At 52.4% G+C, this 508,060-nt stretch overlaps 24 protein-coding genes, 1 long non-coding RNA gene and 2 pseudogenes across 55 annotated transcripts; 14 read left to right on the top strand and 13 right to left on the bottom strand.

Annotated features, from left to right (window-relative positions):
• Window positions 1-23,756: 23,756 nt before the first annotated feature.
• Window positions 23,757-90,734, top strand: UNC13A (unc-13 homolog A). The gene is made up of 42 exons (XM_082453407.1): window positions 23,757-23,972; window positions 33,259-33,288; window positions 33,886-33,985; window positions 35,862-35,979; window positions 37,612-37,735; window positions 38,435-38,508; window positions 39,675-39,729; window positions 41,623-41,658; window positions 45,229-45,436; window positions 52,027-52,566; window positions 53,078-53,186; window positions 54,980-55,026; window positions 57,163-57,241; window positions 57,895-57,966; window positions 58,269-58,488; window positions 59,107-59,334; window positions 60,248-60,389; window positions 60,678-60,847; window positions 61,813-61,928; window positions 63,241-63,404; window positions 63,775-63,925; window positions 64,236-64,304; window positions 64,624-64,713; window positions 64,940-65,074; window positions 66,622-66,755; window positions 67,861-67,946; window positions 68,140-68,266; window positions 68,940-69,036; window positions 69,402-69,545; window positions 70,521-70,604; window positions 71,185-71,262; window positions 71,518-71,606; window positions 72,020-72,172; window positions 73,162-73,285; window positions 75,797-75,835; window positions 76,964-76,993; window positions 78,390-78,446; window positions 78,828-78,908; window positions 79,809-79,956; window positions 84,020-84,112; window positions 84,828-84,987; window positions 86,704-90,734. Exons 1-42 carry the CDS (start codon window positions 23,951-23,953, stop codon window positions 87,002-87,004), a joined length of 5,124 nt encoding a protein of 1,707 aa, XP_082309533.1. The 5' UTR covers window positions 23,757-23,950; the 3' UTR covers window positions 87,005-90,734.
• A 10,160-nt stretch (window positions 90,735-100,894) lies between these two features.
• Window positions 100,895-121,968, bottom strand: COLGALT1 (collagen beta(1-O)galactosyltransferase 1). Of its 2 annotated transcripts, XM_082453373.1 has the most exons (13): window positions 120,867-121,968; window positions 119,441-119,551; window positions 118,583-118,700; window positions 113,487-113,621; window positions 112,133-112,337; window positions 110,565-110,684; window positions 105,815-105,891; window positions 105,635-105,741; window positions 105,237-105,369; window positions 103,819-103,946; window positions 102,746-102,952; window positions 102,423-102,518; window positions 100,895-101,604 (listed from the first exon to the last, which is right to left on the bottom strand). In XM_082453373.1, the coding sequence occupies exons 1-13, from the start codon at window positions 121,127-121,129 to the stop codon at window positions 101,574-101,576; spliced, it is 1,731 nt and encodes a 576-aa protein (XP_082309499.1). In that variant the 5' UTR covers window positions 121,130-121,968; the 3' UTR covers window positions 100,895-101,573. The 2 variants fall into 2 exon arrangements, with proteins under 2 accessions (XP_082309499.1, XP_082309498.1); XM_082453372.1 differs by having other exon boundaries at window positions 100,895-102,518; window positions 120,867-121,965.
• A 721-nt stretch (window positions 121,969-122,689) lies between these two features.
• Window positions 122,690-142,547, bottom strand: NIBAN3 (niban apoptosis regulator 3). Of its 3 annotated transcripts, XM_082453368.1 has the most exons (15): window positions 139,730-142,547; window positions 138,298-138,428; window positions 135,222-135,347; window positions 134,479-134,593; window positions 132,406-132,573; window positions 131,690-131,805; window positions 131,502-131,606; window positions 131,117-131,279; window positions 130,318-130,508; window positions 128,697-128,855; window positions 127,533-127,649; window positions 127,345-127,452; window positions 126,435-126,546; window positions 124,594-124,677; window positions 123,113-124,348 (listed from the first exon to the last, which is right to left on the bottom strand). In XM_082453368.1, the coding sequence occupies exons 1-15, from the start codon at window positions 139,782-139,784 to the stop codon at window positions 124,263-124,265; spliced, it is 1,836 nt and encodes a 611-aa protein (XP_082309494.1). In that variant the 5' UTR covers window positions 139,785-142,547; the 3' UTR covers window positions 123,113-124,262. The 3 variants fall into 3 exon arrangements, with proteins under 3 accessions (XP_082309492.1, XP_082309493.1, XP_082309494.1); XM_082453366.1 differs by lacking the exons at window positions 123,113-124,348; window positions 139,730-142,547 and adding an exon at window positions 122,690-123,104 and having other exon boundaries at window positions 124,594-124,728; window positions 138,298-139,637; XM_082453367.1 differs by lacking the exons at window positions 123,113-124,348; window positions 139,730-142,547 and adding an exon at window positions 122,690-123,104 and having other exon boundaries at window positions 138,298-139,637.
• Window positions 142,548-142,693: 146 nt separating this feature from the next.
• Window positions 142,694-148,745, bottom strand: PGLS (6-phosphogluconolactonase). The gene is made up of 5 exons (XM_082453388.1): window positions 148,390-148,745; window positions 144,613-144,720; window positions 144,055-144,156; window positions 143,613-143,753; window positions 142,694-143,050 (listed from the first exon to the last, which is right to left on the bottom strand). The coding sequence occupies exons 1-5, from the start codon at window positions 148,675-148,677 to the stop codon at window positions 142,913-142,915; spliced, it is 777 nt and encodes a 258-aa protein (XP_082309514.1). The 5' UTR covers window positions 148,678-148,745; the 3' UTR covers window positions 142,694-142,912.
• Window positions 148,746-154,184: 5,439 nt separating this feature from the next.
• SLC27A1 (solute carrier family 27 member 1) lies at window positions 154,185-184,989 on the bottom strand. Of its 3 annotated transcripts, none has more exons than XM_082453369.1 (13): window positions 184,761-184,989; window positions 182,746-182,913; window positions 167,469-167,863; window positions 167,181-167,342; window positions 167,016-167,085; window positions 166,156-166,247; window positions 165,974-166,083; window positions 159,135-159,344; window positions 157,862-157,988; window positions 157,635-157,772; window positions 157,398-157,562; window positions 156,848-156,994; window positions 154,185-155,604 (listed from the first exon to the last, which is right to left on the bottom strand). In XM_082453369.1, exons 2-13 carry the CDS (start codon window positions 182,910-182,912, stop codon window positions 155,447-155,449), a joined length of 1,941 nt encoding a protein of 646 aa, XP_082309495.1. In that variant the 5' UTR covers window position 182,913; window positions 184,761-184,989; the 3' UTR covers window positions 154,185-155,446. The 3 variants fall into 3 exon arrangements, with proteins under 3 accessions (XP_082309495.1, XP_082309496.1, XP_082309497.1); XM_082453370.1 differs by lacking the exon at window positions 184,761-184,989 and adding an exon at window positions 183,638-183,726; XM_082453371.1 differs by lacking the exon at window positions 156,848-156,994.
• A 574-nt stretch (window positions 184,990-185,563) lies between these two features.
• On the top strand, window positions 185,564-195,032 carry NXNL1 (nucleoredoxin like 1). The gene is made up of 3 exons (XM_082453402.1): window positions 185,564-189,584; window positions 189,680-191,870; window positions 194,681-195,032. Exons 2-3 carry the CDS (start codon window positions 191,545-191,547, stop codon window positions 195,009-195,011), a joined length of 657 nt encoding a protein of 218 aa, XP_082309528.1. The 5' UTR covers window positions 185,564-189,584; window positions 189,680-191,544; the 3' UTR covers window positions 195,012-195,032.
• A 3,948-nt stretch (window positions 195,033-198,980) lies between these two features.
• Window positions 198,981-207,071, top strand: TMEM221 (transmembrane protein 221). Of its 2 annotated transcripts, XM_082453390.1 has the most exons (4): window positions 198,981-200,419; window positions 202,697-202,782; window positions 205,614-205,844; window positions 206,509-207,071. In XM_082453390.1, exons 1-4 carry the CDS (start codon window positions 200,100-200,102, stop codon window positions 206,568-206,570), a joined length of 699 nt encoding a protein of 232 aa, XP_082309516.1. In that variant the 5' UTR covers window positions 198,981-200,099; the 3' UTR covers window positions 206,571-207,071. The 2 variants fall into 2 exon arrangements, with proteins under 2 accessions (XP_082309516.1, XP_082309515.1); XM_082453389.1 differs by having other exon boundaries at window positions 205,614-207,071.
• A 9,353-nt stretch (window positions 207,072-216,424) lies between these two features.
• On the bottom strand, window positions 216,425-220,138 carry MVB12A (multivesicular body subunit 12A). The gene is made up of 9 exons (XM_082453398.1): window positions 219,955-220,138; window positions 219,727-219,825; window positions 219,501-219,597; window positions 218,365-218,491; window positions 217,889-218,008; window positions 217,694-217,800; window positions 217,402-217,463; window positions 217,016-217,072; window positions 216,425-216,806 (listed from the first exon to the last, which is right to left on the bottom strand). Exons 1-9 carry the CDS (start codon window positions 220,042-220,044, stop codon window positions 216,744-216,746), a joined length of 822 nt encoding a protein of 273 aa, XP_082309524.1. The 5' UTR covers window positions 220,045-220,138; the 3' UTR covers window positions 216,425-216,743.
• Window positions 220,139-222,384: 2,246 nt separating this feature from the next.
• On the top strand, window positions 222,385-225,521 carry LOC309656682 (UDP-N-acetylglucosamine transporter TMEM241 pseudogene; annotated as a pseudogene). Its single transcript has one exon. The product of its transcript is annotated as a UDP-N-acetylglucosamine transporter TMEM241 pseudogene (transcript).
• Window positions 225,522-248,272: 22,751 nt separating this feature from the next.
• Window positions 248,273-250,151, top strand: BST2 (bone marrow stromal cell antigen 2). The gene is made up of 3 exons (XM_082453405.1): window positions 248,273-248,728; window positions 249,528-249,582; window positions 249,862-250,151. Exons 1-3 carry the CDS (start codon window positions 248,462-248,464, stop codon window positions 250,026-250,028), a joined length of 489 nt encoding a protein of 162 aa, XP_082309531.1. The 5' UTR covers window positions 248,273-248,461; the 3' UTR covers window positions 250,029-250,151.
• Window positions 250,152-250,188: 37 nt separating this feature from the next.
• LOC309656692 lies at window positions 250,189-250,891 on the top strand. The gene is made up of 2 exons (XR_014261477.1): window positions 250,189-250,308; window positions 250,561-250,891. It is a non-coding gene; the product is annotated as an uncharacterized lncRNA (long non-coding RNA).
• A 2,950-nt stretch (window positions 250,892-253,841) lies between these two features.
• On the top strand, window positions 253,842-262,948 carry CCDC194 (coiled-coil domain containing 194). The gene is made up of 4 exons (XM_082453401.1): window positions 253,842-254,303; window positions 256,066-256,162; window positions 256,552-256,684; window positions 257,159-262,948. Exons 1-4 carry the CDS (start codon window positions 253,980-253,982, stop codon window positions 257,307-257,309), a joined length of 705 nt encoding a protein of 234 aa, XP_082309527.1. The 5' UTR covers window positions 253,842-253,979; the 3' UTR covers window positions 257,310-262,948.
• Window positions 262,949-264,488: 1,540 nt separating this feature from the next.
• Window positions 264,489-278,352, top strand: PLVAP (plasmalemma vesicle associated protein). The gene is made up of 6 exons (XM_082453377.1): window positions 264,489-264,953; window positions 270,598-270,694; window positions 270,814-271,526; window positions 273,420-273,477; window positions 273,615-273,696; window positions 277,705-278,352. The coding sequence occupies exons 1-6, from the start codon at window positions 264,585-264,587 to the stop codon at window positions 277,709-277,711; spliced, it is 1,326 nt and encodes a 441-aa protein (XP_082309503.1). The 5' UTR covers window positions 264,489-264,584; the 3' UTR covers window positions 277,712-278,352.
• A 4,643-nt stretch (window positions 278,353-282,995) lies between these two features.
• Window positions 282,996-287,965, bottom strand: GTPBP3 (GTP binding protein 3, mitochondrial). Of its 3 annotated transcripts, none has more exons than XM_082453376.1 (9): window positions 286,433-287,965; window positions 285,754-286,007; window positions 285,558-285,644; window positions 285,265-285,467; window positions 285,021-285,093; window positions 284,787-284,930; window positions 284,377-284,542; window positions 283,865-284,143; window positions 282,996-283,690 (listed from the first exon to the last, which is right to left on the bottom strand). In XM_082453376.1, exons 1-9 carry the CDS (start codon window positions 286,642-286,644, stop codon window positions 283,465-283,467), a joined length of 1,644 nt encoding a protein of 547 aa, XP_082309502.1. In that variant the 5' UTR covers window positions 286,645-287,965; the 3' UTR covers window positions 282,996-283,464. The 3 variants fall into 3 exon arrangements, with proteins under 3 accessions (XP_082309502.1, XP_082309501.1, XP_082309500.1); XM_082453375.1 differs by having other exon boundaries at window positions 286,350-286,475; XM_082453374.1 differs by having other exon boundaries at window positions 284,787-285,093; window positions 286,350-286,475.
• A 109-nt stretch (window positions 287,966-288,074) lies between these two features.
• ANO8 (anoctamin 8) lies at window positions 288,075-297,994 on the top strand. Of its 2 annotated transcripts, XM_082453352.1 has the most exons (18): window positions 288,075-288,398; window positions 289,168-289,278; window positions 289,405-289,537; window positions 289,720-289,858; window positions 289,939-290,035; window positions 290,813-290,929; window positions 291,011-291,138; window positions 291,236-291,397; window positions 291,728-291,880; window positions 291,995-292,121; window positions 292,245-292,300; window positions 292,404-292,478; window positions 293,201-294,016; window positions 294,266-294,457; window positions 294,559-294,690; window positions 294,772-294,882; window positions 295,764-296,439; window positions 297,273-297,994. In XM_082453352.1, exons 1-18 carry the CDS (start codon window positions 288,293-288,295, stop codon window positions 297,677-297,679), a joined length of 3,738 nt encoding a protein of 1,245 aa, XP_082309478.1. In that variant the 5' UTR covers window positions 288,075-288,292; the 3' UTR covers window positions 297,680-297,994. The 2 variants fall into 2 exon arrangements, with proteins under 2 accessions (XP_082309478.1, XP_082309479.1); XM_082453353.1 differs by lacking the exon at window positions 294,559-294,690.
• A 1,949-nt stretch (window positions 297,995-299,943) lies between these two features.
• DDA1 (DET1 and DDB1 associated 1) lies at window positions 299,944-307,755 on the bottom strand. Of its 2 annotated transcripts, none has more exons than XM_082453403.1 (5): window positions 307,551-307,755; window positions 302,864-302,940; window positions 302,587-302,638; window positions 301,655-301,716; window positions 299,944-300,647 (listed from the first exon to the last, which is right to left on the bottom strand). In XM_082453403.1, the coding sequence occupies exons 1-5, from the start codon at window positions 307,744-307,746 to the stop codon at window positions 300,537-300,539; spliced, it is 498 nt and encodes a 165-aa protein (XP_082309529.1). In that variant the 5' UTR covers window positions 307,747-307,755; the 3' UTR covers window positions 299,944-300,536. The 2 variants fall into 2 exon arrangements, with proteins under 2 accessions (XP_082309529.1, XP_082309530.1); XM_082453404.1 differs by having other exon boundaries at window positions 302,864-302,944; window positions 307,551-307,709.
• A 1,085-nt stretch (window positions 307,756-308,840) lies between these two features.
• On the bottom strand, window positions 308,841-309,876 carry MRPL34 (mitochondrial ribosomal protein L34). The gene is made up of 2 exons (XM_082453406.1): window positions 309,724-309,876; window positions 308,841-309,503 (listed from the first exon to the last, which is right to left on the bottom strand). Exons 1-2 carry the CDS (start codon window positions 309,795-309,797, stop codon window positions 309,290-309,292), a joined length of 288 nt encoding a protein of 95 aa, XP_082309532.1. The 5' UTR covers window positions 309,798-309,876; the 3' UTR covers window positions 308,841-309,289.
• Window positions 309,877-311,661: 1,785 nt separating this feature from the next.
• ABHD8 (abhydrolase domain containing 8) lies at window positions 311,662-317,572 on the top strand. Its single transcript, XM_082453378.1, has 5 exons — window positions 311,662-311,858; window positions 313,065-313,812; window positions 315,578-315,748; window positions 315,883-316,099; window positions 316,867-317,572. Exons 2-5 carry the CDS (start codon window positions 313,073-313,075, stop codon window positions 317,035-317,037), a joined length of 1,299 nt encoding a protein of 432 aa, XP_082309504.1. The 5' UTR covers window positions 311,662-311,858; window positions 313,065-313,072; the 3' UTR covers window positions 317,038-317,572.
• A 1,096-nt stretch (window positions 317,573-318,668) lies between these two features.
• On the bottom strand, window positions 318,669-324,743 carry ANKLE1 (ankyrin repeat and LEM domain containing 1). The gene is made up of 9 exons (XM_082453365.1): window positions 323,630-324,743; window positions 323,400-323,552; window positions 322,840-322,945; window positions 322,582-322,726; window positions 321,595-322,332; window positions 321,286-321,463; window positions 320,839-320,998; window positions 320,601-320,730; window positions 318,669-320,341 (listed from the first exon to the last, which is right to left on the bottom strand). The coding sequence occupies exons 1-9, from the start codon at window positions 323,851-323,853 to the stop codon at window positions 320,169-320,171; spliced, it is 2,007 nt and encodes a 668-aa protein (XP_082309491.1). The 5' UTR covers window positions 323,854-324,743; the 3' UTR covers window positions 318,669-320,168.
• A 149-nt stretch (window positions 324,744-324,892) lies between these two features.
• On the bottom strand, window positions 324,893-332,809 carry BABAM1 (BRISC and BRCA1 A complex member 1). Of its 4 annotated transcripts, none has more exons than XM_082453384.1 (10): window positions 332,696-332,809; window positions 332,310-332,398; window positions 331,463-331,801; window positions 330,169-330,227; window positions 329,455-329,575; window positions 329,295-329,373; window positions 328,527-328,551; window positions 326,653-326,782; window positions 326,371-326,457; window positions 324,893-325,398 (listed from the first exon to the last, which is right to left on the bottom strand). In XM_082453384.1, the coding sequence occupies exons 3-10, from the start codon at window positions 331,748-331,750 to the stop codon at window positions 325,195-325,197; spliced, it is 993 nt and encodes a 330-aa protein (XP_082309510.1). In that variant the 5' UTR covers window positions 331,751-331,801; window positions 332,310-332,398; window positions 332,696-332,809; the 3' UTR covers window positions 324,893-325,194. The 4 variants fall into 4 exon arrangements, with proteins under 4 accessions (XP_082309510.1, XP_082309513.1, XP_082309512.1 ...); XM_082453387.1 differs by having other exon boundaries at window positions 332,310-332,436; window positions 332,696-332,796; XM_082453386.1 differs by having other exon boundaries at window positions 332,310-332,536; window positions 332,696-332,764.
• A 359-nt stretch (window positions 332,810-333,168) lies between these two features.
• Window positions 333,169-343,448, top strand: USHBP1 (USH1 protein network component harmonin binding protein 1). 4 transcript variants are annotated; one of them, XM_082453363.1, is made up of 12 exons: window positions 333,169-336,017; window positions 336,112-336,260; window positions 336,491-336,929; window positions 338,928-339,053; window positions 339,229-339,365; window positions 339,537-339,677; window positions 339,914-340,129; window positions 340,751-340,844; window positions 341,551-341,772; window positions 342,468-342,574; window positions 342,808-342,930; window positions 343,188-343,448. In XM_082453363.1, the coding sequence occupies exons 1-12, from the start codon at window positions 335,964-335,966 to the stop codon at window positions 343,375-343,377; spliced, it is 1,998 nt and encodes a 665-aa protein (XP_082309489.1). In that variant the 5' UTR covers window positions 333,169-335,963; the 3' UTR covers window positions 343,378-343,448. The 4 variants fall into 4 exon arrangements, with proteins under 4 accessions (XP_082309489.1, XP_082309487.1, XP_082309490.1 ...); XM_082453361.1 differs by having other exon boundaries at window positions 333,171-336,017; window positions 340,751-341,000; XM_082453362.1 differs by having other exon boundaries at window positions 333,176-336,017; window positions 339,956-340,129; window positions 340,751-341,000.
• Window positions 343,449-347,032: 3,584 nt separating this feature from the next.
• Window positions 347,033-357,354, top strand: NR2F6 (nuclear receptor subfamily 2 group F member 6). Its single transcript, XM_082453379.1, has 4 exons — window positions 347,033-347,982; window positions 351,609-351,703; window positions 354,715-355,299; window positions 356,624-357,354. The coding sequence occupies exons 1-4, from the start codon at window positions 347,699-347,701 to the stop codon at window positions 356,896-356,898; spliced, it is 1,239 nt and encodes a 412-aa protein (XP_082309505.1). The 5' UTR covers window positions 347,033-347,698; the 3' UTR covers window positions 356,899-357,354.
• Window positions 357,355-359,474: 2,120 nt separating this feature from the next.
• OCEL1 (occludin/ELL domain containing 1) lies at window positions 359,475-361,706 on the bottom strand. The gene is given in 7 exon segments (XM_082453400.1): window positions 359,475-359,879; window positions 360,094-360,147; window positions 360,383-360,548; window positions 360,763-360,962; window positions 361,085-361,261; window positions 361,621-361,665; window positions 361,668-361,706. Coding segments are annotated over 7 exon segments (789 nt in total). The 5' UTR covers window positions 361,692-361,706; the 3' UTR covers window positions 359,475-359,756.
• A 2,267-nt stretch (window positions 361,707-363,973) lies between these two features.
• USE1 (unconventional SNARE in the ER 1) lies at window positions 363,974-367,281 on the bottom strand. The gene is made up of 8 exons (XM_082453399.1): window positions 366,846-367,281; window positions 366,485-366,534; window positions 366,263-366,341; window positions 366,022-366,174; window positions 365,488-365,500; window positions 365,023-365,050; window positions 364,418-364,592; window positions 363,974-364,175 (listed from the first exon to the last, which is right to left on the bottom strand). The coding sequence occupies exons 1-8, from the start codon at window positions 366,984-366,986 to the stop codon at window positions 363,993-363,995; spliced, it is 822 nt and encodes a 273-aa protein (XP_082309525.1). The 5' UTR covers window positions 366,987-367,281; the 3' UTR covers window positions 363,974-363,992.
• A 1,197-nt stretch (window positions 367,282-368,478) lies between these two features.
• On the bottom strand, window positions 368,479-457,972 carry MYO9B (myosin IXB). Of its 11 annotated transcripts, none has more exons than XM_082453339.1 (42): window positions 457,834-457,972; window positions 439,872-440,779; window positions 415,116-415,210; window positions 409,399-409,461; window positions 408,827-408,926; window positions 408,461-408,561; window positions 406,384-406,513; window positions 403,414-403,503; window positions 401,931-402,047; window positions 401,441-401,575; window positions 399,254-399,375; window positions 397,095-397,236; window positions 396,561-396,765; window positions 395,134-395,215; window positions 393,968-394,057; window positions 392,587-392,700; window positions 391,078-391,117; window positions 389,881-390,003; window positions 388,916-388,996; window positions 387,008-387,118; window positions 385,137-385,259; window positions 383,998-384,147; window positions 383,748-383,914; window positions 382,206-383,087; window positions 381,413-381,485; window positions 381,143-381,264; window positions 379,240-379,373; window positions 378,768-378,958; window positions 377,423-377,521; window positions 377,139-377,312; window positions 376,988-377,029; window positions 376,668-376,779; window positions 375,837-375,910; window positions 375,119-375,311; window positions 374,880-375,008; window positions 374,575-374,680; window positions 374,150-374,281; window positions 371,931-372,054; window positions 371,375-371,422; window positions 370,878-371,024; window positions 370,045-370,168; window positions 368,479-369,924 (listed from the first exon to the last, which is right to left on the bottom strand). In XM_082453339.1, exons 2-42 carry the CDS (start codon window positions 440,721-440,723, stop codon window positions 369,509-369,511), a joined length of 6,555 nt encoding a protein of 2,184 aa, XP_082309465.1. In that variant the 5' UTR covers window positions 440,724-440,779; window positions 457,834-457,972; the 3' UTR covers window positions 368,479-369,508. The 11 variants fall into 11 exon arrangements, with proteins under 11 accessions (XP_082309465.1, XP_082309469.1, XP_082309468.1 ...); XM_082453343.1 differs by having other exon boundaries at window positions 376,988-377,026; XM_082453342.1 differs by having other exon boundaries at window positions 395,134-395,212.
• A 79-nt stretch (window positions 457,973-458,051) lies between these two features.
• On the top strand, window positions 458,052-480,577 carry HAUS8 (HAUS augmin like complex subunit 8). Of its 3 annotated transcripts, none has more exons than XM_082453381.1 (11): window positions 458,056-458,283; window positions 461,256-461,320; window positions 464,937-465,004; window positions 469,484-469,565; window positions 472,550-472,642; window positions 473,353-473,447; window positions 474,046-474,111; window positions 474,218-474,376; window positions 475,734-475,875; window positions 478,730-478,871; window positions 480,016-480,577. In XM_082453381.1, the coding sequence occupies exons 1-11, from the start codon at window positions 458,255-458,257 to the stop codon at window positions 480,206-480,208; spliced, it is 1,134 nt and encodes a 377-aa protein (XP_082309507.1). In that variant the 5' UTR covers window positions 458,056-458,254; the 3' UTR covers window positions 480,209-480,577. The 3 variants fall into 3 exon arrangements, with proteins under 3 accessions (XP_082309509.1, XP_082309507.1, XP_082309508.1); XM_082453382.1 differs by having other exon boundaries at window positions 458,058-458,283; window positions 464,937-464,992; XM_082453383.1 differs by lacking the exon at window positions 474,218-474,376 and having other exon boundaries at window positions 458,052-458,283; window positions 474,046-474,174.
• Window positions 480,578-501,561: 20,984 nt separating this feature from the next.
• Window positions 501,562-506,228, top strand: LOC309656691 (SHC SH2 domain-binding protein 1-like; annotated as a pseudogene). The gene is made up of 2 exons: window positions 501,562-504,296; window positions 504,563-506,228. The product of its transcript is annotated as an SHC SH2 domain-binding protein 1-like (transcript).
• The last annotated feature ends 1,832 nt before the right edge of the window (window positions 506,229-508,060 follow it).

The raw sequence follows: 508,060 nt of genomic DNA, 5'->3' as shown, positions 1-508,060 counted from the left end.
AATAGACTTGGAGAGATGAAGTCACCAGGCCCATAAGAGGTAGAGCAGAGATTCAAATCCAGGCGGGTCTGATTCCAGATTTAGTCTGTGGCAGAGACTGACTGCCTGGCTCACATGGGTAGCCCTGCCCATGGTCCCCATGCTATCCCTGATGCCCTGTGGGGTGGCATTTGTCTGGGGAGACAATTGCATTTGACCTTTTTACCCATGGTGGCCACTACCTGGAAAATTATATTGCAGCAAACATTTTTTTTAATAAATTTTATTTTTATTTATTTATTTATTTTTGGCTGTGTTGGGTCTTCGTTTCTGTGCGAGGGCTTTCTCTAGCTGTGGCGAGCGGGGGCCACTCTTCATCGCAGTGTGCGGGCCTTTCACTGTCGCGGCCTCTCTTGTTGCAAGGCACAGGCTCCAGACGCGCAGGCTCAGTAGTTGTGGCTCACGGGCCCAGTTGCTCCGCGGCATGTGGGATCTTCCCAGACCAGGGCTCGAACCCGTGTCCCCTGCATTGGCAGGCAGATTCTCAACCACTGCGCCAGCAGGGAAGCCCCTCAGCAAACTTTTTGACAGTTGCCCATGTCCAGGAAGGGCTGGGCTGTCTCCCTGGGGAGTGAGCTCCTCATCTTTGGAGGTATACAAAACCAATCAAGACAAATGAAAAGATCTGCCAAGAAGGATCAGCCTCCCACTGCCCTTCATTATCTGTTCAGCACAACTTCCTCCCTGGTCAGTGTGTAACAGTCGCTGGCCACGTGCCATCTAATGTCTAACATTTGGATACTCCACTTCCTCTCTCTCTTTTTGGCCCTGGCATCTTTCCTCTATCCTGGTCCCTCCCCCTTGGCTCCCTTCCCTGTTTCCTGCCTGCCTGTGATTTCTTCTATTATTGCTCTCAGCAATAATGGGAATGGAAGTGTCTGTGTCAGGTTCTGTCTCCCCCAGCAGGATAGGAGATTGTTGGAGGCCAGATCAGGCTGAGGTTTCTCTGGGGTCCTGGCCTTTTGCAGGACAAGGCTGAGTATCTGGGAAGTGCATGATAAAGGGTTGTGAAACGGGGGTGAAAAGCTAGTTCATCCACCATTCATCCATCCATTCATTCATTCAGGTGTATTTATTGATTGGGTCAGGACTGGAACCAGGACCTTCTGCCTGCAGTCTATGCTCTTCCTTCTGCCCAAGGCTGTAAGTTATGATTGCTAGTGTTCATTCTAGTTGGTCTTAAAGGGCCCTGAGGTGCCAAGATGTGTCTCTACCAGGGGATCTGGGAGCTGACGTTCTGAGTGTTCTGGAGTCCTGAGGTTTTCCTGTTCCAGAGTGTCCCACAGCCTGGGGACCCTGGTCTGGGGAGTGTGGAGAGCATCTCCCAAGAGATGAAAAAGCATCTGGGAACCATTTCTGAAATCCCAGGCATCAGCCTCCAGTCACTGCCCTCCTGCTTTTGTCCACCCCCAGCTCCATGCCTGTTTCCAAGTCATCAGTCCCCAGAGGGATAAGGTGATGACATTTGTGGGGAAAATGGAAAACCCTCGACCTTCAGGACTGCTGGATGCTCTTGTGTCCTTCCCCTGGCAATTCTTTTCTCTCTCTCTCTCCCTCATTTTTTTTTTTGGCCACACCACACGGCTTGTGGGATCCTAGTTCCCCGACCTGGGATCGAACCCATGCGCTTGGCAGTGAAAGTGAGGAGTCCTAACCACCGGACCGCCAGGAAATGCCCCTCTTTTCTCTTTTTAACATTTTTGTTGAGGTTTAACACAGGCAAGGTCAAGTTCATGACTGTCAGGATTGGAGGTTGGTTGAGGTGATGATACTTGGGTCAGGATATAGGACATTTCCAGCCCCTGCTGGTTCCTTGGACCCTCCAGTTGATTCTCCCCTCCGTCAAGGTGACCACTACTCTGACATCCATCACTTTGGTGAGTTTTACCTGATTCTGAATTTCACACATGGGATCGCAGGGCGTCCACTCTTGGCTTCTCTTGCTCCTCTTGTTGTGTGGAGCAGGTAATTGTTCCTTTTCATGCTTATGTAATATTCCTGGGTATCATTTCTTTCTTTTGTCTTATTTATTTATTAAAAAAAATTTTTTTTGGCCGCGACGCACAGCATGTGGGATCTTAGTTCCCTGACCAGTGATGGAGCCCATGCCCCCTGCATTGGAAGCGCAGAGTCTTAACCACTGGACTTCCAGGGAAGTCCCCATTTTTTCTTTTTATATTGTGGTGAAATAAATATAACATATTACTTATCATTTTAACCATTTAAAGTGTATAATTCAGGGATATTTAGGACTTTCATGATGTAGCATGACCCTCACTAGTATCTCGCTCCAGAATACTTAAAAGAAGACCCCATGCCCATTAGCAGTCATTCCCATCCCCCCTCCCTCCCAGCCACTGGCAACAACTATTCTGCTTTCTGTCCCTGTGGATTTGCCTCATCTGGACAGTTCATACAATATGTGGCCTTTTCTATCTGGCTTTCTTTACTCAGCATGATGTTTTCAAGGTGCATCCACGTTGTATCATGTGTGACCACTCTATTCCTTCATGTGGATCTACCACATTTTGTTTGTCCATTCATCTGTTGGTGGACATTTGGGCTGTTGCTACCTTTTCGCTATTGTGAATAGTGCTGCTGTGAATATTCACATGCAAGTTTTTCTTGAGCATCGCTTTCAATTCTTCTAGGTCTATACCTAGCAGTGGAATTGCTGGGTCATATGATAAGTCTATATTTAGCTTTTGAAAACTGCCACACTGTTTTTACACAGCAGCTGTAACATTTTACATTCCCACTGGCAGTGTACAGGGGTTCCAGTATCTCCACCTCCTTGCAAACACTTGGATTTTTTCCTTTCTTATTTTAACCACTGGGTGCCAATTTTTCATGATTTGTCCATTTTACCTGTTGGTGGACATTTGGGTTGTTTCCAGTTTGGGGCGATTATGGTTAAAGCTGTTTTGAGCCTTTTTGTTCATGTCTCTTGGTAACTATACTCTTTTCTCCCCCAGTAAATGCCCAGGGGTGGAATGGCTGAGTCATGGGGTAGGTCATGGGGTAGGACATGGCCAGGCTATTTTCTCAAGTAGCCTGTGAGGGAGGCAATGCCACCCATGTCCTGCCAACACTTAGGTTTCAGCCTTTTTTTGTTTGTTTTAATATTTTATTTTATTTTGTTGAAGTATAGTTGATTTACAATGTTGTGTTAGTTTCTGGTGTTCAGCAAAGTGATTCAGTTATACATGTATATATATTCTTTTTCATATCTTTTCCATTACGGTTTATCACAGGATATTGAATATAGTTCCCTGTGCTAGACAGTAGGACCTTGTTTATCCTTTCTATATAAAATAGTTTGCATCTGCTAATCCCAAGCTCCCAATCCATCCTTCCCCTACCTCCTTCCCCCTTGGCAACCACAAGTCTGTTCTTTATGTCTGTGAGTCTGTTTCTGTTTCATAGATAAGTTCATTTGTGTCATATTTTAGATTCCACATAAAAGTGGTATCATATGGTATTAGTCTTTCTCTTTCTGCCTTACTTCACTTGGTATGATAATCTCTAGTTCCATCCATGGTGTTGCAAATGGCATTATTTTATTCTTTTTTTATGTCAGCTGTTTTAATATTTGCCTTTCTTCCCTTCCTCCCCCATCCCTCTCACCAACCCTGTTCTTCAACATTCATTAAGCATTTGTGTTGACAACACTCTAGTTCTGAGTGCTGGGAGAGGAACAAAGTCCCTGCTCCTGGGTACAAATTGCTCTCAATCTGGGACAGGAGGGAGCCCGAGGGCTGTATGCTGGTATGTCAGTTCATTTCATTCTTGCAACAACTTGGGCCATAAGCTCTGAGAAAACACATTTAATACATGGGAAAAAGGGATTTGGAGAGTCAAGGGACAGATCCAGTGTCTAGCACCCCAGTGGGGATGTGAACCCAGGGTATGTCACTCCAGGCCCTGAAAGAGGCATTCATTCATTCATTGTTTATTCATTTGTTTATTCATCCTTTCCGTAAACACTTCCTGACAACTTTACTGTGCCTCCAAGAGGTCTCAGTCCTGGTCCCCAAGGAAACCCCAGTCTGCAGGAAGAAGAGCTGGCCACAGATGCTCCCCAGCTGTGGATTCAGAACTGGGCTAGAGGGTGCACCTGGAGCTGGAGGAGTCAGGAGTAGGGCAGTGAAGGCTCTGTGTGGGGAGACAGGGAAGGTATCCTGGGACAAGGGACATTGAGGCTGGGCTTTTGAAGAGTGCACAGGAGTTCATCAGGCAGATGATGGATTCATTAATTCGACAAACACCCTCAGCCAAATCCTCTGTGCCAACCTCACCTCAGCCTGGTCCCAGGGAGTCCCCAGGCTGGGGGAGACAGTGCCAGACACGGACTCCCCAAAGGGTCATGGATGGGCTGGAAGGGGAGGGAGGGGCTGGTGGTGTCCCAGGTGGAGGAACATAGAAGTTCTTCAGCGGACCAGCAAGGGTCTCCTGGGAGGAGGACGTGGCTCCAATTTGCTCCCCCAGAGCAGAAAGAGCTGATGCTGAATGTTTTTGCTTTGGAATATATTGCTTGGGTTAAATGAGGCCAAGATGACATGATTCTGCCTCAAAGAGATGCTTGGATTTGCTCCAAGGCACCTCCCAGCAGTGGAGCCTCAGTTTCCCCGAGTGAGGAATATGGGAGGAAAAACATACAGACCCTTACCCATGAGCCTGGCGTGGTGGCGATAGAGGAGGACCTCAAATTGTTGCCTGTGGGTGGAGGTTCACGCATTTGAGATAAACAGGGATCTGTGAATGGAACAGGGTTGTCTCAACTACACCTGAAAGGATCTAGGAGGACTTCCCAGGGGAAGTAGCGCTTGAGTCAGTCAGGACCTCAGCATGAGTATGGGACAACAAGAGGAGAAGCACGTGGAGAAGGAAGAGCATTTCCTGTGGAGGGGAACAGCATGTGCAAAGGCCCTGAGGCCAGAACAAGCTGGCTGTGTTGAAAGACTAAAGAGGACCACAGAGTGGCTGGCTGGTGTGACAGGGAGATGCAGGGAGGGGGAACCAGGGAGGTTGGTGGGGGTTGGGCCATGCAGGGTCACAGGAAAGGGTGTGGGTTTTACCCTGAAGGCCATGGGAGCCATGGAGGGTTTGGGAGCAGAGGGGACATGGAAAGTGAACTGTAAAAAGGACCATGAACTGGTTCCAGGCATTTTACACCATTAACATGTAACTATCCATCCCATTTTACAGGTGGGGAAACTGAGGATTGCAGAGAGTAAGTCACGTGCCCAGGATCACACAGACATCACATGACAGACCCAGGATTTGAATCCACATGCCCTCAGTTTTAGGGGCTGGGCTCTTAAACACCACACTATGGGGCAAAAAGGAAAGAGGGGTCTAGGAGTCCCCTGACAGGGGTGGGCACTCACTTGCACTCAGTTTATTCTATAAAATCACCAGGATGTGAGGTGGGGTGGAGATGGGGTGGGATGGGGGGAAGGAGGCTCCATTTTGTTTATAATCCAGTCCTCTCTGGGTGGGGGAGCTCTCAGCCCCTTCCCATATCCCCCAATTAGTGCAAAGAGGCCCCCAAATGACAGTAACCTCCCCTCTCCTCTTACCAGCTCAGGGTCCTGCCAAGCTCCACCTCCACAGAGGATTGGACAAGACAGCCCACTTTGGACACCTAACAGCAGCTCAGGACATGAATGCCCCCCATTCCTCCCCCTTCGGTCACTCTAAATCTCACCTCAGGGCAGGCCCTAGATAGAGGGTGAGTAGGGAGGGAGGTGACTGGCTGGAGTGGCTTGGATCCCTGCGAGCTGCAGAAGACCATGAAGTGGAGCCATGGGTCATTGAGCACATACTGTATTCAATGTCATCCTCAGAAATGACCTGCACCCCTTCCCTCCTCTGTTCCACACACATGTATTGAGTGGCAGACCAGTAGTGGACAAATCCTTGTCCTGCCCTCATCAGGAGCTTCTAGCTCAGTGCTCCCAAGAGTGTTACCGAACTGAACTTGGGTCCTCTCATCCAACATGCTGCAAAGCCAGTCTACTGACACCAGGTTGTGGTGAAGGAAAGTACAGCATTTATTTTCAGGGCAGCAAGAAAGGAGAACAGGCAGCTAATACTCAAAAGACCCAATCTCTGCAATGGCTTCCAGAAAAGGGCTTTTAAAGGCAACATTAGGGGTGAGGGTCACATGGTATGTGACCACTTCATGGACATTTTTCTGATTGCTTGGTGGTGAGGTAACAGGGTGATGTTTCAGGAATCTCAATCATCAATCTTCTGCCTCCAACCAGTTTAGGGTCTATATGTTTGTGGTCAGCAGTTTCCATCTGGTGGGGTCCTGGTTTCTGCAAAAACAACTTAAGAATGTGTGTCAGAAGATTATCCATATCCCTCAAGGAGAAACTAGGGGCTCTGTGACTGTTTTTATGGCTGACCTACTATTTAAGTTATTGTTATTATTTTCCTGCTTGACTGCTTCTCCTTTGTCCCTGCTTTTCCACTTCTCTAATCATTAACTGCTTGAGTCTGCTCTTGAGGAAAGCCTGAGAGACTAAAGCTTTTTCTACAAGCAAGAAGTGGGGAACACAGGGGTCTGTCACTGGGAAGGCCCCACAGGGTCCATTCTGTTTCATGAGGGCTGAGAGCTCCCTAATCTTTGATACCAGATTCATTCATTAATTATTCCAGTCGACATATATTTCTTGAGCACCTCCTATACGCTAGGCAATGGGGAGACAGTGTCCTCTGAGACCCCATTCTAGCTTCTAAAGAACTTGCTGCCTGGTTGGGAAACAGACAAGAAAACTGGTATGAGAACACAGGATGCCAAAGGCCCAAGGGGTGGTCTCCACCCAGCCTTGGGCATCAAGGAAGGTTTCCTGGAGGAGGGGACGTTTCAGTTGAGAGAAGGAGAGAAAGTAGCTTATACAGGAGAAGAGAAAGGAAGGGGTGTTTCTGGCAGTGGGAACAGTGCATGCAAAAGCAGACAGGCGAGGCCTGTTGGAGGAATTAAAGATATTTAGGGAGGCCTAGTCTGGAGGAGGATGCAAAAGAAAGGAAGACCGGTTGCCAATCACTGCGCAAGAAGAGCCTTGTGGGCAGAACTTTCGAAGTGCGTCCTCTCATTGGCTACCAGCTGTTGTATGAAGGACTGCCCAAGCGGTTACACCTGTCCTGGTCCAATCAGCGACGGCCAACAGGGCGCGGTCAGGGACGGAGCTCCATCCTGCCAGGCATCCAGTCCAGGGCCGGAGGCGACCTGCCTTGGGTGGCTTGCAATCCGGGGAGGAGGACGGGGACTGGAGGGGATTGACAGGAGTCCTGACCCAGTTTCCCACCATCGTCCAGATCTGGACCCCCAAGCGGTGCAGTGTCCTGACATCCAGACCCTATTCAAGTCAGACGGTCACCATTGTATCCGCATCTCCCGTCCCAAAAATAATGCTGCCATGAAACACAAGGTTGAAGACAGCACAGGGATCAAGGGTGCAGACCCCAAGCCTGGTGAGGTTCAAATCCCAGCTGTGTCCCTCCCCAGTTCTTTGACCTCCCTGTGCCTCAGTTTCCCCATCAACTGAACCTGTGTCATAACAGCCCCACCCAGTAGGGGCGCTGTTGGGATTAAAGGAGTTAAAACACACCCAACAAGAACCAGATGCTGCATGTGCCAAGTGCTCACGCGGTTAGTTCTTTTCTTTTTTTTTAATTAATTGTTTATTTGGCTGCATGGGCTCCCAGTTGCTGCACGCGTGATCTTCGTTGCGGCGCGTGGGCTCCAGAGCACTGGGGCTCTCTAGTTGTGGCATGCGGGCTCCAGACTGCTCAGGCTTAGTTGCCCCACGGGCATGTGGGATCTTAGTTCCCTGACCAGGGATCGAACCCGTGTCCCCTGCATTGGAAGGCAGATTCTTAACCACTGGACCACCAGGGAAGTCCACCAGTTAGTTATTCTTGTAATTTATCTTTTTGCTTTGGAAATAGACTGGCCACATGTAGCTCTCTAGGAAGCTGGAGGCCATCTGCCTGGGGTCTTCCCAGGGAGAGCATTCCAAACCCAGGCCTCTTTCCAGATGCATCCATTTTAACCCCAATAAAGTTGACATCCTGTTCCTAAACATGATTAAACATCAGTTCATTTGGACTTTGCAGTTCCCCTTTTGCATACTAGAGCCCAAGTGTGTACGCATCTGGGTCTCAAACCTTTTCAAAGGACTCTGGCGTTCTTGGGAGCCCTGAGCACCTGGGGACTGACACAGCCTTATCCTAGAGGCGTGGCTTCGGGTCCAGCTGTACCTCATACTATCTGCACAGCTTGGGCAAATGCTTTGGCATGTCTGATCAGTTTCCCATCTGTCAAAGATGACATCATTGAAGCCCCTTTGTCGAGTGTTCTCAGACCTCTCCCCAGGCTGGGCGGGAGTCCACTGGGTCTTCAGCCAGTCTGGGGTGGGGAAGCAGGACTCAGAGGGGTGGCATGAATGGGGGTGCAGCTCTGAGTTGGGGCACGTCGAGGGGCTTGGCTGGGGCAGTGGTGGCAGCAGGGGCCTGGAGGCTGGAGAGGGCAGAGACTTGGGGTTCCTGCTGGCTTCTCTCCTGAGCTGGACCCAGACCCAACTGCAGATGAGCCTCACAAGCTCTTGGGATTTTCACTTTGGACATACATCCATCTCAACTCCCAGAGTCACTCCTTTATGCCTCAGTTTTCCTGGAAAATGGAAATGACTGTACACACCTGGAGAGATGGCACATAAGTAAGGTAAACAAGAAGAGCTCAATAATTGTTGAGAGGGAGCCCTTACTTTAAACAAACAAACAAACAAACAAAAATAAAGCAAAACAAACAAAACTATCATTTTAGAGGATTTGAGAATGTAGGTGTTAAGGGTCCCAGCTGGATTCCCTGGGTTCACACCCCAGCTCTGCCACTTCCCTGCTGTGTGACCTTGGGTATGAGACTGAACAATTTTGCTCTCAGTTTCCCTGCCTGTAAAATCAATTTGGGGATTAAACGAGCGAATATTTGTAGGGTTCTGTGCAGCACCTGGCACACTGAGGGCACTTGCTGAATAAGTTAACTCCCCTGGAGGTGGTCCCTGGCTCCAGGTGACCCCCAGCCTTAGGATCGTCTATTGGCCCAGTACTGCCCCCTGCTGGTCACTCTGGGGACTTTGGGCTGAGCCCCACCTTGGAGGCCAGAGCCCTTTCTGCCATCCTGTCTGAACCAGTCCCATTTCTTTGCCCCCTTCGAGGCCTCATCCTTCTGACCAATCCAATGACTCTCTTTTATTATGAGCACTCTCCAGGCCAATCCAATCCCTTCACTTCCTCGAGTTAGTCACGCCCCAGAGTGACGCTGATCAGGGCTGGGAATTTGCAAGGGATCAGCGCTGACCTTGTCCCATTGGCTTTCTAGGAACCAATTATTTTATAGATGATAAACCAAGATTGCCCTTATCGATTTCTCTTTGTTACCACCGGCCTGAAAGCCACAACTAAGGCCATCAGAAGGTCCAGCCTCAGAGCATTTGCACTTGCCATGCTCTCTGCTAGGAATGGCCTTCCTCCAATTCCACCGTGCTTAGCGAGACCTTGCCACTCTCCAGCTTCCTCTCTTCTAGGACGCCTTTCCCAACATCCCAATCAGTCTCCATGCCCCTTAGTCATCTCCCTTCCTTTGTCCCAGCACTGACCTCAGAGACTGGGTTCTGTTGCCCCACAACCTCCTTCCAGACTCTAGGCAGGACCCCCACCCCCAACCCCGCCCCGACCATGGACGTGGCATGGACACGAGTATGGATCCAGGCTGCGTTTGTTGAATGAATGAATGAATGGTTACATGAATATCTGTGTTGCAGAAACAGCCTATTCTGAGAGTTGGTCCAGCCTCACTTCATATCCCAGCCTTGTCTCTCCAACCTCTCAGGAACTCAGTCTTCCTATCTATAAAAAGAGCACAGTATTGCACCCACCTCTGGTTGCAGAGGACTGAGGGAAATAACATATGTCAGGCAGGCACCCAGCACATTGCCAAGCACACAGTAGGCCTTCAGGAACCACATAAATACTCTTCTCCTCTCCAATTATGAGAACCCTGGACTCAGGACTCATGTCCTGCTTCATCTACTTCAGTTCTCCCCCATGCCCCACCCTGCCCCAGTCCCCAGGGCAAGGCCATTGACAACAGAACTGTCAGGGGAAGAAGATGAGCGCATAGGACAGTCCCAAGGGCTCTGAATTCCATGTTCCCCACACATCCCATTGCTTGCTACCCGGATAACAGGGACTGGAGTCAGAGATAGACAAACAGGTGGAGGGTGGACCCCTGGGTTTGATGTCTTGATTTTGGTCCTAGAAGCCAGGAGGCCCTTTACCCTCTGTCTACACTCTGGTCCCAAGTGGCTACACTCTATCTCATGTTGATATCTCTTCCATTTGTATCACCAGCCCAACCTCTCCCCTGAGCTTCAGACTCCAATATCCAACAGTATTGGGTATTCTCATTGGGTGCCTTGTAAGTATCTCACATTCAGCAAGTCCAAAGCACTGGTCCCAGTTTCTCACCCTATCTGCTTCTCCATCAGCATGGTAGATGGATGGCTCCACCATCACCCATGTGCCCAGGTCCCAAACCCTGGACTCATTCTTGTCACTTCTTTTCCTTTACCCCACATGTCCAGTCCATTGGCTGGTTGTGTAGGCTCAGACTCCAGAATGAACCCGAACCTTCCCTGCACTCCCATGGGCCCCGCCATCTCCCGCCTGGATTCTGCCCTGGCCTTCTACCACCTACATTCCCGCCCTGACCATCCCTGCTCTCCTGAGCAGCCTTAGAAAGATTTTTAAATTATAAATCAGATCATGTCCCTCCTCTGCTCAAACCCCTCCCATGGCCACCCATTGGCCTTCAAGGAAAACCCACAATCCTCCCTGTGGCCAGGAGATCCCACTTGGACTGTACTCCTACCCACTACCTCCTCCCTTCCTCCCTCCCTCCAGCCCTTCCTCTCTCCCTCTGACAAGCACTGATTCATTCACCTTTATGGAGTTCCAAGTGTGTGCTGAGACTGGTCTCAACACAGTACAGTAACCCCCCACCAGTGCAGTTAGGGCATCAGAGAGGGGTCTGGGGTTAAGGTTAGGGTTAGGGGTTCATGGGTGAGGATGAGGCCTCAGTGGCCACAAGGTGTCCATGGAACCTAGGGTCCTGCTGGGCCTATGTTCTGCCCCACAGGGCTGAAGTCCCCTGTCTCCCTCTCACTTAGTCTCCTTCTCTCAGTCTCTTTCTCTCTCTGCATCTCAGACCCCTCCCCATATCCCCCAGGCTCCTCACAGCCCCTGCTCATCTCCTCCGTCTCTCACTCTGCTCCAGCCACACCAGCCTCCTCGGTATTCCTCCAACACACCAGGCATGTCCCACCTCAGGGCCTTTGCATCTGCTCTGCCCTCTGTCTTGAATCCCCCTCCCCCAACTCTCCCCATGCCTGGCTCCTTCTCCTCCCTTGGGTCTTAGCTCATGTGTTGCCTCTGCCAGGAGGCAGTTACCCTCTCCTCCACCATTTCTCTCTATTGTGGGACCCTCCCAGTTTTCCTCATAATTTTCCTTGATTTCTTCTGTGCGTGCTAATTTGTTTGTTTCCAACTCTCGTGCTAGGGACCATGTCACTTGTTGGAACCTGTTGACAAGAGTAGTTCCCAGCATCACGGTGCCAACAAATATTTGCTGAACAAATTGATTGACATCTGATTTATATCTGTCTCTTCCATGGAGCTTTGCTCAGTGCCAGAAACCTTGCATGTACTCATCAAGGATTGGGAATTATTTGAAGACCAAGCAATGTTGCCCTGTGTTGGGACTCTAGAAGCAACTCCACTCATTCCCCAGTAAAGAGCTGAGCTCAGCAGATGCTGTGGAGGAGGAACTTTCTCATCCAAAGACCAAATGTCTCCATAGGTTCTCTTGGCACCGGGGATTGGCAAGTTTTAATAAGAGCAGGGCCCCTGGGGATGGCCAGGAGCTTGGATGGCTGGGAGGGATGTGTGTTTGCATTTGGTGGAGTGGGAGGGGGGGTCTCTTTGCATGCACATGTGTGTGTGTGTGTATGTGTGTGTGTGCTGTACTTTTCACCAGTCTGTGCACTATCTCCCATCACCTCTCTTTCAATAATTTTTATCTGTGGATTTCATAGGATGGTGGAGAGAAAGTGAGACATCAGAAGCTAAGAGAGATGGAAAGACAGACAGACAGATGGACGGACAGTCTGAGTTTGCAAAAGACATGAATGTAGATGCACAGTGAAGAGAGCTAAGGAAAGAGGGAAGAAGAGAGAAGAGAGGACAAGAGAAAATAGCAGGGCATAATTAAATGGAGGGAAGAGATAGCTCAAATATGTAACTTTGGATTGAGCTGAGTTGTTGGTGGGAGTGAAATGGGACACTGGGACTTAAAAATTAATTGGATCTGAGTGATCAGTTTATCAGGGGCTTTGGCAGAAGGAGGGAGATGAGGTGTGGGTAAGAGAGAGAGAACAAGAGATAGCCTCATCCAACAGAGGGCAGACAGCAGAAGCAAGAAGAACTACAATCCTGCAGCCTGTGGAACAAAAACCAGATTCACAGAAAGATAGACAAGATGAAAAGGCAGAGAGCTATGTACCAGATGAAGGAACAAGATAAAACCCCAGAAAAACAACTAACTGAAGTGGAGATAGGAAAAATTCCAGAAAAGGAATTCAGAATAATGATAGTGAAGAAGATCCAAGACCTCGGAAAAAGAATGGAGGCAAAGATCGAGAAGATGCAAGAAATGTTTAACAAAGATCTAGAAGAATTAAAGAACAAACAAACACCTAGAAGAATTAAAGAACAAACAAACAGAGATGAACAATACAATAACTGAAATGAAAAATACACTAGAAGGAATCAATAGCAGGATAACTGAGGCAGAAGAACGGATAAGTGACCTGGAAGACAGAATGGTGGAATTCACTGCCATGGAACAGATTAAAGAAAAAAGAATGAAAACAAATGAAGACAGCCTAAGAGACTTCTGGGACAACATTAAATGCAACAACATTCGCATTATAGGGGTCCCAGAAGGTGAAGAGAGAGAGAAAGGACCAGAGAAAATATTTGAAGAGATTATAGTTGAAAACTTCCCTGACATGGGAAAGGAAATAGCCACCCAAGTCCAGGAAGTGCAGAGAGTCCCAGACAGGATAAACCCAAGGAGAAACACGCTGAGACACATAGTAATCAAATTGACAAAAATTAAAGACAAAGAAAAATTATTGAAAGCAACAAGGGAAAAACAACAAATAACATACAAGGGAACTCCCATAAGGTTAAGAGCTGATTTCTCAGCAGAAACTCTACAAGTCAGAAGGGAGTGGCATGATATATTTAAAGTGATGAAAGGGAAGAACCTACAACCAAGATTACTCTACCCAGCAGTGTTTTTATTCAGATTCGATGGAGAAATCAAAAGCTTTACAGACAAGCAAAAGCTAAGAGAATTCAACACCACCAAACCAGCTCTACAACAAATGCTAAAGGAACTTCGCTAAGTGGGAAACACAAGAGAAGAAAAGGACCTACAAAAACAAACCCATAACAACTAAGAAAATGATAATAAGAACATACATATCGATAATTACCTCAAACATGAATGGATTAAATGCTCCAACCAAAAGACACAAGCTCGCTGAATGGATACAAAAACAAGACCCATATATATGCTGTCTACAAGAGACCTACTTCAGACCTAGGGACACATACAGACTGAAAGTGAGTGGATGGAAAAAGATATTCAATGTAAATGGAAATCAAAAGAAAGCTGGATTAGCAATACTCATATCAGATAAGATAGACTTTAAAATAAAGAATGTCACAAGAGACAAGGAAGGACACTACATAATGATCAAGGGATCAATCCAAGAAGAAGATATAACAATTATAAATATATATGCACCCAACATAGGAGCACCTCAATACATAAGGCAACTGCTAAAAGCTATAAAAGAGGAAATCGACAGTAACACAATAATAGTGGGGGACTTTAACACCTCACACCAATGGACAGATCATCCAAACAGAAAATTAATAAGGAAACACAAGCTTTAAATGACACAATAGACCAGATAGATTTAATTGATATTTATAGGACATTCCACCCAAAAACAGCAGATTACACGTTCTTCTCAAGTGCACACGGAACATTCTCCAGGATAGATCACATCTTGGGTCACAAATCAAGCCTCAGTAAATTTAAGAAAGTTGAAATCATATCAAGCATCTTTTCTGACCACAACGCTATGAGATTAGCAATCAATTACAGGGGAAAAAACGTAAAAAACACAAACACATGGAGGCTAAACAATACGTTACTAAATAACCAAGAGATCACTGAAGAAATCAAAGAGGAAATCAAAAAATACCTAGAGACAAATGACAATGAAATCAAGATGATCCAAAACCTTTGGGATGCAGCAAAAGCAGTTCTAAGAGGGAAGTTTATAGCAATACAAGCCTACCTCAAGAAACAAGAAAAATCTCAAATAAACAATCTAACCTTACACCTAAAGGAACTAGAGAAAGAAGAACAAACAAAACCCAAAGTTAGTAGAAGGAAAGAGATCATAAAGATCAGAGCAGAAATAAATGAAATAGAAACAAAGAAAACAATAGCAAAGATCAATACAACTAAAAGCTGGTTCTTTGAGAAGATAAACAAAATTGATAAACCATTAGCCAGACTCATCAAGAAAAAGAGGGAGAGGACTCAAATCAATAAAGTTAGAAATGAGAAAGGAGAAGTTACAACAGACACTGCAGAAATACAAAGCATCCTAAGAGACTACTACAAGCAACTCTACACCAATAAAATGGACAACCTGGAAGAAATGGACAAATTCTTAGAAAGGTAAAACCTTCCCAGACTGAACCAGGAAGAAACAGAAAATATGAACAGACCAATCACAAGTAATGAAATTGAAACTGGGATTAAAAATCTTCCAACAAACAAAAGTCCAGGACCAGATGGCTTCACAGGTGCATTCTATCAAACATTTAGAGAAGAGCTAACACCCATCCTTCTCAAACTCTTCCAAAAAATTGCAGAGGAAGGAACACTTCCAAACTCATTCTATGAAGCCACCATCACCCTGATACCAAAATCAGACAAAGATACTACAAAAAAAGAAAATCACAGACCAATATCACTGATGAATATAGATGCAAAAATACTCAACAAAATACTAGCAAACAGAATCCAACAACACATTAAAAGGATCATACACCACGATCAAGTGGGATTTATCCCAGGGATGCAAGGATTCTTCAATATATGCAAATCAATCAATGTGATACACCATATTAACAAATTGAAGAATAAAAACCATATGATCATCTCATTAGATGCAGAAAAAGCTTTTGACAAAATTCAACACCCATTTATGATACAAACTCTCCAGAATGTGGGCATAGAGGGAACCTACCTCAACATGATAAAGGCCATATACGACAAACATCAAACATCATTCTCAATGGTGAAGAACTGAAAGCATTTCCTCTAAGATCAGGAACAAGACAAGGATGTCCACTCTCACCACTATTATTCAACATAGTTTTGGAAGTCCTAGCCATGGCAATCAGAGAAGAAAAAGAAATAAAAGGAATACAAATTGGAAAAGAAGAAGTAAAACTGTCACTGTTTGCAAATGACATGATACTATACATAGAGAATCCTAAAGATGCCACCAGAAAACTACTAGAGCTAATCAATGAATTTGGTAAAGTTGCAGGATACAAAATTAATGCACAGAAATCTCTTGCATTCCTATACACTAATGATGAAAAATCTGAAAGAGAAATTAAGGAAACACTCCCATTTACCATTGCAACAAAAAGAATAAAATACCCAGGAATAAACTTACCTAGGGAGACAAAAGACCTGTATGCAGAAAACTACAGGACACTGATGAAAGAAATTAATGATGATACAAACAGATGGAGAGATATACCATGTTCTTGGATTGGAAGAATCAACATTATGAAAATGACTATACTACCGAAAGCAATCTACAGATTCAGTGCAATCCCTATCAAATTACCAATGGCATTTTTTACAGAACTAGAACAAAAAAATATTAAAGTTTGTATGGAGATACAAAAGACCCCAAATAGCCAAAGCAATCTTGAGGGAAAAAAACGGAGCTGGAGGAATCAGACTCCCTGACTTCAGACTATACTACAAAGCTACAGGCATCAAGACAATATGGTACTGGCATAAAAACAGAAATATAGATCAATGGAACAGAATAGAAAGCCCAGAGATAAACCCATGCACCTATGGTCAACTAATCTATGACAAAGGAGGCAAGGGTATACAATGGAGAAAAGACAGTCTCTTCAATAAGTGGTGCTGGGAAAACTGGACAGCTACATGTAAAAGAATGAAATTAGAACACTCCCTAACACCATACACAAAAATAAACTCAAACTGGATTAGAGACCTAAATGTAAGACCGGACACTATAAAACTCTTAGAGGAAAACATAGGAAGAACACTCTTTGACATAAATCATAGCAAGATCTTTTTTGACCCACCTCCTAGAGTAATGGAAATAAAACCAAAAATAAACAAATGGGACATAATGAAACTTAAAAGCTTTTGCACAGCAAAGGAAACTATAAACAAGACGAAAAGACAACCCTTAGAATGGGAGAAAATATTTGCAAACAAATCAACGGACAAAGGATTAATCTCCAGAATATATAAACACCTCATGCAGCTCAATATTAAAAAAACAAACAACCTAATCCAAAAATGGACAGAAGAACTAACTAGACATTTCTCCAAAGAAGACATACAGATGGCCAAGAAGCACATGAAAAGCTGCTCAACATCACTAATTATTAAAGAAATGAAAATCAAAACTACAATGAGGTGTCATGTCACACAGGTTACAATGGGCATCATCAGAACATCTACAAACAACAAATGCTGGAGAGGGTGTGGAGAAAAGGGAACCCTCTTGCACTGTTGTTGGGAATGTAAATTGATACAGCCACTATGGAGAACAGTATGGAGGTTCCTTAAAAAACTAAAAATAGAACTACCATACGATCCAGCAATCCCACTACTGGGCATATACCCAGAGAAAACTATGATTCAAAAGGACACATGCACTCCAATGTTCATCGCAGCACTATATACAATAGCCAGGTCATGGAAGCAACCTAAATGCCCATCAACAGATGAATGGATAAAGAAGATGTGGTACATATATACAATGGGATATTACTCAGCCATAAAAAGGAACAAAACTGGGTCATTTGTAGAGAGTGGATGGATCTAGAGACTGTCATACAGAGTGAAGTAAGTCAGAAAGAGAAACACAAATATAGTATATTAATGCATATATGTGGAACTTAGAAAAATGGTACCTATGAACCGGTTTGCAGGGAAGAAATTGAGACACAGATGTAGAGAACAAACGTATGGACACCAAGGGGGGAAAGTGGCGGGGGTGGGTGGTGGTGGGATGAATTGGGAGATTGGAATTGACATATATACGCTGATATGTATAAGATAGATAACTAATAAGAACCTGCTGTATAAAAAAATAAATAAAGTTCTAAAATCCAAAAAAAAAACTGTTCTAAAAAATAAAGTCTATTAAAAAAGAGAGAGAGAGAGCAAGAGAGACCAATGGGTATCAAACATATTGAGGGAATGTAATTCACATTAAGAGATTAAAGGTGAAAAAGTTATATAGTTGTCCCAACCGATGTAGGTAATGCATTTGCTAAAATTCACCACCTGTTCATGATAAAGAAAAACATCTTAACATGCTGGAAATAGAAGTGGACCTCCTTAACTTCATTTTCTATTAAAAACCTATAGCAGATATCATATTTAATGGTGAATGTTGAAATGTTTTCTTCAAGGTTGCAAACAAGGCAAGGATGCCTTTTACCATGGTGTCTGAGATGGTACTGAAGTCCCTGGCATGTGTGGTAGGGTAGGAAAAAGAAATGAAAGGCCAAAGGACTGGAAAGGAAGAAATGAAAGTGTCTTTGCCTATGACACCTTTGTATACAATGAAGACCCCAAAGAATCTGAAGATCTATTTACTGGATTCATGAAAGGTGAAGAAAGCTTGTTAGATGCTAGAATCAACTGCATTTTATTTTTATTTATTAATTTATTTTAAAAATTTATTTATTTATTTACTTACTTACTTATGGCCGCGTTGGGTCTTCGTTGCCGCGTGCTGGCTTCCCTAGTTGCGGCAAGCTGGGGCTACTCTTCGTTGCGGTGTGCGGACTTCTCATTGAGGTGACTCCTCTTGTTGTGGAGCACGGACTCTAGGCGCGTGGGCTTCAGTAGTTGTGGCACATGGGCTCAGTAGTTGTGGCACATGGGCTTAGTTGCTCCACGACATGTGGGATCTTCCTGGACCAGGGCTCGAACCCGTGTCCCCTGAATTGGCAGGCGGATTCTTAACTACTGTGCCACGGGGAGGTCCCACAATTGCATTTTAAACTCCTGTTTTTTTAACAGGTAAAAAAAAAAAGTAATTTAGGCCATTTACTCATATCGTCAAATACACAAAGCATCTGGAAAGAAATCTAAAAAACAAAGATGTGCAAGGTTTATGGAGAAAGTTGTCAGCTTTATTGAAAGATAGATAAATGGAAAGACTCATTGTATTCATGCTTTGGAAGAGTCAATATCAGAAAAGATGCTGATTCTCCCCCTATTTGGTTTGTAGATTCAATGCAATTCCAATCAAAGTCCCTACTAGGTTTCTCCATGGAACCCAACAAGCTGAGGAAAAAAAGTGAAGAATAAACCAGATGCTCCTGAAAATGGGGGACTGGCATTTTTAGCAGATATCAAAGACTAGTATAAAGTTTTATAACAGGGATAGATGGTCCCAGGACAGAAGAGAGAGCCAGAACGGACCCCGGGTGGGGCAGACATCCTGAAGCACTGCATACACTCTGATTGACCTGTGTCCACTATTAAGTCCACACGTGCACACAAAGTTGCTTTGTGGCAGTTTCATCAAAGAGCGTTGGGATGATTGATTACCCACATGGAAAAAAAATATACAATTGGACTTCATCTCACTCCACACTCCCAAATCAGTTCCAAGAGAGGTCAAGGCTCAACTGTAAATGACAGAACTCAAAAAATGTAGAAGATGCTATGAGAATATCTTTATGATTCCAGGGCAGGAAAGAATTCTTTAAACAAGACACAGTGTGCATTCATCACAAGGAAAAAAACCCCTGTAACTATGTATGGCAATGGACGTTAACTAGACTCACTGTGGTGAGCATTTCAAAACGTACACAAATGTCAAATCATTATGTTGTACACCTGAAACTAATATAATCTTGCATGTCAATTATGCTTCAAAAAAAGAAGTGTGTGCAAAGGAAAATATTGATCAAGTTGAAGAATTTAAAATTAAATCCATAGAGACAGAAAGCAGATTAGTGGTTGCCAGGGGCTGGGGGATGGGGATGGGGAGTGACTGCTAATTGGGATGGGGTTTCCTTTCCAGGTGACGGAAATGTTTTAGTACTAGATAAAAGTGGTGGTTGCACAGCGTTGTGAATATACTAAATGCCACTGAATTGTACACTTTAAAATATATAAATGGTGGGACTTCCCTGGTGGCCCAGTGGTTAAGAATCTGCCTGCCGATGCAGGGGACACGGGTTCGAGCCGTGGTCCAGGAAGATCCCACATGCCACAGAGCAACTAAGCCTGTGCGCCACAACTACTGAGCCTGCGCTCTAGAGCCTGTGCTCCGCCACAAGAGAAGACACCACAATGAGAAGTCCGCGCACCGCAACGAAGAGAAGCCCTGTTTGCCACAACTAGAGAAAGCCCGCGTGCAGCAACGAAGACCCAATGCAGCTAAAAATAAATAAATACATACATAAAATTAAAAAAAAATATATATATATATATAAATGGTAAATTTTGTTATGTGTATCTATATATATATATTTTTTGGCTGAGCCATACGGGATCTTAGCTCCCCAACCAGGGATTGAACCTGTGTTCCCTGCACTGGGAGCACGAAGTCTTAACCACTGGACTGCCAGGGAAGTCCCTGTTATGTGTATTTTACAGCAATAAGAAAAAGGAATTTAAAATTAAGAGCTTCCGGGACTTCCCTGGTGGTGCAGTGGTTAAGAATCTGCCTGCCAATGCAGGAGACTGGGTTTGAGCCCTGGTCCGGGAAGATCCCACATGCCATGGAGCAACTAAGCCAGTGAGCCACAACTCCTGAGCCTGCGCTCTAGTGGCCGCGAGCCACAACTACTGAAGCCCGCGTGCCTAGAGCCCATGCTCCGCAACAAGAGAAGCCACCGTAATGAGAAGCCCGCACACTGCAACGAAGACCCAACGCAGCCAAAAATAAATAAATAAATATAATTTTTTTTAAAAATTAAGAGCTTCCTAGAAACTTCGCTCAGGAGATGAATTCCCTCCCTATGAGCATGGGCTGGGCTTAGTGATTTGCTTACTAACAACAGAGCAGGGAAAGGGAAAAATCATAACTTGATGGTGGATAAACTTGGCAGACAACACCTTACCCAGGTAATCAAAATTAACATCCTCTGTGATGTCATGTGGACATCAGGGACCTCTGGTATGATGTGACAAGGAGGGAACCCCACTTCTGTGATCTTCCCCCCAAACTCCATAATGAGAAAACATTAAATGAACACAGTCAAGGGACTTTCTACAAAACATCTGACCAGCACTCTTCAAAGGTATCAAAGTCATGAAAAATAAGGAAAGACTAAGAAACTCAGAGAGGAGGAGACCAAGGAGATAAGATGACTAAATGCAATTTAGGATCCTGGATTGGATCCTAGGCTAGAAAGAGAACATTAGTGGAAGAACAAGTGAAATATAAAGTCTGCAATTTAGTTAATAACAAGTGCCAATGTTAATGGCACTTATTTTGACCTATGTACCGTGTAACCATATGTAAGATGTTAACATTAGGGAACACTGGGTGAAGGATATACAGGAATGCTCTGTGCCTTTTATAGCTCTGTGCCTTTGCAACTTTTTTTGTCCATCTAAAATTTTTCCAAAATAAAAAAGTTATTTTAAAAATTAAGAGTTTTGCAAAGCAGAAATAGAGTCACAGATGTAGAAAACAAACTTATGGTTACCATGGGGGGAAGGGGGGTGGGATGAATTGGGAGATTGGGATTGAAATATATACACTACTATATATAAAATAGATAGCTAATGAGAACCTACTGTATAGCACAGGGAACTCTACTCAATGCTCTGCGGTGACCTAAATGGGAAGGAAATCTAAAAAAGAGTGGATATGTGTATATGTATAACTGATTCCCTTTGCTGTACAGCAGAAACTGACACAACATTGTAAAACAACTATACTCCAATTAAAAAAATAAAATAAGATAAAAATTAAGAGCTTCTGATCAGAAAATGATACCATGAATAGAATGAAAACAAGCCACAAAATTGGAGATTTTTACAACACGTGAAATTAACAAAGGATTTATATCTATATATGGATAAAGAACTATAAATCAATAGGAAAACACAGTCACATTAAAAAAAAATAGATAAAAGACTTCAACAGGCATTTCACCCTAAGAAGAAACCAAAAAATCACATAGTGTTCCACCTCATGAGCAATCAGGAAGCTAATCAAAACCAAAATGAGGCACACTTCACCCTCTTATTTTGGAACAATTCAAACACCCAGACAATTCAAACTGTTGGCAAGGATGTGGAGCAGCTGAAAGCTTATATGGTGCTGATGCGATGTAAATTGCTGGGGCCACGTCAAAAACAAGTTGAATGTTATTTCATGAAGCTGAGCATATAGGTGCCTTATGATCCAGCCATCACTACTCGTGTGCACCAGCCTACCTTTCTGAGAATGGTTATAAAAGCTTTGTTTGTGATAATCCCAGAGTGGAAACAATCTTAAAGTCCACCAACTGGGGCCTCCCTGGTGGCTCAGTGGTTAAGAATCCGCCTGCCAATGCGGGGGACATGGGTTCGAGCCCTGGTCAGGGAAGATCCCACATGCCACGAAGCAACTAAGCCTGTGCGCCACAACTACTGAGCCCACGTGCCACAACTACTGAAGCCCGTGCGCCTAGAGCCCATGCTCCGCAACAAGAGAAGCCACCACAATGAGAAGCCCGTGCACTGCAACGAAGAGAAGCCCCCATTCGCTGCAACTATAGAAAGCCCGCATGTGGCAATGAAGACCCAATGCAGCCAAAAATAAATAAATAAAATAAATTAATTAAAAAAAAAAGTCCACCAACTGGAAAATAGATAATCAAAGATGTACTAATTCAAAGGAACACTATACAGCAGTGAAAAATGCATGCATCACAGCTAACCACAAGAAACTCAGATGAATAGCAGTAAAATCATGATGTGCAAAAAAACCAAGTTATAACAATGTGAATGTTTTATTTTAGTTATGGACAGTTCAAGAACACACAAAACTAAACCCTGTATTGTTTGCTGATAAATATGTGGTAAAACTCTAAGGAAAAGTAGGGGAATGAAAAACAAAATTAAACATAGTTCTTCCTTCAGAGGGAAGGGGACAGTGGCCTATGGGGGTCTACCATTATGATGGTATTGTTCTTTATTCAAGCCTGTCATTGCTGCTTCTTACTCCTTACCTATGGTTAATCAACATGTAATAAAAATTTTAAAAGCAATGAGAATCTCAACAATGGTTAACATTATACATTACCATTCCAAGTGTTTCCAGGTGTTAACTTATATAATAACTCCTGCAACTCTGTGAGGTAGGTCCTGTTATCTCTGTTTTACAGGCAGGGAAACAGGCAGAGTGGACACATGACTTGCCCAAGGTCATGCCAGTGATTAGAGGCAGAGTTGGGTTTTGAACACAGGCCTCCCTTGTGACTAACTCCATATACATCTTGTGTTTATGAATCTCCGTCATGTGTGCTGGGGGCTGGGGACTCTGTGGGCCTCAGCCTCTGGGACTGTTCTAGGTACTGGAGATACACAATGAACAGGTTTGTGTATTAGGTGTGTTAGGGCACCGGCTCACACGGAACTGTCTGGTTAGATGTGTGGGGAGGGGTGGTGAGCAGAGCTGTGTTGGGGTCAGGGTCCAACCAGAGGAAGAGTCGGGGTCTGGGGGAGTCTAGAAATGTGGAGTAAGGGCTCAGTTTGGGGGAATTAGGTAAGGCTTTCTGGAGAAGAGTATATTCAAACTGGGCATTGATGGATGAATAGGAGTTTGCCAGCTACACAAAGGAGTGAAGGGTGGAATCCAGTCCGAGTGTGTGCCAAGATCCACAGGCTGAGAGAAACAGGGACACAGAGAGAGACCTAAACAGGACGTGGCAGAGACACAGAGAGATCGAACAGAGAGAGGCTCAGAGGGAGACACATGACCGAGAGACACGGCGAGACAAAGAGTCAGGGGAATAGAGAGACAGAGAAACAGAGGCAAAGAGAACCAGACATAGAGACAGAGGAATAGAGATACTCAGGGAGAGCAGAGAGACAGCAAACGACTCAAGATTGAGAGCTAAAGGAGAGACGAAAACACGCAGAACCAGAAGGGAACCTGCGTGATGGCCGCCCTCAGCTCCCACCCCGCTCCGGCCCTTTAAACCCCACCCCCACCCCCGAGCTTGCAGCACCCGCGCCCCATCAGGCTCCGCCCGCCAGCCCCGCATCAGCACCACGTCAGGAGCTGTCCGCGCCCCCGGTGCTGAACCAAGATGGCAGGCGGCGGAGGCCGGGCCCCGGCGTGAGCGGAGCGCGGGCTGCAGCCCCCGCCATGCCCCAACCCAGCGGCAGCTAAGCCCGACCTGACAGAGCCGGCCCGCCGGCGACTCTGGAGACATGTCTCTACTTTGCGTTGGAGGTAGGAGGCGAGGCTGCAGGGCGGGGAACCGATGTGGACCAGGGCTGGGCTCGGGGTCCGTGTGGATGCGGCTGGGCTCCTGAGGGGGTGACCCGAGTACACGCGGCTGGGTTTTGAGGGGGTAGCCCTTGCAGACGCGTCAGGGCGCCTGAGAGGGTGATCAGTGTAGATGCAGCTGGGCTCTCAGGGGGTCCTGGTTGCCGCTACCGGGGTCGTGTGGACACGGCTGAACGCGGAGGCCCGTGTGGACGCGGGCAGGGGTCTGGGGCTCCATCTGGAAACGGTCTAGACTGGGTCGTCTGTGTAGAACAGGTTATTAGCGGGTTCGTGTGGAAGGAGCCGGGCTGGGTAGTTCGAATGAATCTTGCAGGGTACTTGGAAGGAGTCTTGTGCTGTGGGCTGGGCTGTGGGCAGGGCTCGGGATTCGGAGAGGGGTGCAGGGGGAGCGGTCGCCAAGCCCTGAGCGTGCAAGATTTGGGTAGAGGGGCTTGGCCATTAGGACTACCATGAGCTCTAGGTATCCCTCACCCTGGGAGTGGAGAGGACTGGGGTGGGGGAGACCCCTTCCAGCATTATGAGAGGGCTGTGACTGGGGGGTCTGGGGGCACTTTTCCGGTTACCTCTTTGCCGTCTCTAGTGGAGGCTGGGGCGGTCGCCCGAGGGCCTCCCCCTCCCCGCCCTCTCTGGCCCCTCCGCACGCAAATCCGGCCTTCTCCGCAGGGAGCCGACCCTTTGGAAGTGCAGTACCACCTGCACCCCTCACGACCCATCCTCACCTCACCCACTTTGCGCTGGAGGGAGGAAAGGAGAGGTGGGGTGGAGCTATTTTGGGGCCGGAACGCCATCTGCATCGAGGCCCACGCCCAGGCCCACGCTCTGCGTTGGGGTGGGTGGAGGGAAAGAGACTCGGGAGGGGCAGGACTGCGCCCCCCTCACCCCTGAGGCAGGGTGGCGGAGAAGCCAGCCCACCTGGACCAAGGCGTCTGGGGCAATTCTGAGCTCTCAGCAGGGGCCTTGGCGGTAGGGGTGGTGGTGAAGCAGGGCTCGAGGCTAATAGACGTCTCAACCTCGGGTTTTAAGGGGGTCCACCCCCTTCGCCTCTACTCCCTTCAAGAAGGCTGGGGTGGGAGAAGGGGTGTATCCGCCAAGCCTGAGATGGCAGGCTTAGGGAGACCTTAGGCAGCCGGGAGTGTGCTGTGTGTGTGTGTGTGTGTGTGTGTGTGTGTGTGTGTGTGTGAAAGAGAAAGAGAGAGAGAAATTGGGAGAGAGAGAGAGAGAAAGAGAGAGAGAGAGGGAGAGAGATATGGACCCCAGCCTCCTCCTGGACCCGGGGGGGCAGGCCCAGGAGCCGGGAACCTCCCCCACTGCCCCTCCCCCTCCCCCCTCCTCCTGTGCCTCTCCATTCACAAACCCAGCCCCGCCCGCCCGCTCCCCGCCGCGGCGGCTTCCCGTGTGCTGCTCGCGCGGGGCTGGGCCGGCGTGGACGCGGGTGTTCTTAAAGGGACAGGGGCCTCCTTTCCTTGAGCTCGTTCCCAACGGTCGGGGCTGATGGTGGGAGAAGGGCCAGTAAGATCAAAAGTCAACTCATTCAGCCCCTAGCCTAGGGAACTAGGGGAGTCGGGAGGTGGAGTGGACCCCCATGAACCCCTCACAGACTAGGCCCAAGGGGAGGGGGAGGTGAACGTCCAAACCCCCTCCTGGCCCCTCCCCATCCTCTGAGCTGCCTAACACTTGGGAGGGGATAGCACTGGAGGAGGGGTATGTGGGTTGCTGCTGACTCCTCCAAGCTTGCTCTCCTCTGCCCCTCACCCCCGTCTTCGGAGCTGGGCTTCTCTAGAATCTCACCCTTAACTCTGATGCACACTGGAGTCTTGGCTGCAGGGGTGGTGTGAAGCGGAGGCAGTAAGAGGGGTGAGGCTTCCTAAATCGGAGGCCTAGGGGAAGAACAGTGTTGGATGATTCTGTGGAACTCCTTATAGGGATTTTGTGGAACTTATAAGGAGTCACCAGCTGAGTAGAGGGGCGTCGCTGGGAGGAGCAAGGCTTGGGATGAGGTGGGAGGTAGAGCCCTGAGGTGTAAAGGGAGCAGTGGATGCTGGGAGAGGCTGGGTGGGGGGAAACTGGGAGAAGTGGGGAGAGGGAAGTGCTGAGAAGGGTGGGGGAGATGCCCAGAGTGGGAGACCTTGAGGGCTGAGGGGGAAGGAAGAGGGAGCAAGGCAACTAGGCTGAGAGGGCTTTTCTTGGATCTGAGTTCATCCTCAGAGTTGAGGAAATAACCTGCCCCCGAACCAGGGGCCCACCCATGATTGCCCACATCTGCGTACACTTGGACTGGTACATTCAAACCCAGACTTCCCTTGTGTGGACAGAAATGCTCAGAATTCACCAAGTCTCTATGAAGACCACGTGCCTGTGACTGCACATTCATGGACACATGTACAGGTTCACATGCCCATTTGAACACACACACATACATATATACTGGACACAGTCACTCTACGCCATAGGCATTGTTCCCACAATACAGGCATGTGTGTCTGCACACATGCACACACATGGATATGTGCGATTAATGTTCACAATAGCCATGTCGCCTAAAGATCTACCCATGCCTTACCCCTCAGGCATGTATATATATATATATATATATATATATACCTGTTAGGGCCCCAAATCCCAAGAAACACATGTGTACACATGATCAAATGCCAAGGCCATATATGTACACACATGATAACACTTGCCTGGACACTCAAAGCAGTCACTTTGAATAGGTGAATAATGATGCACACATGAGTGTGTACATGTATGCAAGTAAACAAAAATACACAGGCTATACAACTGCATATCACACACCCCAACATGTGTTTCTACCTAACATATCACTCAAAAACCTGCACGTACCTAAACTCACACAAACCGGCCTGTCCCACATACAGTCACACCCCACTCCCCAGCACATACGTGCAGACCCTCACTTGCACTCAGATGGTGCACATGAGTACATGTCCCTCTACACATGCACACATACACCCATATACACTCACTTGCCTGCCCTGGTAACACGAGCAAATACACATTCACGAACACACAAATGCAAGTTCTTGTGTGCATATCCTGCACTAACACATGGGAGACCACCCTGTACAGATCTGGCCTCTGCCCCCTCTCATTTCTTTATCTATGTGGAGCCCCATTGCCCCCCCGCCACCTTAATCCACTTGCTAAGTCTTGGCAGAATTCTGAGGCTGCTAACAGCAAGTGGCACCTTGTTCCTTTGTGAATTCATTCATATATTTACTCAGCAAGCATTGAGCACCCACTATATGTCAGGCACTGTTCCTGGCTCTGGGGACCCAGCCTTACTCCTGGCCTCATGCTGGTGGGGTCAGAGTGGGAGAGATGCGGAAAGGCTGTGGAAGATGGGAAGGAGCGTTTCTATGGCTCTTTCCCTCTGGGAAGCCTACCCTGTTCCCATCATCACCATTTGCCTGAGTCTCAGAAGATGAGGGGGAACAGAGCAGAAGGGAGCCCATGCTCTAAGTGGAGGGCACAGCACGCGCAAAAGCGTGGTGGCAGGGATTTGGTTCTAGACTTTCCTATGTGCATCACGACATTTTGCCAGGCCACTCAATGTTTAAAATGTTCCATAAATATTTGATGACTGAATATTGCATATAAATTAGCAAATGCGTTTGAGAGTGAGTTTACCGCACAACTAATAATAATATCTACAACAAGCCCCATCTATCCAGCATTCTATAGGCACACCGTTGAGGACTTTTATGCCCATTGCCCTCTTTAATCCTCAGAGCAATCCATTTTAGAGATGAGGAAAACCGAGGCTCTGGGAAGTTCAACAACTCGCCTGGTGCCACAGAGCCAGAGGTGTAGCTGCCTGACTCCACAGCCTACTGGGAGTGAGAAGTGAAGGTCGAGCCTCCCCTCAGCCCCCAGAACCTGGAGACACCTAAGTCCCTACCATGGGGTGAGAATCTGTCCTGGGATCACCTTTTCCCTTCATCCACTAAGCAAACAGACATATCATGATCTCCCCATTCATCATTGCTTTTCCCCTGCCCCTCTCCCAGGAAGCCTTCACAAATCCCTCTGTCTCTTACTGCCCTGTTTCTGATACCACACAGCCAGGGGGGCCTGCATCTGATCTTTGCTCTCAACAACCTCATAGGATGCCTCCGGTGTTGGCTCTGATTCATCTTCAGGGCTGCAGTCTTAGCCACCTCCCTATCTTGCACCTCACTTGCCTCCCACACACAATGAGCTTCCTCTGTGAGGTGTGAACCAGGACATCCTGAGTCCAGGAGGCCTGGGTTTGAATCCCTAAATCCACTACTTCCGGGAAAGTCCCATATCTTCTTCATTCCTCAGTGTGTCCATCTGTAGAATGGGCACACTAATAGTGCCCGCTGCCTAGGTTTGCTGGAACTCTCCAGTCATATGTGGCACGCAGAGAACTTGGCATGATGCCTGGCTTGTGCAAAGGGTCAATAAGTGTGAGCCAAAGACAGGAAAAATCTGTGATGGTGTTTTTATTAATGGGGACTAAAAGCTTTCTGGAAAGAGGTCCGTGAGTGTAGGACATTTCCTGAGAGCTCACTGCGTTCTCAGGCCTGAGGAGGGCTCAGTAATACATAGGGGGCAAAAGAGATGCCAATTCTTTGGAGGTAAGTGGGCAGGGATGAAAAGTTCAGCACCGTGGACAGTTCAGGGAGGAGACGCTGAGTTCAGCACATTGGACAGCGTCCGCTCCGCGGGACCAGGTCTTAGCGTAGGGCTGCTGGAGGAGGCAATGACGTCATTCCTTCAGTGAACACTATTTAATGGGCACCTACTATATGCCAGGTCTAGTTCTAAGTGGTACCTGGTAAACAACACAGACAGACTATCTGTCAAGTTTCTTGGTGTGTTTTACATCTAAGGCTTCAGTCTGGCTCTGGCTTACTTCTGTCCATGGAGGATGAGAGTCCTCATTTATTCTCTCCCAGATGCAAAGCCAGAGAGACCAGTGTCCTTATCCCAAAGCCCTTGTCTGCTGTCGACATCACATATTAAATACCAAACATCCTAGAATCTATTTCTGAATTCTCTATGCTTTCCTTCCACCACTTGTAGTGTCTTCTGACACCTGATAAGCATGTCCTGTGGGTGGGCTTTCAGCCGCTTCCCCTGATGGCTGGAGTTCTCTATTCCCCCCATTCCCACTCCCAGGGCTGGCAGGTTATGGGCCAGATGCCCCAAGGACTGGAGTCTACCTCAATTAGAATCCAGGGTCGTCCAGGCCAGGGGCACACTTCGAACTCAACCAAATCATAAAAATAGTAATGATACTAGTAATGGTAATGATAATAATAGTAGTAATAACAGTATGATAATGCTGATGCTAATAATAATGAAGAAGAAAGGGGAGAGGGAGGAAGAGGAAGGAAGAAGAAGGGAAGAGCAAGGGGAGAAGAAAGTGAGACCAACTAGGCTTGCCTTGCCCCATTTCCCAGATACAGAAACTGAAGCCCAGAGCCTGGCAGCGCCAATGAGCTCCTGCTCCCACTGCCACCGATTCTGCCCTGGGCCACAACCGCCTGTGCGACCACATTAATCAGTCAGCGCTGATGGGGGCGGGGGGTGGGCGGGGACCGGGGAGACCGCGCGGTCTGCTGACCTGGCGTGACGCGGTATCTCCTGCCCGCCCGTCAGTGGGCACCTCCCCCACTCAGCACTCCCCGCGGTCGCGTCGCTCACGCCCTCCGCGCCCACGTTATAAATAGCTTCGTGCTTGTGACCAGGAGCTCGTGAAGGAGGGGCGGCGCTTCCGCCCTGGTGACCCCGATACCGCAGGCAAGAGGAAGGCAACGGGCAGGGGGAAGGCAGCGGGGCGGAGATGTGATGACGATGACGGTGGTGAAGGCGACAATGACTCGGGTTCCGCTTGCTGATGGGGAAGAGAGAGGCAGAGAGAGACTCGGCTCTTTCTCTGAGCCCCATCCGACCCCCACCGCCCCGAGCCCCTACCTCCAAGCCCTCTTATCCCCTGAGCCCCTTCCCTGAGGCCACCCACCTTCCGTTCCCCTCTCCCTTCCTGAGTCCCCTCCCCCGTCATGAGCCTCCTCCAGCTCTCCGAGCCGCCTTCCCTTAGTCCCCTACCCTCCTCCTCCTCATCCCACACCCTATTCCCCGCCATGAGCTTCCTGCCCTGAGGCCCCTTCCCTGACTCCCCATTCTTCTCTGCGCCCCGTCTCCCACCCTGAGTCTGCCCCTCCTCTCTCTGAGTCCCCAGTGATGAACATATATTGATGTCCTCACCCTGAACTTTCTGAAGGGGCCCGGGGGCTCACTGTTAGAGCCAGAGCTCTCCGGCAATCTCCCACTGCTTGTGGACCCCAACTGAGCCCATTACCCTCTGGCCCAGAGAGACTTAGGGAGGAGGAAAGGGGGAGAGATAAGGGACTGGGAACAAGAAAGACAGAGACAGAGGGAGGAAGGGAAGAAGAGAGACAGAAAGACATGACAAGGGGATGACAGGGGTGGAGAGAAACAGAATCGGAAGGAAGGAGACAGGGAGAGACCGCCTCCCTAGAGGAGAGGATGGAGGACAGACCTTGGACAACTGGCTTCCCCTCTGAGCTCTGCCCTTGGTCTGTAAAAAAGGGACACAGAGAGGGAGTTGCAGAGTGGGGCACAGGTTCGGTCATACCCCAGTGAGTCCCTCAGATCTCCCAGGGCCTGGCACCTACCTCCCCTCTGGTTCCCACCCCCAGCTTTTCTCTCCCAATCCTGCCTCTCCTCTCTGCAACATCTGCCCTGCCTGCCCTCCCTAATGAAAATCTGTGTGTCTCTCTGTGTCTCTGACTATCATGTCTTATCTCCCCTCACTTCTTCCTCCCTCCTTTTCCTTTCTCTCCTCATGTTGGTCCCTCCGTGTATGTGGCTTTCTGAGCCTCTGTGTCTCTCCCATCATTCTCCCTCCCCGCCCTCCCCCTGCACCCTCCTCCCCCTTCACAGAGTCATCAGGTTTGCAAGCTGGAGGTCCCCCAGGAGGGAGGCCTGGAGCTACTGCTGGACACAGTCCTAAGTGCCCCTGAGCCTCACTCAGTCCCAGAGATGAGGGGCTGGGTGGCTGAGCTCTCTGTGGTCTGGGTGGGGCTGAGGCTATGAGAGGGGGCATGTGGGACAGGGGTAGGGACCCTCTCCCGCAAGAGAGGGACTTTTGCATGTGCAGTCACGTGCCTTGAGTGGGAAGGTGGGGAAGACAGGACTCGATGACTGATTTTGGATGTGGGGGAAAGAGAAAGAGAGAGACAGAAATGGAAGCCCAGAGAGGGAGGTTCACTTGCCCAGGGTCACACAGCACCATAATCTGAACCCAGCCCCACCTGACTCCATGCTGAACAAGGGCTCACCTTTCCCGATGACCAGTCAAGGGCTCTATCTGCGTTCTACCTCCCAAACCCAAACCCAGGTATGGTGGGCATAATGCCCAACCCATTTGCATTTAAAATCTGGGTCTTGGGGTGGTGGTGGTGTTGGCATAGGAAGGCACTCATTCCCTCTTCTGCTCTGCAACTCTGGGGAGCTCACTCAGTGTTTCTGGGTATCAATCCCCACCCCCAACCTCATCCTCCCCACAGTCTGTCTGCAACAGGAACAAATAGTATTTACTGACAAGTGTTTAGAACCACTCTACTTCCCCCACACTTGATGAGAGTTCTCTCTTCACTGGCTCCATTCAGGTGCTTTTTAGAGGAAGAAATTCAAGTGATGAGGACAGAGAAATGAATCCCATATGGGAGGCTGGATCCCAGATAGGAGGCTGTGGCACTTGCCCAGAAAAAGGCTGAACTTGACTCTCAAAAAAACAGAAGAAAGAATAGAAACGCAATTCTGATTCTAGGAATTTATCCTTCAACTTACTAGCACACCCTCTTTCAGACATACTGAGAAAAAGAAAGGTTCTGCAGGGGTGTAGAATGCTACCATTTGTGTAGGAAATAAAATAATGCACATGTGCACATGATTGCTGATGCATCTCTAGTACCACAAGGAATTGGTACTGTTGATTGCATTCAGGAGGGAGAGTGAGAGCTGGAGTAGAAAAAGCCTATCTTCATTGTATGATCTTTCAGTTGCTCTGGATTTTGTAAAATGTGGGTGTATTGCCTACTCAGACAAAAATATTCATTTGAAAATGTTAAAGGGAGAAGAAATATAGAAATCAAGAGAGAGGTCTCAGTTTGGGAGCAGGTTTCAGGTGCGAGTAGAGAGTAATGGTAGAGAAATGCATTGGGGGCAGATGCAGAGTTTGAGAGGTAATGAAAATGAAAGTTTAATGTCCTGTGAGAAAATCTAGTAAAGAGTGGAATTGCTTTGAATCACTTGGGGTTGTGGGGTTATGTGAATTATGAAGAGACTGGACCACGTGGAACCCTGAGGTATATTTGGGTTTCACCTTTCACGGGCAAGTTGGGCTGGACAAGCTCTAACAACCTACTGGCCAGGACTGGGATATCTCTACGTGCACTATGGAGTCAGCTCTCTGGGTTGTTTTTTCCCACCTTGCCCAGTCCCCTTTGAATATGGGACTCTAAACCCTGGAAGCATTCAGTAGGACAGGCTGAGCTGGACAATTCGCGGAGAATTCTCACTGGTCTAACAGGGGGATGGGAATCATTGGAGATTGTTTTCTCCTTTCTCCCCTACCTCCTCCTCCCCAACTCCCCTCCTCCTTCTGAAGCAATCCTGGAGGACTTCCTGTAAGAAGCCTCTCCTGCCATCTGCCCAGCTCCTTCTTTTGAATCTTGTTCAATTTTGGTGAAGTCACAACTGGAGGGAGGGAGCTCTAGGGGAGTTTGATGGGGAGGAGGGTGGGACATGGACTGCTCCCAAGTTCCAAACTTCCTTCCACCCCAGGTCTGCCTGTGCTCATCTGTCTGATGGCTTCTCTCTCTCTCCCTCTCATCCCTGCCTCCCTCCTCTCCCTATTTCTCTTCCTCTCATTGTCTCTGCCTCTGTCTCTGATTTTGCCTCTGTCTTTATCTTGTTTTTTTTTTGTTGTTGTTGTTTTGTTTTGTTTTGTTTTGTTTTTTAAATCTGTTCGGTCTCTTTACTGGCCTCTTTTGCTCTCTATTTTTTGCCTCTCTTCTCTCTGTCTCTTTCTTTCTGTATCTCTCTCCTCTCTCATTATGTCTCTATTTTCATGTGTCTCTCTGTGTCTCTTTCTCTCCTCCCCAACTCTCTCCCTGTCTCCCTTCCCTCTCTCTGTCTCTCTCCACAGTCAAAAAAGCCAAGTTTGATGGTGCCCAAGGTAAGTGGCCTCTGTTCCTGTCCTCTCCTGTGTTGTCTGTCTGCCTGTCCATCTCTTGGAGAGACAGGAGAGGGGGTCTGAGCCAGTGACGGGGAACTTGGGCTCTATGTCTGCTGAGCATCACAGAGAGTGTCAGACTTGATCTAGGGTTCCAGCAGTCTTCCCAGCCATCCCCTGAAGACTCCAGTGGGAGTGGGGCTCACCCTGAGCCAATGGTGCTTCCCAGGATCCTAAGAGATAGGGTGGGGACACTTAGATTAGGCTGCAGGTGAGAAAAGTGAGGTTCAGAGAGGCAAAGGAAGTTTCCTATGTCCAAGGATATTGTACGTAGTCGTTTCTAAGCATCAGGATTAGGTATCCCCAAATTCCGCATCTCCCTGCACCAAGGCCCCTCCCTTGTGCTCTGAGGGGCTGAGGGTGGGGCTCTGGGGGCCTGGCCTGGGAGTGGAGGCACAGAAGCACCTCAGGGTGTTGGACCTGGGATGGGCCCAAGAACTCACAGCCCCTGGGGGATCATAGGGGTGTTATCGAGAGCTTGGGAAGGGGCATGGGGGAGTCCCTGAGCCCTTGCACTGACCTCTGCTCTCACCGCCACAGAGAAATTCAACACATATGTGACCCTGAAGGTGCAGAATGTCAAGAGCACGACCATTGCCGTACGGGGCAGCCAGCCCAGCTGGGAGCAGGATTTCATGTTGTGAGTCTGCAGCGACTGGACCTGAATGGCCACACCCCCTGGCACAGCCGGGCACTTTGCTGGTCCTGCAGGGCACAGCCGGACACCCGGGTGTCGTCTGGGACTCCCTTCGCTCTTCCTTCAGCCCTATGTCCAGCCATCAGCTTTGCCTCCAAAGCACTTCCCGAATCCAATCACTTCCCTTTGTCTCCGAGGCCACCAGCCAAGTCCCCTCTGCCCGCCAGCCTCCACCCTGGCCTCCTGCTGCCATCCACCTCCTGCAATCTGTTCTCTTCCAGGCAGCAAGGGGGATATTTTTAAAATTGCAAGTCACATCCGGTCACTCTCCAAACTTGCCTGGGGCTTGTGGCTCATCAACCTAAGAACAAAGCCCATATTCGTCCCTGCAACCCCCCAAGGCCCGGCCCCTGTGACCTCACACCAGTATCTTGCTTCATCTCTCCTGCCTCACCTGCCCCAGATACACCCACCTCTGCACTGTTCCTCCAACATGTCCAGCTTGTTCCTGCTCCAGGACCTTTGCTTTTGTTCTTCTTTCCCCGTCTCTCCCCATCCCAGCTGACTCCTTCTGTCCTTTGGGTCTCAGCTGTGTCACCTCCTCAGGGAAGTCTTCCCGACCACCACCCTCAAGCTGCAATTGAACAGTAATTTCAGGCCTTGCCACCAATTGTTATTCTATTCATTTGTGTGATTTTTGACACCTTTCTGGCCCCTTCCCCTGGACTATGGGCTCCACGTGGGTAAGGCCCTATTGGTCTCTGTTCCCACTGTGATCTCCATGCCAAGCACAGAGCCTGGCACACAATAGGTGCTCGATAAATATTTGTCTAATAACTGAATGAATTCATGACCTGGACCCTCCCCTCAACCTGGAGCTACTCGGGGCCTCCTATTACATCCCACCTACTCTGATGATGGCCAACATGTGCCATGCCTTCTTCTAAGGCTTTGATTAAATCAATTTTGCTTATAATCCTGGGAGGGAGGGTGCTAACATAATCTTTATTTTACAGGTGAGGAAACAGAGGACCAGAGGGGCAAAGCCACCTGCTCAGTGTCATATAGCCTGTACCTGGCAGAGCTGGGATTTGGACCCAGGCAGCCCTCAATCCCTGAGCAGAGCCTGGCTGGGGACTGTCACTAGTGGAGGCCATGAGGGAATCTAGAGTTGGGATTCTGGAGCAGAGGAGCACTTGGGGAAGGAAGAAAGGAGCTGGCTCTACAATTCTAGGAAAATGTGAAGGGGGCAGGACAGAGTGGTCCCCAACTCCCCCTAAAGCCAGTTACTGAATGACCAGGTCACGGTCAACAGATATATTCAAGGAGAACATTCCTTGAGATAAATCTCTGGTAAATTGGTAGATTCAGTGAATTGAACATTCACCAAGGTTTACTACCAAATCTGCATATTTCCAGGATGGGGCCTGCAGGGAAAGTTCTTAGAGGTGTAATCGTTCACATGCTCAAGGGTGTCTTCATATGATTGGGTAGAGATGACACTGGGAAGGATGGAGGCACCACGAATGCCCTTATCTTGGGGTAATAGGGAGCCATGGAGGGCATTTGAGCCTCTTCCTCACTTAACCAGCATTCTCAGGATCTGAGGGCTAGAGGAAGGACCAGGTGATTTGGGGCTACAGGAGACATGTGACACCTGTCCCCATTCCTTCTTCCTCAACTTGGAATCCTGGTTCAGCTGTGATACCCTGAGCATGTAACTTAGTCCTTTGGCCTCAGTTTCCCCTCTGTAAAACAAGAACTACTGTGTTACCTTCCTGACTAGGACTCACCCAGACCTGGGTTTGAATTCTAGTTGGTCATGTGTCCAAAGGCGAGTGACCTGACTTTTCTGAGTCTTCATTACCTCTCTCCACAGTGAAATTAACCGCCTGGATTTGGGGCTGACGGTGGAGGTATGGAACAAGGGTCTCATCTGGGACACGATGGTGGGCACTGTGTGGATCCCTCTGCGGACCATCCGCCAGTCCAACGAAGTGAGTGGTGGGATGAGGGCTGGATAGGAGTGCCTGGGAGGGGCCCAGAGGTCAGTGGTCTGAACAAGATGGACATCTATCTCCATCCCCTGACAATGTTCATGTAGACATCCAGGGCTGCAGTGGCAGCTCCAGTCACCAGGGTTTAAACTCCTTCCATCTTGTCGCTCTGCCTTTCTCCTCATGTGGCTTCCACCTCATGGCCCAAGGTGGATGCTCAAGGATTACCATTACATCTGCATTCCAGTCAGGGGAGGGGTTTGCACTCCTAATTAAGGGCCCAAACTGGAAGCTGGCTGTCATTGGCCAGAACTGTCATGTGGCACCACCTACCTGCAAGGGAGTCTGGAAAATGTAGTCTTAAGCTGCGTAGCCCTGGGCCCAGCTAGAAATGCATCCCTATGGAAGAAAGGAGAAGGGATATTGCAAGCAACTAGCACTTTGTGCCCAGATGGGCATCAGGGAGTTTACGCCAGTCCCAAAGAAAATAACCTTGGCCTCCTCTCTAACCTCCTGGCCTTAAATTTCACCCTCTCCACTTGGCACCTAAGATCCAATCCTGCCCTCCCTGCCCATCACCCTTGGGAGGCCTTCCAGATGACACCAACCCACTTTGCGAGCCTTATTTCCCCCACACCTCAACCTACACTCCTCACAGGCCCCAGGGATAGCTTCTGAACTTTCACATATGCTGTTCCCTGGGTTTCAGGTGTCCTCCTTTCCATCACCCTTAAGCCCAGCTCCCTTGCCCTCTCCTCCAGGAAGCCCTCCCTAATTTCCGCCTGGATGCCTCACCTCCCCTCCCTCCTTCTGGCCTGGCCCTGACTTCATAGTGTTGCGGGTGTCTGTGTCAGGCTCTATCTCCTGTGACTGTGGGCTTCTCAGGCATTGCCCAATGTGGACCAAGCTTAGAGCAGGCACCAGGTAGGGTTTATTTTTTAATGAATAAATGGAGATGGAGGAAAGAGGCGCAATAGTCCAGGCAAGTCCAAAAGGAAGGCTTGTGGGTGACCCAAAATTTCCTCAGTGACCCTCCAAGTGTGAGGAAGGCCTAGTCACCTGGGACAACCATGACCTATGCAAGGGACCCTGGACTACTCCCCTATCACTGCCAGCCTTTCCCTGGGGCTGCAGAAAGAAGATTCTGCAGAGCATCATTCTCATTTCAGAGATGAAGAAACTGAGGTTCAGAGTGGACCCCACCTGCTTAAGGGCTCATTTCCCTGAACCAAGGGGGACTGGTTCATTCACTCAGGGGGTATCCTCCCTGAATGGTGGGAGGATCAGGTCTTTTATCTGAAGTCGGGGCCCCATAACCCCTCATTAGGGATGAGGAGTGCTGTGCAAGGCCGGGACCGCCCCTACCTGACCCTACAGGTCTCTCTCTCTGGGTCCTTGCTTCTGGGTTCCCTGGACCCACCATGTTGCCCTGGATTGAGACCTTCCTTCTCTGAGTCTTGGTTTCCTCATCTAAAGTGGGGACATGGCCCTTGCTCTTGGGGTAAGGGTAAGACGGGGTGAGGGAGACATTTCATTTGAGAATAGGGAGCCTGTTGGTCGGTGTGCAGCAGATACGTTACCCACCACGCCTCACCCGGAACCCTAACCCCTGTTACCCCACCCACACCCCAGGAGGGCCCCGGAGAGTGGCTGACCCTGGACTCTCAGGTCATCATGGCGGACAGTGAGATCTGCGGCACTAAGGACCCCACCTTCCACCGCATCCTCCTTGACACCCGCTTTGAACTGCCCTTAGGTGAGTGTGGCGGGGGGTTGGGTGGGGTGGGACCCTCACCCAGCCCCAGGAGAATGGTCAGGTCTAGGTGGGTCCAGACAACACTTTATTCTGAGGATGAGGTTCCCCCTCCCAAGAGGAGAGTCTCCTGGGCTACAGCAAGTCAGCAGGGATGTGTGCCTGCCGCACGCAGAGTACACTCCAGCTCCTGCAGGTCACCAGTGGGCTGCAAGTGCTTTTCAACCTATGGGGCTCAGGTCTGAGCTGTCTTAGCTGGTCCTTGGTGAGGTCTTAGGCTGCAGAAGTGAGCTGGATATGGAGAAGAGACAGACAAAGGCAGAAAGACAGAGACAGAGAAATGGAGAGAGAGAGAGAGAGAGAGAGAGAGAGAGATATGTAGAGATCAACAAAGGCAGAGACACAGAGAGGCCTCTTTACCTTTCCTGGAAGCAGCTCAGTCCTCCCACATCATCCTTCCAAGAACCCATGATGTCCCCGTCCTGGTAATGCTAGGATGCAGCTCCTCTCCCATCCTCCACCCATTCCCAAGGCAGTTCTGGGTGTGTGGTGGAGAGGGGGTGTCAGGGGTCCTCCTTTCCTGTCCTCCTTTCCTCTCCCCCACCCACTGGAGACCAGCCCCATAGGCCTGCAGGATGCCCTGGCTGGAGGCTGAGGGGCAGGGAGGGGCTTCCAGGTTCATGGCCAGGTCTCTGCTTCCAGACATCCCTGAGGAGGAGGCACGCTACTGGGCCAAGAAGCTGGAGCAGCTGAATGCCATGCGGGACCAGGATGAGGTGAGCGTTGGCATGGGGGCTCTTTTCTCCCCCTCTCTCTCTCTCTCTCTCCCGCTCTCTCTCCGTGTCTCTCCCTGTCTTCCACTCTCTGTCTCTGTTTCTCTTTCCACTTGTCTTTCCCTGTGTCTGTGTCTCTAACTCTTTGTAACCTGACTAAATCAGTGACCCATGTGGTCCAGTCTCGAACCAATGATGGCATCAAGGAACATATGGTCCACCAATGACATGACAATTTCAATCGAGTCGAGTTGTGTATTTACCAAATACCGTCAAGGAGATACACCCTCTTTCTGCCCCTCACCCCTCAATTCCTTGAGTCACACTTTCAGGCTTTCTTCTTTTTATAAATTTATTTATTTATTTATTTATTTTGGCTGTGTTGGGTCTTCGTTTCTGTGCGAGGGCTTTCTCCAGTTGCGGCGAGCGGGGGCCACCCCTCATCGCGGTGCGCGGGCCTCTCACTGCGGCGGCCCCTGCCGTTGCAGAGCACAGGCTCCAGACGCGCAGGCTCAGTAGTTGTGGCTCACGGGCCCAGTCGCTCCGCGGCATGTGGGATCCTCCCAGACGGGGGCACGAATCCGTGTCCCCTGCATTGGCAGGTGGATTCTTAACCACTGCGCCACCAGGGAAGCCCCAGGCTTTCTTAAAAGTTCTCCTCCCCCAGCCCCAGCCCTAGCCTCTGTACCTCTGTTCTTCCATGCCATTCCCCTTCTTCTACACTCTATATTTTCACAGTTCAAAGACCCAATGTGGCCCAGAAGACAATCTTCAGAAGGTGAGGGCAGGGAAGAAATAGCAGGCAAGGCTAGAACACCCTTTAGCGGGAGGTGGAGGGCAAAGGGGCAACGCTCACATGTTAGCAATTTTGGTCCAACCTGAGTTCTCATCACCTTTCTTCAGCTCCCCGCGTCGGTGTTTTCTCTCTCTTTCCTCTGTTTCTTTCCCTCATCTGTGTCTCTTTTTCTTTTTTCTATATCTGTTTCTCATGGTCTCTGTGTCTCTCTCTCCCTCTTTCTTTCTCTGTGGACATCTGTATGCTTCTCCTCCAGAAGGAGAGGATTTAGGAGGCGGGGGAAGTCAGGATAGAACAGAACAGAGGACCATCTTGATCCCCTGGCTTCTGGCACCCCCCTGAGACAAACCCTCTCTCCTTCCCTCCCCCTCAGTATTCATTCCAGGATGAACAAGACAAGCCTCTTCCTGTCCCCAGCAATCAGTGTTGTAAGTACTTCTCAATTCCTTCCTGGGCTTCAGCTGAAGCCCTCCTCCCTCCTCTACCCCATGACTGTCCTGTGTAATGAACGGGTCACTCGTCTCCAGAGATATGCGTCCTAAGAGCACACAGTATCCCCTCACAGTGCAGTGGAAAGAAAAAGGGATGTGGCACTTGGGTTTGAGTCCTGCCGTACTGTGTGGCCGCAGGCATGTCAGGGTCCCTCTCTGATCCTTAGAGTCCCTCACTTTGAAACAGGGGCACCTGACAGCCCCCTGCATTCTGATGGTTTTTGGAAGGACCCAGAACATCTGGAGGCTTGAAAAACACTTTGAAGACTCTTCAGTTCCATTCATTAGATCCTGGATGAGGACTTATAACTCATTCATCAAACTTCCACGAGGCCAACACAGACCCCCCCAAGCAGCCCACACTCAGATGGTGCAGACAGACAATCCTGCCAACACATGTATAATAGGCGCCCATTTACTTAGATAAAGAAACTGAGGCCCAAGAGGAGAAGTGACTTGCCAAAGTCACACACCTGGCAGGAGGCGGAGCCAGGGTTTGAACCCAGGTCAGAGGGACTTACAAGTTTGCTTCTCTCTCCAGTGTGCTACATCTATTAATTATGATGATGATCACCATGTTTCTCTGTATATTGTCCCTCCACCAAGGCAGAAATTTTCAGGAGTGTCTATCCTCCTGTGGACACTCAGATGCCCCCAGAGCAGGTCTCCACGGGTCTAGATGACTTTCTCCTAAAAGTGCCCTCCAAGTCCTCTGAAGTGAGGAGGAAGTGAAAATCATATAGTCTCAGGACAAAACCCCCACCCATGACACTTGACCCCTACCCCACACTTCAACCTCTTTCTCCTTTTCCATCTGCTTCCGCATCCTCCTTTCCTCCCCTCTCACAGTCTCCCCTGTATCCGTCGTCCACCTCCCCCCTCCCCATATGCCCAGGATATGTGATGATGGAGCCTGGTGGAGGGAGGGGCTGGGGGAACTGCAGTTGGGAGACCTCATTCCTATACTAACTTGGGGTGTGATATGGAGAAAGTCCCTTAACTTCCCTGCCTGGGGAGGGGTCATCACTGCCCTGAAGAAATTACAACCCCGCTCTCTGGTGAATGGGGTCACTGAAGGACTGTGGTGGGGGCAGAGCCAGGCACGGCGGGGGCAGGAACTGATGACAAACAGCACCTGGGCAGGTGACCTGAAGCAAGAGGTGGGTTCAATTTGAGAATGGAGACCTACCACCCAGCGTTTACCTCTGAGTTCTCTTGGGACTGTTTTACCATCCCCATTTCACGAAGGAGGCAGCCAAATGTCAGAGGAGTCAGAATTCTGGTCCAAGTGGTTTTTCTGAGATGCCAGATGCTGGGGATGAGGTGATGAAGATGTAGTTCTCTGCCTGGTCCTGATGCTCAGGCTGTGTGACTTTAGGCTTTTCACTCTACCTCTCTGAGCCGTCTTCACCTATAAAAGGATAAGAATGATTAAAAATAAAAACCCACCCAACAGGGGTGTTTCAAAGTTGAGGATTTCCAGTTCAGTGTTTCTTTCATTATCTGGGGGATGGGGGAGGGAAGGAATGAGGAGTGCTGACCCCAAACTTCAGAGTTGGAAAACCCTGGGTCCAAATGCCCTCTTTATTACGCCCTGGCTGAGCCTGTGGTCTTGTCAAAAAATGGGGGTATCCTGCCTTCCTCCCAGGGTGGTGAGTGAAGGTATAACAAAAGTCAGTGGTTAAAGTGATACTCGGGGAAGATACACAGGGCAGAAGGGGATGGGGTCCTGGGTTGGGAGAAGGAGATGGGGAGGATGCGGGAGCCCCCCTCCCCATGCCTCCCCCTCTGCTTTCTCCCTTTTATTATCTCTGCCCCTTCTCTTTGTAGGCAACTGGAATTATTTTGGCTGGGGTGAGCAGCAGAGTAAGTACTCAGCTTGATGTTCTGGGAGGCCATGGGGAGGTGGGCGCCTCGGCGACCCTGAGGCCCCCGCCCCGTTGCTCAGGGAAATGGGGAGCCTGTGGCTGGCACACTGGGGCCAGAGGACTGGCACGACCCCTCTTGTGCCCTCCTGCCCCCTGATCACTAACGTCTGTTTGAGGGTCCTGCTCTGTCTGGTGGGGAGTGGGTAACGCCACCCTGGGTGGGAGGATTCAGCTGGGACGAGTGGGCATGTAGACGGGAAAGCTGCCTGTCTCCAGCTGGGCACTGTGAGCCCCCCACCCCCTGCTCCCCAAGTATAACCTCATCTCCTCTCCTGTGATTCCCTTCCTCTTTTTGTCTCCCCACCTTCCTCCTCTACCTGGAGCCCTCCTCCAGCCCCAATGTCACTCAGAGGCTGGTGGGCAGGGAGGGAAGAGGGTGTCAGACAGAGCAGCTGGGCAAAGACCCCCCAGACAGATATCACCCTGGAGACCTCAGCTCCCAAAGCCCCCCCAACACACACACACACACCTTCCTCCAATTTGCCCCCAGGGGAAAGAAACAAGCTACCTCCCCCAAAATTGGATGACCATTTTTCTCCTTAAGGAATAGCTCCCTTTTGCCCATGCCCTTTTCAGAGAAATCCAGTCCTCTAGTCTAAGCGTGAATCTACCTCCTAATCTCTACTCCATCAACTGGGGGGCCTTCCACCCCACCCCCATATCCTGATGGACAAGTTGCACCCCACCCTCCCTCCAGGAGCAGGAAAACTGTTTACAAATACAGTTGACCCTTGAACAACATGGGTTTGAACTGTGCGGGTCTACTTATATGTGGGTTTTTTTCAATAAATACTACTACAGGACTATACAGTCCCTGGTTGGTTGAATCCATGGATGCAGAATTGTGGATCCGGAAGGCCGATTATAAAATCACATATGGATTTTCAACTGCACGGAGGGTTGGCGTCCCTAACCCTTGCATTGTTCAAGGGTCAACTGTATTTTGATCCAGAAGAATTTGTCAAAAACAAGTCAATCAGAAGCAAAGTTAGCCAAAATAAGCATTTGGCAGACAGCTAAGCTTGATCAAAACCAGTCTGCCACAAACAAACAATACAGTAAAAAAAAAAAAAAAAAAAAAAAAAAGACATTTTGGATTAAAACCAGTTTAGCAAAAGCTCATAATTGGGTCAAGAAGAGCAAAGACAATTAGGCCAAAAGCAGGCCACTTTGTCAAAACAAAAGTGGCTGAAAATGCCTTATCCAGAAGCAGGCAATTTGGTCAAAAACGATTTGGTAAAAAGCAGAGTCTGGGTAAAAGCAGAAAGAATCCAAGAGAAAGCAATCTGCCCCTCAAAAACAGACAATTTGTCAGAAAAAATTAATTTGGGGAACATGCACAGAGCCTCATGTGATTTGGTTGGAAACATCTCAGTCCGGTCAAGGGCAATATGGTAGGCTATAAACCCAAATAATTGGGTAGAAAACAACTTGGTCAGAGGGGCGATTTGGTGATATTGACAAATTGTCCCCAGTTTCATGATCCCCCACTTTAGGCCTTTATGGCTTCACAGTTTCACCCTGACGCCCACAAATCTGAGTTGCCGAAATTCACATCTGCTTCTGCCCTTGATGCCAGTGCTGTCAGAGCGCAGCGCATCAGAAGGTGGCCACATGGCAGCGACAGGATAAAAAGCTTGCCAGTCACAATGGCTCAAGTCAAATGAGAAACCAGGAAACCAGAGCTACTTTGGTAAGGCCAGCTTTGCTGGCCAAAAATGAATTTAAGGTTTTTCTGAAGGCAAAATAGGGAATGAATCAAATAGCTAGATCTACATGAAGTATGAAATTAATTTTTTAACAGTTTACCACATTAAAATTTTTTGACCTATTCTTTTAATATATAGAAATAGACTCTATTAGTGGGAAAAGAATTAGAAAGTTAAAATCAAGCAAAAAAATTGGGAAAAGAGCAAAAATACTTAAAGGCATAAAAAGTACAAGCCACCCCCTTGGTGTTTAAAATCACCAGTAAATTGATACCATGGCCAAGCACACCGTGGGCTTCCCAGTCGGGTAGTTAATTTTGGGGATGCTCACTTCTTTTCAGCTCAATGGTTGTTTTCTAAATAAATTCAGTCTTTCCTGTTCCCACCACAATCCCACATCCTTTGAGACTGTTTTCTTTTTCCTAAAAAAGAAAATCTGTTTTCCATTTACTAAGGAAAGCAAACCGAACTGAAACATCCTTTAATTCTTACTAAACACTTGAAGTTTGGCAACCCCTCCCTGTTCCATTAGAGTGATAGATTCTGGGCATGTGGTAGTCTTGCCAACCTAAGAATCTGATCTTTTTGAGGGAGGCAGCACCTTGGCAGAGCCCCTTCTTTGTTCCTGCGCATGTGAGTTCCGGGCTTGGGTCCCCATCCTCAGATATCAAGGAATCTCTGAGGGTTAAAGGGCATTTATATTCTACCTTGTGCTCTTGATCCTTCAACTTCCCCATGAGAGTCTGTGTGACTCCTGTTATGGGAAGCCTGATGGAAAACCCAATATTGTTTTCAGAGACCCTGGACTTCATTAAAAGTCCATTTTCACATTTGAGCCAAAAGACACCTTCCAATTTGTCCCTGTCCTCCTCACATTGTAGAACCTACCGTGGACCCCAGACTCTAGGTCCAGTTTGACCCACATACAGCAAAGCAGGGTTTTCACTTCCCTTCTTCTTTTTTTAAAATAGATCTTTATTGGAGTATAATTGCTTCACAATACTGTGTTAGTTTCTGTTGTACAACAAAGTGAATCGGCCATATGCATACATATATCCCCATATCCCCTCCCTCTTGCGTCTCCCTCCCACCCTCCCTATCCCACCCCTCTAGGTCGTCACAAAGCACTGAGCTGATCTCCCTGTGCTATGCGGCTGCTTCCCACTAGCTAACTATTTTACATTCGGTAGTGTATATATGTTGATGCTACTCTCACTTCACCCCAGCTTCCTCCTCCCACCCCGTGTCCTCAAGTCCATTCTCTATGTCTACGTCTTTATTCCTGCCCTGTCACTAGGTTCATCAGTACCATTTTTTTTTAAGATTCCATATATATGCATTAATGTACGGTATTTGTTTTTTTCTTTCTGACTTACTTCACTCTGTATGACAGACTCTAGGACCATCCACCTCACTACAAATAACTCAGTTTCGTTCCTTTTTATGGCTGAGTAATATTCCATTGTATATATGTACCACATCTTCTTTATCCATTCATCTGTCAGTGGACACTTAGGTTGCTTCCATGTCCTGGCTATTGTACATAGAGCTGCAATGAACACTGTGGTACATGAGTCTTTTTGAGTTATGGTATATGCCCAGTAGTCACTTCCTTTATTCTAAAGCCTATACCTCTATTAAAATGACCCAAGATCCTTCATTCCTTCTGGTAGATTCCTCTTCTTGGGTTAGCAATCAGTGAAGACCCCCTAAACCTGAGAGACTGTGTTGGCCTCCATTGCGTGCTCTCCCTCTCCCTCCCCTCCTCACTGTCTCCCCTCGCCTCCTCTCTCTTCCAGATGAGGACCCTGACAGCGCAGTGGATGACCGTGACAGTGACTATCGCAGCGAGACGAGCAACAGCATCCCGCCACCCTATTACACTACGTCCCAGCCCAATGCCTCGGTCCACCAATATTCTGTCCGACCACCACCCCTGGGTTCCCGGGAATCCTACAGTGACTCCGTGCACAGTTATGAGGAGTTCTCTGAGCCACGGGCCCTCAGGTAGTCACAGTGGAGTGAAGGATTCGCGTGTGTGTGTGTGTGTCCAGCTCTATCTCCTGGAGGGGAGAGAGGAACAGGGGGTTGGAGGGAGCTGGGGGTGAAGGTAAGTGGGTTCTAGGGAAGCAGCATCCATACTTTCTTACAGGCAGTAAAACCTTTTCTTTACCCAAAATCTTGCAAGAAAACTCCCCAAGCTTGATTAAAGGGGGTCTGCTTTGGCTGAAGAAAGAGACGGAAGTCAGGAAGCCCCTGAGAGGTTCCCCTGAAATAGGGGGGCTCTTTGGCACTCCGCTTAAAAGCCCCTGGTCCCTTTGTACTCTCTAACTGTTCAGGGGAGGAGGTGAAAGGAGGAAGAGATGAGCGTTAATAGGGATGGGAGGTGAGGCACATGATGTTGGAAAGACTCCCAGCAAGCAGCTGACTTGTGGCCCTGGGGTGGTCCTACCTAGCCCTCCTGGTGACGCCTGACTCTGTGTTCCTGACCAGCAGGCATGGGCACAGTGACCTGGGAGCTGCTCAGTCCAGCCACCATCACTACTCTTTTCAAAGTAGGCTGTCCCTAGACCTACCCCACAGGTGGGTCCCCTGGCTTGCAAGGGTGCAGTGTGTTGGTCCTTGAGCCTGTGAGACTGAAACTTGTGCCTGTTGCTGCCCCCCACCCATCGCTGACCTGATCGCCCCAGTCCTGGTTTCTTAACAGAACAATAGCAAACATGATATTAAACAGGTTGGCTATCTGTAAAGCACTTAGGGTGGTGCCTGAAAGTGCTACGTAGTGACTGTTAGATAAACAGCGCAAATAGTAGTATTCGGAGCTAACTATGTGCCCAGCTCTGGTCCAGCATCTTCCCTTCATCATCTCATTTCATTCTCTGGTTGGGAGTATTATTGGTTGCATTTGACAGATGGGGGATCAAGGCACAGAGGGGTTAAGTCACTTGTCTGAGGTCACACAGCTGGTAAATCATCATAAAGACTAGTGTTTATGGTGAACCCACTGGGTGGAAAGCAGTGGCCTGGTGAATTTTTTTTTTTTTTTTGATTGTTTTGATTTTTGGCTGCGCTGGGTCTTCGTTGCTGCGCACGGGCTTTCTCTAGTTGCAGCGAGCAGGTACGGGGGCTACTCTTCGTGGTGGTGCCCGGGCTTCTCATTGCGGTGGCTTCTCTTGTTGCAGAGCACGGGCTCTAGGCGCGCGGGCTTCAGTAGTTGTGGCTCGTGGGCTCTAGAGCGCAGGCTCAGTAGTTGTGGCGCACGGGCTTAGTTGCTCCACGGCATGCGGGATCTTCCCCGACCAGGGATCGAACTCGTGTCCTCTGCATTGGCAGGCAGATTCTTAACCACTGCCCCACCAGCGAAGCCCCGCCTAGTGGATTTTGTGTCATGGGTCTTCTTGCAAAATATTTGCTCCCCAAAGAATACATTTCGTCCATTAAAGTATGAGCAGGATGAAAACTTTGAGGGCTCTTTACTCCCTTGATGTTGAACCTATACTTCTATTAATATGACCCCCCAAATCTCTTTAAGATATTAGGCTCAGTTCACACATACACCAGGGCCTCCTATTTGTGTGAGACCTTGATATACCAGATTTGGAGGTTAACCCTATAACTTAGGTCCAGGACTAGGCTGGGGTGAGCGTGGTATGCTTGAAGTTGCCTCAAGTACAAAGCTTAAGAGGGTGCCAAGAAACTCAGTCCTCAAGATAAATAATATATTAATGCAATATTTTAAAAAATCAAAATGGATGCCAAAAAAATCCAGGAAAAAAATATCACCAAAATGTTCCTTTGTAAGTGTAGATGTTCTTGTATGTAAGTTATACTTCAATGAAATTTCTAAAAATCAAATCTAAAATATACAAATTTAAGTTAAAACATGATCTGACTCTGCACTTGCAGGACTCAGCCTCACCTACCTCATTCTGATCCTAGTCCTCCTATATCTAGTGTATAAGCAAGAAAAATAATGATGGTTAATTGAGCACTTACTATGTGCTAGGTATTCTAATATGTCCCAAATAATATGCTTATTCTTTACACCAATCTTATGAGGTGAGAATTTACCTCTTCATCTCCCCATGGCTTTGTAGATAAGGAAAATGAGGCAGAGAGATTAAGTTACTTTCCTAAGGTCACACAGCTAGTAAGTGGCTGAGGCAGAATTTAAACCTTGTCAAGCAGGCTTCTGAGTCCACAGCCACAACGCCACACTGCCTCTCAGCCCTAAAAAAGGCACCTGGGGACCTGCAACATTAGCCTCCCAAGGTCCTACAGCTGGACAGAAGTGATGTTCCCTCTACATCATCAGCAAGGACTTCAACCAAGGAGGTTGTCCATTCTCTGTGTTCCCAGTAGCATCTCAGAACCACCCCCGTGTTACCCCACATTCAAAAATTCAGGGGCAGACTCGCTATTAAACGTAGCTATCCAGGCTCCCGAATTGCAGGCCTTCTCCAACTCTTGACGAAGAGGTTAATTATGCAAACAAGTGTTTGCATCTGGTTGAGATTTGGAGAAACCCTCAGAATCGCTTTATTTCTAGTGCAGTAAGAAAAGAAATTTTAAATGGTTTATCTTTGTGCCATCAAGGTAAATGAGCTTTCAGAGCTGTGCTGTCCAACATGGTAGCCCCATGTGGCTTTTTAAAGTTAAAGTTAAAATAATTAAAATAAATAAAATAAAATTTCAGTCCCTCCATCTTACTGGACACTTTTCAAGTGCTCAAGAGTCATGCACATGTGGCCGGTGGCTACTATGTTAGATGGTGAGGACAGAAAACATTTCCATCTGCTGTGGAGAGTTTGGGTAAAACATAATTTGAAGAAAACCTTCATAAGCCCCCTACTCAGTCTTTACCATCATCCAATATAATATTCTTTTTTTTTAAAATTTATTTATTTATTATTTATGGGTGTGTTGGGTCTTTGTTTCTGTGCGAGGGCTTTCTCTAGTTGTGGTGAGTGGGGGCCCCTCCTCATCGCGGTGCGCGGGCCTCTCACTATCACGGCCTCTCTTGTTGCGGAGCACAGGCTCCAGACGCGCAGGCTCAGTAATTGTGGCTCACGGGCCTAGTTGCTCCGCGGCATATGGGATCTTCCCAGACCGGGACTCGAACCCGTGTCCCCTGCATTAGCAGGCAGACTCTCAACCACTGCGCCACCAGGGAAGCCCCCAATATAATATTCTTTTGCAGGTATTTGAACAACTTTTATTTTGAATTTTCCTATGTTTTGTATATACCATAGAAAGTTTGGATAGTTTATAGATGGAATGTTTTAGAAGGAACTTTTTTAAAAGATTGAGCATTTTGGGTGCAACTAGAGATTATCATACCAAGTGAAATAAGTCAGAAAGAGAAAGACAAATATCGTATGATATCACTTATACGTGGAATCTAAAATATGACACAAATGAACTTATCTGCGAAACAGAAACAGACTCGCGGACATAGAAAACAGACTTGTCGTTGCCAAGGGGGAGAGGGTTGGGGGAGGGATGGGGTGGGAGGTTGGGATTAGCAGCTGTAAACTATTATGTATAGAATGGATAAACAACAAGGTTCTACTCTATAGCACAGAGAACTATATTCAATATCTTATGATAAACCGTAATGGAAAAGAATATTTAAAAAAAGAAGGTATAGGGGCTTTCCTGGTGGTCCAGTGAGTGGTTAAGACCCCACGCTTCCAATGCAGGGGGGCGCGGGTTTGATCCCTGGTCGGGGAACTAAGACCTCTCATGCTGCGTGGTCGGCAAAAAAAACAATCAATAAAAAAGAAGAATATGTATATAGTATAACTGAATCACTTTGCTGTACAGCAGAAATGAACACAACATTGTAAATCAACTATACTTCAAAAAATGAGAAAAAAAAAGATTGAGCATTTAGTCTAACCTCTTTATTTTTTAGGTCCAAGGAAATGAAATGCCATACTCAAGGTAAAACATTTAGTGGCATAGGAGGGAGTAGAATTAGTCTTACCCTGGATTTATTCTAGCATTCTTCATTCAACTCCTTTGTGCTTGTGCTATCCTGAAAGCAAAGAACTAGATCCCTTTCCATTTGTATTCATGACTTCCTTATTCAAACTATCTTCAGAAGCACTCCTGTCTCCCTAACAGTTTCTCCTACCATTTTTGTGACTGCTACAATTTGTAAAGCATCATTCATTTGCACATTCAAGGTGGCTCAGACTTAAGCAATTACTGGAACAAAGTTTCAATGCACTGGGAACAGTTGAAAGGAGAGTAAGACATCAAATATTAAGAAAATATTAACTCTTTTAGTAGATGGAAAAGTCTTCTCTCTCAGAGATGAAAAGCAGAAGAGTGCCCATCTTACAGATAGGGAAACTGAGGCTCAAAAAGTGGCAACGAGTTGCTTGAGTCTCAGAGCAGGATGTGCACAGAGCTGGTCCCAGATTGGCTCCCATCCTGTGTGCCTGGCCGTGTCTTGTCCTTCTCTGGCCTTGGGTGTGTCTGTCTGTCCTGGGGGGAGTCTATTTATTGTAAGCATTCCTGGGATGGAATGGGGGAGTGGAAAAGGAGGAGAACTCTCCACTCTCACCGTGAACAAGTCACATGGTGGGGAGGGGATGCAGAGGCAGAGCTCCCCTGAGAGTGACTCAAGCCACCATTCCAGGCCACCCTGGCCTTGCTGCCCAGCGCTGGATGATGCTGGGCCCCCAGAAGGACAGGCATTCCATCCCACAGGTCAGGATTTGACTGGAGGGAGGGACACAGCTGGACACACTGGCAGAGGGGAAGGGCAGGGAGGGTTTCCTGGAGAAATGTGCCTGGGAGCCAACACTTGAAGGATAAATGAAGAGTCTTAGGAGAGGAATTCCAGGCAGAGAAGACAGCTCAGCTAAAGGCTGGAGAGGTGAACGGGGCCAGGTCATGCAGGGAGGCCCTTGGTGGCTGACTTGAGGACATGGCATCCAGGGGAGGCACCTGGGGTCAGAGCTGTGTTGGACCCCAATGTCAGAGCTGGGGTGGGAGGAGTTTCGGGGACCACTGGGTCCCATGCCTGGGGCAGTTTACGTGGCGCCCAGGGTCACAGATGGACACATCCAGGCCTGTGTGGAGATCCCAGTCCTAGACTGCCCCCCTCACTTGGGACCCCAGAATGTGCTGGGGTGGACTTCGTGGGTATTCACCAGCAGAGGGAGTTTGGAGTCCTTTCCAGGCAAATAATACCTGCTGATCCCCCATCCCAGCTGTCTACAAAGACAGGCACTAAAAAGCAATCAACCATATACATAACTTAGCAAACAAGGACTAAAGGGCTGTAGGAAACAAACCCCTGTTTGATTCCTACAGCATCCCAGGGCCTGGCCAGGGAAGAGGGTCCCAGTCACTGAGAGTGGAGAAAGTGTTTAAGACAAGGAATGCTGTTTATTGAATGACTGAATGAGTGGTTAGAAGGGGGATGAGAGGTGGCCCATGTGTCATGCTGTCTGCCCTCAGGCAGAGACAGATATTTCTTCCTGGTCATGTCGAGTGTGATCCAGGGTGCATATAAGGAGCATATAATGTGGGTGGGCGTGGGCTTGACCTGGCTGGAGGGTGGGGGAGACTCACTCAAAGAAGTGCTATTTCAGTGGGCGCCAAAGGATTTTTCCAGATAAAGCAGGCAAGAAAGGATGTTCCTGGCAGAGAGCACAGCAAGTGCAAAGGCCCAGAGGTGGGCACAATTTAGGGTGCTGGAGGGACAGCGAGGATGGATGCTGATGTGGCTGGAGCAGGGGGAGAGAAGGGAGGATGGAAGGAGATGGGGATGGAGACGTTGGAGGATTTGGGCCACACAGGGATGCAGAGCACGGCACAGAATTTTATTTCAAGGGAGCCGTGGTAGGGTTTGGAACAGGGGAGGTCCGTGTTTGGGTTTATGATTCCAATAAGCCCCTTTGTGGCTTCTATGCAAAAAGGTACTGTCCAGGAGAGAAGTGGATGTTGGGTAGGGCAGCATCTAGTGGAGATGGCGGAGCCTGGGCTAGGGTGGGGCCCAGGGTGCAAGGAAGTGGATGCATTGCACGTATGTTTACAAGGTGGAGGTGAAGGGACCCGCCTCAGGATCAGCTGTGAGTGGAGGTTGGGAAAGGAGTGGAGGCAGGGAGGCCCAGGTCCCTGATGAACGGAGGGGGCTTGGCAGTGGGAGGACCAGGTTGAGGCAGAGGGTAGGGGGTACATCAAGAGACAGGGGCTACTATGTTTGTTTCAGGAGCGCTAGGTCTCCAAGGGGGCTGTGGCAGGGACACTGATTCGGGGTCCCAAACATGTGGGTGAAGGCTTTGCAGACTCCACAGTGCATGGATAGGAGTGGTGCACAGTAGGTCACCGATGATCACTAATGTCACTGATCTGGTTTTATTGCCTGCCCCCCAAGATGGTAAATGCCCCAAGAACAGGTGTTTTTGTCTTTTGTTCACGGCTGTGTTTCCCTGGCAACCAGAGGAGCTCCACCAATGCTGGGAATCCAGGCAATGACCAATCCAGGGAATGACTGGGTGATGGAACCTGTGTGACCGGGGCTGGGATGGGCAGTGGGTCTGTGCCCCAGCCCCTGAGCCCTTGGCCCGTTCCTGTAGCCCCACAGGCAGCAGCCATTACGCCTCCTCAGGGGAGCTGAGTCAGGGCAGTTCGCAGCTGAGCGAGGACTTCGACCCGGATGAACAGAGCCTACAGGGCTCTGAGCTGGAAGACGAGCGGGACCGGGACTCCTACCACTCCTGCCACAGCTCGGTCAGCTACCACAAGGATTCGCCACGCTGGGACCAGGATGAGGATGAGCTGGATGAGGAGCTGGATGAAGAGCTGGATGAGGACCTGGAGGACTTCTTGGAGGAGGAGGAGGAGCTGCCTGAGGACGAGGAAGAGCTAGAGGACGAGGAGGAGGTGCCCGATGACATCCGAGGCTACACTGAGCGCGAGCAGGTGGCCGTGGCCGAGCCCAGGGACTTCAAGCGTGTCAGCTTTCCACCCGCCACCCCCAAGAAGGAGGACAAGGCCCCAGCCGTGCCCACCGGGGTCCCCGACATAGCCAAGGTGGCCCCTGAGTCAGCCGCCCCTGAGGAGGCACCTGCAGCTAAGCAAGAGCCTCAGCCTGAGCCCCCCAAGGCTGAGGAGAGGTAACGGGAAGGGGTTGAGGGCCTGTCACAAGGTCACAGGGTCAGTGGTGCCATGATGGAGTCAGTGTAGACCTGGGGAATGGGGGGAGAGGTTGTCACAGGGTCCTGGGTTTATTGAAGGGATCGGGATGGGTCTAGGAGGTCAGAAGTGGCTCAGTGGGGTCAGAGGGGGTCAAGCAGGGTCATGAAGGAGTCTTAGAGGTTGTGAGGGGCTGGAGGGTTTGCCAGGGTTGGAGAGGTCACAGAAGCCTCAGAGGAGTCCTTGGATAGGGTTACAAAGTTGCAGAGGGGCCAGGAAGGTGGCAAAGGGACCCAGGAGAACTGAAGGCGTCAGAGAGGTGATGGGCATGTGGGAAGGGGGGGGAGGATCACTGAGGCTGGTCAGAGGGGTCACAGGTGGGTCATTGTGTCTCCGAAGTGTCAGGGAGGCCAAGGAGGGCCCAGCATCACTCGGAGGGTGGAGGGTGGAGGGAGTGCCGGCCCCGGAGCCTCATGAAACCCCTTGCCTCAGTTTCAGGCCACGAGAAGATGAGGAAGGCCAAGAGGGTCAGGACTCCATGTCTAGGGCCAAGGCCAACTGGCTGCGAGCCTTCAACAAAGTGCGGCTGCAGCTGCAGGAGGTGAGTGAGAGCAGCAGTGGGCTCACCCGCAGCCTGGCCGCGCCCAGTGCCCCACCCACCCTCATTTCCCCACTCCTTCCATGCCCCAACCCACTCTGGTCCTTTCCCTGGCCCTGCCCACACTAGCCCATGCCACTCATGAGCCACCAGGCCACGCCTACTTCGCCACTCCGCCCACCACCATGCCTCCATACATCCTGGTTCTTCTATGGCTCTGCCCACCCCAACCTGTTCCCATCTGTGCCCAGCCTGGCCCTTCCTTAGCCCCACCCACTCCTGCCCTGGCCCCAGCCCCACCATTCCTGGCCCAACCCCTGCCCAATCTGACTCCTCCCTGGCCCTACCCATGCCTGCCTACTCTCCCCCTGCAACCAGCTGGCCCCACCAAGGTCTAGTCCAGCCTCCCCAGGGCAGCCTGGGATTTCTAAGTGGGGAAGAAGGAGAGGCGAACTGGAGCCTAGAGCTGAAATTAAGCTGAGGTCATGGCTATGGCCAAGTTCAGTGGCCAGGTTCATGGATAGGGATAGAGGTTAGTGATAGGGTTATAGGTCAGGGTTAGGGCAGCAGTCAAAGATCAGAGTTCAGGGTTTGACTTGGTGATAGGGGAAGAAGTCAGTGCTTGGGCTCACAATGGGTGTCAGAGTTGGGGTTTGGGAAAGGTCTGAGATCTGGTCAGTATTGCAGAAGAAATTAGGTGAAAAATAGAATTAACGTCAGGGTCAGGATGACTGTTCAGATGGGCAGCAGGAATGAAGCCGTTCATTCACTCCTTCATTCACTCAACCTGCTCTAGGCTGGACACCAAGCAGTGTTATTATCCGGGGTGACCTTCCAAAGTGGGGTGAGGCTGGCAGGAGGAGATCCTAAACAGACTCCCAAAGTTTTAGACCATCAATTATCAGAGCCACAAAAGTTTCAAATCAAATTTCTTATCAGTTGTACAGTAGAATTTTCTTTTACTACACAGTCTCATGGTTCTAGATTCAAACAGTAGAAGAAAATATACTGTGAAAAATCTATTGAATAACATTCACTAAGTCAACAAATTAAATGAAAAAGACAGCAACTACCCTTGTAATGGAACTAGCGATATGACAAGAAAAATAAACATGAGCAGGATCTCTGGGTTTCATAGAGGGGGCATAAAACTAATCCAAGGCAATCAGGAAGACTCACTGGAGGAGGTGACACTTAAAGTGGAGTGATATCCAAAATACTTAAACAATATTTCAGAAGAAGGTGTCAGACCCTTCTCCTTGTCCACCCCCCCCCCCACCATGCCACCCTTTAGTTGCATGGTGTTGACTCTGGGTCCACACTGAGACCTGAATGATAGATGGAGGCTGGTCGGGTGCAGAAGGTGGGAGAGCATATATACAGGTGGCACCGCTTGGGCAAAGGTCCTGGGGCATGAGATCAGATAATCAGGTGAGGCAGGGGGAGTTTAGCGAGTGATAGGATCTTATGAGTATCGAGCCAGCCCCTAAGAGTCCCAGGACTATAGAGCACGAGCTCTTGTTCTAGATGATGCTAACAAATCCCCAATTTTTTGACAGACAAGGAGACTAAAGTTCACTGAGGTTGGTGTCAGAGAGTATCTCCTTTCTTCTCATTTTACAGATGGACAAACTGAGGCCCAGAAAAAGCCAGTGGGCTCCCTAAGGACACACAGTGAGGACTAGGACCCAGGCCTCCTGACTCCCAACCCAAAGGGGAGACAGTTGTGGGTGTGGTACATGTGCTGCCCTGGGAAGGGGCAGCTACACTGACCATATCTGTCTTCTGTCCTGCAGGCCCGGGGAGAAGGAGAGATGTCCAAATCCCTGTGGTTCAAAGGCGGGTGAGTATCAGATCTTGGGGGTGAGGGAGAGGAAGTTTTGAACCCAGAGCCTAAGGCTGGTTTGCACCATAACCTCAGCCCAGCCAGGGCAGGGAGAGGGTCCATTTAGACAGGGGACAGATTGCACATGAGTGAAATGATGTAGCCACTGTAATAAGGCACTCATGACCAGCAGGAGCCGAAGATAGTAACACACTGAATCCTCACAACAAACCCATGAGGGGCCCACTACCCCTATTTTACAGATGGAGAAACAGTCCAGAGAGACCTTGCTCAAGCCGCTCATATAATTCAAGAACATTTCCCCCTAGAGATAAATGTAAGGTAAAGAAGAAACCCATTTCCTGCACAATACATCTGCAACCCTGGAGTGAATTTTTTGCTTTGATTCTGCTTTTACATTTCTCAGATTATTTCTACAGTTGCTGGCTGTTTCATAACGATAGTTGTTGGTCTTACATGGAGCATTTGTCATATCTAATTTCTTAAGTTATTGCTTTTCCAGGGTGTTTTTAAAGCACTTGTGTGGTGAGGTTAGAGGATGCAAAAGATATTTGTAAATTACACTAATGTTTTAAATAACAGCTGGAGAGTGACTGCCTTCCCTTGTACATCCTTTTCAAACAGAGGAAGGGACATAGGAGCTGTGACTCCCAGAGGGGCAAGTGTCCCGTGTGGGGAGCCCTGGAAGCGGGGTCTGAGATGGGGGCTCCTGTGTGCATGATTTATACAGGAAGCACTCTCAAGAAAAGCCTGTGAGGGCTTCCCTGGTGGTGCAGTGGTTAAGAATCCACCTGCCAATGCAGGGGACACGGGTTCAAGCCCTGGTCCAGGAATATCCCACATGCCGCGGAGCAACTAAGCCCATGCGCCACAAGTACTGAAACCCACGTGCCTAGAGCCCGTGCTCCGCAACAAGAGAAGCCACCACAATGAGAAGCCCGCGCACCGCAACAAAGAGTAGTCCCCGTTCGCCGCAACTACAGAAAGCCCACGCACAGCAACGAAGACCCAACGCAGCCAAAAATAAATAAATAAACTTATAAAAAAGAAAAGAAAAGCCTGTGAGGCAGGCGGGACCAGGTAGGAGAAACAGCCAAGCAGAGAGGTAGTTCAGGAGTCACCAAGCCTCTGCCTGATCCTTCAGGGAGCGCTGGAGCATGAATAGCACCCCAGGGCTTGTCCAGAGTCACTGGCTGCCAGGCATCACTCTCATTGACCACTGAGAACTTTCTGGAGAGGAGCCACACCTGAACCCTCTCTGGGAACACCTGCACCTCTCAGTAAAGTAGATTTGGACAGACCACCGCAGCATCTGCCACAGCCCTCATTCTGATTAGCCAGCTACAGCAAAGCTGCCAAGAGGCAACAGCACAAATACAATTTCCAGTTTCCTCTTTCTCATGGGCTTTGAAATCACTTCTTCCAGGATAGACTTTAAATATACACAAATATTTCCAATTTTGAGCATAAAGAAAGATTTCATTGATATTTTTGCATATTATTTAGATTTGCCTTAATTCAAATTTTCATTCAACGTGGGCAACTGTATCATCTCCCCATTTCTCAGATGAGGAAGTTGAGCCCCAGTGTCTTCATTTCTTAGGGCTGCCATAACAAACTACCACAAACAGAGGGCTTAAAACAACAAAAATGTATCTTCTCACAGTTCTTGGAGGCCAGAATTCCAAAACCAAGGTGTTGGCAGCGCCACACTCCCTCTGACTTCTGTAGGAGAGACTCCTTCCTTGCCTTTCTAGCTTCTGGTAGTTGTTGGCAATCCTTGGTATTCCTTGGATTGTAAACAAGTCACTCCAATCTCTGCCTCTACTATCACACCACTGTCTTCTCCCTGTGTGTCTCTCTTCTTATAAAGACACCACTCATATTGGAGTAGGAGCCCATCCTACTCTAGTATGACCTTGTCTTAACTAATTACATCTGCAATGACTCTATTTCCAAATAAGGTCACATTCTGAGGCACTGGGGGTTAGGACTTCAATGTGTCTTTTCGGGGGACACAATTCAACTCTTAATACCTGGGGAGATCAGGTGTCCTGCCCAGGCCTCAGGAGATGTCTGTTGGAGGAAGGGGAACTTCCCTGGGCCCTTGACGTCCCTGGGTGTGTCTTGCAGCCCTGGCGGTGGTCTCATCATCATCGACAGCATGCCAGACATCCGCAAGAGGAAGCCTATCCCCCTCGTGAGCGACCTGGTGAGCGCCTGTGCCCTCCCCTGCCCAAGCAGAGCAGCCCTGCCACAAGCAGTGCTCAACCTGTACAACTGCCCATGGCAGAACTGGGGCTGGGGACTGGCAAGGCATTCTCTGGGACTAATGTGATCTCATTTCTACCCTGCGTGCTGCGTGGACACTTCAGGCCATGGTGAGTGATGGCAACCCAGGCCCTTGAATCTCCTCCCGAGAGCCCCGCCCCCCACTGGGATCTTCCAACTGGTCCCCATCCCATGGGTTCTGGGGAGGGGACCTTGCCATGTCCAACAGTTCATGGGTGGGGAAGAGAGCAGGTGACTCCCCACCTTGGTTCATGGCCTGGCTGGTGCTTTTGCTCTGTGGCTGTTGACCACGGCCAAGTGCAGTTGCCCAGTCCGGTCCATGGTGGTGGGGAATGGGTGAGTCAGAGGTGTGGGGCTGCTCCCTTTCCAGGGTCTCTTCTAACCTGGAGCCTCTGTCACCTCCCAATTCTTTTCTGGTTCTGCTCCCGCTGCTGTGACCTGTTTCCTATTTGTGGCTGTGGCTTGAATCCGTGGCTGGCGGCCCCAAACCATGGCTGGGGATTCTGCTCGCGGTGACAACCCCCCGGGTGCCAATCGACCCCTCTGACTCCCTTGGTGACTTCCCTATTCCAGTCTCTGGTGCAGTCCAGAAAAGCAGGCATCACCTCGGCCTTGGCATCCAGCACTTTGAACAACGAAGAGCTGGTGCGTGGGGCACCTCCCCCTCCCCAGCTTGGAGGGTGGGCGGGTCTGCGGGGCTCCCGGAGGAAAGGAAGGAGGTGGGGCAGAGACAGGCACTCCTCGCTTTCCAGAATTCCGACAACGCAGCCGTCAGTGAGCACAGTCTGTGTACAGGAACCCGTGGATTCCGATAGTGTGGGGCGGGGGACGGACCGGGACTTTACCATACTCAGAACGGGGCGGGGGGCGGGGGGATGAGGGCGGGGCAAGCCAGTGCCCCCAGGTTAAGGCTCTACGCCCATGTCGCATGCCCTCCCTCCCCGCAGAAAAACCACGTTTACAAGAAGACCTTGCAAGCCTTAATCTACCCCATCTCGTGCACGACGCCGCACAACTTCGAGGTGTGGACGGCCACCACACCCACCTATTGCTACGAGTGTGAGGGGCTATTGTGGGGCATCGCGCGGCAGGGTATGCGCTGTACCGAGTGCGGTGTCAAGTGCCACGAGAAGTGCCAGGACCTGCTCAACGCAGACTGTCTGCAGCGTGAGTGCCGGGCTCCCGCAGGAGCGGAGACGGAGGGGCAGGACTGTTAATGGTTAGGGGGAGGGGCTCTGACGAGGAGGAGGGGGCGGGACAAGGGGCGGGGCCGTGGGACGGGGCGGGGCCGTGGGACGGGGCGGGGCCGTGGGACGGGACGGGAGCGACAGGAGGGGAAAGGAGAAGTGAGAGGGGTCCTAGAGGGGTGGGGCGGGACTCAGGGAGGAGCTAAACTGTTCAAGGGGCGGGCTTAATGGGAGGCAGCGGTTTCTATGGAGAAAAAGAGGGTTAGGGTAAGGGTTAGTTCAGAGGTGGGAGGGGGCTCAAGTTGGGGAGAGGAGTCCGAGGAGGGGACGGGCTTGGAGAGGGCAGGGTGTCGGAGGGGAAGGGGACTTACGCGGACTGGAGGGGCTAAGACAGGGGGTGGGAACTTTAGGGGGAAAGGCCTGGTTGGGGGAGGATTCAGAGAGCAGGTAGGAGCTCTGGCAGCTCTAGCTTTGGGGGGATGATTCACCTGAGCCCCGTGTCCGTGGCAGCAGATGAGGAAGCCCTGGAGCGGGAATCAGGGCTCTCGCTCCTGGCAGGGAGTGCTCTGTGTACAGTGACGGCTGTCTTTGCGCGCAGGGGCGGCGGAGAAGAGCTCCAAGCACGGGGCGGAGGACCGGACGCAGAACATCATCATGGTGCTCAAGGACCGCATGAAGATCCGGGAGCGCAACAAGCCCGAGATCTTCGAGCTCATCCAGGAGATCTTCGCGGTGACCAAGACCGCGCACACGCAGCAGATGAAGGCCGTCAAGCAGAGCGTGCTGGATGGAACGTCCAAGTGGTCGGCCAAGATCAGCATCACCGGTGAGGCCGCGGGGGGGAGGGGGAGGGACGGCCACGGGGGTCCCTTCTCGGCCCCCTGTGCTCCCTCCCACGCCCCTTCCTTCCCTTTGCTGCACATATTTGAGCGTCCCCGTGACTTTCTCATGTCGGTGTATATGCGTTTGTGCCCACAACCTGGGCATATATGCCTCCAAACGTGTTTGCATGAAACTATCTGGGTGCATCTCGCTTGGTAGCCCCCAGAACCAGACCTCAAGAAGAGGAGTTGAGGGCACACAGTTTATCTGGGAGGTGAACCCAGGAAGCCCCCAGGGGTATTGGGAAGTGAGACCAGGAGGGAATAAGCCCTACCCAGGGTGCCACCGAGCAGGCGAAGCAGTGGACACCTAGGACCACTGGGGGACATTATTGACCTCCCAGGGCTGAGAGGTCCTTCCCAGGGGTGGGGGCCTTGTGGTGTTTATCCATTCCTCATCATCACTGGGATTTCCCTGAAAACAGACTCCAAGATGAGGATTTCAGGGCAGATGGGTATCCAGGAGGTGGTCCCAGGGAGTGCCAGTGGGAGGTGGAGACATGAGTTTGAGAGCCGGGAGGTAAAGAGCCCTGCGGAGGATGCCAATGTCATACTGTGGGCAACTGGGGGCTCAATCCTGCTGGGGACCTTAGGGGGACACTGTAGATCACACACCCGAGTGTCCCACCCCAGGGGTGACCCTGGGGCACCTTCATATTCTTCATTGGGTGAGGGTTCCCTGGATGTTAACTCTAGCAAGCCGAGCATGCCCAGTGGGTGTGTCCATGGGCTCCTGTGGCCAGAACAAAGCCCTCAGTCCTTGTCACAGGCGTTCCCTGTGGAGCCTGTGACAGTGTCTGTTCTTGGCATGCCTTGCTCCTTGAGCCCACATTTATATTTGTTTTGTGTGTCTTCCAGTGGTCTGTGCCCAGGGCTTGCAGGCAAAGGACAAGACAGGATCCAGTGACCCTTACGTCACCGTCCAGGTCGGGAAGACCAAGAAACGGACAAAAACCATCTATGGAAACCTGAACCCCGTGTGGGAGGAGAACTTCCACTTGTAGGTGTCTGGCTGGACCCCCAGCCCCCTAGATGGAGCTCCCTGTTGGAGCAGCTGAAGGGTGGGCTTCAAGACACCTGCCCTGGGACTTCCCTGGTGGTCCAGTGGTTAAGACTCCATGCTCCCAATGCAGGGGGCCCGGGTTCCATCCCTGGTCAGGGAACTAGATCCCACATGTGACAACTAAAGATCCCGCACGCAGCAAAGAAGATCCTGCGTGCCGCAACCCGGCGCAGACAAAAAAAAAAAAAAAGCCCCCTGCCCCAACCTCCTCTTCCCCCCCTGCAGTGAATGTCACAACTCCTCGGACCGAATCAAGGTGCGTGTCTGGGATGAGGACGATGACATCAAATCTCGCGTGAAGCAGCGGTTCAAGAGGGAATCCGATGACTTCCTGGGGCAGACGATCATCGAGGTGCGGACACTCAGTGGCGAGATGGACGTGTGGTACAACCTGGGTGAGCAAGGGTGGGGTTCTGCAGGGGAGAGGGGAGGGGGTCCCGGGGACCCAACCAAAGTGGGGAGCCCAGCTGGAGGGGAGAGACAGTGTCAGCAGGAGTTAATCTAGGAGCCCAGTCTAACAGAGGAGGCAGAGTCTGTGAGCCCAGTCTGATGGGGGCAGGAAGCACCAGGCTGAGACGGTGAGCAGAACCAAGGACTGTCTTATTTCGGTGTGGGAGAGTGAGGGAGGGACAGAATCTCCATATCTCATTCTGATGCGGAAGGCAGGACGCAAGACCTGAGGACCCTAGTGTAAGGAGAGAGGCACAGACCCAGGAATCTAACCTAAGAAAGGAGATTGAACTTTGAGAATCCAGTCTAAGGGAAGAGGTAGAGTTTGGGATTCCAAATCTGAGAGGGGAGCTCCATACCCAAGAGCCCTGTCTAAGAATGATGAGGAGAATCTGTGAGCCCAGTCTGAGGGCAGAGGAAGAACCCAGTCTGAGAGGGGTGAGCAGAGTCTAGGAACTTCTTAGTTCGGTTAGAGGAAATCTAGATATCCTATTCTGATGGGGGAAGCAGGAAGCAAGACCTGGGGATCCTAGTCTGAGGAAAGAGGCACTGACCCAGGAATCCTGTCTAAGAAGATGGGTAGACTCTGGGGAGCTTGATCCGATGGGGGAGGCAGAGTCTGGGAGCACAGCCTGGGGAAGAAGCAAGGCTCCTAGTCTAAAGAGGGAGATGCAGACCAAGGAAATTCATCTGAGTGAGGAAGCAAGATCTGTGATCCCAGTGAGATGGGAGAGACAGGGCCTAAGAATTCTACTCTAATGGGGGAGACACAAGTCTAGGAAGCCAATCTGAGGAGAAGCACCTAGGCCTTAATTCAGGGAGTCTGAGAGGGCTGCAGTTACGCATATGTTAAAATAGTCCAGGGCTATATTGGGAAGTTCTGACACTGCCATCCCTTTCTGCCCTGCAGACAAGCGGACTGACAAATCTGCTGTGTCGGGTGCCATCCGGCTACACATCAGTGTGGAGATCAAAGGCGAGGAGAAGGTGGCCCCCTACCATGTCCAGTATACCTGTTTGCACGAGGTGAGGCCCACTGCCCCACCCTACATTTGAAGTTCACCTTTGTCTCCCACGTTACCTCCACTCACCATTCCTGCCTGCCCTAGCTCCTCCTTCCTCTTTCTGACCACACCATTCACATTCCCCTGGGCCTCTGAGACTGTCCCCTATGCCATTCTCTGTGCTCAGAAAACTCCCCGTCAATCAAGGTCCAGCTTCAGGGCCCCCTCCTCTGGAAGCCCTCCATGACCTCCAGGCAGACTCTCACTACAGAAATCCAGGTCTTCCAACTGTCCCAGCCCTGAACACTCAGGGTTAGGTTTTGTGTGCCTGGGTTTGTCTCTTCCAGCTGCCTAGGGGTTCCTGGAGAGAACTCAGTATGTTGAATGAATAAATGATTGGATGAATGAGTACTGAGTGAATAAAAGAATGGGTGGAAAGATGAAAGGATGGGTGGATGGATGTGTGCTTGATCTATTGGAAGCATAGATGAGTTGGATGCGTGAATTGGGGGTAGTTGGATAGATGGATGGGTGAATAGATGGGTGGGCAGATAGATGAAGGATGGAAGGATGGATGGATGGATAAATTGATGGGTGGATAGATAGGTGATGGATGGATGGTCGAATGGGTTGATAAGTTAGATGGACAGATTAAGCTGTGGGTAGTAGATGGGATAGATGGGCGTGTGGTTGAATTACTAGACAGAAGGATGAGTGGTTAGGTGAATTTGGGGGTAGTTGGAATGGTGGGTAGGTAGGTTGGTGGATAGATGGATGGATGGAAGAAAGGGTGGGTGGATGGATGTATGGTTGAACCATCCACAGGTGTATGGATGGGAGAATTTTGGAGTAGTTGGGTAGGTGGATGGATGAGTAGATGCATGGACAGATGGATGATGGCTGGGTGGATTGATGGTTGATTGGGTAGAAGGATGAATTATTGGATGGACAGGTGAAGTTGTGGGTAAATGTATGGGATGGATGGATGTGTGGTTGAATTACTGAAAGAATGGATAAAGTGAACAGGTGGATTTTTGGGTAGTTGGATTTATGGGTAAGGGAGTAGATGGTTAGAGGGATGGGTGGGTAGATGGGTGGATGGACAGATGGACAGATGGATGGGTGTGTAGTTGAACTATTGGGAGGATGGATGAGGGATAGCTGAAATTTGGGGTAGTTCGATGGATGGACGGGTGGTGGACGGCTGAAAGGGTAGATGAATGAATTAATGAATAAACAGATAGATGGATGATGTAAGCTGCCCTATACTTGGGATCTCTGACCCCCGGTGTCCCCTTGCACTCTCTATGACACCTTCTCCCTTGTGGTGGCAGAACCTGTTCCACTTCGTGACAGATGTGCAGAACAACGGGGTCGTGAAGATCCCAGATGCCAAGGGTGACGACGCCTGGAAGGTTTACTATGATGAGACAGCCCAGGAGATCGTGGACGAGTTTGCCATGCGCTATGGCGTCGAGTCCATCTACCAAGCCATGACGTAAGGCTGCAGGCTGTGGTGGACATGAGGACGAGGTGGAGGAAACTGGGGGGAGGGGTGGTTACCAAGTGGACACTGGCAAATCTGGGGTGGAAGGGATTCTTGGGAGGAGGAGCCAGAGAGGAAGTGAGTGTGGTGGGGGTTATGTAATTTCCCTGGAGGTTAGACAAGTGCCATTGCTGGGGGCTAGAGTGACAAGGATGAGAGCTGGAGATAAGAGGCAGAGACAGGGCAATTCAGAGAGGAGACAAACTCAGAGGACAGAATCAAGCAGAGGAAAAGGGGACAGTTTGGGGGGTTGTGAGGGCTGTCTTAGAGGCATTCTGGGGGCTGGACACCAGACCCAGTGCTTCCCATTCCCTCCTACCAGCCACTTTGCCTGCCTCTCCTCCAAGTACATGTGTCCTGGGGTGCCTGCCGTCATGAGCACCCTGCTTGCCAACATCAACGCCTATTACGCGCACACCACCGCCTCCACCAACGTGTCTGCCTCTGACCGCTTCGCAGCCTCCAACTTTGGGGTCAGTCCCAGGGGTGGGGGCCTGGAGATGAGGGAGAGCTTGACCCTGTGCTGGTCACACCTCGTGCGATGTCCAGATCCCCAATCTGGACCTGACTTGCTGTGTGACTTTGCACCAGTCACTTCCCCTCTCTGAGCCTCATTTTATCCCTCTGTTGACCGGATGTTATGAGGGGTCAGTTCAACAGCGGATGGGGTACACATAACGTATAGCAACCACTTAGCCAATGTGGCAGCCACCTTTAGCTGCTACACTTGATCCCCAAGTGCCTGCTTTCATCCAACCTTCTCCTCCTCCTCTGCCTCCTCAGAAAGAACGCTTTGTGAAGCTCCTGGACCAGCTGCATAACTCCTTGCGGATTGACCTCTCCATGTATCGGGTGAGAAGAGCATGCATGATGATTTGCTCACCCCAGGCATGTGTGTGCCTGGAGGGGACAGCTGCCAGCAGGCGTGCACATGGCAGGACCCATCTTAACATGTAGAATGTGTTCCTCTGACACATGTACACATATGTGGGCAGCACCTGCCCAAAAGTTTGGTGTATCCAAGCAGACACCCCCAGTTACTTCAAGGTGTTCTCAATGACCCCTAACACACCTCCTGAAACTTGGAGGCTCTTGTGTCTCCCCTAAAACGCTGTCTCCCATCATCCCCCGGCCTTCTTCCATAACCCCACCTCTCTTCTCCCTTCCATAGAATAACTTCCCAGCCAGCAGCCCAGAGAGACTCCAGGACCTCAAATCCACGGTGGATCTTCTCACCAGCATCACCTTCTTTCGGATGAAGGTTGGTAAGGGGACCCAGTTCCATTAGCTCTCCAGGGAGGATACTCCAGGACTGTTAGCTCCTAAACGAGTAACATTTCTCCTGGAAAGCAGTGCCCTTTCTCAGTGACCCTCTGCTTTCACATTGCTACAACATTTCCTTAAAACCAGCTCCACTTGTAGCCACTTCCTGGGTACCCCCTGTCCCCACTGTGCACACCCATGCCCATGTCACTTCCTCCTGCCAGGTGCAAGAACTCCAGAGCCCACCCCGAGCCAGCCAGGTGGTGAAGGACTGTGTGAAAGCCTGCCTCAACTCCACTTATGAATACATCTTCAACAATTGTCATGAACTCTACAGTCGAGAGTACCAGACTGACCCGGTGAGGACCCCAGATGAGGCAGAAGGGACTAGGGGACTCCAACCGGACCCTGGTCCAAGTCCCAGATCTGCCCCTTCCCAAGTGATTTAACCGTTCTGGGCCTCAGTATCTCCGCCTGTAAAATGGGGTCATAAACCCACATCTCAGGATTAAGGAGGAGATTCAATGAGATACAAGCTTCGGATGAAACATAGTTAAGTGCTTAGCACCTGGTACACAGTAGGAGCTCAATAAATTTGGTTTTAGTTAAACTTAGTTGAGTCCGGCATAATACAGTGTGCCTAGAATAGAGTCCCTGTTCATAAATATTGAGTTGAATTGAATTTCTTCAGTTCAGTCTTGAACTCAATTTATTTGAGATCTTTCAACACGCTGTTTACACATATAACGTCCCAGGATTGTCAGTAAGGTTTCCAGGAGCTTATACTCTATTAGGAGGGAAAAATGTATAAATTGGAAATTTACAACCTGGGGTGATTAGCACTGGAAGGGAGGAATTGCAAGAGGCTGTGGGAGCTGAGCCCCTTCCTCAGCTTGGGCTTCAGATAGGAGATAACACATAAGCTGAATTCAGTTCAATTTTACTTCATTCTGTTCATTTACATTCAGTTGAGTTGAAATCAAGTTGCTCTCAACTGAACTGGGTTGAGATGAAGTAGATTAAATTGGGCTGGGTTTAGTTCAACTATGATCAGTTTAGATCTATTTATTTCTGTTTGCTTGACTTAAAATTGCTCTAGGCTAATTAGTGAGCATCACTGAGTTGGACTGAGTTGACTTTAACTGAGTAAAAATGTATTCATCTCCATTCAGTTTACTTGAATTGAAATTGTTCTTGACTGGGTTGAGTTGGCTTGAGTTAGGATGAGCTAGGTTGTTGGATTAGGTACCGTTGAGTTCAACTGAGTTTGGTTGAGTTGGACTTGTTTCAGTTGAGTTTAACTACTTTCATTTCCATTGATTAACTAAAGTTGGATTGAGGTGGCCTGAGTATGTTAGGTTGAAATAAGTAGGTGGAGTTGGATTGGGTTGACTTGGGTTGAGTTGAATTAGATTACGTTGGGTTGGGTTGAGTTCAAGTTGATTTATTTCAGATATTTTGATTTAGATTGATCTTGATCTTGAACAAGCTGATTAGGTTCAATCCAATTGGGTTCATTTGAGTTTAATTCAATCCAGTTAAGTTTAATTCCACTAATTCAGTGTAATTGGCCCAGTTCCACTGAATAAACTCTGAAAACTGCCATCTGTTAAGCTAAGTGGTCCTGATTTGCATTCATTTCAGTTCTGTTTGGTTTAGCTGGCTTGAGTTTGTTCAACTAAATTCAGTTCCATTCAGTTTTATTAGTTGAGCCTAATTAAGCTTTGTTGAGCTGTGTTGGCGCCAGTTTATGTGAGTTTAGCTCCTTTTCATGCAGACCTCACACCTGAAACTTACATATGTTAATGGAGCCCTTCCTCACCAACCTCCTGGCCCTCAATAATGAAATGTCTGAGCTCCCCACCCCTGGATCCTTTGTGGCCAACATCCCCACTGTTCTTTCCAGGCCAAGAAGGGGGAAGTTCCCCCAGAGGAACAGGGCCCCAGCATCAAGAACCTCGACTTCTGGTCCAAGCTGATCACTCTCATAGTGTCCATCATTGAGGAAGACAAGAATTCCTACACTCCCTGCCTCAACCAGTGAGTTCTGTGTCTGTGCAGTTAATTATCTGGAGGTCATCATGAATGTGTGTCACAGTTTTGTGTCTTGTGTGTAAAGGCAATCATATCTAATTACATATGAAATGTTGTATATGTGGGGGCAGTTGTGGGTGTGGCTGTGCATGGATGAAATATGGCATAATTTGCAAACAAACAAAATTGTGTGCATGTACACAATCACTGGTCTAATCAGACATGTATTTTGTATGTGTTGATTTGTGTAACTGTGCACATATGTATGTAATTTTATATGTGTCTGTAGGTTCATAAATAACAATAGATCGTGTTGTTCAAGTATTTACTATGTTAGATACTCTACTAAATGTTTTGCATATACATCACATATATATAATATATAATTTTGTGTATAGTTGTGGTTTATGGATTTAATTGTTATTTGTGTACAATTGTGGAATGTACTTTAATGTGCAGTGTTGTGTATTGTGTAATTATGTGTGAATGTGTGCACAGTTTTGGTTTGTGGCTTTACATGTCTGTAGAATTTTCGCCTGTGTTAGCTGAATGAGCTATTGTGTTTTACTGCTCCCTGAGGTGAGCGCTAGAAAGGCTCCTGTCTCTGGGGTGCCAGCACCTCTTGGTTACTTAGATATTGAGTTAAGATGAGGGATTTTGGATGGATGGACCAAATGATGGATGGATGAATGGATGGATGGACAGATGAATGGAGATGTATGGATGAATAGATGGATGGATGGATGGACAGATGGATGAATGGATGGATGGATGGATAGATCGGTGGAAGGATGGGTGGGTGGATAAAGGAATGAATGCAGGGATGGATGGAGAGATGGACAGATGGGTGAACAGACAGATGGGTGGGTGAATGGATAGGTAGATAGATGGATGGATGGGTTAATGAGTGAATGGAGGGATGGGTAGGTGGAGGCTCAGAGAGAAGCAGGGCCCCAGTGCAGAGTCACTCAGCAAGTCTGTAGCTATGAATGAACTTGAATCCAGATCTCTTGCCTGTCCCGCACTACCCTCTGGGGCTGGGAAGGCCAAAGCATCCTGTGCCATCTGCCTTCTGTCTCCCAAGGTTTCATACTTTCATGGCCTTCACCAGGTTTCCCCAGGAATTGAACGTGGGTAAAATCAGCGCTGAAGTGATGTGGAATCTGTTTGCCCAGGATATGAAGTATGCAATGGAGGGTGAGTCCTCCCACCCCTGTATCTCCCAGCCTGGCTACAGCAGGTAGCTGTGCCTCAGTGTCCCCTCTAAGGCTGTGAGTGCCCTGGACCCTCATACCTGAGGTCAGACATCAGTGATGGCCAGAGTGGGCACTACCAAGACAGAGAGTGGCAGACCCTCCCGGCTAAGCTGCCGCCTTGCTTCCCCCACCAGAGCATGATAAGCATCGCCTATGCAAGAGTGCTGATTACATGAACCTCCACTTCAAGGTCAAATGGCTCTACAATGAGTATGTGGCAGAGCTTCCTGCCTTTAAGGACCGAGTGCCTGAGTATCCTGCGTAAGTCCTGTGCCCTGAACCCAAGCCAGAACTGTAGCGCTGACAGCTAGACTGAGGTCCAGAGTGGGAGGGTTGACCTCCTCAGAGTTCCCTGGGCATCAGGGGCACAGGTGGGGTACAAACCCAGTGTTCTCCATTCTCAGTCATTGGACTATGGACTCCTATAGCCAGACAATGAATGATCACAAGTATCAGGAACCGAGCTGAGCAGTCCCACTTGTCTTTTCTCATTTAATCCTTTCACCAATTCAACGAGATGGGAGTGTTGTCATTCCCACTTTGTGGATTAGGAAATAGAGGATAAAATGCTGAAGGATTTGCCCAAGGCGATGTCTAATTAGTGATGGAGCCGGGATTCAAACTTGGGATGTCTGACTCTCAGGGCTTTATTGGAGAGTGGGATGATGGTCACCATTTACCAAGGACCTACTGTGTGCTGTATCAGGATCTCAGAGAATAAACCCACTTGCCCAGGGGCAGTTTATCCACCAGGATTTCCACATGTCTGGGCCTTGCTCTGACAATAGTCACATCCTTCATTTCAAGGATGAAGCAGCTAAGGTCTCGTGCAGGAGGGGAGCTGGGGAGTGGCCACCCAGGCCATAGTGTGAGTTTGAGCAGAGGGTTAGGGGGACAAGAGACGGCAGGGCCCCATCCCGTCTCGCCATTCCAGGTGGTTTGAGCCCTTCGTCATCCAGTGGCTGGACGAGAATGAGGAAGTGTCCCGGGATTTCTTGCATGGAGCCCTGGAGCGAGACAAGAAGGACGGGGTAAGAAGGTTGATCCACCACCAAGGTCCCGGTCTGCTCACAGTGGCCTCACTACTTCTGGGGTCCACTGGGATCCAATTTGGGGGCAAAAAAATGCCCTTGGGATGAGGCCAGTCTCTGAAAGGTGCCAGCCATCTTTGTCTTGTTCACAGTGTTGACGGTCTTTTGTTCATCCAACAAATGAATGATGGTTTATCAAGCCCGACCCCTCCCCCCGTGTCCGCCTCTAAGTTCACCTTGCACACTGTCCATCTCACTATCATCCCAGGGCATTCTGGCTCTCTCTGTGGAGAGCAAGAGGGTTGGGCTCTGGGAACTGTCTGGCTCTGACCTCTCTCCTCCCTCCTGTCCTCCTCCCAATGCAGTTCCAACAGACTTCAGAGCATGCCCTGTTCTCCTGCTCCGTGGTGGATGTCTTCTCCCAGCTCAATCAGAGCTTTGAGATCATCAAGAAACTTGAGTGTCCTGACCCCCAGATCGTGGGGCACTACATGAGACGCTTTGCCAAGGTTCGGGAGCATGGATGGGGTCCAGGTGGGGGATGGAATAGGGTCAAAGTTGGGGTTGGAGTTGAGGTTAGGATTGAGGTCAGAGTCAGGGTTGATACTGAGGTTGGGACTGAGGTCAAGGTTGGAGTTGGTGCTATCACTGGTATTAAGGTAGGGGTTGAGGTCAGTGTTGGAGTTGGTCATGCCATAGTGATTGGAGTTGTGGCTGAAGTTTGAGGTTGAGGTTTGGGTTGAGGTAAGGGCTGGTGATGTCATTGGGATTGGAGTTGAAGTTGGGATCAGGGTTTGGGCTGAGGTTGTGTTTGAGGTTGGGATTTGAGGTTGAGGTTTGGGTTGAGGTTAGGGCCGGTGATATCATTGGGATTGGAGTTGAAGTTGGGATCAGGGTTTGGGCTGAGGTTGAGTTTGAGGTTGGGATTGAGGTCAGGGTTGTGGTTAAAGCTGGAGTTGAATTTGGAGCTGGGGTCAGGGTTAGAGGTGGGGTTGAGGTTGGGGTTAGTTTTAGGGTTACTATTAGGACTGAGATTCTATTGGGCATTGAGGTTGGAGTGAATGTTAGGATTTATGGAGAATGCGGGTGAGTGTTGGGGCGAGTTTGAAGGTTGGGACCATTGGCCTGGGGTTGAGGTTCAGATGGATTGACTGTAACCTGGAGTGAAGTTGAGGACTGCAGATAGGAATTGGGATTCCATTTGGGACTGAGTTATGCTTGTGTTTGGGGCTGGGTTAATGTGATTGTTGGTTGCTCTTGAACCCAGCTTTAAAAAGAGCTGGGTCTGTGTAAAATAATCATCTTCATCTGGTGGTGTCTCCCTTTGGCCATGATGGTCATCCTGGGTGGAGAATTCACCCAGCCCAGTGGTCCATCTTAGGTGCTAGTAGGAGTTCGGGTTCATCCCTGATCTCACTAGTGGCTCTTAATGGGCCCATCCAAGCCCAGCCCCTTGTCTCACCCACCCTCTGTGTCCCCCCCAGACCATCAGTAATGTGCTCCTCCAGTATGCGGACATCATCTCCAAGGACTTCGCCTCCTACTGCTCCAAGGAGAAGGAGAAAGTGGTGACCTGCGGGGATCCCTGTCCTGTTTCCCCTTAACCCCATTCCATACCCCCAGAGATCCATCCTTCCCTGGGCTCTGATACCTGTGTCTGCATGTGTCTCCAACTGTGTGTGTCTTTGTGTCAGACTATGTGAGTCTGGGGGTATCTGGAGGTGAGGGGATGTGCCCTCATGTCATTGTCTGGTTGTTGTGAATGAACCCTTCAGGGTGTATGCTTCAGGGTATAAGCTCAAAACTTTGAGCTTACAAAGTTTTGAGCTCATGTAGAAGAATACTGGTATGTGACAAGAACTCCCCTTCCTGCTACTCCCAGAGGTCCAGCCCCTCTCCTGGACCCACGAGGTTCAGCCCACTGGGGGAGAGTCCTCCTTCCCCCTGTTGGTCCCCAGAGACACCCCCCCCAACACTCCCAGAAATCTGATCCCAAATGCTGTCTTCCATTCTCAGATGACCCTATGGGACCCCAGCTTCCTCCAGACCCAGACCCTGTAACCATCTGAGGTCCCTGGCAGTGCGGGGGAGGGGAGGCTCCGGGGAGGGGTCCTGAGCACTGACTCCCTGCTCTGTTCCCATCCCCAGCCCTGCATCCTCATGAACAACACTCAGCAGCTGCGAGTTCAGCTAGAGAAGATGTTCGAAGCCATGGGAGGAAAGGAGGTGAGGCAGGGCCCCCGTGGGGTCACCATCATCCCCGTGTCCCTGCAGGCCCCAGAGCTTGTACCTGATGAATTCCACTTCAGCTACTCCGTCAAACCCAAGCAAGCGGCTTAACTGTCTGGGCCTCAGTTTCCTCTCCAGCCCCTTGGTATCCCTTTCCCTGGATTGGATCCCTTTCCCTGGGTTGGATGGGAAAATGCCCCATCCGTGTGGATGCCCTATAAACCTGACCTGATGTCCCTTCTTCCTCCTCAGCTGGATGCTGAGGCCAGTGACATCTTGAAGGAGCTACAGGTGAAACTCAACAACGTCTTGGATGAGCTCAGCCGGGTGTTTGCTACCAGGTGGGGGCATCTCCAGGGCTGGGAACAGAAGGGAGGGGCAGCTCTCAGACCTCTGAGCCTGCGGCATCTGGAGACTCAGCAAATGTAGTGGCGAAGATCTCAGGCTAGGAGTTAGATGAAGTCAAGTTCAATGCAGGCTTCACTGCTTACTAGCTGTGTGGCCTTGGGTGAGTTGCTTAACCTCTCTGAATCTTAGTTTACCCATCTGTAAAGTGGGGATGATGATAAAAATAGTACCTGAGTAGGACTGTGTGATGAAATAAACAACACAGGTAAATATCTTAGTCTGATGTCCATTTCTGCTATTAAATCCCACCCTGGCTGTTATATGCCATCCACAGATCAGCCTCATCCTGCCTTTCTTCCAGAGGCCAGGAGAGTCTGATCTGAGCCCCTCCTCTCTGTGTTCCCAGCTTCCAGCCACACATTGAAGATTGTGTCAAGCAGATGGGTGACATCCTTAGCCAGGTGAAAGGCACAGGCAATGTGCCAGCCAGTGCCTGCAGCAGCGTGGCCCAGGATGCTGACAATGTACTGCAACCCATCATGGACCTGCTGGACAGCAAGTGAGCCAGGCTAGGTGGACTGAGTCCACCAGGGAGGGCTCCGGGGTCGGGCCTCAGAAACCTGGGGGCTGGCCTGGAAAGGACACTCAGGGCATGTTTGCTGGGTGGTGGTTGAATGGTTTGGACGGGTGGGTGAGTGGAGGCATGAAGGGATGGAAAAATGGGTGGGTTAATGATTGGAAGGATTGGTGGGTAAGTATTTGTATGGATGAATGGATGGTAAATGATATGAGGGATGGGTGGGCAGATGGATGTGTAGATTAGAAGATAAATGCTTAGAAACCTAGATGGAGGGTATATGGGTAAAAGGATGGTTGGGTAGATGAATGGATGGATGGAGAGTTGGGTAAATATTTGGATGGATGAATAACTGGAGGATGGGTGGATGGATGTCTGGGTGGGAGGACAGAAGAAAGGAAAGAAGGAAGGTAGGGAAAAGTGATGGAGGAAGAATTAAAGAAGGTTGCAGGTAGGATGGTTTGGTGGATGGGTGGGTCAGTTGTTGGAAGGATCATGGTGGATTGCCCTCTCTCAATCCCATACAGTCAATCATGAATTCTGTTGTTTTCCCTTTCATTCCCTTCCTCTCCCTTCTGAGCATGGCCTCAGCCCCCTCATAGTCCCTGGTCTCCAACCTTCCTATTCCAGATCATCCCCCACTATGTTCTTTCAAACAGGAAAGTCTGGCTGTGTCTCTTCTCTCTTAAACACTCTCCCCAGTGCCCTCATACTAAGGCCCAGGCCTTCCTCCTAGACTTTGAGGCCCCTTCCAAGTCTAGCCCCTGCTCACCTGTCCAACCACCTTTGACTCTTCTCCCCATACGTCATGCATCATAGCCCCATTAGACCACCCAGGGGTCCCTGTACAGGCTCTGTGCCCTCTTGCGTGTCCATGGAATGCCTTCCCACCTTGCCCATGTATTGAGGGGAAGGGGCTGCTCAGGTTAGGTCCATCTGGGCACTCTCTCAGCCCTGTCCCTTGCCCCCAGCCTGACTCTCTTTGCCAAAATCTGTGAGAAGACGGTGCTGAAGCGGGTGCTGAAGGAGTTATGGAAGCTGGTCATGAACACCATGGAGAAGACCATCGTCCTGCCACCCCTCACTGACCAGACGGTGAGGCCCACAGGGGGCCAGAGGGGACACCTGGGCTTCCTCCTCTTTGGGAGCCCAGAGAGCTTGGAATCAAAAGCATTGGGGGATTAGAGGTCATCCAGGCACAAGGGCCATCTGAGGATATAGAAGCCACCGGAGGTCAGTGGGGCCATTCAAAAATCAGAGAGGTCACACATGGGTCAAAAGTCATCAAAGCATCAAAGAGGTCATTCAGGGGTCATTTAAAGGTCAAGTAAAGAGATGTCTAGGGGACACAGGGGTCACATGTGGGTCAAGAGATTATTCAAAGGTCAGAGATCACCCAGAAAACAGAGAGGTCAGCTTGGGGATCAAGGCCATCCATGGGTTACACAGGTTATAGGGGCCAGTGGGTTCATCAGGGGGCTTTGGAGGTCAATCAAGAGACAAGGAGAGGAGATACCCAGATTTCAAGGATCAGAGACCAACGGAACAGGGAGCTCCAGGAAGTCAACCAGAGGTTATGGAGAGCACCCGAGTTCGTAGAGGTCAAGCAGAGGTCAGCGGTCATCCAGAGACCAGGACCGGGCCGCTGGGACTCTTCTGGGAACAGCCCAGAGACGCGATCTGCAGGGTTGGCGGGGGGAGGGGGGGCGGGGGGGGCGGCGACATCTTCAGAGGGGTGTGGCTGGGCGTGGGTCCCAGCGGGGAGGTGTCGGTGGCCTGAGGACAGTGATGGCACGCGGTTGATGGCACAGTACATAATGGGAGGACATTCCTGGGTGGATGAGAGAGGCTTGGGGGAGGTGGGGGGGCGGGGCTCCGCCTAGAGGCAATGATGGGGGAGGCGCCGCGCTGCCTGCCCGCCTCCTCCGGGCTGCTGGGCTGGGCTGGGGCACGGAGTCCGGGTCCGTCCCTCGGTGCCTTCTCCTCCCCTTCCCTGGCCTCCCTGGAGACTCATGGTGACTTATTCCCCCCTCCCCCACCGCCCTGCCCCCATCACGGCTGACAGATGATCGTAAGTAGAGGCCCCTCTGTCCGTCTGTCTGTCCATCCGCTCTGTGTCTGGACTCGGCCCACCGCGTGGCTGCACCCCCCCACCCAGCGCCCCCTCCTCACCCACTGGCCCCCCATCCACTGTCCCACCTCCCGCCTAGATGTGCCTGTGTCTGTCTGGGGCGGGGCATGGGGAGGGGCGGGGCTGGGAGGGAGGGAGGCCACGCCCACCCCCAATTATAAGTACGAAGGAGGGGCCTCCCGCCTCCCAAAACCCGGGCCAGTACCTTCACATCTGCCCACATCCTTTAGTTAGAATTCGCCCTTACTCCCATGCTCAGACACCACCAGGATATATGGGTCCCCGAAGCTAGAAGGAAGTTCAAAGTCAATGGAACTCCTCTGACCTCTCTTTTCAGCTCTGAACTGTTAGTAGCCGTCCAAAATACAGGTCCTCACCACCCCGGTCTGTATAGCTGATCAGTGCAGACCCCACCACCATCCCTGCTCACCCTCCTTCCACCACACATACTAACACACAAGAATCCCAGACACACACCCAGGCACCCAGGTGGGGGACGATGTTGTGACTCCTTGGTGTCAGGCAGACTTGGCATCAAATCTCAGCCCAGCCATTCTCTCTGTGACCTTGGGAAGTCACTTCACCTCCCAACCTCCATTTCCTTGTCTGGAAAAAGAGGTTAACTGTAGCAGCTCTCTGAGTGTTGTTGTGAGAACCAAATAGGATGATGCATTAAGGTGCTCGACTCAGTGACAGACTGAGGCAATGCTCACTAAATTAGAACTAATATTATTGGTGGTGGTGGTAGTATGTAGACACATAGGAGGGCAGAGATCAGTTAAAACCACTTTAGAGTCCTCTTTTGTAGGCAAGACAAGGCTGTTACAAGATTTCACCTTGTCAAAAGTTTGCTAGTGCTCATCTCACTTCTTGTGGCTGCAGTGTGGGTCTTTGGCTGTAATTACATGGTGGCAGCGTACCCAACTACAGACAATGCATTTGTGGGTAGACAGCTAAGGGAATTCACATTTATTGAGGATTTCCTGTATTCCAGACCTCATAGCTGTTGTTTCAGCTCACCTTCATGACAACCCTTTGAGTGAGATGGATATTATTATTCCCATTTTGCAGATGAGGAAAGCTGAGGCTCAGAGAGTCACTTGCTCAAAGCCATATAGTAAATATATGCCAGAATCAGGATTCAAATTCAGGTCTGTCTGAATATGGAGCCTATTTGCTTTCCTGTTGACTCAAGAACCAAGAGCCTCATATATACAGTAAATGTAAATGGATTATATTTTGGCAGCAACTTCTCTCTCTCTGGCTCTTTCTCTTTCCTGTCTCTCTGACTCTCTTGCCCTTTTTAAGAGTCAGTCATTAAGGTACACACACAATCCCCCCAGCAACCCTGTTACCAGCCCTCTGTGCAGTGCAGATGCCCTTTACTTCCTGTCCCCATGAGTATGTGTTATCACTCTGGATTCCCAGCCCACACAGCTTGCTAGGTTGATCACCTTGTGACATTGTCTCTGCAGGGCAACCTCTTGAGAAAACATGGCAAGGGATTAGAAAAGGTAATGAGGGCCTCGTCTGCACTGAGGTCCCAAGCTCTGGTGTCTGGGTGTGTGTGTGTATGTGTGTGTCCATTTGCATGGGCAGAAAGGCCAGCTGGGGGTCATGGGTAGGAGGAGGGTATCCTAACGAAGTCCCACAAAACCAGAAGTCAGAGACAAAGTGACTGGCTTAGAGTGTGTGTGCGTGTTGGTGCGCAAACAGCTCCTGCCCTCTCATGACAATACCCAAAGGGCTTATCCCAGCCCTGGCCTCAGCTGAAATTCTGTGGCTTCAGGAAGGGCCCAGACACTGGACAACTGCCCTGTACTGAGACATGTTTTGTTTTGTTTTGTTTATTCTAATGGGTGTTCGTTATAAGGAGATAGGAGCCGTGGCAACACGTGAATAGTTGCCCTTACTGTGCAGTCATAAAGGAGCTATCATGCCTGTGTGCATACAAGTGGGGTCTCCACTTCATGAACATGGGTGGTAGGACTTCCCAACTAACTCATCCAGCCCTTTGGGGAGTACATGCAATATGTCAGGCTCCATATACATGTACATACATCCCTGGGAGGGTGGAGAGTGTGTGGGTTTATGTGTGTAATTGTGCACGTGTGTGCAAGTGTTTAGTAGTGCATGTGTGTATTTTAGCTTGTGAATTCTTCTGCACATGTGTGTGTCTTCGTATGTTGATCTGGGGGTTTGTGTGTGCATAAACTTTCTGCACACCCATGGATGTGCCTGGGTGTGTGTCTATGTGTTGAGTGAACTGGTGATACCTGTTAGTACGCTTCTTTTAGAGTCAGGCCTGCTGGGGTAAGGTCTTGGGAGTTGGGGGAGGAGAGATTCTGAGCCTTCTCTTCCTTCCCCTCCCCAAGGCACCCCATCTTGGGGCAGGCTGACTGTGGGATTGGGCACCTGTCCCCAGGTGATGGACTGATTCTAGCCTCCTGACAGTCCAGAGTCTGGCCCCAGGTCCCCACCAGAGGACAAGGGAAGGTGCCTAGCTGGGGAGGGGGTCCAGCATAAGACCCAGAACCTGGGAGGGAGCTCGTGGGCTGTGCTTTGAGGGGGGCAGGGAAGTCCCACTGAGTATCCTCTTAGCAGCCACCCGAACTCTGACCTTCGCCTGATTCTCTCCACAGGGCAGGGTGAAATTGCCAAGCCACTCAGATGTAAGACCAGCCTCTCCCTGTCTGTCTGGCTCCCACCCCAACCCCTACCTACTCCCCACCCCACCCCGTACCTTCTTCCACCTCTGTGATCCGTGCCATCTGGGGGTGTACCGTGACCCTGTCTGTTGGTCTCTTCTTCCTTTGTCTGTCTGGCTTGTTCGTGAGGGGTGGCGCGGGGAGGGTGGCAGGTGGGGAGGAGGGTGCTGCAGGGGAAACCAAGGCCCAGGCTGGGCTCCCGAGTGACTGTGCCTTGTGACAGCCTTGGGGAATCACAGACAAGGAATAAGAAGAGTAGCGACAGCCAGGATGTTAATAATAATACCAGTAGTGGCAGGGTGACCAGATCCCACTGGCCAGCTTGGAAAAGCATCAACGTGATTCCAGACATCCCAGCTGTAAATGGCCCTCCTCCCTGTCTAGCCCTGCCTAGGACCCCCATACCTCCCCAGGACCCAGTAATTCAGGACTCATAACTTCACTGATACTCAGCTCCCCCCACAGCTGTTATCCCCTAAGCTAGTGTAGGTGCCCCTATTAGCCAGGGGAGGAAACTGAGGCCCAGAAAGGGCCAAGGACATGCCTCAGGTCACCCAACATAGTGATGGAGGAGGCAGGACATGCAGCTTCCAGGCCATGACCCCGTCTCCCCTAACACTGCCCGTGACCTCGAAACCAAGTGATAAGAACCGTGAACACTGAATAAAGACACGATTAGTCCCAGCTAAGCTGGGATATGATTTCCCCCATCAAGATGGGAAAACTGGGGGTCAGAGAGGTTAAATGACTTGCCCAGGGCCACATAGCAGAGCTGGGATTTGAACCCATGCCCACCCGGTTCATCGGAGCCATAACCAGGATGTCATATTGCTGATGTCTGTTTTGGGGAGGAGTGGGGGCGGGGTACTGAGGTGTGTGTTAAGGGGAAGGATTCTTCCTTTAAAAGGTCAGATTAACAGGCCCCCCAGATTACCGGGGAAATTCTTCTACAGAGGGAATGGGCCCATGGTGGGTAGTGGCTTTCACTACACAGAGCCCATCCCATAGTTTTCTCAAGGCTCCATGACTTGGGGCTGGGAAGCCCCACCCATACCCGCAAACACCATCACAGCCTGCTCTCTGTTTTCTTCTCTGTCCCACAAACCTGGGGTCATGGTGGAGGTGGCAGGATGGGTAGCACCCCACGGGACTGAGATTTCTGGAGACAAGGTCACCATCTCCTTCTCAGTACTTCCTGGGGGGCTCCAGACCTCTGTCCCCAGGACACAACCATTGCCCTGCCCAGAGCCTTTGGACAATAACCAAGATGGCGTCCAGGGCTGGGGTGTCAGTGGCGGCTTGGGCACTGGGCAGAAGGACCCCCCACCCTCACCCGGGTTATGTCTGTTGTTACCTACAGGGAACCCAGATGATCTTCAATGCAGCCAAGGAGCTGGGTCAGCTATCTAAACTCAAGGTGAGGCCAGGGGTGGGGGCAGGAGATTGGGGTGGGAGGCTTCTTAGGGAAGAGGTCCCAGAATAGTGGCGTGCTTTGCAGGCTCAAAGGACAGAGACCCTACTCAGACTGGCTTAATCACAATGTATTTGCTCAGTGTATTGAAAAGAGGTGCAAGGTTCACCTTCAGACACAGCTTGATCAAGAATACAAATAATTTATTTGACAAATATTTATTGAGCACCTGCTGTGTGCCAGCCACATGCTAGGCACTGGGAACACAATGATGAAAAGACAGACCCACCATCCAACTCCTCAGAGTTTAGCAAGAATGAGACCCATAGGCAGATCCCCAAGGCAGAATTTGCTCTGCCCACCTGGACACTCTCTCCATCCATCCAGGACCACATGGTACGAGAAGAAGCCAAGAGCTTGACCCCGAAGCAGTGTGCAGTTGTTGAGCTGGCCCTGGACACTATCAAGGTGAGAGGCCACACCCCTGCCCATCCCAGATGGGGCAGGCAGAGGGTGTGGCTGGTGTGGACATGGACCTAGGCTCAAACCCACCTTAATTCATTCCATTTATAAACACTCCCTGATGACCCTTCTATGTCAGCTCCAGGCTGGCTGATGGCAGGGACTTGAGGAGCCCCAGGCTGGATGTCAGCTGGATGTAGACATCCCCAGCCCTGTGGGGTTAGGACAGGGTAGAAGAAAAGATGGGAGAGCCCAGGGAGGGGGCAGTAAGGGCTTTCTGGATTAGAAGGCATGTGGGAGGTGGTGGGGTTTGAGGAATGCATAGAAATTCACAAAGCAAAGCAACAGCATTCTAGGCAGGGAACCAGTCCATGCAAAAACATGGAGACATGAAAGGGGCCGTGGTTTCCATGAAATAAAAAGCGTGAAAACTACTCTGAAGGAAATGTTTTGTTGAAATGGAGAATTACAGCACAACAGGGTTGGCAACACATTAAGTTGGGGTGGTTAAGGAAAACTCCTTGAAACCTTAATCAAAGAAAGACAGGGAGCCAGCCATGGCAAAATAGGGAGTGGGGGTGGGGCTGGGAGGGCCTTCCTGCCAGTGAGCATAGTAAGTGCAAAGGCTCTGAGGCAGGTATGTTCTAGGGAAGACTTTTGGAAAGAAGGCTGGGAGGGGTGCAGGGCATGGGTGTTATTCTGAGGGTGGTGGGAGCCCACAGGCGCGTTTGGGGCAGGGGTGGAGGTGGGGGAATAGCAGGACCTGGGTGTTCTGAAGATCTGCCCTGTCATGGCGTATCACAGCAGAGGGCAGCGGAGTGGGGGAGGGGGAGTTGGGGCTGCCCAGCCCGATGCGCGGGTAGGGGGTCCCGCCAGCCTTACCTCTCTGCACCCTGTTCCCCACAGCAATACTTCCATGCGGGTGGCGTGGGCCTCAAGAAAACCTTCCTGGAGAAGAGTCCAGACCTGCAGTCCCTGCGCTACGCCCTGTCCCTCTACACACAGGCCACCGACCTGCTCATCAAGACATTCGTGCAGACGCAGTCGGCGCAGGGTAAGGAGCCACTGGTTAACGCGATGACAATTCCCGCCTGCAGGGGCAGCCGAGCCCCTTTGACTCACCTCCTCTGTGATGTCATGGGTCCGGGCCGAATTAACAGCTCGGGGGCGCACCTGAGCTCCATGGTGTCACCAGGCCAATGAGCGATCTACAGCTCGTAGGGGCGGAACCTATGACGTCATTGGGCCAGGAGGGGATGATCTCTCCTGGGAAAATCCATGACGTCATAGGGTCAGGATGTGATTGAAAGCTGTGGGGCGGGATCTCTGACGGCCAGGACTAGGGAGTGATTGACAGCTCTGGCAGGGGCGGGACCTCTGACGTCATGCAGCCAAGGAATGATTGGCAGCTCCCGGGGAGGGACCTCTGGGGGAATGGTTGAAAGTACCCCAGGGAGGGACCTCTGTACTGTCAGGGGCTAAGGAATGACAGCCCCAGAGATGGGAGGGACCCCGACCTGGAGGGGGCGGACGGAGAGGGAGTTCTCATTTCTCAAATTCTCTCTTTCCCTCTCTCTTCTCTTGCCTCTGTCTCCTGTCCCTCTCTGAGTTCGCACACAGCAGCTGGGGCTGGGGGGCAGAACTCCAGGGTCCTAGTTCCCCTCCCTGGGGACCACCCTTTTCAAAATTGGCCCTAAGAGTGCAGACAAGGGAGAGAAGTTTGGCCGCTGACCCAGGTTTAGTTCCGGCAGTGGAAGAGGAGGCCGGGGTGAGGGGAGCTAAACCCTGTGGCCGCAAGCGGCCCCCTTCCCCCCGAGTCAGCCCAGGGCCTAGGGCCCTCGGCTTCGTGCCCAGCCCACGCTGCTGCTTTTAGTGTCCCTGGTGTCCCCCCGGAGCAGGAGGCTGTCTGTCTGTCCGTCTGCAGCTGACGTTTCTCTCTCTCTTGTTTCTCCTCCCTCTCACTCGCCGCCCCCTCTCCGCGCCTCCCCTGCTCCCCGTCACGCACACTCGCCCTCCATCCTCGCCTCTCGCTCGCTCGTCTCTTCCCCCCACCACTCCTCCCTTCCCTCCTTTCTCCACCTCCCCACCGTGATTAGTCCATGGTGGAAAAGGGACTAGGTTTACCCTTAGTGAAGACATTTATCCTGAGAAGGGTACGTGCTTCCGCCGCCCACCCGCGCCCGGTGCCCGGTGCCTGCGCCCCTCCCGGCCCGGCTAGTAAAAGGCCCGTCCTTCCGTCTCCCAGGCCTACGGGGCCCCGCCCAGACCCGACTGGCTGCGAGGGGGCTGAGGCGGACAAGGGGGAAGGACGGCTTGCTGGTTCCACATGGGGAAGGAGAAGGGATTCGAGTCGGAATCCGTTTCTCCCTAGGTGCTTCTCTTAAACCAGATCCCGGGTCCCCCCCAGACAGGCGCCTGCCTAGTTAAGAGCGGGCTCAGATTACAGCTCTGCCACTCCCTGGCTGGGCGCCTCTGGCAACAGGCTGCCTCCCTGAGCCTCAGGTTTCTCATCTGTAAAATGGGAACAGTCAAGGACCCTAATTCATAGGATTATTTTTAGGATTAGATGAATTAAATTTAGCCCTGAGACTTTCCTGACAGGAAAGTTCCTGACGTGTACTGGGGGGTAACAATTGTTAGTTGTTTTATTATTATTGTTTATATGATTATTATGATAATAATTATTATTATTATTGATGTCACTTTTCCGAGCATAGAAAACCAACATTTTTTAGGCTCTAACTCTGGGTCAGCCCTTGTGCCAAGCATTTCTCAGGGATTCTCAAAAACATTCCTCCTGGTCGCTCCACAGGGCATCCATCATTCCATAGATGAGGAAGCTGAGTCTCAGAGGAGATTAAGCCCTTTGCCCAAGGAACCTTCCCCTGTAGGGGGTGTCCGGGACTTGGGGAGTGGGGATGGGGTTGGGGAAAGCACAGAGAAGCCCGCGAAAGACCCTTCCCCTTGGAGCCAGCAAACCACGGGATGGGGGTGCCCAGCACTGCCCCCCTCCCCCTTCTTACTAGCTTTGGCCATGATCTGACCCCTCACCCCACCCACCACTGTCCGACTCTCCCCTGGCACCCCTCAGTCTGGCCCGGATTGAGCTTGCTGTGAAGCATCAGCCTGGGGGTGGCGGGTGAGGCTGAGCATGTGACTGGTTGGGGGAAGAGGGGTGGGAGCCTGAGATGACAAGGAAGGCAGCCTGGGGTGGGCAGCGAAGATGAGGGTGTGCAGGGTCTTCAGGCCCCTCTGCCCCCTGAGCCTCGGTCACTTTCCGCCCAGAGACAGGTAACCCGGTCAACCTTGGACTGACCCGTTCTCCTTCCCCTCACCCACCCCTGCCTTTCCCCCAGTTCCTCCCCCCATGCATGGGGTGCTCCAGGTGTGGGGAGCTTCCTGAGGGGCAGGGGAGGGGACTGGTGGGGGTGCTGATGGTCACAGGTCCCCAGGCCCCACAGGATGCCCTTCCCAAGAGTCACAGAGGGAGGAATGGGCAAAGAAGCTTTTAAACTGCTCCTTCAATGATCCCCATCAGAACTAATCAATCAGGATGCTTGTGGTGGCCAGAAACTGAAGCGCACCTTATCCTGACTCAGGCAGACTAGAGAATTTGTGAACCTGTAACTGAAGGATTAGGAATTGATTTGGCATCAGTAATAGCTGGATCTAGAGTCTCCAACACTGCCATTGGTCATTGGTCTCTGTTTAGACCTCTGTGGGGTGGACTCTCCCCTCATTGGGTAGAGTCAGCCTTGCCAGCCTAACCAGAGAGAGACTCTTTCCTAAGAGTTACAGCAAAAGTCTCAGGGCCAATTTCTATTGGCCCAGCTTGGGTCACATGACCATCCCTGAGCCAATCACTGCAGCTATGGCTGGGGAATGTTCTGATTGGGCAGCCGTGGTTCGTTTAGCCTTACCTGAAGTGTGAGATGGAGTCACAAGGTCTGAGGTGAGGTAGGGACATTTCTCAATGGAAACTTGAGATGGTCTATTGGAAAAGGAATGGCAGGGAATATGAAAGATTTCTCTACAAGCTGTCACTTCAGGAGAGCTGAGGATTCTGGGTCATGTTATCACAGTGTGTTGGAGGAGTAGTGAGGAAGCCTGCGAGGCTGGAGCCGATGTGGCAAGGGTAAGAGTAGAAGGAGGTGAGGCAGGAGAGGTAATAGTGACACAAATCAGGAGTGACACTGCAGGTCACAAAAGGACTTTGGTTATTTCAGAGTGAGATGGGAGCCATGGGAGGATTTTGAGCAGAGAAGGGACATGATCTGAGTTAGGATTTCTCTGGCTGGTGTATGGAAAGAAGCTGAGAGGAGGGTGCAGGGAGACAGGGAGGAGGCCACTGCAATATTCCAGGTTGGCCTAGTTGGCCCAGGGACAACTCCTATTGGCCTATCTTGGGTCACATGACCATTCCTGAGCCAGTCACTGCAGCCATGGCCAGGGAATGCTCTGACTGGGCAGCCATGGTTCATTTAGCCATACCTGAAGTGTGAGATGGAGCCAGAAGGTTGATGGGGGCTGGACCAGGATGGAGGCCAAGGAGATGGGCCAAATTCTGGATGTATTTTGAAGGCAGAGCTGACAGGATTTTCCACTGTACCAGTACTTAGGGAGGAAATGAAAACAAAAAAGGGGTTGAGGACTAAGGCACCGGGCGCCCCAACAGTTTGAAGATCAACAGAGGAGGAGGAAATGGCAAAAGAGGGTGAGAAGGAGTGACTAATCTGTAGGATGAGAACCTGAAGAGTGTGGCCTTGTTGCAGCCAAGAGGAGAAACTGAGGCACAGAAAGCCAGGGTATCAGATGCTGCCAAGATGGTGTGAAAGATGAAGGCTGAGTTTAATGACAGGGAATGAGAAAAAGGACATTAGGCTCAGAGAAGTTAAGAGATCTGCCTGAGATCACACAGTGAGGCAGTGAAAGGCTAGAACCCAGGATTCTTGGCCTCCCTAAGAACACCCATCTTCCCAGCCCACCCTCAGTGCCACCCTGTCACGGCTGATGACCTGGTGCCGCCAGCACATGGTGGGTGGGAGGCAGTCCAGGTCCTTTCTGGTGGGTGGGAAAGAATGAAGCTCATGCCAATCATCCTCCCCTGCCCCGCCCAGGCTCAGGTGTGGAAGACCCTGTGGGTGAAGTCTCCGTCCATGTAGAGCTCTTCACTCATCCAGGAACTGGGGAACACAAGGTCACAGTGAAAGGTGAGTAACCTGAGGTGGGAGGGAGAGTGCCTCAGCCAGGATGCACTAGGTTCTAAGACAGAAAACCAAACTCAAAACTGGCATAAGGAAGAAATTTTTTTCATTAAAAAAAATGTTTTTATAAAACTGAAAATTCCAGAAGTCACCACCTTCAGGCATAGCTGGATGAAGAGGTACAAAGAGTGTTACAGAACTCATTCCACTTGATCTCTCAGCTCCGCTTTCCTTTTGTTGGCTTTTATTTTCTAATTAGAACACAGATTGGGCTGTCTTAGACAAGGCCTAAAATAACGGTGGCTTAAACAAGATAGGTGGAATAAAGCTTTCTCTGAGGTAACTCCGAGGACAGTCAGCCCAGAATTGATGTAGAGGCTTCACAGTGTTGGGGATCCAGGCCCCTGACATCTTTTGTTGTACTTTTATCCGTAATGTGCTTTCTTCCTCTGTAGGGTCCCAAAGAACTCAGCCCCCATCAGCATCCCACCTTGCAGCTAGGAGAAGGAGAAAGTTTAGGGCATTCTCCCTGCCTTTTAAGCCACAACCTGAAAGCTGTACGCATCACTTCCTCTTACATCTCATTGGCTGGAAGTTAGTCATATGGCCACGCGTGGCTTCAGAAGCATTCTGGGAAATGTAGTCTTTCAGACAGGCTTTGAAAACCACAACTGTGTACTGGGGGACCCTAACCAATCTTACCTTCTAATTCCCCCAACAGTGGTGGCTGCCAATGACCTCAAGTGGCAGACTTCTGGCATTTTCCGGCCATTCATCGAGGTCAACATCATCGGGCCCCAGCTCAGTGACAAGAAACGCAAGTTTGCGACCAAATCCAAGAACAACAGCTGGGCCCCAAAGTACAATGAGAGCTTCCAGTTGTAAGTCTGGGATGCTTTGGGGAGAATGGCAAGGGGACATCTGCTATCTGAACCTCAGGGCCCACCAGGCAGGAGGGATGTCTGGTGGGCCAGTGGTACCTAGGGACAGGAACAGGAGGGATCACATCCTAGGCGGGTATGCTGGGAAAGGAGGCACCTTAGTGCAGGAGTGACATCAGTGAGGGGACACCAGGATGGAGGTGACCACCTTGGGGGGCAGACAGGTCCCAGAGGGCAGTGAGTGTGATATAACCGCATGATGAGGGCTCATGAAGGGGAGGAGTCTGGCCAGAAGGAGCATGTTGGGCAGGGGCATTTCTGGGGCTGGAGATTCTGGTCTGTTTAAGAGGCGTGGTTGGTCATGACGGGGCGAGAGGCTTGTGGGTGAGGGGCTGAGGGGCATAGGCATGGACCTGCTCGAGTCAGCAAATGAACTCTGTCAGGGCTATTGGGGCAGGTCATCTGGAGGAGTCTGCTCTGGGGGACAAGAGTGGAGTGTGGCTTGGTCCAGGTCATGCGGATATGTGTCATATGGGCAGGGCTGTGGTCACATCTAGGTGGGGCTTCCTAGGTCAGGGGCATCAGGGTCTAGAGGAGCAAATGATTTATGGGGAACATAAACAAGTCGGATCAAGGTGTACAGAGGGGTTATCTGGGGGTGGGGGTGAGGGTCGGCGGATCTTTGGATCAGGTGTGAGCCTCACTGGGGCAGGGTAACATTGGGGGGTGTTCTTGGGGGACAGAGTACAGTGGGGTAAGGGGGCATCAGGGCTGGGGGGAAGTGGGGGCCCCTGAGGGACAGGAGCCTGGCCAGTCCTGTGAGGGGAGAGCTCTTGGTCAGAAGACTTTGGAGAAGTAGGTCACCTGAAGCAATAGTTGGGAGCAAGAGCACCGCCTAGGAGGGGGCAGATGTCTCCTGGGGTGGGCCAAACTAGTTGAGGGCTAGGAATGTAGCCTGGGAAGGAGACGCAAGGGATCGGTGTGCGTGTAGCCTGAAAGAAACGAGTTCTTGACTAGCCAGCATCAGGTCAGGACCCAGCGGCACTGGGGACTTCGTAGCCTGGGGGAGGGGGAGGAGTGCTGGAGTGGGTAGTCACTCATGGTGAGACATCTTGGCAGGGTTACATGGAGAGGCATCTTGGGTGTAAGAAGGGTAGGCTAGGGAGCAGGGGGGAGGGGTCACGTCAAGGGGAGAACTTGGGTTCAGATGGGAGCCTGGTAAAGGGGCTTCTTGGTGTCATATCTGGGGTAGGGTGGTGGAGGCAGCAGCTCAGCTGGCTGAGAGTGTGGGTGCTGGTATCACGGGGTGGGAGCATGGCCTAGCCAGAGGAGTCTGGAGGAAGGGTCTCTTGGGGGTGGGGATGTGCCTTGGCTGGAGGCTGGGAGTAGTTTGATGGGGGCGTCCTTGGGTGAGGGAAGGAGGAGAGACTTGGCAGGGACAGTGCTGGGGATGGAAGTTGTCAGCTGATGTGGGCGTGTCCCAGCGCGGGGCTATGGGGCCGGACATCTGGGTCAGGGGTGGGGCCCGGCCTAAGTGGCAGGTTTTGAAAATAGGAGGCCACTCAGTGTGGGAGTGGCCCACCTCAGAATGCCCCAGCTCAGAATGCCCGGGTGTGGGCGTGACGGGGGGGGGGCAGTGGGGAAAAGTGAGGCTCACCGGTAGGGGCGTGGCTGGTCAGTGGGCGGGACCTGTCCTCACGCCCCGCCTTCCCACAGCACGCTGAGCGCGGAAGCAGGCCCGGAGTGCTATGAGCTGCAGGTGTGCGTCAAGGACTACTGCTTCGCGCGCGAGGACCGCACAGTGGGGCTGGCCGTGCTGCAGCTGCGCGAGCTGGTCCAGCGCGGGAGCGCCGCCTGCTGGCTGCCGCTTGGACGCCGCATCCACATGGACGACACGGGCCTCACGGTGCTGCGCATCCTGTCGCAACGCAGCAACGATGAGGTGGCCAAGGAGTTCGTCAAGCTTAAGTCGGACACGCGCTCCGCTGAGGAGGGCGGTGCCGCGCCTGCCCCCTAACGCGGGGCACGCAGACAGGCACCGCTGCGCCTGCGCAGAGCGCGCGGAGTGGGGCGGTGTCCGCGCGCTGGGACCTCCCAGAGGGCGAGTCTCCGCGCTCTGTGCTGAGGTTGGGCTGCCCCGCGCCCTGGATTTAGTTCCCCGTCTGGGGAAAGGTGAATGGCAACGCCCCGCCCCCTCAGGAGGCCACGCAGTGGGGCGCGAGGAAGGAAGAAGCCACGTCCCCCTACTTGAGGCCACTCCCCCAGCGTCTAGGGGGACTTTCGAGCTGGGATGGGAGGAAAACCCACCCCCTAGTAAGGAGGCCAGGTCCCAGGGCTGTGGTACCGGGAGGCTCTATCTCCTGCCCCCTGGCAAAGCCATAAGATGGGTCCCCAACCCCTGGGGCCCAAGATCAATTTGCCAAGTATGGAACTCTGAGCTCCCTCGAGGGGCGGGCCCTGGGCAAGGGGCAAGGCTTCCTGGAGCGCCCCCTAGGGTGGTCTGGGGCCTGGAGGGACTAGGGTGGTGGTTGGAGGGCCCCCGGGTGTACCAGAGTCCCTTTTGATGTTTGTGCAAAAAATAAACAGGGAAGGGGGGAGGATGGAATTTCAAAAGCACATGCGCCCTTGGGCGCCCAAACCCTGGGGACCAAGGGGTCGGCTCTGGGTCACCCGCGCCGCCCCCACTTCCCTATGGGGGTTTGCCTCCCTTTTTCCCCCCACATATCCAATCCTCATATCATAGAGTTCAACCCACCCATTTGACGACAAAACTGAGGCCCGGAGAGCTGCCTGAGACAATGCCGAGGGTCCCAGTGCCACACCCTCTCCCCACTCCCTTTGGCCTGTGTGCCCCATTGAAGGGTGGACTGAGATCGGATGACCCGATACAGCTCCCCATTGCTGCTAACCCCCCTTAGGGGACCTCCCCCAACCCTTAAAGGGATGGGGGTCCTGGGCCAAGGCCCCCAGTGCCCCCTCCCACCTCTGGTTGCCAAGCAAAACCCCTGCCCTCAGCCCTTTCCAGTGGGACCCCAGGGGGAGATACCCTGAGAACTCTTGATCTCCCGCCAAAAAAGAGTGAAGATTTGGGATTCCCTGGACCCAGTCCCCTAACCCAACCCCTTCTTCGTCCCCCAGAATGCTCCAGTCAGGAAAGAACAGAAAGAGACCAGAAACTCTAGGGGTGTGTGTGTGTGTGTGTATGTGTGTAAATATACAAACTTGCTGGGAGCTTCCTCCCCATAATCCCATTCATTCATTCAAACACACAGGTCACAGGATACCCCAGGTGGGGCCTCTAGCTGCCTGAAACTCTTCCTCCTGCAGGGATGTTGGGGCAGTTTGGCCAGAGTCAAATTTCCCCATTTTAGCGCATGCAGGCATTTTGGGAAACATTTTGGGAAAGGTTGGCACAGCTTATCTTTGCCCAGAATCTGCTTTTCCACCTTGGACCAGCGTGTGTATGCCATGGGATTTTTTTCTGCCAGAATGATAAATACAGGATTGTGCTGTGCTAGGGAGAAATTAAAACAGAGGGATGAGATGAGGATTAGCTGGGCTCTTGGAGTGGTGGAGGCTACATCAGATGGGGAAGGTGAGGGAGGGCTCTCTCTGGAGGTGAAAAGTGGGAAGGAACCGCCCATTGGAGAGAAAAGAGCTCCAGGCAGCAGGAACAGCAGGTGCAAAGGCTAGGAGGTAGGCTGACTTGAAGCATAGCCAGGTCGGCGGGGCTAGAGCTGAGCCAGCGAGTGGGGTACTGGGGGATGGTGATGAGGTTGGGGACACCTGCAAAGGTATCAAACCAGGTCTTGTACGCTGCCCTGAGGAGTTTTGATTTTACCCTCAGAGGCTTAGAAGGACCCAGGAGATTTTAAAGCTGAGGAGGGTCTGATTTCAGGTTTTGAAATCTCCCTCTGGCTACGTCATGAAGAATGGACTGATGGTGCGGGGGAGAGGACAAAATGCTTTCAGGACACTGAAATTAATTTTTGGAAAGACTTTGGAGTATATATTTAAAACTCTGCCTTAGATGAGCCCCAGGGTCCCTGGGTACAGATGTCCCAGTTGTGCACTGCCGAGGGGTTGAGCATCTCTAAGGAGGCCATGTGCAAACTGAGTGTTGTATGTTTATGATAATCGTTTCCCCATCCGTGAACAAGAATCTGGAAGAAGCGACACTGTTTTCTAATTTACCTGGAAGTATTTCTGCGTTCCTCTAAATTCAGGCAGGTTGAAGTGACTGAAGGTTCTGAACCAGAGATTAGGACGAAAGTTCTCATTCAGGATGGTGGGGGAGGTGGGTCCCAGCCAGGGGCAAGGGACAGGCTGGGAGGTGGCTTGGGGAGAACATGGAGTCTTGGTCAAAAGGACTGAGAGGAAGATTTGAACTTCAGACCATCCAAGAGGTGGAGGTGGGCTGGGCAGTTCACTTGGAGTTGAAAACACCAGCAACACCCAAAGGGGAGGTAATCTGTGATCTGGGGTGGGTTCTGAAAGATTTTTTGGATGACTGGCAGGAAAAGAGGGAGCTGAGCTTCTGCCGGAGAGAGCCAAGGTATTTCCCAAAAGATTCATTGGGAAGCTCTCTGATCAAAGCGTGTGTGTTTGTGTGTGTGTGTGTGTGTGTGTGTGTGTGTGTGTAGGATTCCCCAGCACTGGCCCAGGCACATGGAGGAAGCCTCAGGGAGTATTTGTCGAATGACACTTTCTGACTCCCAGGCTAGAACTGTTTTGGAAATTTTCTCCCTCTTCTTTCTCCCAGAGAACTCCTACTCATTCCTCGAAACTCATCACAAATTTTCCCTTCTGTAGAAAACCTTCTCTGATCCCCCTCAGGACTTCCCCAGCCTCTGTCCCTCCTCCTCTGTCTGTCCCTTCCCCAGCCTCTGTCTCTGGTGCCATGGGGCTAGGGGTGTCTGTGAAAGGCTCTCTGGGCACAGGGGGATGGCAGGGAGGGGATGCCTAGTTGAATTATGTCTCGGGCAGGGGGTTCTGTGTGTGCCCATGCATCCACATGTGTGTCTGTCCATACCAGCCTTCCCCTCCCACACAGATATGGGCACTCAGGAGATCTTCCAGCCAGACTGGCTGAGCCACAGGGCACAGGGTGAAGAGAGGACGAGAGGGGACTGGAAGTGCTTGAAATCAGGATGTCCCTGTATTGGAACAAGGAACAGGGCTTTCCCCAAGGCCACTCAGCATTAGATGATACCTTTGGGCTTTCACCACTTCACCTGAGGTTCCTGGGGTTCTGGGCCCAGGTGGGGTCTTGGGGTTGCATTTGGACCTCACTCCATGCCAGGAGCTCGCCCCAGATTTCCATGGATCAGGGAAATAATAAAGTAGGCTTGTACTGGGATTGGGGGGATGTAACATTGAGGGACATCTTGGACAGAGCCAATCCCCCCTCAGAAGGGACAGAGACAGAGTAAGGACACAAAGAAGAGCAGGGAGGGAAGGAGAGAAGGGGGGACAGACAGAAGAACAAAGGAAAAAATCAAGAGGGTAAGATCACGCCAGATAGGGACAGCCAGAACTTTGAAATGGAGAGAGAGAGATTCAGAGATGGGGAGATGCAGAGACAGAGAAGGGAGAAAAAGCAAAAACAGGTTTCTAGAAGGAAGAGGGCCCCCTGCTCTCTCTGGCTCTCACCAGTCTGTCCTCGAAGGATTTACCTAAAATGAGGAGGTGCCCAAGTCCTGATTCTCAGGCATCACAGCCTGAAACCTCACCATGCCTCCATCACAGATGAAAAAAAAAAAAAAATTAGCCAACTAGAAATCCTTGGGACCTCTCTCAGCTGCGACCTCAGAGACCTTTCTGTCCCCCCCAGCGCTGTCCATCTTACAGGTGGGAACACTGAGGCACGAGGCAGCGTGGAGACAGCCTGGAGTTGCCCCAACTCTGCTGTGCAGGCAGAGAATGGGGGAGCTCACTGGGGGGCTGGTCCACATCATGACCCCTGCTGTCCCCTGAACATCCTTTCCTAAGTATTGTCAAGGACCAAAGTCGTTTTCACTGATACGTGTTGCTCTTCTCTTTGCCTTTTATTTTTTTTAAAGAGACAAATCAAGTTGATGGTGTTAGGTAAGACCCCCTCCATCTTCCCCCTGACCCCCACCCAGCCACAGTGGCTCTCTCCAGGCACAGGTCACAGGCAGAGGGTCCCTATGCATCCCCGGCCACACAGCCAGGGGGATTCAGACCCCAGCCCTGGCCCCGGCCCCCTAAGACCCCCCCCAAACCCGGCCACGCAGTCCAGGGAGGTTCTTCCTCCACACTTCTCTTAGCATGTGATTGCAAATGTGAACTCAAGACGCTGTTTGTCTGTTTTAATTCCATCCCGTTGGTCCGGCATCTGCACAGATGCCCCCATTTCTCTGTAAATATGTGACTTGGAACAAATGTTGAAAATCAACGAGAAGTGGTCATGAATGCATGGTGAGATGTTTTGCACTATTCTGAATTTTTGGTCTCTGTAAAAATATTTTATTAACAGCAGACATTAAAAAAAAAAGCACACAGCCTCAGATGCATGGTGGCCTCCTTCCCTCCCCTATTGGCAAAAAAATCACGTAGCATCTACCATGAGCAGCCACTGCTGAATACACTTCCCGCCCGCGAACGCAACTCATTACAACTACCATGGTCCCATTTTACAGAGAAGGAAAACAGGTCCCAGGGGCAGAGCCAGGATCTGAACCCAGGACACTGGGCAGCTGTTGCTCTTAGCTCAAACAAGTTAGGACACAAATGCCAGGGACACACTCAAATTCCACCCACACCCCCATGTTTGGAGGTTTTCTGTTTCGTTTTTTGCTGTAGCAGGTGAGAATCTCATTTCATAAACTTGGATGCTCAAAGAAGGAAGCTTCATTTTTCTACACCCGAATTTGACTTCTCTTTTGAGCCCCCATCCCACCAGGGAGCAGAAACGGAATCTTATTCAGCACAGGATTTCCTCCTAAGATCTGGAGTTGTTTCCACATTTGAGTGGCCAGGGCAGGGGCCACGGGATCCATCACTGGGAGTGAGTTTGATGAGTGCATTTGGCTGCAAGTAAGAGACACAAGGACTAAAAGAAAGGGACTTTCCTGGCGGTCCAGTGGTTAAGACTCCACGCTTCCACTTCAGGGTGCACGGATTCGATCTCTGGTTGGGGAACTAAGATCTCACATGCCACACAGTGCGTCCAAAAAAAAAAAAAAAACTACAACAAACACAGGGATAACCCGTAGCTCAGCAACTCTGCCCTCAAGAGACTCTTGCACAGGGGTAAGATTGGAAGCAGCCTCAGCGCCGTGGTATCTTCACAAAGGGAGAATATGATGCAGGTGTGAAGTGGATGAGCCACAGGTGCCTGCATGACGTCAGAAGGGGCAGCCTGCAGGTCCTGAGCTTCCCTGCACATTCTTGCTGACTGTGCCAGACTGCAGACCTGTACTTCTCCCAAGACCAAGCAGTTTCCGTAGCTAAGCACATAGGCTACTCAGCATGACTTTTTTTTTTTTTTTTGCCGCACGCTGTGCAGCATACGGGATCTTAGTTCCCCAACCAGGGATCGAACCCGTGCCCCCCGAAGTGGAAGCGCGGAGTCTTAACCACTGGACCGCCAGGGAAGTCCCCCCACAGCATAACTTCTGAGTAACTGTTTGATTCCTGATGGAGGGAAGCTGGCTTGTTTGCTGCCTTCTACAAAAGGTGCTCAGCCCTTGACCCTGTGTCCCTCAGCATGTGGGGTCCATCGTGTCACCCATGGGGCTTGGGGACTGAGGCTCATGTTGCTTGCTGCCCTGTGAGGAATAAACCGTCTTGCTCTGATGCACTGAGTCCCACAGTTGACTCCAAACCTATGGATGAGGGACAGGCTTACTTCTCTAGGAAGTGAGCTTCTTCATTCTGACAAATGACATGAATGAAGTGTGATGCTGAGTGAAAAAAAAGTCCCAGAAGGCTTCAGAGAGCATTACACTACGTTTATAAAGCTCAAAAGACATACAAGATACATCCACAGAGATTTTGTTTAAGGATAATTGTGTGATTAATAAAAAATAATAAGCATAAAACTAATGGTTAAAAAATTGAGGATTCTACCTCATACACATCAGGCTACTATCAAAAAACAAAAACAAAACAAAACAGAAAACAAGCATTGACAAAGACGTGGTGAAATTGGAACCTCTGTGCACTGTAGGTGGGAATGTAAAAGGATATAGCTGCTGTGGAAAACAGTATGGTGGTTCCTCAAAAGATTAAAAATACGGAATGTAAATTGGTGCAGCCACTATGGAGAAGAGTATGGAGGTTCCTTTAAAAATTAAAAATAGAGTTACCATATGATCATGCAATCCCACTTCTGGGCATATATCTGGAAAAGACAAAAACCCTAATTCAAAAAGATACATGCACCCCAATGTTCATAGCAACACTATTTACAATAGGTAAGACATGGAAGCAACTTAAATGTCCATCAACAGATGAATGGATAAAGAAGATGTGGTGTATATATACAATGGACTATTACTCAGCCATAAAAAGAATAAAATAATGCCATTTGCAGCAACATGGATGGACCTAGAGATTATCATACTAAGTGACGTAAGTCAGAAGTAGAAAGACAAATACCATATGATATCACTTATATGTGGAATCTATAATATGACACAAATGAACTTATTTACAAAACAGAAATAGACTCACAGACATAGAAGACAAACTTATGGTTACCAAAGGGGAAAGGGGTGGGGGATAAACTGGGAATTTGGAATTAAGAGATACACACTACTATATATAAAATAGATAAACAACAAGGACCTACTGTATAAGACAGGGAACTGTATTCAATATCTTGTAATAACCTATAACTGAAAAGAATCTGAAAAAGAATATATATATATATAACAGAATCACTTTTTCTGTACACCTGAAACATTGTAAATCAACTATACTTCAATTTAAAAAATTAGAAATAGAATTACTGAATGATCCAGCAATTCCACTTCTGGGTATATGCCCAAAAGAATAGAAAGCAGGGTCTCAAAAAGATATTTGTACACCCATGTTCATAGCAGTGTTATTCACAATAGCTAAAACATGGAAGAAACCCAAGTGTCCATCATCAGAAGAATGGATAAGCAAAATGTGGTCAATGGAATATTATTCAGCCTTAAAAAGGAAAGAAATTCTGCAATATGCTACAGCTGGATGAACCTTGAGGACATTATGCTGAGTGAAATAAGCCAGACACAAAAAGACAAATACTATATGATTCCACTCATACGAGGTACTCAAGAGTAATCAAAATCATAGAGACAGAAAGTATAATGGTGGTTTCCAGGGGTTGGGGGGAGGGGAGAATGGGGAGATAGTGTTTAACAAGTACAGAATTTCGGTTTTACAAGTGAAAAGAGTTATGGAGATGGATGGTGGTGACGGTGGCACAACACTGTGAATGTATTTAATACCACTGAACTGTACACTTAAAAATGGTTAAGATGGTAAATTTTAGGTTATTTGTATTTTAACGCAATTTTTAAAAATGAAGGATTGAAAAAAAAGAAACACAAAACCAAGGGCAGTGATTGCCTCGGGGAGTGGGGGAGGCAGGGAGGTGGGAACAGGGAGCAGGGAAGTGTGTGTGATGATATTGATGAAGATCTAGTGCTTAGTACACAATGCCATGTGGGTCTCTGCACAGGACAGCTCACAACATGGCAGCTGGCTTCATCGGAGAGAGAGAGAGAGAGAAATCCCAGTCCTTTGTAACCTAATCCTGAAAGTGACATCCCATTACTTTTGTCACAATCTATTGGTTAGAAGGGAATCACAAAGTCCAGCCCATGTCAAGGGGAGATTACACAAGGGCTTGAAAACCAGGCAGAGATGATTGGGGGCCATCTCGGGGGTTCCCTAACTATGGCCACATTCCCCTTGATTTCAAATTCCTGCCCTAACCCTGAGGCTTACAGGACTTTGGTTTCTGAGCCTGCGGCATTTTGGCCTGCTTTTTCTGCTGGAACAAATGCACTGGAATTGAATGACAATAGAGCATAACCCCCCATCAGAAATAAATTGGAAGGATAATCCTGCTACTGGTTTACAAGGGCTCCACTGATGATTTTCATTAAAAAAAAAAAAGAAAAAGAAAAGAAAGAAATGGAGTTTCTGTGTCAAAAAATAAAAGTAAAGCATTTGAGGATCCTGGCCTACCCAACATGAAATTATACACAAAACCCAACTCTGGGCGTATTAAAGATTTAAATGTGAAAAGCAAAACGATAAAGATTTTAGAAGTCAATGTAAGAGAATAGCTTCATGACCTTGACACAAGGAAAAAAATTTAAACAAGACACAAAAAGCATAAAAGGAAAATACAGGAAAAGATGATCAACTCAGCACCATAAAAATGAAGAATTTCAGTTCATCGAAAGACACTGTGAAGAGAGTGAAACGACAAGGCAAATACTGGGAGAAGATATTTGCAACACACGTGACCAAGAAAAGAATAGTATCTGTAAAGAACTCTGAATCAATAAGGGGCAGATCACATCCTGTTGAAAACTGGGCTAAAGCATGAATAGGCATTTCCTGAATGGAAAACTTGATGGCTGATAAAAATATGGAAAGACACTCACCTCTCCTGGTAATCAGAGAGTGAAAATGAGAGCCACAGTGAAATTGTATTACCAGGGCTGACGTGGCCCTATGGGACCATCTTTCCATCTTGCTTCTTCCACCTCAGGGTCCAAGATGGCTGCTCCAGCTGGTGGTAAAAGGGAAGGGTCTGAGGGGGGCAAATCTTGTCCCTTTAGGTAAGACTGAGAGGCTGTGACCATCACTTCCACTAGGAGTCGTCAGACCAGAACCTCATTACTGCATGTGCCCAGTTGCAAAGGATGCTGGGAAATGTATTCTTTGCCCTGAGCAGCCATTTCTCCAACCAAAGTTATAGTTCTATAGGAGAAAAGAATGCTTATTGGGGCAAAAGTAGAAGTTTCTACATGGTCCTACTGTATAGCACAGAGAACTATATTCATATCTTATGATAAACCGCAATGGAAAAGAATATTTTTCTAAAAAGAATGTATATATATATATGTATATGTATAACTGAATCACTTTGCTGTACAGCAGAAATTAACACATTATAAATCAACTATATCTCAATAAAAAAAATATTGATTATAAAAAAAAACTAGACGTTTCTGCCAGCCGACCCAGCTCCCAAACTCATCCAACCAGGAGTCAACAAACTTTTTATGTAAAGAGTCAAATAGTAAACATCTTAGGCCATACAGTTTCTGACACCACTCTTCAACTCTGCCGCTGTAGCATGAAAGCAAACACACATAAATGAATGGCGGGGCTCAGTGCCCAGAAAATTTTACCTGGAAAAACAAGCAGCTATAGTCAAACAAATCTTTGTCCACACATGTTCAAGGCAGCACTGTTCACGATAGCCAAGGGTTGGAAACAACCCAAATGTCCATCAACAGACGAGTGGATGAAAAAAATGCATTCCATATAGTGGAATATTATTTGGCTTTAAAAAAGGAATGAAGCACTGATGCATGCTATAATGTGGATGAACCTCAAAAACATGATGAGTGAAAGAAACCAGACACAAAAGACCACATAGTATATGATTCCATTCATATGAAATGTTCAGAGGAGGAGACAGAAAGCAGACTGCCAGAAGCTGCAGGGAGGGGGAACTGGGGAGTGACAGCTAATGGGTACAGGGTTTCCACTGGGGTGCTGAAAATATCCCAGAACTGGACAGAGATGATGGTTGCATAATTTTGTGCATGTATTAAATGTCACTGAATTGTACACTTCAATTGGTTAACTTGATATTATGTGAATTTCACCAAAATAAACACTAATAAATAAATATATATTTTTTAAAAGACGTGTAGCAGCCATGGAACACTGGATGAGAGTTCCTCAGAAAATTAAACATAGAATTACCATATGCTCCAACAATACATTTCTGGGTGTATACCCAAAAGAACTGAAAGCAAATATGGAACAAATACTTGTACACCTACGTCCATAGCAGCTTTATTCAGAATAGCCAAAAGGTGGAAGCCATCCAAGTGTCCAGTGGCAGACGAATGGATAAACAAAATGTGATCTATATTTACATGCAGTGGAATTGAGGCAGGAGATAGATGGACCCCAGGCTGAGCAGCTGTCCCCTGTGGACAGATAGATAATGGCAGGGGGAGAGAGAAGCTGAGTCCTGCCTGGATAAAAGATAAAGAGACCACATATTTCTCATTCTTAAGGTCAGGGAGAACTTCCCGACTACACATGCCCAGAAAGGCTCCTCGGGGGCCAACAAAGGAGATGGGGGGGCGCCACCCCATATTAGATGGTGTCAACCTTCCCACAGGCCTCTACGCTGGAATCCATCTTGGCTAAGAGATGCGCGTGCACACAGGGGAGGACCCTGAGTTATACCAAATACGGACTCAGAGCCAGGCAAAGCAAGACGATTGACCAGAGGAAACCCAGCAGAAATGCCCTGTATAAATGATCTGAACTACCACGAAGGCGCAACTCTCTCTCTGAGCCCACCCGTGCGTGTCTATTCACGTGTACTCTTTTTTTCCTCCTAGTAAACACTTTACTTTTTTCACTACTTTCCGTCCCATTATTGAAATTCATTTCCACAAAGCAGACAAGCCAGGGACTTGTCACCAGCCACTGGCCCTCGTAGTCTGGGAGCTAGGATTCAGCGCTCTCACTGCTGTGGCCTGGCTTCAGTCTCTGGTCGGGGAAACTGAGATCCTGCTTCAAGCCACTGCCGGCCGAGGCCGCCCAAGATCAGAATATTATTCAGCCTCAAAAAGGAAGGAGATTCTGGCTCCTGCTACAACATGGATGAACCCGGAGGGCTTTATGCTGAGTGAAAGAAGCTACATACAAAATGACAATTGCTGTATGATTCCACTTATATGAGGTCCCTAGAGCCATCACATTCATAGAGACAGAGAGTAGAAGGGTGATTGGCAGGGGCTGGGGGAGGGGAGAACGGCGACTTAGTCTTTACTGGGGACAGGGTTTCAGTTTGGGAGGATGAAAAAGTTTGGAAATGGATAGTGGTGATGGCTGCACAGCAATGCAAGTACATCGACTGCCATGAGATTGCACACTTTGATATGGTTAATTTTTTGTTACCTGAGTTTCATCTCAATAAAAAAACCACTTTTTTTTTAAACAACAAAACATGGCTGGCCAGATTCAGGCCATAGTTTGCCAACCCCTGACTTAATCCATTCTTCTTCAACTTCCCCTCCTGTTTCTCCCCACTTTTCCCAACCTTAAGCTAAACTCTAGCACTGCCCTTATGCTCACCCCACCCTCCAGTCTCATCTGAACCCTCTGGTTCAGCCTCCCCCCCTTCCCCCCCTACCCCACCCACCTTAAACTACCGTAATCCCGCCCCCACTATTTACCCAAGCCTCCTCATCACGGCACCTGCCAACAGGGCAGGACCACCCAGGGAATGTCAACAAAATGTACAGTCAGTTCCTGGAGGGTGTAACACAATTATGTGATTCACGACCTACGTAAGATTACATTTCATTCCATAATTTGTTAGATTGCATTATAATTATTCTGCTCCTAACCCTGCAATTACATAGAATGGTTGCTATGATTACGCAGCCTGCAATTTCACCATCATTCTTACCATCATCACAGCGTACAGTCATAAACGAGGGGGAGTGGTGGGTTGACATCAGCACCCACTCCCACCCAACCCCTTTCTGGGCAGAAGCTGCGCGCTGGAAGAGGTCCCTGCAGCTGTGCCTGTGCTCCGGTCCACCGGCCAGAGGTGTCCTGGGGGCGGTTTGGAAGGCAGAAGAAACCGGAGCTGTCTTGGTTTTGCTTCCTCTTCACTGGGCCGGCAGCAGGGCATGGAAGCATCTGATAGTTTGGAATCCAAATTCCCTTGTTCAGTGACAAGCTTGGAGGGCACTGAAAAGCAGTTGTGATGGAGGCAAAGGCAGCATCCTATTCCTGAATCACAGAGACAGGGTGTGTGCCCCAAGTTGGAGGTTGCGAGGACCTCCCGACTGTCCGCCTTCTGTGAGCGTGGGGCGCCTCAGTTCCCCCGGTGAGCCAGTTCTGTGGAGTCATTCCTGTAGGAATGTTCTAGAAGGAAGGATGCAGTTCTCCCGGATGTTCAGAGAGCAAAGGGGAGATCAGAGTTAGATAACTGGATGGGGGCATCGAAAGAAAACTCAGGTTCCCAGGCACCACCTCCAAGCTTCTGACCCCTTCAGTCTGGAGGCAGAGCCTGAGAATCTACGTTTGAATCAGAGACAGTTCATAGCAAAGGAAATTTCACTCATGCCACGAAGAAGACTCTTCTAGAGACTTCTGTCCCCAAAGGGCTGAATGGAATTGGGTGTAGGGACTGTGGACTTTTGGGGCCGGATCATTCTTTGTTATGGGTCCCCCCTGTGCACTCAGGGAATTTAATTTCTGTCCACTAGATGCCAGGAGCACCCACCCCCCGTCATGACAACCAGAAACGTCTCCAGACATCGCCAAATGTCCCTGAGGGACAAAATCCACGCCCCCCCCCCAATTGAGATCCACCAGGTTAAAATAAGATTTGGAAACGTAACATGTAACAGTAACACATGAGAAACGACTCCAGTGTTCTACGAGAGGAGACTGGTTAATAAACTGGGATCATCCACCCTCGCAGATGCATGATGAATAGCTAAGATTTAACAAGAAGAGAAAACATGGCAGCCTCTACTGAAACTTCAAGGGCGCATTTCTGTTAACCCAGCAATCCCACCTGTATCAACTTACCCAACTGAAACAAACACTCCAGGAGGAAAGATGGATTGTATAATACTGTTCACTGCCAGGCTGTGATATTCTTCCATCAGGATGATTGAATAAATGCTGGTCCATCCTGATCACAGCCTATTTTACTGTAACAATCCAAAAAGAGCTGGTAGACATCTGAGCTGATTAGAATGTTTGCAATATGTTGTTAAATTTAAAAAGAAAATTGCTGAAAAAAATCCGGGTACAATTTGATCCCGTGTTTATGAAATTAAAATGTGTTGTGTGGGAGAAAAAGAAAAAAGCAGGTTGTAACAGAGTTTATGTAACACGAATCCTCTTTTTCAAAACATGTATATATTTGTACCATGCAAATGGGTAAGACTGAAAGGTTTGTCACTAAAAAGTTAGGAGTTGTCGTCTCTGAGGACGTGTGATTTAATTTTGCTTTTTTCGGTTTGTTTAGCTGTATGTTCTCGTTTTTCCACAAGGATCACACACCATCTGTTATTTTGTAAAAGCCTCAGGTATATGCCTGCACACCCTAAAAGGGCTTGAGAATCTTGAGAACCCTTATTTGACCCAGAAAATTCAAATGCTGTTGAGGATGGATAAATGCCCCACCTCCCTCGCCCCTGGGGTGGGACCACTCTGAGGTGCATGCTCTATGCTGCCCCTGCCCCCCAGTTGCCTCCCCCAACCCCGCCAATTGCTCAGTGGCACGCCCTGAAGGGCTCCTTCCCTCTCTGCCTCATGTCCCCACCGCCATCAGGGTTTCCTGGGGTCACCTCTCGGATAATTCAAATCCTCATTTTGGGGTCTGTTTTCTGGAGACTCCAAACTATGACAGCCCCCCTCTTCATTCTGTTATTTGACCCCGCAGGACAGAGTGAGGTTGACCATCTGTCGCCCCCGGGCTATTTTGGGGAAGTTTTATGGGGCACACTGGAACCCCGGGGTCTGACTCCCCCCGCCGCACCTGGTTTCCTCCCACATCTTGGCCTGAAGCGGGGGTGGGGGGGTGGGGGGGTGGGGAGTGTGGGTGGTGCGTAGGTGGTGAGCAGAGCATTGGGCCAAGAAGGGAACACACATGTATGTGAAAACCAACCAGGAACATTTAATAAAAAAATAAGCAAGTTATCCAGGACCCGACCCGGACAGCAGTTAGTTATCCCTCAGAGAATGAGGCACCGCTGGCCGGCTCTGACATTCGTTTCAGGCTGAAGACCCAGCGAGTCCTCCAGCCTGTGCCAGGGGACGTCCTGCCCGGGCCGTGGGTAGCACCCCAGCGCAGCAGAGCCCACGCGAGGCCCCAAACGCATGATCCCACCAAAGGCTTGGACAGAGGAACGCCATCGAGCAGGCAGAGACCACACCTGACGTGCAGGGCAGGGCGGTCAAGCAACTGAGACCAGGAGTGGGCATGGGAGACCCCGCCCCCAGCTTCACCCCTCACCCCCTCCCGGGGGGCTGGGTCTAGCAGGGGGGCCTTGCATGAGGACATGGGGTTGCTGGAACCCATGGCTGCCCCTGGCAAGGGAAGAGCCACCCCCTCTCCTGGGCGGTGGACAGAGGATGTTATCTGCACACGGCTCGGGTGAAGGGGGGTGGCGGGAAATGAGGAATCAAACTCAGTCAGCCCCACTGGGAGTCCATGAGGTCAGGCACACAGCCAGCACTCAATAAATGCTTGCTGCATGAAGAAACGAAAGGACTCCTTCATCTCTGTTGGTGATCAGATGCTGACTGAACAGCTGTCATCCTGCTTTGTATCACCAGTGCCCGGCACACAGGAGATGCTCTCTGGATGGGTGGGGAAGAAACCAATTAGGAGTGAAAAGCATCTTGTTTATCTTCAGCCCTAGCACAAAGCTCAGCTCCCAGCACACAGCAGGCACTCAATAAATGCACCGAGTCAGTAAGGACTTCTGTGTCACAAGTACAAGGCACGTAGTAGGTGCTCAATATGTGTCTGAATAAATGAAAGTTTACCTCACTAGTCCCAGAGCCTGGAATGGTGCCCAGCATACAGTAGGCACTCAATAAATACTCGAATGAATTCAAACAGTGAATGTGTATCACTGGCGCCTGCTTCTTGATGGGGGATCGATAATGCCTGACGACTGGATCCATCACCGAGGGAGGGAAGAATCATGCCTCGTTCACTGCCGGAACGCAGGAACCTGGTACCCAGTTACTCGCTTAAAGTGTTGGGCCCACGAATTGTTGCCACCCAAACCACCTGTTCCTGGCGTACAGTAGGCACATCCGTTAATGCTGCCTGCGTGCACGTGATTGCTGAGCAAGAGCTGGCTGGACGCCGCCCTGTGTGGGGAGCCCTCCTTGGCCCGCCAGGGGTCCACAGGGGCCCCGCTGTCCCCGGCGGGCGTGCGGGGGCCGGGCCAGCGACAGGCTGCTTTGGATTCATGGCCACCGCCCCTCAGAGCTCTCAGAGCTCATCCCGGGCAGCGCTGTCCAGCGGGGACTGCAGCACATCAGAGTTCTTGGCCTCGCGGCTCAGGGCCTGCTGCTCGCGCATCTTCTGGGATTTGGCCCGGTCCCAGTCGGTCTTGACGTGCTCGTTGTTCCACACGACCGAGGTCTCCGTGTCGCTCACGTACCCGTCGTCCCCTGTGTAGTGTGTGGGGTAGATGAGCAGGGGCTCCACGGAGAAGGCGCGCAGGTCCCGAGGGGAGAAGTGGGCCTTGTATTCGGACCTGCAGGGGAGGGGAGCACGGGGGCCGCAGTGGGTTGGGGGCTGAGAGACGAATGGAGACAGAAGTGGGTGGCAGGGGTGGGGGGAGGGCGGCGGCGAGGGACCAGATGGAGGAAGAAGCAGGCAGGGGGAAAGCCACCTCCCTGGGACCCACGAGCCTCACGCCCCCACCCAGGCCAGCTCCACAGCGAGACCCCAGCCCGCCTGCCCACCGCCAGCCCCTCTCACACTGGGTGCTTGTCGAACATGACCGGCAAGAACTCGTCCACGGGCAGCATCTTGGAGAGCGGCCGGGCAGCCAGCAGCTTGCGGGCGCCTGGCAGGGAGACCACGTAGGCCAGCGTCCAGTACGAGTAGTCGGCCTCCACCAGGTTCCTCACGCGGGGCACAGCCTTTTCGGGGTGCTCCACCTGCATCCGCTTCCGGCCCACGTAGCTGGGGTGCAGGATGGGGGCCCTGTCACCGTCCTCCCGCCTGCCCACCCAAGAGTGCTAACGCAGAGATCCACTGAGCCCCTGTCAGGCCCTGGGGGGGTGGGGAGCAATGAGGAGGCTGGTGTGACTGGACGGGGTGAGAGCAGGCCCACAGGGGTCTGGGGCCGCAGGGAGGAGAGGGGGCTTTTTCTGAGGGCGCCAGGGAGGATCTGGAGCTGGGGAGGCTGTGCCACAGGAAGGAGAGCGGAGCTGAGAGGGGAGCTGCTCTGGGTTCAGAGGGCTGTGAGGCAGGCGGGCAAGGTGACGGATAGGGTGAGCAGTCAGGAGTGAAGGGGAGAAGCTACTGCTCCTATCAATAGCATGGTCCTGAGTCTGAGGCCCAGAACCCAGATCAGGGCCCTGCACGTGGTGGTGGGGGCAGGGGTGGGGTGGGGAGGATGAACCAACCCACCTACATGAGATGCCAAGGGACTGTTCCAGAAACATGCTGGCCATACTCTACCTAGCACTGGTCTGAGACCCAGGCTCCCGTGGGCATACCCGACTCAGCCAAGCCCCCAGGCTTCTGGCCCTGCATCCAAGCTCGGATCAAACCCACCCCAGGCCACACCCCAAGCTCTTTAGCCACGTTCCCCAGGCTTCCGAGTCAAATCTTAGCCTTATTCTCTACCCCACAGGCTCCAGTCAAGTCTCCAAACTCTGAACAAGCTGGCAGGCTTCCACCAGGTCCCTAGACCTCTGGGTCAAGAACAAGTCCTCCTGCCAAGCTCCCAAAAGTTGGCCCAACATATTAACCTGCAAAGGCCCTCTGACCTAGAGGCTCTAGGCCACACCTTTGAGTTCTGGCCCCTCCCAGGCCCCACTCACATGAGGTCCCAGTCCAGACCCTCCCGCTCCACATCCTGCATAAGGTTCATTAGGCGCCTCTTGAAGAAGATCTCGAAGCGCAGGTCGTCCTCGAACACGAGTGATTTCTGCAGCCTGCGGTCCACAACCTGAGGGAGGAGGCCCTGCTGAGATCTTGGAGAGATCAAAGCCAGGCCTGACCCCGAAGCCAGTTCTGCTTAAAAGCTCTGGGGCACCAGGAGAAAAGCAAACCCCACCCCCCCCACACACACACACACCACCACCAGTTTGGATCTACCTCCCGGCCAAAACTTCCTCCTCACAACTTGGCAGCAGATTCCACAGCCTCACCTCAGCCTGGCTGCTCCTTCCCAACCCAGGGCCTGGGCCTACGCTGTGCCTTTGACACAGAGCACCCTTCCCCCACACAGCTGCAGGTAGGTTCCCGCTCACCCTTCTGGCCTCAGCTCACCTGGCACCTACTCAAGAGGTCCTCCCTGACTATCACCCAAAGCTGCCAGTTGAGGATAATTCATAGCCCTGGGCCTCTCCTGTAGATGCCTCTCACTTATTTCATTGTCATTCATTTCTTTGTGGATTATCATCAGTCTCCCCACCTCCCAGGGCTGTAAGCCCCCTGAAGGGGGCTGGGTCTATCTTGGTGGCTGTCGTGTCCCCAGCACCAGCAGCAGGCTGGGCACACAGTAGGTCCTTGACAAATGTTCCCAGAATGAATGAACTAGAGAATCTTCACGACTGCCCCTGAAGTTGCGACTCCATCATCTGGGGAAACTGAGGCTCAGATTGGGAAATGCCTTCCTTGCTCACAGAGCTCACCCCTCTCAGAGGCAGGGCTGGACTTGAACCTGGATCCCCCCTGGCTCTACAGCTACCCGGACACTGCAATCCCTGCCCCATGACCTCCATGATGAATATCAGAAAAGGAGGGCAACCTGGCTGAGCACCTGTCGCCTCAAACACCAAATGCCCCATCTGGCCTCACGCCTGCTGGTCCCAGGTTCCAGCCCGTGCCTGGCATCCTCGCCCATCATAACCTTTCCTTCCAAGGGTGTGTGATGAGCCTCTGGGGCTAATGGGGTACCAATGTGTGGGGTCTGCATTAGTTATCGTCGCCATGGCTATTACTCCTACTAGTAAGCTTTGAGCACGGTGCCCAGGCTCTAGATATTTGACAGTGGGTGGACATAAAGAGGTTTTGCTTCGAGGTCCTGGGCCTCAGACCCTACCTGTTTCTAGAGTCAGGCTCAACCCTCCCCAGACTCAGGCTCCACATCTGCACAGGAGAAGGACGGCAGCTCACCCACCCAGGGTTCAGGTGACACATTCACTAAAGAGACAAGACTGGCTGGGGTGCAGGTGATTCCCTCCTTGAGCTGTTAAGAAGGCTGAGGAGGGCCCTGCCCCGCTGCGGGACCCACCTCTTTCCAGATGTTATAGTGGCTGAGGAAGCAGCCCAGTTCGCCCTTGGTGAGGGGCCGCCCGTGGTAAGGATCCTGGTAGCCGGGCAGCATCTGGATGCCCAGTGCCTCTACCTGGCTGGTGTTCATGGCTCTGCAAGGGGGGTCAGGAGGGGGTCAGTGGAAGACTCTCTCTGCCCACAATTCCACCATTAGCGACATTCCCCCTTGCCACCCCCCCCCAACCTGTGCACCCCTCTTGGACCCAATGTGGGCTGCCAGGGCGTGGTCTATACCATGTGCGCAGACCTGCCATCACCCCGCGCAGGGTCAGACTCACATCCGCTCCACAGCCGCCACCCGCGAGGTCTACACACCCACACATGGAGCCGCCCCTCCCCCGCCGGGGTGGGACTCACTTGCCGTCCACAGCCTCCACCAGCCGGCACTCGATCTCCTGCTCCTGCAGCGCGCGCAGCATACGTTCCCGTCGGTCCTGCCGCCGCTTCAGGTTGATCATGAAGACCTGTGGCCCAGAGCCTCGGTTGGACCCTCCAGGTCGGCCCCCGGCCCCACCCCTGAGGGAAGGCCCAGCCTACCTCGTCAAAGCCCATCTTGTCTGGCGTCTTGGTGGGCGCCGAGATGAACCGCGAGGGCTCCGCGGGTGGGTGCTTCACTGGGTGGCAGAGAGAAGCCGAGGGGTCACGGGGGTCATTGGGAAGTGGGGGCGTGTCCAGCCTCTTTCCAACGCCCCCTCCCCACCCTCTGCGTGGCTCCGTCATCCCGAGCTCCTCAGCCTGGTGCTGGAGACCCTGTCCGACACGGCCCCACTCACAGCATCAGTGCTAGTCTCTCTCCTCCGCCTCCCACCCACGCTGGCTGTTGGCACTGCTCCAGACTTACCCATCCCCCATTCCTACCTCTGGACCTTTGCACACGCTGGGCCTCTACTGAAATACCCTTCCTTCCTCCCCTCCTGCCCCTGAGTTATCAGCTAAGAGGCCTTCTGGGACGGGGCGGGGGGTGGGCAGGTGGCAGCAGAGGAGTCTCCTGACCTCCCCAGGCTGTCAGGTACCTCTTCGGGGGTCCCCACAGCGCCTGGGCTTCCGTCAAAGCCTCATTCTGCTGTCCTACCTCCCCGGCTCCCTGATTATCTCCCATGAGCTCTGCCAGACGGATACCAGTTCTGTCCACTCACACTGGCTCCCTACGCACAACACAGAGCTCGGCACAAACTCATCAAATGAACAAAGGAACGACCTTCCTCATCTATAAAATGGGCTAATAAATCTCTCAGAGGTTTATGTCATGATGCCATGAAATCACACACATTGTTTTGGGTGAAACTGTATCCTCCTCAAAAAGATACTTTGGCATCCTGACACCCTGGTACCTCAGAATGTGACCTTATTTAGAAAATAGGATCTTTAATGAGGTCATTAGGGTGGGTCCTAAGCAGTTTGACTGGGGTCCTTATAAAAATGGGAAATTCGGATAGAGACACACACAGAGGGTAGATGGTGTGAAGACACACAGGGAGAAGATGGCCATGTGACTGGAGTGACACACCTACGAGCCCAGGTATGCCAAGAATTTCAGGGTGTTCGTGATTGTTCCCCTTTTAGCTGCTGTGAGCAGTGCTCAGACCATATCCCCGGGGCCCTGTCTTGGTACATCCCTGATGGTTTCCCACAGAAGGATCAGATCCACAGGGGACTGTGGGCCTGGTGAGGCTCCTGGTCATCTACCAGGCTGGCCCAGAAAAGGTGAGTGTGGCATCTGCCTCCCCAAGAACAAAGGCCCTGTGTGAGCTCAAAGGACACACACAGGCCCCTCTGTCTGGGAGAAGCCTGGGCGAGGCCCAGGGTCAACCTGGCACCTCCCACCTCGCAGCCTGGGCCTCCTCCAGGGACACTGTGCCCTGGGGTTTCTTCCTATCCAGGGCCCATCACAGCTCCCTGCCACCCCGTCCTCCTCAGGGGAGCCTAGGACCCAAGGGCAAGGCTTTGGGATCTGAAGACCCAAATTCAAATCCCAGGTGCCCTTTCCCTCTCTTTCTCAGCCTCTGCCTGCCCACTTGGGGTGTGGATGGTGAAAGGACCTGCTGATGGGAAGTGGGGGTATCTCTTCATCCTTTCTTATCAGTTCTGGGAAAATGGAGCATATTAGGGTCCAGAAGGAGCAACACGATGCAGCCTTTCCAGAGAGCCATGTCAAGAACTGCAACACCCCTAGACCCATCATAGGGTGAAGAATTAAACTTGACCACAGAGAGGTCTGGCCTTTGCTCCCAGCTCCTGGGAGGTTGAAGCCCTTGGAAATGTCTTTGTTTATCTCAGGGCTTGGGCCATACTGGGTATGTATGCCAACAGTGTGATTTAGGGTGGAGGTCTTGGGCTACTTGGTATTGGCTCAATTTCTGCAGGCACTGGAGATGGAGGTTAGCCACGTGGCAATCATCTGTATCTGTGTGTAGGAGCCCCAGTAAAAACCCTGGACACGGAGGCTTGGGAAGCATCCCTGGTTGGCAGTACACCATGCATGTTGTCACATACTGGTGCTAGGAGAAGCAAGCACTGCCCATATCACTCCACGGGGAAGGGACAATAGGAATCTCTGTGCCTGGAACGCTCCTGGATGCTGCCCCGTGCACCTTTTCCCTTTGCTGATTTTAATTCGTGTCCTTTGGCGGTAATAAATTGTAACTGTGAGTATAATAGCTTCCAGGGAGCTCTGAGTCCCTCTCGTAAATTATCAAACCTGAGCATGGTCTTGGGGACCCCAGATTTCGCAACTGCTGTAAGAAGTGAGGGCAACCTTGTGGATATTCCCTAACTTTGCACCCACTGATGCATGTCTAGAACTCTCTCGCACATGGCAATGTTGGGAAAAATGGGAAATGCCCCCCATGCCGCTCAGGAGAAGACTGGTAAAGTGACCTATGACACAGCCAAGAGTGAATGAATCTGTGGCTGAACATCTACATGGAATACTACGCAGCAAGACAAGAGAACGAGCCACAGCCACACGCAGCACCCGGTGACAGCACAGACGAGGACATGGGGCAGGAGATACCGCACTTGAGCAGCTTGACTGATGAGAAGCACAAAAAGGGAAAAAAACCGTCAGCTGGTGGAATCACGACAGTGGGGGACCCTGGGGAGGGCCAGAGCCTGGTCCGTGTCTGGTGACAAGGATATTAAAAACAGAGAACGGCGAGCTCCAAGAGGGAATGCCGGCTTCCTTACTGTTTTCCACATACCTTGCCCTATGCACTTCTTGCATCTGGATGTTCCTGAGTTGTTTGCTTTTAGATAAGGGTATTTTTTTGGTTGTCTATGTTTTAATTGGGCACAGATTGATCAATAAAAACATGATAACATTGAAAAAAAAATTTTTAATAAAAAAATTAAAAAATAAAATAAAAACAATCATCATGCTGCACACATATGACCTGTCACTGCTGTGTATGCTAAAACTCAAAGAACAGGATTTACACTGAGCCAAGCTTATGGGGCCAACTGGGAAAGACACCCCGTAGTCCATGAGCAGGTAGGGAAGAAAGTTGCTGGATTCCCCACACACAGAGGGCATCACTCTGAGCTTTTCTCTAAGTTTGAAATCTCATTGTAAAAAAGATTTTTTTCTTTTTTGGGCCGTACCGCACGGCTTGCGGGATCTCAGTTTCCCGACCAGGGATCAAACCTGTGCCCCCTGCAGTGGAAGCGCAGAGTCTTAACCACTGGACCGCCAGGGAAGTCCCGAAAGACTTTTGAACACATGAAAAATCACATGCACAGCCCTGGAACAGGTACCCACACAGAGGTGGAGAAAAAAGGTGGTTTTCACTAGAACTGTAAGGAAGGATTTGCACAAATATCTGAAACCTCCAGACCCTCCTTCCGTCTGTTCTGTGTGATTTGCTCTGGCGCTTGAGAAACACGAAAATATTCACGGTTCTGTTGTGCCTTCCGTTTATAACAGCAGCGTAAACAGTCTTCTGACCAAAAATAACAAGGGAAATATATGTGAAAAGTTAAACTAGGAAAACTATGGCAGCCTGGAGAAGCTTCTCGGGTTCCGCTCGCCCACAGGAGTTGGCAAGAGGCAGAGACCCACTTCTTATGACTACAGCCTGGTGGGTTTGCCAGGCTGAGCCTGGGCAACTACATGGGACAGACACTTGGGTGTCGCGGGGGTCTTCACACTGATGACCTTGCAGCCTCCAGGTGTCACCTCAAAAGACCCCAAAGCCCCCACAAAACAAAGAAGGCAGGGTGTCATTCCATCTTCAGCCACAAGGGGGAGCCACAGACAGAACCTTCTAGAAACGGATCAGAGCCGGGCCCAGGGGGTGGGGCACGGACTGAACCTCAGGGCAGGGGCCTGGCCCTCCAAGGCCCTCTCCATCTGTGCAGTGGGAGGAACGGCCATGCTGCTTCCCAGGCCTTCACAGGGATGTGGTCAGCACAGGGCAAGGCCCCTATGGAAGAGGACGCCGTACCACTATCCAGTTGCTTCAGAGACCCTCAGCCGGGGCAGAATCCCCTCCTCAAGCAGCATCAATGGCAGCTCGGCCCTGTGCGTTCAGCCCACCTCACCAGAGGGACAGCTGCTAGTTTAATAGTCTACAGATTTATTTGTATATGTGTTAGAAAGACATGAGCTTGCAACCACGGTAAAAATATGTAGTCTCCTTTTTAAAATGTATTCAAGTTAAAAAAAAAAAAGTGTCCGTTAAGATAGATATTAAACAAACAATAGTGGGTCTGGAGGTTGGCAGGGACATGAGTGACAAAATGGCCCGAAATGGCTGTGTCCTAGATGCTGCCACGCACATGCAGGGCCATCAGTGAAACCTGCTGCCCTCACTGCTCCTACACCCTCCATGGCTCCTGACTGCCCCGGGGGAAAAGGCCCGCTCCTCAGCCGAATGTCTGAGGCCCCTGCCCTGGCCCTGCCTGCCAGCCCTGCCCAGCTCACCAGCCCCACTTCTGTCCCGCCGACCTCACCTGTTTCCTGAGCTCACAGCCCCTCCAGCCTCCCAGCCTCCGCACGTGCTGCTCCCTCCGGCTGCAATCCTCTTATCGGCTAACTCCTACTTACCCTGCATCTTAATGCCACCTCTGCCAGAAAGCCCACCCTCATTTCCCCGAGCATGCCGTGCACAGCTGCTTGCAAGCCAGCACTCTGTGAGAGGGGGGACAACCATCCACCTGTTCACACTGGGTTCCCAGTGCCCGGCGAAGAGACTGGCGCCCAGCAGACACTCAGTCAGTGTTCACAGATGCGAGATGGCAGGGAGAGGGAGGCGACTCAGCCCTCCCAGGTTGGCGCAGGCAGACTCACCCATGACCTCCAGCTGCACGTGCATGAAGCTCTCGGCCTCATCCTGGAGGGTGCTGTGTGCCCGCAGTGGCACCGGCAGAAAGCCATACACCTCCTTGTTGCAGACGTACATCTGGACCTCTGGGGCCAAGAAAACAACAATCAAAATTGAAAACAGAGCAATAAGGCAGTGGAGGCAACCTCCGAACAGAGCATTAGCCTCACAGCCCAGCATGGGGCCAGAGCGTAAAATGGGTCCAGCTGTTCCCAGCAACCGGCAGAGACCGCCCCCCTCGGTGCTCCATCTGGGAATTGGAGCCAGAACAGGGGTTCGCAGTGCCAGGAAAGAAGACAAAAAACTCCAGAACTGTTAACGAGTGCCTTGCACCGGTACTGACTCAGTCCCTGCAGGATTCCACGACCAGGCAAACCGCAAAACTGCGGGTGAACAGTAAAGATGCACATTTATGCACAAAAATGAGATGCAGTTGGACAAACCATGAGTAACATTATCTCTGTGTTAGTCCTTTTCTGAATGGTTTCAAGTTTTATAATGAGTATATATCTTTTTTTAAAGTGATAAACCCAACGAAAACGATTTTCATTGAAGGGCCAGACAGTAAATATTTAGGTCTGTGGGCCAAACAGTTCTGTCTCAACAACTCAAGTCTGCCTTCGGACCGTGCCCAGAGAGGGCGTGGAAGCTCTGCGCCCCTTCCCCCAAATCTTGCCCCGTGCACCTCTTCCTCTGGGTTGTTCCCGAGTTATATCCTTTTATAATAAACAGTAACCTAGTGAGTAAACAGGTTTCCCGAGTTCTGTGAGCTGCTCTTGCAAATCAGCAGAACCCAAGGAAGGAGTCGCGGGAAACTTTGATTTCTAGCCATTTGGTCAGAAGCACAGGTGACAACCTGGACTTGCGATCAGCATCTGAAGCGGGGTGGGGGACATAGTTTTGTGGAGCTGAGCCCTTAACCTGTGGAATCTGAGGCTATCTCCAAGTAGGCAGAGCCAGAACCGAGTTGGAATTGAGCTGAATTCTCAGACACCCTGCTGGGGTCCCAGAATTGCTTGTCGGTGTGGGGAATACACCCCCACCTCCAACCTACACACATAGGAATTGGGTCCAGGAACCCAAAAGACATTCTTAGCTTGCGTCCATACAAAAACAGACAGTGGGCCAGATCTGGCCCATGGGACATAGTTTGCTGACCCGTGGCTTAAAAATAAATGACAGGTCAGCATATGGCTATGTCTTCTTCCTCTTTAAACTTTTTTTTTTTTTTGCCCGAAGTATACAACTAGGGAACAATTATGCTCAACCACAGATATTTGGGGGAATATAGGAAAATATCAAGATGGAAACAACTTTCAATAAGCAGATCTTAAAGACCTGGGGAGTGAAGCCACCCAGCAAAGCCAGGGCTGGAGAGATATCCTGGGGATATCATCTGAACACCTGGATACAGCTGCACCTGAAGTCATCGCTACACCCTGCAGTTCTGGTTCTGTGAACCTTCTGTGGGCTCAGCACTGGTCCCAAAGAAGCAGAGAGACACCCCATGATGGCAAACCCCCTGTGGGCTCACCTGCCTGTTTGCAGGAGAAGGCAAAAACAATGATGTCGTCGAAGGACCAGGTATAGTCAGGGTGGGGAGGGTAGAATGCCAAGTTCCTGGATGCCGCCTTCCTCAGGTCAATCAGGAAGGTCGAGTGCACCATGGGGACTGCAAAGCAGCCCCGGCGGTCCCGCTTGCGGATGGGGATGTAGGCAGGCGTGCGCTTGTAGTAGCCCTGTGGGGAGGCGGGCAGAGTTTTGCATGGGGGTCCCTAAAGGTGAGGCTGGAGGCCCGGGACAACAGGAGGCACAGAACACCTGGAGAGTAAGACTGGGTGCCAGTTTCTGGCTGTGGTGGGCATTCCCTGAGCGCAGGGCTCTGAGCAGGGCCTGTCAGTCTCCAGCTCCAGAGCCTCAGTTGCTGGGCAATGGCACAGAAACACAGGGAAACAGTCACTCATTTGCAGACCCAGCTCAATACTTCTGATCAGAAAAGCAGCATTTGAGAAAGGAAATTAAAAAGCTGAAAAAGGGACTGGATATTTGAGATCCTTTGATTTTGAAATTAAACATCAGAAGTGGGACTTCAAGAAAGTCGGGGGGCAATCTTTTAGAAGAGAAGTTTTAGAAGCTTCTGGGACAGTCCTCTCTCTTCCTCCTACCCTTTACGAACTGGAATTGTTAGCATATAACATTTAGATTTCTATGACATACTTTAAAATATAGAAACCACTGAATTATTCACTTTAAAATGGTGAACTTTATATTTTGTGAATTACACATCAATTCAAAACAAAAAGATAGGAGGAGATAGGATGGGTCAGCATCCTGCCTCTAGCCACCCAGCCCCCTTCCCCTGGCACAGCCCTGCTCCATCACCGGCCCCTCACTCTCCCTGGCTTTGCCTAAAACCCCACCCTCATCACTGGGTGGGACAATCAGAGCCTGACATTTTCCTGACTTCAGTAATTGGTTCAGGGGTAGGAGGAGACTGGACAAGGTTCTATCAGAGTGGACTTTGGCTGAATGCTGCTGGGATCATTCCCCAGGAGTTTGGAAATGAAGCCACGCAAGGCATGGAGGAAGAGGAATACTGTTTGAACACCTGGATCAAGCTGTGCCTGAAGTCCCATCCTGGCACCATCACGTCATAGCTATGTGAGCGCAGGCAAGTCACTTCCTCTCTCTGCATTTGTGTTTCTGCCTCAGTAATGGGTGTAGGGGCAGGGGGCACACAATCGTAGACCCTCCCTCAAGGTCTATTTAAGGATTATCACAATAGTGTTTATCAGATGCTCACCATGAGGCAGTGTGAGGATAAGTTAGACTCCAAATCCAGCCCCCACCACCCCCAGGCCCCTGCCCTACCACGGTAACCCCCTGACCTGGGAGGTCATCCCACACCAGAAGTTGGAGTACGCAGCCCGGGAATCCAGCATGGGGGCCACCACCGTCTTGTTCTCAGCGATGAGCAGGGTCAGCGTGTCAGGGTTGAGGATCAGGTTGTCCGCGTCCACAAACTGCAAAACACCCGACATGGCATCAGTGTGGGCTGCCAGAGTGAGCCGGGCTAGGCCACAGCTTGGAACAGCTGGGGCAGAGGCCGGAGCCCTGGGGAGGGGGGCGCCTGGAATAGCATGTGCGGCCCTGGAAGCCACCTGCTCCTCAACGGACAGCTCTGCCTAAGTCACCAGCAGAGTTACGTTCACACAATGAAATACACGACACTGCAAGAGAAGGGACGGACCACACAGCACGAAGCGACACAAATGGGTCCCACACACGGTGCTGGCGAGCCACGGGAAGTGACAGCAGGTGCATCACGTGGCTCCTTTTAGGGGAACTTTTAAGATGGGCAGCACTGGTCAATGAGGAGGAGAGTCGGGGCTGGAACACACTTTTTTCTATGTAAGTTAAATGCCAACAAAAAAATTCGTAAAAATGGGATCTTTACATAAGGCTTTTTTTTTTTTTTTTAACACCTTGAATGTTGGGGTAAAAAGATGATAACTTGTTTGCTGCAGCCTGGAAGGAAACTCACCAACCCATGAATAGGGCCATCATGGTGGGGGGTGCCTGCTTGCCCCCCCAAAACCGTTTGTCACCAACACCTTCCAGAAAGGCCACACCAGAATATTCATGGCAGGGTTGGTCATCACACAAACTGGGAACGACCCAGGAGTCTAGCAGTGGAGAATCAGCTACAGAAACTTTGGCCCTGCCCTGCTGTCCCCTTGCAGAATGTGTCGAGACAACTGAAAAATCAAGCCACAGGAAACAATTAGGTAAGGACGTTCCTGTCTACTGGGATGTGAAAACACACACGGCATGATATATTATACAACTATTAGGAGGTGGGTTTTTTTTTTTAATGCATCTGGTCCACAGATATGCTTTCCGTTACCCATGCAGGGTTTTTCTGGGTTTTTAAAAAAATTTATTTATTTTATTTATTTATTTTTGGCTGCGTTGGGTCTTCGTTGCTGCGCACGGGCTTTCTCTAGTTGCGGCGAGCAGGGGTTACTCTTCGTTGCGGTGCACGGACTTCTCACTGCGGTGGCTTCTCTTGTTGCGGAGCACAGGCTCTTGGAGTGCGGGCTTCAGTAGTTGTGGCACGCAGGCTCAGTAGTTGTGGCTCACGGGCTCTAGAGCGCAGGATCAGTAGTTGTGGCACACGGGCTTAGCTGCTCCGCGGCATGTGGGATCTTCCCGGACCAGGGCTCCAACCCGTGTCCCCTGCATTGGCAGGCGGATTCTTAACCACTGTGCCGCCAGGGAAGCCCCCCATGCAGGATTTTTAGAACGTATGAATCACTTGCCATAAACAAGAGCAAAAACTAGAATCCCTGCCTTCTCCAGCAACGCGGGAAGGGCATTCCCACGTGGCACGCCCCAGCTGGAGATGGGAGGTGGCTGTCCCTTGGGACAAGCCGTGCGGTCCTGTTATGTTCCTGCCCAGACCCCTGCGGACATGTGAATTTGTGACCTTGGAATACACCTGCAGTGGAAACAGCCAGAACAGTCTGGCAGTTCCTCAGGAAGTGAAACATGGAGTTACGGCAATTCCTGTCCTAGGTACAGACTGAGAGAACTGGAAACAGGGACTCGAACAGACATCTGCACACCGCGTTTATAGCAGCCTTATCCACAGATGCCGAACTGTGGAGACAACCTAAGCGTCCGCTGACGGATGAATGGATAAACAAAACGTGGTCCATCCATACAATGGAATATCACTCAGTCAGAAAGAGGAGTGAAGCACTGACACACGCTACAACCTGGATGAACCCAGAAAACATCAGGCTGAGTGAAGCCAGACCCAGAAGGCCACATAGCGTATGATCCTGTTTATGTGAAATGTCCAGAACAGGCAAATCCACAGAAACAGACAGCAGATCAGCGGTCACCAGGGGCTGGGGGAGGGGATGCAGAGTGACTGCTCATGGGCACAGGGTTTCCTCTGGGGTGATGGAAACTAGTTTTAGAAGCACATAGAGGTGAAAAAACGCAGCCAGAGAGCAAGCCTCTCTGGGAGGTACGACTACAAGGTATGATTTTTTTCTTTCTTTCCAAGCTTCTTGTTGTTTCTTGTATATTTCCTTACAAGTAACACCCACAGTGTTTGTAAAAAGAGAAAAAAAGAGGCCATTTTAATAATAATTTAAAAACACTAGACAAATGATTTCACATTCCAACATGGATTACTGAAGTCCCCGATTACAAAAATATACGGCATGTCAAAAGCTGCTTTGAGTTCTGAACCAAAACCTTGAGTTCCACCCAGGTTTGCTGAGAGAAAAAAGTGAAAACCAGCCAACGTCAAACCATGAAAGCAAAACCCAGGGAAGCAGACAAGGTGGCCCTGGGCTGGACGGTTCTGGGAGGTTCGAGTCCCACCTCTGTTCTTCACTGTTTCTGAGACCCCACCCAGCAGGCTGTCACTTCCCTCTCTAAGCCTCCACTTTCCCATCTATAAAATGGTCTGAGAAGGCGCCAACTCACAGGGATCCCAGGAGGAGCCTCTTCCATCCTTCCTCCTCCCAGGAGATGGCACCATCCTCCCCACAAGGTTCAGGCCAGGACGTGAGGTCCTTCCGGCACCCACACATCCAGCAGGGCCTGTCCCCTTGGCCTCAGAACGCATCCTGAACCCACAGCCACATACAGGCCCCCACCTTGGCCTCCTGCTGCCCCCACTCCTGCCCCACAGGCCCTGCTCCCCCCGGCAGCCACAGGGACTTCTGAAAATCAGAAATCAGAAATCGGAACCTAGCCCTCTCCTGTTCACACACCCTCCATGGCTCCCCATTACCTTCAAAGTAAAAGCTGCATCCCTCCCTTGGCCTGAATAGTCCGGCCCCCACCTACCACCTCAGCATTACCCCCTCCATCACTCCACTCTGGTTACACTGGCCTCCTCGCCAGTCTTTGAATGTCGCAAGCTTGCTCCCTGCTCTGTTCCCTCTGCCTCGGACACTGGCCCCCAGCTCCCGCTAAGGCTAGCTCCTTGGCTCCTTCAGATCTCTGCTAGGGCCCCCTCCCAAGGGAGGCCCCCAACCCCTGGTACCTGTGGCCGTGACCTTATTTGGAAATTGGGTCTTTGCAGATGTAATTAAGATATAAACTAAGATGGAGTTCATCCCTCCTACACTGTTGGTGGGAATGAAAACTGGTGCAGCCACTATGGAAAACAGTGTGGAGGTTCCTCAGAAAACTGAAAACAGAATTACCATATGACACAGCAATTCCACTCCTGGGCATATTCCCAGACAAACCTGTAATTCAAAAAGATACATGCACCCCTATGTTCATAGCAGCACTATTTACAAGCCAAGAAATGGAAACAACCTAAGTGTCCATCGATAGATGAATGGATAAAGAAGATGTCGTATAAATATACAATGGAATATTACTCAGCCATAAAAAAGAAAAAATAATGCCATTTGCAGCCACATGAATGCAACTAGAGATTACCATACTAAGTGAAGTAAGTCAGAAAGAGAAAGACAAATACCATATGATATCACTTATACGTGCAATCTAAAATACGGCACAAATGAACCTATTTACAAAACAGAAACAGACTCACATATACAGAGAACAGACTTGTGGTTGCCAAGGGGGTGGGGGATGGGGGAGGGAAGGACTGGGAGTGTGGGGTTAGCAGATGTAAACTCTTATACATAGGATGGATAAACAACAAGGTCCTACTGTCTGGCACAGGGAACTCTATTCAATATCCTGTGATAAACCATAATGGAAAAGAATATAAAATAAATAAATTAAAAAATAATTACTTTAAAAAAAAGATGGGGTTCATACTGGATTAGGGTAGGCCCTAAATTCAGTGACTGGTGACCTTATAAGGAGAAGAGACCACGTGACCACAAAAGCAGGGACTGGAGTGATGCAGCCACAAGCCAAGGAGCACCTGGAGCCCCCAGAAGCTGGAAGAGGCAAGGAAGGATCCTCCCCTAGAGTGCAGCCCTGCCTGCACCTTGATTTACAATGTTGGCCTCCAGAGCTGCAAGACAATAAACTTGCATTGTTTTAAGCCCGCCAGTGTTGGTATTTTGTTATGGCAGCCCCAGAACACTGATATATCATCAAGTGCCTTTCACAGCACTGGCTGCCTTCTGATATTTCCTCATTCAGTTTTGTTTGTTTTCTGGTCACATCCACCTTTCCTGGGATGCTAGGAAGGTGGGGCTCAGCCTGTGCTGACCCTCACTGGGTCCCCAGGGTCCGGCATGAGGAGGGCACAGGGAGTGGACGATAGATATATGGATTAATAAATGAAGAAGGTAGAGACCAAAGCTTGAGGTTTGGCACGTAGATGGAAACCCACCGCGGGCACTGTCAAGCTGGCATCACTGCATTCAACCTCCATGGTGAACCAGGCTCAGCTGTCAATGCCCTGCCCATCGCACCAGGGGAGGGGACCATGCCCAGGTCAAGGAACCCGGCTGAAGGAGCTCAGAGGAGACCCGTGATCTGTGGGCATGTAACCCAACATTGCATTCAAAACCTCAACCGCTCCCCTCTTCCCAGAAGCCCAGGAGGAGGAAGTAAAAGTCAGGGCTCAGCAGCTCAGTGTCGCCAACATCCCCCAGCCCCCGCCCCATCCTCCTGCTTCTTGGAGTGACCCGAGGTCATCATCGTGGTTGCAGAGAGAACTCACATCACTGGTGATGCTGATAAAAGTGGAGATGACCCAAGTGTGCAACTACAGGGGTCGGCTGGGGACACAAAAGCCCATTCGTTCCTGATGATTAAGAATCCAGGTGGCCGAGGATCAAATCCCAGCTCCTCCGCTAACCTGCTGTGTTACCTCTGACAACTCATTCCCCCTCTCAGAGTCTCAGTTTCCCCTCTGTAAAATGGGGTTAAGGCTGGTCTCCGAATCCCGCCACTCTGCCTTCCCTTGGATACCCCAGACCCTCGGCTGGGGACCCATGGGTTGGCTGGCCAAGAAACTCACCAGGATGTAATCGGCCCACATGTCCCGGGCTGATTTCAGGGCTGCCTGGCGTAACTTCATGACGTGCTCATAGCGTGAGTCAGACCAGTGTTTGGGGCCCTCCTCGTCTGGGTAGGACCTGCGGAGAGGCAGCTGTGATGTGGGAAGCACAGGGCATTCTTGGAGCCCAGAGAGGGTTTGAGCTGGCTGAATGTGGGGTGGTCAGAGAGGGCTTCCTGGAAGAGGGGATGTGTAAGCTGGATCTGAAGGCTGGGAAGAAGCAAGTCGAAAATAGGAGAACGGAGGTGTGTCCCCAGTAGGGGGCACAGCATGTGCAAAGGCCCAGAGGGGAGGGGAAAGGGCCTCTACTGCCTTGCAGAGACATCCCTGAGGGTGAGGGGGAGCCACTAGGAGAAAAGACGCAAAGCACAAGAAAGCTCGGAGCCTGTCCTCCCAGACTCCTAATCTGGTCTGGGCAGTGGGTGGGTACAGAAATTAATCCTGAAAGAGTGAAAGGAACCGAAGTCCCCATCACTCAGGGGCTCATGGGGACGCTAAGCAGCAGAGCTGATGTTGCGGCTGAGTGACACAGGGGACAAAGCAGCGGGCGTCCACCACAAAGACCAAGGAATGAAGGAATTCCAGGTGGAGCGAACGGCGGGGGCAAAGATCCAACGGGAGGCTTCTGACCCACTGGTGAAGCTGAGGTAGGGTCAGAGTAGCCACAGCCAGCGCTGAAGGCTGCAGAGCTGGGCTGGAGCATCAGGGACTGGGGGCGGGGGGCTGGCCCAGGATGATGGGGAGTCATGGAGGGTGTGTGAGCAGGGGCACAGCCAAGTCCAGCTGGGGGCAGGGGGCAGGGCAAGGCCTGGCACTCACTTGGGCTCCTCTGCCGGCCGCCACTCCACAGAGTGGTACAAACTCTTCATGGCCACCAGCCATTCCCGAAGCACGGCTGACGTGTTGTCTGAGTTGTGGTCCGTGGCCACCCTGCAGACAGCACAGGCCAGTGAGTGAAGTTAGGGAGACCAAGGCAGGACGAGCAGCAGCAAGGCAACAAGGGCTCCCACGACCTGGCTCGGCCTCCCACCAGCTACACAGCCCTGGGCAAGACACCTCCGCGCTCCGTGCCCCAATTTCCTCATCTGTGACACAGGGGGTGAGGACAGGGCCCACTTCACTGGGCTGCAGAGGGGATTAAACAAGCTAATTTTGGAAACACACATTAGATGATGTTCGTACTATGGGGCATCTAGGATCTTATAACCACATTCACTGCTAAATATTTGAGATTTAATAAAAACACATATATATCATGCAGCCCTGCCCCACCTTCCTCAATTCTCTCCTATGAGCAATAACCACTTTGGAGTGGGCTGTGGTCACTCATTCATTCAACAAACATTTCTTAAACACCAACTGTGTGCTTGGATTATCCGGCCTGGAGGGAAAAGGAATATTTGGAAGTCTAGTGTGACCATCAGCTGAGAGTTATTCTCCCAAAAGAACTGTTATTTAGTCAACAACAAGGATAGCAACGATGACAATAATAACAGTAATGATAATAATAACCACGGCTCTGGTCACTGATGCCAGGCGCAAGGCCTTCACACTCAGTAACCTGTTCATCTTCAGAGACAACCCAACTAGAATTGTATTTGTATCCCCATTTTCCAGATGAAGAAACTGAGGTAGGAAGCGGTAAGTCACCAGTCAGGCTTGTTCATGGCCCTGCCCCATTCTGCTTCTAGGAAGGATCCACTCCCCCCAACCTTCCGCCATCCGTCGCACACCCCACCCACCCACTCCAGTAGTCAGAAGGCAGGAGGTCCGATTCAGGCTGGGTTCAGGGAGCAATACAGCAGCAGGAGCGTTAAGACGTTCAGTTAGTAGACGTGCAATGTGGGCCACTGCAACGCCCCAACTGGGGGTGGGGGCGGGTTCTCAAGCTTCCCTTTGAAGCTGTGTGTGCTCCCAAGTGGATTCGCGGGTTAGTCCCCGGCAGTGTGGCACGGGTGATCCCGGATATGCCCTAATGTGGGGGCCAGAAGGCAGAGCTGTGGCCCGCCCCACCCTAAAGAGGCCAGCTTGCAAAGCGCCGTTCAGGCTGGTGCTAATGCGGCCGGGGAAAAGCAAGCAGGAAGGCACGCGTAGGTTTGTCCTGCCCTGATGGGGGACAGCAAGCAAAAGGCACGCGTGGGGCTGGCCCGCCCCGCCCGGTGCCAGGACAGCGGGCGGGGCGCGGCGTGGACCCGCCGGGATGGGGACAGCAGGCCGGATGCGGGGCCGCGGGCGCCGCGCTCACCACAGAGCTGTGCGGTCCCGGGGGTGCCGCAGCCGCTCGAGCGCGCCCAGCGTGGCAGGCAGCGCGTGGGCCGCGTTGCGCGCCAGCAGCGCGACGAGAACGCGCGGCGCCTGCAGCGGCGACTCGGGGCTCCAGCGCTCCTCTGGGAAGTAGGCGGCGGCGCCCGGCGGGCCCTCCAAAGGCGGCAGCGCCAACAGCAGCAGCAGCAGCAGCACCGGGAGGGGCCGCCCGTGCCCCCGGCATGCGCGTGGGGTCGCCGCCATCGCGCCACGCGTCGCCTTTAAGCCGCTTTTCTGCCGGCGGACGCGGACGGCGCCTTAAAGGGGCCGTCGGGACCCCGCCCCTGCCGCGCGCCTTAAAGGGGAGGAGAGCTCCTGGCGGAGTCAGCCGTCAGGGCCCGCCTCCAAACGGTCTTAAAGACACAAAGTGCCTCCTACCCTCCGCAGCGGCCCGCTCGAAGTGACGTCAATCTGCAGGCCTGCCCGGGAAGCCCAGCCGCCCCCGACCCCCACCCCAAGACGCTGAGCGCTCTGAACTTGGGTCTGTGCGGTAAAGGCGTCAGAGCTCAGAATCTGCCCTGCCACCGAGCAACTGCTCCCGCCAGGATCCCAGCCTGATTCGCCATCCAACTTCCATTTGTATAAGACCCGGCTGTGTCACGAGTCGAACCTGGATAGTCAGGATCTGGTTTGGGACTCAAGATCTGAGCCTCAGTTTCCTCTGCTGCAACATGGGTTTTACCACTCTAGTTCTCGACCTCCCTGGGATGTCCTCAAGGGTTGTTGAGTACCAAGCGAGTGGGCCCTGGCGTCCCCAGACCTGGCTTCAAATCCAGTCCCCGCGTGGGCCGTCTGTGTGAGCCTCAGTTTGTCCACCTGTAGAATGGAGTCATAACGACCCCGCAGGCTTGTGTGAAGATGGAACGGGAGGGAGGTGGACGTTTCCAAAGAAATGCTACGAGGGGGCTGTTTTCCAGTAATCTAACGTGTTTTCTAATTCATCGTTTTTGTGATGCTCAGATATCTATTTATTAACGTGAGTGGTGGGGGTGGGGGCTCAATATTGTTAAGTAAAATTCAGGGCACAGATCGTGTGTCCTCAGTGTGTGCAAGAGACAGTTGGGCAAAAGTTAGGAAGGAAAGGTGAGGAAAATCTCATTCTCTTGGGGGAGGAAACCATGGAGTGTGCATTACCCACCTCTGAAAGCTGAACTGAGAAAAACACTGGGGAAGTCCCTCCCAGAACCTACTCCGGAAGCAACTGGAAGTCTTGTGATGTGAAGCTGCCAGCCTCCGGTGGACAGATGACTTTTCTGGCAAACAGGAAGGCAGTAAAAGCTCTACTCTCAGCTGGGAAACTTGATACTAAGTTAAGATTTTGGAGCAAGTAAACAAACCCAAAGGCCCACAGCAAGCTGAGAAAAAAACATCTGTAGTGTATATCAGAAAGTGTTACTATCCTTAATATACAAAGAGTTATTAGAGATCATTAAGAAAAATATAAATTCTCCTGAAGAGAAAAGTAGGTAAAAGCTATGAACAGGCAATTCACTAAAAAAGAAAAGAAAGGAAAACACAGAAACACACAAACAGTGGTAAAGAATCCACCTTCCAATGCAGGGGACACGAGCTCGTTCCCTGGTCGGGGAACTAAGGTCCCACATGCCACAGGGCAACTAAGCCCAGGCGCCTCAACTAGAGAGAGAAAACCCAGATGCCACAACTAGAGAGAAGCCCGCGCACCACAACGAAAGATCCCACGTGGCACAACTAAGACCCGACACAGCCAAAAATAAATAAATAAATAAGAAACACACAAACATATTAATGGTCAATAAACATATTTTTAGGTTCAGTGTAGTCATCAAAGAAATTTAAAATAAAACAATGCACTCTGTGTGTGTGTCTATCAAACTGGCAGTTTTTCCTTTTATGAAAAGTCCTAGTGTTTGGAAAAGAGAATATGTACAAATGCTGCTGGTGAGAGTGTTAAAAGGCATAGCCTTTCTGGAGAGGAGTAAGGCAGAGGTGTGGGGATTATACAAGCCTTGAACTGGTACATATGCTTTGACTCAGAAATTCCACTAGTAGACGTTTATCCATTGAGAATGACGATGAATGTGGGCCAAGCTTCAGCTCTGGAATGTCCCTGGAGGAGGCAGTGGGCAGAGTGGCTAGACCTCGGTGCTGGAGCCTGGTTGCCTGGAGCAAGTGCCTCTCTGAGCCTCAGTTTCCACATCTGTAAAATGGAAAGTGTCGTAAGGATGCCAAAACATTTGGGCACCTCAAATGCCTGGCACATAATAAATACTCAGTAATTGGAAGCTTAGCGAGAATAATTTAATAGAAATGTAAAAGCACCCAGAAGATAAGTGGGCCACGGAGAGAAATGGAGGTTCACAGAGAAGCTCCTAAACACATGAGAAGACTCTCCACCTCATCCCCAATAAGACATGCTCATTAAAATGATGCCAAGACAACATTTTTCACCCAGAAGATCTGGGAATCCCAAGTCAGCTGACAGCCTGTGGGGAAATGGGCCACCTCCACACAGATGAGGGGGCACCAGGTGAGACCACTCTGGTGGAGAGCACTCTCAAGACTGCTATTGAAATGACAAACACGCATGCTCTAAACCCTGAGATTTCACCTTGGGGGATTTACCCCCTTGCATGAAAAGTATGTAAACGGTCATTCGCTATGGTGTTAGCTGTTAGTGCAAAAGATTAGAAGCAAAACCCCATCATCAATTAAATTCTGGTTAAATAGATTAAGGAGCCCATCCACAATCCTTCATCCCCAGTTGCAAATCCCCAAATATTATGACACCCAGAAGTCTTTCTAAGATTGTTTAATCTTCATGTATCCCAGTGAGTGTGAATATTCATCAGTTTATCTGCAGCAATTGACTATGAGATGCTGCCCCCAATCAGCTAGGCAGTGTATTAGTTAGCTATTGCCACATAACAAATGACCCCCAGAGTTAGCCACTGAAAACTATACATGTTTATTAGCTCAGAGTTTCTGTGGGTGAAGAATGTGGGAGCCACTTAGCTGGGTGGATTCACAAAGCTCTCATAACAATGATACCCAAGGGGGTTGAGGAGCTGAGAGCCGCTCCAGAATACCTGCATCTGCCCTGAGTCCTGAACATCCAGATTATAAACATCTTGCCCACTGGTCCGCTTCTAGTTGGACCAGTTGCTTTCTGTCCCATTTCAGGGAAGTCCCCATGAAACATTTCCGTCTTAGGGATGGAGTTCAGGATCCCTGCACCACCAGCAGTGTCAACCTCAGCCCTACACACATTTACTGCTGCAACAAGGAGGTCTCTGTAGGGTCCTATAGTAGGAGGCCAGGCTTCCCTGGTCCTGAGCACAGCTCCATGCACCCATTGTTAAGGTGAACCCAAGGCTCCCATCACCACTATCTCCCCCACCAGTGTTGGGAACTGGTAGCCGTTGGGAGAGGCCCTATAGAGGCCTGGCAAGAAGAGATGGGACACAAATTCATATGCATGTCAGAGGATACCTCTGACACTCAGGCACACTCCGTGGCTCCCCATTGCCCTAGTTCACCATGAGCTTGGCCAACCTGGCCAAGTCAGGAGACAAGGTGCATACTGTTCCATCCAGGAACCCACACTCACAACCCTCTTGTATACCCCACACAGGCCCTCCGACCCTGGCAATTCACTGGCATGGGCCAAGAACCTGTGAGGTCCTCACCTGTTTCTGCCTGGTCCCATGGAAGCTCCGAGCAGCCATCCAGAGTGCAGGACATGTTGCTGGCACCAAGGGCATTTTTCAGTTCTAAAATAAGAGATAGGGACTTTCCTGGTGGCGCAGTGGTTGAGAGTCTGCCTGCCAATGCAGGGGACACAGGTTCAAGCCCTGGTCTGGGAGGATCCCACATGCAGTGGAGCAGCTGGGCCCGTGTGCCTCAGCTGCTGAGCCTGCGCTCTAGAGCCCGCGTGCCACAACTACTGAAGCCCGCGCGCCTGGAGCCCATGCTCCGCAGCGGGAAAAGCCACCACAGTGAGGGGCCTGCACACTGCAGCAAGGAGTGGCCCCTGCTCGCCACAACTAGGGAGGGCCTGCACGCAGCAACGAAGACCCAACGCAGCCAAAAATAAACAAATTTAAAAATAAAATAAAATAAAAAGATAAACCCCTGGACCCACCTGGATAAGCCCCAGAATCCCAGGGCTTCCATGTATTTTCCCAGAGAGGCCACAAGAGGGCAAAGGATGGAAGAAATGTCTCAACCAGGAACTCTAAACAAGTGGCTCACATGAGCCTCTCTCCACACCTGTGCCCATGGCAGACATTGCTAGCAGATCCCCACACCTTCACTGAGCCTGGATGCTACCTACCCCACCTTCCGGCACAATGCTTCAAGCAGACATCACAAATCAATAGAGGAGGGAAACACCCCACCCCCACCCTGCCTGCAGTACATGTACAACTTCTAGGAATGGAAACCTGTTTCTGAAAATTTTTTTCCTATTAGAGATTAGCCTTTTTCCATTTAAAATGTCCCCTATTCTAAAGGAACTCGGTTCTTTTCGTTTGGCCACCCACAGAACAAGGACACTTCTCACCCTTACTTCCTGGCTCCCAGAACACTGCTATCTCTGGGTCTCCCACCTCTCTGACTGCTCCTTCTGCATCCCTTCTTCCTCTTTGTGCCCTTCAAATCCAGGCTCTTTGGGACTCCTCTCCTTTCTCTCTACACCATCCCCAGGGCTGTGGTCCCTCCCATGCACCCAGTGACACCCCAGGCCAGCAACAACCTCTGACTTCCGTCTCATCCTCAGGCCTGGTCTCCGTCCCCTTGGTTGCTGCCCCTGCTCAAGTCCATCCTTTGCCCCCCAGGACCAGGCCCTCAGCCTCCTCCCTGGCTTCCAGTCTAGCCACTGTTGCCCTCTTGCTCACACACCCTCCATGGCTCCCTATTGCCTGCCACAAAATGTCTAAACTCCTCTGCCTGTCATTCAAGGCCCTGCACGTCTGCCCTGGCAGCCTGCAGCCTCCTCTCCTTCCTTCTGTGTCAGCTGTGACATTCCCTGAATAACCATTACACATTGCTCATTCCCCTGTTAGTACACGTCTCAGCAGTCATAGGCATTGGGTGAGGAAGGAACAGACAAGGCAGGAGGGAGAAGAGACAGTCAGGAGCCTCTTCCCAGCCCAGGAAATCCTAAGAGGCCTACCCCAAGTCCAAGTACTCTTGAGGCCTCAATGCCAGCCCAGAATAAAACATGGAGAGGTTGTTGAATGAGTAAATGTAAATGTCTATCCCCAGTTTTTAAATTTTGCCTCCCTTCTCTCATCCTAAGAACTCCTGCATATCCGTCACAACCCCACGCCAATGCCCCCTCCTTCAGGGAGCTTCCATCACTGCCCCTCTAGGCTCGCCCACCCCAGACCCCCTCTGTCCCAGTCCTGGCCCTTAGTCAAAGGACTAGTGTTCACAGGCAGTGAGAGGCGATGGGGACCCTGGTAGGGCTCAGTATACACAGCCAGGGGTCACCAGGCTCCCCTGAGCCGTAGGGGGTGGGGCTCACCTCGATTGATCCTCTGCAGCAGGACCCCCCGGATGACATCCTCATAAATACCCTCAATGGTCAGAGCAGGGCTGCCCACAGCAAGGACGTCCCCTTCAAACTCAGGCAGCTCCTGTAACCGAGGCAGGTGAGGGGCTGGGCTGGAGGGGTGGGCTATGTGTGACATGGGTTTGAGCCCCAGCTCTGTCACTGATTAGCTAGGGGAACCTGGGCCTCAGTTTCCTCATCTTTAAAATGGACTCCTTGACTCATTATTCCTTCAGGTTGTTGTGAGAATTGGTGAAACAAAGCACATCACACCTCAATGGGAATAGTACAGGTGTTTCTGCTGGGACCCCTCACAGCTACTTCCTGCCTGACCCCTGATGCAGACCCCTTCATGGTGCCCCTAAGCCTGGGTAGCAAGGCCCATGTGACCTCTCCCCTCGTCTACTTCCTACCCCCTTGTTCGCTAAGCTCCAGCCACACTCGCCTCCTCTCCGTTTCTCCAACACACCAGGCACAGACCTACCTCAGGACCTTTGCACATACTGTACCCTCTGCCTGGAATACCCTTCCCCAGGACATGGCTCATGCCTTTAGTTCACTGCTTCTCAAGCATCATCTTCTCAGAGAGAGGCCCCCTAACCACTCAGCACCCTCACCATACACACACATACACTCCCCCTCTGCCTCCTCCCTTCTCTGAAGCCTGTATCACCTGCTGCTATGTGATGCATGGGACCCCACGCCAGCTCTGCAGACACAGCATTGTCATGGGAGAAGCAGAGGGCATTGTGAGGTCCCAGAAGAGCCATCCGACCCAGCCCCTTGGCTCAGGGAACAAAAGTCTCTAATCATCAAGGTGGTTCTATGAGTCTTACAGAAAGATGCTTGGCTGTTCTATAGGACCCGTCCCCCGTCAGCTCACCGCTTTGCAGCTCAGCTCCAGCTGGCTCAACACAAAGGGCAAGAAGATGCAGAGCAGCCAGCCATGGATGAACCTCCTCCGCGCTGAGCCACTATCCGACTGGAATTTCTGCATGACACACACGGCAGCTGGTTTGACAACCACCTGAGCACCCAGGCCCACTGCCAGGCCCTCCCCGCTGACCTCACCTTCAGCACGCGCCCCCTGACTTTCTCCAGCTGCTGGGCAGCCTGGTCACAGTCCAGAGCCGTGGTCAGACACTGGTCGGCCAGCTGCAGGAAGGTGGCCATGGCGTCAGCCATGAGCTGTGGGAAGAGATGCTGGGATGAGCCCTGGGAATCCATGCTCTTTCTGGGCCCTACGCCTGCGCGGTTGAACCCTTCTCAGCATCCAGCCTGCCCTGACCAACTACTTCCCTCCAACCTCCTTCTTGTCCCAAGAAACAGCACTCTCTTCCTCTCAGGACTTGGGGCTCATCCAATCAGTGCCAGGATGCCCAGCATGGGGAGCAGAGAGCCGTCCATAGTCCAGGCTCCTTGGCTGAGCGCCCTTGTGCAGTATACAAACTGAACAACCGTGCCGGGCAGCACTGGGTCTTCTCAATCCCTGTCTCTTTCACTCACCATGTCCATTAGCAGGTCCCAACCCCTTGGCTTTCAAAACACACCCTGCGCCTCTCCACCAACCCATTCTGGTTCAGACCTCCTCCCTGCCTCCTCCACTTCTGCCCCCGACAGCCCCTGCTCCCCAGGGCAGGCAGGGCTTTCTAAAAAACCTTGAATCTGGCCATGCCCCTCCCCTGCTCACACACCTGCTGTGACTCCCATTGCCCTTGGACAGAGCCCAGCCCCCTGAGCCCCATACTCAAGGCCCTGACCCATCTGCTCCCCCACCTCGCTGGCATATCTCTCACATCTTTGCCCTCCCTTGAAATCTACAAGCCAATGTCTCTAAATTGCTTCACTTTCCCCAAATGTGGACATGCTCTCACACCTCCCAGGGCTTATCCACACTGTTCCCTCCACCCAGGACATGCCCCCATTCCCATTCCTCCCCCAGCTGCCCCAGCCTGGCAGTCCTCTCCTCCTGGAAGCCTTCCCAACCCTGGAGATGGATCAGGTGCCTCCTCAGGGTTCCCGTAGCACCTTGTGTGTCCCCATCACAGCCCTGTCCATCACGTGTGACTACTGCCTGCCTGGTCATGAGCTCATGTCTGCGTGACACTGGGAGTCCAGCGAGGGAGGGCCAGGTCTGTCTGGGTCATCATGATCTCCCTGGCACACACTTGGCACCTACTCATTGGAGGCTGCCATCCTTGCCTCGCTTCCTCCCAGCCTCCCACTCACCCTTACCTGCTGTGCGAGATCCTGGGCCCCAAACACCAGGCTCTGTGTTCCAAAGAAGCCAAATGGTGCTGCCAGCTGCCCCAGGTGCCCCCGGCTCCGCTCCGCCTCTCGGTAGCAGGTCTGCATCAGCTCTGGGTCCCATGGCATCTCCCCAAATGAGTAAACCTGTGTTCCCATAGCAGTCAGGTAAGAAAAATACCACCAGCCAATGGAAGAGCAAGGCTAAGGACCTCATAGACAGTTCATCAAAGAAGAAACACAAATAGAAACACATTCCGCCTCAGTTGTCACCAAAATAATGCATAATAAAAGTAACTGTGAGGTATGGTGTGATGGACATAAAATGGTAAAACTTGAAACAAATGATAACATGTGGTGCTGGCATGGCTGAGGGGAAATGGGCACACTCAGCCCTTGTCCCACCTGATGTTCTCTTTGTGCTGGATCCTGGGGCTGCAGAAGTGCAATAATCCAAAGTGGTATTTGCCCTCAAACTGCTCACAGAAAAGTTGGGGGAGACAGAGTGTAGATGAACAACTGTAGTGGTGTGTTAATACTTCTGTGAGGAGGGAAGCACGCGCAGCTGCAGATGCAGAAAGGACCAGGGAAAGTTCCTGGAGGAGGTGATTATGAAATGTAGATGTGAAGATTAATAAAGGGAAACCTCATTTAAAATAAAGTCATGGGAGTTCCCTGATGGTCTAGTGGTTAGGATTCGGCGCTTTCACTGCTGTGGCCCAGGTTCAATCCCTGGCCAGGGAACTGAGATCCCACAAGTTGCCTGGCCAAATAAATAAATAAATAAATAAAAATGAAATCGTTAAGTCCTGAAAGGGGTGGGGGGGGGCTCTCGTGCACTGCCACTCCTTGCCCTCTGCAGACCCCAAACTGGAAGAAGGTTACTACTTTACCACTCCAGCAGGAGGAAGATTTTCTCCTTATGCAGTAACGGCCCCAAACAATGAGAAACTACCACCACTCAGCCAATGAGAAACTGTCACCACCCTGAACTCTCGCTTTCCTCCAATGGACTTTCCTTCAAAGCTGCCCCTCCCAATTTTCTCCTTCTTCTCTATAAAGTATGTTCCTCCCCTTCGTTTGCCAGACTTGCCTCTGGTTTTGCCATAGCTTGCATGTCCCGAATTGCAATTCTCATGCTGCCCTCCCTTCCCAAAATGTTCTGCTGATAAAATAACTGGCTGTTTCATTTTAAAGGTCAACAGACACTTAACAAGTTGAAGGTTTCTTGGCACATAGTATGCTCTCATTTAATATCGGAAGAAAAGAGCTGACCTGCGTGGAGCAGAATTCTGTCCCAGGGAATGGGGTGGGCTGTGGCCAAACAAGGGAATAGGAGGAGGAACAATTTGTGCGGAAGGTGACTCCAGACTGATGTTACTAAAATGCTAATCTTGTCACCTTACTCCTTCCCCCCCATGTTATAAACCGTGCCCCAGTGACCATAGCATAGTGGACCACCGTAAGTAAAATGCAGCCTAGAAGAAAGTTCAGAGATTTTTTAAAAGAGAAGGTTTTCAAACAAGAAAGATTCAAGGTTCACGCAACTCTTCTATAAAGTTGACACACTGCCCATAGGCCCGATGAAACACGACCCACTGGACCTCACCTCCTTCCGCAGCCGGGTGCTGGAGGGGCTCCCACGCAGGTGGCGGGACAGGCGGTCCATGCCCTGGGTTAGGAGGGTCTGCACCGCCGCGAGTTCGGCTTCCACGGCGCTCAGCAGCGTCTGCGTGACCCGGGGCAGCTGCGCATCCACCTTCCTGCGCAGGCACGACTCGAGGGGACCCTGGACGTTGGCTGCGAGTGGAAGACACTGGCCTGGATCTCCTCCTCGAGGCGCTCCGCAAATTGGGGGGTGGGGGGCACGGAGTGAGGCCAGGGGCTCAACAGGGTGAGGTAGACAGGAGCGCTGACTCTGAGCACCCTCCTCTACCCCATTATACAGAATAGAAAACCGAGGCCAAGTGCGATGGGGATCGGCTCAAAGTTGCACACAGAGGCAGAGTTAGGATTCCAACTCTGTTCTCTTTGTTACTGAGCTGAGTGAGAGCTATCTCCGCCGCCTGACCGGACAACCCACAACCGGAGTCAGGCCTGCTACTGCCAACGCCTCTGCCCCTCTCCCCACCCAGTCTCGGTCTCCGGCCTCCCCAGCTCCATCCCTGGCCTTCCCGCCTCCCAAGCACCCGCCCTCCCTCTTGACCCCGTCTTGAGATCTAGTCTCACCACCAAAGCATCAAGGCCTCGCCCATTTTCCCACTTAGGCTCCACCCTTTTCTTTTCCGGCCCTGCCTCCACCGGGTCCCAGACCTTGGGCCCCTTCCCTTACACCCAAGCTGTTCCCCTTCTTCCTCTCAGGCTCCCGGCCCCGCCCCTCACATCCAGGCCACGCCCCCGGACCTCACCCTGCAGCCTCCCTAACACGCGCTCCCGCAACTTCAGCATCTGATCTACGTCTGGGCGGATCGTCTTCTCCAGGGCGGCGAGCAACTCCTCCTTTTCGGGCTGGAAGGCGCGGAGCCCAGCGGAGGCCCCGTCCAGGACTGCAGCGTGGACGGCGTCCAGTAGCTGCCCAGATCAGCCGAGGGGACCCCACACGGGCCAGGGGCGCAGTAGAGAGACGAGATGGGGCGAGGGTAGGAGGACAGAGAGAAGACAGACGCACAGAGATGGGCGGAGAGGCTGGGCGACAGTCGCGGGGAGGGCGAAGCTGAGCGCCCAGGTCCGGCTCCTATCCCCATCCGCGGCCTCCCGCGTGTCCCTGCCCCACCTCCTCGACCCCATGCGTACCTTGGCCCAGGCCCAGGCCCGGGCGCGGCCGGCCCCCCGCAGGCCGGGCAGGGTCTGGGCTCGCAGCGCAGGCAGCAGCTCCCGCATCAGTACCGCAGTCAGCACCTGCGGGGGAGGTGACCATGGGTGCTTCGGTGGGCCGAGAAGGGGTCCGGGGGATCCCGGGTGCGGCCTTGCGCGGCACTGACCTCGGCGTCCGAGCCTAGGGTCACGTCGTCGTCGCCAAAGTGGCCTTGCTGCTGCCGGTAGAGCCGTATGGCGTCCAGGAAGGCACGGGCGGCTGGGGCTTGACTTCGCTGCAGGACTGAGGGGCGGCTCGTCAGTGCCCGCCCACCCCTCCCCTGCTCTCAGGCTGCCTGGCTCCCCGTCGCCTGAGAAGGAAGCCCTCCGCCTCCTCGCCAGGTCCCAAACAGCTAAGTCTCACCCACTTCCAGACCTTTGCGCAAAGAAGTGCCCTCCGCCGGGAAAACGCTCCCCTAAGATTATCACCAGCCCATGAGGGGCCTGTATACCATTTTGGAAAAGGCATCCCCTGCAGGCAGTCACAGCCCAGATCCCACTGCAGTCTCCAGTTGCCTCTCCAGTTAGGTACGCTTGTTCAGTCAACAACCTGCCCAGATGTGTCAGTCCTAATTCCTCTTCCTCACCTGGCTGGCCCCTCGTCTTTTTTAGACCCCAGTTTGGACATCCCCTCCCTGATCCCCCAGGCTAAGCTCCCATAGGGCTGTGCCCTCATTACAGCCCTGGCCATGCATAACTGCCTGTTTCCCCTCTGTCATCCCCCACGATCCATTTTATAAATAAGGAAACTGAGGCTTGGAGAGGATCCCACAGCCAGCAGGAGCAGAACCTTCCGACTCCAGACTCTGTGCTCCACCACTGCCTGCCCTTTCCCAGGACCCACCTGTGCCTCGAAGCCGGATGCCGCCCTTTAGGGCTAGCCTCCAGGCACGCTGCGCCTCCGCCGTGGCTGCAGAGAAACAGAGGTGCCCGCGGAAGGGGTGCTGCAGGAACAGGGGGAAACTAACAGGCATTTCCAAGAGGGGGTCAGGCTCTTCCTGTGTATGGTGTCCTGAAAGCAGAGGAGGTCGCATCTTCATTCATTCATTCACTCTAAAATCATTCATTCACTAGGAGACAATAACCATGAAATGTGTAGAGAACCCTTACTTCAGCTCAGTCCCAGGAGGAGGTGTGCCCAGGGCAGACATCAGCAATCCATCCCAGCACTGTTTCCCAGCCTCAGCAACATGCTTAACACAGCAGCCCTAGGCAGCCACCAACAATCTCTCCTAGTTGGCATGTGGTCTGAGCCCTGCTTGCTGTGGGGTGCTGGAGTCGGCTAGGCCCAGGTTCAAACCTGGCCAGACCATTTCCTAGCTCTTTGCACAGATTTTCATCTCCCTGAAAAAACCTCAGTTTTCCTACCTGTAAAATGGGCTGAAAAGTGATGCCAATGACCTAGAACTGTTGGGAGGACAAAAATGAGTGAATTTATTTTGATGAATTAAATTGGAGTCTCCCAAATCCTCAGTGTTTTCTTCAGATTTCCAGAGTAATACATACAGACTGCAGTAAAATGCAGTAATGCAGAAACGGCTTCCCTGGTGGTGCAGTGGTTAAGAATCCGCCTGCCAATGCAGGGGACACGGGTTCGAGCTCTGGTCTGGGAAGATCCCACATGCCGCGGAGCAACATAGCCTGTGCGCCACAACGACTGAGCCTGCGCTCTAGAGCCTGCAAGCCACAACTACTAAGCCCACGTGCCACAATTACTGAAGCTCGCGCGCCTAGAGCCCACGCACCGCAACGAAGAGCAGACCCCACTCGCTGCAACTAGAGAAAGCCCGCACAAAGCAACGAAGCCCCAATGCAGCCAAAAATAAATTTAAAAATAATAATACAGAAAAAAGGTGGACATCCCTTGTCATCCAGCCCTTCGATCGCAGCCCCCAGAGATGATAATAGCTGTTAACAGTTTGGGGGACATTATTCCAGATTTTAAAATCTGCACAAAGCTGTATGGAGTGCTTTTTTTTTTAACAATGTGGAGTTTTCTGGTTTATAACTGGCCTTTTGGCCCCTACATATGTCTGGGACACCTTCAGAGGCTGCACAGCTTTCCTTCCTAAGGGTCAGGCTGTAAATTATTTAATCAACCCCAAAGGATGCGTATTTGGGTGGATTCCCATGTTTTCGACATCATCAACATTTCTGCAGACTGTTCTTGTTGCTACATCTTCGCATGACTGAACAGCAGGATAGCTCTGCAGTGAAGCAAAAGGTGTAATTCTAGCTCTGTCCCTTACTAACTGTGTGACAGTCCTTAGCCTCAGTGTCGCCCTCTGTAAAATGGGGTGGTTACTGATGGGGCTGCCTCCTGGGCAGATTCAATGAGATGATGCAGGACCTCATCAGATGCATGCCAGCCCACTTATGCTGCTCCTTACCTATTCAGAGAGAGAAGGAGGAGGAAGAGGAAGGGGAAGGGAGGAGAAGTGGGAGTGGGGGGGAGGAAGAGGAGGAGGAGGAGGGAAGGAAGGAGAACCATCCTGGAAACACTGGACTGACCAATTACACGCTGTAACAAGTCTGTGCAATTTTCCTGCCCACCACTGCCCATCTCCCCACATGCTTGCTGACACCATATTTTATTGTTTTTACGCTTTGCTGCTTTGATTCTGGTCCAGTGACCTAACTCCTTCACCCTGACAAGAATGGGTGTTTCTCTTTCTAGAGCGAGGCTGCTCACCCAGAGGCAATGCCGCCCCCAGGGACACTTGGCAATGTCTGGAGATATACTTGGTTGTCGCTCTTGGGATGCAGAGTGCTACTGGCATCTGGTGGGTGGAGGCGAGGGCTACTGTTCAGCCTCCTGTGAAGCACATGGTGGCCCCCACTGCAAAGAATGATCTGGCCCCAGTGTCAACAGTGCTGAAGTAGAGAAACCTGCTCTTGGGGTCCCCGGGAGCCTTACCTGAGGATTCTGGGCAGAGAGTGTCCAACAGGTGGAGATATTCACTCTGGGAAGTCAGGACTGTGTACCCTGTCAGGACTGTGGAGCCCAGGGGATGGTCCCCATTTTCATATTCCTGCAAAAGGCATCCAAAGAACCGTCTTGGGACAGGTCTAAACTGTGGCTTCCATATCCCAGTGTGGGATCAGGGGAAGGTTTTGGGTTAACTGGGGAAATCCTCCACCTTACCTCCCTGCCTCCACCCTCCCTCCTTCTGTCCACCCCTCCCTCAATCCCTCCCTCCTTCCCTTCCCCATAGTAGAGCACCCAGCACCTGCTGTGTGCTAGGCCAGTCCCAAGTGCTATATGAGGACTAACCCATTGAATCCTTACAGCCCCATGTGGCGTAGACCATCATCATCCCATTTCACAGAGGCGAAAACTGAGTCCCAGGGAGACAAGTGACCTGCCTGAATTCCCCAGCTGGAAAGCAGGGCACAGGCGGCCTGTGCAAAGGCCTTGCATGGTTTCAACCTCAGCTCTGCTGATGACCATGAGTGAGCCCCTACCCCTGGCCTGGGCCTCAGTTTATCCACCTGGCACAGCAGGAGATGGTCGCCCACCCAGGGCCAAGCTTACAGGTTGGCCCTACTTGATGATTGAAGAAAGGAGGGGGGCTATGCTGGGAACTGGACCCCAAACCCATACTGGGGAGGGTGGAATGGAGATGCCAGAGGTAGATGGGCTGCAGGCCACTCACTCACCTCCCTGTGACTGAACCACTCCAGGCGGCCGTCCCCACGCAGGACACAGAAGATTGGCTGCCACTGAGGTGGGTGGCCCTGCAGCTGGGTCAAGGGCCCTCGGTGCTCCCGGACTTGGGGCAGCTTCTGTGGGAGGAGGGGCGGGCGGATGTCAAGAACATGGGCCAGTGTCCCGGTGTCCAGACCACCTGGACAGCTCCTCCTGTGTCCCGGGTGCCACCAAGTACAGTAAGTCCCCTACATACGAATGAGTTCCGTTCCGAGAGCGAGTTTGTAAGTCCAATTTGTTCGTAAGTCCAACAAAGTTTGCCTAGGTATCCAACTAACACTATCGGCTCTATAGTACTGTACTGTAGTAGGTTTACAATACTTTTCACACAAATAATACATAAAAAACAAAAACACAAAAAAATAAATAAACATTTTTAATCTTACAGTACAGTCCCTTGGAAAGTACAGTAGTACAGTACAACAGCTGGCATACAGGGCTGGCATCGAGTGAACAGGCAAGAAGAGTGACTGACTGGAGGAGGGAGAGGAGGTGGGAGATGGTAGAGCTGAAGGATCATCAGCAATAGGAGACGGAGGGCAAACTGCAATTTGACTCACACCTGACGCTGATGGAACGCACATTCACGTCTTTGAAAGTTCGCAACTTGAAGGTTCATATGTAGGGGACTTACTGTACCGGTGCTTGGGCGCTGCTGGTGTGGTGTTATATTCTTTATCAAGCACGCTCACAGCCTGCACTTCCAAATATGAACTGAGGCAGACACTTTTGTTATCTCCAATTTACTTGCAAGCGGACCCTTCCCCAGTTGAGTCTCAGATGAGACCCCAGCCCTGGCCAACATCTTGATTGCAGCCTGTGAGAGACCCTGAAAGAAAGGACCCAGCAAAGCCCCATCTAGATTTCTGACCCACAGTAATTGAGATGACAAACGTGTTGTTTGAAGCATTGATTTGGTGGTGTATTTTTACACAGCAACTGATACAGGTGGGATTGCTAGGTCGTGGAGCAGGTGTAGTTTAACTTTATGAGAAATGGCCAGGCCTCTGCCCACAGACCCCTCCCTCAGGCAGGATGGGACATCACCTTGTTTCGTTTTCTTTGTCCCTCTTCTCACTACCTGGCCACCTGAATTGTGTGCGTTTGTTTCACCAATGGTCCCAGAGTAGCTCCTGCTACACAGTTGGTGCTCGGTAAATATTTGATGACTAAATAAACAGCATTTGTGATGTTTTGATTCTTCAGCGGGTAGTGGGAACTCAGAGGTTTATTAAATGATTCTCCATCTCTCTTCCTAGGTCTGAGATTTTTCATAGTAATAGGGTTAAAATGTTATAATAGAAATGATATACATAATGCAAATAGATAAAACAAGTATTAAAGAAAATGTTTCAACTGAAGCAAGGGGAAATCCCTCCACGCTGCTTGAACCCCAGTGTCAGCTGTGCCCTGGCCCAGGGGGTTGGGACCAGCAGGAGGCAGAAGGTGCAGGTGCGGGTGATGCCCAGGCCCCATGATGCCCCAAGCAGGACAGGGGGGTCCCAGGTGGCAGGGGGCTCTGTGCATGGTGCCACAGAGCCCCCACCCCAGGGCAGGCACAGCTGGGAGAAGGGGTGTCCAAGAGAGGAAATCTCAGAGCTCTGATCGGGACAGGGGACCCAGTATCCCTTGTAAGGAGTATGGGCTCTGGGTTCAAATCTCGCCTCTGCATCTTGCTGGCAGTGTGACCTCAGTCAGGTCGCTTCACCTCTCTGTGCCTTGGTTTCCTCATTGGTCAAAGACCCATCCCCTGGGCTGGTGAGAACTAAGTTGTACAGGGCACATGGAGATCCTGGACACCATCTGCCGGCTCAGGAGACCTTTGGAGCTGGGGCTGGGCAGCTCCAAGCTCTTTTGTTCCATCGATAAGCCCTTCCTGAGCCCCTACTAAGTGCAGGCACCATGTGGGCACAAGGGGTCAGGGGGAAGGGGAAATAAGGCTTGGACCCTGTCCTCACAAAGCAGACAAATGGAGGTGGCAGACGTGTGAGCCCGGGCTGCGTCGAGGAAGCAGACAGACAGGGGTTCCAGAGGAGGTGCCCGACTCAGGTGGGGGTAATAGTAGTCAAGGAAGGCTTCTTGGAAGAAGTAGCAGACGAAGTATGGGATAGAATGGGGAGGGTGGCACATGCAAAGGCTTGGGCATCCAGTGGGCATGCCGTGCCCTTGGGTGATGCACTCAGCCAGGCCACACCTCTTCCAACTTCAGGGCTTTTGCATTGCCTGTGCCCTCTGCCTAGAATGCCCTTCCCACTCTGGGCTTCAGGTCTGGCTCCTTCTCATCCTTTACGTCTCAGCTCAGAAGGACCTTCCTACACCCCAGCTTCCAGCCCCCAACACCGCCCTTCATTTTGTCTTCCTAGCACCTATCAGAAGTTATCCTGCATCATGATATGTTAACTTGACAACAAACTGGTCATTTTCCCCAATTAGACTGTGAGCCCTGGAGGGCAAAGCGGGATCTGTCTCAGTCACTACTGTGTCCCCAGCATCCAGCCAGGGGTGTGGCACGCGGTAGATGCACAGTGAATGTTTGCTCAAAGAATGAATTTTGGGGACGTCCCTGGTGTCCAGTAGTTAAGACTCCACGCTTCCACTGCAGGGGGTGTGGGTTCGATCCCTGATCAGGGAACTAAGATCCCGCACGCCACGCAGCATGGCCCAAAAAAAAAAAAAAAAATGAATGAATTAAAAAAAATTTTTTTAAGCATTTATTATTATTTTTTATATTATATATTTATTTATTTATTTGGTTGCACCGGGTCTTAGTTGTGGCAGGCGGGCTCCTTAGTTGCAGCATGAATGTGAGATCTAGTTCCCTGACCAGGGATCGAACCTGGGCCCCCTGCATTGGGAGCTCGGAGTCTTAACCCCTGCACCACCAGGGAAGTCCCAGAATGAATTTTTAATAGTCATGCCAGGTCGTGGCACCAGCAAGGACAAAGGTGTGAGGAGGGACCCTCGAACGAATGAACGGCCTCCCCAGCCTCCCCCACTCAGCACCCCCTCCCCCTTTGCGGCACCCACTTTGCTGTGCAGCAGCTGGCATCCGGCTGGCTCCTGGGGGCCCAGCTCTCGGGAGATCTGCCACAGGACCGAGGCTGCCAGCTGCCCGCGGTAGCAGGGCAGGAAGTTCCTCAGCAAGGTGTCTACCTGGCCTGCAGGGACAAGAAGATGGTGACGTGGCTGAATCAGGTCCCCCCCAACCTGCCGGAGGTGGGGGCAGAACAGGCAGAAAAGCCACTTACGGATTCCTATCCGCACCCCAAAGTTGCCCCAGAACACATGCTCCAATTCCATTCACCCTTAACCCTCCATTGCCTGTTTTTATCCACATGGGGGTTGGTGGGGGGCGAGGGAGTTAAAGGATTCCGGCTTAATTTATAAACAATGTACAACACACCTTAAATGTATAAAGCATAGAAATGAATGAGTTTGACACATGTACACACCCGTGACACCATCACCGTGACCCAGATAAAGAACAGATCAACTGTACCTGAAAGTTTCCTTGTGCCCCTTACTGGGGGAGATTTTGAAAATCTTTTAAAAACCTCACCCAGCACAAGGGAACTTTCTGGGGTGATAGAAGTATTCTGTATCCTGATCTAGGAGGTGATTACACAAGTGTTAAAGTTCTTTAAGCTGTTCCCCTAATATGTGTGCACTTGACTGTGTGTAAAACACATCTATCTTGCTGCCTGGAATGTGGATCCGATGACTGGAGCTTCAGCAGCCATTCTGAGTCATGAGGTGACCTCAGGCACAGAAGCCACGCATGTTAGAACCATGATATGGAAGGGGTTGGGTTGTCTGACTTTTATCAGGCTGCCTGCCACTGTTCCCCTCTATAGGAGAGAGAAACAAATCTTTATCTTGTTTAAGCCACTACAGAAAAAAAAAATTCCAACACTTTGCAGAGTAGCTTATTGAATCCATTCATGTAATGACAGCTTGGCCTTGTTTCTTAGTCTAGATCATGAGCCCCCCCTCCATATCCCCAGTGCCCAGCACACCGTAAGTGCTCAACTGTGTGTGTGGAGGATGGAGGACACTGGCCCTTACTTGTCTCAAATCAAGAACTGTGACTTAGTCCCTGGGGTCCACACTGAGTGGCCTGTTGGTCCTTGCCCACCTGGGAGGATCATCCCACAAGATCTGGCTAGGCTTGGCGCACTTCCCACCTGGCTCTATGCCCTCCACCCCAAACCCATGCCCTGAGTAGGGTTACCAGATTTACCAAATAAAAGTACATGACACCAATTAAGTTTGAATTTCAGGTAAATAAGGAATACATTTTTAGCATAAGTATGCCCTCATGCAAAATTTGGGACATACTTATACTAAAAAAAGTATTCATTGCCTCTCTAGAATTCACATTAATAGGGCATCCTGTGTACCTGACAACCCAGCCCTAAACCCCACCCGCCAAAATCTGGCTCCTTCCCACTCCACTCACCCCTCAGGTGCTGTTGCTGTCGCTTGTCCAAGGGGCTCGAGGACCGCCCACCCATCCTGCTACTGTGTCCTGGGCTCCCCTGAGAGTGAAGCAAACACACCCCTCCTCCCCACAACCCCCCACGTTCCTCAGCTCAGGGGCACCCTGGGAGCAAGGTGACCTGAGGGGCCTGGATGCTGCGGAGACCAGTGCCTGGGGTCAGAAGCCAGAGCATGGTCCTGGTGAGGTGTGGGATGCCTGCTCCCCGCCCTGCCCCGCCCCCTGCCCCGCCCCACCCTGCACCTGTGTCCTCCCAGTTCCCCTGTGGCCAAGTTCCCTAGAACTGGTGGTTTCTGTAGGGGCTGCCCTGGGTGGGGGGGCAGGGTGGTGGGAGACAAAAGTCCTAGCTGGCCTTGGAGGACGGATGCAGGGCAGATATCTGGCAGGACTTGAGAGCAGTTGTTGGTGTGGGGTGGCAGGGAAGGGGGGCTGGGCAGAGATGGGGCAGCTAAATCCTGTACCTATCCCTTGCCGGGTGACTCTGGATCCCAAGAGGATCCAGCCCAGGCCCAGCACCAGGCTGGGAAGACAGAAGTGGACTGACATGCCGGGTCCCTGGGGTCAGTGCTGGGGTAGGGGGAGCGGGTGGGGAGCCACTGCTGTGCCGTGGACTCGTGGGCTGTTTCCCTTCGGTTCCTGCTTTGCCAGTCCATTCTCTATCGGTGCATAAAGCCCTGGACTGGATAGGATTAGTTGGGTCTTCCCACTAATGGCACCTGCTGTTGCCCAAGCACGGCCAGGCTGCCTTCCTTCCAACCCTCTACTCTGCTTTTCTCAATCTGTTTCCGCTCAGCCCCGTCCCACTTCCTCACTCTCACATCTGAGTGATCAACCCAGACAAGATGTTGAAGGAAACTTCACTTTCTGTGGTTTCAGCTTTAAGGTTTCAATTCCCACGTGCCTTGCCCACCAGCCTCCCCTGGTCCCTGGAGCCAGGCAGGGCTGATGGATGGGCCATGAGCAGACGCACTCTGGGCAAATGCTGCAGTCCTGACGCAAAGAAGCAGCACCTCGGCGCATTCAAGGCTCTGAGCAGGACTGCAGCATGGCCAGGTGCAGAGGTCACAACTGGCCCTGGGTGTGCAATGGGAGCTCGGCCAAGTGAGTGGGCAGGGGATTGAACTGTGTCCCCCAAAAGGATATGTCCACAGGCCACTATCAAAAAAACAGAAAACAAGTGTTAGCGAGGATGAGGAGGAATTGGAACCCTTGGGCACTGTTGATGGGAATGTAAAATGATACAACTGCTGTGGAAAACAGTATGGAGGCTCCTCCAATAATTAAAAATAGAACTACCATATGCGTTATGACCCAGCAATTCCACCTCTGGACGTATATCCAAAAGAACTGAAAGTAGGCTCTCGAAGAGATATTCCTCCACCCGTGTTCACAGCAGCATTATTTACAATAGCTAAAACACAGAAGCAACCCAAGTGTCCACTGAAGGGTGAATGGATAAGTAAAATGTGGTATATCATATCTTAAAGAGGAAGGAAGTTCACACACGCTACAACATGGATGAACCTTGAGGACGTTATGCAGAGTGAAATAAGCCTGTCACAAAAAGGCAAATATTGTATGATCCCAATTACACGAGGCACTTAATAGTAGTGAAAATCATAGAGACAGAAAATAGTATGGTGGTTGCCAGGGCCGGGGAGAGGGGAGAATGGGGAGTTAGTGTTTAATAAGTACACAGTTTCAGATTTGTAAGATGAAAAGAGTTATGGGGATGGATGATGGTAATGGCTGCTTAAAACTGTAAATGTATTTAATACCACTGAACTGTATACTTAAAAATGGTTAAGATGGTAAATTTTATGTTATGTGTATTTTAACACAGTTTACAAAAAAAGGATATGTCCACATCCTAACCCCTGGAAACTCAGAATGTGATCTTATTTGGAACAGATCTCTTTACAGACAAAATGAGTTAAGGATCTTGAGATGAGCTCATCCTGGATTTAGGGTGGTCCTATATCCAATGACAGGTGTCCTTATTAGAAGAGGACAGGAAGGAGGGCTTCCCTGGTGGCGCAGCGGTTAAGAATCCACCTGCCAATGCAGGGGGACACGGGTTCGAGCCCTGGTCCAGGAAGATCCCACATGCCGCAGAGTAACTAAGCCCGCAAGCCACAACTACTGAGCCTGTGCACCACAACTACTGAAGCCTGCACGCCTAGAGCCCATGCTCCGCAAAAAGAGAAGCCACCACAATGAGAAGCCCACGCACCCCAACAAAGAGTAGCCCCCGCTCGCCACAACTAGAGAAAGCCCGCGCGCAGCAACAAAGACCTAATGCAGCCAAAAATAAATGATAATAAATAAAATAAATATTTTTAAAAATCTTATCTATAAAAAAAAAGAAGAGGACAAGAGGGAGTTCCCTGGTGGCCTGGTGGTTAGGATTCTGGGCTTCCACTGCCATGGCCCGGGTTCAATCCCTGCTCTGGGAACTGAGATCCTGCAAGTCAAGTGGCATGGCCAAGAAAACAAACAAAAAAAAAACCAAAAAAACAAGACAAAAAAAAAAAAAGGAGGACAGGACACAGAGAGACACACAAAGAGAAGGCCATGCGACAACAGAGGCAGAGATGAGTGATGTGTCTACAAGCTAAGGAAGGCCAAGAATTGCCAGCAGCTACCAGGAGAGAGTCCTGGGATAGATTCTCCTGCAGAGCCTCCAGAAGGATGTAACCTTCCTGACACCTTGATTTTAGACTCCTGGCCTCATGAACCGTGAGACAATACATTTCAGTTGTTCGAAGCCACCTGGTTGGTGGTACTCTGCTATGGCAGCCCCAGGACACTCATCAGGGTGCCCTTCCCTGCCCTCCACGTGCTGGGATGAGGGCTGCAGGTCAGGCCCTCCACCTGGGGACCAACGGTCCCACTGCCCACCAAGGACCACGAGACAGCGGAGACTTCAAAGAGATGTTCCTTTTAATAACTGAGTCACCCAGAGGCACGGCCCATGGGCTGAGTCCCTGGGCAGGGCTGGTAGCCAGACCCTATCGGCTTCCAGTGGCACCACTCGGCTTTTCTAAAATGAAGCCTGGGGTGGGCTGGCAGCGGGGCCCAGACTGGAAAGATCCCGGCCTACTCGGGCTGTGCGTGGTCCCAGCTGTAGCATCTCGGCACCAGTTACAAAGTGGAATGCTTCTCGAAGGGCACGGTCAGGAGTCGGGCTGCTGCCTCGTCCAGGAACCAGCAAAGTTTCCCAGTGCGGGGCTGGACCAGGGCGGCGGGGAGCGGGTTTTCCTCCTTGTCCTCCAAAATGCGCTGTGTGGAGAGGGCAGGAGCGTGGGGCCCCGCCCGCACCCCGGCACCCTTGGACCTCTCCTACCCTCAAGAGGTGATATCGCCCATCCCGGATGTCCTAGCTTCAAGCAATCAGGAGGGATGGGGTCTCTTCCTTTCTATCATCTGTGACTGTTTAATAAGGGGGTCAGCACACCTCTTCTACAAAGACCGGAGAGTCACTATTTCGGCTCTGCAGATCACACCCCGTCTCTGTTGCAACTACTCAGCTCTGCTGTTACAGGGCAAAAGCAGCTTTCTAAAGTGCTTGATTTCTTTATTTCAATGGTTTTCTATTTAACAATTAAATATATATGTATATGCATTAAGTGCTATGAATTTACCTCTGAGCAGTTTTGGCCTCATCTCGTCCATTTCATTTCATAATTGTTAACTCCTAACTAGCCTGTATTTGCAGTTTTCATCTCCCCTTCAACCCAAGAATTACTGAAATATCCTGGGATCTGGTGCTTTCAGCACAGTAGTGTCTAGGGCCATATTCTATGCCTACAACCTTCTTGGGAAGGGGGCCCTCAGCTGTTACCTTCAGAACAGCTGCCTTGCCTTCTCCAGTTGCCACAAAGATGATAGTTCGAGCTGCATTCAGCACGGGAAGTGTGAGGGTCACGCGCTGTGGAGGTGGCTTCGGGGAGTCGCTGATGGGGGCCACAATCTTCTCCCGCTCCTGGGGAGGGAGGCCCAAGGTAGAGACAGGAGGACAATGTCACTTGACCTCTTGAGTACTCACACATGCCAAGTACTGTCCATCCATCGTTCCATCCCGCCCTGCTAATCCTGTGGTACTTGATTTAAGGTTCCTGTTTTAAGATGGGTGAACTGAGGCTCAGAAGGGTCAAGCCCAGCGGGCATGCCTGCTGGCAGAGGCTGACTCACAGCATGCTGTAGGCACCTTCCAGCGCTCCGGAAGCCCCACATGGCAGAGGCTGGGGCTCAGACGTGAGCAGGGCCTTCGTGGGTGTGCTCACCTGCAGGAGGGGGTGGTCTGGGAAGAGTGAGCAGGTGTGGCCGTCGGGACCCACACCCAGAATCAGCAGGTCGAAAACCGGGATGGAGTCCCCTTGGAAGGCCTGGGTGAGGAGAGAAGACAGTCCCAAGAAGTTGTGAGGGAGGGCGCAGAGGACACAAAGAAACAGTTGTCAGAAAAACAAGTCGCTGTAACCCAGTGAGAAACGCTCAGCCTCACCTGCAAAGAAAGGAACTCTCATCTACAAGGTTCCGCATTTCACTGTCCAACTGGCTGACAGTGTGGGTATACAACTGTCCCCAAGATGCGAAGACCCAGGCCCACTACCAGGGTGTCAGAGACCAGGCCACCTTTGGGGTCTCCCAGGGCGGGGCTGTGGCCTCTCAGAGGGGGGATCTTCAAAGGGGGCTCTGCAGGGTGAGGCTGGGTCTGCTGACCGCCCCCAGGGAGAGTTTCTGCCAGTGATGAGCACACAGTGCCCGCAGCGGGGCGGCTCCGGCGCTCTGGGAGAGGCCAGCGGATGGACGAGGGCTCGCCGCAGCTGCTCCGAGGGACTCACCTGTCTCAGCTTCTGGGCGTAGTCCTCAGCTGCCTCCTCCACGGGCAGCTCGGGGTTAACGGTGATCACCTGGCTGTCGGGGATCGGCAGCCTGGAGAGCAGGTGGGTCTGCGGCAGACGGAGGCACGGTGTCACCAACAGAAACACACAGTCTGTGGTGGCGTGGGACTTGCACCTATGACTGCCTGGATCCTCCAGGTGAGGACATGGCTGTCATTATACCCACTTCCCGTGTGAGTGAGGGTCCCAGTGGATCCCAGCGGCATTCCGCCAGGGGTCTTTCAAGTCCATGGTGTTTGGGGGTCTCCTGGCTCCAGCCTGCACCTGTGTGGCCACACCACAGCCCTGTTTCTAAACCCCCAGGGTGGGGGAAGGGGGGGTGTGGGATGAATTGGGAGATTGGGATTGACATATACACGCTACTATGTATAAAACAGATAACTAATGAGAACCTACTGTAGAGCACAGGGAGCTCTACTCAGTGCTCTGCGGTGACCTAAATGGGAAGGAAATACAAAAAAGAGGGGATAAAAAAAACAACACCAAAAATAAATAAATAAATAAATAAAAATAAAATAAATAAATAAATAAAAATTAAAAAGAGGGGATATATGTGTACATATAGCTGATTCACTTTGCTGTACAGCGGAAACTAACACAACACTGTAAAGCAATTATACTCCAATAAAAGTAAATAAACAAACAAACATACCCCCAGGGTCCTTTGGCCTTCAGGATAAAACCTAGCCCCTCTCTGCCCTCCACGAGGCCCTGCTGACCTTCCTGCCTCAGTGGGTACACCAGCTGCTGACCCTGCCTGGGAAACTCTTACACATCCCTCAAGCTGCCTCGTCTGAGCAGCCACTCCTGCCTGCACCTCCCCCATACTGCTGCCTGGTGGCGTGACACGTAATTGTGAAAAGCACTGATTTCTCCTCTGGGCTGCCACTACGGGGTGAGCGTGCCCAGCACATAGCAGGCACCCCAACCTAGGATCCGTGGGCTTAATGCAGAAGCACCTGGAATCAGGCCTCCCGCAGGCAGAGGGCTCTAGCCCTCTTTCATGAGATGAGCCCCAGAGCCTTGGATCTGCTCTGGGATGGACGCTGGCAACCCCCACCTCGGTGCCTCCTTTTAGGCAGGGACTAGCTCAGCCCAGGCAATGCTGAGCTGAACCACAAAGTAAAAGCAGGTAAACAATATAGTTTTTGGAGCAGTGGGGGAAGGCAGCAGGGACATGGATAAACCCGCCAGAACTTATGGTGCTGACCCCCCTGAATGCTGGCCTGAGTGTGGGCTCTGTGTTGAGGGTAATGGGGAGCCAAGGAGGGTGTGTGAGCTGGGGAGGAGCACGATCAGATCCATTGTTGGAAAGACCTGCTTTGTCCAAGGTCCCCATCTATACACACCCTTGGGGATTGTACTGAGCAAAGCCGGATGGAGTACGGGTGCCCCATTTCTGTCACGTGAGTCCCCTCCTTAGCTGCCCTCCCCCACAGGGTCAGAGCCATTCCCTCCTCCTCAGTTTGGGCTTCCAGGGAGCCCAAGGCTGGGCATCGGTTGGGCAGGTTCCTAGAAGTGGAACTGCTGGTTGATCGGGTGGGCTCTCTCTAAACACTTTGTAGGTGCTGAGGAACCATCCCCGGGAAGGTGGCCCCAGCTAATCCTCCCAGCCTGGACAGCAGAAGGCCCATAGAACAGGGTGAGCCATTCACGCTTAGAGAGCCCCAAGGTGCCCGGGGTCCATCCTCAAGGAGAGGAATACCTCTGCATCCCTGTACCAGGTTGCTTAGTGGCCCCCCCAAATTCATGTCCACCCGGAACCTCAGAATATGGCCTTATTTAGAAAGAGGGTCTTTGCAGTTGTCATTAGTTAAGATGAAGTCACAGTGCATTAGGATGGGTCCTAAATCCAATGACTGATGTCCTTATAAGGGGAGGACACAAAGAGAAAATCAGAGGAGAAGATGATGTAGAAGCAGAGGCAGAGGTTGGAGTGATGCAGCCACAAGTCAAGAAATGCCTGGAGCCACCAGAAACTGGAAGAGGCAAGGAAGCATCCTCTCCTAGAGCCTTTGGAGGGAGCATAGCTCTGCTGAAAACACCTTGATTTTGGACTTCTGGCCTCTAGAACTGTGAATCAATACCTGTTGTGTTAAGCTACCCATTTGGTGGTACTTAGTTACGGCAGTCCCAGGGAACTAATACGATTCCCCTCACGGGGGAAATGGCAGGAGCAAATCCTCGCCCCACGTTTGTTCCCACCGCACAGCTTTTGCCTGTAGTCTACGCTCGGCCCCAGCTCACCTGTGGCGGGCTCCTCACATCCTTCTGGTCACAGCCCAAACGTCACCTCCTCAGAGCCCCCCAGTGTCCACCATCCTGGCTGAAAGATGCTCCCCCCTCTTCCCTGGCACTTTCTCTCATCTTACACTATTATCTTTTGTCCAAACTGCATTACGTTATGGCTCTGAGTGGATTTCCCTTATTTATTGCCTTGTGTGTTGGTGCCCCTTGCCCCACGACGAGCCCTGCGAGAGACCTGTCCCTAGTGCTGGATACATGGACACGCATTGAATATCCGTGCAACTTTCTCTTTGACTGTTTTGTTAGAATTCTGTTGCTTGAGCAAGTACGGCTTTTCTAATTAAAAGTCTTTCAAAGTCACGCAAAGTAAAAAGAAACAAGAGCCCACTTTTAAATTAGGCTCTGGGAGAAGACACACAGGAAAGCAGACTTAAGGGTGGCCCCTGTCCCTGCTATGGGTCCCAGGTGCTATCTGGGGGGCTGGGCCAGGCAGGTTCATACCCCGGCTCCCTCACTGGTCACTAGGTGACTCTCCTCTTCTGGCCTCAGTTTCTCCATCTATGAAATGGAGGTACTAACAGCCCCCGCCTCATAGGCTATTGTGGGGTTTCATCAGGTGATGGATAAAGCGCTTGGTAATCAGTAAACCTTCCTGCCTATTACCAAAACAAACAAAAAACTACCAGCTCAAGCTTCTTTGTGAAGAGAACTTAACACATCCAGGACCTGAGCGACCTGAGGCTTCTGGCCAAACCTGCCCCTCCCACACTTTCCTGGGCGGGTTTTCCTCCTCCATCCATGGCAAGAAGAGTTGACTGAGACGCGGGGGCCTGGGGGGGAGGTGTGGGCACCCAGCTCAGACCACAGATCCTCCAAGCCTCAGTTTTCCTGCTTGTAAAACGGCGGGCAGGGGGTCCCCTGATTCTATAGGAGTCTGGGGCCCCAGGCCAAAGATAACCAGTCACGGAGTCATCAGCGCCACAAGCTGTGTGGAGACCATCAAGAACTCGTCCAGGTTACAGATGGGGAAACTGAGGCCCAGGTTCCACACCAGATCCCTCCTACCTGGCTCTTCCCTAACTCTGCCTTTGCACGCTACGAGCCTGCGGCGCCTGACCTTCTCTAGGTCCCTGGAATGGACCACTGTTTCACCTCCACGCCTCTGCCCATGCCATTCCCTCTACCTGGCTACCGGATAAAGCATCAAGAGAGGCTTCAAGGTCCCCACTTTCCACCCGGGTGGCAGTGGAGGTGCAACCCAGATGGGACCTCAGGGCACCCAGCAGACCATTCCCAGCTCCAGTCCAGATAGAGGCAGACGGCACGGTGTGACCCTGCAACATCCCCGTAGCCTGGTTCAGGCGGTGGGCGCGGCCTTCTCGAAGTGACCCCCGGTGGCCCCCGTAGCCGGGTTCAGGCGATGGGTGCGGCCCTCTCGACGTGACCCCCGGCGGCCCCCGTAGCTCTCACCCGGTAGAGGCCGTACGTGCTCTCGGCGTGCTCGAAGGGCACGAGGCGCTCGTCGCAGAAGCCCAGCGTCCAGCGCGCGAGGCTGGCGGGCCCGGCGGGGGCGGCGGCGGTGGGCAGCTCGCGGGCCAGCATCGAGACGAGGCTGCCGCCTGACAGGCCGAGCGTGAAGCGGGCACGGGCCCCCGCCAGGCAGCACGCTGCCTGCTGCGCCACCAGTTGTGCCAGCGACGCGCCCAGCTCTTGCGAGCTCGAGAAGACCGAGATGAGGCCGGGGGCCGGCGCGGCCATGGCGACGGCGGCAGCAGGAAGGCGGAAGCCCTCCCGGCAGCCGCCAGTGCGCCTGCGCAAAGCCTGGTCCTGGTACACAGCTCTTGGTGCCTTTGGGCGGCTGCCTGTAGCACATGCGCAGTCCCACGAGTGAAATCCCGGCGGGGTCGGGCAGCCGGTCCGGCCGCGCTCATTGATTCTTTGCACGCTCATCGAACTCTTTCCTGGGCTGCGGCAGGCGGAGCAGGTGCAATTGAGCTCAAGCTCCCGGTATCAGGGCGGGGCCAGAGAAGGGAGCTCAGAGCTTCCAGGTTCGGGAAGAGGGGGACCTGGGGTCGGGTGGAGGGAGGTGATTTCCTGGAGGAGGGCGCATTTTGGTGGACTTTGCATTCCTGAACTTATGTTTGTCTTGCTGGTATTTGTTGTCTCTCTCTTTAATTAAAATATAGACTTGATGAGGACAGGGATATTTGTTGTGTTCACTGAGTCCTCCAAAGCCCACTGAACTATGGCACAGTGTAGGGGCTGAAAATACACTTGTTGAATTTCTCCTGCATATTCTCTCTGGAGACCTCTGTGTCTCTCTGAGGACTCAGAGAGTCCTCCACCCTGGCTCTTGCCTGGAGAAGCTCCCAGACTGAGGCAAGTGGGCCTTGGCTGATAAGATAGAATATTCAGGGAATAACATGGGCAGGGAGGACTGGAAGGGGCAGGAGGCCTGGTGGATCAAGGCAGCTGGACCACGTCTCAGAAGCAGAGAGTTTAGGAGAGTGTAGTAAGTGCAATGAGGTTTGCATAGGTAGCGCATCTTTAAAAGAAGTAGCAAGAAAACAATTCCATTACAGTAGCATCAACGAGAATAAAATACTTAATAAATTTAGCAAAAGAGGTGCAAGACTTGTACACTGACAACTATAAAACTTTGCTGAAAAAAGTTGAAAGGTGATCTAAATGAATGGCAAAACATCCGATGTTCATGGGTTGGAAGATTTCATATTGTTAAGATAGCAACACTCCCCCAATTGGTCTATAGATACAATGCAATCCCTATCAAAATTCTGAGAGCCTTTTTTGTAGATATTGACAAGCTGACCCCAAAGTTCACATGGAATTGCAAGGGCCCCAAATAGCCAACCAATCTGGAAAAAGAACTAAGTTGGAGGACTCACACTTCTTTATTTCAAACTTAACTACAAGCTACAGTAACCAAACTGTGGTATTGACATAAGGATAGACATATATATCAATAGAATAGAACTGAGTTGAAAAACAGCAACAACAAACCGTATGTCTTCAACAAGGGTGCCAGAACCATTCAATGGGAAAAGAATAGTCTTTTCAACAAATGATGTCACAATTAGACAGTCACATGCAAAAGAATGAGGTTGAGGGACTTCCCTGGCGGTCCAGTGGTTAAGACCCTGCTCCCAACGCGGGGGCATGGGTTCGATCCCGGGTCAGGGAACTAAGAACCCACATGCTGCATGGTGCAGGCAAAAAAGAAAAGAGAAAAAAAAAAAAAAAAGAATGAAGTTGAACCTTGTAGTAGGCAGAATGATGGTCCCCCTAAGGTGTCTACACTAATTCCCGAAACCTGTGAATATGTTAGGTTACTTGGCAGGGGGGAATTAAGGTTGCAGATGGAATTAGGTTGTTAATCAGCTGTCCTTGAAAGAGATTACCTGGATGAGCATAATGTACTCACAGAGGTCACTAAAAATAGAAGGAGGACCAGAGAATTGACAGCATGAAAAAGACTCAACCCACTGTTGCTGGCTTTGAAGATGGAGGAAGAGGCCACGAGCCAAGGAATATTGGCAGTATCTAAATGCTGAAAAAGGCAAGGAAATGGATTCTCTCAGAAGCTCCAGAAGCAATGCAGCCCTGCCAAACCTTGATTTTAGTCAAGTAAGATCCATTTCTGACTTCTCACCTTCAGAGCTATAATTGGTGTTATTTTAAGCCACTAAGTTTGTGGTGATTTGTTACAGCAGCACTAGAAAACGAATAGAGATCCATACCTCATGCCAAATATAAAAATTTAAATGGGTCAAATACCTAAATGTCAGAGCTAAAACTAAAAAACTCTTAGAAGAAAACAAATGCAAAAATCTTTCTGTCCTTGGGTTAGACAATGATTCCAAAAGCACGAGCAACAAAAGACAAATACATAAACTGGACTTCATCAAAATGAAAACCTTCTGTGTTTCAAAGGATACTACCAAAAGAGTGAAAAGACAACCCACGGGATGGGAGAAATTTGCAAATCATATATCTTATAAGGGTTTAGTATACAGAATATATTAAGAACTCTTACAACTCCAAATAGACAACTGAATTAAAAATTGGGCAAAGGGTCCGAATAGACACTTCTCCAAAGAAGGTATACAAATGGCCAATAAGCACATGAAAAGATGTCCTGTTCATTAGCCCTCAGGGAAATGCAAATCAAAACTATAATGAGATATCACTTCATACCCACTAGAATGACTACAATAATAAAACAAGTAGTGCTGATGAGGATGTGGGAAATTGGAAACTCACACACTGCTGCTGGTGGGGATATAAAATGATGCAGTCACTTTGAAAAACAGTCTGGCAGTTCCTCAAAAGATTAAACATAGCGTTACCGTGTGACCTAGCACTTCCACACCTAGGTTTATACCCAAGAGAATTCAAGACATGTTCACACAAAAAACTTTTGTGTGAATGGTCACAGCAGCATTACTCACGATAGCCAAAAAGTGGAAATAACTCAGTGTCCATCTCCTGGTGAATGGTTAAACAAAATGTGGTTTATCCATACAATGGTATATTGTTTGGCCATAAAAAGGAATGAGCTACAACTTGGATGAATCTTAAAAACATACTGAGTGAGATAAGTGAGACACCAAAGGCCACATATTATATGATTTCATTTCTATGAAATGTCTAAAACAGATATATCCGTAGAGATGGAAAGTAGTACTTGCCAGAGGCTGGGGAAGGGGAATGGGGAGTGACTTCTAAGGGACATGAGATCTCCTTTTGGGGTGATGAAAATATTCTGGAACTAGACAGAGGGGACGGTTGCATAACCTTGTGAATATACTAAAAGCCACTAAGTTGCACATTTTAAGAGGGTGAATTTTACGGTGTATGAATAATAGCTCACTTAAAAAATAAACCAGTGATTCAGGCACATGAGACAGCAGGAGCGAAGGCACTGAGGCCAGACACAGGCTGGAAACAACCATCCGTGGTGCAAGGAAAAAAGCCTGCAGGATGACAGTGCTAGCCAGAGCCTGGAATCTTCCCCAGAGTGATGGAGACCCTCAAGGGGTGTGGGGCAGGGATTCAGCCTGCAGCCGGCCATCCTCAGGAAGCTCTTGGCCCCCAAGTCTCCTCCTCCACGTGCCCTCTCGGGCAGCTGCTCCTCCTTCCTGGTCCCTCATGCACTTCTCAGCCCCTGCCTCTCAGTGTACTTGCCAACGCCAGGCTGGGGCGTTTTTCTTCCCACATCACAAATAAAGACATCCCCTCTGTGCACATCCTTCCAGGGCCCCTCCAAAAAGGAGAGGCTCGGGACACAGCACCTTCAGATCCTAGCTCTCTTCCTGATTTACCGAGGGTCCCAGGGGCAAGTCACAGAGCTTCTCATTTGGTATAAAAAATACAGAGCTATCAAGCCACGAGAAGGCATAGAGGAACATCAAATGCATCTTGCTGAGAGAAGCCAGTCTGAAAAGGTTACACATGGTGTGATTCCAAGTCCATGACACTCTGGAAAAGGCAAAACTGTGGAGACAGTAAAAAGATCAGGGGTTGGGGTAGGAGGAATGAAGAGATGGAACATGGGAATTTTAGGGCAAGAGAAACTATTCTTTGTGATACTATAACAGTGGATGTATGTCTTTATGCATTTGTTGAAACCCACAGAATGTATAACAGAGCGAACCCTAATGTAAACTGCGGACTTGGCTTAATAATAATGTATCTACATTAGTTCATCAAGTGTAACAAATGTAGCCCACTAATGCCAGATGTTAATTATAGTGGAAACAGTGGCGCAGAGGTGAGAGGGTATATGGGAACTCTGTATTTTCCGCTCATTTTCTTGTAGACCTAAAACTGCCCTAATAAGTAAAATCTATTAATTTTATTATTTTTAAATAAGTTTATTTATTTATTTATTTTTGGCTGCGTTGGGTCTTCGTTGCTGCGCGCGGTCTTTCTCTAGTTGCAGCGAGCCGTGGCTACTCTTCATTGCGGTGCGCAGGCTTCTCGTTGTGGTGGCTTCTCTTGTTGCGGAGCACGGGCTCTAGAGCACAGGCTCAGTAGCTGTGGCGCACGGGCTTAGTTGCTCCGCAGCATGTGGGATCTCCCCGAACCAGGGATCGAACCCGTGTTGCCTGCATTGGTAGGCAGATTCTTAACCATTACGCCACCAGGGAAGTCCCCTATTAATTTTAAAAAGCAAACAAACGCAGAGCCTGATCCTAGGGGGCATCAGGATTATTTTCTTGCTGGTCTGGAGAGAACTTCTTACACTGCTGCAGCTAGCGTCACAGGCTTTGCAATGAGAAAGGTCCCCACTGGGCCACTTTCTCACCAGAGCCCCTGACAATGAGTTCATTCCCCTCCCTGTGCCTTCAGTTTCCTCATTGGTACAACGAACGGGGACCATGATGATACCTTTGGAGGTGGTTGGATGTCTGAAGGGATGTTACCCAGAATGCACTTGCTTATCAGCACACCAGGGGAGCTCCATCCCCACCAGCAACAGATCCTTCTCCCACCCTCACTGGGCATCTCAGAGGCTATACCTTACATCCCCCTCCTTGCACTGTGGGCAGCCAAGGACCAGCGCCACACATCAACGGTTCATCCATCCTTGAACTGGCCGAGAACTCATGCACCCCCCACCCATCCCCAGGGTCGCCCCCTGGGTGCCCCTTCCCAGCAAATGCTCCATTGTCAAAAGACTTTCTTCCTCTGTCCCTTGAAATGGAGATGAGACAGACATTATAATTCTGGAGGGGGGACAGCAGAAGGTGGGAGCTGAGAGTATGAACTCTGGAGCTCAAGGTCCTGGGTTCAAATCCCATCTCAGACAGCTACCCTTGCAGGCTCAGTGGTTCTCGCCCAGAGCTATGGCCGTATGTGCTGACCCCACACACAGAGGGGCACCCTTCCTGGGGCAGCCGGACGTGCCAGGACACACCCTCTGTCCCCGGCCATCCTGTGCACCTGCCGGAACCCATAGGCAGATAGGCTGTCCCTCTCCTGGGACCATCAAGGTCAGCACGGGGCTCCGGGAGGACCCAGAGGCTGCAGGGAGGTGGCGAGAACGCTAACCCCTGTGCCCCCCCCGCCCCCATCCCCAGACCCCTGAAGCCTTGCAGGTGGGAGAAGAGGCAACCGGAGCTGTAAGCGAAGGCTGAGTGTGTTTTCCTCATGTCTGATGACTGTGTGTTCCCCGGGGAGGGGCCTGAAACACACAGGGTTCTGGGCCACGTGGGGACAAATGGTGAGTGACTGAGCTCCCATCAGGCACCAGACACTCCGCAGGTTTATTTCTTAAATTCAGCTAGGAAACAAAATCTCAGTGCTTAGAAAGGCCCATGCAAAACAGCATGGGGTCACCTGCTACTGGCCTTGCTGTTCTAGGTGCGGGACGGTGCTGCCGGAGGGAGGGACAGAGGGGCAGTTTGGGTGGCGGGCCCCAATGATGGGTGTCCGGGATGGGCCATCGACGAAGCTGATGGGGATGTCCAAGCCATCCTGGCAGGGTTGTCTCGGGATGTCACCAACCCAGGGTCCAAGGTGTCACTAGCAAGGCTAGCGGGACATTCAACAGGCTGGAACGCCTGAGGCCCAAGAGGCCACCTCAGATGCCACCCCTGGCCTGGAGGCTTCCCCCAACCCCACTGCTGCCACTCCCATGGGTCCCTCCAGCAGCCACACCAGGTAGGATCCCCAAGAGGCCTCTGCCAGGGTGAGCCTCTGAGCAGTGGGCCACCCAGAGCCATCTTCAGGGCCCCTCCAGCAGAAGCTCCGTGCAGACGCCTGAACAGGGACGTCTGGGCAGGGGAAACACCCAAGTGGTCACAGTCAGTTCCACAAGTTTCTGGGGTATCAGGAAGGGCAGGCAAGGCAAGGGAGACCCACCAGGGACAGGAAGGGCAAAAGGCAATTGGCCCAGCCAGGGAGAGACTTCCTGCTGACGTGCATCCCTGGCCGAGGCCCCCCTGCCCCCGGGCTGGCCAGGCGGACCACCCCCGGCTCCTCAGTTCAGCAAGGAGAGTGGAGGGCCTGCCTGGAGCTCATGCAGGGCTACAACGTCCTGGAATCCAGCAGCCTAGGAAGGTCTGGGCTGGGTGAGCCTTGTTAAGGCACAGCTGAGAGGGAGGTGGAGAGGCCCCACTCGGGTTTACCACCCAGTGGGGAGGATCCGCGGAGGCCCCCAGGGCAGCTGGGCCTCCGCACAGACCCCAGCTCCCAGGAAATGTCTGTTCTACTTTTGGCAGGAAGAGGGCAGGGGAGGAGAGATGGAGGAGAGAGGTGAGGGCAGTCAGGGACAGCAGGGAGGCCGAGAAGCAGGGAGCAGAGACAGACACACACACAGACACAGGAGTGGAGGACAGGCAGGGGGCAACCAGACGGGGAGAGGAGGAGGGTGAAGGCGGGAAATACAGGCTCCTCCCGGGATCCAGTTTCTCTGCCCCCAGGACAGGGCAGGGCTGTCTGGCTCAAGCCCCTCTTGCTTGCTGGGCCTGGTGCAAAGTCTCTGGTGGGCCGAGGAAGAGCGTCAGAGGGAGAAGGCGCCCGAACAGATGCGTGTGTAGACACCCTGATCCAGAGGCAGGTAGTGGCCCTGCTTCAGGTCCAGGAAGAAGAGCCGGTCTGAGGTCTGGCATGGGTCGAAGCCCTCGTGCTGCAGCCTCGTCTTCTGAATCTTGAAGGTGCCTGTGGGGATGGGGGTGGAAGTGGGGGTGGGGTGGGGACTCGGCAGGGGGATTCCAGGAATCCCCCCCTTCAACTCGCCATCCTGTCCTGCACCTCCAGGCCTCTGAAGAGGCCTCTGCTAGGAACATTCTTCCCCATTTTGCCTGCCTGACTCCCCCCTGGCAGTTGGATCTCAGCTTCATGCCCTCTCCTCCAGGGGGGCCTCCCTGACCACCCTCATCATGGCCTGAAACTCTGTGTACCCCCTGCCTGGTCACGTGCCGACCCCCCACAAGACCAAGAAGGTGACAGGGCTGGGTCTGTCACACAGTAGGTCAGGGGTCAGCAACTTATAGGCCCACGGCCCACCCCACGGGCCAGATTCGGCCCACCATACGAGGAAGCCACGCCCATTCACGTACACACTGTTTACTATTGCTTTTGCCCTACAGCTGCAGAGCTGAATTATTGCTGCAGAGGCTGTGGCCCGCAACTGAAAATATTTACTATCTGGGACTTTAAGGAAAAGTTTGCACTCCCTGCGGTAGACTATTAAAGAAGGGTTTTGTGAAAGACAGGGTTAGGGTTGGTAGAAAAAAATAGAGGGAGAATCCCTGTGTGCTCTAGAGTTGGGAAGGTTTTTTTTCTTTTCAAATGAAACTTCAAAAGCACAAACCTGTGTGCATTGGTGGCAGAGTGGTGAGCATAGCTGCCTTCCAAAAGCACAAACCACAAAATTGAAAACGCAGAGGTGGTAGTGGTGGTGGTGTTTAAGTTTGTATCAAAATTAGAGGCTTCTTTTCAATAAAGGGCACCATGGACAGAGTTAACAGATTCCAAAACAGAAGAGATTTAGAAGGTCTGAAACCGCTAAGGAATTAACATCTAGACTATTATGGGAAATTCCCGTAAATCACAAAGAAAGATGAGGCAATACAAAGACGGGTCAAAGATACGAAGAAGGGTGATTTACAGCAGAGGAAACCTCAGAGGTGTGAGATGATTTGCTCAAACTTCCTAGTCATCAGACAAAATGCTGAATATGAAGAAATGCACCAAATACTGCAGGATGCCCAGTGGGAGAGGGAGTGAGAAATGGAAAGAAATAAGTATGTAAATAAAACAAGAAAAGGGCTGAGCCCACAGTGCTGGCTGGCCATGAACCATTATGTCGGACCTGGCACAGGGACTGAACCAGGACAAATCAGTAAATGACTGAGAAACTAACAGACAGATGGATACACGGAGAGACAGGGGGCCGCACCTGTGGTGTCCACCTGGGGCAGGAGGCGCAGGAAGATGGGCCGTGCGTAGGGCGCCAGCACCTTCTGCAGTTCCTGGTACAGGGCATTGGGGCTCAGCTGGCCGTGGGGGTCCGCAATGGCCGCCATGCCTGCTTTGCCCTCCACCCCTGGAGACAGAGGTTTGGCTGAGACCACCACCCTTCCCCCCTCCATGGGACCAGATCCACCCTCCAATGGTGGCCCCTGGCTTCTGATCTCCAGTCCCTTCCACCTGGAATAATGCTTGCCAAAGCAGCAAACATTTTATGGAGCTCCTGCTGCACTCCTTGTAGCCCTGAGCCACAGCTGATTTCATGAGCCCATTTTCTGGATGAGGAAACTGAGGCTCAACATCATGCACGAGGAGAGATTCCAGATCCAGGCCGCCACCCTGTCGGGTGCAGTTGTCCAGGTTGTGCACTGCTTTAGCTCCTGCCTACAAGGGTACCTGTACCTCCAAGCTCCTCCTGGCTGGGCTCCTCTGGGGCTGCTCCCAGGACCCTAGAACCACCCCCAGAGCCCCCAGCTTGCCTGGCACGGCCACCCCATACACGGCCACATCTGTCTGGCCCAGCAGGCGACTCAGCACGCCCTCCACCTCAGTGGTGGAGACGTTCTCCCCACGCCAGCGGAAGGTGTCCCCGCTGCGGTCCCGGAAGTACATATAGCCCAGATCATCCATCACCAGCACGTCACCTGGCAGAGAGGACAGGGGGAGGTAAGACGGTGACCTGCCATCCCTACAGCCAGCCCCCAGGGTCTGCACACCTGAGAGGTAGGCGCTGTCACCCTTGCGGAAGACGCTGTGGGCGATCTTCCTGCTCGTGGCACTCTCGCTGATGTAGCCATCGAAGCGACGCAGCGGGTCCTGCTGGTTGATCTGGCCCACGAGGAGGCCGGGCTCCCCTGGGGAGGAGGCAGCGCTCAGGCTGTGCTGGGTGGGCAGGAGGTGGGGGGCCCCAGCTCCCCGGGGGACTGGGCGGGACCCTGCTCACCGGCCTGGCATGGGATGCAGAGGCCCTGGGCATCCCGCAGTAGTTCCATGGTGTCCTCATTGACCTTCACCAGGCGGATGGGGTACACATTGGGCAGGATGCGGCTGTTGAAGCCACAGGAGCCGACCTGGGATGCGGCCAGCCGAGTCAACGAGGAGCCCCAGGGTGACACGGTGTCCTCCCCCCCCACACACACCTTGCCTCTCTTGCCCCAGGGCCTGGAATTAGCACTCCTAGTGTCACCCAACTCTGTGACCTTGGTTGATCTGAAAGAGGGGGGTATTAAGTGCAGCATCCTGCCAGGAATCATGCCCCCTCTCTCACCTTCCCAGCCTCCCTTGCAGTCATGTGAGGAGACCTGCCAGCTGGCCGCCACTTCCTGGTCCTTAAAACTTTCCAGGCTGGCAGGAAGTGGATGCCCAAAGTGATCCTGAAGCCACGTAGGGACGCTGGCAGAGCTTCTGCCCGCTGCCCACTGCATGTCACCCTGCCTGGCTCAGTTCTATGAGCAGGAAGGCCTAATGGGTTTCTGCCGCTGCACACGGTTGGGTATGTTTGTTACAGCGGCAACCTCTGCTGGTACGGCCAGAGTGTGCTCTGGGGCTGTCCATTCAACAGATGTGCGTGGTGGGAACTGTGCCTTGTCCTCAGGTGCTGGGGACCCAGCAGTGAGAGACAGAAAGAACCCCTACCCCCTAGGGCGCTTTATTATTCTTCTCATTCTCTGTTCCCGACTTTGGATGGGAAGGGCTTGATAAGGGAGAAGGAGGGTCCTGAGAGGGCAGAGTGGAGATAATAATTGTTAATCATAAAAGCATCTGTTTGCAGAGTGCCTGCTGCATGGGGAAGGGATGCTGTGCTCAGCTCATGATGTTGGGTGATTAGAACAAACCTAGTAAGTTGTTAACCCCATTTACAGATAAGGAAATGAAGACCCAAGGAGTCTGAGTGACTTGCCCAGTAGGAGGAGATCAGCACCCCATTCCTGGCCCTGGATCCCCCAGAGCCCTGCTCTCCTCTGCCACCTCCACTGCTACAAATTGAGGCTCAGAAAGGTTGAGGCGCTTGCCCAGGGCAACACAGTCACGCTGTGAACTTGAACTTAGGGGCGACAGTCACATGACTGGGCAAGCCAGAAGAAAGCAGCCGAGTGCCCTGGCCGAGCTGCCCACCACAATCCAGGCTGTTCTTTGGGGACACGGGGCCGGCGACGCATAGGTAGCAGCGATCCCTGAACCCCGAGACCTGCCCGGGCCGCCCCGCCCACGCCCACCTTCCCGTCCATGTTGGCGATGCTGCAGTTGCACTCGGTGGCTCCGTAGAACTCGCCGACCTGGCGCACGCCGAAGCGCTCCGTGAACTCCTCCCAGATGGCTGGCCGCAGCCCGTTGCCCACCGCCAGGCGCACGCGGTGCCGCCCTTCCGCCTCGCTCACCGGCTGTTTCAGCAGGTAGCGGCAGATCTCCCCGATGTACTGGACCACCTAGGTGGGTGGGAAGCGAGCAGTGGGCGCCTGCGCTGGAGCAGAGAGGAGCCGGCTGGGGGCGGAGGCTGCCGCGGGCCAGAGACCCCCAGACCCAGCGACCTCCGCCACTCCAACCTGGGCACTAGGAACAAAACGGCCTTAAAGATAATAGCAAGGAAACAGACCAGGCCTATCCATTCCCTCAATCCCCAACGCGCCTTCCATCTGAGTGGATGCATCGCGTCCCCCATGCCCCTCCAGCGGTCCCTCTATCCCCTCCGCTGCTTTCTGGGGACACCACGTGTGGTGCACGCAGGCAGGAAGGTGAGCCGTGGCGTTGACACTCCACAGGGCAACCCTCAGCCCAGAGGCGATGTGCTCTACACTGTCCCCCAGAGCCCCAACCATCTGAGCTCAGGGTGCCCACAGTCCTGATCCTGGGGTGGGACCACTCTCAGGTGCATGCTCTTCGCTGCCTCCCTGAAGTCACAGCAGGGACCCAGCCCCAGTTGCTCATGGAGTCATCTACTCACTGCCCCCCCCACCCCCACACCGCCGCCAGGGCTCCTTCTCTCCCTGTTTTGTGGCGCCACTCCCTGGGGTCAAGTCCCAGATACCCCAGGTGCCCTTGAGTCCTCATCTCCAGGATGGCTTCTTAATGATACCCTCCCCATTTTACAGATGGAGAAACTGAGGTTCACAGACAGTAAGTAACCACCAAGGCTGATAATGTGGTAAAATTTGATATGTATCTGGGCATCCTGGCTCCAGAGTCTCAATGAAGCAGTTACATGTTCAGAATTAACCACCATGGCAATCAGTACAGCTTCAAAGTACTCACTAGATGAAGTACAAAATTCGACCCGTGATCAATTCCATCTGGCCCTGCCGCCCTCACTGCCCCCTCTCCTTCTAACTCCTATGCTCACTCGGCTCTGCCACGTGGGTCTCCTCCTCAGGGCCTTTGCACATACTGTGCCCTCTGCCTAGAACACTCTTCCCCCAGATGCACCTGGGTCCTCAGGTCTCGGCTCAAATGTCACCGTGACTGAGAGGTATTCCTTGAGCAGGACTTGATAAGTATCTGATAAATACAAGCGCACTGAACACTCACTACCAGCCAAGCAAAGAGCTCATCTGTTTAATCTTCCTGAGACTCCATGTTGGAGAGGAAGGCACTGAGACCCAGAGAGGGGACACAGGTGGCCCAAGATCACCAGCTGCTGACCAGGAAGCAAGTCCTGGGCAAGGCAAGATCAGAGACCATGATGGTTTCTCTCCCTCTGCCCCCAGGTTCCCTCATGTGCCTTGGGTGTAGCCCAGTCCACCCGATCTCCAGGACAGAACAAGTCATACAGCTTGGCCAATCAGTCCAGTCCATCCCCAGACACTGATTGGTTCAAGGATAAGCATGTGACCACAGCTAAGCCAATGAGAATCAGCCCTGAGACTTTTAATGGACTGGTGGGAAGACAGGCTCTTTCTCAACTATAACTGCAGGGAACACTCCTGGAGAAGCAGGGGTGGGGAGGAAGCCACCCACTAAGGAAAGAAGAAAACAAGAGGAAGAGGAAAACAAGAAAGAGAGAGAGAGAGAGAGAGAGAGAGAGGCCCTCCTTGATCAAGGTGTGCCTGAAACTGTCCACCATGTGGCCTCCTCAGTTCCATAAGCTAATAAATCTCTTTCCTCAAGAAAGCCAGAATTTAGGTTAGGGCTGGGTTCAGGGTTTTGGTTTTACCTGTCAACTGACAAAGTCCTGCCTAAATACATAGCTGCCCTCCAGACCATCACAGGTAGACGCAGCCACACTCTGAGCAGCTCTCAGCTGTCCTCTTCAGAAACCAGGCTGGGGAAGGGACAACACAGCCACAGTTGAGGCAGCTGAAGGTTTCAATGACCCTGTGGCCCTGAGGCCACATCTACATACTGAGAGCCAAACAGCTGATCTTTACTCTGGCCTGGGCCCTCGGACAGACCCAGGGCTGAAAGGAAGACAACTCAGGTCAGCTCAGAGAGGCAGACACCACGTGCCCCAGCCGAGACCTCCAGCCTGCAGGGCAGCACCTGGACAGATGCTGGCAGTGAATTGTCAACCTGGGACCCCCACTACAACTCCCGAGTCAGGGTGACCTCGTACACCAAATGTACACACCCAAGTGGGTATGGGGAGACACAGGAACTATACACCCATGGATAGATGATGGGTTGACTTACCTATCGCCTGCCCATCTGCTTTATGCGCTAAGAAAGGGGAGTGCTAGATTACAGCCTGCCGCCTCCCAGGAGGATGGCTGGGCAGTTGATCTGGGCCACGCCCACTGCTGCAAATAAAACAGCCACACAGTTTCCGCCATCCTACAGCCAGCCACAAGATGGGATTTCTAAACCCAAACGCATGCTCTTAAGTCCTTTTGGCATCCTTGTTAAACTTGACCTTTGAGGATTCCATCCTCTACTCCTTAAAGAGCCCCTCAGTGCCTTCTCTTGGTCACAGAAATACCCCTTCAAGGAAACAGAATGGAATTTCAGGGGCCCGGAGACAGTGAACAAAGCCCGATGCAACACAGCATGTCAAAGACAAAGAGAGGGACCGCCAGACACCACAGGCCTCCCGGTGGAGGACATGACACCACCCACAGGGAACCCTTGCCAAAAAAGTAGAACTGGAAGCGATCAAATATCTAGATCAGTGGTTCTCAACCACAGGCAAGACACCTGACAATGTCTGGACACGTTTTTAATTATCACAGTTGGGAGGTGGGGTGCTAGTGGCATCCAGTGATTTTAGGCCAGAAATGCTGTTAAATAACCTACAGTGCACAGGACAGCCCTCACCACAGAGAATGATGCAGCTCCAAATATCCACACTGCTGTGGTTGAGAGATGCTGTGCTTCCACTATGGAGAACAGTATAGAGATTCCTCAAAAAACTAAAAATAGAGTTACCATATGATCCTGCAATCCAACTCCTGGGCATATATCTGGACAAAACTCTAACTTGAAAAGATACGTGCACCCCAATGTTCACAGCAGCACTATTTACAGTAGCCAAAACATGGAAGCAACCTAAATGTCCACTGACAGAGGAATGGATAAAGAAGATGTGGTACATATATATACAATGGAATATTACTCAGCCATAAAAAAGAATGAAACAATGCCATTTACAGCAACATGGACTGACCTAGAGGTTATCATATAAAATGAAGTAAGTCAAACAGAGAAAGACAAATATCATATGATATCACTTCTATGTGGAATCTTTAAAAATGATAGAAATGAACTTGCTTATGAAACAGAAATAGACTAACAGACATAGAAAACAAACTTAAGGTTACCAAAGGGGATGGGTGGGACAGATAAATTAGGAGTCTGGGATTAACATATACACACTACTATATATAAAATAGATAAACAACAGGACCTACTGTATAGCACAGGGAACTATATTCAATATCTTGTAATAATCTATAATGGAAAATGGAAAATAATCTGAAAAAGAATATATATATATATAATGTTTATATATATATAACTGAATCACTTTGCTGTATACCTGAAACTAACACAACATTGTATAAATTAACTATATGTCAATTTTAAAAAGTAGTTAAAAAAACAAAACAAACAAACAAAAAAACGCTATGCTTGACCCTACTCCCAGGGTACAGGAAGTGCCAGGGAGAGAGAAGCATGTCAAAGGACCTCCCAGCAATACCCAGACTGGGAAAACACTACAGGCCAAACTTCATTTCTTCAGTAAATAAATTACAAGGAGGGGTGGGAGGAGAATGAGGGAGAGACAAGGGGCACCTACAGATGAAAGGATTCTTATAAGAAACATCAACTAGTTGCAATGCGTGGGTCTTGCCTAAAAACTGATTTTAAAAAAAAATACAGAAACAAAAGAACCCCACATTTTGACATGGTAAAACACTGGGGATCAGGCCATTGTCTGGATTCCTGATAATTGAGAAACCACTGGCACTTTTTGGCTGTGATAATGATACTGAGGTTATGTGTTCGTGGGGGTTTTTTCCTTCTTTTTTACTCTTTCTTTTATTGGGGTAAAATACACACAATATAAAATTTACCATCTTAGCCATTTCTTTTCCATCTTAGCCATTTTTAAGTGTACAGTTCAGTGTATTAAATACATTCACATTGTTGAGCAGCCATCACCACTATCCATCCCCATAAATTTTTTTTTTTTTGGCCACACCACGTGACTTCTGAGATTTTAGTTCCCTGACCGGGGATAGAACCCGGTCCCTCAGCAGTGAGAGTGGCGGGTCCTAACCACTGGACTGCCATGGAATTCTCCCCAAAAAATATTTTTACCTTGTAAATCTGAAACTCTATACCCAGTAAACACTAACTCCCCATTCCCCCCTCCCCTGGCCTTGGCAACTACCATCCTACTTTCTATGATTTTAGCTACTGTGAGTACCTAATGTAAGTGGAATCATGCAGTATTTGTCTTTTTGTGATTGGCTTATTTCATTCAGCATAATGTCCTCGACAGTCATCCATGTTGTAGCCTGTGTCAGAACTTCCTTCCTTTTTAAGGCTGAATAATATTCCACTGTAGGGATGAACCACATTTTGCTTATCCATTCATTCTGCTGATGGACACTTGGATTGCTTCCATGTTTTATTTATTGTGAATAATCTGCTATGAACATGGGTGTTCAAATATCTCTTTGAGACACTGCTTTCAAATCTTTTGTTTCATTTTTTTTTAATTAATTAATTAATTAATTTTTGGCTGCGTTGGGTGTTCGTTGCTGTGTGTGGGCTTTCTCTAGTTGCGGCGAGCCGGAGCTACTCTTTGTTGCAGTGCATGGGCTCCTCATTGCAGTGTCTTCTTTTGTTGTGGAGCATGGGCCCTAGACGTGCGGGCTTCAGTAGTTGTGGCATGAGGGTTCACTAGCTGTGGCTCCCGGGCTCTAGAGCGCAGGCTCAGTAGTTGTGGTGCACGGGCTTAGTTGCTCCGTGGCACGTGGCATCTTCCCGGACCAGGGATCGAACCCGAGTGCCCTGCATTGGCAGGCAGATTCTTAACCACTGCGCCACCAGGGAAGTCCCAAATCCTTTGTTTTAAAAACAGCCCTCACCAGACACAAAAGGCCACACAGAGATCCCATTTATAAGAAATGTTCAGAACAGGCAAACCCATAGAGACAGAAAGCAGGTTCATGGTTGTGCCAGGGGCTGGGGGAAGGGGAATGGGGAATGACTGCCAGTGGGGACAGCATGTCCTTTTGGGGGTGATGGAAATGTTCTGGAACTACATAGAGGTGGTGACTGTACAACACTGTAAGTGGACTAAGTGCCACTGAAGTGTCCACTTTAAAATAGCTAATCTTGGGGACTTCCCTGGCGATCCAGTGGTTAAGACTCCGCCCTTCCACTGCAGGAGGCATGGGTTCCATCCCCGGTTGGGGAACTAAGATCCCGCATGCCGTGAGGCGTGGCCAAAAAATAAATAAATAAATAAATAAAACTAAAAAGTTCAAAAATTGAAAGAAAAAAAAAGCTAATCTTATGTGAATTTCACCTCAATTGAAAAAAAAAAGACCAATCCTCATCTTTCAGGTTTTACTGACATATCTATGCAGGAAACACGCTACTATCTGGGGCTGCTTCACAACAACACAGAAGGAGGGATGTGCTGGGGGCGTGGAGGGGGCAGGATAGGGTATCTGATGTCCTTTGGAGCCGAGTGATGGATACCTGGGAATCCCCTAAACTTTTCTGTCCACATTTATGTATATTTGCAACTCTCAATAGTTAATAAATGGACTGTCTTCTATTTCAAGATTCAGATTAGCAGTTTTCCCCAGACCACCCCCACCCCCACCCCAAGCAGAACATAAAATCCTCAAAAGCACAGCAGGGCAGAGTCATCGCCCTGAGGGATCCCCCAGGATGCCCAGCCCAGAGCCCCCACCCTGGCCAGCTGTGTGATCTGGGCAAGTGGCTGAACGTCTCTGGGTCCCACCTCTTCAAGGTTCAGCACCTGCCAATTTGCCAGTCCCTGGACACACCCCCTTCTCTCCCCTCCTCACTCCTTCTTCCACCTGGAGGAAGGTACTAGGCACCTGTATTTCCACTCCCATCACAGCACTGAAATCCTTGGCCTGCTCTCCTCTCACTGTGGAGGGGAGAGGAGAGGAAGGGACTTGTCTTAACCCCTACCTGCTCTGCAGGACAGTGGATGCCCTCCACCTCTGCTTCATGCTTATCCCACCGGGAAGCCCTGGGCTTTGTGGCCTTAACCAGCCCAGCGAGGTGACTGCACCCATTTCCCTGCAGCCACCAGCAGGGAAGACCTTCGGGGCACACGGAGTAGGGAAGGCAGCATCTTAAGGATCTCAGGCAGTCTGTGTCCAATCCCAGCTGCATTAAAAGCCTCAGTTTCTCCACTTGCAAAATGGGTATGAGGCCTTTGCCCGCTCCCAAGCAGCTATGAGGTTCCAATGAGTTTACATGTTCAAGGTTTAGCCTTGGGCTGAGCCTTGAGCACGGAAGCACTGACTGCCCCCTCCCAGCCCCACCGAGTCCCTGGGAGGCAGCCATTCAGAGCCATATACTTGGAAGGGTGGGAGGAGGGCTGGAGGTGCGAGAGGGGGCGGGGCCTGACCGTGCAGTTGTACTTGATGCAGTCATCCCAGAAGCGGCTGGCTGAAAACTTCTTGCGGAGGACCACGGTCAGCCCGTAGATGAGACACTGACCCACGCCAATGATGTTCCCTGCAGAGAGTGGGCTCGATGAGGGGTCCCCAATCCCCCGCCCCCTCCCCCGCCCAAGCTTCCCTGTGGTACCTGCCGAGTGGTACAGGGGCAGACAGTCGTAGAGCACATCTGCCGCCTGCATGCTGTAGGAGTGGTGGGCAAATGCCGCTATGCGGTAGTACCTGCAGGGGCAGGGAGTGCAGGGGCTGGGACCCACACCCACGAAAAAAGCATGGAGTTGGGGGAGCGAGCTGCATACTGAGGCAGAGCCAGCCCAGCTCATAGGGGCCTTATAGGCTGGCAGAAGAGGAACATGCAACAAATAAAGGAAACGGTGCTTGCTGCCACAAGGGATATCATAGAGCAAAGGGACAGAGAGAGGCTGAAGGGGACAAAGCCAGGGAGGGTGGGGTAACCTGCCTGGGGAGGTGACACATGAGTTAAGGTCCGGCAAGAAGGAGCTGTAGGGTGAGCTAGGGAAGGGCACCCAGGTGAAGCGCAGAGTATATGCAAAGGTCCTGAGGCCAGAAGGAGTCTGGCAGGTTTGAGGAAGTGTGAGGGGTCGAGGAGGGAGGGAGCGAGTGAGAGGTGGAGAGGAGGAAAATGGCATCAGAGAAGTGGCGGGTGCCGCACAACACGAATACGGCTTTTATTCTGAGGGCCAAGGAGGGTACAGGGAGGTTTGGCACAGAGGAGGTCTGATTTAGGATTTTAAACCTTATTATGGTCGCTGATGAGAAGGGGACTGTTGGGGGCAGGAGTGGGGACAGGAGGAGACTGAGGAGGGGCAGAGGGCAGCATGGTGTCCTGAGATGGGCTGTGGGTTTTACCCAGTTGGGATCAAGATGCCCACAAGACCCCAACAGGAGCTGGAGGTCGGGGGGATCAGGCCGTAGAGAGGACCTGGAGTGGCTCTCCTGCGCTGGGGGCAATGCCCACGGGCCCCTCACCTGCTGTGTACGACGATGGCAGCCTTGGGCAGCCCCGTGGTCCCTGACGTGTAGATGTAGAGGAGTCGATCTAAGAGAGATGTGGGTGTTGGGGACCGGAGGCTGGCGTGAGGGGGACGAGGGGACTGGGTGGGCATCGGCAGGGGGGATCCCACCTGGACTCACCATCCATGCCCTTGCCAGGGGGCTGGGCCAGGGGGGCTGTGGAGGCCTCCTTCAGCAGCGGGTCCAGGAGCTGGGTGTCCGGCAAGAAACCCTCGGGCCCCAAGTCTCCAGAACAGAATTTGACCAGGCTCTTGCCCAGCTGTCCACTCACCTCGGCCACCACTGCGGCCCAAAACATATGTCACGGTCAAGGATGGGCAGGTCCCCTCCCAGGCCCGGGGAAGCACCATCTCCCTGCCCTGGGCGGCCCCAGGCCCCCACCGAGATGCTGCCCACACCCGACCTCACCCGCTGCCAGCTCCCGTCCGAAGACCAGGGCCTTGGCGCCCGAGGTACCCAGGCAGAAGACCAGGGGCTCCCGCCGCAGGTTAACGTTGAGCAGCGCGGCCTCCATGCCCGCCTTGGCCAGACCCAGCCACAGCCCCACAAACTCAGGCCGGCCCTCCAGGAAGATGGCCACCACGTCGCCTGGCGTGTAGCCCAGCTGGCAGAATAGGTTGGCCACGGCATTGGAGTAGGCGTCCAGCTGCGCGAAGGTCCAGCACGCGCCGCTGCCCGCGTCCACCAGCGCCAGGTGCTCAGGCTGCCGCCGTACCACCTCCTGGAAGATCTGCGGGATGGTGTGGCGGGCGCGCTGGTGCCACCGCAGCTCCAGGCGCACGCGCATCAGCACGATGAGGCCGCTGGGAGGGGGGACGAGGGGACGGTGTCACTGAGTGCCCTGCCCGGCTTCCAGGAGACCACCCCAAGCCTCAGCATCCCCCCGTGGAGAAAGCGGAGGAAAAGGTCCCTGTATTCCCAAGGGTGGCAAGTGTTCAATGAGAACCCTTGGGTTGCTGGGTCTCTTGGAGAAACTAAGGGCAAAGGGCCATTTACCAGTCAGCCCAGAAGTAGGCGGATTCTCACAACTGGCCAGGCCATGCAGTGTAAATCAGAGTCACCCTGTCCTCCTCCACCACAGCCTGCTTGGTGACCCTGAGGGAGCCAGGCCCAGTCCTTTCCTTGTTTTTCTCTCCTGGGGCAGCCCAAGTGCCCCATGCTGACCCCCCACTGCCTCCAGCTTGGACTCCTCATGCCCCGCCTGCCTCAACCGGGCCCTGGGGTCCACCCCCTGAGCTGGGGGGCCGTTCCACTCCCAAGTTACTCAATGGCACTAGGCACAGATGGCTGAGCCATCCAGCACGTGTGCCCCCACCCAGGGGAGGAGGTGCCTCTGCCCCAGGTGAGGCCAGAGACGGGCTAGCGAGAGGCCCTGAGGGCAGGTGTCTTGTTCCTCTGTCTCCACCTGCCAGTAGAGACAAGGGGATCAGAGGCCCCAGGGGAAGACAGAACCCCCGTAGAAGGAGCCAGGTTCCTGAATGACCCTGTGGAGATGAGCAGCCATCACTGATGAGGCCAGGCTGTCAGATGAGTGAGACATGAACTTGTTTGTGTTGTTTTAAGCAAACAGAAATGGCTTTAGATCACAGAACGAAGAAAGCTAGAATTTCTCAGTGCAGGAGCTCAAGAAACAAGTGGTCTTCTGGCTTTACCTGGCTCCCTGCCCTGCCACCTGACTCTGAGAGGTAACTTTGTGCTGGGTTAAGCCACTGCCAAGTGGGGACCTGTTTGTTACAGCAGCTTGCTCTGCCCTGACTGCGACAGGCGGTCCTCACTCTGCCCCCAGGAAGGTTACCCGGGGGTGGTTCCCCAAATCCTAAATGAACACTTAGAACGGATGCATTTTATTATATGTAAATTACACCTCAAAAACCACCCATGAAGACAGAGCAGATTGGTGGTTACTAGGAGCTGGGGGAGGGGGAATGGGGAGTAACTGCTAATGGGGACAGGGTTTCCTTTTGGGGTGATGGAAATGTTCTGGAGCTAGATAGAGCTGATGGTTGCACAACACTGTGAATGTACTCAATGTCGCTAATGGTAAATTTTATATTATATGCGTTTTACTACCACAAAAATGAATGAATGAATGAAACTCACGAAGACTGTCTGTGGCAAGGTTAAAAACAGGAGTCCTTACCTTCCAGATATACACCCTGGAAAACTAACAGATAGAAAGATGTGCCACTGAGATTCAGACAGAGGAGGAAGTGGGTGGAGGTGAGGAAACAATCATATGAAGATCACGGAAGCTGGGGGATGGGCACATGGGTTTATTACATTATTCTCTCTACTTCTGTAAGCTTGAAATTTTCCATAGTAAAATGTTTTTAACACAGATTTTTAAAAAATAAAATAAAAAAATAAATTTTAAAGATAAAAAAATTTTAAATAAAAATTTAAAAATTAAAATTTGTAATTTTAAAAATTTTTAAATAAAAATTTTTTTTATTTTAAAAATTAAAATTTTTTAATTAAAAAATTTTTATTTTTTAAATTTTTTTGGCCACGCCGTGCAGCTTGCAGGATCTTAGCTCCCTGACCAGGGATTGGAATGGGCCCCCTGCAGTGGAAGTGTGGAGTCCTAACTACTGGATCGCCCAGGGAATTCCCTAAATTTTAAAAAATTTTTTAAAAAATCAAAAATCAAAAAAATTTTTTTTAAATAATGTTTTAACCCTCCAAAGGCTCCCACTGTTTTTTCAATCAAATGCCTTCCCTGTGGCCTGTGAGGCCCAGCACGGCCCAGCCGCATGCATCTGGCCACCTCATCACCCTCCATTGCCCCAGCTTGCTCTTGCCTCCTTCCCTGATCTTCAGCAGGGCAGAGGTTCCTGCCCAAGGGCCTTCGCCCAGCTCCCACTGCCTGGAATACTCTGCCCCAGGCCCCTCATCTCGGCTCCTTCTCGTCCTTCACCTCTCAGCTGCAATGACACCTGCTCAGAGGGTTCCTCCCAGCCCTGCCCAGCTTGGATCAGTATGGCTATTTTAAAATACCCCTGCAAACCCTTTGACAGTCCTCCCTTCGAAAGGTGGGTTCTATTTCCCATCTGCTGGAGTATGGGCAGACTGAGGGGCTTGCTTCTAAGGAAGAGAATGTAGCAGAAGTGATGCTATGTGACTTCCGAGCCCAGGGCACAAAGTCAGCACACCTTCTTCCCAGCACGCAGGAGCCCTCATGCCCTCTCGCTTTCCCTCTCTCTCAGGACACTGGCCCTGGGAACCCAGCACTGAGCTGTAAGGAAGCCTAGACATAGGAGATGATAATGATCATTTTTTAAGCCCCTAGTTTCAGGGGTAATTTGTTACACAGCCATAGGTAACTGATACATTCCCAGCACCCACACCCCCCCACCACCATCGTTTTATTCCTTCAAAGTGATCATCACAATCTAAAACTGCCATCTTCCTTTGTGGGTTTCCTGAATTCTTTGTCTTTCTCCATGAGAGCAGGCACCCTGTCTATCTGTCTATTGTGTCCAGGGCTGTAGTCCCAGCACTAGAAACAGGGCCTAGAATGTAAGGATGATGCTGGTGTCCCACAGGCTGGCTCAAATGCAGCCCAGTCTCTTCTGCCTGTGTGACTGCAGCTGTTGAAGAGTGTCTCCAAAAATTCATGTACACCCAGAATCTCAGACTATGACCTTATTTGGAAACAGGTCTTTGCAGATATAATTAAGGTAAGTATGAGATGAGGTCATCTTGATTGCCTAGGTGGACCCTAAATCCAATAACCGGTATCTCTACAAGAAGAGAGAGGGACTTCCCTGGTGGTCCAGTGGTTAAGACACTGCACTTCCACTGCAGGGGTTGTGGGTTCAATCCCTGGTCGGGGAACTGAGATCCCACATGCTGCGCGGTACAGCCAAAAAGTAAAAAAAAACGGAGAGAGAACACAGAGACACAAGGGAGAAGGCTCTGAGGAGACAGAGGCAGAGACTGGAGTGATGCAGCCACAAGCCAAGCCAAGGACGCTTGGACTCCCCAGAAGCTGATTTCGGGCTTCTGGTCTCCAGAACTCTGAGACAACAAAATCCTTTTGTTTTAAGCTACCAAGATTGTGGTAATTTGTTGCGGCAGCCCCAGGACACTCATACAGTGGGCATGGGTGGGTACATCCCTCTCTGGGCCTCCTGATTAATGGGGACAATAATATCCCATGCCTTCCAGGTCATTAGGGGATAAAAGAGATGGATGGAGACTTCTAAGGACAGGGCCTGGTGTGTCCTACATTCTCAATAAACTCTGTTGCTATCCTCTCCCCAGGGAGGTATGCACTGTCAGTAAGAAAACAGAATTGAATTAGCATTTTATCTGCCCAGCAACTTGACTCATACCTACCCTGTAAGGAAGAAAGAGGAACAAGCAAGTTCCAAGAGCGGGGGGCCAGCCCAGGAAGTCCCCTGGGGGTAATGGTCCAGGGGAGGAGGCAGGACATGATCTGAGGGCCTCGTGCAAACACTGATTCCTCAAGTGTCTGTCCCGGAGCTGTGAGCCCCAGCAGAGCCCAGAGGAAAGAAAAAGTGCCCTGGAGTCAATGGCCTTGGTTCAGATCCTACTCCACCGCTTACCAGCTACGGCACCTGGGCAGGCCCTGCCCTCTCTGGGCCTCAGTTTCCTTACTTGGAATATCAGGAGACTGAACATAACAAGCTCCAAGGTGTTCTCCAGCTCAGCAAAGTGTAGGTACTGCCATTGTCCTATTTACAAAGAGGAAGCAGGGCCCAGAACAGCAGTGCATCTGTAAATGGGGGAACAGTGCAATTCTCGGCCTAATACCTGTCAAATGTATTAAGTGCCTAACCAAGAAGAAGGGTTGAAAAAGAGGGATTCATCGTTACTCTGCCCAGGAGGGTCGGGTCCTGCCTCTGGACTTTGCACCTGCTGTTCCCTCTGCCTGGAGCGCTCTTCCATCCCCCAGGTCTTTGCACGGTTGGCTCCTTCTCATCTGACCACCTGTGCTGGGTGCCCCACACCTACCGCCCTGGCTGCAGTAGTCATGCACTATCCTTGCCTCTCCCCCACGTGCTGAATTCTTCTTGTCACCTTCTTATGCTTAAGTTATTTCCTCATTTCCTTCTCGAGCATCCTTCTCCCTCATTAGGCTGTGGGCTCCATAGGACAGGAACAGCATCATCTGGTGCGTTCATGGCGTGTCATGGTGACCATGGCATCCCCGAAGCCCAGACAGGGTGTGGGGCACAGGAGGTCCTCAAGGATGGGTAGAACAAATGACTTTCTCCAATGCAGACTAGCTGGAATCTGGTTATCTCACAAGCACGGCCAAGACCCCACCGTCACAAGCCTGAAGCAGTGCAGTCACCTACCCCTGGTCTCCCGCCTCCACCCTGAGCCAGGCCCCATTCTCTGTGTAGTAGGGTGAATAGTGGCCCCAAAAAGATACATCCAAGTCCTGATCCTCCAAACTTGTGAATGAGCCCTTATGTGGAAAAAGGGTCTTTGCAGATGTAATTAAGTTGAGGATCTTCAGATGAGATCATCCTGGATTTAGGATGGGTCCTAAATCCAATGACAAGTGTCCTTCTAAGAGACAGAAGAGGAGACACAGACATAGAGAAGAAGGCCATCCGAAGACGGAGGCAGAGATTGGACTGAGTGATGCAACCACAAGCCAAGGAACTGCCAAGGATTGCTGGAAGCCACCAGAAGCTAGGAGAGAGGCATGGAACAGATTCTCCCTCGGAGCTTCCAGAAGGAACCAACCCTGCCCACACCTTGATTTCAGACTTCAGGCCTCTACAACTATGGCAGAATAAATTTCTGTTGTTTTAAGTCCCCCAGTTTGTGCTACATTGTTATGACAGCCACAAGAAACTAACACACTCTGCTTCATCTCCAACCTTTGTCTATCTTCCTTACCGCTCTCACCCCAGTGCCCCATTCAAGGGGGCAGAGGGGGTGTGTCTCCATTCCCACTGTCTGGGAACAAGTGCATTTCCTGCCTGGCTGCCCCAAACCCTCCTCACCAAGCCACCCTCTTCCTCCATGCAGGCCAGCCTGGCTGTGCTGCTTCCCTGCTCAGAACACTTCCCTGGGAACATAAGACTGTCTTCTGCTCTGTGTTCAAAGCTCTGGAAATCTGGCTCTAACTCCAACACTGCCCAACTCATAGACCTCCCGCCATCACAATAGCCCCTTTCACACCCCCTGCAACATGGGGCCTGGTAATCCCATGTTCACTTTCTTCTATCAGCATGTGATGGCTGGGGCCACAGCAGCCAATATGAGACCATGAGGGTAACTAACTGGAGACGCCAAGCCTTTGAAGCAAGCATGTCAGAGCAGAAAGGCAGAAGGAACTCGGGCCAATGATAACATGCTGAACACAAATTGATCAACCTGAAGCCACCTCATGTCCCAATACCCCATTGCACATGGCTATAAATGTGCTTTACTGTTGACGCCACTTCCAGTTGGGATTCCCACTACTTGCAGCTGAAGCCTCCTCATGGAGAACACCTCCCCAGAGGAGCTGATCCACAAGTGCAGCACACCTCCACAAAGTACCACCACATGCTGGACATCATGACAGGAATGGGGACACACAGGTGACCAAGGTAGGCGTGTTCCCTGCCGCTATGGGTTTACAGTCAATAATCAAGGAGAAAACAAACAAAAACAATGACAGTTTTATATGTTTCCTAAGAAAAAAGCAACAGGATGATGTGATCAAGCACGACCAGGACAGACTTCACCCACGGGGCAGGGGAGCCTTGTCTGAGGAAGCAACATTTGCACTGAACTTTGAAGGATGAGAAGGAGCCAGCCATGGGTAAAGCTCGGGGGGAAGTATTCCAGGTGGAGGGCACCACGAGTGCAAAGACCTGGAGGCAGGAAGGAGATTGGCAGGTTTAAAAGAGAGCAAAGGCCAGCGGGAGGAGGGGAGTGAGTGAAGCAGAGAGTAGGAGGAGACGGCCCAAGGTCAGGAATGTCTCTCCACGGCTCTGAATCGCTCCATCAACGGGTATACTGATTTTGACACATTAAAGTCACACGGGGGAAATGACGGCGCATTATTCATTTGTAGCTTCCAGTGAGCAGAAGATGGGAACGAATCCAAACATCCTGCAGTAAGCGAGGGGTTAGATGAACAACGGCTCGAGCTGAAGCTTACGACAAAAGGCTGCGCACAAGAATGGCGCCCCCAATGCAAGGGATGAGGAAGGACCCTAAAGGTAAATGGGAAAAGTTACTGCTGACCTTGTGGCAAAGATGGCAGACTGAGCACTCAGACACTGACTGTTCACGGTGCCTCCCAAAACGGCTAGTAAAAGGACTTAAGTGTGAACTCACAAGGACTGGGAAAATGGAAGTGGAAACCAAATCACCCCACTTTGGGAAGCTGGGCAGCAGCACATGAGAGGTGGGGGCCCCAGGAGGAGGGGGAAAGCAGAATCCTGGGCTGCAGTGGAGGATTGATGGAAATCTGTTTAAGAAGGCCCCTCTGTGAAATAAATGTCATGGGGATGTAATGTACAACATGGTGACTATAGTCAATAACACCTCATTGCATATTTGAAAGTTGCTAAGAGAGTAGATCTTAAAAGTTCTCCTCACAAGAAAAAAATTTTTGTAACTATGTATCGTGATGGATGTTAACTAGACTTACAGTGGTGATCATTTCACAATATACCTGTATCCCTTACTTTTCAAAAATTCACTTTAATGCCGCTTCTCTTTTGTGAAAGACCAAAATTAGTACCTGTTTTTGCTAACCGAAAGAAATCCAAAAAGGATTTTCGCTTTTACAATAAAAGGCAAAAAGTAAAAATAGTGTTCGGTGTTTGTTCTGCAGGGAGCTGTTATAGGGGCAGCGTGCACCCAAAGCAGTGAGGGAGGCACTGCCGAGCTCCTTCCCTAGGAACTACACTCAGTATCCCAGCATCAAGCTGCCATAGCTTTGAACTGTGTCTGTGAGCATCTGAACTTTATCTCAATTTATTTTGTGCACCCGTTAGCAAGATGCATCCTAAGGTAATTGCTTCTTCCCTTTACACCATTTAGGCTTATGAAAGGTTTCAGAGGAATGCTCTATTTTCGGGTAGTAGGAGAAACCTTTATGCAAATAGCAAATCATTATGTTGCCCACCTGAAACTAATAGAGTGTTATATGTCAGTATCTCAATTGAAAAAAAAAAAAAAGTGGCCACCCAGGAGAAGATTGAAAGTCCATCCACAGGAGGGTTTCTGGGTGGGGCACCTCCCTGCAAATGGGTGTTAAGTGAATGTTTACCTGCCAGATGCCAAGCCTCCAGCCCTCTTCCCCGCTGTGTTCCTGGGATGCTGCTGGTGGGGCCTGTGCCCAGGCCCGGAGGAAAGACCCAAAGACACTGCACTGGACTTTCCCCAAAGCACCACCTGGCCAGGTGACCCCATCATGAAGCTCAGTTGACAAGACCCCCTCACCCCGTACACACATCCATGCTGAGAGCTTCTAATTGGCTTTACAGCCAAGGACTACCAGACTCCTGGGGATTTCCTCCAACAGGGATGATGAAGACTAAAATAAACAAAGAAGAAAATCTTTGAGGAAAAAGAGATTGTGCAAAGAGAAAAAAACTAATAAAGTCATTAATATCCTTGAAAATGTAAGAAGATATATTGCATCCATGAAACAAGAATAGGATGCTATATAAAAGCTTTCAGGGAATGAAAAAAAAATGATCCTGGAAAATTTAAATGTGAGGGCACAAAGAATGTACAACATACACATGAACCCTAATGAAAAATATGGGGCTTAGTTAATAATCATGTATCAACAATGACTCATCAACTGTAACAAGCGTACTACACTAATAAGAGATATTAAAAACAGGGGAAACTGCAGGGGAGAGTAAGGGGGTATATGGGAACTCTCTGTACTTTCTGCTTAATTTCTGTAAACCTAAAACTGATAATAAAAAATGAAGTCTATATAAAAAAGAAAAAACAAAATTAAAAAATCAATTAAAATAGTCTATTAATTTGAACAAAGAATAATCATAATAAAAAATTTTAAATTTGAGGGCATAAGTTAACCATTAATAGAAGGACTGAAAGATATATTTGAAGAAATATCATAGAAAGTAGGATAAAAAGACAGAGATGGAAAATAAAAAAGATAAGAAGATAGCTGATTCACTTTGTTATAAAGCAGAACCTAACACATTATTGTAAAGCAATTATACTCCAATAAATATGTTAAGAAAAAAAAAGATATGAAAATTATAGAACCAGTCCAGAAGATCCAACATCATATTCATTCAATAAATGTTATCAAGCTAGACACTGTTCCAGGCACTCAATAATAGGAGTTCGAAGAAGAACAAAGGAAATAAAGGTGAGGAAATCACCAATTATAACATCAAGAAAACTTCCTTGACCTGAAACCCACCAACAGATCATACAATGGATGGAAATAACCCACCATCTTGAAAAGATCCCACAAGCTTCCAGAAAGAAAAAGAAAAAAGAAAAAAAAAAAAGTCACTGCAAAGGATCAGGAATCAGAGAGTTTTAGTCTTCTCAACAATAACCATGATGTGAGAAGAAAATAAGAAATGCCTTCAATTTTGAAGGAAAATAATATCCAACCTAGAAGTCTATACCCAGACCATCAGTCAAGTGTGAGTGTGGAAATAAAGATATTTTCATACATGGAGGGTCTCAAAAAATTAAATTTCTATACATGATTTCTCCCAAAGCTAATGAAGATGTGTTCCAACTAATTAAAGGCGTAAACCAAGGAAGAGGACTATCAGGGACCCAGGAAACAGGGTATCCAACCCAAGATAGAAGTGATGCTAATCCTCAGGAAGATGGGTAGGAGCAAGCCTGGTGTGATGGCTGCCCACCAGGTAGAGAGAGCAACTAGACCAGCCTGGACAGATTGGAGGCTAAAAGAGAGACTTCTCCAAAAAGGTGAAACTGAAAGCCCATCTGATGCTATAAATATTAGAGGAGAGAGAGACAAATATTGTGGAGTTTGGCTTTGAAGTAGAGATAAATACATAGAAAACTAACCAATACGAAGGCAATCAATAACTCCAGACAAAAATACATAAAGTTGTTTAACTCATATTATAAACAAGCATGCTTTTGGCAGTCTATTTAATGCCACATTTTTTGGTGTTTTTGTGCTTTTTGTTGTTGATTTTGCTGTTTAAAATGGGCCCAGGCATAATGCTGAAATGCTGTCTAGTGTTCCTGAGTACAAGAAGGCTGTGATGTGCCTTATGGAGAAGATACACATATTAGATAAGTTTTGTTCAGGCATGAGTTATAATGTTGCTGGCAGTGAGTTCAATAGTAATGAATCAACAATATATATTAAATGATGTGTCTTTAAACAGAATACACACAAAACAAGATTATGTATTGACTGGTTGATGAAAATGTTGTGATCAGAGGCTTGCAAGAACCTAACCCTGTATTTTCCCTAGGAACAATGGTTCAGTATTTGCTAATTCAATGTTCGCAGCAACTTTGTAGAACAAAACTATCACAGGGAATTCCCTGGTGGTCCAGTGGTTAGGACTCTGTGCTTTCACTGCCGAGGGTGCGGGTTCAATCTCTGGTGGGGGAACTAAGATCCCACAAGCCTTGCAGCATTTCCAAAAAAAAAAAAAAGAAGAAGAAGAAGAAGAAAACTACTACAAATAATGAGAATCAACTGTAATAATATTGGGACAATGAAGGGATGGAAGAACATGTGTGTCTGTGTACATATGAGGGTGGGTATGTATACACCATGCACAGGGACAGAAAGAGAGTGAGGACGGGGGATAAAGGGATGCCAAATCCTCATCTTCCATGGAGTGAGATGACAGATCAAGTCTCAAAGTGAAAAAATGCAGATTTGTCACATAAGCCATTTAGAGACGTGGAGGTGAAGTCCAAAAGACTCAAAGGAGAGGTAAGAATCACTCCTGGAAGGGAAGGGAAAATGTGGGTAGAGGGTGGGGCTGGCATTGCCACTTGAGATAGAAGGCTTAGAGTCTTTCATCTCGAAGCCTGCGTGACTTTAATAAAAGCAAAAATTTCCAGTGAAAGTGGAGAGAGGAAAGAAAGCAGGAGGTGAAGAATATGATGGAGAATGCGTGGCCCTTTGTGAGCACCAAGAACAAGAAGAGGTCTGCATATATTTCTTGGGAAAGAGACACAAGATGCCTCTGAGGAGGGGAACTGCAGGGCTGGGGGCAGCGGAGAGAGGGCAACATTGACTGCAAACCTCTCTCTAACATTTGAATTTTGTACCTGTGTTATGTATTAACTGTTACAAAAAAATAACTGAAAAATGTAGAATGTTAAAAGTTAGCTGTTTATACATCCACCTCCCTGGTCAGATCCTGATATCTCAACCATTCAACGAATAAATAGAGTTGCTACGGTGAGCAGCCTCAGCATTTACTGAGCTAACCTTACAGCCACCCTCCAAAGTAGGGTTCTAAAATCCCCATGTCAGGGGCTTCCCTGGTGGCGCAGTGGTTGAGAATCTGCCTGCCAATGCAGGGGACACGGGTTCGAGCCCTGGTCTGGGAAGATCCCACATGCCACGGAGCAACTGGGCCCGTGAGCCACAATTACTGAGCCTGCGCGTCTGGAGCCTGTGCTCCGCAACAAGAGAGGCCACGATGGTGAGAGGCCTGCGCACCGCGATGAAGAGTGGCCCCCACTTGCCTCAACTGGAGAAAGCCCTCGCGCAGAAATGAAGACCCAACACAGCCATAAATAAATAAATAAATAAATAAATAAATAAATAATAAAATAAAATAAAATCCCCATGTCAGATGGTGGATGAGCTGGGAGCTCAGAGAGGTGAATTACACACTCAAGGTCACACAGCAAATAGAGGACAGAACAACCCAGACCAGGCCCCCTGGCAGGGTCCCTCTGCTCCTCCTCAGGCTTGCCCCCAAACATTCACCATGTACCACGTGACAGACCAAGTGCCCGTGCTGCACACAACAGGTGCTCAGTTCATGTTTTCTTAAAGAAGAGAGGATGCACAAGGTGTATACTCTTAGGGACGAAGGAACTAAGACTCAGAGGGTGATGTTTCATGGGCTAGCAAGGAGCAGAGTGAGGGCCACAGCTAGACACTCTGGCTCTAGCCACCAAGCACCTAACCTCTGAGGTACCCACTGCTGGGTGAAGGCAATCAGCACCAACAAGTCTGAGTGCCTACTATGTGCCCAGCTCTCCTCTAAGAGCTTCAGTAGAGCACCCCAAGAACCCCATGAAGGGGTACTAGTGTTACAGCCATGGGGAGAGGGCCATCAGCAAGGGTAGGAACCACAGGAAGCAGCTCCCACAGGGGTGCACCCTGTCCGCAGACAGCACAGCAAAGAAACTCGACTGAGGCTGCAGCGGCTCGTGCTCAGGTTACTCAAGCATTCACAACGGGGCCCAGTCTTCACGGCCTGTCCCTCCCGCCCTCGCCCCCAGCCTCTCTGGAGCACACCCACACGGGCGGGCAGTGGACTTCAGCACTGGGCTCCAGCCACATGTCTGGGCCACCCTGCCTGGCAGCAGCACAAGCCACCCCCACCCTGGGGACAAAGAGGCCACTGTCCACCTTTGGGCCCTTCCTGAGGCCTTTTCTTGCCCCTCTGCTCCTTCTGCCCCTTCCTGCTTTCACCCCGAGCTCCAGGGCACCGGGGCAGGAAGAAATAAACAAGGATGAATGTGATCAGATTTCATGAGGAAAACAGAAGATGAGTTAGAAGAACTGAGGCAGGGTGCTTAAATATTTCTGAACCTAGGTTCTAAATGCAGCCAGCCTGCACCACCACCCCAGCACAACACAGCAGCTAAGAACACATACTCTGGAGTCCTGCCGCTCCTCGGCTCTGTGTTCTTGGGCAAATGACCTCCCCTCTCGGTGCTTTGGTTCACCAACCACAAAATGGGATTAGTAAGCATTCCTTCCTTACAGGACTGTGAGAACACTAGAACAAAACCTGGTACAGAGGTGGGTGGGTGTTATATAAGCTGCATAAGTTAGCTATTGCCGTGTAACAAATTGCAGCCAAAATTACTAGCTGAAAAGAGCAAACATTGATTATCTCACAGTTTCTGTGGGTCACAAATCCAGGAGCGGCTTAGCTGGGTGGTTCTGGCTCAGGGTGTCTTGTGAGGCTGTAATCAAGGTGTCAGCAGGGGCTGTGATCATCTCAAGGTTTCACTGGGAGAGAATCCATTTCCAGGTTCACTCATGTGAGACTCTCCACAGAGCTGCCTTACATGACAGCTGGCTTCCCCCAGAGGGACTGACCCACGAGAGAGCGCCCAAGATGGAAGCCACAGTCTTTTTTATTACCTAATCTCAGAAGTAATATCCCATTGCTTTTGCTGTATTCTGTTCATTAGAAGTGAGTCACTAGGTCCAGCCCACACTCAAAGGGAAGGGATCATACAAAGGTGGGCAGACTGGGAGGTAGGGCCATCTTCCAGGCTGCCTCCTACAGAAAGCGTGTCAAGCTCTGTGTTGGGGACTCGGAGTGGACCCAGCTTCTGTCCTGTCCCAGGGGAGACAGAGCTGGTCACAGATATCCCCTGCCCCATGGTGCCCAAAGAAGGAGTGAAGACCTGCCATCCAAAAAATATATCCTGCGCTCCTGTTGTGTGCCGCCCTGACGGGAGACCAGGGCCACAGGAGCACAAAGTCCAACACGGTCTCCATCTGTGCTGGCCCCCCAACAGGGCCCACAGTTTAGTGGGGGGAAAGAGACCCTAAAATTAAAAGGCAAGAAAGCAGACACATATGATAATTACAAGTGACTGATGCCGCTAGTGGTTACAAGTCAAGCTCTGGAGCCACACTGCCTGGGTTCAAATCCTGCCCCCACTACTGGCCAGCTGTGTGACCTTGGGCAAGCGACAAAACTACGCTGTGCCTCAGTTTGCTCATCTGTAAGATGGGACAAGAGAGTACCCACCTCTCAGGGTGGTTGGGAGGGCTTGAAGAAGTCATGCTTAGCATAGTGCCTCACACAGAGGAAGCCCTGTGTAAATCTTGGCCATTCTGCCAGAGAGCAACAAGGTGGGAGGGTCTACAGAGACATAGGGTCAGGTGAGGGCTGTCTGACAAGGTGACATTTAAGCCATGGCATGATGAAAATGAAGAGCAGGGGAAGAGTGATCTGGGCAGAGGGTATAGCAAATGAAAAGGCTCTGGGGCTGGAATAAATACGAGTGTGTTTAGGAACAGCAAGGAGGCCAGTGTAGCTGGAAGAATGACAAAGGAAAGGACAGGAGGTTGGGAACATGGTCAGAAACCTCATGTGGTCTAGATTCTAAGAGCAACAAGGAGCCATGGGAGGGTGCTGAGCAGGAAAATTCAGCAAAGGGTCCCCTGAGGGAGGCAACACCATAAGTCGTTGCCAGGCAAAAGGAGGGCCAGTGTATTCCAGACAGAGGAAAGCAGCCTGAGCCTGACAAGGCAAGTTGATCTGGGGGCCAGATGAACATATGGAGAGGTGGGGAGTGGCAAGTGGGCAGGGAATAGATTGGCAGGACCTCAAGTACCCAGCTGGAGGCTGAGTCTTTTCTACTGCAGAGGATGGAGGTCGTGGAAGGTGTCTGAACAGAGAGCACAGTCCAATCTGCATGTCAGAAAACCAAGGGCAGAGGCAGGGGCCAGGGCGTGGAAAAGAAAGGTCAGGTTCTAGAAGGTTCAGAACCAGTCAATTTGCAGTGGAACTTTGCCCAGCTGCACACCATCCCTGCTGCTCACAGAGCCTCAGTTTCTTCACCCTTACAATGGGTTAGTCCTCCCACCTCCCCATGGGCACCAAGACTGGCAGACCCATAGCAAGTGCTCAGGGACTTCCACATGGAGGCTGTTCCCGAGATTTGCTCCGGTGGTAATGCCCAGAAGCACTTATTTCACTCCAGGAGGACTCCCAACAGCTTCTGTGAGCAAGCCCCTAGAGATACCCCAGAGACCTGCCAAGGATGCCTGCAAACACCACCAGAATCCCCTCCCCAGAGATTCTCAGTCACCAGAGACCCCTAAGCAAATCTTGGAATACACAGCAACCTCTCCACAGACTCTGAACAACGCCCAAAGTCACGCACAGACCTCAAACTCTCAAAGAGCACCCCGACCACAGAGAGACCTGTAAATGGCCCTGAGGAGACAAAACACCCTTCAAAGACTCCAAAAGCCCTTTACACATGCCCCAGAAAGCCCTTTCATTCTCCCTAAGAAAGTCCCCCTGAGAACTCCTAGGGACCTACCGGAGTCCCTGAAGACCCCCCAGAGCCCTCCCACAGTCACCAAAGCCCCACAGAGACCCCACCAAACACGCACGGCCTCCCAATCAGCCTCAGCTCTCTGGAAGTCCTATTCGCTGCCCTAGTACCCCCAAGTTGCCGTCCAGAGCCCTGAGGTCACCCACGCAGGCTCAAGGACATTGAAATCTACTCATCTCCCTCCAGGGAATCCCTCAAGATGTCCCCTGCTGGTGCCCTAGGAGTCCCCCAACCCACTCTTTTCAGGTCCCAGCCCCGCCCCTAGACCCGCCCTCACCCAAACCCCGCCCCCAGTGTCCAAAACCTACCCCCCCCCCAAGCCCTCAAGGTCCCCCACGCTGCTCTTTCAGCCCCCTCTGTTCGCCCCCCCTGGGCGCTCAGCCCGCCCCCGACCCCAGCCCTTGTATCAGGCCCGGGCTGCACTCACAAGAGGTCCCGCCTCGCGGTTTTGCAGACGATGCGCAGGAAACGCCAGCCGCCGCCGCCTACATACACGCCGAGCGCCACCGCTGTGCTCCAGGTCCACGGCAGTCCGAGCAACCACAGCAGCACCAGTGAGGCCACGGAGGCCGAACCCGCACCTGGAGCCCGCATCCTGTGGAGGCGGAGAGCTCTGAGGCCACGGCCCGCCCGGGCCCCGCCCCACGGCCAACCCAACCCCGCCCAGAAGTCGCGCTCCGCTCCCGCTTCGAGCCGGGCCCCGCCCCCATGCCTGGGATTGGGCACGTCTCAGACAGGCTCCGCCCCATCCCAAAGTGGGCACAGGCCTCCTTGCTCCTAGCCCGGCCCAGGCTTTTCTGCCAATCATTAGTGTATCTCCACGCCCCCAGGCACAGCTCTTCCATTCCGTCAGTCACTGGCAAGCCCTACCCCATGCCTCGACTTAGCAGCTGTACGCTGGACCCAAGCTCCATCATAACGACTTGGCCCTCAAGCCTAGAGTCCACCTTGGCCCCACCACAGACCCAGATCCTGGGCTTTCCTCCAGGTCCCATCTCTATCCGCCCCACCTCCACTTGCTTGACCCCGCCCCCAGGTTAGGTCTCCGGCCCCGCCCGTAAGCACAAGCCCCATTCCGGAGCCCCGCCCGCCCTGGACCAGGTTCTGCCCCTAGGTTAGGCCTATGGCCCCGCCCACAAGCACACGCCGCACCCACTCTGGGCCAGGCCCCGCCCAGAATAGCTCAAGCCCCGCCCCCAGTCCTGGGCCTAGCCCGTATTCCCAGGCCCAAGTTCCACCCCTGTCACCGGCCCCGCCCTCAGGCTTTGGCCCAGTCACCACCCTCCGCCTCACTCCTAGCACCCTAGGCCCCGCCCCACCTGCCCTCCCAGGCCGGCTCTCTTCCGACACGTCTGGCTTAGAACCGCTCTGCCGCACAGCCGCATAGCCGACGCCCGCCCCCTTCCGGAGGCCACGACCATAGAGAGGCCACCCTGGCCAGAGTGACGACGGCCAACGAGACCCAGGGGCTAGAACGCCTGGCGAGGAAGGCGGCTGTCTCCATGACAACCAAACTTCGCCAGCCTCCCAGCTCCCCAGTCCCATCCCTGCCGGCGATTAGGAAACATGTGCGTCCCTCAGCCAAGAGGCGTGGCTCCCGGGCGCTCCCGGCCCAAACCCTAGATGGAAACCAGAATTCCTACCCCGGGGGGACTAGCAACTCTCAGTTCACATTCAGGGCCTATCTGTACTGGGTTCTTGCCCCAGCTTATTCTAAATCCAATCCCCAAAGCCTCTTCGGACTCCAGGGACCTGGGGAGTCCTAAACTCACAGCCTAGGGGCCCCAGAATATCCAACCCCTACCTCATCTTAAAGATATATTCCAATGGACTTCACTGGTGGCACAATGGTTAAGTATCTGCCTGCCAGTGCAGTCGACACGGGTTTGAGCCCTGGTCCGGGAAGATCCCACATGCCGCGGAGCTGCTGAGCTCCTGCACCACAACTACTGAGCCTGCGCTCTGGAGCCTGCGAGCCACGGCTGCTGAGCCCACATGACACAACTGCTGAGGCCTGTGCGCCTAGAGCCCGTGCTCCTCAGCAAGAGAAGCCACCGCAATGAGAAGCCCACGCACCACAGCAAGGAGTGGCCCCCAGCTCGCAGCACCTAGAGAAAGCCCGTGCTTAGCAACGGAGACCGAATGCAGCCAAAAATAAAAAATATAAATAAATAAATTAATATTTTTAAAAAAAGCTATATTCCAAGGACCCAATTAATCCCAAATCCATATCCTGAAATCTTGTCAGTTAAGTCTCACAGCAGCAGCCCAGGGAGGGCAAAATCCACACACCGGTTCCCCACCCTTCCACAGGAACTCCACAGAGTCCCTTATTTGCATCCCAAGGTCCTAAATGCTCACCTAGAGACCCTAAAGCCCTCCCCCTGATCAAGTGCGGGCCAGTGCTGGCCTCGCTGCCCACCAACCTGTTCCCTGGCTGACCTGGAGCCGCTCACAGACCCTCAGGCTTTAGCTGCGCTGTCGAGGGTTACCAGAGCTCAGGCAGTAGGTGGGCAGCGACAATGAGTCCAAGACAGAGGACTCCCCTCCGGGGCTTCTGCTTCTGCAGACTCCTGGGACCTGCTCTGACTGCGTTGTGCCCATGTGGGCTTCTGCTTTGGCTCCTTCTCTCCAAGCTCTCCTTTCCTCTGCCCCTCTGCGCACCCCACCCTGCTTGTTTTCTGCACAGCTTGGCCGACCTTCTCAGCACTCTCCTTGGGAGGTGGCCAGGGCCTGCTTCCAGCACCATTTAGAGGACAGGACCGGGCAGGCGCTCCCCTCCACACACACACACACACACACACACACACACACGTGCACACGCCCATGCTGCCATTGGTCCCTGCGGGCCACCTAGGGTGGGTAAAATGGGGACGAGGAGGCAGATCCGGAGGACAGGCCCAGAGCCAGTCACTGGTCCCCTACTTTCTCAACCGGGGGGTCAGTGGAGTCAGCAATGCCCAGTAACTACAGCAGCACTCTTATCCTGCCAGGTAGCACTATTGTGATCACCCCATTTTACAGGTAAAGAAACTGAGGCCTGGAACTGTCACACTAGCTGGAGTTGAGATTCATTCATTCACAAATGTGGGCAGAGAGCTTGCTCCCCTTCCTCACCCTCCTCCTCCCCTTTCAGTCTTCCTTAAACTTCTCCTCCCTCTTCTCCATCTTGCCCTGATTCCCCCTACTTCCCCCCTTCCTCCCTCTCTCCCCCTCCCCCTTCTCCTTCGCCTCTTCAAGGCCCCCCCTTAGCCTTCCTCCACTTCCCCCTTTGCTCACCTTCTCCCCCTCCTCCACCCACTCCTCCTTCCCCTTCCCCCCTTCCTCCTCCCCACTACTCCTCTTCCCCTTCTTCCCCCATCCTCCTGCCTTCCTTCCTCCTCCCTTCTTCCTCTTTCTTCTTCCCCTCCCTTTCTCCCCTTCACCCTTTCTTCTCTCTCTTCCTCCCTCCATCTTACCAAGTTTACTGAGCCCTGACTAAATAGTACACGTGGGACTTCCCTGGTGGTCCAGTGGTTAAGACTCTGTGCTTCCACTATAGGGGGCGCAGTTTCCATCCCTGGTCGGGGAACTAAGATCCCAAATGCCACGCACGGAGATACTCTTCTCAGTCAGCAATCCCCAAATCCCCAGAAAGGCTCTGCAAACCCAACTTTTTTTTAAGGTAGTGCCAGTACTCCAGCGGAGGGACCACTTGCCCGGCACTGACCCTGGCTGTTTTCAGTGATCAATGATCCCTTTTTACCCCTGTTTATCCTTTATTTATCCCTTTACATAGGGGGCTTCCCCACACCCCCCAGGGACATCACACAACACATGGCAGCTTTCACCCTGTTACCTTCCTAAGATCTGAAAAATTCCCAATTCCAAAAACGTAACTGTCCCCAGGGATTCCAGATGACTGGTTAAGGAACGGTCCTATCCCTGTTTCACAGGAGGGGAAACTGAGGCCTGGACAGGGGGACAGAACTCAGCTTTCAGGGCCAAAGCAGGCTCTGAGCCTCTCCAGTTGGGTGGCCTTGGGCAGGTCACCTCTCCCATCAGCACACTGGTCGCCCTCTGGGTGGTAACGCCCACCTCCCGCGCACTGTGCAGAAAGGCTCACAAGGGGCTTCTCATCTGGAGAGTGAGCAAGCACACAGTAGGTGGGGGGCACAGAATGATGGGTATCTCCCTTCCCCGGCTGACCACATGGGTCTGCAGGCCACTGCAAAGGGAGTTCTTGGAACTTTCTGGAAGAACAAGAGAAATGAAGCATACGTTGAAATAAAATAACCGGAAGATCAAAGCATGGGAATTGCACTATCAGAAGAACATGAGCACCGTGTGGGAGGGAGCCATTTCTCTGCACCAAATTCAAGTACCCACTACAGTAGGGGTATTAGTTTATTGGGGCTGCCATACCAAAGTACCACAAACTGAGTAGCTTAAAATAACAGAAATGTATTGTCTCTCAGTTCTTCCTGAAGCCAGGAGTCAGAAATCAAAGTGTCAACAGCCTCATTCCCTCTGAAAGTTCCAGGGACCCTTCCCTGCCTCGTCCAACTTCTGGTGGCTCCAGGCATTCCTTGACTTCTGGCCATATCACTCCAATCTCTGCCTCTATCTTCACATGGCCTTCTCCCTGTGTGTCTGTGTCCTCTCCTCTTCTGCCTCTTATAAGGACACTTGTCATTGGATTTAGGACCTACCTAGATAATCCAGGATGATCTCATCTTGAGATCCTTAATTTAATTACATCTGCAAAGACTCTTTTCCAAATAAGGTCACAGTCACAGGTTCTGGGGGTTAGGGCTTGGATATATCTCTTTAAGGGCCACCAGTCAACCCAATATAAGCAGGGTAACCAGTTAGAGCGGTGATTATCATCTAGGGGGCAATCCTGCTCCTTTGGACACTTGGTGACACCTGGAGACATTTTTATTTGTTACAACGTGGGACCAGGTGTGGTGGGGATAGGGGTGTTATGGCATCTAGTGAGTAGAGGCTAGGGATACTGCTAAATGTTCTGCCATGTTCAGGACAGCCCCACACCACAGAGAATGACCTGGCCCCAACTGCAAGGGGGCTACAGTTTGGAAATTCTGGGATAGCTGAAAGGCCCAGTTAAGTTGGAATGGACTCTGCAGCCTGACAGACATCATTTGCTGGGTGACTTCTCCCAGGCTCTGTGCTTCACCTGTAAAAGGGAGTAAAACCATACAGACCTTGTAGGGCTGTTCTGAGCACACAAGCCTGGCACCTATGTTGACCTGAAAAATAAAACAGTTATTTTACCAGCAAAGATGGGTTTATGGGGAAATAGCATGGAATTGCAATTCAGGACAAGCAACCTACAGCGAAAACCATAGACAAGTCCAACAACAACAACGACAACAAAAAGGAGAGGAACGTTATTTTATAAAGAAAAAGGAGGGGACTTCCCTGGTGGCGCAGTGGTTAAGAATCCACCTGCCAATGCAGGGGACACGGGTTCGAGCCCTGGTCCGGGAATATCCCACATGCCGCGGAGCAACTAAGCCCGTGTGCCACAACTACTGAGCCTGCGCTCTAGAGCCCACGAGCCACAACTACTGACCCTGTGTGCCTAGAGCCTGTGCTCCTCAACAAGAGAAGCCACCGCAATGAGAAGCCCACCCATCGCAACGAAGAGTAGCCCCCACTCGCCGCAACTAGAGAAAGCCCGCACGCAGCAACGAAGACCCAACGCAGCCAAAAATAAATAAAAAGTTAAATTTAAAAAAAATGTACTTAAAAAGAAAAAGGAGGAAGTTGAGAGGCATTGTTTGGAAGGAAAATCCACTGGAGAAAAGTGAGTGTTCAGGGTGATGAGAGTTTCTCATTGGCTGAGTTCCTGGGGTAGTTGATTTCTTGTAGGAGATGCAATATACATCCTTTCTTTTGGTGCCTGTAATTGGTGATTCCTTCCTATTGATGATTCTTCTGCTGGGGCCTGTAATTGACAGTTCTTCCTGTAATTGACCTTGAGTAATACTGCATGAGAGCGCCCTCTCTGGCCTCCCAGCTCCATTTTTGTGAGGTTTCCCTTTATTTTCATACCTTGTAAACATCTTAGAAGAGTTCTCCACTGTTGAGATAATTTTGCTCTCAGTAATCTCTTGAATTCACAATAATTTGGGACTTCCCATGGTTCTGGCAGAGAGAGGAAAATCTAACCAGGAAATTTTAAACGGAATTGAAACCGCACACCTCAGATGGGACTCCAACCCACAATCTCTGGCAGATGGGACTTGAACCCACAATCTCCCAGCTGAAACTTCACGCCTGGTCTCAGGGCTTACTGAAGTTCCAGTTCTTGTGTCTTGGTGCAGAGAGAATTCAATGAGAGGCAAAATGATAGGTAAGAAGTGGGTTTTTTTTTTTTTTTTTTTTTTGGCTGCGCCAGTCTTTGTTGCGGCATCCATGTGGGATCTAGTTCCCCGACCAGGGATCGAACCCACGCCCCCTGCATTGGGAGTGCGGAGTCTTACCCACTGGACCACCAGGGAAGTCCCAAGAAGTGGATTTAATAGTATAGGACTCTTGTGAAGGATACAAGCAGGCAGGCAAGAGAGCTCTGCTGTCCTGAGAACAAAGGGGGCTACATCTTCCTAATCAAAGAAAAAGCAGGGAGGGAAGAAGACCCCCTTCTTCCTCATTCTTGGGTAGATGTCAAGGCTTACCTCATTAGCTGCTCCTTTAAGCTTGTGTGGTCTAACTGGGACTGTCATAGCGCTACTTAAATCATATGTATTGGGTTGGCCAAACAGTTCGTTCGGGTCTTTCCATAGCCTCTTACAGAAAAATCAGAACGAACTTTTTGGCCAACCCAATGTATTAGTAAAAAGGTGGTAACATATACTAAAATATGGTAATTCATCTCAGATTTCAGTGTAATGTCACCTTTCCCCTAGTTTCTTTCACCTTTCCCCCATATTCTTCTGTAAGCTACCTGCAGGTATGCCGTTTTTCAGGGCAGGTTATGTTACAGAGCTCACAAAGCCAAATGCAGGTCTTGTATCCATTTTTTCCATGGTAGGGGCCCAAGTAAGTCTGTTTAGTTTCAAAACGTTCTGATTGTTGTTTAGCTGCCAGATGACCTGGGCATTTCCTGGTTGGTGTCTAGTTGATGGTGATCTCCTGAAGTCCCTCTCTTATCTATCTTCCCCTAGTGGGATTTCTAGCTGTGTAAGTATCTTACTCTATCCCTATCAGAATGAAAGGCGGACCCATCAGGGATGGGCCCAGTCACAAAGCCTTGACAAGGTAGGTTAAACTCTTGAGGATGAGGATTTTGTGGTTTTCTTTTTCATTGTTTAAAGCCAATATTAAGTTTCTTTCTGTCTCTCACGTCTCCCTAGGTCCAGAAAAGTCCTCAAGACCTGGTGTTCTGGTTACCTACCGCTGTATAACAAATCACCCCAAACTGAGTGGCTTCATACAAGGCTAATCAACTATTTCTCAGGATCCCATGGGTTGCCTGTGAGACAGGCTGGGACCTGGGACCTGGGACCCTTTGCTGCAGTGCTTGCACCTGGACAACAGTCTCCTCAAGCAACAAGATATTAATATAAAGAAACTATAAGGGACTAAAAAGAACTGCTTGCACGCACAGTTGGGGCAAACTATGGACAACAAGATACAAAAAGATCAAACAACCCCAACTGCCACTTCTGAAGAGCTGGGAGCAAAAGCAGGGTACTGCGCATGCGCCCTGCACACAACCCCACCAGAGGGGTGGGCAAACAACCTAAGCCACCCCTCCGGCCCAGCCCCTGGACACACCCCTCCCCTCACCCCATATAAGGAACCAGCTCGGCCCCGCTTCAGCAAGCAAGCCAACGAGGGAAACTGTTACTTGTTCTGCAAGTAGGGGCCTGCAGCAGGGGCCCCAATAAAGCCTTGCCTGAACTTCTTGTCTGGCCTCTGATCAATTTCTATTGATTAAGGAGGCCAAGAACCCTGGTCGGTAACACCTGGGCGGTCCCTCTGCTGGTCTCACCTGGCACAGTCACTGTGCTACATTCTGTCAGTGGCTGGGCTGGAAGATCACATGTGTGGCAGTTGGTGCTAGCTGTTGGCTGGGCATCTAGCTCTCTTCCATGTGGCCTCTCAAACAATAGGCTAGAACGGGTCGCAGGCCAAATCCTGCTCACTGTGGGCTAAGAATGGTTTTTACATTTTTAAACGGTTGGAAACAAAATCGAAAGATTGATGTCTCACGACATATGAAAATCCTATGAAATTCAAATTTCAGTGTCTGTACATAGAGTTTTATTGGAGCCCAGACACATAAATGAATTTACATATTGTCTAGAGATGCTTTTGCACAATAAGAGAATTCAAAGTTGTAGCAGAGACTCTATGGCCTAAAATGTCAAAAACATTTACTCCCTGGCCCTTTACATAAAAAGTTTGCCAACCTCTGGGCTAGATCAGCTTCCTTACATGGGGGCGTCTGGAGGCCACATTCCAAAAGAGTGAAAGTGGGAGGTGAGAATAAGGCTTATCCTGCGAACTCACACCTTCCACCACATTCTGTCGGTCAAAGCAAGTTAGGAGCCAACCTGGCTTCAAAGAGAGGAGAACTATTTCCCAGCGCTTGGTGGGAGAGGGCTGCAAAATATTGTGACCATGATTCTCACCCTTACTCACCATGGAATCTTAAGGTGGGCTGTTCAGACAATTCAGGAGGGAGAAGGGAAGAAAAAAAAGTTTATTCTTATTAATTTCTAACTGTAATTTAGCATGTTTTCTCATGTCCTATCAAAGCAGATATTGGCCAGCTCTGTGACTTTGTCACCTGTGTAAATCAAAGATAATTTCACAGGACATCCTGGTCATGGCAGGCGGACACCTTGAAATACCATTTATGCTCACATCGACTTAGAACAGTTATTAATTAGTCGAGCCCTGTGATTTAGGATTACCGAATGCATTCATGAACAGGCACGTATCTTTTTACATCACAATTTAACAAAATATTTTCACACCAGTATGTCAGTCTGTTTTTTTAATGCCTTAGCAGCTGTCTGCTGAGACAGGCCCATGAGCAGCTGGTCCCCTGCCCTCAGAGGCAGCAAAGAATCAGGTCGAGGTTAGGCAGATTAGCGAGGTTCTAAACTGGCCTCCTAAGAATTCCTAATCCTGGGACAGCAGCCAGCCAGCGGGCTCAGGGTCACACAAGGTCCTTGCGCCCTGTCCCCAGCACCCAGCCAGGGTTGCCATGGCCTGCCTGTTCTCTGGCCGTGTCCTGATCCGAAACAACAGTGACCAGGATGAGCTGGACACAGAGGCTGAGCTCAGCCGCCGGCTGGAAAACCGACTGGTGCTGCTGTTCTTTGGTGCCGGCTCGTGCCCGAAGTGCCAGGCCTTTGCACCCATCCTCAGGGACTTCTTTGTGCAGCTCACGGATGAGTTCTACGTGTTGCGGGCAGCCCAGCTGGCCCTGGTGTACGTGTCCCAGGACTCGACAGAGGAGCAGCAGGACCTGTTCCTCAGGGACATGCCCAAGAAGTGGCTCTTCTTGCCCTTCGAGGATGACCTGAGGAGGTGAGGTGAGAGGAGAGGTCAGGGAGGGCTTCCTGGAGGAGGGGCTGTTTCTGCTGAAAGTGAAGTATTTGTTTACTGATGTATCTGTTCCATTTGAAGTTGATGAGCACCCTCTGTGGGCCAATCAGAACAGAGAACTGGGGGGGGAGGGGCGGGGGAGGGGTACATATGCCCATTTCCATCCAGCTCCCTGGGGAGTTTACAACCTGGGAAGGGGGAGCACAAATGTGAAACAAAGACTCAAACACTCAAATAAATACATAATAACGAACTGCAGTAGTTCCCAAGGACAAAGGGAGTACGTCATGTGGAAATATCATGGGGAGACCTTGCTGAGATTTGGGGGTCAGGGGATGCTTCCCAGAGGAAATGGCTTTAAAGAGAGACACCCCCCCCACACCCCCACCAAGGACAAGGAGGATAGGAGGGTAAAGAGTGAGGAAAGGGAAGGGTTTCCAGGCAGAGGACATAACCCAAAGGCTCGGAGGATTTCAGAGAAAGAACAGCCAATTCAGGGAACAGTAATACCAGGAGTAAGAAGGCAGCATGTGGAGCAGCGCCCCAAATGCCACCTAATGAGTGTGGATGTGATCCTCAGAGTAGCTGGGAGCCATGGAGGGCACTGGAGCTGAGAGAGAGAGGTGGTTGAGTTCAAGCTGTCCAAGGAGCTGCCCAATAAACAGTGTGATCGTTTATGGCTATTTGCAAACTTTCCCCTTTTCAACAGTGAGACTTTCATTCTTTTTATTTATTTATTTTATAAATTTATTTATATTTTATTTACTTATTTTTGGCTGTGTTGGGTTTTTCTGGCTGTGCGTGGGTTTTCTCTAGCTGCAGCGAGCAGGGAGCTACTCTTTGTTTTAGTGCCCGGGCTTCTCATCGCGGTGGCTTCTCTTGTGTTGGAGCACAGGCTCTAGGCGCGTGGGCTTCAGTAGTTGTGGCATGCAGGCTCAGTAGTTGTGGCTCGCGGGCTCTAGAGCACAGGCTCAGTAGTCGTGGCGCACGGGCTTAGCTGCTCCGCGGCATATGGAATCTTCTCGGACCAGGGCTTGAACCCGTGTCCCCTGCATTGGTAGGCAGATTCTTAACCACTGCGCCACCAGGGAAGTCCCTCATTCTTTTTAAACCCCAATTTTTCACTATGAAAAGTTTCCTGCAAGCCGTGTGGCATGGGCAAAGGAAAAAAAAAAGAAAAGAAAAATTTCAAAGATACCAAAAAGTTGGAAGGAGCACACAATGAAACCCTTGGGCATTTTTGCCATTTGCTTTATCTCCATGCACGTGGAGTTTGTGCTGAACCATTTCAAAGTGAGTTGCAGACTTTGTGACATTTTACTCATGTCATCAATTTTGTTACAAAACTTAGAAGTTTCTGGTCATGGAGACCTTCATCCCTACCCAACATTATCAGAGTTGGCACACTTGCTCACTCCCACAGCCTTCTGCAGCTGAGGAGGTGCTTTTCCCCAAATGGTGAACATTTCCCTCCCCTGGGGGAAGAAATGCCAGCTGTAAGGGCATCATAGCCAAACATTGACCTTGTTTGAGGCAGGGTCCTCTCAACAAAACCTTCACCCAGGCAAGTATCCAGACAGAGTGAGCGAGTCCCCATCCCCCACCCCTCCCACACACAGGGTTGCCAGATAAAATACAGGACACCAAGTTGAATATAAATTTCATGTAAACAATTAAGAAATTTGAGTATAACTATGTCCCACATAATGCAGGGACATACTTATAAAAAGTTATTTGTTGTTTACATGAAGTTCAAATTCATTCACACAGGGTGTCCTGTATTTCTAGTTGCTAAGTCTGGCAACCTACTCCTGTGGGATTTTGCAAGTATCAATACTGTGTGTCTCTGTATGGAGGCCTGGAAAAGGGCCACCCAAGAACCCCGTGGGTGGAAGTTAAGAATCATGGGTGATGGGCCCAGGCTGGTAGCCTACTTGACTCCATGATGACTGTGTGGGGTTTTGGCCTAGATGGGAGATTTGGTCTGGGGGGGGGGGGTCTCCTGTGGATGGCTTTTCACTGGCGCTCTCTCATACAGAAAACAAAATCAAAAACTCCTTACCATGGCCCTGCAGGGCCTTTATGATCAATGCTGCACTCCAATCTCCCTCTGACCTTCAGGCTTTTGCACCAGCTGTGCACTCTGCATGGGAAAACTTTCCCCAGTTCTCCCCTTCCTCTTCCTGCAGATTTCAGCTCCAGGGTCACCTCCTTAGAGAGATCCTCTCTGACCATAAGTCCTTTACCCAGTTTAGTATCTCTTTATGGAATCTGTCAGTATTTACTCATTCATCCCACACACATTTCCTGAGCATCTACTCTGTGCCCGGCACTGTTTCAGCACCGGGGACACTCGTGAATAGGGACAGAAATCCGTGCCCTAGTGAAGCAACTTTCTATTGTGGGAGAAAATGACAAACAGGAGAAATAAACTATGCAGTGTGTTGGATGCTGAGAGCCACGCATCAGCAGAGAGGAAGAGAGGCGTTGAGATTTAAGGTTAGGTGTCTGCAGCATACAGGGTCTTAATCCGCAGATGTCGGGGGAGAGTGCTCCAGGCAGAGGACATGGCCAGTGCAAAGGCCCTGTGGTGGGAGCATGTCTGGGGTGTTGGAGCCAAAGCCCGGAGGCCAGCGTGGCCTGGCCTGTTCTGGTTCCTGGGCATCCCCAGAGGCCGGCATGGGACAGTGCACACAGAAGGCGCTCAGTAAGTACTGGGAGGAGGGATGTGGGGCTCCTCAGCATAGGGTCAAGGACGAGGGTCCGACCGGACTGACCCGCCCGCCCCGCAGGGACCTCGGGCGCCGGTTCTCCGTGGAGCGCCTGCCGGCGGTCGTGGTGCTCAAGCCCAGTGGGGACGTGCTCACGCTCGACGCGGCCGACGAGATCCGGCGCCTGGGCCCTGCCTGCTTCGCCAACTGGCAAGAGGCGGCCGAGGTGCTGGACCGCAGCTTCCTGCTGCCAGAGGACCTGGAAGACCCCGCGCCGCGGAGCCTCACCGAACCACTGCGCCGCTGCAAGTACCGAGTGGACCCGGCTGCGCGGGGCGTACGAGGCCGGGGTAGAGGGGGTGGCCCCAGGCAGGAGGGCGGGGCCGAGGGCGGGGCCGTGGGGCTGTTCTGACCCCTGGAGGGGTGGACCGGACTGGGGGTTCTATGATGAAACCCCCAAGAGGAGGGCGGGGGCGGGGCCGGGGCGGAAGCGGGCTGTTCTGATCCCTTTGGTGGGAGAGAACAGAGAGGGGCGTGTCTATGAGGAATCCTTCCCCCTCCCTAGCGTGGGTGGGGCTAGGGGGGTGGGGGGTCTGTTCTGAACCCCCCGGTAGGAGAGAACAGACAGACAGGGGCGAGTCTGTGATAAGCCCTCATCCCCCACCACCACCTCCCGGTAGTGGGCGGGACCGGGGGGCTGTCCTGAGCCCCGAAGGTGGAAGGCTGACGGGTAGAGCAAGCAGAATCTCTGATGAGCCCCAGCGGGGCGGGAAGTGGGGGCGGGGTGAGGGGAGGGGACCGTTCTGAGTTCAGGCCAGGAGGAGGGAGGGGACGTAGCGTCAGGCCGGAGCCGCGGGCTGGGGAGGCGGTCTCTATTCTGAGCCCAGCCCGAGGAGCAGAGGGGCGGTGAGGGTGGAGCTGCTCTGAGCTCCCCGGATGCAGAGTAAAGGCCGAGAAGTGGGGAGCAGGAAGGGTCTTTTTGCGGCCCACCCTCCACACCTTCAGGATTGAGCGAGGGCGAGGGGCTGTGTAATGAGATAACGGGGGAGAAGCAGGGCGGGACCTGAGCTAGTTCGGACGCCGCCACCCCCGCCACAGGTGGAGGGTGAGACCTAGCGCAGCGCCGATGACGGAGGTTTCTATGTGAGGCCCCCCTCCACCCCCACCCCCCCGCCCAGGACCTGGCAGGCCCAGGACCTGTCTTGGTTCTCCAGCGGCATGTCTGAGCCTTCCAGGCCGGGGTGGTGAAGCAGGGAGACCTTTTCAAGGGCCTCTAGAAATATTTTTAAGACTTGGGGAGGTGGGGTGGTTACAGGTTCCCAAATGGGAAAATGCAAACTAAAATCAAATGATCGTTCTGAGAACGCTCGGCCCACCGTGCACTAAATGCCTTGTTCACATGCTTCATGCGCAAAACTACAGCAATCCTTTAACAACAGATTTGTAGTTTGCACGGGATGCGGTTCAATATTTGGTGCCGTGTGCGCTGGGTCCAGGACCTTCAGCGAGGGCTCAGAGTCTCCCTGTCCCTGGTGAACCCTGGGGATTCACGAGGGAGACAGCAGAATATAGAAATCAAAAACTCTAGTCTGGAGCCCCTTCCCGGCTGTGTGACTGTAGGACAGTCACCTCCCCTTTCTAAGCCTCCTTTCTTTCCTCTGGAAAATGACAATAAGACAAGGTCCTACCTGGCAGGTCAGCCAAGGACCCAGAGCCGAAGCTCGCTCCGCGCACGAACCTCTTCATTTTGCCTCTCGCGCCGCCTGGCGGCGATATCGGGAGGTGCGTCCTCGGGGCGGGGCCAAACATGCAAATGAGGTGCAATCCACACCTGTTCCCAGTCTCCGGAAAGGGTGTGCTAGGCGGGCGGTGCGACTCCGGGATTTGGGAGGCCCTAGAGGCCTAGGGACTGGACAAGTGCCTCATTTCTTGCTCACCCCTAACCCCCAATCTCCAGGTGAGGAAATTGAGGCTCAGGTCGGTGATGCCACCTGCTCTGGTTCCAGACACATCTTGCCCTTCGTGGACCTTAATTAGGCCTATCTGTGAAATGGTTGTGTTAAACCCTGTGTGGTAATGGCTCTTAAATTCTTAGGTCGCTGGCTCACCGACAGCCTTTAAAAGAAGTTAAAAAACATCCTTCCCGAGAGCAAACCACAGGACACACAACCCATCAATATCTTTACTATTATTTCAGCCAGCACGGAATGAGAGTGGCCAAGTTTTGCCACCTGGGCAGTGAGGTAGGGAAGTCCACTCCCTGTCCTGTCGGGCTGTGTGATGTGGACAGGTCACTGGCCCTCTCTGAGTCTCCCTACTGGTAGATAGGGATCAAACCTCCCATCCCCATCTCTACTCCCGCTTGTCACAGCTAAGGTGAGGAAGGGACAGCTTGGCGCCTGGCCAAGGCAGACAAGATCACTCTCAGAGTGTCACCTACAGAGTGTTGCCAACTTGCAGGGTTAAATTTCCAAATTGAAGCCAGACACCTCCAAACCAGAGTCACCCCCATATTCAAAGGGGGTGTCAGGTCTTGGTATCTGTGACACTACCCCCCAGCTTCCATCAAATAATTGTGACGTCTAAGAGAGGGCTGTAATGACCTTTGGCCATTGCATGGAATTGTCCCTTTATTTGGCTGGTTTAGCGTGTGTTTTCACCTCCTCCCCAGAAGGGCAAGCTGGACCTGCCTGTGTCACCACTGGGTCCCCAGAGCCAGGGGGGCACGGGTCCTCATCAATGTTTGTCGAATGAATAAATGCCACTATCTTACATCTGTGTATCCCCAACACCCAGAACAGAGCAAGAACTCTGTTCCAAACGAATCACTGAGTCCCAGCTATCCCAATGTGAGACTTTTTCTTACCTGTAAAACGTGGAAAATTCACTCTAACTTTGGCGATGATGAAAAAGGCTGGGTGTGTTGGACCAAAGCCTAGTGAATAAATGAATGAATGAACTGATTCCTGTTACAGATGAGGAAGCCCAGAGAGGTTAAGGGATTTACCCAAAGCCACACAGCAAAGGAAGAAGCCACCTGTTGCTGAAGGGTCACCCTGTTCTCTCCCCTGGGGTCATTTTACCCATCAGGCACTGGGCTGAGGGCTCAAGGCCCACAAACGTTTCCCAGAAGACCCCAAAATTTCGAAATCTGAAAAAAAAATGACTCCCCAAATTAGAGAAGAGACCTGGAAATTCAAAACCAGTGGGATCTATAACATTTCTGTGAAGCAATATAAAGCAGTGGGTGGGAGCCAGGCTGTCTGTGTTTGCTGTGTGACCTAGGGAGTTACTCAACCCCTCTGTGTCTCAGTTTCCTCATCTGTAAAGCCTAGGTGATGACTATGCTGTCTTTCAGGTCCAAATGCATTAAGACAGAGCCCTGCTTGCAGGAGGCCATGTCGACCTCATTCACTCTTATATTCTGGATCTATCAGGAATGCGTTAACTTTGAAACCATTTTCAGTTTTGATATTTCAAACTTTGCAAGAATTACAGAGCAGGAGTACAAAGCGATCCGTTCACTCATGCGTGCAACAAGCATTTATTAAGAGCCTACTGTGTGCGAGGTGCAGACCCAGACACAAAGGGGACACAGCAGTGGACACTTGAAGCAGACATTCTGCGGTCTGGAGCAGCCACCCCTCCCCCACTACCGGTCCACACATAGTGGGAAAATGCACATGGTGCGATGCCAGAGATGCACAGTGCTACAGGAAAGCAAGAAGACAAACAATCTAAATGAGCAAAGGATATGAAGAGACATATCTCCAAAGAAGATGCACAAATAGCCAACAAGGGCATGAAAAGACACCCTACTTCAGTGGTTATTATGGAAATGCAAATCGAAATTGCAATGAGATACCCATTCACACCCTGTAGAATGGTTATAAAAAACAAAAACAAAAACAGAAAATAACAAGTGTTGGAAGGGAAATGAAGAAATTGGAACCCTGGTGCACTACTGGTGGGAATGTAAAATGGTGCAACTGCTGTGGAAAATAGGCAGTTCCCCAATAAGTTAAATATAGAGTTACCATATAACCCAGCCATTCCACTCTAGGTACAGACCCAAAAGAAATGAAAACAGGACTCAAACAAATCGTTGTATGTGCATGTTCATAGCAGCACTATTCACAATCGACAAAAGGTGGAAACAACCCAAATGTCCATCAACAGATGAATGAGTAAAGTAAATGTGGTCCACCCATACAATGGAATGTTATTCAGCCATAAAAAGGAATGAAGCATGGGCATATATACACTACCAAACAAAATAGATAGCTAGTGGGAAGCAGCCGCATAGCACAGGGAGATCAGCTCGGTGCTTTGTGACCACTTAGAGGGGTGCGATAGGGAGGGTGGGAGGGAGGGAGATGCAAGAGGGAAGGGGATATTTGTATATGTATAACTGATTCACTTTGTTATAAAGCAGAAACTGACACACCATTGTAAAGCAATTATACTCTAATAAAGATGTTTAAAAAAAAAAAAAGGAATGAAGCACTGACACGTGCTACAACATGGATGAGCCTTAAAAACCTTATGCTCAGGGAAAGAAGCCAGACACAACAGGCCACATATTGTCTGGTTTTGTTTATATGAAATGTCCAGAAAAGACAAATCCTTAGAGACAGAAAGTAGATTGATTTGTGGTTACCAGGGGCAGAGAGGGGGGAGTGGGAAGTGACTGCTAATGGGGGAGGTGGGGGGAATGGAAATTCCAGAACTAGGTAGAGGTGATGGTTGCACAACGTTGTGTATGTACTAAATACCACTGAATTGTTCACTTTCTAATGGTTAATTTTATGTCATGTAAATTTCACCTCAATTTTTAAAACTTAAAAATAAATAATATCCCCCAAAATGTGTCGTGGGAAGAACAAAGGCTAGCAGCGAAGGACAGGTGTGCTGCTTGGGGAGGGGATGCAGGAGGACCTCTCTGAGGTGGCTGACGTTTCTGAAAAGCCTTGAAAGAAGGTGAGCAGAGGGGACATTCCAGCCAATTGCCGGATCCGCGGGTAGAGACCACATATCAGAGCGAATTATTTAAAAATTCGTTCAAGTTTCTTTTCTTTCTTAAAAGACAGCAATGAAACAGGTGCTTGGGGCAGCGGGAGGGGAAAATGGGGGTACTTGAATGAGTTTACGGATCTGTGAGGCTCTCTGGATCCCGCCACTGCACCCTTATCCCACGTGGGACCGCCTCCGCCCCTTCTTCGCCCCGCCCCTCGCCGGCCACGCCCCTCCAGAACTCTGAGGCCAAGAGCTGTCGCTCACAGAGAAAGAAAAGACTCTGTCTCAAGTTTTCCCAGAGCTTTCTTGTCCTCACCGCGACTGGCATCCCGAGCCCTCTGCGGCCCCGACAATATTCAGAAACAACCCCTCTGCGACCCCACCCCCTCTGGACCGCCGAGGGCCCTCGGACGCCCCTCAACTCCCCTGCCCCCTAAAATCTCTTTGATTCCTCAACTGTCCCCTAGGCCCGCAGGACCCCTCCATGGCCAGGTCGTACGGCGGCCGGGTGCTGGCCGCGATGATCCTTTTGGGCATCCCCGCGGCCGTGCTGGCGGCGCTGGGCGCGCAGCTGCTGTTCCAGCTGCAGGCGGGCCGCGCGGAACTTCGAGGACCGCGAATCGATGGGCTGGGCCCGGAGCTGGGCGCCGGCCCTGGGCTGCCGGAGGACGCGGCCGGAGCGCTGCTGCCGCTGGCAGCCGCGCTCGCCGCGCTCGCCCTGGTGCTGGGTCTCACCTGCCTGCTTCTCGCCGCGCTCTGCGGCCACCTGGGCGCCGAGATGGCGCGGGGACCGGGCCCCGGCAGGTAGGAGGACCGGCCCCTCTACGCGGCTGGGGGCTGGACAAGCCCGGGGGAGCCGCTGCCCTTCTCTGGGCCTCAGGTTGGGGGAGAGCTTTCCTTCCTCACCCCCTCCATCCATCTTTCCCTTCCTCCTTTCTTCCATCCCTCCCTCCCTCTCTCTCTCTCCTTCTCTCCATCCATCCCTCCCTCCATCCTATATTTGTTGAAAATTTACAGCAGGTACAACTACAGCTGGGACCCCCTTTTCAAAGATGTGGAAACAGGCTCAGAGAGGGCCTGGGGTCAGTTAGCCCCAGTGTTGATAGTGTTTGTCATTTATGGAACCTAAGCTCTAGGTGCCCCCCACTTAATGTGGATTAACACAGTGAAGCCCCCTGGGTGGCTGGTGCTGTTATTATCTCCCTTTTTAACAGTGTGTTAAAAAGAGTCTGCTCTCTCTAGGCTGCCAGGATTGGAAGGGGGTGGGCTGGATTTGAACTTGAATCTGGTAGAGCCAGAACATGTGCCCTGGCCCTGGGTGGGGTTCCTTGTCAGGCACCTGAGCTCGGAGATATGGGCACTGGACAGGGTGGCCGGGGGGTGCATGTGGAGTGAGGAACCTTCCTTGAGCCAAGGACTTGGCTGTCCCATATCTGAGTGTTTCCTTCCAGGACGCTGGGGGAGGGGAGCTGGGATCCTTGTCCAGGATTCCATGGATTTGAGCGGATGGGAAATTCCACCATTTGATCCCATCCAAACTGTGCACCCTCCATCTGATAGTTCAAGGGGTGCTGAAAAGCATGCGTTCTGCCAGTTGACAAATATGTGTTGGGCACCTGCCGGGGGCTGAGCCCGGCATTGGGTATTGGCGACCCAGCAGGAACCAGGAGGACCTGGACCCACCTTCATGGGGACACAGATAATGAAGATACAAAACAGATCAGTAATGTCAAATGATGATGAATGCCGGAAATGGATGAAAATGGGGTGATGTGGGGCAGGAGGACAGGGTGGGGAATGAGATGGGACCATCAGGGGAGGCCTGTGTTGAGACTTGAATGAGGAAAGGAGGCAGAAGATCTGGGGGACTGTGATCCAGGCAGAGGGAACAGCATGTGCAAAGGCCCTGGAGCAGGAATGAGCTTAGGGTGTTAGAAGGTGATAGAGGTGATTGGCGTGGCTGGAGGGTACATGAGGAAGATGAGGGCCAGGAAGTGAGAGGTACTGGATTTTTTTTTTTTTTCCGCATCCTGTGGCATGCGTGCTCTTAGTTCCCCAACCAGGGATTGAACTTGCCCCCACCCCCTGCAGTGGAAGCACAGAGTCTTAACCACTGGACAACCAAGGAAGTCCAAGAGGTACTGGATTATACAGCGCTTCCTGTGCTGTGGTGAAGACCTTGGGTTTACTCTGACTGAGAGAGTTGTGAGCCAGGAGGGATGTGATCTGACTTAAGTTTGAAAGAACCCACTCTGGCCACTGTGCAGAAAAGGGGTCAGGAGGGGAGTTGGAAGGCAGACCAGGGAGGAGGCCATTTCCATGGTATTGGTGGGAGGTGAGTGATGATGGAAGCTCTCAGAGCTTCCTTTTCCTGATCTCACAGGACTGGAGAAGGGCATGCACACAGCGGAAGCACTTAGCATGGGGCTGGGCTCAAAACTAAGTCCTCAATCCATGTCAGCTCTTGGGAATCTCTGTTTCTATTGTCACTGATAACAAATTAGCCTCAGTTTTCTCACCCCCAAATAAGCTTATGGTCTTTAAAATAATGGAGGTCAGATGTTTAGCAAGTGTCCGTACACAATAGCTGCTTCATTAGTGTCGGATGTTCGAATGGACTGATGTATATGGATGGGTTTCGGGGGAGGGGAATGGAATGGATAGTGACTGTGGATGGATGAATGGACAGATGGTTGGTTTGCTCGATGGATGGTGACTGGGAGATAGACGATGGATGGATGGGTGGGGGGGATGGATGGATGGATGGATGGATGGATGGATGGATGGATGAATGGCAGATGACAAATGGATGAATGGATAATGACGGATGTTTAAATAAATGGGTGGATGGATGAACAAAGCATGATTAAATGGATGGATGGCTGTATGGTTGAATAATCTATGGGGATGGATGGATGGCAAAGGATGAATGAGTGGGGGGATAGATGAGTGGATGGCTAGGTCCTCACATAGATCTCCAGTTCCCCAAAGCTGAACCACTCCCCCTACCTCTCCTCCCCAGCCTTATTCCACCAGCTCTGCCTCCTGAGCCCATTTTCTTCCTGCCCCCCTCCCTGCCAGGTCTGACTGGTTTCTCTATGACTGCCGCCTCCTCAGACATGTGGCCCTCGGCCTCTTCTGTTGTGGGGTCTCCGTCTACTTAGCAGGTATGTGCTCAGGATAGAACATGGGGTGTAGGGCCCTGGGTTGGGGTGACCAGGGGTAATAGCCCCACAACTGGGGTCAGCTCCAGAGGCAGCCTGCCTGTTTCACTCTTGGCTCTGACACTTTAGCCCATGGCTGGCATCTGATCCCAGTGGGGATTCCATAAATGGCAGTTGTCTTCATAACACTTCTGATTCATCAGCTTTCTACATTTGGTTTGAACAAAACTTTCCAAGTCCTTGGTGGTTTCTGGAGATAGTGTTTCATAGGTTGGCCTTAGCAAAAACTGTTTTGGTCACAAATATCTGAATCCAGCTCAAGAAGGGCTTAAGGAAAAAAATACGCTTCATAAACCAGATATGCAATTTTAAATCCCAAAACATGAAGCAGAGTAAAAACTAATAACCTGAGTGCCAGAAGGACACACTGCACTGTCTTTCCTTCCCCGACTTATAACTTTTCTTTGATCAACATTCTTTCACCCACACATGCTGGTAAAGGAATCAAATCATCACCTTTCTTAAAGAGACTCCTGACATCTTGTATTTTGTTCTAATCTTGAAAAATATGTTGCTGGTGCTGGAGACTCAGCGCTGAATCATACCTAGATCCTTGGCAGCCCTATAAACAACCTGTTTCACTGGAAGAAAAAAAAATCAGCTGACTGAAAAACAAGGGATTTGCTATTACTATTTTTCCTTAGTACCACAATAGAGAAAGAGAAGTTTACAAGATATATTTAAAAGATTTATTTATGAGATATGAGCCTAGGGTTCATTGTGGGAATTTGTATGTACAGTGCAGCGAACTCTGCATAACTCTTGTTGTTTGACTTCATAAAATGCTCTGGATTTTATTAAGTGTGGAACTTCCCTGGCGATCCAAAGGTTAAGACTCTGCGCTTCCACTGCAGGGGGCGTGGGTTCATCCCTGGTCAGGGAACTAAGAACTAAGATCCCACGTGTCACGTGGCCAAAAACAAACAAAACAAACAAACAAACAAAAATGCTCTGGATGTGGGTTTTTTAAAAAGGAGAGTGGATGGAGTGACTCGTGTATCTGAAAAGATCAGGGGTCACTGGCCTCAGGTGTGGCTGGATCCAGGCACTCAAATGAGGTCTTCAGAAATGCTTCTCACTTCATCTCATCACCTGCCGTGCCCTGAGAAAGATGCCTGTCTCTGTAAGCGCTTTCAACACAATACCTATGATCTCAAGCCTTTTCATAAGCCAACAAAAATGTTGGAGACTTGGAGAATAAAATATTCTTATTCTAAAATACAAGAAAACTCACAAAGGGCAATAAAAGGTAACTATGTCAGCCTCATTAAGCATTAAATTAAGAATTTGTTCAGCTCCCATTTAGATTCTTTTTGAGGATAGGTGACCTCACTCAGCAAGAATTCCTGAGCATGTCCAGCCAATCATTCATTCATTGCTAACCAGAGCCAAAATAATAGTTATAAAGATCTTTCAAAAATGTTTAGAGCAGGGACTTCCCTGGTGGTCCAGTGGCTAAGACTCCATGCTCCCAATACAGGGGCCCTGGGTTCGATCCCTGGTCAGGGAACTAGATCCCACATGCTGCAACTAAGAGTTCACATGCCGCAACTAAGACTCAGCACAGCCAAATAAATACATAAATAAAAATATTAAAAAAAAATTTTTTTAGAGCAAAAAAAGTCCTTGGCCTCACCTTAATATGTCAGACATGATGCATTGTGGCATCTTCAAAAGCAAGAGTACAGAGCTGGAGAAAGCATTAAAACAGCCCACAAAGTGCCAAGAAGTCTTCCATCAGCTCTGGGCTTCTCTCCTACCAATTCCCTAATGGCTGCAGTTAGAAAATAACCCTGTCCTCATAGGCCAAGCAAAGGTCCCAGGGCTGACTCTGATTGGCTGAGCTTGGGTCATGTGATAGCCATGCACCAATCACTATAATCAGGGGAAGCAGTGCTCTGATTGGCCTAGGACCATACATGTCACTGATGCCAGAGTGGTGGGTCAGTCCTTCTAGACCAGTGACCAGGGTAGGGGTAGGGACTGGACCAGCACTTCTCAATGGGGGCTGATTCTGCCCCTGAGGGAACATTTGGCAATCAACATCTGGAGACATTTTTGGTTGTCACGATAGGGCAGGGGGAGGGTACTAGTGGTATCTGGTGGATAGAAGCTGCTAAATGTCCTACAGTGCACAGGACAGTTCCCACCAAAAAGAATGGTGGTGCCAACTGGACATCGGACAGGGCAACAGAGAACCAGTACAGGTCCTCAAGGCCAGGTCGCCAACTGTCTTTTTTGTTTTTTAAGATTTATTTTTTTTAATTTATTTATTTATTTTGGCTGCGCTGGGTCTTAGTTGTGGCATGTGGGATCTTTTTAGTTGCGGCATGAGGGATTTTTAGTTGCGGCTCCTTAGTTGTGGGATGCATGTGGAATCTAGTTCCCTGACCAGAGGTGCAACCCAGGTCCTCTGCATTGGGAGGGCGGAGTCTTACCCACCGGACCACCAGGGAAGTCCCCGCCAACTGTCTTGTTGCTCAGATCAGCAAACTGAGGCCAGAGAGAGACTGTGATTCACTCAAGGTCAATCACAGGAATTCAGAAAGCCTGAGATCTGAGTTGTTTCAATCGTGAAGTACACATAACACACAATTTACCATTTTATAGTAAAACAGATGTGATGATGATGTATTTGTCGGGTGTGAAAGGGTTCGATGATTTAGTCTATGTGCCTATCATAATGTACAATTTTCTATAACTGCTCTCCATTTGGGGGAGCTCTCCCAGGGGTTGGAGAACAAACATTGAATAAGAGCCGTTTCCTTCCCCAGCACTGTCCATCTACTCCCTGCTTCTCTTCGAGATCGAGACGGGTGCAGCAGCTGCCTCCATCCTTGGCTTGGGTGCTCTGGTCCTGGTGGCGGCGCTGACCCACACCCTACTCCGGGCCGCCCGGGCCACCCGCCGTGGCCTCCATGAGCTGTCCCCACCGCACTTTGAAGACGACCCTGTCTGCCCTGCTGAAGTCGCCAAGGCCAGCCCCAGGGCTCAGCCCCAGCAGGGTACCCATCACTGGACCCCCTACTCATCCTGCCCAAAACCTGGGGACTCCCTCAGATCCATGGTTACTGCCACAGCACCTGCAGCCATAGGGGGAGGCCGGGAGGGCAGCCTGCCTGCATCTCGCATGCACCGGACACTGTCTGCCACTGAGGGGCACTGGGAAGAGGTCACGCATGAGATGCGCAGCATCCTGAGCCACAGGCCAGGGGGTTCGGGGAAGGACTCCACTCTGGTGTGAGCCCAAAGATCAAGGATAGAGACCTAGTGTCAGACAGCAGGAAGAGGACTCTTGTAGAGATAGCTCCAGGCTCAACCACAGTAGCAGTATAACTTGGTTTCTCTCTCAGTTCACAGCATCCCTGACTTGTGTCCTCAAGGTTGCCTCATGGCACAAAATGGCTGCCAGGGCTCCAACCTTTACCTCCTCACTCAGAGAGAAAGGCAGAGGCCAGGACTTCTCAGGAGATTTTGGAAGTTTTCCTGGGAGGCCTTGGGACACTTCTGCTTATACCCCATTGGCCAGAACAGAGTCATGTGGTCACACTTCAATACAGAGGAGACAAGGAAATGTAGCTGCCCAGAATGAATAAGATTCTGTTATAGGCAGGAGGGGAGGGGAGAGCTCAGGCAACGTTTCTCTAAACATCTCCGTCCATTTTACAGATGAGGAAACCGAGGCCCAGAGAGGGGCAGTGGCTCACCAAGGGTCCCACGGCCAGTATTGAGCATCAGAGCCAGGATTCGAACCCGGGTCCTGTAACCCCCATGCTGCTGATAGTGCAAGTCTCAGACTCTGCGACTCCTTCCGGGCTGTGAGCATTTGAAACCTGTGTGTGCGGAGCTCAGAGCAGCCCAGGGCCATGGGCGCACCTGGAGGCCTGGACCCAGACTCCTGGCTGTGGGCCTGTGGCTGAGGGCTTCACCGCTCTGTGTCTCAGTTTCCTGGTCTGTAAAATGGATGGAGGCGGTCCCTCTTCCTAAGCCTCCTGTGAGACTCCGTGTGAGCCATTCCGGGGGCCTGTGCATAGCAGGTCCTCAAGGCTTGTCAACCTGTGCTTCTGTCAGTCGGGGTGCCTGGTGGCAGGAAAAGGTGGGTTGAAGGCCAGTTTCTGGGACTCTTGGAACTGACAGGGCTTGGAGTGGATAACTCAGAGCCTCAGGGGGTCTCTGGAGGCCCTGGCCCCACCCCCGTCCTGCACAACCTGAAAATAAACTCCATGTCACTATTTCCATGTCATCTGAGCCATATCCAAACATGTTGCGTGGCCAAGTGCAGACCCAGGATGAGGGGTAGAGTGAAAGGAGTGGGGGTGGAAAGGGCAGGAGTCAGGGGACAGAGAGTGTGCCCCTTGTAGAGCCAAGTCTGGGGCCCATGCCCCACAAATCTTCATGCATATACATTTCACAGGGTGTGGGGATGGCCTGGTCCCTGCCCTAACCCCAAATGGACAAATGTCCCCAGCAGTCTCCCAACCTGTCCCTTCCTGGGCCACACAGGGACTCAGGGGCGGAGGAAGCTCAGCCACACAGTGGCTTGAAGTCCCCCAGGACCCATCTCCATGGGCAGAGAGGTGGCAGCACCCAGCAGGGAGGCTGGTCCCCAAACCTGACCTTGGGTAAGGATTCTGATGATCAGGTACAGAGTTGGGTGGCCCATTGGCCTGGATCACCTCCTTCCTGAGCCCCTGGGAGGCTGCACAGACCTCCTCCTCCCATATGGCACCTGTCACAGGGGTTGCCCAGGAAGCACAGGCTCTCGGTGAGCATGAAAATATCAGTGAAGAGGATCAAGTCAGAATGAATATCGTGTCACATGCCTAGGACTGCAGACACACACCAGGCACTTCTGGCTTTAGTTAATCCTTAGGACAACCCCACTCACAGATGGGCAAACTGAGGCCAGAAAAGCAAGGCCACTCATGTGAGAACACACGGCGGTGGTGATGGCTGGAACCTCGTAACCCTGTCACGTAGGACACCAGGACATATAGCGAGTGCCCGGGAAACACTGGAGACTCAGGTTTCTGAGAACTCTCTGGAATGGGGGAGGCCCTGGGGACTCTTGAGTGTGGGCAAGAGAGTTGAGGAGGAAGGACCCAAGCTGGCTGTGTGCGAGCAGTACCTGGTGGACTGGTCAGGAGAATTAGAAACTAGACCTCTAGGCCTAATCTTCAAGGCCAGGACTAGGGTGCGGGTACAAAATTTAAGGAGGCTCAAAAGAATTGAAAACAAGGGTTCAGACAAATCCTTGTACACGTGCGTTCATAGCAGCGCTAGTCACAATCACCACAAGGTGGAAACAACCCAAATGTCCATTGATAGATGAATGAATAAACAAAAAGTGATCCATCCATACAGTGGAATATTACTCAGCCATAAAAAGGAAGGAAGCTCTGACACGTGCTACAGCATGGATGAACCCTGAAAACATGATGCTGATTGAAAGAAGCCAGACGCAAAGGCCACATAGTGTACGATCCCATTTATATGAAATGTCCAGAACAGGCAAATCTATAGAGATATAAAGTAGATTAGTGGTTGCCAGGGGCTGGGGGAGGGGGAACGGGGAGTAATGGCTAATAGGGATGAGGTTTCCTTTGGGGTGATGGAAATGTTCTAGAACTAGATAGAGGTGATGGTTGCACATCGTCCATGCACTAAATGCCACTGAACTGTACATTTTTAATTGGTGAATTTCATGTTATGTGAATTTCACCTCAACTTAAAAAAAAAAAAGAAAATTTAAGGAGGCACTCACTCTCAGGTTCCTTCACGTGCAGGTGGGCCCCAAGTTTGAAGTGAGCACCTCCTTAAATGTGGGCCCTACGTGCTCACTAGCCTCATCCCAGTCTGATCGCTGCACACCCCCCCTGGGACCAAGAACTGGAGCCCTGGAAAGTCTGCAAGGTTACAACGTGGGAGGCGGGCTGGAAGTGCTGCCCACAGTCCCTGCTGAAACCTGGCCCTGTTGTCGACACCGCCCTGGATGGGGTGCTGAGCACCTTTGTATTCTGATCAGAATCTGGCGAGCAGGGAAGAGGCTGGTCCTAGGGCTGGAGCCAAACGCTCTGGTTGCTCCCTGTCCTGGGCACCTGATGAGGGTTTTGTGTTCCAAGAGGCAGCTTGGACAGACCTGGCTCAGGGAGCAGTCATGCGACCTGCACTTCAGTTTCTTTCTTCATAAAATAGGGCTAATCCCCCAACCCCATCATAGTACAGCTGTGAGGACCAAATCGGAAAGAGTTTCAGTGACTCCGTTAGCTCCACGGGCCTCACCAACACAAGTAGCTGTCGGCATCCTGGTACCTTTTGAGGCGTAAACACATCTGTTAAAGATGTTGCCTTGGGGACTTCCCTCGTGGTCCAGTGGTTCAGAATGTACTTTCCAATGCAGGGGACCCAGGTTTGATCCCTGGTCGGGGAACTAAGATCCCATATGCCGTGGGGCAACTAAGCCCATGCGCCACAACTACTGAGCCCGCACGCTGCAACGAAGAGCCAGTGCACTGCAACGAAAGATCCCACATACCACAATGAAGATCCCGCATGCCACAACTAAGACCCGACACAACCTAATTAATTAATTAATTAATTATAAAAAAGATGTTGCCTTGGTTTGGGGTCATCAGAACCAAAGGCTGAGATGATTGCCAAGATGTTGTTCACCTGGGAAGTGACCCCAGGAAGCCCCGGAACCCTGCAGGGGCCAATGAGCAGATGGTGCTAAGGGCAACGGGGGCTCCATCCCCCTGGGGACCCCAGGGAGACAGCATAGAGCACACATGGCAGCTGGTCCCAGCCCAGGGGCGAGGGGGCTGGGATATTTATTCTATTTCCATCAGGCATTAGCTGAGAGCTGTGCCCAGAGGGACTGACCCCTCACACTTCTAGCCTTCCCTGTGCACCAGCTAGACACGCTCCTCTGGTCACAGGAGGCCCCAGGCAGGGTCACAGGTACTTGCTGTGGAGGGGAGGGAGGCACAGATAGCATCTGCTCCAGCTTCATGGCATTTTTGCAACAGCAGGCATAAATGGGATATTGAAAGCACTTAACTGTGCTATTTGTGGTTGAGAAGAGCTGTTGGTTTTTGGATGCCCGCCATGTGCCAACACCCTGCTTAACTCACACGAGGGTCACCACTGTTGCCCCCTCATCACACCCACTGGTCTCCCTCCTTTACTTCTGCAGGTAAAATCTTCTGAAAGTGGCAGATGGAGTTGGGGTCCTCTGTGCTGGTGACATTTAGAACAGAAGGTCAGATGCCACCTTGAGGGAGATTGCTCAGAGCAAACAAGGGGCCCGTTTCCCCCAGAGAACACTTTATTTAAAACACTTTAAGGGTTTCCTTGGTGGCGCAGTGGTTAAGAATCCACCTGCCAGTGCAGGGGACACGGGTTCAAGCCCTGGGCGGGGAAGATTCCACATGCTGCGGAGCAACTAAGCCCGTGCCCCACGACCACTGAACCTGTGCTCTAGAGCCCACGAGCCACAACTACTGAGCCCACGTGCCACAACTACTGAAGCCCGCCCGCTCTAGGGCCTGTGCTCCACAACAAAGAGAAGCCACTGCAATGAGAAGCCTGAGCACCACAACAGAGAGTAGCCCCCGCTCGCCACAACTAGAGAAAGCCCACGCGCAGCAACGAAGACCCGATGCAGCCAAATATAAATAAATAAATTTATAAAAAGAAAAATAAAAAAGATTCAACCAGGGTAGGATCTGCTTTCAAGCTCACTTTGTGGTTGTTGGCACGATTCAATTCCCTATGAGCTGTGGAACTGAAGTCCTTGGTTCTTTGCTGGCTGTTGGCCAGAGGCTGCCCTCAGTTCTGTGACATGTGGGCCTCTTTATAGGGCAGTGTGCCTCAGTGTAGCCAACAAGATGGAAGTCTTGTATTTTAAACCTACTCACAGAAGTGAAGTCCCATCACCCTTACTGTATTCCATTGGTGAGAGGTGAGTCTACACCAGATCCAGCCTGCCCTCAAGCGGAGGATTACACAGGCCTGAACACCAGGTTACCAAGACAAAATGTTCCCAAAGGGAACCATCTCAGAAACTACTTAATGTCTTGTAAATTCCCTGTGGGCTCTTCCCAATGACAAATAAAAAGGGCAGGTGGATAAGGAAGATGAGAAAGGGGTGTTTTCTATACAGCATGCGTCAGCTTTTCCAGTTCAGATTTCTAAGCTAGCAAGAGTGTACATGATACCTAAGAAATTCAAACTGGTGAGACAAATGGTCAAAATTAACAAAACTGACAATGCCAAGTGTTGGTGAAGACATGGAGCCACTGGAACTCTCATTTGCTGTGGGTGGGAGGGTAAATTGGTGCAACAGTCTTAGAAGTCTGCTTGGCCGTATCTGCTTAAGGTGAAGATAGGCCTCCCTTACCACTTAGAATTTCCACTCAGGGTATTTACCCAACAAGAATGAGTGTGTATTCATCAATCAGGCTCCCTGACTTCAGACTATACTACAAAGCTACAGTAATCAAGACAGTATGGTACTGGCACAAAAACAGAAATATAGATCAATGGAACAGGATAGAAAGCCCAGAGGTAAACCCACGCACATATGGTCACCTAATCTTTGATAAAAGAGGCAAGAATATACAGTGGAGAAAAGACAGCCTCTTCAATAAGTGGTGCTGGGAAAACTGGGCAGCTACATGTAAAAGAATGAAATTAGAACACTCCCTAACACCATACACAAAAATAAACTCAGAATGGATTAAAGACCTAAATGTAAGGCCAGACACTATCAAACTCTTAGAGGAAAACATAGGCAGAACACTCTATGACATACATCACAGCAAGATCCTTTTTGACCCACCTCCTAGAGAAATGGAAATAAAAACAAAAATAAACAAATGGGACCTAATGAAACTTAAAAGCTTTTGCACAGCAAAGGAAACCATAAACAAGATCAAAAGACAACCCTCAGAATGGGAGAAAATATTTGCAAATGAAGCAAATGACAAAGGATTAATCTCCAAAATTTACAAGCAGCTCATGCAGCTCAATATCAAAAAAACAAACAACCCAATCCAAAAATGGGCAGAAGACCTAAAGAGACATTTCTCCAAAGAAGATATACAGATTGCCAACAAACACATGAAAGAATGCTCAACATCATTAAGCATTAGAGAAATGCAAATCAAAACTACAATGAGATATCATCTCACACCGGTCAGAATGGCCACCATCAAAAAATCTACAAACAATAAATGCTGGAGAGGGTGTGGAGAAAAGGGAACGCTCTTGCACTGTTGGTGGGAATGTAAATTGATACAGCCACTATGGAGAACAGTATGGCGGTTCCTTAAAAAACTAAAAATAGAACTACCATACGACGCAGCAATCCCACTACTGGGCATATACCTTGAGAAAACCATAATTCAAAAAGAGTCATGTACCACAATGTTCATTGCAGCTCTATTTACAATAGCCAGGACATGGCAGCAACCTAAGTGTCCATCAACAGATGAATGGATAAAGAAGATGTGGCACATATATATAATGGAATATTACTCAGCCATAAGATGAAACGAAACTGAGTTATTTGTAGTGAGGTGGATGGACCTAGAGTCTGTCATACAGAGTGAAGTAAGTCAGAAAGAGAAAAACAAATACCATATGCTAACACATATATATGGAATCTAAAAAAAAAAAAAAATGATCATGAAGATCCTAGGGGCAAGACAGGAATAAATACGCAGACCTACTAGAGAATGGACTTGAGGATACGGGGAAAGGGAAGGGTAAGCTGGGGCAAAGTGAGAGAGTGGCATGGACATATATACACTACCAAATGTAAAATAGATAGCTAATGGGAAGCAGCTGCATAGCACAGGGAGATCAGCTTGGTGCTTTGTGACCACCTAGAGGGGTGGGATAGGGAGGGTGGGAGGGAGGGAGATGCAAGAGGGAAGAGATATGGGGATATATGTATATGTATAACTGATTCACTTTGTTATAAAGCAGAAACTAACACACCATTGTAAAGCAATTATACTCCAATAAAGATGTTAAAAAAAAAAAAAAAGAATATATACGACTAGTAAGAATAAAAAAAAATGAGTGTGTATTCATCAAAAGACATGTACAAGAGTACTCAGAGCAATTTCTTTCAATGGCCAAGAACTAGGGACAATCCAAATGTCCATCAACAGATGAACAGACTGTGGTACGTCCATACAATGGAATACTACTCAGCAATTAACAAGAGGGAATCACTGATACAGGCAACACAGATGAATGTCTCAGACCTAATAGTGAATATAATTAGCCAGGCTCAGAAGAGAAGAGGACTCGTTTGGGCATTGCACTTAGCTCAAGTTCAAGAACAGGCAGAATGGAATTCCCTGGTGGTTCAGTGGTTAGGACTCAGTACTTTCACTGCCAGTGGCCCAAGTTCAATCCCTGGTCGGGGAACTATGATCCCGCAAGTCAAGCAGCATGGCAAAAAAAAAAAAAACCAAAACAAACAAACAAACAAAAAAAAATAGGCAGAATGAACGATGGGGTAGAAGCCAGCAGCTTTGGGGGTTTGGGTGGGAGGGTGTCCAAGGGGATGCTCAAGGCTGGCACAGATCATTGCTCTGATCTGGGGGTGGAGAGAGCAGTAGAGGCCACAGCTGGGCTCTGGAACACTTGAATACAAGAAGTGTGGGGGTATGCCACTAGTAGAAGCCACTAGGACTTGCATCTTCCATTCACTCTGCATGGACTTTGGGCTGCAGAAGCCTTCCAGCTGAGAAGAACTTTGAGAGCCAGGAAGAGTTTTTGCAACAGTCAGCAGAGGCAGCGGAGAGACACAGCCCCACAAGAGTTCTCCCTCAGAACTACCGAATGAGGTGAGGACCATTGAGATTCCCATTGTAAAGATGGACAAACTGAGGTATAGAGAGGTTAAGCCACTGCTCAGGGTCACCAGCTAGTGAGCATTGGAGCTGGGACCACATCTCCCCAGAAATGTCCCTCTCAGTCCCCAGGCCCCTGTGATGCCCGGGTCTCAGCACCTCAGCGCCGGCTAAAGGCAGAAGGATAAGTCTTCCTCTTCTTCTCCCTTCCCTGTAGCCCAAGAGGATGCAAGCTTAGTTGGAGCTGTGAAGATTGATGTGGCCCAAGTCAGGAGTTGGGGGCTAAGGGGACAGGCTCCACCGGGACTTTCTGGCCCCTTTGTGAGGATGTTCCCAGGCCCTGTTGCACTCAAGAGGGTTGGGATTTTGCAGAGTCAGTGACCTGGCAATGATGGTTGATCCAGTCGGACCCAAGGCCAGTATGGGTCGTCCGGGGGCCCCTGGTCACACACAGATGCCCTGGAAAGTGATCTGGGGCTGGTTTCGGGGTGGCCAAGATCACAACCAGAGAGAACAAACAGCCTTTGCTTCCCAGCTGGATCGGATTCCATGGCCGGCGCCAGAGCAACCTGGGTGGGACCTGGCAGGTGCTGGCTGCGCCCAGAGTGGAGAGATTCGGGGAGATATCTTAGCATCAGAGGCCTAGTTTTTCCAAGGCAGCTGAAGTGTGTGGGGGAGGGGGTACCATCTCCCCCAACCCTCCCCTCCAGGATAGTTCACTGTCTCCACCCTCAGACTCCCAGGGCAGGGGACTCTTTTCCCTCAGATCCCTGTGCAGGGCAGTGTCTCCCCCTTCAGGTCCCCAGGGCAGTGTCGTTAGACACAAGTGCCTGGGTGGGTGGCACATCCCCTTGGGACCCCGTGTGACTCCTTCTGGCCAATGAGCTGTGAGCAGAACTTTGACAAGTCACTTCCAGGCCAGAGCACTTAAGTGACAGCGTGAGACCCTTCTGAGTCCATCCCCACTGTCTTGGAGAGATGCTGGCCACCCCTTCGGGTGCGTTTCCTTGCAACTACAACCAGCAGCCTGTTGCCGCCCTGCCATGGGCACTTGATGTGGACGAGAAATAAGCCTTAGCCTTCCTACGCTCCAGAGATCTGGGGAATGTTCCTGATCTGGGCCACCCTGACGCTGTGGGTACCTGGGGAAGAGAGAGCAGAAGAGGAAGCACATGCATGGGAGAGACAGTGTGAGCCTGGGGTGGTTCATTTCACAGATACAGTTTGTGGAGTCCGTATTTGCCAATTCTCCTACTGGCTCAAATCTGTGACCCCCAAATCAATACTCACAGTGCTTTTGTGGCTATTGGTGGACACGCACAGTGCCGGAAAAAATCTGAGTCCTCAGAGGTGCATGTTCCCAGCTGTGGTAGGACAAGGCGACGTTCTGCCTTCCTGTTCCAGCTCTGACTGTAAACAGGCATCCTTCTTGAGGTCTAGCCAGTGGCCTATTTTGCATTTTTGTGCTTTTTCATTGGTGATTTTTGCTGTTTGCAAAGGCCCCCAAGTGTAGTGCTGAAGAGCTATCTAGTGTCCCCAGGTGCAAGAAGGCTGGGATGTGCCTCCGGGAGCAAATACTCTCCGATGAGCTTTGTTCAGACGTGAGTTCTAGGGCTGGTGGCCGTGAGTTCACCGTTAACGAATCGGCAGCATGTATATTAAACAAGGTGTCGGGCTTCCCTGGTGGCGCAGTGGTTGAGAATCTGCCTGCCAATGCAGGGGACACGGGTTCGAGCCCTGGTCTGGGAGGATCCCACATGCCGCGGAGCAACTGGGCCCGTGAGCCACAACTACTGAGCCTGCGTGTCTGGAGCCTGTGCTCCGCAACAAGAGAGGCCGCGATAGTGAGAGGCCCACACACCGCGATGAAGAGCGGCCCCTGCTCGCCGCAACTAGAGAAAGCCCTCGCACAGAAACGAAGACCCAACACAGCCAAAAATAAATAAATTTTAAAAAACAAAAACAAAACAAAACAAAAGACTGCTTCTGGCAGTAAAAAAAAACACAATAGTAACACATAAAAAAAAAACAAACAGGAGGGGAATTGTAATTAAAGCTGTCATATTAAAAACAAAAAACAAGGTGTCTTGAAATGCACAGAAAACAAGGTTATGTATTGATTACTTGACCAAAATGTGACCAGAGGCTTACAAGAACCTATCCGTATCTCCCCGAGGAATACAGTATTTCCTAATTCAGTTTTCACGCTACTTTTCAGGAGGTAACTACCGCGATTCATGAGTATCCACCGTTTGTGTCTACCACACAGCGGAGGAAAAGGGACGCACAGAACAGAACAGCTTGGTGGTTAAGAGAGCAGGCTCTGGGTTGGAATCCCAGCTGTGGATTTAGCCGCCTCCTGCTTCGGTTTTCCTATCTGTGAAATGGCCACACAACCAGGGCTTCCCACTGAGCTGGGGGAGGACTAAATGAGATACTGTACATCAGGTGTTGGTGAGGAGGTCCTCGGAGTATAAACGATAGCTGTTACTATTATTACTGTTACGCGCAATGATGGAGGGGCGGGACCCGGTCTCCTCTGTGATTTGGAATCCCGGCTCAGGCACTCGCTGAGCCTCAGTTTCTCCCTCTGTAGAATGGGAGTGGCGGCAGCGCCCCCTCCCCTCCAGGATTTCACCCGCTTGCTGGGTGTGCGTCTGTCCCCGGCTCCTGCGAGCCACAGAGACCCACAGTCAGAATGGAGACTACAGACGGCCCGGACAGCGTGGTGTTTATTTCCTGGAGGGAGGACGCCCGCGTGGCCTCCAGGCACCAGCAAGTTTTGACACAAATGACTTGAAGGCACTGGTTTCCGTCCAGCCCCTCCCCCTGCCTTGCCCATCAGGGCCCGGGGGGCAGGAGACCCATCACCACGCAGACCGCTCCCGGCCCCTCCTCCAGGGCTGCTGGTCCGCTGGGTGGCCGAGGGTCGGGAATGCCTTGTGCCGCCAAGGCTCCCGAGATTCAATGCGGTGGGCAGCTGCCAGTCCGGGGGTGTCAGGCAGGGGACTCTTCCCTGGGGCCGGCGAGGGGCTAAGAGACGCTAGGGGGCAGGCGGGCAGCTGCCGTCTTCTCCACCACGAAGCCGTAGTTGTACTGGGGGGGGGGGAGTGGGGTGAGGGGAGAACACAGAGCAAAGGAGGAGCCACTGGGGTGCCGGAGAAATGGTGGGGCATGGGGTGGCCCTTAGGGACTGGGGGATCTGGAGCCCTCGAGGTGGGTTATAGCTGGGAGAGAAGAGGGACCCAGGGGAGACCGGGGGCCCTGCACCCCCCAACCCCACCCCCTCCCTACCCTGCACCCACCTCCTCCTCAATGTCCGCCAGTGACTTAATGGTCAGATCAGCAAAGGCAGAGAAGGCCTGGCAGGCAAGGGGCAGGTCAGTCTCGGGCAGGGACCCCAACGTGGAACCCCCGTTCCCTCATCTTCAAGGAGGGCCCCCTCAATATTTGCCTGAATGTCCTCTCCCCTTTCCTGCCACCATCTCTCGCCCCCAGCATCCAGCTGCCCCTCCTGACTCCCCCATTCCAGGAGACCGTCCCGCCCCCTTGCCTTGGCCTCCAGCCTCCTCTCACCCAGGAACTCCCCTCTGTGCTGAGGTGCTGGTTACACAGACGATGCTCCCTGATTCCTGTTGCCTAGAAACGCAATGGGGAGGGGCAGACCCAGACTCCCCGGGGCCGGACTCACCAGGGGACCACAGCTCTTGCCCTCAAATCGGGGGTGCAGCGTGAAGGGAACCCCATCCATGGCTGAGGAAAGCAGATGGGGGGAAGGAGCTGAGGCCCAGGAGACTTGAGGCCTGCCCGCTCCCCACCCCGAGAAGCCCATCCTGGAGGTCTCGGCTCTTCCCAGTCTTGACAGAATGGGGGAAGCCCAGGCCTGGTCCATCCCTGCCCTTGTGTCTTCCTGGCTGTACAATCTCGGACCAGTCTCACCCCACCCCCACCCCAGTGCCTCACTTTCCCTGCTCTGCGCTCACCTGAGATGCCGTAGAGGTTGGAGGCCTCGTAGATGGAGTCGTTCCTCCGAAGGGTAGATGCCCGAGAGCCCAGCCTCGAAAGCGTCCGCTCCGGGAAGCCACCCTTGCTGGTGGAGGCAGGATGACCCAAGTCAGAGGCCTGATATCCACCGCCCCCCACCATGGCCCCTCCCATCCCTGAGCCCGAGGACTCACCTGGGCTGGCCAGGCAGGCCCAGGGAGAGGTCTCTCATGTCTCGGCTGAGAGCTCGGGGCTTGGGCACTGGCCGCGGGGCCTTGGCCTTCTTGCACCAGATGGCGAAGCCCCCCATGTCCCTAGAGGAGGGCGAAAACAGAGAAGGGGCTCTGGCCCAATGTGCAGCCAGAGCTGAGAATAGCTGCCAGGGGAAGGCAGGCCTCCGGTGACCTCACACCTCAGCCCACATGCTCGGCAACATACTAACTAGTATGCTGGGTGCAGTCACCGTACCGGGTGCTTCAGACACACCAACTCATTTACTCCTCACCATCACCCTATGAGATTGGTACAACTGTCCCCGCCTTAACATGTGGAAACTGAGGCACAGAGAGGTGGCAGAAGGGACGGAAGGACTCATGGGCGTCCCTGAGGGTCAGAGGGGTAGGTATGGGGGTTGGGAGGGCAAGGAAGGAGGGCTGGGGGTTGTCCCTACCCTACTCGCAGGTATCCAGGCACCGTCTTGGTTTTCCCACTCAGCCGGACGTCAAAGACAGCTGTGTCCGCGACCCCCAAGGGCACCAGCTTCACACACATGCGTTTCTTCTTGGACACGGAGGCCTCTGGGAGTGAGGGACAGGGGAATGAGAAAAGGGGAGAAGCAGGAAAGGGGTCCAAAGATGGCTCCAGGAGAATGCTCGCCAAGGTGCTGTTTAAGGCAGCCATCTGGATGGCGCTGGGGCAGTGGTTAAATCCTGAATGGTAAAGCCATAGGAGGGGAATCCATGAAGCTTTTAGGAGCCATTGGGCCAGCCTCATCTTTGGTGACATGGAGGAACATTCATGGGGTGGCCATGGGCACCACAGGGAGGGTGGGTAGCTGTGGGATCAGACAGAACTGGGTACCCATCCTGGCCCTCCAAACACACTTTTCCTCAGCCCTCTAATCCAGAGGTCAGCAAACTACAACCTATGAGCCAAATCCGGCCCAAGGTCTGTTTTTTGTCTGGCTCATGAGCAAAGCATGGCTTTTACATTTTTAAAGGGATATATATTATATATATGCAACAGAAACCATCTGGCCTGGAAAGCCTAATATATTTACTACCTGGCCCTTTACAGGAAAAGTTTGCCAAGTCCAGTACCAATAGATATATGCTGAGAGCCAAATATAAATGACAAGACATGGAGAGGGCATGAGAGGCAGGGAGAACCTGATGGTTAGAAAGCAGAGCAGTCGGGGCTGGGAGGGCAGCACCAGGGCAACCGGAGCCCGTGTGCAAAAGCGTGGAAGTGGAAAATAGAACTGCGCGTGGATCAGCTTAGCTACAGTGTAAGAAGAAGGCGTAGTAGTAACAGTAATAAAACAGGTCGCATTGACTGAACACTTACTCTAGAACAGAGACTGTACCAATCGCACATTTTTACGCAGGGCGGGGTACATCGTCCCGCCCTAGACCAGGGCTCTGTGTTCTCAGTCAACACTGTCATTACCCAGTGCATCGAGGGGGTGGCCAAAATTAAAAAATCTCACGCCTGTGGTCCCTCCATTCCCTTCCTGGACCCTCCCCGCAGAGACGCGAACGTGCCCCTGACCCCCCACCCCACTCCCGCCTTCGACAGGGGACTCACTGGAGTCCAAGGGGTCGCAGACCGGGGAGAATCCCGGCGGGAGGGGGCTCTTGTCCACCAGGACCTGGATATCGACCACCACGTTCTCCTGTGGATTCTGGCGGAGGGGGGGGGGATACATCGAGAATCACTCAGCAGCAGGGACCGTGTGCCTAGCATAGAGCCCAGCGAATGGACAAGGGGGAGTGGGAGGACGCCGGGGATTCCGAAGGTGAGGGCCCCTTACCTCTAGGCTGACCAAAGGATTGAGGCACAGGAAGTAGCCGGATTTCTGCCCGAAAGTCTTGCCGAAGCTGGCGGGCGCCCCCTCCACAGTGCAGGAGATCTACAGCGCGGACGCGGGTCAGCGCCAGGCTCTTACCCGGCCGCAGCCGACTCTGCCCCTATTCAACCCCCGGCCCCTGGTGTCGCCGCCTCTCTCCCTATTCGTCCCTGGTCCCCTGACATCGCTCACCGCACTGAATCCCCGAGGCGGGGGCGCCGAGGCCGACGACCAGGCCAAACCAGCCAACGGGGCCGCCTCGGCCCCGGACCCCGGATCCATCCTCCTAGCCAAGGACCGAAGGCGGTGGACAGCCTCTGACCTCCTAGCCGCAGCTGGACTACGGAGTTCGGGCAAGAGTCTGAACTACAACTCCCAGACGGCCTTGCGAGACCGGGGGCCCGGAAGCGCCGTATGAGCGTGCCGGGAAAGCCGCCGGCCAATCGCGTAGGGACAAGCAGCCACACCCTTCATGCCCACCCTCCCCCCCAACACACCCCCAACCCCACGGTGGGCCTTTGAGCGACGTTTGCGGAAAACTGTCTTGCTTTCTTCTCACGCCCAGCAACTTCTGCCGGAAATGTCTCGCTAGCTGCAAACCAAAACTACATTCCCCAGAATTCCTTGCCTTATCAGCCTCTACTGCAGAGATACGGTTGGTGTTTCACGGAAATTTGGGGGAGAAATATGAAAAACTCGCAATTCTAGCTCCAGCAGGTCATCCAAAAGGACACTTAAGGTAGGACAAACAAACTTTTAACATAAAATTCTCTCTGCCGGGCTTCCCTGGTGGCGCAGTGGTTGAGAGTCTGCCTGCCAGTGCAGGGGACATGGGTTCGAGCCCTGGTCTGGGAAGATCCCACATGCTGTGGAGCAACTGGGCCCGTGAGCCACAATTACTGAGCCTGCGCGTCTGGAGCCTGTGCTCCGCAACAAGAGAGGCCGCGACAGTGAGAGGCCCGCGCACCGCGATGAAGAGTGGCCCCCGCTCTCCGCAACTAGAGCAAGCCCTCGCACAGAAACGAAGACCCAACACAGCCAAAAATAAAAATTTTTTTTAAAAATAAAATAAAATAAAGTAATTCTCTCTGCCGTTTGGGCCACTACCTGCTCCCCTTTAGCGTGCATTGCGCATCTGCATTATACGATAACTAGATATCCTTAACACAGGAATGCCTGCTTGAAAGAAAAGAGGGATTTTCTTCTGGCACCAGGAAGGTAGCTCCTTAGGAGATAACATTTCTTTCTCAATCCTGTAAACTGTCATGATAACCCACTACTCACCTTGTACGTGCAGATCTGGACTACATAAACTTTCAAAACCTTGACTCAAAAACTATACAACTGTGCTTTGACCTCTAACCGGTGGAACAGTCTTCAGAACTTTCTGAAAGACTTTCTTTCACGTTACAATCTCAAGACTATGGGGTCCTCTTGAAGTACCCCATTATTCCCACTGCTTAGGAGGAACGTTGGTTCCCAACCCCAGGAGTTCCCCAGGTGAAATTTGAAACTGACCCCCATACACAGAAGGCAAGGAGAAACCAAAGAAAGAGGCAGACCACTCCGGATTGGTAGGTGGCAGGTTTAACAAACGAGGGACTTATATACGAGGCTTGTCTCAGGCAGCCACAAGATGAGTCGATCTCCACACTGAGATAGGAAAGGGGCAGGGCACAACCTTTAAAAGAATGACATAGCCGTTGAGGACACGACATTAACTGGTTATGATCTCGGAGAGACAGTAGTGAGTGGTCCTGAAGAGAGAGCTCAGTTCCCTGCCCAGGAATTGAACCTGGGTAGTCTGGATGAAAACCAGGAATCCTAGCCACTATAGCACCAGGGGCTAGAGGCTAGAAGCAAAGGGGCCCTGGCTCTTTCCCCCGTTTGAAAGCAGGAATGTTTCAAGGAGGCAAAAATTGTAAAAACAGGTACAAAGTTTATTATTAGAGACACAGCACCGTGTATGGGAGAGCACACAGAGAAGAAGTTTATTTATTTAAGTCAGAAGCTAGGCAGAAATACACACCCAGAGAGAAAGGGTGTGGGCATCCTTTCTAATGAGGAAAAGCGCAGTAAAGAGCTGATACAAATCCCTTATATAGGACAGTCCTTCCGGGTCTTTGTTTATCTTTGGCCAATTATCTCATTTCTTTTCCCACATCTGACCTGTTCTAGGACACTCCCCAACATGCGTGCACAACTTTTTGCTAAGATGGATCCCACCGCAAAGGACTGTGGGTGCATGTCCACACTTATGGGGTGGTGCCCCCTCCCTTTTTTTTTTTTTTTTAAAGTATGTGTTTATTTATTTATTTATGTCTGTGTTGGGTCTTCGTTTCTGTGCGAGGGCTTTCTCTAGTTGCGGCGAGCGGGGGCCACTCTTCATCGGGGTGCGCGGGCCTCTCACTGTCGCGGCCTCTCTTGTTGCGGAGCACAGGCTCCAGACGCGCAGGCTCAGTAGTTGTGGCTCACGGGCCTAGTTGCTCCGCGGCATGTGGGATCTTCCCAGACCAGGGCTCGAACCCGTGTCCCTTGCATTGGTAGGCAGACTCTCAACCACTGCGCCACCAGGGAAGCCCCCCCTCCCTTTTTGACCCCCCAAGGAGCCTTCCTGAGCATGTGCAGACAGGGAAGTTTTCCTTAACCTCAGAAGTTGTCATCTTATCTCTTTACTTCAGCAGAGCTCAGCTTCTGCCACCAGCTTTGTCCTTGGAGCGTCTGGGTGAGAACAAAACTTCAATTTTACTCCACTTGACAAACACCAGCTGTCCAGCCCAGGGGCCCATCTATCTCCTACCTCAGTTAGAACCAATTAGGTCCAAGATGGTGGAGGAGTCGACTTCCACTAGACCTTGAGCCTCAGTATACACTAATTATAATACATCATTAAGCTAAATGTCACACCCACAGGCGCCATGACAGTTCTGAGGCCGACCGTAAAAGGCCAAAAAGTTGGCGGTGGCCCAATTCCTGGAAATCCCCTCCCCTTCCCCAAAATAGTTGGAATAATCTTCGCACTCATTAGCCTATGAAATTACCCACCCTTATAAGAACTGACAACCCCATATCCTGGGGCCTCTTGCCTTCTGAGATGGCCCACACTCTGTCTATGGCATGTGTATCTCTCTGAATAAACCTTCTTTCACTTTACTATGGCTCGCTCTTGAATTCTTTCCTGTGCAAAGCCAAGAACCCACACTTGGTGGCCGTCCCAAGGATTCACCTAAGACCTGGGACGTGACCATCCTCTCACACCCCACTTTCTCTCCTGCAGCAACACTGCTTACCAGAATCTTAAAAGTTTATATAAAGGCCTTAACAGGATTCAGTCGCATATACCGTTCAGATTGTCTCAACAACACTTTACTCTCTCAAGGCTGCATCCTTGAAAATGGCTCCCTTTGTGAGAACAGTGGGTGGAACATACATTCCAAGGATGGCGAGGGGGTGAGGGGCCTCTGGTTCCCTGGGTCCACCTCGAGGGTCAACTGGTGGCCATGTCCTCTCAATGACCTCCTCCTGAAACGGAGCAGGACCCTGTAGTCAGTCCTTCCCCCCCATGTCCTCAGCCTGCCTTTTGTTTGTGGAAAAACTTTAGTCGAAGAATAAATTTAATCAGACAAATGAGAAAATGCAGAAACAAAGGAAAACAGTCTAGCAAGACTAAATAATAATAGTTTACTCATTAAGCATAGTCAAGGACTTTCAGTTCCTTCTCAAGGGCTATAGATAATATTCTGAGCCATATCCTGTGAGCTGTCTTGTAGATACTGAAACCCCCCACCAGGTGGAAGAAGTTAACTACATGATGAGCAGACTGCAGCCAGGACATAAGCTGCTCCAATTTACACAATTCCAAGAACTGGCCTCAAAGAAATGGGAACAAACCCTGGAACTGAAGATTAACTGTACTTAAAACAATCAAGATGATGCTGGTCAGACCACAGCATGACCAATTTCAAGATGACTGTCAGAGCTGACTGTGCAGTTTCTGCATGCAGCCCCTACATGCAGGGACCTGAAAGGGAGTTGGCCTTTGGACGGGAGTCCATCCTCCCCGCCCCCTCGTTGCCGGCATCCAAAATAAAGCAAACTTTCCTTTCCACCAACCTTGTCTCTTTATTGGCTTTTGAGCAGTGAGCAGCCGGACCCCACCCTTGGTTACACTCCAACACTCCACCCCTCATGACCGGCTCTTACAATTTCACATGGCCCCCTCTTCCACAACGTGCACTGAGTCGTCAGCCAGGGATTTCATTAGCACTGGAGGTGGTTCATAGGCGGCTATCTGGCTGCTCCGGAGGCAGATAGCACAGCGACAACATAGGTATGTGCGAGAGGAAACACAGATTAAGATAACGATGCCCAAAATAAGTAACAATTTTTCCCACCAAGAGCCCCATTGAGGCAGGAGATAGATGAGCTCCAGGCTGGACATTTACAACTAGCCTTCTGTTTACATTTCCTGAGGCAAGAGGCAGGTGGGCTCCAGCTAGGTATTTACAACTGGCTTCCTGTTTGCACTTTGAGATGGAAATAACAACAGGAACAGGGTAAATAGCTGGACTTTGTCTCCTGTGGACACTTTAAGATAACAGTTATGGCAGGGACAGAGAGAGGCTATACCCTGTTTAAGTAAAAGATCAAGAGGTTGGCCACTGGGTGGCCCAGCTTGCACGGCGGCCCTGGGGCTCCCGAGGGTTCCTGGGGAAGGGGCGCAAATTAACAGATGTGCATGAGGAGGTGCCTGGTCGGCCTCCCGTTTTGTACCTGCTACCTGGCTTCTTACCTCACGAACAAGTATGTCCTGTCTGTCTTGAAATTTACCTACCCTACATTATTCCAAGGGTGGCAGACATTAATTGGTGGACTTTTGCTTCATGTGTCATGGAAACGGCTGGGCGGAGATCAACAGCAGTTCAAGATCTGATGTTTTGACATGGCTTCCTGCTTCAGTGCTGTTTGTGGGTGTCATCTGTGCTGGGTCCAGAGCACTGTCCAGACTGGCCATTCCTGTGTTTCTCATTTTGCATAATGTAGCCGAAGGTATCATCTGTGGGCACCAGAAGTGTTTTCAGAAAGAGAAAACATCTCCTGCAAAGATCTGTAGTGCCCTCTTCCTCCTGGCTGCCGCAGGGTGCCTGCTCTTCAGCGACTCCCAGTTTGATCCAGATGGTTATTTCTGGGCTGTAATTCACTTATTCTGCATAGGGGCTTATAAGATACTACAGAAATCCCAGAAACCCAACGCGTTAAGTGACATTGACCAGCAGTACTTAAACTATCTATTCAGTGTGGTGCTCCTGGCATTTGCATCTCACCCCACAGGTGATCTCCTCAGCGTCCTGGACTTTCCGTTCCTGTGTTTCTATAGATTCCATGGCAGCTGCTGTGCCAGTGGATTTTTAGGATTCTTACTCATGTTCAGCACAGTGAAGCTAAAAAGCCTTACGACCCCAGGGCAGTGTGTAGCCTGGATTTTCTTTGCTAAGGGGCTTCCCTGGTGGCGCAGTGGTTAAGAATCCACCTACCAAAGCAGGGGAGGCGGGTTCGAGCCCTGGTCTGGGAAGATCCCACATCCCGCGGAGCAACTAAGTCCCCGTGCCACAACTACTGAGCCTGTGTTCTAGAGCTCGTGAGCCACAACTACTGAGCCCTCATGCCGCAACTACTGAAGCCCACGCGCCTAAAGCCCGTGCTCCGCAACAAGAGAAGCCACCGCAATGAGAAGCCCGCGCACCGCAACAAAGAGTAGCCCCCGCTCACTGCAACTAGACAAAAGCCTTCGCGTGACAACGAAGACCCAACGCAGCCCCCCAAAATATAAATAAATAAATAAATAAATAAATAAAACACCAAACAGGAAAAAAAAGAAAAAGAGCTTGGCCACTTCCCTGGTGGTCCAGTGGTAAAGAATCTGTCTTCCAATGCAGGGGACACGGGTTCAATCCGTTGTCAGGCAACTAAGATCCCACATGCCGCAGGGCAATGAAACCCACACACCACAACTACCGCGCTGGCGCACCTCGACTAGAGAGACCACGTGCCGCAAACTACAGAGCCCACGTGCACGAGAAAGAAGCCCGCACGCCACAACAAAAGATCCCACATGCCTCAACGAAGATCCTGCATGCCGCAACTAAGACCCAACGCAGCCAAAAATAAATTAAAAAATAATAAATCTTAAAAAAAAAATAGATCAAGAGGTCACATATTTCCCATCCTTGGGGCAAGAAAGACACTGCACATGCGTTGAAAGGCTCCTTGGGGCGTCAAAAGGCAGGGGACAGGGACCTCCCTGGTGCTCCAGTGGGTACAACTCCACACTCCTAATGCAGGGGGCCCGGGTTCAATCCCTGGTCAGGGAACTAGATCCCGCATGCATGCCGCAACTAAGAGTTCACATGCCGCAACTAAGAAGTCCACATGCTGCAACGAAGAAGTCCGCATGCTGCAACTAAAGATCCCGTGTGCCTCAACAAATATCCCCCCTGCCGCATCTAAGACCCAGTGCGGCCAAAATAAATAAATAATAAATAAATAAATTTTTTTAAAGGGGGAGGCCAGGGAACACCAGACCATAATAAGTCATGTCAATCCCGCCCCCCCACCCAGAGGCTCTTGCGTTAGAATCCGTCTTGTCTGAGGGCTGTGCGCACCTACGGAGGGTCCTGAGGCAAACCAGCCATGGGCCCAAAGCAAGATGATTGGCCAGAGGGGAAACAAAGACCCAGAAGACTGCCCCCTTATAAAGGATTGAAACTTCCCAAAGGCACGACTCTCTTGCTGAGTTCACCCGTCCGTCTGTCCACATGTACTCTGCTTTTCTAACAGACGCTTTACTTTCCTCTCTACCTTCCGTCTCCTTGTCAGAATGTTCTCTTTTCAAGGCAGACAAAGACTGGGGCCCAGACTCTAGCCACAGTCCCTCGTGGTCTAGTGGTTAGGACTTGGCAGTCTCACCACCATGACCAGGGGTCAATCCCTGGTCAGGGAACTAAGATCTCACTTCAAGCTGTTGCTCACTGCCAGCTACCGCTCACTGCTGTGTGTGTTCGAAATCACCATGATCTGAACCACTGATTTACTGAGTTCCTGAGGCTGGGGATCACTCAGGGCGTTCACTTGTGTCCTCATGTGCTTTATTAAAGATGCTAGGGCTTCCCTGGTGGCGCAGTGGCTGAGAATCTGCCTGCTAATGCAGGGGACACGGGTTCGAGCCCTGGTCTGGGAAGATCCCACATGCCACGGAGCACTAGGCCCGTGAGCCACAACTACTGAGCCTGCGCGTCTGGAGCCTGTGCTCCACAACAAGAGAGGCCGCGACAGTGAGAGGCCCGCGCACCGTGATGAAGAGTGGCCCCCGCTTGTCGCAACTAGAGAAAGCCCTCGCACAGAAACGAAGACCCAACACAGCCAAAAATAAATAAATAAATAAATTAAGAATAGAGGAGAACTAACGATATGTTTTTTAAAAAAAAAAAAGATGCTACATTAGCAGACTCAGCAGGTATGAACACACAACATTCTGCTTGGATAATGGCCCAGGTGCCTCCTTGCAAGGCAGTAGTGATGTCCAAGGCCATCTTATTTTGGAGGACAGCTGTTCTCCTTTAGGGCTTGCTGGGTGTATTGACTAAGGGCTTCTATGTGTGCTATAACGTCCTCCAGGCCAACAGAGGGAATAAAGACAGTGGCCAAATGATCGTACCAGTGGAAAACAGAACTTGCCCACCTGGCAGATAGCAGATGAGGGGAGGGAAGTTGGCAACTTTTGTTACTGTAGGGTGGATTCTCCCCATACCCAGGGTGTAGCAGCCCAAACATCCAGGTGGAAGCCATGGCCAAAGAGTTTTCCCACACATCATTGGGTCCTGTTTAGGATTACCCAATAAATAAGTGGGTGACATGACCAGTCAGTGCCAGACCAGTTGCTGTTCTTTAATATGACAGAATACCTGCACAGTTCCAATGATATCCTCCCCATATTCCTGGTACAACTGGGTTGGTTCTGTTGAAAGTGTTTTTTCTGTTCCCAACATAGGGATGCCTAGGTGCTCAAATATCCCTAACCTGGGGTAAGCCACATGAATCCATTCCAAATCTGAGCGTAGCCACCCGTGCTTCTGATGGTGGTGTTTTTAGGACCTTTCTGGTCAGCAGTTGGCTGGGCTGCCTGTGTTGATTGATTGACAGAAAAAGAATACCCATGTCCAGTGGTACTGACAGTTTGTACCCCAGGCAACATTGGTAATATCAGATGAATTAAGAGCATTCATCCTAATTTGTTTTTTTCTGTAATGTCACGTACTGCTTTAGTGCCTTCTTATTTCGTTCCTGGAGTGTTGGTACCCACCATGACGATCCCAGTGAACTAGAGAGGAGCAGCTGCCCACATAGCCAACAGCTGGATTGATTGCTGGGCATATTTGTGGGCCCACCGTAGGAAGGTATTTCCATCATGTGCCCATCCTGTGACCGAACACCATAGGAACAGCAGAAGTCTAAGGTCATAAAGACAGATTATTTAGTAGGAACTGGTACTGGGAGGTCTTCCCTTCTAGAAGAATTACACTTGTGGCCTGATCCTTAGATGTTAACGTGGCTGCAGCTTTAGGAACTTGACCTGGTTGTACGTAGCATATATGTTGGCCAGCAGGGGCGGCACTGTCAAGCGTGAGACGGACTGGGGGTGGGATATGTCAGACCAGGGCCACCACCTTTTCGTCCCTCTCAGTGGTACGTGTTCCATTCCAGGGACAGTGCATTTCCATGGGCGCAGCTTGTAGCAGGGACAATGGGATTCCTCCTCACCTGGGGATGTGAACTAACTCACCCATCCCTATGGGACGCCCCACTGCAAAGTCCGGTAGATAACGCCTGTCTCAGGTGTGACGGGGCTTGGTGATCTCAGCCACACAGCGTGGTGATCCACCACGATGAGAGTCGGGGCAGTGGCTGTCTCCTGTCACTTCCGTAACTTTACAGTGTTGGGTGTCTTGGCAGGGCTCCCCAGTCTGGCATATGAGGCAACAGGCCCTATTGGTCAATCATTTAAATGTCTTAAAGCCTGGGATAGTACTTTAGTCGAATCGGCCAAGGTGGTTTTACCTGTTAGTCATTTAATCTGCTGCTTTAAAATTCCATCCTTCTTTCCTACCAACCCTGCTGCCTGTGGCTTTTAGGGGAAATGGAACTTCCGTTCCACATCATGTGCTTTTGCCTAATCTTGCACAACATGACCCTTAAAATGTAACCCCCGGCCACTGTCTATTCGAAGAGGGTAGCTGTACTCCGTTTCTCTAATCCCCTAATGGTGGCAACCTGGTTTGGGCAGACACAGGAGAAAGCTTGGGTTAGGCTAGATGCCGTGTCCACATAAACCAAGACATTTAGAACCCTCTTGGAGGGAGGGGGCCAATATAATCAATTTGCCAATCCCTCACTGGTTGGGAACTCCAGTGGATGGCGCCAGATTCCTTTGGCAGTTGCCTGGGGTGTTGTTTAGAACACACATGCTGTTATGGCATTAACCAGGTCACTTTATTTCAAGGGCAATCCAGCATCCTTGGCAATATGCCATCCCAGTCAGGGACTGCGGCGGCTGCAGTTCCTATGCGCCCCATCTGCTGTATCTATTGGGGGGTCCATTAGGGCTCATACTGGGCTAGAGCATCAGCTTCCCATTTGCCAGGGGCATCAGCACCTTAAGAACCAGGGACATGGAAAACAGTGAGGGCTGCCTCAGGCTGTTGGAAGCGAACCCAAATGTCTGTCCACATAGCCTCACCCCGGAAGGGCTTATTCACGATCATCTGCCCCTTGGCTTCCCATTGTCCAAGCCATAGGGTTAATCTCTTCAGAACAGTCCAACTATCAGTGCAAAGGTTAGCAAACAGCCTGGGCTCCTGAGTGATCCCCAGCCAAATCTCTCTGAATTCAGCCCACTGGCTGCTGCAGTTCGTTTGCCATCCAGATGGTGTCAGTGTTGAGCTGAATAGCCACTACAATCCCTGTCACCGGTTGCCCGACTAGACCCGTAGGTGAAGCAGGCATCAGCAGGAATTTCCCCGACTTCCTCTCTACAGGTTGCAGGGGCTACACAGGAATAGAGGCGGTGGGGGCAGCGGGTGTTTGGAGGATCTACATACTCTACAAAGCCTGGGAGCGCTCGCATTTCTAGAGAGGGTGGGCTGGCCGACCGGATGCTCTTCTGCTGCACAAAGCGCTGTCACTCAGTCAACGTGGGAGTCTGAGCCATGGCAGAGATGGGTCAATGGAACATATTGTCAATACACCCCTTGATAAGAAGAGATGTTATTACCATGATATGCTGGTTTTCGTGAGAGGTCCTATTTGGAGGAGGGTGACGTAGACTGCTAGCAGCTATTGCTTTATGGGGGCATATCGGGTTTCTGCCCCCTTCCAGAGCGGGACCAAAATCCTAGGGGTCCTCTCTCCTGCTGTCTCTGCCACAGTGCTCAACCCATACTTTCCGGAGTCACAGATACATCTAACTCAAACTCAAATGGTAGCCCTGCTTGGGAGATGCCCAGAGCTTTCATCTGCTTCACTAGTATTTTTGCCTTCTCAAAGGCAGCTTGTTGCTCTAATCCCCACATGCCTTTTCTTTACTTTAAAGCTGGTATAAAGACTGGAGACACTATTATATATAGGAAGGATAAACAACAAGGTCCTACTGTATAGCACAGGGAACTATATTCAATATCCAGTGATAAACCATAATGGAAAAGAACATGAAAAAGAATATATAGATATATGTATAACTGAGTCACTTTGCTGTACAGCAGAAATTAACACGACATTGTAAATCAACTGTACTTCAATAAAATTTTTCTAAAAAGGATGGAGGCGTTGCATCAGGTGGGGAATAAAAGTCTCCAAAACCCCCAAACCCCTATGAAAGCTTGCACCTCTTTCACATTCTTAGGGGTTGCCCCTTATCAATCACGGCTTCTGAGACAATGTACCTCTCACCCAGCCAAATGACTCCCAGAAGCTTTACGGTGGTGCCTGGGACTTGAATTTCCTGTGGGTTCATCCACATCATCGTCTCCCTCACAGATGTTCCAGCAAAATCTGCAGTGTCCTGCAGCAGAGGCAAGTCTTTACATGTCAACATTATATTGTCAATGTAATGGGCTCATTTTAGTGATGTGGGGAAGGAGAACAGGGACAGTTCTGGGGCTCCCATCCCATGACATATGGTGGGGCTGTGCAGGTAGCCTTGGGGAAGTGCCTGAAAAGTCCATTGTTGCCCCTCCCACTTGGAGGCAAATTGATCTTGTGACTCAGTGTCCAGGGGTAGATTGAAAAAAAGCATTTGCTAAGTCCAGCACAGCATGGTACACTCCTAGGACTATGGCCAAGGTATCTAAGATGGTGGCAATTTGGGGCACAACCGCATGGATGGGGGACACCACTGTGTTCAATGCTCGATAGCCCACGGTCACCCACCACGAGCCATCTGGCTTTTTTACAAGCCATACCTGTCTGTTGGAAGCACTATGGGCAGGGTGTACAATACCCACTTGGTGCAGTTTGGGGATAGTTTCTCCTATTTCATTATGCCTCCCAGGCAATTTACATCATTTGACAGTAACCACTATTTGAGGGGGCCAGTAGACTTACTGGTTCCCAGCTGGCATTTCCTCTCAGCATTGGTTTGATTACTCTAACCTCAATGTGGAATTCACAGGTAGAGGTCTGTAGACTGAACTTGTAGGATGTCAATACCCAATATGTTCTCTGGTATTGGAAAAAGAAAAACCTCGTATTCTCGGTGGGGAGAACACCCCATTTACAATGTCAAAGGGACCTTCCTAACCAAAGGCATTGCCCTCCATAATCATCAGTGGCACCAAGGGGGCCTGAAAACTTCTGAGTGTGGCTATGTAGTGGAGTACATTTGGCTCCAGTGTCAACCAGAGCCATCACCTTTTATTTATTTCAAGGGGACTAGTGAATAGTCAGTTCAACTTGGAGCCTCCAATTGCTCCCAGTAGGCTTCACCTGGAGGTGATTTTTGTCCTGCATCCTAAACCTGAGGCATGGGAGGCACCCATCCCAAATAGGACTGTATCCCTGAGGCTTCTATGAGAGCTAACAGGGCACTAGGGATAGTCAGGGCAGGTCTGAACTATTCCAGTCTTAAGGCTCTCCACGGGTTGACTAACACAGCATTGGGTTGCTGGTCTTCCTTTTCAGGTTGAGGTCCTGGCAGCAATGAGGTTAAACCACATTTGCTCCTGGGTTACTTTTGTTTTTTTTTAAGAAATTCACGTTCTTTTATTTATTTATTTATTTATTTATGACTGTGTTGAGTCTTCGTTTCTGTGCGAGGGCTTTGTCTAGTTGCGGCAAGTGGGGACCACTCTTCATCGCAGTGCGCGGGCCTCTCACCATCACGGCCTCTCTTGTTGCGGAGCACAGGCTCCAGACGCGCATGCTCAGTAATTGTGGCTCACGGGCCCAGTTGCTCCGTGGCATGTGGGATCTTCCCAGACCAGGGCTCGAACCCGTGTCCCCTGCATTGGCAGGCAGATTCTCAACCACTGCGCCACCAGGGAAGCCCACTCCTGGGTTACTTTTACTGAACCCTTTACAGCCAACTGGGATAGCTTTTTGTCTTCTTAGTTCCCCCTCTGTCTCGGGGACCCGTACCCATTCCCAGGACTTAGCTCAGCATGGATATCAGCATCCCATACCAGTCCCTACCAGGTGCTGGGGGTGGACTGGAGTATCTTGGCTTTCATTTCTGCAGTGAATGTGGCCCAATTAGGACCCTCAAAGACAAGAGCATAGATGGCCTCCCTTATTCCCAGCTCCCTAAGAACTTGTTGTACCTCCTCTATAGATTTTCAGGGTCCCACATGCCCAGGGACATCTCCCTCACTGGGCCCTGCAGGCTGGAATAATCCAATCTATAAGGGAGTGAGTAATTTGAACGCCCAAGTACATGCAGGTGCTGCTAGAGGGCAGGGTGCTGGTGATATTGCTCATTTTCTCTGCCTCCTGGCCAGTCAGAAAAATGCCACCACCCCAGGTATCCCAGAGCCACACTAACCACATCTGGATACTTTCCTTGGCCTTTTGCTGGAACTTGGCTATGTTGACCTAAAACAATAAAACAGCCAATTATTTTACCAACAAAATGTGTTTATTTGGCAACAGCAAAGAATTGCAGTTTGAGACGTGCAATCTATGGTGAACCACGGGTAAGTCTGGAAAACAAAGACGAAGAATATTCTTTTATAGAAGAGGGAGTTGGGAAGGGCTGCTATAAACAAAGAGTCCCTCGGAGGAAACTGGGAGTTTGAAGCGTAGTGGCTTTTCGTTGGCTGAGTTTTGACAGTCTCTCATTGGCTGGACAATTGCTGGGCGAGGAGAAATTCTTTCTTCCTCCTCCTGGGTAGCAAAGTAGTAACCTTCCTCCTGTCGGAAATGCAAAGATACCATCTCTTCCTGTTGGATCTGCAGTTGGCAGGGAGTAGTAGCCCGTGAGAGCTCCCCATTCTGGCCTCTTGACTCCAATTTTTTTTTTTTTTTTAATTTCCTCTGCGAATTTCTTCTTTCCCTAAACATTTCTTTTTTTTTTTTTTTTAATGAAAGCTTTTTTCTTTCTTTCTTTCTTTACTTATTTTTGGCTGTGTTGGGTCTTCATTTCTGTGCGAGGGCTTTCTCCAGCTGTGGCGAGCGGGGGCCACTCTTCATCGCGGTGCGCGGGACTCTCACTGTCGCGGCCTCTCTTGTTGCGGAGCACAGGCTCCAGACGCGCAGGCTCAGTAGTTGTGGCTCACGGGCCCAGTTGCTCCGCGGCATGTGGGATCTTCCCAGACCAGGGCTCGAACCCACGTCCCCTGCATTGGCAGGCAGATTCTCAACCACTGCGTCACCAGGGAAGCCCTTGACTCCATTTTAAGTGAGGTTTTTGTTTGTTAATTTTCACATTTTCCCCTCTTGATCAAAATCTTTCTCTGAAAACATTGTTGATCAAGAGTCAGGGTTTTTTTTCCAGATTCAGTGACCTTTTGTCCCTTGATGCCAGGAAAACTTTCCTGGGTGTCATGGCCCAAGCTGGAGGGAAAAGTGCACAGATTGGAAACCTATTGAGGTCACATTCGAGTAACAAGGGGGAGTAGGAGGGAGATCTCTCAGGCATTTCCCATCTAAAGTCTGTATCTTAGAGTAGTGAGAACAGCAAGAGGACACTCAAAACTGAAAATTAAACATGTGGTTTGGGAAGACAGAGCAGGATTAAACAAGAAGCAATAATTGATGGACTTTTCACAAAAATAGCAAAACTTCAAAGACTTGTTTTTAAAAAACAATATTGTTATCTCAAAAGAACTATTTGGAACTAAATGTTTTATCAATAATACAGCCTGTAGTTTGCAAATTCAGAGACCATGGATTTGGATAAGAATCCAGAGTCAGTTAAGAGTCCAGATGAAAGAGAGAGGCTTCTGTGAATTCTAAACCTTTGAGTCTGAATATCTTGGGAAAGCTTTCTCACCAGATGTCGTCTGCCTCAATTCTGGGATATCTTTACCTTCAGGTCACCAGATGATGTACAAGCCCAGTCAGGATTTGGTGCTTTCTTTAGATGTGTCACATGAATTCAAGAGTCTGTCCCCTGGAGTTTGGCAGCACAAGGGTTGGTTAGCAGTATGTGATAGGGGCCTTTCCAGTGACGTTGAAGAGTCTTTCTGGAGGTGTCTTTTCCAATAGATGAAACCTCCAGGTTACAAGGTGTGATGTTTAAGGTCCTCCTCTCCCTGGAGCACACTTTGAAAAGATTGCCCTACCGGAGCATGGTTATTTTTAGTAGAAGCCATTAGGCTGTTACAATATTGAAGTATATCTATGTTTACCAGCCATAGATCAAGAGGTGGGGGCCAGGTGCACTGTATGTCCTATGACTATCTCAATGAATAGAGTTTATGAATTCAAAAGTGGGTTGATCTGAGATTTAGAAGGACCAGCGGCAATGCTTTTGGCTAAGGTATTTGGAGGGTTTCTACAAATTTTGCCAACTGACTCTTTTTTTTTTTTTTTAATACCACAAACACAGTGGGTTTTTTTTTTTTTAATTTTATTATTTATTTTTGGCTGTGTTGGGTCTTCGTTGCTGTGTGAGGGCTTTCTCTAGTTGCGGCGAGCAGGGGCCACTCTTCATCGCGGTGCGCGGACCTCTCACTATCGCGGCCTCTCTTGTTGCGGAGCACAGGCTCCAGACGCGCAGGCTCAGTAGTTGTGGCTCACGGGCCTAGTTGCTCTGCGGCATGTGGGATCTTCCCAGACCAGGGCTCGAACCCGTGTCCCCTGCATTAGCAGGCAGATTCTCAACCACTGCGCCACCACGGAAGCCCCCGCCAATTGACTCTTAATAGTGCTAATAGTGCATTTGACTAACCCTGAAAATTGAGGACGATAAACACAATAAAACTGTTGTAAACTGGCCAAATAGCACAGATTTGTCAAAGAACCTGACCAGTAAAATGGGTTCCTCTATTACTATAAAGTTCAAGAGGGGCTCCCCAGGTAGGGATAATCTTTTCTAACAAAATTTTAGCCACAGAAGCAGTGGCCTGTCTACCAGGAAAAGCTTCAGTTCAGTGAGAAAACATACAGACAATAACTGAAATATATTTATATCCACGAGATGGGGGAAGCTGTATGAAATCCACTTCTCATATCTCCAGTGGGCCCTTAGGCAATTCAAAATGTCCAGGAGCAGCGCTAACAGGTTTCCTTGGATTGTAGTTTAGACAGATGGGACAAGTGAGGTGAGTACTTTTTGCAGCCTTATTAATATTTCACCACCAATATTTGTTCATGAGTGCTATCATTTTTTCAGTGGACCAATGGTTTAATGCATTGGTTTGATGTAAGAAATAGGAATTATACATACATACATACATATGTGTAATATATACGTATGTATATATATATTATACATACACACACACACATATATATATATATATATAAAATAAACTGTTATATAACAGTTTAATCTAAGAAGTGGGAATCCTAGATTTTCTGGTAGGACCTATTTGTTATTTAACCCAAATGAGAGTTCTCTCTTTTTATCAAATGAACAGTTACCAGATTTTCAACATTGCTTTTCCTTTTCTGGGGCCAATGGTTGGGCATTTCTTGTCAGTTTTTCTAGATCATCATCTTAGGGAGCATCCCTTTGGACCATGACAGAAGTTTGGCCATTGGTTCCTTTGAGAGCAGTTTTTGGCAGAAATATCAGTGAGTTGATTTCCTTTAGCCTCTAGGGAGTCAAGCTTGGAATGCCCAGGGATCTTAATAGTAGTTAAAGCAGCTGGCAAGAGCATGGCATTTAATAGATTTTGGGTATAAGAGCCATTTTTAATATTTTCCCCATTAGAGGTAAGGAAACCTTGCTGTTTCTATAATACCCCAAAGTCATGGGCTACCCCAAAGGCATACTGGATATTGGTGTAAATGTTTACAGTTTTGCTTTTGCCTAAGTACAAGTCTGAGTGAGAGTGTATAATTCAGCTTGTCAGGTCGAAGTAGCCAAAGATAAAGGCGCTGCCTCAACAATTTTAAGAGGTGTAATAACATACCCAGCACGATGTTTACCATTGTCATCCTTTAATTAGGAACCATCAGTAAACCATGAACTATCTACACTGGTTAGAGGAGTCTCCTGTAAATTATTACAGAGAGTCAAAGGGTGATCTGTCAGTGTTAAATAGTCATGAGGCGGGCTTCCCTGGTGGCGCAGTGGTTGAGAATCTGCCTGCCAATGCAGGGGACGTGGGTTCGAGCCCTGGTCTGGGAAGATCCCACATGCCGCAGAGCAACTGGGCCCGTGAGCCACAACTACTGAGCCTGCGCATCTGGAGTTTGTGCTCCGCAACAAGAGAGGCCGCGATAGTGAGAGGCCCGCGCACCGCGATGAAGATGAAGTTGTGGCCCCTGCTCGCCACAACTAGAGAAAGCCCTCACACAGAAACGAAGACCCAACACAGCCAAAAAATAATTAATTAATTAATTAATTAATTTAAAAAAAGAAAAGAATGAGCTTAAAAAAAAATAGTCATGAGGGGATGCGTCAATGAAGGAGAGGAGAGAAATAGCAGGGTTGAGGTTACAACAACGTGAGTTATGTGAACAGCAGTTAGCAAAAGGATTTCATAGGATGTAAGCAACTGAAAAGTGTTGAGTGTGCTGGGAATTCAGGAGGGGTTCTACTGCATGGGGTGCAAAGATGGTTAAGGGGGATTCCATAATTATTTCTTTGGTGGCCTTAACCAGAAGGCCAGTAGGAGGAATGGTTCTAAGGCAAAGGTGGTGGGTGTTCTGTGGCACACAGGGTCCAGATATTTGCTATAACTATGGGTCAATGACGGTCCCCATGTTTTTGGGTGAGTCCTCCAAGAGCATTCCCTTCCTTCTCAAATACAAAAAGGAAAAAGGGATAATTTTTCCTGATAATTAGGATGTCCAAGGGCAGGTGGTCTCATTAAGCTTTTCTTTAAGGCTCCAAAAGCTATGTCATCCTGACCTCCCCAAATAACGGGATCAAGTTTGCTGTTTATATGTTTTTAAAGCATATAAGGGCTGGACCATAAGAAAGAAATTTGGAATCCAATTTCAACAGTAGCCAGCTAGCCCAAGAAAACCTCATAATTGCTGCTTAGTTTTAGGTTTGGGGAAGTTCAGGATGCCGTGAAGCCTACCTGGATCCAAATGTAGTCCTCGTTCCAAGATCAGGTGCCCTAAATATCAAACCTGAAATTTGAGCGAAATGCAATTTTTCTTTGGAGAATTTATAAGACCGAAAGTTGTTGTTTTGTTTTGTTTGTTTTTTTCTCTTTCTTTCTTGTTTTTTTTTTTTTTTTTTTTTTTTTTGGCCGCAGGATCTTATTTCCCTGGCCAGAGATTGAACCTGGGCCACTGCCAAGTCCTAAACACTGGATCACCAGGGAATTCCCAAGACCAAAAGTTTTAACAGGTGGGTGCTATCTTCCCATGAAGAGGACTGAGAAAGGAAGCATAGGAGCAAATCATCTATATATTGCAACAAAGTAGAGTCTGAAGAAAATTTTGCATTATCCAAATCAGCTTTCAAGATTTTGTGAAAAGTTAAGGGACTTCCCTGGTGGTCCAGTGGTTAGGACTCCATGCTTCCATTGCAGGGGGCAAGGGTTCGATCCCTGTTCCGGGAACTATGATCCCGCATGCCGTGCAGTGTGGCAAATAAATAAATAAATAAATAAATAAATATTTGTGAAAAGTTAAGAGGGACTCTCTGTGAAACCCTGGGGCCCTACTGTTGAGGTGTATTGTTGTCCTTCCCAGGTGAAGGCAAAAAGATATTGGCTAGGGACTTCCCTGGTGGTGCAGTGGTTAAGAATCCACCTGCCAATGCAAGGGACATGGGTTCACGCCCTGGTCCTGGAAGATCCCACATGCCGCGGAGCAACTAAGCACGTGCGCCACAACTACTGAGCCTGCGCTCTAGAGCCCGCGAGCCACAACTACTGAGCCCGTGTGCCACAACTACTGAAGCCCATGCGCCTAGAGCCTGTGCTCTGCAACAAGAGAAGCCACCACAATGAGAAGCCCGTGCACCGCAACGAAGAGTAGCTCCCGCTCGCCGCAACTAGAGAAAGCCCGCGCACAGCAACAAAGACCCAATGCAGCCAAAAATAAATAAATAAATAAATTTATAAAAAAAAAAGATATTGGCTAACCTTACCAACTGGAATACTGAAGAATGCACTGCATACATCAATTATGGTGAAACTTTTGCTTTCAGTGGGAACGAATGTTAGTAGTGTGGACAGGTTAGAAACAACAGGGTGACAAGGGATAACAATGTTGTTTATTGCTCGGAGCTCCTCGACAAACCTCCATCCTCAGCCCTTGAGTTTTCTCACGGGTAAAATAAGAGTGTGATAATAAGGTGCTGATCCCTGTAATCTTCTGTTATGAGCTTTATAACTTGAAGCGCATCTTTACTTATAGAGTATTGATTAATTCTGGGGAGAGGTTTTGAGAGATCTACTTGAATATCAATAGGAGATACACTGTGGATTTTGCCAACACCAGTTGGAGATTTTGCCCATAAGGGGGGTGGTAGCTGAATCAATAGGGACAAATGATCAGGGTTTCCAGAATCAGCTCCAGTATCGTCAGAAATGGGGCAAATAAAAGATGTTGAAGGGTTATTTAATTCACCTGATTGGTTATTTTGATTGCTACTGTCAAATTCAAGTATTATTTCCCCATTTTGGGAGAAAGAAATTCTGGCATGATACATTTGTAAGAAGTTTCAGCCTAATAAATACGGGCAGAGGAACTAAGGAGAAAAGGATGGGTATCCCTCAAGGGACCTAAACAAAAGGGAATAGGCTCAGAGACAGGAACCTCTTGAGGTTCATCAGAGATCCCCGATGTTTGAACTGTTTCGGTTCTCCGAGGCAGGGGCTGCTTTAAAGCAGTGGGATTGGACACCCAGCGTGTGGCTCCAGTGTCAATAAGGACAGAGAGGGCTTCCCTGGTGGCGCGGTGGTTGAGAATCTGCCTGCCGATGCAGGGGACACGAGCCCTGGTCTGGGAAGATCCCACATGCCGTGGAGCAGCTAGGCCCGTGAGCCACAACTACTGAGCCTGCGCGTCTGGAGCCTGTGCTCCGCAACAAGAGAGGCCGCGATAATGAGAGGCCCACGCACCACGATGAAGAGTGGCCCCCGCTTGCCGCAACTAGAGAAAGCCCCCGCACAGAAACGAAGACCCAACACAGCCAAAAATAAATTAATTAATTAATTAATAAAAAAAAAAAAAAAGAAAAGAAAAGTAGGTAAACATTTAAAATAAATAAATAAAAAATAAGAGCAGAGAGAGGTTCATTCCCAGTCTGGAGAGTTGTTTCTCTGAGCAGATTAAGACAGAGTATTGGGAAGAGCCGATGTAATTCCTTGGAGCCTCATCATTGGGAATTAGAAAGGCTGGTTAGAAAAACTGAAGATGTCTGAAAGCCTAAATTTGTAACAATCTCATTTCCAATGTCCTGGCTTTTTGCAATAATAGCAGAAACTAGAAAGTTTTGGTTTCATTTAGAGAACTTCATTTTTCAGAGTTGAAAATTAAGAATTTTGGAGGTCTTTCTTTTAGGTGACTCATCTAGGGTGTGAGCGAGCTGATTTGCCAAGTTAACTAAATCTGGAGTGGACATAGTTTCCCCCTCCACCCTGGTCCTTTTAACTAAAAGAGAAAGATCCCAGTTCAGCACACTAATAAACATAAGAGTTAAAGGCTACCCAAGTGGATTCAGCATCTGAAGGAAGACCAGAATTTTCTTTGAAAACAATCTGAAGTTGATTATAATAGTCATGAACAGGTCCATCAGCTTTTTGTGTGCAAGCCTAAATTTTGTTCCAGTCAATAGGTATAGGAAAAGCTCCTGTAACTGATCAGTGGAGGTCTCCAGCAAATGTTCTAGCTTCTTGCCAAAAGGTAGGGGTTTATTTTTCTAAATCTCTTTCAGAGGATGTTCCCATTTGGCTAGTTTCATCCGATATTTGTCTTGACCCTCACCAACAAGCATGTGGACTAACTGATATAGATCTGGAAAACCAGGTTGGTAAGTTTTGAGACAGGCTGGGACCTGGGACCCTTTACTGGAAGGCTTGCACCTGGACAAATGTCTCCTCTAGCAACCGAATACAAAGGAACTATAATATAAGGGACTAAAAATAACTACACGCATGCTCAGTAGGGGCAATTACGAACAATAAGATACAGCAAGGCCACACACCAACTGCCATTCCTGTGGTGCCAGTGAAAGCAGGGTACTGTACGTGATCCCTGCACACAGCACCACCAAGGTGGTACGCAGCCCACTTAAGTATGCCTCTGCCCAACCCACCGATCCACCCTCACCTTCACCCCATTTAAAGAACCAGCTTGGGGCTTCCCTGGTGGCGCAGTGGTTAAGAATTCGCCTGCCAATGCAAGGGACACGGGTTCGAGCCCTGGTCTGGGAAGATCCCACATGCCGCGGAGCAACTAAGCCCGTGCACCACAACCACTGAGCCTGCACTGTAGAGCCCACGAGCCACAACTACTGAGCCTGCGTGCCTGAACTGCTGAAGCCTGCACACCTAGAGCCCATGCTCCACAACAAGAGAAGCCACCACAATGAGAAGCCTGCGCACCGCAACAAAGAGTAGCCCCTGCTTGCCGCAACTAGAGAAAAGCCTGCTCCCAGCAACAAAGACCCAACACAGCCAAAAATAAATAAAATAAATTTATTTTTAAAAATTTTTAATAAATAAATAAAGAAAGAACCAGCTTGACCCCTCCCTTGGGGAGTAAAGAGCACAGTTCCAATAGGAACAGCCAGGTTCCAAAAGGAATTAGACTGAGGACTAGCACAGTTCCAGGAGAAACAGCCTGATTTCAAAAGTCAGGCCAAAGTGCCAAATGAGTACTCACAGAAAGGACAAAGCCTTTAACAGAAAGGATGAAGGCTTCAAAATAAATAAATAAACGAACAAACAAACAAACAAATAAATAAATAAATACAATAAGCAGATTCCCAAATAAAGCCTGGAGACTTTCAAAATGCAAAAAGAGCAGAGCTTGAATCCAGGAGAAAATTTACCCTCAAACTCAAGGGTTGGCAAGGAAGCAGGGAGTTCAATGGGCTCTGTGGGTGCCAACACCTGTTTGCTCACCAGCCTCAGAGTCACTGGGGGTCTTCTCTGAACCCCACTTCTCACATACCAAGTAATATTGACCTAAAACAATAAAACAGCCAGTTATTTTACCAACAAAATGGATTTATTCGGGAACAGCAAAGAATTGCAATTTGGGACATGCAATCTATGGAGAACCACAGGCAAGTCTGGAGACGTAGGAGAGAAACGTTCTTTTATCAAGAAGTGGGGAAGTTGGGAAGGGCTGTTATAAACAAAGAATCCATTGGAGGAAACTGGGAGTTTGAAGTGTAGTGGCTTTTCTTTGGCTGAGTTGTGACAGTCTCTCATTGGCTGGGCCGTTGCCAGGCAAGGAGAAATCCTTCCTTCCACCTGCTGGGTAGCAAAGTAGTAATCTTCTTCCTGTTGGAGATGCAAAGGTACCATCTCTTTCTGTTGCACAATTGACACTGAGGGGTAAGGTATGAGAGCTCGTCTTTCAGGCCTCCCCACTCCATTTTATCTTCCAGGTCACTTATCCGTTCTTCTGCCTCAGTTATTCTGCTATTGATTCCTTCTAGTGTAGTTTTCATTTCAGTTATTGTATTGGTCATCTCTGTTTGTTTGTTCTTTAATTCTTCTAAGTCTTTGTTAATCATTTCTTGCATCTTCTCGATCTTTGCCTCCATTCTTATTCCGAGGTCCTGGATCATCTTCACTATCATTATTCTGAATTCTTTCTCTGGAAGGTTGCCTATCTCCACTTCATTTAGTTGTTTTTCTGGGGTTTTTTCTTGTTCCTTCATCTGGTACATAGCCCTCTGCCTTTTCATCTTCTCTATCTTTCTGTAACTGTGGTTTTTGGTCCACAGGCTGCAGGATTGTAGTTTTTCTTGCTTCTGTCCCCACTCCATTTTAAATTAAATGTTTATTAATTTTCCCAGACGCTATATCAATAAGCTCAGCAGGCATATATTCTCTCATCATGAATGTTTCCTGAACTGGGAACTGCCCCACGGGCTGAGTTTGTCATTGCTGTACTTTTGCTTTCCTTGGTCTTAGGGGTCCGACAGCACAGAGTGCTCTGTCTGTTTCACCATCAATCACCACAACATCTTCCCCTTCAATCTCCTCACTTTCCCAGGGGTCCTACCTCTTAGTGGCTTTGTCACAAGTGTCCTGACCTTAATCTGAGACAGCTTGCACCCTCCTTGCTTTGCAAAACAGCACACTCAGTTCTCCAACTTAACATCCTGCTCTCTCACGTTGTCCATCAGCCCCAAAGTTAGGAGAGTAGTGAACAACCTCACATCCTTCTCTAACCTCAGCTCTTCCCTCAACTTCTAACTCAAGCTTCAGCCTCTAGTTGGGCATCAGTGGCCAGCCCCCTGTGGCAGCCATTAGTCTCCCTTCTTTCCTGAAGTGCACTCTGCACAGTTCCTCAAACAGAACATCAGACCAGTTGGTGTTTTCAGGACAACCCTGAACTTATGCAGAGGTCCATGAGCATCTCCATACAGGCCACTCTTCCCCACGAAGAGGTTGATGACCAACCTGTAATTTCCCCTGCAATGCCTCTTCCCCAAGGCCCATTTTTTCAGTCTCCTGGCTGGCTCACCAATTGTTGGTTCTCAACCTCTGGAATTCCTTGAGTGAAATCTGAAACTGGCCCCTATAGACAGAGGGTAAGGAGAGATGGAAGAAAGAGGCAGACCACTCCAGATGGGTAGGTGGCAGGTTTAATAAGCAAGGGAACTTACTTATGAGGCTTGTCTTGTGTGGCTGCAAGATGAGTAGATATCTGCACCCACCCACCAGAATCTTACAAGTTTATATAGAGGCCTTAATGGGGGTACAGTCAGATATATCATCTAGATGGTCTCAAAAGTGCATTACTTTCTCAAGGTTGTGTCTTGAAGTGACTTGAAATGAGAAAAGTGGGCAGAATATACATTCCAAGGATAAAGGAAGAGATATGGAGCCTCCAATTGCCCCGGTCCAGCTCCCAGTTCAACCGGTGGTCACATCCTTTTGGTGAACTCTTGCAACAAGGAACATGGTTCGAATGCCCACACTCAGCCCTGGGACTGAGAAAGGGGCGCTGATTGAACTGTGGACCCAGGGAAATGTCCAATGTGGGTGGAGGACACTCTGGAGCTTGTGTGTCTTACAGGAGAGGGAGGAGCTGCTGGAACAGGGACCATGGAAGGAGCTGGAAGGAAAACAAGAATGACTGTGGCATACTCAGAGAGACAAGAATCCACTCAGGGGCAGGCAATAGATTAAATTCTGGATTCCTCTTTAGGGAAAGCAAGAGCCAGGGAGACGTGCCTCCCCTGGGACCCAGTAACCCCATTTCTGGGAACTCAGTTTAAGGAAAGAATTCAATTGAATCCAAAACTTATCAAATGGTGACAGGGATGAACTCTCACAGGGGCGTGAGAAGGCACCAGGTATTGAGCTAAACACTTTTGATATATTGATTTATTTCATCATCATAACAACTTGGGAAGGAGCTGATATCACACCCATTCGATAAGAAAGCACAATCTGGGACTTCTCTGGTGGTGCAGTGGTTAAGAATCTGCCTGTCAGTGCAGGGGACACAGGTTCGATCCCTGGTCCCGGAAGATCCCACATGCTGTGGAGCAACTAAGCCCGTGTGCCACAACTACTGAGCCCGAGTGCCACAACTACTGAAGCCCGTGCGCCTAGAGCCCGTGCTCGGCAACAGAAGCCACGGCAATGAGAAGCGCGCCCCTCATAAGGAAGAGTAGCCCCCACTGGACGCAACTAGAGAAAGCCTGCGCGCAGCAATGAAGACCCAACGCATCCAAATAAATAAATATTTTTTTAAAAAAAAGACAAGCTAATTCTATATAACCATATATTTTTTAAAAAAGAAAAGAAAAGAAAAAAGAAAGTACAATCTCAGCAAGGTGAAGTAGCTGGTCCAGAGCCAAGATGGAATTTGAGGTCGAATCTGATTCCTAAGCTGCACCTAAGACCCTCCAGGGCAATGCTTCTCACCCTCGGCACTGTTGAGACCCAGCATCCTCTGTAGTGGTGGGGTCACCGTCCTATGTATTCTATAGGGTGTTGAGCATCAGCCCTGGTTCCCACGCACTAGATGCCAGCGCGTTTCCTCCCCCAGTTGTGACAACCGAAACTGTCTCCAGCCATTGCCAAATGTCCCCTGGGGGCGGAATCGTCCCTGGGCCAGCGCCTTCCTATAAGCATGGCGATGTCCTCTGTCGCCCGCACATGGCCATATATAACTGAAAACACCTCAATGTCCCAAAATAAGGTGTTCTGTCAATGCAATGAAATACATGTGTAGTTTCATGAACAGAAATAAAGCAGTTAAGTGAAGGAAGGATTATGGATGAGCTTTTTGTCCTTTACGAAATGTGTTTCTTTAATGTCTTACATTATTCTCTTATAATTTACCACAAAAAGAAGAATCTCCTATGGGAATTCCCTGGCAGTCCAGTGGTTAGGACTCTGCACTTTCACTGCTGAGGGCCTGGGTTCAATGGTCTGGGAACTAATATCCCACAAGCTGTGAGGCACAGCCATAAAAAGAAAAAGAAAGAAAAATCTCCCTTGTGTGTGCTCCCTGCTCCTAAAATAGTGTCTCTGCCCTGCCTGCCCCAGAGAATGATGGTGGCCTTCTCTTAACTGAACCCCTTATGAGCATGTGGTTTCTACTTGCCTACAAGGAATGTTCCAGTATGTTTTGGTGGAACTAAGTTTGTCAAAAGTAACAAAGAGCCAAAGTTGGAACAATTTGAGTGACAAAATAAATAATGTCAAGTGTAAAATAAATATCCACGAGTCCACACAGATATAAATAAATGATTGAATAAATAAATAAATGAGGGAGAAGAGACAAATCTCCCAGGCAGAAGAATCCCAAACAATTTACACAAATGTTCTGCCCTCAAGGAGGTGGATCACGGCTCCCCATCCCTTAGGTGTGGGCTGTAAATAGTGATTTCCTTCCAAAGGGCACAGCGCAGAGAGGGAGGAAGAAGGTAACTTTATGGTGGAGACACCTGACGGACACCGCCTCCACCAGGTGATCAAGGTCAACATCACAGGGATAAGTCACACTGATGGCACGTGCCCTGGACACATGTGTGATGAGAAAGGCACTTCCCCTCTGAGATCCTCGTCTCCAAAACCCAGTCCAACCATGAGAAAAACACCAGACAAATTCCAACTGAGGGCCATTCTACAGAACACCTGACTCCAAACTGTCAAGTTCATCAAAACCAAGAAAGTCTGAAAAACTGTCTCAGCCCAGAGACAGAAATGTCCCGTGAGGATCCTGGGGCAGAAAAGGACATTAAGGACAAACTGAGGCGATCTGAATAATGCATGGACTTCAGCTAATAATCATGTTATCAATCAGAATTTGTTCATTAATTGTAACAAATGTACCATACAGATGTAAGAGGGTCAAAGTAGGGGAAAATGGGGTGTGGGGGTCTATGGAATGTTTTTGTACTATCTTCGCTATATTTCTGCAAACCAAAATAAAATGATTCTTTAAAAAATGGCAAAGCTAAAATCAGCAGCACGGTGGCATAACTATTTCCATTGGGAATTTTAGAGGGAAAACCCACAGACTTTCTGTTTGCAGCACTGGGACTAGAGTGAGGTGAATAAGGCACTTGCTTTGGTTGCAGAATGTAACGGGGGGCACCCAAAAGTTCTATTATGATCATCCCCATTTTACAGCTATGGAAACTGAGGCTATGAGGAAATCACTTGCCCAGGGTCCCATAGGGAGGCAGGGCTGCTCACACACAATCTTGGCCTCTACCTGAAATCATGGTCCCAAGCTGACCCTAAAGTCTGGAAGGCCAGCACAGTGGGGCTCCAATAAGTCAGCTTTGCCAAGGGTCGTGTCTTTGCGCTTGGAGTCCTGGCCTGGAAGGGAGGACCCTACTCATGGGACACACAAGCTCCCCCTGGGCCTCCTCAGCAAGATCGTCACTGATCCCTTGTCAATCTGCCTGCTGAGTGGTTTTAATGGGGGTCTTCTAGGCAGAGGGATGTCCAACTTTGGCCCCATGCACCATCTGACCCAGCTGACTGCAAACACGGCAAATGGCAGACGCAAGAGAATCTGGGCTGTGGTCAGGCTGCGGCTGAAGAAGCCACAGGAGAAGCACACAGCTGCCTTCCAGAGGTCACAGCCGGCAACTGGAAGCCTGTAATCAAGCCGATTTCCAGCAGGAAGCTCTGGCTCCCCAGGCCACATGGAGGGGAGATCAGTGTGGCCTGAGCTTCCTTGAACCTCACTCCAGGGTCCAACCCCCTTTGGAGGCCTCTCCCCAGACGCCCCCCCGGGCCCTCTGGGTTCAGCGTGTTCCAGATGGACATGATCATCTTTCCTCAAAATGTGCTCCTCGCTCCATGGCCATGTTTCTGCACTACCCACCTCTCCTTCTGCCCTGAGCCACACGGCCGTCCACACCTCCATTGAGTGCCTACTGGATGCCAAAGCATTTTACTCAGAACTCCTCACGGGCCCCTCCTGCTGAGGCTGCCCCTGTTATGGCCGCACGTTACAGATGAGGAAACTGAGGTTCTGTTAGCGCAAGTCCGTGCGCCCTATGCACAGTGAGGCCAAACAAACCAAAACGTCAGAGTTTGGAGCAGAGAAAGGTTTATCACAGGGCCATGCAAGGAGGCGGGTGGCTCGTGAACTCGGGGTTCAGAAAAACCGTGAACTCCCCGAAGGGTTTCAGCAAAACATTTTTAAAGGCCAGGTATGGGGGCGGTGGGTGGGTGGCAGGTGTTGGTCACAGGGTCTGTGATCAGCTCGTGCACAATTCTCTGATTGGCTGATGGTGACGTAACAGGGTGGTGTCACAGGGGTTAACATGATCAATCCTCAGGCACCACTAGGCCTGGGGGCTACATGCTCATGGTCATCAAGTAGTTAACATCTTCCATTTGGTGAGGGAGGCGTTTCACTTCTGTAAAAACAACTCAGGAATGTGCATTAGATACTGTTATTTAGGTACTTCAGAGAGGAGCTGAAGCAGAAGATATGGGGGAAGAGCCTGCCCAGGGAAGGCCCCATAGGGTCCTGCTCGCTTACAGTTCAGAGGGTTTATGTGGAGTCCTGGGGTGGTAGGGGCAGATAGTGGAAGTAGGAGCCGGTTCCTGGGTGGAGCTAGAACAGGGACCTGGTTTGTTGGCTGGGGCAGCCTCTGTTGGCCAAATGGGGGGACTGCAGCCTTAGTCTCATGGGTCCATCCAGATCGTCTCCCCGCTCCCGCAGGCTATGGTCCCTCCTCTGACACCCTCCATGGCTCCCTATGGTCCCCTTGGTGGGGGGCGGGGAGTGGCAGGGATGCTAAGTGAACCCCTGCTAGGTCACCAGGGAGACCCCTGAATTCAAAACCCAGCCTCTTCAGTCAGACCCAGACCCTGTCCCCAGTCCACTAGTCACCTCTCAGCCTCAGTTTCCCCAGCTGGGGACTTGGGAACCAAAAACGCCCTCGGCCTCTTCAGGTCGTGGTACAGATGAACACAAAGCTGGCATGCACTAGGCACTCAGTAACTGCAGTTGTCACCCTCAGAAACATGAAGGAGAAGGGCAGGGACTTGAGATGGGGTGTCGCAGGTAGCCCCAGTTCCCTCCCACAGGATCTCACCAGCCAGCCACCAACCCAGAAAGTCCCGAGGCCATAATTAGGCAGAAACAACCCACCTCTTTTTCTGAGAAAGCGAAACAGGAAACCGAAACAGAAAGCCTGGGCTCTGCTCAGCCTGCAGATTCCCCATTCAAGCACCTCCAAGTCAGAGGATCCTACTGGAACTTGTCATTGGTCGGCACAGCTCCTATGCTAATAAGTGGGTAGCCCCAGCCCAGAGGAGATTCCAGCGCCCTCCCCTAACTCCCGTCCAGTCCCTACGGGCAGATCTGGAGGGCACCTGCTTTGTATCACTACAGCCCTGTGCCCATGGTTGACCACTTGAATGAGTCGGTGCTGCGCTGCGGCAAGCTGCCACGGTGCGTGTGCTTCCTGCTGCTTCTGGTCACACTGATGGTTATCCTCGTGCCCCTGATCATCTTCGTTGTCAGGGCCGACAGCAAGGACTGCACGGATGGCCTCCAAGCAGAGCGGGAGTGTCAGAACCTCACTCGACACGTGCAGCACCAGCTAACCCAGGCCCAGGAAGTCTTACACAAGATGGAGATCCAGGCCGCCACCTGCAACCAGACGGTGGTAAGCCACTGCACCCCCTAGAGTGGGCCCTGTACTTGCGGGGGTTCGTACAGGGTCTACGTGGAGATCAAGATGATAGACCTTAAAACTCCCCCCTGGATGTCCCCACCAGGGTTTGGAGACCTCTAAACTCTCTCCAGGGTGCTAGTGTGGGGTGGGGTCTTAAAACATCCCAGAGCACCCAAATCAGGGGCCTCAGTATCCCTGCTAGGATATGGGGGAATCTCCAGACTCCAGGGCACTGGTGTGTGGGAGCTAGAAACTCCCCTCGGGCCCCAGTCTTGGGGGAGCAGAAGTCCCCTCTAGGGGTTGGGATCGGGACCTCACCAGGTCCCAAAGAAAGAAGAGGCTCTTGATACTTCCACTGCATCCTGAGAGACTTTGGAATTTTCATCTGTGTCCTGATATGGGGGAACCTTGAAACTCCCACTGGACCTCTACTTGGACTCCGAAATCCCCCCTGTGCTCTGGTTTTGGGAGGACCTCTCAATCTTCTCGGGCAATAGCCCGGGGGATCTGGAAACTTCTCCTAGAGTTTGGGCATGGGGAGCTTCCAAATTCTCTTGGGGAGGGCCTCAAAACTCCCATTTCGAGGATCACACACTTATCGGTGGCCCTGGGAGGGTGGGAGGTTGTGGCCACTCTTCAAGGTGGGAGACTGAGGTGCAGGGGACGGTCGGAGTGGAAACTGAAGGGGGTTTGGACCCAAGCTCCTCTGATCCCAGGGCCTAAGGAGGGGTCCAGGGCCCAAGGACAGAAGTCCAGTTTCCCACACCCCACCCCCACCCCCGCGTCGCAGGTGACCCTGAGGGACTCTCTGAAGATGGAGCAGGCACGGGTGGCGGAGCTTCAGGGTGAGAAAAGCACGAGGCCAGTGTTCCACGGAGGCGGCTCCGAGGGGTGGGCCAGATATTGAAGAGGACTGAGGAGGGAGGGTCCCAGGGTTGGGGTCGGGAGGGAGGGATGGGGCCAGATTCCATCTGGAGTAGGGGAGGGGGGAGCACGCCAGGTTTCCCAGCGTGGGTTGAATGAGGGCGGGGCTAGAGGCGGGGACTTGTCCCGGGTTGGAGCCAGGTGAGTGGGCGTGGTCAGTGTGTTGACGCGCCCCTTGATTCTGTACCCGACCCCACCAGGAGAGATCAAGATTTTGAACCGGAAGCTGGAGGACACTTTGGAGGAGGTGCAGCGACTAAGGTCCGAGACGACCCCCCACCCCCGGCTACTCCCCTTTCACCCCACCCCGAAGACTCGCGACCCCCTTGGCTTCGAAAAACCCCGTTGCTCAGGGGGCAAAGTTTAAGTCCCAGCCTTGTCCCTTGTGTCACACAGCCATGGGCTGGCCGCTGCCAGCTCTCCTCCCCAGTGACTTGGTGGGGGAGGAGTGGAGATTCTTGGGGGCGCAGCCTCCAGCTGCTGGAGCCGGCCCGGCAGCTGCCTGAGTTGTCCCGATCTCTACTCCGGAAGGGGGAGTGAGGCCTCAGCTGAGAACAACTCTTCTAGCTGCTGGAGCGTCCTGTTCGCTGTGGTCGTGGTCGTGGTCCTCAAGGCTCTGCTGATCTGAGGTCCCAGAAAGCCGGCCGGTAAGGAGGGGGCAGCTCGGGGGAGAAGAAAGCTGGGAAAGGATGGGAGTCGGGGATGGGTCACGGTCTGGGGAGGTGGCCTACCTGCGGGGCAGAGGGCTGGGCACCGAGGAGGAGAAGAATCTTGGAGAGGGAGGGAGAGCCCAGTGAGCAAGGAGGGGATGGGGGGGGCGGTCCTGGAGCGGGGCAGGGCTTGGGGGGGCGGAGCCCGTGTTGTATCTGCCTCTGAGTCCCTGTTTTGATGTCTTTTAGGCCACAACCTGGACTGGTCCGGTTCCCTCTCTGCTTCCCCCTTTGAGGCTTCCTGACCTGGCCCGTTCTGAGGGGACCACATGGCAACACGGTTGTGGGGAGGAGAGGGGGGATGGGGTAGCCTAAGGGGTCCATGGGGCAGCTCTGGAGGGATACCTTGGGCATGGAGAAGTAGCGGAGTTGGCCCAAGGCTGCCCTAGAGCTGAGGAGGGCATGGGGGTGGAAGGTGGGGCACCTGCTTCTTGCTGACACGGTTTCTAGAAAGTCACTTTCTTCTGGGGTCTTTGGGCTCCGAAAAAGTAAACACCCCTCTAGGGGGGGAAAAACTTTACTCTCAAGTTTCTGGAGTGTTATTGTGTCACCCCCAAGCATCTGGGGCCTGCCCTGCGGGCCAGGGTGGACACCCATTGACATCCACATCCAGCTTTCCCTGCTCTAGAATGTTCTCAGGAATCCCTGCGTTTCTGGCAGTCACCACCCCACTGCCTCCCCAGCCCTCTTCTCCATTTGGATCGTCTTAAAGAAGTCTACACCCTCATCAGCCTGCCTGCAGTGTTCTGCTGTCATCTCGCCGGGATCTTCTGATGGCGGCGGTCCCATGAGGAAACCAAGGCTGTGGATGAGGGACACTTTGTCCTGGTTCCCAATCCCTTCCCACAGAAAGTGCAGGGCTGGGATCAAACCTGGATCTGCAGACACACACAGGCCTGTGTCACAATGCCCCCTCCTCCTCCATCCCCCAAACTCTTATTCATCCTGCAGTACCCAGCTCTGGGAGCCCCTCCTCCAGAAAGCCTCTCTGCTTCTCAAAATTGAAGGCCACTGGGAGTTCCCTGGTGGCCTAGTGGTTAGGATTTTGAGCTTTTACTGCCGTGGCCCGGGTTCAGTCCTTGGTTGGGGAACTGAGATCCCGCAAGCTGCATGGCACGGCCAAAAAAAAAAAAAAAAAAATTGGAAGGTGTTCAAAATTGAAGCCTACCATCTGATAAACCCTTCAACCCACTTTCTTGGATCCTCCCATGGCCCATAATTCCTTCCTCCTCTGTTATCTTCCTTCCTCCAAGTTCCCCTGGAATCCTGACTATTGTCCGGGCAACTTCTTGTGTATGGCTGGGGGTGGGGGCAGGTCCCTTGCATCTGCCCAGAATTCCCAGAATTCTGCACTGCCCTCGACATGGTCCCGAGCCCAGATGGTCGGGCCCCCTCCTCCATGGCTCCCGCTGTCCTCCCAGGGCCCCCCAAACCCCATCCCTGCGACAGGCCTCCCCTGATGCCCCCCGACCCCACCCCCGACCCCTAACTTCCTCTTGCTCCACCCCCTGTGACCATTTCTCTGCATTTTGATTTGTCAAGTTCCTTCCTGCCTCATGGCCTCAGCTAGTCTCCACCCGCTGCTCGGCGCACCAGCTCCCCACTCTGAAGTTCTAGAGCAGGGTTTCTCGGCCTCCAAACTCTTGACATTTGGACTGGACCATCCTCTGCTGTGGGGCCTGCCCTGTGTACTGTAGGATGTTGAGCAGCACCCTTGGCTTCCACCCACTAGAGGCCCATAGCACCTTACCCCGAGGTTGTGACAACAAAAAAAATGCCTCTAGACATTACCAAGTTTCCCCTGGGGGGCAGAATCAATTCCGGTGAGAACCTCGGCTCTAGAAGGTGAGGCTTGGGTCCCCATCAGTTCTGTGTCCCCAGCTCACAGGGGGGCTCAGCAGGTGCTCCCATGGAGTCCCTTTACAATGACTGAGTCATTTCACCACCCCCTCCATCGGCAGCCCCATCTAACAGATGAGGAAACTGAGGTCCAGAGAAGTGACTGGACTCTCTCAGGGTCTCTCAGTTGCTCAGGCAATGAAACCCTCTGCTTCCAGCAGGTTCTCTTGATTGCCAGGAAGCAAACCTTTCTCACGTGACCTCAGTCCTTTCCCATCCCCACTCAACATCCTCACCCCCAACTCCCAGCTTGGGCTCCCAGCTTGGAAAGTCCCAAAACAGCTCCGCCTGCCACCCCCACCATACCTGGGCTGTGTTTCGCTGATGGAGGGGGCAGGTTTGCCCCAATATTACGGGTTTGACCTGCTCAATTTCTTCCCCTAAGTTCCCACCCAATGGCCAGGGTATAAACGTCTCTCTTTCCTAAAAATGCCCCTCTTCCCTGGCTGGCTGTTGGGGGGATTGCAGCTTCAGCAGGAATCTGGCAGTGACCTGTGGCTGCTGTGTGTCCCTGGCCTGAGACTTAGCCTCTCTGGGCTCTGGTTTCTTAATGTGGAACTGGGGGGTGGGGGTGGGGGTGGGAGGGGGCGGGGCAGGTCAGGGAGGGACACAGATTCTAGTTCATAGCGTTCACTCAGCTCACATTTCTGCACAACTATTGTGTGCCAGGCCCACACGGTGGCAGTGTGAACAGGGCAGGTGCAGGCTTTGCTTTCTAGGGGCTCACCCAGTCTGATGGGGGAGGCAGCCAGGAATCAAACACAGGTAAAATGACAGCAGAGCTGAGAGAGCTGATCAAAAGGGGCCTGAGTTAGTGGGGAAGGGGGAGGGTTCTGGAGGAGGAGACACACTGGTGGACAGGGGAGAGCTGGTAGGAACTGTTAACTGGGCAAAGAGGGAGGAGAGGGCTCTCAGGCAGCCCTGGGGTAGGAATGCGCTGGCCTGAAGAGCGCTGAGGAGGGCTGGAGGGGGCTAAGAGCAGGAAGTGACATCACAGACCTGCTAGGGGCCTTGCTGGGGAAGAAGAGGAGGAGGAAAGGGAGGTGGAAATGGAGGAGGGCCAAGAGGAGATAAGGGGAAAGAGGGCGGAGGGGGAGGAGGAGGATTTGACTCAGAGGGAAGTCTGGGGAACGGTGTGAACTCGCCTGGATCTGATTCACGTTGTAAGATCGCCCCCTGGTGGCCTAATGGAGAACAGGAAGGGAGATGGGACCGATCCACCCTTGCGTCGACCCTCTGGTCCTCACAGCCAGTCACAAAAAGTGTGGCAGCCTGAGCCAGGCCGACCTCAAATGCTCGAGTAGCCTCCCGTCTTCTAGGCTTGTTCTTTCCATGAACAGAATAGGGACAATATACCCCCAGACCCTCGCCAAGAGCCCCCTGTGCAAATGGGTGCTTTTGCGCAGATGTGCTCAAGTGATTCCCACAAAGCCCTACGGGGCAGGAGCTACTGTCATCTCCGCTTCACAGAGGGGGAAACTGAGGCTCAGAGGGTCACGTGGGATGCAGATGCCAGACTGGAATCCAGGACCCCCCCAGTCCTGTCCTGGGCTCCACTAGCCTGGCCTGGCCCCTGGCGTGGGTCCAGCCCCTCCCAACAAACTTGAAGCCACCGCCAGGCAGGGCGGAACCGTGGGTGTCCCTGGCGCCCCAAGGTGCCAATTAAATGCTCGTGGCCGTCTGGGGCCAGAGCTGTGGATGGCGGCGGCATGGCCGAGCCGGGGCCGGAGCCGGGGCGCGTCAGGCGAGTGTTCGCCCTGTGCGGGGCCGCGGTGTTCCTGGCAGCGGTGGCGGCTGGAGCAGCCCTGCTGGCCTGGAATCTGGCCGCCTCGGCCTCCCGGAGGCCTCGCTGCCCAGAGCCAGGGGCCAACACCACGGCGCCGCCTGGAGACCTGGTGCCCGAGGTCGAGGAACTTCGGCGCCGGCTGGCAGAGGCTGCCCAGCGCGAGGAGGCCCTGACCAGGCAGCTGAACCAGGCCGAGGGTGTCCGACAGGAGCTGGAGGAGGCCCTAAGGGGCTGTGAGGGCCGCCAGGTAGGTGGGCAGGGTGGGGGGCTGGGGAATCCAGAATATGGAGGGGAGAGGGTGCACACACATCCCTGGGGCTCCCCCCCCCCACGCCCTGTGCCTTGGTTTCCGCCATTCTTCAATTGAGGGAGGCAAATAAGAATACACACGTAATTCCTTCCAACTCCTACAATGCCAGTTCATCCTTGAGTCTACCTTCTGACCAAGAAGGTGCCACTGTCCTCTGCTATTTGCCAGATCACTGGTGGAGGCTAGGGAAGCCTCAGACCCCTAAGCCCACCTGGGGAGGCCCTGTGCTAACCCTCCCCCTAGGTACCCACTCAACATCCCACCTCCCAGCCAGTGTACAGCAGCCCTATTTTGAGAGAGGGACATTCATGTCACCTGTAATTAGGAGGCTAAAGTTGGCCTCTTGGGGGAGGTACCAGCCAGGTCCTCCCTTTTCCTCCTGCCACCCCCTTCAAACCCTTCCTTAACCCTTCCCAGCCCTGGGCCTCGCAGAAGAATCATCCTCAATGTCCCACCATTCACGTTTATTGAGTAACTACTGTGTACCCCTGTGTCCCAGGCGCAGCAGAGGTTGGGCAGTGTATGAATTTTTGAAAATTCATGTCTTTTGAAAATTCATCCCTACACCTTTCCTGACTGCCTAAGGGAAAGGCCTGGGGCAGCCGAGGTTAAGAGCAGCCTGCACTGGGTTCAAATTCTGTCTCTGCCTCTTCATGGAGGATTCTCTGAGGAAGCCAGGCCAGCGGTTTTGCAGAATGTCTTGTTGCCGAAATCTCGGCCTCTGTACACCAGTACCAAATAGAAATACGGAGACAGAGTTTTGGAGGAAGTAGAAAGAGTAGCTTTATTTCTTTGCCAGGCAAAGGGGGAACACAGCAGGCTAGCGCCTCAAAAAAACTGTGCCCCCCTCTCTGGGGGAATAGGGAGAAGTCTTATAATCAGGGCTTGTAGTCTGGGGTAGCTGATAAGGATCAAGGCAGTGATGGACTTGCATTCTTCTTCTGGGAAATTTCAAAACGGCTACAGCTGACATCAGGCAGCTCCGTAACTGGGTGTGGTCATCTCCAAGATTATCGCTGGTGACCTTCTCTCTGAAATGAAGAAAGCTACAAGGGAGTGTTACAAGGGAGTGTGGGAGAAAAGAATGCCAGGTGCAGGATATAATTCACATAGAGTCAGAGAGTGATTAAGGAATTAGCTTTGTGTAGGACAATTCTAGTTGCATGCACTACAGATTAGTAAAAGTTAAAGTGAAACTAGGATTGCTTAACTTTTATAGGCCTGCTTTTGCTGTTTCTATAGCCATTCACTCATTCCTTTGTTTTCCCGGCTTGTTAGTAGGAAAGAAAAACCCCATTTTCCACTTCTATTGTAACAGTCTCACAGAGGTGACTAAGTATACCCTAGAAACCCAATTGTCAACCACCAAATTGGCTTGTGCTGGTCTGAAACCCCAGTCTGCGAGTCTAGATATAGCTAGGATTGGAACCAGATCCCGTCGGCAGAGCTAAACCTTTTCTACATCTAGTTGGCCTGGAGTAGGGGCCGGTTGACCTGGACAAAGATCTCCTTCCAGGCAGGCACCTGTCACCACTCGGTACCCCAGACTTCAGAGGCCACGTCTGTGTTTTACAACTACAGGACCCCAAAGGTCCAAATAAAGCTCAAGGAACACCAGTGTAGTCTCAGTCTCCCCTAGAAAGGGCGGGGCCAATTCACTCCTTCTCCCCTCCCCCCTCACTTCCCCTCCACTCCGCAGAGTCGGCTTCAGACCCAACTGATGACACTGAAGACTGAGATGGACGAGGCCAAGGCTCAGGGGACCCAGATGGGGGCTGAGAACGGGGCGCTGACAGGTGTGTTGGGATGCAAAGTGGTGGGCAGGTCTAGAGGTGGGAGGAGCCTAGACGGTTCCCAGCTACGCAAATGACACGTACAGGTGCAAACGTAAAGCAGACGAACGCGAAAACTTGTGAAAGAAATGCACATAATATGCAAAGGTCATGCGAATGTCAGAAAACAGTGCAAATACAACAAAATATGCACACGCCGTGTAGAGATTCCCAAAAGTAATGTAAACCTATGAAAAGCTATGCAAATAACACGTAAAGGTCAGGCAAACAGCACACAAACTTAATTCAAATAAAATAAACCACGCAAATAGTAGGCAGACTATGAATTCGGAGCTGGTGTGCGAGGGGCAGGAGCCTGGTCTCCAGCCTGATCCTGCCCCCTGCGCCCGCAGAAGCCCTGGCGCGCTGGGAGGCGGCGGCCACGGAGTCTGCGCAGCGGCTGGCCGCGGTGCAGCGGCGCGCGAGCGCGGCGGAGGCCGAGGGTGAAGCCTGCGCAGCCCGGGAGGCGGCGCTGCGCGAGCACGTGTGAGTGAGGGGTGGGCGGGAAGGGTCCGGGGGAGGGCGAACCCATGCCCCTGCCCATGTGGGCGGGGCCTTGTGGAGAGTCAAAGTGAAGGTCAGGAGTTAGAACTTGGGGGGTGGGGTAGGCGCTCTTTGGGGACGGGAATCCCCCACGTTAGCGCGGGCACTCTGGAGGCACGGGTCCCTGGGGTCGGGCGCATACTGGGGGCTCCGGCGAGGGCGGGGAGTGCAAGTGGAGGATGCAAGAAAAATCGAGTATCGAGCGAGGGGCCGGGGGCCTGGAGGCGGAGCTTCTGGGGAAAAGGCTGGGGGTCCCTGGGGAGGGGTCCTGGAAATGGCCAGGGGTGAAGGCATGGGGGATCCTGGAGCATGGGATCTCTGGGGAGGGGGCGTTCCCAGGAAAGGCGGAAGAATGCTGGAGGGTCTCTGGGGAAGGAGGTTACAGGTGCTGACGGGACCCTCCCTCCTTCCCGGCAGTTACACCCTGGAAGCCCAGGCCGGTCCCCAGCGCAGAGTGCCACACCCCCGGACCCGCTCCGGGTCCCGACCTCGGCCCAGCCCCCGCTCGCGCTCTCGCCCGGGAACCTCCGGGGGTTGCAGGCGACCAGCGCGGCGCGCACGAGGGTGAGTCAGACCCCAGCTGGATCAGGGCTCGAGGCCAGGAGGACAGACACTGGGGGCCCTGCTGGGACACTTACAGAGGTACCCACGCTGGATGAGATGCTCAGTCGACACCCATCAACGCCCAGCTTTCGACCGACAGCCGCCCTGAACGGAAACTGTGCAGAAAGAAGACCCGACCCTCTCTCCTTGACCATCTAGTGCTAATTTTGCAGATGGGGAAATTGAGGTCCATTTGGTCACAAGGTGAGATAGTGCAGAGCTGGGACTTAAGTCCCCTCTAAGGACAAGGACAGTGCTGCCCTCATCCCACAGACGTGAGGACTTAGGGACCAGCCCTGACCTGGGAGTGACCTGAAGGGGTTACTTCTCCTCTCTGGTCCTCAGTTTACCTTGCCTGTAAAATGAGTGATCGGAATGGTGAGAGCCAGCATATCTTTGACACCAAAAGCTGACAAAAATGGCACAATAGGAAAACTACAGACCCCTCTCCCTATGAAGAGGGTACAAAACTCCCAAATGGAATTTTAGCAGAAAACCAAATAACACATTTTTAAGATACACCATAACAAAGTGACTTATGCCTGAGGTGCAGAGATGGTTCAATATTTGGAAGTCTGTTAATAAAATTCACCATACTAATGGATCAAATGAGAAAAATTCTGAAAAGATCATCAAAATAGCAACAATTTCATGTAAGTGAGATTATACGGTATTTGTCTTTCTCAGCCTGACTTATTTCAGTTAACATAATACCCTCTAGATCCATCCATGTTGTTGAAATGCAAGATTTCTTTTTTATGAGAATATTATGAGTAATAGTTCCATTGTGTGTGTATATACATATATATATATATAAAACATCTTCTTTATCCATTCATCTATCGATGGACACTTAGATTCTAATTTCCAGACTATAATCAGATTTTGCCAACTGTTCTGATAATGTCCTTTGTAACAAAAGAGTATCCTGGCTTACACATTGTATTAACCTGGAACATTCCTCAATCTGTCTTTGCCTTTCATGACACTGGCATTTTTTAAAAAGCCCAAGCGAGTCATTTTGTGGTGTCTAGTTTGGGTTTTTGTGATGTTTCCTCATGATTAATTGGCGTTTTTGGCAGGAATGCCTCAGAAACAATTCAACCTAATAATATTATCTGCTGTTGGTATGACTATATATAGAAAACCCAAGAGAATTAATGGAAACTTTCCTATATCTAAACAACTAGGTAGAAAATCCTTTCAAAGAAAAGATCCATTTCAGATAGTGTTTTATATCCAGGAATAAACTACGTTCCTTATTATGTAAGGATCTATTCTATATTAATTTTTCAAAAAATAACTCAGTAGAAAATGGGCAAAGAACATGGGCAGCCTGCATAGAAATATACAAAAAAGGGGCCCAATCTCACTGCTAGGGAAGAAATGCAAACTGAAAAAAATGTGATACCGTTTTCTACCCTATAGTTTGTCAAAGACAAAAATAAAAACAAAAGTTTGTGAATACGTTGTGTTGGCACTGCTGTTGGGAAGCAAGCAGTCCCACACACTGCTGGTGGGACTGCTCATTGGTACAACCACTTGGGAGGGCAGTTTTCCAGAATCTCTCAAAATTAAAAGTGCACATATTGTTTGACCCATCAACTCCTCTTCAGGCAATTTTTCTGCAACCATATTATTTTAATTAAAAACAATTTTTAATCTACAACCATATTTAAATGCATACAAAATGATGGACTGAATGCAGTGGAGAATCCTGTGTTGGATCCTGGAACAGAAAAACACTTAGTGAGGAAATCAAGTAAAGTCTAGAGTTTAGTTAATAGTAATATACGAAGATTAATTTCTTAGTTTTGACAAAGAAATTGGAAGAAGCTGCATGAGGGCTATTCGGAGACTCTCTGTATTATCTCTGCAAAGTTTCTGTAAATCTAAACGTATTCCAAAGTTAAAAGTTTACTTTTAAAAAGATGAGGGTGGAGGAGAGGAGAAATGAAGACATTATTACCACATTCTTGGTAATTGCAAAAAATTGGAAACAACCTCAGTGTCCATCAGTTGGGGACTGTTTAAATGAGTGTCCGTCCATCCACACCACGGAATGCTATACAACTGGTTTGTGTGGGTTTTTTTATTTTTTGTTTTTGGCCAAGCTGCCCTGCTTGCAGATCTTAGTTGCCTGACCAGGGATTGAACCTGCGCCCTCAGCAGTGAAAGTACAGAGTCCTAACCACTGGACAACCAGGGAATTCCCACTATAAAACTGTTAAAAAGGCCAAAGCTGATCTTCTCTGAGACGCATTAATGTAAAAAGCAGGAGAGCAATAATTTGTGTACGTCTTTTAAAATTTGGGACTGGGGGAAACTTTTATCCAAATATCTCTGAAGGAAACACTGGTCACAGCTATGGCCTCTGGAAAAGGAATCAGGGATCTGGGGATCGGCGGGGGAAGCAGTCTCATGTTCCTCTGTATACCTTTTTGTAAAGTTTGCATTTTAAAAATCATGTGCATGTATTACCCTTAAAGTAATTAAAATTTGTTTGGAAAAATTTCTGAAGAGGCTGGTGTAAGGAGGGGAATAGCAGCACTTGAAACTCTGATCCCCCCCCTCAGCCAGTCCTGCTCGTTATCCCCCCACCCACCTTGGAGGTGGCTTGGCAGTGCCTGATCAGGGCCTTTACTGGGAGAGGACCAGCTTGGGGTGGGGGGTGGAATTGGAGGGCCGCCCCCCAAAGGAGGAGGTGAGGCTGAGGGGAGGGATGAGAGTCTAACCACTTTGTTCCGTTGCTGGCCACCAGGGGTCGCCCCAGTCTGCAGACCTGGTTGCTGCTGGCTGAGGGCCCAGAACTTGAGAGGCTGGGAAGATGGGTCTGAGACACGCCCCTCCCCCTGCAACTCTGGCGTAAATCCAGAAGTGAGCAGGAAACAGCTTCTCCTTCTGGAGTCAGCCAGGGCTTGAGACTGGCCTTGCCTTGTCTGGGGCCCCAAGGACTTCAGACCCCTCACTGTGGGGTCCAGGGCTGATGCACACAAAGGGCTGGGCTCAGGGCTGTAAATGGGACCTAAAATATTATCATTACTTTTCACTTATTCTGCTAGCTTCACCTTGGCCGTACCTGCCAGGTCCCTGAAAATAAGCTCCGGGGAAATGGGGAGCCATGGGGGGTGTGTGAGCAGGAAGGGTACTATCAGATCTGGTGTCAGAGACAGTTGGGAGAAAAGAGGGGGGGCAGAGGCTGGGCGCTGCAGATCTCCATGGGAGGCCATAGGATAGGGAGTGGGTGAGAACTGGGGGCAACTTGGAGAGAACAGGCCCCAATCCCCGGCCAGAACGGAGAATCCCCCAGCTGCCTTGCCTTCCAGACCCCACCTGCCTCCCTCCCCACAGGGCCAGCCCCCAGCCTGCCCTTGCTCTGTTGTACCTCCCTGTCTCCACCTGTCCAGTTACCACTCAAAGTCTCTGTCTGTCCCTCTGTCTCCGAGTCTTTACCTCTGTGTCTCCACCTTGTCCCCAGCACACTCTCCCAGGTCCCTGCCCTGGCCTCCCCTATTCATGGTCACCCTGGGGTCCCTCCATGGCTACAGAAACAGGCGTGTGTGGGAGGGGGGGTGGAAAGGGGAAGCCTGGCACAAGCTGGGTGAAGGGCACTGGGGACAGCAGCAGCCTGACCTTGTTGGCCCCCAGTCCCAGGTAAGAAAGTGGGTCACCTTTTTTCAGCAAGGAACACAGATGCCCGGAGAGGACAGGCTCTTCCCCCCCACAAAGGGCTCTCCTTGCCTCCTCTGTCAACTCCAAAAGCCCAAAACTTAATTTCCTTTGCATTTAACCAAAACCCAAACACGTTGGCGTAAAAGTGGAGGGTTTTCTGAACTTTGCTGAAATTTTTCTTCGCCAGAAATATCGCTTCCTCCAGAACCTTCCTGAAGTTCTGTGAGAGTTTTTAAAAACCTCGTGTCTCCTTGAGAACTTCAATGTCGGTCTTCAGAGTGACACAGAGCTGACTTCCTCATGACAGTCTTCCCGTCTCTGCCCAAACAATCAAATAAACCAAATGGCTTGTTTTTAATTTAGAAAAAAATAATTAAAATCGAAGTCAGGTTTTATGATGACTCTCCAAAGGAATTCAGAGAGATTCATGCACAAAATTTCCTGTGACTATGACAAATGGTTTTCAGGGAAAAACCAAATGCTCACATCATTCGATGCATTTGACCTCATGTGAATTCGAGGACCAGTTGCTCACCTCCTCCCTCTGGAATTTTCTGGCCAGGAATTCAGGCAGAACGTGTTCAGAGAGTCTGTTTTTAGAAATTTTAGACTCTGCTGGCAGGAGTGTCAATGGAAACAACCTCTTTGGAGGACAAATTGATGACAGCTGTCAAAATGTAAAATGTTATTGCTTTAGGACCCAGCAATTTCACTTGTGGAGATTTGATATCAAGTCTTATTTTGTTCATTGAAACAAAAAATTTAGAAACAGTCTAAGTGTCCATTGGTAATTATTATGGTAATGTATTTGCCGAAAACCTAAACAGCGGTCAAAAGGAATCAATCTCAAAGTCATAATGTTGAGCAAAAAGAGGAAGTTTCATCATTACCTTTTCCATTTTAAAAAAAAATCTAGCTTTTAAAACAAATTATTGGAAAAAGAAACATTACAAATCAAAGTTGTGAGATCAAATTGCCAAAAAGAATGTTATTTTTGAGCTTGATACAAAAGACATTAGTGTGTATATTGAAAACTCTTGTCCTTACACTGTGACAGTTGCTCAAAATTGTAGCACATCAGGTCTAGAGTGGCTTTTTCGTTTTCTAGGAGTTTATGGTTGCCTTTCTTTTCCCTTGACAACAGATATCATGTTCATACATACATATATGCAACATCGTCAATATACAGTGAAAATAGCCAAAATCTGAAGTTCACACCAAGACTGTCACACCACCTGGCATTGGCCTAAGCACTGCCCGCATGCCTGAGCTCTCAACTGGACCCTTGTCACCCAGGCTCTACCCCTGTCATGCCCCCTTTCCCCTGGTGATCCCACAGGCCCAGGGCAACAGCAGCTGGGACAGTGTCCCTCCCCTGTGTCTCAGTTCCCCAGCCTCACATCAGAGGCTGCACATGATCCAGCCCCACCTTAAAAAAATACCACCATTTATTAAGGTTGACTGTGTGCCGGGCACTGTGACAAGTGTTTCACAACTGGCTTTGTTGCCTCCACTTTAGACAGGAGAAAACTGAGGCTCAAGGAGGAGAAATCACTTGTCCCAGGTCTCACAGCGGTAGGTGGCCCAGCCAGAACTTAACTCCGGGGGCCTGCATTGAAATCATGTATTCACTCTGCCTACATGACTCCCCATTAATGCAGAAGGGAGATGTCCTCCTCCTACCCCGTTCCAGGGGACTCTGGGTGGGCCTGACCAACCTAGAGAAATAGCTGGTTGGGCACCACTTGCAGCCCCCAACCCTCCTCCCTCCCAGTAGTGGCTGGGAAGGGTCCGGAATCAGGAATCAGTGGGTAGCTGCAAAGGCCAAAGGTCAGACAGGGGTTTCCTGCCCATCCCTGGGAACTTCCTCCTTCCCGACCCAATTCCCACCTCCTTGACGATCACCACCCTGGAGGACCCCTCCCCGCTCCGCTACCCTGGCTAATAGGGGGATGGGTCCCCAGGCCACCGCCTTCAGCCTGCTGTGCCCCCCACAGGCAGTGGCCAGCAACTGTGTTATCGTCAGCCACCCATGGTCCAGCCTCCTTTCCATCCCCTTGCCCCGTTCCCCTCGGATCCTGTCCCTCCCTCCTGTCAGCCTTGACCCCATGGGGCTAGGGGCTGTGTCCCACTCTGTCTCCCCAAGACTGAGCCCCAGGCCTGGGGCTCTTGGTGGGGCCTCTGGCATCACCCAGCATAGGGGTTTTCCCTGGAGCTCCTGGATCTGGGGGGACGGGTAGGAGGGCATACCCAGAATCCTTCTTTGCTCCTTGGTCCCAAAATCCCTTCCTTGCCCACCTGGGGGTGACCCACAGTGAAGCTTGACCCCCTCTATCTGGCGCTTCCCCTTCACCATCTCACAGAGCCCCAAGAGGAGTTTTCCAGCAGGAAATGGTAGTTATAATAGCAACGGCAAATCATTTCTCCCAGCCCCCTCCCCGGCCCTGGGACCTGGTACTGTGCCCACCTCATCTCACAGAGGGGAAAACTGAGACACAGACAGGAGAAGCCCCTCACTCAAGCTCACCCTGGCCCCAGGTTCACTGCTGCCTGTGCTTACTAAGCGCCTACATGAGCCGGGCACTGGGTGGGATGACGGCTAGGGGAACCCGCGCCACTACCACCCACCCATCAGCCCTCTCTGAGGCCTTCCTGTGCCAATTACTGAGCACCTACTGTGTGCCTGGCCCTCAGCTAAGCGCTCCGCACAATTTTGCTCCTGTAATCAGCACTGCCATGTAAGACGAGCACAGGGCTTCCCTGGTGGCGCAGTGGTTGAGAATCTGCCTGCCAATGCAGGGGACACGGGTTCAAGCCGTGGTCTGGGAAGATCCCACATGCCGCGGAGCAAATGGGCCCGTGAGCCACAACTACTGAGCCTGCGCGTCTGGAGCCTGTGCTCCGCAACAAGAGAGGCCGCGACAGTGAGAGGCCCGCACACCGCGATGAAGAGTGGCCCCCGCTTGCCGCAACTAGAGAAAGCCCTTGAACAGAAACGAAGACCCAACACAGCCATTAATTAATTAATTAATTAATTAAAAAAAAAAAAAAAAAAAAAAGATGAGCACACATCTGTAGCCAGCCCTCCCTGAGGGGAGGTGAGTCCAGCTCTGTGAACGACCAGACTGAGACACCCAAGTGGTCCTTTCTCCTCCCTTCGTCTCGGTACCCTCCTCCCCACGACGGGGATGTTGACATGAGGTCATAGGCAGGTGAGACCAGCTCTGGGCACAAAGCAAGGGCAGGTGGGGAAACTGAGGCTCAGCAAGGCCAAGGACGCCTGGTCACCTAGCCGGTGCCCCACCCAGTGTTAATCAGAGAGGCCCAGACGTGACTTGGTGCCCTCCCCCCTTCCCTTCACAGCCCGGGTGGGAGTGTTGTGATAACCCACAGCCCCCGTTTCCTCCTGGCCAGGAAGGAGCCAGGCAAAGGAAGTATTAAGAGGAGTAATATAAACACTTCCCCCCTCCCCCCTGCCGTGGCAAGGTCTAGAAGGGGCAGAAGCCACCACCCAGAGCAGACCAGCCAGCAGAGCAGTGCCAGTGCACCGGGCAGAAGCTGGGAGGAGATGGGCTTGGCGATGGAGCACGGGGGGTCCTATTCACGGGCAGGGGGCAGCCCGAGGGGCTGCTGGTACTATCTGCGCTATTTTTTCCTCTTTGTCTCACTCATCCAGTTCCTCATCATCCTGGGCCTTGTCCTCTTTATGGTCTACGGCAACGCGCACGTGAGTACCGAATCCAACCTGCAGGCCACCGAGCGCCGGGCTGACGGCCTCTACGGCCAGGTGGTGGGGCTCACAGCTTCTCAGGCCAACCTGTCCAAGGAGCTCAACCTCACCTCCCGTGCCAAGGATGCCATCATGCAGATGCTGCTAAACGCCCGCCGCGACTTGGACCGAATCAACGCCAGCTTCCGCCAGTGTCAGGCCGACCGGGTGAGTCCACAGGCCGGCCACTCGTCCCGGGGAATCCCGGGCTGGTCACCTCACCTCTCTGAGTTTCACTTTCCTCATTCATGAGACAGGGACAGTCACAGACCCTACATTTTGCGTGCCGAGCCCATGTAGAGAAGCAATGAGTACTTGGTCTGTATATCTCATGCAATATTTGGGACATACTTAGACTAAAACATGATTTGTGGTCTATCTGGAATTCAAGTTGAACTGGGCATCCGGTCCGTTATCAGACCTAGGCCCATGGCTTAATGTGTATAAAGCGCCCAGAATGTACCAGCACACGCTAGCTGCAAATAAGAGCTGGCTTAATAAACGCTCAGAGTGTTGGGTTCTTAGTAATTAGTATGAATGGCTCAGGTTTGCCTGAGGCTGGATGTCCGCTTAGGAAATATTATCTCTTCATTGAATCCCAGGAGGTAGGGAGAAGATTGAAAACCGTTTTGCAGAGGGGAAATGGAGGCCTAAGAGAAGAGGTGGCTTGTTGGGGGGCGGGGGGCATCAGGGAGCAGAAACAGGCAACCCTGGGTCTCGTGGAGACTGTCATCCCCCCTCGTACCCCCAACTCCTGTCAAACGCACTCAACAAGATCCCCCATGTTCTCACACATACACAATTCCTCTGAGGAGGTCCCGTCCCTGGGAGACACTGAAGAGAGGGTGCCTCCTCAGGCTTTGGCTGGAACGGGGTGAGAGAAGGGGTGGGCAGGGGAAGGGAAGGGTTGGGGAGGGGGCAGGCTCTCTTTCTCCCACAGGAGGTGTCTGGGATGTTTGGGGCAGGGGACTGTGGAAAGAAAAGGCCTTTTCTGGGGCTTCAGACCACCCAGCCCCTGCCACTGGGCAGGAAGGATGTGCTCAGCTCCCCTCAGAACTGCCCAGGCAAGGGTGAGGTCTCCCCATCTCATTCCCCCAGGACAGGGCAGGTCCCCCTTAGATCCTCAGAATAAGGCGAGTCCCCCTCAGACCCCCAAATGAGGCAAGTCCCCCCTCAGACCACAGGGCTGGACCATGTACCCCCTCAAATCCTCCCCACCCCTGACAAGGGCAGCCCCCTCAGACTTCTCAGTTCCTGGGAATTGGCCCTTTTGGATCTTTCAGGACACACATGGCCTTCCGGTCCAGGAGCCATTAGGAATCGCAGGATCATAAAGTTTTATTCTTTTGTTTTTTGGTTTTTGTTTTTCGTTTTTGGCCCTGCTGCGCCAGGATCTTAGGTCCCCCACCAGGGATGGAACCCATGCCCCATGCAGTGGAAGCGCAGGGTCTTAACCACTGGACCGCCAGGGAAATCCCTTTTTTGTTGTTGTTTTTGGTTTGGGAGGTTTTTTGTTTTTATCATAAAGTTTTAGACACTCACACGCATCTCCGAATCCCAGACGGCCCCATCATAGATTATTAGAAATCTAAGAATCTGCCTCTTTACAACTTTAAATTTTGAGAATCGTAGCTTCCCCCGCCCCAAGTTGACAAATTCCTCTGTCCTGGAACCCCTCAGGGTTTTCTCCAAGGAACCCCAGGAAGTGGGCACTGATGATGGGGAGTAGCGCCACCCCTGCCACGGCAGCCCCACATGTCTGATGGTAGCAAGTACGAATTTTGATCTTTCCCTAATCCTGGTGGTGCTATGAGACAGATTTTTTTCTTAAATTCTCTGCAAATGCAGCTGCATTTCTGGCTCTGAGACCCTGGGAGAGAAAGGGGAGATTAACTCAGTGTGGTTTTTTTAGGGTATGCCCCACTCTACCTGGGTCAAGGAAGCACCTCCACCCAGGATGCATGCGGGAGAGATTTTTTTTTTCATGGATTTTTCTTCATTCAGCATTCGTAATAATCTTTTTGATGGTCAAATTATCCTGAAATAGGCCGTAGGAACACCCGCAATCTGGCCCCTGTGTCTTTTGATGGAACTCCACTAGTCTTTGAGAGCTTCCTTGCTTTATGTCCTAACGAATATTCCAGAAAACCCTTCGGATTGTTTATACTTGTTCACTAATCAATTAGTTCTCTTCCTCTGAGTCCAGGGCAACCATGGCTACTGGAAAGTGAGGGAGAGACTCCTGAATTGCTTCATAAAGATGTACCTGAACACTCCTTAACAAGAGAAGATACTTTTTTTTTTGTATTGTCAGATTGCACTAGTTCTTAGTAAATATTCTTCTCATCATCTTGACATCTGAGAACCTGTGCAGAAAAATACTTCTGTATTTTTGGGAGCCATTTCCTCCAACTGGAAGAAAACCTCTTTCTCACTTCATCTTTGGAGCCAACTCACACCCTGAGATCTTCCCTTTCTGTAGATAAGGCTTTTGAAAACAGACGTCACTGGAGCTTCCAGAGCTATTTCTGTCCTCCCCCATCCCCAGGTCATTAGGACAGGGCCAGCTTCCAAAGGAGTAAGGACAAAAAGTGACAGAAAGGCAAACCCTCTTCACCCTTCATACCTTTACTTGTTATATTTCTGCAGAGCGTTCTGTTCCAAAGTTTTAAAGACATAAAAAACGTTATGAAGTTAAAATGTAATTCACATGCCATACAATTGGCCCATTTCAAGTGTACATAACAGGGACTTACCTGGCGGTCCAGTGGTTATGACTCACACTTCCACTGCAGAGGACACTGCAGGGGGCACGGGTTCGATCCCTGGTCCGGGAACTAAGATCCTGCATGCCGTGCGGTGCGGCCAAAAAGAATAGTAATAATTAAGTGTATATAATAAAAAAAAAAAAAGTGTAGATGAAGAAAAAAAGAAAAAAGTGTACATAACAATGATTTTTAGTACATTCACAGAGTTGGGCAACCATCAGCACAATTCAGTTTAGAACATTTTCATCACCCCCAAGAGAAACCCCATCAGCAGTCACTTCCCATTCCCCCTCACCCAGCCCCAGACAAACACAAATCTGCTTTATGTTTCTATGGATTTACTTACTCTAGATATTTCATTTAAATTCAATCATGCACTATATGACCTTTTGTGTCTGGGTTCTTACCCTCAGCATAATGTTTTCAAGGTTCATCCACATTGTAGCGTGTGTCAGTGCTTCATTCCTTTCGATAGTCGAATAATATTCCACTGTATGGATGGATCACGTTTTATCCATTCATCTGTTGGTGAAACACTTGGGTTGTTTCTACCTTTTAGCTACTGTGATTAGGGCTGCTGTGAATATTTGTGTGCAAGTTTTAGTGTGAACATATGCTTCCATTGTTCTTGGGTATATATACCTAGGAGTGGAATTGCTGGGTCATAGTGTAATTCTATGTTTAACTTTTTGAAAAACTGCTAGACTGCTTTCCACTGTGGCTCCACCATTTTTACATTCCCATCAGTACTGCCTGAGAATTCTGTTTCTCCATATCCTTACCAACACTTGTCCATTCTTGTTTTTTGTTTTATTTATAGCCATCCTAATGGTTGTGAGGTGATATCTCATCACGGTTTTCATTTGCATTTCCTGATGACTAAAGATGATGAACACCTTTTGATGTGCTGGTTGACCCTTTATATAGCTTCTCTGGAGAAATGTATATTCAGATGCTTTGCCTATTTTTCAATTGGGTTGTTTTTTATTATTAATTTCTAAGAGTTTACTTTTATATATTCTGGTTACTATTCTCATCATCAGACACACTATTTGCAAATATTTTCCCATCTATGGGTTGTTTTTTTCCCTTTCTTAATGTTGTCCTTTCAAGCACAAAAGTTTTAAATTTTAAGTCCAATTTATCTGCTTTTTCTTTTGTTGCTTGTGCTTTTGGTGTCATATCTAAGAAACCATTGCCAAATCCAAAGTCATGCAGAGTTAACACCTGTTTTCTTCTAAGGAGTTTTATAGCTTAAGCCCTTACATTTAGGTCTTGGACCCATCTTCAGCTAATTTTTGTATATGGTGTGAGGTAGGGGTCCAAATTCATTCCTTAGTATGTGGCTGTCCAGGTGTGCCAGCACCATCTGTTGAAGAGAATCTTCTTTCCCATGAAACGATCTTGGCACCTGTATTAGTTTGCTAGGCCTGTCTTACAGTACCACAAATCAGGTGGCTTAAATAACAGAAACTTATTGTCACACAAGCACAAGATCAAGATGTTGGCGGAATTGTTTCCTTCCCAGGCCTATCAGGATCTGTTCCATGTCTCTCTCCTTGGCCTGTTGATGGCTGTCTTCTCCCTGTGTCTTCACATCATCTTCCCTCTGTGCATGTCTGGGTGTCCAGATTTCCTCTTATAAGGACCCCAGTCATATTGGATTAGGGCCCACCCTAATGACCTCATCTTAACTTAACTGCCTCTTTAAAGACCCTGTCTCCAAATACATTTATGTTCTGAGGTCCTGAGAATCAGGGCTTCAACATGGGAATTTGGGGTGGGAGACACAATCCAGCCCATAACAGCATTCTTGTCAAAAAAAAAAAAAAAAAAATCTGTTTTTTGGGGAATTCCCTGGCGGTCCAGTGGTTGGGACTCAGCGCTTTCACTGCCGAGGGCACAGGTTCAATTCCTGGTTGGAGAATTAAGATCCCCCAAGCCACACAGAGCAACCAAAATCCGTTTTTAATTGGCCATAAATGTTTTCAAGTTTAATTCAAGTTGTAGAATGTATCAGTGCTTTGTTCCTTTTTATTGCCAAATAGTATTAATCATAACTATTTTTATCTTGGTTGACTAAAATGCCTAGGGAAAGAGGTGGGGTTTTTTAAATTAATTAATTAATTTACTTTGGCTGCGTTGGGTCTTCATTGCTGCGCGCAGACTTTTCTCTAGTTGCGGCCAGCGGGGGCTACTCTTCGTTGCGGTGTGCGGACTTCTCATTGCAGTGGCTTCTCTTGTTGCGGAGCACGGGCTCTAGACACACGGGCTTCAGTAGTTGTGGCATGTGGGCTCAGTAGTTGTGGCTCTCGGGCTCTAGAGCGCAGACTCAGTAGTTGTGGCGCACAGGCTTAGTTGCTCCACGGCATGTGGGATCTTCCCAGACCAGGGATCGAACCCGTGTCCCCTGCATTGGCAGGCGGATTCTTAACCATTGCACCACCAGGGAAGTCCAGGTGGGGTTTCTTGTAACTTTTTTTTTAATTGAATGAATGAAAGATCCTTTAAATTCTATAGTGCTTTACAGTTTTCAAAAGTTTCACACACATGATTTCATACAATCCCATAATACCCTTTTTTAAATTTCCTACCCCTAAATTCCCCCTCCCCTCTTCCCTCTCCCCACTGGTAACCACTAGTTTGTTCTTTATCTGTGAGTCTGCTTCTGTTTTGTTATATTCACTAGTTTGTTGTATTTTTTAGATTCCACATATCAGTGCTATCATACAGTATTTGTTTTTCTCTGTCTAACTTATTTCACTTAGCATAATGCCCTCCAAGTCCATCCATATTGCTGCAAATGGCAAAATTTTCATTCTTTTTTATGGCTGAGTAGTATTCCATTGTCTATAATCATAACAACTTCTGAAGATCAGACCAGCATCCCCTGTAGAGAAGCCGTGTCCTTGTGAACTATGCCAACACAGACCACCTGGGTGCTGGATCTGGGGCCCCAGCCCTGAGAATCTGGGCAGCACCAGGGGTAGGGGGGTCCCACAGGAGCCGGACACTGAGCTCTGTCCTGTGTCTCATCCGGGCAGGTGATCTACATGAACAACCAGCGATACATGGCTGCCATCATCTTGAGCGAGAAACAATGCCAAGAACACCTCAAGGAAACTAACAAGAGCTGCGATGGTGAGTGGGTTAGGGTTAGGGTTACAGTTATGGACAGTGGAGAGAAGGGTAGCTGACTCCCCACCCAGTCTCTTGGCAACCCCTAACCTTCGCTGACTCTTACGGTCCTATACCCTTAGCTTTGGTCCTCACACTGAACCAGAAAGCCAAGACACTGGAGGTGGAGCTGGCAAAGGAGAAAGTGGTATGTACCAAAGACAAGGACGGTCTGGGGTTGGGCAAGCGAGTGATGGAGGAACAGCTGGCCGAGTGCAGCAAAGCCCGGGAGCAGCAGCGGCAGGAGCGACAGCTGGCCGAGGACCGGCTGCAGAAGGTGCAGGACCTCTGCCTCCCGCTGGACAAGGACAAGTTCGAGATGGAGCTGCGCAACCTCTGGAGGGACTCCATCATCCCGCGCTCCCTTGACAGCCTGGGCTACAATATGTTCCATCCCATCGGCTCAGAACTGGCCTCCATCCGGAGAATCTGCGACCACATGCCCACCCTCATGAGCTCCAAGGTGGAGGAGCTGGCCCGGAGCTTGCAGGCTGGCATCGAGCGCGTGACCCGTGAGAACTCGGACCTCCAGCGCCAGAAGCTGGAGGCCGAACAGGGTCTGCGCGCCAGTCAGGAGGCCAAGGAGAAGGTGGAGAAGGAAGCCCAGGCCCGGGAGGTCAAGCTCCAGGCTGAATGTGCCCGGCAGACCCAGCTGGCCCTGGAGGAGAAAGCGGTGCTGCGGAAGGAGCGTGACAACCTGGCCAAGGAGCTAGAGGAGAAGAAGCGGGAGGCTGAACAGCTCAAGATGCAGCTGGCTGTCAGCAACTCGGCCCTGGACACCTGCATCAAGGCAAAGGTGCGCCAGAGGCCCCTGGCTTCAGGTTGCGTTGGGGGTGGGTCTGGAGGCCAAGTTGATGGTGATGTTGAAGTTGGGTTTAAACGTTTCTTTTCTTTTTTTTTTTATCTTGGTGTTGAGGTTGGCTTCCCAGTCTAGGTTGGGTTACTTAGACTCACTTGAGAATTTCACTGGTTTCACTGATGTTAGGATTGAGGCGGAGCTTGGAATGGGGATCAGCATTGAGAAAAGGTGTCGGGTTAAGACTGGAGTTGGAGGTCGGGTGGCTGTCAGGTCCAGGGTTGAGTGAGGGGCAAATCTAGGATTGTGGTTGCTTTGGGATTGGGGTGAGATGAGACACTGAGGGTGGATTTAGGCTTGAGGCTGAGATCAGACATGGGTGACTGTGAGTCTAGAATTGGCTTTAGGGTTATGGTTATGTATTAACATAAGGATTTTGTTGGCATTAGGATTGGGGTGGAGTTTGGGTTGGGAATGACATTAAGGAAGGGTTAAGGATTGGGGTTGAGTTTAGGAAGGCAGGTGGGCCTCAAAATTGGCTTAAGGTTAGGATTCGGGACTCATCCAGTGTTGGTGTCAGGGTTGGGATGGGTTTGAGTTGAGTTGAAGGATCGGGGGCACCAGGTTGAGGATTGGAAGTGATACTGGGGTTAGGGTGAGGGTTAAGGCAGGTCTAGAGAAAGGCTTGATGTGGTCTCTAAATTTGTGGTTAGAGTTGGGTCAAGGTGAGTTCTTGGTGACTCCTGTGTCTAGAGTTGATTTGGGTTAAGGTTAGGGTTCCATGTAAGATTTCATTAGTCTTAGAATTAGGTTGAGTTTGGAGTTTGGATTGTGAGGCAAGGTTAAAAGGTGGGTCAGGGGTCACATGCAGGGTGGCTCTTGGATCAAGGATTTGGTGAAGAGTGAATCTAGGGTTTCAGTGGGTTTGGGATTGCATTGAGTTGAGGCTGGAGTTGAGGTTCAGGCAGGTGTAGGTGGCTGGTGGGCCTGGAGATGATTAGAAGTTTGGGGCCAAGGGCGGATTCAGAACTTCATGGGCATTAAGATTGGAATTGCCATTGACCATGGGCTATGAGTTGAGATTGGGTTGCATTTAGGGTGGCTGGTGTTAGGATATATTTGAAGTGAAGGATTAGGTGAGCCTGGGGTTCGAGTGCGGGTCAAGACTGGGTCTAGCGTAGAAGCCGGGTGGATGTTGATCTTGGGCTGAGCCTGGGCTGGGGTTCTAACTCAGGTAGAGGCTGAGGTCTAAGGTTGAGCTGGGGTTGAGTGTGGTATTGGGAAGGTATTTATGGGTGGTCGTAGTGGAGTGCAGGGCTGGGGCTGAGGGAATGGGGGTGGGGGGGTAGATTTTTCATAGCGCCTGGGTCTAGGGGATGGGTTATGGTCAGCGTTAGATGTAAAGTTATGATCAGATCAGGTTTGTCACTGAGACTGGGTTAAGGTCAGGCTTTGATTCTAAGGGAGGTTCAGTTTTCAGGTTGGGATCCGATTTTAGGTGACTGAGTTCAGAACTGGCTTGGGATTTCAGGTTTGGAAAGATTCTCTCAGGGTTGGGCTGGGTTGGGTGGATGGACTCAACTGGGGTCTTGGACTGGAGTCAGGCTGACGCCAAGGCTGTAATGGAGACCGTGGCAGGACCCCTGCAGAGTGGGGTCTCCGGGGGCTGCCAAGGGAAGCCGGTCCCTGCAGTCCCCAGTCATTTGAAAGCAGGTGTCTACAGGTGATTATATATCCATCATCACATGTGTCCTTCTGCATGGGTATCTGTCTGTTTTTTCTGCCCTGGAAGGAACTCAGGTCTCCAAGGGTGTGGAGAGGCAGGAAACTCCCTGGGACTCGTGTTTGGGAGCCCTGGCCTCCACCAACCTCCTTTCACCCTTCTTCCCACAGTCGCAGCCAATACCACTGCCAAGACCTGCAGGCCCTGCCCCCAATCCCCCGCCCATTGGTGAGTGACAGAGGGCAGAGCCAGAAAAGGGGGACGGATTCCACCTTGTATCCTGGGTTGCCAGCCCATTTCCAGACCCTGGAGCGGGGGCGTTACTAAGGCATTAGGTCGGGGCTGACCCCTCCCTCTCTCGGCAGACCCAGCTGGGCTGGAGGAATTCAAGAGGAGGATCCTGGAGTCCCAGCGACCCCCTGCCAGCAGTGTCTTAGCATCAGCCAGGTGAGGCTCTGGACAGGCTGAGACAGTTCAGTCTCAGGCTTTGGATGAGGCTGGGTATAGGACTAGGGGTGGAGGGAGGCTCGTATCACACTTGTTGCTTCCTTAATCGAGCACTTGCTGTATACCAGGCCCTATGCTGGACCCAGGGAACACAGCAGTGACCAAGACACACACAGTTCCATTCATGAAACTCCCTGAGTAGTGGGCCAAAAAGACAATGAAGGAGGCAGGGTAAGAAGAATGACCAAGAACCTACCACGATCGGGTGCTTACTGTGATCTTGGCACAGTCCTACGCACTCTGCCCAATTAACTCATTTAATCCTCAGAATCCTAATCCGTGGGTGAGCTACTGTTATCCCCACTTTCTGGATGAAGCAAATGAGGCACAGAGAGGGTGTGCATCGTGCCCCAGGTAACACAGACAGAGCTGGAACATGAACCTAGGCCATCAGACTCCAGACAGGAAAGGGAGGGCCTGGGTGAGGAAGAGACCTTTGAGCTGGAGGCTAGACAAGAGCTGGCCTGGGGGAAGGCAAGGGGAACAGTGCTCCAGGCGGCAAGAACAGCCAGGGCAAAGGCCCTGTGGCCAGACTAGGGTGGCAGAAGTGAACGGAGCCGAGGAAGGGGAAGAGGGAGAGCAGTGTCCGGAAGTGACCCTGGGCCTCTCACTCCACCCTTCTGAGCCGCACTTTCTACTTCTACAAAAATGGGGTTCTCTGAAATCAAAAGCATGCAAATGCTTTGCCAGCCGTCAAGTGCTGTCCACACATGGCTGGAGCAAGGAACCCAGGGCCTCAGTGGGGAGCATCAAGGGTGCCTGGCACACGATCAGGCGGTGGCTCCATGCCTTTGACCCCCTCACTGCCTCCCAGGGCCTGATCATCTGTTGGATGACACCCTGTGCGTCACGGGGAAGGTGACTCAGACCACAGCTCCAAGAACACCCTGTGCTCCCTCCAGGGTCGCTCCTACACTCCCCCCACCCCACCCCCACCCCCTACCCTGTTCAGGACCACACTGCTGACCTAGGATTGGCATCCCATTTGCAGTTTAGGACTTGAGGTTCGAGGAGGTGTGTGGGATTTTTCTCAGACTCCTCTGATCCCAAAGCCTGTGCCATCAACAGTTTTGCCACCAGGCTATTGTCAAGCTAGGTCTATTTCAGTCCCAGGGTGCTAAACAAAGCCCTTTCCAAACGTCTGTCATTAATTCCCCACGGTCCTCTGCACCCGGCTCCATCTTCACTATGCCTCTTCTTACATACTCCCCCTGACGGGGAGCTCACCCTCTTGCGGAACTGGGTCCCCTCGCTCTGGAAGGCTCTGCCTGGGAGAAATCCCTCAGCCTTGGGCGGCCTGCAGAGAGGGAAGCAAGGGGGTAGGGAGAAGACCCTGCTCTGAACAAACAGTTTTCCTCTCTCCATCTTGGCCTGAAGCCATCATGGCAAGGAAGGAGGTTCTATTATTATCCCCATTTCTCAGAGGAGGGAACTGAGGCCCCAGGGAAGTGATCAGCCCGGGGTCATGCGTCAGCAAGTCAGGGCTGGAGCCAGGCTCCCAGTCCAAGCCTGTCCCGGTCCCAGCTGAGGATGGGGAAGCTCTTGACATTGTTTACCCCAAATGACGTACCCCACCCCCACCCCCCGCCGTGGAGGAAACAATGTGTACTTAAGCCTGGGCCCCTCCTGCTTCTCTCTGCAGTATCACAGGAAGGGCTTCTGGCCCATGGGCTCCCGCCTTGATTTGCCTTCCTCTGAGAGAGGGGCCGGGGATGAGCAGGCTGGGGTCTTCGGCTCTGGTTTTGAGCCCCAGCTCGGCCAGGCACTCAGTGGACAGCCAGTGAGTGACTGAATCGTAACATCCAAATTTTACATGCACCCAACAGGGGGCCAGATCCGAGGCCCCGCATCAAATCACCCACCCCATGATGGGGACTGTTGATTCCTTTTCCACTCTTATTCCTTCTGGGCCTCGAGAAAGTCTGTGCTGCTGCTGATTCACCCTAATGCCTCCCAGACCCTTGCAGTTCTCCCGTATTCACAGAGGGAGGGCAGACCCAGGCTCCGGCGTCAGCTGCACTTGAGAACATGGTCTTGCTTTTTCATTGAACATTTTTAAGTGGTTTTCTATTAATGGCAAATGCACCAGCTTTCCTTTACTTGGTAAGACTGAGTATCCTTTGGAGATCACTTTATTTAAATTTAAAAAAACACAACACAATGGACGTGAAGACAAATATTAAGTGAATATTGTTTTAGCGGCTACGTGGCTGGAGATGGCACAAGTCACAGTGTGGAAGGTTGAAGATGGGAGCTCAGCCCTGGCTCTGAGCCGAGCACACAGCGAGTGTCGATTCAAGTTCACTGCCATCACTATGACCATTTATTTTTTCATTCAACCCATATTTCTTGAGCAGCTGCTGGGTGCTGAGGACACAGGGAGGAGTAAGGCACAGAAACCCAAATCCCCACCCTCGTGCCACCCTCGTGCCACCCTCGTGCCACCCTCGTGCGGCTGACAGTCTAGTGGGGAGACGGATGACAAACCAGATGAGTGAGCCGTGATAGGGACGCTTGGTGATGAGTGAGACAGAAAAGGGATGAGGGAGCTTGAGGAGGTTGGAATTTTCCACAGGGGGTGGGTGGGGCGGGGCCAGGGCAGGCTTCACTGAGGAGGTGACATTTGAGCAGAGAACTAAAGAAGATGAGGGAGGAGCCATGAGGGGATTCTCAGAAGGGTGCAAAGGCCCTGAGGCAGGACCATCCTTGCCCGGTGAGTTTGAGTGAGGCAGCTGGCGTGGCTGGAGCTGAGTGATGGAGGGGAGAGTGGGAGGAGGTGAGGTCAGGACAAATCAGGCAGGGCCTTGGGGCTGCAGTGAGGACTTTGGGAGCCCTGGGAAGGCTGTGAACAGCAGAGGATGTGACCCGACTCAGGCGTTCACAGGCTCATTCTGGTCGCTGTTGTGGAGGGTGAAGGTGGGAACCTGGGACAGGGGTGAAGGCGACTGTGCTGGACCAGAGGAGCGATGGGGCTTCGGAGCCCCAGTCTCTGAAAATGGCCGGGGATGACCCTCCCTTGCAGGCTGGTGAGCAGGAGTGGTTAAAGGATGTCTGTCAGGGCTGCCTTGGAGCCTGTGAATCCTGGTAGAGGACAGAGCCTGGAGCTGGGAAGGGGGGGGGACCAGAGCCAGCCAAGGAACGTGAGGCCGCGGGGGCCCCAGGGAAGAGCCAGGGAAGGAAGGGAGGGGGCCAGCGGAAGCAGGACTTGGCTGAGGCCCCCACCTCCCCCATCAGGAAACAGCCTCTGAGCCAACCTCTGACCCCTCGTGAGAACCTTTGGCAGGCCGAGGAGGGGGAGGGGCATTCCAGACAGCGGGATGGCTCCTGCAAAGGCAAGGGGGAGGGGCGGAAGTGAAGTGATGGCTCTGAGAATTTGTGGGGTACTCTGTCAGGTTTTGATTCCCCAGTGGGGAGGCCTGGTGGGGGCATAGTGGGTGGAGCCTTGAATGCCAGGTACAGAAGGCCTGGCTTTGTCCCGAGGGCGCTGGGGAGCAATGGGAGCGTGTGAGTAGGGGCAGGCTCACTAGAAAAACCCTCCTGGGAATGAGTGAGGGGCCAGGTCTAGGTCAGTTCTGTGTAGACCAAAGAGGGAAACTGAGGCCCTGCCTGGGGGACGGGGGGCCAGGGACTTTGGGCAAACACCCAGGATCCCCAGGGCCTTAGGGAGCAAAGGGGAGAGAGTCAGACGGACTGCAACAGAGGCCTGGAGCGCAGGAGGTGGCCCCTCTGAACCTCAGTCTGTATAATGGATAGGCACACATCTCAGTCCCACCTGTGTCCCACAGAGGTTCAACAAGATGAAATCTAAGGGGAGGCTGAAACCGGAAGGAGCCCTAGGGTTCTTGGGAGCAAGAAGGGGCCCAGGGTAAGAGGCAGGCCCAGGCGAGGTCTGTCCTGCCGTCTGTCTGTCTGACTGACTATTGTATTCCCATCTCCTTCCTGCCCCAGTGGCTGAGGAGGCTCTAGGCCCCGAAGACCGAGGGGTGGCCCCGACTCACCGGTCTGGAGACTAGGTGCAGCGAGACACCCACGGCGAGGGACACAGCCAGGGTGGAGTCAGATGATGCGCGCGCACCAAAGTGGGCGCCCTTGGCCTGCGTCCTCTGCTCATCCTCTGCCACACCCCACCCACACCCCCTAACACTCTCTCCGCACCACACAATCCCTCACCCCCCTAGATGCCGGGACGACGTCACAGATGCATTGACATCAATCACACAGACATGGTGGTGACGTCACACAGAGACAAGGCAATGACATCACAGAGATACACGGCGACATCACACACGCACTTGCTGTCCAGCCCTTGCCCAAAATCACATCCCTTCGTGCACGCGGGTCAAGGCACCCACAGCATCCCACTCATCTGGAGCATCTTAGCGCTCCAGGTCTGGGGGAGTGAGAACAGGAAGACATTCACCTGCGTCCTCCCCTGAGAGTTTCCAGGCCCCCAAGAGGGGAGCATCTGGTCCAGGGGACCCCTCAAAGCCCGCGAGGGTGCTGCCCCTTCACTCTCTCTCCCCTCCATATCCAGCCCTGCCTGTGGCCCATATAAGTGTTAGTGGCACTAAATAAATGTTATCAAATCCCTTCAAAGACTCCAGAGTCATGATTTCTGCTTTGAAAAGGCACCACCAGGCTCTGAGTGAGAAAAAAACTAGAAATTAGATGAAAGCTGAAGAATCCCGTCCCCAGCGTCCCCAGGTCAGAAGACCCTTCAGCCTGGAACAAACGTGAGTAGACACCAGCTTCCCCCAAGCTGTAGTCATCTCCATATGTGAAGAGAAATGGCAAAATCATAGTCAATAAGGGTTTCATGAAATGCCTACAAAACCCCACATTGTGACAGCATTATTGTGAATTTAGTGTTTTTTTAAAAGAGCAGATTTTTTTCCTATTTTTTAAAAAAATAGCAGATATTTAAAAAGCAGTTTCTTTTTTTTTTTTTTTTTTTTTAAAAAGCAGTTTCTTAAATAAATACAAATAAAAAGCGGTTTCTGAAAAAGCAGATTATCTATTTGTAGCTTTTGTTTTTGCTAGGTTTGCAGAGATTCCCCCAGGTACAGACAACAATTACTGAGGTACCACAGCCTGTTTTGCAGGAACTCCTCCTCGCCAAAATGATTCCAGAACAATATCACAGAAGTCCCAGGCATTTGTTTTGTTTGAGGTTTTTTGGTGGGAAGATGGGATGTTAGAAAGGGCACCAGTGTCCAGTTAGGGAGCACTTCAACTCACCGATCACTAAATTAGCAGGAAGCCGGGGAAATTTTGCACATTAGAGGAACACAGGGAAATCACAACGTACCCAACAGACTGGGGAAAAAAGTGTTAAAAAGCTATAATACCGACTGTTGGTGAAGATGCAGAGAAAAGGGCATTTTCCTCCGGGACTGGTAGAAATGCACATCTCATCCTGGCCCTTCTGGAAATTAGTTTGATGATATTTAATAAAAATGAAGACAGGGAATTCCCTGGTAGTCCAGTGGGTAGGGCTCTGTCCTTTCACTGACCAGGGCCCGGGTTCAATCCCTGGTCGGGCAACTAAGATCCCGCAAGCTGTGTGGCGTGGCCAAAAAAAGAAAAGCGAAGACCTACAAATCCTTTGGCTCAGTAACCCCATTCCTGGGACTTTATCCCTGAGGAGTGAAAACTCCAGGAAACTAAGCAAATGGCCATTGGTGGTAAATGGCCTAAAAACTGTGGTCTAGAATCTCAGCTTGTCTGTCTCTCCACTTTGATTCCCTCCCAGCCCATCCCCTGGGACCTTGGACACGGAGGGGATGAATCACGAGGAGCCGAGGCTGGCAACGCCACGCTTAGGGCAGGCTAGTCAGGAGGGACAAAGGAGCGATATTTCCTGGATACAGAAACCCGGGCGAGAGACGGGCCGCTGCAGGAAACACTCGGCTGGGGCCCCGCCAAGCAAGGGCAGGAGGGTCAGCCAGGCCTGGCCGCCCAGACGGGCCAGTCTGGAGGCCCCAAGGAAGCAGGGACGTCCCTGACCCTGAGCCTACTGCCTGAGCAGCCTGGAGTCCTGGGGCAGATGCTGACAGCAGCCAGTCCCAGCAGCCATGGGACACCTGAGTTTGGCTTCCAGACTCTGACGTTCCTGCGTTCGAATCTTGGCTCAGTCAATCTCAGCCTCCATTTACTCACCTAGAAATAAGTGTAATAATAATCACCCTAGGGACTTCCCTGGCGGTCCAGTGGTTAAGATTACGTGCTTCCACTGCAGCGGGCAAGGGTTTGATCTCTCGTTGGGGAACTAAGATCCCGCAAGCAGTGCGGTTGGGGCCAAAATAATCATCATCATCCTCCTTAACTCTCTCGACCCATGGGCGCAGGTCTCTGATTCTTGGTTGCTCTCTCCCATTCAGAGCAGCTCAATATCATCCTTCTAATCAGCCCCCACACCCGATCTATTCATCATGGGATCTGACCATGTGCCTCTCCCGCTCACATACCCTCCATGGCTCCTCATTACCCTGGGAACAAAGCCCAGTTCCTCAGCTCTCTTGTGCCCTCCCTCCTCACACACAATGCCACCTTTGCCTCCAGCTGTCCTGGACCTTTGACTCTTTGACTACTCAGTGACTTTTGTGCTGTGCCCTCAGACTAGAATGCCTTTTTCTTGCCTGCAAATTCTTCTTCCCCCAAGGCCCAGCCCTAGAGATCTCTCCTCCAGGCAGCCCCCCTAGATGCCCCAGGTAGAGTTCTTGCTCCCTCTGGGTACCTCTTGGGCCCCATCCTTCCCTCTTCCCAGCCCTGACCCTGTAGCTCTGACTTCTCCAGGCTGGTGTCCTCCCCATCCCCACCCCCCTGGGAGCCAGGTAGGGGTTGAGTACCAGTCAGGGAGTAATTGGCAGACCCTGTGGTCCAGCCGCTGGGTGAGGTTCTGACTCTTTGGGGATTTCCTGTGACCTCTATAAATAACCCCCATGGCTGCTTCCCACAGACTGCCTCTCCCTTCTTGGAAAAAAGGGACCGTAGCCAAGGACCTCAGTCCAGCTGTGTGCCAGGGCCCAGGCATCCTTCCCCAAAAGCATCTCCCCCACCCAGACCCCACTCACCCGTCCTGGGAGCCCTCCAGGCCCTGCCCACACAGAGGACATCTGGGCACCCACCTCTTCTAGACCCACATTGTTGCTTCTTCTTGTCTTTCTGCAAAATGGACATAACAGTAATATCCATGCACTAAACTCATGGAGTGACCCTTTCCCTCCAGAAGCCTTTCATGGTGGGGGGTTGGGGGGGGGCAGCAGCTGTCGAACAAGCAAACAAATCAACAGACTGTGACATATTGCAATGAAGTCATGAAGAAACGGGGTCGGAGGTCCCTTTAGTTGGGTGGTGGGCCCTGGACACCTCCCAGCCTCTCTGCTCATGTGTCCCCTGAAACCGGAGTTTGTATCTTCACCTACTGGAGGTGATTTTTTTCTGAGTCTGGAAAAGATCCTGACCCTATTTGAGACTCCATGTCCAGCTCTGGCAAAAGGGGAGTTAACCATTCATATGCCACCAGGTGGGTGTCGAAGCCTGGATCTCTGGGAACTTAGGGGCCCTGAGCTTCACTGGAGGACTGCCAGGCACCTTCTTTGTTAGAGCAAAGCGCCCTCTGCTGGTTCATCACCGCCCCGTCAGGTCACCCATAAGTCTTGGAATCAAAGGCCTCGCTATCAGGATCTTCCTCTCCTCCTGGACCTCTTCTCCCTCCTCTCTAGCCCTCATCACTCTACTTCCAGCCACACTAGCCACCTTGCTGTCCCTCGACACACCGTGATGCTCCCACCTCAGGGCCTTTGCACGTGCCGTGCCCTCCGCCTGGGATGCTCTCGCTAGCCTCTCCCATCTGGTTTCCTTCTTCTCACCTTTCAGATGTCGGTGCAGATGCCACCTCTGCAGGGCAGCCTGCCCTTATGTCCACCCCTGACCAGGTCAGGTCTCCTCATTGTAAGTTTGCCCAGCAGCCATCAGACCTCACCAAAAGGAGCTGTGTCTCTTCTTTAACAAGGGCAGGAGTTATGTCTACTTATTCCGCTCCATGATCCCAGCCCCCTGCACTCGGCCTGTCGCCCAGAAGGCCTGCAGTGAACTCAAATTGAACTTGAACAGACCTATGTGCAAATCGCAAAGCTGGGGACCTCCAGCAACTAACTACTTCTCTGAACCTCAGTTTCCTCACCTATAAAACTGTAACAAAATATCCACTGCATTGTGCTGTTATGAAGAGCCCATCAAATGATGTGTACAATTCTAACACATAGTAGGTGCTTGATATATATTCACTGAATGAGTGAATGAATCACAGAATGAATGACTAAGCATGAAAAGGAAGTAGGGATTTTGCAAGTCACTTTGAAGATAAAAGAAGCAAAGTTTCAGGACTTCCCTGGCAGTCCAGTGGTTAAGACTCCGTGCTGCCAATGCAGGGGGCGCGGGTTCGATCCCTGGTCGGGGAACTAAGACCCCACATGAATCTGCCTGCCAATGCAGGGGACACGAGTTCAAGCCCTAGTCTGGGAAGATCCCACATGCCACGGAGCAACTAAGCTCGTGAGCCACAGCCACTGAGCCTGAGCTCTAGAACCTGTGAGCCACAACTACTGAGCCCACGTGTCACAACTGCTGAAGCCCACGTGCCTAGAGCCCATGCTCCACAACAAGAGAAGCCACCACAATGAGAAGCCCACGCATTGCAACGCAGAGTAGCCCCCACTGGCCTCAACTAGAGAAAAGCCCGTGCGCAGCAACGAAGACCCAACCATAAATAAATAAAGAAATAAATAAGAATCCACCCGCCAACGCAGGGGGCATGGGTTCAAGCCCTGGTCAGGGAAGGTCCCACATGCCGCAGAGCAACTAAGCCCATGCGCCACAACTACTGAGCCTGTGCTCTAGAGCCTGCGCACCACAACTACTGAGGCCTGCACGCCACAACTATTGAAGCCCGCGTGCCTAGAGCCCTTGCTCCGCAACAAGAGAAGCCACCGCAGTGAGAAGCCCGTGCACCACAACGAAGAGCAGCCCCCGCTTGCCGCAACTAGAGAAAGCCTGCATGCAGCAACGAAGACCCAATGCAGCCAAAAATAAAAATAAATAAATATACTTATAAAAGAATTAAATAAAATAAAATTTAAAAATTAAATTTTTTTAAAAAAAGAAGCAAAGTTTCAAGATTAATACTACAAAAATGAATGACAGCTTGCAGAGCAATAAACACCAATTTGTGTACAAAATACAAGATACAACATACTTTATAGTTGCAGTCACAAGTATGCAAACATGCAGAGAAAGTTCTGTTAGGATACAAGTTAAGCCGTGACCCCAGGGAGGGGGTGTTTAAACGTTTCCGGATCACCTGAGTTTTTTACATTCCTTTGGTATTTGCAAAATAAATTAAAAACTATGAAACAAAGCCCCCTGAGACCCTCCGACCTCCATCCCAACCCTCCACTCCTAGTCCCCCAGCATCAGGTGCCAAAAGAGACCTCCATTCAGCCCCACTCCTGGGCCTGAACCCCCAGCAAGTCCCTGCTAGGGAATCTGGACAGCTGTAGCTTGGTCACAACCAGCAACAGAGGCTTCACCGTTTGGGGTCAAGTTCTTCCCCTAGGGGCTGAGACTCCCACTTGGCCTAAGCTGTTCCCAGATGCCTCAAGGCTTCTGGGTGTCCACCCAGCCTGGGTCTGAGCTTTGGCCGCCCCCTCACTTGCCCACGCAGAAGTCTCGGAAGATGATATCCAGGATCTCCTCGGTGCCCCCTCCACCGGTGATGCGGGTCAGGTGCCCTCGGGCGACCCGAAGTGCTTCGGCCGCCAGGGCTAAGTCTTTCGCCTGCTTGTAGTGGCCAAGGGCATCCAGGCAGCCCTGGAGGTGATGCTGGTGCCTCGCCCGTGTCAGAAGTGGTGGGCCTGTGGATGGGTCCCCACACCTGGAAGGGACAAAGGATGGGGTCTCTCTCAACATTCAAAGGGGGGGGGGGATGATCATACCCATTTTTTAGATACAAAAACTGAGTTGGCAGGGTAGGTTCGTGCCCAAAGCCAGTGGCTCAGCCCCTGAACTTGGACAGAGGGAGGTTGCCCAGCGGGCAAGGGGGGCTCACAATGCAGCCAGCTCCTTCCTCAGCGCTTCCAGGAAGCCATCCAGCCCCTCGCCAGTCAGGCAGGACAGCAACAGGTGAGGGGGCAGGTCAGGACTGGGGTCTAGGCCCCCAGCTGGCAGCAGGTCCGACTTATTCAGCACCAGCAGGAGGCGCTGGCTGCTCCCATTTGGGCTCCCAGCTCCCGCAGGGATGACAACGGTGTCCAGGAAGTTGCAGCTGGACGCAGAGGCCAGGTCAGAAGCATCCAGCATGGCCAGGATGAGGTCAGCCTGCTCCAGCCTGGGGAAGCGGGAAAACGGAGCGTGGACCTCAGAGTTGAGCAGTTAGGAGCACTGGGCAGGAGCAGGGGCAGAGGCCGAACTTAAAAAGCTGCCCTCCCCAAATAGCTGGGTCCCCACTTAATGGGGCTTAGCAGCCTTTCCTCATTAAGGAAGAATGAAAAATAAATGCAACCGGTTGAAACAGCAGAGGAAGGGCCCCCGTTTCCCCCTCCCACCGCCCTGCCTGCCAACCTTTTTTGGGCGCGACGCACGCCCTCCTGCTCCACAGGCCCCACGCCCTCCCGCAACCCCGCTGTGTCGCTCAGCAGCGCCGGGAACCCGGCCAGGTCCACGGGGGTCTCCAGCACATCTCGGGTGGTCCCCGGCTCCGGGGACACGATGGACACAGGCTTCCGGCCTGGGGGTGGGGGTCAGAGGAAGGGGGCGGAGTGGAGATGAGGGAGCCCCTCCCCCAAGGCTCCACACCCCTCCCACCATGCCCCCCCCCCGCCCCCGGGGCTGGACCTTTTCTTTGACCTCCCTGGCCCCTTCCCCATCCCTGAAAGCTCGGTAGCCACCCACCCCCACCCCGCCCGCTCCTAGCCCCCTGCCCTGGGGCTACCTACCCCCCCTGCCCTGGGCCCCGCCCCCTGACCACACACTGAGCAGGTTCACTAGGCTGCTCTTGCCGGCGTTGGGAGGTCCCGCAACCACTACGTGAGCCCCTGAGCGGAGCCTCTGTCCGCGCCTGGCATCTCGAAGATGTGCGCCCAGTGCCACCTCCAGCTCCCGCACTTCACTGTCAGCTGTGGATGGAGGAAAGGAGAGGGAGTAAGGAGGCCTCTGAGGGCTGAGATGCCAGATGTCCCCACCTCCCACCCCCCAGGCAGACCCACCTTGATCCAGGACGCCCTCCTCCAGGTTGTCATCCTCACCAAAATCGATATAGGCCTCCACGTGGGCCAGAGCCTGAGGGAGGGAGGGGTGGATAGTGTGATCACACAGAAACCTACCCCTCAATGTGCCCAGGTCCAGCCCGACATAAGGGGTCAGATTGGAGGCTCATAGACAGGAAGCGCTAATATAGCAGATGGTTAGATAGGGTCTCTGAGGCAAGGTATGAGCGAATGGTGTACTTGCCTTAGTGAGGGTCTCGGCCCAGCCACGGCAGAGATGGCTCAGCTCCCCATCTAGCTGCCTCAGGGCCTGTCGCCGCTGTGCCTCGGTTTCTGCATGGATCAGATCCGCCAGCCCCTCCACCTCGGTCAGGCTCAGCTTCCCGTGGGCGAACGCCCTCCTGGTGAACTCGCCTGCCTCCGCAGGCCGCAGCCCTGGCACACTGCCTACGGGAAGGTCCAGGGTCCTGAGCCCCCCTGGCCCCTACCTAGGCCCACCACCATAGCCATACCACAAACCCAAGGCTGCAGACTCACCCAGGGCCTGCAGGACACCACTCACCACAGCCGGGCCTCCATGCACGTGGAACTCCGCGCAATCCTCACCCGTGAAACTCTGGGGACCTAGTATGTTGAGGAGATAGGTGTCAGGAGGATACAGCCTGGGCAACGCCTGGAAGGAGGAAGCTGGGTCATCGGAGCTACATGAGGTTCTGGATCTGGAGCCCCTCACCCGGGAACCAAAGCACCAGCGCGCGGTCCAAAGGCTCCTCAGAGCGGGGGTCGCTGAGCAGGCGCAGGCAGGCTTTGCGGGCCGGGGGTAAGTCCCGGGGCGCCGTGAGGCTCCGGAGGGCCTGGCCGCTGGCGGGGCCGCTGGTTCGGATCACCGCGATGCCGCAGCGGCCTTGGCCGGAGCTCAGCGCGAAGATAGTGGCTCCGGAACCGGGGGCTGGGGCGCCACTGCCCTGGCGCGTGCACGGTCTGGGACTGGAGAGGAGGAGAGTCGGTCAGTGCATCTGAGAAGTTCTGCCGTCAGAGTGGCAGGTGGATAGTGGGCTCGATGGTCGGGAGCTGACCCAACTGGAAGTTCTGAGGCTGGGGGATGGACAGACTGGAGGGTCTGAGGCCGGAAGATGACTGGATTGAGATCTCTGAGAGCAGAAGTTGACCCAGATGTGGGCTCTGCGGCAGAGGGATGGACAGATTGGGGCTTGAAAGAAGGGGAAAGGTGGTTCTGCCGCAGGGAACTGCGCCCCCAGACCCCAGGGAGAGGGTTTGGGGCCCAAGTAGCGCCCTACGCTGTCACATCCCTTCCCCAGGTCGCCCCACCTGCGAGGCCCACGTGCCGGCCGGGCTACCAGGGTCCACAGCCCCCGCCACATGGATTCTCAACCAGCGACCTGCCTGCTCGCCCAGCCCGGGAATCTGCAAGTCCAGGCAGGAAGCCCCGCCCACTCCGCGGCGTGACTGGTAAAGTGCTCAACGATTCTCGATTACCATTGGGCCCCTTAGAAGACGTACCGCCCACCCACTGAAGATCTTCGCTCCTACTGGCTGATGCCAGGGAAAGAGGCAGGGGGCTCGCACGCCGGGGTGCAGCGAAAGGGTGTTCCACCGGCAACATTAGACAGAATTTTTAGGATCCTAGAGCGGCCGGGACAGAATTTTTAGGATCCTAGAGCGGCCGGGATCCTAGACACCGGAAATGAGGGGTGGAAGTAAGGACAGGGCTTGGCATAGAGCAGTGGGAATTATAGAGAGGCGAGTGTTTGAGTCGAAGCAGGAGCATCCCAGTGGCGGGAGTGATGAGTTCCGGGGAACCTACGCATTGGCCCCGGGAAAATCTTGTCCAAATTTCTGGGAAGACTTCTACTTGTTTTCTCGTAACTCTACAGTTTCTCGCCCCTCCCCATCTTTCCCTCCCGCCGTACCCTCCGCCTCGGATACCCTTCTTCATTTGACAAACTCTGCCTCAGTGCCTAGCTCCAAGGTCCCCCTCCGCCAGGAAACCTCCCAAGGACCCACAGCACAGTCCTCTCTCCCTTCTGGGCTACTCTGGCCCAGGTCTGCTCCTGCAGAGTTGAGTGTCCGGTCTGTCTCTGGCTCCCCGAAAGCCAGAAAGGGGAGTCTCAAAGATTACTTTCAGGTTAACCCAGGACAGCGCCGGCTCGCGAAATAAAGCGCAGATGGTGGAATTCCAGGCACCAGATGGGCGGGGTCTCCGGGGGTGTTTTCTCGCGGCTAATTTTCTGGTTCTTGGACGGAGAGAGCGGGCAGCCCGCCTGTACTTCGGGAAGACTGGAACAGGACACAGTTCTAATGACCTCACGCCTCGCCCTGCTCAATTTTTTCATTTGTAAAAGACGGGCGAATGATGACATTCTCAGTCTCCGAATTGTTCCATCTGTCAAAAGTATACATCAAACGCCTACCGTGTGACCGCTAAGAATCAGTCTGGGTCCCTGCCCTCGCTGGCCTGTCAGTCTAACGGAGGAGGCTACACAGGATGGTCAGGGGGTCCGGGTGACAGGCAAAATACAGGGCACCCAGTTAAATGTGGATTTCAGATAAACAAGGAGTAACGTTTTAGTATAACTATGTTCCATGCAATATTTGGGATATACTAAAAATTTATTCATTTACCTTAAATTTACATTTAAATAGGAGGACTGTATTTTATTTGCTAAACTTGGTAACTCTATCGGGTCCTCCCTGAGGACGTTACATCCTGAAGGGTGCAGGGGTTAACTGGACAAAGAGGGCGTGAAAAGTGACCTAGGTAGCTAAACAGCATGTGCTAAGGCCATAATGCAGGACCTGATATATTTATTCTCCTTTCTGTGGTGGTTGAAGTTATTGCTACCAGGAATCTCCCACGCCCATCTCAGATTCTAAACCTATGGCGAAACTAAGGCTCCGAGGAGGAGAATCCAGGCCCGGGGCAGGCGGGGACCGGGAAGAGAATGCATGTTCGGTGCGGGCGGGGACGAGCACCAGAGAGCGAGGTGGGCGGGCGAGAACGAAACCCAGAAAACAACACGGGCGGAGTCGAGAACCAGAGAAAAACGCGCCCGGGGCCGGGAAGGAGAATCGAGGTTTGGCGCGGGCGGGGACGAGAAGCAGCGCTCGGGCACGCGGGGACGGCGGCCGGCGCGGGCGGGCGCGGCCTTTGTCTCCTCCTCTGGCGCGCTCCGTGGCTGCACCCGCCCCATGAGCCCGCGGTCCCCCAGCGCCTGAGCCGCCCGCAGCCCCTGACCTGACCTGCCCTCGCAATGGCCGAAGCTGCCTCCGGCGCCGGGGGCACGTCCCTGGAGGGTGAGCGTGGCAAGAGGCCCCCGCCGGACGGCGAGCCTGCAGCCCCGGCGTCCGGAGTTCTGGGTATGTGTTCAGCGCCTGGATCTGACTGGGTGGCAGGTGCCTGGGGTGTTCGCGGCGGCTGTACGGGGAGGGGGATTGGAGTCAGCGGTCCCGGTCTGGAGTCCAGTCGAGGGACCCGCTCCTCCGGCACTGCGGCTGCGGCCGGGCGGGCGCGGCTGGGACGGTGCAGCGGGTGGGGGGTCCCAGCGCAGAGACACCGACACGCCCCTCCTAGAACCCCAGCCCGGGGCTGAGCCCAGTCACCCCTTGGGCTACCGAATCGCTGCCGAGCAGTGATGCGCTTGAGAGAGCCTCTCCCCAGAGGCTACAGAATCGTACAGTCCTGGGTTCGAATCCCTGCTCGACTGTGTGACCTTGGGCGCGTGACTTAAATGCTCTGGGCCTCAGTTTCCTCGCCTGTGAAATGGGGGTAAGAACCGCGCCCAGCTATGAGGACGCACTGACATAATGTGGTGAGGCGCTCAGATCTGCTAGTGAGCGCCCCATCGATTGTGGTTTTGGAGGCGGAGCTGGGCCTCGAGAATGAGTAAGATTTGTAAGGGAGGACCTGGGGGAAGGGCATTCCTGGAGAAGGGCCTGGCTGGTGCAAGGACGTGGAGGGAAGGAAACAAGCCAAGGCCAGAGCTCGCAGGGCCTTGAATGCCAAGCTGAGAGCCGAGGAGCCCTGGCGAGTGTGTGATCGGGGGCAAGGGCTGGAGGGACCAAGACTGGAGGCCAGGGTTCTGATCCGGGAATGGCCTGACCCCAGCCTGCCCTGCCTGCTCCCCAGATAAGCTTTTTGGGAAGCGGCTCCTGCAGGTGGGTCGGTACCTGGTGTCCCACAAGGCATGGATGAAGACGGTGCCCACAGAGAACTGCGACGTGTTGATGACCTTCCCAGGTACCTGTGCCCATCCCCCCAGGGTCCAGAGTGAGCTCCCTTGAGCTGGGCTCCCCTGAGTAGGAGTCTGCAGGAGGCCTTGGACCACTCGTGGCAAGAGCTATCGGTCCCTGTGCCCCTTGGCAGACACGACCGATGACCACACGCTGCTATGGCTGCTGAACCACATCCGCGTGGGCATCCCCGAGCTCATCGTGCAAGTCCGCCACCATCGCCACACGCGTGCCTACGCCTTCTTCGTCACCGCCACGTATGAGAGGCGAGTCCCTGTCCCTGGCCTCTCGCTGACCCTGCTACTCAGCTCCCCGCCCTTCCAAGCACCAACTGCGAGGTCTAGCCACCCTGCATTTGTCCCTGACGGCCACCAGGTACACCATCCCTAGTTCCAGGATGGTGAGCCAGGGTCTCCCCGTGATCCCACCTCCCCTGCCCTTCCCGCAGCCTACTCAGAGGGGCCGACGAGCTGGGTCTGCGCAAAGCAGTGAAGACTGAGTTTGGCGGGGGCACCCGCGGCTTCTCCTGCGAGGAGGACTTCATCTACGAGAATGTGGAGAGTGAGCTGCGCTTCTTCACCTCCCAGGTGCGGCCGGCTCTGGCCCCCAGCGCACATTCCTAGCCCGTGGGCGGCTGCTCCCTGTGCTCACGCCCTGTCCCCTGCAGGAGCGCCAGAGCATCATCCGCTTCTGGCTGCAGAACCTCCGTGCCAAGCAGGGCGAGGCACTGCACAATGTGCGCTTTCTGGACGACCAGCCAATCAGTGAGTGAGGCGGTCCCAACCGTCCAATCATATGTGGGGAGTTGGCTGGGGCTCTTAGAGGACAGCTATCAAAGTAGGAGGGTTAGGAAGGTGAGGCCTAGATGCAACCAATCAGAGGCTACTGAAGAGTTGGGCGGGGCCTGGAGATCAATAAATGAGCTGAAGGGGTGTGGCCTCAGCAAAGGGGTGGGGCTCGTCCCCTCGGAGGCAGGTCCAGGAGAAACCATTCTCTGGGTCTGGGATAAGGTAGGGGCAGGACCATGGACAGCACTCCACGTACTCTGTGGTGCAGCCCTGGGCCTCAGTTTCCCCTCCAGGAAACCAGCCGCTGCAAGTTCACCTTCTAATGCCAGCTTTGCACCATTCCTCAGACGTTTGGAGCAATGAGCTGAGGCCAAATAGCTCTATTTAAAAAGGTGGTTCGGAGAAATTCCCTGGTGGTCCAGTGGTTAGGACTCCACACTTCCACTGCAGGGATCCCGGGTTTGATCCCTGGTCGGGGAACTAAGATCCCGCAAGCCGTGCGGTGTGGCCAAAAAAAAAAAAAATGTGATTCTCCACTGGGATCCCACCCTCTCAGGTTTCCTGCACCCTTTCCCACCTGCCCCTGCACCTCCCAAATTTTGAGGAAGAACCGGATATCCCTTCCACCAAGAACTCCTCTCCTGGGAAGAGCCTCTGCGAGCTTAAGAGCAGGCAAAAAGCTATGACTTGGGTTTCAGCCGAGGGGGGCTGGCCAGGCCCAGCACAGGCAGAAGGGTTCTTGTCCCCCAACAGTCCCTGAACTGGCGGCCCGCGGGATCATCCAGCAGGTGTTCCCAGTGCACGAGCAGCGCATCCTGAACCGCCTCATGAAGTCATGGGTGCAGGCTGTGTGTGAAAACCAGCCTCTAGGTGTGGTCCCGGCCGGGGGGTGGGGGGGTGGGGGTCCCAGGAGGCAGTCAGGGCTGACTGGGAACCCCCTGTCCCTGGCAGATGAGATCTGTGACTACTTTGGCGTGAAGATTGCCATGTACTTCGCCTGGCTGGGTTTCTACACATCGGCAATGGTGTACCCGGCAGTCTTTGGCTCTGTCCTGTACACCTTCACAGAGGCTGATCAGGTGCCGGGTGTGGACTGCACAGGGGCTGGGACACCCAAGACACCTTCCTCCCTGGGCTGGGCCAGCCAACATTTCAGCCCTCCTCTGCCACCCCCAGACAAGCCGGGATGTATCCTGCGTGGTCTTTGCCCTCTTCAACGTGGTCTGGTCAACGCTCTTCTTGGAGGAGTGGAAACGGAGGGGAGCAGAGCTGGCCTACAAGTGGGGGACGCTGGACTCACCCGGGGAAGCTGTGGAGGAACCACGGCCCCAGTTCAGGGTCAGTCAGGGGGGATCTGAGTCCAGGGACTTTGAGAATGGGGTAAAAAAAAAAAAAGAGAAAACACTGGGCAAGGAGCATTGCAAGAACAAAGGGAGGGGTGAAGTAGGGCTGCAGCATCTGAGATGGTATGCCAAGTGGGGGACTCTCCACGCCCAAAGGGAGAGGGGTGGGAAATTGGATTTGAGGGGCTGGGAAGGGTGCATTAGGCGGGGGCACCAAAGTAGCAGAGCATGACAAAGAGACACTGAGGTCGAAGGGTCGGGAAGGGTGCAGGGCAGAGGCAGCCCCTCTGATCTCATGTTGCGCCGGGCCCCCACCCTCTGCCAGGGCGTGCGGCGCATCAGCCCCGTGACTCGGGCCGAGGAGTTCTACTACCCGCCCTGGAAGCGGCTGCTCTTCCAGCTGCTTGTGAGTCTCCCCTTGTGCCTCACCTGCCTGGCCTGTGTTTTCCTGCTCATGCTCGGCTGCTTCCAACTGCAGGTGACCTCCAGCCCCTAGCCCTGGCCTTGGCCCCGACCTGGCGGCCACCTATCCAGGTGTGCTGTGAGCTGAGCCCAGCTGCTGGGGTGACCTGTGAATGCCCTGCCCCTGCAGGAGCTGGTGCTGAGTGTGAAGGGGCTGCCCCGTCTCGCCCGCTTCCTGCCCAAAGTCATGCTGGCCCTGCTGGTCAGTGCAAGCGCCGAGGGCTACAAGAAGCTGGCCGTCTGGCTCAACGACATGGGTATGCCCTGCGAGGCGAGGTCCCACTGCCCACCCCCCAGGAGGAAGGGCCCCGCTGCCCTGCAGGGTGCCTGCTGCCCATGGCGGTCTGGGCCACCCCCTCACTCGCCTCCTTGGCCCCCAGAGAACTACCGGCTGGAGAGCGCCTACGAGAAGCACCTCATCATCAAGGTTGTCCTGGTGAGTGGTGGCCAGCAGGCAGGCAGGGGTTCTGCAGGGGACACACAGGAGATCCTGGGGACAGAGGTGGCAGGGTGACCGCCCACCTGCCTGCTTCCCGCAGTTCCAATTCGTCAACTCATACCTGAGCCTCTTCTACATTGGCTTCTACCTCAAGGACATGGAGCGCCTGAAAGAGGTAAGATCCCGGCCTGAAGCAGTGCCCCCCATGGCAGCCAGTGGGGGCGCCAGACCTGGCCCAACGGGTCCATGGGCTCTCCAGCCCCTCCCCCCCTCCTCCATCCTTCTCTCCTCTCTGTCCGTGTGTCCTCTCTCTGCCTGTCGCCCCCCATCTGTCTGTCCATCTGTCCGTCGGTCCCTCCACAGCTCCTGATAGTCCTGTCCCTGTCCCAGAGCCTCGAGCGGCAGCTTTGGGCGGTGCTGGTCCCGCTCGCGGCCCTGCGGTTCCGCCTGCTCCTCCTCTCCCTCCGGGGCCTCCTGCTCGTGGCTCGGGCCAAAGTACTGGCAGGTGGCGAGCCCTCGGGGCCTCGCCGGGGTGGGCAGTGTGGCTGTGCTGGGGGCCTCACACCAAGCCGAGGGTGCATGCTCTGAGGGGATGGGCTTCCGCTGATGGGGCGCAGGTGGCAGGAGCCCCCGGAGGCCCTGGGCACCAGCCGAGCTCCTGGGCGGTGCTGCAAGCAGGGAAGCCATTGCCTGCCCAGGAGATTGGCTAGGAGCGCTGTGACCTGCCCAGCTGCGGTTTGGGGTTGCCTCCGTGTCCAGGGACATCCAAATTGGGTTCAGGGTGTGTCCGGAAGCGTTTTTCGGGAGGGCAGGTGCCCAGTCCCTGCAGCGTGTCCCGGTGCCCAGAGCCCCGCCCGCCCCCCACGTGGCCTCTCTCCACCCCCTTCCTGCCCCCAGATGCTGGCCACTCTGCTGATCACCCGCCAGTTCCTCCAGAATGTTCGAGAGGTCTTGCAGCCGCACCTGTACCGGCGGCTGGGCCGTGGCGAGCTTGGCCTGCGGGCTGCCTGGGAGCTGGCCCGTGCCCTGCTTGGCCTACTGAGCCTCCGGCGCCCTGCACACCACCTCGAACCCCAGGCTGAAGAGGGTGTCGGTGGCAGCAGCGGTGGGGGGGGCCGCAGGTGTCTCAGTGGGGCCTGCGGGGCACCTGAGGAGGAGGAGGAGGCCACAATGGAGCGTCGGCCAGCGGGGGAAGGTGGGGAGGTGGGGGACGGGCCTCGCGGGGGCAGGGAGGAGGAGGAGGAGGACGAGGAGGAGGATGAGGACGAAGAGGAGGAGGAGGATGAGGATGAAGGCGAGGAGGGCGGCCTCCTGGACTGCGGGCTTCGGCTGAAGAAGGTCAGCTTTGCTGAGCGGGGGGCTGGGCGGCGGCGGCTGGGCCCAAGCCCGGAGGCCCTCCTGGAGGAGGGGAGCCCCACCATGGTGGAGAAGGGGCTGGAAGCTGGCGTGTTCACGCTGGCCGAGGAGGACGATGAGGCCGAGGGGGCTCCCAGCAGCCCTGAACGGGAGCCCCCAGCTGTCCTGCTCCGCCGGGCCAGAGGTGAGGGCCGCGACCAGGGCCCCGATGGGGGCCCAGACCCAGAGCCGGGCTTGGGTGACTCAGCCCGGAAGCAGCGGCGGCAGAATCGGTCATCTTGGATCGACCCACCCGAGGAGGAACACTCGGCCCAGCTCACCCAGGCCGAGCTCGAGAGCTGTATGAAGAAATACGAGGTGAGGAGGGCGCCTGAGGGCAGAGGCAGGGCCCTCAGAGGGGCGCAGTGCACAGTGAGGTGGAGGGGCTGGGGGTGATGGGAAGGAATAACGGGACCCTTCATGTGGTCAGGAACTTGCCCAAGGGGGAGCTCTGGGTCCATGCAGAATAATCTGGGGGGTGGGCTTGAGGAGAGGAAGGTGGTCTGAGGGAGGAGGTGTCCTGGGCTGAAGGAGAGCCCTAGGCCCCACCCAGGTGCCCGCCCACAGGACACGTTCCAGGACTATCAGGAGATGTTCGTGCAGTTTGGCTACGTCGTGCTCTTCTCGTCTGCCTTCCCCCTGGCTGCCCTCTGCGCCCTCATCAACAACCTCATCGAGATCCGCAGTGACGCCCTCAAGCTGTGCACAGGGCTGCAGCGGCCCTTTGGGCAGCGGGTGGAGAGCATTGGCCAGTGGCAGGTGGGGGGAGGGCTGAGGGCCCCGAGCCGGGGTGCACCAAGGTGGAGCGGGTGCTGGGGAGGGTGGCCGGGCCCCCCCTGAGCCCGCCTGTCCCCCTGCAGAAGGTGATGGAGGTCATGGGCGTCCTGGCAATCGTAGTCAACTGCTATCTAATTGGCCAGTGTGGGCAGCTGCAGCGCCTCTTCCCCTGGCTCAGCCCCGAGGCGGCCATCGTGTCCGTGGTGGTGCTTGAGGTGGGGCTGGCGGCCGGGTTGGGGGAGCCAGGCGGCGGGTGGGTGTCCCTGTGCCTGCAGCCTCCTCCTCTATCACCTCAGCACTTCGCTCTGCTCCTCAAGTACCTCATTCACGTGGCCATCCCTGACATCCCAGGCTGGGTGGCCGAGGAGATGGCCAAGCTGGAGTACCAGCGCCGGGAGGCCTTCAAGGTATGTGGGCCGGGGTCAGTGTGCTTTACATCTCTGCTCCGTGGGGCTTCTCCACCTAGCCTGGCTGGCCGTCCAGTCCTTAGCAGGAGGGTGGGTGTTCAGAGCCTGGTGGAATAATTAGCGTTCCAAAGGGGCCCGGTCCCCTCTGGGATCCTGGTGGCATCCAGCACCGGGTTGGCACTCCCTGTCATCCACCAGCTTGCCCAGCATTGCCCTGTTTGGGGCCAGAGACACAGCTGACGCTTCCTAGAAGCCCAAGCCTCTGCCGCATTCCTCAGAAAGCTGCAGAGAAGGCCAGGGATCTCACTGGTGCCAACCGATGGAGCTCTCCACGATGATGGAAACGTTCTATATCTGTGCTGCCCATGTAGGCCCTCACTACAGATGACCAACGAGCACTTGAAACGGGGCTGGTGCCACTGAGAAACAGGCTTTTTCTTTTCAGTTATTTAAATTGACAAAGCCGTGTGTGGCTACCGGCCACTGGATGGGGCAGTCACAGCTCTGTCTCTCAGCAGTTCTCCAGAAAGCAGGGAACCACTGAGGCTTGATATTTGTTTACACTCTCCCAGTTCCTAAGACGGTGTCTGGCAGGGGATCAGGGACAGAGTTGGTGGCCAGTAAATGTTCGTTCTCTTCTCAGTCCTCAGAAAGCACCGGCATGGGTCCAGGGATGCAGTTGGTGCCCCATAAGTGTTCAGATCTCTCCCCACTTCTGCAGAGAGCCCCAGGGTGGGTCCAGGGATGTAGCTGGTACCCAAGAAGCGTTCGGATCTCTCCCCACTTCCGCAGGAGAGCACCGGCGTGGGCCCGGCCTGGGTTGGTGACTGCTCACCCACCTGCTCTTCCCAGTCCCCATAATGGCTCCATTCTGCCCGCAGAGACATGAGCGCCAGGCCCAGCACCGCTACCAGCAGCAGCAGCGGCGGAGGCGGGAGGAGGAGGAGCGCCAGCGCCACGCGGAACATCATGCCCGGAGGGAGCGCGACGCCAGTGGCCGGGAGGAAGCTCGGGCTGAGGGCTCCGGGTTGGACCCTGCTGCCCCAGAGAAGGCCTCGGCCAAGGCCAAGGGCAGTGGGGCGGCAGGAGGCCATGGGCCGGAGCGGCCCAAGCGCCCGGGGTCCCTGCTGGCACCTAACAACGTCATGAAGCTGAAGCAGATCATCCCACTGCAGGGCAAGTTCCTGTCGTCCGGGGCTGCATCTTCGCTGGCCGGCGCGGGGGCCAACCTCACTGCCCGGCCGCCCCCTGCCCCGTCTCCCACAGGCAGTGACACCCGCCTGCCGGCCTTCCTCAGCTTCAAATTCCTCAAGTCGCCCGAGACCCGGCGGGACCCAGAGCGTAGCCACTCGCCGCCCAAGGCCTTCCACGCCGGCAAGCTCTTCCCCTTCGGCGGGGCCCGGGCTGAGGCCGGGCCCAACGGGGCGGGCGGGCAGGCCCGGCAGGACGGGACCCCCGGCGGTGGCAGTGGTGGTAGCCGAGCCCAGCGGAGTGGGCCGGCAGACGAGGCCGCAGCTGAGGAGCCGGACACACCCCGGCCCGAAGAGGAAGGCTCAGGTCACAAGCCTTAACTCGGGGGTGGGGACTCTGGGCCGGGCTTTGGGGATAGGGGTGGGGTGTCCAGGCCTGGGGAGAGGGGCTGAAGGGGACACAGGAGGCCCAGTCTCCTGGTACCGGTTGGGGACCTGGGTATGTGGTACGTGGAGCCTCTTGGTCAAAGCCTACCCAGTCTTTCCGGGACCCCGGAGAGCCTGGAGCCCTGTGCCTGACCCTCCTCACCCCTGGGGAGGGATGCCAAAGCCCCTCGTCCCAGTGCCCCTCGCACGGCCTGCCATGCTCCGGTGCCAGGAGAGATGAGGGAGGCCCCTACACCACCTGGCCCAGCCTCTCCTGCCCCCATGAGACCCTACACCCAGCTCACTCTGGGGGCACTGGACCCCCAGGCCTCTATGCAAGTCCCCACCCTGCAGCCCAGCTGTTCGAGGTGGACTTCCTGGGAGGTGGAGCTGGAACTCCCACCCAGGGAGTTCAGGGCTGCAGCCACACGTGTGCTGAGCAGAGCCACAGGCCTCACTGCCGCCCCTCCCACCCCGTCCCAGCCAGGAGTCCAGCAGCCCATCCCAGGGAGCCCAAGAGGTGGCAGCTGTAGCACCAGGGATATAGGTCAGAAGTCAGAGGGACTTCCTCAGACCGTCCTTTCTCCGTGAGCGGGAGGGGCCCAGTGCCCAGAGGCGGGGGATGCACCCGAAGAAGCCCACCCCTTGTCACTGATCAGAAGCAATAAGGCCCTCCATGTGCCTGAAAGCCCGGAGGGAGCGCGGGCAGGGTCCCCAGCGGGGTCCAGCGGCGGGGCCGGCATCTCCCCGGAACGGCCCCTCTCGCCTCCGCAGGGACAGCGCCGGCCCCTGTGGGCGCCCCGGCCCTCCTCACCCGCCGCAGCCGGAGCCCTGCGCCGCCGCCGCCGCCGCCGCCGCCGCCAACACCGCTGCCCCGGCCCCCGACGCCACCCGCCGGCTGCTGGCAGTGGGACGGGCCGTGGGGCTGCGGGGGCGAGGGCGCCGCCCCCCGCCAGGCCCCTGCCGCCGCCGCCGCCGAGTGTCCGCCCTGCGCCCTCGCCGGGCCCCTGCCCGCCCCGGCAGCTGGCGTCCTGCCGGGGGACGCCAGCTTCTACAGCCTCCCGCCGCCGCCGCTGCCTCCCACCTCCGAGCCCCCGGAGCCCCCGGCACCGTCGCCCAACCCCAGCTCCAGTCCCAGCCCCAGTCCCCAGGCCGTGTGCTGGCCCAGCGGCTGGCATTAGCTCCGCCCGCCCTGCCTTCCTGTTTTCATATGCAATATCAATCACGGACGGGGCGGCAGCCGCCACCCAGAAAACGCTGCGGTCGGGCCCGATGTATCCCAGTATTGGCTGCCCCCTCCTGGGGCAGGGCCGGGGGCCTGGGGCCTCTCTATCTGCCGTTTTCCTTTCGACCAGGATGGGGGGAAAGGAAAGGAAACCCCCCCAAAAACAACAGAAAACACACACAGAATAGGCGATTATTTATTTGTTTTTAATTTATTTTGTCATATTTTTGTAAAACGGCAGAAATGCAATAAAAAGTATATTTCAACAGTGCCCAAGGGCGGAGCTGTGGAAAAGGGACGTAAGGGGCCCAATGACGAGGTTGGGGCCAGCTCTTTGGGGGCCTGGCAGGCCTAGGGTGGGTTCCCCCCCCCCATGACCCTTAGGGAACTCCTAAGAACTGGGTCTCCAGGCCATGGCTGGAAAACTCCAAAAATCCAGGCCCAGGGGCCCCTGGGAGGAGCTGCAGAGCCTCGGGCCCCATCTTCGGCCTCCTAGACTAAGGAAGAAGTCTCAAAGTGCTGATGGGACTCAGCAGTTTGGGCCCTGGGCCTGGGTCCTGAGTCGGCCTCAGTCGTGCAGGGCCACCCTTTATGGCACACCCACCTCCCAGGCTGCCATCTGAGGAGTCAAGGGCTGCGGGGAGAACGTAGGTGTGGAAGTCAGAAGGCACCTGGTGCCCGAGTCTCGATGTTGAGGGGATGGCATGTTGGGGTGTGGCTTCCGGGAAGGGCCGGGATGCCCCACTGTGGGACGGCTGTCAGACCCTATTCGCTGGGACTCTTCACTGTGTGATCAGGGATGGACGTGGCCTCTCCCACCCTCAGGTGTGTCCACATACAAAGGCTCAGGGCCCAAAGGGCCCCACCCCAGGCAGGGCTGGAGGAGCCAGTGTGAGGAAGGGGCACTTGTGGAGGGGCCATGAAAGAGAAGTCAGGGTTCACTGGAGGCAGGAGAGCAGCCTGTGCAAAGGCACAGAGGTGTGGGAAGGCAGGGTTTGGTGTTTGGGGGAACAGAGTGAGTTAAGAGTAAAGGCAAGAGGGGTGGGTGGAGGTCGGCTGAGGGGCCTGTGCTGGGGAGACCACAGGGAGGCCATGGGACCCCTGCCCACACCGTGGACAGCACTGGCAGGAGACAGAACCCAGCCCCTCAAAGGGGAACCTGGGGCCAGGGAGGTGTGGGCAAGCCTCGGGGAAGGACAGGCTGAAGCCTGCGCCTGCCCTGCCCCACGGCCTGTGAAGCTGAAGTCCTGCCATCTACTCTGCCACCAACAAATGGCGACACCACGCGCCTGCCCAGGGTCAGGCCAACCCCTGGGACTGGGGATTCCAGGCTGGTCTGAGAACCCCCAGGGACTTAGCCCTCCTTGGCACGACCACAGTCAAGCTTGCATTTCCTAAGCACCTGCCTTATGACCACAGGAACTGAACACCGCTGCACACGCGCCCAGAGCTGGGCCCCACAGCTGGGCAGCTAATCCTGGAGCCTTCCACCCAGCAGGCACGGGGCAGCTCAGGCCGGAGCAGTCTGCCTCAAGCTGGGCCCTCCACGGTGACAACCTGGGGCAGGCGCCCCCTGCAGCCTCTGTGTCCCTCATGCCGCAGCCCAACCCTTCACCGCCCCCAACACCCCAGCCATCAGCTCCAGCACTCTGGCTCCCACTCAGGGCTGGCGGGGGAAGCAGTGGCATTCCCCTGGCCCTGTGCCCAGTGGTCAGGAACTCAAACCTTCTGCCTGGAGCCCGAACGCCCCCCTACGTCCCCGGGCTCAGCCCCAAGCCCAGTCCAGCTGGCTCCTGGGAGTAGCCGTGGAACCTGCCGACTGAGGGCACTGGGGCTGGGCGTCCCGCGGCGCTCCGCGTGCCTCCTCTCTGAGGGCGTGAGGCCGGGCCACCTGGGCTGTCTCCACAGAGGCTGGTGGGCATGCCGCCCTGCTCGCCAGTGTCATGGGCGTGGGGCCCACCACAGCTCCATCCTTGGCAGCACGGACCGTCTCTCTGGGGTGTCCCGGTCCTTGAGGACACCTTGACGGCTGGGGCAGAGGGGTGGGTCCGGGCAGGTCTTGGCTCTGAGCGAGGTGGCCGCAGCAGGCCCACGAGAGAATCCAGCTGGTCCTGGGGCCCCAGCGTTTGGGGGCCCCTCTCGGCTCCTCTTGGTAATGATGGGATGACTCTCAGTGGCTCCATCCTCTGGGGCTGAGGCACGCCGAGCAAAGACGCGAGGTCGGGTAGGAAAGATCCTTTTATTGGGGTGGACACGGAGCACGCACTAGTCCATGATAAAATGACTTAAGAGAAAGATCCGGAAGGGCTGACTTCTCCCCCTTACGCATGCTCAGAGCAAGGTCTGGGCACAGAATAGGTCCCGGTGGAACTCGAGACAAGGCAAGTCTTTAAGGCCCGAACCAGCCAGTGGGAGCCGGGAGAAGGGCCCCCACCCCTGCTGGCCGGCTGCAGCAGAGGCCTGGCTCTAGACCCTCGCAGACACGCTCCAGTTTTCCAGAGGAGAACTGGGGGGCAAGAGGAGGGGGAACTGGAGGGGGGGAGGTGAGTAACAATTGTTTTTTTTAAAAGCATCTACCAACATCACACTACTGGGTCTGATGTCCCCTTTAACCATCGCTTGGTACATTTTACAGCATAAATAAAAACTCAAGGAAAATAAATACATCGGCTCCTATGAGGTTGGAAGTGGTGTGGACGGTGGGGCGTGGGTGGGCCGGCGGAGGGGCTGGGGGCGGGGCGCTTACACACGGCGGGTGGGCGGGCGGGCGAGGAGCAGACGAGACAGGAGGCGCCTGTGGGGGAGTGTGAGTCTTAAGTGTCCTCGTGCATGTCCGGGCTGTCGGTCCGTGCGACCTTGCGGGGCGGCGCCGAGCTCTCACCCTCGAGGTCCACTTGCTCCTGGTCTCTCTTCTTGGCGGCATTCTGGGGAGCAGGGGAAGCGGAGGGGTTGTGAGTCTTCATGCTGGGGGAGCTCCTGAAATCTGAGGCTGGCCCTGGGGCTCCAGCACATCACAGCGCCAGGCCTGGAGGCGGGCAGTCGACCCAGGGCCCGTGGCTGGGCAGCCCCTTCTGCCCCCTGGACCTGCCCCACCAAGCCATGGTCCCCTGGGGACACCAGCCTGTGACAAGCACTTCAAGGAGTCACCACAACTCTCAGTGACCCTCACACAGCATTTCTCAGACCCTCAGAGAAGCCATCCACCCTGCCGGAGGGCAAAGGGCACTCAAGAGCCACCCGGGGAAGCCCCCAAATTGCCACAGAAGAGAAAAGCGTGCTGATTTGGGAAAACCTCCTTTCCTCCCTGGTGGGAATCAAGGCTTGTGGGGTGGGGGCGGCCAGGAGCTGGGGTTTTCTGAGCAGTCACTTCATCATGGGGTCCCCCTCCAACCTGGCCCAGAGCAGGTCACTGTCCAATGTTCACCATGATGGGGAAAAAACAATCTGACCACACGGCAAAACTACACGTGCAGATTTTCAAGAAAGAAAAAGAAAAAATATCCTGTCAGAAAGGTGGCCTCTTATGGGAAGGACAGGGGCGACGACTTTTCACAGCAGCTACGCATCCTAGTAGGGCCTGGATTTTTAATCGTGAATACTTTTCATCGTTGAACAAAGACTCCAAGTAACAACACTGAAGTCTATCTGCCACCAGGGCGTGCTCCCCACAAACTGTGGGGAGCCGGGCCTCAGTACAGCTTACCAAGCCCCTGCCTGTCCCTGAGCACTAGAGCCCTGTGGCCTCTGCACAGCCATTCCTCTAGAGCATTCTTCCTTCTCCTGAATCACCTAGCAAACTCCTATTCAGCCCTCAAGGCCCCACTCGAACACCCAGTCTCCCAGCCACCGGTGTCCTTCCACTACTCAGAGCCCCCTGCTGGGCGCTGTGTTCCTTCCCTGAGTCCCAGCACTCGAACCCCACGTGCCTTACCTTTTTGTCCCATTGCTGATGTAAGTAGCGCAAAAGAATGTTTGTTTTTTCTGTCACAATAACTGAGAAGGAAAGACAGACAAAGTTGCAGGAAGAAGCTGTGGGGAGCCAGCTGCAGGCGGCCCAGCCCCCATCCCAGCCTGCACTGCCTCCCAGGACGAGCTTACCCCTTCCTGGCCTCTGGGCTGTCCCTGCCCTGGGTGGCCTTTGTGTGACTCAAGTCACCACCCCCAACCCTGGAGGAGATTTCAGGAAGCCAAGCATTCTCCCTCCTGAGCACAGGCCACTACCATGAGCCCAAGCTGGCTGCCCTGACAGGGTCCCTGCTTCCCAGAGAGAGGCCGAGTCTTAAGCTGAGCTCGGATTCCACCCTCAGGCAGGGGAATGAGCCTCAGCATGCCAGGTCACGTGGGTGTTTTCCCAGACAGACCAGGAGCACAGATCCACATGCTGTGCCCCAGTGACCACAGAACGCACCCAGCAGAGTCCAGGATTTTTTCACGGTTGAAAGAAAACACCGTGACCACAATAAATAACCTCGAGATCCCCCTGCTCTGTAGGCTCCAGGCCTTTCCCTGCAGGTCCCTCTGCCTAGACGCCCCCTCCCCAAGCTGCCCACCCCAGGCGGGGCTGGGTCCCCCACCCCATGGTACAAGTCTCGAGACCTGTGACAGGGAGCCAGCAGGGGAGGCCTGACTTGATGCGGGGGTGGGGGTGAGGGCCAGCGAGCGGCAGACGAGGGCCAGCTTGGGACCCTGCAGGGCTGGACGTGGATGCCGGCGTGGACATCAGGAGGGTCCCAGAGAAAGCCAGGCTTCCCGCTGCTCCCAAGGGCTGGGAGCTGCCCAGCTCCCCACAGGTCACCTCCTGCACCACCCTCTGGCCCTTCCCCTCGGCAGCCGGGATGGGACAGAACAACAGAGGCCACTTACTCTGTTCGGACGGGTACTCCCGAGTGGGCAGGTAGACTGAGGGACGTCGGTTCTGTGGGAGGGTTGGGAAAGCGTGGGTTAGGAGCGTAGACAGGTCTGGGGTCCCCTCACCCCTCAACTCGGCACCCGCCCTCCAATGCAGATCAAAAGACGTGTGAGGATTTCAAGTGGGGCTGGGTTTGGAGCTCGGCCCCTCTTTCTGGCAAGACCCCAACCTGGGGGCTGCACACCACCCCCGGCCCTTTCCCCGAGGGCAGCTCACGGCCCACGTACTCACCGAGGCTTTGCACACGGAGTCGGCATGAAATCGACTAAAATTGCTTTTGTTGTAGACAGGCAGTCCTTTCAAAAAATCTGCCTAGAAGACAGGGAAGATGGTAAGTGAGAAATCAGGCAGCAGGCTGGGCCACCCCTGGAGCACCTGTGACCGGGTGGGCTACCTACCGGGCGACTTCCGGTTTCCTTCTTTCTGTTCTGCCATTCAAGTTTTCTAGAACTCCCCCTTGAGTTGGCCACCTGATGTGTCCACTCTTATGACCAGAACAAAGTAACCAACCCCAGAGTAAGGGTATGATCTCCCACAGGGTCCTCACAATAAACCTGTCACCAGGCAAGGAGCGGGGAAACCGAGGCTCAAACAGGACAGGACACTTGCATCAAGTCAGGAGCAAGCAGCAGGGTGGGGAGCTGGACCCGGGCCCTTCCAACTGCAGACCTGTCCTCTGTGCTAGCTGAATACTGAACTCGTGGTCTCACCTCCGTTTATGCACCTTTGATAGAGCCTGGGATGGAGACTTGTCCACCCTAAGAAACACTGAGGGTCCACGTGTCAATACATGGGGGTGGGGGAGCAGGAGGCTGGGTGAAGGGGAAACAGCAGCTGGGACACAGGGGCTGCTGGGACACAGGACCCGAAGCCTGGGGTCAACCGAGCTTCCGAATCCTGAGAAAACTCAGAAACCCAAGTTTCAGTGTGTCAGTGCCAGCTTTTTTCTTTTTTTTTTTTTTTGGCTGTGCCATGTGGCATGTAGGATTCTAGTTCCCCAACCACGGATCGAACCCGTGTCCCCTGCATTGGAAGTGCAGAGTCTTAATTACTGGCCCACCAGGGAAGCTCCAGTGCCAGCTTTTTAAAACTGGCTGAGCTTTTCAGCAAACACTGTGTGGACCAGGGTTGGCTCGAGGGCTGCTCCTGGGGTCCCCACATCCAAAGGCTGCCCTGTAAGGGGAGAATGCCTCCCAGTGGGGGGAGGGCCAGAAGCCTAAAGGAAGCAGGCTGGCTCCTCCCTGCCCCCGCTGCCTGGGGCAGGGGTTCAGGCACCAGAGGTTTCAGGCCCGCAAGGTGCCAGGGAGCCAGCGACAGATTCATTCACAGCTCTTGACTCTTGGAAAGTCATTTTTCTCTGACGCTCTGGCACCAACTGGGCAAGGAAGGGAGAGAGCTCTGGAAGGGGAAGACCCTGACTCTGGGTGGAGGGCAGGTCTCTGCCACAAGATGGGGGTGAATAAAGGCCAAGGGGAGCTGTGTCCGCCTCAGGAAACTGAGGCACAAGAACCCCGGGGAGGGATGAAGGCTGAGAACTTGGGGCAGGGAGTGACTTCCCAGCAGAGCAGGAGGGCAACGCTGTCGTCAGGCCCGGAGAGGGAGAGCTGGGGAGGACCAGGGGTTTCCCAAGCTGGAGTCACCCCATCATACAGACGAGGAAACTGAGGCAAAAAGATCACGTAACACTCACCTGAGGTCCCCCAGCCCCAACGAGAAAACAAGGAAGCTGACTGAACCCAGGTTTGCCGAACCTCAGAGGCCAAGCTCCTGTTCTGTGACGCCAGTGCCTCTGCTTCCTGCCTGAAAGCCGAGGGCTCAGAGCCTACAGGCTACGTGAACCCTCCCTCGGGTGCTCCATCGCCATGCCTGGCCCAGGCGCTGCGCTCTCGGGGAAGCCGCTGTTCAGGGGATCCCCCATCACCCTCTGGTGCCGGCGGAAACGGGCGTCCTCACCCCTGTGGGGCCCAACCCCTTCTCTGCTGGGCCCCAGCAAGACCCTAGCGGGATGGGTGAGCCAGGGGAGCTGGAACGTGGATGGGCCTCCTGCTCCCACCCAGGAGGTGGCCCTCACATCTGGGTGACCTACGGCCCCAGAGCCAGCTCAGAGTCCCTCAAACCTGCCTCCCCTGTCCCAGGACCCCTGCCTCAGCTCAGCCCCAGACTATGGGGCCAGCTTCATCCATCCAGCAAGGTGTTCTCAGGACCCAGCTGTGTGGTGGGCCCCACACCAGGCACCAGAGCACTGCGGAGAGCCACAGCAGACCTACTTCTGGCCCCAGGGAACAGCCAGTGCATGGGGACACGAGTGTGCGTCAAAGAGCCATGCAGTGAATGCAGAGTGGCCATGAGGACAGGGCACCACAAGGTGCCATGTGAGGCCCATGACAGTAGGGGGAGGGGGTAGGGAAGGCTGGCTGGTCTGGGGGATGGGGAGGACTGCCCAGATGCAGTGATGCAGGCCTGAGACCTAAAGGAGAGGAGGGGTCCCTGCCCCAACTCAAACCCCTCCGCAGCCCTGGCTCGGCTTGGCCCACGCCAGCCTCCTGCCACACACCTCCTCAGCCCGTGCCACCCTCCAGGAAATGTCCCTCCGTCCTCCATGGGGGAAACACCCGCCAAACTCTCCAGCCAGCTCAAAACACCCCCTCCCCCTTCCCTCTCCCCACACCTCGGGAGTCTCTAGCAGGGAGCCTCTGCCAGAGCCACGCTCATACCCCAACGAGGTCATCTGTTTACACATCCAGTTCCCTCACTGGACTGCCACCTCCCTGAGGCAGAGGGCAGGGCAGGGCTGGCTCAACCCTGGGTCCCTGACAGGGCTAACATGGGGGCCGGGCAGCAGAGTGGTGAGAGGTTCCGAAGCCCCAGGCCTGCACTGAATCCTGGATGGGCCCCTCCCTGGCTGTGTGACCTGGGGCAGGTGACCTCCCAGTCTGGCCGCCCCAGCTGTGAACCGGGTTTACAAGAGGGACCCCTCCCAGGGCTGCTCTGGGTTTCAGTAGGACGACACAGGGAGAGAGCTTTGCCCAGAGCACCCCTGAGGGCAGCTGTTAGCATCAATGCACGTGTGCTGAATAAACGAATGCAGACAGCGCATGGCCAGTACTTCCTGTCAGCTAAGCAGGAAAACCAGGCCTCAGACACAGGGAGGACGCCTCACCTCAGCCAGACAAATCCTGGCTACAGCTGGGCCCAGAAGCTGTCCATTGCCTCAGCAAACTCCCACTGGATATCTGTGTGCCAGTCCCTGTGTGGGCAGCCTGCCAGTGACCCAATCGAAGCAAGATGAGGAAAAGAAATGGTGTGCAGAGAGAGGAGGCATGGGGGCCTCCTGCAGTCAGGAAGGGACCCTCTGAGCAGATGTTATTCACAGGAGGAAGGGCAATCCAGGCAGGAGTAACAGGTGCAAAGACCCTGGGGTGGCAGGGACTGAGTGTGAAGATGTGAAAACAAGGCCACTGTGGCTGGAGCTCACAGCGGGGAGGGGTGAAGAGGGTGGAGATGAGGTCACAGAGCTGGGCAGGGACCTTGGAGGCTGAGGGGGGGAGGTGGGTTTCATTGGGGTTACAACAGGAAGCCCCCAGACTGTTTTGTAAGCTAGATAGTGGTATTATCTGACTGACATCTTTAAAAGCTCCCTCTGGTTCTGGGTGAATTACAAACTGCCAGTGGGGCAGGATGGAGGCAAGAAGACCAGGGAGGAGGCCGGAGCAGGTGTTCAGGCGGGAGGTGGCAGTGCTGGGACCAGGGTGGGGAGCTGTGGACAGATTCAGAATTCGTTTTGGAGGCAGAGCCAACAGAATCTTCTTAGGAACTGGGAGTGGACAATGAGGTCGCAGCGAGGAGTCAAGGACAACACCCAGGCTTGGGGACCCACGTGCTAGGAACCCACTTACCACTTTCCCATATCCTTCCTGACAAGAAGTCTTTTACCTATTCCCCACCACATCCCAAGGACTATGGCTTGTGGGCTGGGACCCTGAGTCCAGGAACAATGGGGTTTGACTTGCCCTGACAAAAGCTTCCATCACCTCTGTCAGCCCTGGGGATGCCAAAGAGTGGAGGGAATGAAGGGGGCTTCAGCTCAACTGTGAGGCTGTGTGGAGAGCCCAAACCCCAAAGAACCACCAGACCCAAATCCCAGGATGAGTGAGCGGCCCAAGGGGGATTTTAACCTCCCAAAAAGTTGGCATTATCCCCACTTCAAGATGAGGAGACAGCTGGGAGGGAATGTCACCATCCCCGAGTCACCCAGCTCATCTGTTGAGCGTTCACTGTCCCAAGCCCTTTAAGACGTCAGTTCCCCAAATTATCACAACCCTATGAAGTCTGGACTATTGCTACCCTCATTTAACAGGGATAGGGCCTGGTGACTGGAGAGATGAAGTCGCTCCCTCTTAGAGCTGGTCGGGACAGGAATGTTGGAGGTGGGGTCAGGGCTCTGGGGGACCAAGGCAGTTCGCGATGTCGCACTTCCTTTGGCGATAAAGCCCCGCATGTCACGATGTCAAGCCCCCTCCCCGCCCCGACGCTCAGGCCGGCCTCCCAAACCTTCCCGAACAGGAAAGGCCCAGGCCTGGCGCCCGGAGGACGAGGCCTCAGTTGGGGGTCTCGGGGGACCCCATCCCCACCCCCCAGGCGATTTCCGGGGGAGCCGCGACCCGGAAATGAATGAGTTGTCAGGGCCTGGAAACCTAGATAGGGTCAGGGGTCGGAGATGGAGCCAGGACGGGGTCAGCAAGAAGCTCACAGCAGGGTCCGGGGGGGTTGAAGGTGACAGGTCAGAGAGAGGGGCGGGGCCGGGCCCGAGGGGGCCGGCTAGGGCGGTGAGGGGCCTCGGGGGTTACTGGAGGTGGGTGGGCCCGCGGCGCCATTTTGTCGAGCGGAGGGGGAGTACGGCCCTGGCGGCCACCCTCACCATCTTCTGTTTCCTCCGTCGCCGCCTCAGCCACCGCCTCAGCCGCCGCCACCGCCACCACAGCCGCCTCCTTAGCAGCCGCCGCACAGTAACTTCTAGCCACTGCACAGCCCACACTGCTGGTGCGGCCGCCCGTCAGTCGTTGGTCCGCCCTCTGGCCCTGCCTCCAAGTTATGCGGTCTTTGCGCATTCCCATTGGCCAGATCCGGCTAAGTCACGCGCCCATTGGTCGCCACGCCGCCTCCCCTCGTGGTCAAGTTCAGTTGAGAGAGCAAAACCCCGCCCGGGACTTGCAAGTGAAGAGCAGCGAAATCCGGAAGTGGGCGGAGGCCGCGCCCCCAAAGCCCCTTGGGATTTGTAGTCTGCAACACCCGGAGGTCCCACCGGTCTCTCTAGCGTTTGCTACGCTTTTTCATATGGTGGCTCATGGGGTTCTCACAGCAGCCTCAGAAGGATAGGGACCCACCGTTACACTCCCAGCCTCCTCCCTGGGGTCCCAACCTTAGGTTTCGGCATATCTAAACTGCTCCCACACTAGCCGCTTGATATCTTTAAGCTGACAGAGCATTTTTGAAACACTTCCCTTGGCTCCCCAGTATCCCAAGGATCCAGTCCCGCCTCCTCGGTCCCAAATTCTGGGCCCCTCTGGCCTCCTTCGTCCACCTTTTATCCTGACCCGTCCAATCCCTCCTCCCTTTGGGCCCTCCCAGACCCTGCCACCTTCTCTAAGAAGCCTTCCCCGACTGCGTTCTACCCAGGGCAAAGTCTAGTGCCTCCTTTGGGCTCCACGGTCCTCACAATCATCCTCCCAGCCCTGGCTCCACTGTGTCCAAACTGCCTGGGTAGAATCAAGCAACCGCCCCCACCACCACCACCACCACCAGCCTGACAGCCTGGAGAGAACAAGAACTTACTGAGGAAGTACCCAATAAGTTACTAAGTGGAAGCTACTAAGTATTATTACACCAACATCACAGCAAAGGAGAAATGAACATCTCATTTTAAGGATGGATCTGCTTTATTTATTTTTTTTGGCCGCGCAGCAAGCAGGATCCTAATTCCCCAACCAGGGATGGAACCCGCGCCCCTTGCAGTGGAAACGTGGAGTCATAACCACTGGACTGCCAGGGAAGTCCCATTTTATTGGATCCAAATGAACCTCAGAGAGCTAAGATCTTGCTCAAGGTCACAGAGCCCGTCCCCAAGGGGCAAGTGGAGGATTCAAACCCCTCCCACCTCTCCACAAGCCTTCCTAGAACTGTGAGACTTGACATTTTATAATAAGACAAGTGAAAATTTGAACATTTATTAGATTTTTAATGACATGAAGGAATTGTTTTTTTTTTTTTTTAGCTGTGAAAAGCTTTGTGAATATGTATTAAAGGGCCCTTATCTTAGAGAAGTGAGTTCTGAAATATTTACAGAAGAAATAACCTGATGCCCGAGATTTGCACCTCAGGAGAGGGCAGGATAGGTTGTGGGTAGAGCTGTGTACTGGGTTACAAGGGCGTTCACTGTACCATTCTGTGGACTGAAGCACATGTTCGAAATTCTTCCTAATTCAAAAGCGTAAAAAGGCATTTGGCAAGGTCTGACTTCCCACTCCCTCTTCCAGTCTAATCCCACAATTCTCCCCCTGGGCCAACCCCGAAATCTGAGGATTCATGTCCGTCCGAGTCCCAGTCGTCAGCGAGGAAAAATGCTTTAATGGGGGGGTCCAGCCGGCAGCGTCGCGCTGCTCAGTGGCTCAACGATTTTCGACCCTTGTGCATGCGGCGAAGAATGACCTGGACGCCGTTTGGCTTGCTCAAGCGCCGGATCCAACCATGCTTGTTCTTGCGCTTGATGTTGCTCGGCTGATACTCGTTCCCGCGCGCCTTGCCCCGGGTCTGCTGCACGGCGGGGAGTCCCCAGGCGTCGGGGAGCCCCAGCCAGGCCCGGGGCTGGAGCCACCTGCCGGGGAAGGTTAGAGGGGGCGCTGTGTGACTTCTGCGTGGCGCCCAACCTCTCCGAGCTTGGGCTTCCCGACCAATGCCGGAGGGAGCCTGGCAGCAAAAGGCGCTCGAGGAGTTTGCAAGGCACTGGAAGGTCATGTGGTTGGTAAACAGCTGGGGCCAGCCCCCGACGCCGCCCTTACTCCCAGATTTGGGAAGGGGTCCCCCTGAGGACTCACCTGCCACCCCAAAGCGCCGCTGACCTACTGACTGGCCCCAACAGGCGACCCACCGATCTGCTCGAGAAAGCCATGTCCGCCGCCGGCACGCCGTCCGGTGGCAGCTATTCCAAAGCCCACAGGTTCCGCAGCTGAGGAACGAGGACTTCTGGGAAATGCAGTTTCTTCTAGGCGGAGCCCTCATTGCCGCGGGAGTTGTAGTTCTACGTAGGCGCACCGCATCTTAGGCGTGAGCGTAAATGACCACAGGAGAGTGTAGTTCTTCTTGTGGACCAGCAGGTGACAGGCGAACGGTGCCTCCTCTGCATGCGCGTGCGTACAAGACATTATGTCCCTGGGTCTGCTGGGAGTTGTAGTTCCTTCTCCTGTAGATCTACAGAGGGTACCCTGGGGTGACGGCGGCGCAGCTGGTGGCAGCCTCAGGAAACGGCTGGTTGAATTTCCCACCCCCAGCAGGAGCCACGCAGACGGCACACGGCTGGAAGCTTTCCTTTAGCCCCAGCCAAGTCTCCACCCCTTGGCGGGGAGCCCAGGAGGTCTGAGTTGGTGTTGGCTGGATGTCCTTGGGGTGGTCATTCAGTTTCTCAATCTGCAGAACTCAGCGGTTGCAGGCTTGCCCTTGGCGGTGCCCCCGTTCAGGCCCTATTTTTCTAATACTCATATCTGAGCCCTTTCCCTTCTTACACACCCTCTACTGCTCCCCATTGCCCCAGGGAAAATATCTGGCAGGCATTTGAAGCCCGCTCTCGCCACACACACACACACCCTAAACTTCAGCTACAACCTCTTCTGCCTGGTGCTCCCCTATTCATCTTTTTAAAATGCTCCTCAGATACTCTCCTTTCCCCCAGTCCTATCCCTCCCTCTGGCCCAACACTGCCCCCACACAGCTCTCCCCAGACTCTCCCTGAAGCCCAGGGCGCCCTCAAGGGCCAGGCTTGCAGCTGAGTCCCTGCAGGCACCCCAGCATCTCCCAGCCTGGGGAGGGGGAGGGGAGTTTTTTCTGCATTAATAAACTGTAGTCTCCCAGGAGCACCCTGAGTGGGCAAGTGGGTGTCTGGACCTAATCCAGCTCTGGCAGCAAATTCCAGGGGATAGGAGTGGGGAAGGGATGATTAACCCCTTGTCCTCTGAAGCCCATCCTACCAGCACCATCATTTAGCAAACCACTACAATACTACAGCAGTACAATAATAATGCCAATAATGTATGGAGCACTTTCCCTGCTGAGCAAACTCATGAGGGAATTAATTCCATAGAGAAATAAATGGAGTCTCAGGGAAGGGACTTGCCCAAGGTCACATATCAGCAAAGGGCAGAGGCTGGATTTGAACCGTGGGCTTTCTGGCTCCGGCTGGGACCAGAGTCACCAGTTAAACTGGCCTATCTGTGAAACTCCAATTCCTTAATTACCCATAGCTCCAAGATATCTGTTTAATGGTTTAACGAATTTAACAATTTGCAGAACTTGGAATCACACAGCCGTGGTTCCAAGTCCCATCTCTGCCCCCCAGCTTGCCTTGTGACCTTGTGCCATTTATGAGCCTCAGTTTCCCCACCTGAAATTGCAAAGATCTGGGAGACTGTAGAACGGAAAGGTCAGCAGAGAGAGAGGGGCATGGGGGCTCCGTTTGGAGGGGACAGGGCAGTTCGGAGGCAGGGGCTAGCCGAGGAGATCCTCTTTGCAGACAGGAGGGGTCCGGAAGACCTCAGGTTGCGACCCCTTCTCGGCGGTTAACCAGGCCCAATCCCTCCCTCCACCTCCGTAAGCCTTGAGGGAGGCGGGGCCGTTGCCACAAGAGCCCGCCCTGATCCCGGAGTTGCCGCCTCTGATTGGCAGTCTAAGTAGGCCAGGTCATTATGCAGCTGCGATTGGCCGAGGCTCCAGTCAGTCGGCGAGCGGTCCCGCCCCCCCCCCCCCCCCCCCCCCAACCACCACGGGGAGACACTTAAAGGGCTGTCTCGCTAGGCGGTAGCGGGATGTCCCCGCACTGACCGCCCTGGGTCCGCGCCCGCCCGCTTAAACGCGCCCGGCCCGACCCCGCGCCACCATGTAAACGGCGCCCGCAGGCGGACGCCGGCTTCTCCGCCCGGGACCCCTTTGCCCTGCCCCGGGCCCCAGGGCCCTCGATGAGGTGAGCAGGGACCGGGCCGTGGGAAGGGGACACTGAGGCCCCTGGGTCTTTCACTTTGGAGGGGGGGGTGTCCACAAAGCCCTTAGGAAGCCGCGGAGCCCCAGTGGCCTCGACCCCGCCGCAGGGTTGACGGGCACCCAGGAGGCGGGGGCCTGGCTCTGTGGAGGGGGTCTGGCGTGGCGCATCTGCGCCCCCTTTGGCAATCCTGGGTTGGAACCCCGCCGGAGGTGGGGGGCGCGGCCTGCTCCCCCTTCCTCAGCAAGTACGGGCCACTGCAGGCCGGGTGTTCGGCGTTCATCATCCCCGCGGAGCACAGGATGGGGACGGGGAGGGCTTGGTCCCATCACCAGGGCCTAAACAATGGGGGTGCGCTGCGCGGGTATCCCCCTCGAGTTATGTAACTGCCTGCAGTTGCCATGGACACGGAGTGGGGGCCGTGGCCCAGGGACCGGGATGGAGGCCTGGAGGCCCCCAGCCAGGGCTTTACCTTCTCCATCCTCATCTCCACCAATGGGGGCTGTGTGCCAGATTCCCCAGAACCCAAGGTACTGAGCAGTGGGGACAGAGCACCTTCTTCCCAGAGTGTCTGAGCCTCAGCTTGTAGGTCTGTGAAACAGACCCATTGCACCCATGGTCTTGGGGAGTTGGGCAAGGGCTTCTGGAGCTCAGTCCTGAAACCCCTCTCCCAGGGTCTCACCTTTCAGAAGCCAGGTTTAGAGGCCTGGAATGGGGGCTCATTGGGATCTGCACCTTTTTAGATGCCTTTGGAGCCCTCAGGATATGCTGGTTTAGTGAAAGTGAATTAAGGAAACAGTGCATGAATGAATGAGTGGACGAATGAATGAATGGGTTTAGGAAGGCATAACTGCTATAAACCTGAGCTGGAGGGTTCTCAAGGATGGGCCACATTTGCCACAATGTCCCCTCCTCCGGGAAGCCACCCCCAATGAATGCCTCTTGGTGTCAGCCACGACCTTCTCTCTAGGATAGACTAGGCTGGCCCAGAAGGGTGGCCGAACGCCACACAGGCACTGACCAGACAAAACATCTCAGTGCGTGGCTGGTTCTGGCCACCCCCAAACTGGAGCCTAGATGGGGCCTCGCAGTGCAACTCACCTGACCCAGGTGTGGGGAGTGGGTGCTATGGGAGTGGAAGGCTCCCTGTTTAGATGGCCTCTGACCTGGCTGTCACGACCCCACTCACAGGACACACCATGCTGACCGGGGTGACCGATGGGATCTTTTGCTGCCTGCTGGGCGCGCCACCCAATGCTGTGGGGCCGCTGGAGAGTGTGGAGTCCAGTGATGGCTACACCTTTGTGGAGGTCAAGCCTGGCCGCGTGCTGCGGGTGAAGCATGCTGGACCCGCTCCGCTCCCCACCCCACCTCCACCACTGTCAGACGCCGCCCAGGGGGACCAATCTGGCTTGGTCCACTGCCAGCGCAGAATCACCGTGTACCGCAATGGGCGGTTACTGGTGGAGAACCTGGGCCGGGCACCACGAGCTGACCTCCTGCACGGGCAGAACGGCTCTGGGGAGCCACCAGCCGCCCTCGAGGTAGAGCTGGCTGACCCAGCGGGCAGCGATAGCCGCTCGGGCCCAGGCAGTGCTGGGAGTGGCAGTGGCGGACGACGGCGGCGAGCCCGACGCCCCAAGCGGACCATCCACGTTGACTGTGAGAAGCGCATCACCAGCTGCAAGGGCGCCCAGGCCGATGTGGTGCTCTTTTTCATCCATGGTGTCGGCGGTTCCCTGGCCATCTGGAAGGAACAGCTGGACTTCTTTGTGCGCCTGGGCTACGAGGTGGTGGCGCCCGACCTGGCCGGCCACGGGGCCAGCTCAGCGCCCCAGGTGGCCGCCGCCTACACCTTCTATGCACTGGCAGAGGACATGCGTGCCATCTTCAAGCGCTATGCCAAGAAGCGAAACGTGCTCATTGGGCATTCTTACGGGTGAGCCAACACTGGGGTGGGGACGAGGGTGAGGGGTGGGGACTGGCAGGAAATGGACACCCACTCACAAAATACTGATTTCCCTTCTTGAAAAATCCCACTAACATCTGCAACAAAACAGGGATTCCTGCCACCAATTCTATTGTTTCACATTGTTTTAAAGCAGTATCTCAATCCCTGAACTATTGACATTTTGGGTCAGGTAATTCTTTTCTGTGAGGGGCTTTCTTGTGCACTGTAGGATGTTTAGCAACGTCTCTGTCCTCTACCGATTAGATGCCACTAGCACAATGGTCTAGTGATGATCATGACAATCAAAAATGCCTTCAGATAGTGCCAAAGGTCCTCTGGTAGGCAGAATCACCCCTAGCTGAGAACCATTGTCTTCAACTAAGTTCAAAAATTGGTTGCTCTGGAGACCCCAAGGGCTCCAAGGAAAGACTAATTGGAATCCCATAATTTTTGTTTACAAGTGCACAGGTTGCTATAATTCACTCTTCCTTACAGGGGTGACAGATAATACCACCTATCATTTAGATGAGAGCCCACGCCATGGAAGGCTCTGGGCCTGGGTGCCTGATCACTGCCAAGTGGTACCATTCTGTCCTTTACCCAGGAGGAAAGGCAGGATCTGATCAGCCAGCCAGGTTGAGAACCACTGTTTTAGCAGTTGTAGCCCATGCAACTAGACAAGAAAAAGAAATGTTACATAAGTTTCCAAAAGAAAGGAAGCCAGACTGGGAAGTAGCATAGCTCCTATTTGCTTATATGAAAACATACCTCAAAGTGGATGCTTATGCTAAATGATTCCTCCAATTAAATGAGCACCCACCTGTGGAAATTCCTGTGACCCCATAACAATGCTATGAGGTCAGCACAGTTACTATGTCACAAATGTGGAGATGGTAGCTCAGAGAGGTTAAGCAATTTGCCCAAGGGCACACAGTGAGTCACTGGGACAGTCAAGTCCACCTGACTCCTGCTTGTATCCTGTCCCTCTTTTCAGCAAGGGTTGGCAAACTTTTTCTTAAAGAGCCAAATAGTAAATATTTTAGGTTTGCAGGCCATAATGGTTGATCTCTGTTGAAACTTCACATGTCTACTGTTGTAGAAAGAAAGCAGACATAATTGTAAACAAATGGGCATGGTTTTATTCTAATAAATCTTTATTTATAAAATATTTTACACATTTACAAGATTGTAAACTTAAGTTTACAAAAACAAGCAGCTAGCCCACAGGCCATAGTTTGCAAAAAAACTCTGCTTTAGGGGGAATGAGGAGAGGTACCTGCACCCTTCCACCTTGCATAAGGCAGGCAGATGTGCCACACCCAGGGGCCAATGAGAGAAGATCCTTAAAGGGAAGGGATACGCTGGAAACAGGGACCTTCTCTGAGAAGCCAAAGGGTTTGTTTAATCAAATAGCTTTCCTAACACTTGGCAATAAGTAATTCTTACTCCTTTGGGGGTTATGATGACTTTGAGGATCTGATAAAAGTTCTGTATTTGGATCCTTTCTCCAAAAGAAAAAAAATCCACCCTCAACACACACACACACACACACACACACACAATCTCACAATTTCAGGGCATTTGAGATGCCCCACCCATCCCTCACCCCCATTTGGTGTCCATGGACCCCAGGGGAAGAATCTTGGCCTTCAAGGATATGCTTCTGGATGAGGGGAGGGCATTAACCCCTTCACTGCTTGTATCCTGCTGACCACTGCCCTTCAACCCTCCCCACCACCCACCCATGGGGCAGTGTCTCCTTCTGCACGTTCCTGGCGCATGAGTACCCCGACCTGGTGCACAAGATGATCATGATCAACGGCGGGGGCCCCACGGCACTGGAGCCCAGCTTCTGCTCCATCTTCAACATGCCCACGTGCGTCCTGCACTGCCTGTCACCCTGTCTGGCTTGGAGCTTCCTCAAGTGAGTGAGCTGGCCCTGCCCTGGCATCTCCCCAAGGTGGATGGGAGGGGAAGCTATATGGCTGGGGCTGGCATGGGGGCACCCCTGGTGGCTGAGCTGGCATGAGGGCTCCAGCAGTGCCTCCCCACCCCCAGGGCTGGCTTCGCCCGACAAGGGGCCAAAGAGAAGCAGCTGCTGAAGGAGGGCAATGCGTTCAATGTGTCTTCCTTTGTGCTTCGGGCCATGATGAGTGGCCAGTACTGGCCCGAGGGCGATGAGGTCTACCATGCCGAGCTCACCGTGCCCGTCCTGCTCGTCCATGGCATGCACGACAAGTTTGTGCCGGTGGAGGAAGACCAGCGCATGGCTGAGGTATGGCACTCCGGCCACCACACCCTTCAAATCCCCCTTGCACAGTCCAGGGGGACTCTGCCTTGTGCTCCAGCCCCAGGGACGTCAGAGCTTAGATGGAGAGTCAAAGGTGGACTCCAGAAAGTGGGGCTGCCTTGGACAGGTGGTAGGTTTACGTGCTGTCCCCACTGCACGTTAAAAGGCACTCTTCATGGGACTTCCCTGGCGGTCCAGTGGTTAGGACTCCGTGCTTCCACTGCGGGGAGCACAGGTTTGATCCATGGTGAGCGAACTAGGATCAGGGCTCGAGCCTGTATCCCCTGCATTGGCAGGCAGATTCTTAACCACTGCGCCACCAGGGAAGTCCCTGGAGAGATTTTAAATTGTCACGCTGTGGCGGGGGAGTGGGATGCTATTACTGGCCTCTAGTGGATCGAAAGCCAGAGATGCTGCTCAACATCCTACAGTGCATGGAACAGTCCCCATCCCAGAGAATGATCCCACACCAAATGGCATTAGTGCCCGGGTTGAGAAATCCTGCTCTGGACATATGGTAGGCACTTAATAAACGGGGAATGAATGAATATCCAGCGGGGCTCCAGCAGGGTGACAGGCCATCTTCCAGATCCCCCTTGGGTGGAAGTGGAGAAATATAGGGTAGATTGCAAGAAGGACTTCCTGATGTTGGAGGCCATGCATAGGTGGGGGGGCGGGGGGCGTCCCAGGGCAGCCAGGCCCCGAGCTCCGTCGTCCTGTCTCTGCCTGCCCTGAGCCCGCGTCCTCCGCAGATCCTGCTCCTGGCCTTCCTGAAGCTCATCGATGAAGGCAGCCACATGGTGATGCTGGAGTGTCCGGAAACGGTCAACACGCTGCTCCACGAATTCCTGCTCTGGGAGCCCGAGCCCTCGCCCAAGGCCCTGCCCGAGCCCCTGCCCACGCCCCCAGAGGAAAAGAAGTAGCCGCTGAGCTGGCAGGGTAGCGCTTAGTGAGCCGACGAGCCTGAGGAGCAGCCCGGAGCCGGAGTTGGGTCTGCCGCGCGGACCACCTACCTGGGCGGGCCGTTCGCTCCAGCGGGCGGGGTCAGGTCAGGGAGACGCCCCCCAGGCCGGCTGGGCAGGACGTGACGTTCGTGGGAGCCAGGTGGACACACCGCTCTCTGCTAGTCCTGCGGGACCCATCGGTTTTTCGAGGCCATAGCCGGGACCCCCGCGGAGGATGACCTTGTACAGAAGCCCCCTACCCCACAACGCCAGGGCCGAGGCAGGCCACCATCCCGCTCTCTGTCTTCCGTGTTCGCCGTGCTTGATCCTGGGACCCACGAGCCCCGCAGGGACCCTCGAGACCCCGCCCCAATGCCCGAGACCCCTTACCACCCCCCCATTCCTCGGCGCTGGGAGCTATTGTGGCCCAAGGAGGGAGGGTTTGGGAGGGGGCTGGCACCACCGAACCCGCACATCTCAACTTGTAACTCAATAAAAAGAAGTGACAATCGGAGCCTCCAGGCCTGTGTTGGGTGACCGCAGCGCGGGGCCGCCCTGAGCCTCAGTTTCCCCAAGTGCAGACTGAACTGAGTCGAGTGCCTCCCCCTCAGGGCTGGCCCACAGAGACTTGAGGATGTCGGCCGTCCAGGCTTTCTTCCCGAGTTCCCCTCCCTCCTCAAAATGCAGGGGCTACTTGGGCAGTATTTCCAGAGCAGAAGGCAGATAGGGGGTGAGCTCCCCGTCCCTGGAGGGGAGGAGGAGAACCAACTGAGGTCGATGCTGAAGTTGAGGTGAGGATCCGAGGACGGTTGCATCTGGTTACAGTAGCTATAATTGTGTCAGCTGTATGCAAAGCCCTGTGCTGAGTGCCTGACACCCATAGGTTCATTGAATCCCCTTCACTCCACACCACACAGCAAGTTAGTACCTCTTACTGTCCCATTTTATCTTATAACTTGGTTTTGAGTTGCTTTTGTCACGAAGATGATTTTTATTTTGAATCTTTTTTTTTTTGAATCCAGATTTCTCTGGATTTCCCTGCTCCATGGCTGTGCTCTTGGTCCTCTATATTTTATTCTAATGTATGTATATCTAAGTTTACCCGTGGTTTGTGTGGCCGGTGGGAGGAGATTTGTCCCCTCAGTTGCTGCACCTTTGGTCCTTTCCCCACTGGTTTGTGAGCCCATCTTTAATTTAAACCAGGGGTTCTTACAGGGGCACTGTTGTTGGTTGACAAATTCTGGAGATATGTTTGATTACCACAGCTGGAGGGGGAGGTGCTCCTGGAATCTTGTGGGTGGAGCGCAGGAATGCTGCCTGACACCCTACGGTGCACAGGACGGCCCCCACTGCAAGGAGTAACTTGGTCTCAAAAGTCAGGAGGGCCAAGGTTGGGATACCCTGTGTTTTAGACAAATCCCACCTCTTCTGGGCCTCTTTTTTTTGGCGGGGGAAGGGATGTCTCTGGATTCTTTCTGTTTGTGTATTCTTGGGAGATGGCATGCTGTTTGGTTTTTTTTTTTTTAAATAAATTTATTTATTTATTTTTGGCTGCATTGGGTCTTCGTTGCTGCGTGCGAGCTTTCTCTAGTTGCAGCAAGCAGGGGCTGCTCTTCATTGCGGTGTGCAGGTTCCTCATTGTGGTGGCTTCTCTTGTTGTGGAGCATGGGCTCTTAGGCACGCGGGCTTCAGTAGTTGTGGCTCACGGGCTCTAGAGCGCAGGCTCAGTAGTTGTGGCGCACGGGCTTAGTTGCTCTGCGGCGTGTGGGATCTTCCCGGACCAGGGCTTGAACCCGTGGCCCCTGCATTGGCAGGCGGATTCTTAACCACCGCGCCACCAGGGAAGTTCCAGCATGCTGTTTTAATTGCTATCACTTTATCAAGCACCTACTTGGTGTCTGGGAGAATTCATTGTCTTACACATGAGGAAAGGGAAGCTCGGAGTGAGGTTTCTTCAGCTCAGTTAAAATGGTAGAGCCCAGGCCCACTCCAGAGGCAGGAACCCTAATTACCATAGCAGCCAGAGTAGCCAGGGGCTCAGCGGTGGAGGCCAGGAGGCAGGTGGAACCTTAGCCCGCCCCCTGCAGGACCTGGTTCTCTGAGCCACGATGACAGGCAGGTGACGAACCCAATGAGGCAGCGGATCTCACCAAGTCCCTAAACCCACTGGACTGCTTTGAAGAAGCAAGTTCTGGAAAATTTAAATGATCCTGCCACCACCTCGCCAGGATAGTGGCTTGGCACTTACTGAAGCTCTTTGCATAAAGAGCAAAGAGGTTAGTGATGGGGTTAGGGATCCCATTTTACAGTGGAAGAAACAGGTTCAGAGAAGCAACACCAGCAGGCTCCAGTCACACAGTGATGCCAAGGAGGGCTGGCGTCTCACACCCACACCGCGATGACCTCCCCAGCTCTGCCCACCCCTCAATACACAGGTCGGTACCTCGAGAACATCCCCGGTACCTCGAGAACATCCCGACACCCGCCGCCTTCCCCCAGAGACTTTCCGCCTGCAGGGCTGCCTCTGGCTCAGTAGGGCTCTGAGCCAAACACTTTACCCCATGACGGTTTAATCAGATTTCCTCAGTGACCCCCTGAGGTAGAACCTTGCACTTTCCCCATTGTGTACAACTGAGGACAGTGAGGCTCAGACAGAGAAATTGCTGGTCCAAGGTCCCACAGCTGGGAAGCAGCGAAACCTAACTCTTGAGCTGGGCAGATTCCCTTCATGTGGCTGAGGAAGCCCCCAGCCCAGCCTACATTGTGGGTCCCCTGTGTCAGGGAGATAAAAATGGACTCTGTTTGCCCAAACAGGACCAAAGTGCCAAAGCATTGGCATGTTTCAAAGCACCAGAGTGTTCCAAAGAACCTTCTGGTCTACTTGTTCTCCTCCCACATCCCCTTATTCTCCACCCATGACAGGGAGCTCACTACCTCTCCAGCAGTTCCATCTGTAATAAAGTCCTCCCTCAGCCCAAGGGAGAGATTGTCCTGCTGCTCCGCCACCAGCCTCCTGCAGCTGGAGACGGGGGGCTGCTCTCAGCGCGGGGAAGCTGGAACATTCAAACACCCTGATCTCGACCTAGGCTGGATGGCCAGTTCCCCAGTGCTCAGCCACGGGCCTGGATGTCCTGGGGCCGTAGCTCTCGCTCACCCTCAGCCAGGAAGACAAGGAGGGCACGGTGCAGCAGATGCACCCCCAAGCGGCGGCGCCGGGTGGGTGGCCAGCCAGCCACCACTCCATAGCAGTGTCCTTGCTTCTGGTTGGTCAGCGTCTGGATCCCTGGGGAGATTAGGGGTAAGGTCATGAAGGCAGCCTCCAGGAACCCCAGGCAGAAGTATGTGCCAGTAAACCCACTGGGTATTGCCCTCAAGCAGGGATAAACCAATGGAGCAAAATCTGTGCATGTGTAGGTACATAATTGGTGCTCAATAATTGCTCATTGAATGAATGAACAGCCCTGAGGGGCAAGGGGTGAGGGAATCAGTAGATCAAGTGCCCTTCATGTGACCCCCCCCAACCCCACAAGCCAGGCACCTACCTAGAGCATCCACAAGACATGCTTCTCGAGTGTAAGCCTCCACAGCAACCACATGCTGGAAGCAATGCAGGGAGACAACACCACGACCACTGGACCAAATGTCTAAGATCTGGCGCACCTTGGGGCAGGCCTGGGGGGAGCCAGGGCAGGGTCAGAGGTCTGCCCCCCAATTCCCTCTTTCCTCTCCCTGCCCGCAGCTGTGCCGCCCCTGCCATGAACCTGGTCCTTATCCTCACACCTGTTTTCCTGGCCACCCTCGGTGGCTAAGGGCCTTCCAGAGGTGGACGTTCGGCCGGGCCCGTGTTCCCTTGCCCACGTAGAAGATGGCATGGACAAAAATCCGAAGGCATTCAGCCAGTGTCAGTGAGGAGGCTCGGGCTGGAAGGTTCTGAGTCTTCCTAGGTGAAGTAGGTGGCTCAGAGAGGGAAAAGTGACGAGAGTCGCCCCAGAGACAGTCTTTAAAGACAGAGCAACCCATGTCCAGTGACCCCTGTTTTATAAAAGGCAGGGTGGGTGGCTGTTCGCCAAGGACACTCAGCAGCTTGAATTGGATCCAACTGCCTTTTATAGATAAAGAAGCTGATGACCAGAGAGGGCCAGTTCCCTTCCTAAGGACACACAGCAGATAAGAACCAATCTCAGAATTTTCCAGTTCCCACTTCTGGGTCATTCCTGTTCCAAGTACCTGGGGTCCAGCAGCAAATATGTGAAGCTGGACTTCATGACCCCCTCCCGCCACCGTCTGGGGGGTTCTGGCCGCTCAAACTGCTTGGCAAGTGCATCCTCATCTGCCTGGGCATCTGGGATACGGCCGGTCCGCAGGGCTTTGGCCAGCTCTGGGCTGTGCCCTGAGAATTCTGGGCCTGGGAGGGGAAACTGAGTCAAGAGAGACAAAGGAAAGGGTGGTTCCCAGAGATGAAGGGAGAAGTAGGTTGCACTGAGAGCCACGGGTCTCCGAGGACTCCTGGAGGCTCCTTGGACTCTGGATACTAACCAGGAGCAGCCTGGGCTTCTTCTAGTGGTCGGAGGTAGTACGGCCGGGTGAAGGACGTGATGGTACCGCGGCTCTTGCCAAGTGCCCGGAGCCCTTGCAGCAGCTCCAGGTCAGACATGGTGGGGTCCGGTGGGCACTGGCAAGAGGGGATGGGGTCCCTGCCACCTGTGGTGCTCGCCTCATCCTCTGTCAGCCAGAGGGCTGCCACATCACTGTCGAGGGACAACTGGTCATCTTTTGGGATGTGGAAGTCAGAGGGTCCAGGCAGTGGTTCCCAAGGGGCACTATGGGCTGGGCTCCTGTCTGGGAAGAACTTGGGGGAGGGGGAGGCATCTGGCAAGGTCAGAGTCAGGGCCTGCAGACGGGCATTTAGTTCTGCCTCCCTGCCCTCCACGAGGGCTCCATGTTCCTGCTGTGGGGTACCCGAAGATCTTGGCACCTTCTGGGAGGGTCGGACACCAGCCCAGGGGGACGTGTGGGCGGTTGGGTCCTCAGCTCCAGAGGCCTCAACCGCGGTGACAAAGGAGGCAACTGAGCTGCAGTCCCAGCGCCCTAGGGGGGACTCCAAGCTGCCATCTGTGTCAGCAATCTCAGGGTGGGCAAGGAGGCTGGGGGGTCCAGGGCCAGCCTCCAGGCTCATGTCCTTGCCATCACCTCTGCCCAGTGTTGTGGAGTCCAGTGTCACACTGGGAGGTCCAGAGGGGCTGATATTCAGCCCCTTTCCCCAAGGGCCTGGGCCTGGAGCAGGGGATAAGAGTGGGAGTCAGAGAGGAGGGGAGGAGGAAGTGAGAGACAAAGATGGAAGTCAGATCAGACAGAAAGAGGCGGCTGCAATCGCAAAGAGGAAGGACAGAGTCGGAGGCAGAGAAACGGACCAGAGACCCTGGTCGTGAAACAGAAACAGTGGGAGAGCGTGGACGTCACACACAGAGACCCGCAAAGCTAGATCAGAGGCTAAGCACCCCCAGCCGCACAGGCACCACTCACTGCCAGGCTTTGGCTCGGGCTCGGGCTCCTGGGGGTCTGCCCGGGTCCGTGTCGGGGTCCTGGTCCGAGCCTCCAGCTCCCGCAGGACACGCACACAGTTCTGGTGCCCCTGCTGCTCGGCCAGGTCCAGAGGCCGGAGTCCGTCCTGCACGGGCGCGGTCAGCAGGGGGCGCCCTCTTCCCTCCCTCTCTTCCTCCCTTCCTTCCTCTTTCCCTCCCTCCGGGTTCGCCCTGCTACAAACTGCGCTGGGACCCCCACCTGGTCGCGCAGCGCGGGGTCCGCTCCCTGGCTCAGCAGCAGCTCCAGGCCGCGGCGACAGCCCCAGGCAGCGGCCACGTGCAGCGGCGTCAGCGCCTCGGCCGATCTGGGGCAGGAGAGGAGGAGGGGTCAGTGGAGGAGGGAACTCGATCTCCGCCCCCACCCTCCGACCCTCCGACCCCCCGCCCGGGGCCTTGGCTCTCAGCCCCCCATCTCCGCCCTCCAGCCTGGGACACCACACTTGGAACCTAGATCCTGTGCCCTTGGGCCAGGACCCAAACCTCTGCTCTCTGACTCTAGAGCGCCTACCACCAGATCTGAACCTTTGATCCCCATTTGGCCTCAGCGCAACCTCATACCCCACCCTCGGTCTGGTACCCTGCCTCTGCCCTTGGACCCTCAAGATCCCTCCCCAGATTCCCCAAGCTCCGCCCCCGGGCATTGAGTCCGCATCCTTGAACCGTGGGACGCCCTCTCCAGGACTCCCAGGTCTTTCCCTCGGACTCGGGAGACCCCTCTCCTTCGCGGAAGAGCTGCCCGGAGCCCAGACCCTGCCTCACCGAGTGTTGGGGTCCCCGCCTCGGCGCAGCAGGGCCTCGAGGCAACACAGACTCCGCGGGTGCTGGGCTCTGGCCGCCAGGTGCATGGCCGCCGCGCCATCCTCGAGCACCAGGTTGGGGTCAGCACCACGGCGCAGCAGCTCCTCCACTGCCCTAAGGACAGAGGGTCAGAGTGGACCGCGACACTCGCCCCCTACCCCTGGCCCGCCCACCCCGTGCCCTGCCCTCACCGCAACTCCTCCTGCCGCAGCGCCGCCCGCAGCCGCCGCGCCAGGCCTGTCGCCGAGCCCATGCCCCGGCGGTCCCCCAGACCAGCTGCCGGGCCTGTCGATTTCCAACTTCCCGCGGCGCCCTTGTGCGCACGCGCCGCTCCGCCCCTCGGCCCGGGTCCCCGCACCTCGGCGCAATGCAGTGTCCCCAGCCAGGCTGACCCGCGCCGCATTGTCGTCCACATCCAGGTTCAGGAGCTCTAATGCTGGCCCGAGCCTGCGACACCAAGTAGTGCCCAGGCAGGGCTAGGGGTAGCCGATAAGGGCCCGGTAGGGTGGAGGTCGTCGTGTGTGCCGTTATCTCTCAAAACCCCGTAAACACTAACACAGCCTGCTGGAAGGGGTGGAGCTACGCTCCCGGGGCCCGATGTTGCCCACAAGGCATTAGGTCTTCCGGAACCATCTGCCGAGGCGGCCTCCATTAGCGCACGCAGCCCTGATAGTATGTTAGGCTTCAATTAATAGCTCCCTCCTGCAGTGGCTCTGTGTTGCCCATTTTCAGTTCCGCGGAGTCGTGAGTCCATTACTTTGGAGCCCTGGGCCTATTAGGGCTTTAGTTTCCCCATATGCAAAATGGGAGAATAATCCTTTCCAGGCTGGTGTGAAGTTGAACGAGGGGCCTGGCACACAGGTGCCTAATAAATCTTCATGGGAAGGAAAAGCTGTTTCTCGATAAAGCTATTTTCGTTTGATAAGGAACTGAGAAAACCTAGCTGGTAAGCTTTTTTTCACAATTGCTCATCATCCAGTAAGATGGTTGAGTGATGCACCTGTTATATCTGTCTCCCTTCCTCTGGGGGGCACCCACACTATTTCCTGATGGAACTATAAACCTCCCTTCCCAGAGAAGCTTGATGGAGTCCTGGCCAATCAGAGTGTACCACAGCTCTGGCCCATGACTAGCCCAATGCAAGGTTACATGACCTAGGCAAGGCCAGTCATAAGGGGTGCTGGGAGAGCCCTCACTTCACCTGGGTTGGGATTTGGGGAGCAGTCACAGCCATCTCACCCCTTTCCACGGGTTGGGAGGAAAGCAGGGCACACTGAACACCAACCATGCAGGGTATTTCAGCCCTCCCCAGTGGCAGTGTCAGAGCACCTGGATACAGCAAAGCCTGAAGCTGCACCATGGCTTCTTATCCACAGGAACCAAGCCATTCTCCTTTCTGCTCAGTGGGTGGGTTTTCCGTCACTTGCAACAAAAAAGATTCCAATTAACACAAGTTGACTGTTGTGGACCTGGGTTAGGGATTCTCAGATTTTTATTTTGATGACAAAAATCACACAGGGCACAACAAGAATCACAACTGAAAAACTGGGAGTGGGATATGGGCTAGGAAACATAGGGAATGGGTGTCCAGAGTCCCTGGAATGCTTCCTGGAATCCTAGGTTGCCTTCAGGGCTCCCCAGGTACCTTGGATACCTCCTAGGCCTCCCTCTGGGGGTCCCACAGAGCCCAGTGTGAGAACCAGCATTCTCGGCCAAGTGTTTCATCGTACTAGAAGGTTGGCTGTACAGGGATGGTTCAGACAGTGGCCTCAACCTCGGTGGCTTCATCGTCCTCCTCCAGCAGGCTGTAGGAGGCATGGCTTTGGCAGGGCCGCTGCAATGGGTGCGCCAGAAGCTTGGCCATACAGTTGTGCAGCTCAAGGGCTGGCCCAGCCAGCGCCACCTCGTACTTATAGCTGGTACCCTTGGTATCCAGGCTTCCCATGAAGGCAAACATGTCCTATGGGGCCAAGGAAGGGCTGTTCAGGCAGAGGTTCCCCCTGACAGGCCCTCCCTGTCAGGCCCCAGGAGGGGGCCTCAGGAATGGGTGCCAAAGGGTAAAGAGGAGTTTGCGAGGCAGAAAACACTCCCACATTCAGCAAACATTTCCTGCCACCCACTCAGTGCTAGGGACCCCAAGAGGTCTCAGTGCTGGAGCCCCTAGTCTGGAGAGGCACAGTCGGATACAATGACCCCAGCCCCCATGCTGATCTACCTTGAGGAGCAGGGAAGTTTTCTCCAAGTAGGGACTTCCCGTTCGGGTACTGAAGTATAAGTAGGAGCTGGGCTCAACCCCCTCTGCTCACAGCTGGGTAAAGTGAGGCTCAGAGAGATAAGTGGCCGACTCGAGATGCCACAACTAGTTCAGGGCTGGGATGTAAAGGACCAGCAGAGCCTGGCAAGGCAGGGAGGGAAGCGTGCTCCAGGCAGAGGACACAGAGAAAGCGAAGGCAGGAAGAGAGAGAAGCAGGGGGCGCTGGGGATGAGGTGGACAGGACCTTACATGCTCATGGGCCACTGTCCCAATAGCCCCATTAGCTCACTGAAGACATGTGGGAAATGGTAGTTGAATGACCATGATCCAGCAGGACCAGGAACGCTAAGGAGAAGACTAATGGCAGAGCAGTGCGTGGGTGGGCAGGGACGGGTGACTTCCCTCCTCCTGATGCCAGGAGAGCACAGGTGCCTCTAAGCCTGTTGCCAGGTACCACTGTGCCAGAGACACACTGTGTGACCCTGGTCTAGTTGCTGGCCCTCTCTGAGCCTGTTTTCCCTCAGCAAAGATCATGAACTAGGGGGCTGGCATTAAATGCCCTGAAGTCCCTTAGTGATTCAAAGCCCCCCTTCCCCTCAAGGCCGGGGCAGGTGGGTTCGGAGCCATCCCATCTGCACCTACATCCGCCTGCCACCCACACCCACAGCAGCCTCTCACCTTCCAACTCATCTCCTCCTCCTTCTCGTCGGCGCCGTTGTGGATGTAAACAACATCAAAGAAGAAATACGGGCACTGGAACATTTTCTGCAGGGGAAGAAAGCCAGCCTTTGGGACTTTGGTCACCCCATGCCCCCATGATCACAATTCCCCAGCTACTGCCCAAGACTCTGGGAACCTGACTCTAGGCACCCCAGCTCCTGTGGTCAGGAAGTCCCTCCTAGTGTCTAACCACCATCGTGCTGGCTGTAGGCATCCCTCCCTCTCCCAGGCCTCCCTCACCTTCATGGGCTCCGTCAGGGAGAACTGGGGCTGGCAGGGTGGACGACTATAGACCAGGATGGTTCGGACCACGTACGGCGGTGGAATCGTCTGCACATTCTCTGTGACTGGCAGCTCGGTCTTCTGCTGGCTGCGCAGCAGGGATGGGGGACAGGTCAGAGCACACCCTGGTAGCCCACCGCTATTGTCACCCTCAGAGAGCCCAGCTCCTCACCCCGTATGTGAGGCCCCACCTGACCCCTCCCAAGTTCACTGTTGCCTCTGAGCCTTCCCACATGCTGTTCCCTCTACCCCAGCAACTCCCCAGCTTTGCCTTTCTGCCTGACCTCTCCTGCTCCATCAGAGGTTTTGCTGACCCCTAAGCTAGGGCCTGCTCAGGCCACCCTCAGCATCCTGAGCGTCCCCCATCACTGTGTTGAGCTGGACCTGCCCTACCAGGCCAGGAGACTCTGAGGCAGGGACCACATCTTATAGGCAAAGTCAGTGCCCAGTTTCCCACTCAGCCACAGATGGTTCTCACATTGAGTACAGGGCACTAGGCAGACAGAGGGCTAATGTCCTTAATATGTAAAAAACAAATCTGATCACCAACAAGAAAAAAGCCGACATCCCCCTAGAAAAATAGGTAAAGGGAACAAATAGACAAATTACTGAAGGAATACTGAATGGCTTAAAAATGAATGAAAAGAAAAGCACAGCAGAGTAAGATGTGGCCTCTTCCCACCTATCAGATGGGCAGAACTTTCAGCCCTATGATCAACCCTGGTGCTGGGGGAGGTAAACAGGGTTAATTTCCTGGGAAAGTGCTTTGGCAAAGTCTAGCAAAATTAAAAACACACACCACCTTGTTCCAGCCTGTTCTCCATTAGGAATTTACCCCATAGATTCACTTGCAAAATCTGCTGAGACGGGCAAAACAAGCTCCTTGGCCACCATCAAGGGGCTGGCAAAAACAGGGCTTAGAATACTTGGGCCCACAAGCTAAGAACCTTTTTCATTTTTAAATGGTTGGGAAGAAAGAAAACCAAAAGGAGAATATTTTGTGACAATCAGAAATGTGAAATTCAAATTTGTGCCTGCAAATAAAGTTTTATTGGCACACAGCCACGCCCACTTGCGTACCTATGGTCTGTGGCTGCTTTCTAATTAAAATGGGCAGAGTCTGGTTGCCAAGACAGAGACGATGTGGCCAACAAAGTCAAAAATATTTACTACCTGGTCCTTTAAAGAAAAAGTTGGCTGCCTCCAGGTTAAAAGAAAGTAGTGGAGGGACTTCCCTGGTGGTCCAGTGGTTAAGAATCTGCCTACCAATGCAGGGGACACGGGTTTGATCCCTGGTCTGGGAAGATCCCACATGCTGCGGAGCAACTAAGCCCGTGCACCACAACTACTGAGCCCACGTGCCACAACTACTGAGCCCATGCATTGCAACTACTGAAGCCCATGTGCTCTAGGGCCTGCGTGCTGCAACTACTGAAGCCCATGCGCCTAGAGCTCATGCTCTGCAGCAAGAGAAGCCACCGCAATGAGAAGCCCGTGCACTGCAACAAAGAGTAGCCCCCGCTTGCCGCAACTAGAGAAAGCCTGCATGCAGCTATGAAGACCCAGTGCAACAGTCAATCAATCAATCAATAAGAAAGTAGTGGAGAACCACTGGGCTGTCAGAGAATAACACAGAGGGCGAGATGTGAGAAGGAACCTCTTTTGCAAAAATGCTTCCAGACAGGTAAGTGAGCAATTGTTCCAGGGAGAAAGGGTGAGAAAAGAAGGCTTTAGGCCTCCCTAAAGGACTATTTCTGGGCTGTTTGGAGCTTTTACCCAGAAGGGGTTCTTCTCTTCAAAGGTGAACAATAATTTCCCCATGGGGGACTTACATGAGGCTGAAGAGACCTTCCAGATCTGGTGGGAATGCTAAGGAGAGCAGAGCAGCGCATGGGTGGGCAGGGGTGGGTGGCTTCCCTCCTGATGCTGGGAGAGCGCAGGTGCCTCTGAGCCGGTTGCCAGGACACACGCTGTGTGACCCTGTCCCACTCGCTTGCCCTCTCTGAGCCTGTTTTCCCTCAGCACAGATCATGAACTAGGGGGCTGGCATCAGATGCCCTGAAGGCCCTTAGTGATGCAAAGCCCCCTTTCCCTGAGGGCTAGGGCCATTCTCCTCACAAAGAAAGAGCTGTGGGTGTCCCTGTCCCCCTCCCCTCATTACTGTTTTCTTTGTAACTCACAGGGATCATATTATATTTAAGTTCTGGGCTGCAGTGAGCCTTTAATGTTCCAATTAATATAAAATGTGCTATGCCCAGGTTGAAGGGGCTGTAGCAATGATTATGACTTTTCAGTCACATACGGCCACTTGCTGAGCACCGACTGTGTACTTAGCCCTTCATGAAGTGTTCCCCAAGTGGATGCATTTTTGACATCCAGAGTCCAAATCAGCTGTTTTTGCTTCTGTATTCTGACTTTATCTTCACAGCGACCCTGTGGGGTAGGAGGTTTTGTGGCTCTCATTTTACAGATGAAGAAACTGAGGCTCAGAGGCGTGGCTGGCCCAAGCCTGATGTGGCAGAGCTGGGATCTAGACCTGAGCCAGGCCGAGCCAGGCCGAGCCAGGCCGCTCCCTGGGGCTCCCTGTGTGGAAAGGATACTGAAGGTGGAGCAGGACGCTGTCTCCAGGTCGTAGAGGCAGCTGCAGAGCTCTCGGGGATCAGAGGTCAGGCCGGACAGCTGCAGGGAAGCATGGGACTCAGCGAGGTGCTCCCTCAGCCCCAGGGGACCCCAGGGCACCCAGCCCTGCCCCAGCCTCACCCAGGCGGTGTCATCGTTCACCACCACCAGCGCGAACTCGTGGCTCTTGTCAATCTTGTGTTTTGTCCGCACGAACATCTCGATCATTTTCTGGGAGACGTTGAGGGCATTGGTTTTGGAGCTGGGGAGAGCCAGAGAGTGACCGGGTAGTTAAGGCCCAGGTCATGCGGCAGTGGGGGTGGCAGAGCCCAGCCGCGAACCCAGCCTAGCTGACCCCTCTCCAGCTCTTGCCCTCTCCGATGGGTCCCTCTGGCCAGCCTGGGTCTCACATCTGATCTGTGGGAGGCACCCCACCTTTGCTCAGCCACGGGTCATCACGAGTGCCAGGGAGGGGAAGGTGGGCTCGTCCTCAGGCCCCATCCAGGCCCTGCTGCCTGACCCCAATAAGACTTAGTTTCTCAGGGGCAAGGGTTTTGGAGTCAGCCAGGCCTTGGTCTGAGTCTGGCTCTGCCCATTTGCTGGGAGGCCTCGGGCAAGTCATTTTGCTTCTTGGAGTTTCCAAGTCATGGCTGCGACCTGGGTGGCGTGTGATAGCTCTCAAGTGCTTAGAACAGAGCCCCGATGGGCCGCAGCTGTATCATTACCAGTTATCATTGCTACTCTCCAATACCGCCAGGCCCCGGGGGTGAGTCTGAGAGAGACAGCCCTGCGTTTTTTGGGCTGGGCCCTTCCCAGCCATAGCTGCAAGCTCAAGCCCCCAAATATGCCTCTCACCTATTTAATGACTCCAGCTTTGGCAGCGACATTTCCTCCGACAGGTCCAGGCAGATGATCTGCAATGAAGTGGAAGGGTGGTGAGAGTTGTGACCAGCAGCACCTGGCGACTGAACATTAATGCAGGCCCCCACGCCACTCTGCTGGCCCTCTCCAAGCAGCCCCACTGGAAAAGGCCATATGATGACCCCCAATTCCCAGCCAAGCCATCCACTTTAGAAGGAGGCAGCTGAGGGAAAAGAGCACTGGACTAGGAGTCCAGGTTGATGAGTGAACAAACAAACCAGAGAACATTTAACACAGAAACAAGAAAACAAGGGAATAGTGGGATGAATTGTGGCTCTCTAAAAGATATATCCACCTGGGACTTCCCTGGTGGCGCGGTGGTTAGGAATCTGCCTGCCAAGGAAGGGGACACGGGTTCGAGCCCTGGTCCGGGAAGATCCCACATGCCGCGGAGCAACTAAGCCCGTGCGCCACAACTACTGAGCCTGCGTGCCACAACTACTGAAGCCCGCACGCCTAGAGCCTGTGCTCCACAACAAGAGAAGCCTCTGCAATGAGAAGCCTGCGCACCGCAACGAAGCCCCCGCTCGCCGCAACTAGAGAAAGTTTACACGCAGCAACAGACCCAATGCAGCCAAAGATAAATAAATAAATTTAAAAGATATATCCACCTGGAACCTCAGAATGTGAATTTATTTGGAATTAGGGTCTTTGCTGATGCAATTAAGGTAAAGATCTTGAGATAAGATCATTCTGATCTAAGAACAAGTGTCCTTATAAAAGAAAAGACTGGGGACTTCCCTGGCAGTCCAGTGGTTAAGACTCTGCGCTTCCACTGCAAGGGGCACGGGTTCGATCCCTGGTCAGGGAACTAAGATCCCGCATGCCACTCGGCCAAAAAACAAAAAACAAAAAAAGAAAGAAAAAAAGAAAAGAGAAGACTGGGAGACACAGAGGGGAAGGCTATGTGAAGACGGAGACAGAGATTGCAGTGATGCAGCCACAAGCCAAGGAACAACTGGAGCCACCAGAGGTTGGAAGAGTCAAGGAAGCCTCCTCCTCTAGATCCTGCAGAGGGAACGTGACACGTTCATTTCAGACTTCTGGCATCTGGAACTGTGAGAATATGAGTTTCTGTTGTTTTAAGCCACCGGGTTTGTGATAACTTGTTGTGGCAGCCCTAGGAGACTAGAACAAAGGGACCGTTTTCCAGAGCGGATCCTAAAAGACGATGTGTAACCCAAGGTTCCCTAACACCTCGAAGCCACTGGTCAAGCCCCTCACTTACCACTTTCTCTGGACAGTTGACCCTTGGCGTCCGCACCTGGACCTCTGGGGCTGGTGGAGGCACCTGCCACGGCTTGGGACCAGCTCCGGGAGGGTTGGCGGTCCCGTCGTCAGCACTGGCCGCCTCACCCTCGCCCTCGCTGCGGCTGCCCACACTGGCCTGGGCCCCCAGCGCCCGGTCCTCAGCCCCCTCAGGGTTGGAGCGAGTGCGGGGTCTGGGCTCAGCTGACTGCTCCTCTTCCTCCTCCTCCTCCTCTTCAGTGGGACTGCTGGGCTCCGCCACCTCCATGGCTCCTGAGTGGCTGGATGGAGCAGGTATGGGGGAAGCCAGGATCCTTCCCTTAGGGGTTTTAAAAGCATTTGGTTATTGGGCAGGAGAACAGGGCATGAGTCGCTTACTGACAATAAGAGTAACTCCTCTCAGGGCCTCAGTTTCCTCATCTGTAGGATGGGTGCCTTTAACACTTATCAGCCCAGCATCCACTCTGACTCGAGATAACAGTCTCCCATTTTTTTTCTGTAGGGCTAACCCCTCCCCTCCCCCTTTTGGCTAGTGAGCCACTGTGAATGGCTCAGAGATAGGGACATGACCCAACACACGCCAGTGAGGGGCAGCTCTGAGACTTCCAATAGTGCTGTTAGAGAAAAGGAACTCGTCAGTGTTGCAAAGCTGGGAAGTTACAAGTCGAGAGCTGCTGGGAGCCTCTTTTGCCTCCAAGAGGGAAAACAGAGCTTGCCTATAGTGATGCTCACCCAAAAAACGACAGATACACTTCTGAGCACCTGAATCCAGCTATGCCTAAATTCCCTTTCTTGCTTAAACCAGATTGAGTTGGGTTTTTTGTTACCTGAAACTGAAGACGTCTTGGTGAATAAAAGAATAATAACTTCCAGGGTTCTCTTCTCCGCAGTGGAGCGCTGGCTGCCTAGGGGGTGTCTGCACACGGAAGGGGAGCAGATCTGGTGTTACAATTCCTTTGAGGAAAAACAGGACGCCAGTGGAACGGTTTGCCCATCTGGGCAATGGGTGCAGGCTGCCGGGGATGGTCTCTGAGCCTTGCAGTCCCCACAACCTCTAAGGAAAACAAAGCTTAGCTTCAGCAAGAGGGATGGAGGCTAGCCTGCAGGAGAAACCAGAGCCTCAGGGCAAGCGAGGGGCTGAATTTCTGGGGCTAGGGAAGTTGGGCCTCTAGGGACGGATCCCGCACGCTTTCACCACCCAACTCCTGCTCACCGTAGCCTGAGCCTCCCTCCGACCCAGCTGGCGACTCGCTAGGAAGCCGCAGTCTTTAGCAGCCGGAAGTGGTACGGCGCGGCCGCCACGCCTCCTGGGAAATGTAGTTCAGCAGGCCGCAGGCCTAGAGGAGAGATGTATGGGACGAGGCTGGAGAGCCTTGGAAGCTGATAGGCTGATACTGTTCTAGGAGGTGGGGTTTGGATTGCGATAGTCTGGAGCGGAACTGAGTGGGGCGGGATCTGGAATGTGATTGGCTAAAGTCAGATAAGGCGGAGCTTTTATGTTTCTGGCAGATTCGGACTGCGCGGGTCAACGTTTCTACCATAACGAGGCAGCGTGGAGTTGCGCTTTCAGTGGGATAGGCTCAGAAAGATAGAGAAGTCCTAGTTTGCAGTGTGATTAAACGTAGCGGGACTGAGTTGGGTGGGATTTAGAAGAGGTGGGGCTGATTGGTGATTAATAGAGTTGACTGAACCTCAGTGAGGGGTTTTTGCGGCAGAGGTGGGCGGGGTCCAGAGCCCGAGGGCCCTACCAATTATTTAATTCTGCTCCTTATTTCACAAATATTTGCAAAAAATAAAAAATACTAAGCCAGAACTATTTCAAACCACCCTTCTTCATGCACACTTCTCCCTTCAGCTCCATAACCATTTAAAAACTGAGCCTCAGTTTATTTGTTAAAGTCTGCTAAGCCTGTCCACCTCAGCCAGGCTCTGGTTCAGTGACAGCCCAGAGGGGCTGTGGAAAATGAGCCTTGAAGGATGGAGAATTTTCTAGAAAAACAGGAGGAAGTTCATTCCAGGCAGAAAGAACCGCCTGGACAAAAGTCTGGAGGCTTTGAAGAGCCTTGGAGTGGTGGAACCTCTCACAGGTTAATATGGCCAGAGCAGAAGCTAAGAGTGAGAATTTCAATGCCCCGGATACCCCCAAGTCAGAGAATTGCAACTTCTCTCGCTACTACCTTTGCGGACACAGAAACAGGAAGATTCAGCCTCATAGCTTCTGTCAGTGGGACCAGGAAGATTCAGGCTATCCCAGGCTCTGCACAGTTTACACAGAAGTGCAGAAGGAAGGAAGGTGTGTTTCAGGCAGAGGTTAAGGCATGGCCAAAGGCACCAGGGTGTGAGAGAACTGAGAAACTTCAGCTGTTTACAGAGGAGGTTATAGCGGCTAGAGTGTGGAGTACAAACTGGTGCCAGCCGCAGGCATAATTTTTTTAAAGACCTTGAATGCCAGGCTGAAGAGCTTGAAATGTTTCCCAAGGGCAATGGGAAGCTATGGAGGGTGTATGAGCCAGGTAGGTGAACAGTGAGATCTCTGCGGCCTTGGTGGGGAAGGGAGTGGAGGGATGGCTGGGGAGCCCAGGGAGGGAGCTGGGCTGGTATCCAGGTTGGGGAGGAGAGGCTTGGGCTGTGACTATGGATGGAGATGAGGAGGAGGCCCTTTAGAGGTGGATGCAGGAAAAATGAGCAGGATGTAGGGACCATCTGGGCTCTGAGGAATCCAGCATTTATGGAGAAGAAACAGTAGCTGGCAGAGGAAGCAGAGATGGGATGGTCAGAGAGGTAGTAGGGAACAAGGAGGGTGCCTTATGATTCAGTTCCCGATGGTGCCTGGCCATGTGCAAATTGCTTGTTAAAATTTCCATAACACTGGTATATATGTATACACACACACACACACACACACACACACACACACACACACACAATATGGAATATTACTGAGCCATAAAAAAGAATGAAATAATGCCATTTGCAGCAACATAGATGGACCTAGAGATTATCATACTAAGTGAAGTGAGTAGACAAAGACAAATATCATATGATATCACCTATATGTAGAATCTAAAAAAATGATACAAATGAACTTATTTACAAAACAGAAATAGACTCACAGACATAAAAAAAACAAACTTATGGTTACTGGGAATTCCCTGGCGGTCCAGTGGTTAGGACTCTGCACCCTCACTGCTGAGGGCCCAGGTGAGGGCCTGGGTTCAATCCCTGGTGGGGGAACTAAGATCCCACAAGCTGCGTGGCACGGCCAAAAAACAAAGGAGGGGGGACAAAAAAAGAAAAGAAAACAAACTTATGGTTACCAAAGGGGAAGGGAGGAGGGAGGGATAAATTAGGAGTTTGGGATTAATAGGTACATACTACTATATATAAAATAGATTAAAAAAAAAAACAAGGACCTATGTATGGCACAGGGAACTATATTCAATATCTTGCAATAACCTATAACGGAAAGAACCTGAAAAAGAATAAAAAAGAATGAAAAGAATAAAATCACTTTGCTTTACACCTTAAACTAATACAACATTGTAAATCAACTATACTTCAATAAAAAGTTGTTTGTTTTGGAAAAAAACAACAAACTCCCATGACACTGTAGGAAGATATAGAAATTGAGGCTCAGAGGGGACCATCACTTGCTCAGGGGTACCAATCCCAGGTCTGTCTGTGACTTGAAGCGGAATGAGAACTCTGACCCTGACACTGAAGGAATAGGCAGAGGAAAGAAGTTCACAGGGGAGCCAGATGGAGAGCATCAGCCCAGGGGAGCATTCTAGCTTCCGAGAAATAAAATCCAAGGGTCAGAGATGGAGGAGCCATGGGCTTGGAAGCAGAGGCGAGGAGGGACTGACATCGTGGGAGCTGGACATGTGTTCTCCTGCTGGGGCTGGAGGAAGCCGCTGTCCTTGAAGAGGAAACTGCACAATAACAAGTCACATGGCCGGGGAGTGGGCTTCCTGTTTCCTGGCCCCTCCCAGGCTGGCCTTGGCCAGGCCAAGCCTGAGTAGGCAGTGGCCAGAGTGACCCCAAGAGTGTCCAGAGACTTGGTTTTCTGACCGAGGTGCTCCCAGAAGAACAGGGAATTAGAGTGGGCTGAGGGGACCAAACCCCAGGATTGGAACCTCTGGTTCAGGAGAGCGCTGGGGAGGAGAGAGGACTGTTGAAGTCCTCGTCCCAAGCCCAGATAGGGGAGGGAGAGGAGCAAAGAGGTAGTGAAAAATAAAGGAGGCAGAAAAGAAAGAAGAGGTGAGGGCAAATTTGAGAGGTTGTGAGCTGACCGTCAAGGGAGGCATTCAAATGTGCCAAATCAACATTGATAACTCAAGATCCTTTCGGAGAAGTGAAATCAATGCCTATATCACAGAACAGGAAATTGAGGCTATCATTTGCTTTGAGCTGAGATCAGGTTGTGGTTTTAGGGGGTGAGGAAGAGGAAGGATTCAGAGGACACTGATTTCTGGATAACAATGAGTGCCAGGGCCACACGGCCCCGAAGCCGGCGAGGGAGGCACGCTCTGCCCGTAAGTGTCCCCCGTCCCTGCCACACCCAACTCTGCGAGACCCCAGGACCCAGACCTGCCTGGCTCAGAGCTCAGCTCTGGGGATCATTTGCAGGGTGAGCTGGACCCTGTGGCAGAGAGTTCAGAAGAGGCTGAGGCAGCCAGTGGGAGCTCCGAGCCGGGCCCTGTGCCATCTCAGGATAGCTGCAAGCCAGAGCCGCTGGGCCCTGAGACGGAGGCCAAAGGGCAGGGCCTGGAGAGCAGGTAAGGCCCACTTGGTCTGTGTCCCCCACTACAGGCCTGGCACATCTTTCCCACCCATAGATCTGTTTATGTCCCTCCCCTACTCACACACATGCCATGGCTCCCATTGCCCTCAGTCTGACTTTCAAGGCCCTGCGTGATGCAGTCCCAGCCTTGTTACAAAGCTTCTTTGTGTTAGCTACCCCAGATGAACCCATTTCCAGAACTTTCCATCTTTCACCTCTTCACAGGACTGACAAAGAAGTTGATGGGGACTCTAGCAGGAGACCTGCTCCAGCCCCCGAGGGGCCCTATGAGCCTGCCCAGGAAGCCCACCAGGCCCCAGAGGCAGCCTCATGGGACAGGGAGAATGTCCCCTCTGGACCCAGAGCCCCTGACGTGTTTCAGACTCTCCAGCAAGCTCTGAGCTCTCTGGAAGCGGCTGCTGCTGCCTGGCGCCACCAGCCCCCAAGATGTCCTGGGCCGTTGGAGGCAAAGGACAGAAGCGAGGGGGGACCAAAGCCCTGCTTGGAGCAGGAGCAGGCTGGGAGCTGCCAGCGGGATGCAGCCCGATTGACTGAAAGGAACGCCTGGCTGCGTTTGGCCCTGGGCAGCCGTGAGGACGAGCTGATCCGCACACAGAACTCCCTGAAGGCCTTCCAGGCTGAGAAGGAAATGCTGCAGAGAGAGGTGAGTGGGGCAGGCCTGCCTCCCAGGGCTCTCTGGTGGGAGGGAGGCAGCAGGCCTGTTGTAGGACACATTCAATCATTTGTTCATTTGTAAAACTTTTGTGGAGGCTTGGCTGCTGAACCCCAAAGAGACAAAGGTCCCTTGTAACCTTAGTTAAGGTGATCAGAGAGGCCCAGTGAGGAGGCGGCGACACTTGAATAAAGACCACAGGGGGGCAAGGGAGGAACCATGCAAGGAGCTGGGGAAGAGCATTCCAGGCAAAGGGAACAGCATATGCAAAGGCCCTGAGGTTGGAGTCTGATTACTGTGTTCAATGAACAGTGAGGAGGCCAGTGTGGGGCTGAGCAGGAGGAGACAAGGGTACGGAGGTGGTGGGAGCAGATCCTGGAGTGCCTTGCGGGCTGCAGGGAGGATTTGAGCTTTTGCTCTGAGTGAGGTGGGGGCCACAGAGGGTTCCAAGCAAGCAAGGGTGGAGACCTGATGCAGGCATTCACAGGTTGCCCTCTCGCCACTGTGGGAGGAACAGCTAGTGGAGGGAGAGGCTGGAATCTTGGAGATCCAGGAGGAGGCACTGGTCCAGACATGTAAGGGATGGAAGCTGTGGAGGTGGTGAGAAGTGGGCAGATTCTGGGTGATGCTGAAGGTGGAGCTGGCAGGTGGGGTGTGAAAGCTGGAGAGGGGTTGAGGACAAGCCCTGGGTTGGGAGCCTAGGAGACTGGAAGTGAGACATAGGGAGCCTGCAGATTTATGCCGGGCCGCACGGCTTGCGGGATCTCAGTTCCCCGACCAGACCCCCAGGTGACCGCAGTAAAAGCACTGAGTCCTAACCACTGGACTGACAGGGAATTCCCTTGTTTTATTTTAGACTCCACATATAAGTGAGGTCACACAGTATTTGTCTTTATCTGGCTGATTTATTTCACTTAGCATAGTGCCTTCAAGGTCCTCTTATGTTGTCACAAATGGCAAGGTTTCTTCTTTTACGGATGAATAATATTTCATTGTATAAATGTATATACCACATCTTCTTATCCATTCATCCATCAACGGACACTTAGATTGCTTCCATGTCTTGGCTCTTGTAAATAATGCTGCAATGAACATGAGGGTACGGATGTCTTTTCGAGTTAGTGTTTTGGTTTCTTTTGGATAAATACCCAGAAGTGGAATTGCTGGATCATGTGGTCATTCTATTTTTACTCTTTTGAGGAAATGCCATGCTTTTTTTCCATAGCGGGTGTGCCTATTTACATTCTCACCAACGGTGCATGAGGGTTCCCTTTTCTCCACATCCTCGCCAACACTTGTTATCTCTTCTTTTTTTTTTTTAATATTTATTTATTTATTTGGTTGTGCCGGGTCTTATTTATTTATTTATTTGTTTATTTATTTATTTTTTAATATTTATTTTTGGCTGTGTTGGGTCCTCGTTTCTGTGCGAGGGCTTTCTCTAGTTGCGGCAAGCAGGGACCACTCACTCTTCATCGCGGTGCGCGGGCCTCTTCACTATCGCGGCCTCTCTTGTTGCGGAGCACAGACTCCAGACGCGCAGGCTCAGTAGTTGTGGCTCACGGACCTAGTTGCTCTGCGGCATGTGGGATCTTCCCAGACCAGGGCTCGAACCCCCGTGTCCCCTGCATTAGCCGGCAGACTCTCAACCACTGCGCCACCAGGGAAGCCCTCTTGTCTTTTTGATGCTTGCCATTCTAACTGATGTAAGGTGGTATCTCATTGTGGTTTTGATTTGCATTTCCCTAAGGATCAGTGATGTTGAGCGTCTTTTCATGTACCTGTCGGCCATCTGTATGTCTAAGGAAAGAGAAGTCTTGAGTGGCTGAGTGACTTGTGCAAGTTTATACAGGGAGGGGTTTGGCAGGATGAGTGTCTGGGGGTCCTACCTTCCACCTGGGGCTCTTGCCACTGCTCCAGGAACAGGTCTTAGAGAAGGATGGTGGGTGGTTTGAGCACCCAGGCCTGACATCCCCCATTGCCCCACAGGTCCAGGAGCTGCAGGATTCCCTGCTGAGGCTGAAGCCCTTCCCACCTCCCTCCTGTGACCAAGCAGGCGGCTCGGGTAGTGGTTCCAGCAGCTCTGGGGCTGACGGGGAGACCTGGGGCACTCAGGTGAGTGTGGGAAGCTGAAAATCATGCATGATCTTAAGATCCTTAGGATTCAGGGCCATGAGACTCAAATCCTGGTCATGTGATCCAATAACTTCTGGGGTTGGAAAAGACCTAAACTCATGATGCTGGGCTCTCAATGACAATCTGGGTGAATCGAGTCACCTTCTTCTGGCAGGATCCCTTCTCCCTGGCTCACCCCTTGCTCCGGCGCCTCCAGAGTGATTCCAGCACCCAGATGCTTGGGCCTCTCCTCACCCAGCTCCTTGCCCCTGAGATGCACATCATGGAAGCCCAGATGGAGCATCTCCAGGGGTAAGAGCCACAAATGCTAAGCTCATAAGGGCACTGGTGCCTCCCAGCTGGGTTATAAAGCCAGGAGTCTGGAGCTGGATTTGGGGTGGGGTGGGGAAGGGTGGAAATCAACTGGGTTCTAACTGCCCTTCAAGGCCTCTCACTTTGCCTCTTCCCCACCTCTGGAGGCAGGAACATTGAGAAGCTCAAATGCTTCAACCGTCTGCTGTCAGCTGTGCTCCAGGAGTACAAGGGCCGGTGTGAGGGCCTCAGCATGCGGCTGGGCCAGCGGGAGGCTGAGGCCACTGCATTGCGTCTAGCCTTGCAGTATAGGTCAGTGTACCCTGCCCATAATATCACTGACTGGGAGGGAAATGGGTGTCCTCAGAGGATAGCGCCAATCCCCAGAGAGAGACAGAGCCCTCGCAGGAAAGTACTTTCCCTCACCACGGAAATTAACTTAAGGCAATTTTAGTCCAAGAGTGCTGAAGGAGTTTACAAACTCCCAGGGGTGGGGGTGGGAGGAGTAGTGAGGGGTCCAGGAGCATGTGAGGATGTCACCTACACAGCAAGATGGGTGTCCTGGAGCGCTCAGAACTGGTGTCCCACAGTGAACACTGTGAGGAGGCATATGGGGCCTTGCTCACTCTTCGGAAGGCAGACTCAGGAGCAGGAGAAGAAGCCTTCATGGATAACTTGGAGGCGGCTGAGAAGGAAGCTCAGAGGCTTCTGGTGCAAGAGGAGGCTGCCATGGATGGAGGGATACTGCAGGATCCACGTCCAAGGTACCCCTGGGAACCCTGGGGACTGGGTGGGCCAATGAGTGGGGCTCTGATTGGAGAAAATGGGGCTCCCAGAACTGGCCACATGTTGGGGGTTGGTATGGTTCCTATGGTTGGCATGAGGCCTGCTGGAGTTGGCTGGTTGCTATGCAACAAAGTTGGCACAGTGGTGACAGCCATTGGGGTTGCTATAGGACCCACCAGAGTTGGCATGAAGATGGATGATGGTGCCCACTGATTAGAAATGGCATGATGGAGCTTAATGGGGTTGGCTTGATGTTGGTACCCACTGGCGTTGGCATGATGCTGCCTGACAGGGTTGGCAAGTTGAGTGATGGTCCCCATTGGGTTGGTGTGATGGCATCCACCATGATAACATGAGTGACTGTGCCCATCGGCATGATGGTGTTCATCCATCATTCATCATTGATGGCTGATGTTGCCCATTGGGGTTTACATTATGGTACCCACCATGTTGGTTTGACCATGCCCAGCATAGATGGCATAGGAAGGACCCATCATAGTCAGTAAGATGGAAGCTGATGAAGCCCACCAGGGTTGGCACGAAGTTAGCACAACCATGCCCAGCAGTGTTGACACAGGCCCCTCTTCTGTTTCCTGTAGCCCCGAGGGCAGCAGTGTGGATAGGCCCACACCACAGGAGGTGGCTATCCAGCTCCAGTGCTACGTCCAGCGTCTCCAGGAACGCCGTGCTCTGGTGAAGATTCCCCCAGAGCCTGGTGCCACCTTGGCACCCATGTCTGCTGTGCCCCGTGCAGAAGCCATGGTGCAGGCCATTCTGGGGACCCAGCCTGGCCCAGCCCTGCCCCGGCTGGAGAAGATGCAGATCCAGGAGGACCTGGTGGCCACACGGGTACACATGGGCTGTGGCCACTGTGTCAGTCTTTCCTGGTGGGACCAAACCCTTTGCTGAGTCTGAGAGAGATGTGATTCAGGGACCAAGTAGCAAGGGAGAGTTTTGCTGGGCTGGGGACAAGCTTCCTGGAGGGAGGAGAGTTGGAGCTGGGGTTTTGAGGGATGACTAGGAATTAGTCCTCTGGAATTCAGTTTCTCACAAGACTCCCAATCTAGCTTTCCAAAATGCCCCTCCTATGGAAAAGAGATAGGGGCAGGGGACATAATCTGGGGTTTATAACCTGGCATGAAAGCTGAGGTTCTGAATTTGGAGAAACTCAGACACTTCCACTGAACTGCTACTTGACCTTGTCTAATATACTTGCTCTCTCTGAACTGCCATTTCTACAGCTGTTGTTTTTATGGATGATATTTCCCATCTTGCAAGATCGTGGCGAGGGTTGGGGTTCTTGCCTGACCTGCTCTCAGTGGGCGCCTCCTAGAGCCTCAGTTTTCCCAACAATTGACCCTAGAGGTGCAAACCCTCTACCCTCTCCTTGGTCTCTTAGGAGACCCTAGCAGACCTGATGCTTCGGCTACAGCTGGTGCGGCGGGAGAAGCGGGCTCTGGAGCTGCGGGAGGCTGCCCTCCGAGCCCAGGGCCCAGCCCACGTGCTCCTGCTGGAGCAGCTGCGCTGGGAGCGCGCAAAGCTCCGGACTGGGGGGGCCAACAGCAGTGGTGGAGACAGCAGTGGAGGCGGGAGCAGTGGAGATGAAGAGGAGTGGTCCCAGGTGAGTGGCCCTGCCTGGACCTGGTAGGGATAGCAGTATATTACTGGCTATGTGGTCCTGGTTAATCATAGCCCCCCTTGAGCCTCAGTTTCCATTTCTACGCACAAAAAAAGGAGTTGAATGTTTAAGCTGCAGGTTTCTTTCTTTGAGGGTATTTAGCCCAATAAGCCCCAAGGGATTTAGTGTCTTCCAGTCACACCTGTGCCTCCTCCTTCCCACCCCCAGGCTGATTCATTTTCCCCCTCTAGCTTCCTCCCTGAGGCTTTCCTTTTTGCCCCTTACTGTCTAATCATGTCTGTCCTCTGCTTAACGCCTTAGCAGCTTCTGGAACCCTCCTTTGAATCATCTCTCCTACCTCCAAGGCTTTGTAAGTGCTGTGCCCCTGCCAGGAACACCAGTCACTTCCCTCTTTTTCTAATTAAGTCCTCAACCTCCTACAGGTCTGAGCTCAGACATCACCTCCTCCAGGAAGTCCTCGTGGACTGCCTGAAAATGAGATATTATTTATTTCCCTGTACCTTATTGGGGTACCCTTATTGGGTACTGTACCCTTATTGGGGTATCTCACCAGAGTGGGGGCTCTGTGAGAGCAGGGGCTGTAGCCACCACAATCTGGGCAACTTCGATGTCCAACTTGGGCTGAGCACACACTCAGCCTAGGCCAGTGTCACTACCCTCCCTGCTGCCTCCCACAGGGCCCTCCGGCTGTCCCTGGTGGCAGCAGGGGTGTTGATGGAGGCCAAGTGAGCAAAGTGCAGAACCCAGAAGAGCTAGCCCAGGAACTGTCAGCATCACTCACCCGGTGTGTGCCTGAGTCCTGTGCTGGGGGATATGGGTCCTGTGCTGGGGGATATGTGGCCTGGGTAGGGGAAATATGTGAGAGCCCGTGGGGGTGTTACATGCCGTGCAGGGCTGGGTATACACCTGCATACAGTTGTGTTCACATGGAAACATCTTGGGCAGGTGGGTGGGAGGAGGGAAGGAAGACAAGATTGGCTGTGGATGTGAGCCCCTCTCTCTCCACCCCTGTACCAGGGCTCTGGGCCTGCGGGAGCAGCTGCAGTCCTTGCGGGAAGAGCTGGAAGAGGTGGCTCAGAAGGGGCGAGCCAGACGTGCTCAGAGTACTGAGCTGAACAGTGATTTATGCAAAGCTCACAGGTGGGTCCCCCTATGTGACCTCAGAAGCATCCCTGGCTCTCCCTGGGCTTCAGCTTCCCCCCTGTAAGGTGGGTGGCAGCTTCAATCCATTCCACACCTCCTCTGGTGTCTGATGTGTGTCAGCCCCTGCTGAGTGATTCTGGGACCCCAGGAAGACCCAATCTCAAAGAGCTCCTGTCTGGGGCTGGGAGTACATAGCCCCTGTCTTGGGTGGAATGGGGGGGCTGTTTCCTGGCTCATCCTCCTACTCCCTCCAGTGCCCTGGTCATGGCCTTCCGTGGTGCCCACCGGAAGCAGGAAGAGCAACGGCGGAAGCTGGAGCAGCAGGTGGCACTGATGGAAGCCCGACAGGCAGAGGAGCTGGCAGTGCTGGAAGCCACCGCAAGGGCCCTGGGGAGGCCCAGACCGCCCTGCCTGCCTCCACGGCCAGGGGGGACCTTTCTATAAGCCCTGCTCTGGTTGTGTCTGGACGTGCCAGATAGTTATGGCAGGTCATGTCATAAACTGTTCTGGAGTGATGTTATGTCATGTGGCATGACTTTGCATGTTGAGGCGTGTTTGGTGTGATGGGGGCTGATACCTGGGTGTCCGGGGCTTGATAGTGGCCAGGCATTTGAGATAAACTTGGTATCTTTGGCCTGACACCATGTGGCATGTGAAGAGACATGTCAGCAGGGTCATGCCAGAAGCAGCTTGGGCTGTGGGGACAGGATCCCCAGGGCTGGCTGGGGGGATTCAGGGTTCAGTGAGGTTACATAGCCAGAGCTGAAATTCCAACCCTTATCTGTCTCCAGAAGCCCAGGGAGGAGTCCACTGGGGCAGGGCACACCTCCTTCCCAGGGAAATGCTGGGTTTGGCCTGGCAGATGTTCCCAAGAGGAAGATACTCGTAACCCAGAAGGAAGACTGAAGCCTGAACAGTTCAGGGTGTGGAACATTAGCTGGAAGAGCATTGCTCCCTGAGTGAAAGTGGAGGGAGGAGGAATCAGAGATGGCTTTGGAATTTGCATTCAAAGAATGTGGAGCTAAGGTAAAGGGCCTCTGGGTGGTGAGCAAAGCAAAGGGAAGAAAAGCTGCAAGCAGTCATTCAGGGGGTTTGTACAGCTGTTGATGAGGAACTCAGAGAGGTGCTAATGGTGGGCAAAGAGGCACACTGCCTTCCAGGGCCTGGATGGCCCTTGGCCAGGCTGAGTTCAGTCTTTCACCTGCCAGAGATGGGAGCTGTGGGAGGTGTTAGTGTCAGATTAATAGCAGGCCGCTGATTAGCATGTTATTTGCATAGGCCACACCCCTTGCCCTTCCACCCGGGTCTGGCAGGGTTGGGAAAGGGGGGCTGGGCTCAACCCTGCCGCTCCGGATTAGTGGCCAGCTGTCCCGTCCTGGGCGGTAGCTGAAACTCAAGACGGGGATTAGAAAGATTTTCATTCTCAGCCCGGTGGGGGGTGGGGTGGGGTGGGGTGGGGGGCGGGGTTCCAGGCAGCACCTGTGCAGGTGTGTGCGCGGCGTTACCGGCTCACCCTGGGAGGGCAAGGCTGGCCTGAGGTCGGCGCTAGTAAGCCGCCGGGACTCAACCTGGTCCTCCGGGTCCACAGACTCCTCGGGCAAGCGCTGGGGCTGGTGACCTTCGAACCCCGCGCACTCTCTCAGGACCGAGGCGGGCTTTGCAGAAAGCAGGCAAACTCAGGCAGGCAAGGTCGCCAGTGGCCGAACAGAGGAGCCGACTTTACCCTCGTCTTGTCCTTCTCCCTCCCTAAGAGTCTAAGTGACCTTAGCCCCGAGTCCCACCAGGTTGCCCGTGGGGGGGGGGGCGCCCGAGAGGAGACAAGGTCACCTGTTGGAGGGTGGGGAAGGAGTTCGCGCGGGAGGTGGAGGCAGGAGCTGAGGTCGCCGTTGGGGGGCGGGGGCAGGTTCCCAGGCCGCCGGGAGCCGGGTCTTGCGGTTCCCACGGGTGCCCCCGCGGCAGATGGGCCCAGGCCTCTTTGTCCCCGGTCCGCGGCCGCTGCAAGGTCAAATGTCACCGCGGGGCCGCGGGCAGAGGGCAGGGGGGCGGGGCAGGACTTCGACCCTCCCCCGGAGGGCCCAGGGTGTGGGGGCAGTGGAGCTACTGGGAGGGGGCGGGGCGGCCGCCGAAGGGTTGGACCAATCCGAGGTTCTGGGATCTGCTGCAGACCTTCTCGCAGTCTCCAACCGGTCCCCAGACCGCCACTTAGGAGCTCCCTTCCTCCAGACTTGTGGCCCTCAAACCCCAGTTCCTTGCCTCCTCCCTTCTCCAGCCCCCCTCTGACTCCTTTCCTTGAGCCTTCTCTCCCTTACAAGTCTCCCTCTCTCATCTCTTCTCTGAGACACCCACCTCCATGTCTCCCCCCACCCCACCAAGGATCCTAGAAAGTCCAGACCAGGGACCTAGGACTCCCGTCCTCACCTCAAAACCCAGCCAGCGCCCCCACGTTCCCTGGCACCCCCAGAACCAAAGGGTCCTCTCTAACCATCCAGGCCCCCCTCCCCTAGAGCGGCTTACAGGGCAGAGAACTCCACTCTAGTCAGACCCATGGAAAGTCCTTGCTCGTGTCTAACCCTAGTCCTTCTTGCTTTATGTACTTGTTAAAACCTCCCCCACCTCACACCCAGCCAGACCCTCCCCAGAAGGCCCAGAGGCCCAGGGCTGGGCATCTATTGCCTGGTTTCTCCAGAACCTTGGTATCGTCTTGTCTTAAGTGCTGCATGATCTCCAAGCATCTCCTGCCCTAGTCAAGGAGGGTGCCCCCTCAGATGTCATCTGGAGAGGGGAATGGCTTTTCCCAAGGACGCTTCCTGAGAGACGAGGGTGTAGGAGCTGGTGGGGGCAGAGGGCACTGCTCTCCTGCCCACAGCCTCAGAGGCCTTGCCACGTGTCCTGGTGTCCAGCTCAGCCCAGGGCAGGGCAGGAGATAAGGCCGGGTGCCTGGACCTGCAGGACTCCAAGGTGAAAGGTCACTGCAGGAAGGGCTTTTCCAGCCGGTTAAATGTTAACAGGCCCAGAAACAGAGGCCCAGGCTTCTTTGCCCAGGGTGGCTGGGGTGGCATACAAAGAGTGCTTAATATATGCTGGCTGCCCCAGCCCGGGGTCTTGGGGTGTGTGTGTGTGTGTGTGTGTGTGTATGTGTGTGTGTGTGTGTGTGTGACGTGGAGGCAGAACGGCAACTGGGAGGCTCTGGGGAGCCTGGAAGAGACATCTGTAGTCCAGCCGGCCCCGGCCAAGCCCTTTCTGTGAAGCACAGAAAGAAAAGGAAATTAAAGGGGAAAGGGGCAGGCCCCGCAGGGGTGGTGGGAATTCCTGTCGCCTCCAGCCTCGCTGGGCGGGTGGGCGCCCTGCCCCCAGAGGCCTGAAATTCTGGCGAAGGCCACCCCCGCCCCCCGACCTCGCGCCCTCGCCGGCCTCAGACCACAACATCCCTTCCCCCCGGAGATTCCGAGCACCAGGTGTTAGCCCAAGCAGAGAAAGGGTGGGGTGGGGGTCGGACGCGGAGACTTTCTGGAAGAGGAAGCAAACACAATCCATCATGCAACTGTGCAAAGAAATGCCCCAGGGTGTGTGTGTGTGTGTGTGTGTGTGTGTGTGTGTGTGTATTGCGCAGGGGCGTGCCCCCCGGGTGCAACCGGCCCCCCATTATTGCTTCTGCCGGGAATGCAGGGGGGTGGTGCCGAGGGGCGCCTCGAGGGCGGCTGAGCTACACAACGTCCAAGGCCGGAGGTGGAGGGGAGGGCCTTAGAGAGACATCTTGGCGAGGCTGCGGAAGGGCAGAGGGCAGCACTGGCCCAGGCTCCCGCCGCGGCCCGGCGGGGGTTAAGGCTGGAGCTGGGCGAGGGCGGGGGTGGGAGCGGAGTGGGAGAGGGAAGGGGAGGGAGGAGGGTCTGGCCGTGCGGCCCCGCGCTCCGCCCTCGCCCCTCCCGCCGGCCTGGGCGCCGGGCGCCGCGCACGGCCACCCATGTCCTTATAAGGGCGGCCGTCGCCGGGGCAACGAGCGCCCGCCCCCAGCCCGCGGCGCGCGCCCCTGCCCCCGCCCCCACCCCCGCCCGCCCCGCGAATGGAGCGTTGTGTGTCAAACCGGCCGCAGCGCGAGGCCGGCGCGCGGGGTCGGCGGCGGCGAGAGCGAGGCTCGGGCCCAGGCACAGGCCCAGGCCGGGCGGGCGCGGCCGCAGCGGGGGCGGCAGCTCGGGAAGCGCCTGCCCGCGGCCCTGCAGGCCCCGAGCGGCCACCGGGGGGCCTGGGGGACTCAGGGGGCGCGGTGACCGGCCCCGGCGCGCGCCCGTCGCCCCTCCCCCCCGCCGCGGGCAGCCGAGCAACTTGCGGCCAAACTTTCCCCCCGGCCTCCCGCACTCGGATGGCAGCCCGCTAAGTTGGCCGCAGCCCTCGGCCGAGCGGCGGCCAGGCCAGAGGGCGCCCCCTGCGCAGCCTGGGCCGGGCCATGGCCCGAGCTCCCCCGCCGGGGCCCCAGGGCGGCGGGGCGCGAGTCCCCGGGGCCCCCGGCCAGCACCTCTAGCGCGCCCCCCCGGCCCCGGGCCTGGCCCCGCGCTCGCGTGGGAAAGTTGGCCTGGAACCGGCCCGACCAGTTCCTCCCGGGCGCGCGGACCGGCCGCAGGAAGTTGCTGCAAAACTTTTTTGGGGGGTGCAGCCGGGTGCCCCCCGCGCGCCGGGGCCGGATGCGCGCCGGGTAGGGTTCCCCGGGTCGAGAGGGGTGCCCCGAGGGAAGAGCGCGGAGGGGGCGCCCCGGCCCCGCTGCCCTGGGGCTATGGCCATGGTGACCGGCGGCTGGGGCGGCCCCGGCAGCGGCGGCGACACGAACGGCGTGGATAAGGCGGGCGGCTACCCGCGCGCGGCGGAGGAAGACTCGGCCTCACCCCCCGGCGCCGCCAGCGACGCTGAGCCAGGCGACGAGGAGCGGCCGGGGCTGCAGGTGGACTGTGTGGTGTGCGGGGACAAGTCGAGTGGCAAGCACTACGGCGTCTTCACCTGCGAGGGCTGCAAGAGCTTCTTCAAGCGGAGCATCCGCCGCAACCTAAGCTACACCTGCCGGTGAGCCCCCTATCAGCGCACCGCCGCCGGGCACCCGGCCCCGCTGTGGGCCGGGCCTCTGACCTGCTCGGTCACCTTGGGCCTGGCGCTGACCTTCCCTGGGTCTCCACTTCCCGTCTGAGATAGGGGCACAGATCCTTTTTCCCCTCTCCATTACATTCCTGGGATTGTGTATACTGTCGGCGCTGTATCGATGCAGGTCCCCCCTTCAGGTGGTCCCTTGCGGCATCCGCCCTAGTTACTTGCTCCCCCTTCCTCCCTTCCTTTTCTCCGGACAGGGGTCAGCTCCGCGCGGGGAGGGGTTGGGGTGCTGTCAGGGGTGGGTCCCTGACCCCAGGGCATCCCTTCTCTTGGGAATCTCGGCGCGTGGGGTACCCCGCGGGAATCAAACGTGGAACTTGGACTGTGGGGCTCACAGTGTCCAGGGGCCATTGTCTGCGGCCGCGCGGATCGATACGGCGCGCCCTTGGGGTCAAATATCACTTCCAAAGTCGCCCTGACCACCGAGGCTGCGGCGGGAGCGAAACTGGGGTGGCACAGGGCAGCCTTCTTTGCGTGGGGGCCCCTGCTGTGGGGTTGGGCCTGCTCACCGGGAGAACCCCCGCCCCCCCCCCCCCCCCCCCCGGCTCACCCTGGGCTTTGGGTCACCGGAAACTCCTGCTCGAGGTCCGGGTGGGTGGCGGGATTTGACCGCATCTTGGCTGCTCGCCCCCCACCCCCGACCCCCCAGCCAGGAGTTGGTGCAGAGCTGGGCTCCTGGAAAATCCCTGAAACTTTGGTCGGCTCTGAGACAGGGTGGGCATGAATGTTTCCAAGAAGAAGCCCTGGGCTGTCCTAGGTTGGAGTCCCCACTGACAGGGTGTGGCCGTGCTAGCTTCTCTCCTTAGTTCTGGGGCATTAGGTCTGGGGGGAGAAGCCGCTGGCATTGAGTGTCCAGGCCAGGGCTCCCTTTCCCACCACTCTTTGGTGAGCCTTCTTTTGCTCCATTGACAAGCCCCTACTCTGCATCCTCCAGGAGCATGCTTGGGCTCTGTAGAGCCAGTTTGGAGAGTCCCATTTTCCAGATGGGCAAAACCGAGGCCTAGAACGCTCTTGGTGCCTGCCCTGGGTCACCCAGGGAGAGACCCTGCTCCACTTGGGGCTTAGCAAGGGGAACTGTGGGGTTGGGAAGAGAGGGGCAGCTGAGTCTGGGTCAGGGTGTCCCCAGCGAGAGCTGCTGGTGGAGGGCTTGTTGGCAAGCCCACTGGGCGGAGCCCCGGGCACCTGAAGCAGGAATTTGGCCCCAGGTCCAGCCTGTCTGGGGTGGCTGTGTGTGGGGGGGAGCTGGCTTACTCTCTCCTCCAGTGCTAACTGGGCCACCAGACTTTGGCCTCATTTTTGCTGCTGGAATAACTGCCTGCTCTCTGGCCAGGTCTTTAGGGAGGGCAGGGGAGGGGCTCAGGTAGTTTTGGGGTCCCAGAGGCTCCCTAAGAGTGGTAACAGGGAGCACCAAGGTCGGGGAGAGGGGGCATGGTTTGGGGCTGGCAGGTTCTTCAGAAGGTCTCTGCTGTGTGACCTGGTGAAGTCACTGCTTCTCTCTGAGCCTCAGATTGATTCAGCAAAGTCCCCTCAGGGCCTGGCCTGGGTGGTTTGATGCCGGCCCCCTGGAAAAGACCCTAGCTCCAAGCCCAGCCTTCTCCCAGTTTGGGGGAGACACAGGTGTCCCCAGCCTGTGGAGTGTGGGTTGGGCCAGAGGGAGGGATGGTCTGGGGTCCCAGGAGGGAACAAGGGGCTCTGCCTGAGGGTCAGAGAGGAAGGCCACCGGAGGTGGGCCTTGAAGCATGAGGGGTTTAGCAGATAGAAGCAAAGGGCACTCCTGCAGAGTGTAGCTCCAGCAAACGCTCAGTGGCAGGTTTGGAGAGCAGTGACGTAAGATGAGACCACCCAGGCATAGAAGTTAGAGGTGAGTGGGTCTGAAATGCTGGACTGAGGGCAATGGGGAGCCATGAAGGGTGTGTGAGCAAGGGAGGGCTATGATCAAATTGGACTGGAAGCCAGAGCCCAGGGAGGAGGCTGAATTGGACTGTGGGGTTTGGCAAAGCATGTGCTCTTTAGGTGGGATAACAGGTAGAACTTACTGTTTCCTCATCTGGAGGGACAGAAGATCTGTCCTGACTCTACAACTGGGGAAGTTGAGGCAGAAGGCTCAGGGCCTCCCCTGAGGTCTGAGGGCCCTGAGCCAGGCTCCTGCCTGCCTGCCTGCCCCAGGCCTGGCTGTTTCCACGCGGCTGCCCAGGACCCTCCCACTGCATGCCTGCTGGGCTTTGTTCTGGTTCTGCCTGAGCTCCCTTTGCCCTAGTAGGGCCTCTTCCTGGGGGCTCAGGCTGGTAGGACACAGAGGCCTGGGCTCAGAGGCTGGCGCTGCAGGACACAGAGGCCCTCCAGAGCCTCAGCTCTCCTAAATCTGCCATTGGGACTCGCAGCTGGGGCCTGGGTCTTGATGCCCTCCCCCCACGCCTCCAATTTCTCCAGAATGAGTGCGTCCCATATAGACTTGGTCTCTGGCCTCCCATTTCCAGATGAGGAAACCAAGGCTCAGTGGAGAAGTCACAGCCCAAGGATCAGGGCTGGGTGTCTGCAGCTGAGATGTGTTTGATTTTTAACTTCATTAAGTGTTTGTTTTACTTTGTGACTGTCTCTGGGTACCCTCTTGGTGCCCAGCTGGGACTCCAGGGTGTCTGCCCCAGGCCTGGGCCTCAAAAGGCCCTGAGCCCAGGGTGGAGAGAGATAGGGAGGGAGCACAGGGGCAGGGGCCAGGGGGAAAAGGTGCTGGGGACATTTGAAGAACAAAGGCCTGAACCTTCCTGCTTGGGACTGACCTTGGATGGGAACTCATTGCCTCACAGGGCGGGGCCACCTGTCCCATCCCTGGAAGAGGCAACAACAATCCCCGAGGGCCACCCAGAGGAAGCTTCTTGGACTTAGTTAGGAATTGGACGTTCTTTCCATAGAAGGGGTTTGGGATCTTAAAGGGGTACAGGAGTTCATTTGTTCATTCACTCATTCGGTCGTTCGTTCATTCATCGTTCGTTCGTGGCGGCCTTGTGTAGGGCAGTAATGCTTGGGCTCCACAGTCCCGTGACCCCGTAGAGGACTGGCCTGGCTCCTGGTCTCTTAGTCAACTCACAAAGCCTTGCTCCCTGAACATGTTCCTTCTCTGCTCTCACATTGCCCTTGGGACAAAGACCCTGACCCTTGGCCTGACAGTGACCAAGTACAGTGAAACTGTTTAGGCCTTCATATTTTGGCATTTCCAACCTTTTGCCCTTGTTACCCACTCTGCCTGGAACTGCCTCTGTTTCCCTGGGGAACTTCTGTTCATCCTTCAAAACCCAGTTCCAACATATCCACCCTGGTGTGCTAATCTACTTTGCCACAGACTGCTCTTCATCTGTGGCACTCACCCGAATTGTCCTTTCCTCTTTGCAGGCCTAGCCTCTGTGCCACTTTGGGGCCACTTGCCCAGCCGAGGTTGGGGGGGCCTGGTGGTTCTCAGGGGCAGCCTTCAAAGGCGTCTCACAAGGTGGCTCCAGGGGCAGGATGTGGGTGTCACGGTAACCCCCATGGTGACCTCTGCATGCCCACAGGTCCAACCGTGACTGCCAGATTGACCAGCATCACCGGAACCAGTGCCAGTACTGCCGTCTCAAGAAGTGTTTCCGGGTGGGCATGAGGAAGGAGGGTGAGTACCTGCTGGGGTGGGGCTTGCAGGGGATGAACAAACGGCCTGCCCTTTGCTTCTTCTCTTGGGGTCTGGGAGCTATGGAGGGCGGGGTCTGGTGCCTGCTAACCTCGTTACCACCAATGATCCTGAGATCCCGTGGGCCTGGGTTTGGCCCTGGGCTGGAGGAATCCAATTATCCGTGGCTGTCTTGTGGCTGCTGCAGAACTGGGATGCAAGGGACTCCCTGACTCCGGCCCATTTTAGAATTGTTCTCCCCCCACCCTCCCCAGGCCCCCCTGGCCTCAGAGGCAGGTTCCCTGGCCCTGACACCCCGGTGACCCCCCTGCCCTCTAGCCAGGCCACCGCTTTCTGAACAAGGATGTATTTTTTTTATTTGATTTGCTTTCCCTCCACCCTCCACCCTCCACCCCCTGCCTTGTGTTTGCCCAAGGCAGGAACTCACCTGACTAAGGCAAAGGGCAGCTTACCTTTCCGCCTGACCTGGGGCACTGGGAGCCAGAGGGAGGCCCAGCCTCTTGTCCTTGCCCTGGGGACTTGGCTGGATACATGCGGGGCAGCTGGGTCTAGAACTCCACCAAGCACTCTTAGAATTCAAGTGGAACCCAGAGACTTCTACATGGACGTCTGGGCTTGGGAGCAGAATCTGGCCCATTTCAGTGATGGCCCCTGTGCTGGGGCTTCATGTCTCTGCCTGGACTCTCATGAGCCAGGCCAGCAGTTCTTCCCTGCATCTAACCTGAGTCTCTCCTGCTCTAAAGATGGTTTCTTCTCTGCTGGGCCTCTGTGGAAGAAGCTGGGAACAGCTGCTCAGAGTTTTTCTCTTAAGACTCTCTCATCACTCCCTTTGGTCATTTTAAGTTTGGGGTGTGACTGTCTCTCCGCCCCACCGCCAACCTGGATTTTACCTCCACTTGTTGATCTGACCTAAACTCCTGATATACATCAAATCAGGGCTTCAGATCTCCAAAGTCTCAGGGTGGAAATAATAATCTCAGCTCATGCCCCAAGCACAGCCCTATCTCAGGGCCTTTGCACAGGCTGTTCCCTCTGCCTGGAACACTTGCCCCAGACACCTGCATGGCTTCCTCCCTCGCCTCCTTTAAGATTTGCTCAAACAACACCTCCTCAGAGAAGCCCTCCTGATTACCCTTCGCCACCCCCTCTTTATTTCGGGCCATCTATCTTGCTTTATAATTTACTTGCTCCTCTATCAGGATGTTCTGCTCCTCAAGGTCAGAGACTTTTGTCTGTCTTGGTTTTTGACATATCCCCAGTGCCTAGACCAGCCCCGAAACACATAAGGTGCTTAATAAATGTTTCTTGGCTTGAGTTACTATCTATTTAGCTCTTACTAAGTGCCAAATGCTATTCTAAGCAAGTTAGATACATTCTCATGTAAATTCAGTGATTGGTCTCATCATCATCACCATTTTTATTAGCAACTGCATTTTTTATAAATGGGAAGACAGTACAGAGAGCAACAGACTGTGGTTGGGATTTGAACCCCCAGTCTGGGCTGAATGAAGAGGAAGAGCTGGGGAAGGGGTTCTCAGGAAGCGGGAACAGCAGGTGCAAAAGGCCCTAAGGTGGGAACGAGGCTGGATGATGGAAGAATGGTGGGGGTGGGGTTTAGAACCAAGTGGGCCCCGGATTGACTGGGATTCACTCTCGGGCTTCATCTGGCTACACCCATTTGACAGATAATTCTGAGACTTCAAAATCACATGGAGCAAGGCTTGAATCCAAGCCCCTGTTTCCCTGATCAGCTCTGTTAGCCCCTGGCTCCCACTTGCATCCCCCTCCCCATCTGCTTCATGGTGGGTTGACCAGAAGTTCATGGAGGTGGTGAGAAAGGGCATTCCACCTCATTAAAACTCATTAATTAGTCTCTGCCTGGCACCCAGCCCAGTCAGCCCCTCCGCCCCTCCCACTGTGGCACAGGCCAGGCTGGCATGCAGCCACCTCTCCCCTCTTTGCACCTCAGCTTCCCTCTTCTCACCAACCTGGTCACTGGGGGCACTGGCCAAGGCCAGCAATTGGTCCTCCCTCCTCATAGGCAAGGCTACTGATGGAATCAAATGTTTACTGAGCACTTGCTACTGGCCAGGACTCCACTCTTGGCACTGAGGTCACTGCAGAGACCCAGAGAGATGAGACCTGCTCTAGGGGGCCATGACCTGGAGGGTGGGGCTGGGAGGTAGGGAAATATCCCGCCTCCATAGGAGAGATCAGCGCTCAGCCCATACTGATCACTTGTTTTAGGGGTAGGCTGGCCATGTGCCCCAAGTCCTAGGAAGGAAGGTGATCGCTCCCTGGACCCATTCTCAGCTCTTGGACCCCTGTGATTGACAGATGAGGACATGATTGACAGGTTTAGTCTCCCTGGCTGCAGAGGAGAGCTCACACAGTCCAGTAGGAGGGGGCCAAGTGCGAATTAAATTAGCCCTCACCCAGTGGTCCCATTCCCACCTGGGAAGGTTCCCCCCCTCCCAGGGTCAGGGCCCTTCTCTGAAGGAAGTAGGAGTTGGATGGTGGCTGGACATGGACTCAGGCTGAGGGCACAGGGCAGAGCAGGGTGGGGCATGCAAGACCTTGGCCTCTGTCATCCCAACAAGCTTTGTGCCCATGAGGTGGGGATTGGGGGTCCAGGGAAGGGCTGAGCTGGGGGGCTTGGAGGGGAGGGGGCTGAGTGACCCTTTGATAACTTTATCTCCTCCCTTTATTCCTCCCTACTTGGCCCCCGCCCACTCTCTCCGGGTACCCACCTTCCCCCTCTTTCCTTCCCTCCCCACTCCCTTTTCCTCACACCCCACTCACCCCTCTCTGGCTTCCCCGTGTTCCTCAATCCCCGTCCTATCCCATTTTCGTCACTCCCTTTCTCCCATCTCCTGATCCCCCCCCAATCCCTTCTCCCCTCCTCCCTCTCCTGTCCCTCCCCCATTTCCTGCGGGGCTGGCTATCTCCCCTCCTCCCCCCTCCCTCCCCCAATCTCCATCTCCCCCTCGCAGCGGTGCAGCGTGGCCGCATTCCGCACTCGCTGCCTGGCGCCGTGGCAGCCTCCTCGGGCAGCCCCCCGGGCTCTGCGCTGGCGGCGGCCGGCGGAGACCTCTTCCCGGGGCAGCCGGTGTCGGAGCTGATCGCGCAGCTGCTGCGCGCAGAGCCCTACCCTGCGGCGGCTGGGCGCTTCGGCACGGGCGCAGCGGGCGCGTTCGGCGCAGGGGGCGGTGCGGCGGGCGCGGTGCTCGGCATCGACAACGTGTGCGAGCTGGCTGCGCGGCTGCTCTTCAGCACCGTGGAGTGGGCGCGCCACGCGCCCTTCTTCCCGGAGCTGCCGGTGGCTGACCAGGTGGCGCTGCTGCGCCTCAGCTGGAGCGAGCTCTTCGTGCTGAACGCAGCGCAGGCGGCGCTGCCCCTGCACACGGCGCCGCTGCTGGCCGCCGCCGGCCTGCACGCCGCACCCATGGCCGCCGAGCGCGCCGTGGCCTTCATGGACCAGGTGCGCGCCTTCCAGGAGCAGGTGGACAAGCTGGGCCGCCTGCAGGTCGACTCGGCGGAGTACGGCTGCCTCAAGGCCATCGCACTCTTCACGCCTGGTGAGATGACCTGGAATGGGGGGCTCTGAGGCCGTGGGAGGGGTGGGGGAGAGGGGTGCGACCTAGATCCTGACCCTGGCCCCCTTAGCCCTCCACTCCCTGATCCACAGCTAGCCAGACTTGCGTCCCTGAAAGCGCCTTGAGCGTTGATGGGGGACAGTGGCGGAGGTGATGCGGGCGGTGTGACACCCTGATGGCCCCACCCCCGATCCCAGGTCTCCCTAAGAACTTCGATCCCTGTCCGGACCCGTGACTCACGGCCCCCCAGCCTCTCTCCCTGATTCCTAGACTCCCTGAGAGCCCCCCATCCTTCACCCCCTCATCAAGGTACTCATCGTGCTCAGTGGGCACTGACAGCAGAATGGCAGGTGGGGGGACGCGGGAGGAGAGGTCCCCCCACCTGGTTCTGGCCCTCATTCCCTGATCTCTGTCCTCCCCAAACCCTGTGACCCTCATCTGCCAAATCAGGGTTCTCTTGTTACTGACCACTTATGGAGGGCTGCCAGGCAGGGGTGCCCTGACACCTGGTTCTGGGTTCCCCTGGGCTCTCCACTCCCTGATTCCTGGGCCCCTAGATCTCTGACCCAGAGCTCCCAATCTGCCCCCTGACCCGCCTCCAGGGGCCACCCCTCGCTGAGCTGGAGAGGGTAGGGGGTGTGGCTTGGAGCCCCTCCCACCGAAGGGCGGGACTCCGAGCGGAGCCGTCTTCTTCCTTGCGTGTCTTTGGTAACCGTCCAGCAGCCAAAGCCCTACTTTATTCCGGGGAGTGGTGGCGCAGCTGGCTCTGCACTCTGGAAGGAGGCCCCACTAGGTGTCTCCTTGGGGCCAGGGATGCAGGAACCAGACACAGGCTACTCTGGGAGGTGGCTTTCATCCAATAAATATGGCTTTGCCCCTCCTTATTTCCCCAGGAGACTTTCTCTGCCCCCATTCATGGCGATGGCATCTTCACTCACATCGCAGGTCCCTCTGGGGTGTCTGAATACCCCCTCTAGGCTTTGCTTTCCTCCCCAAGTCCCCTCCCCAGCCTCTTCTTCCCCTTGAGCTTGATTAGAACTTGTCTCCCTGCTAAATGCGTTAGTCAGGGCCCCTCCACCCTTGAGATTTCACTGCCTGCACCCCTGTGTCATCGTCCTTGGATGAGGCCACCTTAATATTTCTTGAGGACCAACACTGCCATTTGTGCCCTAGGCCCCCATCTCCCACCTCCTGAGTGCCCTCCTTCTGTATCAACAGCCCTGAGTGGTGCCCCCCCTCCGCCGTCAGCCCTGGGGTCCTGTGTCCTCCCGCCACCTCCTCTTCTGACCTTTCCCTTGTCCCCCAGATGCCTGTGGCCTCTCAGACCCGGCGCATGTGGAGAGCCTGCAGGAGAAGGCCCAGGTGGCCCTCACCGAGTATGTGCGGGCCCAGTACCCATCGCAGCCCCAGCGCTTTGGGCGCCTGTTGCTGCGGCTCCCTGCCCTGCGTGCCGTCCCCGCCTCCCTCATCTCCCAGCTGTTCTTCATGCGCCTGGTGGGCAAGACACCCATCGAGACGCTGATCCGAGACATGCTGCTGTCGGGAAGTACCTTCAACTGGCCCTACGGCTCGGGCCAGTGACTGGACAGGGCCGGGTCTGCAGACCTCCAGGGACACGTATGCTCAAGCCTCCAGTGGGGGCACCCAGGCAGAGGACCCCGGCTTCCCTCCTCAGACTCCTGTTTTTTAAAGACTGTGAAATGTTTGTCTTTTTTGTTTTCTAAGTGATCATGAAACCAAAAAGAGACTGTCTAGGCTCCAGCCAAGTCTTCCCCAGAAGCCCTGGTCAAGATGACCAGGTGACGAGACTGAGGGTCCAATCCCAGGACAGCCATGTCCCTTGGTGCCCCAAGCATGAACTCATGGTGCAGTGGCTTCTCTGGTGTGATGGACAAAGTCCTGGCATCTGGACTGGAGGGGCAGCTGCACCCGGGCAGGGGTAGCGTGTACCAGGCGGATCCTCTGGACACGTAATCCACGTTGGACACTACATGATGGATGAATCAAGGCCAATAATAAAGACGTTTCCTACCTGCACAGCCTCTGTCATCTTTGTGTGGGGAGGGTGGCACGGAGGGCACCCTACCATGGATACCCACTCCCAGCCATCTGGAACACCCACAACCTAACAACAGCCCTACTTGCTGTTTCTGTTGGACAGTTTTGTGGGGAACCTGCAGCTGGGGGCAGGAAGGGGGGCCCGAGGTCAGCCAATGAGTCTGTAGGAGTTGAGCTTAGCAGATGGCTCAGGTTTGAATTCAGATTCTGGCCTATGAGGGTGAGCCCCATAGATTAACATAAGCCTTAGACCAAACACTTGTTTCTTTTCTTTTCTTGGCCGGGCCACAAGGCTTGCGGGATCTTAGTTCCCTGACCAGGTATTGAACCCCGGACCCATGGCAGTGAAAGTGCCGAGTTCTAACCACTGGACTGCCAGGGAATTCCCTTTATTGTTTTCTTTGGTCGGCCCTTAATCATGGTATCTGGGCTCCAGTATCCTCGGGAGAAACATCTGAGGCTAGTTTTGTCACATGATCTCAGCCCAGACAGAACCCTCCATTTCCCTGGCCACAGCGACTGCTTTAGGGAGGGCACGTGACCCAAAGCTGGCCAATGAGATTCAGTGGCAGGATTGGGAATTAGGAGGATATCATTAAAGCAAAGCAGAGCCAAAAGAGAAAGACCAATTTCCCAGGATGCCTTTGGAGCCCCTGCATCAAGCCATACCTGAAACCCTCAGGTGTTTAAGTTCCATGAGCCCAGACTTCCCCTTTTGTGCCTGAGCCAGTTTGAATTTGGTTTCTTCTCACATGTAACTAAAAAAACTCCTGACTGTTTTGGAAATTGGCATTCGGAAGGTGAGGACCTCTAAGGACAGACTTTGAAATGTGGACTTGAGTTGATGTGGAGTGATGCAGCACCAGGGAGCTTGCCACCCTGTCCTCGGAAGTGTGTGGCTCAGCTCTGTGGTGGGAAAGGCACCTATGGAATGTATTGCCAGGACTGTGGCTCTAGGGGATGGCTAGAAAGGGCCCAGATCGTGGTGGTGGGTGGCACCTCTTGATCCTAACAGGTCTTGTCAGGCAAAGACAAGCCCTTTATCAAAGATGCCCCTTTGAAAACAGTGAGCAAAGAACTCAGGTCTCACCCAGCAGGCTGGGCCAGTGCTCAGCCCTAAGGCAGTCCCAGTCCCCCAAAATGCTCTCCACTGGCACCCCAGTCTCCCCCATGTCTGTCTCGGAGGAGGTCTGGGAAGATGGGGAGGAAAGAACGAGGGTCTCTTGGGTATGCCCTGTCCCCGGAAGGGGACTGAGGTGGGAATGGGATGGAGAGGCTACTGGGCTCTCCCACTGGTGGCTGGGCTGGTTTCTAATCTGGGTAGGTGTTTTCTGAGCTGTACTGTGCATAAGTGAATGTCTGTCCATTCCAGTTGGGCTGGACAGCAATGCCCCATTTCTCAGGTTCACAGAACATCTGTGGACTGACCCAGACCATGGTGTCTGTCCTGCTTCCAGTTGGCCAGAGACTTGGATGCCTGTCCAGGCCTGTCTGCTGAACTCCTACTTCTCCTACAAAACCCTACCCATATGGCCTCTTCAGCAGGAAGACATCTTGAGCCTCCCTGGTTGTTAGGACTCTGCTGTCCGGGTCCAGCCCTCTGTCATTGCTCTGTCACACTGGGCTCTCTTCCCTGAGGACATGGGTTCCTTGAGGATCAGTCCTGGGACTGAGGCCTCTCTGTGACCCAGTGGCTGCCACTGCCTTCCCTGCCCACAGTCTTCCTGACTGTCCCTTTTCCCTGTGGCTCCCCTGGGAGGCCAAGACTCAAAGTAGCTGCTGGGCCACCATCACAGGGCCCCACACAGAGCCTGGTGCTACCTGTGTCCCATCCACCCTACCCAGGGCCTGGCATGCAGTGGACATCAGGGGACCCTCCTGGCCGAGGAGGTGATGCTAGATGTCAGCCCCTCTGCTTCCCACTTGAAGGCTCTTAGAGGAGAGGGAGCCCCCCCAGATAGACTAGGGTTCACAGTTCACCCAGAGATCCTGGACAAGTCCCTTTCTCAGAACCTTAATTTTTTTCCTCTGGAAAATGAAAGAACAATTTTTTGGTGACAATGAGTGAAATCAGGAGTTTCAAGCAGCTGTACACAGTCGGTATTTAATAAGTGTTTATTCCACTGGGATGAAGAGCAGGACCTCTTCCAGGGGATGGGCTGAGATCTGGGATCTCCATGGGGGTCCTGGAGGAGGTCCTGGGAAGCCTTCCTGGAGGAGGGACCATCAGATCTCAGCCTCAAGGGCGAAGGCATCTGAAATCAGGGACGGCTACCCCAGGCGGGGCAATAGCAAGAGCTCAGGCCAGGAGGTAGGAAGAGAAGCAAGGGCAGGGTGGCACCCCGACTCCAGTGTTTCCCTCTGCCTGTTTGCCAGGACACTCAGAAGTACACAGAGCCCTCGCTGTCTCCCTGGTCATCGAATTTCTGGATCTGCGTCTTGAGGTGCCTTAGTTTGCCCTTCAGGTAGTGGCAGCGAGCCTGCTTGTCCAGGAAGCTGGGGTCCTGAGCAGGGCAAGATCCAGGTAAGTCCTTGTGGCAGTCTGGCCTATGGCTCTCAAGCTGCTTGACCTTTTGCATTTTCCTCTCTGAGCCTCAGTTTTCTTTCCTTGAAACTGGGCAGGCACACGTGTCCCAGCCTCATGGGAGTGTGTGTGTGTGTGTGTGTGTGTAGGGGGGTGCAAAGGACAGGCTGTAGGATTCAAGAGGCATGACTCACCAACTGCTTCTTCTCAAATTCCCTCCAGACACGGGCAGCAACATGGGCCTCCTTCTGCCAAAGGAGAAGGAAGGGGGTGCTCAGGGAGCACAGGACCCAAGGAGGGATGGGGAAACTGAGGCTCAGACAGACAAAATGGACCTTGTCAAGGGCTGATCTTGGCCCATGTGCTGTGGTGCCTGCCCAGCCTGGAGGAGGAAGAGGCCCAGAGATCTGAACCCAGTGGGTTTCCGAAGGCCTGGGCTACCTGGAAGGGTTGTAGGATGGGGGTTTCCACCTGGGTGCTGACCTGGCTTCGGGGTGGGGGCAGTGAGTTCAGCAGGGCCTCCAGCTGCTGGAGCTTGGCCTGTGCAGAGCCCACCTCCTGCTGGAGCTCCAAGAACTCTGGGTACTGGTCCTGGAACACTGCAGCATAGCGGCTCCGATCCTTCTCGTTGCTCACTGGTGGGTACTTACTACCAGGTTGACAGGGGGTCAGAGTATGAGTGTAAAGAATTCCTCTCTTTTCCCCAATCAGTGTAACTGTTCTTTGTCCATGTTGGGTTCCTAGCCCCAAATGCCCTTTTTCTCTGTTTACTATTTGGTAAACTCTTATTCACCTGTCAAAGCCCCAGCCTCAGTGCTCCTTCCATGTTCCCAGAAGTCAGGAACCACAGGGGGGACACTCACAGCTCATAGTCAGGCACGGGGTGGGGCCTAGGCACATGTCCCCCGGGGATGGCTCTAATAGACTTCTTGGAGCCCAGGAGGGTCCGGGAGGGCAGCTCATCCTCAAATACAATCTTCTTGGGCCTTGTCCTATGTGCTCCGGGCTGAGGCTGGCACAGAGGGCGGGCCGCGCTGGGTTCGAGGCCTCCAGGCACCAGTCGCTGCAGATGCCGCAGGAATCATGGTTTGGAGTTAACGAGGGTCAGCCGGGATCCCTTATACAGGGGGGAATGAATCCTTTGCCTAGGCTCAGCCTGGGGACACTCCTCCCGTTCAGACTCACCGGGGGACCAGGGCCAGGCGGGCGGGTTTGCAAGTTCCCCCGGGAGCCGCGGCTCTGCGGGGCCTCCCGGGTGGGCATCGGCTTCGGGATGGTGCCGCTCGGGCGTCCCCGCACCGGTGGGCGGGTCCTGCGGGGGGAGTCGTGGCCCGCGCGTGGCGGGGGTGGTCGGCGGGCGGACTGTGGACACAGGAGGAGGATGCGATTGGAGGCGGGTAAGGTGGGAGTACTCACGGGGAAGCTGCTCACGGAGCGGCCAGTTCTCCACCAGCGGCGCGTTCTCCAGCTCCGCCCTCATTTGCATAGACGCACGCCATTGGCCTTCAGAGATCCCCAGACCCCACCGCCCAGTGCGTAACCCGAAAGAGCGCAAGAACCTTTACGTCACCGCGCAGCCCAGGATTGGCTCGCGTTAACCCCTACGCGGCCGCAACCTCTGCCGCAGGGGTATGTGGAGCCCGTGGATACCGCCCCCGAGAAGACCCCCGGGATCTCCGGCCCGGCAGCGGGCGGCACGAACCACTCCCTCCCGGGGTCACCTGTCCCAGCGTATGGGGCTCCGAGTCTGGGTCCGCTCCCGAAGAGAGGCGCTCGAGTCCGTGTAGTGCATTAACTACAGGCTGGACTCAACTGGCTGGGTCGCTCCGCCCGTCGGGGGCGGGGCCTGGCGGTATAGGGCGGGGCTGGCGGCGAGGGGGCGGGGCTTGGCGAACCTGAAAGTGGACCCTCACCCTTGCCCCGAGTCCAACAGAGACCGCTACCTGTTGTGTGTTTGGGGCTGGTGACTCACCCTTTCCGACCCTCAGTTTATTTGTCTGAAAAACTGGTGGTTTTGGAGAACTTGTATTTATCTATTTACTCAGCGGTTATATGTATTTTTTCCAGCGGTTATATTTTTAAAATATTTCTTTAAATAATTATTGGAGGCATGTTTAGAAAATTCAGATAGAAAAGAGGCGTAGGGCAAAGTGAATTTCTCACCCACCCTTGTCCCCAGAGGCAGCAGTTAATTGTGTCTCCTTCCAGAGAGATTCTAATTCAATGACACATTTTCCTCACTACAGACAATACTGTAGAAAAAAGATTCAAGTGCACATTTCTTTGGCCGATTGTGGAGGATTATGTAGAACTCCTAGAAGTGGAATTGCCCAGAATTGCCCGGGCAAAAGGGACCTGTGTATTTTAATTTGGAAAAGTACTGTCAAGTTTTTCCTCAGTGAGGTTGTGCCATTGATGCTCTAATCAGCTGGTTTTCCCACAACCTTTGCAACCTCAATGGTATCACAGTTTCCTGTAAGTGTACTTTCAAAGTTTTAAGTCTTGCCTAATCTAATATGGTGTGTGAAAAAATTCAGAAATCATTTGTATTTCTTTTCCTATTTCCTGCAATTTTTTTTTCTTTCTTGTTATTTTTAGGAGCATTCTGTATATCAAGGATGTTAATTTAACCAGATAGTGTATCTTTTACTATTATAAATGGGATCTTCCAATATATTTTGCAGCTATTTTTTTTTGCATATAGTAAACTAATTTAAATATTCATTAAGTTTCTTGCTGGTTTACTAAATTCTCTTATTGAAATAGCTTTTTGTTAGTTTGCTTGGATATTTTATATAGACGGTTGCATCATCTACAAATAATTTTACCTCTTTTCTCATTTTAAAATTTCATTTCTTTTTCTTGTCTAGTTGCATTGACTAGCATCTCCAGACAATATTAAATCAAGGGAGGGGGTGGGTGGACTGTGGGCATCCCCCCATCCCCACCTCACTTTATTCACTTGGATGGCAAAACTTCGAGTATTTGCCCGTTAAACTCAACACTGCCTTTGGCTTGAGGTTTTTCAGTTCAGTGAGGAAAACATCCATCTATTCCTTGTTTTTCATTACGAGACTTTGAGTAATGGATGCTGTGAACAGTACAAAGTACCATTTCACCCTATGATTTTTGCTTCCTGGTGCATTAATGTGGCCACTAATGCTTCCTAATAATGAACCATCCCTGAGTCACAAACATGAGCCTCCTTCTTATGATCTATTTTTTAAAAGTTGCCACTAGAGCTTTCAAAAAAGCTTTAAAAACTGCCACTAGAGTTTTTAAAAGCTCTTCTTGGTGGTTTTACACCCATGCTGATGGGGTGGGGGTGGGGTCCACGTGGGCAAGCCCGTGCATGTCCCACAGTGCTCATGCTCCCATGGTCTGGGACAGACGCCTCCTGTCCACTCTTCCTTACCAAGCTCCCTCAGTCACCCCCCGGACAGACTTTGCCCCTGACATCTGGAGTGGGGGTAAGCAGAGCCCAGGACCCACAATTCCCCTGGACTTGTGCTCAATAATCCCTTCCAGGGTCCCAACTCCAATGCCCACCCAGTTCTTGTCTGAAATGATCAGACTGTGACCTGGGCAGGGCAGGGTCTCCACTGATTCTCATGTGTTTGCTGAATGCCTATGTGAAGCAACTGCAATGTCATAAGATCTTAGGCTGTGGCAGCGGGTGGGCTAAGCCTTGTCTCTGAATTATCACCTTCAATCCCAAGGAAGGCCCAGCACTGACACCCCTCCTCCAGGCTGGCCTCCACGCATGGCCCCACTCCTCCCCCACCCTCCAGACCTTACTCTGACCCCACAGGAATGTGTCTGACTCTGACTCTATCAGATTGGGAGCTCCTGGGGCCTCTAGGGGCCCTGCCTTGTCCAGTGTGAGGTAGGTACCAGGGGGGAACAGGAGGCAGGTTTGCTGAGTCACTGTCTCCACCCCCCCAAGCCTGACCTCCTTCCTCCCCTGCTCATGTGCTCTCTGTGGCTCTCAGGGGCACCAAGGGCCTTCCCATCACGTTGCCCACCGCAAAGGTACCCCTGGACAGGGGTGGAGGGCAGAGAGAGGACAGGTGAGGTGGGCCAGGCCAGGTCTTTATTTGAGTTTGGGCATGATACGGATGAAGAGGATCATGCTGATGAAGATGAAGCAGACGATAATAAGCATGGCCCAGAGCAGCCAGTTGACTGACTTCTGTGTGTGCTGCTCCAGCCGCTCAGATTCTGTCTTCAGCTTCTCCAGGTTCTGGTCGGCCATCTTGAGTGAGTGCGACAGGGTCTGAGGGTGAGGTGGGGAGAATGTCAACAGGACTGGGTCCAAGTGGGCCTCTTCCTACTGCGCTGGAGCAAATCTACACCTCTTGGCCCTTGCCAGTGCTGTTTCCTCTGCTGGGAATGCCATTTTTGCCTTCTGCCAAACTCCTATTCATCCAGTCAAGCCCCAGCCATAGAGACCTTCTGCTGGGAAGCCTTCTCTGATGCCCCAGGGCAGAGGCTTTAGAGTTCCCAGAGTCCTCATACCTGGTTGTCCTTCTTGATGACAGTCTGGGCAGCCAGTGTGTGGGTCTTGAGGCTCCGTGCCAGGCCTAGCATCTCCTCTGCCAGCTTCTCCTGGAGGTTCTGGTGTCGCTGCAGGACGAGGTCTAGCTCGGCTGCTGACTGCTTCTCATCCCCTGGCCTGGGCCCTGCCACCCCACTGACCCCACAGAGGGTAGACAGGTGGGTAGGAGTGGGGGTGGGGGGAGGAGGGAAGAAACTAACATGTTCTCAAGGAACCCAGAGGTTGTGGTTCCAGCCACTGCCCTGCTTGGGGCTGTTTCCCCTTTTTTGCTTTGGTTTCTGGGAAGAGCATCCTCAGAAGTGGCCTTTGATTGGTGGTTTATTTTTTTAATTTTAATTTAATTTTAATTTTTATTTTTGGCCATGCCGCACATCTTGTGGGATCTTAGTTCCCTGACCAGGGATTGAACCCGGGCCCTTGGCAGTGAGAGCACGGAGTCCTAACCACTGGACTGCTGGGGAATTCCCTGATTGGTGGTTTAGACGCTTCGTGGTGACGCTTTAGTGGCCCAAGGTCTGTCCAACCCCCCTGCCCCCAATGCTGCCCAAGGGCTGAAGATACTCACGTTCTCTTCCTCACATCCAGTTCAGGCTCTGGAAGCAAAACAGGCCAAGCAGGAAGAAAGAGAGAATGGGTTTGTTGTTTTCCAGCTTCCTGACCATTGCCTGGGATGTGTCTCCTACTCATAATGCCGTTTCCCATCTTGTCTGCTCCCCAGTGGGCGGGCTCCTGATCAGGCTTCAAAGTACTCCCTTCTGGGACGTTTTCCTCATTTGGGCTCCCCCAGGTCCCAAGTCCTTCCCTCTAGCCAGCCTTAGCCCCTTGGGCTGGGAATGTCCAACTTTGTTTCCTCTCGGGGCCCCTCCTCTGTCCTGGCACCGCTTCCAAGCATAACTCGGTAATGCCCCTGGACACACTCTCCCTGGGCTGTGGAAGACCCTGTGGGAGCCAGGTTAGGCGTGAGGTGTGGGGCAGCAAGGACACACGTCTGTCCCAGGCCTTGAGTCCTGCTCTGCTCAGGATGACTCACCTTCACTAGAGTCCTGTGGGAAAAAAGGAGAGGCACGAAGTCACCCACCTTGCCATGCCCCCACACCTGTTCTCTCTGCTCCCAGAAACTGCCCACCCTCAGTCAGGACCCTGGACAAGTCCTGTGCCCTCTGAGCCTCAGTTTTCTCATCTTCAAACTGAAAACAATAGCTCATATTTTGCAGGGTTTAGCTGATCCACATAAAGTGCTCATAGAGGCATTTGTCGTCCCATTTTACAGATGAAAAAACTCCTCTGTGTGTGGTGAGGCAGGGGCCAAACCTTACTCTGGCCAACTCTGGGGCTTAAGCAGAGATGTGCCATTTTTGCCTTGTACCAAAACTCTTATTCTCCTAGCAAAAAGCCCTGCCTGCAGTGCCTCTCTGTTGGGAAGCTTTCTCTGATGGTCCAGGGCAGAGTCTGTTGGGCCCCCTAGGATCCCTGCACCTGACAGTATTTGTTGTTCTGGCCACCCCCAGGCACTGAACTCCTGTCCCCAGCTGAAGCTTCCCAGGGACCAGGGAGGGAGCCCTACCGTGCCTAGCAGCTCACTCCGCATCTCACTGGTGTACCGCGCCCGTGACTGTAGGTGTACTGTCTTCGTGGCAGGTACCCGTTCCCTGGCTGTAGTTGGTACTCGGCCAGGGGCCAGGAACTGGTTGGCTAGTGCCTTCTCTGAGGAGGAGGTCTGCAGAAGAGGGCAGAGGGGTCACCAGAGGGGCCGGTCCCAGGTGAGCACGATGAAGGCTGAGGAGACAGAGGTGCCCCTTACTCACCAGCTTCTCTGCCTGCAGCATCCCCTTCAGAAAATCTACCTTGCGAGAATATTCATTGATTACCTCGGAGACCGGTTTGCTGGAAGGGGAGAAGAGGAAAAAGAAAACCTGCCCACTGTCCCCCGTTCAGGGAAGGTTCTTAGCAGGGAGGGACTGGAGACCAGGGATCCGGTACTCTACTCCCTGCCCCAGATTTGAACACTTGTGGCGGTCTGCACTCACCTCGCCTGTGCCTTCAGGGCCTGCAGCATGTCCTCGAGGGCTCCCACGTACTGGGGACGAAAAGTGGGGTGTCAGCCCAGTGCCCCCCACCACCGTCTGGCTCAAAGGGATTAGAGCCACTAAGGGGCGGGGCCAGGACGGGGGCGGGGCTGGAACGGGAGGAGCCAAGTATCAAGGAGGCGGGACCAGCTGAGCCCCAGGGAGGAGGTGGGGGAGCAGCGCAAACGGACGTGGCGGAGCCAACCGGCAGGAGCGTGGCCTCATTGGCTGGCGGGGTGGGGGAGTCGGGCCCGGTGGCCTCCGGCTGCGGGGACCACCCTCCGGGATTCGGGCTCTACGCGGACACACGGGCTTCCCTCACCTTTTCTAGACGCCAGTCGTCCGGGTCCCGCTTCTCCGCTGCCATCGCCTCGCAGCGGCACAGCAGCCGCACCAGGTTCAGCTCCAGCCTCGACGCTGCCATCACCACCCAGCGGTACCCCGCCCCTTCCGCCGGCGCCATCTTAAGAGATGGCGGAAGTGCCTTTCGTTGGCCTCCTTCCGGGCGGAAGTGCCCTGTTTTGCTCTCTCATTCTTATTTGGGGCTTTCTCGTTCCTGTTTGGGCGTTTCCTCTCTCACTCTTGTCTTGTTTCAATTAGAGGCGCCATCCAGTCCGTATTTACTCAGGGCTCAATCGCTTGCTTATCCTCGCGAGCATCTTAACCCTTCCCGAAGGGTTGAAAGGGTCGAGTCCTTCGTTGTCAGGCCCACGTGCAACGCGTGACTTGCTCATTACTTCCCCCCTGCTCAAAATTCCTCCCCCGCTCCCCACTCCTTCCTGGGTTCTTCCCACACTGAGCTCTTCCGCATCCAGGCAGCCTAGGGGAAGATTCTCCTGGGGGAGAGGCTCTGACCTGGGACTTTGGAATCCCAAGACTTACGGGCCATGATTTCCAAACTTTGCAGCTATGATATCCTGTCCCAGCCCTGACTGACACCACCTCCCACCGTGGCCTTCTGTGTTTAAGTTTTTCTGGACCTGTCTCCTCCCTTGTGAAACTGGCAGTGTGGCAGTGACATGGGCTAAACCTGGGAGCAAGAGGTCACCCCCAATGCCCAGACCCCCATGGACGGAACACCCCCTGCGTCCCCAGGAAGCCAAGGCCCCTTGTTCGAGTCCCCCCTCCTGGAGTGGACAGGGTGAGGATGGGGGCTTCACAGGGACTGAAGCCTGGCATGCAGCCCTTAACTATCTCCCCATCCTTCAGGTCACCTGTGTCCAGGTCACACCGGTGGGCCTGGTGCCCTGTAAAGTACCATGGATGAGACCAAACTCAGGGTATTGCTAAAGGGGGGCTCTAGAGGCAGACAGGGCAGGGTCTGAATCCCAGCCCTGCCCCACTCCAGCTGTGTGGCCTTGGGCTAGCCCACCAACTCTTCCTTGCATGTGCCATTGAAACTCCGGTTTGTCACGGTCTCCAACTTCCCCGCCCCAAAGGACCCACCTGCCAGCCAGTTCCCACAACTGCCCATTTGGTTGCAACCTGGGAGCTCTTCTGTGGCGGTTGGGGGTGGTGGTGGTGGTAGTGTTGCTTCTGGTTGTAGTGGGTCCACCAGGACTGACTCCCCACTCCCCACCCAGGGTGGACGGCCCCATCAGTTGACATTTAAGCCCTGGCTGGGGAGAGGCTAGGTGTGACAGGAGGCAGCTCCCAGGACAGCAGCCTCTCCTCACTGAATGTGGCTCTGCCAGGAGCTGCCTGCTTTCCCAGCTTTCTGGATCAATAAAAAGAACTTCCAGCAAAGCCCACGTCCCTTGTGTGAAAACTATGTGTGAAATTCCAGTAACAAACAGCAAAGTCAGTTGGAGGAACAAGGCAGCTCCTTCCAGGCAAGGGGCCCAATCCCTGCCCTGTACCCCTCTTGGCTGAGGCCACAGGGCTGACCCCCACCCGCCAACCCCTGCTCTTTCAGCCTGGAGCTGGCCTGGGTAGGAACTGCATGCAGACACCTCTCAGGCACTTTTTTTTTTTTTAATTTCACACGGCCTGTGGGTGCCTTTTGTTCCAGACCTGGGGCCATGTGTCCAGAGAGTGGGCTGAGCCTAAGAGGGGAGCCCCGCTCCGGAGATGCCAGATGTCCAGGCTGTCACTGTAGACTTGTAGGGACATACAACCCCAGGCCTTGCCCTCCCCACCCATGAGCGGTCCTGAGTTGTGGGCTCCTGTTCTGCCACATGGGGCGGGCAGTGCCAAGGGTGGCCTCCTCCAGCCTCCTGTGTCCAGGGCACAGTGGACCAAGGAGTGATGGCCACCTTCGAGTCTCCCTGGGATGTGAGGTCTGTGGTGCCTGGAGTGGAGGCTGCCTACAACCTCGTGTCCTGTCTCCAGCCAACAGTCTTGATCACCACGGAAGGCTCACTGTTCCCTCGAATGCACGTCGGCCAGGTGGCCACTGGCCGGGCCAGAATACGAGTCCAAGACAGACTTGGGGCAGTCAGGGGCCACAAGTGTTCAAACCCCTCGTGCAGGGTCCTAGCCCTCAGACTGTCCCCCGAGCTGTCCCTCAGCGTGGGTCTGAGCCTCCAAAGCTTCGCGGCTGTGTGGCCTTTACTCTGAAGACGCATTTCCAGGTTATAAGGGAGATGCAGGGCGTTAATATAAAAGTTTGTACATACACATATAAAAAAACAATTTGGTCTTCTGTTAAGGCTGTTACAGTTTAAAGTTATGTAAACCACGCCCAAAGAAACAGTGACCAGAAAAACGTACAAAAGGGGAGATGGGAGATGCCAGGCTGCCCGCCATGATTCGGTGCTCTGGGCGGGCGACTCCGTGCGATGTAGGGGCTCAGCAAGGGCAGCCGGGCCTCAGCCGGCCTCTCCCTGCCTGCACTCACTTGGAGTCGGTGCCCACCTCACATCGCTCTTGGAGCTTTTCATTCCGGATCCTTCTCAGACCACTGAATGCTGGCTCTGGAGCTCTGGCACCCAGCTCTGGCACCGGGCCGTCCTTGGATATGCGGACTCTGACAGCTGTGGGCCCTCAGCCATTGGCCTGGCCCGAGGCAGGGGGCAGGCAGTAGGTTGGGGGGTCCGAGTACCTCCGCTTGGTCCCGGGTGGCCGGTCGTCCTTGTCCAGGGGCTCCTGAGGGCCCTGAGTGGGCAGGTGGGTGCCGGGTGTGATATACACAGAGTGTACCTGGTCTGGGCGGCGAGCAGGTGGCTCTCGGCGCCTCACCGGGGTGGCAGCTTCCTGGGCACCTGGCGCCCGGCCAGGGAGATAGGAGGGCAGGCCGGGCGGGAGCTTGATGTTGGCCGTGGGCATGATGGGGGTCCGCCGGGGGGTCTTCACTCTAACCGTCATGAAGGACGACGGCCTTCGTCGAGGAGGGGCGGCCGCCTCGGGGAGGGGGCTCGGGGTGGGTGCGCTGGGGCAGGGGAGAGCAGGCGCGAGGGGCCCTTTTGAGAGACAGATGGCAGGGTTACTGCAGCTTCAGGGCCGGCAGATGGACCCTCGCCCGGGGGCCTGCTGGGTGTGGACATGGGAAGGAAAAAAGCAGACGCTACCTTAATACTGACCTTCCGAGGCCCCCCGCCCAGCCCGCTCTTCCAACAGGCTCTCGGTGCTAGCTGATGTCTCTGAGTCCAGGTTCTCCTCATCGGAGCCTCGAGGGTCCAGCTCTGGCAGCCGGTACGTGATGTCCTCCCTGGGGATGAGAGGGTCACAGTGTCCAAGGCTGTTCCATGGTGGAAGACCGCCCCACGGAAAAGTGCCAGGCCAGTAGGGGACAGAGTAGGTCATCCTGGTCCTGGAGGGGACTCCCTGCCCCCAGCACCCCAAACCCAACCCCAAAAGCACACCTGGCCCAAAATGCCCCTGACTCAGTGAAGCTCATGTGAGGAAGGTGTCAGGCTGCTGAGGGAAGCCAGCCATCTGGCCTAGTTAGTACTCAGCTAGTGAGGGGCTCCTGCCTCAGGACCTTTGCACATGTTGTTCCCTCTGCCTGGAGTGCCCTACCCTACTCCTAAGACTAGGATGCCCAGGGGGCCTGGATTACACCTGTTCTCCTGGCATAATTTTTAAACAGCATCTCCCTTCATACTTCCATCTTGAACGGACAACAAACTGGTGGATCGCCCTAGCTAAGGCCAACTTTAAGACAAAGTTCAGGCATCACCCCTCTGTTTCCCTTCTCTCCCTATGGGCCACCGTGATTCCCTGTGGTCAAGCAGGGGGTTTAACGAGCTTAGGCTGTGTTTTAGGACAGCAGCACCCTGTGAGGTGGGCACTGGACCACGGGACTGAGCCTAGCCCATCAGCTTCCTAACAGCCAGATCCCCTATAGTGGGGGGGGGCCAGTGGATGGGGGCTGGACAGGGCGGCCGAGTGTGGCAAGGGTTCGGAGAGACACTTGCTTCTCCTCCTTGATGGACTGGATCCGCTCAATTAGGATCTCTTTCTCGCGATCCTCTTCACCGCCGGCCACTTCCTCCTCTGGCAGCACCCCCAGCTCCTCCAGGCCACCGCTGCTGCTCATCCGGGCCTTGGGATTCTTGATCTGCAAAGAGAAGCGGCAGGTCTGGCCAGCCCCTCTGGGTGGGTGGGGGTCAGTGCTTGTGGATGGAGAGAGGGTGGAGCGAGCAGCTCCGGGGGAGGTTAGTTCTGACATGGATGGCTAGGCTTAGAGAGGCTTCTCCGGGGATCATGCAGGGACCGAGTGGCCGGCACGTGGCTCATTAGTCATCTTCAGCACAGGCAATCAGCAGGCAATGGGTTTCCCCCAGCATGCACTTCCAGAAGGTTAGGACACGCTCGCTCTATCCTACGAGGACCCTAGGGGTTGAAAGGAACCCCAGCATGCACCGCACTGGGAGACATGCGAGGAGGACCCACCATACGTGTACATACCAGGACCCCCTCATAAGGAGACGAAAACCCCAGTTTGAGAGGCCAGGGCTGGGGAAGAGATGAAGAGTGGGTGACCACACAGGGCCATGACCAGGGCACAGGCACTAGTCATGGGCATAAGGCCACGTCTGACTGTCGGGACAAGGACGGGACCCTCCCACAGGAGCCTGGGACTGGCCTCTTATCCCTCTACCCCCCACTGTGAGGCCACTTCTGCTGTGGCAACGTTTCCCTGTTGGGGGGGGGCCCAGGGCAGCCAGGGACATGGCTGGAGGATGACCAGGACCACCACCAAGTAGGTGACAGGACCCCCACTGCTGAGAGTGGCAGCTGGCCTTGAGGCTGAGCTAGGATGGTGGTCTTTTGGCCGAGGTGAGGAATCAGCCCCTAAACATGCTGCCACGAGACCTCAGGTCAGGCTGTCGGTGGCCCAGGGAGTGCTGGGAGAGTGTGCTGGACGGATAAGTGAGACCCCGCCCAATGTCCAAACCCCGCCCACCGGCCCCCACTCCCACAAGGCCCCGCCCCCACCGAAGCCCCGCCCTGCGTTGCTCACAGCGTTTTGTCGCAGGAGAGAGAGCCTCCGGAAGGCGATGCTCTCGGCGGCCTCCAGCTGGGTGATCTCCTCCATCTTCACTTTGTACTTCCTCATCTGTTCTTTGATCAGCATCTCCACGCACCTGTGGAGAAGGCGACTCAGCTACCGCCTCTGGGGGTATGGTCAACATGGGGGCCTGCATCTAGGGAGATGCTGGCCCGAGACTGGGGCATGGTGGCTGAGACAGAGACCCAGAGACCAGGCAGGGCCACGGACATGGCTGTGGCTCCCATCGTGGCCCCAGTTCACTCACTGTGTGACCTCGTGTAGCTCACCCCACCTCTCTGAGCCTGAATCCTTGTCTTAATAAGCCTCCTCATCTGAAGGAGGAAGTACAGTACCATGGAGGTTGGGTGATTTGTCCCAGGGGCTGCAGGCAGCTGCCCCAAGGGCTCTAGAACTGCGCTGTGACCCAAGGCACATCTGCTCAGTGGTCAGGGCCAGCCTCAGTGGTCAGTACCGAGGCAGGGAGGGTGTGGTGGGACCGGACAGACTCAGCCTGGATGGAGAAGCAGTCATGACTCAGGTTTCCCATTGTCATGACCACATAAGAAAAAAAAAAACGCAAGGAACATGCTGGAAGCAAATCCGTCAACAGCATACCGCTGCCCAGGTAGTGTCAGGGCCACACTGGACTCTCCTCCACTCTGCCTACCAGCAGCTGTTCATTGATCTCTTGAGTGTGGCCCGGGGTGTGGGGTGTGCACTGTCAGGCGTAGCCCTCGGGCCTTCCTGTGTTTTGCCTCCTGAAACCACCTTGGGTGACAGGTTCTTCTTATTTTTTTTAAATTTATTTATTTTATTTATTATTTATTTTTGGCTGCGTTGGGTCTTCATTGCTGCGCGCGGGCTTTCTCTAGTTGCGGCGAGCAGGGGCTACTCTTTGTTGCGGTGTGTGGGCTTCAGTAGTCGTGGCTTGCGGGCTCCAGAGTGCAGGCTCAGTAGTTGTGTCGCACAGGCCTAGCTGCTCCGCGGCATGTGGGATCTTCCCGGACCAGGGCTCGAACCTGTGTCCCCTGCATTGGCAGGCGGATTCTTAACCACTGCGCCACCAGGGAAGTCCCCAGGTTATTTTTACAACTCGAAGTCTAAACAATGTCCTTTTAGTGATGGATGTCTGCTGACCTCCTTCTGAGTTTTTTTTTTCCTCTTAATTAATTTTTATATTTTGGCTGTGCTGCGAGGCATGTGGGATCTTCATTTCCCAACCAGGGATCGAACCCGTGCCCCCTGCAGTGGACGCATGGAGTCTTAACCACTGGACCACCAGGGAAGTCCCTTTCTGAGTTCTTTTGAGGCACTTGCTTTTTTTCGTGTGTGTGTTTTTTAAAAAAATATTTATTTATTTATTTGGCTGTGTCGGGTCTCAGTTGTGGCACGTGGGATCTTAGTTGTGGCATGCATGTGGGATCTAGTTCCTGGACCAGGGATCGAACCTGGGCCCCCTGCATTGGGAGCACTGAGTCCTAACCGCTGGACCACCAGGGAAGTCCCTTGAGGCGCTTTCTGAGAACATTTTTTTTTTTTTTGAAGCACTTTCTGAGAACTTTCGAAGATCGTTTGCGGGGAAGAAGGAACCTCGAGAAAACCGCTTCTGTTTGCTGCAGGCTCTCACTGCTCCCAGAGGCTGGGAACGTGGGGCTTCACCATCTGCCCCTCACCCTGGACAGAGGATGAGGGGTTTCTCCCCTTTTTTGGTTTTTCACCCTCAAGAGAACTCAGAAGGGATGCTCTTGCTGCTTGAGGAGATGCTGCCAGGTCTCCACCCGGGTCTGGGCACGTGTGAGCCCTACGATGCCACCATGAGGCCAGGCTGCTTCTTGTCCCTCGTCTGTCAGGAGAGCCCTGCTCGCCGCTCACAGCAGCCAGCACACACGCAGACTTTGTTAGAAGTTCGGTTTTAGTACAAAAGTCACGTGTGTTCGTTAGCAAAGAAAGAAGGGTGGAGAGACCAAACGAAGTTTACCCAGGACCCCAGTGCTCAGGACACCTCCCGGGGCCATTGTGATCGGGCTGTGTTCTTCTAGACTTTCCTCTGCAGGCACATTTACACACTACTGAGGCCAGGCCAGTCCTAGGATTCTGGAGAGGGCTCTCGTCTTTAGGTTGTGGGATCCCTGGCTCGGCTGCCCTGAGCGCATGTTGGGGGGTGGGGGCCAGCCGGTCCTGGTACTCACGTGGTGATTTTGAGGACATCCTTCATGCTGGTCAGCGGGTCCGAGTTGTCGGGGCAGCGCAGGAGGCAGGGCGCAAAGATGATGGCCAGTGCGCTGGGTGACATTCGGTTCACGTCCTCAAGCAGGGCTACCCTGTGCAGCAAGCGGCAGTTAGGGGGTGGCCACAGGGAGCCCCAAGCCCAGAGTCCAGATCCCGGGAAGGTGCTGGGAAGATGCTGCCGCAGCCGGCAGGTGAGAAACGCTCGCCCCTGCAGGGTGGAGAGGCGCCACAAAGAAGCCGGGGGCCCCCCTCCTGGACCCCCCAGTGTGGGCTCGCATCCTGGTGTGGAGGCACCAGAGAACGCCAGCCCGGGGAACGCCGTGGCGCGGCTCTTGCTGGGACCCCACCCCCCAGAGGGCGGGGCCACAGGAGGGCAGGCACTTGCTTGACCAGGTGGAAGACAAGCCTCTCCAAGGAGTTGTGGTTGGCTTCTGGCAGGTGCTCCAGGACGGCGTAGATGGCGGCCAGCTGCTCCTGCTTCTCTGGCAGCTCTAGGAGGGTCCCGGGGCTCAGCTCCCTGCGGCCCTCACCCGACAGGCCCCAGGGCGCCGGGGAGCCTCGCACTGTCTGGGGCCCGGTTTCTCAGCTGGGGGCAACGGGGTCCCTCCTCCCTGACCGGCCACAGCACATGCTCGAGGCTCTGTCCCCCGACCTCGACCACCTGCCGGCTCTCGCCACGGTGGGACTCACCGACGGCGCGGAGGAAGTCGCCATACTGGGCGAAGGTCATGAGGGGCTCGGGCAGCTCCCGCAGCCACTGCTTGAGCACCCCGGTGATGGCGTGGATGGGAAAGTTCTCCAGTTTGACCGCCGTGGGGTCTGCGGGGAGGGCGCGGTGGCCGGTGAGCTCGGGGAAGGCAGGAGGGCTGAGCCTGGAGCCCCACGCGGCGCCCTCCTGCCCTTGACACCTACCCGTCCGCAGCACCCACCTGTCTGCAGCGCCTGCCGGAGCTCCCTCGTGCGGTTGGCGGCACCCGACTTGCGGTAGAGGCCCTCGGTGTACAAGCCGTGCATCTCCACGTGTTCCAGAAGCTTCTCCAGCACGATGGGCACTGAGACCTTGTCGCTGGTCAGGCTGTCCACGCACACGCCAAAGTGGCCCGGCTCAGTGCCTGGCTCGATCTGCGACGACGGGGATGGGGGTGAGGGTCGGGCCTGGGCTGGTTGTCCTCCCTGTCACCCCCCGCCAGCCGGCTTCCTCTGTGGCCGCTGTCCCCCCCTTGCTCCTCGTCCTCTCTTGCACGGCTGCCAGAGGCGCCGGGCTGTGGAAGTCCCCGGATGGCTGCTGGCAGGGGGTCCCTGTGTGAAGTGCCACAGTCCCCTCCGCCCAGCTGATCCTGGCTTGTGCCAGCCCGTAGGACCCCGCCTCCCTCGTGCAGGGTAGGGGTTTCCTTCCACCTGGAGGAGGGAAGAGCAGGACCAAGGCCTGGGGGTGCACACACAAGCCTGGGCCCAGCTTTGGGGGGCCCTCTGGGGGCTCTGACAGGACCGGGGTGCGCTCTGCTTCGGGGCCAGCCCCTCCCACCAGCTCCGTGCTCCCACCTGACACCCAGCCTTGGCCTGGCACCTCGCACACCCTCTCCTCCACATCTCTCAGAACGGCCTCCCCCAGGTGTTCTGGAAAGTTCCCGGCCCCAGCGGGCTCACCTTCTTCCCACTTGTGTAAGAGCAGTAGGTCTGAATCTTGTGCACACACTTCTTGTGGCAGGTCATCTTGCACACTAGGAGGTCATGGTGGGGGAGGGGGAGAGGGTAGTCACTGACAGCGCATCGGGGACCCACGGGTCCCGTGGCCGCCTGTCCCCGTGTCTCAGGACAGTGACAACTGCCTGGGTATTTATGATGGACACGGAGTGGTGGGCTGCTCCTCACAGGGGCCAAGGGGAGAGGTTACCCTGGCTCGAAAAGAAAGCCAACCTGACTGGTCCTGGCAGGAAAACAGCAGTGCGAGAGGCCTGCCTGACCCAGCCTGGGCCCCGGGGGCTGACTGGCTTCCCACCCGGCCTTGGCCACCTCCTGGCTGCCTGACTATGGGCCAGCTGGGTCACCCTGGGCTGCACCTGTCTCTCAGGGTCCCTGTGGGGACTGACTGGCCTCGCCTGGCACATGGGGGAGGGGCCGGCACTTCAGGCAGCGAGAGCAGTATGAACAAAGACCCGGAGATAGGGCCCAGGGTGACTCGCCCAGGTAGGCGTGCAGAGGGGAGGCTGCGGAGTTGGGGGGGGGGCCTGGGGTCAGTTGAGGACCGGCCTCTGCCCCAGCGTGACAGCGGGGGGTTTGAGTGGGTGAGGTGCGGCCTTACTGCCCCTGTGGTGAGGGCAGTGCTCTGGGAGGATCGGCCCTGTAGCTGGGGTGAAGGCCTGGGTGCACCGTGAGGGGTTGGGGACATGGTGGGGGGTCAGGGGTTGTGCGGTGGGAGTCGGGGGGCCTGGGGGGGTCAGGGGCGCGGTGGGCGATCGGTGGGCGAGGGGCACTCACCGCTGCAGAGCAGGGCCTTGTCCATGAGCCAGATGTAGGAGAGGCACTGCTCGCACGACTGGGGGATGCTCACTTGGTAGCTGGCGAACACGTGCCCGTTGTGCTGCTGGACCTGGAGCAGTGGGGGCGGGGGGCCGAGTGGGAAGGTGGACCCCCAACGGGGTCGCCACGGGGCCGCACAGCGGGGACGCTGCCTGCGGCGTCTCAGGACCGGGATCCCTTAAGGCCGGGTAGGAAAACACACGCCCGCCCGCGTGCACATGCGCACACACAGACACGCGCACACCCGTGCGCGTGCACGCGAGAACACACATACTCACAGCACGCTCCTGCTTCCGCTTCTTCTTCTGAGCTTTGCTCTGCTGTGAGGGAGCACAAAGGCCAGCTCTGTGTGGGGTCCCCTGGGGACACCCCGACCCCAGCGACGTCCTGGCGCCGGGACCCTCCCTCGCCCGGAGCGGTGGCACCCACCTTGGGAGGCTCGAAGTCGTTCTTGGTGTGCCCGCGGGTGAACTCGTCCAGCAGCGACTGGAAGAGATTGAGGACCAGGTTGGTGTCCTTCTCGCCGCGCTCGGCCGCCAGGTTGCTCACGACGATCTGGTAGTTCTCCATCAGGTCCTTGTAGCCAACGTGGATCTTCCCGTTCTGCGGCAATGCAGGGTGTGACCCTCTGTGAGACAGACGGACGGGGGTGCCCGGGGGAGGGCATGGGGTCTGCCGCGGGGGCCCTCCCTGGGGCTGGGGGCTCCACGTACAGGGACGGAATACATGGTCTTGAGGTTGCTTCGGAACTTCTCGGTGGCTTCGATGAATAAGCTCTCGATGGGAGTCTTCTGGGAACGCAGGTCATTTATCTGGAGAGGAAGGGAGAGATGTGCTGACCCCACGTTTCCTCAGGCCGGGCATCTGGGCGGCCATAGCTCTGCCCTGTCCCAAGTCCTTCCCTGGCTCCCCTGGGCTTGCAGGGAAACATCCCGGCCCTCTTGGCAGCCCTGATGTCTCGGGGATCACTCACTGTGGGGGCTGAGCAGCACCCCTGGCCTCCCCCACCAGATGCCGGTAGCTCATGGGGACCAAAAACATCTGCCGATGTTGCCATGTGTCCCCTGGGGGCAGACTCACCCCTGGTTGCGAAACACTGGTTTAACTGGGGCCCTTCCTGCCGCCCCACCCCGGCGCTCGATGCCCGGCTGTGCTCCAGGACGGGGGCTGCCTCAAATGGCCCGGTCATTTCACCATGCCTCCACCCCTCAACTGTCCCTGTCAGCCCGCTGTCTCCCTCTGAAGCTCTCAAACACCACACTGTTTGCTGTGGGATTGCCTGCAGCTGGGGCCATGAATACCCTGAGTGCAGGCTGTGATTTCTTCACCTCTGTCTCACACGCTAAGTGCTCAATCATTGCCTGGAACTGCATGCATTTTGTAAAAGTGGGTTCTAAATAAAATAATTTGTTCGCGCTCAGCTGCAGCTGAGCGGCAGGACAAAGAAAGGTTACATGACCTAGGAGCAGCCTGGCAGGACTCGGGTGTGTCAGGTGCCTTGCTTGCAAGATTATTCTGGATGCTAGTGCTTCCCTTTTCTCACATGTGTGAGAAAGTGGGCCACCGTCCCCAAGGGGCGCTCTGAGACAGCAAACCAAGTGTCTTTAAACAGCGGATCTCAAACTTCCTGGGCAGGAACTGCAGGACAGAGTGCCTCTGCTGGGCGCCCAACCCATGTGTGCACATGCACGTGTGCTCTAGATGATTCTGGCAGGGGCGGGGGTCCCAGAATCAGATGATTCAGGTGTGACTCGCTTCCACATATTCTGTGCAGCCCCCCATAGTAAGACACACATTTTGTAGCAAAATGTAAGCATCCCCACCAAGCAGGATGAATGTAGGCTATAAGCGATCTCTCGGGAACCCCTGCCAGGTTTTACAGAAAAGCAGCTGATGCCAAACTTAGGAACAAGCGTGTGGTTTCCAGAACTTTCTGTGTGTTGGAACCGTGGACCTGGACTTTCCAGTCCCGACTGATAAAGGCTTTGGTGTGACGGTTTGCAAAACTGCCAGGTGGAGACGGCCTTCTGGGGAGGCCCAGGGCCCTGGCTGGCCCACCTTGTTGAGCAGGAACTCATCCAGGTACTTGAGCTCGTTGGCGTTGGTGATCTTGCGGAACACTGACTCTCGCCACTTCTCCGACACCGTGATTTTGCCAATCTTGAGGTTTCGGTTCTTCTTCCCTTTGCCTCCTGGCTCCTTGGCGTGCTTCTCGCCGGTGGTGTGGCGGTGCTGGTGGCTGGAGGGGGCTGGGGAGGGGGATGGGAGGCAGGAGAGGCTGGTAAGGGCAGTGGGTTCCTGGGGAGGACTGAGGTTGGCCTCTGGGGCATGGTCATGAGTGCAGAGAACCAGGGCCCTGTGCTGTCGCATACTGAGGTCCGCGGCCAGAGAGCGCCTCTGGGGATGGGGACCAGTCCCAAAGCCCCGCAACCAGGGCTTGGCCCACAGCTGACTCAAGGCCCCATCTGGGGACGGTCCTCAGGGGCCCCAGTGGCTCTGCTGTCCGTCCCTGAGGCTGCGGGAGACCAACCTTCTAGATTCTTCTTCATGGCGGCGGCTTCCAGTACGACTTGCCCGGGTACTGTGTTCTCTGTCTCCTCTGTGCCCTCCAGGTTGTATTTCTTATCCTTGTTCTTATGCAGGAAAAGTCTCTTAAACGTGGATCTGTAGGACAAAGTAAGGGATTCCGCTTAAGCCTCAGGAAATGAAGGCAGATGTGAGGCCAAAGCAAGGGTCCACTTACTGTAATGAGAAATAGCCCTTTTGTTGGTTATCATTGGAAGGGGATGCCACTAAAAATACGGTTGATCTGTGTGAACTGACAGGGGAGTCGGGCAAAAGAGCGAGATGCTGAGCAGATGTCACAGCGTGACCCCATTTTCATATTAAAAAAAAATTACCCCCATCCCCTCCCCCAAGATTATTTTATAGGCACAAGGTTAGGGGAAAAAAACCTTAAAGAATAAATACCAAATCATGTACTATGGATACTGGGTACGTGATGGGGTGAATGGTGGCTCCACCCAAAAGATATGTCCATGTGCTAACCCTCGGGGCCTATAAGCATGATCTTATCTGGGAAAATGGTCTTTGCAGATGTGACTAAATGCCATGGACTGAATATTTGTGTCCCCCCATATCTGTATGCTGAAGCCTAACTCTCAGTGTGATGGTTATCAGGAGGTGGGGCCTTTGGGAGCTGATTAGGTCACGAGGGTGGAGCCATCATGAATGGGATTAATGCCCTTATAAGAGACACCAGAGAGCTCCCTCACCACTTCCGCCATGTGAGGACACAGCAAGAAGGTGTCTATGAACCAGATACCAAATCTGCTGGCACCTTGATCTTGGACTTCCAGGCTCCAGGTCAGTCTGTGGTGTTTTGTTACAGCAGCCCGAATGGACTAAGACAGTAAATGAAGGATCTCAAGATTCTGAGTCATCCTGGATTACCCAGATGCGCTCTAAAGCCAATGACAAGTGTCTTTATAAGAGACAGAAAAAGAGAAGACACAGGGGAGAGATGAATGTCATGTGAAGACAGAGGCTGAGATTGGAGGGGGGGTGATGCAGCCACAAGCCAACGAATGCCTGGAGCCCCCAGAAGCTGGAAGAGGCAAGGAAGGATCCTCCCCGAGATCCTTTGGAGGGAGACACGGCCCTGCCCACACCTTGATTTCACACTTCTGGCCTCCAGAACCACGAGAGAGTAAACTCCTATTGTTTGAAGACACCCTGTTTGTGGTACTTTGTTTTGGTGGTGGGGTCTCCTGAAAGCAGGGGGCTCTCTCCTTCCACTGCAGCCCGTTCCTCACTGTCCTCAGGGTCCCGTCCTGAGTTTGGGTCAAAGCTCCCCTGACCCAGGGCCCAACCCCTCTGCTCTGTGAACCGCCTAGAGCACTGTGGCAGAGGCTTTCTGGGGACAGAGCCTTGGCCCAGTTTTTGCTATCTAAGGACCAAGGAGGGGTTCCCGGATGTGGGGACGGAGGAGCTGGGAGCTGGTTCTCATTCCATAAACAGCCAAATGGACACTGTCTGTCTGTGGCCTCAGAGGAGGTGACCCACAGTGGCTCTAGGTTTCAATGGGAATCATTTCACCCCAATGTGGCCACAACTCAAGCTCCGCATGGGTTTCTCCTCACGGAACTGCTAAGCGAACGTCTCCCCAAAAGAGCTTCATATAAGGTGCAATCGGCTTATGGGAATTTCCTGGTGGTTCAGTGGTTAGGACTCTGTGCTTTCACTGCCAGGGCCCAGGTTCAATCCTGGTCAGGGAACTAAGACCCTTCAAGCCATGTGGCCAAAAAAAAAAAAAAAAAAAAGTGAGAAAAGTGTGATCAGCTTAGGAGATCAGACTGCTCTGGGACTGGAGGACCTGGACACCCTGGGTGTCCTCTGGCGGCCTGAGCCCACCCCCAAAACCCCACACTTACTTAGAATCGACGGAGCCTGGGGACAGCCCAGCATCTGTCCCCAAGGATGTGTCACCCGACTTCTTCTTCTGGATGGCCAGCTTCTTCGTGCTGGGCTCCCCGTCCATGGTTTCTGCAGAAGGCTGTAGGGGAGGGGGGCTGGGTAAGCAAAGGCAGGCGGCCTCTCCGGAGGGAAGTTGGGGGTGCCGGTGCTGCCATGCATTCTATCCACCATTCCCTTCTGGTGGCGCTTGGACCCTCAGGGGTGAGAGCTGCTGCCTAAAGCTTTACCTGAGTCTTGGTCTGGGACGGGGACGAGAGGAGCTTGGAGACGTCGCTCGTGGATAAGGAAATGCGCCTCTCCCTGTGAGATCACAGAAATGTGGCTTTTACTGACAAGGGTGAGTAGGAGACATCTGGGGTTGTCATGACTGAGAGGGAGAGGGTAGTGCTACTGGCATCTGGTGGGCGAAAACCAGGGATGCTGTTCTGCCCTCCACGGTGCCCAGGACGGCCCCCACCACAGAGATCGAGACGGCCCCAGGGGTCCACTGTGCCAAGGCCGAGAAAGCCTGTCCTAGCAAAAGGCCTGCATCTTCCTGCATCTCTGTATTCCTTTGGACAGGCAGCCCTCTGGGACAAGGGGCTGGTGATTTGGAGTCACCGATATTTAGCCAACTGGGGTCCAAGTGTGTCGAGAGCTGCTCTTTCAGTCTCTGGGTGCGTGTAATCACTCCCACTGTTGATGAGGGAACTGAGGTCCAGGCAGGCTGGGGAGGGGGGTGGACCTCAACCCAAGGGGCCACCTTCCACAAGGCTGGAGGCTTTCTGTGTGAACTGGGCCCCTTTGGACAGGGGCTTCAGGGTCCCCGGAAGGTGCCTCGTCTTCCCCGAGCCTTTCCCCGCCCCCTGGGCCCTTCTTCCTTGGGGCTCCCACCCACCTGGTGTCAGCTCTCAGGCACAGAGCCTCACACGTTTCTGGGACGCATGGTGCTGCCCTGGTCCTGCTCCAGGCTTTGGCTATGTATCCCCCGACCCTGCCCGCCCACCCCGGCCCTTGGAGAAAGGAGGGTACAGGGCTTACTCTGTGGGCGTGAGGGCAACCCCCTCGGCCCGGTGCCGCTCGCTGAGGTCCAGGGACTGGCTCAGCATGGTGCTGGGGCCAGCTGTCATCAGCTTCTTGCCCCGCCACAGCTCCACGGCGCTGGCCAGCCGCTCGGCGTCCGGGTCCCTGTACCGCTGAATCTGGGTGGAGCCTCCTGGGCTCTCGGGCCTGTCCTGGGCCCTCGGGCTAACCCCAGGCTTGCCCTTGTCCTTGGGAGTCTCCGGGGTGGCACCGGGGGCCGGCACGCCGACGCTGCTGTCCAGGGCCAGGCTGGTGGGTCGTTCCACGTGGCCGGGCCTGGGGCTCCCGCCCTGGGCTTCAGCGGAGACCGGGCTGCACAGCACGGGCTGCGGGAGCTCCTCGGGCTGCTTTTCAGGAGGAGCCATCCCTGTGTCCGTCCTTGCGTCCCGAGGGCTTTCATCTTCTCTGTCCTCCTTTCTGTCTTCTGGGAGGTTCTCTTCTGGCTCTGGGACGGCCCTTCTGTAAGGTTCTCTGAGGGCGTGCTCTTCTTTACAGGACTGGATGTGCTTGTTCTGGAGTTTCACGTGCTCCAGCCCCCTTTGCCGGCGCGACTCGCGCTTCTCCCGGCTGCTGGGCACTTTCTCGTGACTTTCGGCTGCGTTTTTCTGGGCTGGGGGCGCCTTCTCCGGTTGGGAGCTCTCCACGGGGGACCCGTCACTGGGCCACACCTCGGGCTCCAGCTCCAAATGCTCGCCGTCCTTGCATGGTTCTGGGCCCTGCGTGGGTTCCTGCCCAGCTGCCCAGCCCGGCCCGGCCTCTGCGGTTTCCTCTCGGGCGGCTCGCTGGGCTTCCCTCTCCTTCTCCGCCGCCTTGTGCTTCTCTGCCACCATCTGGCTGAAGCTGGTGGGGGGAAAGTGAAGGGGGTGGTTTCAGGAACAAATCCACCCAGGGCGTTGGGGACCCCTTTTCTACCTGCAGGTGCACGGGTGGGGGGCCAGGTGGCATGTGGCGAGACCCTGGCCCTCAGAGATGCTTCTGGAAAGGCAGAGCCTCCTCAGCCAGGGAAGGGGGAGACACGGAGTGGCCTCTTGTTTTCATGGCCACGTCTGCCTGGCTGGTTCAGGGGGACTTTTATTAGGTCTGTTGTGGGAGGGATCTGAATTCCTCTGGGGTCCCTGGCCTGGTCGATTCCCAGGCTTCGTGTGTGAGCGGGGGTGAGGGGATCCCCCGATGGCTGGTCCTGGTGGCCCGAACCCTCCAGCTCTGAATCCAGGTGCTCTGCCAACCTGCCTGGGGTGGGCAGGTGCAGTGGTGGTGCGGGGGTCCCTGGCAGAGACTGAGTACCGCCAATGGTGACCTGGGGTTTTGCCAGTAGGTGCCACCTACCAGCCCTGGAGCGTCTCTCTAGGGTCCTGTGTGCCCAGACGGCTAGATGCCTGCCAGCCCCTCCTCAGCCTCCCTGTGTTCAGACAGCTCCACTGGCCAGACGGTGTCTCAGGCAACCCTCGGGTGAGTGGCATGTTCTGGGGGGGGCGGGGGGCTTGGTCCCATTCCGCTCACCTCCTGCGCTGCAGGTGCCCCCGGCAGAGGCTCTGCAGGCGGATGATGCTCTGTCTCTGCAGTTGGTAGGCTGCCCGCTGCCGGCAGCCCCTCCACGCGGCCTGGAGGGACACTGCTGCCTGCGTCCTCTCCAGTGCCCGGCGGACGCGGTAGGACCGCCAGCAGGCCTGAGAGTGGAGGGGGCGTTCAGGGGCTGGGAGGGCGAGACCCCGGCCACCCCGGCCCCCGGCCCCACGGGCCCCCTCAGGACCTGGATGGTGACGGCCGCCCGCCTCATCTGTAGGAAGTGCCTGCGCTCCAGCACCATCCGGAACCAGCTCTGCAGGAGCAGGATCTTGCGCACGACCTCCCGGTGCAGTGTCTCCTGCAGGGCCTGCCGCTCCGTCTCCTTCAGGAAAACCTAGCAGGGAGTGGGCACAGGAGGGGTCAACATGGCCTCCAGAACCCCTGTACCCGGCAGGTCTGCTCGGCCCACCCCGGGAGTGCGTGAGACCAAGCTGGTGTGCTGACTGACCTGACCAAGGGGAGTTTTTTTTTTTTTTTTTAAATTGAGATAGAATTCCCGGAACATAAAATTAACCATTTAAAGTGAACAATTCAGTGGCATTTAGTACATTCACAATATTGTGCAGCCATCACCTCTATCTAGCTCTGAAACATTTCCATCACCCCAAAGGGAAACTCCGTGCCCATTAGCAGTCATTTCCTAATCCCCCTCCCCTAGCCCCTGGCAACCACTAATCTGCTTTCTGTCTCTATGGATTTACATGTTCTGGACATTTCATATTAATGAGATCACACAATCTGCGGCCTTTTGTGTCTGACTTCTTTCACTCAGCATGATGTTTTCAAGGTTCATCCACGTAAGCGTGTATCAGGGCTGAATAATACTCCACTAAGGGAATGGCCCACGTTTTGTTTCTCTATCATCTGTTGATGGATACATGAATTATTTCTACCTTTTGGCAAGTGACTAGTGCCGCTATGAACATACATGTACAAGGATTTGTTTGCACATCTATTTTCAGTTCTTTTGGGTTGATACCTAGGAGCGGAATTGCCGGGCCACATGGTAACTCTATAGGATTAACTCGTTGGGGCGCTGTGAGGGGACTTGTCACATCTGGTAGAGCCCTGTTGGGGAGCTGCCAGACATTACAAAGTTCCTGAACATCCTGTTCTATGGTGTGATGGTCTGATGCCTGAGCCCCACACCTTAGGTCTGCCCCTCTGGCTTCCAGGAAGAAATAACGTGCTGGGCCCCAAGAAACGCACTTCCTCAGCAGAGCCCCTTATTTTTCAGTGAGTGGCTTGGGCCGTGGGAGGACTCTGTGTGTGGCAGAAGGTGGGGGACAGTTTGCAGCCACCCTGAGGGGTGCAAACACTGACCTTGGTCTTGCCGATCTGGTAGCTCCTCTTGTCTATGTCCATCTTCTCCAGCAGGGCAGAGATAACCTCCCTGCAGGGCTGGGCATTCTTGGGCAACAGTACCTGGAACTGCTCCGTGAAATCCTGGGTGGTTTTGGCCGAGAAAGGAGAATCTGCGTGAGTGTTTCTGCCACCCGACAAGAAGACGGGGCTCCAGCAATTCCCTGGTCAAGCCGAGTTTCCGAAGGCAAAACTTGGTTTGATGTCAACAGTACTGACAAAGCTAAAATCTTGGACTTTCTGAAACAGTCTAAAGCTTAAGGAAGACTGTCGCAGACATAGAGCACCGATCTTTCAGTCAGTCGGCCAGTGACCATTGAGGACCTGCTGGGTGCTGGCGTTGCTGGGGGGCAGCCAGGATATGGAGCTGCTCTTGGGGGGCCCACAGTCTGGCTCATTATAAGGCTGAATCGTAGCTGGAGGCATGTCCCCCCACTGCCCCAGTTTTTCTGGCCACATTGCACAGCATGCAGGATCTTAGTTCCCCAACCAGGGATAGAACCCTTGCCCTCTGCAGTGGAAGCACGGCATCCTAACCACTGCACCACCAGGGAAGTCCCAAGATATGCCCTTTTTAAGTAAACAATTACGCCCAATTTTTAAGAGCCAAGCCATTAATGAGACACACAGCATTTTCTCCCTTTTCGGTAATTTGCCTTTCCTATTTATGCAGGATCAGAAAGACGATATTCCCACTCTGTGGATGAAAAAGGGAGGCATGCCACAATGAAGCCATGTCCCTGAGGCCATACGGGTAAAACCTGAACGGGGACCAGGTGCTGCCACCTCTGGTTTCAGGCCCAGTGCTCACTCGAGCGCCACATAGCTGCTGCCAGCTCCCAGCATGAGCCAGGGGTTCTCAACCTGGGCCATGTTGACCCCTGGGGACATTCAGTGATACATGGAGACATCTTGGGTTGTTAGAATTCAGGGGAATAGTGTTCCTGGCATCTTGCGGGTGGAGGCCAGGGATGCTGCTCAACACCCAATGGTGCACAGGGCGGCCCTCACCACAGAGAATCACCCAGCCCCAAGTGTCCATGGTGACGTGGTTGAGAAACTGCTGTAATTTGGTCTTCACCAATTTGAGGTTACTGGTGATCTTCTGTGTTTCTAGAAAGCCCAGGGAGTCATCTCTGAAGTCATCACCTCCTTGGGCCTCAGTTTCCATATTGGGAAAATAGGAACCAGGGCCCCCTTGCTGCTGGTTGACAGAATAAAAGAGCTGGGTATAAAAGTGTGTATTACAGGGCTTCCCTGGTGGCGCAGTGGTTGAGAATCTGCCTGCCAATGCAGGGGACACGGGTTCGAGCCCTGGTCTGGGAGGATCCCATATGCTGCGGAGCAACTAGGCCCGTGAGCCACAATTACTGAGCCTGCGCGTCTGGAGCCTGTGCTCCGCGACAAGAGAGGCCGCAATAGTGAGAGGCCCGTGCACCGCGATGAAGAGTGGCCCCCGCTTGCCACAACTAGAGAAAGCCCTCACACAGAAACGAAGACCCAACACAGCCCTAAATAAACAAACAAACAAACAAATAAATAAATAAGAAAGAAAGAAAGAAAGTGTGTATTACAGAAGATGCTCAATAAAGGGCTGAGCTGCACAGGGATCTGCCTGTGCAGTTCCCTCTTCCCCACTTGGTTTAACACACCTCTTGTGAGGAACTATGTCCCCCACCATGAGAAAGAATGATCTGGTACAAATGCCAACAGTGCCAGCGTGGAGAAACCTTAACGGAAAGTAACCTGCCAGGCCCATGCTCCATAGAAGCGCTCTTTCTGGAGGTGGCTAGTGTCCCAGGCAGCCACGCATGTGCACGAGAGCATCCTACCTGGAACGTGTACTTGGCGCTGTAGCCTGACCTCCGGATCCGCACGGTCTCCAGCATGCCTGTGTAGCGCAGCTGCTGCAGCACCAGCTCATCATCGAAACACAGCTCTTTCTGAAACAGGATCGAGCAATCAGGGCAGATGCCTGCAGGTGGCTGGGGACGGGATCCCTGGGAGGAGGTGTCTATTCCCACGTGACTGCCGTTCCTCGGGACTCCAGATACGGATGCAGTCAGGGCACACCCGTGGGCTGGGGCTGATCCGGGAATGTCCCCAACCTGGCAGCCGTGGGCACCTGGAGGATCTGTTTTTTTTTTTTTTCCTTGCTCCAGACATTTTTTTTGGAATAAAGACATGGGGCCACTCAGCAGTGATGCCTAAGGCATTCATCTCTTCTAGAAAACTTGGCCATCTGATCTGCTCTATTCCCTGCTGTCCGGGAGACAGATGCCACTTCTCACTGCCTCACTCAAGATAATTTGCTGCAAAGAGTTATTTCCTAAAGGCCCCTTCCCAAACCTGTTAAACTCATACCCTGTGCCACGTATCAGGGTGAGTAGTGGGGATTTGGCAGATAGAACACACTGCTGGGCCCCCTGTGGGAGGTGTCACAGGAGAGGGGACCCTGGGCTGAGTCCTGAGGGCCGAGTAGAGGACAGGCAGGGAGCATCTGGGTGAAGGCCTGAAGGAGGAAGGGGAAGCCTAGGGGTGGACATGGATGCAGGGAGACGCTTGCTGCTGGAGGGGTGGGGGTGAGGGGGAGGAGGGGCTGAAATGAGGCTGGATCAGTGAGCTTCCAGCCCAGAGCTCAGGGGCCTGGACTCCATGTTGGTGGGGGTTATTTTAAGTGGATGGAGGGGAGGGAATGGCATGAGGGGAGGGATGTCATGATTGGGTTGTGGGGGGGGCTTCTGGTATGTGGTGGGCTCTTGGAGACTAGGGATTCTACTCAATACACTAAAAAGCATAGCATAGCGCCCCCTACAGCGAAGAATGATCTGCATGCATGGCCCTTGTCCAAAGCAGGTGCTGATGGGAGTGTTTCCCGAGTTGCCCAAAGCTGAGGCAAAATCCAAATGGGTGGAGAAGACAGGCCTGATTCTGCTGCTGGTGGCAGGTAGGGAAGGGGTACAGAAATCTGTGAGACGCCACTGGGGGACCAGGAATGGGAAGGGAGGGGAGACAGGGTGAGTCCAGGTCCTCGCCTGGGGACGGAAAGCCGTGGCACCTGGCAGGGCCAAGCTGGGCTCTGGACGTTAGCAGAGCATCCCAGGAGCAGGGGAGAGGCAGGGAAACAGGAGGAGTGGAGACAGAGAGCGTGGGTGAACAGAGTGGCCAGGAGGCACTTGCTCGGAGATCGGTTTGTGCCTGGGAGGGAGCCCAGGTCCCAAATGGCCTCCAGCAAAGTCCCTGAGGGGATGGAGTGGCCAGTGGACCCCTGGGGAGAAGGAAGCCTGGCTGCAAGGGCTGAGCCCGCCACCGTGGGCCCCCACTGGTGCTCTGTCTTTCCAGAAAGTTCAGGATGAGCGGCAGGCTCTGTGCTCCTGTTGCCTGACTTCAGCCTCTCCCTTCCAGCACATTCTCTGCACAGATTGCCTTTGGGATATATCTGAAGAGCACCCCCGACCTGTCCCTCTTCAAACAAACTTTCTCTGGGGCCCCGCCATGTTCCAGACGACGTCTCTATTCTTGGCTCGTCACCAGGTTGCCCTTGCTGCCTCCTGCTGACCCCCCTCTACCCCCAGCCGGCTACAGCACACGTTTACAGTTCCAGAAACCTGTGTGGACACTTGATTCCTTGAGGACGCTCCTGACCAGCCCTCCCCCTCCCCCCCAACAGGAACACCCCCTGCCGAGCCACCAGACCTCGGCTTGGCTTTCACCTCCCCCGAGATGTGGGAGCCCCTCACCTTCTCGGCGTTGGAGCGGATGCAGCGGATGAAGAAGGGCTCTGCCTTCCCCAGCGCCTCCAGGAGCTTATTAAGGGACGTCTGGGGAGAGAGGGGGAAGGTGCTGAGCTGGGACCCCCAGGGGCACACTCCTCGGTGGAAGGGGAGCCAGGTCACCTGCCTGTATCGGCGGGGGGGGCATCTGTGCTGATGTGGGACATGGGAGGTTGCAGCGGGACGTTCTGACCAGAGGCTGTTCTACCCCGGGGAGCCCCCAAGGGAGCTGAGGGGTCCCCATGGCTGAGAGCCACCGTCTTCCCAGGGCCATCCAGCTCCTGTTTCTGCCTCAGGTGAAAAGTGGGGGGAAGGTGGTGGAACCAGATAGACTCTTTGTAGGGATTTAAAATACGGGTCAGCCTCAGAAGGGACCATGGATGCAGTGGTTTTAGTCTCTGGCCTGCTGTTTCCAAAAAGGATTTGTGGAAGTTCCTACATGAGGTAATTACAAAAAAAAAAAAAAAAAAAAAAAGGGCCAGCAGCCATTGGACCCCACTGAAAAAAAGAAAGAAAGTGTCCCTGAGCTTCCTGGCAACCAGGTAAAAAAAGGGAAACATGACCTAAGGACACAGTTCGGTGGTCACATCAACTCATGTGCTGATTCATGACTCTTTTAACTTGGTGGTTCTCAACCAGGGGTGATTCTGTTACCCCAGGGGAATTTGGCAAGATCCGGAGACTTTTTGGTTGTCATGACTGGACGACGCTACTGGCATCTGGTGGGTGGAGGCTAGAGACGCTGCTCAGCACCCCACAACTCACAGGACGGCCCCCACCACGGAGAATGACCCAACCCCAAATGTCGAGCTGTGACGAGGTCAGGAGCCCCCGGGATAACAGTAGGCTGCCTGTGTTGGGTTTGTTTTGACCCAGCCACGTGAGTGTCAGGCTGAGTTCAGCAGCGCCTCCTGCCCCCTTGGGCCACCTACCTGGAACTGGGCGCTGATGCTGGGCGGCTTCTTCTTCTTGTGCAGGTGCAGCAGGGACTTGGTGGTGCGGTCGTGCAGGGTCATACTGATGATGAGCTTCAGGGATTTGGAGTCCAGCAGGTTCTAGGATAGAAACACAGGGTCCGGCCTGCCCTCCCAAAGCCCCAGCGGGCACTGGGAGAGGCCTCTCGGACGTCCCCGGAGCCACAACAATGCCCCTCCCGGGTGGCAGCTCTGAGGCTCAGTCTTGGGGCTGTGCTGTCAGAGACAGGGTGGGGGCAGGTGGGCCTGGTGGGGGTGACAGGGGGACTGAGCCTGGGCTGTGTCCTGTGGATGGCGCTGCCTCCGGGCGGGCTGATTACAGCCTCTTGTGGCCCGAGTGCCCAGAAGCCAAGAGCTACGGAGTGCTGGCTTCCTTCCTCGCAGCTCAAGGAATGCCAAGCACCCCGTGTTTCCACGTGCGCTCATCCGGCCAGCCCTCCCTCATGGGCCAACCCTTACTGTCGCTGACGAGGGGGACTAGCGCTGTCCCACCTGTTGGCCAGACTGAGGGGTTGCTTTTACTCTCCGTCTGCACGCTGTACGTAGAGACTAGACAGAGCGTCTGGGTGCACTTGACCCAAGGCCGGCTGCTGGGGTCTTGGCTGCCAGTGGTGCACAGCTGCCCCCTTCCTGACAGGACCACCCTGGCTGAAGGGCCTCCTCTCCCTGGATGCCCACGAGGCGCTGCAGCCATCCCGCCCTCTGGAGGTGGCTCGCAGCTAAAGACCCCTGATGTGGGGATATGACAGAAGGGTCCCATCGCCTCTTGGCGAGCTAAGCTCTGTGGTAAACACTCCTGGGCCCCCCGGGGGATCAGGCTGAGCCCACCTCCTGGCTCAGTCCGGACCCTGCCCAGACTGCTTCCCCCCTCCCTCCCCCACCTCGGGTTTCTCTTGGGAGCTCCCCCTTATACACCACTTGTGCAAAGATCCCCATCACAGGCCCTGCCTCTAGGAAACCCAAACAAAGACACCTCTGTATCATTTCAACAGGAGACACTGTTTTCTAGAGGGGAAGGGGGAGATGATAGGAAAGGGAAGGAATCAAAGAAGCTTGAGATGTTAAAAGCCACCTCCCGCCCCCCGCCCCAGTTTTCCAGAAAAACTTGAGTCAGGCGCTCGCAAGGCGGTGTCAGACGGTGTCGCACGTGTTTACCTTTGGAATGATCTGCTTTTGTTTGATACCTTTACTTTTCCTGTCAAAATATTAAAAATGGTTTTGTGAACAGAAGGAACACGATGTCTGGATCTGGGTTAGTTCAGCAAGCCACACCTTGCGGGTTAGATGGAGTCAGAACAAAGAGAGGAAGAGTCCGGAGGCACAAGTGCAACGAGGCCGCCGCCTCGCCGGGGACCTGGTGGGCTGCCCTGCACACGTGTGGGGGGCTGTGGCTCCTGTGACTGTGCACACCGGCCTCACTGGGCCAGCGGCTGCCCTTAGGGTGGCAGGAGCACTTGGTCTGGGGGCCACTTGGACATCTGGGAGAAGGGGCGGCTGGTCATCTACAGGGCAGAGCACAGGGCTGGCTATGGGGGAGCTGGGATCTCACAGAACGATGGTGGGATGCCCCAAATGGGGCTTCGGGGGATCCCGCGAGGCTCTGACGCCTACCAGGTGTCCCAGCTCTATTTGCTACACGTTGGCAAACATCAAGCCGGTCCACAGAGACCCTTCCGGACCCCCGCCCCAGCAGCAGGGCAGGGGTCTGTCTCGCAAAGAACTGAGATGGGGCCTGGGTAGCGGAGCCTTTGCACTCGAACTGGCAGGTTAAAAATGAAAGCTGATCTTTTGGCCAAGGGACGGGGGATGAACCCCACACTCTTAGACATTTATGGAATCTTGCAGAGGAGAGGAAGAGTTTTTAAAAAATTGCAGCTTGGCCTGTTTTTAAGACCCGCTGAGGAAATGGTTCCCCACAGATTTGCAAGATGCTCGGCTGTGAGGTTCTGTGTGTGTCAGGTTTCATGTTAATCCCGGTGGGGTGGAATAAGGCATAATAAAAATGACTTTGCAAACAGGCTCCACGGCAGGCACAAGCTTTGCTCTCTGCTGGCCTGAGCCCCGAGCGGTTGCTTGTGCCCATCGGTTGAGGCTGCTGCCCACCTGGTATGTGGGTATGAAAATCATCACCCCTGCTTTGCAGACAGAGGCCAAATGCTCAGAGCACTCAGGTCATGCAGTGAGTTAGTGGGAGGTCCAAACCTAGTCTGTGTGGCTTCTGGCCCTTTTTATCACATCACGCCCACAAAACAGGGTCACGGGATGCGCGGAGGCCCGCAAAATCGCACACCCTGCTTCTGACGGCTTCTTTATAAGCTCACAGTGGCAAAGGCGGGGGTGGGGCGAGGGGAAGCAAGCCTTGCTCTGCACATTTGGGGGCAGAAAATCAGATGCTTCGTGGGGGAGCATTCCTGTGAAGCTGTGCTGGGCACTGGGGAGCTGGCAAGGATTTGGGTCACAGCGCAGACACCGGGGAGGGAGTATTACGAGGATCACTTAGCGACGGCCGGTGTGAGAACAGAACCACAAGGCAGCGCAGCGTTTAGAGCGGCTGATTCAGTGTTACAGGAAGCCCACGTGGGCTGGGCCGGGGGTCCGGAGCGGGGAGGCGGTCGTTGCACTTGTGGGGGAGCGGGGGGTGCCCACAGCCTCGGGGGGACTCACAGGATGAAGGTGCGGGGTTTCTGGAGCCGACTGAGGGACTGGAGAAGCCTACGGGGGTCGTCACCCTGCCAGGGCAATCCTTTGATGGTCTTGATGATTTGGTCATGCAAATCGCTGGGTGGGGGGGAGGGGTGCAGTGATAGAGAGAAGACCAAGTTAGAGCAGCGGGCCCGCCACCTCGGGGTCCCTGGCACGGTCGGGACCGTCCCCAGGCCACTGGAGCCAAAACATGCAGCTGGGGGAAGCCTGAACACTGCTGCCACTCCCTCCTGCACCAAGAAGAGGGGTTCAGCCCTCCCAGGAGGCAGGGGGCTGGGGCCACTTCCAGCTGAACAGAGTTTGCAACATGGCATCTCGGATCGCTGGAAAAGGCCTCATGTTTAAGAGCCTCTTGGAGTCTGTAAAAAGTATCAAGGGGCTACTGAAAACAGAAGACCGGGGAGGTCTCTGTGGGAAGCAGCAGATTAGTTTCTGTTGATGGTTCTGTGGGCTGCCTCCTTGTGGGCTTCAAGAAATGCCTTGGGAAGAACAAACTGGAATTCACACGCGGATTATCAACCGGGGGCCATGCCGCCCCCTGCCCCCACGCTTGGCTGTCCTGACTGGGGGAGGGGGCGCTACTGGCATCTGGAGGGTGGAGGCCAGGGATGCCTCTCAATTCCTTGCAGTGCACAGGACGGCCCTACCACAGGGTAACCCGGCAGAGTGCCAAGGGTGAGAAACCCTAGCTGAAGATCCTTACCCCCCAAAATTCAACCTTATTAGCTTTCTTTTGTTCAGTCGCCGTGGGTTCAGGGCTGAGCATACGTTTTAGGTGTGAGAATGAGAATGGCTTAGAGACAAAAATTGAATGCTCTGAAAATGGACATTCGCCAAAAATGTCTAGATGACAAATGTTTTGGATAGAACGTCTAGAAATGAGGTAGGCAGTGATGGCTGCAGGATGAGCTGGGACTTTCTCTCTTTTGTAAAAATTCCTCGTTCCAATTATTTTAAATACATGTTTAAGCTCTGAGCAGTTGGCCTGGGAAGAGCCCGATCGGCAGCCCCTTGTCTGTGTTCCATGCACCATGCCCAGGGCCGGACTGGCCACACTTACCTCTGCTCCCTCACCCTCCAGGGAGGCACAGAGCAAAGACAACAGAGGGGTCACGTTTCACCTCCACACCCTGAGCGGTCAGTGCAGCGGCCAGAGCTCCTGATGACAACGAGGCCCTCGGCTTCAGCCCACACCTCCCCGACATGGCCAAAGCTGGCGAGAGTGCCCCTCGGCTCGCCGATCCCCTCTCTTGCTCTGGATGCTGCGCTGAGCACCTCGGATGACGGCTCCTCTGGGCGTGCCTCCCTGGTCTTGGGTTCGAAGGCCCTTGCTTCTACTTACTTCTTGCTTTCATAGAAAGCAATGATGTCCTCAAAAGCGTTAATATCGAACTCCTCAGAGCCGTCAAATGAGAAATCTAGCATTGAGCAGCTGAAAGGGAGAATCTGTATAAACTAAATGCGCTCTTGGGGCAGGACTCGCAGCCCGGGGGCCAGGCCCTGGGGAGACCAAGTGGGTCAGGGGCCACTTTCAAATACTGGGAAGTGGTTTTTTTTTTTCTTTTGCCTCCTTTTGGGTGAAAAAGCTGATTTAAAAATGCACCTTTTTAAAAGCAGGAAAATGACACGCTGCTTTCAGACAAACGACATGGGGTCACTTACCTAGGTGCTAGCTCTACCTCCACACATATGCGTTTGTGAATCTCCTGAGGGAGTTTTTATTATAAAGTGTTCAAAAATAAAATGACTTTTTCATGTTTCGAAATTTAGTGACTCGCTCCTGGGGAATTTGTTGAGTCTTGAGAAAGAGGTTGGGGACTCAGCTGCCCCAGGGCCTTTGCACATGCTGCCTCCATGGCTAGCACACCCTGCCTGCCTTGTCTGGCCCAAGTGGTTCCCTTCTCAATGTAGCCTGCCTCTCTCAGGCTGCCAGAAGGGTCCCTCCCCTGGCTTTGTCACGGCCTCAGATGTCTGTCCAGTGTAGCCTTTTTTAATCCTGGAAGCACAAGCCCGCTCACTTTTACACTCAGTAGCAACTGGGGTACGTGGAGGACCCTTGGCCATTGCTAGGTGGCCACATGACACCCTGTGTCACCTTATAGGCAATGGTGCATCTGTGTTTCTGACTGAGAGTGAAGTAACTTAGCCGATCAGCTTTCGGGACACCCCAGGCAGGCTAAGGGCGGAAGTGCTCTTAAATCAAGCTTGTTGCTCTGTGAGACCAGCAGCCCTTTGGCCCCACCCGCCAACGGTCACGACCGGCCATGAAAAGATCCTTTGTAAACTGAGCCGCCCACATCCCCCTAACGCAGATGATGCACGAGGCCTGCCTCGCAGAAATGCGGCCACCAGATGCCGTTACTTCTGGGTCTTTCTGGTTCAAGCGGCTGCTGTGTTCCTTATTCTGGTCAACCCCGACCTGGGTTCAGAGTGTCGGGTTTCTGGCGCCATTTTAAACAATGCCGCTGCCTACTGGCTTCACTTGGGATAAATCAAGGTCTCGCTCACCGGTACAGTTTTTCCGATGGGGTGCTGGCTCCTCTCTGCAGCTCTCCCAGGTGACCTCGGGCACCAGAGCTGCCCAGACCTGCTGGGGACACAAAGCAGATGAAGTTTGGGGGGTGGGGGTCGCCTTCAGCTGAAGGGCTTTGTAACTTTTCCATGGAGGCTGTGATCCTGACTTGAGCCCGTTTAAAAAAAAAAAAAAAAAAGGGCCTGACACTCAAATTTGGGCAGAACGGGGAACCGTGAAATGTTTCATTCCCCACAAAACAGTACCATCTATTTCCTACTTCTCATAAAGGCTTTAACATTTTGGTCCTCCTTTAGTAGACACCCTTCCTAAAACGGCATGCCGTGGCTGGTATCTGGAGCTGAGTGACCCTGGGGGAGCCACTTAGCTCTTCTGGGCCTCAGGTTATCCTCACAGAAAAGTGGTGATACACCTTCCTGCCTTGTGCGGATGAGGAGGTTAAATTATACACCCCACTACAGACTTTCCGTTTGGGATGATAAAAGACCTTGGGAGCTAATTTACAACAGCCAAGGCATGAAAGCAACCTAAATGTCCATCAACAGATGAATGGATAAAGAAGATGTGGTATATTTACACAATGGAATATTACTCAGCCATAAAAAAGAACGAAACAGGGGGGCTTCCCTGGTGGCGCAGTGGTTGAGAATCTGCCTGCCAATGCAGGGGACACGGGTTCGAGCCCTGGTCTGGGAAGATCCCACATGCCGCGGAGCAACTAGGCCCGTGAGCCACAACTACTGAGCCTGCGCGTCTGGAGCCTGTGCTCTGCAACAAGAGAGGCCATGATAGTGAAGAGGCCCGTGCACCGCGATGAAGATTGGCCCCCGCTTGCCACAACTAGAGAAAGCCCTCACACAGAAACGAAGATCTAACACAGCCAAAAATAAATATAAAAATAAATAAATAAATAAAAGATTACCAAAAAAAAAAAAGAATGAAACAATGCCATTTGCAGAACATGGATGGACCTAGAAAGTATCATACTAAATGAAGTGAGTCAGACAAAGACAAATTTTATATGCTATCACTTATATGTCGCATCTGAAAAATAGCACAAATGAACTTATTTACTAAACAGACTCATAGATATAGAAAACAAACCTATGGTTAACCAAAGGAAAAGGGTGGCAGGAGGGATAAATTAGGAGTTTGGGATTAGCAGATACAAACTATTATATATAAAATAAACAACAAAGTCCTACTGTATAGCGCTGGGAACTACAGTCAATATCTTGCAATAAACTATAATGGAAAAGAAAAAAAAAAAAAAAGAGTTTGGGGAGCCAGACAGAAGTGCTGGCTGTACAACCTCGGGAATGTGCTAAAGGCAATGAAATTTTACACTTTGCAATGGACTATGAACGCCCTCTTCTCAACAGTGACCTGGGGACCCTCCTACCTGCAGCCTTTTCAGCCCTCTCGGCCCGCAGACGCCCGGCCTCCCGGAGCACGGCCATGGCCTGGATGGCAGCCCGGAGCACCGCCCAGCGGAACACGGCCACGGGGTCCATGCCGATGAGCTCCCGCACGTAGGAGCTGTCGCTGCCCCGCAGGAGGGCCACTATGTCCGGCCGCATGTAGTCCATGTTCTTCTCCCGGAAGTCCTGGTTGGGGGGGATGGCAGGAGGGATGATGGAGGTGGGTGGTCCCTTGCCAGTGCCGGCCGAGGCCCTGGGGGCCAGCACGGGAAGGGCTAGCGGGCGGTGCATCTCAACAACAGAGAGGTGGTTCCTGCCCGTGGAGCCCTCGACAGTAGAGCCAGGGGTTTGACACTGGGTCCGAGAGCCCTGGAACCTCGCCCAGCAAAAGCAGTAAAGAGGAGGGACGGAGCAAGTGCCAGAGGGAAGGGGCCTCCAGGGTACCCACGCGGTCCCCTTCCCGCCTCCTGGGCAGAGCGTGACTTGACTGATGATGGCAGCGGATGGCTGCGTACCTTGATCTGATATTTCACTTTCCCTGCGAAGTGCTGAATGATGAACGCCGGCTCCAGGACGGGGGTGCCGAGGAAGTATCTGTTGTCCTCATGCTGCTGTTTGAACTTGGCCAGCAGGGTCTGGCTCGTGGCGTGGGGAAAGCTGGGAAGAGGATGTAAGACCTTTAACTACAGGAACTGCGGCCTGTCACCCGCTCTGTGTTGTAGGTCGCGGGCCCTCCGTGGATGAGGGGGACGAGTGCTTGGGCTGCTGCAGGCTGAGCACGGGGCCGAGGGCCGGGAACCTGCCACCTGGCTTGAAGAGGCCGCGAGCAAAGTGATGCACTTGGGGCTGCGGAGCAAACTTGGAACAGGCAGAGCAGCCCAGGGCTCACGCGAACGTGCGGTCCAGGCAAGACTGGGACCTGGGCCTACCGGGGGCAGCTCCTGGAATAATCCCAGGACGGGGTGACTTCTGGTCTCAGGTCCATCTGCACCTGGGTGCTGTGTCTTGGAGTGGGTCTTGCCCATGCTCCTCTGTTAGAGGGAGGGGCCGGGAGACCGGGATGAAGCAGGGAGGGGGGCTGGGGGCAGAATAAGGGAGCCGTTGTACCTGGCTATTTTGGCCTCCCTGGAAGGAAATGCCACAGCCAGCTCTGGCATCCCCAGCCTCTGCCCAGCCTCACCGCAAAACACGGGCAGCAAGACGTGCCTCCAAATCCCCGATGCCTGGCTCCATGGCTTAACAGGGGGCAGAGGAGGAGATTCTGTAGCTACAAGGCACATCATTGCCAGGGCCACGGTGTGGAGAGTGAGAGATCCATTCACTCAGTTGTGGAAATAAATAACATTTTAACGCACTATTTTAGAAAATTCAATTCAATGCCTTCTCCGCCCCTGCCCCCATTCCCCCAACTCCATGATGAACTAAAATAGCAAGATTTTCTTTTTTTTTTTCTTTAAATAGCAAGATTTTAAACAAAGACAAATCCGACCCTGCTCAGCCCGGCCCTGTCTTGCATGCTTCCCCCAGATTCGGCTCTGGGAGTTTCCTGGGAGTGATGACTTAGCCCTTCCTAGCACCCTGCCTCTTCCCTTGTCTAAACATTCTCTCCCCAGATCCCGGCCTAGGATGGATGTGTCCTGTCCTGGACGGGACTTGGTCTGAGACAAGAGGTACGCCTGATTCACACCAGCCCTGAAGGGACTTCAGCAGCAAACAAGGGGCCTGATAAAGTGGTTGATAAAAAGACTGTCCACATCCGGACCCCCAGAACCTGTGAATGTGACCTTAGATGTAATCAAGTTAAGATGAGGTCATCAGGGGGAAATTCCCTGGCAGTCCAGTGGTTGGGTCTCAGAGCTTTCACTACTGAGGGCCCAGGGTTCAACCCCTGGTCGGGGAACTAAGATCCCACAAGCTGCGTGGTGGTATGACCAAAAAAAAAAAAAAAAAAAAAGAGGGAGGTCATTAGGGTTGGCACTAATCTAATAGGACTGGAGTCCTTATAAGAGGGGATGAGACAGAAAGAGAGAAGATGATGTAACTACAGAGGCAGAGATTGATTGGAGTGATATGGCCACAAGCCAAGAACACCTGGACCCCCAGAAGCTGGAAGATGCAAAGAAACATCCTCCCCTAGAGCCTTTGGAGGGAGGGTGGCCCTTCCCACACTTTGATTTCAGCCCACCAATACTGATTTTGGACTTCTCCAAAACTGTGAGAGAATACATTTCTGTTGGTTTAGGCTGTCTGCGATTTCAGGAACTCTGGCTGGGTGACCAAGCATGAAGCACCTTAAAAATACCTTCTCCAGCCTTCATCGTGTCCTGCAGACAAGGGGCGGCAGGCTTTGTGGAGAGTCTCGCATCTGGGCCCCTGATTCCATGCCCTGCCCTTTGCAAGGACGCACCAAGCCCGTGCCTAGTTTCTAGATTCAGGTCCCACAATACTTTCCCAAGGACTCCCAGGAGGGTGTGTTTCCAAGTTCATAGCTATCTCGAGTGTTAATATTTCTGTGGTGGATGGTACTGTATTTTGCAAACGTGAGGTCAGGATTTGTGGCCGCATGAGTCTGAGCAACTTGGAAGTTCTTGGGATGGTATGCATTTGGGGTAAGGCTCTGGGGCTGCAGAGCCAGAATGAGTGCCAGCGGACGCACTGGGCCGTGGACACTCACTTGCTCTCTTCATCCAGGAGATAAAAGAGGCCGGTGGGCTTCTTGCTGATCAGATGGATGCAGCCAACGTTGTCCGTGTAGTCGATGTTGTGCCATGAGATCCCTTCGCTCTGGTACTCCTCCTGCAGGGTTCGAGGGGTATCCGGTAAGTTCATCATTTCATGGACAGGTTAATATTTACGTAGCACACATCGCATAAAAAACATGTTTTATTTACGCATGCCTGTACATATTTAAATATAAATGTGCAAATAACACAGAATGCACATTAATGTACCAACAGGAATATAACAATAAAAATAGAAAATTATTCAATAAATGAACAGTTAGCCACAGGGACGCACATTCTCAAACATCTACAGTAAGTCCCCTACATACGAACCTTCAAGTTGCAAACTTGCAAAGATGCAAATGTGCATTTGCACGTCCAATCACTTAAGTTAGTTCACGTGTCTGGCGTACATTGTCACATGCGTGTGTCCTCTACAAGTGGTTGTGCAGCTTGCCCTCTGTCTCCTATTGCTGATGATCCTTCAGCTCTACCATCGCCCACCTCCTCTCCCTCCTCCAGTCAGTCACCCTTCTTTCCTGTTCACTCGATGCCAGTCTCTGTATGCCAGCTGTTGTACTGTACTACTGTACTTTTCAAGGTACTGTATTGTAAGATTAAAAATGTTTTCTTTATTTTTTGTGTTTATTTTTTTTTAAATTAATTAATTAATTTATTTTTGGCTGCATTGGGTCTTTGTTGCTGTGCGCGGGCTTTCTCTAGTTGCAATGAGTGGGGGCTACTCTTCGGTGCAGTGCGCAGGCGTCTCATTGCGGTGGCTTCTCTTGTTGTGGAGCACGGGCTCTAGGCGCGCAGGCTTCAGTAGTTGTGGCACGTGGCCTCAGTAGTTGTGGCTCGTGGGCTCCAGAGCACAGGCTCGGTAGTTGTGGCGCACAGGCCTAGTTGCTCCGCGGCATGTGGGATCTTCCCAGACCAAGGCTCGAACCCGTGTCCCCTGCATTGGCAGGTGGATTCTTAACCACTGTGCCACCAGGGAAGTCCCTGTTTGTTTTTTATGTATTATTTGTGTGAAAAGTATTATAAACCTATTACAGTACAGTACTATATAGCCAATGGTGTTAGTTGCATACCTAGGCTAACTTTGTTGGACTTACGAACAAATTGTACTTACAAATGCGCCCTTGGAACGGAACTCATTCGTAATGTAGGGGATTTACTGTATCACAGTAAAGTGCTGAAAATCACACGTAAAACCCCCCAGGGGTCAGCAAGCTTTCTTTGTAAAGGGCCAGATGGTAAATATGTTAGGCTTTACAAGTTAGATGGTGTCTACACGATGACTCAGCTTTGCTGTTGTATCGTGAAAGCAGCCACAGATGCTATGTCAACAAATGGGCGTGGCCACGTGCTAATAACTTTGGGTGGCCCCTGCTCTGGAACTGCAATGTCCGATAGTCATATAATGTGAGAGACCCATGTCACTTCGAATTTCTAACAGCCATGTTTAAAAATGTGAAAAGAAACAGGTGAAGTTAACTTTAACAATATACTTAATTTAACCCAACATACCCAAGGTGCATGATGTATGTCAACATGTAATTGACATAAAAAATTACCAACAAGGCATTTTACATTCGCTTTTTGCCCCCAAGCTATGTCTTTGCAATCCGCTATGTATTTTGCATTTCCTGCACAACTCAATTCGGACCAGCCATATTTCAAGGGAGAAATGTGAGTTTCAGCCAAAAGGCGTAATAGTAAAACTAGCTAAACATCTCTATAAACCCATCAGTTTTCTTTCCCCATCAGAATCAATCATGGGAAGGATGATACTTGGGTAAAGACGGCTGGTTATTTCTCAGTGAGAAGATGCGTAAGACGGTATATCTTTATTGTTGACTGAAGCAAATCCTTACAAGGCAACTCAGTTTCTCTCCCACCAAAAGGACTTTCATGTCTGAGCAGAGAGAAGGTACAAAATTGACCTGTAGCCCCAAATATTCCTGCCGTTTGCCTCATCCTGGGCTGGGTGGGAATGTTCCCAGACTCTCCCTTTTCTTGCAGAGAAAAATTCTGGGGCGGGTTTGATGACAAACCAGGTCCCAAGGGAGATCCTGGTTCTGGCTCATTCTGTTCCTCCTTGGGTGGGATGGGCAAATAAGATGGTATTTCCTTACCTGCTCCAGTTTGAAAATGTGCTGGTTGAAGTAATACTGGAGCTGCTCGTTGGCGTAGTTGATGCAGAACTGTTCAAAACTGTTCCTCTCAAAGTCTTCAAACCCAAAGATGTCGAGGACCCCGATGGACAAGCACTGGGGGAGACAGAGAGGATGGTTATTACTGGTGGGCCCTCCCTCAGGAGCAACCTGTCTGGTGGTGGGGGCCTTAGAACCTGTAATATTAAACAAGGAGCCCTATGGTTTTTTGATTTTTGGTTTGTTTTGTTTTGGGCCACGCTGCATGGCATGCAGGATATTAGTTCCTCGACCAGGGATCGAACCGGTACCCCCTGCAGTGGAAGCTTGGAGTCCTGTGTTTTCATTCTGTGCTGGGCCCTGAGAATCACATCCCGTTGGTTCCCTGGCCCCGGCCTGGGAGGAACTGGCCCATGCCCGACTGACTGCAGCCGATGTCATGGGTTGCCTGCCGAGGGTGTGCAGTCCTCACCGAGACGGACTCTTCCATGTCCTTCTTGTTGAGGAGGGCGTGGTTGATCCGCAGCACGATCCAATCGAACAGGGCGCTGTATAGTGACTTGGCCATGGAGTCGCGGGCGGTGATGGCCTGTGGGCACAGAGGGGGTGTCACACCTTGGCAGGGCAGGCCCTGAGGTCTGTATGCACAGGGAGATTGAAGTGGTGACTTGAAACACCCAACTCATCTGACAAGCCCCCTTCTCACTTTGCATGCTGTCCTGTCAGCTTGGATGCCCTGGCCCACCCAAGCATGAAGCGTGAAGCCCTGACCTGGCAGCCTGCGGTTTGGCCAAGTCTTTCTCATGGGCCGGCTGGCCTCAAAGCACCCTGGGGACTGCTGGGGTGGGAACGCAGGCTCAGGGAGGGCACCGTGGGAGAACGAACCAGGAGGCTGGGCTGGGTTCAAAGCCAGGTCCCTTGTGGTTCTGGGAGCACCATGGGCCCCACCACTGGGTGCCTAAAAGCAGTGATGGTCTTTATCATTTTTTAAAAAGGCTTGTTGGGGGTCTAATTTACATACAAGGAATTCCTTCTCTGTATGTTCTCAGATCTAAGTTGTGACAAGACTCACTTGGCCTGCTATCAAGATCTAGAACGAGTCCCTCTGGTTTTGTGGAAATGGAGCTGTGCAGGACGCAGCCCTGTACCTGGTCTTTTTCTGCTCAGCTTGGCGCCTCTGGGGAGCAGCCGTGCTGCAGGCTCATGTGACCTGCGGCACCTTTCACGTACCACGGCTGGGTGCCTTTGCCCACGGGGGCTCCAGCTGTCTGCAGTACCCATTTCAGATGCCTGAGCAGCTTCCACCACCAGCTAAAAATCCTCCCCCCCCCCACCATGGCTAGGTACTTTCCTGCTGCTCCCCAAGCTACAAGTCTAGAGGTGTAAAACATAAGAAAAACACATCACAGAGAAAACATCGAGGCTGGGGCAAAGGCCAGGGAGAGGTGCCTTATCAAGATTTAGGGACCCACACAACGGTTGTAAAGGTCATGCTCAAGCCCTGGGGTCGGCAAGCTTTTTCGGGCAAGGGCCAGTGAGTCAATAGGATCAGCTTTGCAGGCCAGCTCTGTCGCTGCAGCAGGAGAGCAGCATGTGAATGAATGGGCGTGGCTGTATGAAAATAAAGCTTTATTGACAGAAGCAGGCAGTGGGCCGAGTTTGGCCTGTGGGCCGCAGGTGGCTATCCTCTGCTGGTGAGAACCAGCGTGCCCGCTGAGCAGCTGGACGTAGACACCAACACACGTGGCCCCGGCTCTGGCCTTCGAGCTGTATAGGCTGCTTTGCACCACACCTGAGCTCACGTGAAAACCAGAGTGTCGCCAGGGTTCTCCTCTGTCACTTTAGGGGCAGGAAAAAGACTACCCATGCCAGCTGTTCCCAAAGGACTCCCCCTCTGCCCTGAGCACTCGTATTTCTGGGCCTGGCACCTCACGGAAGCCCAGGGCAGCACTCACCTCGCTGAGACTATAGGGAAGGATGAGTTTGTCATTGGAGGTCACCGTTTTTCTTTTGGTCAGAACTTCCACTAAGATTTCTCGCTTCACCTGTTTCAGGGCCAAGGGGTGGGGGGGAGGGATAAATTAGAAGCTTGGGATTAACAGATACACACTACTATTTTTATATAAAATAGATAAACAACGAGGTCCTACTGTATAGCACAGTGAACTATATTCAATATCTTGGAATAACCTATAATGGAAAAGAATCTAAAAAAGAATATATATATATATATTCATACGCACACACAAACACATATATATGAATCACTTCGCTATACACCAGAAACTAACACAGCATTGTAAACCAACTATGCTTCAATTAAAAAAATTAATTAATTAATTTAAAAAAAAATGAGAGAGAGAGAGAAGGGGAGGAAAGTTGGAGAGCTCATGGACTGGATCCTTGTGTCACTGAGGCAAGGCGTGGGGAGGGAGGGAGAAGGACACCCAGCAGCTGGGCCGGGAAGTGGGCCCAAAGCCCACCCTCAGGGCTGCCAATCCACAGTGTGTGCTACGCCTGGTGTGTCTTAAAATTATCCCCACCCACAGGCTTGCTCGATGGCCCTGACAGTGTGGTCACACAGGCCTGGGTGTCACTGTGGGCCTCGGGCCCAGGTGCTGCCTGGCGACCTGTGTTAAAGCTGTCGCTGTTGGAGTGGGTTCCTGGCCTGGGTGCAGGGGCTGAGCAAGGGGCCTGGCTCTCCCTGACTGCCGAGTCCCATCCATGAGAAGTCAAGTGTTGGGGCAGCAGAGCAGCCCCCGGTCTCCCAGCAGACGTGCTCACTCATCCTCATGAGCACAACAGGAGCTGGGGCTCCCTGACACAGGTGCACTTTAAGAGCCACAGATGGAATGCATGCTTAGAAGACAGCCTCAGCACCACAGGTATTTGCGGCTGGGTCATTCTTTGCTGTAGGGGGACTGTCTTGTGCATTCCATTATGTCAAACAGCATCCCTGGCCTCCATCCACCAGATGACAGTAGTACCCCCCAAACAACTGCCCAGTGCTCCTGGGGTTGAGGACAAGCGGACGAGGTGATGGTCCAATCACAAAATGACCTCGCTGATCAAAAGATGATTGTTTTAAAAAAATGAAGTATAGTTGATTTACAATATTATGTTAGTTACAGGTGTACAGCAAAGTGATTCAGTTTTATGTATATATATAAACGATAATTTTGAAGAGCCTTTCAAGTGAGGGGCTGAGATGGGAGAGCCCCAGAGGGACTCCTTCTGAAATGAGGAAGGGTCAAAAAGATACCTGTACTCCAATGTTCACAGCAGCACTATTTACAATAGCTGAGACACGGAAGCAATCCAAGTGTCCGTCAACAGATGAATGGATAAAGATGTGGCACATATATACAATTGAATATTACTCAGCCATAAAAAAGAATGAAATAATGCCATTTGCAGCAACATGGATGGACTTAGAGACTATCATTCTAAGTGAAGTAAGTCAGACAGAGAAAGATAAATATCATATGATATCGCTTATATGTGGAATCTAAAAAAAAAGGATACAGGGACTTCCCTGGTGGTCCAGTGGTAAAGAATCCGCCTTCCAATGCAGGAGATGCGGGTTTGATCCCTGGTCAGGGAACTAAGATCCCACATGCCATGGGGCAACTAAGCCCGTGAGCCACAACTAGAGAGAGAAAACCCACACGCCACAACTAGAGAGAAGCCCATGCGCCACAAGGAAGAACCTGCATGCCGCAATGAAGATCCCACGTGCCGCAACTAAAAACCAATGCAACCAAAAATAAAAAAAATTTAAAAAAATTTAAAAAATGATACAAACTTATTTACAAGAGAGAAACAGAATCACAGACATAGAAAACAAACTTATGGTTACCAAAGAGGAAAGGGTGGGGCGAGGGATAAATTAGGTGTTTGGGATTAAAGTATACACACTATGGGGCTTCCCTGGTGGTGCAGTGGTTCAGAATTCGCCTGCCAATGCAGGGGACACAGGTTCGAGCCCTGGTCTGGGAAAAGCCCACATGCTGCAGAACAACTAAGCCCGTGCACTACAACTACTGAGCCTGCGCTCTAGAGCCTACGAGCCACAACTAAAGCCCACGCGCCTAGAGCCTGTGCTCCGCAACAAGAGAAGCCACCGCAATGAGAAGCCCGCGCACCGCAACAAAGAGTAGCCCCCGCTCTCCGCAACCAGAGAAAAGCCCGCGTGCAGCAACGAAGACCCAACGCAGCCAAAAAAAAAAAAAAAAAAAATGAAAAAATAAATTTATATAAAAAAATAAAGTATACACACTACTATATATAAAATACACAACCAACTGTACAGCATATAGCAAAGGGAACTATACTCAATATCTTTTAATAAACTATAATGGAAAAAAATCTCTCACTTATATATGGAATTTTAAAAAACGAAAAACAGCCCCCAACTCCCCCCCAAGCTCCTAGATACAGAGAAGAGAATGGTGGCTGCCAGAGATGGAGGATGGGCAAAATGTGTGAAGGTGGTCAAAAGGCACAAACTTCTGGTTATAAAATAAGTCATGGGGATGTAGTGTACAGCATGGCGACTGTGGCTAACATTACCGTATTGCATAATTGAAAGTTGCTAAGAGAGTAGACCTTAGAAGTTCTCATCACAAGAGAAAAGAAAACCCTGTTGCCACCTAGGGTGACAAATGTAACTAGACTTACTGCGGTGATCATTTTGCAACATATACAGATACCGAATCATTATGTTGTATACCTGAAACTAAAATAATGTCGTATGTTAATTATACCTTAATTAAAAAAAAAAAAAAAAAAAGAAATGAGGAAGGGACACAGCAGTGATGGTGGGGGGAGGAAGCAGGCAGACAGGCCCCAGTTTACAGAAGCGCAGTCAGTGAAGGAAGTTCTGGGCCTCGGTGGCCGCTGTGGCTGAGGACAGGGGGCAGTACCTTCAGGAGCTGTGACAGTGTGTCCAGCACCGCAGGGGGCCCCACCTCCAAGCCTTCGTCTCGGCCCGTGGCTTTCTTCTTGTAAGTGACGTTGCCCAGGTACAGGATGGCCGAGAGGATGGAAAAGATCCTGGAGGAGAAAAGGAACCTAGGTCGGGGCACCTTCCCCAGTCGTGAGACAGCAATAGTTTCCAGTGAACTGGGCCCAAGTTTCCAGTGAACGAGGCTGAATTCGTAAAACCAGCAATTCCAGTCAGAACACACGAAATCCGAAAGATGTCCAATCCTCCACTGGGGGCTCTTTGTGGAATAGGACTTGGGAGGCACATATCTCTATTTTTTTTTTTGGTGGTAGTGGTGTTGGGGGGAGCTTAAAACTTTTCTTTTTATGGAGGCATAACATGCATACAAAAAAAAAAACCCCCAAAAAAAAAAAAAAAAGCACACAATTCCCCAAGTATAGAGTTTTGATGAAGTGTCACAAAATGTACAGATACCTGTAACTGGCACTCAGACCAAGGAATAGAACATTTTGGGCCCTGGAACCATCCCCCCGGCCCCACCAAGCCCACACAGAGGAACCACTGTCCTGACATCTAACACCGTCTGTGAACCTGACTTCGGTGAAATCACGTGTACTTGCATCTGGCCTCTTACTGAAAAGGTGTGAGATGGGAGCCAGGCGTGTTACCGTCTGTAGCACTGTCCCTTCTTAATGCTGCCGACCAGCACTTCTCAGCCTCCGCACTGCTGGCACCTGGCTTCTACCTACCCGGCTCCCCTCCCACCCCTGCAGTGTGACACTCCAAAATGTCTCCAGGCAAGCCCAGGTGTCCCCTGGGGGCGGAATTGGGGCCCCAGTGAGAACCACTGCTGTGTGTGGGGTTGTCCAGGTAGTCGGCAAACTGGGGTCCCATTTTTGTACAGCCCCTTAGCTAAGAACGGTTCTTAAGGGAATTCCTGGTGGTCTGCACTTTCACTGCCGAGGGCGCGGGTTCAATCCCTGGTCAGGGAACTAAGATCCTGCTGGGTGGGGTGGTGGGGCGGAACGGTTCTTCAATTTTTAAAGGGTCGTTAAGAAAGAAAACAGAACGCAAAGAAGAACATGCCACAGAGACCACGTGGCCCACGAAGCTGAGAATATTTACTATCTGTCTCTCTCCAGAAAGTTCGCTGACCCCTGAAGGAATATATCACAATGTGTTTATTTATTTAATCTCTGGTTGGTGGGCATTTGGGAGGGTTTCCAGGTTTGGGGGCCGTTATAAACAAGGCTGCTGTGTGCCTTCATGTGCGTGTCTCTGGGTGAGCAAATGTATGCATTTGGTTGTGTACATGCATCCGTAGTAGAAACTGCCAAATGGTTGTCCACAGCAGTTGGCCCCATTCGTGCCCCCCTAGCACCATGCTCGGCAGAGATGTTCCCTCTGGGTATCCTGGTCGCCCGGGCAGGTGTGGAGAACACCCTGTGTGGTTTTGAAGAATTAAAACAATTTTTAATTGTGGTCAAATACACATCATATAAAATTTGCTTTCTTGACCGTTTTTAAGTGTATGGCTCCGTACTGTGAAGTATACCCACACTGTTGGGCAAAAGCCCTGTGGTTTTTTGTTTTTTGGGTAAATATACCTGAGTAAATTTTATTTTATTAGATTTCTTTCTTCATCTACTGAGATAGTGTAGCTTTCTGCTAATTAACAGAATCTGTTAATTAGTCTGTTAATGTGGGGCTTAAGATTTTTAAATGATGGAGGAATTCCCTGGCGGTCCAGTGGTTAGGAGTCTGTGCTTTCACTGCCGAGGGCCCGGATTCGATCCCTGGTCGGGGAACTAAGATCCCACAAGCCAAGTGATGCAGCCAAAAAAAAAAAAAGATTTTAAAATGATGAATGACCTTTGAAAAGCCCTGTGGTTTTAACTGGCATCTCCCAATGGCTAATGACGAGCATCCCCTGTCACTGCGCTACTCTCCTTAGTGAGGCTCCTACGAGGGGGTGGGTCACATCTCAGAGTGACTGGTAAGCCCCAGGGGTGCCTGTGTGGGAGATGGCAGGGCAGCTGGGCCCGCCCACTTACTGCTTCTTGGTGGCAGGGAGGAAGCCCACCATCTCCATGGCCTGCTTGAGTCTTTCAAAGTCGTGCTTGAGGTCCTCCCCATCTTCAATCTTCAAGTTATGCTGAAAAACAAAGTCGGCAGTGCTCTGGGTACTTCTGGGCTGGTGAGGGTGGTGCGCGAGGATGATTTTGGCTGGAACTGATGGGGTATGGCCCAGGACGTGGGGAATGAATGGGGTCCTTTATGCCTCCCCCCTCTGGGCCTCCTTGGAGTCGGCTTGGGGGCTAGAGAGGGCCAAGGCGGACGGCCTCTGACCCCCCAGCAGCGCGTAAAGAGCCCGTGGGGAACAGAGGCTGCGTTTGTGGTTGGGTCTCGGGGCTGTTTACCTGGTTGAGGTAGAAATAATCTTCAGGCTGCTTGAGCTGAAATTCCTGACGCTCTTCCTCGCTGACGCCAAGTAACAAATAATAAAACACATGGTAGTTCCTGTGGGTCAAAATTAGGAGAAAAAAGTTGTTTTTGGAGGCCGAGTGACAGCTACTCTTCAAACCACTACTAATATTGCTTTGGAGACCAGGCCAGGGAGGAAACAGCAGCTCGACTATGTACAAATTTGAGACAATAAGTCGATTCTTATAATGTCTTAAGAAAAAAAAAAACAAAAACAAACCCAAAAATCAAACCAGGAGCTTCTCCAGCGAGTAGATTCCTCAGGCGGTGGGCATATGTCTTGCTCACTGGAGGATCAAAGACGCTTCTAATCTAACCACATTCTGGCAGACATCTGAGCACCTACTCCAGTAAAAGCCCCGCGGAGGCACAAGAAGGTGGCAAAGCTCACGCTCCCAGGAGATCCGCCATGGCCTCCTGTAGATTTCCCCCATCTCAGGACATCTGCTTCTCTCCTTCATAGGGAAGAAGGCAGATGTGATGGATCACCAAGGAAATATCCCCCTACCTCTCATCCTTCTCTTGAGAGACCAGGCGAGACTTTTCAAGCAGGTACTTTTCGACAACAGCTCTGTCATCAAGAGGAAAAAGAAGGACAAGTGTTACACGTTAATACTGTTTCCTTGAAGAACAAGAGTGATTTGTTACCATGGAAAAGCCAGCTGCAGATTAACGTCCCTGGACCCACGGTAAACACAGGGACCTAAAGGTAATCACCTTGAGAGTGGTAAACAAGCAACCTAAATGTTGAAAATCTTACTCTAAAGGTAAATACAATCATCATAAGTGTGCCTCGCCCTACGACTACCATCTATAAAAATAAGGAACCTGGGCTGGCCACTTCTGCCCTCCAGACCAGATTTGGGATGACAGCTGTATGGAAGCCCAACCTGGCATCACGCAGGACGCCCCACAGGTGGCAGGAATTGAAACGATTGGACCCATGTGCCCACGAATAACACTGGAAGGTTGAACCCTGCTCCCACCATCTCCCCAGCCATGAAATGTTTCTCTAATTGAAAATCGAAATACAAGATAATGGATTCACTTTTCTATTCTTTTCGAAACAACTTTATTGATGATTGATACACGATAAACTGTACATACTCAAAGCGCGCAACGGGATGAGTTTTGACTGGGTCCTTTCACGTAATTTTCAAAAATAGCCTTATTAGGCATAATTGATGCACAATAGACTTAGAGTGTGTGACTGGATGAGTTGTGACACATGCAAATCCCTGTGAGTCCACCGCCATGACCAAGATACTGATCACATCCATCACCCTGAGAAGTCTCTGTGGGCCCTTTGTCATTTCTCCCTGCCACCCACCCTCAAGCAGCCACTGACCAACCCCTAAAGATTAGTTTGGATGTTCTAGAATTAAAAAAAAAAAATAGGGGATTTCCCTGGTGGTCCAGTGGTTAGGACTCCGTGCTCCTAATGCAGGGGGCCCAGGTTCCATCCCTGGTCAGGGCACTAAGATCCCGCATACCGCAACTAAGCTCCTGCACCACAACTACTGAGCCCGTGCGCTCTACAGCCCGTGTGCCGCAACTAGAGAAGCTCGCGTGTGCAACAAAGAACCAGCACAGCCAAAATCAATCAATCAATCAATCAATCAATCAATCAATCGACTCATTTAGTATGTACAGTACAGCTGATCCTTGAATAGCACAGGTTTGAACCGTGGGTCTGCTTATACATGGATTTTTTCAATAGTAAATGCTACAGTCCTACGTGATCTGAGGTTGGTTCAATTCATGGATGTGGAACCAGATACGTAGGAACCGTGGATTTGGAGGAACCTCAGATACAGAGGACCAACTCTAAGTAATCCTTGGATTTTCGACTAACCCCTGCATTGTTCAAGGGTCAACCGAATATTGTGTCTGCTTACTTTCACTCAACCCAATGATTCTGAGATTCAGCCACATTGTAGCGTGTATCAGAACTTCATACTTTTTTATGGCTGAATAATAGTCTGCACGTACAGACACACCGCATTTTGCTTATCTGTTTATCAGCTGATGGACATCTGAAGGACCTGGGTCCACGAGGCTATGTGGGCTCTGGGGCAGGAACAAGGCATGTCTGCGGCCACATCCTCAATGCTAACGGAGACATCAAACACTCCTTGGAGATCTACTACGAGGTTCTAGGCACTGTTTTGCAGGGATTCAATGACCTGGATTTAAATGCCCCCCGGGGATGGGCACTGTGGCTCCCACCGATGGATTGGATGAGGTGCTAAAAATTGGGAGAGGCCGCACGTTGCTTGGGACCCCACAGGAGGGAGGTGGCCTGGCAGGGACCTGAGCCTGGCAGTGGCCCTGCCTCTCATGGGATCCACTATCACCACGTGTGTGAGCTGCACAGGTCTGCAGGTCACCCTCATCTGAACCCATCTTGTTACACAGAAGAGGAAGCTGGTGCCCGAGGGGTGGCAGGCTCGGGCCCCTGGTCCATGGCCTGCCAGATGCTGCCAGCCTCTCTCACAGGACAGCAGTCTTCTGTCTGCAGCCTTGCACAGACACATGCGCACACACAACCTGCACGGGTGGGTTTCCAAGGGCTCAGCCTGTGCTGTCTCTTCTTTCAAACCTGTATTTTCTTCCATTCCTTCCACTGGCCAGTAACTTGTAGTCCTCAGCAGTTTGTTTTCCTGGGGGAGAAGGCTGCGTCTGTTCCTAGACTCACGTTTTCACCTCAGTCTGTAGCCGATTCCCTGTACTGTGTTGGCATATGCGGGAGGACAGCGACCCCTCAGGGGCACCGAGCTGTCATTTTTTTTTTTTTTCCTTAAATTTTTATTTATTTGTTTATTTATTTATGGCTGTGTTGGGTCTTTGTTTCCGTGCGAGGGCTTTCTCCAGTTGCGGCAAGCGGGGGCCACTCTTCATCGCGGTGCGCGGGCCTCTCACTATCGCGGCCTCTCTTGTTGCGGAGCACAGGCTCCAGACGCGCAGGCTCAGCAATTGGGGCTCACGGGCCTAGTTGCTCCGCGGCACGTGGGATCCTCCCAGACCAGGGCTCGAACCCGTGTCCCCTGCATTGGCAGGCAGATTCTCAACCACTGCGCCACCAGGGAAGCCCCCGAGCTGTCATTTGACTGGCTACAGCCCCTCCCCTTTGCTGATCATTCTGGGAGCCTAGGCCCCTACGGGGGTCTTGAGGGAGCCAGGGATCCCACTGGCACTGAGCCCTTGAGCCCACAGGAAGACGAGGCCTTGCAAAATTGGGGAACCGGGGAAAGACTTGGACTGCCCCTGACCCTTGGCCTCAGCGGGAAGTGGCATCGAGAAGTGTCACCTGCCCAAAAGCAGAACCGGGTCTGGGCCTACTCCTCGTGAGCTGGCGGCAGCTGCTCCCTGGATAGGAAGTGTACCTCCCTCCTCCGAGTGTGGGCAGGCCACAGTCGAGGGCCGAGGCAGGACTTCCTTTCCTGAATCTGACGCCATAGATAGGACTCTGAAGCTGGTCTATGAGATCCAGCCACCCAGGGCCACAGTGGCCCGGAGCCTGACAGGAGCTGAGGTGGGACCCGCTGGCCACTTAGCTGAGGGCCAGCCCTGCTGGTGTGCTGGATCGAATGGTGGCCCCCAGAAGACATGTCTAGCTGGAACATGTGACTGTGACTGTGAAAAAAGGTCTTTGCGGGTGTAATTCAGTGAAGGATCTGGAGATCAGATCTTCCTCCATGGTCCAGATGGGCCCTAAATCCAAGGACAAGTGTCCCAAAAGACAGAAGAGGAGATCACAGAGAGACTCAGGGGAGAAGACCACGTGAAGACAGAGGCAGAGATTGGGGTGATGCGGCCACAAGCCAAGGATGCCTGGAGCCCCCAGAAGCTGCAAGAGGCCAGGAGGGATCCACCCCTAGAGCCTCTGGAGGGAGCGTGGCCCTGCCCACACCTTGATCTTGGACTTCTGACCTCCAGAACTGTGAGAGAATAAACTATTGTTTTGAGCCAATCGGTCTGTGGTACTTTGTTTCAGCAGCCACAGGACATGAAATGGAGAACGCAGGAAGGAGCGATCTGGGCGGAGAAGGCGGGGAGCGGTGCCCACTGGCAGCAAAGGCTCTGGCTTCTGGCCTGCAGAGCCAGCCTGGGACCCAGGAAAACATGTGGCAGCCTTTTGGTGTCTCTGCTCCCAAGGAGCCACTGGAACTAAAGAAACAGTTTGTTTCTGTGTCCTCTACCCAGTAAGATATGCCGGGCCTTTCCTGCTGGTCAGAGGCTCTGCAATGTGGCAGATACAACTGTGCAAAATATGGACCCATGGGAGAAAAGCAGATTTAAAATAAGGAATGAGGGGGAACTCCCTGGCGGTCCAGTGGTCAGGACTCAGCACTTTCACTGCCGGGGCCCGGGTTCAATCCCTGGTCGGGGAACTAAGATCCTGCAAGCCACGCAGCGCAGCATAGAGTAGATTAGAGTAGACTAGACTAGAATAAAATAAAATAAAACGAGTGAGGGTCTTTGTGGAGAAAGGGTTGAGACCTGCGGGGCAGGTGGGAACAGCTGGGTGGCTCCGCCCATGCAGATGCCAAGCTGGGCCCAGCAGTAGTCGGGAAGAGACCACTGGACAGCCCATGGGGGGCTGAGGCCCAGTTCCAAGTGTCCCTGAGGGGTAAGGGGCCACAGCAGATGCTGCGTTTATTGAGGGTCTCTCTCCCACACCACTGCCCAAAAAGGAAAGAAGCCAGAGGCTGAAGGATTTGGGAAAATAACATTTCTGTCCTCGTCTTGAACAGGCACCATCAACTGAAATGATCGTCAGTTAGGTTTAGATGGACAGAAGAACCTGGATACTTTGAAGTCCTGGAGGACCTCTCCCTTCCTGAAACACCGGTGCCTTCTCACGGCCTCCAGGGGCCTGTTGCTCGGGTCTCCCCGCGTCTAACATTTAAGGCTTCTTATCCTGCTGCTCAGAACATCACCTGGAGCCTTCGCAAATCCCACTGCCACCGCAGACCCTCACGTCAGAATGTGGAGGGGGTGGGTTCCTTCGAGTCACCAGGCAATGGACTGTGCCGAAAAGCCTTTTTTTTTTCCCCACTGTGAAATAGTTTTATTGGCTCATAAGACCTTTGCCTATTAGAAAAACATCCAAAACCCTATGCAGTATTAAATCACAATTACATTTTTTTTAACTACTTGAAACTACCCAGAATATAATTTTTTTAAAGAAAAAAAAATGCTATAGTATTAAATTCTGAAATGATGTTATGACAAAATAGATAATTCCTTGTAACATTAACTCATTGCATAAAGCTGCCAGATATTTTCATTTGTATAACCATTGCACAGAGTGCAAATGAACACAATTTCTTTCTTTCTTTCTTTTTTTTTTTGAACACAATTTCAACATTACACATTTAGTTGAATTTAACTGTGCCCTCACCTAAGGAACTCACATTTCTGGCACAAAATGTAGACCTGTTTTAACTTCCACCAGGCAGTCAACTTCACAATCCAGTTACCACCTATGGACTCACCCACCTACTCATCCGTCTGTCCATCCAAATCTATCAATCTACCCACCATCCTCTCATGAATCTACCCATCTACCAATGGGTCCATCCATCCATCCATGAATCTACCCACCCATCCATCCATCAATCTATCCATTTTTTCACCCAGCCATCCATCCACCCACCCACCCATGAATCCATCCATCAATCTACATACCCTCCCTCCCGCCCACCCGCCTCCTTTGTGTACTTCCCTGGACAACTGCCCCGCTTTGCTACCCAGTATCACGTCTCCTTCTAGCTAAAGGGGCACGTTTGGCAAATGCCAGAGTCCACATCAACTCCCCCTGTGGCATCCTTGGACCCACTGAATTAGAAACATCAACACGAGGGCACCTGTTGAGGCGTGCCCTTGCCTGTTCTTGGCAAACTCTATCATGCTAGGACCTCTAGCTCATTACACTCACTCCGTGGGTGCCTGGGCCCATGGGGCTGCCCTGGGGAAGGTAGGGTTGGTTACGAAGGTGCCGCCCCTCCCCCACCCACACTCCCACCTGGACCCACCGCTCAGACTTTCACATCAACGACTGAAAATCACACTTGCTTCCCTGTACGATTCACAAATGCCTGCCAGCCCACGCTTTCAGCACCCAGCTCTCTGCTGGCTCAGTGCTGGCGCCGCGCCGCAGGGAAGCTCAGGACCTCAGACCGAGGGCTGAGTGCACAGCGTGGGTGGCTACAGACTCACCCTCTCACGATGCCGCTCTCCAGGTAGTTGACCTGGATGAATTTCCCAAATCGGCTGGAATTGTTGTTGTGAGCCGTTTTAGCATTCCCGAAGGCCTGGGAGGAAAACAAAAGCAGGTTTTCAGGTTGCGAGGATGAAGTGTCTACAGGCCTCAGCCTGGAGCCTGGGGGCTCCCTGCAAGTCACGCAGAGACTCCAGGTGAGACCTGGAGAACAGAAAGGTAGGTAGCCCCGGCGCATCCCACGGGCTTACTCTTTATCTCTGTGTTTGGGGGTGTGGGAGGGGTTCAAGTTTTAAGTCCTGGACGTTAGAAATGCCAATCGTCAGAATTCTTTTTCAGTCACAATTGTTCACGCAGCAAACTCCGGCCTGTGGGCCAAATCCGGTCCACTGCATGTTTTTGTATTGCCTGTCAGCCAAGAGTGCTTTTTACACTTGTAAATGGTTTCAAAAAAAAACCCCCCCAAAGCCCAAAAAAAAACAAAAAACCCCAAGATGAGTAATATTCCCTGCCATGTAAAAATCCTATTCCCGTGTCAGCATCCGTCAATGACGTGTGAAGGGCACACGGTCAGGACCGTTCATTTACTGACTGTCCACAACTGACTTTGTGCCGTGATGGCAGGGTAGCTGTGACAGAGACCATCTGGCCTGCAAAGCCGAAAATATTTATTATCCAGAATATTTACTTCCAGAAGGAGTCTGCTAGGCCCTGGGTTGATACGGGCTCCAGGCTGGACACCTGCCGCGTGAGGGAGCAGACGTGGGGACAGGTCCCAGGCTGGAGGGGGTCCAGCAATTCCATGGGATGACAAGCTGGTTCACTGCAAATTTTTTTTTTTTTAATTGGGGTAAAACTGGCATAACATAAAACTGAGTTTTTAAAGGTGAACACTTCAGTGACATTTAGTACCTTCATAATGTTGTGCACCCATCACCTCTATCTAGTTCCAGAACATTTCCGTCACCCCACAAGGAGACCCGTCCCCGTGAGCACTCACTCCCCATCCTCCCTCCCCCAGCCCCTGGTAACCACGAATCTGCTTTCTGTCTCTGGATTTGCCTGTTCTGGACATTTCACATAAGTGAGGGCATACACTAGGTGGCCTTTTGCCTCCGGCTTCTTTCCCTCAGACTGATGTTTTCGGGGTTCAGCCACATTGTGGTAAGAATCAGGGCTTCGTTCCCAGTATGTAGAGGAAAGTCTGCGTAGTGCTGAGAGCCTGTGGCTTGGTGAAGTCCCCAGGGGGTCTCCCATGTGACCACCATCCAGATTACAACAGAGAACACCCTCTGTCCCCCACCCAGGTTCCTGGGGTACCTCCTTTCCACATGGTACCCAGACAGGGAGAACAGCCAGGGAGAGGGTGTGGTGGAGTCTTGGGGGGGGACTCAGGGCAGGAAAGGTATCTGGGGAGTGGGGTTCCCTGTTTTGGGGGAGTGAGAGGCCAGTAGAACAGGGGGTGGTGAGGCCGGGCAGAGGAAGGGAAGAGGCAGAGATGGTATGGGGGGACGTGACACCCCGAAGGCACATGCGAAAAGGGAAGCTTGGCAGAAACGAAAAAGGTGTCAGGCTCACACGGTTCCCGTTTGAGGAGGCTGAGCCGGGCAGAGGAGGTTGGAGGGAGGAAGGCCGCAGCTGGAAGGAGGTGGGAGGGCCACTGCCAAGGTCTGCTATGGGATATGTGTGTGGGGGGCGGGGGACAAGGGCAGGGTGCAGAGAGGTGGCCAGGCTCTCAGGGGAGCCAGGAACAGGGAGACCCCGAGAGGAGCCGGGATTTTCTTGAAGCCCTCATTCTGCAGGGGGGATGGATGCAGGTCCCTCATTGATCAGAGCTTCTGGTGCGACCGCCTGAAGGCAGAAGCCCCATAAAAAAGCATCTGCTGGAAGGCCTGGGGTACTTCCTCGGAAAATGGTTCCATTCAGCAGAGCTCGCGATCAGGGCTGAGGCCCCGGTTGGGCCCATGTGCCTGTCACGCTCTTGGCTGATCAGGTCACAGGATGAGTGACTTCCTGCCCGGCTGCCCCTGGGGCTCCAGACCCCAGAAACGGGCCTCGCTGTAAAACCTGAACCAACCGCCAAGTTGCCAAGCAGGGGAGTGACAGAGGAGGAGGCGGCCCCAGAGAGGCAACCCGGCCCCAACTGCAAAGGGGGTACCTTCAGGGTGGGGCTGTTGTTCTGTGCACTGAAGGGTGTTGAACAGCATCCCTGGTCTCCACCCACCAGATGCCGGTAGCATCTGGGACAACCCAGAACATCCCCAGAGAGAGCTCAATTGCCCGAGCTGAGAAGCACTGCTGTGTACACGTGGAGGTAAAAGGGGTTTTGCAGGGTCGGGTTGTCTGGGGCTCCCTCTTGTCATGAGGGTCCCCACGTGCACTGCAGGCGTTGATGGGCTCCCTGGCGAAGAAAACTATCTTTCCAGGTTTAACCTCCTGTTCCCTCTAAGTTCAGCTTTTAAAGGGGTAAAGTCCATGGGGTAAAGCCACAGCTCTGAGAAAAGCAGACAGCAGATCTGTCTCCTCCTTTCCTTCCAGACCCTGCAGGGTGGTGTCTGAGCTGAGGACAGACCTGCTTTGTGGTAAAACGAGCTCCCACGAGCGAGCATGCCAAGTCCTGCCTGTCCTAACTTCAAACAGATGGCAGAGGGGTGCCCGACACCGAGTGGGCTCCCTCCAGGGGCAAGTCCTAAGTCCCTGCAGCGCCTGTGTTCAGGGCCTCCGCAGAGACAGCCCAGAAATGCACATTTGCATCCAGGAGAGCCATAGTGGTCCCTTCTGAACTCGGGACAAGCCTCTGTGGCGATTTCCAAGGAAACAACCAGGCCTGGCGTCCTGGGGATAAGCGGGAATGTCTTCGGGATGTGAGGGCCCACCATCTCTCTGGTTTTGCGATTACCAGTGCGGGGCCTAGTGACCTCATGCGTCTGGTATGCGGTCTCAACACACTGCGACTTTTCAAAGCTGATCTAAAAATATCCGGTTGGTGCTATTATACGTCCCTTAGAGGAGGAGGAAATGCTGGCCTGGCACCCGAAGCCAGGGGAGCTATTGTGTAGCTGTTCCCGGGGCCGTGCACTGCCTCCAAGCACAAGGGTGGCTGGTGTGCCCGGTGGACCATGTGGGGTTGGGGATGGATGGAAGGGATGAAGGGGGACCTGGGTGCCAGCAGTGATGCGACATGATCTGGCACTGGGGCAGGCGTGGCCACATGCTCGTGCTGTCTTCCCATCACGTCAGACGATCCACGGCTCTGGCAAAACGCTATTTGAGAAAGGCCTCTACTTTCTTTGAAATGCTTTTTTTCCCTTTTATAATATAAAAGACATGTTTCTAACATAAGCTGTACACTTGGAAAAAAAGATAGAACCATGCTCAAAGTTTACCTAATGAAAGGAAAAAAACCATAAAGAGATGACCCATTAATTCAACCCCGCCCCCAAGCACGATTTCTAGGTAAAATGAACGAAGCAGCCGTACCCCGACTTCCTCAGATCGTGTGCCCCCTCCAGGTGGCCCCCCCTACCCTGACAAGGATGCCAAGAGCCAGGGGATGTCTGGCTGTCTGCTAACTGCCTCTGTCTTTGAGGTTCTTCTTTGGGGAGACTGAAAAAGCTTTTTTAAATCAAAGACATCCAGGGTTGGGGACTTCCCTGGTGGTCCAGTGGTTAAGAATCTGTCTTCCAATGCAGGCGACACCGGTTCAATCCCTGGTCGGGGAACTAAGATCCCACATGCCGCGGGGCAACTAAGCCTGCGCGCCAGAACTAGAGAGAAGCCCGTGCACCTCAATGAAGCGAAGAGTCTGTGCACCACAACGAAAGATTCTGCGCGCCGCAACTAAGACCCAACATCCAGGGTTGAGCAGCCTACATAGCCAGAAATTTCTAGACAGTGCATTTTCTATCTAAACAGGATGGCTCTTCTCTCTGTTGGAATGCGCAATAAGTATTTTAGGAAGAACGGCGATATAACGTCAAAGAATGACCTGTGGTGTATACCAGCCCCACGCCAGGAGTGCTGCGGGCTTGTGACTCTTTCCTTTGCTCGAATTCCTCTAAGGGACAGACCTGCCTTCCCCATTTCCGATGAGGAAACTGAGGGACAGAGAGGTCAACTGACCTCCCCGAAGTCTGACAGCAGGTGGCTGACATGGCCCCGGGTTGGAACCCAGTGCCCCGACTCCCAACCCACACCATGGCCGTAGCCGCTCAGTCCCTGGTCCCGGCTGGTTCTCAGAGCTGGGAGCCAGGTGAGCAGGCCTGAGACTTTTCGGGGTGTCTGCCTGCCCCGGCAGCCCGGCAGGCGGATTCCCGAGCCTTGAGTTCACACCTGGTCTCTTGTGCATCCCACGTGAAAACTGGACAAGCCTTGAGACGGACTGCATTAGGCAAACAGTGTTTTGCTTTCAGATTTCAAAACTGAAAAGCCCCACGGAATGAGCTCACCAAGGCAAACGTGCTTGCTATCTCCTGTGTTGACAGTTGACCCCAGAGTAGGGGTTTCCCTGGAGAGAAGTCCCTCAGCCTCACCTTGCAGGGTGGTGGTCCTTCCAGCCAGGCGGAGGTGGCCTGAACTGGGATAACTCCTTTGCCCTCAGATACACCTGCAGCCATCCTCACTTGCTGCGGTGGTTTCGTCTTGGTTGTGGGGTTGGCCTTCTGTTTTCCTGATCTAGCCGCAGGGACCTCCCTTCCCAAGTGTGTGGTGCTTTTGTACATGTGGTTTCATTCATTCACTTGACAACACTGTATTGGTCGGCTGCCGTTGTGTCTGGCACCGTTCTAGCCTCAGAGAGCCCCCTCCCTGGTGGTGCTCCGACAGGGACGCCCCCTCCACGTCCACCTTGGCCATGGCTTAGATGTCACCACCTCCCGACACCCTGGAGGCTGCCCACTGCCTCTCGTGACCTTGACACTGCCCCTCCCCCTGCGATGCCACATCTGGGCAGAGCCTCTGTTCCCCACCCTGGTACCACAAGCCATGCCATACAGGACTTCCGAATCTCTTGTGTCCAGTCAAGGCCAGGGAGGAGTGACCACAGTTGCCAGGAGAGGCTGCGAATGGTAAGAGAACACTAGCAAATATTAGGCCACTGTGAAGCCTAAAAATGGGGCTGAAAGGGAGACTGTCTCCCGCTCACCGGCCTGCAGGAGCCCTCTTGTTCCAGCCCTGGGTGTGGGTGCAGAAAGGCAACACCCAAGGGTGACTGGGAACCAGCCCTGGCACGGCAGCCCCACCGCTGGAACTCGGGTTATTTTATTTTCCCAAGTGCTCTCCAAGTTCCAGGCGTACCTTTCTACGTGAAACAGCACTCAGCCCATGCCCAGATCGTGTCCATCTGGGGACACAGGCGACTGTCGGACCCGCAGGAGGAGAGCTGGGAGGCGTCCCACGGCCCGTGGACCGAGGCGCCCTGGAGATCTGCTCTGCTGTGTCCGCTGAGCAAACATCCCCGGGGGCATCCAGTCAGGCTGGGGCTTTCCTGTGTGGAAATGCCAGGAAAATAACCCCCAGGTGTGTGCGGGGTGGAGGGCTACTTCTGGGGAGGAGCCCGGAAGAACAGCTCTGCATCGGCAGGGGATTCGGACAAATTAGTTCACTGCTCTCGAGTTTCAAGTTCCTCTCCTGTAAAATGAAGGGGTAAACCCTTGTCTTCTCAGGTTGTTTGAGGACGAAACGGGACCATCTGCGTGAACCAGGTCGGGGGCAACTTGTTCCATGAAGGGCCAGCTAATAAATATTTGGGGCTCTGCTGCAACAACTCAACTCTGCTGTGGGAGCGTGAAGCAGCCACAGACGACCCGTACATGAGTGGACGTGGCCACGGGGAGGACACCTACATGATGCCCGGGATGGGGGGAATGCGGGGTGGGTGGCAGGCTTAGACACTGACCTCTACCGGGGTCAGCAAATTACGGCCAGCCACCTGTTTCTGTGTGGTCTGTGAGCTAAGAATGGTTGTCACATTTTTAAACGCTTGGAAAAAAAAAATCAAAAGAATATGTCACAACACATGAAAGTGATATGAAATTCAACTTGCAGTCACCATGAATAAAGTTCTGTTGGCGCACAGCCGTGTCTGTTTACGGACGGTCTGTGTCTGCTTTTGGACTATGGCAGAGTCGAGTCGTGGTGGTGAAGACTGGTCCAGCAGAGCTGACCATACTGACCCTTGGGCCCTTTACAGGGTAGGTGTGCCAGCCACTGTTCTAGAGGCTCTCGGTTAAACGTCCCCTTCTCCCAAAGGGGGCCAGGGCAGTGCTGGGGCCGGGAGAAGACTCCAACACTCAGACATGCAAGGTGAGCATGACAGGGTGTGAGTGTTGCCTGGGCTGACTGGTCTCCCCCCAAAGCACAGTAGGGACACAGAGAAGCAGGACCAGGAAGCATGGAGGGCAGAATGGGCCAGTGGAGTCACAGGCTCAGAGGAGCTGTGTGGAGAGACAGAAAAGCTCCCTGGGAGCTGGGAGCGGAGGGGGTGGGAGGTGGGGAAGGGAGAAGCACGGCTGATGTGATTTCCACAGAGGTGCTGTGCAGAGAACAGATGGAGGGAGATGGATCCAGGGAGGGTGAGGACAAGGATGATGGTGGGAAGGGGGTGGCGATGATGGTGGTGAGAGGCGGTGGCTGTGGGGAGGAAGACGGGACCCCCGACCCCCTGCCAGCCCACGTAGGTGATAGCTGCAGGCTCAGTGGGCCTGTGGATGCCGGGCAGGAAGTGGAGGAATCACCCCTAACCTCATGGCTCCCCAAATCTCAGATGAGGAAGTGGAAACTTTCCAGGGCCTGGATGACATTCAGCCTTAGCCCGGGTTCTGTTCTCTTCCTGTTGCCCACGGGGCTTGGGACACCTGGCAGGCTGGATGGACGGACAGATGGGCAGATGGAGGCACGTAGAGAAAGCTGAGTGCCGACAGGACATAAGACTCACCCCATCTCCGTGCCCTCAGTTTCTAACAGGCTCTGTTACTCTTATCTGGAAGGGCACTGACTGTCAGCCACAGACATGGACAGAAACGCTGAAAACAAGGGCTCCTGGCGCCAGAACAAGGCCCTTTGAAATGGACAGATTCCTACCAGGGGCTGAAGTTTCATGGTAAACTGTGCCGTGGAGTGAGTGGCGGGGAGGTGGGGTGATAGAATCTTAGAAAAAAAAGAAAAAAGAAATCAAATATGAAACAAGTTATTGTATCTCATACTTCACTGAATTTTGGTTTAGGTTATAAATGAAACCACATGTAGATCACAGAAAGAATAAAGAATAAATTAAGCTTTTATTGGGGAGAGTCTTGCTTGGTTCTTACTGTACCAAAAATATTTGAGGGATTCATCAAGATCCCTGAGGGCTCATCTTATCCATTTGATACCCAAATCATTCTCTTTGGGGTTTACTTGGTTCTTTTTTTCAGGTTTTAGAGTTGGGAAATTAATTCGCTTACTTTCATTTGTTCATATTTATGGATATAAAGTGTTTACGGCTACGAATTGTCCTCTCATTACTGCTTTAAACACATCTCATGGATTCTGATAATATACAGTTTTGGTCACTGATTTTCAGAAAATCCACAATTTTGGTTTATAACTCCCCCTTCATCCAAGACTTAACAGAAGGCTACTTTTTCTTAAAAATTTTTTTTTCCATATGGAAGGGCTTTAAAAAAATTAATTTCTAGTTTTATTGCATTGTTAAGAGCATTGACTGTAATATTTCCCATTTTGGAAATTCTAGACGCTTTCTCTGTGACCTGATATAGGGATGAGTTTTGTGAACATTCCATGAATACTTAAGACTTATTCTCATATTGGAGTGAAGGGTTTGCAACACGGCCACAAGATCTGCCTAAATGTGTGGTTTGGGCATCTTACATCCCTGCTTATTTGCTGTCCACTCAACGAGCCTTATGTTATGTGTTTGTAACTATTTCTCCCAGGGTCTTTTATAATTTCTGCTTTGTAAAAGCAGCTGCTGTGTTGTATGATGCATAGATATTGACAACTATTATACCTTGAGAGTAAATTGAGGATTTTGGCATTATGATGAATCTTCTTCATCATGCGATGTTCAGAGGCCTGAGCTCTACAGGTCAGAATTGCAGCTGTGTTCTATGCTGTTTCTATCTACCTGATACATCTGTGCCTGTCCCTTTACTTTTAGCTTCCTGAACTACTTTGGTTTAGTTGTGTCTTGTTCATAAAGCATGGAGTTGAACTTTGCTTTGTGAGCCAAGCTGAAAATTCTCTCCGTTTAGGCAGAATGAACCTGTTTAGATTTAGCAACACGATGGACTCATTCCCTCCTGAAATTCAGGCTTCCATCACTAGCTCTCTTCCCCATCTGCTGCTTGTGAGTGTGGCTGAGTAACCAGAAGTCAGAGCAACTCTCCAGGTCACTTTTGATGAGTTCCTGAAATCATGCACCTTTTGCAAGATTTTTCAACCTCACTTTGCAACTGATTTGGTTTGCATTTGTGTGGTGGGATGCATCTGGGAGAGAGGACCCACTAGGCCCGGCGGACTGCAAGGAGCCATACTTAGGCTGAGCCAAGTGGGGCGTGTGAGTGGAGGGCTTGTTCCGTAAGTGGGCGGCTCATTATGGAAGGTTTCATTTTAGGATGATGTTTGTCTCCCTACACAAATCCCAAACTGCATGGTGCTGCTGATGAGAACAGCAAGGACTTCTGATACTTTCCATGCAGCAAAACTAAGCATTGGCATATGTGAGGTAAGTTGAGCTCCCAGGGGTGGGCTGGAGGGACAGTCTGTGGTCTCCAGAGCTCCCTCCACCCTCCCTACAGGTGTTGTAGCCTCTCTCCAAACTCTTGGGGAGGGGGATGCCCCTTGGGGCCCCAGGCTCCCCTTGGGCCCACCCTCCATACCTGGGGTGAGCAAACCGGTCATCCTGGGGCTCCCCTGCTTACAACACTGGGGAAGGAGAGTCAGAATTGTCAAGATTCCCCCGCCCCCCACCATGAGTCACCATTACCTTGCTGCTCTGGTAGGTTACGGTGAGAGAGAGAAAAGGTTGAGAATCCAAGTATGAGCTGTGGGGACTAGCTAAAGATACAGACTTGGGCCTCAACCCAGACTTGCAGAATTTCTGGAAAGGCTAAGGAGTCAAAATTCCTAAACCAGAGCCTGAGGCTATTCTGATTCCTGGAAGGGTGAGAACTACTGCCCTAGGGTTTATTATGAGAATGAAGTATCTCTAGGGAGAAATAAAGCAAGAGGATGTCTACTTACACCCCTCCCTCTTTCTTGAACACCTGGAGTAGGGGTCTTGCTAGTCAAGAGCGGGACAGAGCAAAGAGCTTCATGCTCAGTATGCTTAGTTTAATTAGACAGCTTTCCTCACGCTTAGCCCCGAGAGACAGGAAACTTTCATATTGCAGGGTTTCACCGAGATCAGCCACTCCCCACCAGTACCCCAACCCCAGATGGGTCCAATTCACATCCTGACTGCCACTCGGTAGCCTTGTTCAGCCAGGCACTGTACGGTGGAGGGGAGAGGGAGAAGAAATCAGGCCCCCGTGATGATGAAGGAACAGGCGCAGGAAGAAAAATCATTGTCCAGAGCCACCTCTCAGCTGTGATTCCTCACAGCCCCGAGAAGCAAGGGATTATCTGGGAAACTGGGCTCAGCGGCTTGGCCCCAGTCCTGACGAGAGGTTGTGCTTTGTTCTGATGCAGGCCCGGCTGGGAAGCCAGTACCACGGACACCACCCCGGCTTCTGGACACTGTCACCTGTACACACCAGCGGGGCCACCAGCTGGAGCCCGGGCAGTGGGAGGAAATATTTCAGAGGAAGAGACAACAGGATATGGTGATAGCGGGCATGCAGGCGATAGAGGAAAGCACCAAAGACCAGTGGTGATGGCTCAGCCGACCGAAATGGAGAAGGAGGAGAGGGCAGAGGTGCATGGGGTCAAAGTTCAGTTTGCCAGGACCTTACCTGAGATTTGCTTTGCACATCTCATGGATGTGGTGGGATTTTGTCTAAGTGTGTGTGTGTGTGTGTGTGTGTGTGTGTGTGTTGGCGGGGGGGGGGCCACAGACTATGCCCCACAGGCCAAATCTGGCTTGATACCTTTTTTTTCTTTAATAACTTTTTAAATTTTAGCACAGTTTTAGATTTACAGGAAATTTCTAAGACTATGACAGAGAACTCCCAAGTACCCCACACTCAGTTTCCCCTACTGTTAATATTATGGTGGCACATTTGTCACAACGAACAAATGAACCAATATTGACTGATATATTATTATTAAACTAAGTTAGCATTTCATTTGGATGTCCTCATTTCCCCCCCAATGTCCCTTTTCTGTCCCAGGATCCCACGTTACATTCGGTCCTCACATCTCCTTGACGGCTCCAAGCCAAGTTTCTCGGACTCGTTTTTTGAGACCTTGACAGTTTTAAGGAGGACAGGTTGAGTATATTGTAAAATGTCCTTCAATCTGGGTATCTTTGATGCTTCTCTCCCACTGCCTGTTTTTGCAAATAAAGTTTTACTGGCAAACAACCCCACCCGTTTGTTTACGTATTGCTTTTGCTCTATGATGCAGAGTGAGTAGCTGTGAGCTAAGCAGTGACAGAGACTGCGTGGCACTAAAATCTGGAAATGCTAATTAATGTGGCCTTTTACAGAAACAGTTTGCAGATCCCTGGTATAAACTACTATGTCAGCGCTTAAGCTTAAACTTCTTGATCCAGGATACACTCCACGGGAGGAGCCACTGCAAACCCGCTCTGGCCAATTTTATTGTCACTCAACCTTGGGGGAGGGTTTTGCCAATTAGCATAATGAATGTTCCACTTCGAACATTCATGGGTGGAAGTGGTGATGTTCAAGACAAGTGGCTGGATGAAACATTCTGGAGGCACTTCCCACACTTGCTTGAGAAATTCCACCTAAGGGGGCCTGTTCCGTAGGGACGGGGCTCAGGTCTGACTTCAAGCCAGTCCCACATCCTGCTGCTGGATCAGGGGCTGGGGTGAGGCCCTGGGAGATGGAGCTCAGGTACCCCTGGGGCCACCCCAGAGGCCAGAGCTGATAGGACCGGCTCTAGCATGGCTGGGCTCCTGTCTGCCCATTGCAAGATCGATGGGAAGGAATCCGAGGGGTGGATGTCGTGGGACCTGACGGGGAGCGTTCCGGATGTGTACAGCCCGCTCTGCATTTCTGTTTTAATTGTGCTAAAATTCATATAACATAAAATTCACCATTTTAACGTACGATTCGGTGGCATTTGACATGTGCGCTATGTTGTGCAACTGTCACCTCTATCAAGTTCCAGAACGTTTCATCACCCCAAAAGGAAACGCTGTCCCCGTGAGCAGCCACTCCCCATCCCCCCTCCTCCAGCCCCCTGGCAACCGCTAATCTGCTTTCTGTCTCCTTGGATTTGCCTGTTCCGGACACTTCATGTAGATGGGATCATAAATATGTAGCCTTTTGTGTCTGGCTTCTTTCACTCAGCATAACATTTTCGAGGTTCACCCACGTTGTAGCATGTGTCAGTGTTTCATCCCTCTTTATGGCTGAGTGATCTCCATTGTATCCACTCTTTGAAAAGGGGTAGTAGGAGCAATGGCCAGGCCTGCCTTGGCGGGTTACTCTGTCTTCCTTGGGTCTGGGGAAGCCACAGCTGGTGCTGGCCTGAGTCCAGGAGGATCACTGGGTCCAAAGGCCCTTTGATGTCCCCAGTGCTCTGGGGTAAAGTGCTTCCAGTCACCTCTTTTTCGGGTGGATGCGATCCTCCCTTCGACCTTCCATCACAGGCCTGCCCCAGCCTTCGTTTCTCTCGTGGGGGGCCCCTCCTTGGCATCTCCCATCTTCTTTATGGGGCAGCTCTGGAACGGGTGCAGAAGGCTGCCCATGCACAGGAGGGCTGGATCCCCATGAGGTGTCCCCCCAACCTCAGCATTGCCAGGACCTCATCCCAGGGCGCACTCACTCCCTGCTTTGTCATAGCTGAAATCTGGGGCTGCTAAGCTAGACTATCTCCTGCAGGAAACAAGTGGGCCCTGAACACCAAAGGGCCCCTCAGAGCCTCAGGGTGTGAGGCAGGGAGCCACACTGTGCTGGTTCTGTGCTAGGACTCTGCTGGCCTCGTGACCTTCTGGAGCTCTCCTCTGCCTCTCCCAGGAGGCTCCAGGGTGGCCTTTAGGTGATGACGCAGGCGGGTGCAGCACGTGTAAAGGCCCTGGGGCAGGAGAGATCAGCAGGCAGAGCAGAGAGGTCAACTTGCCGTAGGTCACACAGCACATGCACTGCTGAGTCGGGCTTCCTGGCAGAGGTGGCTCTTGGCCCAGAGGACCTGGAGGTGGTAAATTCCGAGGGGAGGGACACAGTCACATGCTGAGGGGAAAGAACTGGTCCAGGCACTTTGGCAGAACTGGAGAAGTTCCCTCTGGGGCTGCAGGTCCCTGTAATCTTCTCTCTCCCCCTCCCCACAATCTCACCAATATTCACACCTCCAATAAGCAGCTCTGTCCCTGCAGTGGCTCCTGGATCCACACAGCTCCCTGCAGACTCTGTCCAGAGCCCCAGGCCTGATTTTCAACTGTACATCCTGAAGGCCCCTAAACTAGAGCGGGTTTCTCGGCCTCAGCCCTACTGGCATTTGGAGACGTACCATCCTTTGCAGAGGGGCTGTTCTGTGTACTGTACGATGTTGAGCAGCATCCTTGGTCAACCGAAAAACATCTCCAGACGTTTCCAAATGTCCCCTGATGGCAGAATCACCCCTGGCTAAGAACCGAGCGTAATTCAAAAAGATACACGCACCCCCTACGTCCACAGCAGCACTATTCACAATAGCCAAAACCTGGAAACAACCTAAATGTCCATTGACAGATGAATGGATAAAGAAGATGTGGTACACATATACAATGGAATACAACTCAGCCAAAGAAAAGAAAAAAATAATGCCATTTGCAGCAACATGGATGCAACTAGAGATTATCATACTAAGTGAAGTAAGTCAGAAAGAGAAAGAGAAATACCATATGATATCACTTATATGTGGAATCTAAAATATAGCACAAATGAACCTATCTACAAAACAGAAACAGACTCACAGACATAGAGAACAGACTTGTGGTTGCCAAGGGGGAGTGGGGTGGGGGAGGGAAAGGCTGGGAGTTTGGGATTAGCAGGTGTAAACTATTATACACAGGATGAATAAACAACAAGGTCCTACTGTAGAGCACAGGGAACTATATTCAACATCCTGTGATAAACCATAATGGAAAAGAATATGAAAAAAAAGAACGTCTGTATGTGTATAACTGAGTCACTTTGCTGTACAGCAGAGATTGGCACAGCATTGTAAATCAACTATACTTCAATTAAAAAAAATTTTTTTTTTTTAATTGGCTGCCCTGGAGATTCCTGGCCCCTCAGGAAGGGCTAAGTGGAAGTGTGTAAATACTCACAGGTTGCTGTGACTTACTCTCCGTTAAAGGGGTGAGGATACCATCTAGCGTATCCTGATAGCTCACATCATGGAAGGCTTTGGGTCCGGGCACCTGACCACTGCCAGCGGGTGGCCGTTTCGCCCTCCACCCAGGAGGAGCCGGTCTACAGCCATGAGCTGGGGTCACAGGGCTGGTCAGTGGCTGGGCGGTTGACCGAGAGCCTTGGGCTTGACCCCTTGGCCTTTCCAAAAGACAGATCACTTCTGGGCCTCAGGTAACTGAGGTCTTGCTGGGCCTGGCCTTGGGAACTGGCTGCAGCCAGCAGTGGCTGAATGACACAGAAGGAAACTTCCAGAGGGAAACTCCCCAGTGATGCTGGAGACAGGGCCCTGAAGCCACTCCATCCTGGATAATCGCTAGGAAACAAATCGGCTGCCAGGCCCTGTGGTCACTCGACGCCCGGCTGCATCCAAACAGCGAGGCAGATGTAGCTGATAGATGACGGACGGACATCCCCACCCACCACCCAGCCCTGGTGCAGCAAAGTGCCCAGAATATTCTGAAAGGGCGGCAGCCATGGCAGGGGTGTCCTGGGCCCGGAGCTATGCTTTGCCTTTTAATCAACTCTTTTTGCAAATTCCAAGGAAGCCTTTCTGGTTGCTTAAAATACACCCATAATTTCACTCTTCTCTTAGATGCAACGTTCCCAAAAATATAACTTCCACTTTGGTCTAAAATAGCCTTAGATTACTGCAATGCGTCAGGGCTCTGCCCTTTTAGGCAGCAGGCCAGAAAGGCAGCCTCGCGGGTCTTCAGGGCATGGGAGGGGTAGAGAATGCCGGTGGGCCTCGGCTTCCAGGAGGCCGTCCCCTCCCTAACGCTTCCAAGGTCCCCTTGATCAAAGGCCTAGGCACTCACAGCTGTAGGGCACCCCGATCCTCTCCACACCCCCAAAGACAACCTCTCAGCCTTCTGTACCCCCATCCTGCTCTGGTGTGGCCCTACTTCTCAGCTGGGCAGTCTCTGGGCTGCCTGTCACTCTGCCCCCGTTCCCTCCTTCCGATCCACGTGGCTCCTTGTAGCGGCTCCCACCATTTTCCACATCTTGTAACGTCCTTGTGGTGAGCTGGGAACACCCATGCCTGCTAGTACGTACTGAGCACCAGGGCTGGCAACATGGCCACCCCAACCCCAGGCTACGAGAAGCTTGTCCGTATGCTCACATCCCTCTGGCTGAATTCTCCCTCTGCCGTGAGCTCCAGCGCATCCTCCTGGGGACACATCTGGCACCCCAGACGGTAGCTTCCCCCAGGGGTGCTGTGGCCCTGAGTGTGCACCTCTGGCCTGGCCCCATCAGCCCCAGCGAGCTCATGCTGCCTCTCCTGGCAGCTTGTGGAGGGAGGGCCCAGGGGTGGGGGTCGGGGGGAGGGTGGGTCCGGGAGGCACTGGGGTCTTGCTTGGTGTCCTCGTCCTGCTGCGCCCCGGCAGACCGTGTTGCCCTGCAGGCAGGATGCAGGTGGTCTTAGGGCCCAGGGTGCGGCTGGAAACCCTCCGAGGGCCCCTCCTGGATATGTGAGATCGGGAGGGGCCCCAGACGCAGCTCCCACTACCCCCAGCCAGAGCTCAAACACCCTGGCTGCACAAGCGCTCCCAGCTGCCTGTGGAACACAGAGCGCTCGAGCAGGAGAGGGAGAGCTGAAAGGTGAACTTATGAGATGAACTTCTGGGACATCTACATCCAAGTCCTTCTTTTCTAACCCCCCAAGACCGCTTTCAGACTCCCCTGTAGATAGATGTATGTTTATGAATATATGAATACACACGTGGCACAGACCAACGCAGAAAATTTGAGCTGGTGACAGGAGTCATCTGGAACGAGGGTGGGAACCTGGTTTCCTTATGTTTGGGAAGGGAGAGCAGAGCAGAAGACAGAAGTGTGCCCAGAGAAAGTAACTGGAATGTTCTAGCATGTTCCACGTGCACAAAGTACAAGCGGTCGGCAAACCTTTCCTGTAATGGGCCGGGGGTTCAATATTTTTGGCTCTGGGGGCCATACAGTGTCTCTGTCACAACTGCCCCACTCTGCCTTGAGAGCCACCACAGACAATATGTAAATGAGCAGCCGTGGCTGAGTACTAATAAAACTTTATGTGTAGAAACAAGCAGATTTAACCTGTGGGCTGTAGTGGGCCAATCCCTGGTACATGCAAAAAGAAATTATATGTCAAATAGGGAAAAAGATACTAAAAAAATGAACCGTATCTGAACAAAGCAAAGCACCAAGGTGCAACCAAAAGCTATAACAAAATAATGTCACAATTTTACCGAAGTGGGGCATATAACCACGCGTGCTCCCCAGCAGCAAAAACCACCGTGGCAGCCCTGGTTTGTTTCCTGTTGGGGAGACACTTAAAAAAGAGCTGAACCACAGTCAGCACCTGGCGTGAGGTTCAGAAAGTCACCCCGCAGGACGACAGGGGTGGAGGGGATGACAAAATTCCAGCGCATAGGAACCAGCATGAACCACACCCAAAATCCACTAAAGCTCTTTCATGACGTTCACCTGCAAGAAAACCCGCAGGGAGTGTGTGACTTCTCAGCTCTGGGGGTCACCACGTGAGTGACTGCATTTTTTTTTTTGTATTGATGAGCAGCTTTTCAAATAACACTTGAAGACTTCGCCCCAAGTACACTTGAAGACTTCGCCCCAAGTGCGCTTGGAAGACCAAACTTGGATGGAAAACCTGACCCTTGCATCCGAACATGCTTCGTTGTTGGTGAGAAAGACGTGAGGAGGTTTCTGGTGGTGGGTGGGCAGTGGCTGTTCTCCTGGCCGTCGCTGGCCACAGGGCAGGAAAAAGCACCAGCCACCCGTTCCCGGAAACGAAGCAGATCGCCAGCCAGAAACTGCATCCCCACCCGCCAGCCACCCCTTGTTAAGCTGGTGAGACAGAACTCAGCACAGCTGGGTTGACGTGTAAGTACAACAGCACGATGTTCACCCCCAAATTTGAACCTATTTGGGCACAGGACATCTGTAACACTGAAATCATTCTTTGCCTGCAGTCGGCCTAAAAATTCTTCTCAACGGGGGTGATTCTGCCCCTCGGGGGACACTTGGTGATGTCTGGGGACATTTATGATTGTCCTGAGAGAGGGGGCGCTGCTGGCATCTGGTGGGTGGAGGCCAGGGGTGCTGCTTAACATCCCACAGTGCACGGGACGGTCCCCACCCCAGAGAAGGATGTGGCCCCAGGTGTCAGCAGCGCGGAAGCACAGCCTTGGCCCCTCTGCGTTTCTGTCTGCGAGGCCTGAAGCTGACCCCACACGAGGCCTCATTCACCCTGTCATCCTCTGTGGGATCGGCCCTCCTGCTGTCCCCCTCCTACCCTGGATTCCAGCCTCAGCTCCTGCCCTCCCTCGGGCTGCTCTGCCAACCCAGGGCCCCCCAACGACTTCCCCAAACATCCTGGGGAAGCCACTCGGGGCACAGAAGCAGCCAGAAATTCGATTCCTCCCTCCCTGCAGCTGCCCGGGTGGGACAACCCTCCGAGGCTCTCAGCGATCAGCCTCCAGGCCCCACGGCGTCCTCTCCTCCATCCTTTTGCCTGTCTCCCTATAATGCTTATTCTCCCGGGAGCCCACCCTGGCCTGGCTCTCACTCCCCTCCTTCCCCTGGGTAGAGTGTTGACCCCGATGTTCACAGTGCCGACCTTCCAGCCACCCAGCCTCGAGGACAGCCCAGGTCCAGCTGAGCCTTGACCACTGGCTGGGGGTCGGGGGATGTCTGGCTGGCACACCTCTCCCTGGAGCGCCCCATGCTGCTGCCCCAGCCTCTCCCGAGCCTAATCCCGCTGCCTCCCCACCCAGCTGCCTGCTGACGCCCGACGTTCCCATCAACAGACCAGAGAAACACCCCAAAACGCAAAGCAGACACAATCTGGGCCTCTGGGGCCCTAGGACCCTGGAGACAGACAGACAAGCCCCAGATAAAGGCTCCCAGCCCGGATACCCCTCTTGCTGTGAATGCCCCGGCCCCCTTTGCGGGTTGGGCGTGGGGGTAGAGGTGCGACTTCAGTAACTTCCCTCCTTCTGACCTGATCCTGAGTCTCCTCTCTGCCGGGGCCCATGTCCCCAGAATGGTCCCCAGAGGCCTGTCCGTGGCCCCATGCCCTTTTCTCAACATTCACTCCTCCTGGCAAACTTACCTCCTCCCGTAGCTAACGAGCAAGGCCGGGAGGTGCCCCAGCTTGCCGCTTGCTCCTGCGTGACCGGACAACCTCTAAGGCCTGACAAGGCTGGGGTCAAGGGGGTCTTTGTGCTGCCGGCGCATCCCTTGGATGAAGCACCCCAGACCGCGGTCCTCGCAAGCATCCGGGGAGCAGATCCTGACGGCGCTGTGCAGCCGTCTCTGAGCCTGCCTCCTCCTCCCCCTCGGACACTGTCTGCTCTGATCTGATACCCTGGCTCGGGGAGCCCGGTCTGCTTTCCGAGGCTTCGGGTGGCTTGCGCCACACATTCACTTCTCACTGCTCCCGAATGTCAGCCCCCTTCTGGTCACCAGCCTCTTCGCAGGTGTGGCAGGCCCATGTAGATGGATGACACAGACGGACGGACCTAGGTGTGTCCGCCCGCCCCCGGCCCGCCCTCGGCACGCCCGGGAGGCCCGCACACCCGGAGCAGGCTGCTGGCCAGGGCTCCGCCCTCCTCCCCGGATCGGCTCAGTCCATCCCAAGAGTCTCCAGTGGCATCATCTCCACTTCCGCCCCACACCCTCCACCCTCCCGTTGTTGACGGCGGGGGACTCTGATGGGGGGACGCTGGCCTGGCTGGGGCAGGGAGGGGGTCAGGACTGAGGAGGAAACTCAGCTGCAGAGTCAGCCATACAAAGGATTGAAACCCTGAGAAAAGTGGTGAGAGGTAAAAAAAGTGTGGTCTTATCCATACAGTGGACTGGTAGCCAGAAGAAGGAATGAAGCACTGACACACGCTACAGTGCGCATAAACCTGGAAAAAACCAAGCTGAGCGCCAGGAGCCAGACACAAAAGGCCACATCTTGTGTGATCCCGTGAAATGTCCAGAACAGGCAAACCCACAGAGGCAGAAAGCAGATCAGTGGTTGTCAGGGGCTGGGGCAAGGGCGACGGGGAGTGACTGCTCACGGGGCCTCCTTTTGAGGGTGATGAAAATGTTCTAGTGCTAGATAGAGGTGAAGGTTGCACAACATTGTGAATCTGCTAAAAAAATACTGAATTGTTCATTCGATATGGGTGAATTATACCTCAACAAAGCTCTTAAACAGAAAACCTAACTGCAGAGGCACACCCCTGGTTCTGGAACCTTGTGTCACACTGGTTGAGTGCTTTGCCCGTGTGTCCTCAGTGATGGGCAGAGGTTGGCCCATCCTCACCCTGTGGGAGGGAAAGACATGTTCTGGGCAGGTGTCCCTGCGGGTCAAGGTCAAGGTGAACGATGGCATGTTGGTTCAGGGTGACCTGCTCGGGTAGGCCGGCCAGTGCTGACAGAGGGTAGAGGGAACAGACCCAGTGGCCTGAGGGGTGGGCGGAGACTGGGGGAGTCTGGGGTCATGTGACACTGGGTCTGTGGGGCCCTCAGTCGGGGCTGGTGCTCAGGACCAAGGCCGGCACATATCCCAGTCCCAGGACAGGCTCCTTCAGGGCCCCCGAGGTGGGTCAGGGGCAGCAGAGAGCTCCAGGACACCCTCGGTCCCACGCCCTGCTGCCCTGGTCACCAGCCTCCTGTGGGTGTGCCAGGCGGCTCGGGGTGCCACCATCTCCCAGCCTTCTCTCTCTGCGTGGGCCGGGACACAGTGGCTACATGGAGTTCCCGACACCCCGGCCTCTGGCCACTTGGGAAAATGGCCCAGCCAGCAAGGATCCTCGTTTCATTTCTGCTTTCGAAATTAAAACCCTGTGCGCGTTGGCAAATGTCAGTGGCGTGTGTTACGGTTCAGGAAGGACAAAGAGAACCCTGGCCTAAGCACCCTCCACCCTCAGCCCTGATGCCGAGGCAGAGGGGCACGTCCTGGGTGGGCTTTGTGGCCAGCCCGGTGGCTGATGCCGGGGCGGCTGCATCACAATGTCGCCAGGTTCTCAGAGGGCACCCGGCATGGGTAACGGACCCCAGACTGCACTGCCCTGGTGAGCCTGCCTTCTGCACCTTCAGTATTTCTGAGCTAAGGCAACACTCCTGCACAAGCGTCGCGTTTCTGGGGGTGGTTCAGGGGACAGGCTGCAGGGTGGCCGAGCGACATCGTGTGAAACAGTGACAGTAACAGTTAACTGCAGCGGGTGGGCAGATCAGCTGATTGGAACCGGCTTTCCACAGTGCCGCCTTCCTGTTTTCTGGTCAGAATTGCACAGCAAGTTTGCAACCCCTGCCTGGGGGGGTGCCCGGCGATACCCAAACCTCAAAACAACTCAACTTCTCCTTTCAGGGAGCTGAGAAAAAGTCCCGATCGGCTTCCTGCGGCCCCAGCCGAGCTGAGAGAGGAAATCTTTCACGAAGGTGCAGAGGGGTACCGTGAACTTAGACTCAGGCTGGGTTCTAATGGTGGTCTGGCTGTGGCTGCCTGCAGTGTGGCCTGAGGTACCCAGACTGTACTGGGTCGACTTGTGTCCCTCAAAAAGATATGTCCAAGTCCTGATCTCTGGAACCTGTGAGTGGGACCTTCTTTGGAAATAGGGTCTTTGCAGATGGAATTAAAGTAAGGATCTTGAGGTGAGATCATCTTGGATTTAGGGTAGGCCCTAAATCTAATGACGGTGTTCTTGTAAGAGAAAGGAGATTCGAGATACAGAGGCAGAGGGGGGAGAAGGCCATATGGACACAGAGACAAAGCCTGGAGTGATGAGGCCACAAGCCAAGGAATGCCAAAGGGTTGCTGGCAGCCACCAGAAACCAGGAGAGAGACACGGGATGGCTTCTCTGTTGGAGCCTCCAGAAGGAGCCAGCCCTGCCTACACCTTGATTTCAGACTTCTGGCCCCCAGAACTGCGAGAGAATAAATTCCTGTTGTTTTAAGCCCTCCACCTCCACCCTCTCCCATTTACAGTACTCTGTGATGGCAGCCCCAGGACATTTACACACCAGCACACCTCTCTGGGGCTCTGTTTTCTCGTCTTTAAAATGAGCAGAGCTGTTGTGAGTCCTCAGAGAGACGATGGATGAAGACCGTGGCACCCAAAGCCTGACACACAGTGGGCCCGAAGGCACGGTAGCTAATTATTCCTGTTATTAGAAAGTAACTCTCAAGTTAGCTCAGAATGGTTGGGACTTACTTATGGACAATTTCTAAACCATCAGCACTTGAAAGAAACGGTGACTGGGTCTTGTGGGATTACAAGCTGTGACTAAGGCAGCTGTTCTCACCCAGGGGAGATTCTGCTCCCAGGGGACACTTGGTGATGTCTGGGGACATTTTTCGGTTGTTGCCACTGGGGGGAGGGGGTGCTACTGGCATCAGGTGGGTGGAGGCCAGGGGTGCTGCTCAACACCCCACAGCGTACACGACGGCCCCCAGCCCAGAGACTGACCCGGCCCCAGACGTCAGTGGTGCTCTGGCTGCAAAGCCTGGCTCTAAACTAAAACAACCTTCTCCCTTTTCCAAATGGTCGCCTCAGGAAGCACATTTATGGCTGTGACGTGGATCTGGCTCAAGCCTGTTTTGGAAGCTGGCATGGGCACCGCCCTCCAGCAGCTCCTAACCCCTGGGGAAATTGGGTCTCGCCGTCTCCCACTGCTGAGGCTCGAGGGAGGCAGCCGGGCAAGGTCAGAGGCATCTGACTCACGGGGTGCAGACACCCGCCACGGAGGTGACTAACGGCCCTCATAGAATGTGCCAGAATCCTTCGGGGCAACGGCAGGGGAGGAGCATGGAGGCCAGCAGGAGGACGGATGGGCCCCCAGGATCACCAGTGGCGGCCCTTGGGGAAGAAGGCACAAGACACGTCCAGCTGTCGCTCGGCGGGGGCACTGCTGCGGGCTGACTTGTGTCCCCCCCCGCAAAAGGCTCGTCTATATTGTCCTGACGCTGGAACCTGTGAACGTGGCCTGATGTGGAAATGGGTCTTTGCTGACGTAATTAGTTAGGATGAGGTCATCCTGGATTGGGGCGGCCGCTAAACCCAATGATGACCGGTGTCTTTATAGGAATAGGAGGCAATGTGATGACAGAGGCTGGGATCGGAGCAACACAAGCCGAGGAGCGCCTGCCTGGAGCCCCCGGAAGTGCGAAGAGGCAAGAAAGCATCTGCGCCTAGAGCCTTCCAAGGGAGTGTGGCCCTGCCCACACCTAGACTTCAGACTTCGGGCCTCCAGAACCGTGAGAGAGAGTAAATTCCTCTCTCTGACGCCACCCAGTCTGTGGTACTTTGTTAGGGCAGCGCCAGGAACCTCATCCCGGTGCCCTGGATGGTCCTCAGCTAGAAGAGGAAGCTGCACCGCGGGGCCAAACCTGCCTCCTCGTTGTGGTGCACTGAAACCCTGGGGCTCGGCATCCTCATCGAACCTTGCCACACCCACCCGCCTGCCCGGTTCTGTGAGGGGTGAAGGGCCCACTTGGCAAAATGCCCCGCTCGGTAAATGCTGGGTCCGTCCTCTTGTTCCTGTCCCCGACTTCTAAAGTCACTCAGGGCCTGCATTGCTTTATCCTGTCCTAGAGCACCTGTTATGGGCCCCGGCCATTGCTGGGAGGACAGTGGGGCCGTTGGTGGTTTCACGGCAGCTGAGTTCCAGAGCTGGGATGGAGCCAGATTGAACCTGGGACACCCTCCGTAGCTCCCACATCACACAGTGCCCACCCCGTGATCCTGCAAGGCCCTGAATGATCTGCTGTCACCTCCCTGTCCCCACCGCCTCCTGCTCTGCCCCTTGCTCACCCCACTCCGGCTCCTTCCCGTGCCCTCCAGGGCCCCTGACTTTCTTCAACACGCCAGGCACGGTCCAGCCTCCCGGCTTTTTGCACTGGCCGTGTCCCCCTCCCAGAAGTCGCATCGCTCGCCCCACCCGCTTCCGGGCCCGGCTCGGCATCACCTTCTCGCCTCCTGCCCCCTTACCCCTTCTTCCGCGAGCCCGCCCACTGTTCTCATCGGCTCTTAGCTCACACGCGAGGCCGCTGTCTGTCTCGCTGCCTGCCTCCTCGTCACCAGGTGGCAGCTCCCTGTGGGCAGGCCTCTGTCTTGATTTTGGCCACTGCATAGCCCGGTGCCAAGAACGGTGCCTGCACGCGGAATATTTGCAGAATGAATGGACGATTAGAGGAGGGAACGCATGCAGGGTACACAGCACTGAAAGGAAAAGCGTCCGTTCTGCGGCCGGATCACTAGGTAGTCTTTGAAATGCTTGCGCAAAAAATGACAATGAATCTTTACATTACATGTATAGGAGAAGACAGATATAGGCCATGCGTCCTGGCACGGGGCCAGGCTGTACAGCCCCAGCTAATTTCTTGCTCATGATCTCAGAGATCGTCAGAGAGGAAGAGGAACTGAAGCGTATTCAGCCGGCACAGCCCAGATGGGATTTCAGTGAATTTCAGTAAGAAGCTGGAGGTCAGTGCTTCAGGGCGGGTGGGACCCCTGAACCTACCCCCGCCCCCACCCCACCCCGAGCCTACTCCTCGGATAGAGGGTCTGGGGTCCTGCGGATGGACAGAATGCAGCACATCCAGTGGGTGTTACTCAGCAACGTGAATATATGAGGTCTCGAGCCGAGAAAAGATGCAGAGGAACCTTAGTACTAGTATTTAGTACTAAGTGAAAGAAGCCGGTCTGAAAAGACTACAGATGGTATGATTCCAGCCATCCAGCATCCTGGAAAAGGCAAAACTATGGAGACAGTAAAAGGATCAGTGGTTTCCGGGAGCTGGAGGGAGGGAGGGGGATAAACAGGCAGAACACAGGGGATTTTCAGGGCAGCAGAACTATTCTGTGTGATACTCATGGTGGATACATTGTGCATTTGTCCAAACAAATGCGCAGCAGATGCAACACTGAGTGAATCCTAATGTACACCATGGACTTTAGTTAATAATAATGTGTCAATACTGGCTCACCAATCGTTAACAAATACAACATGTTAATGACAGGGGGAAGAGCAGAAGTGGCAGGAGAATACGGGAACTCTCCGTACTGTCTGTTCAGTATTTCTATAAACCTAAAACTGCTCGAAGAAATAGTGACTTATGTCATTATATTTAATAAAATTTAACTATTTAAGTTACATACTTAAAATCATTTAATCACTGCAAAATCTTATTAAAAGCAGAAAGCAAGCAAGCAGAGTCTTAGACCCCAAACCCAGAGGCGCACACCCCGGGCCCATACGCGGCCCTGGCCCTCACCAGGTGACGACGGTTAAGTTATGTTCTGAGACGTGGATGCATCTCGTCCTAAGACCCTGAGAGTGAGTGATCACTGCGATCGCTTCCACTGCCCCCGTGTCCAGAAGGCTCACCCACAGTGACACATCCGTGACTCCTGTGGGGTCTGGCCAATGGGAACACTGGAGAGGGTGCAGGAAGCTGGGGCATTTCCTCCCCCGCTGACTCTTTGGCACTGCCAAGCAGCCCCTCCTCTAGCCCGTCCCCAGCCCCCAGGCCAGAACTCACCTTGCTGGCTTCCTTCTACCCCACGGTCCCACCCCCTGCCAGAAACACCCCGCCATGAACTATTCAGTTTGGACACGCCATCCTTTTCTTTCTGGGACCCGGAGTGCAGACTGCCGTCCCTCCAGACACTGGGAGTACATTAAGAGGACATCAAGGCATTGATCAGGCCTTGTTATTTTCTCTATTCTGATGCTTTGGCACTTGGGGCCTGGATGACCCCGGAGGGACTGCCCCCGCCAGGGCTGGCCGAGTCCTAGAGAGAGCAAAGGACTCTCCTACAAACACGCCCTCCAAATACAAACCAACCACTTCAGAGCCTACACCCGCCCCCCACCATCATCACGTTCTCACACTCCGGGCTACTCTCTCCCTGCCCTGATCACCCCAGGGCCAAGTACCAGACAACCAGGGCAGCCCTTATGCTCCCAAACTCTGAAATTATTCAAACTAGCCACCCTAAGCCTGCTTACCCTGCCTCACCGGACCCTTCCCACGAAAACCACGACAGACACCTGCCTACACCCTCCCCTGGCTCCTGCTGCCTCCTGATGAGCCCTGGTGCCTCCCTGTGTGGCCCTGCATGGCGTGCCAAGTCTCCTGTTTCTGGAAAACGTGAGTATAACTGTTTCCTCCATGGCCGTTATCTGAACGATAACCAAACCCACGTGTTAAGGTCCCTCCCGCCGAGCGGTCCCGCTCACCTCCAGCACCGGACCAGCACCGAGGATGGTCCTCTCGACGCCGCTGGCGTAGCCCTTCTGGCTCAGGGCGGTGAGGCAGTGGATCAGGAAGTTGGTGCTCTGCGTCTTGCCGGAGCCGCTCTCGCCTGAGATGACGATGCACTGGTTGACGTGCTTCCGGAGCATGGCGTAGTAGGTGACGTCGGCCAGCGCGAACACGTGCGGCTCCAGCTTGCCCAGCTGCTGGTTCTCGTACATCTTCACGTACTTGGGGTTGTAGATGGGGAGGAACTTGAAGGGGTTGACGGCCACGAGGATGCTCCCGGCATACGTGTAGATCTTCTGCTGCAGGAAGCGGTGTCTGAGGTTCTTCAGGAGGTTCTCCTCGGTCAGTTCGGGGAGGTTGCACAGGTCATCAAAGTCCGCCTGCGGCCGGGGCAGGAGGCCACGCTCCACCAGGCGCCGGGTGGCCGTGGCCTGGGACATGAGCTGCATGTGCACGTACTTGATGGTCCCGTCTGCGTTGCGCTCCTGCAGCAGGAAGTAGTAGCCGTCCTCCTGGGGGTGCTCGTCCTGCGCCCGCCGTGGCCACAGCAGCACACGGTGCACAGGCGAGTCGTTGGCATCCAGCACCCACTCCTCCCCGCCCGTCTCCTTGACCTCCACCAGCACGTAGCGCTTGCTGCCGTCCAGCTGCAGGCTGGTGATGGCGTCCTGGATGACGTCGGACGTGGTGCTGTCCTTGGTGGCTGTCACGCGGCACGAGGCCTGGCACGGGGTCTGGCTCTCGCTGGTGGCCAGCTGCGGGTAGATGTGCAGGTGGTAGGCCGCCTGCCCCCGGTGGCCGGAGCTGCCCGCCTCTTTCACACTCATCCTGCCGGCGGCCTGGCCTCAGCATGCCTCCCGGGCTCGGGGCGCGCGTCCTGGAGCTGGAAGGGAGGGGGGTGGCAGAATCAGAAGGGCGAAGGTGGGGGTGGGGGGACACTGACATTCACCTCTGGACAGAAAGCCTCAGACCCATGGCCTGAATCCGTGGGCTCTCCTGAAGAGCCAGAAGGGCCGAAGAGCCTTATCTGTCCTTAAACGTGACACTCACCTAAGGTTTGTGGCTCCTGCAGAGCGACATCACCAGGCCCCTCCTGCCAAGATCAAACCCGTCCCCTGGAGTTTGCTCCGTCCCAGGCCCCGTCCCTCCCCACCAGCCTCTCAACCCTCAAGTCCAACGGCCACAACCATCTCAGAGCTCAGCCCTTCCTGGACTCTCCTCTCTGGCAAAGCCTCCCCTGGCAGATCCCTAAGCAGACGAAGACGCGGCCCCATGGGCCTTGGTTATGTCCCCAAAACACACGAGGAAGGCTGCGAGAGGAAGGTTGGGATGAGCAAGACTGAACCTGCCCCGAAACTCAGGGACCTTGAAACCCCCGGGTACCTGAAATCCCACTGAGGAGGATGAAGTCAGGGAGGGCCCCCAAAAACTCGCTCGAGAGAACTGCTCAGAGTACATTTGCTTCTAGAACCCACAACCCCATTCCAATCATGACAAGAACATCAGCCCCAAATTAGGGGCATCCTGTGGGACGCCCGCAGTCCTCCCCAAGATTGTGAAGGTCACAATCAAGGAAAGACCAAGGAGTCATCCCAGGCAGAGGAAACTGGGGAGACATGATGACAATGTAACAGGGTTCCCTGGACCAAATGCATTTGCTCCTAAAGACATTTCGGGAAAGAGAGAAAAGGCAGCCAATGCTGGCAACAGCTCATTTTGTGTCTTGGAGCAAAAGGCAGAAAGGCAATGTGGGTCACGTGGGGGCCCACTGTGTGCCACCCAAGCGTGGCTGAAGATACAAAGATGAACCAGACCTTGGCTCAAAGCCCAGCGGGAGAAGCTGATATGCAAACAAATGTGAGAGAATATCAACCATGAGCGTGAGAAGTTACTGTTCCCAAGAGCCAGAGAAGGCTTTAGGGGAATGGTAACATCTAAGAGGGGTTCTGAAGGATGAAGAGGAGTTCACAACGAAGCTCTGCCCATTCATGTACATATTGTCCACAGCTGCCTTTGTTATATCAGCATAAGTGAATAGTCACGACACAGATTAGTAACCTTAAGAACTGGAAAGTTGAACATACTTATCTTCCAGTCTTTTATAGAAACAGTATGCAGACCTCTGCCCTGGGCAGAAGCATGACTCAGAGGCTGAGATGATCTGGGTTCTGGGAAACTGAGTCCCACAGCAGTGTTAGGAGGGTGGGGGACGGGTGAGACTGAACAAAACCAGACATTATGAAGCTGCTACAAACAGGTAGGTAGGTAGTGGCAACAGGTAGGAAGGTTGGGGGAGATGGGAATGTTTAATTTTCTAAACTTTCCCCCAAATTATTAAGTAACTTTGGTATATTTCCTTCCAGTTTAATAGATGTTACATGTTTTAATAAAACCTGAATTGCTCTTAATGTGGTATGTTGGTACAGATGAACATTTCTCTGTGTCATGAAATATGCTTTGAAACATGATTTCTGAGTTCTTGGACACACATCTTTGTGTCCAAGTCTGAGCATTTCCTTGGGATCAGTTCACTCATGTAGAATTAGCAGATAAATGGATGTGAACATTGGTAAGTGTCTTTATTCAAAAAGCCACAGTATCCTGCAGAAAAATTCTATGAAACGGTGGGGCTCATCTACTCTGGAAACACTTTGGCAGTTTCTTTAAAAGTTAATTATACGCCTAGCATGTGACCCACTCCTAGGAGCCACTCCTAGGACTTAAGAGAAATGAAGCAGATGTTCATACAGAGATTGTACGTGAATGTTCTTTTTTTCTAAAATTAATTAATTAATTAATTTATGGCTGCGTTGGGTCTTTGTTGCTGCACGCGGGCTTTCTCTAGTTGCGGTGAGCGGGGGCTACTCTTTGCTGCGGTGCGCGGGCTTCTTATTGTGGCGGCTTCTCTTGTTGTGGAGCACGGGCTCTAGGTGCGCGGGCTTCAGTAGTTGTGGCTCATGGGCTCTAGAGCGCAGGCTCAGTAGTTGTGGTGCACAGGCTTAGTTGCTCTGCGGCACCTGGGATCTTCCTGGACCAGGGCTTGAACCCGTGTCCCCTGCATTGGCAGGCGGATTCTTAACCACTGCACCACCAGGAAAGTCCCTACATGAATGTTCTTAATGGCATTGTTTCTAAAAGTCCCAGACTAGAAACAACCTGAACATACACAAAGCGGTGAATGGACGAATAAACCAGCCACACAATGGAACATGACTCAGCTGTGAGAAGGGACACAACACAATCCTCACAACAGCATGGAACAACACGGAACAATCTCAGAATCTGTGTGCTGAGTGAAAGACAGAAGACGAAAAAGAGTACCTGTAGACCCAGCAATTCCACTCCTAGGTATGGACCCAAAAAGACTTAAAAACAGGGATTCAAACAGATACTTGGACACACACGTTCACAGCAACCCTATTCACAATAGCCAAAAGGTGGAAACAACCCAAATTTCCATCAGCTGATGAATGGATGAACAGAATGTGGTCCATCCACACAATGGAATATTACTGATTCATGCTACAATGTGGATGAACTCTGAAAACCTTATGCTGAATGAAAGAAGACAGAGACCAAAGGCCACATGTTGTATGAGCCCATTTATATGAAATGTCCAGAACAGGCAAATCCATAGAAATAGAAAGTAGACCAGTGGTTCCCAGGGGCTGGGAAGTGAAGAGGCGGGGGAATGGGGAGAGATTCCTGATGGACACAGGGTTTCCTTTTGGGGTGATGGAAAAGTTCTGGAGCTAGATAGAGGTGATGGTTGCAAAACATTACAAATATGCTAAATACCATTGAATTGTTCACTTTAAGTGGTTAATTTAATGTTATACAAATTTCATCTCAATAAAATTTTCAAGAGTACATATTATATGATTCCACATACAGGTGACCCTTGAACAACATGGGTTTGTACTCCGTGGGTTCACTTATATGCAGATTTTTTTCACTAAATATGTACTTTAGTAGTACATAATCTGTGGTTGGTTGAACTCCAGGATGGAGAGCCACAGATATGGAGAGCCAACTGTAAAGTTATACATGGATTTAATTCTAATTTTTTTTTTTTAATAATTATTTATTTGGCTGAGACTGGTCTTAGCTGCAGCACACAGGATTTTTTTTTTTTTTTTTTCCAATTGCGGCATGTGGGATCTTTTTTAGTTGCGGCATGCAGGCTCTTTCAGTTGCGCATGAGGGCTCTTAGGTGGCACGCAGGATCTAGTTCCCTGACCAGGGATTGATCCCGGGCCCCCTGCAATGGGAGCATGGCGTCTTAACCGCTGGACCACCAGGGAAGTCCTTATACATGGGTTTTTGACTGCGTGTGTATATGAGGGTCAGCGTCCTTAACCCCTGTGTTGTTCAAGGGTCAACTGTACGTAAATTTCTAAAAAGTGTAAACTAATTAGAGACAGAAAACTGATTGTTGGCTGCTTGGAGGAGGGGGACAGGGCGGGAGAACAAAGGAGCCAGGGAGAGTTTTTGGGTGATGGATGTGCTCACTATCTTGATCGTGGTCGTGGGCTCCTGGGTGCTTGCATGTGTCACAACTCATCCAATCACACACTTCAAATAAGTGCCATTTATAGTGTATCGATTATACCCAATAAAGCTGTTTAAAACAAAGCATGTGGATTATGAAAGGACCCAATTCCCCAGGAGTGCAACTTTTAAAAACCTCTTGCTTACTTTTCAAAATGCCCAATCCTCGAGCCCAGCCACCGAGTTCCTCAGATGCCACTGCAAGGAAACGGCTGGGAATCTATGAACTTGTCTGTGTTCAGAGGTGCCAGGTGGTGCCGCCCACCTGACCGTCCCGTGGAAACTCTGAGAGCTAACTGCAGGATGTTCCTGGGCAGCCCCAGAAGGCCGTGGAGGGTGGGTAGTTTATGTGCTTCCAAGCCTGGTGAGAGAGGCAGAAGCCCAAACTGTAGATCTGCACCTTAATCACGGCCACATGAACGCACGTGTGTGCTTGTGAACATACATGTACGAATGTGAGCACACGTGCAGACATGGACACGCGTGATTGAATACACACTCTCATACGACCGTGCTCACACACGCACGCACACAAACGTGGACACACGTGCACAAACAGAATTTCATTTGAACACACCCACACTCACGTGCGTGCACACACACACGCGCGCGCACAGACCCAGGGCTTCAGGCAGAGCCTGAACCTCTGTGACACGCACTCGTGGAGACACGGCTCACGAGCGCCACAACTTCTGGGGGCACGTTCCAGCTCAAGGACCAGGGGCTTTGGATGGTCTCACGCCCAAGCTGCCTGGATGCAGGCGGCAGAAAGGTCACATGGATGCGCCTGCTTTCTCCTCCCAGCGGACACCGAGCTGGGCTGAGCGAGGAGAAGCCATCAGGGCCCAACCACGTGATCTTGCCCGCGGGGCCTGTCACCTGCCCTGACAAGGGTCTGGTTGACGCTGGGACAGGCTGAAGGCTGTGTGGCCCGCTGAGCTCTGTGCTGTCCCACATCCTCCAGGGCTCGCTGATCATGAGGCACCCTCGGAGCCCACGGGGGACTTTTACAGCTCTGGGCCCCTTGGTGGGAGGAGCAGGGGACTCCATACTCTGAGACTGGGGGCCATGGGGGCAGTCACAGGTCCAGCCAATGCACACCCCAGCCCCAGGCCAGGAGGAAGTATTAATAGATAAGCCTTGCTCAAGGGGCCTGCTGACCGCTGGAGCTGCAGGGAATGGGCCGGCCAAAGAGAAGGGGTGGGGCAGGGTGGACACCAGCTGGGGGCCCTCACGGGAGTCCCCGCAGGGCCCACCTGACCCACCCTGCAGCAGCTGCCCCTCCAGCCATCATAGCCCACCCAGGCCCACCACATCTGCATCCTGGGAAACTTCACCCTGCACCTGCCTGTGGGGCCCTCCCCACGCCCAGCCAGCCTCACCTGGTCCTGCTCCCCAGGGAGCCTGCACTCTCCTCTCAGAGCGGCTCCCTTTTCCCCCTTCCTGGGGGAGGACCCTCCCACTGAAATAGCTCATGGCCCTGAAAACCGGAGACACTAGTAAATCCTTCTCCAGCCCAGGGTCGAGTTCCCTCCTGGCTTCCACGCAGCCTGGAGCTGGCCCTTCCTGCTCCCACCCGTCCCTCGGTCCGCTATGCCCCCGTGCAGTAGAAACCACTGCTCCCCTCTCCAAAGATGCCACCAAGCTCCTGCCAATCGCGCCTTTCCTGGTCCTGCTCACTTGCTCTGCAGCCGTGGGGACCAGGTGTCACCTGGACCTGCCCCTGGAGCCCATCCACTCTGTTGCACTCCCCCATCAGGGGCTGAGCTCGCGCCTAGGGACGCCCACCCCACCTCCAGCCCCAAACACCCAGGGTGTTTGTTCCCTGCTCCTCCCACTGACCACATCCTGTCTGCTGTCCCCAGAACAGCCTTCTCTTCTCACCAGGAGGTCAGGAGGGCCCCTGAGGGACCGCTGTCTCCATCCTCTGGGCTACTGCAGGGCAGTGCCTGGAAGCATCGGTCTAGGTGTGGGTGTCCCAACACAGAGCCCCTCGGGGACCCCCTCTGGCCAGTTCTTAGCCCCTGGCCATCAAGGCCCATATAGCACAGCCCCCCTCTGGTAGATTGGCTGCTGCAGCGAGCAGTTCTTGGACATACTCTGGCTGTTCCCCACCCAGCCAGGCCCAGGCTTGCAGGCCCCCTCCAGTCACGGAGAAGCTGCCCAAAGCCCCCAACCCACAGGGGGAAGTCTGCTTCCCCCAGCCCGGGCTGCATCCCCGTGAGACACTGACCAGGCCATCACCACGGGCCTGGCACCCTGCCCTCCCCTTCCCTCCCCTGCATCTCAGACGGGGGCCGGCCCCACACTGCTGCCTCCTTCCAGTGCCACCCGTGTCCCCTGTCCTCGTCCTCAGGTTGGAATGCCCCTCGGACCCCTCCACCAGATCCCAGGCAGTTCTGTTCCCAATGCGGATGTACCCTCTTAGACCCAGAGACTCCTCATTCTACAGGTGGCACCACTTGAACCTAAACACTGGGCTGATCTGATCGGCTCTACATCCTCACTATGAAGGCCCCTGACCCCTTCTGCCAAAGTGACTTCCGGAGAGGCCCACCCAAGTGAGAGGTCTGCCCGGAGCAGCCTGAGAAGTGCTGCCTCAAAGCATCCTCACTGGCACCGACGATCAATATTTTTCTCAACCCATGGCCATCAGTGGGCACAAAAGAGCATTTTGTCACTTATAATCCTCTGTCAGGCTGGGTTTTTTGAGAATTCACTGTATTCAGTAACGATTTTTCTGTTTCTGGAAGCTGTTCATGTCAGTTGCCCTTTTTTCCCCACTGAACCATGCCTACCTAGCTCATTGATTTGGAGGCGCTCTTTGTATAGGAAGGGTATTAACTCTTTGCGACGTCTGATGAATCTAATTCATACAGATTTACTTTTGCATATGGTGTTTTTTGATACAAATACTACAGTTTCCAGGCAGTCAGATCTGTGGGTCATTTCTTTCAAGATGTCTATCACCCATTCCCCTCCCAGAGCTGATGAACATGGAACCACACTCTGTACTCCTCTCCCTCTCTGGACTTACTCTTTACATTTCAGTCTTTATCTATCTGGAAGTTATACTGGAGGGTGTGAGAGTTTCCTAGGGCTGCTGTAAAAGAGTACTATAAACCAGGTGGCTTAAAACAAGAGAAATGTACTGTCTTGCATTTCTGGATGAGTCCAAAATCAAGATGTGGGCAGGGCTGGCTCCTTCTGGAGGCTCTGAGGGAGAAACCGTCCCATGACTCTCCTGGCTTCCGGTGACCCTTGGCTTGTAGGTGCATCACTCCGATTTCCTGGCCCAACATCACATGGAGGCCTTCTCTGTCTCTGTGTCCTCCCCTCTTCTTATAAAGACACCAGTTATTGGATTCAGGATGAAGCCACCTTGAGACCTTTACATCCTCAGACACCTTATTTCTAATCAAGGTCACATTCTGAGGTTCCGGGTGGAATGAATTTTGGGGGACACCAGTCAACCCGGTACAGTATGGGAAGTGCAAGGAGAATCCAGATGGTCTCCAAAGAGTGAAGCAATCGTTTTAATGCTTTTTCTTAAAGAATCTATCTCTCCCCAGACCAGGGAGGCTCCTTTGTTAAAGATCATACGTTAAGTTATGTTACACACGCGGGTCTGCCTCTGGGCTGTTGATACCTGCGTGGTGCCACACTGTGATTACCACAGCTTCAGGGGATGTCCTTAAACAGTGACATCTCTCTTGGAGGAGCTCAGCTGTTTTCTCTGGCTTCTAAGCACGCCTTCCTCACGGAGTCTTAACAGAGCCTGAGACCTGGAAGCCAGTCATGTTGTGGCTTAAGGTCCTTTCCACAAGTGGATGTGAAACCTGCACCCCAAGAATCCCCAGACTGTGTCTGGAATGAAAGGAAGCAGGTCTGGGACTGAGGAACTGGGGGCCCTGGGTCTCCAGGGGGGATAGCTCGGCGAAGTGGCAATTGCATGCTGTGGCCATGTGTTGGGGGCAGCAGGTCCTGAAAACCCGTGTGTCTGTCTTTGAGCCAAACCGCCTCTTCAAATGCCCCGAAGTTAAAATGCCTGTTCTGCCTTCTGACTAATGCTCACAGAAGCACACGCAATGTGAACAGGAAGCAAAACCCATCCCTAAACTGATAGGATCCGTCTACCTGGAACTCATCGGAGAACTATGCCCTCATCACAAAATGGAAACCAAACTGGCAGACTATAAAATTCCTGGATGAAAGAGCCAAAAAGGTGGAAGGGAAATGCCCATCAAAGGATGAGTGGATATGGGACTTTCCTGCTGGTCCAGTGGTTAAGACTCCGAGCTCCCAATGCAGGGGGCCCGGGTTCGATCCCTGGTCAGGGAGCTAGATCCCACATGCATGCTGCAACTAAGAGTTCGCATGCTGCAACTAAGAGATCCCACATGCCGCAAAGAAGATCCTGCACATGGCAACAAAGATCCCGAGTGCCGCCACTAAGACCCGGAGCAGCCAAAAAAAAAAAGGATGAGTGGATAAACAAAATATGGTCCACCGACCCAGTGGAATATTACTCAGCCATAAAATGGAATGAAGCGGTGACACACCCTACAATGTGGATGAACCTCCAAAACATCATGCTGAGTGAAAGAAGCCAGATACTAAGTATGATCCCATTGACGTGAAATGTCCAGAATACGCAAATCCACAGAGACAGAAGGCAGATTAGTGGTTGCCAGGGGCTGGGGGAGGGGCAATGGGAGAGACTGTTGATGGGGACAGGGTTTCCTTCTGGGGTGATGGGAATGTTCTGGAACTAGATAGAGGTGGTGGCTGCAGATCACTGTGAATCTAAATGTTACTAATGGCCAATCTTCTGCGCACGATAAAATGAATTCCCGCTGAAAAACCTGAACATTGAAAAATTAAAAAGGCTTTTGCAAATGCCATACTGGTGTCCTTTCAGCGCTTGCAGGGGATGTGAGCCTCAGTTCAGGGCCTTTCTCTCATGCTCTCAGAGAAAGGAGGCACAGGGAAGAGGGGGAGGCAACCAAAAATTCGGCCCTCGGGGTGAGTGGACAAATGTGAATGAGCCGCTCTCAAGGCCCGGCCAAGGTCTCATGCGTGAAAAAGTGAGGTTCTGCCGAACAGCTTGGGGAATGACTTGGAATTGACTGGAAAATAAGGAGGACGGGGGCCTCCAAAAAGTGTAGCATAGCCGCTTGGTTTATATAAGGCCATAATTTGAAGCCACATGTTTATCGGATGAAATCATCCTCAAGTTAAAAGGAGAAGGCCGGCGTTACAGCAGAATCAGTTAGGAAACACCGTTTAGAAGTCAGCACGTTTCCACTTTTCCACACGTGTTTCCTTGAGCCTGTTGGGATTTTTTTAAGGAAATGATCACATGAAGTTATTGGAAAGATGGACATGCTGAGAAATAGCTACAAAAGAAGTATGTTTCTCAGCCTTGGCAGCTCAGAGCTGGAGAACAGCTTAGGGTTTAGGTTGGGTGAGGGGGGATGCGGCCACAGGCCACGGAACGTCCGGAGCCCCCAGAAGCTGGAAGGGGCAAGGAGGGGTCTCCCCCTGGAGTCTCTGGAGAGTCACAGCCCTGCTGATGCCTTGGTTTTGGACTTCTGGCCTCCAGAGCTGCAAGGGAATCAATTTCTATTGTTTAAGCCACTCAGTTTGTGGTACCAATTTACGGCAGCCCCAGGACACGAATCCAGGGGTCTGGTGCAGAAGATACTGGATGCTCTGACTGAGGCCATGGTCAGGAACGGCCACCACCTCTCCTTTGCCTTACTTAAATATCCCTGGAGAAGCCCATCCCAAACACCCTCTCATGACTGTCCCTTACTTCCCTAATTCGTCCCCCTAGGCTTTCCAGTCTGGCCCAACCGGTCTGAGTCCTAGAGAAAGCTCTTCCTCCAGGCAAGTGCTGGGGCAGCCTGGTCCATTCACCTGTCCCTGAGGCTGATCCCTCTCCTTGGGGTCTGCGGCTATGTCCCCAACGAGGCTGTCTTCTTTCAAAGTCTGTCCAGTCAACAAATGTTTCTCCACTGCCCACACCCCACCCCGGGCCAGGCCAGGCTGACAGCAAAATAGAGTAAGAATGTGGCAGTGTCTGGTCTTCAGGGAACTTGACAAATCAACCCACCAGAGAAGAGGCATTTCCAACAGCAACAGTGCTTTGGACAGGAAAAATGCAGTGTGTTCAAGCAGCAGCTCTCAACGGGGTGGGGATTGGTGGGGAGCAATTCTGTCCTACCCCATGGGACAGTTGGCAATGGCTGGAGACATATTTGGTTGTCACCACTGCGGGGGGGGAGGGGAGGTACTTCTGGCATCTGGTGGGTGGAGGCCAGGGATGCTGCTCAACACCCTACAATGTGCAGGACAGGCCCCCACAGCAGAGAATGATCTGGCCCTGGACGTCAGCAGTGCCGTCACGGGGACAGAAACTGACCAGAGCAGGGTGGTCACTTTGGATTAACCAGGAGGCAGGGAGGCGCTCAGAGGAGATAGTTGCCGAGGCCTGCGCAGTGAGACAGGATGGACGGGCTGAGCTTGGCGATGGCAGCCCAGGCGAGGGCGGTGAGCGCCATGGGCAGGGGCAGCTGGGGCTGGCCTTAGAACAAGGGGACCAGTGTGGCCGGCAGGAGGGGGAAGGGCCGAGGTCAGGAAGGTCAGATCCCACAGGGCCTTGTGAACATGGGAAGGAGTCCGGATTTTCATGCAAGCCTGATGGGGAACCCTGGCTAGTTGGAGACAGGGAGGACCGAGACATGAGTGACATCAGGAAGGGATCAGCCAAGCCTAGTGTGGCAGGCAGACCGGGGTGGGGGGCAGGTATTCGGCGGCTCCTGCAGGTGTGGGTTGTGGGGACTGACGGTGGTTCGGGTCAGACCCATGGGACACAGGTGGGTTCCGGTTACAAGGGGAAGGCAGAGCCGCAAGGCGCTGTGGGGGGCTGGGCTCCGGGTCCTTCCCTGTTGACCGGTAGGCTCATAAAGACATGGAAAGTAGCCTGGGAAGTGGGTCTGGGCGGGCAGAGGAGAACCCTTTGGGACCCTCCTCTCCAATGACATGGTCCACCTGTCATCATGCCCTGGTGGAAAGCCACCTTGAGAACCTTAGACGGGCAGAGCTGCGGTGACAACACACAAAAGCCCTGCCTGAGACCAGATTGAGCAGCTCCCGGAGAACAAGGGAACCCCGCTTGGCTTTTAAAGGCAGTTCAGATCCCCGGGTAGGGCTCTGGAGGCTGCCGTGCCAGCCCGGTCACCGGGGGCTGGGTGTGACTCTTCTCCTAGGGGACACCTGGCAATGTCTGGAGACAGTTTTGGTTGTGACAACTTGGGGGGCGGGTGCTACTGGCATCTGGTGGGTGGAGGCCAGGGACGCTGCTCAACACCCTACGATGCACAGGACGGTCCCCACCACAGAGCATGATCCAGCCCCAGACGTCACCAATGCCAAGGCTGAGAAAGCATGCTTTAAATAAATAAGAAAAATGTTTGCACACTTCAGGGTCTCCCCAGGGCCTCACAGGCACACAAGATGTTAGCATGATTCCAAGCCCACGTTCACCCGACTACACAATATTTAGAAGGAGGGATCAAGAGAGGGAGCTGGCTTTGTGGGGTGACTGCCCCAGCTGTTGGGGCCTAGGGCCACCTGCCCCTGTTCAGGTCACATTCTCCACTCCAGATACCCTGTTCCTTAGCTTCCCCACCTTCATCCTCTCCTCTCCCTGCTAAACCAGGGGGCAGACTTCCTCGAGACCACCAGGAGGAAAGGGACCAGCCCCCTGAGGGTCTATGGGCCAGCCTACGCTCTTACACTTTCTTTGTGTCACGCGTTCTGATAAACAGCATCTCCGCGTGACAGCCAAGGACTCTGGTGATCTTCCCAAGCAGTGGCCTGGGACCCTGGCATGCTTGCCAGGAAATGAAAGCCGCAGGTGCGTCCCCAGGATCTGAGAAGCAAAATCTCAAAGTCTCCTCTGGGCTCACCAGGTTCCGTCCACCCTCGAATGGGATGGACAGGCTCTGAGAGATGAGTAGGAAGATAGTGGCAAAGCCCCAGGCGGTCCTGATGCTGACACTGTCCTGCTTTTGTTTGCGAGGAAGCAGCAGCAGTAACAGCGGCCTTGGAGGCAGATGACCACGCCAGGGCCCTTGGGCCTTCCTCTTCCTCCATCAGCCAGCTCAAGCCAGGCCCAGGCTCCCGTTCCAAGCTCGCTGGTGCCGGGTACTTCACGGCCCTCACCGGGCTGGTAAACTGACTTCCGTGGACATGACTGCGGGCCGGACATCTGTGCTCTGAGCAGAGAGATGAGGGCTATTCCCGCTCCCTCAGTATCTCTGAGAGCCAAATCTGCACCTGGCTTGTTAACGCTTTTTGCGGAATGACTTTCAGATTTTCCAGAAACTTCTTTTGTCTCATCACCTGTGACAGCAGCCGGTCCCAAAGTCACTTTGTTCCATGAATGGGTTGTTTTTGGACTCCCCTCTTGACCCTGGCAATACTGAGGACAAGGACCCCCGTACACCCCAATTATGAACCTTGGCCGGCCCCTGGGTGGGCACACACTGTCTCGCAGGCCTGGCTCTAAACACACCCCTTGTAAAGTCTCACGAGGTCTGCTCCTCCCGAGTCCTGTTCTTGCCTCTCTACTGTCACCCCAAGTATAAGGACCTGCGCAAGATCTGGAAAATTCCCTAACAGGGCACTTCCAAAGTTGACATGGCCAACCTGCCTAGCTACCCTAAAATGTTTATTTAAATAAATGAGACAAAACTAAACGAGCTTATTCTCTATAAGTACCATTATTTATTGAAAATTCCCTCACTAAATAAAAATGAAATCTGTCTCTTACCCAGTGTTACAGCCTGAATTGTGTGCCTGCCCCCTACGCCCCCAATTCATTATGTTGAAGTCCTACTTCCCAGGACCTGAGAATGTGACTGTATTTGGAGACAGGGCCTTTAAAGAGGTGATTCGGTTAAAAGGAGGTCATTAGGGTGGGCCCTGATCCAAAGGGACAATCAGGACACGGACTCACACAGAAGTAAGGTGAAGACTCACATAGAGGTCAAGACTCAGAGAGAAGATAGCCGTAGACAAGCCAAGGAGGGAGGCCTGAATGCATCCTTCCCTCGTGGCCTTTGGAAGGAACCAACCCTGCCCACACCCTGATTTGGACTTCTGGCCCCCAGATCCATGAGACAATACATTTCTGTTGCTTAAGCCACCTAGCCTGTGGTACTTTGCTACGGCAGCCCCAGGAAACTTGCACACGCGGCAGTGACAGTCATGAAATGCTTGGAGCTGGCTCCCCTCTCGCACACACAACCCTAAGAAACGGGGCAGAGCTGGGATGTAAACGAATGAGTCAGACCAGGACAGCTTATTCATTGCTCCGACTAAGCCACAGGCCGAACCCTTGAATCACTACTTTATTTATCATCGGGGCTCGGGCTCAGAGTCTCAACGAGGAAATGAGTAGAACCCGAACTCATCGGCTGAGTTTTTGAGACATGCCTAATCTCCAAGGCCCTTTCTGGGCCAACGTGAAAAAAAGCAAAGAGGTGAAGTGATGGGCTCTGCACCTCGGCCGGCAGTGCGCTGGCTTGTCGGGGGCCCGGCGGTGCTCAGACAGAGCCCTTTGTTCTGTCCCTCCGTCTCCGGGACGAGGGCAGAGAGAAGGGCCTGTCTTGCTCGGCGGGGAGGCCGAGCAGGGGCTGCCTGGCACAGTTTGTTGGGGATGCTGGGTGCACAAAGGGCTGGTGGATGGGGACTGGGGGGAGGGCAGCATCCAGAAGGGGTCAGACGGCCCCAGAATGTGCGGTTTCCTCCCCTGGAGTTAAAGCAGCAATGTCATGGTCGGGGAACAAGCAGAGGAGGACACATGAAGAGCAAAACTTAGTCTGTGCTTGAGGACGGACTGGTGTCTGGAGCCAAGAGGGCAAATGGGAGAAGATAACATGGCTTCAAGAGCCACAGTGATCTGGGGCTACCTCCAAAGTAGCTCTTTGAGAGGAGAATCTGATACCTCTAATCTCGGAAGAAAAGCAACAATTTGTTCCGAGACAAGGACAGTTCCTGCAGAAATCCAGGTCAGTGGGAAGACAAAGAAGAGACAGACAATGGCATCTGCTGTGCCAGCGAGTGATGACAGCCCCAGCTCACCTCCTCTTCCTCCTCTGCTGAACATTCTCGGGGCACGTTCTCTAACTCCCCCTCAGTCCATTCCCAGTGGTGTCTCCTTTTTATCAGGACTCCAGATTAAGAACCGAGCGGATGGCAGAATTCAATTGCTGGCCTCTTTTCCCCACACCTGCCCTTGGCAGCAATTTGCTGGGAGCCCACCAAACACCAAAGACCCACTGAGGCAATGGTGGGCCTGGAGCGGGAACCAGATTTTACTACAGAGCAGTGCTCCTGTCCCCCAGGGGACACACAGCCATGTCTGGGGACATTTTTGGTTGTCACAACTTGGGGTGGGTGTGTAGTATTGGCATCTCGTGTGTGAAGGCCAGGGATGCTGCTCGACATCCTATAATGCACGGGGTGGCCCCCACAGCAAAGAATGACCCGGCCCCAGATGTCAATGGTGCTGCAGTTGAGAAACTGCTGTAGCAATTTGGTCTTCGCCAAAGTGAGGTTACTAATGATCCTTCGTACTTCTAGAAAGCACAGGGAGCCATCTCTGAAGTCGTCACCTGCCTGAGCTTAGTTTCTATATCGAGAAAATAGGAACTGCAATCCCCTTGCTGCTGGTTGGCAGAATAAAAGAGTTGGGTATAAAAGCGCCTATCACAGAAGATGCTCAATAAAGAGCTGCACATGGACGTGCTTATGTGGTTCCCTCTTCCCCACTTGGTTTAACACCTCTGTATCCTTCAAGGCTTGGCTTAGGGCCAGCCACCTCTCCTGAGGAAACTTGCTGGAATCCCCCATGCCCTGAAGCTTGTGCTGGTCGTTCCTGATTCTGTCCCCACAACTTCTTGTGCCACCTGTGTTGCTGCGCTGACCAACTACTCTGAACTCCATTATTCCTGGTGGGGAGGGCGGCCCACTAGAATGTCCCTCCCCCAGGGCACAAGGGCTCATCTCTGCCCCTGGGACCCAGCCCACAGCACTTTGCATGATCAGCCCTTGCTTCACTGAACTCTGGGTCCACCCAAGACACACAACTTCAGGGACACAAGGAAAGGGAAGCGGCAAGTTAACAAGCCTCTGTTGGGGATAGAAGATGGATCCTACAGTGATACAGAATGGGGAGATTCCCAAGTCCCCACCTGCTTCACCAAGTCACAGGCCTGGACCTGAGGGAGGGTCTCACCCAGGGATTTCCAGCCAGAAGGATGCAGCTGAAACCCTGGGAACAGGTATGATGTGCAAAAGCACATTTGGCACTGCAATTTCCCACGTGAAAGATAAGGAAGCAGTAAGATAATCATATTCGGATATAAACTGTAGAACGGAAAGCCCAACAAAAGTGGGATCACCATGGTGGGGATTCACCTGTTGGGGGCTCCATAAAACTAGACAGGGCTGTGTGCTGGAGACACCAAGGTTGGGTTTCAAAGTTGCAGAACACTGATTAGGCCAATCCATTCATTTTGCAAGTAAAGAAACAGACAAAGAGACTTGACGGAGGTTAGGACCCCCAACAGAAGACCCTCCATGACAGCCTGCCTGGCCACGCTCCCAGAGGAAGGAGACAACAGCAGGGCTGTGGAACCAGAAGATTCTGGTCCAGTTCATGGGGGTGGGGAGAGGGGGAGTGGGAGTGTCCCAGCCAGGGCAGGCCCATACTCAGAACCTGCACGAGGCATGACTGTGGGCTCTAATCATGTGTTCTGGGGCAAGCGAGGCTGAGAGTCTTGCTTACGGAAGCTTCCATAAGGGCCAGAACATTCTAGAAGTGAACAGGGTGGTTATCTTTCTGTGGCCCTCTTTACATTCAAGCTATCCAGACTCGTGTCCTGAACGCACTATAAACCCAGGCTCCCTGGCCCTTCTAGCAGGTCCCAGACAAGGATCCCCAGGGTCGGGAAAAAAGAGAAATTAATGCTGATCAAAACGGTTTAGAGCAAGGCCCTCCCCAGAGCCAGGCCCATCAGACAACTTTCCAGCTGCCCATGTCACCTCCCACTGCTCCTGGATGCCTTAAGCGTTTGGAGACTCCAAGACCAGAACATACCTCAGGAAGGTAGGAGCTGGGACCCTCCAACTGTAAGGCACAATGTCCCCACCAGCTCCCACCTCAGACAGAGGTGTGGGAGAGGCTTTCCCTTAAAGACTCCTGGCCTACAAGGCGCCTGCCTGCGGCTACCGTGCCTCTCCCAGGCTGAGCTCACAGCCACCGGGGGACAGATTTCCTGTATGTCGTTTTACCCATTTAAGTCCAAGGATGCAACTCGGAGGAGGTGGTGACAGCCTAGCACATGCGGGTGTGTGCGCACCCCCTCCCGAAACCCAGTTCCGGCCCCACAGCTGGGGTGGAGGGGGGGCCCAAGAGCTCCTTCCTTGCTCCCTAGAACCCCCAGGCTCTAGCCAGTCCGCTCTTAGGAGGACAGTATTGGGTTTTCAAGTCCTGAATACCGCCCAGAAGGCGCTGAAACTAGCCTGGGTCACCCAGCAGTTGGGGGTGAAGTCAGGGATAAGATGAATCAAGAGGGTAAGACAGTCCCCCAAATCTCCATGGTCTGCACCCCAGTGTCTGAACGGGGCCATTCTAGTCCTTTCCTTTCCTCCCCTCCTCCCCAGGCTCTCCCTGGACCAGACCTCACTTCTTGCCATGGCTTCTACCCCCCTTCTGCCTCCCCTCCCATCCCCCATTTCCCCTCTTACCAATTCGGCCGGCCACCGCACCAGTGGGTTCAGAGCCCCTCACATTTACTGAGCACCCACTGAGTCCCAGGCGCTGCCCTCCCTCAGGCACCATTCCTCTACCTCTTCACCGTAGGCAGACGCCCCCAGGCCGTCCTGCACCGTTCCCCCCCAGTCGCACCCCGGCTGTTCCCCCACCGGCCTTGCTCCTCTCAACCCCCAGCCTGGGCCTCTCAACCCCGCCTCCTTGCTTCTCCCCCTCCCAGCCCCGTTTCCTGCGACCCCCCAACTACCACTTAAGCCACGTCCTCTTCAGAGAAGCTGCTCAAAGCCACAAGATCTGCCTCCACACTCGCCCAAAAACTCCCTCACCAGGCCCATCACATCAACTTTCTCCTTCATCGTCCCGTTCCCACTCCGTCTCCTGCAAACTCTCCACGACCCCCCAAGCTCGTTCCCGCCTCCTCGACCCCTGCTTTCGCGCCCCCCCGCAACTAACCCTTAGCCCCGTCCCTCTACAAGGCAGCCCGCCGCTGCGAGCTTCGAGATCAAACACTCGACCCGCGGCCGCCCGGCACTCACCTGGGCCTTGGCCGCCGCGCGCCGCCGGTCCCGGCCCGGGTCCCCGCCCGGCAGCCAGCCCGCTGCTCTTCGGGCGCTCCGCCCCACCGCGCCCGCCGCTCCCGCCGCTCCCCCGCGCGCTCCCGCTTCCGGGTTCCGGAGGGGCGGGCCCGGGGGCGTGACGCCAGCGCGCCAAGGGGGCGGAGAAACACGAATCCCCGCCCATCACTTCCGACCCGGCCTCGTCACCGCCCCCTGCCGCTGCTGGGCGAAACCAAGGGTGAGGGGAGGACAGAGAGACGCGCGCGCAGGAGGCGCCCGCTCCTCCTACAGCCACGCGCTACACGGCCCGCGGCCACCCCTCTTGTAGCTTCGCAATATGGCCTGGTCGGGGCGGGGGGGTTCGACTTGAAGACCCGGCCTTTGAGTTGAAGGCGGGAAAATGGCGGATACCTCGGGGCGTGGTGCTGCGTGAGTCGAGGCGCCGTGGGTCTGGATTTATGGGTGCCAGCTGGAGGGCCCTGGTCAAGGGCTGGGGACAGAGGGGCAGCAGAGTTGGGGAGGGAGGGTCCTTGGGGTGAGTCCGGATCTGACTCCTCCAAGAACCACCGAAGATGCGCAAGTTCTGGGAGATGGGATGCGGCCTTGCGCATGCTCGGGAGCGTGGGCTCAGGACGTTAGGGCGCGTTCGGGTCCCTGGTCAGCCGTTTCGATCCGGGGCGATTTCCGGCGAGTGGCTTAACCTCTCCGTGCCTCGCTTTCCTCCGTCGCGAAACCGGGCTGATGACGCCGCCGTTCAGTTTTGTAGGCCTAGTGTGAGACTTAAGAGCGTTTAGAATAGTGTCTGGCCCCTAAGTGTGGTCCGTCGCTATTACGATTACCGTTTTGTAGTGGATAACTGTTGGACCACTGAAGTATCTCCTTTCATTCTCCCACACGATTTTTTCTATTCTCCCCATTTACAAATGAGCTGATGGAGGCCTAGGGAGGGAAGGTCATTTGCCCAGGCTCACACAGCAAGAACAAGGGAGACAGACGTCGAACAATGACCTGGTGCCGGGCGTGATTCCTGGGCTTTGTTCATTCTGCCGATGTTTATTGTGCCTGTGCGAATTAAAATTTAGTGGGCCATCTGAAATCACTTGTTTACTCCACAGCCCCTTGTCCTAACTGTGAGATTGACGTTAGCCTCTCCGAGGTTCAGGGGAAGTACTTGAGGCTGGAAAATATGTAGTGACACCCCTCCCCCACCCCGTGTCCCTGCAGGTTTGGCCTAAGTCCATTTGGTTTGGCTCCAGAGCCCTGGCTCAGACCCCAGAGGGAATCCTTGCTCTGTCTCTTTCCAGCTCTGAGACTCCCCAGGGCTGATCTGTATAAGCTTTGGGTCCTTGTCTGGAAAACAAAGATAAAGCAGGCGAACAGTTAGGTATTTGTAGGGTTGGGAGGATTCCATAAAGGAGCAGAGCAGCTGGCACCCAGCCAGCATTTGTTAAGTTGCCTCTCCCCACTGGGGCTTGGAGGTGCCCCCCAGCATGGCCTGGGTCTCACGTTGGAGTCCCCAGAGCCCACTACACAGGTGGCTGCAGTGAGCTGAGCAAGCGGACCACCACTGCTGTCACCAGTGGAGCCCATCTTGCGACGACAGCAGGACTTACAGCGCCCAGACCCCTGCCTGGCATCCCGCTCGCCCACACTGGACACCTGGGAGGCATCCCTGACTCTCCCACACCCACCAGCTGATTAGTCAGTGATTCCTACTTCATGGGACCCTCTCCTCTGTCATGTCAGGCTTCATTCTTTTTTTAAATTGAGGCAAAATGCACATAACGTCAAATTAACCATTGTAAAGCGAGCAATTCGATGGCATTAAGACATTCACAACGTTGTGCAATCACCACCTCTACCTAGTTCTAGAACATTTTCATCAGCCCAGAAGGAAACCCTGTGTCCATTTGCAGTCACCCCCCCCATCCTTCATGCTCCTCAGTTTGCTCCTGGTAACCACCAGTATGCTTTCTGTCTCTGTGGATTTGCCTGTTCTGGACATTTCATATCCATGGAATCATACACCACGTGGCCTTAGTGCCTGGCTTGTTTGACTCAGGATAACATTTTTGAGATTAATTCGTTTCAGCATTATCAGTACTTCATTCCTTTTTAGGACTTAATAGTATTCAGGGTCATTATTTCTTTTTTATTTATTTATTTATTTTTGGCTGCATTGGGCCTTTGCTGCTGTGCGCGGGCTTTCTCTAGTTGAGGCGAGCGGGGGCTACTCTTCGTTGTGGTATGCAGGCTTCTTATTGCGGTGGCTTCTCTTGTTGCGGAGCACGGACTCTAGGCGCGCGGGCTTCAGTAGGTGTGACACGCGGGCTCTAGAGCGCAGGCTTAGTTAGTTGTGGCACACGGGCTTCGTTGCTCCGTGACATGTGGGATCTTCCCGGACCAGGGCTCGAACCCGTCCGTGTCCCTTGCATTGGCAGGCGGATTCCCAATCACTGCACCACCAGGGAAGCCCCAGGGTTCATTATTTCTTGACAGGAGTTTTGCAGCAGACTTCCGTCCCGCGCTCCCGATCACTCTTTCACCATGCCAGGGGTCCCCCAACCTTGACAGTGTTGACATCTGGGGTGCGATCGTCTCTGTGATGGGGGCCGTCCTGTGCCTTGTAGGGTGTTGAGCAGCGTCCCTGGTCTCTACCCACTGAGCCGATAGCAGCCCCCTCTGTTGTGACAATCACAGGTGTCTTCACACATCGCCAAATGTCTCCTAAGAGTCAGAATTGCCCTCAAGTTAGCACCCCTGAGTTATTTGTCTGACAAATATTTATCAAGTGCCTCCTGTCTGCCAGGCTGTTAGGGACTGAATGTGTGTATCATCCCTCACCCCCTCCTCAAATTCAGTCTTCTCCAGCTAAGCCATAGATAGGGCTGATCGGTTCCAATTCCGCATCACTCTCCTCTGCGCCTGTGCCCGTGGTCTTGGTGATCGCTGTCTGGGAATATCCGTCCTCATGTACCTGAGCAAATGGTTCTTTGTCACTCACCCCCAGTCCCCACCCGTTTACTTGTCTGGAGTGCTCCCTCTTCACGCTTGCCTGACAGGAAAACGCTGGTCATCCCTCTCAGGGAAGGGGCTTTGTCTGCTGTTCACCTTGTATCCTCAGTGGTGTACAGCTGGCACACAAACGCCCGACGAATTAATGAGATCGAGACCTTTGAGGTTCGGCGAAAATGCTCGCTCTTCTCACTTAGGTGTTGTCCCCAGGTGACGGGGCTGGGGCTCCGTTTTCCTCCTGCCATGGAGGCGGCCCCACCTCGCAGAGATGGGCATGGGTGGTGGGTGCTGGGACTGGGCTGTCCCGAGGAAGCCCAGGTTCCTGGCTGGCTTCCCGGAGCTTTCTATCCAACTGCATTAACAAGACCCCCGTTTCCCTCTTTTAGGAAGCCTTCTGCAGGGGGTCCCAGTACTCCTAGCGGTGCTAAGATGAGAGGAAGAAGAATACAAGGTGAGTAAAATTGGAATCTACCTTTTGAAATGGAATCCACTGGAATAAAAACTGATTTTTTCTTCCCCCCCAGTAAGTGCTTTTGGGGAAGAGAAAAACAGGCCAGAGCAGGGGAGCTGGGGCTTTACCCCCTTCTAGTCACACCTTTGGGGACCCCAAGTCTGGTTACCCAGCCCTGCAGCCAGGACCTGGTGGGGGTCATCTAGGGCAGTGGGCCCTTCCGGCCATGGGGGTCACGGGTTGTACCCAGGACTCATCACTTGGAAGTGTGGGTGAGGAGAGTGTGAGCTGAATTCGTTAGGAAACATCAAAGTCTGTTTCTTCTCAGTAAGTGCGTCAGACCCTTAGGGGTGCCCACACATCCGATGTCCACCTGTGGGTCCGGGGTCACTGTCAACAGCCCCCCTTGACTCTTGGCAGTGCCCAGTTTGGGGCTGTAGACCCAAGGATCTCCCACGTTGGCTTTCAAGCCTCTGTTAATGATGAAGTATTTTTTTGTGCCTGTGCACTAGTGCAGGTCTCAGAGAACTTGGAGCAGAATTCCAGTTCCAAATGACTGGAGGTTTATATGTTATAGCATCACAGCATCGCTGGATGATCTGGTCTGTAACATCTGTTATATTTACACAGGGTCTAGTTCTTGGACGCAAATTATATCCTTCATTGTAACATGCTTCTGTGGAAAATCCACCACTCTTGAAAACAAACAGGTGCATTCTAGTTTTCCAGAAACTTGAAACTGCTTTTCAACTGTGCAAGGAACCCAGAGCCTCCTTCCTACCCTTTGCTGATGGTATTAGAAAGACCCAATGGAGGATGGTCTCCCCCTCTTGGAACTGGGGGTGTCCTTCGCCCCAATCCTTCACTGGACATCCAGTGGCAGACCCTAGGTGTGGCTCGATTCTCTCCCCTGGACCCCGCCTGGTCCTGGCGTCAACCCTTAGGTGCCTCCTGCCTGAACGTCTGAGCCACTTGCCCTGCAGGCACGGCTCATCCCTGCCTGGGGCACGCCCGGGGCAACCAACACCTCTGTGTCCAGCTCCAGGCAGCCTGTTAACTGTGGTTGTACCTCTTTTCCACTCAAGCTTGCGGCTGCAACCCCCATCTAAAGAAGGATGCAAATCAGGGCATGAAGATAATGTAGTTGAAATCCCAGTCTCGGGACTGAACTGTCGAGGCAGGTGACACTGACCACATCACTCTCCCTAGTAAAAAGGGAGAGCCCTGAGCTCTGGGGGCACCTAGGAAAAGCGCAGAATCATGCATTTGACACATTGCTGAGCACCTCCTCCCTGTGAGGTGGTGGAACGTGGCAGCAAGCAAAACAGACAAGAATCCCTGCCCTCAGGGGGCTTGCCACCTGGACACAGGCGGTGAATCAGGAGACATAAGGAGATACAGGGTGTATTGGACAATGACAGTGGCTGTGGATAAAACAGCAGGATGGGGGTAGCTTCCGGCCTAAGGGAGGGGCTGGGCCGAGCAGAGTCGTGAAGGCGGCAGGGGTGGCATGTGCCCGCTGGCTGGAGGAACAGGTGACACGGGACCTGCAAGGTGTCTGGAGGCACTCACCCTTCACCAGCTAATGGACCCGGAAGACAGCCTGCTGCAGCTGCCAGAGGGCCAGTCAGCCTGAAGGACAGAGCGTCTCAAGAGGGAGGGTGCAGGGCTTCCCTGGTGGCACAGTGGTTGAGAATCCGCCTGCCAATGCAGTGGACATGGGTTCGAGCCCTGGTCCGGGAAGATCCCACATGCCGTGGAGCAGCTGGGCCCGTGTGCCACAACTGCTGAGCCCGTGTGCCACAACTACTGAAGCCCATGCACCTAGACCCCGTGCTCCGCAACAGAAGCCACTGCAATAAGACCGCACACCACAGCGAGGAGTGGCCCCCGCTCACTGCAACTAGAGAGGGCCCGCATGCAGCAACGAAGACCCAGTGCAGCCAAAAATAAATAAATAAAATAAATTTAAAAAAAGAAACAAAAAAAAGAAGGAGGGTGCGAGTGAGCGCTGTGTGCAGCGCTGCCGCTGGCTCAGAACAAGGACTGAGAAGGGGCGGGTGGGCATCAGAGCAGGGAGGTCTCCGTGGTCTGGGTGAAAGGAGTTTCTCTGGTGCCGTGGTGACTGTGAGAGCCAGGCTGGGGTGTGGGGGGATTCAAGGGAAGGAGAGAGGAGAAGAAGAGGATCCAGCATGGCAAAGGGGAGCAGAGAAGTGGGGGGGGGGGAATGAGCAGTGTGACCACTGGAGAGAGGAAGTGGGGTGATACAGGGTGGGGCAGGGGGAGAGGGGTTGCCAGGGCAGTTTCCTAACGGAGTGAGGGCTGGGCTCTAGCACCCAGAGTGGGGGGTTTGTTTTACCCTAAAGCACAGAGGTCGCTCCACGTGGGGGGCCCAGGATATGGCCCTGAGGTTGGGAGGCAGCTAGATGCCCAGGTGGGAGGATCTCCTGGGGCTGCTTTTGTCTTCCCAATGAAGTAGGAAACGGGTTACCAGCTGACCAGAGGGATGACCCGGTGTAGGAAGTGGGCAGGAGGGTCTGGGAGAGGGTTCTGGGGGATCAGAACAGAGGACTGTGGATGATCACAGGGGCTGCAGCGAGAGCCCCTGGAGGTTGGGGGGACACATGGGTTTCCTTCACACACCTTCAGCGCCCCAGGGTCAGGGTGGAAGGGCACCTGGGGCTGGGCTGTCACCAAGGGATACAGACGTGTCCAGGAAGAGCATCGGTGCCTAGTGTGTCTCAGGAGAGCGGTCCTGAGCTAGGTGAGGGGTGTGGGGGATGTGAAAGGCAGTACCATGAGTGGATCAAAGATGGGCTTGGGTGGGAGAAGGGCAGTTGGGATCATGACCACAGGGAGTGAGTTGGGGAGGGAAGAGGAGGAGAGCAGGTGGCCACCTTTGGAAGATCTTTCTTCCTTTCCCTGCCCTGCCCCTGAGTCCACTTTCTGTTTTGATCTTTGGCACATATTCCTGATCTTCCTCGATCGTAGCTCCTGTGGGTCTCTGTGTCTCCGACTCTAGCCCTGGTGCTTGTATACAGCAGGTATCCCATAAATGTTCTTGCATACAGTAGGTGTTCCATATATGTTCTTTTAAAAAAGTTTTTAAAAGAGAATTATTTACTTCTTTTAATTTATTTTTGGCTGTGCTGGGTCTTTGTTGCTGCGTGCGGGCTTTTCTTTAGTTGCTGCGAGCGGGGGCTACTCTTCGTTGCTGTGCGTGGGCTTCTCATTGCGGTGGCTTCTCTTGTTGCGGAGCATGGGCTCTAGGCGCACAGGCTTCAGTAGTTGTGGCATGAGGGCTCAGTAGTTGTGGCTTGTGGGCTCTAGAGCGCAGGCTCAGTAGTTGTGGTGCATGGGCTTAGTTGCTTCCCGGACGAGGGATCGAACCTGTGTCCCCTGCATTGGCAGTCAGATTCTTAACCGCTGCACCACCAGGGAACTCCCTCCATATATGTTCTTGCATATAGTAGGTGTCCCATACATGCTTGAGGCTGAGCAGGGAGGGCTGATAGCACCCAGCTCTCGGGGTGGGGGGCGGGCATCCTAGGTGCATGGTGGGTCCTCACAGTCTATGTCATAGTTTTATTAGAAACCAACAGTGTGTCCCCCACAGGTGGAAGAGTGGTCGAGTCCCGGTACTTGCAGTATGAGAAGAAAACCACCAAAAAGGTAACATACACTGTACGTTTGAAACAGTTCTGAACAGAATTCGACGAACTTGGAATTCTGAGACAAGTCACGCCGGCCAGACACAGCCTGGTCCTGAAAGAAGCATTTTGGGGACTTGGTCCAGTTGCCTTTGGGGCTGTCATGCCCTTTGTGCCAAGGCAGGGATCTCTGTCGTGGGTGGCTGATCACTTTGAGAATCTCTTTTGCAAAGCCATGATCTCTAGTGAATCATAAAACTATTCCTGTCTCTCAACCTGGTAATTCCTTTCTGGATTCTGTCCTGAAACAATTCTGCCTAATGCCTGGCACGTGGTTACCTGGCCTTGGCTGGTATTGTAAAAAATACCCGTAGGGTTTTAGAGAAAGGGTTTTAGGGGAAAAAAGACATGGCTGAATCACCCAGTGTTACAGGAAGAGTTCAGTGAACTAGCCACACCACAGAAATGATGAAACCATTGAAAATGATGGCATGAAACACTTAACAACTTGGGAACCTGCTTTGTGTGATGTTTAATGAAAATAATCATTAGATTACCCAATGACATATTTTGTTTCAGTGTGTATGTACTGATAGTGTGGTGAGGTTGTGTTATTCCATTTTCCAAATCTTTGTTTATGATAAAGTTTAGTTAAATATTAATTTCTGCTGCCTTTCTTTTACTCTGGTAGGGTGAATGGCAGGTTAATGTGGCTTAAGATTTGGCTTGAAGAAAAAGGATACCTTTACGCAAACTGATATGCTTCTTGGAGTGATTTTTTTTTAATGGACTTAATTTTTTTAGAGCAGTTTTAGGTTCAAAGCAAAACTGAGTGGAAAGTACAGAGATTTCTCACACACACCCCCGCCCGCCCCCTCACATGCGTAGCTTCCCTGTTGTCAACATCCCGCACCAGAGTGGGGCATATTTACAGTCGATGAACCTACATTGACACATCCTTACCCAGAGTCTGTGGTTTACAGTATTGAAATGATTCTCAACAGAGGATACTAGTCCACACTTCATAATTTTAACGTTGCCTGGCAGACTTGGTTACAGCACCCCCATGTGTTTGCATGCTCTAGTATTTTAGATCTTTAAGAGCTTCTCTGTTTTCTTTTTTTTTCCATCTTTTAAATTAAGGTGTAATTTACATAGAGGAAGTGTCACTCTTCAGCGTACAGTTCTCTGAGTTTTGACAAACACATCCAGTCACAGACCCACCACAGTCAAGATAGGGAACACTCTGTCACCACCCCCACCCCCCCACCCCCCGCAAAGTCCCCTTGTGCTTCCATGGAACCAGCCCCTCCCCACCCCAGGCAACCATGATCTGTTTTCTGTCCCTGTAGCTTTGCCTTTGCAGTAGGCTCATTTAAAAGGTGCCACCCAGGATGCAGACTCTTGCAGTCTGGTTGCTTTCATATAAAGATCCCTCCCTGTCGTTGCCTTTTACAGTTAGTGCTAGTTCCTTCTGATGGCTGAAGAATATTCCAGTGTACGGATGGACCACAGTGTGCACAGCCATTCCCTGGCAAAGGACATTTGGTTTGTTTCCTGATTTTGGCAATTATGAATAAAGCCACCTTAAACATTCCTGTGCAGAATTCTGTGTGGAAGTGTTTTCATTTCTCCCAGGAGGGGAATTGTAGGGTAAATGTCTGTTTGACTTTGTAAGTAACTGCACAGCTGTTATGCAAAGTGGCTGCCCCTTTTTACATTCCCATGAGCCACAGAGGAGAGTCAGTACTTTAGGACTGAAACCATTCTAGTGGGTGTGAAGTGGTATCTCATTGTGGTTTTAAATTGCATTTCCATAGCAACTAATGATATTGAGCATCTTTTCATGTGCTTATTGGCCAGTCCTATATCTTTGGTGATGTGTCCTTTCAAATCTTTTGCGCATTAAAAAAAAATGGGGTTGTTTGTTTTCTCATTATTGAGTTTTGAGGGCTCTTTCTATATCTTAGATACCAACTCTTTTTTTTAATTTTTTTTTTTTAGATACCAACTCTTTATGGTGATTTGCAAATATTTTCTCCCAGTGTGTGGCTTGGCTTTCCATTCTCTTAAGTGTCTGATGAGGAGCAGAAGTTCTCGATTTTGATGAGGTCCAATTTATCGATTTCTGCTTTTATGAAATGTGCTTTTGGTGTCCTCTCTAAGAAATCTTTGCTTTACCTAAGACCATAAAGATTTTCTCCCATGTTCTCTTCTATATGAGTTTAGGTCTGTGGTCCATTTTGAATTAATTTTTGTATCTGGTGTGATGATGGAATTAAAGTTCGTTTTTAAGTGTATGGATGTCCTCTTGTTCCAACACCATTCGTTGAAATGACTTTCCTTTCCCTGTTGTATTGTCTCATCACCTCTGTTGGAAAGCAATGGACTATATATGTATGCATCATTTCTGGACTCTATTCTTTTCCATTGTTCTACATGTCTATCTTCAGTCCATCTCCATACTGCCCAGGTTACTGTAGCTTTGTATTATAGTAAGTCTTGAAATTGGGTTGTGTGAATTTTCCCACTCTGTTCTTTTCCAAAACTGACTCTTCTAGTTCCTTTGCCTTTCCATATGAATTTTAGCCTTAGCTTGCCATTTCCTACCAAAACTTCGGGGATTTTAATTGTATTGAATCTATGCATTAGTTCAGGGAGAATAACATCCTAAAAACACCCAAGTCTTTCAATCCATGAACATGGTATACCTCTCCCTTTATTTGAGCTTAGATTTTTTTCATCAGTGTTTTTGTAATTTCCAGCATACAGACCTTCCCCATGTTTGCTTAGGTTTACACCTAAGTATTTGGTGTTTTTTTAGTGCTATTATGCAAGGTACTATCTTTTTTTTTCTTTCTTTCTTGAAGAAATTTTATTTGTTTGTTTAGAAATAATTCACATATAACATTATATTAGTTTTAATTTTATTTATTTATTTTTAATTTTTGGCTGCATTGGGTCTTCGTTGCTGTGTGCAGGCTTTCTCTAGTTGTGGGGAGTGCGGGCTACACTCCGATGTGGTGCTTGAGCTTCTCATTGCGGTGGCTTCTCTTGTTGCCGAGCACTGGCTCTAGGCACTCGGGCTTCAGTAGTTGTAGCTCACGGGCTCTAGAGCACAGGCTCCATAGTTGTGGCACACGGGCTTAGTTGCTCTGTGGCATGTGGGATCTTCCCAGACCAGGAATCAAACCCGTGTCCCCTGCATTGGCAGGTGGATTCTTAACCACTATACCACCAGGGAAGTCCCGATATTAGTTTTAGATGTACAACATAATGATTCAATCTTTGCAAATATTGCAAAATGATCATCACAGTAAGTCTAGTTGACATCCATCACCGCACATAGTTACAAAATTTTTTTCTTTGCTCAGAACTTTTACATGGTACTTTTTTTTTTTTTTAATATTTATTTATTTAGGCTGCTCCAGGTCCTAGTTGCGGCATGTAGGATCTTCGTGTGGCACGTGGGATCTTTAGTTGTGGCATGCGGACTCTTAGTTGCGGCGTGCAGATGTCTTAGTTGTGGCGTGCAGACTTCTTAGGTGCGGCATGCGAACTCTTAGTTGCGGCATGCGTGTGGGATCTAGTTCCCTGACCAGGGATCGAACCTGGGTCCCCTGCATTGGGAGCTCAGAGTCTTACCCACTGGACCACCAGGGAAGTCCCTTGGTGCTGTCTTTTAATTTCAATTTCCAAAGTTGTTCATTGCTAGAAATATCTTTTTATATTGACCCTGTATCCTGCAACCTTGCTAAACTTGTTAGTTTTAGTAGTGTTTTTTAGTACGTTTTGAGATTTTCTATGTGAAGAGTCATGTCTGCAAGAAGAGAGTTTTATTTCTTCTTTTGTAACCTGTTTGCCTTTTATTTCTTATTCCTGGACTTCAATGAGAGGTTGAATAGGAGTGGTGTTTGTACATTAAAATATTCTCACTCTTTATAAGGTCTTCTTTTTGCTTTTTTTTATTTTATTTTTTGGCAGCGCCACGTGGCTTGTGGTGGGATCATAGTTCCTTGACCGGGGATTGAACCTGGGCCTTGGCAGTGAAAGTGCCGAGTCCTAACTACTGGACCACCAGGGAATTCCCTCTTTTTGCTTTTATATTGTTATAATGGCTTGCTAGCTCCATGCATTACTTGCTTTTTTTTATAACTTTTGAAGATTAATACCTGTACAAAAGCTTTGTTTTTTCTGACAACTGAAGTAATATGTTCTCTTTCCTAAACTGGCCAGTACTAAAAATTATACAGAAAATCAGTCATCTGTAATCTGCCATGTCAGAGATCATCACCAGCAAACATTTTGGTGGTTTCCTATGTTCTATACATGTGAGGGTATCCTTTTGACAAAATTAGTTCATCCTGTATGTATGCAATTAAATGTCAGAACTCCTTGAATCTATCCCTTGCCTCAAGGTAAGAGCAGATGCAGACCTTGCAAACTGCAGAGGGGCCCCTTCTTGTGGAAGGAAAGTGTCTTGTCCCCTGAATGTCATGTATTCCCCTAACAGGCTCCTGCAGCAGATGCATTAAAGGCCAGTGGGAAGATGCCTGAAGGTGGAAGAAAACCCAACCCACTCCAGAAGAGCAAAGGTGCGTAAAGATGGAAGGAGGGTGTGAGACAGCACCGAGGCTTAGGAAGTGATGAGCGTGGTGGTGAATTTTGTCTTTAAGTATGCAAGTTTAAAACTCCCTTTCCTTTCTGGGAAGTATGAGGAAAAGGAGCTTGGCAGAGAGTTTCAGCGTAAAGACAGATTTGGGGCATATGAAGATCTGAAGGGGGATGGCAGGGGAATGGCGGGGGAAGTCATTTCCTTTCTGTGTGACCCCAGAGAAGAGCCACATTGCCATCATGGTGCTCCCTTGGGGCACCAGTTCCTTGATCATGTGACTGTTTCCCCACCAGAGCTCTGAGAGCAGGACTTTCAGAGAGGGTATGAGACCTCATTTTCCTGCCTCTCACTACCTTGGGTTGGGTCTTCCTCGTAATGGTCTCCCCATACCCCTTCTACTAGAAGCTTTCACCAAAGTGATATGAAAAACTTTCAGTTTTTCTGGTGGTAGACATGATATGTGTTTGTTATTAAACAAAATTGGAGAATGTAGCCCAGAAGGGCGGATGCTCACGTATGATCTACCACTCGGACCATCGCTGTTGGTATATTTGCTCTTCATTCCTAGTCAGTGTGCCTCAATTCTAGAAGTCTGGGAAGGCCCCTCTCCAGAGTAGCACTTCATCCAACTCCTCCGGTGCCTGCTTCACCAGCAGTGGTGGGCAACTCTTCTCTTGCATAAGAGCAAGTCACAAAAAGCAAAACTGTTTCTCGGCCTGCAAACCCTCATTCAAAATGGTGACAACTTTGAGTCCCATAGTAGAATACTAAGTATGTTCTTTTACAGCTTAGATTTCCTGCTTTATTGTTCAGATCAAGGGTCAGCAAAACTTTTCTGAGCCAGTGGTTAATATTTTAGGCTTCACAGGCCAGGTGGTCTCTGTCATAGAAACTTAACTCTGCCTTATCGCAGTGTGAAAGCAGCCACAGACAATGTGTACACAAATGGGTGTGTCTGTGCCCCAGTTATTTACAAACACAGGAAGTGGGCCGGATCTGGCCTACATGCTAGAGCTCGCTGATCCTGGCTTGGATGTTTGTCAGAAATTGTGCTGTTCCTTGACCCAGGCATGACTGAGAAGCAAGCACATAGAGCTGGAGCCGGCCTTCTAGTCGTTTCTCATGCAGTGGGGTTGAAGGCCATGTGTGAAGCTGGGAAAGCTGGCATGGCCAGAGGGGTCAAAAACTGGGCCTGCCACATTTAACAATCAGGGTTCTCAGGGCTTCCCTGGTGGCACAGTGGTTAAGAGTCCGCCTGCCAATGCAGGGGACACGGGTTCAATCCCTGGTCCGGGAAGATCCCACATGCTGCAGAGCAACTAAGCTCATGTGCCCCAACGACTGAGCCTGCGCTCTAGAGCCCACGAGCCACAAGTACTGAGCCCACGTGCTGCAGCTACTGAGCCCCGCGTGCCTAGAGCCCATGCTCTGCAGCAAGAGAAGCCACCGCAGTGAGAAGCCCGCGCACTGCAAAGGAGTAGCCCCCACTCGCCGCAACTAGAGAAAGCCCACGTGCAGCAACAAAGACCCAACACAGCCAAAAATAAATAAATAAATAAATAAAAAATCAGGGTTCTCAGCTGTGGGTTATTGAGGGGGGAGGTATGGGATGCTGGTGCGTGGAGGCCAGGGATGCTGCTTGACACCCAGCAGTGCACAGGACTGCCCGCAGCAAACAATGATCTGGTCCCTGATGTCAGTAGTACCAAGGCTGAGAAACCATAATTTAAACATAGTCATGATAATTTAGAGGGACTGCTTGTTTGAGTTCCATTGTATGGTTTGATAGGAAATTACTTTTCTTAATGGAAATGCTATACATGGAGATGACAGAACATTCAAACCAGTGGAAACGCAATAAAACGTCATCATCTCCCACCTCTAGTTCCCATTTCTCACCTAGGAGGCAACCACTCTTGATAGATTTTTATTTATCTACATAGCACTTTTTAAAAATTCTAACACAAATGGTACCGTAACTTATACGTATTGTGACTTCACTCTTTTCATTTCCACATATTCGTTTCCTCAACTGCATAGTTGTTCATTAAATAGTTTTCTGTCTACTTGCTAACACAACAGTGCGTTTTACATACCATTTGCTCTTTCTGCAGCCTTCTGGAACCCTTGTTTAATTGAAGCGTGCAGTACACTAAGTGCCCATTTTAGATGATACAAGGAATAGTTTCACATTTCTAAATAGAAGCTAAAAGATGAAGGGAACTCCCAGGGAAGACGAACAGTCCAGAAGCTACAGGAGAAGGAAAAAAGAGCAGAGGGCAGAACAAGTATATCATGTGTTATTAGATTCTTATATCCTGAACACAGCATCTTTTATTTTATTTTATTTTATTTTTAATTGAAGTATAGTTGATTTACAGTGTTGTGTTAGTTTCAGGTATTACAGCAGAGTGGTTCAGTTATACATACATATATATATATATTTTTATATACACACACACACACACAGATATATATATATTTTCAGATTCTTTTCCCTTATGGGTTATTACAAAACATTGAGTAGAGTTCCCTATGCTATACAGTAGGTCCTTGTTTATATGTTTTATACATAGTAGTGTGTATATGTTAATCCCAAACTCCTAATTTATCCCCCCCTTCCCCTTTGGTAACCATAAATTTGTTTTCTATGTCTCTGGGTCTATTTCTGTTTTGTAAATAAGTTCATTTGTATACAGCATCTTGTACTTAAACTAAGCAGAAAAGCTTATTTGTATCTTTCAGTTGTAAAGACTGCATCTCTTTTCTAGTTCTACTTTAAAATATATTCAAATTGATGGGTGGGAATTTCCAAAGGTTTTTCAGCCTTCTCTACTGCTCCCTCGTAAGAAACTGAGTTTTTAGAAGTAGGTGATATTGTACAGAAAAGTTACCTGCTCCCGGGCTTAAGTATAGAGTATCTTGCTGACTGCTGACTTCTGGGGATTCTCATTGGGCCCACAGACAGCAGTGGAATTGGCAAAGGTGACCTGCAGTCTACCTTGCTGGAAGGGCACGGCACTGCCCCACCTGACCTGGATCTCTCGGCCATTAATGGTAAGTCATTGGCTGTACCTGTCCTTTCCCCAGCTGGGGGTTGCAATGCATGTCTGAGGGCTCCCAAAATATGCTCTTCTCACCTTAAAAACACTTTTCTTTTTTTTTTATTGAAGCATAGTTGATTTACAATGTTGTATTAGTTTTAGGTGTACAGCAAATTGATTCAGTTATACATATATATATCTATTCTTTTTCAGATTCTTTTCCCTTATAGGTTATTACAAAATATTGAGTATAGTTCCCTGTGCTATACAGTAGGTCCTTGTTGGCTATCTATTTTATATACAGTAGTGTGTATATGTTAATCCCAACCTCCTAATTTATCCCCCCCCCACCCTTTGGTAACCATAAGTTTGTTTTCTATGTCTGTAGGTCTGTTTCTGTTTTTTATAAGTTCATTTTTATCATTTTTTTTTAAGATTCCACATATAAGCGATATCATATGATATTTGTCTTTCTCTGTCTCACTTGTTTCACTTAGTATGATAATCTCTAGGTCCATCCATGTTGCTGCAAATGGCATTATTTCATTCTTTTATATGGCTAATATTCTGTTGTGTATATATACAACATCATCTTTATCCGTTCATCTGTTGATGGACATTTAAGTTGCTTCCATGTCTTGGGTATTGTAAATAGTGCTGCTATGAACACTGGGGTGCATGTATCTTTTCAAATTATGGATAAAACGCTTTTCTTGATCTTAGACAAAAGTGTGGTCCGAAAGACTCCACAATTAGAAAAAACGATGTCAAAGAAAGCTGAGTCATCATCATTTTCTGCCTCGAGGAAAAAGAGCCCAGTAAGTCTCTGAAATGAGAGGGAAGCCGCTATAGCAGGTTGGCTAAATGTGCCCTGTGCCACGTGCCCCTCGAAACCCTGGGGCTCGAAGAATGAACAAGCCAGCTGTGCCTTTTAGAACAAAACCCTTACCCATCCTTAGAGGATTTGCAGAGTTTCAGTTTCCCCAGCTACATGTACAGGAGGGGATACAAATGCAGGATCATGTGAAAAACGAGATTGAGGCCTTGTTTGCCAGTGCCACGCTAGGGAAGGCACGAGGCCAGGCCCTGTTCACGGCAGGGGGGGCGGCCAGGCTGTGGTCTCACCCAGGTGGGAACCCCAAGTCCTGGTTCTGGCAAGGCAACAAGTTGGTGGGTGCCCTTCAGCTCGCGCTTGACGGCCCAGCTTGCAGGAAGGGACCAAACCACCTTCCTTTTCACAGAGGACTGGAAAGACTAAATGAGGAAATAGAAACGAGTCGATACACAGTCTAGAATTGCTGAATTACTGATTGGAAAAAAGTACAGACGGGTTAGGATTCTGCCCTTCCCCGGGGAGGAGAGCTGGCTTTATACCAGTTCGCGGGGAACCAGGAATATCTTTTTCTTCTCCTGAAGGATCTCTCCGAAGCGATGGAAATGATGGAATCCCAAACACTACTCATGACTCTGCTGACCCTGAAGGTGAGGACGGAGCCTCCTGCACGCATGTCGTGGGTGGAAGGGCGGCCACTCTCAGCCGCGGAGGTGAGCTCTCCTCTGGCCTGAGCTTTTGTTTTGCATTTCCCAGATGGAAAGCGGTCTTGCTGCATTCGAAGAAAAGGCAGAAAAGAATTTATTAATTATGTGCAAAGAGAAGGAGAAGCTCCAGGAAAAAGCCCACGAGCTGAAGCGCCAATTTCTCCTGTGTCAGAGGAAGCGGGAGCTGGCAGAAGTCCTGGACGCGCAGGTCAGGGGTGACCGCAGCCTCCAAGAGGCGCATCCCGGCAGCATCATCCCATGGGGGTGGTGGTGGAGTGGTTGGAGGGAGCCTTTATTGTGAGTGTCGCGCCTTGCCTCGCTCTAACTCTGTGCCCGGCTTTTGACACCACTGGGTGTTGCTGTGTGACAGTTTATCAGAGGACAAGGCGGTAATGTCAGAACCAACCAGCAAGAGGGCTCTGTCCCTTCAACAGACATGGGCATGTATTCTTGTGACTTGTATCCTGAGACTTGTGCCCAGTGACACAGATGTACTCCAGACCTGCCCAGTTGGGCCAGGGTGCTGGTGGGAGACTTGGGCTTGGTGCTGTGTGGTCAGTGCTGGGACGGGAGTGTCCACGCCAGGGAAGGTCACAGCGAACCCTGGGAGCCTAGAAAGGGCCGATCAGGGAATGGGGCTCCTCACCCAGTAAGTATGTATCCTGGGGCCGCCATAACAAAGGACCACAGAGTGCGCGGCGGCTTAAACAATTGACATTTATTCTCTCTCAGTTCTGGAGGCTGTAAGTCTGAGATCAAGATGTCTGCAGGGTTGGTTCCTTCCAAGGGCCATGAGAGAAGGATGTGTCCCAGCTTCTCTCTTAGGCTTGTCGATAGCATCTTCTCCCTGTGTCTTGTCACCTGGCTCTCTCCCTCTGAGTGTCTGTCTCCACATTTCCCCCTTTTGTAAGGGCACCTGTCATACTGATCAAGGCCCAGCTTAATGACCCCACCTTAACTGAATTATCTCTGTAAAGTCTCCAAATCAGGTCACATTCTGAGGTGCTGGGGGTTGGGATGTCAACAGAGGAATTTGTGGGGACACAATTCAGCCCGTAACACCCAGCATGTACACATGAGTGTGCCCGGCGGCCTGGCCCTGAGCTGAGAACAGGCTCCCCGTCCTCGTGGAACTCACAATGGAAGGGAAAGGAAAGACAGTCAAACAAATGAATCCTTACAACCCCCAGACGGCATGTACAAGGGAAAAGGGGGTTGCCGGGCATGGCCTTGGTAGGGGCAGGCATGTCAGCTCAGTGCTCTGAAGCAGGAGGGCCCAGCCTTCCGGGCCCTCCTCACTGTGATCCCAGTTGAGGGCCCAGCCCTGGAACAAGCTGGAAGGCGGACACATGTTCCTGGTGAGGAGGTCCAAGCCACCTTGCTACTGGCCGGGTCATCTTGGGGGCACCTGGGAGTGAGAGGAGAGCCCACCGCACTTTGGAAGTTTCTCTGGGAGACCTGGCAGAACAGTGCTGTGTCTTAACCTCACAGGTGCCATCTGGTAAACTTCTGGGGAGGTGAGTGCAGGGCCTCGTCCCACAGGCTCCTTCCCTTTCTGCCTGTAGATCGAGATGCTGAGCCCCTGTGAGGCCATAGCTGGCTGCTTTAAGGAACGATACAAGACGTTTGCGACGGCCCTGGACACCACGAGGCATGAACTGCCCGTGAGATCGGTCCACCTGGATGGAGACGGGCAGTGCTTCTTAGGTAGGAAACGGGGCGACTGCCTGGCAAGGGGTGGGACGAACCTCCCAGTGCGTGTTGGCACCTCCTGTGTCCTGGGCACCTTTATCCCTTCATGTCAGGTCATAGGCCTCCTCTCAGGTAGACGGCGCGTACCCCATCAAATGGCAGAGGACACGGGGCCGGCAAGGCTGCGGTTTGTCTGGGGTCATGCCCTGAGTAAGGACTGCGTTGGGATTTGAACCTAGGTCTGTAGGACCCCCGCAGTGATTTCCCGTCCTGCTGAAAGGCATCCTGGGGAGCCTGCAGTCTCTACAAAGGTGCTTTGGCGGCTGGGGAACAACAGGGCCACCGACCCCAACCCTGTCCTGCCTTCTAAGCAGAGCTGAGAGAGTCCCTTTCCTGTATAGCATTCCCACCTAATACTTCACTTGAAGAAGGCGGCAAGTGTGAAGAGTGCCATCCTCTATCCTAAAATTCTCTTTAGAACAAGTATCTTCCCCAAACAAGTCTACAGCTGCCCTACAGTTTGGTCCTCCCTCCCCCACAGCCCACCCTCCCTTCCTCCCTTTCTTTCTCTGAAGTATAGTTGATTTACCAATACAATGTTGTGGTAGTTTCTGCTGTACTGAAAAGTGACTTAGTTATACACATACAGACATTCTCTTTTTTTTGTATTCTTTTCCATTATGGTTTATCACAAGATACTGAATATAGTTCCCTGTGCTATATAGTGGGTCCTTGTTGTTTATCCATCCTATATATACTAGTTTGTATCTGCTAACCCCAGACTCCCACTCCATCCCTCCCCCTGCCCCTTGGCAACCACAGGTCTGTTCTCTGTGTCTGTGAGTCTGTTTCTGTTTCGTAGATAAATTCATTGGAGATAAATTCATTTATGTCATATTTTAGATTCCACATATAAGTGATGTGATATGATATTTGTCTTTTTCCGGCTTACGGCACTTACTATGATAATCTCTAGGTCCATCTGTGTTGCTGCAAATGGCATTATTTTGTTCTTACTTATAGCTGAGTAGTATTCCATTGTATATATGTACCACATCTTCTTTATCCATTCATCTGTTGATGGACATTTAGGTTGCTTCCATGTCTTGGCTATTGTGAATAGTGCTGCTATGAACATAGGGATGCATGTATCTTTTTGAATTATAGTTTTGTCCGGATATATGCCCAGGAGTGGGATTGCTGGATCATATGACGTAGAGTTTGGTTATTTCTAAGCAAAGTTCTCATGAGCCACCTGAACATGTTTAGCTTGATTTTACTGCTGTAAAATCAAGCCTTTTCTAACGTGAAACAGTATATGTATGAAACGGGACCTTGAAAACTGAGCCATGTTGAACCATCATCTGTGTCCGGGTTTCTAATTTTATAATTATGGCAACCAACCGCACGTCTATATCTCTTGGTCTCCATCTCTGATAAATGCCCTAGATAGTTGCCAGGAGTTGGGATTGGGGACTGTTTGAGTTTCCTAGGGCTTCTGTAACAAAATACCACAAACCAGGTGGCTTAAAACAACAGAAATTTATTCCCTCCCAGTTTAGGGGGCTAGAAGTCCGAAATCAAGGCGTCATTGGGGTTGGATTCTTCTGGAGGCTCTAGGGGAGAATGCATCCCATGCCTCTCTCCTGGCTTTTAGTGTTCTGGCAATCTTGGCTCATGGAGCATTCCTTCAAACTCTGCCTCTGTCTTTTTTTTTTATTATTGTTTTTATTAAGCTTTTAAAAAATATTTATTTATTTGTTTATTTTTGGCTGCGTCGGGTCTTAGTTGTGGCACGCGGGATCTTTTCGTAGCAGCGCGTGGGCTCTTCATTGCGGCGTGCAGGCTCCAGAGTGTGTGGGCTCTGTAGTTGTGGCTCTCTAGTTGTGGCTTGTGTGCTCCGTTGCTGTGGCGTGCGGGCTCAGTTGCCCCACGGCACGTGGGATCCAGGGATCGAACCTGCGTCCCCTTCGTTGGAAGGAGCATTCTTAACCACTGGACCACCAGGGAAGTCACCAAGCTTTATTTTATTTTATTTTATTTTGGTTTTGTTTTTTGTTTTTTAAAATTTTTATTGCAGTATATATAGTTGATTTACAGTGTTGTGCTGCTGCCTCTGTCTTCACATGGCCTTGTTTCTGAGCGCCTCTGTGTCTAAACTGCCCTTTTCTTAGAAGGACACCAGCTATTGAATTAGGCCCCTCCCTAATGACCTCATTCTAACTCCGTTACATCTACAAAGACCTCATTTCCAGTTAGGTCACGTTCACAGGTACTTGAGATTAGGACCTAAACATGTCTTTTTGGGAGGACACAGTTCAGTCCCCTGGCAAAGAAGGTATGTGTTCGTAAGAACACTTATAAGGTTCCCCAAGTGTTATAATTTACAGCTGGGACATGTGCTGGCCTCGGAGAGATGCTGGTTTTGTTAGAGCAGGGGGCACCCAGCGCAGTTGCAGGCGGCTCTCTGCTGGGGGGGCGTTGGGGGCAGAAGTGCTGGGAACCAGGAGTGGGAACCGTGGGTTTGTTCTTAAGTTACTCCTAGCCCAGATCTTCTCTGTCTTTTGGATTTGCTTCTGTTGAGGACACCGGTGCACCATTCCAGGTGTGTTCCGATGACTGCCTGGATGGCAGACACACGTGGCCCACCATCTCGGAGCCCCGTGGTCTCAGGCAAAGGGGCACAGAGGCAGTACCAGTGCACGAGTATCTTCCTTCACGACCCTTTCTGCCTTTGAGTTCATCACAATTCCTGCATAACATGAGAGCATTCCAGCAAAAGGAGAAAAATACAGTCAGCCAGCCAGCTCGTGCATCCATTGCTTGGGGCACCTTGAAACCATGGCTGACAACCCCTTTTCCCCTCCAGACAAGTTGCAGGGGGAATTGACGACCACATGCCATCTGCTGGGAGAACTTGGCATCAGCAGCTCAGAAGAAAACGCGACGGCCTTGGACCTGCTGAGGGAACTCAAGGAAATGACCCAAGAGAAGGATCTGGAGCTCCAAAGGTATTACAGAAGATATTTTAAAAAAAAGATAGCGCCCCTCTCCCCGCATCTCCTCGTCGGGCAGAGATGGGCTGTTGGCGGCTGCCCTGTGGAAGGTGTGCTGTGTTCCGGAGGGCGGGCCGCTCTGTTGTTTGCAGGGGCCGAGGGTACGAGGGTCCAGCCAGGCAGGGAGAGGGGAATGGGCAAGACGCCTTCAACCCAACCAAAACTCCTGTGTGCGTTCTTGAGCAGCCAAAATAGAAGGGGGCGATCACTTCCTTGGGGTAACACAGCAGTTCGGGGGCCCTCAGATAGTTTTTTGATGCTCTGTGTGGCTCGTGAGGTCTTAGTTCCCCAGCCAGGGATCAAACCCAGGCCACGGCAGTGAAAGCACAGGGTCCTAACCACTGGACCGCCAGGGAATTCCCTGGAACTTCTTATTGATGTATAAATACATATAGAAAAGCCACAGATTGTAACGGTACAGCTCAATGGCTTTCACTACTGGGCATCCTTGTGTAACCAGTGCCCAGGTCCATTCAGTCCATGTCCAGCCCCCGAAAGCCACCCGGTCCCCTTCTCTCTCTCCTCCAGGACATTTCTAACCATGAGGCTTTCCTCCACCTCTTCCAAAAAAGAATGTAGTTTTCTTCTCCTTTACAATGCCAAATGTACTTCCTGAGGTGCCTGAGAGGTTTGAAAGGTACTCATGATAAACACCACCTGCTATGGCATCCCCTTCATTACTATGTGCCCCGGGATGAAATCAGACACACCAAAGTGTTCTAGATGGCCAGGGTCACAGGAGTGAATGGGGAAACACGCTCGTTTTGTGCTGATTTCCCCACTGCCGTTTATTTTGTGTGGTTGCTGGGACGGTCCCCCGTTCATGGCTCTGCCTCCCGCTCTTAGGATGGTTCCTGTCAAAGTGTTGATATTCCCTAAATATTTGTCGAGTAAACAACTCTTTTCTTTCACACCTGCCCGGTCCTGCTCTCAGGGCTTCCCTGTATGAGTCCTGTTCAGACAAAACTTATTCACCGCCGCTTTCCCACGAGCCCAAGGAGGGTCACCCTGAACCTGCCCCCCGCACCCCAACATCGCAGCTACGAAGGTGCTCGGGCACGGAGGGTGAAAAGCTTTCATCATCGTCTTGTTTCCACAGGAGCTTTACCCACGTTATGGAACTCTCCGCCGAGGCGAGTAAAGAGGCAGCCTTAATCAACCAGGAGGCCTGGGAAAAGGCGCAGGGCCCCAAGGCCCCCAGCCAGTGGTATTTCAATCCTGAGGAGGCCATTGGTGGGGAAACTTGGGGAGAGCTTAGGAGCCTGCCCCTTTTGGGCCATGACGAGCCGTGAATCCACACGCAGGCTGTGTCCCCGACCGGAGGGGGGCCCTTCCCGCACACCATGGGGAAGGAAGCACGTCCTGTGCCCCGTGTTTGGGGTGGGGAGAGGGGGTGGACCTGCAGTGACCCACATATGGTGTTCTGGAAACTTGAGCACTTTATACACTTAGCCTAGTCATATAGTTATTGTTTCGTATGATAATCTCGTTTGATAATTTAACAAATAAAAGTGTTCTGCAGTTGAGCCTTGGTTTCTCTGTAAGGGGCAGTGATGTTCTGGAAACTTGAGCACTTTATACACTTAGCCTAGTCGTATAGTTATTGTTTTGTATGATAATCTCGTTTGATAATTTAACAAATAAAAGTGTTCTGCAGTTGAGCCTTGGTTTCTCTGTAAGGGGCAGTGGAAGGCGCGTGTTGTCCCAACTTATTCCAAAGAGCTGGTCCTGAGCCTCAGAACCTCACAGACATTATGAGTCCAGTTGACCCTTGAACACTGTGGGTTTGAATTGCAGGTCCACTTATACGTGGATCTTTTTCAGTAGTAAATACTGTAGCGCGACACGATCCGTGGTTGGTTGAATCCACGATTTATAACTGCAGATACGGAGGGCAGACTGTAAGTTCTATGCAGATTTTCCACCGCACAGCCCCTAACCCCGTGTTGTTCAAGGGTAAACTGTATTTCACTTTCAAGATGATTTCATGTCCTTCAGTCACAGGGCAGTTCTGTTCAATAACCCACAGCAAGTTCAGAGTTGGCCCTCAAATGGAAATTCCCCATCCAGTCCAAAGTCCCAGTGGCCATCCTTGGGGGACGCCTACACGGTTTTGCCATAGCTGCGATCTACACCCCACTCGGGACTATGGCACAGAGGATCGGTCCAGCCCACGCTTGGGCTTCTGTCTACACCATGTGGGCCCTGGCAGTCTTCCTGGTTCCCATGGAGCCTGCCTCTGTTGACAGCTACCAGTTCCCATCTACAAGCAACTTTTTGACACTACACCCCATCCCACTATCAGTAGTTTCTTGGTTCGCCCGCCCGCATGTCATGTGGATTACCTTCCTGGTGACCAGAGGCCTAAGAGGCACTCTGTTGTCCTCACATAACTTTTCCCTTCTTGGGCTGGTGGCCAAAGCTCAGATCTATAGAAATCTGACCTTGCTCTGGCAGGAAGGTGTGACCCAACATTCCCTTTACTTTCATTAGAGCTACTGCTTATAACAATAGCCAGAGGTTAGACTTCACCATTTTTCTTGTTTATTTGCATATCCCTAAGCACCAGTGGAGTTGGATCCAGCTCTACATTTCAATGGTAAATTTTATCTTTAACTGATGGCAGCTAAGCTGACGTTCACCCAAGAATCCAAGGTTCCTCACCCCCAACACTTTCATCCTTTATCTTCCCAACCTCCATGTTTCCATGAGCCAGGGCCATTCTAGCAAATCCCACATTCTCTGACCTTGGTTATACGGTGGTTTCTGAGTTAGGGTTTAATGGGGACAGAGTCTCAGTTTTGCAAGATGAAAAGTCTGAAAAAGTCTCAGTTTTGCAAGATGGTGCTGATGGTTGCACACCCATGTGAATATACTTAACACCAGTGACCTGTATGCTTAGAAATGGTTACTACGGTAAATTTTATGTATTTCTTACCACAATACAAAAATTTAAACAATGGGGGGAGAGTAATTATTCACAATCCAGGAACAGGATAGAAAACAATAGCAGAAGAAACTCTTCAATACATGTGTATGGTGAAGAACTAACCTTGCCTAAGAGAAATTGGGCCTTTGCTCTCAGCTCTTAGGAGGTGACTTCTAGGCCCCTGGAATGTTCTGCTGGATAGAAGTATCTGTGTGCATGAGGACTCTGGGCCATGGGGGGCTTGAGTACTGCCTTTGGAAGAGACTGGAGACTGAAAGTCAGCCATGCAGCTGTACATGACCATGCCCCAACAAAAACTCTGAGTACTGAGGCTTGGGTGAGATTCCCTAGTGAACAACATTGGTGTGTGTTGTCACACAGTGTGGCTGGGAGGGGGAATTGCCGTCTGTGAGTCTCCAGGGAGAGAGCAACTGGAAGCCCCATGTTTGGACCCCTCCTGGACCCTGCCCCATGCATCTCTTTCTTGGGTTGGTTTTAATTGTATCTTACCACTGTAATAAACTGTAACCGTGAGTATAACAGCTTCCAATGAGTTCCGTGAGTCCTTCTGGTGAATTATTGATTAACTATTGATTAACCAATAATTAACTGTCAGTTAATTATTAACTGATAGCTAACTATTGATTAACCAATAATTATGAACTAACCAATAATTAACTATTGGTTAATTATTAATTAACCATCTCAAATCCACCTGAGATGGTTTTGGGAACCCTCCAGTTTGCAATAGGTGTCAGAAGCGTGGGCAGTGGTCCTGCCTCTGTGGAAATGTGATGGTTCCTCAAAAAGTTAAACGTAGGGCTTCCCTGGTGGCGCAGTGGTTGAGAGTCTGCCTGCCAATGCAGGGGACATGGGTTCGAGCCCTGGTCTGGGAGGATCCCACATGCCGTGGAGCAACTGGGCCTGTGAGCCACAACTACTGAGCCTGTGCGTCTGGAGCCTGTGCTCCACAACAAGAGAGGCCGTTATAGTGAGAGGCCCACGCACCGCGATGAAGAGTGGCCCCCCCTTGCCGCAACTGGAGAAAGCCCTCGCACAGAAACGAGGACCCAACACAGCTAAAAAATAAATTTATTAAAAAAAAAAAAAGTTAAACGTAGAATTACCATGTGATTCAGCCATTTCACTCCTAGGTATGGACCTTAAAAAAATTGAACCCAGAGACTCAAATAGATACTTGAGTACCAATGCTTATAGCAGCACTATTCACAATTGCCAAAAGGTGGAAACAACCCAAATGTCCATCAGTGGGTGAATGGAAGAACAGAATGTAGTGCATCTATGCAATGGAATATTACACAGTCATAAAAAAGAGTGAAACTCTGATTCATGCTACAACATGGATAAACCTTGAAAACATGCTGAATGAAGAAGCCAGACATAAAAGGCCAAGTGTTTTATGATTTCATTTACGTGAAATGTCCAGAATAAGTAAATCCATAGAGATAGAAAGCAGATCAGTGGTTGCCAGCGGCTGGGGGAAGAGAGGAATGGGAGTGACTGCTAATTGGTGTGGGGTTTCCTGTAGGGTGATGAAATATTCTGGAACTAGATAGAGGTATTGGTTGCACAACTCTGAATATATTTAAAACCACTTGTAGTGGGTCAAATTGTGACCCCCAGAATATACATCCATCTGGAACCTCAGAATGAGATCGAATTTGGAATAAGGATTTTTGCAGATGTAATTAACACAAGGATCTCAAGGTGAGATCATCTTGGATTGGCAGTGGGTCCTAAGTCCAATAACAGGTGACCTTATAAGAAAAGATCAGGGAAAACAGACATAAGACACAGAGAAAAGAAGGCCATGTGATGACAGAGGCAGAGATTGGAGCCATGTAGCTACAAGCTGAGGAAGGCCAAGCATTGCCAGCAGCCACCAGAAGCTAGGAGAGAGACATGGGAAGGATTCTCCTGTAGAGCCTCCAGAAGGAACCATCCCTGCCCACACCTTGATTTTAGTTTTCTGGCCACCAGAATGGTTAGAATAAATTTCCATAGTTTTAAGCCTCCCAGATTGTGTTAATTTGTTATGACAGACCCAGGAAAAAATACACCACTGAATGGTACACTTTACAATGATAAGCACACACGTGCACACATACACAACCCTCCTTCTGCAGCCTTCTCCATCTCCACCAATGACAGTCCAAACTTCTAGCACTTAGGCCAAACCCTCCTGTTGCCCTATATTCAGGATATAAGTGTCTGATAATCTGCCATATGCTTGTTTTTCCCTCTGTTCTTTTTTCTTCTTTCTCCAGCAGCTTTTAGACTATTCATCTTCCCTGTAGTTCCCTTCATCTTTTGGCCTCTATTAACAATTGTGAAATTATGCCACCCACCGTCTAAAATGGGCAGTGGTGTACTGCATGCTTCAATTAAACAAGGGCTCCAGAGGGCTGCAGAATGAACAGATGGTATGTAAAATACACTCTGTCATGTTAGGAACTAAACTTAAAACTATTTAAGAAAAAACTATTCATTGTGAAGATGAATCACATGGAAAGATTGCCATGATTTTTTAAATGAAAACTGGTCAAAATAATGTGTAGGGTGTGGAACAATTTGTGTTAACATTTCTAAAAATCTGGAAAGATAAACAAAAATGTATTGAGAGAAGCTGTGTCCAGGGTGGGGGCACTGGGGACCCTGAGGTTAGAGGGATGCTTGCTTGTGATTCTTGTTGCATTTTGTGTTGCTTTGGTCAAGTATTTTCTCATCTGCATGTATCACATTTCCACAAGAAATTCATGCATGGAATTCAAGCAAACAGGCTTTCTAAATCGCCATGCTTACGTTCAAGTTATGGTGTCTCAGCCTCAGCACTGCTGATGTTTGGAGCCAAATCATTTTTTTTGCAGTGGAAGCCATCCTGCACATTTTATTTTATTTTATTTTTTTATTTATTTGGTTGCGCCAGGTCTTAGTTGCAGCATGTGAACTCTTAGTTGCAGCGTGCATGTGGGATCTAGTTCCCTAACCAGGGATTGAACCTGGGCCCCCTGCATTGGGAGCACGGAGTCTTAACCACTGCACCACCAGGGAAGTCCCCATCCCGCACATTGAGGGTTGTTGAGCCTCATCCCTGACCTTCATTCACCAGATGCCAGTAGCATTCCCCCAACCAAAAACGTGTCTGGACATTGTGCAGTGACCCCAAGGGTTGGAATTGCTCTGTGTGGTAACCCCTATGATGGGGCAGGCCCATTCCCTGTGCCTGCCCCCACCCCCAGCCCATCAGCCACACCGTCTTCATTCATTGACCTCATTCATTCATTGCAGAAGAAAAGACGAGAATGCAGCTCTGTGTGACTGCTTCTCGACCATGACTGGGCTGAGAATTAACACAAAGTCTGGCAAAAATCTCGACAAGGGTTGGCAAACTACAGACTTCAAGCCAAATCTGAACTTCCTCTCGTGCCTTCACATAACGTTTTATTGAAACATAGCCACACCCATTTGTGTACATATGGTCTGTGGCTGCTTTCACTCTATAATGGCAGAGTTGAGTCTTTGTGACAGAGACCATCTTGCCTGCAAAGCCTAAAGTACTTTCTATCTGACCTAGCAAAAGTTTGCTGACCCCAATCGAAACAGTAAAGTAGGAAATCTAAGGTGTAAAAGAACATAGTTAGCTTTTTCCTGTGGGACTCAAAAGTTGTCACCATTTTTGAATGACGGTTTGTGGGCCAAGAAAGAGTTTTGCTTTTTGTGAGTTCCTCCCATGCAAAAGAAAAGCTGTCCACTATTGCTGGAGAAGCAGGCATGCAAGGAGTTGGACAAAGTGCTGCTCTGGCGAGGGACCTTCCAAGACTTCTTATAGAATGAGCACACTGACTAGAATTGAACACCAAATATGCTGACAGTGATGGTCTGAGTGACAGATCATGAGTGAGCTTCCGCCCTCCTGGTTTACGTTTTCCATATTTTTGGTAATGATCACATGTCAGGTCTACAATCAGAAAAACTGTGGTTTCATATCAATTTGGTGACTGCTTCTAGAAGGAGGGGTTGGGGAGGCAATCATAGCAGATGGGAGATAAGAAGACACAACTCAAGGCAGTACTCAAATCCTCTCTGAAAATCCTGCTGTCAGAGCACTGCGGGGGAAACAATCACAAAACCAAGAAATAATGCAAAAAAGCAGTGCCACCATGGTGACACAGCTCTTCTCTGGGGGCACACAGGGAAGGAAGTGACCATCTCTGTGGGGGAGTTATAAACTCCCCCCACTTCCCCACATCCTCCCTAACCCCGCAATACCCCCCAAATCTGCCATCACACCAAAACTCTTTGCCAGCTCCTTCTTCTGACCCTTCCAATAAGGAGCGAGGGATTTTTAACTTCATATACCTGAAACAAAATTTGCCACCATGCTCATTACTACCTGAAAATCAGAGCTGTTTCACACTCTCCTTCTGCCATTAAATACATTTGCAATTCCCCTCCTAGTTATATACCCCAAAGAATTGAAAACAGGTTATCTTAGTCCGTTTGGGCTGCTATAACTGAATACCATAGACTGGGCAACTTACAAACAACAGAAACTATATTTCTTGCAGTTCTGGAAATCCAAGCTCAAGGCACCAGCAGATTCAGTGTCTGGTGAGGGCTGCTTCCTGGTTCATAGGCAGCGTCATCTTGCTGTGTCCTCACATGGTGAAAAGGGCAAGGGAGTTTTCTGGGGTCTCTTTTATGAGGGCAATAATCCCATTCATGAGGGCTCAACCCTCATGACCTAATCATCTCCCAAAGACCATGTTAGAAGCTGCCTTTCACACTGAACAAGTCAGTGTATGTTTCAGAACACTAGGGATTAAAGGAAAGATTTTCAAACTTGCAGAGAAGAAGAAACAGAAAGTCATGATGTCTGAATTCTCAATAGCAACATGGGCAGCTGGAAGAGAGCGGAGCTAGGTCTTATCTGGGTGACACTCAGGTTTTTCAAAACTAAAATATATCATGGGGGCTCCACATACAGGTGGTAGAACTGTCAAAAAACAAGACAACAATTGTCACACACAAATTTATGGTTACTTTCAAAAGGGAAGTTACAGGACTTCCCTGGTGGCGCAGCGGTTAAGAATCCACTACCAATGCAGGGGACACGGGTTCGAGCCCTGGTCTGGGAAGATCCCACATGCCGTGGAGCAACTAAGCCTGTGCACCACAACTACAGATCCTGTACTCTAGAGCCCACGAGCCACAACTACTGAGCCTGTGCACCACAACTACTGAAGCCCACACACCCTAGAGCCTGCGTGCTGCAACTACTGAAGTCCGTGTGCTCTAAGGCCCACGTGCCGCAACTACTGAACCTGTGTGTTGCAACTACTGAAGCCCGCGTGCTGGAGCCCACGCTCTGCAACAAGAGAAGCCACCGCAATAAGAAACCCGTGCACTGCAACGAAGAGTAGCCCCCACTTGCCACAACTAGAGAAAGCACACACGCAGTAACAAAGACCCAACGCAGCCAAAAAAAAAAAAAAAAAAAAAAAGGAGGTTACAATCAGGGAGCAGCAACTCTTTAACTTGGGGGTGAGAATATAATAGTGGGTCTATTATTAGTTTTTCACCTCTACCTACAAGGTTTTTTTTTTTTTTTTTAATTTTTATTTATTTATTTATTTGTTTGTGTATTTATGGCTGTGTTTGGTCTTCGTTTCTGTGCGAGGGCTTTCTCTAGTTGTGGCAAGCGGGGGCCACTCTTCATCGCGGTGCACAGGCCTCTCACTATCGTGGCCTCTCTTGTTGCGGGGCACAGGCTCCAGACGCGCAGGCTCAGTAGTTGCGGCTCACAGGCTTAGTTGCTCCGCGGCATGTGGGATCTTCCCAGACCAGGGCTCGAACCCGTGTCCCCTGCATTAGCAGGCAGATTCTCAACCCCTGCGCCACCCGGGAAGCCCAAGGTTTTTTTTTTATATATACTTATTGATATAATCCACAAACCACATAATTCACTCATTTAAAGTGTATAATTAAAGGATTTTTAGTATATCCACAGACTTGTGCAACCATTACCATAATCAATTTTAAAGTATTTTCATCACCTCAGAAAGAATCACCATACTCTAGCATTCAGCTCCTTTCCCCACCCTTCCACACACACAACCCCAGGCCTAGGCAAGCACTAGTCTACCTTCGGTAGGTGTGGCTTTGCCTATTCTGGACATTTCATATGAATGGACTCATACACTATGTGATCTTTTTTATCTGGCTTCTTTCGCTCACCATGATGCTTTGAGGTTCATCCACATTGCAGTGTGAATCAGAACTTCATTCCTTTTTATAGCTGTATAATATTCAATTGTATGGATGTACCACATTTTGCTTATCCATTTGTCTGTTGATGGTATTTAGGTTGTTTCCACTTTTTGGCTGTTACAGTAAAGTTGAAGTGACTATTCAAGAATAAATTTTGTGTGGACATATGTTTCCATTTCATTTGGGTATATATACTTAAATGTGGAATTGCTAGGTCATATGGGAACTCTATGGTGAACTTTTTCAGGAATTGCCAAACTGTTTTCCAAAGTTGCTGCACAATTTGCATTTCCACCAGCAATTAAGAGATTTCCAATTTTTAATTCATCCTCATCAAAATTTGTTATTATCTGACTTTTGATTGTAACCATTCTAGTGCATTCCAGGTGGTATCTCATTTTGGGTTTGATTTGTATTTCCTTAATGATTGGTGATGTTGAGCACATTTTCAAGTGCATATGGACCACTTGTATATCTTCTTTGGAGAAATGTTGTCTCAGTGTGTGCTGCTATAACAAATTTACTGTAAACTGAGTGGCTTAAACAACGAACTTATTTCTCACAGTTCTGGAGGCTGATGGAGTCTGACATCATGGTTGGGTTCTTGGTGACAGCCCTCTTTCTGATTTATAGATGGCCATCTTCTTTCTGTATCCTCACATGGCAGAAAAGAAAGAGAGAGAGAGAGATCATTTCCTCTTTCGTATCTCTTCTTATAAGGGCACTAATCCCATTCATGGGGACTCCACCCTCATGACCTAATCATTCCCAAAGTCCCAACCTCCTAATACCATCACACTGGGGATTTAAATTTCAGACTATGTATTTAGGGGGGACACAAATATTCAGTCCATAGCAAATATCTATTCAAATCCTTTGTCCATTTTTTAAAAGATTCCACCTCTAAATGAGATCATATAGTACTTGTCTTTCTCTATCTGACTTATTTCATTTAGCACACTGCCCTCAAGTTCCACCCATATTGTCACAAATGGCAACATTTCCTTCTTTTTATGGCTGAATAATATTCCATTACATATATACATATCTCACATTTTCTTTATCCATGGGCATTTAGGTTGCTTCTGTCTTGGCTATTGTAAATAATGCTGCAGTGAACATGAGGGTGCATATATCTTGTTGAGTTAGTGATTTTGTTTCCTTTGGATAAGTACCCCGAAGTGGAACTGCTGGACCACATGTTGGAACCTCTAGTCCACACAGAATGGACTGAACTAGACAGAGGAGATGAGACCAGAAGGAAGAGGCCACAGAGATGCAGTCCTGAGGTCACTTGTGCCTCCGATTATCTTTGAGGTGCCCACTCTGGCCAGGCGCCCAGGCTGGGAGGTGAGATAGGGCACCCACTCTCTGCAATGTCCTCAGCTGGGTGGCAGTTCTGTCGACGGGACGGAACTCAGGTCAGCTGAGAAGTAAACTGGGGGCCCAAAGTGGACAGCCCCCCTGCTCGTGGGTGCGGGTGGGGGAGCAAAGCACCCCTGAGGGGCCACTGCCAGGCCAGGTCTTCAAGGAGGAGATGAGGAAGGGTGGCTTGCAGGTATCAGAACACTGTGCAGAGGGGTCTTACACAGACTTTCTGCCTGACTTCAGTGCCCTTCCATCTTCCCTCTTCTGGTGCTGGTGCTGAGGTTCTCCAGACGGACTCTAGGGGGCAGCAAGTCCCTGGCTTGCCAGCATCCACCTTTATCAGCCCTCTGGCCAGTTCCGTCCTGCCCAGGCCATCACCCATCAATTCAGATGAAATTGCTCATGTCTTTTCACACTTAAAAAAAATAAAGCCTCGACGTTCACAGATTGTATTCGTGTTTCAGTATTTCTTATATCTTAGAGGAATTCTTTTGACAAGTTCATTGCAGAAAATTGAGATCATCAAGAGGAGAGTCGCAAATCATCCAGAATTGTCACCAGTGAGAGATAAGCACAACTCACATTCTGAAGCATAAAACTCCACTCGAATTTCAGACAAAAATGAAGTGGAAATGTACACTGGTAACCTGCCATCTGCAATAGCATGGGCATCTTTTTGTTTCAAGTGTCCTTGAATGTCATCACTCTTTATGGCTTTGTTTCACGTGTTAGTGCTGCACCCGCATCGTCAGGGTGGGGTATGAGCCCCAACTCTCCCCTGGAACCTCTCAGCTCTGCACCCTGGATGGTTGCCTGGCCTTGTGTAGCCTGTCTGACTACGTCACGTGGAGCACTCGAGTGGTGGTGAACTGTGGTGGAGGTTTTTTTTTGGCCGCGCCCTGGGGCAGGCTGGATCTTAGTTCCGCAACCGGGGATCGAACCCACGCCTCTCCAGTGAAAGCACGGAGTCTTAACCGCTGGACCGCCAGGGGATTCACGTGATGGAGGTTTCAATACTGGGGTTGTTGGTCTTCAAAGAAAATGCTGCATCAGGAGAAGGTTGGGTCTGTTTTGGGCACTACCTGGGAGGGAGATAAAAAGAAGGAGATTTGCCCAAAGATCTGGTGAGGCTCAGGCAGACACCTGGCCTTCACGGAGAATGCGTTTGGGGGCCGTAGTAGGGAGAATGTTGGCCCCCCCCAAAAGTTACGTCCGAATCCTGACCCCCGGAACCTGTGACTCTGAATGTATTTGGAAAAGGATTTTTGTAGATGTAATTAAGTGAAGGATCTTGAGATGAGATCATCTGGTTTATCTGGGTGGGTCCTAAATCTGGTGATAAGTGTCCTTATAAGAGAAAGGCAGAGGGAGATTTGAGACAGAGGAAAAAGAAAGTCGTGTGAAGACAGAGATTGAAGTGATGCGGCCATAAGCCAAAGAATGCTGGGAGCTCCCAGAAGCTGGAAGAAGCAAGAAGACTCCTCCCCTGGAGCCTGAGGAGGGTGCATGGCCCTGCTGACATCTTTTTTTCTTTTATTAAATTGAAAAGAATTTTATAGTTAATTTACAATGTTGTGTTAGTTTTTGGTGTACAGGAAAGTGATTCAGTCATATATATATATATATAAAGAATATATATATATTCTTTTTCATATTCTTTTCCATTATCGATTATTACAAGATATTGAATATAGTTCCCTATGCTATACAGTAGGACCTTGTTGTTTATCTATTTTATATATAGTAGTTTGTATCTGCTAGTCCCAAACTCCTAATTTATCCCTCCCCACCCACCTTCCTCTTCGGTAACCATAAATTGCTGACACCTTCATTTCAGACTTCTGGCCTTCAGAGCTTCAAGAGAATAAATTTCTGTGGTTTTAAGCCACCAAGTCTGTGACTGTTTGTTGCAGTAGCCCTAGGAAACGAACACAGGGTTCAATCAGATACATGAAGGGGCTTCTGTAGGAAAAAGAGGGTGCCTCGGCTTTGCTGCCAGGGACCACCTCTGTCTCCTGGGCTGACCCTCTCACTGCACAGATTGGGGCGTGGTCCTCTGGCCTAAGATTGTTTAGTGAGTCTGGACAAGAAGCAGCTTTCAAACTCCTCCCTAGGCTGCCTCGATCCAAGGCAGAAGCTGTGGCCGCCATGTGTATGCGCTGGAGTGAGCGAGGAGAGGCAGGGAGGAATCCACCCGGATGAGTGAGAAAGCCTTGAATTAACTGGTGAGAGCTGGTTGGGCCGTTATCAGAACAAGGCAGAACAATCTGGATCTGGACCATCTCACTGCCATAACTCAAGTTCAGACACTCCTTTCCAAGGACCTGCCATAGCCAGGGGCTGGGGTGGGCTCACGCAGGCGAATTGCAGACTCCACTTGACCTCGAGGAATGACAGTGAACATGGGTGGGGGTGAGGGACTGTGGAGCCAGAGGCTGCACTTGAATCCCGCCCCACAGTGCGCCAGGTGACTGTGGGATAGACGGAGCTATCTCCCTGGACCGCACATCCGTCCCCTGCAAACAGGGATGGTGACGGCCACTTCCAAGGAAGCTGGCTTCTATGCACAAGAAGGTTTGTTTTTTGTTTTCTTTGCCTTGAGTGAATGCAGTGTGATAGACTCTACACATCACATAATATTTATCATTTTTACCATTTGTAAGTGCACAATTAGGAATAAAATGCATTCACCATGTTGTGTAACCATCACCACTATCTATACCCAGAAGCTTTTTGTCAGCCCCGTCATAAACTCTTTGCTCATTAACACTAAATTCCCCTTCCCCCTCGCACCCCCAAACCCCCAGGTCCTGGTCGTCTCAATACTACTTTCCATCTCTAAGGATTTGCCTATTCCAGGGACCTCATATAAGTGGAGTCATGCAATATTTGTCCTTCTCTGTCTAGCTTACTGAAACGTGGCTTTTAAATGATCAAATTAACTATAAAGGGTAGTGTTGCTTGATCCCATGGCCTGGCAGCCCCACCAAACAGGGAGACCCCACTGACCACAAAACCCGGGTTCCTTCCCTTCACTCCTCTGGTTGTGGCCGGAGCCCACGCCTGTTTCCACGAGGCAGCCCCTGGACCAGACTTCCTCTCCTGCTGAGAAGCCCTTTCATCCCGGCTCCATCCACAGCCCACATTCCTGCCTTTTCGGCTAATTGGAACTGATTGGGTTCCAGGGAGTTCCGGAAGCCCCCCTCAGCGGTTGCAGAGACCTCTGCTATCGTGAGGATTAGCTCAGTGAACCGCTGACCCTAAGCAATTAGGAGCATTTGCTGACACAGTGAGCACCGCCGCTGTGGACGCAGAACTCAGGCCAGGACGCCGTCGCTGCGGACCCAGGTGGGATTTGGCTTGTGCTTGGCGAATCCTGGCGTCCTGCTAATCCCATCACAGGGGACTCAGGCGGGCGTTCGTCCTTCCTCTTCCTTTGTGGTTCTCTTTCCTTCTCCCTGTGCTGAGTCAGAATGTTCTGGTTCATACCGTGGGAGAGATTCATTTTCCTCTCACTTTTTTTTTTTTTTTTTTTTGGTTTGGCCACGCCATGGGACTTGCAGGATCTTAGTTCCCCAGCCAGGGATTGAACCCGGGCCACCACAGTGAAAGCTCTGAGTCCTGACCACTGGACCGCCAGGGAATTCCCTCCTCTCACTTTTAACATTTTAGCAAAATAAGACTCTTTGAGAATGCTGTTTTCTCCCTCCAGTAATTGCCCTATAGCCATCACGGGTGCCCTTCTGATAAGCATGTGATGGGCATGATACGCCGGGTAACAGTTTATTCACAGTGGAAGCCTGTTGTATCTCCTGCCTCCAGCGGGTTAGCTCACCTGGCCAGAGGCTACTGGGAGGTAGAGAAGAGAGGCGAGCATTTCTCCAGGATCCGCGGCTGCAGGATGAGAGTCCACCTGGCAGGCCTGGCACACATAGCCCTCAGCCGTCCCCGACAGACAGACAGACAGACAGACACCTGTCATCTCTTGCTGCCCTGTGAAGAGGACACGGCCTCTGTTACCAGTTGAATCATGTCCCCTAAAACAGACATGTTGGAATCCTAACTCCCAGTACTTCACAATGTGGCCTTATTTGGAAATAGGGTCTTGTAAACTTAAGCAAGTTAAGATGATGTCATTAGGGCCAGCCCTAATCTAACACGACTGGTGTCCTTATAAGAAGGGGAAATTTGGACACAGAGACAAGCATAGAGGGAAGACAGTGTGAAGATACGGAAGGAGGAAGCCGTGTGAAGACGGAGGCAGAGATTGGAGTGATGCGGCCACAGGCCAAGGATACCTAGAGCCCCCAGAAGCTGGAGGAAACAAGGAAGTTCCTCCCCTAGGGCCTTCAGAGGGAGCATGGCCCTGCCAACGCCTTGATTTCAGACTTCAGGCCTCCAGAACTATAAGAGAAGAAATCCCTGTTGTTTAATGCCACCCAGTTTGAGGTACTTTGCTATGGCAGCCCCGGGACATTCATCCAGCTGGTAAAAGCGCACCTGAAGTAGCTGAACTTTCAGGTCTCCCTGTGCAGCCCCCTCCCATCTGGGGTGCAACACTGACTCTGGATGGCACCCCCAGCCCAGGGCCTGCCCCAGGGGACGCCAGATATGTCTGTTCCTCCCACTTCCCACGCTGAGATCTGCCCATTTGTTTCATCAGGGCATTTTAACACATGGCTTCATCACAACGTGAACTCTAACACCAGAAACAGATTACGAAGAGACCCTGGCTATTTTGTCCATTTTCACTCAGAAATCCTGGGTTTTTTTTCCTCACTAAAAGGTATGCCCAAATTAAGTGTTTTCCCTTTATACATTTTCTATTGGTTCCAGGCTCTTATAAAGTATGTGAGATAAAAAGAGAGAATCTCTCCCTAGTTTCTCTCCAATAGTTTGGCGTGGACTTTTCCTGATACGTGTATGTATCTTTATGAACACTCATGCATGCATACACACACACACACACACACACACGTGCGTGCGCGCGTGCACGCACGCAGAACTGTCACTCATTCAACCAAAAGGTATTCATATGTAGAAAATTGATCCAAAGATCCCTGCTCTGGTGGGGTTTACCCTCTAGTGAGGGGAGAAAGCCAAGACGTGATAAACACAATAAATAAGTTATATAGTATATCAGAAAGGAGTGAGCACAGGCATACCTTGGAGATCTTGTGGGTTTGATTCCAGACCACTGCAATAAAGCAAATAACGCAATAAAGCCAGTCACACAAATTTTTTGGTCTCCCAGCGCATATAAAATTATGTTTACACTATACTGTAGTCTATTAAGAGTGTAATGGCATGATGCCTAAAAAACAATGTACATACCTTAATTTAAAAATATTTTATTGCTAAAAAATGCCCACCATCATCTGAGCCTTCAGTGAGTCATAGTAGTAAAGTCAAAGATCACTGATCACAGATCCTCATAACAAATATAATAATGATGAAAAAGTTTGATGGACTTCCCTGGTGGCACAGTGGTTAAGAATCCGCCTGCCAATGCAGGGGACACAGGTTCGATCCCTGGTCTGGGACGATCCCACGTGCTGTGGAGCAGCTAAGCCCGTGTGACACAACTACTGAGCCTGCGCTGTAGAGCCCACGAGCCACAGCTACTGAGCCCACGTGCTGCAACTACTGAAGCCCGCGCACCTAGAGCCCGTGCTCTGCAGCAAGAGAAGCCACCTCAATGAGAAGCCCATGCACCACAATGAAGAGTAGCCCCTGCTCGCTGCAACTAGAGAGAGCCCATGTGCAGCAACAAAGACCCAACACAGCCAAAAAATATTTTGAAATATTTCGAGAATTACCAAAATGTGACAGAGACACGAAGTGAGCAAATGCTGTTGGAAAAATGGCGTCGATAGACTTGCTTGATGCAGAGTTGCTGCAAACCTTCGATTTGTGAAAAACACAGTATCTTCGAAGCACAATGAAATGAGGTATTCCTGCATAGTTGTCCCTCAGTATCCACGGGGTATTGGTTCCAGGACCCCCCTGCAGATACCAAAATCTGCAGATGCTCAAGTTCCTTATATAGAATTGTGTAGTATAGTAAGCCCTCTGTATTGGTGGGCTCCACATCCTCAGATACAGAGGACTAACTATATTATGAAAAAGTAAAAAAACAAAAACAAAAAACAACAACAACTGAGAAGGCTAGGAGGGTGAGGAGATCAAGGTGTCAGAACAGCAATTGTACCTCTTACTGAGGAGGTGGTGAGGAGTTTTGCCATGGGAGTATCCAGGTGAAGTATATTACACACAGAGGGAACAGCCAGTGCAAAGGCCCTGGGGCAAGAGTGCTCTGGCCAGACCAGGAGCCTCCAGGGGGTTTGGAGCAGAAAAGTGAGGGCTATGCCATTTGTTTGCATTGTTTGGTGTGGTATCACCCAGAGGTGGCAAACTACCACCCCCAGGCCAAATCCAGCCTGCAGCCTGTTTTTATAAATAAAGTTTTATTGGCACAAGGCCATGCACATACATATTGTCTGTGGCTGCTTTCATTCTCTAGTGGCAGAGTTGAGTTGTTGTGGATTTCCTGTATTAAACCCCTTTCTGTTAAAAGATCTCAAGTGGCTTCTGTTTCCCGCCTTGATCCCTGACTGATACACTATATTATGACACATAATAAATTGTGATATGTCAGTAGAACTAGACACAATTTCAGCCACCCTCAAGGATGAATGTGGTAGGCTGAATAATGTCCTCCCCCCTCCCAAAGATATTTGTGTCCTTATCCTCAAAACCTGTAAATATCATGGTTATGACAAAAAGGACTTTGCAGATGTGATTATGTTAAAGATCTTGAGACGATAGTGAGATTATTCTGCATTTGCAAGCGTGTCCTAAATGTAGTCACAAGCAAGTGTCTTTATGAGAGGGAAGCAGAGCAGAAGGCAGTCTCGCACAGAAATAGGAGATGTGGCAACAGAAGCAAGAGGTGGATGCCATCAGGAAAGGGTCACTCGACGAGGAACTCAGGCAGCCTAAGATGCCTGGAAAGTCAAGGACAAAGATTCTCCCCTTGAGGGACTTCCCTGGTGGTCCAGTGGCTGACTCCATGCTCCCAATACTGGGGGCCAGTGTTCGATCCCTGGTCAGGGAACTAGATCCCACATGCCGCAACTGAAGACCCCAAGTGCCGCAACTACAAAAAAAAAATCCCGCATGCCGCAGTGAAGATCCCACACACAGCAACGAAGATCCCACTTGCCGCAACTAAGACCTGGCGCAGCCAAATAAATATTTTCAAAAAAGATTCTCCCCTTGAGCTTCCAGAAGGAACTAGCCCTGCCGACACCTTGACTTAGCCTGATGACACTGGTTTCAGACTGCCGGCCTCCAGAACTGTAAGAGAATAAGTGTATGTTGTTTTAAGCCACTAGGCTGGTGGTAATTTGTTACAGCAGCTGTAGGAATACAGACTGTTTTGCAGATTGTTCTTTCATTGAACAATATGTCATATATCTTTCCGTGTCAGCATACGTAGCTCTGCTTTGCTCTTTTTATCAACTCCCTGATATCTCATTGTGGGGAGGTAACCTTATTTACTTAGCCATTCTCCCTTCTGATGGACATTTAAGCTGTCTCCAAGGTTTTACAATGTTGCCCATCCAACTTCTGGAAGTTTCATCACAGCATGGTATGCGAGCCTTCATTAACTGCATTTGGTCTCTTTTCTTTGATTGATTAAAAATGACTCATGTGTGTTCCTGATGAAAAGGGCCCTTGAGATTATCTGCCCCGCATCCCACACTCCGCTCCCTCCACGACCTTGGCCTGGGACCAGTTCCCAAACAGCTCACTCAGCAGATGTCTGATGATTTCAGAAAGCGAAAGGGTCGAGGGTCATGTCCGTCAACTCTCTGCAGAGCCCCCTAGGGCCATGCCCGCGACGTTGCCCATCAAAGCCAAGTTCAGAGCCTTGACCACATCATGACCACAAGGGTTTCCATCTTTATTATCCCTTCCATCACTTCCACAGTGGGCTGGCTCAGCTTACAAACCAAACAAAGATTTTCCTGCTGGCACCACACTTGCCCGCAGAGAGCTAGAAGCTCCTGGCCTTTGGGTCCAGAGCTGACCTGGCCACGGGCCAGCGATTTGTGCAGTCACATGGCGGTGTCTGCATCAGCCCCCCTGAGCTGTCTTGAGAGGCCCGGGAACACGAGGCCGTTGGGATCAACATCCACAGATTTAGTGTCAGGGACAAACAGGGAGGGGGGCAGATCTGCGGAGTTGCAAGGCGGGCCCAGGCGATGGCTGAGCCAAAGCAATTTGCAATTATTCTGCAGTTATGAAGCAGAATAGGACATGTCTTGAAGAATTCTGAAGATATTTTATGCAAAATGACTTGTGAAATTACATGATGATTCTCGAACAGACAAACATTTATGAGCTATACTTTCTAACCGCCTGTGATCTAATCACTGCCTGTAATCTAGTCACACAGGGGAAAAGTGATTTGGGGCGCATCCCACTCTTCGTGAGCTCTTTCCTGTAACCCTTTTAAACCCCCGTCCCGTGCAATGTCTTTGCATCTCCTGTCTCCCTGCGTCTCCTTTGACAGCTGGAGACCCAAAGACCCTATTTCCAAATAAGATCACATTCACAAGTTCCAGGGCAAGAAGTAGGACTAAGGATATAATTTTTTGCCAGGGGATACATTTCAACTCGCTTACAGGGGTCAAGCTCTTTCTCTCCTTCAATTCTAACAGCACTTACTTTTTTACTGACAAAATTTTCCTAACAGCAAATTAATCTCAATACTATGAAACAAATCATTTGTGGATTAACGGTAAATGAGAGATTTTCTCTTAGAGACTTGTATCTTAATGGAAGTAGTGTAGATTTAAGTTGGAAACTCAGTTCTATTTGGTTGGCCAAAAAGTTCGTTCGGGGTTTTCCAGACCGGCCAAACCCGAACGAACTTTTTGGCCAAGCCAACACTATTCTGGTATAGTAAATTATCAGCAGATGACAAACTACGATATGCAATGCAGAGTTTAGTCCATGCACTCATACCAGCAGAGGATTCTAAAAATTTTTTTTAAGATGCTCACGGATTTGTACAATACATCTGACTGAAAAACAGCTCCTTGTTGATCTTTTTTTTTTTTTCTTTCAATGAGAACATTTAAGTTGGGGCCAAGTTCTCTGCCTGGTGCCTAGTCTCCAGGCTGCCATCCCGGGGAACCCTTGTAGGTGCAGGGGGCTGCAGGGCTCCACCCCCCCAAGGAAGGAATGGGCCACGCAAAGGCTGCTGGGAACAGCCTTTCAGGCTGAGTGCCCAGAGCAGGGCGCAGCAGGGAAGCACCTGGCTGGGGTATGTGGGCGAGGGAGAGAGGAGGGCGGTGAGATTCTGGGACAGCCACCGTCTCCCGGACGCAGCCTGCTCACGCGAGGACTGCAGAGAACAGTCATCCTTACTCGAGGTGGTTATGAGAAAAAAGAAAAATGATGTGATTCATACCCAGTATGTGGTGTATGATGAACCACAATCATAAAGGCCAACCATTATTATTATTATTATTATTGATGCTATTATTGTTGTTGACGGTCTTTTTCACATCGGGGACTTTGTGGGGCCCTTTCCAGTCCTCAGCAGAACCATGGTTGGTTTTCTCCACCAACTTTGATAAGCTGTGAAGGGTGCCTCAGGAAGGAACCTGGAAAACATCGTGCTGAGTGAGAGAAGCCAGGCCCCAAAGTCCACACGTTGTATGATTCGGTTTACATGAAATCTTCAAAGCAGGCAAACGTATAGAGACAGCAGATTAGTGGTTGCCAGGGGCTGCAGGGGGATTAGAGAGTGACTGCTAATGGGGATGGGGGTCTCCTTTTGGGGTGATGGAAATGTCCTAGAATAGGTTATGGTGATGGTTGCACAACTCTGTAAAATACTAAAAACAGTTGAATTGTACAGTTTAAATGGGTTAACTTTCTTATTTTTTTTGAATTTTATTTACTTATTTTTATTAAAGTTTAGTTGATTTACAAGGTTGTGTTAGTTTCAGGTGTACAGCAAAGTGATTCAGTTATACATACATATATATCTATTTTTTTCTTTTTTTCAGATTCTTTTCCCTTACAGGTTATTACAAAATACTGAGTATAGTTCTCTGTTATATACAGTAGGTCCTTGTTGGTTATTTTATATACAGTAGTGTGCATACGTTAATCCCAAACTCCTAATTTATCCCTCCCCCCCTTTCCCTTTTGGTACCCGTAAGTTTGTTTTCTATGTCTGTGGATCTATTTCTGTTTTGTATATGAGTTCATGTGTACCATTTTTTTTAGATACCACATATAAGCGATATCATGTATTTGTCTTTCTCTGTCTCGCTTATTTCACTTAGTATGATAATCTCTAGATCCATCCATGTTGCTGTAAATGGCATTATCTCATTCTTTTTCATGGCTGAGTAATATTCCACTGTATAAATATACCACATCTTCTTTATCCATTCATCTGTCGATGGACATTTAAGTTGCTTCCATGTCTTGGCTATTGTAAATAGTGCTGCAGTGAACATTGAGTTGCATGTATCTTTTCGAATTATGGTTTTCCCCAGATATATGCCAGGAGTGGGATTGCTGGATCATACGGTAGCTCTATTTTTGTTTTTTTAAGGAACCACCATTCTGTTCTCCATAGTGGCTGCACCAATTTACATTCCCACCAACAGTGTAGGAGGGTTCCTTTTTCTCCACAGCCTCTCCAGCATATATTATTTGTAGACTTTTTGATGATGGCCACTCTGGCCTATGTGAGGTGATACCTCATTGTAGTTTTGATTTGCATTTCTCTAATAATTAGCACATCTTTTCATGTGCCTACTGGCCATCTGTATGTCTTCTTTGGAGAAAAGTCTATTTAGATTTTCTGCCCATTTAAAAAAAAATTTTATTTTCATTTATTTATTTATTTTATTTTTGGCTGCGTTGGGTCTTCCTTGCTGCATGTGGGCTTTCTCTAGTTGTGGTGAGTGGGGGCTACTCTTCGTTGCGGTGCACGGGCTTCTCATTGCAGTGGCTTCTCTTGTTGTGGAGCATGGGCTCTAGGTGCACAGGCTTCAGTAGTTGTGTCATGCAAGCTCAGTAGTTGTGGCACACAGGCTTAGTTGATCCACGGCATGTGGGATTTTCCCGGACCAGGGCTCGAACCCATATCCCCTGCATTGGCAGGCGGATTCTTAACCACTGTGCCACCAGGAAAGCCCTTTCTGCCCATTTTTTGATTGGGTTGTTTGCTTTTTTGATATTGAGCTGTATGAGCTGTTTGCATGTTTTGGAGATTAATTCCTTGTTGGTTGCATCATTTGCAAATATTTTCTCCCATTCTGTAGGTTGTCTTTTTGTCTTTTTTTTTTTTTTTTTGGTCTTGTTTATAGTTTCCTTTGTCGCACAAATCTTTTAAGTTTAATTAGGTCCCATTTGCTTATTTTTATTTCCATTACTCTAGGAGAAAGATCCAAAGACATATTGCTGCCATTTATGTCAAAGGGTGTTCTACCTATGTTTTCCTCTAGGAGTTTTATAGTATCCGGTCTTATATTTAGGTCTTTAATCCATTTTGAGTTTATTTTTGTGTGTGGTGTTAGATAATGTTCTCATTTTATTCTTTACATGTATCTATCCAGTTGGGTGAACTTTCTAGGAAGTGAACTATATCTCCATATAGAGGTAGGAGAGGGGTGAGGCCTGTCCCCAGAGCTGAAGCCCATAGGAGATGTGGCAGGTGAGGAGGGATGAGCTGGGGGAGGTGGGCATGAGCCTTTCTGGCTCACAGGGCAGCGGGAGGCCGAGTGCCGGTGGAGGGGGGGGCATGGGCTTGGGGAGCCAGGATGATGAGGGCGCCTCGGACGGTTTGCAAAAAGGAGCCGTGAACTGTCTCCTCCTGCAAAGCAGCTGCCTTGGGAGCTGGTCTGTCTTGCTCCCGGGCTGCAAGGTGTCACACCTGGGAGGCCACCCACCTGCGCTGTGGGAAGAGTTGTCCTCTACGGACCATGGACTATGCCCTGGGCTTGGGGCTGGCTTTATATCCCGGTTTTCGGTCCCCACTGATGCCCTGGGATGTGAGCCCTGCTCTCAGAGGTTCTGGAACTCACCTGTTAGAACTGATCTTCCTGAATATTGTGAGTTGCTGAGGGCTGGGCCAGCCTGGTCCGTCTTTGAGCATGTGGTTCACTGGCCTTGTGGGCGGTTTCCATAGTATTCAGTGAGGGAAGGGGAGAAGGGGAAGAAGCGGTCGCCTCACCTGGGAGCTATCTACACCTGCCCACCACACCTGGGGGATTATCTACCCCGGCCCACCTCACCTGGGGGGCTGTCTACACTTGCCCACATCACCTGGGAGCTGTCTACACCTACCTACCTCATCCGGGGGGGCCTGCCCCTGTCCCCCTGCAAGTGGGTCAGCGGTACTGTTGGCCCAGTGGCCATCTCAGGCCCTGCCCGCTATAGACCCAGTCTCCTGCAGAGCCAGGTGAGCCCACCCACAGAGCAGAGGGTGCTTGGAGCTGCTGGTGGCCTAGTGACTCTTTAGTTCTCTCCTGGCCCAGGGCGTGTCCAGAACATTCCTGGCACTGAGCTGGCGTCTTTCCCAGGACAGAAACAGCCTGGCTGGCAGAGCCAGAGCATTCACTGTGGCACTTTTATTTCCAGCCTGTTTGCCCAGAAGGCAGAACCAGCCAGGACGCCCCTGTGGGACTGAATTGTCTGGCCCTCGGTTTTCTCCTCCATCAGATCTCAGAATTGGCGTGCCATCTGAAGCAGGTTCCTGCTCTCTCACCTCTCGGGAGACTCCAAGAATGAATGATCGAGGCCAGGTTGAAGCCCAAGGGACAGACAAAGGTGCCGACCCCCCAGACACCGGTGCCTGGAGGTGTCTGACTCTGAGCCGTGCTGAGGGCTCTGGTGCTGGTAAGAAGGGCCTCAGATGGCACTCTCCCTGAAGGTTTACGGCCTGGGTGATGTAGATGGGTGTAGACAGCCCCCAGGTCAGGTGGGCGGGTGCAGACAGCACATGTTAGGGGGACCCACTTTGAGGCACAGTCACCCAGCTGAGGGAGCACCCAGGGGGGCTTCACGATGATGAAGCGCCGGACAGGACCTGAAAGCTGAGAAGGAGCCGCAGGGGTGCAGAGGGTGCATCACTGAGTGGTCCCCCAAGGGTGGCCTGCAGGGGATGCCTGGGGTCTGTCCCAGCAACAACGTGGCTGTTTGGGGGCCCCAAGGGAGACAAGCTGACCAGCGGTCTGGGGTCTGATGATCACGGAGGGTGTGTCTTTTGCCCTGAAGGAGAAAACCCGGCAAACTGGGATTTCAGGGAAGTGATTCTGGGGACATCCTATCAGATGTTTCTGCTGTCAAGTGTGGAATAGCAAGGCTGGTGCATGCGCTTAGAAGTGCAGGCAAGGCACCTGCAGGCCTTCAGGGCCACGCTGACACTGCCCCAGGGTCCGTATCTGACCTGAGAACTGACGGGCTGGACATGGCTGGCCCGGGGACCGCCTGCCCATCACTGCCCTCACCGGGCTTGTGTGCACTCCCAGCCCCGAGGAGATGGGATGGGCCCCATGGGGCCAAGAGAGGAGCCTGGCTTGATCTCTGGGTACCCCCATTCCAAGATGGTCCACAGCAGCCAGACTCAACCCTCCCCACTTCCCCATGCTCCTTGGAGCAGGCACGAACTCCTTCCTGTCGACAGGGCACTACGTGACATCGCTGTGCTCAGAGGGGCATCTGGGGACTGCTGGCTTCTCCCAGACCCAGGCAGGGCAGAGTCCAAGAGAATGTTTCAGACCCATTTGTCCCACTCTGCAGAGTTCTCAGATGTCTCCCCCTCCTTGAAAGTCTTGGTCCTGTGTCCCATTCTCCTGAGTCTCCATTTAAAAAAAAAAATGTAGGGGAATATGGCCAGTATTTTGTAATAAGTGTAAACAGAGAGTGACCTTTAAAAATTTATTAGAGAAGCAGCTGCGTCATCGCATTACTGGGCTGGGCGGCCACCCGCGGAAACTTGAAATGGGTGACGGGTTGCTGGCAGGTGGTGGGCTGGGGTCGGAGGCTATGGCGCCGGACCCCGAGCGCACCGGCTGAGCTGCAGAAGAGGAGCCGGGGCCCCTCGAGAAAGGTTTGTTCGAAGATGAAGATTCCTGCAGTGATTGTAGCAATCATGATAAACCAGAACCACTGAAGAAATGACTTTTCGTGCCAGAAAGTCAACTTTTGTTCTATGAGTGATTCAGCGCTTATCAAGATTACATTTTAGCTGACTGCAAGGCCTCTGAGGTAAAAGAGTTCACAGCTGAGTTCTTAGAGCAGGTCCTTGAATCATCTGAATGGCGGGCAGCCTGGCACACTAATGTGTTCGCGGTGCTGGTTGCAGTCACAGATGTGGACTTTGCAGCCTTGAAGGCAGTGGTGAGGCTTGCTGACCCGGACCCGTACCTCTGTGAATCTCAAGTGAGCACTTATACTTTGGAGTGTGTGAAAGAGCTCCTTGATCTGAAGGAACACTGGTTGCAGGAGCTGTGGGTGGTGTTTGATGATTCTGGAGTATTTGACCAGACAGCACTTGCAATTGTGCATGTCAGGTTTTCTTATCAGAACATTTGGAGGAGTTGGGCTGAAGAAGAAGAGGAGGAGTATGATTATTTTGTTAGAGGTGTTGAACCTCGACTGAGATTGCATTATGACATTCTTGAAGACCAAGTTCCTTCAGGACTTATTGTTGACTATCAAAATCTGTTGACTCGGGCTTCCCTGGTGGCGCAGTGGTTGAGAATCTGCCTGTCAATGCAGGGGACACGGGTTCGAGCCCTGGTCTGGGAAGATCCCACATGCCGCGGAGCAACTAGGCCCGTGAGCCACAGCTACTGAGCCTGCGCGTCTGGAGCCTGTGCTCCGCAACAAGAGAGGCCTCGATAATGAGAGGCCCGCGCACCGCGATGAAGAGTGGCCCCCGCTTGCCGCAACTAGAGAAAGCCTTTGCACAGAAACGAAGACCCAACACAGCCAAAAAAAAAAAAAATCTGTTGACTCAATGTGAGGAGAGTTATAGGAAATTTTTAAATCTGAGAAGCTGTTTGTCAAATTGTAACTCTGATTCTGAGCAGGAAAACGTCTCCATGCTGGAAGGGTTAAAATTGTATTCAGAGATCGAACAGTTGAAGCGAAAGCTAAAACTCATTGAGAATCTTTTGTTGAGATATGTGTTTGGTTATCAGAAGAATGCTAATATACAAGCAAAGCGCATCCGTCCAAATGGCCAGAAGGTCACCCATGTGGTCTCCTCCACCATGACGACTGGTCTGCTGTAGTCCCTGCTCAGGGATAAGCTTTGTCCAGAGCCTTGTAAGGAAGAAATAGAAATTCAGTTCCATAGTGATCCATTGTCTGCTGTAAATGCCTGCTATGAGGGCAACACTGTTGTTGTTTGTCCTGGCCATTACGTGGTGCATGGTACATTCTCCACTGCTGACTCCATTGATTTGAAAGGGTATGGTCTACCAGATGATATTGTGATAGAAAAGGGAGGCAAAGGAGACACTTTTGTGGGTTGTACGGGTGTGGATATTAAAATCTCAAGCATAAAATTTGTTTCGCATGATGCCGTGGAAGGAATCTTAATTATTCACCATGGCAAGACTACATTGGAAAACTACAGTGTGAAACTACAGGAGTCACAGTACGAACATCAGCAGAATTTTTAATGAAGAGCTCAGATTCATATGGTGCCAAGGGTGCAGGTATAGAAATATATCCCGGGAGTAAGTGCACCCTGAGTGACAATCGGATCCATCACTGCAAGGAAGGGATCGCTGCGAAGAAGGGATCCTCATTAAGGACTTCTTAGATGAACATTATGACATTCCCAAAATATCCGTGGTGAATAATGTCATACATAATAACGAAGGTTATGGTGTTGTCTTGGTGAAACCTACAATTTTCTCTGACCTGCAAGAAAATGCCCAAGACGAAACTGAAGAAAATAAAGCACTTAAAGTTCAGACAAGTGGAGAGACAGATGTAGCTGAAAGAGTGGATCTAGAAGAGCTGATTCAATGTGCAACTGGTAAAATGGAGCTTTATGTAAGAGCTGACCTTTCTGAGCAAGTTGAAAGCAATTGCGAAATTGTAAATGAACTAGTTGCTGCCTCCACACAAAAAAGGCCAGATGAAGAAGAAAAGGTTGAGTGAACTGGGGATCACGAAAGCTGATGACAACTTAATGTCACAGGAGATGTTTGTTTCAATTGTGGGGAACCAGTTCAAGTGGAATGGGAAAGGGAGTTTTGGCACGTTTCTGTTCTGACCTCTGTGATGTAAATAGATAGCAAAAGATTGGATTTTGCACATGCTGTCCCCAAGAATCACTGCTGCTATCATACTTTGTTTCATGTCTATATTTTGTATCTGATATATTTGATTGGGTTTGAGTGAAATGTAGATTTATTTCTGTCTGCAGGTGTTGCACATAAAACACTTTATAAAGAAGGTCATAAAAACATAAAATAGAAAATATTTGGAGATTTCTTATCTAGAAAGTCTTGCTTTTTCAAACACATAGTTCTCCTATTAAGTCTATTAGTAACTTTCTAGTATAAATACACTTTAGCACTTCAAAGAGGAGGAAGAAAGGCAGGGAATGCAAAGTGAGTGCACAAAAACACAATAGGCCTCAATGTGCAGTATTCTTTTTTTTTTTTTTTATAAATTTATTTATTCATTTTTGGCTGTGTTGGGTCTTCGTTTCTGTGCGAGGGCTTTCTCTAGTTGCGGCGAGCGGGGGCTACTCTTCATCGCAGTGCGCGGGCCTCTCACTATCGCGGCCTCTCTTGTTGTGGAGCACAGGCTCCAGACGCGCAAGCTCAGTAGTCGTGGCTCACGGGACCAGTTGCTCCGCGGCATGTGGGATCTTCCCAGACCAGGGCTCGAACCCGTGTCCCCTGCATTGGCAGGCAGATTCTCAACCACTGCGCCACCAGGGAAGCCCTGCAGTATTCTTATAGTTGTCTTTTTAATCCCAATTATAGTGAGTCTCATATCCATGCTTTATTTGCATAATACTTGTCTTAAAAGCTTTTATGATTGGGAGGTTATCTGCCTTATCAGGCTTATTATTGAGAATCTGAGTGGGAATGCCTTTTTATGTTGAACTATGTAATCATCAAAACAGTAATAGCATAGCAAGTTTGAAACAGAAATGAAACGTGTTATTCAGAGCCAGTGCATACATAGAGCATTTTCACTATTGCTGAATATGAATGATTAAAAAGAAGGTGCTTTTCTTTCACCATAACAGTATTCTGATCAGATTTCTTACATAGTCAAAATGATTACCTATACAACCTGTATCAGCTCTGTGTTCTTGATATCATATTGTAAAATACAGCTTTTAAAAGTCTTTATATTTTTAAAAAGTATATGTGACATTAAAATTCCTACTGATTAAAATTATAATGATGAAATCAAAAACATTTATTACAAAATTAAAAATTAAACAAAAACCCAAACAAAAAATGAAACAGCAACAAATAAAATTATGTGCACTCTAAACATCAGAAAAGTATGTTTTTTATAAACAGATTGATTGAGGTATAGCCGACATACAATAAACTGCACATATGTATTCAGCTGGCTAAGTTTTGACACATGTATCCGCCCGTGAAACCACCACCGCAATCGAGAGAGTGGACACAACCGTCACCCCCCCAAAAGTCCCTCAGGACCTAAAAGAAAACTGTTTGCTGTCTTCTACCCGCAGCACTTCTGACACCAGACGTGTGGGTTTTCCACACCAAGGAATTCTGACACTAGCCCCCCTGGAGTTAGCGCAAACCCCACACGTGGAGCGCTCAGGTGAAGTGCTCAGTCCCACAAGACTGGCCCCACTTCCAGTGCCAGTCACAAGACTAGGCCTCCAGGATTTCTGAAAGACCAGTTATACATCATGGGTTCCAAAGACCCCCTTCTTGGGTTCAACAATTTGCTAGAATGGCTCACAGAACTCAGGAAAACACTTTACAATTACTTTTTTGTTGCTGTTGTTTGTTTTTTGTTTTTTTAAATAAAGGATACAGGAACAGCCAGATGGAGGAGATGCACAGGGCAAGGTATGTGGGAAGGAGCATGGAACTTCCGTGCCCTCTCTGGACAAGGTCACCCTCCCAGCACCTCCACGTGTTCACCAACTCAGAAGCTCTCTGACTCCACCCTTTTGGGTTTCTATGGAGGCTTCACGACATAGGCACGACTGATTAAATCATTGGTTATTAGTGATTCAGTATCAACCTCCAGCCCCTCTGCTCTCCCCGGAGGTTCGGGGGGTAGAACTGAAAGGTCCAACCCTCTAATTGTGTGGTTAGTTCCCCGGGCAACCAGCCCTCATCTTTAGGTGCTTTCTGGAAGTCACCTTAGTACCAGAAGCTCAGGTGTGGTTGAAAGTGGCTTGTTATGAACAACAAAAGACACTCCTATTTCAGAAACTGGGGACGGAAACCAAATATTTTAACCAAAGATACTCCTGTTGCTCTTA

Source organism: Balaenoptera physalus (genome assembly GCF_965194825.1).
Source record: "Balaenoptera physalus genome assembly, chromosome: 3".
NCBI classification, from domain to species: domain Eukaryota; kingdom Metazoa; phylum Chordata; class Mammalia; order Artiodactyla; family Balaenopteridae; genus Balaenoptera; species Balaenoptera physalus.
The sequence above is the reverse complement of the archived record's forward strand: the minus strand, read 5'-3'. Positions and strand labels throughout refer to the sequence as shown.

Excerpts from the sequence above, each read along its gene's own strand:
- HAUS8 (XM_082453381.1), top strand. The coding sequence starts at position 458,255 with ATGGCGGATACCTCGGGGCGTGGTGCTGC. Across the intron at positions 474,112-474,217 it reads TGACTCTGCTGACCCTGAAG|ATGGAAAGCGGTCTTGCTGC; the intron begins GTGAGGACGGAG and ends TGCATTTCCCAG. Across the intron at positions 478,872-480,015 it reads AAGGATCTGGAGCTCCAAAG|GAGCTTTACCCACGTTATGG; the intron begins GTATTACAGAAG and ends TTGTTTCCACAG.
- MRPL34 (XM_082453406.1), bottom strand. The coding sequence starts at position 309,797 with ATGGCTTTCTCGAGCAGATCGGTGGGTCGCCTGTTGGGGCCAGTCAGT. Across the intron at positions 309,504-309,723 it reads GCGGCGCTTTGGGGTGGCAG|GTGGCTCCAGCCCCGGGCCT; the intron begins GTGAGTCCTCAG and ends CTTCCCCGGCAG.
- CCDC194 (XM_082453401.1), top strand. The coding sequence starts at position 253,980 with ATGGCCGAGCCGGGGCCGGAGCCGGGGCGCGTCAGGCGAGTGTTCGCC. Across the intron at positions 254,304-256,065 it reads GGGGCTGTGAGGGCCGCCAG|AGTCGGCTTCAGACCCAACT; the intron begins GTAGGTGGGCAG and ends TCCACTCCGCAG. Across the intron at positions 256,163-256,551 it reads TGAGAACGGGGCGCTGACAG|AAGCCCTGGCGCGCTGGGAG; the intron begins GTGTGTTGGGAT and ends CTGCGCCCGCAG.
- BABAM1 (XM_082453384.1), bottom strand. The coding sequence starts at position 331,750 with ATGGAGGTGGCGGAGCCCAGCAGTCCCACTGAAGAGGAGGAGGAGGAG. Across the intron at positions 326,783-328,526 it reads GAAGGTCTCTTCAGCCTCAT|CCAGCAGAAGACCGAGCTGC; the intron begins GTAAGTCCCCCA and ends CCTGCTGCGCAG. Across the intron at positions 326,458-326,652 it reads CCCTGACGGAGCCCATGAAG|AAAATGTTCCAGTGCCCGTA; the intron begins GTGAGGGAGGCC and ends CTTCCCCTGCAG.
- MVB12A (XM_082453398.1), bottom strand. The coding sequence starts at position 220,044 with ATGGATCCGGGGTCCGGGGCCGAGGCGGCCCCGTTGGCTGGTTTGGCC. Across the intron at positions 219,826-219,954 it reads CGCCTCGGGGATTCAGTGCG|ATCTCCTGCACTGTGGAGGG; the intron begins GTGAGCGATGTC and ends TCCGCGCTGTAG. Across the intron at positions 217,801-217,888 it reads GGCCTGCCTGGCCAGCCCAG|CAAGGGTGGCTTCCCGGAGC; the intron begins GTGAGTCCTCGG and ends TGCCTCCACCAG.
- UNC13A (XM_082453407.1), top strand. The coding sequence starts at position 23,951 with ATGTCTCTACTTTGCGTTGGAG. Across the intron at positions 33,289-33,885 it reads CAAGTTTGATGGTGCCCAAG|AGAAATTCAACACATATGTG; the intron begins GTAAGTGGCCTC and ends TCACCGCCACAG. Across the intron at positions 64,305-64,623 it reads TTGACCTCTCCATGTATCGG|AATAACTTCCCAGCCAGCAG; the intron begins GTGAGAAGAGCA and ends TCCCTTCCATAG.
- ANKLE1 (XM_082453365.1), bottom strand. The coding sequence starts at position 323,853 with ATGTGGACGACAATGCGGCGCGGGTCAGCCTGGCTGGGGACACTGCAT. Across the intron at positions 323,553-323,629 it reads CTGCGGCAGGAGGAGTTGCG|GGCAGTGGAGGAGCTGCTGC; the intron begins GTGAGGGCAGGG and ends CTCTGTCCTTAG. Across the intron at positions 320,342-320,600 it reads ATGTCTTGTGGATGCTCTAG|GGATCCAGACGCTGACCAAC; the intron begins GTAGGTGCCTGG and ends TAATCTCCCCAG.
- MYO9B (XM_082453339.1), bottom strand. The coding sequence starts at position 440,723 with ATGAGTGTGAAAGAGGCGGGCAGCTCCGGCCACCGGGGGCAGGCGGCC. Across the intron at positions 409,462-415,115 it reads GAGAGCGGCATCGTGAGAGG|AGCTGTTGTCGAAAAGTACC; the intron begins GTGAGTCTGTAG and ends TCTTGATGACAG. Across the intron at positions 388,997-389,880 it reads GCATCAGCGCCCAGTTCCAG|ACGTCCCTTAATAAGCTCCT; the intron begins GTAGGTGGCCCA and ends CTCTCTCCCCAG.
- NR2F6 (XM_082453379.1), top strand. The coding sequence starts at position 347,699 with ATGGCCATGGTGACCGGCGGCTGGGGCGGCCCCGGCAGCGGCGGCGAC. Across the intron at positions 351,704-354,714 it reads GGTGGGCATGAGGAAGGAGG|CGGTGCAGCGTGGCCGCATT; the intron begins GTGAGTACCTGC and ends TCCCCCTCGCAG. Across the intron at positions 355,300-356,623 it reads CATCGCACTCTTCACGCCTG|ATGCCTGTGGCCTCTCAGAC; the intron begins GTGAGATGACCT and ends CTTGTCCCCCAG.
- USHBP1 (XM_082453361.1), top strand. The coding sequence starts at position 335,964 with ATGAGTGCCAGGGCCACACGGCCCCGAAGCCGGCGAGGGAGGCACGCT. Across the intron at positions 336,261-336,490 it reads GGGCAGGGCCTGGAGAGCAG|GACTGACAAAGAAGTTGATG; the intron begins GTAAGGCCCACT and ends ACCTCTTCACAG. Across the intron at positions 341,773-342,467 it reads ATGAAGAGGAGTGGTCCCAG|GGCCCTCCGGCTGTCCCTGG; the intron begins GTGAGTGGCCCT and ends TGCCTCCCACAG.
- NIBAN3 (XM_082453366.1), bottom strand. The coding sequence starts at position 138,570 with ATGGAATTGGAGCATGTGTTCTGGGGCAACTTTGGGGTGCGGATAGGA. Across the intron at positions 135,348-138,297 it reads GCCAGCTGCTGCACAGCAAA|AAGCTGCCCCAAGTCCGGGA; the intron begins GTGGGTGCCGCA and ends CTCCTCCCACAG. Across the intron at positions 128,856-130,317 it reads GCACCCGGCTGCGGAAGGAG|GTTTACTCATTTGGGGAGAT; the intron begins GTGAGGTCCAGT and ends ATGGGAACACAG.
- NXNL1 (XM_082453402.1), top strand. The coding sequence starts at position 191,545 with ATGGCCTGCCTGTTCTCTGGCCGTGTCCTGATCCGAAACAACAGTGAC. Across the intron at positions 191,871-194,680 it reads TTCGAGGATGACCTGAGGAG|GGACCTCGGGCGCCGGTTCT; the intron begins GTGAGGTGAGAG and ends CCCGCCCCGCAG.
- SLC27A1 (XM_082453369.1), bottom strand. The coding sequence starts at position 182,912 with ATGCGGGCTCCAGGTGCGGGTTCGGCCTCCGTGGCCTCACTGGTGCTG. Across the intron at positions 166,248-167,015 it reads GCCATCGTCGTACACAGCAG|GTACTACCGCATAGCGGCAT; the intron begins GTGAGGGGCCCG and ends CTGCCCCTGCAG. Across the intron at positions 159,345-165,973 it reads GCATCAAGTACAACTGCACG|GTGGTCCAGTACATCGGGGA; the intron begins GTCAGGCCCCGC and ends CCACCCACCTAG.
- ANO8 (XM_082453352.1), top strand. The coding sequence starts at position 288,293 with ATGGCCGAAGCTGCCTCCGGCGCCGGGGGCACGTCCCTGGAGGGTGAG. Across the intron at positions 292,301-292,403 it reads TCATCATCAAGGTTGTCCTG|TTCCAATTCGTCAACTCATA; the intron begins GTGAGTGGTGGC and ends TGCTTCCCGCAG. Across the intron at positions 292,479-293,200 it reads ACATGGAGCGCCTGAAAGAG|ATGCTGGCCACTCTGCTGAT; the intron begins GTAAGATCCCGG and ends TCCTGCCCCCAG.
- TMEM221 (XM_082453389.1), top strand. The coding sequence starts at position 200,100 with ATGGCCAGGTCGTACGGCGGCCGGGTGCTGGCCGCGATGATCCTTTTG. Across the intron at positions 200,420-202,696 it reads CGGGGACCGGGCCCCGGCAG|GTCTGACTGGTTTCTCTATG; the intron begins GTAGGAGGACCG and ends CCTCCCTGCCAG. Across the intron at positions 202,783-205,613 it reads GGTCTCCGTCTACTTAGCAG|CACTGTCCATCTACTCCCTG; the intron begins GTATGTGCTCAG and ends TTCCTTCCCCAG.
- GTPBP3 (XM_082453376.1), bottom strand. The coding sequence starts at position 286,644 with ATGTTGCCGGTGGAACACCCTTTCGCTGCACCCCGGCGTGCGAGCCCC. Across the intron at positions 285,094-285,264 it reads GGGCCGAGACCCTCACTAAG|GCTCTGGCCCACGTGGAGGC; the intron begins GCAAGTACACCA and ends TCCCTCCCTCAG. Across the intron at positions 283,691-283,864 it reads AGGAAGGAGCTGGCTGCATT|GTGTGGGGACCCATCCACAG; the intron begins GTGAGCCCCCCT and ends TGTCCCTTCCAG.
- DDA1 (XM_082453403.1), bottom strand. The coding sequence starts at position 307,746 with ATGGGAATGCGCAAAGACCGCATAACTTGGAGGCAGGGCCAGAGGGCG. Across the intron at positions 302,639-302,863 it reads ACTCCGTGTGCAAAGCCTCG|AACCGACGTCCCTCAGTCTA; the intron begins GTGAGTACGTGG and ends ACCCTCCCACAG. Across the intron at positions 300,648-301,654 it reads ATCAGCAATGGGACAAAAAG|AATGCCGCCAAGAAGAGAGA; the intron begins GTAAGGCACGTG and ends CCTGCTCCCCAG.
- BST2 (XM_082453405.1), top strand. The coding sequence starts at position 248,462 with ATGGTTGACCACTTGAATGAGTCGGTGCTGCGCTGCGGCAAGCTGCCA. Across the intron at positions 248,729-249,527 it reads CCACCTGCAACCAGACGGTG|GTGACCCTGAGGGACTCTCT; the intron begins GTAAGCCACTGC and ends CCCGCGTCGCAG. Across the intron at positions 249,583-249,861 it reads ACGGGTGGCGGAGCTTCAGG|GAGAGATCAAGATTTTGAAC; the intron begins GTGAGAAAAGCA and ends CGACCCCACCAG.
- PGLS (XM_082453388.1), bottom strand. The coding sequence starts at position 148,677 with ATGGCCGCGCCGGCCCCCGGCCTCATCTCGGTCTTCTCGAGCTCGCAA. Across the intron at positions 144,157-144,612 it reads ACGCCCAGAAGCTGAGACAG|GCCTTCCAAGGGGACTCCAT; the intron begins GTGAGTCCCTCG and ends CTCCTCACCCAG. Across the intron at positions 143,051-143,612 it reads GCAAGGCAGCTGTTCTGAAG|CGCATTTTGGAGGACAAGGA; the intron begins GTAACAGCTGAG and ends CTCTCCACACAG.
- PLVAP (XM_082453377.1), top strand. The coding sequence starts at position 264,585 with ATGGGCTTGGCGATGGAGCACGGGGGGTCCTATTCACGGGCAGGGGGC. Across the intron at positions 264,954-270,597 it reads GCCAGTGTCAGGCCGACCGG|GTGATCTACATGAACAACCA; the intron begins GTGAGTCCACAG and ends TCATCCGGGCAG. Across the intron at positions 270,695-270,813 it reads AACTAACAAGAGCTGCGATG|CTTTGGTCCTCACACTGAAC; the intron begins GTGAGTGGGTTA and ends CTATACCCTTAG.
- ABHD8 (XM_082453378.1), top strand. The coding sequence starts at position 313,073 with ATGCTGACCGGGGTGACCGATGGGATCTTTTGCTGCCTGCTGGGCGCG. Across the intron at positions 313,813-315,577 it reads CTCATTGGGCATTCTTACGG|TGTCTCCTTCTGCACGTTCC; the intron begins GTGAGCCAACAC and ends CCCATGGGGCAG. Across the intron at positions 316,100-316,866 it reads AAGACCAGCGCATGGCTGAG|ATCCTGCTCCTGGCCTTCCT; the intron begins GTATGGCACTCC and ends CGTCCTCCGCAG.
- COLGALT1 (XM_082453372.1), bottom strand. The coding sequence starts at position 121,129 with ATGGCGGCGACCCCACGCGCATGCCGGGGGCACGGGCGGCCCCTCCCG. Across the intron at positions 119,552-120,866 it reads CGGGACCGCACAGCTCTGTG|GGTGGCCACGGACCACAACT; the intron begins GTGAGCGCGGCG and ends TGCTGTCTGCAG. Across the intron at positions 103,947-105,236 it reads ACTATAACATCTGGAAAGAG|GTTGTGGACCGCAGGCTGCA; the intron begins GTGGGTCCCGCA and ends CTCCTCCCTCAG.
- USE1 (XM_082453399.1), bottom strand. The coding sequence starts at position 366,986 with ATGGCGCCGGCGGAAGGGGCGGGGTACCGCTGGGTGGTGATGGCAGCG. Across the intron at positions 366,175-366,262 it reads TGCTGCAGGCAGAGAAGCTG|ACCTCCTCCTCAGAGAAGGC; the intron begins GTGAGTAAGGGG and ends CCTCTTCTGCAG. Across the intron at positions 364,176-364,417 it reads TCATCAAGAAGGACAACCAG|ACCCTGTCGCACTCACTCAA; the intron begins GTATGAGGACTC and ends CCTCACCCTCAG.